Consider the following 562,424-nt stretch of genomic DNA (forward strand, 5'->3'; position numbering starts at 1 on the left):
AAGAGGCAACAGGCAGGACCTGAAATACACAATCTAGACAATCTCCAGAGGTCCCTGCCAGCCTCAGTTGCCCTGTGATTGATTTTTCTCTGTACTTTAAAGACTATGAGACATTGTTCTTATATCTTTTTCACCTCTAAATAAGTTACCATTTCACACGAGAAAATAATAGTGAACCCAGGAACCTGACCCAAACATCTTCTGTCGTGGTCAGCAGCTTTCAGGCCACTTCACTGAGCTCTGTATTGGTTCCGCACATGGTGCACTGAAACACTGACAGGACGTGAAAGGTTTACACCGCTTGTAAAATGTAGCCATGATTAAAGGCTGCCGTTTTCTGTGAACGCAGACCAGTTTTACTACGATACAGTCAATACTGGCTCCATGCTGCCCTTCCATCATTTGGGAGCGTTGTACCATTTCTATGGCAGAAAGGAGCCTAATGTTAGTAAAACAGGACACCCACCGCCTGCATCTTCCTCTTCTATTCCTGTTCAGGGAATCTGCGAAGCACCTGTACTGCAGTCTTTCCAGCTGCACCTTGACATTTTTGAGAAAGATGAAAAGGTGAGGACTTTGGAAAATGGCTGGTCCTGCCAGGGCTATGGTTGGTCGAGGGGAATTTTCTCACCTGAAGATCCCCACGCTTCTGTGCCTGCATTCCTTCTGCATCACCTTCAGAAAAAGAACATCAAAACAAGCATCTAATTATTGCAGACCACCAAAGACAGAGATGCTCCATGAATGGTTCTTACCTTTCAAAGTGACTGTTCTGGGAAATTTCACTCCCCTTTCTTCCTTACAGAAAAGGCAGACAGGCTATGTTTTGAAGTCTCTGCTGGTGTTTCCACCCCAGAAGTGTCCTGTCCTAGGACACTTCAGAGTGAGTCTGCAAGGAGAGATTTGGATCTTTCAAACACGCACTCAGGAGATGGAGGGGATATGATTTTAGAAGCATACAGATCCATATGGACTTCAGAAGCTGTGCTGTCTGCACAGACCTATTTGAGCTCAGAGGTCCTAGAATCCTTTAGCCGATTGCTCATAACGATCTATAAAAACTGTGTGAAAAAAGACTTGTCTTATTCTCAGAGCCAGGTCTCTTAATAAGCACCATCCTTTGAGGTGCTCAGAGCCCAAACCTCTGACAGGCCAGAGATGTTACCAGGGACAAGCCTACAGCCCTTGCAGCTCTTGGTTATACTGACTTTTCCCTTTTGTTTCTTTTCCTTTTGTTTTTCTTTTGGAAGGAAAGGGAGCATTTTGCAGTGCATGCCTAATGTGGATTTCTCTTGGTCAATTGGCTTGGTAGACCATTTTTGAAAACAGTTATTTAGGAGGCTGACTGGAAGAACAGCAGTGTACCTTTCCTTGGTAGCCGTGGCTTTTCAGGGAAAGATGCACTTGGCGCAATGAATTCTGTGGAAGGACCTGGCCTGGGAGGCTCCTCTTGATGTTGCCAGTTTGGGAGGCTCCACTTCCATGCCACTTCATGGAGATCTGGCTCCCTGTACGTGCCAGATTTCAGAATATGTCTCCTCTTTCCTTCACGAGTTACATGGCTTTGGATCTTGAGAGGACTTTTTGCCTGGTGCCTGTGTGAGTTAAAAGCTCTAGAGCAGGGGTCCTCAAACTATGGCCCATGGGCCGGATACGGCCCCCCAGGGTCCTCAATCTGCCCCCCCGTATTTACAGAACCCCCTCGCCCCCCCCTCGCCAGGGGTTGGGGGGGGAAACCAAGCAGCCGCAGATGACTGCCTGCCACTTCATCCGTGCGCCGGCCCCCTGGTTAAAAAGTTTGAGGACCCCTGTTCTAGACAATGGTATCAGTTGAGAAGACTTGCTAAGGAAGAAGTGTGTATTACTTGCAACCTTGCAGTTTTGCTTCCTGACTCACTGCCCCAGCAGTGGACGACAGTTTTGACACGTGGTCATTGACTCAGACCCAAGGAGAACCTTCTTGCCTTCCCACATCTCGGTAGTCCATGTGCCTTGCTAGCTGATACCAAACCCACATGCTTCTGGTCCAAGTCCCTATGGGACAAGGAAGCTGTGACATCATCTAGGCAGCAGAAGGATGGTGGAGAAATCCACAAGGCGAGGGGTGTACCCTGGCCTTGCATTCTTGCTATATGCGTTATGAGGGGAAGGGTCTAGCCACTTCTGCAAGCATTCAGGCCAAACCTCTAGGGACAAGCTCACACCTAGGCTAGCAGGTACAAGTCAAGACAGACAGAAGAAGCAGGAGGGACTACTGACCTAAATATCTGGCCTCAAGACCACACCTCTTCCTTTCCCTATTTGCCTGAAGGCTTTGCTGGATCATGCTGTGGGATAAGGGTAAGGCATTTATACAGGATGCCATGGTGCACGCTCCGTGGTGCACGTACTGCAGGTGAGTTGGGGTTGGGACAGGTATTAAAATGTCTTTTAAACAGCACACAGCCACGGAGTTTGGGAGAGGTCTTCTCCAGTGCTGCCCTGTTTATGTGAAGACTGGGCATGTCTCGGGCACTTTTGTAGAGGACTGTGCTTGAACTGCAGCTGTGTCTGAGCACAAGAGACCTTGACTAGGTTTTATGGTAATGATATAACAGGACTGTTTGCATGGATGTAGGGACATTGTTAGATTGATTTTAACACAAATAAACCCTTAAAGTAAATGAGAGAAAAAAGTTCATCAAGTGAAAGTGATCTTAGGGTAGGGAATTATGGAAATTTCACCTGGAAAGCATTGTGCAGATTTGGGTGGGTATGTTGACTAAGGACCATGTCCTTATTTAGATAAATTGTCCTTCTGGGGCAGGTTCCACAGCCAGATCTGCTCTCTTGTACAGGAGATGCATCATCAGCTTGAACCTCTGCATAGCTCTTTATGCAACTGGTATGTTGTAAATCGGTGTTGACGTGTTCTGGCTAGCCCCAGATCACAGGTGGTTCCTACAGATTAACATGCTATGAATTTGGGAACCCTCCAGATTGTCCTGCAATGTAGGGCCAGAGCGAGGGATTTCAGCAGAACATCAGCATCTCCCCAACAACTGCTGGGCCCTGTTACACTCAGCAGAATCTGAACAAAGCAAAGATTCTGCCCCGTTGGCTCCAGACACAGCTACATGCACGCAGCCTTTAGGTGGAGTGAGCATGAATAATGGCAGACCCTGCAAGAGGAAGAAGAACAGACTGTTACCACCATGGTGGGAGACTTTCGCTAACTTACATGGCCATGCTTTCAACTGCACTCATGGAACCGCTGTCCTCAGCAAACGGGTTCAGTATGAGCAAGGATTACTTATACGATAAAGCATAAAAAATTGCTGTTGCAAAAGTACTTGAATGTGAAAAAAAATGCACTTGGAAATAAATAGGGGGCATTGGGAAATCGCGTTCTGGCAACTGCACAGTATGTGTGCATTTCCCATAGAATTGAATAAAAATAGATTGTGCTGAAAACAACGATAAAAAACCCATGGGAATGCATGTCTGGCACTGTTTATATTCCACTCCTGTGGCTAAAGTTGGAAAATCGAAAGGGTGGTGCAATTATGAATTTTACTTGAAAAATGTAAATAGTTCTGTTTCTTATAAAAGTATGAAAAATAATCACATACTTTCTTTGATGATCCGTAAGTCTACATTAAAAAGCCAGTCTTCACTCACTGCAAGTCAACTAAGTTAAGATATTTATACTGCATTCATAGAGTGATTCATATGATGGGGTCTTAAGGTTCTGCCAAAATAGAAACAGTAATGTCACATACAGACATATATGTATGTGTGTGTGTTTATGTATACATACACACACATATACTTATATGAGAGAGAGAGATAGACAGTCTTTCTGTTCCAGAATCTGTAAAGGTCATCACATTTAGATTACTTTTTAATCAAATGCACATTTAAAAGTTCTTATAAACAAACCATCCTGAGACAAACTGGAGACTTGGCACTCCAGTGCACAGCTCTGAAGCATCCATATTTGTCCTTTAAGGTCTGCTGGTTTGAATTAAGGTTCTTCTCTCAAATGTAGCTCTTTCAACTCCAGGCACACGCCTTCCCTCACAGAACAGGCAATACCTGAATCCCTCTTGTCTGATGCCTTCAACACGAAAAAGTGTCTGTGATACAGCCCAGTGTCTCTACCTACCCAGCCCAAGCTGTGTGTAGGTGTGCAGAAACACCCAATTTGAGAAGAAAACACACCCTTCATTAGAGTCAGAATGGTGTTTTACTTACTAATGCTATTGTCAGTTTTCACCAGGATGAAAGTCTGCAGGAACGTTACCGCTGCATTAAGGTTCAAACCCAGGAAAATATTTCAGCTGGTGCTTATATGTCCACTTTATCCAATACTTATGTAGATGCTTTATTCCTCCTGCCAAGAACAATACTAATTTATTCAAGAAAATAATAACAATTAAATCTATCAGGAAAAAACCAAACCAAAACAAAAAAAAAACAACCCAAAAACCAACCCAACCCAAAACCTCAACAGTTAATATCCACTGAAAAATTTGCCTCTTCTCTGGGAGAAGGCATCACTTAGAACCACAGACTCCACAGCATCAAGACCCTCCGTTTGGAAATTAGCTCCCGAGAAACCTAAGATAATTCTCATAACAGATTTGTTTGGAGGAACATCGGCAGTCAATGAGCAATGCAAGGCACAGAATTGTAGGGCTCTACTCCATCCAACAGCTATTTCTACTCCTTTGCTCCTTGTTTTTGCCACACAGCAGATGATCTGAAGATTTCAGATCTAAGCTCAAGACTACTAAGAGGAGAAGAGGGTTTGCAGGGAGACAGTTAATTTTGCAAAAATCATCAGATTCCCCAGCTCCCTCAAGGAAAATGAAAAGCAAACCTATTCACTCACTATAGCCCTTTTGCATTTAAATAATACCCAAGCATCCACAGTGGTGACTGTAGGTTTTAAAAAGCATATTTGTACTATGATTTCCTCATTGTTACTTCATATTTCATAAGAACTAAGAACTACTTCATTTTTAGAGGTATTTATGTGTTCCTCTAGAGACATGAAAGAGCTTGCCTTCCCAAGAGAGGCTGAGCCGTTTTCAATAAGCAAGACCAGTATTATTCTTTGCCTTAAAGGGGCTAGAAGGAACCACTAGACTATCTAGACTGATATCCTTCATCACTTAGATCACTCAGTATAAGCCTCTTCTGCCGAGCATAACAACAACTGCTTAGATAAAAGCTGTGAATTCTCCCAGTCTTTTCACCTCAAGGCATTTCCTTCAGCTTATGAATAATTCCCGTGTCTTTTTTCTGCACATCTCCTATTTTTCCATATTCTTTTGAACATATGCACATGAAAATTGTAGGCCATACATTTTTACTGGATCTCAAGAGTGCTTTACAAAGGGAAGATCCCCCATTCCTATTTTCAGTCTCCCTCTTGAAACAACCAAAAATCTCGTTAGCCCCTTTCTCTACAGAATTATACTGGGAATTTGAGTCAAGCTGTTTCTTCATTTTGATCCCTAAACTCTTTTAGAAGCACTGCTTTCCAAGATAAAGTCCTCCCATTCTGCAGAAACATCTTGCACTCTTTCTTCTGAAGACTTACTATGTAGCTGTGTAAAGAAAAATTATATTTAAAGGACAGGTTATCCAGATCACTCCATGCTTTCCTGAGCTCACTGGTATTACTATTCTGACTGGGTTTTGTGTCATCTGGAAATTATGCCAGCAACATACACACTTGCTCCCAAATGACTGCAGGAGGTGTTGAACAGAAGCAGCCTACTGTCAATTCCTGGGGAACTTCTCCATCTGATGATAATTTTCTGTTGTCAGCTACTTGGAGACATGTCTCTGTTAGCCATTTAACAGGTTGTGTTGGCAGTGTACAATGCCATTTTTATAAACGGAGTAGGACATTGTATGAAATAAGATCCTCAAAATAGCCAAAGTCTACTACATCTACACTGTCATTTTATGCCATTACTTTTGAAATGGCAAGGTTTACTTTTAATGGCAAATTCAGCACTATATTGACTTTAAAAATTATAGTCAACTTTTTCTGAAATTACAGGTCATTGTGAGTGCCCAGATTGAGGCACATAGAGGACTGATTTTCTAAGAGAGGGTATCCAGTATTTTCTGAATATCAAGACCGACAAAAGATAGATTTCAATGGAAATCCACAGCTGTTCTTTCACTGAATCATAACAGTTGTATGCAGAGTTTGCAGTAGAGTCATGAAGCTCTTACTTTCTGGAAAGTCCAGCTTTGGGTTAAGAAGGACTAGGGCTAGTGGAATAGTAAGGGACTTGAGGTCAAAAGGTGTGATGCTCTGAGATTCTTCGGACCAGATATCTGACATATCTCTACCATTATCTCAGTACATGAGATTGTTTGAAGACTTGGTTTTACGACCAGTGTAAGCCAACCTAAATTTCAGTTGGTGGTGAAACGATAGTCTGATACTACCCCTGAGCCATGGTTTCTGCTCTCTTCTCCTTGTCAGAATGATGATTCTTCTCAGCTCTGTCAGGCCTTTCATTTGACTGATTGCATAGCCCTACAAGTGCTAAAAAGGTGATACAGTGGAGAGGAAAGAAACACTTGTTCAGTGGTTAGCAGGGTGCCATTTTGGTGGGAGGAAACTCCTCAAACCTTACGTCAGGTTAAACTGATTTTGAATTGGTCCTGGAAATGGCAGGGTCTATTTCATTTACAGTACTTCACCGCTATTGTGTCTCCTGCGGTGGGTTCCTTCCACCCCAAGTTTTGAACGTGGCCTTTCTGCTTGCTCAGGGAAAACCCTCATTGGCGTAAATGAAAATTTTACTTGAGTGTGTAAATGGCTACTTGGTTCTTGCTATTCTAGACTTACATTAGGCAGGATAAGAGCTAAGTGTTTTGAATCCACAGAACAATAACTACAGGCAGGGCAAAGAGTATGAGCTGAAGAACAGGAGACTCAAGTAAAAGAAGAGTCATGAGGAATGTGTTCAAATTCAATCCGTGAATTACAGGCACTAGTTTCTTACGTTGTTGATAGAAGCAAACATTTTTTTCTGATAAACAGATTTGGGTTTGGTAATGAATCTGGTAAAATAATAATAGTAACGTATTCTAATGAGAAGAATAGAAAAGCAGGAAATTGTGGATCTGCACAGCTGCAAGTTCTGTTATTGCTGAAAAAATCTATGGTCAAATGATTGCCATTAAAAACTGTTAGTAAGAAAATTATGTGAGCAAGATTTTCCTAGTAAGCCTGCATGAGCTGAGAAGAAAAAAAGAAAGTCAATAGATGTGACATTTTAAAGGTATTTTAAAAGATCAGAAATGGGTACGTGATTATTCCTATGAACCGTGGTTGTTCAGAACTTACAAACCAGCTATTGTTTGATCAAGATCCAGCAAGGAAAAACACTGCCATATAGCTAAAGAGATTTTGAAGTAAATATAAAACATGGAGGGATTTGCAGGTTGCTTGTCAGCAGCAGCTTTTAATCATGCAGTATGCAAAGTGTGTCTGAATTTAAAATTTCAACAGCCAGGACAAAAAGTTTAAGATAACACAAACCAAAAATCTTTAAAACACAGGAAATACAGAGAGTAACATCTCCCACACCCGCATGTCATCTTTTCCTACTACACTGCAGTAGGTATAGAGCCAGGTTTTGTCCTGTGTTTTCGCCAGTACTATACAAACTCTCCATTGAGAGCCACCGCTGGGCCCAGGTTGCCACCTTAGGAAAGAGACTGCTATAGACAAGAGATCAGGGTCTCTTCATTCTGGGCTAGCTGTGCAGCTGGTCCAAGCAGACGATAATAATAGTCCCTCTTGCCTCCAAGGAGGTAACCAAGAGAGGAGTTTAAAAGCCTGTACACCACTAGTGTGCTTGCTGAAGTTACTTCCCACTCAAGAGAAAAGTTTGCTTTACCCAGACTTACACTGACAAGACGAAGTGCACACTTGTGCCCCCTCCGTATGGCACGTATCGCGCTGCAGAGCTTCGCCAGGGTTACTCAGGAGATGGCTGTTTGAGAAAATGTCTTTGGAAGGACTGGAGAAGGATGTTCCCATCAGGCAGAAAGTTGAAAGTTGGCAGAAAAAAGGCTTGTAGTTGGCTGCTGGGTGGACTTTGTTAGTTGAATTTTACAAAACTTACTAAATTTGCATTTACTCTGGTAAAGACAAGGCTTGAAAGCCTGTCGTTCCCTCCTTCCGCACCCTGTTCATTGGCACCTACACGATCAGAAAAGACCTCATTATCTGATCTCCGACAGAGCAGTCCCAACCACTGTCTGAAGTATACTGTCCGGAATTGTCACCTGGGAGACAGAGTGCTTGCTATTTCTCAGCTGCTAGCTGAAGTCTCCTAGTTTTTCACACCTCAGACCAGGTGAAGGGACAGATTGGCATGCAAAGCTGGTAAGCAGCGTGTTATGAAGAGTGCATCTGTTGGCTAGGAGGAGAGGAGACAACACATGCTGTTACGTCATGTTCTTGGTAATTGTGAGGGGAACGTTCTGCCCGATCCCTTTTCAGCACAGAAGAATTTTTGAAGGTTTTTACATTCTCTTTCATTTCGAGATGTTTTTCACAGCTGAACTGGGATGACACAAAAATTAGTAGCAACTAATAAAACTCTTCGGAGAGGTGTGAGCTGATTCTCTCATCACCTAACTGTTCACTGCTAGACAGAACACATTTTGGGACAGCTGTTCTCCTTAAGAGGATTTAAAAACAATTTAAATGTCAATACAAGCTCCTTGGAACAGAAAGTATCTAAGGAAACCAGATGACGCCAACTTGAACTACAAAGTTCACAGCCATCCTTTGAGATTCACCAAAAGTCAATATAAGTCTCACTGCACACAACTGTTTTGAAAGTTTTAACAAAGAATCATTCTTTAGAATACCACCACTTAGGAATCTCTTATTCAAATTATCCCAGTTTTGCATACAAACATCAAAGACTGGTTTTTGAGGATATCCTCAAGAGAAGCAATCTCCTTTCATGTCTGGGAGGATGGGGGCTCTGGCAAGCTAGGGAAGTCCTTAGTTAGATGGCAAAAGACACTGTGCTGCTGGTAACTTCCTAGAATAATAGTGCCTTGTCTGGCTAAGGGAAAACCTCAGGGATGGCAATCCTTTTAGCCCTGGAAGACTCCAGTAAATGGGTTATTGTATGCTCACAGAACACCTAGTGCCTGGAAGGCACCAATTACCAGCACTTCCCTTCCCAGACATTTCCTCAGAGCTTAGGTGTCTCTCAACCTGGTGACAAACAGATCAGCCCTCTCAGTGGTGTGAGAGGGGTTTTAAGCCTCTAAACTTGTAAAGGAGCCAATCTGGCATTTTGAGCTAAACCAGCCTCTAGAATGACTAAGGGCTGTAATGTACAGACATCAGGTCTCCTGCTACACTTGATTCTTGGCCATTGTAATGTATGTGGCTACTTGCTACGCCAGCAGCACTTTGCAAAGGCAGCTGTGGTCAGGGCATGGCGGCGCTGGGGTATGGCATGAAGCATGGGTGTGCTGGGTTAGGCGGTTAGGCCCCCCAGGATGCTGCAGCAACTCTTAGAGCCTGCTGCTGGAGCGAGCTCCTGCAGCCCGGAGAGTGTTCACGTCTGTCCCCAGAGGACTTTGCTTGACCTTGAAGGTGTTCCTCAGGCTGGACAGTGCTAAACAGCAGTGAATTTCACTTCAAATAAGAACTTCATAATGGCTAGTTGTAGGCTTTACCTGTAGAGAGAAAGGAAGCCACAAGATGTTGCTCAGAGGCATTCCACAACTGCATTGGCAGAGGTGTCTCTTGCCAGCTACAGGGCAGCAGTTATCGCCCGTGCATGCATGGGTCACTTGCTTCACTAATTTGCCTGGCCCATAACACTGAAGTTGCCACTTTTGGATGAAAGCTCCATTTGAAAATGCACAAAAGGGGACACTGGGCTCCACTTGGAAACTAATTCGATTAAAAATGGCTTTGAGATCCAGATGTGCGTGAAAAGCACCATAACGATTGCTGTATTTTGCTGTCACATTGCTTTCTTGAAGGCAGGTCTTTCAGCATCTTGTTATTACAAACTCAGATTTTGACCGTTTATCTTACCCTGTGCCCTTATCAAGTATATATTTCAAGGCAGTTTGAGTAGTGCTGAACATTTAGTGAAATCAGTTATCAAACAGCCAAGTAGTCCCACCCTTAGATGTTGTAGCAGTTAATTTGTTTCGTGCATAAAAATGAGATTCTAACAGATATTTCTGGAACCCCTAAACGTTGGTGAGAAGCCCAGAGGTGATTACAAATCAGGGGATGATGCAGTTTTCATACATTCCAAGGATCTCGATTGCAATAAGCATTTATAAAACCTTATGAAAAACACAGCACCCGTAATCACCACTTAAAGACATTTACGCTTCCAGATGATGGCAAGTGGCACTCACTTGCCCCTTGCTGAGTGATCTCTGCAGCATGGCTTGGAGGAGTGCCTATGCCCTGCACAGGCACTCGGCAGCGTTTAAATCGGAGTGGAGGTGGGGTTTTTTTGTTTTGTTTGTTTTATTTAGTTAGTTAGTTATTGTTTGCAGTTTGTTTGTTTCCTTTGTTTAACAAGTGTTTCCTTCTCTGGCTAAATTTTTCACGGACCTTAGACACGCAGCTGACGAACGGGATGGGTTTTTTAGCATCGCATCACCACTCTCATCCTAAATAATACCGCTGACCCTGAACAGACAGCGCATCCCTGTGAGGGGGCAGCGGCCGTGAGGCAGCGCAGCGGCGGCGGGCGGTGACAGGCGGCCCCGCTGCGGCCCCCAGCGAGCGGGGACGCGCCCGCCCGTTGGGAGCCCCCGCTGGGACCCGGCACAGGGGAAAGGCGCCCAGAGCCCGGGGGGCACGGGGAGACGCGGGAGGCCGCGGTGCCCGCCGGCGGCGGGGGGAGCCCCGCGGCAGGCCTCGGGGGGGCTCACCGCAGCGGGGCCCGCCTGCCCGCCCCCGGGAGGCTCTCCGCCCCAGCGGGTCCGCGGCAGGCGGGCCGTGCGGCAGGCCGCTCTCCCTCCCCGCCTGCCCGCCTGCCCGCCCGCCTGGCTGGCTGCCTCCGGCGGCGCGGGCGGGGGGCGCGCTGCGGGCCGCAGTCCCCGGCGGGAGGTTGTCATGGTTTCCCGGGTCACATGTGTGCGAGGTTCCCCCGGCGCGGGGGGAGGAGGCGCCGCCGCCGAGGCTGAGCCGCTGCCCCCCGCGGATCCGCCCCCCGCCCGCTCCCACCTGCGCCGCCGCCGCCCGCCCCTTTCGCCGTTGCCCACGGGCGATCCGCCGGGCGCGACTCGTCCCCGGGCTGCGGACCCCCGGCCCCGGCCTCTTCCCCCCTCCTCCTCCTTTCCCCTTCCCCTCTCCCTCCCCCTTCCCAGCCAGGCTGCGCCCCCCCGGCCGGCCCCGGCATGAGCATCTCCATCCCGGCGGGGCTGACGGAGCTGCTGCAGGGCTTCACGGTGGAGGTGCTGCGGAGCCAGCCCGGGGACCTGCTGGAGTTCGCCCTCCAGTACTTCGGGCGCCTCAAGGAGGAGGCGGCGGCGGCGGCCAAGGCGGAGAAGGAGGCGAGCGGCCGCAAGGCGGGCACCCCCGCGCCCGGCCATGACAGGGGCAGCCAGCCGCCGCGCCGGCCCCCCCCCGACGCCCGCGGGGTCAACTTCGCCGAGGAGCCCATGCAGACCGACTCCGAGAGCGGCGAGGACGAGGAGCAGCAGTTCCCGGGTACGGGCCCCCCCGCCGCGCCCGGCCCGGGGGGGAAGGAGCGAGCCGGCCGGGAAGGGCGGGCAGGGCGGGGGCGGCTCCCTCAGCTTTCCGGGCTCAGGTGGGCAGCTGGGGAGGGGACGGGACCGGGACCGGGACCGGGACCGGGCGGGGCGGGGCGGGAGGGGGCTCCCGCTGCAGCGGCCCCCCCGCGCCGTGAGGGGCGACCCCGGGGCAGCCGGGGGGCCGCGCACAGGCCGCGGTGGTCGCGGGCGGTGCGGGGGTGGCTGCGGGGCCGGTGGGCGGCGGGCAGCGGGGGCCGCGGCGGGGCACGTCGGCCCGGGCGGCTGGTGGGTGGGAAGGGGCGGGCTGCGCCGTTGGCCCGAGGGAGCTGCCCCGCGGCGGAGCCCACGGGAGGTGCCGTCTCCCGCCGCGATCTTGGCCCTCCCGGGCAGCCCCTTTGCGCGGCCGGTACCGGCGGAGCCCGCAGCTGTGCGGCTTAGCGCGTACGGGCCTGTAATACCCCTGACAGAAAACCTACGCGCTTCCTTCTGGTAAGGGCACAAGAGAGCAAATCCACGTTGTGTGATCAGTCCGGTGCTGCGTCTGCTTTAGAAAACACCTGCCGTGGGCATGTTACTGTATTTACGCCCTTGATTAAGCATTTCACGTAGATGTACTAATCCGTGTTTCAAAAAGTAGAGCACAATTGAAAACATAATTTCTTCCTGAAAGCCAGGGTGAGATTTTCTGCGTGCTGGAAGGGCCTGCGGAGCACGCGTGGCGGCGAGGCCGGCAGAGAACGCGTGCGGTACCCGTGTGTTGGAGGGCAGCACCTCTCTGCTGGCAGCTAATGACACCTCACCTTCGTGTGGCTGGTGGGCTTATGTAGGGGCTGTGTCAGCCCCAGAGGGGCTCATTTATGGGGCAAGTCGTAGCTGTCTCTGAAGGGTGTGTAGTGCTTGGTCTTTGTGTGATGAGCAGCCTAGCTGAAGGGTCGGTCAATACGGCTCGATGCTGAGGGGTCAGTCGGTGGGGTTAGATGGAGAACAGAAAGCACCCAAGCATCTTTACCGTTAGTTTATTTTTTTGAGAACAGCTTGAAATCCAAGTCTAGCTCATCAGATCATTGAAGCATTCATCCCTCCAGGTCATGCTGGAGGTAGATTTACTTAGTGGAGTACAGAAGCCAGCTGTTTGCTAGATGAGTAGCAGTGCAGTTTGTAAAATAATGTCTGATGTGCATTTCGTCAGGAAAAGAATACAGATGTTTAAGAGCTGGGTAAGTTTTCTAAAGGCTTTATGTCTAAGACTGTCCTAAGACCCTAAAACTGTTGCCGTTCTCTTCATCTGTTCTTTGCAGCTATACTATGTGTATTTAAATGAGAACTCGAATCTGTCAGTGAGGTTCTGCAGATTTATGTGGTAATTTTGAACTTTAATGCTGATTATGTGAGATTAGTAAAAATCTGGAAATTTGTTGTCTTTGAAAACAGAAGTGGGGATAATGTGGAAGAACAAAATTATTATCTTAATTCACTAACACTAGACATGGTGTTAAAACATGAATTACTATAACACAAAACAGACTCATTGGTGAATGGAGAACTGGAACATTGTGTGGAGGGAAGTGCAGAAATGTAGCTTGATTTATTAGCATGTATGTATTACATACGTAAAACTTTACAGGGTGTTTTATGAAGCTTTCTAAGCTTTTCTAAAGAATACCTGTAGTCAAGGTTCTCTTTGTACTCTCTTTGTCGTGATCATGAAGAAGGGAAGCCATTATTGTCAGTATTCTCATTAAGGGACATGCTAAAATGACTTAGTTTAACTAACAGATGTACCCATTTGACAAAACCCCTTTAAAGTATTGCATTTTTTTATTATTAGTTTAATTGTATTATGGCTTGTAATCTCCGTCAGTTGGAATAATTAATAATTAAAAGTAACAAAAATGGAAATATTTGTGAAACAGTGTGGAAGGTGAATAGCAAGTTTTAGTAAATGATTACTAATGGTGTGCTTGTGTATGCGTGGATTGTGCAGGAGTGTGTATTTTAAATTCAAATTTTATGTCTGCCCTGAATAGGTATTCTTTTAGGTAACGTAACAATGCATCCACTCAGCCTTTTGTTAATAACTGAAAGCATAGACTCGCATTCAAATCGTTAATGGATTTAAATACCAATTTTAAAGCATATTTCTTTTGTGCTTTTGCTTTCTGTTTCTATAAGTAGCAGTTTTTAAGTTTAAATTGGAGGGTTTTTTCTTAGGAACTTAAGTTGGAGGGAAAATTTTTTTCTTTTCTTTGATTATTCATAAAGACAAAAGAAAAAAAGACTACTTCTGAATAGTCAGTTTTTCCTGTTTGTATACTGTTTTCATACAGGAGAGGAAAACAAAGCTTATAAGCAGATGTAAAATAAAAACCTCTGGGAAGGAGCTGAGACCTGGTGGTGGTATCTTTTCTTTGCTAAAACAGTGCACTTGAAATGTCAAGCTGATAGTGTTCCTTAATTATTTTAAACAGAACGTTGTTGAGTGCTCCTTGTAAATGCTATTGTCTCCAACCTTCCACCCCCCAGTACGTGTTTCTAAATACCTACAAGAACTGCAGTTGAACTCTTTGTCAGTATTAGTTTTGTCCTTGAAATGCATTTTGGAAGGTACATCAGCATTATCCTGTTTCAGAAATGACAAGCTGAGGCATAAGCTGTGTTTAAAAGAAGAAAACCTATACTCGGGATTGACTCATATGTGAACCATGAATTAAAATCACTTCAGGCCCTCTCCTGTGTCTGTTGCATCAGTTGCCAAAATTAAAGATAAAAGCAGTTACGTTGTCTGGAAGGAGAACTTTGTCATATTGGTGTTGTAGTTCTGAATCGGCACCTGGAGTTAAGGTGACCTCTGAAATGACATTCTTTTCAGAGAATTTAGATCATCCCCTTCTGAACACACAGCTTAATTTGGGAGTGATTTTTAGGTCTCCTAGTTGTTGTTTCGTTGGTTGTTTTAATATATGTTGTCCTACACGGGTGTATTAGCATTAATCAGTGATGACAACTAATTCCTACTAATACTAACAGCAATTACTAAATTGAATAGGACATATAATAAAAGAGCCCCTTGAGCAAATTCTTCTAACTTTTTGCAGGTTTGAAGTGCATCTTAAAATTTACTGTGTCTGGAAAAATTTGAAAATGCCAAGTTATTTGTTCTTTTACAAATGACTATATTTTACTGCTTACATGTTGATGTGCAACTTATTTAGATGGGTAACAACCCATGTCATTTGTAACAGCTGTTTTTAAATATTTGCCGTAGCTAAAAGTTTATATTTCATCTAGCCTTAATATGTATTAGGAGAGATGTTGTTAGAGGTAACATTGCTGTTCTTTAAACTAAAAAATTGCAGTGCTGCATGTACCGTTTGGCGTCACGTAGCCTTGGTTTACTTTGTTTTTCTTTTGTTTTACTTTGGTTTGTTTTGGTGTTTTTTGTCAGATAGTGATGTATTTTAACAGGAAAATACTACAGCTGTCCCTTTCCTCCCCTGTGTCCTTCTGTTGGTGTGTTGGTTGCTTTGAGTACCTTCCTTAAAAACTTGAGCTACAAAATGCAAGTATGTATCTCAGCTTCACCTACTGATTATGTTCAAATAATACAAGATCACTCCTTAGGTAAAACATACGTATTCTGGCTTACAGTATCAATGTTAAAGGCATGTCTTTATTTTAGTTCCTTTATTGAGTCTGAATCGCTTTATGCATATACACAAATTTTGAAGTAATAGGTAAATTGTAGAAGCCAGAGCATCAGAGAAGACTTAGCATAGAACCACATCCATGCTGGCTTTGTGATAATAAATGATATTTCATCAGTTCTACTAACCTTACTTATGGCTTTCTTCCTGAAATTAAACAAACCCAGAAAGCACTGAACCGTTTGTAACCTTCCTGCAAGTCTGTTGTGCGATGACAACGGGTAGATTAGAGCAGTGGAAGGAGTCAGTAAGAGCAAGGGGGCGATATAAAAATGTGTATAGGCTGTCGTAGGATATCGTTAAATCAGGGACCATACAGCAAAATGTGAATTTCTTAAGAATGTGTATATTCAGATTAAAATCTGGGTTACGATGGGTGGTGGCTGAAAGCATTACTGTCTGATAAGTGTTTAACCAACTTTAGGAATGAAGATTTAATAATTTCTACAGTCACTTACCTGAAATACAAGAAGAAATAAAGCATTGTTTGTATGGTTATAAGGACAAACCCAGTCAGGCGCCCGCTGGAGCAGCCTTACTGCAGATGCAGTTTAGTCAAGTTTCCAGTTACAGGTGAGTCCCTTGAGAGCGTGTGAGCGTGGCATTGTGGTGCACTCCTTCGCAAGGCTTTGGGCTGAGTCTCCTTGCGCTTTTCCAGACTGTCTGTCTGCTGTGGTTCAGAGCACAGTGTGTGTAAGAGACCATTCAAGGTGAATGTTTGGGAAGAAGACAGTTTTCTGGGAGGGAATTAGCTGCGTGGGTGGGTGCCTTTCTGGTTCAGTGGGTCTTGGTAGGCAGGGGATGGCTACTGGCCACTCTTACGTAGTAGTCACAGTCACAAAAACTCAGAGTTTTCAATCCTTGTTATAAATCTTCAGAATAATAGAGCTTTTTGAAGTAATGGTTTCTGGTATTTTTGACAGGAGCAAACTAAAATATTTTCTTTGTGTTAACAGTTATTTTAGGGAGCAAACCTGGGCAAGTTGGCAGGTAGTGTCTTTTTTTTGTAGATCCCTTAGTTTGACCCAGGTGGAGTATTCAGGTTGGGAAAACTGCAGTCCAAAAACTTAGTTTGTGAAAATTGTAAGCAATTAAGCAACTAAAATTGTGAACTTGTAATGGGTAGCATTAATAGTCCTTGTGGTAAGGACTGTGATTCCCTCTCAGACGTGTATATATGTGATTGTAGATGAAAAGCATACTTTTTCTGTAACCACTTTCTTTTTTTTAAAAAAAGTGCGTTTGTGTTAAGAATTTAGTTGAAATGATAGCAGCCTCCACTCAAAAGTATATATGTACCCCTGCTCAAAACAAAAGCGCTCATAAGTGAAGGTGTCTCTGCCTGCTATTATTTTGTTAAAGTTTGTGTGTATTTAAGAGAAGCAGGAGAAAATTTGAAAGAACAGAATGTATCTCCAGCTTCTTTTTCTCTAAAGTAACAACTTGAAACTGATTTTTGCTGGCTGCTCAGCTCAGAAGGAGAGCAGCATTAATTCAGTAAGTATAGGAAGAAATAAAATTTTGTTGGCATGAGTTTGCAATGATTGCATTATGAATGATAAGGTATAAACAGTGTCAGTACTAACATTTGCATACCACTGCTCCGTTTCTTGCACGTATCATGTCTGTTTTAAAGAATTGGCTTCCTCAGCAATGCTCTAGGAGTTTTGTGTTACTTGCTGACTTCAGTTCAGTTTCCCAGAGAAGCTGAATGTGTTTTGTTCCCTTTGTTTACTCCTGTTTATACATCTACATGAATGAAAAAAACAACTGCCTTTTTAAAGTGGAGAGTAAAGATGAATCCATGAATGTCAAGAAGGTGCCTGCTTTTAGAATTTACTCCTACTGAAGTTATATAAAACCCAACATAATGGCCTAGCATTTGTAACCTGCACAGACAGAGGTGCTTCATGCATCTGTCAGCAAGTTAAGCTTGGTTAAATACATCTATATCTCAGAGTTTATCCCCAATCTGTTATGCAGAAGTATTGCGTTCTGTTCTCTAATTCTGTCGAATGAGAAACCTCAGTCTGAGGGAAATCTACCTTAAATAGTCAAATCTCTGCAGACTTACTGGCCTTAGCTGCTCCTATAAATCTGGAACATATGGTTTGGAAATTGCACATTTAGGTCACAAGGTACAGATTAATCAAGGTATGGGCTGCTGCCCCGCTTTTGGTTTTCCAGTATCAAAGATGATCTCTGGATTGGGAAATTTCATTTGTCAGGACAGTGATGAAAGAAGTAAGAAGGCAAGGTGGAAGGCAGGACATAGAGGCAGAAAAGGAGTTTGTGTGTGGTAAAGGAAAATACAAAGGTAAAAAGCAAGAGGAAGGAGGAGGAACAGAACTGAAGGGGAGGAAGAGAAAAGAACAGAGCGCATTAAATTCTCTGCTCTTATTTTCTCTACCCAGATACAGCCCTGGTCTCCTTGGATATACATCCCAAATTTATGTCCTGAAATTTTCTGTTGAAATTGTTTCGCTTACAAATGTGTTTCACAGGAACACAAATGCAAACAAACTAAAATTAGTGGTCAGTGCATTGTATGAAAATGAACTTGGTCATCTGATGCTGAGAGATCTTTCAAGTATTTTTGACGTGGGTCATCTGTCATATTGCTATGTCTGGAGACTCATAACACCTATATTCTGTTGAGTGTGTATTCTAATGAAAGTTTCAACTTAAATTTTAATGTAGAATCCAGATTCTTCGCAACCGTTTTCTGTTTAAAAAAGAAACAGTAGTGATCATCATCAAGAAAGTCAATAGGCATGTGGGTACAACCGCAGGTACAATTGCAGTCTTCGTAGAGAGCTAAGAGGGTCTTGGTGCTGATGGAAAAATGAAATATTGTGTAGTATCTAACAAACACTTCATGAAATGTCCCTTAGTGCTTAATAAAAATCAGAGTGGTTATCTCACCAACTATTATTTTAATGGGAATGCCTGGAAGTCATGCTATAGAAAAACTATTCCCGCTCCACGTTGCAGCTCTTCTTTTGAGCTTCAAGTGAGTGTAATTTTAGAAAAGTTCTGTGCTTTAAAAAGATGAGTGATTTTTTAAAAAGTGAATGATGGGAGGGAGAAGGCTTTGAGAAAGAGAGCCATTTAAAATGGCTCAGTATTCTCTGCTGCTGGAATAGGTTTTGACGTACATGAATTAAAAGGGGTTGATCTTACTGCAGATGATACATTTATCACATGGTCTTTTTTTATATTGTAGGTTGTTACATGGGTGTAGGTGCATAAAAGACAAAGTCCATGCATGCATGAGTTACTACGTGCTAGGTGAATCTATTAAAAGAAATGTGCACCTATACAAGTAGGTATTATTCCATAAACATCTATCAATGATGGTATTGTTTGAAAGCAGCCTTATGAGAATTCTAAAGGAAATAAATACTCTTTTTTTTTCTTGGATGATGACATCAATAATGCTTGATAGCTTTATGTAGAGGTTTTATACTAAAAGCCCTTACCCTTTCAGGCTAACCCTTTCCATTGCTGGGTAGGAGTGATAACCTGTTCACTTTATGGAACTGAACAGGATGTTCTTACTGTGAATTTTGCTCATGACAAGTAATTACAAACTTCATTTATTTATTTATTTATTATTTATAGAATACAGTTTTGTTCTGTAGATCAGCTTTCAGTTATAGTATCTAACAAGATGTTGTTAAGAGGGTGAAGTTTGACTTTGAGTGTCCTTTGTTTTCTTTTCTTGTTTTACTTTTCTAATTGACTGGCTTGATTACTTTTTTCTTTGAAGAAATTCTTCATGTTTGTCAATTCTACTTTTCATTTAAAAATTTGAAGAGCTCTATTTTAAGATTTTGTGCATTTGGTAGCAGAAGTACTCGCACAGAATTTCTGTTTGCAGTCTCTAGGCAGTGCAATACATGAATCAAGATTTAAATCAATATGGCAAGTAACCTAGAAGACGTACGGTTTTGGGGCTACATCAAAAAGATGATGCTAATCAAAAGTCTGGTGCCTCATTCAGCATTTTAAATTATACCATGCCATAGAAAAAAGTGTGAGATCTGAAATGAAGGGGGATGTAGACAGGCAGGGGTGCCTGAAGTGCATGGCAGTAAAATACAGGTTGTAGTCACAGAGTGAAGTTTGCCACACTTTCTATAAAAGGCATCCTTTTAGCATTGCTGCTCAGAAAAGTAATTTATGGACCATAGATAAAATGAGGAAATCGTAAGGAATGAAACAATAAAAAATTTCCAAATTTTAGTTGAGTCAGCCTTGCCTCATTTTTCTGTAACACTCTGGATAATGGAAGGCAGTGTGGTAAAAACCATACTGTAACAACAGAGGGACTTTTTCACTTGTATGTTTGCCTCTTAAATTGCTCTGCTTAATGATATTAAGAAAAAGTCATCAGAGCAAGAATTTGTAGCTCAGAGCTTGAGCAGGTAAAAACTGACAATGAGAATAGCTTTCTTACACATACTGTTCCAGTTATTTGACTAAAGTGGTTTTTGTAAAGCTGGGCTAAAAGGGTCAATTAGAAAATATTATGAAGACTTCCTTAATGGAGGGACTAGAAAATTGCTGTATAAAATATACTTTGAAAGGAGAAGTAACATGATCTTTCCTGCTCGGAGTTGTTCCAGATAACATCCTGCTTGTATAATAGAACTTTATAACAGCCTCAACCTCTTCTGAATCCCTGTGATGCAGATTTAAAATGTGTTTATATAAATAGTGATAGTCTCATCATAGTATAACTTTCTAGCAGATGTATCTATTGTAAAATGTACTTGACAGGAAGAAGAGAAATCCTTGCCCAGCACTGGAAAGAAAACATTCCTTGCAAAGCTTCAGTGTAGACTATAAATAAAAGATGTACAGAATCCTCAGTGTTGGGATGATTACAAGTTGGAACCAAGTGTCAACCTTCAGACTTGCTAGCCTGAGAGCACAGGCTGAAAGGTTAGGTGTGTTTTCTCATTTTGATTTTAATGATAGGCTTGTTATGCTAGTGTAAAAAATAAAATCCCTTGCCATGAATTTTAAGGCATTTGTAACTGTTACAGGGCATGGGTTAACTTGAACTCAGTCTGTCCATGAAAGCATTGTTGTGTCGTTTTGTTGGATGACCCCATGAATGGGTATATATTGGACTTAGCTGGTCCTTTTAATTTGATTCCCATTACTTTCATCACTGAACTTGTTCCCTGTTCGATTCTGTCTCTGCAGCTCTAACACTGCTTTTCATTGGTGCTTAAGGAACTCCATCATTCAGCCAATAATTGCCTTTGGTAAAAAGTGCAGACTAATGTCACAAGTCCTTGAAATAGGTGTTGATCATGGAATTTTAAAGTTTTGCTTTTTAAGGTTTTGTAAATGGATGTGTACAAGGTAGTAAGTATATTTAAACACTCTTTTTGGATTAACAATGGTTAAGAACTTTAATGACAAAAACTTTGTCTAATGGAGAGCTGGGATCTGAAATTTCTTGTTCTTTTCTGAAACTGTGATACTATCGCGCAGTCGGAAACAAGTAAGATGTGTACTATAGATGTATGTTAAAATTTTCTTAAGGCTTTGAACACAATGTTTTACTGCCATTCTAATAAAAAACATTTTTTCATAATGAATGAGTTTTCAAAAATGTAGTTCTTAATAGTAGACACTATTAAACATTAAAGGGCCAAGTTTTTTGGGGTTTTGTTTGTTTTTTTCATTTATGCCTAATTTCTGTTGAAATTGAGGAGTTAGGATTCAGTACTTTCTATAGATCTGCTTCTTCATAAGTCTTTTTAGTACTAGACCCAGTCATCATTTTCTCTTAAGTTCTGTTTTTTCCCCTGTTTTTAATGCACAGTGTTTTCTCTTTCCAGCCATTTCGTTCAATACCTTTGAGTAATGTTCAGGAATCTTGCTCTAAAAGCCATCTTTTAGCTGGTAATTTATCTGTCTCTATTGGTTTTTAATAGGTACTCAAAACATGAGAAACTCTGATCTAGCCTTCACCACTACATTATTTAAGCATTTCTGAGGTAATTTAAATATAAAGTTAACAGCCTGCCTTCCTTCCTGTTGCCTCGGTCTACAGGAAATATTACTTAATAGCTAATGCATGTATAAAAAATTGGTCTGAAAGAAGGTAGATGGTTATTTGGTCTTAGATACTGCTAACTTCAATTCTTGATAAAAATTTATCTGCATATCCTCCTTGCTAATCTGTCAATTTTGTCCTTCTACTGGAATGTAGCTGCTGCTGGCAGTTGAGGTGGGAGTAGATGCAGATTCATTTCCATTATCCACCTTGCAAAAAGAAGTAATTTGTTCTTCTGGTTTTGCTTTCTTAGAAACATTAATAAAATGGAGTCGCTGTTTGAAGTGCACTCTTAATTTGCCGTCTATCTGGAATATATTGTCATACGAACATGGCCTCTCTGTAATTGTTTCAGGTTATGGCCTCAAAAAATTGAAAAAAGAAGAGAAACAATGCCATGCCTTCTTAAAGTCCATCTTTCAAATCACTGCATTCAGCACAGATGCAGGCTGTGGGATGTATAAAGAGATTGGGAAGTCTTGGGATCTTGGGATGTCTCAGTCAAGGAACAGTTTAAGCTTGCGAGAGGAAAGGTATGCTTTCTGTGCAAACATATAAGTGTTTCTCCTTTGACTTTGGGGAGTTTTGGGAGTGTGGCACAGCCTCTAGATTGAAGGTTCTTAACATGAACTTCTCTAAGTACTACTGGAAAGACCCGGTGTTCATGCTGCTGCCAAGATTGGATGTCATTGATCCATTTCCACCAAAGAGAGGGTTTTCTTGGGGAGGTTATATGGAGCACAGAAATAAAGCAATGAGTTGCAACCTACTTCTTCAGTCTCAGCTTTTTTTTTTTCCTTTTTTTTTTTTTTTCTGAAGGATCTTTCTCATGCACTGAATTTAAATAAAAAAAAGTAAGAGACAGTAAAAGACAGTGGCAGCATTTGTTTTTCCACCTTTTGTTGCTGTTAAGAGTATATAGAGTGTTTTGTTTTCCTCCTTTTGCTTTTTGCAATATGTAGAGTTAAGAAGGTTCCTTGACCTGCTATTTAAACAGAAGCTCAATCAGTGGCTAACATCCATTTTCCTTGTTTTGAGATATAGGCGTATTTGCAGTTCTGCTTGGCAGTGATGGAAGATATATCACAGAAACATGTGTGATCACACTTGTCAATCGAAAGGAGGCAGGTTGATATTTACAATTCCAGCATGACACTCGCTGTCTTTATAGCTGTAACACCAGATAATGGAAGGCAATCTGGGAGTGAGTTTAAAGGTGCATGTATAGGCTGTTCAGAAAGAGAGACAAGTTCTCTTGGATCCAGACCATTGTGGTGACCTTGGTATCAGCCTGTACATCATTAGGTGCTTAATGGAACATTTTTTTTTTTGGTAGAAAAATGTTTCCCTGTCTAACTCTGGATGAATTCTGTCACTATAGCATCTGAATCATTGACAGAATCAAAACAAAGCATGCAGATTTGCTTCAGAAAGAAATGGCCGTAAATCCTACAGGTTAAGGAGCCTGTTAGTACTTCTCCCTAATAAAGTATGCCCTTTGTTACTTCTTCTGGCTCGGAGGTGACAGAGCCAGGGTCCTGTTCTGGGGTGGCAGAGCCAGGGTCTTGTTTTGGGGTCCATGGCCCCCCCGGCAGGCTGGGCACAGCAGAGCCTTGTCCCATTGGGACAAGGAAACTCAACCATTGACCAAAATATTATTTGTTCTTCTTACGTGCCTGGAGTTTTCCGTACTTTCTAAGATGTGGTTTACTTCTGAGGAAGGAGTTACCGTTTGTGGCTGTGGTAGAAGTCAGTACATTGCAATCTGATCTCTCACCTTCAATGTTTATTGCAAGTTCCTCTTCAGTGGATTATTTTTTTTTAAGTTTTCATATTTTATTTGCTGAAGTTGTTACACAGTTGCTTGTGAAGAGACACTGAACATACAAACTGGCATATGCCTTTATTGTTTCTTTAAGTCACAGTGTAAAAATCATAGTGTGAAGTTATTCCAGCACTGGGTTGGTATGCATCCGGTTCGGTTGGGGTAAAACCAAATCAAAACATGTTTTATGGCCTGAAAGAGACAGTTGGTGTATGGCATTGTGTGTATTGTACACTTGCAACATCTAGTTTTATTCAGGAAGTACATTACAAAAGGTACGTTACAGTGCTGAGAATAGAGGCAGCACCTTCAGAGCTATCTGGCACTGGTGACATTCAGAGCTGTCTAGCACTGACCAGCTGGCTGGCAGGCCAGGTGAAGCAGGTGAATACTGAATTTATGTGAATTCTTTCAGTTAGGTACTAGTTTGGTATCAGATAAGTTTCTCAAATTAGTAGGAACTTTTTTCTTTGAGGCTTTCTTCATTGTTAAATTTAATTGGAATTGTTCGGCAAGTTCAGAAGCTAGTAAGAGCAAGCAGATGGGTAATGTAGTGGTATAATTTTTTTCTGTGAACCAAGACAAAAGAAATCAAGCAGGAAGCAGTTTTCTTGAAATGAGGTAGTTATTACTGACAGCAAATAATAGCAACAGAGTATGCAATAGTCCTTATTGCTTTTTTGTTGCTTGCAAAATGAAATTACTCTTGCTTGTTTCTGGTGTTTGCATAGTTTGTATTGAAACTAATTAAAAATTGACAGGTTGGGTTCTGTGGAAGCACACCCTTTCTTCCCAAGTGTCAAGAATAGAAACATAACTGCTTTTACACTTAAGGCAGTAACCAACACCTGGAAAGTAATAAGAACCTGATTATTGCCGAGAAGTATTTCTTGGTTGTTTTTGTTTTGTTTTCATTTAGAAAATGGACAAAGTTCAGAACATAAACACATGGGCTGGTTTAAAAATGTAAAGGCAGAGCCAAGAAGATTTACGCATTCATTCCGGAAACTCTACTTTATATTTACTTCTGGCTTGGAACTGACATTGTTTAACTTGCGTTTTCTGCATTCCAGGACAAAACAGTTTATAGAGGCTTTTTTTTTTTTTTTTTTTTTTTTTTTTTTTTTTTTTTTTTTTTTTTTTTAGGTGAAGGGATGAATTTAGCTTCTATCTCGATGCTAGAGTTTTTTTTTTTTTTTATGGAGTACATCTAGGTAGTAAAGTTTTGCTTTATAAAACTAGCCTCATACTTTTTCTTGCACAAATTGTGTAGTAGAGTTTCAGGAGTTGCAATGTTTTCTAAAGATAACTTCTCTTAGTGTAGTTTGTTTGACACTGGGCTCTGTGTTTATAGAGTGAGGAATCAAATGCATATAACCAATTGCACTTTAAGGAGTGGAAAGAAGGTTGAAATTTTGTAACTGGAAAGTCACAGAAATTCCAGTTAGGGTATGAGGTGAAACTCGCTACTCAATATGAAACTTGCTTTTTTTCTGTTTTTCTCATGATTAAACTTCAGTCATAGTTCTCAGTTTTAAAAATTTATTTTTGGTCATGAGTAGTCTTGATTTCTAAGATAGTAAGTATCACTGTTATTTGACTACTGTTTTCTATTGGTCAAATCCTACATATTTTATGTAAGTGGTTTGATTTCTAAGAAACTTCTTGTTTTAATAGCGAAAAGGAGAATTTGTCTGTGGAGCTGTGAAACAAATGAAAGAGGCATGTTAATTAGAATTATTGGAATGCCTGTAAAACTGGATAGCATTCATCTATAATACCTCTAGAAATTTTAACGTCATGATACAGGAACACTTACAGGGCCTATGAACCTATATGCTTTAGAAAATATATACACATCTATTTTTATATGCTGGCCTGATGAAGCTCTCATTGTCTGCCAGATTGATAAACACTTCAAAATGAGTATGTATGGTGCTGTATATATGTATAGTAACTGAGGGCGACTTTTTCCATATCCTACCAGTCATAAGAGATTAAAAATTATGCAAAAAAAATTATTTAAATACTCCATGGGTCTGGGTGGAATCCACAAGACAAAGAAATTTGCACTGAAGTCTAAGGTTTGGTCTTTTCTAATCTCATCCCTTGATAATCATCCTTTATGGAAGAAGAATGATCCAGCAATTAAAAACAGGGTTCTGAGAGTTAAGACAAATTGGGTTGAATCTCCACGTGTGTTACAGGCTTGCTGTGTGCCTTTGAGTTGTTTGCACTTTATGTCTGAGCACATGCTGTAACTTGGTAAAATGGAATATTTGCCATCCCCATCTTTGAGGGACCTTTGTAGCAATATGTGTGTGAAGCATTTTGAGGGGCTCGTGTAGCATTGTTTGCCTGTAATACTTCAAAAAAACCTAGCATCTAGAGTCCAGGGCCTAGCTGATGCTAGAATTTAAGAAATTTTTGTCTGATGCGGGTTTTTTTTCTGACCAAATATAGAGTATAATGAATTTATCTTTCACTGAAATGTGCAGGAATATCTGAATAATCAGCAAAGCTCTTGTAAACAGAGGAAACCTGGGCTACAAAGGTCACTGATAAAAAGGAGTACCAAAACTCAGAAAGCTTCAGTGCATTTTGCCATTGTCCTACATAGATTATATCTGGACCAGCTTGCCGCCTTCCAGATTTTATCGTAGGAGAGTGCTATAAGGTTGTTGATAACTTCAGTACTGTGCTCTAATGAAGAGTATATTCACAAATGAGCATGAACTCATCTAGGGGAGCTTGGGGGCAGAGCCATGGGACTCTGGGGTTGGAAACTCTATAGGAGCCCGAGTGAGGAGAAGGGAGCCGGGAAAGGCAAAGCTGTTTGCCTGGCCAACAGCTGCCCCAAAGGGGGTTGGCTGTTGTGGGGAGTGGAACGTGCTGGAGATGGCCTTGGGTAGCTGCATGCCAAACAGCCAGTCCTTCTCAAGCAGAGCAGACTGTCACAAGCACAACCTCACGTGAAGGGAGTGCAGAACTCCCTTGTCTGCACGCTGAAGAGATTGCATTGCTTAATATTCCTAACTCATACCGTCGTTTACCAAATTGTTTATATAAAAGGCAGTTTGTGGTTATTAATACGGACTCCTGCCGTATAACCATTACAGAATCCTACATTTAGCCATGTGTTCTTCTGGTCATGCTTAACATGAAGGTCACGTACAGACCCAGTGTATGAATTCTTGTCTTGTGTTGGTGTTTTTAAAAACAAAAAGTTATCCTTGTTTGTAATTTTTTTTCAATCTGCTACTAGGTCAAAAAGTAGAATTAAATTATTTTTTTATTGTACAAAATAATTTTTAAAAGAAAAATTATCAGGAATACTCCTCATCTTGACTTCTAGTAACCTAATGTCCGTGCTGGGAATTGAAGTTAAAAGTAGTGTTTGTCCTAAGTTTATGAAGTTGAGTATCCTTTAATTTCAGAAACTTTCTGAAGCAGTCTACATCCTTTTTTAAAAAAAATTTTTGAGAAAGCAAGGAAGAAATGTTAATTTGTTAAGTAATTTACAGAAGTGGATTTTATTTTTTTTCTGCTGAGGGTATAATGTAAAAGCATGCACGTTGGGAAATAAACTCTAGCCTGTCTTTGTGGATACTTGGAGTCAACTTGGAGTCAGGTGCCCTACTTGCTTTTTAGCATGCTTGCTTGCATATTGACTTCAAGAGAAAAGCCTTTAGTGCTTGCCCTTGGAATATGTCATGGCCTGAGGAATAGGGCTTTTTTTTTTTTTTTTTTTTTTTTTTTTTTTTTGAGATGTGGGTTGCTAGTTTGTATGTAACTAGTCAAACAGACTCATCCCTTAGTTTTTGTTTCTCCCTTTTTGATGTAATCTTGCCCTTTCCTGTTTACCTGCTCTAAAAGAAGTAGAATTTGTTGAAAGGCAGTGGTGGCTGGAGTTGGACACTAGACAGGCCAAGTACCACTTCACCAGACACAGAGTTAAGAGTTATTGCCATGTCCCCAATGCAGAGCTTGAGCAAGACTCCAGATCTCCAGCTGCATCTGTTGGTCTGCCTTTTTCGTGTATACTTCCCTGTTCAGTATCCAAATCTCAGGTTATCTGCCCAGGTAGGTAACTGTAAATAGACAACATGCAAAAGTATGTGTCAGGCATCTTGGATGGGCGTGGAGGGAAGGGATCTTTGAGTCATGACCACATACATTTTTTATGATTTGTTTTAGCTCTATTTCAGGTAACGGTGTCATTATCAAATGTAATTTTGTTAGGGAATCCAAATGGGGAGCACAGTGGATTTTGTTTGTGTTCTTTTTTTTAAAGCCCTCTACTGGAAGACCATTATTTTATGCCAAGAGTTATTTCATTGCCTGATGACTAATCAGCCCGTTGGAGAGTTTTGTTATCAAAAGCCGTGGAAAGTTGGCCCCTGGTAGGAATCTCACAGATAGTTATTGAAGGAAGTCAGGACTATGTTCTCAAGCTTTGCTAGCCGGGAGCAGAAAGAAATGGGAGTGAAAGTGACTGTGATACCAAAGTTTACTTAAAACAGATGTGACTTTTTAAGTGCTGGCCAAATTATTGAGCAAAATGGAGTAGCACTGAAAAATCCACTGCTTTCCATTACTAGACATTTCTGAATGTGACCCATAAGTAATGGAGCCATAAGGCATAATGGGATTTAGTTTTACGTCATCTCATAGAATGCTTTTAATGCTACTGCAGTGTAAGAAGAAAACAAATGACAGAAGATAGGTCTTTGTATGTGCTTTGACTACTCCTTTTCTTGGGGGCCATTGTGCTGGTGCTACCAGTAATCTCTGTTTCACGGTAACACTACAGAAGGTACTGAAGTGAACTGGTATCTGCAGCTTTCTTTGCCACTCCTCACCTCTCTTGCACAAGTCCATTGGTTCAGGACAGAAAAGACATATCCTATTAACCTGTCCATAAGGTCTGTTCACACTGAGATCTCTTTGACCTCTCCATTCTCTTGAGAGAGTTATTTGGTTGCAAAGGCTCCATAATTGAAGCACAGGTACTGACTCGGCAAGAAGCAGTTTGAGAGTAAGACTAGATTTATAAAAGGGCTCAAGTGACAGCATTTGGTATCATTATGCCCAAATTTTACCTTTGGGACACAAACTTCTCTACACCAAGTTAGGCAATTGAGCTCTATATTAATTATCTTACGTGTATTCTGCGTAGGCTGGATTATAATCCTGGATTGTTCTGGGGAAGTTCTGAGTTGTTACCACGGAAGAGAAAAACCAGTTTGAGCTGAGTGCGGGCCTGGAAAAAGAACCTAAACAAAAGCATTATAACATATATACGCTATGTTGTTTGCTGTTGTTTGTGTCTTGGCACTGGGACAGTAATGTGAAACAGCATGGTTCTGTGTTTGATCATGGTCATACAAATGCTGGCACAGTTGTATCAAGACTGAGTGCAAGACAGAAACTGTGCCATGCTGCATATTATGCTGGGAGGTGCAACATGTTCTGCATGCCTACATTTGTGAGAAAAGGGGTGGCTGATGGGACTGTCATGTTCCAAAACTGAAAGTTGGCTCTTCAAGGGACAGTTACAGGATCAGGGTGGTGGTGATCATGGAGTTGTGGTCCGTGTTTTGTTTGCTCTTTGTTCAGTAGCTAGCTGTCACGTGGTAATGGGTACAAGGGAGGGTGCTGCCTGATCACTTGGAAAGTGGTCATCCCTAATAGCCACCATTATTTACCTGCTCAATTCAGGGGAGTAGACAGCCAGCTGTGCGATTTGGGAGGTGCTATTTGTAAGACCTTCAGTTGATATCCTTCCAGGTTACAGAAACACATTAGATAATGGACTTTGCTTACATAAGTTTCTGCAGCTTTTTTTGGCACCGTTGACAGGATGATATGTGTATGCGGTGTTCCTTTGTGTGATTCTTTATCAATAGGGAGAACAATGATTTGTCCTATTGCAAGTCATGGTAGTTCATTTTTGATGGATTTTTGCCATTATCCACAGTTCTGCAGTTGGTCTGGCAGATTTCACGATGTCTTCAGTAGCACCCGCATTGCTGGTGCCATGTTGGCAGGCCAGTGTGTGGCTAACTCAGGATTAAGCCTGTGAAGATTAGTGGAGTCACTTAGGTATTGCGGTCACCAGGGATTCTTTGGTGGCCTTCTCTACCCTTTTCCTTGACTCAGAAAGGCATCATGAAGATCAGCCTGAATCACACCTGGGCTCTCTACAAGTTAGTGCATCACCAGTAGTCTTTTGGATGTGGATAGTGGTTTTTACTGTCTGAAAGGGAGGTACAGGCTGGTATTATTAAAGATGGATCTGTATCCTGCCCTCTCCCTGGAGTCACGTTTGCATGCTGTCTGCATGTTTGCAAGAGTAAATGAGAACAGATACTGTAAGGGTACCCAAAGCCTGTGCTGAAGCAAGCGCAGCTACCAGCACTAGCTGTGCTTCGTTCACGTGCCCCTGAGAACTGGAAAGTCTAAACCATGAAGGGTGCTTTGGCTGACAGCTTCAACATAATTCCTGACAGTTTGCGGTAGTTTAGCATTGTACATTATGGGAGGTTTTTCTTTTCCCTTCTCTCTCTCCTCTCTCCTCTTCTAACCTTTGGCTCAACCTCTGAAATCTTAACATTGTAGGGTTTGGTAGCCCAGGCTTTTATGTTGCTAGTGTTCCCGAGCTTGCAGCCTGACTAGTACTGACTGGCTGAGGGTGTATTATCATGAATGCAAGAGAAACTCCCTATAAGTACACAAGGTTCTTAAAATATGCAAACTTTTAAACACACCTCAAGTCCAAAATCTTGAATTTCACCAGGAATTGAAATAAGCAGGCAATGTAGATTGCAGATCATACATATTGATGTACTTTTTCATCAAGGTACTTTGTACCACATGTTTTTGCCAAGGTAGTCCTAGGAAGCAGGCAGAAACTTCGTATAAAATCTTAACTTCAGAAAGTTTGAGTGGTCTTTGCCCATGTAAGATTTGTTGTAATAACCTAATGGCAAACTGTCAAAAACATGAATAATAGTAGGAAAGCCTGAGTCTTAAGAGGTTTGAAGTTTTGGTTTAAACATGGGTAGTGTGAGTGTGTATGGGAGAAAGCAGTTATGTTCACAGTTGTTAAACCATGTAAAATAGAGCAGATAATTATAAACTCTACACAAAGGTGTACTCCCTCAGAGAGGAATACTGACAGCCATGACATGTTCTCCAACCCACTACCATCAGCAGGATTGCAACACTATTCCTTTGTAATAAATGTATCTTGCAGGTACTGTCAAGAGACAAAAGACATAAGCTAAAATTTTGTAAAAAGGGACAGCCTAAAGTGTTGTTGTATAATGAGTAAAGGAAGCTGTTGGCTATCGGGATTTCAGGACAACAGGTCACTCTTGTAAAATCTTGGCTGATCTAGCTTGCAATTTGTCAGAAATACTGATTCAAGGACTGGTGCAGTTTATTCTTCATCTTAGGAGATGGCGATCCTGAAGCCTCATGTCATATCAAATGTCAATGTGATAGTTTTACAGATGAGCAGCACCACTCGACTGACTTGGGCATTGCTGGTAGAGCTTTGGCAGAATCACCAGTTTTTCTCTGGTTCTGATAGGCAACATGCATACTTTAGTAAATATGCTTCAGGCAGCAAAATTAGAAAGCAGAAAAGAACGTGAAATTGGATCTAAACACCTACGCTGCAGTGTTAGAAAGCAAATAACCATAATATTCTTAAAATAGCTTATGAGATTTCAAGTGGAAAGAAGCCATTTACAGGTGGTAAGTAGATAAAAGTATTACTGACATTTTGTATCAGGTGGGGTTTAGTAGCAATTGTAAACTGTGCTATGGGCTATAACAGAATATTCCTTGAAGATGGTAGTAAGTTTCTTAGCAAAGAGGGATGTTACCACAAGTGATGTTGGGGTACAGTGATAATGTTAAAAAAAATAATTAAAAAACCCCAGCCCACTCTTCTAGGCAGAACTAGGCAGTTTGGTAAATTGTACAGAACAGAGGGTGAAAGAAAAATGGGATCTACGGGTGGTGACCAAGCTAAGGCAGTGCAGTGCTTCATGTCTTGGGTTTTGGCTCTATGGGAAGGCTTGGGTCTTCATGGCCCAGGGCATGTCTCAGGAAGGCTGACATTTATTCCATTGGTATTTTTAGGTGCAGTTTCATATTCCCTTTTTGCTTTCAAAGTATATTGTCTTTGGTGGGTAGAAATCCTCTCATATACATGCTGTTAGTTTTCACCATATGTACCAAGTAACCTCGGTTTGAGGGCAGCAAATACTCCAAGCCAGGACTTCCACACATGTATCATCTTCAGCTTGTTCCTAGATAAATTCTAGCACAAATTAATTTGTCACAGCCTGTGGTATAACTGGGGATTAGAAATATTGCTGTGAATGATCCCCCCCCTCCTTATCTAGATGACTGATTACTTTTAATGAGATAAGTGTACTGGTTGCAAGCAGTAACGAGTATGAATTTCTAAGGGGAAAAATGCTGTGTAGCATGCAGCACTGTGTAACAGAATGCACATTTAAGATAGAAAAACTCAGTACAGGAATGTCTTCACTTTTATGTTCTAGCATGAGACATTAAACTGAAAGAAATTATAGATTTTAAAGGGGGGGTGGGGGTGGGGAAAGGCAGCCCAAATCTCAAACAAGCTGCTTGGGTGGAAAAGTACATACGTTCTCCAAGAGCAGCATTTCATTCCCATTAATGGGCTACGACAGCCCATTTCCCTTCATTGGGCCTTTGGTCTAATACATCAGTCAGTCATTTCATCTTTTTATTTTCAGTGTTAATAATTACATACAGCATCAATTATTCATAAGAGCTGAAATCTCTTAACCAATAAAGTGGGAAAGATTTCTTTGCTGCTTTTTTGAGGTTTGGGTTATGATGGGTTAAATAACCAGCCAACTTGTGGCATAATGACTGGCTGTATGTATATGCCAAAACATGACCATGAAAGTGTGCGGCTCCATAGTAGCATTTTAAAAACAAATGTAATTAACATCAACACTAATTATAACCTGGGAATAATGTAAAAATCCTGAAATAATATATTAGGTTCTCTGTTTGTTAAATGGGACTCCATTTATAACACTGCTTTTTTTGTTTTCCTGACGCCAAAGTGATGCATTTAAATGGATGCATGGTATTTTCATCTTCAGCAAAGCAAAACCCAAGGTATCTATCCACATATTTAATTCATGTTCTTGTGTGGTGACATCTTAATAATCAATGAGTTCATTTGCCAAAAAAATCTACGGAGCTTTTTTGATGCAGATTATGGAGTCAAGCTTTTTGGGTTTTGAAAAAATTATTTGTGTCTTGTTACTATGTATGTATGTATGTTACTATGTAGTCATGCAGCCCTTGGAAGTAGAAAGCCCTTGGGTTTGGAAAGGGGCGATCCTAGTATACTAGCACATAATACCAGAAATATGAGCTGTAGGGCTAAATCACAAGGAGTACAAGGCAATTATCCAGTCTAATTTACAGTCGTCACTATAAGGCTTTCCCAGCTTTCTTGAGAAAGTGTTCTTCAGTGAAATAGAACTTGTTTTCCAGACTGAAAAATGAAAAGAAGTTATCTATAGAGCCAATAAATATCTTAGAATTTGGTTTTGACTAACTTCATTTTAGGGCTACAATCTCTTGTATACTTAGTTTATTTTATTGCATATTATAAAAATGGTTATAACAGGATATTGTGGTTTCTTTTACAGATATGTTGACGTCTTCAGAGATAGGAATAATTATGTATATATTTATATGTTGTGGTACAGATAGTTTTAAAATCTATAGATGTAATTTTTAATTAAAAAAGAATCTTAGGGCATCCCATCTGATGTAGCTATTTTCTGTCACCAACATCTGCTTTTCTTGCAACAGCCAAATTACTCTCTCTCACTTACTACTCCAGTAGCATGTATATACTACCACTGTAGCATCGTTTCTTCCTCATCTTGGGTTTCTCAGTCTGTGTCTATGCGGGTCCTTGAAAGCATGCATTTACTTCATGTCTCACTGCCTGTATTCTTCCTGTGTATATGAATGCATGTATATGTATGCATTGTGCCTCCTTGGGTACATAGTAGCCATGGCTCCTTAGGAAGCACTCTTCCTAGGAGCACTTACTTGCAACGCCTTCCAGCAACACACCCGTCTTTGGGAGCCACGTCCCTCTGTGTACAGATCCTACCCTTTGAGGAACCGAGGATTTTCCTCTGGGGTGGACTTCAGATTCTCCTGGAATGTTAAGGCTTTTTTATTGGGAAATTCAGCAGCGGTGTTGCTATCTAACCTTTCAGGTTCTTTGGCCAAGTGTTGCAGCATGCACCTGTGTGGTCCTGATTTACCCTTTCCCCTGTGTAAAGGCCCAGCCTCTGTGCTGTTCCTGGATTTTGTTTTTAATAAAAAGTAGTCTTTTGAGACTGAGTTATTTGGTGATGGATATAATAAAATATATTTTATGTATTTCATCATTAAAATATTACTGTTGCTGTTATATTTCCAGAAATTGAAAGACGCTTATTTAGAAAGCTGTGCTGTCTCGACTGCATTGCAAGGGCTGTTTGTCTTTCGAATAATGGTTGTGTATTCCCTGGGCTTATCCCTTCTCCTCATTCCTCAGTTCTCATGGCCTTTCACAGAGAAACAAGAATAAGTCTCCATAGACCTGACAACTCCCTCCTTTGTCACAGTAATTTCTTCAAACTGTCAGTGAATGTACCAACCAGAGCCTGGTAACTAGAAGGAAGGATAGCTTTTTCAGAGTAAAGCGAACTGTTTCTGAAGTTATTCCAACTGTAACAAATTTCTTAAGGAGTATAGAGGTTTGTATTGTACAGTTCTATTGTGTAATTTAACAGCTTGATTTTATAATCTTCCTAAATCTGTATTCTAGTACTGTTTAATATTTAGAGATCCTGAGAAAGGAAAGACCATGTACCTTGACCTCGGGTATGATACTGACTGTAAATGCAATCTGCCGTTAATTCTTCACTGGTAGATTATCTGTTTTGGACAGTCTGTGCCGTTGCGGTTGTGGATTACCTGTGCCACTGCTACCTGTGCTGGTAGTGCAGCACAAGCGCAGCTGAACTGCTGTTGGAGCCAGCTCCAGTGCAGCCCCATGGCTGCCCCTGGGCCTGGGTGCCCCCATGATGTGCCTGCAGAACTAGGCGTGCAGAGGTGTCTGGCTGGATTTAGTCTGGGGAAGACTGTTTTGTTAGCCTAGGCTCAGCATCGGCCATGCAGAACCTACAGCAGCACTGGGACAGGTAGGCATGCCCCTGCTGAGACTGGCTGTGCGTGACTCCCATGGGTGGGAGCACACAGAGTGGTGGTGCTTGTCCTACCTTCATTGAGATTTTGTGAGATCTTACTAGTGTGAAGGTACATTAACATAATTTTATTATCTTATGTCTGTCTGAGCCTCTGAAATAATTGTTCTACCTGTAATAATCTTGACCTAAATAAAAATTTCCTGTGATGCAGGGAAATTAGAGGGGCTTCGAATTATTGCTGCTATTATTACTGTTATCATCCATGGTATCTCCGTCTGTCATTGTCCTGGGTAATGGGGAGTTAACTGTATTTCATCCATTTGGGACATAAATATGTAAGTCTGACTAAAGCATGTATTTTAGAGAGACATTGATTTAGGTTTGATTTTTCTTTTGTTCTGATTAGTTCATTCTCATTATTTATCTGTTTATAAAAGAAGACAAGTAGATGTTAATTTCCATGATATAGGAATTTGATTACAATAGCCATAATTCAAAGTATTTCTGAAAGGTGCTGGAACTCTGAGACAAACAGCTGAGCTTGGAACTGAAAAGGTGGAGCCTGTAGCGCCCATGATGCTCATCACTTGAAACTTGGCCTGGGATTTTGAGATATGTGATGAAAAAAATCTGCATAAATTTGGAATAACTCTTCTGAAATCACAGCATAAAATCACGAGGTGCGTTGAGAGCAGGTTCTCAGACTCTTGTTGAAATTTGGGCTATGTTTAACCCACTGATCTCAGTGAGGTCCCTGGGAGTTTTAACCCTGCTTTGCCCTCAATAGGATAAAAGAAAAAGGTATGATTTGGCTGTAACACTTGTTTCGTAACCTCACTTGGGGCACTTGTGTCTTTCACGCAAGGATTATGCACCACAGTGCAGATATTTCTGTTTGTGTCTGCCCTTTAAGATATATTAGTGGTATCCCTGCTGTGTGAGTAAAGCTGGCTTTTTATGGGCTGTGGGCTGCAAATCTGAGGGTTTTAAGGCATGTTATGGCTGAATTTAATATTATTTTTTTTAAGGGGTTTAGCCCTTCACTCTATGGAGAAATTTCAGTGGCTAATTGAAAGTGGGCCTTGTGGAAAGTGTTCCCATTTTTAATATGGAAGATTAATTACTAATCTGCCAGCCCTCATCACTCGGAGCAAGTGTTTTGGCTTTGTGTGTGTTGCTCTGAAAGAGCATTGCTTTTCATTGCCATAAATGTGTCCTGAGCAGTCTCCTGATGGCCTCCATCCACTGGAGCAGCTGCAGGGAGCCATGTAGGCTCACTCTGGCTTGGGCACATGTAGGGGTCCCATGCACTCTGCGGCATGGCACAGGGTTGTGTATCTGCCCTGGTTTGCAGACCTGCAGAAGGCACTAGTTTACAGGTCTGGTTGTCAGAGGGTGCTTGAGCATGTCCTTAGCATGCTGCCTCTGATAAGCAGAACCTCTTGTTAAATCCCAGGGTGACAGTCCCAGACTACTTAGGAAGGCTGCATGTCTAGTGATGTCTAATGACTGTGATGTGTTTAGCTTCTTATTCCAGGTGACGTTAATGGCACAAGAACCTCTGACAGTTTCTGAACCAAAGTTGACTTTGAGCGCTTAAACTGGGAGCCTGCAGAAAGGGACAGCTCAAGCTACCAGAAAAAGTTAACCCTGTAGAGGATGCCCAGCTAGGAATCCTTTCTTAGCGTTACCTTATTAGTCTTGGTGCTCTGCAAACAACACCATGGACTCCCATTTCCTCTGCGTCCAAAATTATGCTGCTTTTGTGGTCTGTTTCACTGGGCTATTGTGATGACTGGACTGCTTAATGCTCATGAAGAACGGTGTGAGAGATGAAGTACAGTGGGGAGAGGAGCAATGGTTAGACAGTTGTTGAGTGATGGAAAAATGTTTAGTGTGTGTTTCATGTAGTTCACTGTTTTTACAGCTTGTATTCTTGGTGAATGGATATATTAAAACACTTCAGCCTCTTTTAGTAATTTACCAATAATTTCTGTTTATTTACTTGATCTATATGGCCAAAATATCTCAAACCCTGTACTTTTATACAGTCATCTGAACAGGGATTTGCAAATGTGAACTTCAGTCACCAGCAGGTAATGTCTTAGATGGTGGAATTTTCTTATGTAGCACTAACAACAGAACAATTGTAATATGTCATGTATTGTATCAATAGCTTGCACAGTTTCAAATGATAATTTAATCAAAAATTTGTCAGGATACAGACCCGTCATTCCCCCCCAGCCCCCACTACATTTTCCCCTATGGAAGTTTATAATATAATTTCGTTGAGACAAACTAGAACATGAAGTCATGTTTAATATTGAGTATGACACCATGCACTTAACAAGATCTGTGCACAGCAGTACGTTACTTGGTTGTCGTGCAGTGCTCTTTTTCTCACTGTAAAAAAAGATTAGATGTCACTGGACACGTTCTCAATTTATCTGCATGTCAGTTTACCCTATATTGGGAAAAAAATCCCTGGGTTTTGCAATGGTGAGGTTTTGCAATTTGTTTTTTGTTCCTTTTAAATTTTGCACAAGTCCGTGGTGGGTGGTGGTGTAGTTGTAAGTTCTGTAAGCAGGTTTTTTCTAGCAAGTTATTTTAGTGAGTCATTCTAAGCAACTAACACTCAGCACAATGTCACTATAACCTTTAAAATTAAGTATATTTTTGGTGTAGAGTTAACTTAGTAGCCGTGTAGGTATTGCCCCAAGCCCATTTCCCTCCTGAGTTTACCCTCGCTGGAATATTGCGGAGCTGAGAAGTGGCGTGTGTCAGCAGTGTTGCAAGAGGCTTGTTGCCAGGGATGGGGTGTCCCTCCGATGGGGCTGCCTGGGTTTCTCACAGTATGGAGCAGTCCTCCGGCAGCCTATAGAGCCCAACAGCCAGCTGCTTTGTTCCATGCCTGCGGGAGGCACTGAAAGCCCTGGGAAGCTGTTTGTGGGCATGGCTGGGAGGAGAGTGGTGAGCGGGAGTGTTGGGGAGAGGCTGCAGAAGCTGGGTGCAGCGCCGCTTATCGTGTGTGTGTAGCTTGGGGCTTCAACCCACAGATGTAAGTGCAATATCCCTGTGGCCTGTGAGCGGGATTTCAAAGCTGCTCTCGTAGTTAGACCTGGATGCCAAAACTGTTTCTCGGCGTGGTGCTCTCTGGGTGGCCTTTTCACTTGAGCCTTGTGAATTGTGACAGTCATCCCAGTCCAAAACTAAGTGTCAGCCTAGCCCAGAACTTGGAAGGACAGTGGCTAAAAAAAGATATCCAGGGAAGATGATAAGCACAGGCAGAGCAAGTAGTGCTTCTTCCCTAGAAATATCTCAGCTGCTCCTGGTGCTGTGGCTCCAGGAGGAGTGTTTAGTAGCCCTCATTGAATATTTCTGCCATCGATTTGTCCATTTGTTTCTGAGCCAAGACTTTCACCTCCCAATGTGTATGAAAGATAATATATATATTTTTTTTATGGCTCCAGCAAAATGCTTCTTAGACTTTCTTTTGCTCACCTTACTATGCTTGTATTGCCAGCCATTGTAGCGACCTGGTTGACCATGCATCTACTTTGTAGTGAAAATACCAGCTAAATTTCTGTAGGGGTGATGATTGTCTGAGACCTTCCTGTAAGCTAATGCTTCTACCTTTCTGGGCGAAAAAAGTATATTGTGATTTGCCACAAGAGAAATACGGAGCAAGATGAACTACTGTCTTAACAAAGAACAGCGGGTGCTGCCTCTAAATCTCCCAGCAACACATTTGGATGACCTTCGCCAAATATGGTGTCTATCTAAATTTCTTGTCTTTTTATTAAAAAAAAAATATATTGTTGAGGGGAATTGGAATTCATTTTCAAAAATAACTTTGATGGTTATGTTACACTTTTGTTTATCTATATATGTGTTTGGGGGTTGTGATAGTTTATTTGCTAGGTTTCCTTGCTTCTGACTAGCACTCTGAACCACTGTACTTGGGCTTCCTCATGTATTTCTTGCCACTTGGACCTGTAACTACTGTATGTGCTTACACAAACCATCTGTGACTGTGGTTCAGAAATTGTAGCTTTGGTGTGGGTTTTTTGTACCCAAAGGAACAAAAAGTCAGTTTGTGTCTCGAGCTGTCACTCTCTCTCCTGTTTTCTCAGCAATTTTTTTTCCCTTGGTTTAGGTTCAAAAAATTATGCCTAACTCCTACATAAAATTAAGTGGGATCAAATAAAAAAAGTTTGATACCTTTCATTTCTCAACTCCATGTAAACATTAAGAGCAGTTTTTAAGGTTGAATATTAATAAGCACTGTAAGGGCATACATTTTTAATGTAGCTGCTGCCCATGTTTGAAATTAGGTCATTCAGATTTTCTTCTTACTGTTTATTCCAGCAATGTATCACATGAAAGTAGAGTTGAAGATCAGTGTTTTATACTAATTAGGGGCCGACTGAAGGTTGTATATTGAAAGCAAAATATGAAACTTTTTAAAAAATGTATTTTATCTCTAGTAGCTCTTGAAGAAGCTGGTAAACCTGGAAAGAGAGGCAGAACTGTGTGCTTCAAGATGTATTTTTGCAGTCTCTCCCAGTTGGAAACAAGACAGGAGTCTGACTCCGAATGTTTGCAGCACACAGTTGGAGATGTGCCAAGGTGGCATTATAAAACTATCATTTGCACTGTAAAACTGGGGTTTGGGTGGGGGTTAGCATTGTTTATTGACTTACCCAAGGAGTTTTAAAGGTTAGTCAAAGCAAAAGTTGATCTTTCAGATGGGATTGCAAATTCGTCTTTTTCTCTGTAGGAGTATCTTTGTGCCAGATTTCTAATGGGTATATTTTGTAAAAGTAAAATTAACTTTTTTTACATCTTTTTTAATCTGTGTCTGCATCATTGTTCACAAGATGCCAATTTCTGTGCTCTCAATAAATAATGGACGTACAGGTCTAAATGTTTCACAGCCAGTCAGTCTAAATGTTTCACAGCCAGTCATGAACAGCAATAAGTAACAGTAACTCTTCAGAAGCTGAAAATTGTCTTGAAAACTTACTGGTTACTATCTACCATATCTCTTGCAAAGCTGCTTAAAAGTTTAAGTGTGTATGAAGTTAACATGGGTTTCTATAAAGATACAAACCAATGGTTAACAGATTTTTGCGCTTCTGAATGAAGTACAACATTTTTGTGTTTAAAGTGTGTTGAACTATTACAAAAAGAATCTAATTGAAATATCATGTTTTCTTTCAGCTCCAGCGATAAACCGGTTCACCAGACGGGCTTCAGGTAAGCTGAATAAAGTTGCACATTTCATTGTTCTACATAATAGTTGAAACATAACACTCATGGTGATTGTCCTGTAAAACAATCTGACGTCAGGTTTCTTGAAAGATGACTGACTTCGGTTAACTTCAAATTTGTTACCTGGTTTACTGAAAAATGTAGCCGAGGTTTCAGGTCACAGAACTTGCATGAAGCCTTGTTGTTGCTGTGGAGTTTGTGAAAAAGCTAAGCTTTTCTTATTTCCTTTAAAGAAAGTAATTTTAGTCCTAACAGAACAGAACTTTGAAGGCAAGAATTGAATGTAATCTGATGGAGGGTTGTCTTGTTTACTTCATGAACAGCCTGAAACTACAATTTGGCGGTCATCTATGCATAAGAAAATGTACGACTGTGCTAGAAATCTCCCTGCATTTTTCAGAGCTGAGCTGGTTGGTGTACCTGGTGCGTTGTTCCGCTGTGCAGAGCTGGCAGATCGGGCCCTAGAAGCAGCATTGCTGTGGTGGTGGTGTAATTTGCTGCCGATTTGTGCATTCTTCAAGTTATCTTGGTTTGTGTCGGCTCAGAGAACTATTTTCCTTATTCCATTAGATATGTAACAGATCCCTCCAAGTTACGCATTACTAAAAATTAGTATTCTTGGCCTCTCTTTATTGTTCTGTTGTATCATAGCCTTCAGGCTTAATTTTTGAGGGCTTTTTCTCCTGAAGCATGAGGCCCAAGAACCTAAGCTTATTTGCCTGAAAGTTGGGTGTAAAAGCCACCACTTAATGTAATGACACTCATGACTGACTCATGAGTCAACAGAGCAGGAGATGTGAGCTGTTCTAGTCCTCAGTATGCTAAATTTCAAATCTGAGTATAAAATGTGTTTTGTTTTCAGCTGTAGATCATTTTGAGTAAATGTTACAAAGTTTGTATTCTGTAATGCAGTAAGTCTATCCAGATATCTAATTTTGCTAGTTACAACCTCATTTATATAGTTCCTTGTCAGTATAAAAATATTAGTGGATTACTAAGGAACTGTATAGAAAAATGGAGGTTTGCAATTGCAGGATTGGTGCATAGCATATGTAGCACAAAGTAAGAAAATGTAATGAATTCTAAATATTCTCATGTTTTAAGTAATGTTAATACTTCATGAGGTACTGTAGCATGAAATGAAAGGAATGATTTGTTGCCTAGCACTCGGCAGCAGTGAGCAGGGCTTTATGCAAATTAAGCTGTGTGTTTTAAGGAAAGTTTTGCTGTGACTGATTGATAGCTGACTTTAATGAATGCAGTCCTTATAACAGACATATGATAAGCTTTTGCATTTCTGTAGGAGAGGTTGATTGTTTGAAAAGCTAATACTTGCTCAGGAAAAAAAAATCTGTTCTTTTTAATGTTCCTCTAAAAGGAAACTAAAAACATGTTAGAAGCCTGAAATTTTTGCACAATTATTGCGGAAGTAATGTCTATGGGCAATTAGTATTTCATGTGCTTCAGTTTTGTTGTGGAGAGATAAAAAAGAGTTTTCAGAATAATCAGTCAAGTTGTATGGTATGGTCCAGATGTAAATCATGTGAGTGCACTTCAAGCTGGAACAAGGTAATACTGCAGTCTACTATATTGTACTATTTTATTAAGTTTCTGGCAGCTTTAATAGTCAAAATAATTATTTTTCAAACAAGAAAGCCTGTGAAGGGTGGTAGTTCTTTTTAAATACTAAATGACTGCTGAAGAGATACAATACATCTAAGAAACTTGACTGATAAAATACAAAATTTAAAATATGTAACAGACTATGCTGATAATACAAACATTTTACAGGGATGTTTATAGTCCTAATCATATTCGTAGATACTTTTTTATTTTTTTGATTGAACATTTAAAGTTTGGATACACTAAGGTAGTCAAGATTCCTTGCAGGTGGAAAAGTCAGGTATTTTATGCTCGGTAGCTTACTAGCATTCTGTAGTCAAAGTTGATTTTCACATCTAGGAAATGAGAGGCTGACCAAATGAAACATAAGGGTTTTTTTTCCTTGAATATGGGTTTCTTTTAATTTTAGGCTATTTAGCTAAGAGCTATTTTAAGATTTGAAATGTGCAAGATTGTTGATTCTTGAGTAGTTTTGAAGATTTGCTTCTGAATGAAATTATTCCAAGATAATGATGAGCATTTGGAGAGTTAGTTGTAGCACATTGTTTCATGTTGCATCTGATCTAGTCATACTGCAGACTGATACTGAGAGTGTGATTTTTAGAATCTCTGCTTTTGTCACACCTCTGCCCACAGGTTGTCTCTTCTTCCCTTGCATAGACATAGGAGTTGGGTTGCCTGAGGGTCCGTTGATTTAAAGTAAATAGAAATACAGTAGGTTTCAGTGTGCTGATTTTCATTGGGTCTCCAGCTGACTTCTGCTGTGGCTTCCATATAACTGCGTCTGAAAGAGGGGTAGCTGCTAGGCTGCCTCTAGCCGGTGGTGGGATGGGGAAAGAGCTAAGCTGCTGACATTAGTTGAGGTCAAACATCCAAAGATATCTGCAGCAAGGGCTCCTAGACTATTCTGCTAAAAGTTGCTTTTTCAGCTCTTGCCATCCAGGAGATGACATACATTTCTTCAAAAAAACCCCCCAGTAATTCTCTAAAGTGGATATCTTGATGTTGATGTTTCTGTTATTCTTTGGATAATGCCTGGCATTTTATTTGGTGGCACAAGATAGAGTTGTTTTTCCTAACTGAGCTAGAAATTAAGCAGCTAGAGTATAATTGCTGAAGCACCTGCTGAAAACAATATAATAAGGCATTTATTATTTAACAGCTGTTCCTGTTAACATGCTGTGAATGTATTAATGTACTGTCATTGGTATGTAGAGGATAAAGGCATAAGTAAGCTAGGATCAATTAATTGTTCTTGAATTTCAGTTCTTAAAATTTATTGAGCTACCTAATTTAGTATCTCTTCTGTGTGTTCATGCATATGCGTGTATATATGCAATGTGGACTTTATGCATAAAATATACGTATACCAGTGCTGATGATGTAGCTACTTAAAGGCTAGTTAATAATGCCCTCTGTTGTTCTAGGCTATGCCCAAAGAATAATGGATCTCATAGCCTTAAATAGAGGAGTTTAGCAAGAAGAAGAGATAAAAATACTTTATAGAGCTCAAATGAACAATGAGACTGCTTTAAGTAGTTAATCCTTAATTTGTCTTTTAAAATCTGGTGGGACTGTGATGAAGAGAAAGGAGAAAAACTGTTGAGGCATTCAAGAGACTTGGATGAGAAGAAACGGGGGGTGTGAAGGTAGAAGCAGCATTAAGTGGAAGAGAAAGCTGTATGTTTGAGGTGAAGAATGAATGGAAATTCCTGAACAAGCTGAGACAGCAAAGAGGCGCAGTTTCTGAATATAGACAGATAATTTCTTGCTATGGATGAGATAAGTTTTCATGAGATACTTAGGGGTGGAAAGCTAATATGGTTCCTGCTTTTCAGCATCTTGATAGGTAGATAAGCAAGTAAATTATCTCATTAAATACTGGCAGGATTTTAGAATAATTCAGAAAAACTAGCATGGGTTTGCTACAGAAGGAGCTTAAATGTATACTTTATAAGATACCATTTACAGAGGCTACTTATACCCATTTTACTAGCATTATATACAAATGTATAATTTTATCTTAATTTAGAAATACGTAACTGAAGTAACTTCATAGACTTATCTGTCTGCTTAAGCTTCTGAAAGAGTTAAGAGACCCTAAATGAGGTTGCTGTGAGTTAGCCTTCTTAAACTAAGAAGAGCTGGTAAATAGGCTCAAAGGCATCTCTGGGGTATCTATTATTAACAACAGAGATAACTTCCTCATTTTTTTCCCCCCAAACAATATCTAACTTCAAAATGCCATTTCTGTCCTGTGGAAAAAAAAAATTGATGCTTTAAACATTGTTCTGTCAATCAAATGGGAAAAGAGAAGTAGCTTTATTTATTTGCCAGCTGCTCCACAAAGCTCTAAACAAAAATAATGTAAACATAGTCAACAAGCAGAGTACATCAGCGCTGAACGTCCAGGAAGAAACTGTCTTAGGTATATCTGGAATAAAGTTGCAATCAAGAAGATGCCACTGTTGTGGAAGGAACTGAAGGAAGCAGAGAAGGCAAAAACTTTCAGGCTTCTTCACTGTGGGTGCCAGTAAGAACCTCTCCAAAGAAAAGAGAAACACATTATAGGTAAATTGATGCTCACATGATACACCTACTGCATCAGCCATCAACCTCAGTGAAAAAGAGGTAGAATGTCAGGTGATGCTAGAGGAGATCTCTGTGTGACAAACACTATTTTTCTTAACTTGCAGTTGCTGATATTAGTGCATTTACACACACTGCTAAGTACTGTCACTTTTAGGTATGTAACTGATTAGCTGAAGAGGAGAGGCTGAGAAAGAAGGAAGCCATTTTTTATGCCCTGTGAAAAGGACGTGTTTAATTCGTGTAGTGTTGCAGCGCTCTCCAAACTACCGAGCTGCAACAAGGTCTTTTACCATCTCATACCAGCACACTCTTCATGCCAGTCCCTCTGCTGCCTTCTTATAGTCTCTCCTCACCCAGGGCATGCTCACACTCTCTCTTCTCTTGCTTCTTTCTCGGCTGCTCTCTCTTCACTGACTCTCAACCACTTAACAGAAGCAGCCACAGCTGCACCTTGTCTACATCAGCCAGCCCGCCGCCCCTGAAGCCAGCCCACAGCTGGATATTATCAGTGATAATTAACCCAGCTTCATTCCTCTACAGTGTAGCAGGTATTCAAATTCAGAATATTTTTCTATATACACTTACGTACTGTGGTAATTTCTTATTTAAGATGGACCTGCATTTAGTGGCTTGTCTTCCCCCCACCTCTGCCTTTTTATGGAAGTATGGCAGTTTCTCTAAGAACAACCTCAAGTTACACCAGGGGAGGATTAGATTGGGTAGTAAAAAAATTTCTTCATGGAAAGGGGTGGTCAAGCATTGGAACAGGCTGCCCAGGGGGACGGTGGAATCGCTGTTCCTGTAGGTATTTTAAAAACATGTAGATGCGGTGCTTAGGGACACGGATTAGTGGTGGACTTGGCAGTCCTGAGCTAACAGTTGGACTTGATGATTTTAAAAGTCTTTTCCAACATCAATGATTCTATGATTATGTATAATGATGACATCAGTGGTGGGTTGCCTGTCAGACCTCCAAGCCCTGTGACTACACAGCTGGGAGCAGCATAGTGCCACCACATCAGAGGCTGGACACATGCATGCACACTTTGTCACATACAGGTCATGTTACAGGGCTGTTCCTACAGTACGTCTGGCAGGAAGGGCCTGTCCCCTCATCGCTTGGCTGTGGAGATGGGTGGTCTCAGCTCTCCCTGTCTGACACGACTGGGCTCACACCACTGCATGGTATGTGATAGATGCCTGTGTTTTGGCACACTCTCAGAGAGGAGGAGGGAGGTTCTGTGCATCCCTCATAAAAGGGAAAAATCTGGGAGTGATTTTGCCAGGGCAATTTATTCTTCATCTCATTCGTCACCTTTCTGTAAGGTACCATTAGGAAGAAAGTGGCAAAATAGACGTTTCAGGCTTCATTGTTCTGAACAGATGTGTGGACTGTGGATTAGTCATGCCCACAGTGGCTTTTACATATATCACCGCTAGTTTTCAATTTAATGATTTCTACAAGAAATGTGACAACCTACTTAAGAAACACTGAGGAATTTTACTGAATTTAGACCATGGGAGTCCTGTTAGTGAAGGAATGCCTAATGGCTTTCTTAAATTATAAGTATGGAAGAACATAGGTAATATTAAATTCGATTGTTAAATATAAGCTAGTATTTAGGAAAAGCAAATCAATACTGTTAGCCAAGAATAGAATATGCCACCAGGAACTATATTTCATTTGTAATTTCAATCTGCTGGAACTATATTGAGATTTTTTTAAAAAGATTGGCACTTACTTTCCTATGGCATGTTAAAAATTGTTGGAGAAAGGCAGCTAACTGAAATGAAATGCTGTTCATTTTTATACAGTAAGGCAGAAGCTGGAGCTGTACCAAAAATAGTGGTGAGGAATGAAGTAACTGTAAACTTCCCTTTGGAATGCTCAGGTAGGAGGTAGTGTTCTTGCAGAAGCATACCAAGTCATAGTGACAGAAGGAAGAATAATAATGAACTTTATTGATGAACCAGCAATTCCAGTGTAGTTCTTCAAGCAGAGTCACTGGTGGTGGTTGTTCTAAGTGATGAATAACCCCCAAACTGAATTCAAGTGATGTCGAAATAATCTTTTTTTTCCTCCATTACAAGCATGTAGTCAATCCATAATTTAAAATCTCCAATCTTTCAGGTTTTTTAAATAAGGAACATAGCTGACGTACAGTAGTATCTAATACTAAAATTAAGTTGAGCTCGAAGGCTGCCATTGTAGTGGTGAGGAAAACCAGAAGAAAAAGTGCTGTCAGAACTTCAGGGTGCATCTGCATTGCATGACATATCAGTGTATGACAGTAAAGGCAGCACCTAAGCTTATAGCAGCACATCAGCGTGACAAGCTGTGGCTTCCTGGAGGTCACAGAAGCAGAGCACCTTACTGACGTTCAGCCTGCCGAAGCGACCGTTAGACTGTGCTGACTTCTGCAGGGCTGCAGCTGTACATGGGTGCAGACATGTGCCATGCATCACTGTGTGAGTGGACATGCCCTTCCTTTACTTCCTGCTCCTCTTGCAAGGCAGGCACCACTTCTGTTTCAGGCAGCTTTCCTACGCGGCTGTGCCTCTTCCACCATATTCTGGAATAGCAGCTGTCTCGGTCTCTGAGTACTGAGAACATACTCCCTTCTTTATTCTGTGATTTTGCACAAATGCATTGTATAGTCTGTACTCTTCAGTCCTTACAGAGAATATTGTCTTTCCTTGTCATGGTCTCTCTTACAATTACCATCACTGTCACACTTAAATCCTTTGTGAACCTTGAGGAATTGCCCAGCACCCATTTCCATTAACAAATGAGGAGTATCCCGAGCTTATAGGAACTGGAACATTGATATTCAAGTCAGAATGTGTATCACTAATTTTGTCTACATCAGAAATGGAATGCCCTACATGCAATACCTGTTTGGGTTTTTTTTCTGTGAAACACATAGCATCATATCTGCTGCAGAGTATAGCTGTACTTGTATGCGCACAGCAGTTTAGAGATAAGGTGATTATATCTCTTTGCCCTGTGGTATGTCTACGCTGTATTTTTTTCTGTGTGCTATAGTGAAACTTGCAGCTCATATTCTGTCTGCTCTTGCAAGGTTATCCCATGGCCAGTGTTACAGGTAGAAACGAGCCATGGCGTTTTCCCGAGAGTAACCTCTGATACCAGGTGCCACAAGAGCTGGTGGGACTTGTCTCTGGACTGAGCTTAGGGTGCTGTATAACAATGTGGGCATGGTGCACTGAGCTGTAGACATCTTATAGCCACTGGGTCAGAGGGAGTGCTGTGCTTCAGTCTGGTCCTGCTTCTGCTGAAAGCACGTGTTTAACTCTTGAGAATGAAAAACTGATTTCAGTGGCCTGTCCCACAACATTTTGGGGTCTCTGGAAAGTTAACGATAGATGTTGTTTCCCACCCAATCCATAACCAAGTGACCCAGCTTCCTTGCTTTAGTTTCTCTTGTGTGGCTTATGTGCTGTGCACACAAGTTCTGCTGCAAATGAGACCGTCACAGAAACAATATTTTAATTTGCTCCGTCTAGTGTCCTCTTTATGGGAATTTGAGAGAAGTTACTGTAGAAAAATTATGTAATAACATAGGCTTAGAGAGCATGCACATTTGCTTCCCAATGCTAACTGTTGTTTTTGTTCAGAATGTCTAATAAAATAACATCATGACATTAAACTTGGAGTACTTGTTCCTGACCTGTTGTTACCTTGAGATTTGTTGTTTTTCATGCAGATCTGAAGAGGAGCTTGTGTACTCAGAAGCTTGTCTGCCTCCTTCCTGGTTTAGTTTTAGCTGTTTTGTGAAAGATGCTGCCTGTGAAACTTCTTCTTCTCTAGATTGCATTGCATCGATGCCATTACTATTCCATCCTACGGCATGTAGTTGGACAGTAGTATTCTTATTCAAAAGAAAACAAAATTTAGGGTAGCTGTGCATTACTTCTGGAACTTTTTAAGTGGTTCACTTTCAACATTCATTTATCCCTGTAATAAACCTCCAAAATCTGAAACAGATTCTAGCAGGTTGTATCAAAATGTTTCCTCGTAGAGATCATCAGCAGAGGTTGAATACAAATTTTTCAGAGCCCATTTATGGAGCTGAGTTAAGAGAAATAGGCTAACCGTTGCAAATTAATGTCATGCCAGATTTTAGATATGGCTGTGCTTAAGCTGTTTCGTCATAACACTTTAAGCTTAATAAAGGAAGAAGAAACGTAGTGGATGCATACTAGAAGGCAAAGTTTGAGGTGGTGGAGGAAGGGAGGAAAGGCAGCAAGAGGAGGGAGGGAGAGGTGACAGTGGGAATATATACATGTCTTGTGCTGTGTGATAGGTTGCTACAGAGAGGATTATCGGAATTAGTCCCAAGGAGGTGACAGGGAAAGAAGGAAATAAACAAATAGCAATTGGCCTAATTTCTACACACACTAATATTTAGGCTATACTTTGGGGAGAACTTTATAACTAAACCCTTAGTGAAGCAATAGACTAAACTGCTCAGAAATCCTGTGTTACCTGAGAAGTTTTAAGGGAAGGTTAGATGTTTTTCTGCAGAGACAGAGGTGTAATTTATACTGCAGCAGTACATAGGGATGATTTAGATGATTTCTTGAGGTTTCATCTGTAGTCTTGTGTTTGTTTAGATGTTCTTGCAAGCACATATTTCTAGGCTGCATTTTATACATTGACTAATGTACAGAGTAGTTACTTTTTTAATTTCACAGTTTGGTAAAGCTAGATAGCTGCCTCTTTATAACTGTGTTTTGAGTTCACAAATTACTGCATACATCCCTTTATGGGACATCATAATTTTTTCCTGCTGTTTTAGTATTACCTTTGGAAAGTATTCTGTGTATATTTTTGTATCAGTAAAATCAATCACCGTAGTTTTGTCAGCTATTTGGGCTGATCTTATTTCACATATATGAAGCATAAACTGGAGATTTGTGTTGAAATATGAATCAAAATCATCTTAATGGGCTATTGCCCAGTCAGTTTGATTAAGAGCTCAGATATTCTAGCAAGGTATGGAGCTGTTACACTGACTGAGCAATTCCTTTAAAATCGTTTTATGTACATAACTAGTAAATAGGATGGGTGCAGGAAAGTGCCACAGTAGACCTTGTGTCTATATGCTAATCCCTTCTCACAGCCAGCAGTGTGGCCTCATCCATACTGCCTGTTTGGGACTGTGCCAGGGACCAGGCTGGAGCCTGGGTCCCCCAGCTTTCTTGGGTACTCAGGTCAGTGTAGTCCCCTGTTCTGCTTGAAATTAGATAGGGGTCTGTCTAAGGAGCTAATTTTTTTTCCCTCTTGGTTAAGACAGACCAGTATTTGCACTCTCATACTTGGAATGTTTTAACGTAGTATCTAATATTTCTTTTGTGACCAAACAAATGCATTCTAGGCAAAGAGATCTTCTTGCTGTGTAACTAAGTAGTAGTGAATAAATTCCAGAGAAAGCAGGTTTTTCAGACAAAACATTCAAACTATCAAACAGACTATTTCTATCAAAATAAATACAGAAATGAGGCCAAATGTTCATATTAATAACAGTAAATATGGCTGTTATTTATCTCAAACAGTCATTTGCACATGTCAATGATTATTGAATAAATGTACAATGATTTCTTAATGAATGCTTTCAGAATGCAGTGAGTGCTGTGAACTAATTGATATAAGATACAGGTTAATCTCTGTTGTGTTTTAATTTATCTTCATTTTATGCCCACATTTTTCTAATAATTCCTCTCTTGTCTCTGGTTAACATTTGACACACCGCAAATTCTTTCTCTGCCTGATAACATGTAGATCATACTGTTTTTCCTGTTTTAACCTGCCTTTGAGTGCGTGTTCACCATTGATAATCTCAGCAATCCCAATAACACCCCAGAAACTAAACATGATAAGAGAAGCCAATAATTTTCTAATGCTTTTATCGGGATGCTTGTAGCTCGTGATTTCTAAAGAAATAAAATAATTGCTTTTTTTTGGATGAGTATGCACATTACTGAAAGAAGTAGGAAGGATTTTAAAATTATTTTTGGAGCAGGTGTGTATTGATAGTCATTATTTAATAATTCGGACTTCTCTAAAATATTTCTGTATCTGTGTTTATAATAAGCTCAACTTCAGTTGCTGTGCTATTTTGTTCTTCAACACCTGTATTTAGATCAGGGAGGTATGCTTCTTCCATTGTAGGTGACAGAGCATGAATCTGTAGGCTGTACTATCTGCTTACCAGTTTTCCAAAACAATTCCATTCCAGATGTGATTTCATGTGATTTTATTTTTGTGCTATAGAAAATTTGTTCTAGAGGATAAGAGATGAATAAGACAAGTCATGTTTTACATAGTGAGTTGTTAAAAATGGAATAACTGTGCTTGAGGAACATTTTGCTTAGCAAGTTTTCTTGTAGAACACTATAGTACAGGTGACTTGGCCTTTGACCTCAAGTTTGGTTTAATATTTGGCAAGCACTGCTTCTCTTAAATACTTAGTCAAAGGGGAAAATTACATATTTAAATATCTTTGCTAAATACTGTGGTGCTTAAAACACCAGATGCCATTTATACGTGTTGTATAAAATGAGCAGCAGACTGATGTTTTGCTTCCTAAACATTCAATGTCAGTTCTGTATGTTTTGTAGGAAGCATGATGCCTTGAGCTGCAGTGTACTTCTCGGTTGTTTAAACAAAATGTCCTTTGTCAAAGCACAAGCCAAAGGGTTTCTTGCCATCAAATGCTCCCTATTTCCTGCACCCACCCCCCTGTTGCCACATAATCCTGTTCCACAGTGTCTTTGCTTCGTGTGTCTTTATCATATATCTCTTAGATCAGCCTCTCCAGTGTCTGGTTTGGAGAATATAAACAAGTTTGAAGCATGGGAGGAAATACAGGATAAAGATAGCATCTCTGAAATCAGTATTTGTTTTCTTGTCAGTAGGTCCCACAAGTCCCCCAAAGCCATTCATACGTTTGTGTAGGATGTTCATACAAGTTTATCAGCCAAGCACTGGTACATCCCAGTAATAGTTTGTTGTAACTTGAAACTGTATTTCCTGTCTGTAACACTAGGCAATGCCTATTTTCTCACTTCAGATCTTGCTTTCTTTTCTACATAAAGATGTGAAAAGTCTTCCTAAACTCATTGGAAATCTAATTTTTAAATAGATGTGTATGTATGCTTTCAAATGGTGTTAGAACCATGCTAGGCAAGTCAGTATTGCCATCATATTAGTTTTAACACCTGTGGATCCTAGCTCATTGCTCTTTGTGAGTTAGATGTGTTTTGTTTACTATTGTATACAGAAACTAATGGAAGTGGTTTTGTGACCATTGCATACAAACAGTTGGGGCAGACAAAGCAAGATTAACTAGTTCTTATACAGTGCATAGTTGTGTTTTAGCAGCTTGAAATGACAGTGGAGTATTGGCAAGGCATATTGCAGTAAGAGACTAAAGACATCCTTCTGCATGCACTATTTTTACTCCCACTTGTCCCATTTGATTATTAGCTTACTATAAAGGAATCTCCTTAATAGATTTTGAACCAGGGGTCTCTCCCTGTGTTTCAATCTTACATTGACTGTCTAAGTCAAGAAGAGTCCTGCTCCCTCCCATGGTGTTTGATCACATGGCAAGTGAAGAATCTGGCCATTGTATGGCAGTGGTGTTTCGTGTGTGTGTGTAAAGGAGGGTATACGTAGCTTTTTAGTATAAAATTTGTAAGGATATTGTAGGAAGACTGAACATGAACTTGAAAATCTCTCCTGAGTTGTTGTTGCAGAAATTCCTCTGAATAAATATTATAAATATTTTTCTTTTTTGTATTTCTCTCACTCAGATTAAATCCCTTTTCTTCTTTAAGGGAAAATTAAATTTAAAAATAATAAAATGTTGTTGTATTAATGCAATGCATCTTTAAGGGTTTAGTTTTTAAGCTAGTGGTGTAGACCAGTAACAAGAATGTAAATAATTCCTGTTCTTGTTCTGATCACTATTTAGTGTGAAAGTGAGAAAGACAGTTTTCTGGTTTCTTCACAATTACTGTGAAGAATTATTATGGGTGTGCCAGAATAAAAAATTGCTATGTGCCACAACCCACTCATGAAGAAAATTGCGTGTATGTATAATGGGTACTAGAACTTGAACAGAAAATAAAGAAAACTGAAGTTGTCAGAGGAATACATTTCAAATGGCAGTGTTAAAGACTTGCTTGCTTTTCTTGTTAAATGTCAGTCTGCATAGGAACACTCTTTCCTTTCTCCATACACAAGGAAGTAATGAAAATATCATGCAAGAAAGACCCCCACCAACCTAATGTCAAAGCTTCAGTCACCCTCTGAAACCATCTTTCATGCCGAACATCAGCCACACACAGCGACAAAACTGCGAGTTTATACCTTTACAGTTGCCATGCATGCAGTCTAGTAAGTGATGAGTGCATTTTTAAACCACAAATTCAACACCTACTTGCCAGCCTCGATCTTTCCCGCAATCACAGTCGGTGTTTTGGAAATACAGCTTTAGAGTGGAGCAGTACTGCAGCAGAAGTGTGCTCTGTGAACGGGGGACTTAAAACAGTGAAAGGGGTGAGTCCTAAACAAGAGTTACTTTCTGCTCCCTCATATTCTTGGCAGTGAGCAACAGAGAGAGGCATCTTTCTTCCTTTTTTCTCCTGCTAGCATTGATTTGGGAACACCTGTTCTATGTAGGTCTAGAGCAGAGTGCACCTACTCTTTTATTATTTTTTTTTTCTGTCTCATCATAGTAATATACTTTGGTATTGTGCAAAGAATAGTCATGCAGGACACAAATTTTTCAGGCATTTTCTTTACTGAAGAAAATTACTTAGTTTTTAAAAATTTTTTTTCAAAATATTTAGAAGATAGATATTTAATCTTACTCTTTATTTTAAAGGAACTGCTGCCCAATTTATGCTAGCCATTTGGGAATAAATTCCTGCGGAATGTCAGCCATCACTGGTTTGGGGTTTAGGCTCAAATAGGCTAAGTCAAAGAATCAGCCATCAACAGACAAAAGTGTGTGTATGTATTTATATGAAATGTGGCAAAAATGGCTCCTTATATAAGGCTTACCTGCTGTTCTGTGGGGTTTTTAGGCACATCACAAGGAGTCAATCACATTTTTCTCATGGTTGGTATGAAGGAAGGGTTCAGGTGCAAGACAGCTAAGAAAGGAGAAAATAAGTACTTAACGCCTACTGTGCGGCATAAATTACACTGAAAAAGATGAGCTCTTAATCCAAAAGATCTTCCTAAGGGCGTGCCTCTATGATCAGTTCCTTGGTGTGTAATTACAGAGGAGAATCTGAATTGTCATCATGGTTCAGTAGTGCCCAACGACACTGTTATGTTGTTGCATGTTGGTGAAGACCATCGGTTTTGCTAATTAAATTTCTCGATTATACAAGTCAGACTGTGTAGGAAGGGTGAGTATGGAGTGCCCCATACTGCATCTTAATAAGCTCCATGTTAAACCAACCCAGTGAGTTTCTTTTGTATGCCACCCAAGAAACTTGTCTGCTGCAAGAACGAGGAAGGGGAAGTGGTACAATTTTTGTGGATTGTGTTCTTGAGCTGATCCATGTGTGAAGGGTGGTGTGGAAAAACACGAAAAGGGCTGTTGAAAAACTGATCAGGCAGCTGTAGCAAAGCAGAGACAGAGGGGAGTAACACAGTGTGACAATAGCTGATACATCGAGTTAGTAAAGGCCTGGAAGAGGAGAGTAAGAAGCCTGGGCTCGATACTGTCAAAAAGAAGAAGCTAAGTGGATTTCAAAGACTTTGTGGTACACCTACCACCAAGTGCCCAGCAGTGCTTGTTTGGTGCAAGACATCCTGGTTTCTTGCACTGTGCACATTCCCATCTCTGCAGAGAACCTGGTCTCAAAGGGGAGGAAGATTAAAATGCATGATGATGGAAAAGCTGTGCTGCATAAAGGAGAGAAAGACTGCCTGCTGTTAGAGAGTGCTTTGCTGCAGTCTGACAGAGGTGTTAACCATGTGTATCACCATGCTAATAGACTATACTTCATGATGCAGTCAAACAGCTCGTGGTGTCCTCGCACCTGACTCTGGATGCCAGTTGCTAAAAGCCTCCTGAACACAACTTGACTGTGAAACGGTCAAGAATCTGTGTAGATTTAAAGTTGAAAATAACAGGAATAAATTCATTCTTGTAGATGATCTGGCCCCCACAAAGATGGAATATTACTGTCACCTGACATAGAACAAAAAGCTGTCCTGACAAATTTACCTGAAAAGCAGTTAATTGAATTCACAAGTACATTTAGTTGATCATGACCCAGTGGCGATAATAAACAAGAGTATGTGGGACTGTACCCCAGATCAGTGGGAATTACAGCTCAGGCTCTTGTGATATTACAGAGCAGCAGCAGAAATGGTGTATTGAATAAATAAGAGTTAGAAATGAAATAATCTGTGTCGTTGTTCTCTAAGTGATTGTGAATGGTGTGCCTGGAGTGAGCTACAAGCTCTAAGGAACAAGAAAATAAAATGGGGGGGAGAAAAAGCGTTGGTTGTGGTTTTTATTGTGATTTGCAGAATAGTGGCCTCCTGCCCTTCTAGCGTAAAAGCATACATGGAACAGAGAGGTCTTGGTCTGAGTTGACGGTCAGCCCATGGCAGTCTCAAAACAGAGTGTGCCCGTGGAGTGAGGAGAGTGTGTGAAGCAGCGAAAGGACTAACAGGCGTGGGCACGCTCAGGCGCATGTGCTCATGCACGTGCAGCTTTTGACATATATATGCTTCTCTTCTAACTGTATAATAGTAAATTGTACAGTTTTTGTGGCCATGTGTGCACATGTACAGGCATGGCACATTACCTTATATTTTATGTTTTCTATCTTTTTAAATTTGGTAAATCTAGTGGAATATTTACAGAGTGTGTAATTGTTAGTGTAGAGAGGTGCCTGAAGTGGAACATGGGGTATGTTCATGATTTTGTTAAAGAATAGACTCATTTGGAAAAAATAACGATAGATAGAAAACACTAAGTAATAGTGTTTGCTAAAGTCACCTAAAAGCTGTAATATGTTTTGTCACACACTGTTGTTCATTTATGCATTCTTACTTTCTAAGCAGAATTGCTGACATATTTTCTTTCTCAGTGCTTCTTGTGGAGTCCTAATTTTGTTGTCCTTAAAGTAATACTCCTTCATCTCCTATGGCAGGTAGACATGTACTTACTTTTTTCTTTTATTTTTAATCACTGTCTATTGTTTGTGTTACATTTTAAGTTTCTTTCATTCTGAAAGAGCAGACAAAGTTTCAAGGGTGCTAACTGGATTTTGCTGTCAGTTGCTGTGGCAATGATTTACCAATTATTTTATTTATTTATTTTTATAGTATTTTGGTGATCAGGTTGAGGGGAAAACCACTTGAAATTGTGTAGTGCACTGACATTTATTTGAAATGCTTAGTTTGAATTGCAGTTTTTTCTAGAGTGAGTGTACCAGCCTTAGTCTTCATGAAACATAGAAATTTATTGAGTTTCAGAATGTGTTTATTCTATTAAACAACTCTTTAGGTAACTGGACTTACATAATTTTGGTTACTAAAAAGTAGCAATGACACCCATAATTCTCACATACACATAAATTTCTGGCAGATAATTTTTAGGAAGTAGTATTTTGTGGTTCATCTCTGACCATAATGTAATTCTTGTCTGAACTTTGAGCCAAAGTTCTTTCAATATCTGTGACATTTTCAAGGCTGAAGCAAAACAAGTTTCTGTGCTATGTGATTTTAGTTTAATGACCAGATACGTGACCAAAAAAAAATAGCTTTAAAATTTATGGTTAAAAGCTCTGTGTTAAGGTTGAATTACTAAATAGAAGAAGCTTGTTTACCAAAAGTTAAACTGACTGAGAGTTACGTTTTCTGTCATAAATTTATTAAGCTTATGTATTCAGGACTAGACCTTATTTTTAAAAAGCACTGAGTATCACTCACCTATTTCAATAAGAATGAAGGTGCTCAGTTGGATGGAGATTGAGGTGGCAAGTGGTTGTATTGTGCAAGAGAGGAAGCAAATTTCAGGGGCATTTCTGTTCAGTTCATACTCCTCATGCAGGGCGCCTTAATCACAACACAATGACTGATGGATCATTTTCAGACATTATTTATATGAGCATTTAGAATTGTGTCTATTTATAGGCTGATTGCAATCACATCTGACTACTGGGTTTCTTAGCACATTTATCATATGAGTGGTAGCAACGGGAACTCTGCGTTTACATCCCCATGTTGCAATTTTTAACGAAAAATGTTTTTTTAATGAAATGTTTCCATTTTGCTTCCTTGCATTGGTTTTAGGACTGCAAAGTTAAAACTACCACTGTCCTACCTTCTGAAGATAAAATCAACACACTTGTAACAGCTAGTTCGTGAAATTGCACATTGATTCAAGTGAGTAGAGCATACATAAGTGGCTTAGCAGAATGGAATAATATAACCCTGGGCTGGCTGGATTAATGGAAGGTCATTGTTCCCAGCCATCTGGGATATGTGTGCACACTACTTTCTCTATTAACCAAATGTTTAGTATCAGAACTTTGGGGGGTTTGTAAACTATGGTTTTCTTTTGTTCCACACAAAATGAAGTAGGACCAGCATGACCATTTGCTTCTTCATATTGTCTTCTTATATTTGCAGAGGATCATGTCCAATGAAGACTTACAATTCCATTTTCTAGTTGTCATTGATCCTTTAGTTGATACAGCCACAAACATATTTTGCCATTTCTCTTTACCTCTGATAATGGATGTTGGGGAATATGTTAGAATTTTAATTTCTTTTTGCAGGCAACAAAACTGGTGACTAGGAAACTTTCTTTTTAGGCTTTTGAGGGTTCCTTTTACTTTCAAGGCTTTTGGTCTTTGCTTCCTTGAGAAATCCAATTTTATTCATGCTATCTCTTCTATGCTTATCACGTTATATAATTACAGTGATAAACATTACAAAACAGTTTGGAACAAGAGCCTGTGTTTGTAATCCATTCAGCAGTGCCCCCCTGCCTTCTAAAAACTGTATTAAGCATTTTGCACCATTCCCTTATGGCCATTAAATTTCAGAAGGGTTTTTTTTTCATGATGGAGAACTGAAGGTCCAGAGTTCTTGGGTAGTCCCTGGGTGAGGGAGTGGATACCCTGAACCCTGTGTTCCTGTCCTCTCTCAGGTCTTGAAGCACCCTGTTATGCCTTTTTTGTCTATAATATTCTTGCAGATAAACGGAATGTCTGGGGACTATGGGGGACAGCGGAGGCTCTGTATGTGGTATAGCCACAGTTCTGTGGATCGCAGAGGCTACACATACTGTCTGTACAGTGCTGTTGTGTCGTGTCTCTAATTCTTATATAGTCCTATAGTTATTAGCTAGCCTCATCCTTACAGGTGTATTGTGTTAATAATATTTAACCTCAGGAGGGCCTAAAAGTATTCTGAGGGCTTTCTGCTGGGCCCACTGAAACGAGTGGTAATATTTATATCTTTTTTTTTTTTTTTTTTTTAAACAGAGTGTTTTGCTGATTGACTGGATACCAAGCAAAAATGAACTCCAAATCAAATATAAGAATAAATGCAATTTATTACATTACAATACAACAAAGGAAAACAGTATGCGATATGATAAAAGGAAACAGTACTAGTTATGCCCAATATGACAAAAGAGCAGTAGGAGCAAAGCATCAGATCATTACTGCAAAGTGTTACAGAGACTATGGAAAGGATACACCACCAATTACCACTTTAACGTCATCCAGGCCCACACTTGAGGCAAGGAAGCCTTATTGCAGCCGGCACCAGGAGTTTCTCAGTAACTGCGGAAATTCCTATGTGGTGCGTACACCAGTAGGTGAGGCTTCTGTCCCAGTCCCAGAGCTTGTCCGCCTTTATACTCAATGAAAACCAAATATAGTTTACACACCTAGTGTATGTAAACTTTTAGGTTTAGGCTAAGTGCAGGCGTGCACTGTGTCACGATTTGTAAGGTTCACACATGCGAGGGTTGTTGGCCAGATGCCTGAGCGTGGTGGTGTTACTGTCATGACACAGCTGCACACAGTAGTTATTGTCTGGATGATCTTGCTCATATCTTTCTTGTTCAGGGGGCTCAAGACAAACACCGCCTGCTCATTAAAGTTGTCCTTGAGCTCACTGTCCAAGTTAAAAAAATCCCTAATTAAAGACAAAGACCCTTTCATAAGCAGTAATCAATTTAATAAATTTTCACTACACCAAGTTTTGACTGATTTTTTTTATTTATAATTTTCAAAGGTTAGTGTAGTATGGTAATGAGTTATGAATGGGTTTGTATGATCTGGATGATCTTAGCATCTCCTTTCATTAGCAGCTCACTGAATTTATCTTCCCTCTTGAACTGTGCCTTTTCTGAGTCATTAGATTTTCAGTAGTGACAGCGTAATAGCAAACACTTTATTCTGAACTGTTCTTGAAAAAGAATAAAAGAAAATATGAAAGGCCTTTTTCTACTGGATGTAACAATAGGAATTCATGGCTATTTTAGGTAGTTTTGTTATTATCAATAAATAATTCTGTCTTTCAGCAGATGATGAACATTCACAGAAAGTGAACATTGACGGTGTCAGTATACATACTCCTGACTGCAGATCACATCGTTATTTTCCCTTGGCAGTACCTGTAGGCACTCGATGCCTGACCCTCTCTCATCCTCAGAGGGAGGAATGGGTTACAGCATGAGCTGTAACGTTCTCAGGGACATGTCTGCTCCTCCAGCCACTCTGCAGAGGTGAACCAGTTTCTACTTAGGCAGATTTTTTTCTGCATGGTGGATTATTCTGTGTCCTGTTCTTTTTGTTTAAAGCAGTAATGCCTTTATAATTCATGTCTATTGCTGTGAAACTTGGGAGGTTTGAATGCCATCTTTGATCAATATGTGAAGTATTTTTATTGCTTAGAAAGTGATGAATAAGTGCTCTATTTGATGTTCTTTTAAATTTAAAAAGTGAAGGGATCAGGTGCCTGTGGTGCACAGGAGTGGAGCTGAGAAAGCCACAATGGCCTCATCTGGTTCAGGTGTCTGAGGTTGCAGTGAGCCTCTTGGTCACTGCCAGGGACCAGCACCATGCTGTGCAGCTCTGGGACCAAACCGACTGGGATGCTGTTCCTAAGATTACTCCTCAAGGAGGTGCCCATCTCTTTCTCCAAACTTGTCACGATAAAGATGAGACCAGTGGGGCCTGTGGAGTTACCACGGAGTCTTGTGACATGGATGGAGCTTATGTATTGACACTGACACACACCAAGATGTTCAGCATATGTCAGCTTTTCCTTGTTCAGCAGCTGTGTGATTTACAGCTCTGTTGGATCCCCAGCACCAACTGGGGATACCTTTGCTCTCAGTAGTAATACACAGCACTTTGTTCGACAAAGTTCAAGAAAGCAAATTTAGGTTGTTACAGTACCATGTTATCTCAGCCTCATTATTAATCCCTCAACACCAGAAATAATCAGTAGACCCTCAGTGCTGTGATACAGTCCTTGGGATGTGATGGATATGAAAATTAGTGTTCTCTTGGGCACTTTCTTTGGTGGGTGGTAGTGGTCATTTGGAAATGCATCTTATTCCAGATGGGAGGAAAAGGAGCTGTGGGTATTTTAAGAGCAATTGTCATTCACTGCATCTGATGAGCTACTGGATTCTTGATGTAAATACCAATCTTCTTGATTTGTAATTCAACCAGCACTAGCATTGGATGCCTCAGTTCAGCTGCTTAATTGTGAAGTAGATAGACATATGTATCTCAGTTCAGGTTGTGGGCTCAGCCTTTTTCCCTCCCTGCATTCCCTTGAGACAGTGGCAGTGGCTGGGTGTTCTCCGTCTCATGCTAAGGAGGACAGTGTTGTCAGGTTACATTCAGGTGAGTGGAAGCTTAGCTGAAGATTTCTTGTAATTAAAACATGTGGAGACCCCATGGATATTTTGCATCAGCTCTCTGTGCTTCTGGTATTACTGCCCAGTAAAAAGGTTGACTTTCTTAAGAGAAATGTTCTCTTTCGCCATTTTACTACCTATAGAACTGCTGAGGTAGCATTGTATTTTGATGAATGTGGACTTTCTGTGCACTGATGCAGTTTGTTCATTCCTGGTGATGTTAAATGCCTGGTAGTCTGGAAAAAAAAAGTTTTAAAAAAGTAAAAATAAATAAATAGTGTTTCGTCATTCTGACTTGTGATTTATCGGATCCCATTTGCTCTGAAAGACGGCAGCTTGTGGAGATCTTGCATTGTCTTTATCCAGCTTTCTCTAACAGGACTCCTTGCTGAGGCCCAAATTGCTTCCAGAATCTCTCTTTGAGGTACTCCAGGTGTGTAGGGGTGGCCTCAAAGCTCATGGCAAGAGTCTGTTTTCACCAGGTTGTCGTGGTTGCAGAGTTCTGGCCTGTACAGAAACATGCTGACATCTGTTAAGAATCTGTCATATGATGGCTCCTCTCTCTTTTCAGTCACCAGGGCAAGTCCTGGTTTCTTTCAAAAATTGCCTGACCATTGTTAGATATGGTCAACATTTTCTGTTTTGACTTTTCTGTGCTTTTATCAGGGTCAAAAGCCTCGGGTGAGGCCTCAGATGGTTAAGTGAAAGGCAGTATCTGCAAAAATAATAATTTGAAATGAACTGCACAAAAGCAGAAGTTTCTTTGTAACAAACTTTGGTCCCTCTAATCTGTTAGGGTATTGGGGCATAAACACCAATAATGTACTCAGGGCTACAATTGATAGCATTTTTGTCTTGTATGCATTTGGCTGTCTGCAGTTCCTGCAGTCTTCACCAGCATGCTGAAGGCAGATACTGCTCATGTTGAGCATTTGGAAATATTTTTTCCATATTTTGATAATCATTCTTCTGTATATCCCATTATTAACTAGATTTCTCAGTTTCTCTGTATTATTGATCTCTCTTTATGCATCTGGTTCTCAAAATAAGCATTTAAAAGCCAAATCTTGTATCATCACAGAGTATAAAGTTCATTTGACCAGTTGTTGACTTTGGAACAATAAATTACAGTTTATACTAACTGTGAATCAATGGTTTTCCTTCTGGTCAGCTGCTCAGTGTCAATGTCTCCTGTGACAAGTGATGTGCTGAATTTGTGTGATACTTCACATGAGATTTTACTTCCAGTTCTGGCTTCATTGTATTCTTCTGTGATAAATCTACACAGCAAGCAGGTCACTGTTATGGTTCTGCAACACTTTCTTGCGACAGGACCTGGCCCAGCTCTGCAAGGCAATGTCTCCAGTTTCCCTGTCCTTCAAGAACAGTGACATCAATGTGTGCTTTACTCGGTGATGACAGAAAAGCCTTGAGCTTGCTTGTGGCATTTTATAAAGTGGTTCTGTAATTGCTCTTTTTGATAAGCGTTCAGATACCCTTTGCCAGGTAATTACTTGCATTAGTGGAACAACTTGGAACTGCAGGTAGTATGAATATACTTGTGGACTCAAAGTAAAAAAGATCATTTGTCAGTGACTGAATTCTTCTGGATCTTAGGATAATTCAGGTTGGAAGGAGCCTCAGGAAGTCTGTAGTCCAACCTCCAGGTCAAAGCAGGCCAGCTTAGATCTGACCTGGTTGCTGAAGGTTGGGTTTTGAAAACCTCCAAGGACTGAGAGGGACTGCACAACCTCTCTGGGCAACCAGCTCCACCACTTGACTGGCCTCATGATGAGGAGTTTTCTCTATATCCAGTCTGAGACTCATAGCTGTGTCTTCCCACCATGCACCAGTGTAGAGAGCCTCAGCGACCTCCCCGTAGCTACTGCTAGGCTGCTGTCAGGCCCCCCAAAGCTCTCTTTTCTCCAGGCTGAACAAACCCAGCTGCCTCGGCTTCTGCTTGTTGGGCAAGTGCTTGACCGTGCTGGTTATTCTCTGCTGAGCTCATTCCTGTTTATCAAGATCTTTCCTGTGTTGGAGGCCCCCAGAGTGGACCCAGTTACTCTAGATGTGATCTAATCAGTGTGGCATAGAAGGGGGCAATCACTTCTCCTGTTCATACAGCCCAGGAGGTGGTTGGTCCTACTTGCTGCAGGGGCACTGCTGGCTCGTGGTCAGCAGCTGCCCACCAAGACCCCCGGGGCCACTCTAGGAGTGGCCAGAGCAGCTCCCTAAGCATGGGGTGTCCAGCCTGTGCTTTTGCAGGGCTGGGGGTGAGGACAAGGGATGTTTGGGTGCATGTGCCTCTTCTAAAGGTAGTCTAAGACAAAAAATGTTCACCAGTCTTGAATGATCTATACACTGCTTGTGTGTACTATGCTCCTTTGAGAGCTTCAACTAGTTATAAGAAACTTTACCTTTGCTTTATGTGTTGGTATATTACAAGGCCCGCTGAGAGTGTAAAAAAACCAACCCCATGTTGATTTATAAGTGGTTACACTAAATGCAGTACCTACCAGTCAATTTGTCACAGTATTCCAAGCCTGGCACTGTTTATTTTTAACACTTGTAGCTTTTAATTTTTATTGCTTTTTATTATTTCCTTAAAATTAGAATAGTTTAATATATCAGCAATGGGTACCTCAGTCAACAAATGGTCTGGTTCATTCAACAGGAATATTTTTGTTATCTCCCAGCTCTGCTGCTATCTTGGTAACTTTAACACTGAATAATTATTTAATCATCAAACCTGAAATTTCTAAAAGTGTCCAGGCAACTGTATATGAATTAAATCAAGAAGTTCTTTAGCACTGCTGCTTAAACACAGGATATTTATAAAGGAATACATTCCTTGGGGTTCTTTTAGCTTCTCTGTGGCCTTGGTTATTCCCTCTAAGTTTTATCTCTATAAGAACATTCTGTTACGAATGACTGTTTTGGCTGAAGAAGCTAGATGCTGCTCTGCCTTACCCTAAGGGCTCATTTCTTCTCCTTTTGGTATTTAACAGAGTTGTTGCTGAGGAGCACCTGTAGGTACTTCCTTTCTCAGGAGAAAAAGAGTGAACTGTAACCCTGAATTCTAGCACCCTGCAAAGCGAGATGTTAACTCTTGTTTAACTTGTTCTGTAATTCTAGGAGCTTTTCTGAAAAGTGGTCACCTGGGATACTCAATTTCCTAGGATATTGGTTTCAGTAAATGTAAGGTATCTGGCTCAGGTTAGGATCTCTATTTCCCACTGCCCTCCAAATGTAAAGGAATTGTAGTTTACAGGGTGGGTATATTTATTATCTCTCCTCCCATGAAGTAAAAGTAGAAATAAAAATCTTTCCTCCCTTCCACTCAGTAAGAATAATTTCATGTGTATATTATTTCCCCAGAAGTATGGATCTGTTTTGTGTGTATAGCTGACCAAGAGGAAGCAGAGTTAGAAGCATGAATTTTATGTTTAGTTTTCAAAATGACAGGTCCACTTTTATTCTGAGGTTTTCCGATGTGTATTCAGTTGCTGAGAAAGATGCTGCATTCATACTCATGAGCTTTCTCGTGTTGTCTGACAGTTTTAATTTTCTGCTGAAACAATGTAAGGTCATGGTTGTGCAGGGGGGACGCAGGTTGGGTCCCAGTGGAGATACTGTGTATTAAGACAAGAGACTATGTGTTGAGATTTGTGTCAAACAAGGAACTCTGCAGAAAATGGAGACTACTCGAACAGGGACTGGAATACAGCAGCAAAGTATTTGTGGAGATGTGGTCAGCTTTTTCTGAGATAATGTAATGTAGCTATTAGAGATTCGTTGCAGAAGACTGAAGTCCATTCATGCATGGATCACTTCGGTCCTTTCTTCCTTAAGTGAAAAGAGCACAGTCTTTCTTTGTCAGCTGCAGGTGGACAAGTGTACTTTTGTCATCACAGCCATTTAGGTATGGAGTAGACCGGGAAGTCCAAAACAACTGTTCTGATGGTCTTAGGCTGTTTGAGGTCACATTTCCAGGTGTTCATTAGTGATCTTCTCCTGCATACATTATGTCAGTTTTTCTGGGTTCGTCTTTATCCAGCTTCTCTTTCAAGTGCAATGTGGTTTTAAGTAGGTACTGAGAAAAGAGTTAAGTGATGTTGACCAGCATAAAAGAGTAATACAACTCGGAGTATCCTACACGTGTTGATGACATCTCATCCAGCCTTTATGCATCTTCTTATAACAGTATAAAACAGGAGGGCGCAAAACAGCACTGTGGACGCCTGCAGCATCCCTAGATAGCAGAAGAAATAAATCTGATTTTACAGAATGCAGAAGAAAGCTAGATTCACCTAATTTTGTGTGTTCACCCATTTAGTCTCTTGAATAAAGTAGCATTTAGTTCATAATGGTACCAAATGTGTATGTGTGGGAGAGGTGGAGGGTGTTTAGAAAGCTGGGAATAAGGATGCATTTTTTTTCAGTCATCAGAGTACACTACGTTTACCTTTGGCTAAGGACTTTCTGAGAAATATTAGTTCCAAGTAGTGAAGTAGTGACAGCTTTTTAGCTGAAAGGGTGGAGGTTTGTTTTTGTTTTTTGGTTTTGGTTGGGTTTTTTTTTTTCTTTGAGAAAAAGTTTAGTTCTGTGAGACCTTGGTGCCTTCTTTCTTGTTCTGAGTGCTAAGTAGTCATGCAGTTATGGACAACTTCTACTGTTTGGAAGTGTGTGGTAATCTGTGTTCTTGGGGTGATTACAGTCCCAGTTCTTGAAAGAGAGTATTTATAGTCCATCTTTTAGCTTGTTGTAGTTGTCTGCACCATAAGGGAGGATGTAGGTGAGCGTGTAGCGATTGCTATGTTGCTTTCTTACTTTAGTATGTGGTACCAGTATTTTATATCAACAGTTTATATTTTGACTATGAAAAAGTAAAACAGCATATATTATTTCATAGTTATGATTTGTTTTCTAAACTTCCTGTGGCTATCTAAAGAGAATCCTGTCAGTAAAAGGTCTTAAATGGATTTTCTGGAATTGTTGAGAAACCAGATGTTCAAAATCAAACTTTGCAAAACTTGGCAGAAAAATTTTCCATAATGTTTCTTGTCTACCTGTCTTCCTGTTTCCTCTGGAACCTGTTTAGTAAAACTGGTTTATCGTATTTCTTATATAGAGGATTATGTGAGCATATCCTACCCATTTGACCCAAGCAACATACCTAAAATCAGCATGCTAAAATTCCATTTCGTTTTGCCTGACAGCATGGGCCCAGGAGGAATGAAGAGCATCTCAGTACAGAGAATTTTGTAATGTAGAATGTAAGGCACTTGTGGAAAATGGGGAAAGGTGGGTTCAAGCTTCCTTCTTTTGGTCCCGGAACTGTGAAAAGCAAAGGTAAATTTGCTATAGTAACCATTCTCTTAGAATAATGACTCCACCTCTTTTTTTAGGTGCCTATCTTCAGCTTGCTATTCCGAATCCCACATGGATGCAGAATTTTCTGTGAAGCCTGTTGAGACTGAATTTTGCACTCTTTTAGCTGCCCAGACCAAGTCTACCATGTATGTGGGAACACTGGTTTTGACACATGCCTCTGAGGAACTCTTGTAATTATGTCTCAATTAGACATTCCAAAGGTTCCTAGGAGTATTCTAGATTTAGTATTACCTGTACTTTCCTCGTTTTGCTGGATGATCAATTGTACTGCTGTTGGCAGGTTTTTCACCTTGTCTTGGTGAGATCCATTCAGTCTGCTGTCAGGACACTGAGACAAGCTTGTCAGAGCCTGTAGTTTTGGCTTTGTCCCTAACCTCCCTACTCTTTGCATGAGTCTTTGGCTTGGAGGTCACCTTCTGGCTGCCCTTAATCTACATTTTTTCAGTTTTCTTGAATCCTTTTATATCTTTCCATGTCCTGTCATCGGTGATAGTTTTCTTTGTGTGTTACTCCTAATGATTTTCTTTCCCTTACTACAGCCTTCCTTTAGCTATCAAGATCTTGTGTTAGTCTTCAAAACACCAGCATATAAAATAGCCACAAATACATGCTTCCATAAAATAACCACTTTCTTTTTGTGTCTTCAGCCTTTGTAACTCTGCAGATCTGTAGCACTGGTCCCTCTCTTTGCCCCAGTCCAGTTAAATCAGTGGTGCTTGGCTGTTTTACCGGGTGACCTGCTGGCAGGCCTGAGTTGTGCTGTTCATTTTCCCCTCTTGAACGCTGCATTTGTTATGCTTTTTTCGTTCTACTTTTCCAAGCGCTCCTTTACGCAGCATAGGCACTCTCCCTCCTCCAGTATGTTAGATCACCTTGGAGAAGACTGTCTTTCACCTCTTCCCCTTTTATACGTCCTTATGTGTGTTATTGTGGTGCTCGGCTGGTGTCCCTGCCCCCCAGCCGGGCAGCGGGAGCAAACCACAAGCCAGGCCCGCGGGGGGTCCGAGCACGGAGATCGCTCTGGGGGCCGGGGCCGGGGCTGCGGCCGGTCCGTCCCCCGCCGCCTCTGCCGCCGCGGCCGCCTCCGGGGGCGGCTCCTCACACGCCGCCCGGCTCCAGCCCGGGCCCTCCGGCGGGAGCCGCTCCTGCAGGCCCTTCTCCAGCGGGAGCCCTTCCCGCGGGGGGCTGCGGCTCTGCCCGGGCCGCTCCTGCGCGGGGCCCTCCCGCGGGGCGCAGCCCCTCCGGCACAGGCTGCTCCAGCCCGGGCCCCCCGCCCCCGGGGGCACCGGCCCTGCCCGCGGCCCGGCCCCGGCCGGGGCTCCCCGCTGCCGGGAGCTGCTCCGGCGCGGCGCGGCGCGGGCTGCCCGCCCCCGGGGGCGCGGCCCCCTCCGGGCACCCCCTGCCCCGGCCCGGGGTTCCCCCCCGCCGCCATCTGTCCCCCCGCGGGCGCCGCCGCCGCGGCTGAGGGCTCGGCCTGGCCCAGCGGCGGGGCCGCCTTGGAGCCGGCGGGCACGGGCTGGCGGGCAGGGGGGGGGCTGCGGGCACCTGCGCATAGCGGCCGCCCCGGCCCGCCGCACACGCCTGACGCCCCAACACGGTGCGCTTACTTACTTCTACGATTTTAGCTTCCCCCCCCAGCCCCCCCCCCTCCCCCCAATAATACCCAGTTTTTTCTACACACCCTTTCTTATGTCTGAGTGGTTCTTACCTCTCACCTTCAGTGTCATAACAAAAATCTTTCTGGCATTCTCTCTACTTGTATTTTCCTCCCATTTTCTTGGATTATTTTTTGTTATTGTTCTGTTTTATTAATAGTTTCATGTTTTGCTCTGCTCGGTTTGTAAATTCAGTGGTGTCTTTCTGCACAGATCTTTCGTATTTAACCCATCATTAAAAATATTTATAAAAATTAAGCCCCAAATACACATATTTCATTTAACAACCAAAACTAATGCCTCCTTTTCAGATACTTTCTGAGACTGAGGTCAAAACATGAGTGGACAAACCAAAGGAGAGGTTAAAAGAGATTAATGGGTAATAAATTAATTTGAACGTCTTATTTCTTTTTCTTCTTTAAGGTAGTCAATATATATGGTTTTGCCATCAAGTTTGAAAAACCTGTGAACGGTAGTTTTCCAAGAAGTGACTATGTATGCTATTGACCATTTTAGTGTGTCTCCAAATGTATTAGAACTCATCTAAATAGTTTCTTGTTGAAGTTTACATAGTTCAGTAAAAATGGACAGTGACTGTTTTATCATTTTTGGCTCTATTATATGAAACCTGATGTGGTGTACAGTATAAATTACAAACACTGTCAGACTGGATAGATAATTCATTTTGGGTAAAAACAAGCTCCTGTTGTGGTTTACTGCATTTTACATAGTTTCCTTAAACTGTGCCACTATGTTACTAATTAAAAAATGTAAATACGTGCATCTCAGGATGTAGGCTCTGGAGATGAACAGTTGTAGCTTCAATTTTTAAAACATTTGTTGCAAATTTCGTTTCAGAGCTGTTTGGTATTTGAAATGCATTTAGAATCCTGAAAAATATTTTGATGTAAAATAATAATAAATCTGATTGTATAAACCAGATGCAAAATAGGCAAAAAGGTTAAGCTTGCGTTATTCAGAATATGTTTTCTTAATAGCTGCAATTTATACTTGCTCACTTTCTATGTAAAGGATGAGTTTTCTAGTGTGAAAATAACGTGCACTCTGAGATCTTCCTGATTCTCACTTTTCAATAAGAAAAAAAATATCTGTAGTAGATGCCTATGAAGTACTAAATATGGGAGGAAGTGCTGGGTGCAGTTCTCTCTTTATTCTGTACTATTAGAAAATATAAAGTTGAAATGTATGCAGAGAGCTGTGTGTTTGCTCAGACTTTGTCAGACATTTATGCATATTTCAGATATGTCCCAAATAACACACTGTAGTATGGTGAACTGCTTGGACTTGTATGAGAATGGGAACAGAAGGTTACACAAGTCAACCTCAAAGTACAGTGTGTTGCTATATATTATGCTATTCCATATACCATATTGGGAAAGCTCACAGAGTCAGTAGTATAGCACATCATACATACTGGCAAACTCTTCTAGTGGAAGCGCATCTTACTTTTGTAATAGTTTTATTGTTTAACAACTACCTGTAGCGTTCTGGACACTGTAATGTGTGCTTGTGCTGATTTTCACTAACCAGACAGATGAAGTCAAGCACTTTCTGAGAAACCAAGCAAAACTGTCTCCTACCATCAGCCAGAAGCTGAGTTGGTTTTTTTTTTTATAGCTCCATCTTGACAAATTACAGTTATGGAAAGAACTGAAATAGGACTAGAAAGAGGACTAAGTACTCTGTAAGTCCTTAGGGAAATTCTGTTAAAGCCCCTATCTGAATCCCTATTTAAAAATAGGGAGGTATTTTCAGCTACTTGTGGTGAAGTTTGAATGTACTGTTTCTGTGGAGAAGCTTATTTAGTGATTCACACACTTATTTAGTGTTTTCAGGGAAGAGTACACATCTTTGACCCAGCAATGAGTGTGCTAGCTGTGATGCAGAGTTCCTTGGACTCTGGAGTACAGGAAGGTATTGCGCTCTGACACAGCTCAGTTTTCACTTTTGTTTACAAAATAACATTAAGGAACTTGTGCAAAGGTGCCCACACATAAATAACTCACTTGGAATAAAATTATCCAAAAATGCCTGTGTGGGCCATCGTGTTTCTTCAAATGGGCTTTCATAATGTTCAATACAATCTTGATGAAATCCCTGTTTTGGTGGGAGGATTGGTGGAATATGAATAAACCTCGTGTGGACTTTTGAACGGAGAATCCTTGGGAGGTTCTGTGACTCACTATTGGCATGGGCCTGATTCAAGATGCTACATGTTATATTTGGCAATTCATGTTATTTAGAAATGCTGGAGGAAATGAAGGTTAACTAATTAGAAGTAGCATTGGTAGCCGATGGACAAGAGAATACTGTAGAAAAGTTGGTTGTGCGAGTCTGATTTCTTGCAGTCTTTTAGTGCAGGCTGAGCAAGGTCTTCCAACTGGCAAAAGGTTTTGCCGTTGAGCTGCATATCTGAGCACAAACCTGGTATTTGGTATGTGTTCATGACTATCGGGCAGTCTTTGGAGAATTTCAGTCTGTACGCTCAAAGCAAGAGTAGATAACTGTCCTTCATGAGCAGCTGATCTTGAAACAGTGTGTTTTGGCAGTGCTCCCAAGACTAATTCAGTCAGTCCCCACCTAATGAACTGAAGGCCACTTTCATGATAATTAAGAGAAAAAAACACTTTCTGGATTTTATCCAGTTTTGCAATTTTAGGCTGGTGTCCTGAGCACTTGGTGATTTCTGTTAGATAGTGGACCACTCAAAAGTCATTACTCCATAAATCAGGTAGAATAGAGGGGAATTTCTTCACTTTTTGTTTTGTTGCATGTGAGGAAATCTCAAGCATGTCTCCGTGACTGCCAGACAGAATCACAGAATGGTCAGAGCTGGAAGGGACCTCTGGAGATCATCTGGTCCAACCCCTGCTAAAGCAACTTCACCCAGAGCGGGTTGCACAGAATCGTGTGCAGGTGGGTTTTGAGTATGTCCAGACAAGGAGACTCCACAGCCTCTGGGCAGCCTGTGCCAGTGTTTGGTCACCCTCAGGGTAAAGAAGTTTTTCCTCATACTCAGGTGGAACTCCTTGTGCTGTAGTTTGTGCCCGTTGCCCCTTGTCCTGTCACAGGGCACTGCTGAAAAGAGCCTGGCCCCGTCCTCTTGACGCTCAACCTTGAGATATTTGCACGCATTGGTAAGATCCCCTCTCAGTCTTCTCTTCTCCGGGCTAAACAGTCCCAGCTCTCTCAGCCTTCCCTCAGAAGGGAGATGCACCAGTTCCCTCATCCTCTTTGCAGCCCCGCGCTGACCCTCTCCAGTAGTTCCCTGTCTCTCTGGAACTGGGGAGCCCAGCACTGGACACAGCACTCCAGGTGCAGCCTCACCAGGCAGAGCACAGAGGCAGAGGAACCTCCCTCGACCTGCTGGCCACGCTCCTCCCGATGCCCCCCAGGGTCCCATTGGCCTCCTTGGCCACCAGGGCATGCTGCTGGCCCATGGGCAACTTGCTGCCCACCAGGGCTCCCAGGTCCTTCTCCGCAGAGCTGCCTTCCAGCAGGTCAGCCCCAGCCTGTACCTTTTTTCTGACCATACATACTTTTATTCCAGTTTGAATAGCATTTTTAATATAAGTGCTCTATATCTAAAATAGTAATAACACAGAATTGCAAGGTGTTAGGCATTCTGTGTATTAATCTGCCTAATTATGCCTAGATAAAGTTTCAGTTTAGTGACCCTATCTGTCGTAGGCATTTCACAGATGCCTTTTTTACCACAGTGTCATGGGAAATGATAGACCCAGTGATCATGCTTTGTTCCAAATCTGCTTGTATTCAAAGTAAACTGAAGTCCTTGGAATAGTTTCAGGGTTTTGCACAAATGGTGGATCTCAGCAGCAGAGCCAGTTGATATTGCCTTATATCATGCGTAGGATCAGATAACTTTTATCTCATCTCATTGTGTGTTCAGATAGAGGAGAAAGGTGATTTCCTTTCTCTGGGTTATTCTTTAGTCCGTATTTGTGACTGTTTACTTGCAGCTCTTCAGTCTCATTTTCTATGTGGTCTAGTCAAAAACAGGTCTAGAAATAAGATGGGACTTGATAGTTGCAAGCATCAGAGACCATGAGCAGTTATTTCTCATTGCTACCATTGTACAAGGTACATTGTACAAGGTTGCTTTTGTTTAAATGAAAACTACTTATGAAATTGGGATTTTGGGATGCAGGGTGCTCTTGCTAGTTCCTTCTGCAGTGGTAGAAACTGCTGAGGTGTTAAAAAAGGGGTTCCTGTGTCAGAAGGTTTGAAGGTCCACTAGTATTTGCGGTCTAGTTTGAAACTACTACCTGCCATTCAAGTAGTCTTTGTGTACCATGTTTCTAATCTGTGTTTAGTAGATGAGGAGAAGTGTGTCCCAATAAAATGGAAAAAAAAAAAATATTCTCACTGTCAGTAAGTCACCTTAGCAATTTTTCTACAGCTAAACCAGGGAAGTGACATTCTTGCTGTATGAGGGGATGGGCATACCTGTCATAGTTAGGGATGTTTGTAGGGATTTATGGCATGCTGGCATAGCTATAGTGGCTAGAGATGGTCTATTTTCATGCTCTAGCCTGATAGTCATGCTGGCAAAATTGTAGTCTTGATTTGCCTGGAATCAGATGAAGAAATATTTCCACATCTCTTTTTGTCTTGTAAAATTCTTTGTAATATTCTTTATGACTTGGAGGTTCTGTGCTTTGGAAAGGGTACATACGTACTGATTGTTCTTCATGCCATGTTTTGAGTATAATACATTCTTATATATTAATTTTCATTCATTTCATTATTGATAGCTTGTTTCCCGATACATCAAGGGAATAGATAAAACATGAGTAACATTTTTTGTGATCTTACAATTACTAACTGTATGTTAGTTTTCATTTTAGATTCGTTTGTATCTGAAGTGACTGTATTTTTGGTTTTGGGTATAAACCATATTTACTAACTGAAAACCAGAAAATTGACTTGGCATGTTGAGTTAGAAAATATAAAAGCTTACCTCTTCTTGCTGACCAAGCAATCCATCTAGTCTCGTGTGCAGTTTTCAGTGCATGTGTATTTTAATAATGCAGTGTCTTTTGACAATTCAGATTTTTCCTACAAATACTTTATGTTCATATATTTGGGCTTGTTTGTGCCCATCTTGGGGAATTATATGAGGAACGTGACCCTTAGTTGCAAAACCTGAATAAAAATAGTTTCACTTAGTTGAGCTTAGCAACCAATGGAGAAATATATACAGTGGTTTTGTCACTACTTTTTAATGCCATAATTATACATGGGATGAAATAGATCCCTAAGAATGTTACGAGGACTGCTTTTTGAGCAATGATGTGAGTATTGCATTCAGCAGTGACATGTGGCAAAAAGTGCTAGGGCCTTTGAGCGTGATGAAGTCACCATGTACTGTGTACCATTGGGAGTGTGGAATGGGCTGGAGAGGTAGAAAAAGTGCTGAACACTGTGAGTATTGCAGCCACCAGCAGCAGAATGGTTCAGATCAGTTAATGTCTGTGGTGCTGGTCTAGTGTTAGACAAAGGAGATGAGGACCACAGGCTGTCTCCCTGGCATATATGAAATGAATAAAGAAAGTGTGCTATTGCATATGCTTGTCCTCACCAGATGATTAATTTCTTTGTTTCCCAAGAAATATGGGCGAAATGGAGAAGTGGGGGATCAGCCTTGCAGCTTGTTACAGCACAGTCATCTGAAGAGGGATAGGATTTATCTCAGCCATTTAGTTACATTTTTAATTAATCTCATCTCAATGTGGACATGTAATACAGGTCAAATGAATAATTTCTTAAATGTGCTGGTTTCTCTTCTCTTGACTGTAATTGGAATCTAGATGGCTTTTGCAGATGTGGATGTCTATATAAGAGGCATCTCATTTAGTTTTAGATGGTTTACATCATAGGGATTCTCATGTGCCAAACCCCAATGTACATGTAATGAAATTCAGCGGACCACAGTAGTATCAGAGACCCTATTTCAAGAACAGAAGTAAATGTATCATGTTTTCCCATGCCACACCTGCTGGTGTGCCCTTAGAAAGTAATGTCTTACTAGACAATAAAGTCTGTAAGACAGGCTACTGAAATAAGCAGGGAAGGAAAGGAAATTCCGTGCTTAAAACTGCAGAGCCACAGCATTGGTATAATCACAGAATGGTCAGGGTGGGAAGAGACCTCTGGAGATCATCTAGTCCAACCCCTGCTAAAGCAGCTTCTCCTAGAGCCGGTTGCACAGAATTGTGTGCAGGTGGGTTTTGAGTATGTCCAGGCAAGGAAACTCCACAGCCTCTCTGGGCAGCTTGTTTCAGTGCTCTACCACCCTCCAAGTGGAGACATTTTTCCTCATATTCAGATAGAACTCCCAGTGTTGTGGTCTGTGCCCGTTGCCCCTTGTCCTGTCACAGGGCACTACTGAAAATAGCCTGGCCCTGTCCTTCTGCCACTCACCCATGAGATATTTGTATGCATTGCTAAAAGCCCTTCTCAGACTTCTCTTCTCCAGGCTAAACAGTCACAGCTGTCAGCCTTTTCTCGTGAGGGACATGCTCCAGTCCCCTAATCCTCTTCACTGGCCCCTTTCTAGTAGTTCCCTGTCTCTCTGGAACTGGGGAGCCCAGCACTGGACACAGTACTCCAGGTGCAGCCTCACCAGACCAGAGCAGAGGGGGAGGAGAACCTTCCTCAACCTGCTGGCCACGCTCCTCCCGATGCCCCCCAGGGTCCCATTGGCCTCCTTGGCCACGAGGGCACCTTGCTGTCCACCAGGGCTCCCAGGTTCTTCTCCGCAGAGCCGTCTATAAGTTGCAGCCCAAATGAAAGCTGCATCCTTGATTATGGCTAAAAGATAGGCCCAGGCAAAATATGTATGGAATTTAACCAGAAGAGTAAGTTTCTCATCACAGATGATAAGAATAAATAATTTTAAAATTTGGGCAGATGGGCACTAGCCAGAACAAACTGCACTTCTTAAATATATTGCCCATAGTCAGTGATAAGAAGTATTTGATAAAGGCATCTGCTGACAATAGTTAATAAGACTGACTGAAATTAGCTTCTAGCAGAGAAGAGTGAAATCAGAGCAAAGACACTAGATGACACGGAAGACCTCAAGAATGTTTTTTTCTGGACTGATCCTGCTTCAGGCTAGGTGAAAGGGAATGGTAAGATGATTCAGGATGGGCATGGATGAGGCTAAATTTAGTTTATTTGGTCTGGAAGACTGTTAAATGTCCGGCCGGGCTCTCTGAGAGCTGTCAATTCTGGGATTACAGTATCAAAGCAAATTAAATTCGTGTTTTGTATGATTTTTTTCATGTTTCGGAGGTAAGGACAGGATGTAACTGTGCTTCATGTTGAGACAGACCGTTCACACACCCAGTAGCACACTGTACTGTAATACAGATTTGTTGACTCCATGTGCAGGTAAGTGCACTAGGGCACAGAGGCTGATACCAGTTGAAAAAAAGCAGTGATTTACATTGTGATGGGGTATGGTGCTTACTTGGCTTGTTATTATTGTTGCTATTTAAATAAAATCCCCTGAAGTCTATTTCAGACAAGATTAAAGTAACTGTAGTACCATAAAACAATTGGTAGGAACAGTTTGTTTATGTAGAGGTAGAATATTACAGTTGTTCAATAGATTGCAGACTTCCTTTGGTGGACATCTGTAATTATTTGGGACTAAATCCACTTCCTAGTAAACTTGACAGGAATCTTTCAGTCAATTCCGGAGGGACTTATATCAAATTTCTTTAAATTTTTGAAGATGCCAGGTTTTGTAAAGCTGACATTCCTTTGGGACTCTGCATAATACGTGCAATGATATGCTTTGCTGTGAAATAGTCTTAATTGGATGGGGTGATGAGGAGGTTAATGCGTCTACCTGGTCACTACTTTAGAAGTTGTTTGTATAATAATACAGGAGATATGGGGAACAAACAAGGGGACCAGGAATCTTAACCCGTGAGCAACAGTGTGACTGAACTGGCATTGCAAAGACTCAGTGGGAGGACGGGGAGGAGGAAGAGGCTGTTGCTGTTGTGTATTGGGTTCAGACACTTGTACAGAGTACAGGGGATGGTGATGATGGGAGATTTTAATTAATCAGTCATCTGTTGGAAACCAATAAAGGAGAATACCAGCTGCCCAACATGGTTTGCAGTGCACTTAGGACCAAATTATGAGATGGTGGGAAAAGCAATCAAAGGGGAAACTATTCTATTTGATACCAACCTTAAGGGAGAAACTGTTCAAGAACAGGGAGAGAAAAGGCAGAAGCCGCTTGAGTGAGGATTACCCTGGGGTGACAGAGCTTGCAGATTTCAGGAAGGGAAAGAGATTGAGTAAAAGAATCAGGACAACAGGTTTCAAGGGGATATGGTAGGACTGTGGGCATAATTTCTTTGGAAAGGAGTCTGGAGAAAAGAAGTTAAAGGAACTGGTTGTTCCTTGAAAAAATGTAAAGAGAGAAAAAACGCAAATTGAGACAGCACAGGAGAAGGACAGAAAGCATAGTAAAAAAAAATCTGTCTAAAATACAAGTGTCTTGTATCAAACACAAGAAGGAACCATGTAGAAAACGAAAACTACTTTGGATTATTCAGAACAAGTACAAAGGAATAATAAAAGATGTAGAGGGGAAAAAAAATACTCTAAGAAGCCAAGGCTAAAAAATGAGAACAAGAAAGGACTATGTACAAGAAAGAACATGAGGAGTAACAGAAATTGTTCTGGAAGTATATTTTGGGTAAAAGCATCTTTCAGGAGAGTGTTACTCTACTGTTTAACAGAAGCACATCAGTCTTTACTAGTGGTATTAAGAGCATGTGGACAACTCAGCCTGGAATAGAGAAAGGACAAATCAGAGAGTACTTGATGTGTTAGGTGTTCGCACCTTAGCTGTGTCTGAGGCACACTATACTTGGGAAGTGGAAGAATTGGCTAAATCAGTCTCAGCCCTGTTAGCAATACCATGGAGAATCTGAAGAAGAAAAATGGGAGTGTGAAAAAACAAAAAAAAATAGATAAACTGATCCTTTAAAGGGGGGGAAGCTACAGATGGAAGAGGCCTATCAAATATTTACAGATCACTTTTATTCCTAGAGAAATTGCAGACAAATATTTCAAACATTTTTTAAGTACCCGGAGGAAAGCAACAAACAGCAATCAGTGTGAATTTGTTGGAACTATCTAATACCCTATAACGAGGCATTAAAATTTGTGCATAAAAGAAAAAGAGCAGATGCCCAACGTTTTCACTGTAAGAAACTTCTGAATGCTGTCTCACAAGACTCCCTTATAAACAAGCTAGGGAACATCAGGCAGTGTCTTAATGTAAGTTGCATGGGATATAGCTGTAAAACTGGTTGCATAAGGTAACCCCCAAGCATCTACTGCTGTTTCACTGCCATGTGTTATTTCACAAGTTTATTTTAGACAGTATTCTGTTTTTTCCAGTAATAATATGGATTTGTGTATTAGAGACTATGCTTATTGAATTTGCATTTGTCACAAAGTTGAGAATGGATTGGAAGGATGCCAGAGAACAGGATTAGAATTGAAAGTTATCTTGACACATTGGAGAAATAGCTTGGGGAATAAGGTAATGTTTAATAGGTCTAAGTACATGGTACTACACTTGGGTGGAGTAACTATGTACAGGACACAGGAAGCTGGTTAAGCAGTGGGTTTTGAAAATGATACATAGATCATGAATATTACATTAGCAACGATAATCAAGCTGTTGCAAAAAAGGTATGGATGGACAAAAAAGATATATAGGCCTGCAAAATGTATGGAGTAATTTATCTGTTGTACTCAGTACTCTGCTCAGCTCAAATATGGGATCTGGCTTTGAGCATCACACTTCAATAAAGATAGGGCTAATTGGAGAGAGGTCAGAGAATGGCGTTGAGGATAGTTGGAGAGCTGAAAAACATGACCTGTAAGGAAAAAATCTAACAAGCAGAATTATTTACCCTAAAAAGTAAAAGATAGGTAGCAGAGAAAAGTTTTCCAGAATGCAAAAAACCCACAAACCCAAAACCATCAAACCACCTTGAACTTTCACAAATGAAGGGAATGATGTGATGATCCCTGCATCCTGTATGAACAGCTTAAATTCTAACAAGAAAGAATTAGTTTAGACATCAGAAAAAAAAATTGCTGATAGTAAGGTAAGATCACTTAGAACAGGTTAGGTGAGAAATGTATGTTAGAGGTCCTTTAAAACACAGAAAACTTGTCCAAAAAATGATGCAAGTGTAGCTTTGTTTCACTGGCAGTTTGGACATGACCTGATATAGCCAGCACTATCTTCCGTGGTTCTCTATGCAGTGTTACATTACTGCATATTATTACTGTGCCACACAATGCATTTTTGGTTTTGTAAATCTTGTGAAACAGTATTGTTCTTTGAATTAAGATTATACCTTTTTCTTAATTTCAGTGTGTGCAGAAGCTTACAATCCAGATGAGGAAGAGGACGACGCAGAATCTAGGGTATTTAATGCTTTGAGTCAAATACTTAATACTTTCCACCTGCACCCCCACCCCCCAACCCCAGTTCTCAGACATTAAATTTAGGAAGAAAAATGCAACGAGCATTACCATTCCTTGCCAAAAGAATCCTTATTATCATAAACTTTAATAATCTCTTGGGTTTTCATGTTAAAGGAATATTTAAAAATTCTCTGTAAGAGTCACCCATGTAGGACCTGACCTATTATTCTAAATCACCACACCTTTGGTACATGTTAAGGAAACATTTTTGTGCAATCTGCCCAGAGAGCACCTGCTCCTAAAAGTACTTATCTGATGTCCTCATAATCTTGCAGTGGTTTCCTCAATTATCTAATATTTCTCATAAGGCAGAAAATAGGTAAATTATAAAATCACCAAGATTTTCAGATGTACAATGCAATAACTAGTGAACTTTTACTTACATCACCCTTTTAAAGGCATTTACTTAGCTTTTAATATGAAATAGCATAAAGATGACTTTTAAGACAAGTTGAAATGTTTATATTCAAACTAATTTCTGGCTTGTAAAACTGTTCAAAAAGGTTATCCTACAGTATCACAGCTTTGAAACCTAGCATATCTTTTTAAAGAGATGAATTGAGTGAACAAATTGATTGATACTCACATTAACCAGACATTAGTAATTTAGTAAATCTCTTGCTCACTTGGATAGTGTCAAGTCTGCTGTTTACTCTGTGTAACTTCTGATACAAATTTAACACAGATACTATTTCACAAAATATTATTTGGGAAGCAGTCATGGCAAATTGCTAAATTTAACAGTGGTGGTTTTTATAAAACGTGCATGCTTGAAATATGATTAGAGAATAGTTAGAGTAATGTTTATGCAGCAATAGTTGGGATAAAGGTATCCGAATGGCTTGCGGAAATGAACTGGATTTTACAAATGTAAAGATGTTCTTAGCTGAAATACAGCAGTGCTTTGCTTGCTAATGCTATGGTGATACAATGTTATCATTGAGTGTTATTCAAATCCTAATGGTTTTGAAGTGGAAGTGTTATGAAGCATGGCCAAAATATTGTATAAAACAGCTGAATTAACTCAGTCCTTCAGGTAGTGCTACTATATGATAACCACTTTAAAGGCTTTTCTATTATATCCCTCAGATTATTCATCCTAAAACAGATGATCAAAGAAACAGGCTGCAGGAGGCATGCAAGGACATTCTTCTTTTTAAGAACCTAGATCCGGTAAGAAATTCTTTGTAATGAGCAACGTTTAGCAGTGCTGCTAAGAATTAATGCTCTTGAACATTTGAACATAAGTGTACAGATTTGACATTTGTAAGCTCTTATGTGTGCTTTCTTGACCATTTCATAAACTCCAGAAATGCCATTTTTATAACTGATAAATCATATAGAGAGAGCCTTTTGTCCACCACCATGGATGATAGTCTTGAAGTACATTAATATGAATGTATGCATTAATATGATTGTAAATTATTGTATTTTCTTATTTTAAATAGTCTTGTTGTACGTTGATGTATATAAATTCATCAGTTAACTGGAATGTTGGTTGCTTCTACTAGTTACTTTTTATCATCCAAAAGTGCACTGAGTCCTCCATCAAAACATAACACGACCACCAACAGTTTAGCTACATATGTTATTGAACAAGCAAGTTATTTCAGAGGGAAAGAGAAAGGCAATAGTGAGGTGTGTATATTATTATTTCACTTGATATAGATACCTACACCACAGGTAATTTTCTTCTGCAGAGTTAATTTCCTTTTATTGCCTGTGAGAACACGTATGGGCTTTTAAGAAAGCTTAAATCCAGTGAATGAATGATCTGGATCAGACAAAGGTGATTATGCTGCAAAAAAGCACAAGGCTGTTTAAGGGAAAAGGCGAGTGTATCAATCAAAGCATGCATACTGACATTGGGTCGATTCATGGCAAACCAGGTGCTTTCTCAAGAGAATTGATTCTGTGCTGCCAGGGAAGGGAGCGTGGGGGAAAGAAATAATTCTGTAGAGTTTTAGGCATGAGAGCAAAAAGTTTAAATTTGATTCAAGAGGGAGCTAATGGAAAGACCAGCCTGCAGCTCTGTTTGGAAGTCAGGTGCTGTTACAGAGCATGCATATGAATTTGTGGTGCAGATTTCCAGCTCCTGCTTTTGTCTGCACAAAGACTGAGCCCTGACCCTGGGTACCTGCTCCCAGAGAGGCCCTGGTGAGCCGTAGACACCCAGCTTTGCAGAACCCTGTAGTTGGAGCTATAGGGGAGCATCAAAAGTCTCAGTGTAGACGTGTATATGTGCGTATTCTTGGGACACTTGGGATCCTGATACAGAAGATTTTCTAACTCACTCCTTCATGCTTTGTGTTTAATGGGTAGTTAGTTATACTGTATATAGTTCCACTATACTTGTTCAAGCTAAGTTCACCCAAACATTTGTTCCCCCTGGTCGTGAATTCTTCTTCTGCTTAAATTCAGGGATACAAAGTGGTTTATGGGCATCTGCTCTGGGTGTGGAATTCCTTTATTATATGTTTTCCTTCTTGGTGCTGTGTCTTGGCTTCCACTTGGCTGGACCATCATTACATCAGCCTGCCAATAGCATTTTGTCAGACCCCCCTTGGTTACTGTCTGAGCATTTCTCTCTTATGAGCCCTGTGACCCAATGGATTGTCATGTGCTCCTAGAGTCTGCTGTGATGTTACTTTTGACCTACTGCTTTCCTGATTCTGGCTTTACACAGTTTCTTGGTAGTATCTGCTTATAGCATCAGTCCTCTGGATGAGATCTGCTTTCCCTTCCAGTGAGAACTAGATCTTCTGTCTATTAAATAGTCATCAGCTACTTGGTCTGCAGGACCAGGGATCTGTTGGCTTTCTGTCACCTATATCATCATGCTGTGTAGATATAAAGCATTAAACTGGTCCAGTGTGGGTGCTTGATAAAACTCTTCCAAGGAATACTGAGAGATTGCTTCCCCTGTTTGTGGAGGTCTTCTCAGGACTGTGCTGCTGTCTTGATACCATATCCCCTTGAAGTTTTGAACTCCTTTTTCTTTTTGCTTCTGAATCAGTTACTTGTAATTGCTAATAGTTCCCACAGTTTGTTCCAGGCCTTTAGCAGACTTCTTAGTTGAGCTCTCCCCTCACGGAGCTCTGCAATCCAAAGCCTTGAAAACCACTTCCGGGATCTCTGAGGTCTTGTTTACCCCCCTTTATTCAGGTTGTCCAGTGGATTAAGAACACTTCCTTCTGCTTTAAATCCTTCACAGACAGAGTTCTGGAAAGCTGAATAAGGTAATTTTTGTAAAGGAGTTTTTCATTATAATAAATTTACCCTTAAAAGGCATTGGAAAGCTACTGAGCTCTGAAGATAGTCTGGCTTGCTTCTTCTGTGAAGTCAAAATCTGTAGACCCCAGGGGACTTCTCCCACTCCTCCTTCTTGTTCTGCTGCTAGGCAGTGACTTGAGCTCTGCTGCTGTAGTTGCAGTAATTTAAGTGTTCCTATCCCAGCTCTCTTCCTCACCTCTGCTTCTCCAGCCTGCAGCACAGGTGCACGTGGTGTCAGCTGCTGCAGTTTGCTCTCTGGTGCATTAGCGAGAAAATTCTTTCATTTCATAGAGACATAATATCTTCAGCTGCTAAAGCTAAAGTCTCTGGAACAAAAGTCAAACTGTGTATTGACAGGGTCTCCCACTCCCCCTGTTTTTTTTCTTGCATTGAACTTCAGCCTCTTTCTGCTGTAGTTTTGTGTATGAAAAACTTTGTTTCAGAGGTCAGTGGGTTAGAGGGGAAGAGACAATGTGAAGTACTTAATGGCTTTTCCCTGATGGCCTTTTTAGGCAAGGTGTCAAACACCACTCCTAGATAGGACACCACTCTGAAACACAGTATAACAAAGTGTCTTAGAACATGATCAGAATTGCATTCAGTACATGATGCTAAATGGAGTCACATTTTCTTAAAACCCTGACCCCTGTGTTTTAATTCGAATGGGAGGCTAAGATAAGGGTATCATTATTAAAGCAGAAAGAGATGTTGCAGTAGTTGGAAGGTGACTTACAATACTGCTCAGCATCTTAAAGAGTCCATCTGAACAGACAAGAGTCTTCACATAAAGGTAAAAAACAGCAGAACCATTTGAATGTGAGACTAAATGAGAGAGAGGACGAAAAGATAGACTTTGAGACAGCTTAGGACTTTCTAAACACACGCAATGCTGTCTTGAGTCTGCATTTACCTGATAGCAGTGTTTGAATATCAGGTATGTAAACTTACGGATACGTATTTATAAATATCAGTATTTCACATATTGGCTCTGATTGAAAATGTAGCATAGTATAAAGGAACACAGCTCTGGTACAGTTCCCTGAGCAGTGCACTATGCTTTAAAGGTCAACTCTTATAAATTCACAGAATGACAGAATTGTCACAGTTGGAAGGGACCTCTGGAGATCATCTAGTCCAACTCCTGCTAAAGCAACTTCACCCAGAGCGGGTTGCACAGAATCATGTGCAGGTGGGTTTTGAGTATGTCCAGAGAAAGAGACTCCAAACCTCTCTGGGCAGCCTGTTCCAGTGCTCGGTCACCCTCAAAGTGAAGAGGTTTTTCCTCATATTCAGAAGGAACTCCCAGTGTTGCAGTTTGTGCCCATTGCCCCTTGTCCTGTTGCTGGGTACCACTGAAAAGCACCTAGCCCCATCCTCTTGACACGCACCTGTAAGTTATTTGTATGCACTGCTAAGATCCCTTCTCAGTCTTCTCCAGGCTAAACAGTCACAGCCCTCTCAGCCTTTCCCTTGTGAGGGATATGTTCTCCTTCGTGCTCCAGATGCTGCAGTGTAACCAGAAGCTAGCTGCATGCCCTCTTTCCTTCCTCTTTTACTTTGTATGCCTTAAAGTCTGTGAAGTTACTTGAATTTTCTTGAAACTTCCTTTAACTCTGTGGGTTGATGAGGATGTAATTGGTCAACTAATGTCACTTCAGCAAGGCACTCCTGAGTTAACTCCCTTAAATACAAAGTATTTTTAAAGAATTGGTATGTTACCATTCTTTTCACCTTTCTGGGGTCTTGGTCAGGTCCCATCTGGTTGCTGTCACTCAATATCAGTTTTAGTATGTAACTATTGAAAAAAATTACTTGAAGAGACTATGCATTGAAACATGCACTTTTGCAACAAGATGAGGGAAGGAGGTTTTTGCAGAGCTCTTTGGCTACTTTTTAGAGGAGGAGGTCAGGAAAGAATAATAAAAAAATTCAGAAGCAGAACTACGTGGATGAGTGAATTAGAAAAGAGAACATTTGGACGTTCGTTTTTCTCTCCCCATGCTATTAATCTAATCTATGTTAGAGTAACTCATTCCTCTTCTAAAGCACTGGTTCCTGTTCTTTTTCACAGAAAAACCTCTTCCTATTAGACCACAGTTTTGTTTATCGTTTGTCTCAATTGCCTGCCACACCATTGCCAGAAATCCTAATACTGCTTTTGTTCTCCCAGGATTGCCATGGTGTGCCAGGCTGCATGCACACGCAAAGCATGTTAACACCCCTTCTCCTTCGTGCTCCAGGTGCTGGAGGTTACTGGCAGTGGAATCAGAAGCTGCATGCCCTCTTTCCCCTCCACTTTCACTTTGTATAAGCCAGCAAGGCGAAAACAAGATGATGACCAGATGCCTTGGGCCATAACTGAGGATAAGCCCCAAGTCACTGTTACTGGGTTTTGTGTCTGTTCAGCTTAACTGTTATCACTGGGAGGACTAACAGCAGCTCCTCATCTAGTGGCCAACACAGTCTTCTACACTTCCTTTTTACAGTGCAATTCAGAGAAATTACCATTTTGGTTTTGTCTTTTAAGAGGAAACTTTGCTGGGGCTGATTAACAACAGGCTTTTTGGTTTGGCTGTTATGGCCCATAGGCCAGCAGTTATAAAAACGATGAACCTATTACCAGAGTAGCTGGGTGGCTCAGAGGACTGGCACCATCAAAGCTGTGCCGCACCCTTGCACTTGAAGTTTGAATCCTTTCTCTCACTAAAATTCACAAGCAGTATTAGATCATCTGTCCTCTTTCAGGACAATTTTTTTTTTTGACAGCTTTGCCCTGCTAATGCTTGTAGAGAATATTTCAAATAGGTCTTGACCCTTTTCTCAAAAGTAATTATACATATTCTTCACAAATATGCAAGAGCAATTTCTGGGCATGTTGGCACTCATGCACCTGGGGGACTATTATAAGAGAACACAAATATTGATCAACTAATTATAATTGATTAACTCAAAGGAAGATGAAGGAAAGCATAATGCAACTGTGGTTTATGAATAGTGGACTCTTATACGTAAGGCCAAAGCATTCCTTGCAAAGTGCTACTAACAGAAGATACACATGATACTCTTACATTTTGGTGAAGAATTAGGACTACAGAATGCCTGAATATATTAATACTCTGCCCTCTAAGATGGCAGAAAACTCTTTGCAAACTAATGGGCTACCAATCAAACAGGCTTGCACTTAATCCCCATGTTTTTTCCTAAGGCAAAATTAATACTTACAACAGATCTAGCAAACAGGGATTCTCTCCACCTTGCTATTGTGTTAGAAATAGTGTGGTCAGCAGGACTAGGGAAGCGTACTTCACCCTGTACCGGGCACTGGTGAGGCAGGACCTTGAATTCTGTGTTCAGTTTTGGGCCCCTCACTGCAAGGAAGACATTGAGGTGCTGGAGCGTGTCCAGAAAAGCTCAGCTATGGCACAAATCTTATGAGGTGCGGCTGGGGGAGCTGGAGAAAAAGAGGCTCAGGGGAAACCTTATTGCACTCTACAACTACTTAAAGGGAGGTTGTAGTGAGATGGGAGTCAGTCTCTTCTCCCAAGCAACAAGTGACAGTGTGAGAAGAAACAGCCTCAAGTTGCACCAGGGGACATGTAGGCCGGATACTAGGAAAAATTTCTTCCCTGAAAGGGTGGTCAAGGATTGAAACAGGCTGCCCAGGGAAGTGTTGATTCACAATCCCTGGAGGTATTTAAAAGACATGTAGATGTGGGACACGGTTTAGTGGTGGCCTTGGCAGTGTTAAGTTCATGGTTGGACTCAATGATCTTAAAGGTCATTTCCAACGTAAGTGATTCTATGATTCTGTAATCAGTTACTGAAGATGTTCTGCAAAAGAGCTGCCCAATGTAAGTGCCTTCACTTTTGGCTTAAAAGTTTTGGAAGCTATTTGCAACTCTGAATTATTTCTGCTCTTTTTTAGTAAACTACTAAAAAGAATCAGTGAACTTGCTCACAGGTCTAGTTAAAAAATACGAGAAGTGTTACTGAGCCTAACTGATGGGCATATGCATGATACTTGGGAGGCAGAGTACTAAAATAATTCTGTGGAGGAAGGTTAAGGTATATTCTCAAGAAAAATATTGCTTGAAAATATTGATTATACATCAAAATACAAATTGGATTCTTTGATAGTGAAGTAATGAATGCCTTTTGATTAGTTTACAAGTGGATATCATACAAGGGAGCTAAACATTTTGAATTGGGTCAGTAGTGCTGCTAACATTTATATCAGAGTTCCAGGGGAGTATATGTACACGGTTTTGTTCTGAAAAAACAAACGAGGGGAGCTGTAGACATGAGTTCTGTAATTTACTTTTCCTTGCTGATTACAAATTTCCTTCCCCCCCCCCCCTCTCCCCCCCCCCCCTCTCCCTCCCCCTCTCTCCCTCCCCCTCTCTCCCTCCCCCTCTCTCCCTCCCCCTCTCTCCCTCCCCCCTCTCTCCCTCCCCCTCTCTCCCCTCCCCCTCTCTCCCTCCCCCTCTCTCCCTCCCCCTCTCTCCCTCCCCCTCTCTCCCTCCCCCTCTCTCCCTCCCCCTCTCTCCCTCCCCCCTCTCTCCCTCCCCCTCTCTCCCTCCCCCTCTCTCCCTCCCCCTCCCTCCCCCTCCCTCCCCCTCCCCCTCCCTCCCCCTCCCCCCCCTCTCCCTCCCCCCCTCTCCCTCCCCCTCTCTCCCTCCCCCTCTCTCCCTCCCCCTCTCTCCCTCCCCCCTCTCTCCCTCCCCCTCTCTCCCTCCCCCTCTCTCCCTCCCCCCTCTCTCCCTCCCCCTCTCTCCCTCCCCCTCTCTCCCTCCCCCTCTCTCCCTCCCCCTCTCTCCCTCCCCCTCTCTCCCTCCCCCTCTCTCCCTCCCCCTCTCTCCCTCCCCCTCTCTCCCCCCTCTCTCCCCCCCCTCCCCCCCTCTCTCCCTCCCCCTCCCTCCCTCCCCCTCCCTCCCCCCCTCTCCCTCCCCCCCTCTCCCTCCCCCCCTCTCCCTCCCCCTCTCTCCCCCCCCCTCCCCCCCCTCCCCCCCCTCCCCCCCCTCCCCCCCCCTCCCCCCCTCCTCCCCCTCTCTCCCTCCCCCTCTCTCCCTCCCCCTCTCTCCCTCCCCCTCTCTCCCTCCCCCTCTCTCCCTCCCCCTCTCCCTCCCCCTCCCTCCCTCCCCCTCCCTCCCCCCCCTCTCCCTCCCCCTCTCTCCCTCCCCCTCTCTCCCCTCCCCCTCTCTCCCTCCCCCTCTCTCCCTCCCCCTCTCTCCCTCCCCCTCTCTCCCTCCCCCTCTCTCCCTCCCCCTCTCTCCCTCCCCCCCTCTCCCTCCCCCCCTCTCTCCCCCCCTCTCTCCCCCCCCTCTCTCCCCCCCCTCTCTCCCCCCCTCTCTCCCTCCCCCTCTCTCCCCCCCCTCTCTCTCCCTCCCCCTCTCTCCCTCCCCCTCTCTCCCTCCCCCTCTCTCCCTCCCCCTCTCTCCCTCCCCCTCTCTCCCTCCCCCCTCTCTCCCTCCCCCTCTCTCCCTCCCCCTCTCTCCCTCCCCCTCTCTCCCTCCCCCTCTCTCCCTCCCCCTCTCTCCCCCTCCCCCTCTCTCCCCCTCCCCCTCTCTCCTTTCCTATTCTGGTATTCTGTCCACTTCATTACTTGTTACTTTGTTGATATTTTATATTGCACAAAGTAAGAATAAGGTGCCAACAGGATACCATTTTAATTCTTGTTCATTTTAATGAAATGATTGTAGGAGTAAAGAATAAAGTGGTTTATGAAGTCAGTTGGGGCAATAGAAGAGTTGTGGATTCACTTTGTTTGTATGATTGTTTTATGGTTGTGTCTCAGAGCGCTGTAAGCTTTACAAGTCATACGGGATAGGCAAGCCTTGTTACTGCTATTGTACCGAATTGCAGGGCAGCCTCATGCCTGCTTAGTTTGTGCAGGGTGTCTTGCATCTAAAAGGGAAGTTAACTGAGATTTCCTGTCTACCAGGGAGCACTCCAGCAGCACACTCATCCTTTTGGGGGATTCCCAGGCATATAGAATCCCAAAATATCATGCAATACTTCAGGTACTTACTGCATCCAGACTAATAGGTGGAGTTTACCAGCTCCTCTCAAATGCCAGATTAAGATTGTCTCAGTTTCCTGCCAGAAGCCACATAATTTTAATTGTAGAAGTGCAGCAGTGCCTTCTGTCTCCTGAATACCTTTTCTTCAATGATGGGGAGGGATATTTTTGCGAAGTTATTTTTTTACATTTGTCATTGTCATGAGTTCCAGTGATGATAGTGTCCTACTTTCCATTTTATCTACAGTGCCTTCATTGATTCAGGATGTCACTGCACTTTGTCAAACAACAAAAGTGTGTACGAGCAGTTTGAACACTGATGCTTCTTAGAAGCCCCAGTGTTTTGAGTGGTTGAGTTTAGTATGGAGAACTTTGTTCTTCTTTCTTTACAAAATAGCTCACAACAGCTTTATAAATTGCTATTACAGTTACACATACCTGGCACAGTGGTAGCAAATCACTTGGTAGCCTGGTAGTTAAAAGAGCCATTGACATTTACAAAAGACATCGTCTACCAGCATTCATGAATGAATCAAATGCTGTCTTGCAAGAGCATGCAAGTGAGTGGATTTTTAATCTGTGTGAAATATATACAAAGTAAAATGCAGTTTTAGTTATACTCATTGTCCATTATCTGATTATTTTTTATTTCCCCCAAGGAATTGCCTTGATATGTAATTGCCATGTTTGTTTTGTTGACTTGAAAGAAATAGAGGCTAATTAACTATTTTCAAATGATGCAACATGCATCTGGAGGGCAGTACTTTGTGATACAAAGTATATGTTAGACTATACCATGTCAGTGCTTCAGTACATCCTCTGGTCCTGTTGAATTTGTAATTCATGGATGTAGTCTATGATTCTGACTGGTCTAAATACGCAAAAGACCTTTACTAGCACAGTTCATTTAAGCAGGTATAAAACTAGGGTAGGTACCATCTTAGTCTAAGATCAGAAAGAAAACCATATAATCTGCACTTTAGGTGATATTAGAGGATATATCTTGCTGGCTGATGCTGTTAAGAGAGCTAATGCTCCTTTGCACCACTCCTGCTTCCCAGCAGTTAAATCCACACTTCTTGAAGGCAAGGGTGATTGAGACACTAATGATAGCTGTAATGATGACATGTTTATTCACTTGTCTAGTAAATTATTTTGTGAAATCATGCTGTCATTATAGTAGAATTGTTAGAAAGACTTTTTGAGTAACTACACTTCAAGGGAAGAAAAGTATCTTTGTAAAAGCATGTCTTTGTTGGTGATCTGGACAGTGTGATGGAGTGCACCCTCACTCAGCAGGTTTGCCGACAACACCGAGCTGAGCGGTGTGGTCAGCACGCTGGAGGGAAGGGATGCCATCCAGAGGGACCTTGACAGGCTTGAGAGGTGGGCCCGTGCAAACCTTGGGAAGTTCAACAAGGCCAAGTGCAAGGTCCTGCATGTGGGTCAGGACGATCCCAAGCATAAATACAGGCTGGGCAGGGAACGGATTGACAGCAGCCTTGAGGAGAAAGGCTTGGGGGTGTTGGTTGGCTCACCACGGCCTGGCAATGCACACTTGCAGCCCAGAAAGTCAACTGTATCCTGGGCTGCATTAAAAGAAGCATGGCCAGCAGCTCGAGGGAGGCGATTCCTCCTCTCTACTCTCATGAGACCCCAGCTGGAGTATTGTGTTCAGCTCTGGGGCCCCCAACCTAAGAAGGGCATGGACCTGTTGGAGTGAGTCCAGAGGGAGGAGCATGAGGATGATCAGAGGGCTGGAGCACCTCTCCTATAGAGAAAGACTGAGAGAGTTGGGTGTTCAGCCTGGAGAAGAGAAGGCTCTGGGAAGACGTTATAGCAGCCTTCAGTACCTAAAGGGGCCTACAAGAAAGCTGGAGAGGGGCTTTTTACAAGGGCATGTAGTGATAGGGCAAGGGGGATTAGCTTTAAAATGAAAGAAGATAGATTTAAATTAGATATTAGGAAGAAATTCTTTATTGTGTGGGTGGTGAGACACTAGACCAGGCTGCCCAGAGCAGCTGGGGCTGCCCCATCCCTGGCAGTGTTCCAGGCCAGGCTGGATGGGGCTTGGAGCAACCTGGTCTGGTGGCAGGTGTCCCTGCCCATGGCAGGGGGGTTGGAACTAGATGAGCTTTAAAGTCCCTTCCAACAAACCATTCTAAGAAAAGAAAATCTTGATAATCTAATTTGTATTGTATTGTCTTTCAGAAAATCTGATTTCCCACTCAGCCTCCTCACTTTTAAGGGAGTTAAAGTATTTTCTTTATCACAAAGGATGGTGATCAAAGAGTGCTTTCATGGCAACAACCCAAGATTCCCATAATTTTCTCAAAAATGGTTGTTCTTTGAAGCATTTACACGCTTCACAATTTAGCATGGGGAAAAAAATATCCATTGCATGTATTAATTGGAGTATGTAAATAAACATTATATAAAAAAATCAAATTTCAAATAATTTAAACTTTAGTTTTGGTTCTTTATATTTGTAGAGTGCATTATCCTTAAGAAAAATAGATGCTTTATTATATTTGAAAAAACTGTATTAAGATAGTGAAGTATTAGCAGAAGTCACAAAGACTGCACAACACACATGCTTAATACTTCAAATTATTTATAGATTTTATTTCTGTTAGAAACTTAACAATGCTTTTAAAGCGTCATTCTTTAGAATATTGATTACCAGATTGCCACAGCATTACACGTAGTAGATTTACGAACACATACAAAAAAACCTCCTCCTGTTTTCATTTTCTATGCTTTTTTTTAAAGCTGGAACTGCTTTATGGAAGAAAAGCTTTCAGATGGCACCGTTTTATAAAATACCAGAATTAATTCTGTGTATGATAACATCTACTTTTTAATTCTAAAATTAGCCATCTTTATCCTGTCGAAGTATCTATGGAGAGTGTCAGTAAATTGAGCCTCAGTCTGGCAGAGAATCAAGAGGATTCACATAGAGCAAGCCAGGCAAGCAAGTTTTGTAATTCTCATGGTAAAAGCAAAAAACGTGTGCCTGGTTTGGTTATTTTAGTCTGCTCTATCTTAATTTTACATAGAAAGCTTTGGGAAAGGGACCAGTTGTCTTTAAGTTAGTTGCAATTTAATTTAAAAAGTTAAAATACATGTACAGTACTTCAGCAGATAATAGACAGCTCTCAAATGTTTAAAACATTTTTAAAAATGTATTTTATTAGAATTCACATATATTTGTGAATTTTACTCTGTTGTCTGAAAAAGTCATAATTTACCTACCTGAAAAGTTGTGGTTTGGTGAGCTTCATTCATAATTATGACATTGAAAATGTTTTAAGCTGAAATCTGAGATGAAGCATGCTGAACAAAGAATATAGCTATATGTATTATTGCTTCAGTACAGCAAATAACCATCTTTTAAAGTTTAACGTTTCTTCTCAAGATGTCTTGGGAGTATTTTGATTTCAAAGGATCAGGACCCATGTGATAACGTTTTTCTTGCATTTAGAGGGTAACATGTACCCTCTACCCTCCCATAAAATGCAGAGCGTTCTGCATGTTCTTCCTTGTTTTCCAATGGCAGCCAAGGGCTGTTGGTTTGGGAGCCACTTGCCAATTCAGATGTAAAGCAAGGGGAAGGGAACCTGCTGCTTCAAATGTTTTAGCCAACTAACAGACATCAGGTCAGTTTACCAGATTCTGTAGGGGTTCCTTTTAGTTTACATAGGGAGAACTGAAAAGACTGAAACAATATTACCTATTGATTTAAGCATGAAAGTTTTTAAAAGGCAACTCCTGTACCTAATTTTCAGTCTCTTCCAATGGCATTCCCCGATGCTTTTCTCATTCTCTGAAGTGAACTCTAGCCCATTCACTGGTAGTGACATGATCCTTCCTTTTTGTAAATACATACCTGTCTATACTAAAAAAGGTACTAAACAGAGACATCGTTAAGTGATTCCTTGCTGGCCTAGGTAGGCTGCATGATGTCTTACTGTATTGTACCATGAGCAGCTGTACTGAGGATGGATGCTGCCATTCTGTTGTTCTTTGTGCCTACACGCAGTGAACTCTGTGAAGTAAAATTGTATTTAGCTTCTGTTTTTTAGAAAGGCTTGGATAACAAGGTATTGCTAATATTTTTAAAACCTTTGACTATGTGAAGAAATTCAGCAGAATAAGGATGGAATTCATTTCACCTACTTTTATATGTCTAAAAATTAAGTGTCTAACTGTGAGGTACAGTAGATCTCTCTGTCATCAGAGGAAAAAAAGGGGAACCTCTAGAGAATGATTCTGAGCTAGCAAGTATAGTTATCTCTGTCCGTGGGCTGCAGAAGGACTCTAGAGGACTGACTTAGGCTGGTCCTGTTTGGAAAGACAAATGCCATCCATATGCCATCCATCTTTTCAGTGACTGAACCAGCGTAAAATGCACGGGGATCTAAATCTACAGGCTTCTCCTTACCATGGTTTCCACTAGAACCTGCTTGTTCCAATATAATCCAATATAAGTTTCCAAAAGTGGAGGATCATTTTGTGTTTGTTCTGAGAATTCTAGGCACATTGCTCTATAAACTGAAAATAAAATTCAAATTAAGTTACCTTTTTAGGATTCATATTGTTAATCCACAGTGAGCTGTTTGGTTTTTTAGATGTGAATAGTTTAAGTTTTAGCAGATTTACACCAAACAAGTCAAATTATATAATTAGTGATTTGGTTTTCTTATTAGACAGCCATAATTCAGATGATGACATTTTTTTAGTCTGTTAACATTTCTCTGTAAACATTCCTATTCCATTCAAATTAACAAATTAGTTTTATAGCTGTGTGTAAATTCCTACTTTCCAGCGAGTCCAGGATTTACTTACTCAGCCAAAGCACTGCAGACCTGCGTGGTTACATCTATCCCACCATTGTGCAGACATTGTATAACTTAGATTTTCAAAATACTTTACAATCATTTTGAAACTTTAAATTCTGTATAATAGTTCTAAAGACAAAAACAGGTAAGTGTATTGTTGGCAATAAGGGATACGTTTTTTTTCTTTTAACTGCGTAATTTGCAGTTTTGAAGGGTGACATTCTATCTTTGAATGCTCATGAGCAGTTTGTATTGCTGACAAAATCTATGTTATCACTGACAGGGACAAGAAGGTAAGCTGGGCTCTGAACACTGGAAGAGGAAAAAGCTACCATTGAATACTAAATAAAACTGTCTTTCTGATTGATCCATGCACTTCTGTAGCATGAATATTTTCTGCCCATGAACATTTTTTATCTGCATATTGGGAAGCTGGACAGTTAGTTAATTTGAAGTGTAAAATTTTTAAGCAGATGATAATTTCTTGTCTTTGTGTCCTTTTAAATAGGAACAGATGTCTCAGGTGTTAGATGCGATGTTTGAAAAGCTGGTTGAAGGAGGGGAACATGTCATTGATCAAGGGGATGATGGTGACAACTTCTACGTCATTGATAGGTGAATCGCTGTGTCTTATTATAGCACAAAGTATTATGCAGAAGTCGACTTAAAAAAATCTATTTCTCTACATACTTGTATTTAACTCTTACATATGTTTGCATGGGGGAAAGGAAACAGAATGCATGTGGACCAGTATGGCTCTGCCTGAGCTACAGAGAGCGGTTTTTGAAAGGAGGCAGATTTTTTGTATGGAAATATTTTCCTGTCCTCTTTATGTATTGCTACATCCCAAAAGCTGTTTTTTGTTTTTTGTTTGGTTTGTTGTTTGTTTGTTTTAATGGGAAGACATCTAATACAAAACACAATGGAAAAAGTTTTATAACTCAGTATTTGAAATCTGACTGCATTTCAATACTGTCTGTAGACTTTCATGTTTAGATGAATATTGTTAGACTTTGAGTTGCTGAGTTATTACTCTTCATTTGGTGATCTGTACTGGGGAAAGCAGGTAACTCAGTAAAACCCCAGTTATCGATTAATGTCGAACTGGGGGGGTTAGGAAGAGCATTTACTTTGGCATCCTTCACTAGTCTGTCGGCACCAGGCTTCAGCCAGGCCATCCCAAAACATCTGTTCTTATTTGAACCTTTAGTTATAGGCTAACACGGTGATTTCTGCAAGTGTCTGAAAGAAATATTATGCTAGAACTCTAAAAGAAATGCAGAAGGTTTTGGTCAGTGTAGATCGGTATAACCAGCCAGTCAAAAGAGGTGATTAGCCCACTGTATTTAGCATGGGTGCAGCCTCCCCTTGACTACTGTGTGCGGTTCTGGGCCCCACAATTTCAGAAGGACGTCGAGTTACTGGAATGTGCCCAGAGGAGGGCAACAAAGCTGGTGAAAGGGCTGGAAGGCATGTCCCGTGGGGAGCGGCTAGGGACTTTGGGTTTGTCTAGTTTGGAGAAAAGGAGGCTGCGGGGCGACCTCATGGCTCCCTACAGCTCCCCGGGGACGGGGAGGTGGAGAGGGAGGCGCTGAGCGCTTCTCCCTGGGATCCAGCGAGAGGACACGTGGGAATGGTCCAAAGCCGTGCCAGGGGAGGTTCAGACTTGACATTAGGAAGCTTTTCTTTACTGAGAGGGTGGTCAAACCCTGGGACAGGCTTCCTGGAGAGGTGGTTGATGCCCCAAGCCTGTCAGTGTTGAAGAGGCATTTGGACAGTGTCCGTAATAACATGCTTTAGGTTTTGGACAGCCCTGAACTGGTCAGGCAGCTGGACTAGATGACTGCTGTAGGTCCCCTCCAACTGAAATATTCAATCAGAAGACTGTAGAAGTGTGCCAGGATTCTCTGCTGAAGAGTCAGTTGTTCAGCTTTGTGAGGTTACAGTTTGTCATCTCTTATCCAAAATGCTGCAGGGACTTCACAGTATTCTGTCAGCCTCGCAGTTTTAGGAGCAGTGAATCACCTCTGAAGTCCCTTAGCAATGAAATCATTGTACAGATTTTTGCATTACATTCACATGGTTTATCAGCACATACCATACAAGTATTTAACACTGAACAAAATGATGTCTCAGCATCAATGGCTATGTCATGTTTTACAAGATACCAGATTTTACTGCACTCCCAAATAAAAAAAAAAAAGTTATTAATTTAATGATGGGGAGAATTTCACAATATATGAGATAAATACTTATCTTTATTTCATAATCTTATGTTACTTTTCATATACATACCTTTTGTTTCCTACATCTCCTCTATTATGTTATAAATTACTACTTTAAGATATTTTAAATGTTAAATAACTTGTATTATTATTTCAGTGATCATATCATAGCAATTTTTGCAAAGACTTGTTACATTCATTTTAAGTGTGTTTAAAATGAAGTTGAGAAACAGATACTAAGTTGGATCTTAATTTTTAATAAGTTCTGGTGATCAATAGATCAGTGTACATCCAGTCTATCTTTAAACTGAGTTAATGTAAAAACTAATAATCCTATCCTTCCCTTTAAAAAGGGTCTATTTTTATTATTATGGAAGTGATTAAGATGTCTCTGCAAGGTGTTTAATATCATATAAACAAGAGAATATATTTCAAATGCTTTGTCTTTGGAATTCATGGTATTAAAAAGATAGTGAGAGGCTGCTTAGCAAAGGACTGAATTTTTCTCACTGTATTTGTATATTTTATTAACAGAGGTACATATGATATTTATGTAAAATGTGATGGTGTTGGGAGGTGTGTTGGAACCTATGATAACCGAGGAAGTTTTGGTGAGTTAGCCTTAATGTACAATACACCCAGAGCAGCTACAATTATAGCTACCTCTCCTGGTGCCATCTGGGGTTTGGTAAGTGAAATACTTGTTTTATGAAACTATTTGTTTTAATTATTTTATATAAATCACATTGATATTTTATATTAGAGTAAAAAAATCAATTATAATTTTGGAAAGTTTCATTTTGAAAATTGTGAGAACTCTAAACGCAATACTGTCTTTTTTCCAGAATCTGAGAAGCAAACCCAAGGCTTGAAAAAACACTGATTGTTTTTTGTTTTGTTTTGTTTTATTCTATTTTAATGAGAATTTCCCAAACTGCAAACCCCTTGACAATTACTTAGGCGCATATATAAAATATTTTCCCACATCTTGATAGGAAATGCCTTTGGTTCCAGAGTAGGATTCAAATACAAGGTTATTTATCAGTGTTACACTATCTGGATCTTTGACAACAGTAATAGAATTTACCAGAAGGGTGAAACTGGGATAGCCATCTTCTTCAAGTTGTACATATCAGTCTAATGACTAATCCCAAGAGAACATTTCCCTGTTGAAACGAAAGGTGTATTTTTTCACCAACTTAATCCACATGACTTTAGGGATCATGGCAGGGTTTAGGACACTACCAGAATGGCTTTAAATTGGATTGGGTTGTATCGGCCAGCAAATTCCATCTGTGGCAGGGAAGGCTTGCAAAGCGTTTTACCTCTGTCACCAGGACACAGTCATGTGAAGTTAAGAGAATGAAACAGTATACGTGTAGTTTTTCCATCTGTCTGCTTTACTTGGTTTGCCAAATACTAAAGAACATCCAGCTGGCTGTTTAGGGAACCGATGAGTCTTATTCTGCTAAAACAGCAGAAATTGGACTGTGCCCTAAGACCCAGACCCATGTATTTTGGTTCTGTTTGTATAATATAAAAACCTCTTTGAGTACATAGTGATATGTATGGGACTCAGAATGATGAATAAAATTTGTAAATTAAATATTTAAATATTGAGGATTTCTTAAATATCTTAAGTTACCCTCTCAGCGTTCATCATTTAGCCAACCTGTCTAAGGTAAATTCTATACCCTCTGTAAGTAAACTGTGTATGTATTCTAAGAGCAGAGCTTTTCAACAATGTGAATCAGGTAAGGAGTTTACTTTAGGAGCTTTTGATTGACCTTTAGAGGAGTCTTTCTCAACTGACTGCATGGGGAGACTACCCAGCTAGTTTGGTGGCTACGCTGAGTGACTAAAATTGGGTAATTTGAGCGTATTCAGCCACTTCTGAAGTATTTTCTATGACACATGCATTTTCTGTTAACAAACTCTCATTTTCTCTTTGTGTTTACAGGACAGGGTAACATTCCGAAGAATCATTGTAAAAAATAATGCCAAAAAGAGAAGAATGTATGAAAATTTCATTGAGTCATTGCCGTTCCTGAAATCTTTAGAAGTAAGATTTGTATTGCTTTATTTTAATGGCTGTATCAGAGATACCTACTAAGATTCTGCTTTTGCAAGGTTACATTTGGAATTCAGATTTTCTCCACAATAAAAGTTTGTATACTTTTGTTTTGGAACAAGACCATATTTTTTATATTTCTTAATTTTCAGGATAAAAAAATATTGTTAATATTGTATTTAAAAAACACCTGTGGTTTTTTTTACCTTTACCTTAATTTTCTTAAGCTTGATTTTACTAGTTATTAGCCCATAAAAATAAACAATGACATAGGGAATATAAAAATATTTTCATTTAACAGCTACAATTTTACATGCATGCTTTTCTGAAAATAATTTTTGAAGACTTGGGATATATAGACTTCTTACAAAAATGGAAATTCTATCAAAAGGTCTAGCTGTTAAGACTATAATATACCCTCTGGAACAATGTTCAGTAGTTCTTCCTTTTTTTAATGGTTATCAAAACAGGAGAATAATGATAGACTATTCTGTGCAAAGATTCATGAAAGGAAATATGAAAGGGATTTCTGAATATAAAATATTGTAAGGTAACCAAATATTTCTTACATTTTCTTTTTTTAAATGAAGGTATCTGAACGTTTAAAAGTGGTTGATGTGATTGGCACCAAAGTGTACAAAGATGGAGAACAAATCATTGCTCAGGTATGGTTTATTTCTAGTTTTAGTTTTTCCTTTCCAATAGGTAACAATTACAATGTTGTCTATAGACAATACATACTTTTAAACTATTTTTCTTTCTCAGATGAAACCAAACCAATGAATCTTGCATCTAAGAGGGGTGATCATTTTGTTTCAGAACTAATTTTTCACTTATGGTCCTTTGGAAAACATCTCTCTTTCTTGGTATGAATTAAGGAGTCAATGTTTTTCTTATGCTTAGAAATTCGAAGTATATAAAAGAATGATTGGTTCCAATAAGGAGCACTGAAGACTTACCTTGGTTAAATTGTTAAAATTGTTAAAATATAATCTTTTGAAGAAGAATGCAGAGGTAAACTCTTCAGGGTAGGCAGTGGAGACTGTCTTGCTCCAAAGTAGTTATTGGATATTAGATAGCCCTTGGATGCTTTTTATACTGGAAACTCTGTAAGGGAAATAATTTGAAAGGAATACAAAGGTGGAGAAACAGGAGTAAGGATCCTAAAATCTTCCATATTACTGTTTTTCTCTGCTTTTTGTATAAGGCACAGTCAGCTGTGTCTTTTCATGAAAAGGCCTTGCTGTCAGTTCTGTATAGAAGTTTTGATTATGTGCCTAGAATATGGTTTTCACATTAAAAGTTATTTATTTTGCAACAGGTATCAAAAAGATGAGCTTCAAGGCACTGGCTCAAATATTTTAATTTTACCATGAAACTAAAAAGGAAGTTTCACATTTCCTTTACTTACTTCTTTTTTAATTTTATTTGTCGTCGTCTTCTACAGGGTGACTTGGCTGATTCTTTCTTCATTGTGGAATCAGGAGAAGTAAGGATTATAATGACAAGGAAGGTAAACATCCATAAACCACAGAATGTTTTTTTCTAAAAATCTTGATGCATTCTAAGTGTTACGCAACTATGCTACCATTGGTACTGATTTTGCTTATCCAGTCCTGTGTTCAGCGTCTCTCTCTCTCTTGTTCTCTCTCTTCCTTTCTTTTTTTCACGTGGTATTTCAGGGTAAACAAGATGTAGAAGAGAACGGAGCAGTTGAAATAGCTCGATGCTCGAGAGGACAATATTTTGGAGAACTTGCTCTTGTAACTAACAAACCACGAGCCGCTTCTGCATTTGCTCTTGGCACTGTCAAATGTTTAGGTATTGTTCGATAATATTTTATATCTAATAGAAAAAGATAAATAATCTCTGGTGGTTTTTATTGTGAACTCTGTCTTCCTCCAGAATGTAGGATTTAATTACATTTACCCAGATAAGACTGTTTAAGTACATCATCTGTTACTGTGTATTCCTATTTACATTATTCATCTGCAGAAATTATTTGCAATTGATAACTGGTATTAAACACTAATTCTCCAACATTTCTCTGATCACATGGAAGTAAAAATTGGGTTAGGACAGTACAGAGTATTGCTGCAAACCGTTTATAGCTATCAGATAAATGTCTAATGCTCTGCAGAAAGATGAAGAATTTCTTTTCTCAGTAGGCTGACCCTCATCCAAGAAAAAACTGTGGCAAAAATCCTGACCTATTTATCACCATAACTTAAGCTTTAACAAAGCCTTCGTCTTCACTAGCCATCAATTTAATCATTCTGTCACACTGTAGTCTCAGGCACAGGAAGAGCAAGAACTGTAAGAGCTGGGCTCATGGACAACCCTTTGCATCCATTGCTTTTCATGGTCTGAAGTTTAGCTCCTAAATATTTGTATATAATTATGGGAAAGCTGTAAACTGCAAAGATGGATTTGGCATTCTTGATTGACAGCTTGATTGCCAAGCCAGTAACCAAAAAGTTTCTCACTTACTTAAAAAGGTATTATTTTTAAAATCCTCATCTCCAAACACAGATGATGGGGCAATACAAGATCAAAGATGGTAGGAAAGAGTAAGAGGCCGTGGTGAGTAAGGGTGTCATTACCCAGTATGGGTGAGTCACGAAGATCTCTGGCACTTCCCAAACAGCAGAGATCTTGACCTTTTCTCAGGAGCCCAGGAAACTAGGCCACCAGTTTGGAAGCTGGCTGAAGTATGAAGTTTCCTTCCTGGCCTATAGGCTAGAACTGTAGAGGATAACATTATGTAATAAGGTAAAGAGAATATTCTGGTTGGCTATACATTGACATTGCATGTGAATGACAACCTCCAGCCTTTTGTACATTTGCTGAGAAATAAATATGTATTACAGTTTCCACTGTGGATGTAAGCAAGAAGAAATAGTAAGGAAATACACTAAGTTAGACCCCAAATAGAGCCAACAACATCAGCAAAGGGTGTGGTGTTTTTTTTGGTTTTTTTTGTGAAATCTCAAGGGTACTTTGCGGGAGAATCCAGGCCTCTCCAGACTTCTTCAGCAGGTCTTGGGTGACAGAAATCTTAATATGAATATATTTTCAAAGTAAGAAACACAGGAAATTCTAAGTTTGTTTATGAAGTTTCAAGACAGCAATGTGTTGGTTGATCTTGGTTTTGCTATGATAGGTGGTTCTCTTCTGTGCAAACAAGTACATGCCTCAGTAGTATCTGTCCTGTTATCATTTAAAATTTTACATTGGAATGTCATGAACACCAAGATTAGTGTCTGCAACTGACAAGCACGTTATATTCTTTCTCTTTCTCTCCCCTTTTATCTTAGTTATGGATGTGCAGGCATTTGAAAGGCTTTTGGGACCTTGTATGGAAATTCTGAAAAGAAACATTGCAAACTATGAAGAGCAGCTAGTTGCTCTGTTTGGAACAAACATGGACATTGCCGATCCCAGTGCATGAACTAAACATTGGAGCAACAAGATCTGTTATGAGAATATAGCACAGTAGTGGTTAGTCCACTGAGAAATTGTCTCTCTTCCTATAGATGCCAAGCATTTTCTGTGATTTTAAGGGTGGGTTTGGGGGTATTTTTTTGACTTATTACAGTGGAAATACTAGTAAACAAAATAGGAATTTAATAAATTGTGGGCTTGATTTTTAAAAGTGCTTAGCATTGATGGTTCCATCTGGCATTAAGATGACCTGTATTAGCACAGCACCTTTGAAAATCAAGTCCTTTACCACAGCATTTCCTTAAAGAGTAGATTTCAAAAAAACCCACATGCGATGAACTTGTTAAACCAGCTTCTGTTCTTCAAAAAGGTTACAACTTTTCTGGAAAGACTGTTAGTTTGAATGTGATATGTTGAAAGTATTAGTGCACACAAAGTGTTTATATGTATTAATACAGAAGATATACAGTAGATATTACTTTCTGACTATTACAGTTGTCATGATTTTATGTTGCATTTATCACAGATGTAGTGAATCACAGACTAATCGTAAGATAAAGCATGACAATGCATTTTGTGTAACACTCATGACCCAAATCTGATTTTCAACATATTGTAATTTGTTTTAAAGTCCTCTTTGTTTAATATGTCATGTTTCAGCACGACATTGTAATATCTTATGCAATTCAGAGGACTTGTATATTTTTGCAATAAACTGCATTTTTTATTGGTTACATATATTCTGTACAGTCTAGAGTTAGGACAGCTGACAAATTAACCTGAATGCTTTAAAAGCAAAGGTATAGGTCATTGTCATGTTCTACCTAATCATACATAACCTATATTGTTTTCCTTCTCCCTTGTTTTATATTTATGCATTTTGTCTCTATCTATGCTTGTTCTCTAGTTAATTTTTTTTAGATCTCACCTTTTTTATCTGTTAAATCTTATACCTATTTCAAATGACATGATCTCTGTATATCTCTCTTCTTGCAGTCTAATGTTAGGTGTCAAAGACCAGATTCAGTTACTGAAGTGATTTGATGTTGAAAGCCATGCTAAACTAAGCTTGTCCTTGAAAAATCCTTATCAGGAAGTGCAAAAATACTTTTAATTTGAAAGATCAATACTTCAAAAGCTTTGCACAACTCTGGAAAGTATGTCATTGTTAAAGCTAACATGTCATGCTTTCAAAATCCTGTAGGTCATCATAAATTACTATCATCTTTTTAGCCATAATAGCATGGGATACCTTCTGAGACTGAGGAGAGAGAGTATCATCTTAATTAGGAGCACAGGGCTCATTGCTTACAAGGGTCTGTGGCTGGATTTCAGGCCCAGTCCAATTTTAATACTGCTTACTGACCTACCTGTGGATGTACATGGAAAGCTAGTGCACATAATGACGATCAGCAGTAGTTCTGCCAAAATGATACAAGAATTGTAGGAAGGCTGCTTGTGCCCTGTTCCAAACACCTGAATTGTAACATCTTTCCTTCTTAGATAATGACTTTTCTATTGCCATATATTTGTGTATGTTGATGTAATTATTATCCTATAGTTAGTGAGATGTTCTGACAATTTATATAATCATACCTGTATATGAAATCATGATTATATAATATGATAAAAATATATAATTTATATCATAAAGTATGGTATAAATTATAAGTCAGATTCCTAACAAAATACAATCTGAGCAAAATTTATAAATGTCATTTTTTTTTACCTAGAAACCTGGTACGAATAATTGCACATATGATAACTTGCCTTTGTACTTTTGATTTATGGAAAAAAAAAGAGAAGCCTGTTATACTAGAAGGAAATATCAGGTAACCAAAATCTATACTCTTGTCATTCTGTATGCTTAATCTCTAAAAGCTACCTATATTTTGCACTAGCTTGATGTGATTAAGAAAAATGCTAGAAATTACTTGTATGGCAGTAAACTACAATCAAGGCCATAAATGCCAGTCATGATATTTTCAATATTGTTGGTTATATTTAAAGTTTCCTTACAATAAACAACACTTTTATATATAAAAATGTTTATTGATATTGTTGTGTTTTAATTCCATTATCATAAAGTTACAAGTAACCTAATTATATTCATTTATTAAAACATTCATAATTCTTAGCACTTCCATGTTGATTTCCATAAATGATGTTATGTGGATGCTCCGTCTGCTCAGAATAGATTGGTGTGGTAATTGTTGTAGCTACTTTGGATTTGATGACTTGCTTATAATTTATAGCTGGGGAGAAGCTGCAGGGTGAAAAATTTAAGATAATTAGAGACATTGGATTTTTTGAGTGCCAGGTACAGCTTCATGTTGCAGCAGTTTTAATGTGTTGCTTTTGGGGACTGGATGACTTCTCGAATTTTTTTTGTTGGTGAATTGGGGGGTGGGGGCGGGTGGGGAGTTAAGCAACAGTAATAAATTATCAGTTTGTAAGTTTTGTCCAAATCATTATATCCTTCATCAGTCACACTTGGGATTTCTCCTGGATGTGTTCATATGTGCACTTCAAATGTGCTACTCTCAGTGTCATAAATGTGGCAAGTGCTCATCCTAAGAAGGAAATCATACCAAGTCACTGATTTTTAACCACCTTGCCAAAAGGTAGATAGTTCTAATAATTTTAAACAATACTATGTTGTGTTTATCTTATGAGAGTATCTGCGTCCACACTTACATTACCTGATGCTTCTGTTATTAAAGGTTTTTATTGTCCTTGTTTGTAGACAGGTCACTAAAGAATCAGGACTTTAGCAGTTACTTGGCACATACATGTTAGTTTGTTTCTCTCCTCTCTCCTCAACCTCACCAGCAATTTATAATTCTGCAGATGATTTAAATGAATTTGATGGATGGCTAAGTTCTAAACAGGAAAAAGTAAATAAAAATGCTCCAGTGAGTTTTTGAAAATAATGCCCCACTGGGTGAGAAAAAAGCCTGAGAGAAATCCTGTGCCGGAAAGGCATTCATGGGTTCACATGTTACTAAGTGAAAGAGAATCCGCATGACAGAAAATGTTTACAAATGCCTTAAACATGGGAAAAAAATCCAACCACAGCCCTCAGTTGATCACAAGATGCAAACCCCGGAGGAAAGCAAGCTTCCTTGGTCCTAGTGCTGATGCGGTCACTTTTAAAATGTCATTTGTTTGTCTTCATGAAATTTGATTCAAGTTCACATGGAATAAACACTTCTGAAATCATTCCCTTCTGGATCTCCTGTTTGAGGTCCAGAAGTGACCAGTTGTGGAAGTCTTGGGGCATAGCTATGAAAGAGCATTGTGAAACCATCTACAACCTAAACCACTGTCACTCCATCTTCTTTCCTCGTGTTGTCTTTTGTAGTCAGCAAAGACTATTTTGGTTCTTGCTGGAATGGTGGGTTTGGTTTTGGTTTGATTTTATTTGTTTGAAATGTTTGCTGCTGTAAGTTTTCTGTAAGGTGACTCTGGGATAGTTACATCATGATTTTTATAAATTTGTGGTTTTTTGTAACTTTGCAATTTCCATGGCAAACAGTATTGTTTTTCAATATCAAGAGTTCCCAGATGTGTAAAATCAGTATCTGCTGGTCATCCTTCATAGACCTGGAACATCAGTTTCCTAGGCTGCTTTTTTCAGACGCTTACTACATCTGACACCTTTTGCTGAACAAAGTGATTTGCTGAAAGTCAGTTTGCCACAGCATGGACATTCTTACCATGTTCTTGCTAAACATTTTATGTTAATTCAAAGCTCTTTTTATCCATTCATACATGTGACGGTTATAGATTTGTATCCTTTTGGCATTTCTAAGACACTGTCCTGTGTATAGTTCTCAAACAAGGATTACTGCATTTATCTCTGGGAGGAATTGCCTTGTATGCTGAGTGTGTACAGATCTGTGCTGTTGACTGTCTTACAAAATTTAGCATCATTCTCAAATCACTCTGCGAGTTGTATTTCCTTCAGATATATACCAAGGCTGTTTCCAATTTCTTAATCTACTTGTTGGCTCAGAAGGACGCTTAACAGGCTAGACACTCTCATTTGTTGGACCGAAGGGAAGCTGAATAATCTTGGTAGGATATGAAAATCCCAAACAAAATTACATTTTAATGTTGTCTCTTCCTTCTTCCCATTTCTTTCCCTCTAAATTATCTTTGTTCTGATAGGCGGGTGAAGAGCCAGTGGCAGTAGGGGGATGTAAGGCAAGTGGAATGACTGGCTGGGTCCGTGCTGGGACGCAGTGATTTGGTTGACTGGGCAGTGACACTCTCTTCGTCATCCCCTTTGTCCCACCCCTGTCCCTTCTGTGGCAAATCAAGCTGAGCTGGAGTGCAGTAATGGCATTGCCATGGCTGTGTGAATACTGTGGGTAGGGTTGTGTTTGTTTCTTAGAACTAGCAGAGATATATGTATGTATGGGGGAACAGGGAAGAGGCAAAGGCCAAACTGCTACACGAAAGAAACTGTGCCCAGTCAAAACTGTGTGGAAGAACCCTCACACTAGGTTATACTAGGCCATTATGACAGTATCTGCTGACTCAGCCTTTTCTTATTGAGGTAAATTATATTAGGACCACCTAAAAATTGCACCATGGCATGGTATGAATACTTTGTCCTTTCTTCTTTGAAGGTATTTAATTATTTCAGCTGAGCAGCTATGGAGTTTTGGGAAAGGATAGCGGTCTGTGCAGGTCTCTCTGAGGAGGACTAACTCCCTGGCACCTGAGCAAGCCTCTGGGACCTGCTCCCCCACATCACTGAAGATGCTGGAAACGCAGTTCTGATATATGTCTTATTTGGAAAAAGCCATGCAACTTATCACCAAGCTCTATCTTTTTCTCTTTGTGGCTCTGTCTTTGTGCAGTCAGGTGGTGTGACACTCTTAAACGACCTTAGCTTCGCTGTACCTTTAGTTTTTGGCTGCATCTGTATGGTTGCCTCCATCATAGGAAATTTTATGTGCTTGAGACCGTTTGTTAGCACTGAGGCACTGAATGACCAGCATTCATGCTGTTTTCCAGTATTTGTGTGGGCTCATTTATAAGCTGTCTTAGAAGGTTTTTTTTCCAGCTTTCCGTATGGGGTGGCCATACGCAGATGGCCAGCTGAGAACAGTCCTTGGCCTATGGTAGCTCCCAAACTGTATCCAAAAACTATTTGCTATTGGCCCATGCAAAAGCTATGCCAGGGCTATTGGGGAAAACAAACAAACAAACAAAAAACAACACCAAAAAGCAGTACAGATGGTTGTATTCCAGTGCCCAGGAGCATTCCCCTGCCATTTTAATTTACCAGCAGCATAGTGGGAACCTACAGATTATCTGTAGTCTCTTCTTGACTTGTTTTTTTGCAAGCTTTGAGCTGGGATAGAGTGGTTTGTATGTATTCATTATTCTGGATTGATTCTTGATATGTCAGGTCTGTCTTTTTTCCTGATACTATAGTCATTTTTTGTCTTGCTCTGTCTTTGTAGGTGATAAGTTTAGCTAAAGCTGGAATCTGCCATAATGATATGAAATAAATTTCTCAGTAATTCCTGTCCTGTATTGGAAGACAAAAAAAAAATATATCTCTGGCCTGTTATTTGTTGTTTCTTCCCAACTTCTCCCCACTGCAGGAGTCAAGTGAAGTTTCCCTTCTAGTACTCAAGAAAAAAAAATCTTTCCTGGAAGTAACGAGTCTTCTGTTCCTTGGCTCTGCATTCCCAACAGCATTCTCTGTGAGGAGATTAAAGAGGTGAAATGTAGGGGTGGGCATGCTTAGAGTTGTCATTAGGAAGTGGGGGAAGAGCCAGCTACCATTGCAGCTAGCCACAGAAGGCTGTGAGAGGATGGAATGAGTAAAAATAGCCTTAGGAGATACTGAAGTCATTGTGAAAGGAGAAAACTGATGTGAGAGGGTCTGGCAGAGTGGCTGCAGAACAGAGGCTGCTGCATTGTGTAGAAGTGGAAGCTCTGATGAGTGGGTTGCTCTGATGTCTGGGGAGCATTTAGTTAATTGCTGAGGGTGGATGTGAAAGCTTCTGTAGCAGAATTAAAATAATGATACACTGTCTTTCAGAGAGTGAGCAGTAGCAGCTGTGTCATAAGGGCAAGACAGGACATTGGCTTTGAACAGAAGAGATTAAAAGTAGAGATGGGCACAAACCCAATAGATATATATTTTACTAATATGACTTCGACTGTAATGTGCATTTTTAAAATCTACTTTGAGGTTTCTTAACTTTGTGGCTGCCAATTTTAAGAGGTAAATAGGATGCAGATATATCTGTATCTGTAATTTCTATTTGCGTAGTCTTTCCTGCTTATTTTGTGCTTCTTGGTAGCCATCTGTAATGTGACAAGAACGCACAACTAACGCTTCCCAGTCCCCCACCTTATTTTCTACCTCTCTTATAACAGCAGAAGCAACCGAATCAGCAAAGCTACCAACAACGTCCGTGTTACACAGTATTGATTCATTCTCTGAGCACCCATTCATTTTGGGCACGGAGTAAGGTGAGGCAGGGTGTGTGGGGGTGGAGGTGGGTAATGATTTAATTAGAGAGTAGGCATACAGAGCAAGGTGTATGACATTGGCATAATCTTTATTCTGAAATTTAAAAGCTACATATTTGACTTCAAACAAGAGGTTTAGTAAGTAAGCTTTGATACAGTTTTATGTGTCCTGCTGCCACGCACTGCATGTACCTGGCCTTTTATTAATTTTCTTTTTCATCCTTACTGAGTAAATGTTAATTTACCAAATGCAAAGGAGAAAATGTAGATTTGAAAATAAGAAAGCTGTTACATGTCTGTTTTTTTAGAATCTCAAAACAATTCAGACACTCATCCTTTCAAGCTTTTAATCTCAGTCCTCTGTAGGATTCATATTTTTGTGCTTTCTGCGTATGTCATAGATGGTAACTGTGATATCAAGGCTCTCATTCAGCAGTGGTATTTACTTGTCTGGACCTGTACCTGGAATCTGGACCGCTGGATCTCAGAGGACTGGGTTTCACACCTAACACTCGTGTAAGGTTTTGTAGAGAATTGGGGACCTTCATGGCAAATAGATTTAACATTTAGTTGGGGAAAAATGCTTTTTGTTTTGGGTAAAAAATTACATAGTGGGTGGAAATGTGCTCCATAACAAGGTATGAACCTTCAGGCTAATGGTGGTTTTCTGAAAAATCTAATGGGTCTTGAGACAGGATTTTGTCTTCTGCAGCTGCTTGATCTGGCCTCTGTGCTCTCTGCCTTCCACGCTGCAGCAGATGGAGCTTTCAGAAAACTGAGTTTTACCTTGCAAGTGGCTGTACCACAAGCAGAGTGGCCTATTTGCAGAATAAAGACATCTGCATGCACAGGTCTTCTGCCAAGCCTTGATCTGGAAGTGCAGGGTCTGCAGTAAAATTTACTGAAAACTCAAGAAGCTTGGGTCTCTCTCCAAAGAGCCTAAGGGCTGTTTAGGTGTGTAAGGGAGGAGATCAAGAGAGAGAGGTGAAGGGCAGGAAGGAACACAGCTTTAAAGTTAATTTTATTGTGGAGTGGTGTAAAAAAAGATGATTCCTGGCTTACCAGTTTTCAGTTCATTAGAAAATGTATTTTAGAGAGAGCATGCTATGAAAGCTTTCTTGTACAAAGATGTATCAGTTGTTTAGGAAAAGCCCGAGTTCTAAATATAGGAAAAATCTAAGCTTGTGGGTTGTGGAGTTAGACAGCTGATACTATAATAAGCTTTCTAGTCACTTAATGGCTGAATCTCAACGTTAATTTTCAGCTTTTTCCTGGAGGCATTTGTTCAAATAACTCTTACGTTTTTGATCTGGGAAAATGATCTGTAAAGGATTGGTTTGTTATGTGATTAAGCATAGAAGATTTTTAGTTAAATTCCATGGCATTTTTTCTTTTTCTACTCTTTTTTTTTTTAAGCTAAACTTGCACATATACTTATGAAAAGTAATAATTTCCAATTCACACTGCAGAAATATTGCATGGTTTTGAAACATGCTCAAAAAACAAACATGCTTTTTTGAGACACACTCGTTGAACAGTGCTTACAGAATGGTGATGACTTTACTAACAGGCAAGCTATTACTCCTTGGAAAGGTAAATCTTAAACTGATGTGCCAATGGTGTTTTGATGCTAAGTACAGTTTCTGGGTGTGTGATTTAATATTTTCCCTTTTCAACTGCAATACCCTTGTAGACCTGTGGAAACAATAAAACAAACATTCCCTCTAGTGGCCACTAACAGTGTATTTCATGGGACACAAAGGTTGCTGAGAACGCTAAATATAGACCCATTTCTATTTAAGTTGTAATAGGTAACTTGTTTATTTGTTTATGTTCTCGCACAACTATGATAGTGTGCCCCAAAATCGGAGCTGGTGTAGATACCAAATTACAACAACAGCTCTGATACAGGATTTAGGACACGCTCACGTGATTGGGATGATATTGAAAATAGGGTAAGGAAGAAATGCTTTTCTTGGAAAAATCCCAACAGTTGCAAAATCTTGGAAACTCTTTATCAGTTTCTAAAATCCTATTGGTTATTTCCGAATTGTGCATGTTTTTTCTTTGTATCAGATCACGCGTAATAATGTGTTTGATGAGGAGGATTTGGCATCAGGAGTCCCTACCTCTGCAGCCTCCCGGAGTTACCGTGTGAGCACACCTGGTGCTACCTGCAGCCTCCTTCCTCTGTCAATAAAACAGAACTAACGTGGAACTGAACCAGGCGGTGCTTTTGGCTGTAAATGTACGGGCATGCCTGGGAGACACTAACGGACTGATAAACCTGCATGGATCTAAAAAAATTTCCCCCGCCCCTTTTTATTTCAGCCCTAAGCTGCAACCAGCGTCTTTTTAATGGCCCGGAGCGGCGGGAGCGCGGCTGCTGACTCACCGCCTGACCTTTAGCGACTTCCCCCGCCCTCCGCAGGCCGCAGCCTTTATTTGGCGAGGTGCGAGCGGGCCCGTTTCGTAACAGCCTTTCGGAGCGCTGACTAACGGTGGGAAATCACGGCAGGCACCGCCCCCCCCCCCCCCCCGGTTTTGCTACAGGCAGAGGCACCAGCCCGCGGCCCCGCTCGCCGGTTCCGGGCCGCCGCCATCTCGGGGCCCGCGCCCCGCCCGGCGCGCTGCGGGAGCCTGCGGGGACCTGCCGCCGCCGGGGGGCGCTCCGCCGCCGCAGCGCCTCTCCGCGCCCGGGGTTGCTGCGGGGCGGGGGGCCCTGCCCGGCGGCCGGCCCCGCCGCCCCTGGCTGCCCTGCGCAGAGCCCGGCGGAGGGCTGCAGGCCGCGGCCGCGGTACACGTGTCCCCGTGACTCTTGTTTACTATCGGCCGAGCGCCGCGCGGGGCAGCCTGGGGGCTGTCGTCTTATCGCGCCCGAGTCAGCCCGCGGTGGCGGCGGCGGAGACTACGACTCCCAGAACGCCCCTCCGCGTGCCAGCAGGGGCCTTGGCCAATCGGAGCGCTGTCTGGGGCTGATTGATGCGATGCGCGGTGCAATCAGCTGCTCGGGAGATTCAAAACATGTCCGCCCTCCGCGGAGTTCTGATAGACGGGCCAAGCAGCCAATAGGGAGCGGCTGGGGCCTGCGCAACGTTGTCTTCGGCTACTCGGCGAGCGAGCACCGCCAGAATTGGGAGGGGCTTCGCTGTGGGAAGGTGGCGGGGGGGGGAGCTGAGGGGAATTTGGTAATGGCGACGGGTTTGGTAAGTACTACAAAGTTTGGAGCTGCCGCTTTTGGGGGGCTGCGAGGCCCCGGCGGGGCATGGGCGGGGTCCGCCGGGTCGGAGGGGAGCGGAGGCAGGCGCGGGCCGAGCCGAGAAGGCCGTTGGCTCCTGGCTTGTGGCAGGAGCTCGGACATTGTTTACTGGGCGCCTTTTCTCACCGGCCCTGCGGGGCCGCCAGGCTCCCGCGCTGTTGGGCTGAAGGGCCACGGGGGCGCCGGCCGCCCCAGGGGTCCTTCAGCTGCGGCACCAGGCCGCGGAACCAAGCGAAGTAGAGCGAGCGTCCGTCCCCCCCCCCCCCTTTTTTTTTTTTTTTTTTTTTTTTTTTTTTTCCCCGGGGAGCGCCCGCCTGACTCGGTCTGTCAGAGCGAGGGCGCTCTGCCCCGTCACGGAGAGCAGCGGCTCGTGAGGGGAGGAGGAGCGGGGGGGGGGGACGACTTTGGGCCAGGTGGGTCCCGGCCGGGGGTTAGCGGCAGGGTCTGGGGCGAAGGGGGGGCGCCCCCGCCGCCTCCCCCCGGCCAGGCCGAGCTGTTACGCAGTTGTGAATGAATGGGGCCTTACGCGCATGCGCCATGCCGGCAGCAGTGTATAAACAAGGGCAGCGTCCAGGCGGGGTCACGTGACGGGCCCGGGTGCGGGCGGGGGGAGGCGAGGGCCGGGGCGCGGCCGCGGGCCGGGTCTGTCCCGGAGCGGGGGGGGGGGGGGGGTGGGTAGTGGAGGGGGCTGGGGGGGGTGGGCGGCTGCCCTCCGGCGGGGGGCACGTACTGCTGCGTGCTCACACGCCTTTGGTTCTGCTGTAACTGTTACGTAATCAAAGTCATGTTTGTTCTGCGATGGGCGTTTGAATGGGGGGGTGGGGGTGGAGCGCTCCCTCCGCGGCCCTCGCGGGGCGGGGCGACAGTCCGAAGGAGCTGGGCGGAAGGTAGGGTAGGGTTCGGCCCGTGCCGTGCTGGAAGGCCGCCTTGCCAAAACATCGTGAATCATGTTTCTGTGCTGCTGCTCTGCGGCTGTGCCTCTGCAGCGTTTTGGCACAGCTGTGCGAGGCCGGGATGCGGAGCGAGGATCCCTGATCAAAGCAGCTGTGCCAGTAAAAGTCCCTGGTGTAGATCCAGTCTTGCCAGTGTGTTGTGTTTTGCTTGGAGAAGCTGTTCTCCGTATTAAACACCATCCAGTAAATTGCTACAGGCATAGACTATGCCTAAGACGGCAGCGGTAGGTTGGGGGAAGGAAGGCAAATAGCAGAAGGAAAACCACTTCCACCCAGGCATTCCTGCACGGTGCGGTTTGGGTGGATACTGCTCGGTTCCTGCTGAACCCCTTCTCGGCCACAGTCTTTGTTTACTTCTGTTCTGAATTTATTTTTGTCCTTCAAAAGTAGACGTGGTTTAGTTAATAAGCTCTTTGTTAATATTGACATATTTTAAAGCACAGATTCTTAAATAAATTCATGTAGCTTCTGAGGAAGATGGCAGTAATTATAGTTCTGGGAAGCATACTTCTAGAAGGCATCTGTTGCAACAAGTTTTGAACATGAAGTTAAACAAAAAGAATATAAATCTTTACAAGCTAATTAGTGACCGTTCCCCTTAATGTTCCAAAACACTGAAAGGCTGAGAGAAGCACGTGATGTCCAAAGGAGGCTTTAATCAAGCAGAATAAAAACAATTTGATAATTCAAGTTGGGCACTTACTTTGTTTTTTATTTTAATTCAGTTGTTAAGAGGATATTTTGGCTTTTGTACATGGGTAGCTTTGGTTTAGAGAAATTCTTGTGACTTGGAAGAATAATTTATTTCTCAAACAACTTTCTTGTCAGACTAGTGTGTTGTATCTGTACTTTATCTCAGACTTCCATTGTGTTGGGGTAACCAGAACAGGTACTTCCAAGTCTTGGCAGCAAGGAAGGAGAAGGTAGCAGTCCCAAAATAAGTTAATTTTGGCAGGAAAACGGGAAAGGAAGGAAGAAAAAACAGAAGGAAAAACAAGGCAGAAGGCGTGAATGGAAGGACTTAGACAAGCCAGAAAAACAAGGAGTGGCTTTTCAGAGTTGATTACATGGAGATAATCATCAAGGTCCTGACCTGGACTACTGAGGTCTGGTTTTCTGTTCAGAAATGACTGAACTTTCTGCCCTTGTGGTGTTCTGTAATTTTGCTGTCCCTCATGGGTGATACAGGAATGATTTGCATTAATGATGCTTCTTAGGGGTGAAATACACATGCCATTAATAGTTTATTTTGTATGTTCTCACTTCTCTTACCATCTCTCTCCTTAAAATCAGAATTACACTGTTGTGGCTTTTGCAGTAGTGCCATTTGAGTAGGATCAAACATTTTATGTTTGGAATGAAAGTTTATGTAAGCTTTGCATGTATTTGAAAGATTATGAAGGGAGAAGGTTAGAAATTTTCCAGTAAAAAAAATTCACTGCTCAGGTTAGGCCTTTCTGGTCGGGCCAGTATGTAATTGAAAGGGTTACATCTGAACTATGTTATGTACAGGACAAGCTGTAAAATAAATGAAACAAATTTATGGAATAAGTGGAAACATGGAATTAAAAATGTTGGCTGTATACATAAAGCACCTTTTAACTGTTTATTAAAATAAAGCTGTTGTTTTGTTGTAATTGTTATCAGATGTTTTTTTATGCATGGCACTAAGGGAGCTCTTAGGATGATAGGCTTACTTTTCCATATGAAAAGGTCTGACGAGTTCTAGCTGTCTTTCTCTAACGTGGTGCATGATAGCTTACTTAGTGGACATGCATGTGGGAGATTTTTCAGGTTTCCTTTCTTAATAAGCTTTGTTTTCTGTGCGTTTGTGGTGCACTCTTGTTTACTTTTTCAAGGATAATTCATTAAATACAAGGTACTCATGTTATAGTAGCTTTAATTTATTGTGATCTGAGAAAAACAGTAGATAACCACATTACTAAAGACTGCATAACTTTGTTTTCCAGCTTTTAGAGGCAGTGATTGTGGAGAATAATCACACAGTTCCTTGACTGCTAAAGATGATTTAAAATATTTCTTTTGGTATGAATGTTGCAGTACTGGGATTGAGGGAAATGAAACTGCAGTGAAAACTAGTACAGGCTTCTTTTTCTTTCCATTTACAACGCAGTTAAGGATGTTAGCAGTCAGATGTGTTTGAGACTGTACCTAGAGCTGAGATAGCAAGGGCTGTGAAGGGCAGCGGGAAAGGACAACTAGGAAAGATGTGGGCCCGGTGCTAAATGGCGTAGGAGACCTAATAGCAAGGAGTTGAGGTCGGCATCTTTGCTTTGTCCTTTACTTGCAAGGCCTGTTTCCAGGTTCCTTGAGCCCCTGGGCGTAGCAGCATGCCTGGCCGAGCAAGGAGCAGCAGAGGAGAGGCAGGTTAGGGGCAGCCCAGGTTGGCGAGGCCAGAAGGATGTGTCGGGGGAGCTGGCCAGTGTCGCTGTGAGGATGCTCTCCAAAAGGCAGTGCATTCGGTGGCAGAAGGGCCTCCAGTAACTGGAGAAAAGCAAATGTCTGGCTTCAAGGAGGAGGATTTGGGGAAATGCCAGGCTGGTCAGCCTAACCTTAGCCTTCAAGAAGATTATGCGGCAGATCCTCCTGACAGCCATGTCCTAGCTGTTACAAGGCAAGGAGGTGACTGGGAATAGCCAGGATGGATTAAGCAAAGGCAAATCTTGTCTGACCTGTCAGATTGCCTTCAGTGACGGGAGGTGGTTCGGCGTACCAAGTGAATGTTCTTTACCTTGGCTTGAGTGGTGGTTGAGGAGGTGACCCCAGACTCGTGGAGGCAGCAGACACAGGCTGCGGCAAGGGAAGGTCAAATGTGGGTAAGGAACAAAGTCTTGACAGCAACAGTGGTCACTGGAGCAGGTTCCTGAGAAGTGTCAGAGAATCTCCATCCTTGGAGGTACTAGAAACTCAAGTGGCAAGGGCCCCAGGCAGCCTCATCTGACTTCAGAGTTGACTCTGCTTTCTGCAGGGGTTGTACTTAGAGGTCCCTTTCAAGCTAAACTATGCTGTGATTCTCAACAGATGATGGAGGAGTTAGGGTTCTGGTAATGAAGTAACTTGTCAGGTGCAATTTAAAAAAGTTCATGTGTGTATGAATTTTTAACCTCTGTCTCTTTAAAGTCAGACACTTTGGAGCATCCTAACATGGTGTGGGAAGTGAAGACAAATCAAATGCCTAATGCAGTTCAGAAACTCCTTCTGGTAGTGGACAAGAGAGCTTCAGGGATGAATGAGTCACTGGAGTTGCTGAAGTGTAATGAAAACCTGCCCTCTTCTCCTGGATATGCATCCTGTGATGAACACATGGAACTTGGTAAATAACATGACTTTTTCAGAGGAAGCCAAATTCTGAAATTTGTTATTGTTTTCCTATAGTGAAATTACTGGAAGCAGCTGAATGAAGTTTACTGGTTTTTGACTTAAGTAGGGCAGGGCATATGACAGTGAATTGTGGTATCTGAAGGTCTTATTTTGAAGTCACTTCTCCCTTTAACGCGTTTCCAGTTCTGACACACTAGCCTGTTGACTTAAATGTGTTCTTGAACTGAGAGCTACAAATTTCTGTTACAAATTTCTGCTCCTAATCTCCAGAGAAGCTTTTTTTTTTTTTTGGCACGAGAGAAATAGAAAGCTCAAGAGCTCCTCCTAAAGGGAAATGATGCTGCTTTAGATCCCCTGCAAATAGAGATTCTGAGCTAGAGGAAGATTTAACTTCCATTCTTCTGTATTGGATAAAAATAACATGTACGTTAGAAAGTATTGATAGCATCAGTGAAATATTTACACATTTAATTGAAATCCTGGCTTGATTAAGAACAATACTTGGTTACATGAGAGCATGTAACACAGACTTCAGTTAAATATGGCTCTGCTATTCTATTTAACTTGTGTAACATGTAGATTGTTGATAGGAATTCACTTCTGCAAGACCGTATGCTCAGCTGTCATGACTTTTGACTTACATAATTCTAGTTCCTTGGTGGAAACATGGAAAACTTTTACCTTGTACAGCCCCTGATGTTCATATTTTTTAGTGTTGCACCTGCTAGGACAGATTAATTGTTGATTTAGTATTTTCAGTGAAGCATGTTGCTACTTTTGCATAATTCTTCGGTACAATTCTGTGTAAACTAGTTAGTCTAGTTAAAAACTTTAAAACCAGAACTGCATTTTTATCTAGTTACTTAATGTTTTTCTTTAATTGCTAAATTGCTTGTATGAGTGTATAATAGACCAGAAATGTGATTATTTCTGTGGCTATTTTGTCAAAATTATGAATAGGGTTTGTGAAATGTTGGTCGTTGTGATATGAGAAAATAAAATCAGTTACTTCATTGTAATTCCTTTTTTATTTTCATTTGCAAGATCTAGTGTCAACTAGAATTTGTTGATGGGTACAATTATGGTAATTGGTGCATTTGTTTGTAGATGATCTTCCTGAACTACAGGCTGTGCAGACGGATTCTGCCCCACCTGCACTTTTTCAGGTTGGAGCTGATGTTTCACATCAGGAATGTTCAAGGTCTTCCTGGAACCAACATACCTCAAACAGCAATTCAGAAAGTGGTTATTGTGAGAACGGGGTGAACTGGTTGACAGAATTAGCAAATATAGCCACAAGTCCTCAAAGTCCTTTGATGCAGTGCTCTTTTTATAACAGGTACTGACGTTCATTTCAGTTTTGAACTCTTAAGATTTGTAATATTATGTCTCCAGAAACATTTTCTTCACTTTTTACACCTCCTGCCTTTGAACTGGAGCCCTATTTTTGATCTTTCTGTATAGTAACTATTCTTCTGTGGAAGATTGCACAGGACTCATTTCAGAGCCTGTTGCAAAAATGGCTAATTGCTAGCGGTGAATGAGGTAGGCTGGTATAAGGACATTGCACAGAAGGCTCAGAAATGACAGCCATTTACTTCATGTGAAGCAGCAGATGAAAAATCAAGATGAATTTATTATGTTAAATTCTTAATACTTGCTAGTGCATAATGCAATGTATTTTTTATTGATACTGTTTCAGATTTGCGATCTGTAAATTCCATGAGGCTGTGAGAAGCAGTGTGGGATCTTAGAAATTTCTGGTCTTTACCTTTTATTGCCTGGCTTTGGTCTTACAGGTTTATAGTAAGAAAATTAAATGCAGTACCGTTCACACTCATGCACAGGGGATTTAATTGTTAGGACAGAGCAGATGTCTGTGTACCTCAAGATATTTGTAAAAACTTCAGCACTGTAACAAGGAGATGCTGATGCGAAGGTAGTCATTTGGGTGATACATAGAAGCTATGCAGGAGTTATGCTAAGTACTCCCTTTGCCTGAGCTTGCATCCTTTAATGATGCCATTTGACTGTTGGTGCATATGAAGTTTATTTGGTATTTGGCTCATGCCTACAGAAATATTTGTTAAAATAAAAGCATTTTAGAGTAATGGTAGCTAAGTCTTCTGTTGTCTTAATCTGAGATACTGTAAAATACATTTTTCTGTTGTAGATCATCTCCTGTTCACATAATAGCTACAAGCAAAAGTTTACATTCCTATGCACGTCCTCCACCAGGATCCTCAAAGAATGATCCCAACTTCAAGAATGATTTGGATGAAACACCAGTCAGACATGAAAGGGTGAGTTGTTCTGAAACATTTCTAAAATAAATACAGATGCATGAGTAATGGATTAAGCTTTTTGAAAAGAGAAACTTTTTTTTTTAAAAAATCACCTGTTTAGTTCTAATACCATTTCTGTTTAAGCTAGATACTCTGTTACTTTCTACCCAACACAATAAACTTGTAGTGCTACATCATACACATTTTTATGAAGAGAACACATTCTAAGAAAGCTCTGCTTCTCTTGTAGTTCCTTCTATAGCAAGCTTTAAAAAATTGTAGTAACTTGTTTGCTGTCTTGAAAGGAAATACAAACCCATCTCCTTTTAGATGCACAAAACTTGTCAGTCCTGCTTCTTCCTTTCCTGTCTATTAATTTGTGTCTGAAACTTGTCTGTTAAAGACATGGGGCTTTTCCCCGTGATTTATGTAGAACCACCTTGGCCCTACAGCTTTTCAGTAATTTGACCATACAGTAACGTGCACTCTGGGTGGTTTGTGGATGACCAAGGAATGGTGGCTTGTAAAATGTTTGTACCTAAGCATGAGATAGTCCATAGGTGTGAAATGAATCTCAGAGAATGAAACTTGAAAATTTCAGGATGGCACATTTCAAGGTAGGAGATGAAAACACTCCATTCACATTTACTGCATTCTTTGAATCTTTGTCTTCATGTTACATTTCTGTTAGTATTTAAGGCAAAACGATGACACATGCAAATTAGAGAATGTATCTGAAGACAGGTAAGAGCAGCCCATCATCTTCAGTAAAATATTAACATTGTTTTGCTTTTTTTTAACAGGCAAATAGTGAATCAGAATCTGGCATCTTCTGCATGTCATCACTTTCAGATGATGATGATTTAGGATGGTGCCATTCTTGGCCTTCAACTGTTTGGCATTGTTTTCTAAAAGGTAGAACAACACATGATTATCAAATAAGTAGTTGTTTTGTCTTGTTCTTTTTTGGGGGGGGCAACACAGACTTTTTTACATAACAGTAATTTTTTTCTTTTTTTTCCTTGAAAAAATCTATTAGGCTCTCGTTTGTGCTTTCATAAAGGACGCAATAAAGAGTGGCAGGATGTTGAAGATTTCGCAAGATCTGAAAGTTGTGGAAAAGAGGAAAATCTCCCAGTGAGTCCTTACAAGGTAGCTGTTAGTTTTAATAAATTTATTTTGATACCTGTAGCAAATACTTAGTGTTTTGTTATCCCTGTGCCTTTAATTGCTGTCTCAGGAAGACAGGTTTATACTAAACTTTACTAGAGCTGATGGCTGTGCTATTTGAGTATCTTGCTTTAAAGCGATGGGACTGAATTCATTTAGGTGTATTTTGACTGTTACATCATCTTTATTAATTTCTAGCAAGAGCTTTTAGGATGTTGGTGTTTTTTAATGTAAGGTGATGGTACACCTATGGTATACACAGGTACATGCTCTTCTTGGGGGGAAAAATTTTGAACTGTATGTACGTTTACAGGGCTATGGTTCAGATGGTTTGAAGTTGATTTCTCATGAAGAAAGCATTTCCTTTGGTGAGTCAGTGCTGAAGCTGACTTTTGATCCTGGCACAGTGGAAGATGGCTTGCTTACAGTAGAATGCAGACTTGATCATCCTTTTTATGTTAAAAATAAAGGTATGAAATGCTACAACTACACTTGGTTGTATATTAAAATATTCTTAGAAAGTGTTTGCGGATTTTATGGGCGTCCCATGTTGCTCAAGAAATTGGTAAAAGTGGTGTCGTAGAATCAATTTACTCTCTTAGTAAAGAAATCCAGAATTTGAACAAACAAAACTGTAAAGCTATAAATCTACAGAAATACTGCATTATCTCTTAAGGAAAGGTTTGATGAAATATATAAATGGAGCATAGGAAAGCAGAAAATTTGGGGGGAGAAAGGAAAGCTGCAAATAAGGGAGGCTTTTCTCACTTGCTAAACAGGAAATTTCTGATGATAAAAGTTCCCAGTTTTCAATTACTTTTTTTTGGTAGAATGAGATTTTACTTGAGATAATAAACTATTTGCAGTAAGTATTCCCTGAGTGTTTCTGATTTTTATTTTGGGTGAAAGGAACTACATCAGAACATTTTTGTAAAATGGTATCATTTAGAGGCATGGGATTGCTCCAGTTAAGAACTAGAGAGATTGTCTGGCCATTTGTCTAATTTAACTCTTTACCACTTCAGGTTGGTCATCTTTTTATCCAAGCTTGACTGTGGTACAGCATGGCATTCCATGCTGTGAAATGCATCTTGGAGATCTGTGTCTACCTCCTGGACACCCTGATGCCATTAACTTTGATGATTCAGGTGTTTTTGATACATTTAAAAGGTAATTTTTGGATAAAGTGGCCTCAGTGGCTCTTGTATTTAATGAGAAGGCACCTTAAGTCTACAAGAATTTGAAGCATTCTGTAGAGCAGAGAGGATACTTCTGGTAATACGAGATAAATAAGAGGGAGAAATGTAGACTGAATGCTATGAAATCTGTGTAATAATGTGCTCTGCTAAACTGCAAAGAGTTTGGAGTGAAAGAACTTTTCAGTTCCCTTTTATGATAGTTTAGGCCAGATTAAGTGGTAAAAATACATATATTTTCTGTTATAAATTCTTCAGGTAAAGTGGGTTATGTTTGAAAAACCTAGTAGTTCTCCCAGAATAGTATGTCTGCCAGCTATTAACTTGTGCTTCATATGCAGCTGTGTCTCTGAATTACCTGAGTAGTTTCTTAGTAATAAATGCATGTGCTGTGGCTTTAGAATAGAGTACTTTTGAAATTCTTAATGTTTTTGTATATTCTGCTTTTTGTGATTCTTTTCTAATATATCAAATTTACCTTCATAGTTTGATTAACTTTGAGGTTTGCATTGCTTTGAGCAAGAGGTTCAACCAGATAACCTTCAGGGGTCCTGTCCAGCATAAATTATTCTAAGTTTCTAAGGAAGGAGTATTACTCACAAAGACTTTTCCGTACTATTTTGAGATTTCCAGGTTTAGTAGGATCCATATTCTCCTACAGTGTTAGCTCTTTTTTAGCACGTGTTTTAGTCCAGTTCCTTTTGGGTTGTTTTACAATAGAAAAAATGAATTTAAAATGCTGTTTGCAGTTCAGGCCCTAGGAGCTCTTTTATTATTTCAGTCTGGCATGGAGCGTGAGGTCCAAAATTGCATGTCCTCACTCATCTGTGCCTGGTTTTTTTTCTTACTAACTCGTATTCTGAGCTGCATATGTAGAGAGCTGTTAGAATCACTGTATTTGCATCCCACTGAAGAAACTGGGCTTGTGAATTCAAGTCGTGCAGCCCAGCTGAATACTGCTCGGACACTTCAAATTTCCTGTCTTTCTTGCTGGGCAGAAGGAAGCAAGTCACTGAAAAGGAGTGTGCAGCAGGAGCTGTGATTAGCAGGACAGAAGAATTAAAAATCGAAGTCCTGTTGCTGGGTTATGGGAGGGAGATTAGAAATGTGAAGGGTGCCAGACTGTTCGTAGATCAGAGGTCTTTTCTCACTGTCTTGTGAACTTGCCTGCAAGGTTGTCAGTGTTACCCCTTCTTTGTTGCTTTTTACTTTTCTAAGGCATTTTGGAGGCAGTCCTTAAGGCTCCACCCTTGCATTTAGGTTCCATCCCACAGAAGGATGGGGACTTTGCAGATGGGAGCTAGACTATCACTTGCAGCATTTCCTTTCTAGTAGTTCTACTTCGTGTTTGGAAAAAAAAAAACCCTTCAAAGCCCTTATTTTTGGCATAAATTACGCAACTGTAGCCACATCGAGCAGTGGATGAGTGGAGCCTTAGAGTTACATACATTTTATGTTTATTTTGTGGTGGTAACATAATGGTTTACCTTTATGATCGAGTAGAACCTTTACAGGTGTATTTTCCCCTTATAGCATGCCGAGGACAGTGTAGCCTGTGGTTCCCAAACTGATCTGCACACACTTGGAGAGGATAACAAATAGTCTGTGGAAATAAACTTCTTCTGTAATGGTCAGAGGTTAATTGTAGTTGTTGGTGAACAAAAAAATCACAACAGTTTATAGTATTTGGAGGTCTTAAGTTGTATGAAAACAACTCACCGAAGTGTTAAAAATACCTTGAAATGTAGCGGCACCTCACATTTTTGTCACTAGAGGGCAGCAGTGTCATGGGTTTTCAAACTTGTCACTTGGGTGGAAGGTTTGTCTGTAAAATAGTATTTAACTGCCTAGAGAAGTTATTTGTACAATAGTGTATATAACTTACTTTAATGCAGTGGTTTCATATTTATAATCAATACATATTTGCAAGTGAACTTCATGCTTATTCTTCCCACATCAGTTGTCCCTTTTAGTACCTGTCATTCGCTGACCAGATTTCATTTATGGTAAGGACAGAAGCAGAAAGAAAGACGGTTATTTCAAAAGAGGACGAAATTTGACGACACTGTATAATGAATTGATATACAGCTGGGGAGTTGATAGTACACAGCAGATCTTGCGAAATTGCAGTTACCATTCCATTGAAAAAAGCTATTAATGCATTTGTCAAAGTTCTGGTTTGGGTTTTTTTTCCCCACATTGATATGTGCATCAGGTAGAAATCATTATGTCACACAAAAGAGACTAGAATACTAGAAATGTAGCAGAGATGAAGAGCGAATGGCTATTTAGAGATTTTACATGAAAATTACTTGATCGTTTTATGATATGTCTTTTTCTTGTAGTTATGATTTTACACCAATGGATTCCTCTGCAGTTTATGTGCTAAGCAGCATGGCTCGCCAGCGTCGCGCTTCTCTGTCTTGTGGAGGGTCAAACAATCAAGATGCTGAGAGATCAGAATGCAGTAGTAAAAACTGTGCGCCTACTGCATCATCACACCTTTCTTCCAGTTCTTTGTACAGCAAAGCTGGCAAAAGCCACAGCTCAGGGACTGCAAGTACTGTGAGTGCCACTTCTCCAAACAAGTGCAAAAGACCAATGAATGCCTTCATGCTTTTTGCCAAAAAATACAGAGTGGAATATACTCAGATGTATCCAGGGAAAGACAACAGGTAATGGTATAAAATGTAGTTTTGTATTACTGGGGAGCTAGCAGAAGAGCCGTGTCCCACCTTTACATTTAAGTGGACTAGATTTTGCATTTGAAACAAAATGTATATTGTTTTAAGAACAAGTTTTGAAAGATGCTGAACAAAGCTTAATCTGTGGGCACACCTTTAAGTATTTACAGTACTCAGTAAATCTGACACAAGCCATTTTTGGCAAACTTAACCTTCTGAGAAAGCATTCAGGTAAAACAACTGACATATCTATGTGTGTGCACCAGCAGAGTCACAAATACACAACAATCATTGTTTACACTGATGAGAAATGTTCATGGGGAAAAAAGTACCAGGCTCTCTTGTGTCGTAACAGAAAATTAATTTTAAAAAATAATTTTTAAAAAACATTTATTCTCAGACTCAGACAATATATCATATTGAGTAATGGAGTACTGATTGTTGGGATACCTGAAAGATCTTAGTCCAAAGAGCACATTGCCAAATTTTGCTTGTCCTGAAGGCATTAAGTAATCTGCTGAAAGTTGCAGGAAGAGTCATATGACCGTGTGTTTGAGGGGAGGGTTCTTTGTTGGTTTCTTCTTTTGTTTCTATCTAGATGCACATTCATGTCTAATCATGTTTTTATAAAGGTCTCCTTTAGATGTGTTTTCTTTTTAATACTAAATTGTATTAAACAATTATATATTTATTATATCTTTATTTCTATTCTATATATTTATTATTTATACTTATAGATAATATATTTATATAATATATATCACATATAATATCTGTATGTGTATATGATATAATAATTTATATTATCAAAATATGATTATAAATTATGAAATAAAAATTAATCAGTTTAAAATTAAATAATATTAAATATTTTGTGCTAATTGTGCAAATGTAAATATAAACTAAAACACATGAACATGCACTGATCTTACAATCAGGTTTTTTTATGTTCATAACATTATGAAAATTGTTACTATAAAAATTGCGTTGTCACATAACAATTTGAGTGCTAAATCTCATAAAAACTGAAGGTGACAGGCTTTGAGAGGGTTTTGGCTATTTCCTAATATTCTAGTAAGGAAGCTGTAACTGGTGTTGAGGAATAAAATCCTACCACACAAATAAGCCATCTTTAAATCCCAACCAGTCTTGTGTGTCCTAGCAGTGATGTTCTGCAGTGTTTATAGTAATTTCAGTGAAGCAGATGCGCTGCCTTCAAATTCATTGCAACCATCAGACAGAAATGTTGGCTAGGAAAGTTTACGATGGTTGTATATTTAATTTAAAATGCTGATTTCAAACAGATGAAGTGAACTGGAGCTGCAGCTGGATGGATGTGAACAGAAGTTGAGTATTTCAGTGGGCAGGTTTACCTCGGAGGGGAGTGATGACAAAGCTCCAGGTTCCAGCCTGCCCTGCTCCCCGGGCCGTTTGGAGGGCAGTGCCCGTGGAGGCAGTTTCTTGGCACCCGTAGGATACAGCACAGAAGACTGATCATAAGAGTTAGTGTAGGGTGATTTTATAGGCATTCAGTTATTGTTGCTTAAGCGTTGCTGGGACATTGATTATTTTAGCTATTCAAAGGCAACTGTTGTTACTTAAATGTGTGTGTCATTTTCAGATGAATGAGCAGATCATCTCATTATATGCTTATATAATGAGATGCTTATACGTAGTACTCATTTCTGTTCAGCGGAGTTCTTATGTTTGCTATGGGTTTTGGGTTTTTTTCTTATGCATTTAAGAAAGGACAGAACTTGAGATGTCCTGAGTTAAGCGGTCTGTTTAGAGACAAAGTAGTTCAAGTCACGTCAGCAAGACAGTGAGCTGTAAACACTGAAAGCACAAGTCAGCATTCACGTGATACTTAAAAATACTGTGGACTGCAGGACCGTACTTGAGAAACTGGTGTTAGGGCAGCATTTGTTTCTTTTCTAGATATTCCCACTGTAACCATGGTTGGTCTTGGTTAAGCTTCAGAAATACTTGAATAATTTGAGTAGTGTACAATCTAAGGATGAAGAAAATCACCCAGCTATTAACATTTGTTCATGCTGAACATAATTACTGAGTAAACCAGAGGTAATCTCAGTTCTGTTCAGTAATTTCTTTTGAATTAACTGCATGTGAGGGATTGCATGCTGCACGTAGTTGGTTGCTAAAATGTGGTGGGGTATCTTACCAGCGTTTTAAGACGACAGAGGCAGTGTGCAGAGCACTGCGAAGTTCTGATGAGGTGACGGGTGCCTAAGGCAGTGATGCAGCAGGGTCAGGTTTTTGTACTTGTTTATGGTCATGAGAATTAGGTCTCTGTTACTTCAGGAAATTTTGCTGTATACATCTTTTCAGTCTCAGTGGTTCACTCATAGTACTGTTTCCTTGGAGAAATGGAGCTTTTGTCTCTTGTGTTAGATTTTTCAAGCTTTTTGAAACATACAGATCTCTACTCACTTTCAGTGCCTCATGCAGTTTTTTCTCTGGAGGTATAAAATACATACAAATTTTTAGAATGTTAAAGATTTTATAGTGCATTTTTATGTGGAAATGCAATGGCTTTAGCAGCAAGCCTGCTCTCTCTAGGTCACCGTGTTCTTTCCTGGGGGTATGAGCGACCCAGCACAAACTGGTCACCATACCCAGGTTTCTGGTGCTGTTGATTTGCCTCTGGATACTGCCAAAACATGAAAAAACCAGCTCATTAAACTGGAATGTATTTCCTTCTGATGACAGACCAAAGATAGTGGCTTACAATTTGGCTAGAAGACTAGAAATTCCATTGCCAGACAGACAGCCTGTCCACATAGATTTGATGTTGATGGGATGTGGTTGCAACTTGAGGAGTTTGCTCAAAGGAGTCACCAGAGCATGTGACAGCACAGGCTTACCGGCAGCGCCAGCGGAGCTCTTGCTGTGCTCTCCAAGTGCTCTGCACCTCGCGGGAGCCTGACCAGTACAACATGGTCTTGCAGGATTAGAATCCATTTTCTTAGTATGGTGCAGAAAAGCCTTCAGAATTGCTGTATGTGTAATGCCGTGGAAATGGCTGATGACACTTTGCTCTTCTTGGATGTGTTAGAAAGTCTGTGAATGGCTTTGCCACCAGCAAGGAACTTTTTAATACGATAAAGCAAAGTATGTAGTTGTACACACCTTTTCCTTAAAGCTGGTCATAGAATTTCATCGCTGTAATCTGAAGCCAAAGCGCACCTACTCACTAATTTACTAATTGGCATTGATAAAAGAGCTGTTTAGAGATTTTCATTCAGCTGAAGTATGGAGTTAAAGCTTCAATGGAATCTTGATCCAACATTTGGGAGTGTAGTTAAGCAATATGGCATGATAATACGGGGAAGTATTGCCCAAAAGACGTCAAGTTTATAAGGAGTAGGAAAGCAATCCATTCAGCTTCTGGAAATGATGATAGGTGTGTTAGAACAACTGATTCCTTCTGCTCAGGAATGGGAACTTACCAGTATGTTCCGCCCAGTATGGATTGAAGGTGGAAGAAGCTACATGCGTATGTTAAATAGACATGGGGATCTGCAGTTAATGAAATACTTGTTTGGCTGAGGTCATATTCAGATCATTGCCCTAATTATTAGAGAACGTATTTTCAGCAAATCTGTCATGCGGTCTTCTAGTACGAAAGCAGAGCAAAGCAAATGTGAGTTACCATTTGGTGGTGGTTTGGGGTTTTTTAACATCCCTATTTTTCTGGTTTATGCAAGTTGCTGTGTACATCCTTTGAAATGTTAGACTGTGCGTTGACCCGTTGACTCAGCTCACACAGAAGCCTCAGCTGTTTAACTGTTAAAAGGAGGATTGAGAAGATAATCAGAAACATGATTGTTTTTAAAAAAAATCTTTAAAGATACAGTTGATTTCTTCTGTGGGTATTATTTCCACGTTTAACTTTTGTCTTTAACGTGCTGAGATAAAAAAGAATATTCCTTTATTTCTTAACATGGTGTCCTGACCATACTGTAAACATTTATCTTGCAGAGCCATAAGTGTGATACTTGGTGACAGGTGGAAGAAAATGAAAAATGAAGAAAGACGGATGTACACGCTAGAAGCCAAGGCCTTGGCAGAAGAACAGAAACGTTTAAATCCTGACTGTTGGAAACGAAAACGAACAAATTCTGTATGTTTGGGAAGCGGTCTTTGGTTTTTTTAATGCAGTTAAATGTGTTCATGTGGTACTAGAGTGGGTTTTGTGCAGGATAAAGTCTGCTGTCTGCTTTCTTGGGTAGCCCAAACCTTCATTTTACTCCCCTGTGTTGTGTAACTTGCTTTTGGACAGCTGGCCAGAGACAGGGGAGGGGAGGGTCTGGCTGGCTGTTTCCTGAGAGTTGCATGATTTCTGTTGGACTGCAAGTGAGTGCGCTTATGAAATGCAGAGGGAGGGCACGTGACCTTTTGTATGAAGTAACTGAGTTTATAAGGTTGTACCTAAATTACATCCGTCCATGTCTGTCAAAACCATTTAAAACTCCCACAGAATCCTTCCCTGTTCCGATTCAGTTTCCTTTTTCTTTACCATTTTCTGTCTTGTTTACTCATAATTTGTATCAGCATATACAAAGTTGTTGAGGGAGCAGATTATATTTTTTCCATTAACCCCTTTTATTTATTACTCTATTTTAATTGTAAAATAAATAGAGCAGGTAACGCGTCTTCTGTGGGGAGATAGATTGTTTTCCACTTTGTAGAAGGCCATCAATTTAATGAGTCTGCAGCAAGGCGGGGGATATATTAGGTAAGATAAGGGCTTTCAAGCTAGTATTATCATATAAAGAGAACGTGGAAAAAAGGAGATTCTGCCATCCTTCATGTTCAGCTAGAAAAGCAGGGTGGAAGGAAAGATCCACTGAGGTGCACGGAATGCCGGGTCCTTTCATCAGCTGTTTTATGCCTGGACGGGAGCATCAAGCATGGTGTGGACTTCACAGGTTTAAGATTGCATCCTCAAATCACCCCCTTACTTCTCATGTGTCAGTGAGGCTGCTTTCTAAACAGCATTTGCAAGTGTTGCCTTAAGACTGCGTAAGAAATGCACCAACACTTAAGCTGCGGCTTTGCCGTACATACTTGGTGCTGAGTTCTCAGTCCCTTGTTGCAGGTTTCACCAAATCCTAGCTGCTAGGAACAGGCTGGTTTTCTGTTCGCTGTATTCTATTTTAATCAACAGTGACAACTTCTGTTAGATTTCCTTGTGGGTTTAGTTAAAATACTACTATTTATTTCTTTTCTTCTGCTTTTACGCTGCTGCAGTCTTGGGCACTGGATGGGGAGATCAGTTCCATTTCACACGTGCACCTGCTTCTAGGAACTCACTGGGGCCGTGGTGTGTAACTGGAGAACAGTGGTGGGCTGGCCTTAGTAAGAAGGACGCCTTTCTTACCCTGCCTTGTAGTAGTATTTTCCTTGTCCCTGGGGTCTTCAAGCCAAGATAACAGTATCTGTAGAACTTGTTAATGCAGCGTTGCAGCAGGAAATACCTTGTTTTCTGTCGGTGAACTATGAATTTTGTTAGCAGCTTGGTTACCTTACCAAGCAATAACTGTGGACTCCAGGCTGTGACAAAGAAGCCTTGATGATCTGACGATCAGGGGATAAAATAATTGTTCAGCCTTTTCTTCTCTTCTAACTGATCAATGATCACAAGTACTTGTGGCTTTCAGAACAAATGTTTGCTACAGTTAAGGTAAGGTCTGCCTCCCCTTTGCTTGGTAACCACTAACCTGGTTTTCTCTTCTCTTTTTCTCAGGGCTCACAACAGCATTAAGCCAGAATTTTCCTGTTAACTCTGTATTTACAAAATGGCTGTTGCTTGATGGCAAGAAGATGCAAGATCAAGGTCTTAACTATTTGTTGTGACTTTATATGACCATAAAATACTGGCACCATCAAGTTGGAAATGATCTAATACGAGTGCAGATTTGCTTTTTACAATAGAACATTAAGTAAGCTGAAACTATCAACAATTTAAACCAAATTGCCTTATTTTTCTTCCAAACTTCATATATGCATCAGGTAATATAGGCTTGAAAATGGATATCCTGTGGTGCTAAAGTACTTTAGAAAGAGGCGAAGGAGATGTGTATAAATGTTTATTTTTAAAGAAAATGTACAAAAAGGGGAATTTTAAAATATGTAACAGCTGTTTATATACATTGATTCTTATTGCTGATTAATATGTATTGCACAACCGTATTATTGATTACGATTCTGGGGCCTGGGTTTTTCTGAAATGGCAAACTGTATTACCAGCCTGTAGCTTCCCAGCCTGCCCAGATGCCAGCAAGTTGCCCAGAACACGCGGTAAGTGGAGAGTGTTGTGTGATGTCGCACGGGAGCTGCTGCTTGGGTTGCCACGTATCACATTTGTATCCACAAGGGAGATAGTTTTGCACCAGCTGGCACTAGTGAGAGCTGTTACGGCCCAGGACAGGATGAAATGAATAAATAGCATTATCTCAAGAAAAATGGTGCTGTTGATATCGTCACCATCATAGTTTTAATTCTGTGTTCTGTCTTTGCCACATACTCTACAACATTTTATTTTGCCATAAGACATCTTTATGGTGGGGGCAAACTTTGCACTTAACTATACGTGCAACACTTGCACTTTACTTTTTTTTTTCCTCCAACTGTCTAAAAATTAGAGCAGCTGCATTAGGATTACAATTGCTTCTGCTGTGAACTTTTACAATCATAGCTTTTCATGTACTAAACAGCTGTGTGTTTTTTTGTTGGGTTTTTTTTTTAAGAATCACAACTGTAAATTTCAGTTTATGACACATGTCTATATGATGTTGCCCCTAAGATTTTTGCACACTATATTCTTGTATATCATTTCAAATAAATTCATTAAAACTTGGTGGTGTGTATTTTGTAAAATGAAGGTGACTAATCATTAGGCCAGCCCTGCAGAGAGGAGCACATTCCGCACGGAAGTCTTCGTGTCAACCCATTTGAGGTATGTATTGATGCTTTGCAGTTAGGAAGTTGCTGAAGAATTTCAAATGCTGATAGGATTGGATAGTCAATGTTCTTTATTACAGTTTAAACAAAAGAAGAGCTGAAATCAATGTAAGTTATTCCAAAGCAAACAGAAGCGCAATAGAGAATCATTTACATTACTTATAAATATTTTTCCTTGTGTTAAAATCAGTGATTTTTAGATGGGAACTGATAGTACTTTTGAAAGGCTAGAATAGTCTTCTCAAAAAGCCTAAAATGTATCCAACTGTTTAAAACTATAGGAAAAGAGCTACTTCCTTATTGAGATATTCAGCAATTATACTGTAATATTTGAGTACGTTCTAATTTTATACCTTTCTAAATTCAAAAGGAATGCTGAAGTGATTCAATTTTATTAGATGCAGACTTAGAGCACATAAAAATTATACAATTTCCTTATTTGTGTATAAATAAGTTCCTACAATGCGAACGTAAAGCAAGAAGATGGAGGTTTCGCCAGTGAAGTAAGTAAACACATTAATTGTAAAGCTTATGTACTTGGGAGTAATTTGCATGAACCCTAAGTACTGATGTGGTACCAAAGCCCCGTGACTGTGTTGCTGTCCATTCCCTGTTTGAGAGAGTTGTCCAGGTATGTTCACTGAAGGGTTGACATTGCTTTCTGCAGCAGCTGAACCATTATGGGATAGACTGTTGCAAACTCCTTTCCTTCTCTTGTTCTTACTGACTGAACGTAAGCTTCCAGTGCACCACTAAGGAAAAAAAAATAATAAAGTAGCTAAAGGAATTAAAGAGCATACAAGCACTGCAAGTGCAGGATCTGCACCTGAAATTAACTGACACTGTTCCCCGCTACAGAATTTTCCTCAGATGCTCTTGCGTGTCTTTGTGGAAGGAGGTGGGCAGAAAAGTCTTTACAAAGCTCTACGTAATTGTTTCATGATTTTCATTTCTTGCATGTTTTGAGGAGCGGAAAAGTTAACATTTAAATAAGCAGCGGCAGCATGTTGCAGATGGCTTGAAATGACAGCTCTGACGCACAGACTCGGGCACGTTGCTGCACTGGTAACCTTTAGAAATGGAAAGAATAGACTCCAGCTGCTGCAGACGCTAAGTACAACTTGCGGAATGAAAACTGGGGCACTGGTGAACAACTGAGCTGCCCTGAGGTGATTTCCTGGCTAAGTCTTTTGAACCGCTGTCCTTGGGGAAACGCTGCGCTAACTCACAGTGTACGTGTGTGCTTCGGCGTCTTTGTGGTGTTTTTCTTGTAGCATGTTGCACACAGAAGTAAGTCTTGTGTAAGCTGCACAAATACAGGCATTTCAAAGCTAAAGTGGGAAATGGTGATGGTGTAATTTAACGTAATTTAACTTGCTGTACAACAGAGGGCCACCTTTCATCCAGCGATTGTAGTAAATGGTACTGAGTGCCAGCGTACCTGTAAAGCAAAGACTTTGTAAACACTGATCTGTTCAGATTCTGGCTTAATAGTTCATTAACTAGCCCAGGCTGGTTTTGCCGTAGTTTTAAATACACCTTGTAATCTGATTTTCCTCTCCATTTCCTCTCTCCTGGTTCTTTATTTAATAGATACAATGATCTTGGAGGTTTCCTCCTAAAACTTGTTTATAATTATGTTCCATTAGTGCTATTTGCAGCAGAACTCCGACATTTAAGGAAATGTGCACGCAAACAGCACCCCATTTCAAGTGGGGACCAAGCTCCCTGTACATGGCTGTTCCTCTTCTGGCTGGTGGCTGTTGCAGCACCAGTACAGGCTGTGGCCCCTCCTGCCTGTACCCAGGCACCGTCCCGGAGGACGGGGTCCTGCTGCCGCCACCCGCGCAGCAGAGCTGGAACGGTCCCTGTGTGGGGCAGCGGGCTGGCGCTTGGCTCCCGCCTGCCTTCACGGCAGCACAGGGCACGCCAGCACGGCTGCTCTGCCAGGGAGGGCTCCGGTAGCGTGGCAGGAACGTTCCCGGTTCCACTGGGGGAAGGCCGGCGGTTGTCGTGCACAGCTGGTGCGGGGGGAGCAAGGGCTGAGGGAGATGGTAACAGCAGCTGCAGGGCAGGGCCTGTAACTAACTACCCATGAGCTGCCGTGGCGTGGCGGGGTGGGGGGCTGGGGCTGCGTTTATGTTCACGGCTGGTTCCAACAGACGCGCTCGCGGCGAGATACTGTGGTCCCGCTTCGAGTTCAGGGGCCCGAAGGCAGCACTGCGACCCCCTACGTGCCTGCTGGCAGCCGGAGCTGATGAGCAGTGAGGCAGTTAATTAGGCTTAAGGAAAACACAACAGCGGGGCTCAGCCCGTTTCACACGCGCAGTCTCCTCCTGGAACGGGGGTGATGAGGGAGGAGAGGCCGAGATCCCCGTGTGATGCTGCAACACGGGGAAGCTGCAGCTGAGCCCACCAAACCTGGCAAAGCAGAAGCGAGGGTAGGAAGAAGCGGGGTTGTAATACACTTTGCTGCCTGCAAGTAAACCAGCAAGGGGCTCTGAGCTTCCTAAATGGAAACTAGAACCCCCCCATATTGGAGCGTTGCTGGGAATCTCCATCAAAGTTCGTGTATTAACAAGTGGGAGATGGTCCTGAGGCCAAGAGCCTTCAGTTTGCTGGAGAGAGGAGTCAGCTCTGGGTTCCAAGAAGCCAGTGACAGTGGCTGCAGCCGCTCTGCCAGCGCCCCTCACCCCCCGCGAAGCCACACAGCCGGGGGGCAAGCGGAGGAGCTGGGGGTCCACAAACAGCACGTGCGCACACGCGTCGCTAATGGAGTTTGGCCGTGTGAGAGAAGCGAGCAGCTGGGCAACCAAGGGGCGGACCCAAGGCAGCTCTTCTGAGCACAGGATGAGAACGGCACAGCGCAGGCACAAGGTGCTGCCCCCCCCCCGCCCCCCCCGGCACAGCTCCTGCCACCCCTAGGCAGGGCAGCTGGACTTCGCGTTCCCTCTTTGCTGAAGCCCAGGGCGCGCTGCCTGAGACTGAGGGGATGCAAAAGGAGGATGGGCCGGACGATCGGTGCGTTGAGAGGCTTCAGAAGAACGCAGTGACTGAGCACAAAACAGTCCCAGGTGCCCTTGAGAGCTCTTCAGGTTTTGTACCTGAATAGTGAGTTACTGCCGAGGGACCCACACCAGGTGCCAACACACTCTGAAGAGCCGCTTTGCATTTTTTGCACATCAACAAACACCAAGAGAAAAGCTATCCCCTGTTACAGCCAGAGAGGCAGGGAAAGAAGATTTCTCTCATCTGGCCATAATGAAGCTGACTTTTTGCACCGGGTCAGCTCCCCGAGAACCTTCTGCCTGTTCTTCCCAGGGTCTGCGGAGGGCAGCACGGGGCCTACAGGGAAAGAAGTAACAACTGGAAAATGGCTTGCTGCAGCCACAAAGTGCTTTGGTGCGACTCGGACTGCAGAGAGATCAGGCACATTTGCAGGCGAGTTTTAAATCCCATGGTTTAAAAAGAAGAAGTGAGACTGGGGGAGAGGGGCAGCAGTAACTGCACTTTTTGGATAAACTGACCTCTCATGGCTATGAGGGGCAAACAGGGGAGAAGCAGACCGAGCAGCAGGTGGGAGATGCAGGCAGGGAAGGGTCAAGGATCCCATCATGATGAGGGAAGATGCCTCAGAAGTCCCGTATCTCACATTTCCACTCAGGTCAGCACTCAAGTGCTCTGGTCAGCACTAGCTGCTGAACATGTAAGACGTTCATTACCTTCTACAAAGAATTTTTTCTACAAAGAATCTTCTATTAAAAATAACAGTTGAGAAACTCCTGGGACAGTTTTCTTACTGTAACTGTCATTCATCTTGCTGAATCTCTTCCCTTCCACTCACCAGTGTCCCTGTCTTGTCCTCTATACCCTCCCCAAAGTTTGCTGGGCCCAATTAGTTTTTAGAAGTCATCAAAAACTGAAAATAGAAAAAAGAAACATATTGACCTGCTTAACTTAGAAAGCTCTGACACCTCTTGATGAAGTTGTGGGTTGGCATCATTGTCCGGATGGTAACACTGCCATCCCTTTCTGACTTTTTCAAAGCAAGGAGATAAAGCCCTTGAAAAAGATGACAGAGATAACCAGATCCCTTCAGATGAAAGGGAGAAGCTTTACCTTAAAAGCAGCATCCAAAACCACTCAGTGTCAGCCCTCAATAATCCATAGCCAGACAGTTATTCCCAGCAGATCAGACAAGAGGGAATGAGATTTAGGCCACACTAAGTGCCCCACACAGTATTAAAGAGCCCTGCTGTCACACCTTCCAGCAGCTTTTATCTTTTTTCTTTCTCTCCTGCCTCAAAAGAATCTGATTTAGCTGGCAAAACCAACTCCATCAGTGGCAGCCACTGTCCTCTTACGACTCAAAAAGCAGCTAAAAGGAACTCGGCAAATTGTTTGGCAGCCTTAGAACTGCCCAGACCCTCCTCCTTCCCAGCAGAGACCTACAGCCAACAGAAGCTGATCTTGGTCAGCTCTCTTCACCTGTGCTCGCTCTTTTACCATGGCTTTGCTTGGGTCGTTTCAAAGAGACAGAGTCCAAATTCATCAATATGACCAACCCAGGAGCAATGTAACTCTCTTTTCTGCTCAAAAGACAACCAATAATTACTACTCCATCAATACTGTAAGGTGAATTCTTAGGCATTTTTCTAAAACAGACCTTGTACAGCTTTATATTTCACAATGCAAGTAACATCTTTCTCAATACTCTAAATGCATTCACTATTTTCTCACGTCGCATGCTTCCGTCTCCAAAACAACTGCTTAAATGCTCTAAAGTTGAATGTTAAAATGCAATTAATAATAATTTTACCTGAAATGCTAAACCAAAAGCTTGGTTCTTCTCAGACAGTAAGAGTTTGGCTAATGACAAAGGCAGGGTGAGCACCAGCTTCTCATCAACCTTAACATTTATGTTAGGCTCACTTGACTTGTCAGCCTTTAGCTCGTGAAGGTTGTTTTACAAATGTCACATCTCCCGTTGGTGGGGATTTCACTGTAATCCTGGGGGAAACACCGACAGGAACTGCAGTGCCAAGAGAATGAACAAGTCATAGAGAAACATCTACCATCAAACAGAGGACACGGGCACCTCTGGAGCAGAACCGGCCTGGAGAACCACCCGCTTCACGGAGCCGTCAAGGCGGAGCAGCAGTCTGCTTCCCACCTGGGCGGCTGTAATAAAGCTGCCCCAGGGGCCTCACGCTGACTGACAGGATGAAAAGCTGCTGCAGCTGCTAAAGGCTGGCAGCCAAGAGGCAGCCACAGCCACCAGGAGCTCCATACCCTGCGTGGTGACCATGGAACGGCTCATCATCATGGTCAAGCTCTGATCAGCTCAGGAAACTCTCTTCTGCATTGCTGCCTGTGGTAATGACACGATGGCGACAGGCCAGAAAGCCTGTTTGGGAACAGCATTCCTGGTGATGGAAGGTAACGAAATGGCAGAAATCATGAATCCAGGGAGAAAGGATGGCTGAAGTCCAGAGAATAACGGGGAGGTTGCTTCAGAGAGCAAGGGAGGCACGGGCTGGGAGGGGAACCAAAAGCATCAACAGTCACAAAAATAGATGTGATTGATTTCAGAAGTACATTTTGGACAGGAATTTTGTTTCTTTGAAGACAATTACTAAGTCTTAAGGGTGGGATTTCCTGACTGCGACATCCAGGAACATGGACGGTGCAGGAAGCTGCTTATGGCAGAGCAAGGTGGTTGCTGCTGCGTGAAGCCACTTCCAGCTCAGGCTGCCTGAGCTGGGCAGCTTGTGACAATCTGCTTCACTGAAGCTGCTGAGATGCTACGTGAGTGTACTTTACTTTGGGAGATAAATGAGCTTAGTAGCTTTGTTAACAATTTAAATGCAGATTTTATGATAACATTTTGTGAACTTTACCAGTCCTAGCTCAAACAAGCCTTTGTAAACTATGCTGGCAGTACAGATATTCAGTTCAGATGCACCGGTTCACTATTAAAATCTCGTCTTAAAAAAAAGTAGGCTTGCTCCTGTAGAGGACACTGTAAAAACACTAGTACATAAGTAGTAATGGAAAAATAAATGGCATCATGGGTGAAAGCAGTATCATCAAGTCTCCAGCACAGAAGAGATCACAGCTGTTGTCATATAAAAAGATGTAATTTATAGTTATATTACCGATGTTTAAGAAGATGGAAGAAACCCTGTTTATGTAATATACAAAACATACTCTTGAAGGGATTAGACTAAATAATGCCCCAAATTCAGCATCTTCCAGTCTAATAAAGGACATAAAACCTGTTCAGCAATCTGTTTCTATTTTAAAAGACAAGCTATGTATACATTACAAATATTGTTTGTAAAAGAGAGCTATGGAAAGAGGGTTGGTGGGATGTTCTGCATATATTAATGCTTCATTAAAAATGCCATAAGAAGTAAGGGGAAAAAAATCTAGGTTTAAGATGCCCTCCCACATAAGGAAAAGGATTTTAAAGCACTTATTAAATTACTTCACTTGCTTGAGCAAAAAACATGAGCTTTCTTGGAAATCAGGACAAGCTGATTATATAAGACCCAGATAGTTCTTTTTTAAAATGTTATTTCAACCCATGAAGATTTATATCTACAGTTGAAAGAAAAAAAAAAGAAAAGTCTATGATTTGGGTTGTCGTTCTTAAAGAGATCTTAACACATATCATTTAGAATTACTCTAATTAATTAGTTAATTTTATACAGAATTGTGAAAACTAGCAGCTACCCTCCTGGGCTCTGCCTTGGTCAGACGGAACCAGATTTACAAGAATTTACAAGAATTTACAAGAATTGTAAACTTCAGAAGAGGCAGGGCCTGTCGTTCTGTTCAGTAGCAGGGTAGCACCCTGTGCACCCAGGTCCTGATCCACCAGCAGGGCCGGGCTTTTCTCGAGTACTTTGTTAAAAGTCTGTTTGCCTTGCAAACTTCAGGGCAAAGAGGAAAAGAGACAATTACGCTGTGTAGGAGCAGACCTGTCTGACACCAGACCTATGGAACCGACTGCTAGAAAAGTTAGGGTACCCCCCAACAGTAGAACCTCAACGGCATCATCCACAGGGCAACCCGTCAGCGAGAGACATCTCCAGTTCGTTGCAGGTTGCACGATAAAGACATCACAGGAGCCGTGCATTGTCAGGCAAGCATCACCGACGCCGCGGGCTTTTATGAACGGCCTGGTGCTGGCCTGGGAGTGCTGGGAGGCGCCGGGCCAGCGCAGGGCAGCCCTCCAGCCGCGCCGCCGGGCTGCTGCTTGCCTGGACCGAGCACAGCAATGCTGCTTGCAGCAAAGCTGTCACGCTGCTGCGCCTAGCGAGACTGAACCTAATGCACAGATGGGGCTTTTGTGGTGGTCCCCAAGCTGGCGTTTGTCCCTGCCCCCTGGCAGGTTAGCGGTCGGAGCTGCTCTCTGGCTCAGCACATCAGCTCGTTATGAAAATGAACCCTTCACTGCGCCTGGCTTTCAACCCTGCTCCAGCAAGGGTGAGCTTGAATAAGGAGAGTTTACACCCACTCTAATGGGAAAGGTAAGAATTTGGCCCTTGAGAGGATGAACCGTCCTTCGGGCTGGCTCAGATCCTGCCACGTCTCACAGGGTTTCTTTTACGGAAGAGAGGTTGAGCGTTCAAACTTAATTGAAAAAGACAAAAAGCGCCCTGGCCAGTTAGAGAGGAGCTCCTTTCAACAGCATCCCGCTCGCTCGGCTCAGGGAGGATGCCTGCAGCAGGGTCATCTCACCTAACTTTAAATGCCTGCAGGGCAGCTGTCTGCCTGAGAGAGCTCCTGTGTCCCAGCCCACGCTCCCTTCACTGAGCAGAGAAAATGGAGCTTTCAGGACACAATGCAACTGACCTATTTTAGGCACCTACTTCAGGATGAGACGAATCAGCCCCAGCAGCGCCTGTTTCTCTCTGCTGACTATAAAGGGAGCCCAGCTAATACACCTCCGGCCAGGTAAATCCCACCCCTCACGCTGAATACAAGCTACTAATTCATAACATTAACACCACATTGTACATGAAGCATTTAAGATCTGCAGAGAAGAAGCAGCACTCCAATTAGCTTTAATATGAAGCTGTAAGGATTCTGATAACACAAGTAAATTAGTATCTAAGCAGCAGGTCCCTAGAGTAATGGCACAGTCGTTACACAGCGAAGTTGCAGAAAATTACCATATGCAAGGTTGCAGCAAATGTAAAGATAATTTCTTGATGGAGGCCAATGCAGAGATCTGAAGGCTCAAAATATCCGAGGTTCAATTAGCACAGCTGAACAACTACAGGCGGAAAAAGCTGGAAGAGGGTGACTGACAAAAGACAAATGAGCAAGACGCCTGTAGTTCAACTTGGGTTCATATATGACGCATGAAGAGGATGCTCAGAAATCTTCCAATTGAGTATTAAAGAAAATATGAGTGAAACATGGTCATACTAGTGACTGACAATTGCTTGCCTGCCTTATGTATGGATAACTGGCCTATTTAGGTTATTTATGACTGACAGGCATGAGAGAAGATGATAAAAAGGTGAATGCATACAGCAATGCCTACAGAGGTTACGAGTGTCAGCAAAGGAGCACCATCCCCTTCACTCACTGCGTTCAAGCACTGCTCAGCTAGACCCCACTCTTTGCTCCCAGACATGCGGTGCCACACGAGCTGACAACAAACCACCCCGAGGGAAGAGTCTGCTTGGCAAATCCAGCGTAGTTCATTCATGCCCAGCTGCACGAGTGATGCCTGCAAGCGGCGGGCCCGGGGATGGATGGAGAGGCAGTCAAGCCTCGCTCCGGTACCAAGAGTAGGGAAGATCCACTGGAGCGCCAACTGGAGCGCCAACAGAGGCCTTTGGGGAGGGCAGATCTTCAAAGCCGCCCTCTCCATGTCCTGGGAGCATGCGTGTCTGAGCAAGTCCAAGCACTCCAAAAGCACAAGGACCACAGTCTCACTGTGAAATGCTCAAGTGGTAACCTTGCAGCAGCACATTCTTGAGATTAAAAAGTTAAAATATTTTACTAATGGTATCTTATGCAAAATGAATAAAGGATTCAGTGAAAGGATTGAAATGAAAAGCTTAAAGTATTCCAGCTACACTACCACCACGGTCTAAAGGATGACACTCACTCTGCCTAAAAGCCTTGTCGCAAGGCTTGTCCCTTAATACCTCTGTGGTCAGAGCAATTTATCAGTGTCTGAACATGACCAGCGGCAAGCTCATTAACTGAATCAGTCTGGATGAAATCTAATTGCAAGAAAAAAACCAAAAATGTGCTGTAGTTTAAGGATGGCATTTTCAAATTTGTGAAAAAGGACTGAAGAGAATAAAATCCCATCAGTTCTCAAACAGTTTGCATTCTTGGCTTTCCCTGCATCTCTGAAATTCAACACTGTCAGTTTTGCCAGTACTATCAGGACAGAAATGACAATCAAAATACTCATAACTAAGTTACATATACAGCTGTATTAGCCCTACACCAATTATGCATTCCCCTGTAATTCAAGATGTCATGTCTTGAGAATCAAGAAAACCTAGTTTTGTAGCCAAACTAGACTAACAACATGTATGATTTTCAAAAAATACTCTTTTAATACACATCTGAAGAGACACAGTTTGTGGTTTAGTATTCTGGAAATAAATCCTACTAACATGTACTGGTGATCAACTAGTATTTCCTTAATTGGCCCAAGCACTACACCGGACTGTATGGTGCTATCAGCGTCAAGAACTGTAAATATTTGCTGCAGACACTTCTGGCTGCTTTAAAAGTGTGGACAGATAACGGTGCATTTCTCAAGCACAATCACTGCTGGCTGGAACTTAAAAGTCAGCTTCTATGATTTCACAAAAAGCTGGCAACATTCACGCGCAGAAGTTCAAGGACAGAGTTGGCTCGCAGGCCAGATCAAGCCTCATGCAGCTAAGCGTGACAACCTTTCCCGTGCCAGTGGAGTGGGTGACACTGAGCTCAGGACAGGACACTGAGAAGTCTGGAAAACTAGGGCATTACGAGCCAAACGATCACCTGAGCCTTGAATCCTGAGCGTCCTCAGGCTGGCTCTCTCATGTTCATACAACACATCTGTTGTCTCTAACATACTTCAAATATCTGCTTGTTTTATGAAACAAGTCTCTTCGTAACTTTTCCTAACATTTCAAGATGCAAAATAGCATTTAGCTGTAGTCATCTACCCTAGGAATATGTTAAAGATCTGACATAATTATCACTTCCTAAAGATCTTGGGCTGATTTCCTGAAGAATAACATCACAGGACTGTAACAAGGGTCTTCCATTTTTAAATTCCTACCTACATTTTCATTGCTTAAGCTTCCAAAGCTTCTCTTTCCTGATACAGAAGACAGGCCAGCTACAGCCTTGACTTTCCAACAGTTGAGAGAGGCAGTTTTGCTAAAACACAGTATTAATTTAAGTCATCACTGTGCATCTTTTCTTTCTTTTGCAAGAGGATTATGTGCTCCTTCCAAAGGCATTGGAGGGTTTGGGCACAGAGGGTAAAGGGGAGCGTTCAGTTTACCTATTCTGCCATTCCGCAACTTATCCCATGAGCGGAGAAAGGGTAATGGTATTTATGATACACCTCCTATAGCACATTTTTTTACCTTTCAAGACTTGTCCTGGTGTGCAGGACTAAGTTACTGCTCCATTATCATGAATGTAGAGAAGAAAAAAGCATTTACCGTATGAGAGCAAGCCTGTCTTTTTCAGATGGATGATCATCAAGCCATTGGGAGTAGCGGGCAATGGACCACTCGGCTCTCTGATGCAGAGAAACACAAAACAAGCACCAGTTACACATGAACGTGAAAAAGAAACCACACACACCAATTTCAGAATCAAAGATGACATAAATGAAGGCCACATGAGACTCTCTTAATACTACAGTGATGCAGAATGAGTTAAGGAGGTGGAGTCAATTAACAGAAACAGTCCAATACATGATTTGGAAGCTCCAAGATGATCTCCTGCATCAGCTGTTTGCCCAGTTCTGACGGGGGTTTGAATCTAGATTTCCTGCATCTTACATAAGCAGGATCCAGGCTATTTGCAGTCTGGGATAAGACCTGCAATTTCTTCTATGAGCTGACGGAATGTTAAAGAATTGAGAGTCTATTTTAAATCAGCTTATTCTCTTCCTACTGTTAATTAAGCAAAATATGAATTCAGTGACTGTAACACCTTTACCACAACAAAAACAAAGGCCATCAAATCACATAAAGTATGGGCTTGAATATTTTTAAACTAAAATAACTAGGGCAAACTACAATTTTAATTCCTCCTCCCTTAGGACGTTTCAAAAGGAAAGACAGGTTGATCTTGTTACCTGAAAGGGTGATTTTAACTCTGGTGGTGCTCTTGTAAATAAGAACTGAAGAACAATGCTGAATGGAATAACCTCTCCCAGAGCTGGGCTACTGGCAATATGCTCACTGGTCTGGAACAGCAGTGGTCTGGAAAAAGGTAACAATATACTTGTGAAAGAAAGAAAAATCTTATCTTATGCATTAGAAAAACGGCTATAAGGTGGCAATATTGTGTTAGGATAGAATCAGCTCATTTTCTTCCATTAGTCTGCATCTTATGTTTTCAACACAGGTTCAGTTTGTAAAAAATTATAAAAATTGCCTAAGGTAATTAAACAACACAGGACTCTATATTTCAGTGAAAACACTTAAGGTAACTATAGAACTCACTGTCATACAGAAGTTGCACTGAAAGCAACACAAAAAAGTACAATTTGGCCAACATTTGCATGACAAAGATTTTTTAAAATCATAGTTATTCTCTGCATAAAATTTAAAAGAACTTTAATCTATTTCTAATTTGCAGGTGGGTGTTGCCAAAAAAGCTCTCAGTTCAATCAGAAGTAACACGAGGTAAAAAACAGTTCTGCAGTACAGTTCGGTCAGACTGCCAATTGCAAGTTCCTGTGACTGCAACTCACCTGAACGACCTCAGCTGCCTGTAACATTTTCCTAGGTCAGAGACTCGCCGACACAGCGGTGCTACTGCTAACTCCATCTATAAAACCAAACATTTTAATGTGAAATACATTTTCCAAAAATATAAAACTTGGTATTGAAGTAGCCTGCCTTTAAGCAATAATCCAGACTTGCAGACCAAGTCACCGACTTCTCGCTGGTGGCTGAGTTTGAGACAAGAAGCTATCCTTTCCCGTCATACCGCAGTGCCCGAGCCAAGACTTTTTCCCTGTTCTTGGCAACATCCCATGTCGCATCCCATGGCATCCCAACCACAGTGGCAGTCTCTGGTTAAGAACAGATGGGGTCTTGTGAGCTTTCTGTGACTGAAGCTTTATTTCTCGCAGTAGGTTTATTTTGTTGGTGATGAGTTTTCTGATGAAACACTTATGTCAATACCCCAAAAATCTGACTGCAGCCTGGGAAGAAAGAAAATCTAGGCCAGACTCCATAAGCCACTCCTAAAGCAGTAAAAATACATACACATTTCAGCTGGGCATCCTTTCCTTTAGTGAAGGACAAGGTTAAAGTGATTCCTTCTTGAACACTTGGCCCCAAATTCTGGGGCACAAAACCTACACAGATTGGACAGAAGGCAGCTGGGACCTATTGTCACAGGGTCACATGGAATCACAGGCATCAGTAAGAGCATTATTTTCATACTTATTTTCATGCTGTTTGGTCTCTGACTTAGAGCAGCTGTCTTTTAACAATTGTTTGTTTTTAACACTATCTGTTTTTTAAGCACTGGAGTTCACCTGCCTTTTCGAACAAGAGCCAGCTTCTGCTTGGGTTTTTGCATCATTCATGTGAGACTAAATTTTGTCACCGGCTCTTCATTAACAGTGAGGACACAGAAGTGAGAAAGAGTAATTTTGCCTCCAGATCCCAGACTGAACATGAACCTTACATGGCAAACTTTCAGTTAGTATGCACACTAACACAAATACCACCACTCAAAATACCTCATTGGTAAAGTCATTTTAGCCAGGTTTGGATTAAGTCTTTACTTTTCGCGTTCCTGAGATGTCAGTCAACAGAGACACGCAAGTTTTATTCTCCACATACACTTTTTTGAATCCCCAACTTGAAAGACTGTTCAGACTTTGATTTTCACATAAAGCACAATTAAGCTAAGTTTCAAAGAACTACAGCTAAAATAAGTAACGTGATCAAAAACACCATACAATGCGATTCCCATTTAAGTAACGTTGCTGAATGAGTTCCTAAGTGTTTGTGATAAGACACTATTTACAGTCAAGTCTTTAATACTATTACTCTTTGCAGCTGTAGAATTTTCTCAGACAGAGCTGGCTGCCGGGCCACCAGCTTCACCGAGAGAGAACCTAACTATGCTGGGGTTCCAGCACAACCAAGAAAGATGGTGTGGTGAACTGCGATGCCGTAGCTCATCTAAAACCAGAAGAAATTAAATTAGCAATTAATGCAAATGAAGGCCATATACTTCAGGCACCCATCTTAAAAAGCAGGTGGCAGGATGGGAGTCATCTCAACATTTACAGGTTCTCTTCTTACTCAGTAAACAGCCACTCCTGGGGTGTGATGCATCTTTCCCCACAGGAGCCATCTAAAATAGGTCAGGTGGGTCACACTGTAGGACTATCCTCCTACACGACATGCAGACAAAGCTGGGAAAGCCAGAGGGCCAAACCCAGGCACTCACGCTTCCTCTACAGACCAGGAGAGGAGGGCACCTCTGAAAGGAGATGGGGCAAGCCCCACGGAGCTAGCCTACACAGTGCAAAGCTGCTCCCCGAGCCCACGAACCCTGGAATACATGCCCCACATCCAGCACTTCCAGGCCACTTGAAATCTGCATTTTATATTAAGCAGAAATTCACAGGAGCAAAAAGTGAATAAGAATCCAGGAAGCAGAAATAAGGATCTTTGTCTTCTGCTTTCAGACGAATGCTCCAGCCCTGGGTTGCAGCCTGGCTCCCTCCTGCCTGCCGCCCTTCTGGCCCCCAGATGATCTACTCCAGGCTATGAATTGGCTGCTTCTCTACGGCTGGGTGGGATCCCTGCCCCATCTCTCTGTAACCCTCGCAGCCTGAGGGCTAGGTCACCTCCTCCACACGCAGGCACGAGAGGTACCTGTTTCTCGGGCTGAAGAGCATGTACAAGCCAGCTTTGCCGCTCCTGGGCAAGCAGGCTACCCACCAGACAGCGCACAAGGCACGCAGACGGGAAGCCATCGTCCCCACGCCCGAGGAGGAGCCGTCAGCTGCAGTGCTGTGGGCTGGACCTGCTGGCACCAGGGAGCGAGGCTGAGCGTACGCTCCCAGGACAGGCAGGTTCTCCCTGGGGATTTCTGCAGTGAGGTGCTCCAACTCCAAACCGCCATGAAGCTTACAGCAAGCTCAGCATGCTGTTCCCCCAGATCCCCCAGGGCACGTCTGAGCATGTATGGGAGCCAGGAGGCTGGTCTGTTGCACAGGATCAGGAACAAGTAGCCAAAAAGCTGAGCTAATTAAGCAGGCTTTGCTGCAGCATGATAGCAAGAACCCTACAGACCCTGAAAAACAAATGGGAGAAAGACTGATTTCTCCAGAGCTTCTTTTCAGGCGTCAGTATTGGCTAGGGGCAGCTGGAAGTAAGTGATACCCTGCAGGAGCTGGTGTCCCAGCTCCGGTGGGAGCCGTGGGCTGTGAAGAACCAAGGAGAAGGGAATTCTTTTAGGTGCTTTACAGAATTTGATACAGGCTACAAACTGCCGGTCTGACTCGAGGAAACAGAGATGCATGGATGAAACTGTACTCATGAGGGGAAAGAAACCCCAGCACAGCAAAATATAATTTTGCTTAATAAGTTTCAAATGATTGTTCCACTCCTGAAACATAGTATGATGTAGTAAGACATAAGTGAAACTTTCTACAGCTTAACCAATTCCTTATTAAAACAAATCCAAATGATTTCTCTTGAACATACTTGGCAGTTCCCATAAATCAACATTTTTAGTCTTAAGTACTAAAGAATAAAATTTACTTTGGAAAATTCTATTACTTCATCCTCAACCTTTATTCACTGTAGGAAATTATTAGTATTGCTAGAACTAGATAGATTTAATGGCAGCAGATGGTTGATTCGTGAGGTACTAGTTGCCAAAGAAAAAAATTGTTTTTAAGCTTTGCAGCATACTATACCATCTCAAATTGACTCATGAAGAGTGGGAATGAGTGAAAACTAATGTGGTAAAAATGTACATAAACTACAGAAACTTTTTTTTAAAAATTTACAACACTAGTCTGCTATGTGTTATAACGCAGTCTCTCCAATAAAAACTGTACACTGTACTTTGCATAATAACCAAGATTGTTTTCTTCACTTGAATTTTAGCTATCTGTCCGAGCCCAATGATGCAGTGAGATGCCACAGCATCCTTCTGCTGTTACATTCCTTTCTGCAGGCCCTCTGTGCAGGGTTCTGTGTGTTTCCACTGAGCATCGTGCCAGCAGGAACCGTTGGCCCTGGAGCAAGTGCCGGGGAGGAATCGTTTCGGCTAAAGCAGCTGCTGGAATTGGGCAGAGGATTGGGCATACATCACTTCTTGGTTTTGCTACCTGTCATCACCTGAAGCTGCATCAGCTGTTGATTCATGCAGCATGTTTATACCGTAGCAGCTTTTGCTGTAATATATATCTATAGTTTCCGAAGCGTTTTGGTGAGCTTTTACAGGTCGGGTGAAGTTTTTGGCTGTCTGCAAGCCAGTATTTGCATCATATGCACAAGGCTTTTCAGACAGCCATGTCCTATGGGTGGACTTTACATATGAGAGGGTAAGTAGTATTTTTTTGTTTCTTTTCCAAATTTCTCTCCCAGAACTGCAAATTTGAAAATTCAGACATCCAGGTTAAATTCAGTGACAAATCAAGTGTCTGAGCAGTAATTTGCAACCACAGAGGGCTGGTTGACTAAAGTGAGATAATCCTTAGCACAGGATCCAGGAGAAGCAGTAGTAAGTGCACGTGCCTGCCGAAAAAGAAGGGGCAGCTAGAACACAAGGCCTAATGACTCTGCCTTGTTTCTTCTAACTTTTTTCAAAACCTATTGCTTTTCCATTATTTATTCATGTTATTTTGCTATGCTTTGCAGAACACAGTGGCAGACTCCTTCCCAGCATATGCTTCTCCTCAATAATTCTGGCTCTCTAAGCCCAAGAAGGCTATATAATCTTTTCTTCTCCTATGACCCTGCCATAGCCCATGGCTAGGTGGTCAATTATCTGTTGAACTATTCACTGGCTAGCCATATTGTAAAAAATACATCACATGGCTAGCTTCTCTAATTGGATTATGTTCAGCAACCCAAGGGTGAAGTTAATACATAGTCTAGATAAAGATAATGCATATATATTGAAGAGTGCTTTGAAAAACCCCATGGTGAAGTTATTGTTTAGTGCCTATTGTGGTATTTTCAAGATCTCTCATTACTAAACAGCTGTTTATTCAGCTGGAAAATCTTAACATTAAATTTTTAGCAATTACATTTCCTCCTGGCCAAGATGAATTCCAAGTTTTTAAATGTTAACTCAAAATGCTTTTTTCTAGCCATTCACCAGGAGAGAATGCTTTAACAAGCAAGGGAGCAGAAGAGCTCTGAACTATTATATGCAAGAAGCTGGCTTTGAAGGGATACAGAATTTCATTTCTCCCCCATCCAGCAATTCCAAAATGACTGAAAGGATGTTTTTTAGGAAAAATGATAAAAAGCACTTTCACACTTGTATCATCATGTTTCGTAAAACGAGCAAATCTGTTTACATGTTTAAAAATCCAAACACCTAATATTCTTCCTTTTTTAATGCGACATATTGAATCAGGAAACCAGATTCTGACCATAGACTAACCAGCATAGAAACATTTCTTCTGCACTAGAATTTAGCATTGTCAACTTCCACAGTAAAAACATCTTTCTAGGAAAAATCAATAATAAATTATAAATATAAATAAATGTAAAAATAAATAAATTCTAAAAATAATTTCTTGATAAAAGACTTGAAGAGTTGGTGGTAGTGTTAACAATGCCCCATCAAAAGTGTTTGCACACAAAAAACCCCTGAAGAATGCCAAAAACCCCAAGTACAAATCACACCTTGATAAGAAATACATGAAGGTGTATGTGGAACAATACTAATTCAAACAGCACCAATAAAAATAGTTCATTCAACAAGGCTGAAAATAGTCATGACATAAGATGGGGTCCTTGGCACAGACAGTGGCTCTTGCCTTACACGTCACTCCAAACATACACCTGTACTACGAAAAGATGGGAAATCATGTCATGCCTTCATGCCACAAAGCATAAAGATTACCTAGTCTTTGCAATTTCTAGACTAGTTTATTTGAATGCACTTATGATTTGTATTTGCTGTTAATAAACTGCTGTCTTCCTGTATCAGCTTACAAACTTTATGTAGCAGACTACTAATTTCCATGCCAAATATTACTGTAGATGCCTCATTTCTTCTGAGTAAACTTCTCAATGGATTGTGCTTATATTTTGTGCAGTGTTTGCTGCATTGTCCAGCACTTCCACCGGGTTTTAGGAACGCCTGAACTACAAGTCACTAATCCCAAAATGTGCCTAAGTGTAAGTGCTGTAACAACTCTGAATACCAAGCAACTTAAAATGTCCTTTGGAGAAGAACTGCTCCTCTCCAGAAACATAAATTTTGCAAAAACATCGGGGCTTGTTTGCCTCCAGGATAACATTTTTTTCCGACTGACTAGTACTGAATTAAAAAGTGAAATTTGGTATTACATACATGAATACTGAATTATGTTCACCTTAAAAATACAAAACCAAATGAAAACAATTTGATCCAGGAATTTATAGGAGTGAACTGAAAAGAAATCTTGTGCAATTGCCTGCATAAAAACTGAGAGTGAGAAAAGAGGTGAATCCAGCCTGTAGACTGGAAATATTTCAAACAACAAGAGTCCCAAGGAACAGCACAGTATGGGATAATAACCTTGCAGCACTGCAGGCATTTTCTAGGGCTTAGAGATGCTACTGCATTCCTGTAAGCACTGATCTTCATGAAATCATATTAATGATATTCAGGCATAATGCAAGCCTATCATACCTCTGTTTACAGCTGTCACACTAGCACACACCTAGTCTGACTGCTGAAATACCGGTAATGCACAACAAAAAAAAAATGCAATACTGGCACTGAAGATAAGACAGAATTCAACAGAATCACAGCAGTAATTCCTAACTATATAAGTAGCTGAGCCTTACTCAAGAAAATTGGCTGTTGTGCACCTCACTGAACCTGGTTCTCAATGCAGAGAACTTGAAGCCTCAGTTTTTCCCCTTCTGTGTAGACAGTTGTTGTCTTGAGCACCGCAAAAATTTTCAGATATGACTCTCAGCCAAAGCTGTTCCACTGAGTATGAGGCAGCTGTAACTCTAACTCTGAGTGCCCTGAAAGTAATGTGCACAAACACGTGAGGTACCCAAAATCTGATGCATGGAAGATTATTTGACTTACTGCATGTGTGTTTAGAATAGAACCTCAAATTAACCAAAGCTTCTGGACAGTTTTCTACCCAAATCTTGCTTGCAAATAACACCAAAACACCAAATTAAGCAGGAACATGTAACCCTTTTCGAGCACAGAAAATTCAAAATGACTCTACAAGACAGAGCACAAGTAAAAACAGTTTATAAACAAACGTCCTCCTCCACACACAGTCTTTCCAGGCAGATCCTTTCCTTCGGGTTTGGCTTTAGTCCAACAATGCAGTGCCTTTCTGGGACTGAAAAAACCTCTGCACATAGCATTCATGGCCATTTGGAAAAGTTTATCCTTCCCATCAAGCCAGTGGCCCAACCAAATACCTGCTCCCTGCTCTCCTCAGCCCAAAGCAGCTGCAACCTCCCCTTCTCTTTGGAAGAATCAAGTCTTTTCCTTGACAAAGCTGTGTGCCACAGGAATGGGAGCACAGAAGTGAAATGAGTCCTGTTCAGGATTACAGCTGCATTTCAGTAAATGTGCCCAGGACTCCTGGTCAGGTCGGAGCAACTACAACCTCCCCAGTGGGGCTACCAGGAGCTGGCATCACTGGCATGTGCCCAAAACCCACCAGGTTTTTGGGAGGGGCAGAGACACCCCAGAAAAAATAGATACAAGGCAGCCTCCATGTTCAAAATGCTTCAGTCTGTTTTCTGTCATCACAAGCAAGAAGATACAGTGTCCGGGCCATTCTGGACACTACAGCCCCTGTGCAGCCTGGGAGACCCCAAGGAGCTCTGTGCAAAGATGCTCAAAGGCACAGTGAGCACTGAGGTGGCTGTATGGGGCTGGCTGGACCCAGAAAGTTCCTGTCTTAAGCCCATTTTTAAACAAGCCAAAAAAATATGGTGTAATGTGAAGATGAGAAAAACACAAGGCAGCACCCAGCCACAGCAACAGTTGAAGGCAGGAGACAAGAACAAACTCAAAACCTATCTTTTTTTCTTCCACAGTACAAAAGAAGAGAAATCAGAACATTCATCTTCACACAGTTGTCCATCCAGGAGTTATACTCAGCACAATGTGGAAGAACATGCAAATCCCCCTACATTTAAATGAAAACATACCTTCATTTTTCACTTAAAAGGCAGCCAGTGTCAGAATGAGAAAAATGTTTTAAAAAGATAAATGAGTGATATTTTTAGTATCATTATAATAGGTGCTTAGATCAGATGAGATATTTCCTAAATTTATATGACTTGCTTTAGTACTGCAGCATAAATTACAAAAATTATCTATATTTCTTCCAGAAGAGGAGTCAAGTGTCCTTTTTTCCCCTCCAGTTTCATGCCATTGTCTTCAAAACAGAGAAGGGAATGGAACCTTCTCACTGAAAGCAACTGAAAGCTTCCCCTTAATGTCTGTGGTTAAAGGCTGATTTGATACTTTTGAGCAATGAATAAAAAAATCTTTACTCAGGAGTATGTAACTCACAGGCAAATGATACAAAGCAGCCACAAGCAGGAGCAGAGATGGCAGTGATTCCTCCCTTGCTGCCTTCTTCTCCCACCTCAGTTACCAGCCAAAAGCAGCACTTGGTATGCAGACAGCTAATTCCCATTTCCACCAGGATAACAATAATTGGGACCCTCAGACCGATCTAGTGGATGCCTGTATTCTTTGGCAAGTTAATAATACGGTGTTACTATTGACAAATTAAATTTGAATACAACAGATAATGCAGACTGGTAGTGGGTATTAATCATGCAATTTGTTTTGTGTTTTAGTCCAGTGTAAGAGCTAGGTAAAACTGGGAGGCAAGTTAGTCAATCAGGTCATGAAGAGAATCCCACAAGAAAACCGCTCTTCCGTTACCAAAAGGGCAGTTCTTCCACAAGATATTGGTATTTCTTTAGCTTGTCTCCTACAGTGCAAGGCAGCTGAGTTAGCAATTAACTACTGCGGGCACTGTGATATATAAAGCGATTAAGAAAGCGACACGCCATTTCATTAGAAGAGAGAGAAAGAATGAAGTGAATTAATGGTGGCAAATGATGGATGTTCCAAAGAGGTTAGACAAGTGAGATAAAATGTCAATGAATTTAAATGCAACAGTCACTTGACAGGAAGCTATCAGACCCCCCTGAATGTGCCTTACGGTGGTGACAAAGGATCTTCAACTACTTAGCAGATGCATTTCTCAGGATACAGTATCTCATCAGAGGGGATGTTTAGAACTGGAATGCACCAATCTCTACAACCAACTGCTCATACTTTGATAGGGACAAAAGTTAACAGTAAAAAGCATAAATCAGTATAAAGGGTACCTGTGCAAAATCTGCTGCAAGCCGCATCTTCCCACCTTCACCAAGGGGCCTTATTAGACTGGCATTGCGAATGAAAAGTTCAATTGCTCTTTGAGCCATGGCTTCAGTGTTATCAAAGACAAAGTCAAAACACTCAAAATGTCTGAAGTAGTCGCTCATGACTCTTGCTATAAAACCCTGTAGTTCTTTCATGTACAGAGAACAAGGGACATCTGGTTTTCCTGAGCCGGATAATGATCTGAAAAAAAAGAGAGAAAAGAAAAAAGAAATGGGGACAGCTAAATTCATCTTTAAAACACAACCAAAACCCACTGGATTCTTTTTAATTTCTTTCCCCACCCCACGAAGTCACGGCATGGATTTCCATGCGAAGAGACTCATTTCTACTCAAAATAAAAGAGCATGTAGCACTCTCTGAAACTGTAGTCAGAAAGAATCTCTTATCAGCCATTCCCATCCTAACAAGATAAAGGTAATCACCCCAGTCCTACCCAACTTGCAGAGCCTCCACCAGTTTGGAGCCAAAACCTCAAATCCAGCCCCTAAATTTAAATGTCCCAGTTGTTGATTTGAAACTCTAGTAATGGATCAGAAAGTACATGCACATATCGCAGGGTTAGTAGTTTAGCCTATCTCAAACCTGTTCTATGTATACAATTAGCTTCTTAGATTCCTCCAAAACCAGAATTGTAACGTCAATCTAATTATCACAGAAGCAGAACAGAAGCTACAGGGCATAGAAATCCATCACCTTTCTCTTTCTTTGGATCAGTCAGGCAAAAGAGCTTTTCCAGACTCAGGAAGGCTATCTAACAAAACTTAGCCTTTGGCTGGAATCAGTTTATCCACCCAGAGAAGTATTTTTGCTGGTAGTGGCAGAAGAAAGATGGAGAGCATAAAATATTGTTTAAAAAGAAAAGTAAAAAGGAAAACTTCAAACACCTCTGAAAATAAACTATTTTCAGTGAATTTCCAAGGCAGAAAACAGGACATCTGATGATGATATAAGCAATGTCAGAACAGAGAGAACCAACAAAATAACACTCAGGAAGGAAGTCTCAATTATAGATTGGACTCAAGATCTTTGCAGATAAAGAATACTGGAAATTTTAACTAAAATGCTATGGAAAAATAGCATAATACACTAAATCTGAGCTTTCAATAAAAACAAATTTTTGAACCATTTCATATTCGATAATACTTTAGAAAGATTTCTGGGTAATTTTGAATCACAGGTTACATACTTTGTTTTGAGAAACAAGAATACTGACAGTTCTGAAGACTGTCTCCCCCAGAAAAATAAGTTTTGAAAGGAAAAGGCATTTTTTAAGCACAATAATGGCCTCTGCTTGGCTTTATTTTTCTATTTAAAATGAATTTTATTCAACAGATATGCAAAAAAAAAAAAAAAAACCCACCCAAAAACCAGAAACCCCCCAAAAAAGTGAGGAAGACAGATGCTACCTGATCAATTTGTTTCAATAGATAGGTGTGATCCTGCTTTCTGTGTTCACTGACCATAAAGCATTGCCTTTTCCTCAACCAAATGCTCTTGCTCCAAGGACACTGTGGCAATAATAATCTATTATGCATATGCAGGATGTCTTACTAAAGCAATGTTAAACTTAAAAAATATTTCTAGTTACCCAGAAAAATCTTCCTGGTGCATAGTGATGATAATAGCTTCTACTGAATCTCCTACAGAGTTCAGTAACGGTTGAACAGCACTACCCATCAGATCATGGACTGCCTAAAACAGAATAAGAAAAAAAGACAGAAGTAAGGAAACAAAGAAGCATTTGCATTTTGACACCTCAAAAATACCTTGACAAACAGTTCATTTCAACAGTGCTTTCTGCATTAGGAACTGCTAAATAGAAGGTCAAAAACCTAAGATAACACCTCTCTTTAATTGATTTTACCAGTAAAGTACAGAAATAAGGCTGTTTACTACTTCGGTGTAAAGCCTTCCTTCAAAAAGACGCACAACTATCTGGCACTCCCAGTTTGTACACGTACATGTTGTGTGTACACACTCTGTTCAGCCATTCACTCCCCAGACACACAAGCTGCCCTTTGTTCCTCTGCACACAACCTCCCAGATCTGCACCGCAGGAGGGATGTGGATAGCTGTCACCCACAGAGCGCTGCACGGCCATCCACATCACCCCACAGAAAAGCACCATGTAGCATAGAAATTACAATTTTATGTGTGTGGCTAGGGGGTAAGGGGATGATGAAGGATCCAGTTATTGCTGTGTAAATGCTGCAGAGAAAGAAATTTATTTTCACAGTCATATGACATCTGGGTTCCAACCATTACAAGAGTATTCTTGAATACAAATGCTACTCAAGCAGTGATTTGGCACACACAATATATATATAGCTACAGATACAACAAAATATATCTTTCAGAATATTTGTGTACCTTTGACTAACACATACTGGCACAAAATAATACCTAGGAAAATAAGTGCCCATTTTAAGCATAACAAACAAAGCAAAGCTCAGCCCCACCCCTGCAGTACACGGACATTCAATTACCTTTAAGGCAGTTGTGACTGTTTGCTCAGCAGCTGCTGGAAACGAGCTCTGATTGGTAATGACCTAAAAATGTTAAGGTAATTTTTAATCATCAACATTCAACAAATTATTAGAATCCATAGTATTTAATTTCATTTAGAACTATACTAAGTTATCCTTAGTAATGGGTGGTTTACATAGGTACAGATAACTATCAAATGTGTTTTATACAGAAAGACTTTCCAACGCACCAGTATCAGTCCTTTGCTCTCAAATTCCCTATGGACTCTGCTTCTGTCTTGGCAAAGAAATGATTCAGTTGAGTTCAGCTGAAATTTAGCTCAAGGTTTAACGGAATCAGAATAAAAATAAGTGGTGTACCCCCCAACTGCTAAGTATAGAATTTATGGAGAGCTATATAAGCAGCTCTATGGCATATATTTGAAAGAATTGTTCTTTCTCAGTATTATGACTGCTATAATACTACATGTTAAATAGCTGTTTATATACAGCTACAGTGACATTAGAACTGAAAGTCAAGGAACAATCTGAAGGAATATTCTACTGATTTCCTTACGGTTACGAACATGCTGCACAATAGTATTTTTAAGCCAGATAAGTACTGAACTCAAAGACTGAATCATACCAGATCTCCCTCCAACACTAAGGCACATGAGGTTCATTACTAAATACATCAGAGAAAGCAGACTTAAAAGTTGATCTACCATCTGTTTGCAAATTCCAAACAAATTTTATAGGATTTTTAGTATTTTTTAACATTCTTTAAACATACCCACAGTCAGAATACTCGGGATCTTTTTTCTAATGAGGCTAGGATTTAAACACAATTAACTACAACTTCCAGTATAGCTGTTTGTTTTAATTTACAGAGACTGTGTAACCATTGGCATCACTAAGCCAGTAAACTGGAATTACTCGTAACTGTGCTTAGTCCTGAAAACTCTTCCAGGCCAGACTTTGGTCACAGCCAAAATGTATGGAGGTATCTGTGAGGTGCTGCTTTTCTTGATTTCACCCTTTACCTTCCCCTTTTCAGTCTTCTGAGAAAGGTAAGCTTGGGCTGGGACAGATGCAGACAAGGGCTATCAGGCTGACCAGTACAAAGCCAGAGCTTACTTGGTAAGAAAAAACAGAAAAGAGTTTGTTCAGTTGTTTAGGCTCACAAAACAAGGCTGTGAGATGTGATTATTCTCCATAAACACATCTTTCACTTCTCTTCTAATATTGACAATTTGTCACATAGCAGTGCTTACCAGGGCCAGCCAAGTCCCAGAGTTGTACAAATGCACAGCATGGTGCAGCCCTTAACCCAAAACTGGGCTGTATTTGTCAGAGTTCTCATCAGCTAATGGCAGAATATAGTTACAATACAGCAACAAAGTTGACATTATGGCAAGAAGAGAAATACCAGAGGAAGCCTACCTTCAGAACTGATTGGTGCAGTTTGTACAGCGAGTTAACTACAGCTACATTCCTCCTCTGTCCCTCTGTGAGGGGTCCGATCACCTGGCTGGCATCTCCTTGAGTAGACAGCTGCAGTGATTGCGGAAATGGTTAAAACAGTGGCAACTCTTTAAACGGTGCATCACCACAATTTTCTAGTTAACTTAGACCACAGCAGAAAGCCATAGGTCTTCAGGACCAATGTTCTTCCATTTAACAATTTATCTTGATTCCTATGATTTCCATCTCCAGATAATGCCATGAGAGACTGCTGTCTTGGACAGTGCTCAGACCCAGATCTCTTGGAGATACCTAGTCCCAGCATAACTTCAGCTGTTGTCATCTATGAGTCAGGTGAAGTCACCTACCTGAGGATGCAGTACAAACTAGCACCAGCAGAACTGAAAAAAGTATGTTTTTCTGTATAGCCCCAGTCCTTACTCCTGACAACCATTCAAGCCTCTCCTTAAAGACTCTGTTTCTTCAAATACATGACTTATAGCTTTGGACATATTAGTGGCTTGTAAATAAACAGAAAAACAGAACTGCAAGGACCAAAACTGCTAGTCCTGTCATTAAAAAGAGTTCTATCCATGAATCTTTCAGCAAAAATTAAAAAATCATGTCTTCATATTTAAACTCCACGAAGCATGCATTTTTTATCATCACCACAGAAACCAAAGTTCCAGGGTGATACATAAATAGCAATTAGCTATAGAACAGTCCCATAAGGATACCACAGCATATGTTTATAATTTAAAATAAAATAAATTGTAATTGGGAAACAAACAGAAATATTCTCGTGCACCAAAAGCTGCAGAAATACAAAGAACTGACAAAAGGCTATGTGAATTCTAGAAGTATGTCTAAATATTACAGCAAGAATAGCTATTAATAGAAGGCTATACTGAGATATAATTATCTGACTAGTTATCTATATTTCAGGATACAAAATTATCCTCCAGGAAACTCCAGAAGATGCCTAGCTCCGCAAGTCTCTCAGTAAAAATATATTCAACTCATTGAATAAGTCATCAAGGGACTTTCATGAAGCATGTCTTTAAACACAGTTGTAGGTCCTACAGAAAGCTCCTAAACTAAAACTGAATATACACTAACAATTGTTTAAGAACAGAAGAAACAAATTAACATGTTATGGGAAGCAGTGAATCTTTCCTGGGGAAAGTCTACTCCTGTAGTTCCCATAGCTTCCACTCTGCATAAACACAGACAACATGCAAGCAAAGTCATCTAGTATTTGCCAGCACTACCGATAATGAAGTTTTAGACAAGTTCTTGCAAGCACACAGGAACTCAAACTTATTCACAGCACTATGCTGACAATATCAGTTCATTTCCCTTTCTTCATATCCCAAATAATCCCTTCAAATGTAGGGATTATTTCAGGATAAATAGGCTTCTGAGGCTTTGCGGAGGGAAAAATCTTTTCCAATGTTATCTTCAATTATTTGACATCAGAATGACTAGCTGACAAATATATCATCTCAGCATCTTCCTGCCTTCCTGATGAGAACAGCCACATGGGTTACGTACCTCTGTTTCCTTCCTGATATTTCTATTTGACACACCTGACTCGTATAAAGAATTCTGCTTCTCACACTTACAGCTTTACAAATTAATAACAAAACAGCTGTGCAGAGAAACACCCTGTCCACCCAGCTGACCACCCTCCCAGACCTCAATAACCCTTTTTTCCCCCCACCTTGTTTAAGTACTCTATATTCTGTTGGGAGTTTGGACATTTACAACTATCAAACATAAAAGACCCTAAAGACAACAGTAAAATTTTATATCATAGTCACTTAAATTTCTGTTTCTCAGAGTCTATTGTAAAGGTTTCAAATTTTTTTTTTTCTTAGACATTACGAAATCATTAGATCGTGTCTCTTCTGCTGGTGAAAAAGCTAAACGGGTAAGTACAACCACCAGCAAGTACAAACATAACTCTTCTGCAGCAACAAGCAACTCTCGCCGTCAGCAACAGTGCACCACAGCTTCACAGGCAAAGTCTAAAAATGCCTACAAGCAACCAATCTTCCTAAAAATGTTTACCGTAACAAATTCCCTTAAATTAATCAGTTTGAACGTAGACAGCTAGGTATGTTGATCCCTTGTGTATCTTAAAATAAAATCACTGGTCTAAAACAGAGGCTTGGAAAACTTGACTCTTGTAGCTAGCAGTAGGAACTGGGCAGCCCAGGGCGCCCTGGACTGCTTCTCCTGAAGGAGCGCCATGGGAACACCTGGCACCCACCTGGGTAGGTTTGCCCTACCATCTACAGCTGAAGTCTCAGGCCGTCGTTCCTGTCTCTTGCTGTCACCACAACGACTTCTGTGACCTTGCCTTGAGGCAAGAAGGTTCTGCATGGACTGTCCAACATGGTTCATGTACGTATACTTTGTCACTGGCACGTATCTGGATTTCAGGTAGTTCATCATTATTCTAAAACTCCAATGCCTCAGACTGAATTGTTGACACCTCTAATACCAATGGTAAAATCATGCATCCAGGTAGGAAAATGCCATCACTGTGTCACCAACAAACCATGGACCATTGACTTCAGACACAAACCATCCCGCAATTTATTTTCCATCCTACCAGGTTCTATCAATGATTCACATTCATCACTCTCATTTATACAGCAAGTACTTTTGAAGTTCTGTGCTGGGCACAGTTTATGCATTTAAGCCCAGCAGTAACATAACTCTTCCTCTGTTATCTACCCACCGCGGACTGCACTGTGTAAACAGGTTAAGTCAAATATGTGTGAAGCTAGCCACATCCACTCAGCTGAAAGAAACAGTCCAAGGGCCTTCTTTTTGATGAGGGCACCACAGACAAATCCTGATGTCTTTTTAAGCAGTTAGATTTATCCAGAAATGCAGAAGGTCAGGAGGGTGGATTTCTGCTAAGCAGAAATAGGGAGGACAGAAGGGGTGACTTCATCCCAAATCAGAATCTATTTTGGGAAAGAAACAACTAAAAGACAAAGCATAGCTGAACGACCAAATCCCATGTCCAGGGAACCATCAGTCACCCTGGGAGTTAAGTCGGGCTCCAGTCTTCTAGCTGGTAAGAAGAAAAGAAACCATGCTGAAGTCAGACCTGAATGAGCAGTAACAACAAAGACTGCAACTGTTGCACTTTTCTGTATCTGTTCTTAAGCACAGCAATCGATTTCTTAAGCTCTTCACTTCCGTTGGGTAAACCGTTTCTGCTTTTACCTCAAAGCCTGTCTACTACTTACAGCAATTTCATGGGCACTAGCAAAAGCACAGGCATCCTATTCCCCAGCAAATGGCAGTTCTGCAGTGGGTAACATGTCATGTTGCCCTTTGCCAACATGGGCTACCAGCACATTGGTAACATGAGAAGCTAGTGAGGAAGAGGGGAGCGAGGCAGAGACATCTCCTACCAGCAAATATTAGCCAGGATTTTTGTCTCATGCATCCAGGCACTAGGACAAGGGCTGTGTCTTGCAGTCTCAAGAATGTGAACACGGGCTTCCATCCCACGCAGTATTTCAAGAAAACTCAAAGGGCAGCTGTTAACTAAAATGAGAAAGAAACACTGTAGGTATTCCCTTTCTGATACGTGTGTTAGGACATTCTCTAAGGTAGGAGGCTGAAATTTGCAGGTTCAATCTGCAGCAATAGCTGGAGGAAGCTACCTAGAAGTTTGGTTTTTTTAAATCCCATTGAGAACTAGGTAGTACATTGGGTAGTTTATTTAACCAGAAAGGATACTTGCAGAATCTGATACACAAAAAATGTGTCACGAAGAGGAACAAGCTGACTGAAGGCCACCTGGCTTGCTTCAGCCTGACATAGTGGGGAAACTGTAAGCCATGACTGCCACTGTGCTATCAACAAATTCAGAAGTCCTTCTGGAAAATAATTTATTTTAGTTTATATACCTCAGTACACTACTGTGGTTACACTGCTTCACCTGCAGGGACTGGAGGTGTCTCGTATTGGGTCCATCAATTGCCCAATGCGGAAAGTTTCAGGAATGATTCGCCTGGCGACATGCAGGAAACCACAAAGTAGAGAATGATATGCAGGAGCAACAGGAGTGAATCGAGCTCTCCCGAGGGGCAGGTGGATGCAGAGTGAGCCAAGAGCTTATAGGTAAAGATTAAGGGGCAGGCCAAGATGGGGGCACTGCTGTGGGTGTTCGCTACAGGCCACCTGATCTGGAAGAGGAAGTCAACCAGTCGCAAGGCTCACGGTCACAGGCCCTGGTTCTCACGGGGGACTTCAACCACCCTGACACCTCCTGGGAAGACAACACAGCCAGGCTCATGCAGCCCAGGAGGTTCCTGCACAGCGCTGATGACAACTTTTTGACGCAGGTGATGGAGGAGCCAACGAAGCAAGGTCTGCTGCTGGCCCTTGGACTCACAAACGAAGAAGGACTGGCTGGGGATGTGAAGGCTGGGGGCAGCCTCGGCTGCGTGACCACGAGCTGGTGGAGTTCAGGATCCTGCGTGGAGGAAGCAGGGCAACATGTAGGATTGCAGCCCTGGACTTCAGGAGAGCTAACTTTGGCCTCCTCAAGGACCTATTTGGAGGAATCCCATGGGTTAGGGACTTACGTAGGGGGATCCAAGAGAGAGTGGGCTAATATTCAAGCATCGCCTTCTCCAAGCTCAAGAGGTGCATCCCCATGAGTAAGAAATTGAGGATAGGGGGCGGGAGGCTTGCATGGATGCGCAAGGAGCTTCTAGCAAAACTCAATCAGGAGAAGAAAGTTTACGGGATGTGGAAAAAGGGATGGGCCCCTTGGGAGGAATATAAAAACATTGTCAGAACATGCAGGGAGGCAATGAGGAAGACTAAGGTCCACTTGGAATTGAATCTGGTGAGGTAATTCAAAGACAGCAAGAAGGGATTCTGTAAGTACATCAGCAGGAAAAGGATGATGAGGGAAAACGTGGACCTGCTGCTGAATGAGGTGGGTGCCCTGGTGACAAAGGACACAGAGAAGGCAGAGTTACCAAATGCCTTCTTTGCTTCAGTCTTTACCCCAAGGCTGGCCCTCAGGTTTCCCACACCTGAGCAAGAGACAAAGTTTAGAGAAAGGAAGACTTTCCCCTGGTCGAAGAGGATCACATTAAGAGATCACTTAATCAAACCTGACACCCACAAATCCACGGGCCCCGATGGGATGCACCCCCAAATGCTGAGGGAGCTGGCAGATGTTGTTGCTAAGCCTCTCTCCATCATCTTTGAAAGGCCATGGAGAACAGGAGAGGTGCCTGAGGACTGGAAGAAAGACAGTGTTACTCCAGTCTTCAAAATGGGCAAGAAAGAGGACCCAGGAAACCACTGGCTGGTCAGTCTCACCTCCATCCCTGGAAAGGTGATGGAACAGCTCACCCTGGAGGTCATCTCTATGTGTGTGGATGCCAGAGAGTTGAGCAGAGAGGAACCCATGAAGTTCCACAAAGGCAAGTGCAAGGTCCTGCACCTGGGGAGGAACAACCCCATGCACCAGTACAGGCTGGGGCTGACCTGCTGGAAGGCAGCTCTGCGGAGAAGGACCTGGGAGCCCTGGTGGGCAGCAAGTTGCCCATGGGCCAGCAGCATGCCCTGGTGGCCAAGGAGGCCAATGAGACCCTGGGGGGCATCGGGAGGAGCGTGGCCAGCAGGTCGAGGGAGGTTCCTCTGCCTCTGTGCTCTGCCTGGTGAGGCTGCACCTGGAGTGCTGTGTCCAGTGCTGGGCTCCCCAGTTCCAGAGAGACAGGGAACTACTGGAGAGGGTCAGCGCGGGGCTGCAAAGAGGATGAGGGAACTGGTGCATCTCCCTTCTGAGGGAAGGCTGAGAGAGCTGGGACTGTTTAGCCCGGAGAAGAGAAGACTGAGAGGGGATCTTACCAATGCGTGCAAATATCTCAAGGTTTGAGCGTCAAGAGGACGGGGCCAGGCTCTTTTCAGCAGTGCCCTGTGACAGGACAAGGGGCAACGGGCACAAACTGCAGCACAAGGAGTTCCACCTAAATATGAGGAAAAACTTCTTTACCCTGAGGGTGACCAAACACTGGCACAGGCTGCCCAGAGGCTGTGGAGTCTCCTTGTCTGGACATACTCAAAACCCACCTGCACACGATTCTGTGCAACCCGCTCTGGGTGAAGTTGCTTTAGCAGGGGTTGGACCAGATGATCTCCAGAGGTCCCTTCCAGCTCTGACCATTCTGTGATTATGTGAATAAGCACTTAACTACTGAGTAGTTCATCTAGCCTATTTTAGAGACCCTGCTTTAGGGAGAGAGTAAATGCAGCCTGCACGCACCTATCTCCCCCACTAACTGTGAAGGGAATCTAAAGCAGTACCGCAGATACATACAGATAGCTGCCTAAGTCACGTCAGATGAAATCTTACACTAAAAATGTATTTGCACCCCTTTGCATAGACCTGCTTTGGAAATGTGTCTTGGAAATAACTAGATCAAGTGTTCTGGATTTTACACTTTTCTATGTTTAATACCTAAGAACAGACGTATAATTTGACAGTGTGGATTTGATCTCACATGTTGAGACATGTGCTATGATCAGATTGCTTTGGGTTTAAATCCTTGTTTTCACCATGAGGCAATGAATGTAGAATTTAGATCAGGATGTGGATCAAATCATCCATTCTCCCTTGGGTTACAAAAAAATGCTAATTGAGTTTGTCTTTTTCTTGTAGAAAAGCTCAGACTATCAATGCAATTTTTTCCTATAATTCGTTTAGTGTTTCAAAGTGACTAACTTCCTTTCTTTCAACAGGTGTCAGCTCAGAAGAGACACTTTTGTGAGCCTGTTCGCTACCTTTCGCTTCACAGACTAAACACTATGTGACAAAGCTCAGTTTCACAGTAACTAACTAATATCTTGTGTGCATCCTTATTGACAGTTTTGAAAAGCTCCATTTATTTGATTTCTCTACTCTAAAACTGCCTCAGCAAACCCACTCTCTAAAGAGCAGGAAACAGCATCATAATTTAGAAGGAGTACAGAGAAGATCTTCAATCAAAATAAGACAAAAGTAGTGCCTCTCAACAAAGCTTTTGATCTAAGTCTAGGATCACGAGACTAATGTGTTTTGATAGCACAAGTTGAACTCCAATTGTCAAGCTGACATTTTCAAGAATAAATACATTCCTAATAGAGGCAGCTGATGTGGCCATACCGGTGGCAGAAGGCAATCAATCCATCTGGTACTTGGCCTCCTGCCTGATCATAACAACTTGTTATAAAGCACAGGCTCCATTTACACAGTTTCTGAGTCAATAGGGCTTGACCCTGGGATTTCTCCCATAAGCTACAAATAATCAGGATGATTTACTATTAGGTTTAATGTTTTCCATACAGCAGCAGAAGCCTTTTACAATCTTTTTCCATCTAAAAACCACAAAAGTTCACTAGAAACAGTTTGCTACTTTCTGTAACAATACGACACCGTCTAATAGAAAGACATAACGGTCTGAAGTCCACTAGCTATGCCACCTAATATATTAGCTACTTAGAGAATTTGCAGAACGAAGAGACATAATTTAGAGGTTTGAAGTGTAGCATTTGAATGAATGTGTCGGGGCAAATAAGGTCCTTGACTGATGAGGATAAATTAAAATGAACGTCCTGCTTTGAAAAAAAAATCAACTGAAATTTAAGAATAAATCATAAAATAAGAATTTATCTTCTTGGAATGAGTTCTGATTTTTCAAAGGAGAACTATTTCAAGACATGAAGAAAAGAGTAAGCTGTGAGTTCAGGCAATAACTTAAAATGTACACAAAAGAAATCATATTGCACCCTCAGGACATTCTTTTAGTTTCCAGAATATCTTTTTTTTTTTAACCTTCCTCAGAAAAATGAAAATTTTATATTCTAGGAATACAGAAAAGGAGCTCTATGGTGAATGCATTCAAAATCTTATAGAAAACACAACTGTTATTTTGGAAAGAAAATATTTGAAGACATTAAGTCCTTGACCAAGAAAAGACCACCAAACACCATGCTCAAAGTACTCATGCTAGAACAGCAGCAATCATCAAACCATTCCCTCAGGGCTATTTCTGTTTTGTTTTGTGGGTTTTTTTTACTTCTTGAATATTTTCAAGAGCAGAAGAAATGGAAGAAAACCAGCAAATGGTCTTTCCGTAACAGAAAAGACAGGATTTATCTCTTAAGTCTTTGAATTATCTGAGAAGAAAAGCACTGTACAAATAATCGAAAGTGAGTAGTGGTTCATGGTCCTTAAATAACGAGATGCTTTAAAACAACTCTGCTATCAGACAGGACCCAAAACCTTTAAGGAAGCTCAAGATAATCTTAAACCTGAAGCACTTAGAATAATTTCTCAGCTTCCCAAAATTACGTGCCTTGTACTTGGCATTTTTTTCAGGCTCAGGTTTATCCAACTAGCCCAAGTCTGAGGAGGATTTCAAGGACCCTGTGTGTTGATCCCAGTACCTCTGACTGTAACAGTTTACTGAATTTTTCATGCTTGCCAAATTAATGACTGAATGATTAATCATATTTTTAATGTCAAAAATGTATGTATGAGCTTTGTATTGTCCAAGCCTCGTTAAGAGTAGTTCCAAAACTGCAACATTCCATACCACATCAACATATATTTAACCAAATCTATTTCTGAATCACAGAATTTAATTTTGCATGAAATAACTTAGAGCTTACTATAACAAAATACTGTAAGGATTGTGCAAACTTGCTCTTTTTCTACCTGTTAGCAAAATTACATGCTATATCTACAGAAGCCTTTTAACTACTTTCCCAGAAAGATAAAATGAAGTACAGATTACTCTCAGAACCAGCCATTTATGCTTGGATGATTTCTTCTGGAGTTTAGCCAGTATCTCTTAAAAAAAAAAAAAAAAATCACACATTTGTTACGTGAGTCACGATCTAACCAGCAAAAGGCAACATGAGAATGAAGAAAATGTTTCATGAAGTTATTTTTTAATGCAACTTTCTCCTCTAGATTTTTAATTCAATTTTTACAAGTTTAAATGCTTTAAGTGACTTAGCAGCTAGACATTTCTAAGTATTCTCTGACCAACATAAGTAGCTTCCTAATGACTGTTTTAACAAAACTCTTCTGATATTTCCATAAAAAAAATTACAAAACCTGAGCTGACTTCTGATTATTTTTAAATTAGACCTACTGCCATCTTTAGCTTTTATTACTGTACAGTGAAATAGTAATTATTCTGAAATTATTTTAGTATATAATAGCCTCCCACATATTCTATTTAAATACCTATTAATGAATTCCTTTAATGTGCCAAACATTGAATCCATCTTTTTGGGTTCTCTCATTTAAATAGCATAGATACAAGTTTTTCAATAACAGTAACACCATGTCTTCAAGGTAGCGGTATAATACAATTAATTCACGTATCTCAAAAAGAGCGCGGAAAATAAAATCTTTCACATTACTTACACCATTGTAACTGACCCATTATTTACAGAAAACCTTTCCCGAAGTGTCATTTCACTACTGTTCTTGATGATTTGTGAGCTTATTACATTTCATTCTTCCATCCAAAGTTCACAATATTCGACATTTAGACAGGAGGACTAGATACATTTCCCTGGAACTGTCAGACAAATCTCATTGTTGGAATATGTCCTGAATAGCGATTCACCTGCAAATGAAAGCTCACAATTCAATATAACACCACCTAATATGAGACACTGATTAATTCTTTTAAGATCACATAATAAAAAAGGTGAACAGAAATTCACTTTATGTCATTACAATGAGAATTCATCATGTTTTTCAATTCAAAAGCATCACAGGCCTCATAAATTTGCTGGAGTTTAAATCTGGTGCCAAAACTCCAGTGCACGAACAGTATTTTGCCTTCACTGGAAGAATCTGATTCCAGGAAATCTTTTCTCCCTCCTTCTCCACCTTGTTCTCCCCTACTTTGCTGAATTATTCAGCTAGTTAAATCTAGCTATGTCAGAGAAGATGATGGGTGGACAAAAAGCCAACACAGATAGCCCAAACCACATAGTTATGTCAGTAAACATCTGTTTTCTTGCTAGTATAGCATATTTCATTTGGGGAACTTGCATAAATTAAAGAAGCAAACAAAGGTTTCGGTTGGAGTAACGTTCATTTCTCCTCAGGAATACATATGACTGAAGCCATCACAAGAAATGCTTTCCTCCATAAATGAGGTCTTAATTTTTTTAATCTCCCTAAGAAGAAACCATAATTATAGCCCTCCTAGATCAACATCTTTCATTCTTGCAACATTACAGATACTTTTCCTTGCATTTCTGCTTTTCTTAACAACTTCACTGACCGAGCCAAGAACTTCCAATATAGTCTCTGGATCAGTTAAATACACTTAGCCTTTTAGATTCTGGACAAAAACCATGCCATTCATATTGCTTACCATCTAAATAACCCACTGAAAACAGCTTATTTAGATCTTCATTCCCCTAATCAAGCATGACAGACACTTTCTCTTCTACAAATCACATTACAAAAATTCTTTGTAAAGACGCTGCCTTTCTCAGCTCAGAGTTTAAGCTGAATTAATTGTTGTTTTTCTATTCCACCTGGCATTCCAGCATTTTCCTTCCTCATTCTCTTTATTGCAACAAGGTTTACAAACCAAGAAGAAGCATTCATAAATTAGAGATTTTTTTTAAACAGTAAAAATAAAAACCAAGATCACAGCATGTTTCATTGTAATCTCAGGAAGAGAGATCCTGAAGATTTGTGAAGCCATGGCATCACAGAATTACACTTTCAAAGCTACATCACCAAAACCAAACAGCAGACTATTTTCTACGGACCATCATATACCAGGTGCACCATGAACCCACAAAGAAAGAAATCATGAAAAAAAAAAATATCAACACTCATCTGCCACAATATCACAAATAGTTATGATGACTGAATGGATGTGCAGAAAGTTGAGATCTATTTTAAACCTCAGTAATTACAAACTAGTTTTTAAACATATGCAAAGGAAAGGATCAGCTTTTTTTGCAGGAAATTTGAGAGATAAAAATAAATTTTCTAGCATGGTGTGAGAAGAATATGGTTTGTTTTCTCACAGTCTGACTCCTTAAACTCAAAAAAATCTCCCAAATAATCTATTCCAAGCCATTCTAAATGGCTAGCTAGTGGACCAGACATATTTGATAGGCAGAGATTAATCTGAATATCTAATGAAAGTGGAAAATTGAAAATTATTATGGGTAACTGCAAAAGATGAAGCCACCTGAGCAGCATAAAAGAACACAACAGTAGCCAAGGATGCAAGTAAGCAGAATTTGGAATCTTGCACCTTGAAATCACAAGTTCAAATATAAAGTGGCTTGAAAGATAATGAGAGATAAATGGTTTGTCTCAGTTTCAATCCTAGTGGAAAATGGGCACTTATTAAAATCTTCATCATGTGTATCACTGACTGACAATTTTCTTTGAAGCCTCAGGAAGGAGACCTGTGATTGAAAAGTCTAAGAAGAGAAATTGATCTTCAAAAATGACTCCTATACAGTAGAGAGAGAGCACACTGGCAGGATAATGTACTGAGCCATACAAGTTTTGTGGGCAATACCAAAAATAATTTAAGAACAACTGCAGCAGAGCTGACTTTCCATTGTATATATTTTTAAGCTAATCTTACATAATGCATTTGGTGCTGATGGGCATTACAAAGATGAGTGCTCTAAATATATCTGAACATGACAGACAGATGATGCTCCTCAGCCTCTATCTCCATCCATTACATTCACTAAAAATAGAATATCAAATTACAGACAGGGTTGGTTGCACTGGCATCCAGAAAGGTGTCATCTGAGTTGGCTCAAAGAATTATTTGGCTATCTGAAGAAATTGCTGAACTCTTGAAAAGAGTTAATATCCAAGAGTTTCCTTGCACACATCCAGCAGTATTTGGAGTTGCCAACTGGCCACAACACCACAGATAACTGTGCTCTTTTCAAGTACTAAAACTCTGGTAGAAACACCAAATGTTATTTGAAAATGAGTCAAGTATGGCTGACAAGCATTACAGATAGAAAAACATGTTTAGGAAAACGTATCTTTTGAAGCTCTGGCAATCTAAGAAAATCTTAAAACCAAAAGCAATGTTACTATAGAAGAAATCAGCATCTCCTAACTTTTGCCTTAGAGATTTACTTACATCAGAAGTAAGAAAGTATGAATTCCAGTTGCAAGAAAAAAATTACCCCAATCTGTCAGCATTTTAAGCTTCCTCTTGAACAGATTTTGCATACCACTCTCATTCAGTCTCATTCACATATTGGCTACACCCATAGCAGTAAATTCAACCGTGCCAGGATTAAACAGGTTCCTGGATCTGGCACGTGACCATCTGTACCCCTAAACTGTTAGCACAGTCACCAGCAAGTTTTGGCCAACAACTAGTTTCCCATATAATCTCCAGCCATGGCTCAGGAGAGGCAGTGTTGCAGAGACTACCCTCAGAGGGTGCTGGCAGGCAGCCCCGTGCTTTGGGGAAGGGGAGCCCTTCCCAGCTGTGAGGCAGGCTGTCCCGTGCCCGATGGCCGTAGTGCCCAGGAACGTCACCAGGCACCTTTCACCGGCTAGCATGGATGTTACGGTTACGGCTCATGCTGGAGACTGAGACAGCTAGGATGGTAAATTAAGTCCTGAGTGTCAGTCATAAACATTTATTGACCTTGTACTCTCAGCGGAGCAAGGCAGGCATTAACATTAACATAAACATCAGGGGAGCAGCGTGGAGCAGCTTCACACACAGCCTCTCTGCAGCAAAACCAGACACGTTTTGCTGATCCTTGAAGCGAGGCCAACGCTAATCAGAACGAGCCTCAATGATAAAAATTTGCCTTCAAACTGACGAGACCAAGCTCATTTACATACTTATATTTACTTTTCTGAGGCCAGTTATATGTTTCTCTTTCCACACCCATACTCTGTTTCTAAAGCAAATCCAGACCATTCTGGGGACAAGCAGTAAGTGACTGGGATGTATCAGCATTTGACTCTGACGGAGGGTGGAAACAACAAGTTACTGGTTTTCCACTTCTTATGCTTTTTTGGCATTTACTTTCTTAAACAATAATGCTCTACAAACATCTGTCATCAAGTACATGTTACCGACCATTGTGACAGATAATAATCCTTTACAATAACACAGTAACCCTACTCAGTGCCAGTTAATTGAAAAGCAGACCTCAGTAACCACTCAGAATAAAGTTTAGAAATAACGTATATTAGTTCTAATGACAGAAATTTTCTGTCAGTCACTTCACATTTAAGCATGAATCCAATCAAATACTCAGAGTTGTTTCACAACTGAAATCCCATTTCTCCATTGCATTAAAAAACAGTATCAGGCTAACTCAAAACTTTCCAGTTACTTCTGAAGAATCTTTTTGTACTTGGCTGAGTACCTGCACGTTACTGCTTAATAGTCCTACTCTGGTACTCTGTGACTGCTGCATATTGTAAACCATGTATATAACATTACACAACTCAGACATTTACTTTACTAAATGTAAATAAATCTCAATATACTACTGAGATCCAGAATAGTGAGAAAGAGGCTGCCTACTCTCTATCACAGGTATCAGCTGATGCTGCCTTTTCCCTCAAAACAACCCAAAATGTAAAAACCTCATTCACCAAAGAAAATCCATACAAATTTCTTCATGTCCCAAGTGTACAGCGGTCCATTGCTTTTGGGATCAAACCAGTGAGTTCTCTCTCATTTTGCCTTTTGGTGTGTCCAGTACCAGAGGTCTTTAATTTGTGAATCAATGTCCTGCCGTTTGAGGATATATGACAATTATTTGAACCTTGGTGTGGTGACCCCAGTTTTTGAGGCACTTATGTCTTCTCTTTAATCTTTAACTTCAAAATTCACTTCTATTACTGGGTTCTTAGCATTTTAACTTTGAAATACATAAAATATACCAAGTGTTACCTTATGTTTTCTTAAGAAGGTCGGGGAAGAATTCTTCAAAACACCAGGAAGGACTGTGCTCTCTGTACAGTGCATAAAAATTTCCAAGTGGCTTACACTATACAAACCTGATAATCAGGAAATCCTACAACCATTGCCTAGGGTAAAAGCCAAGCCTCTACCATGAGCTGTGGGCAAAGGACAGAGTAGTAGCTCTCTCAGAGCACTGCCCACAGCCTGTGTTTTGGCCTCCACCTCATTCATCCACTACTATAAGATGCAGATCACAAGTCCAACCACATTTAGTTAAGGGAAAAAGAAAAGATTAAAATTCTGTTTCCTTCCTCCCTCATTACACCCACTTCTGCTTCTCCATCTTCTGAGTGCTTCCTCTTTATGATTGCTCACAAGTCTGACAGTGGGAAAGATCTCCATTATATCATCTCTCTGCAGCCTCTCGTCTGTTGGAAAGATCCCTTTTTTTAGACAAACTTTTCTGAAACATTTTACGCCATAAAATACAATATTCCATATTTAGGAACCTTTCCAGTCACAGGCAGGCACAGCTCCCACTGATTTTAGCCTTATCTATGCTAACCTCAGGATAAAGCTGCCTCAAGTGATATGGCCATGCAGATTCTTGCTTTGTCTGTATTTCAAGAAGACATGAGATTGCTCTGCTTGTGCTCCACCCTGAATGAGAGCCCTGTGCTCAGCAAGGTGCCACGGCTGAGATGGTCACCCTGGCTTGCAGTGGAGCTAAATGTGCTCTGCCATCTGGAAGCAGAGTGAGTTTGTGTTTGCCTAGATCACATAATCATACCGTTATATATCCACATATAAAAATGTTTTTTAAGATAGTTTGATCCACCAGACACTGCCAGCATAATCACCCTGACCTGCTCTGAAAAGCAAGTGGGCAACCTGATTTTTACAATTCTGCCTCTGCAAACTACTCTTTGCTCGTTTATTGGCCAAAAGATACCAGGCCAGTTTGTCTCTGACAGTGATGCCTTATGCTGGGAGGAGGCAGCAACAAACAGCCTCCACAAGACAAGTCAGGAAGGACTGATGTGGGACTCTGACTGCAATTAATAACGACAGTCTGACAGGATGACTGTAACTGTAAGGAGGAAACTAGTAGAGGTCTCCAGGTTCAAAAAGTAGGAGAATCACATCTTTTCTAAACAACTGCATTTTCATGCTCCCAGCACAACACATTTCATCTATGTGCACTTGGTGGGTGTGTTAGTGTATTTCAATCCACCCACATGCCAAGCTGAACAGAAATAGCACGAAAGTAAAAGAACATACAGTACTTACATTCAGGTAACTGAAATCATCACTCTAAAAGTGGAAAGAATGCAACAAAACCCCCAACAATAAATACTGTTCGAAATAGTCCTGTGCTGGGAAGGGAATAGACTTGATGACCAAATGCGGCCCTTCCATCTTCAGTCTCTACAAGGACAAAGGATCTTGCAATTTATTTTTCTGCTTGCTGTCAAAAGTACACATCTTGTAAACTTTCAGAGCTTTTAACCCTGTGTTTCATTACTTGTCTCCACAAGACATCCAGTTCTAAGTATCAGTAAGACAAATAGCTCTATCAACAGGCAAAGCAAAGCACAGTAATACCAAAGTTTCAAGAAAGAGATTTCTAATTATGAGAGAAATCACAACATTTCAAGGGCATTTTAAATTCAGCTCAGTAAATGACAAAATTACAGGTAATCAACTGGGGAAATGCAGTTTAGTCTCACTTCCAATCAACAGGTGACTATCATTTTCATTTTTATATAAATAAATCAGAAATCTGATTTAAAGTAATAAATGAACAGAATCAAACATTAATTTTAAACACCTCTGCAATCAACCAGGCATCTTTTCCAAAACTGGACACCCAAACCTTATTCACTTCTTATTATGGAAGATTACTGCAGAGTATTACCTTAGAGCAGTGGTCTTCAAAGAGGGGTGCATGCACCACGTGGGCTATGCAAGGCAATCCATGGGAGTGCAGGAAGAAAATATCAAAACTTCAATAGTATGTGTATGTAATTTATAAATAAATAAATACACATATAATGGGGGTGCATGCTCAGAAAGTTTATACTGATAGGGATGCATGATCATAAAAATTTAGAGACCACTGCCCTAGTGGTTTCTGCCATGCAATTACTGCTGCCGTGTCAAAGGCATCTAATGAAGATGTTGGTGAGATACAAGCTCTCTTCTACATCTCTTCTCAACTATCAGTTATACAAATGGGAAAAAATTTCTCTAGGAGGCAGATTTGTGAGCACCTATCTTTTGTGTAGTAGCATGGATTCTCAAAAAAAACCCAAGATTACTCAACTTTTTCTTTGTTTTCAGGAAAAGCAACTTTAGTGGTTTCTCATTAATCTCCTCCCTCCACCGCACTTATTGTCAGCATTTGATGAAAGACAATTTTCCTTACGTGGCCAGTTAAACACGAGCACAACATGTTATATTTGTTATATAGACGGGTTATTTAAGGTATTTGGAAATGGGAATGGATGACCCCTCTGGAAAATTCTTAAATCAAGGAGAAAAGTTAGTGCTCTTTTTTTATCTGGGCTACCTCACTTGTATAAAAATGTGGCTAGTGAACAAAATCCTACTCAGTAAGCAGTCATATGTGCAAATGCAGATTAGGGAAATTTTGCTCTTATCCAAAACACAGTGATCAGATTTGTTAATCTCTGTTCTAATCTGGAATGAGAAGAATGGAAAACTTGCCATTTCTGTAATCATTACGAAGATGTTTGGGCTGCCTGATTTAGGGAAAATCTGAATAAGAGTCAAAATAATAACAGCAGAGAGAAAATATGCCAAGCATCCCTCCTCAGCATCACCTAACAGAAGACAGGATGGGTGGTGAGGTTGAAAGGTGATACTCCTAAATTAACAGATTTTTTTTTTTTTTTAATGTAGTGCAATGTATAATTATCCCTTCAAACTCTGTATAGTAAGAACATCTGCAATTACACTGAGTGAAATTAGGACAATAATTCTGAATGCTTCATGGCATACACCAACCACACCAAGCATCAGGCAAGGGGTTAGCTAAAGATTCATCCAACAGCAGAACAGATCTACCTACTGCTCACGGAGGGATATTTATATCTTCTCTGAAATCATCTGAACTGGTTGAAATATGAATAGGTCTCAGGCACAGCAGTGGCTAGTTCTCGGTGTGGGGAAAGCTGAAAACCAAAAGCCAGCAATATGCAAGGTAACAAGAAACACAAACATACATTTTGGGTTCACAGGAAGAGGCTATTTTTTCTTATTTTTTTTGCTTTAGTACTGTATGTACAGACTACTAGATGCTGCTTTAACTTAAAGGTAATATCTTCGAGTCTTGAATAACGTATTTCTTGTTATTTGTCCTATCTAAAGCTAACTGGAGAAACAGCGATGAAATCTTAGTGAATTGCAATTGCTTTTTTTGGTGAAATTGAATAAATAAAAACCCTGACATCAAAACGCCTTAACATTTTTAGGCGTGCCCATTTCAGTTTTTCACCATTCACATCTACCTGCAATATTACAACATTAAAAATAACAATTTCTAACGACCCTTAAAAGCCCCCCTCAACCTTTCTTCACTGACAATTCTGAGATTCTTTTGTTTACTTTTAATTTGGAAGAGAATTGAATTGTGTATTCCTCCAGGAAATTAAATTTCCATCTTTAGCACTGCTCTATATAGCTATCAGAAATGAAACATCTGAGCGGAAATGTTACATGGTCACCCTCCTCAGCTTTAGAAAGCCATCATTGGAGGCCGGATTGCAAGATTGAATTAAGATTGCATTCTTGGCTACACCACTAAAACATAATGAAACAGTGCTGTCTGATATAGCTCTTTGTTCTACACATGGTACACATTTCAGGCTCAATCTGCCTGCCCCAAGATAGGTACAAAAGAACAGTTAAGACGTTCTAGATTATATCCACGGGGCTGGCAAGCATGGCACAGGGCAAGTGGGAGAGCCTTGCCCTTCTGGAGAGGCAGCTGGAGGCTCGGCATGATATTTTAGCACTCTAAAGATGGCGCTACACACCTATGCCACTGGCAACAGTGTTGAGCCCTTCCAGTTTATTGTTTTGTAACATGTCTATCAGTAAGGAAAGGGAAGGGAAAAAAAAGTTAAAAAGTGTACCTGTTTATATTGTTTACAACTTGTGGGTATATTCTTGAAGGACATTCATGTTCATTCTGCCAGTTTGACTAATTCTGTCACTTAGTTTTTCAAAGTTTTAGGTTTTACTTTCAGTTGTCAAATTCGAGAGGTTCAAGGGCTCAGGCTCCCTCTTTACGCCCACATTCTTTTAGTTTCAGGTCAGCTAATACAAACCCACAAATCATATACCTGTCAGCTTATTTCTACATATTCTTTTTTTCAGGGTTTCTTAAGAATTTGCCAGCTGGCTTACCACAACATGATGTATGCTTTAGAAGAAGCTACTGGCCCCATTCAAACCCTAACAGAGATGCTGAGCACAACAGACCCTGGTCCTTTCACAGTTACAGCTAATACGACTTTTTTTTTTCCAGTTGAATGCCACTATTTGACAATGCACTCCATGACAGACAGAGACACAAGTGTAGTATTTTGTACTCATGATGACTCTTGTGACCTACTAAAAATCCTGATTTCACTCATGAGCAAATTTCACTCTGAAATTATGAAGCCATGATTTGGTATCTTTAAAAGGAAGACCCAACTTAAGCACTATGCTCTAAATATATAGCAAAATCATGTAAACATATATTTTTATTTTAAAAATTTAAACAATCTTTATGATCTTATTGAGTGCTTCACAATGCAATTAATCCAACAGACATGGCTAACAAGGTACGTGTTATTGAATTTCAATGTTTTTAAAGCTATGCAGAGATAGCAAGTGTATGAAAGGTAAACAGACTCTATTCTTACTTAACTGCTACAATGTTTTGTAGCCAATTGTTACAAAAAACTGTTAGCAAGTATCTCTTTAAATGAACCATACAGTAAATTAATCTCAATGGAGTCTGAGTTTGCTCTCAGAATTATTGTTCCAAGTGAAAATCTTGTTTACAAATACAAGTAGTTAGCAATTTCTTGTGGGTCTGTATATTGCAAAATTAATTAAAATATCTTCATAAGAAAAGAATCAAAAATTCAGCAGCAGACTTCCTGAGAAAGTTGTTGACCTTAAAAATTATTCATTTTTTTCATATGACTGTACTAACTATTTCCTTTTTTGGGATCCTTACCCAAAGGATAAGGCTTTGGGGTTCCTTCCTCTATTCAGTTTAACACTAGGTAACAGTGCATGGCAAAAGTCTGGAAGCAGTGACAAATGCAAACAAAACTAGGGTCAGTTAAATACACAGCAAATAATAAATACACAGAAAAAATGCACAGAATTTGTTGCAAACAGTGAAAAAATTTGAGTAGACCAGATTTTAATACCATAAAGGTGATGTATCATGTTACCGATGGTATATCAAATTTTGGTAAATATTAAACTGAAACAAATTGTCTTAATTTTACTTAACAACCACCATTTTCATGGTTTTTTTAAAAAAAATTAATATGGCAAATTCAATTTGGAGTTGTACAGACAAATTTTACGGCTATCGATAAACTGTGTTTATGTGAAGGCAGGATTTAACTGAAAACCTTTCCAAACACAAGCCAATTTGAAGTTTTTTGTCTACCTAGCTTGCTTTACTGTTATGTTGTAAAACTACAAAACCCAAAACATTGTACACAGAAACCCATAAATTTTTAGAAATTTAAAATTACTTACAAGCTGCTCAGACTTTACACCATAGAGCTGAACAGTCTTTGCCACATTTTTTGCCACAGCTAAACTCAGGTCTTGATCAACAGCAGCCACATTTAGCTCACTGGAAGCAAAGATTACAAATCTTAATTAATAACTAAACAGTGCTGTATTTAATTGATAAAGAATTAACTACGAATACCTAGTTAGATGGCATGTCTAGAGAGAGTAACACATACAACCAAATTTTTCTAAGCACCGTAATTCAGTTTACAATTTAACAAGTCATTTGGGAATTTTATGTGCAGTGTTCCTATTCTATTAAAAATGAGCAAAGTTTAGGAATGACACTTCAGTATGAAATCACTATTAGTAAGCCATTCAAAAATATTGACTGCAATTAACTACATTCAAGCTTTGGCAGCAGCCTTCAAACATTACAGGTGAACACACAGTCATTCAACTCTGGAATTACATGAGCTGTGCAGAAATACCCAGGGGACGCCTTAGCTTGACACAACTAATAAGCTGTGTTTTAAGCAATCCTTTGTAGTAACAGAGGCCCCAAAGGAATGACGGGGAACAAATGGAAGAAGGAAAAGAATTCCAAATAATTTTCACTATTTCTTGTTTGTGGAACCCCCCAGATCTCCATCAGCTGGGGCTGCATTCATAAATGCTCTTACTGAAAACAGACAAGCACTAGGACCACTGTGTTGCTAGTGATGAGATGAACCCCTCCCAAGAACTGAAGAGCCACCGGGCACCCTGACATAGCAATAAACTGCTCCAAGAACTCTGCAAGGCCCCAGACACCATTGACTAAAGGTCACTCTGGAAAACTCTGCTGAAATTTCTAATTTTCATGCCATTTTCCCTTCTCCTCTGCAAAGAGCAAAATAACATCAACAACCACACCAATAGGCATGTTCTGAGCATCTGCAACTCCCAGTCACAAGCGCAGTGTCGGTATTTAGTATCACACATACACACCCTCACATGCTGTGAATACTGTCCATCATTTTCAGACTATATTAAACAAAGTAGTGCTTACCAAAACTTCATGAGGGAAAACATACCACTGGTAATTTAAGCACCTCATTTTACAAATTCTACCTGGAGCAGTCATCTTTATCTAACGTCCTGCTGTTTCACTCCAACAGAATATTTACATCAGGCATTATCACTTGCAGCCAACTATCATTTTGCCTTTGACACAGTCAGAATAATTAATATATGAGGCCTTTACAATATGTGTGAAGTTTCTCTTCCTGATAGTTTATAAGCCTGGACAGTAAAACTTAAATTAAAATTTCAGTTATTCCAGAAAAACAAAATACAGAGAATAAATAACAAATAGCAAGATTTATAATAAATTATAAATAAAGAGGTGATTAGCCCACTGTATTTAGCATGGGTGCAGCCTCCCCTTGACTACTGTGTGCGGTTCTGGGCCCCACAATTTCAGAAGGACGTCGAGTTACTGGAATGTGCCCAGAGGAGGGCAACAAAGCTGGTGAAAGGGCTGGAAGGCATGTCCCGTGGGGAGCGGCTAGGGACTTTGGGTTTGTCTAGTTTGGAGAAAAGGAGGCTGCGGGGCGACCTCATTGCTCCCTACAGCTCCCCGGGGACGGGGAGGTGGAGAGGGAGGCGCTGAGCGCTTCTCCCTGGGATCCAGCGAGAGGACACGTGGGAATGGTCCAAAGCCGTGCCAGGGGAGGTTCAGACTTGACATTAGGAAGCTTTTCTTTACTGAGAGGGTGGTCAAACCCTGGGACAGGCTTCCTGGAGAGGTGGTTGATGCCCCAAGCCTGTCAGTGTTGAAGAGGCATTTGGACAGTGTCCGTAATAACATGCTTTAGGTTTTGGACAGCCCTGAACTGGTCAGGCAGCTGGACTAGATGACTGCTGTAGGTCCCCTCCAACTGAAATATTCTCTTCTCCTCTCCTCTTAACCCTGACTTAATTTTTACACTAACCAGTTTTATAACTAAAGAGTAATCAAACTTCTACTGATACGGAAGTGTCATTTCTAAAATTTTAACTTATGAGAAAAGACATGCTGAAGATTACATTTTGCAAGGTATTGCATGTGCATACCTGGCTATAGTTTTAATGATGCTGTCAAGCTCGTCAGAAGAGGGTGGATTCCGACCTCCAGGAGGGAAGACAAGATTGATAGGGTCAAAGAGTCGAGATAAGGATTTTGACAAATAAGCAGCTTCATACTGTTGCAGTGAATCTTTCAAGGCTTTTTCTGGACTGTGGACATAAGACAAAATTACTACATTTTAAATTACATGGTAACATTGAATCTTTCCAGACCATACAAACTTTGCAGTATTGAAACTGGTTTTTCTCTCTGCTCTTTAAACATATGCACCTGAATAATTTTAATACCTTGCTTTTCATTTGAACCACGCAACTAGTCAAGGGAGCCATTCTGTATAGTTCAATACAGTACTTAGCACTTTCTGTAAGACCTATGTGGAATCCTTAATTCAAGGCGTTCTTGAGACAAACAGTACTAAAAACATCTGCAAAATATCAGCAAGATATCCAAAATTGCAGTGGAAGACCTTTTCCACATAGTTAATGAGCAGATAGCTTGTACTCGGGGTTATATTTTTCAAAAAATATATTTCCTGGGATACATATGCATACAGGAAGATTCAAATAGAAAGACTTCTAAAATTTACCCTTAACAAGCTTCAGTCTTTAGTGTTTCTATTTGTGAAAATGAGCACTTTCAAACATTTTACCTCATTGTCAGAAGTCTGGTGAACTTTTTACTTTGCTTTCATTGAAGTAAATGATAAGTCTCCCACTGACTGCTCAGGAACATATTTAAGCCAATACAAATCTCACATAAAATACTCACTTTATCTTACAGAAGTCTAGAAGTCCTAATAGACTTGATGACCGTGTTTCCATTTGATCTTTCTGGTATCTACCACTCAGATCATGTTTATTCTATGATGTATAAATATAAAAACTGTGAATCATAACAAACTGTGCATTTGTCACACTCCAATGATTGCTGTATCATTAAGAGAAAGCTACTGCTGTAATTGCAACACACACAAAACTGAATTTTCATCATTCCGCTTTTCTTTTTCTCACCCAAAGAGACAAAAAGATAAAACTAGTTCCAAAGTCAGGGACTTGTGTGAAAGACATGACAATCGAAGACTGTTAATTATATAACCTAATGAAAATCCTACAGCTCAAAAATAGTATTAAAGCAGTAACTGCTGGAGGAAAAAAAAAGCCTTCAAAAATTTTCCACTCGAAGTTCTTAAAAATACTGCTCTCTTGCAGGGTGTAAAGCTTTCCATTTTATTGCCTTAGAGTTCATAATACATACTCATAATCTTGGGTTTTCTGCATGAATATGTCCTGTGTATCTTCTTCCATTTGTTGCAGTTCAGCAAAGAGATCAGCAGTTCCACTTGTGTTAAAATTCCTCTGAATATTTTGACTGTATTGTTGCAGGCGCTTCCACAAGTCATTATAAAGCCTCAGTAATTTAGGGTATTCTCCTTCAAAAGCTTGTTTTAAAAACATAGAGGCTGCAAAATAAAGCAGTAAGCAATATGCTTTATTTTTATGCTAAGTTCAAAACAATTTTTTGATTCATATAAACAATCTGTATTCTTGCATTTATATCAACAACTTGTATACAATGTAACCCTATCTTTAATATTAATAATGTCATATTTATAATTAACTTCAAAGTTGCATGAACTATCACACTAAATACAGTGGACAAAGCACCAACACAAAATCCACAGCTGAAAGACTGGACATGAAAAACTTTGCACAATAAAGATACTACTCATGGTAGTGAAACATCTGGTATCAAACTTAATTATTCCTACTATCATTCATTTAAGGCCAAAGCATGATTAGAACTCCCTAAATCTAGAAATTTTCAAACAATAGCTTGATGGGGTAAAAGTGTGGGGATGTGCAACTTTGAAGATACCCATCTGAAAGACACAAAGATAACTGCTATGAGCCAGACTCTTCAGAAATCTGATGAGGGGAGCATATACTTCTACACATACTTTTTAAAACAACGTACAAAAATTGCAATTTCTAAACTTGTCAAATAAAGAAAAATCAGCTGTATTTTAAGCCTTGAAAGGCTGGCCACGAGTAACAGGAAACGAAACAAAGGTACAACTGTTCTAGCAACTGATGTTAATCTTGATCTAATATCACTCATACTTTATGGATTTCCCATTACATTAGGGGATTAACACTGTTCTTTTCATTCGTAGGTTTTTCAGGTTCCAGACATCTGTCCCATTTCACCCAGCCTATGCTTTCAACTCAAATATCTTCTGATTTTGAATACAGGAGGATTCACATTTATTAACAAATGCAAAGTTATTTCAGGTCACGAAGCTATGTTTATAAAAACTGTCCCAACCTCACAAAAGCAGATCATGATCTATTATCAAACTCTGTAAACTGCCAGGAATTCCTGTTTTTACATTATTTTCTGATATTGTCTGGTCTTCCTCTGATTTATATGATCCAGAGGTCTGTGAGTGGATTCAATCACTTTGAATTTATATGTTAAAAATGAACATTCTCATGTAGATGTGCCACTTAAATGAAAAAGTCTACTCACTGCAAGCACTGTTTCCCCAAAACTCAGCTGTAGCAAAGTAAAAACGTCATTCACAGTTCAAAAATCCAAATGCTCCCTCTAAACATTTATATATAAAAAATGATTAAAAATCGTAAGTAATGAAATATTTTTAATAACTGTCAGACAAAGTACTGCTGACGAAATCTAAGAGTTCCCTTACTTCTGATATGTTGGTTAATCCCATTAACTGATGTCACAGTTTTACAGTCTTAACACTTGAGTGCTGAAAACAGGTAGCACGTGTTCAGCTTGAACATACAGGATTGCGGCTATCTACATACTGCTGCTAAAGTAGCGTGTAAGGCAAACCGCAAAATTAATATGTTTTAACACAAGATGAATACATTTTCTTTTGGGATCATCTAGTTACTTAGCAACCACTGAACATGAACCAACCAGCTAGTTCCTCAAAATTATATTGCTGCTATAAAGCCTGGAAGGGCCAAAATTTGAAGGGCCAATGAGATCACAAAGATAAATGGAAATCTTATGCACTTCATTGGTATGTACTTTATACACTGTATACAAACATGAAAGATACATTTATGAAAGCACCGAACTCACCTACAATCCAATTGCATGCTGCATTAGCATGTACTGGTAATAGTACTGTCTTACGTTTATGCATTATTTATATTTAATATTCCTTGATTGTATCTGTATTTATGTATTACATATATACAGAATATTGTGCATTGTCAGAACCACCCATTTATCTGTATTTAGTCAAGAAACAATTTTGCAGAAACTCAACTTCTATTTAATAAAGGTATCCAAAAATGGCTAAAATCAGGTTTCTATAACTAATCAGTGTTTAACAAGAAAGGATTCTAAGAACTGCTCTTTAAAATCAAAATACTATTTTTGAATTTGGCAAAGCCGTTTCAGTTTGGAAAGTATAATGTATCATTCCAAACATTTTTACCTCTACATTCAATTGCAAAAATACATTGTTGTTATTAGATAATGACTACTTAATTAAGCAGAAAATATTTCTCTCTGAAAATTCAATCATAGTTTAGGAGGATCACCCTGTTTGGTTACAAAACCAAAAAAAGTTCTAAAATCACAGCCTCTTCACTGAGTGAACCACTGCTATAGTTCTAGTAGAGGAGATAATAAGCAAAAGGCTTACTGACATGAGAGATTCAAAATAACTGCAGAATACATCACAAATTGTTTATACTGAATACTTACAGTCTGTTGCTGACTGGAACTGAGAGGAAAGTGTGTGAGTCACTGCAGTCCAAAATTTGTACAAAATGTCAGACTGGCCATCCTGATAGCAAGGGACAAAAGGAAGACAAGTTTCAAAACACGCTCTTTGCAAATAATCTTAACCAATGCAAATGCTTCCAGTCAAAGCTGTTCCACTATCACTGAGAATAAAAACTAAGTAAACAAAGTCCAAGTTTTCCTCAAGTTTAAAGCTAGAAAAAATACTGGAGAAAACGAAACCAAAAGCTTTGGTCTTCTCTCAAATGGAATATTTTCCTTCACGTCTGAGAGAAATGCTCACAGCTCTCTAGGGGCACGAGTGTAGATTGAAGCAGCACACCTCAGGAGATGTGTTAGAAAATCTCTTTGCATTGCAGTGACCTTCACATTCTGTGGGGGTTCTCGTGCTGGCTACATCACAGCAATTATTGTTGCTGCCATTACAACATGCTTGCAAACACCGGCCAGGGACCAAAACCAGCGCATGCTGTGCTGCTTCACACAGAACAGTTGCCTGTTTCTAAAAACATAAAACACATGAAAACGCAGCGAACCTCACAGTTGACTCTTCACCACCTTGTGTCAACAAGGCTTGCTGTCAGAAGAGGAAACAGGCAGCGTATTCTTACAAAGAGGACACACAAGAAACAGCAGGCTGTTCCCTTACTCCCCCCATGATCTCGCACTTACACTCAAGCATTAAAGCATGATTTTGTTTTCTGTCTTTTGCTTTCTTCCTGTCTCTGTGCTCGAGGTATAAAAAATTACCGAAGATGACAATGGGTATCCTGTCATGCCCACTAGTTAGATACTTGGAAGGCTATCCAGTGTTTTCATGGGAAGGGGAAGCTCACTCTGGACAGAACAGTTTTCTTCATTGCATGGTATACAGGTAATGTATTTACCCTACTGTATAAATCAGCCAGTTTGATCAAATCACTATAGTAATGATAATCAGCAGAAAGTGCTCAGAATGAAAAAGTGAAACAGCCAGCAGTGATGACAAATGACAGCAATTCTAAGGATTTTATGCTGGCACTTGGCTGTTTCTATCCTGAATCACTCTGAAACATCCAAGGTTTTATATCAAAGCACAACATTCACAGCAGATAAAGATGGGTTTAAGCAAAGGGCTCAACACTGAAATTGTTGTCAAAGAGGGATGCATTTTCTCAGCTTTCCTTCTGGCACTGCCAGTGACTTCACTATGAGAAAAATGAAAAAAACCCCAACCAAACAACCCTAGTACTTGTTTATAACACAAGTCCTGTTAAAGCGTCAGTTCAACTTTGGCACTCTCCAGCACCACAAAAAGGAGATTAGCTATCAAATATAAAAGTCCAGCTACACCAAATTGAATTATTACTTCAGATGATGAAGGAAGAAAGAATGAACTCTATTCCCTTGCACTGGCAACAACATGCAAAGTCATGAAGGTATTTAGAATGTCATCCATTAATCCATTAACAGGGTACCACTGGATGCCACTTGAAGATCTGGTCACTGGAAGATTGCAAGTTCAAGCTCAAGTTTCAGTTCCAAAACTATCACCTTAAAGGACTGATATAAAACCCGAAGATCAGTCAAAGGTACACTGAGACAATAAATAAATAAATAAGGACTATCAGATAGAATGCTTTCATAAATTCTGAGATTAGATGAGGAATTTATCCAACCCTACTCTTGATCTCTAAAGATATTCAAAGAAAGATAAAAATTATGGGTCATGTTAAGAATCTAGAGAGAATATCTTTTATGCTGTTGGACTAATACTTGTAAAATGTATGAGAATTAACACAGAATACTAAAATAAACTGGGATGACAGAATGTCATTTTTGACTGCTTGAGGATCTGATGGATTTAGAAACTGACATGCCTTATTTTATAGCTATGTTTATATTTTCTGTAAAATTGTACTTTATTTTCATAAATGGGCAAAGAAAAATTACAGTATCAGACAATGATTCAAAAGCTGCACCGCATAAAGTATCTTTGGGGTTTTTTGTAAATTTATTACTATAGCATAAACATGAAATTACTCAGTTCTTCACTTCACAGTTTCACATATAAAACATGAAAATTACCATAAAACAAATGGCCTTTCACATCAACCGTAAATTAATTAGCTTTCATATTCTCTATCCCAACCTGGAACAATGTTTGCCTATTCAGCACGGTAACTCAATTCAATTTCTAAATAATCTAATGGAGGTAGAAAAATACTTACAGAGCACTTTCAAACAACATTTCTTTCGTTACTGTAATCAGCATCTATACCTCTGTCACAGTCTCAGCATAAAAATACGATTAAAGGGTCTTGAAAACAAATTTGCATGTAGTCCCTCCACATTGACATTTCTATCTTAATTGTCTGATTCAACATGGTGACAAATAACAGTACCATCCATGTGACATTTAATTTTTTTGTGAAAATACATAACTTTTAAATGTACCTATATATATACACATATATAATATAAAGTCAGACATTTATACATACATACTCATGAAAATATCTGCATAGTAGCCACAGCTGTACCAATTAAACCTCTGCCCATTAGCTTGTGTCTTCTGACCCAGGAAAACGGTGTTCATTAACTGTATCAGAATTTTGTAGTGAAGGCAGCTCTCATGTTTCAGCTAACCAACTGTATTATGTATGAGCAGAAACAGAGGGGAAAAGCTGTACAGAAAATTCAAATAACATTTCACAGCAATTGACTACTCAGTCAAAAATGTTTAGGTGAAAAAATTATTAATGCCCCAGTTTTGGACCTACTAAAACCGCCATCTACAGAGTCATTACTGGTTGCTTCTATAATGTGAGATACGGTATTTCACTTTGTCCACTGTTGAGATGCAGTCTGCAGTCACTCTGGAGGTGAAATATAGCTGTTGATTAATAGCACACAAAAGACCATGTAAGAGTTTGTGGCAGGAACTAGAGAATATTGTCGCCTACGCATACACCAGGGGGTATTTAAGTGGGTGGGCTGTAGCTACCAGAATGGGAATACAGCATTAGATACTCCTGCTGGAGTAAAAAGTGCCATATGCAACCATGAGTATCCAGAAACTATTTATTTAGTCTAAACCTGTAATTTCTTTTTGCTTACATATTAACTCAAGATATTATTTTTTAAGTCCTTTTAAGTATCTAACCGCTTATTTTTTAAAATATTATATTCTAACAGAGATTACATCTGTGCCTGTAGATCACAATGGAAATTATACTTTCACTGTTCAAAATATAATGTGCAATTCCATTTGACAATAATCAATAGCAGAAAATGACACACAAAAGCGTAGCAAAAGGACTGGTTTTCTCCAGCTCAGCAGGAAATCAAAGGAATGTCCTCTCCATGTACTGGACAACTTCTTCAAGGACTTAAGAAGATAGGCAGGATGAAGGTGGAAGAGGAAAGGGCAGCACTACTTGCCTGAAATGTACACAGCCAATCTACTGGCTCTTCTTATTTTAATGGAAAGTTTATAAGCCTTCCCCTATGCTTCATATAGCACTGTGAGCAACATGCCACAGTATCAGAAAGTAACTAATCTTTTGGGCCTTTTGCTTTCAGAAAATGTCATCTAGCTAAACCTGCATTCTTGTCATCTTCCCATCTGTACAGTGTAAGGAAGGAATTTGGTCCTCCTCTACAGTTATACCAAATATCCTAACTGGCAGACAATGTATGGGAGCATCGGGTATATCCACAGTAGTGATTCAATGTGTAGAAGGGATTCTTCTTGCTGCAAATCTTTCTTGTGTCTGTACTTGTCTTGCAGATCACACTGAAGTGTGCTAGCAAACTTACTCAAGGAATACACTATCTCATCATTAGCTTAAAAAGAACAACTTCTGCAATTAAATAGCTTTTTGCAGCATATCATCATATTTTTGTAACAAACCCCACAAGGATGTACTAATATTTTTATCAATTAATATTCTGAGACTTTAAATTGGGAATTTTCCATTTCTTTTGCTTCTGAAAACGAAATAAAACTGAAAGATGTTAAATTACTTACACCCCCTCCAAAATAAAAATGCTTGCTTTGAAATCTAGTCACAAGCAGATTAACATCTTGTGATACAATCCCTTGTAGCAGGAGCAGCTGACAAGATGAGTAATGAACTGCATCCGATTATCTTTTCAGCTCTGTGGCAATCATTTTCCAACAGCTTCCTATTCCATAACCAACAACACTGGAAAAAGGTCACCATTCTGTCACATCCCCCCCATCAGCGTATGTGTTTAATAATGCAGAGAACACATAAACCTTTGGAAATTAAGAGGTCTGGTACTGTTATCTGGGGCAAAAAACTGTTTCAGGTGTATACTGCATATATAGAAATCCTACATAAAACATCTATATATAATTTAAGGTCTCTCAGAAGGAAATCATTATACTTCAGCATGTAATAGAATGCTGTTTTCTCCTTTCCTGCAATATGTTCTTTCTCCAACAAAAGAACCTTAACTGTAATTGATGGTATCTAAAACTCAGGACAGGCAAGATTCAGTTTGACATATAAATATTTTCTCTGTTACGGAATACAACTGAATTAAATCTATGAACATTAATTGCAAGCAACTGTAGGACTATAATGGGAAAACATGATTTCCCCCCAAAAAGCAGATCCATTTAACTCAGCATTTTTTAATTGACGTTACTATCTGTTCACAGCTTTATTTTGATCTCACAGCTGAGAAAAATCTGCACATAACTCATACTTTGCACCACTACAAAATGTTGGGAGGTTAAGATCAGCCACAGAACTGGCTATTTTTTCATAAAAATCTGCTTTGAACATGCTCTAATACCTAAACTACACTTACATAAACTAATAATCTACCAACCCAAACTGGGAATTAAAAATCCTGGCGCTGCTGTTCCTGTGCCCAGTGACCACTTTATTCCCCAGAACTGATACAGCTCAGCAGGCACTCAAGCGATTTAGCAGCCCCTATGCAACTCCTTAGGCAGTACAAGACAGCTTAGATCTGTCTTCCTCTTGTTAATTCTTTGCTTTCAGAAACGAACTGAACAACTGCCCAGTAACATAACTAGGGCAACCCCCTGGCGTTCCTGACCTGCTGGAGAGCTGGCCAGAACCAGGGGAATAGAACTATGCTTTTGAAAGACATAAGCACTCAGCTACTTTTGAAAACGTTATTCCTATGCAACCCACTTGCATCTGTGTAGAGTAAAATAAAGAAACACAACAATCAGATTCCAGTCTGGACCATCAACTATAATTTTACCCTTTTTCATACTGTTTAAAAGTCCATAACTCAGCCACACATACTATTCACATAGGAATTACTTGCTCATGGAAATTACACACATAAATCAGGCAAAATATGTGCAGCAGGCTAGACCACAAGTGGCAATGAAATTTCTCAACAGGAAGGCTCACCTTATTGTGTACATGAACCAGAAAAAGATCATTAATGTAAGTCATAATTCAACAGAGTTCACCCTTATTAGAATAACAGATGCAGGCAGTCTGTTTGATATCCAAGGTATGCACCTTATTTACGTGAAATTAAGAATGTGCTTAAGTACTTTGCTGAATCAGGGCCGTAATCACAAATCAGCAAAAAATGTGTTCACCTTGTGTAACTATTTAGTTTCAACTATTACTATAAAGTTATTATTGTCAATACTCTGCACAGACAGTAATACTATGCAACCTCCCCACAACAGAGGGGGTTTTAGATAAAACAATTAAGAATGTGTGATAATACTGCATAATGACAGTGCCAGAAGACATGTGGACAGTGCTAATTCATCCTGCTCTCTGTCCCAGCTCAACGAAGCAAAGCTGAACATAGGCTTATGCATTCTAAGTGAACACAGACTAGCAAATTGTATTTTAAGATAAGGTTCTCTTAAAAAAATCTTTCTGTTGTAAACTAATAAAATTGAGTCTTCCCCCAATAATACAACCATAATAAGTGTGGAAATGTAATATTCCAATGGTAAAAGTTTTATACTTTTAACGCTAGTCTAGGACAAGAAAACATTACATTTAGTAGATGCCAAATTCAAAGCACTGGACTAGTCTTTCAGGCAGAGATTTTAAGCTGCGAGTCAACAGAATCACACAACAATTGAGGTTGGAAGGGACCTCTGGAGGTTATGTGGTCCAGCCCCCGGCTCAAGCAGGGTGTGGTGAGTTGACCCTGGCTGGACACCAGGTGCCCACCGAACCACTCCATCACTCACCTCCTCAGCAGAAGAGGAAGAAGGGACAAAATAAGATGGAAAAAACTCCAACCTTGTGGGTCAAGACAAAGGCAGTTTAACAAAAGCAAAAGTCACACACATGGAAGCAAAAGAAAACAAAAGCTGTTATTCTCTACTTCCCACCCGCAGGCGACGTTCGGCCACTTCCCGGGAAGCAGGGCTTCAGTACGCGTACCGGTTGCTCCGGAACACAAACATCATAAATAACAAATGTGCCCCCTTCCTCCTCCTTTCTCTTAGCTTTCATATCTGAGCAGATGTCATACGGTATGGAATATCCCTCTAGTCAGTTTGGGTCAGCTGTCCCAGCTCTGACCCCTCCCGAGTTCTTGCCCACCCCCAGCCTGCTGGTAGGGGTGGGATGTTGGAGAGGCAGCCTTGGTGCTGGGCGAGCCCTGCTCAGCAGCAGCCAAACCCTGGTGTGTTGGCACCGCCTTTCTCGCTACCAACGCAAGCACAGCGCTGCGGGGGCTGCTGCGGGGCTCAGCCAGACCCAATACACAGGACCACCTAGACGAGGTTGCCCAGGACTGTGTGTAGGTGGTGTTTGTATACCTCCAAGGATGGAGACTCCACAACCTCCCTGAGCAACCTGTGCTAATGCTTAGTCACCCTCAGAGTGAAACTGTTTCCTGATGTTCAGAAGGAACCTCCTGTGTTTCAGTTTGGGCCCACTGCCTCTGGTCCTGTCACTGGGAACCACTGAGAAGAGGCTCCATCCTCCTCCCTTCAGGTATTTATACACATTGATGAGATCCCCCTGAGCCTTTTCTTCTGCAGGCTGCACAGTCCCAGCTCTCTCAGTCCTTCCTCATAGGAGAGATGCTCCAGTCCCTTCATCTTTGTGGCCCTTCGTTGGACTCTCGCCAGTGTGTCCACATCCCTCCTGTGCTGGGGAACCCACAACTGGACACAGTTGTGTGGCCTCACTGGTGGTGAATAAAGGAAGGATCACCTCCTCAATCTGCTTGCAATACTTTGCCTGACGCAGCACAGGATACTATTCACCTTCTTCACCTCAAGGGCACATTGCTGGCTTATGTTCAACTTGATGACCCCCAGGTCCGTTCCTACCAAGCTGCTTTCCAGCTGGGCTGCCCCCAGCATGTGCTGGTGCCTGGGGTTGTTCCTCCCCAGCTGCAGAACTTTGCACTTCTTGTTGAACTTCATGAGGTTTCTGCCAGTCCGTTTCTCCAGCCTGTTGAGGTCCCCATGGATGGCAGCACAATCCTCTGGAGCATCAGCCACTCCTCCCAGTTTTGTATCATCAGGAAACTTGCTGAAGGTACACTCCTGCCCCATCATCCAGATCATTAATAAAGGTGTTAAACAAGACTGGAGCCCATACTGTCCCCTGGGGGACACCACTAGTTTCTGGCCCCCAGCTAGACCCTGAGCCACTGATCACCACCCTCTAAGGCCTCACCATTCAGCTGGGCCATTCATGAGCAACCCTATGTTCATCAAAACCAGAGTTTCACCCCTTAAAAAAAGACGGCTGTTACAGCACATGGTGCAACTGAGAGAGACTGCAGACCCAGCCACCTTCTATGCAACGACCGGTGGTAAGGAAAGGATCCAGATCACTATTCTTTTGTCGGTGTGGAACGAAGAGAGGGGGGGAAAAACACTTCCACTTGCATAATAATTTTTTTTCCAGTAGTCTGTATCTCTTTAGTGCATTGTATTATAGCGTCTATGCAGACAACTTAATAGTGTGAAGCGACATTATTACTCAGCTGTATAGATCTGAAATTTAGATTAACATTGCCTGTTTGCAAGATCACAAGACTATCTTTGTTGGAAAAAACTACATGCTGACAGAATCCATGTGCTAAACCCCTTCCCACTTACTCACATGAAAGTGACTTGATTTCACAGTTCAAAAAGTATAACCCATTTTCACTAATAGCTACTAGTAAGTTAATAAACCACTGAATGATAGTGGGCTGAGTACCAAAACTGTAAGAGCAAAGATATTTGAAGATCTGTATTCACTGTTACTCTACAATAACATTAATGCTGCAGCCTGGAAAACTGCTTCAAAGTCTCCTCAAACATAAAACCAGAATAGCTTACCTAATTTTTACAAAACATACCAAACTACTAATTAACTTTGCTATTAGTGAAATGAAACCTCTTGAGCTCTGTTCTTACTATAACTCTTCAGTATTTGACACCAACTTTAAATTCAAGGAATGAGAATGAAAGTACCCCCCTTATTCAATATTAGGCAAGAATGCAAGAAGATGCTGAAAAGATATATATTTATTTTTACAAATGTCTCTATTTCCGCCACACTGTAAATTTAGAACTTAATGAGTATCATTTCCCATCTGTGAATTATCATATTTGTGTGTGTCTAAAATAGCTATTCTAACATTAAATTTGACCCATTGATTCTAAACTGGCTCCCACTTCATGACAATCACTTCCAACTTATTTTTCCCTGCAGAAATTTTGCTACTTTGAGTAGAATGTGAAAAACATCTTTATTGTGAAGCCTCTTTGAAATGTAAAACAATATAGTGAATATTACCATGAAGCTAGTTGCTGCAGGCTCCTGAAATCAGGCTTTGCATACTAATACATACAGTGTTTTCTATCTGTAATCAAAGGCTCCACCATAAAGAAATACAGAGCTTGTGAATGTTGCTCTAAAAACAGAAGACATTTAAAGGACAGCCTAAATATTTTTTCCACCAATAAAGCAACAATGCAAATTATTTAACAATTTTGTACTGCAAGATCTTATGGGACAGAAATAAGGAAATTATTTGCACTATTTCTATAGCAACATAACTGCCAAATGTTAGACTGTGAACAAAAAGCCATCATCCTCAGTAGTACAATTAATCAGTAAGGAAACAGACAATTCCGAGTGTGTCTTCAATAAACCTTTTCTATCCTCTCAAAGTAGTCGAGACTAGATTTCTTAGAATCACAGTGCATTTAAATTTCTAATGCTGACCACATTATACAGTGCAGGTGAACAGATGTCAATAAACGACACCATGATTTTAAAAATCACCTTGATTTTTTTGTTTTACTGTAGGGCACAGAACTTCATTATACCAAGTTGATCAGTTTATATCCAAGGTGTAATAGTTTCTAGACTTCCAGCAATAGCGTAACATTTTTAAAAGGTCTCTTTATGCAGCTGACAAAAGAAACAAAACCTTTTTTTAAAAAAATATTACCTTCTTAACTAACAAATACAGTTAAGACTGTGCATTTGCCCTATTAGAATATTGGAATTCTTCAGTGATTCCTCAGAAAACCTAATTTGTAAGGCACAAAAGTACTTAGGTCTTGAACAGTGTCCTATATCTTCAGAACTATTTAAAACATTAATTAATCCTTCCATATTCCTGCAAGATATGCATCAACTGGAAGTAAATGAACTTAGTGTTTCCAAAAGCCAGTAACTACCCAAGGGACCTGACAGCTTTCTTCTATCCAGAGAACTGATTTAGTATGTACAGCAGCAACTCAGACTATGCTTTCACCTTGACTACTACATACACCATCCAAGGATGGAAGGGTGGTTCGTTACCGCGTCCGCTCAGCCTGTAGTTGTTCAGGTAAGATTGACAAGGAAGATGATAAAAGGTGGCACTTCTGGTAAATGCATTTCTTTTTGAATAGCAAGCTGACTGAACACCAACTGACTTAATTTCAATCACCACAGAACTCCAATTTGCACAAAGTCCACCAAAGAAGAAGTGGAAAAGAACAAAGGTCATTATGACCTACTAACCCACACAGCCTCCACATCACCCCTTTTACTTAGGGCTGAACGTTTCTGTCACAGAAACAGAATTAAAGTTCTAGAGAAAACAGAGTGTCATTAGAAAACCATTGCACATCCTCTTACCATCCCATTTGAATTAGAACCCAATTACTTTCAGCATGGCTGTCTGGGCACACTGATCGATCCAAAGACAGAACCAGGACTTTTAACTGGTAAGACCTTTTTGGGTTTTTTTAAGAGAGGTCTCAAAAATCTTGCAACTGAATTCAGTGGGACAATTTGTAGGTTTGAAATAAAGAGCATCTTTGGTATTCTGGGTATCAAAAACCTGCTCATTCACCTGTGTTTAGATCACCACAGAGTATCTTGTCATTGCTTAAATAATAAACAGAAACCACAGAATGTAAATAAACAGAAAGGATGTGCAAGTAATCAGTTTCTGCTTCTACAAAAAAAAATCTGGAAAGTAAATCACATACTCGTAGTAACAGGTGAAAACCAGATTATTTTCTGAACTCACAAAAGGCAGTAACTGGCTAATTTTTCAACTTTTTCCACTGGGATTATTTTTTAATTGGGTCAGCTGAATGTGAATACGTGATGTTAGATGTGAATAATTTCAAAGCAGCAACATCTTTTAACAAGTTTGGACAGGGACGAGAAACAAGGTGAAATGTAAGTACACTTTAGGCAATAAACATTTATATTTTCCATTTATTTTTTTAATCTTATGTAATGATGAGGACATTTCCTTCTATATCATTAACACCTCATATTGCCAGTGTTGACAACTCGGGAAAACAGCCTGCTTACTCACCAAACATTCATCAGGAGAGGCAATGACAAGAGCCCTCCACAAAGTACATAATAACACTCCCTACAACTCTCAGCTCACTTTTTTACCCAGAGGCTTACATAAATGACAAGGTGTGCAGTGTGCCTTAGCTGCTAACAAGTGGGACATCAGCAGATCAAAGGGTAGATCTGCCCTCTCACAGTGAGTACCCTTCTGCCCAGCAGAGAGACCCCAGCTCACACTTTCAACTGACCATCCCAAAATACCCCTATAAAATTACGTGCTGCTTTTAAGGCTGCTTCTCACTTGGCAGAACTGCTTGTTGATGCCTATGTAGGAGTGAAGGACCCAAAATAGATGAGGATCAGAGATCATTTTCAACTCTTTTACAAGGGGCTTAGAGAGATTCTTATCTCTGATTAGGAAGGTGGCTGTCACAGAAAGATATGTTCTGCTGCGACTGACGCTGAAGTCAATTGCAGTTTAGGTATGACAACAGCTGAGGCAGGATTAGTCACTACACATTGAAAGAAAGGAGCAATAAAGCAGAATAAACCGGAGTAACCTATTAGCTCTCTGAAGGTAAATTAAGCAATTGAAAAGTGATATAAATAACCAGTCATTAGGTGAACAAAAATATCAATTTTACATTATTTAAATCTTACTTGTAATTTTAATTTTTACCCTCAACATTATGAAAACAATAACCCTACCTTTTGAAAAATGTAGAAAATTAAATCTCTATTCACTTTCCCCAAAACTAGAAATCAAAACTTAATGAATTCTGAATTCTTTTAGCCTTGCTCCCCCATTAAAATCTAGTAATTAAAGGCCTTTTTCTTAGATAAAACCACAAAAATGTCCATTCAGTCTTAAAAGAAATTTATTTTTCCTTTAAATATCTCATAGATCTTTTTTGGAAATTAAATCTGTAATTTTAATATTTACAGATTAATAATGAATCTATAGTTCATTACTAGTATGATAACAGTTTTTACAAAGTACTATGAGTGTATGATTTCTTTTCAAAATTGCATTCATTTTATATTGTGCAAAGGAAAAATACCAAAATCTAGATCTGCAAAGGAAAGGAATGGAAAAAAGTGCACAGCAAATTTAATCTCCAGATTCTTCCATGATACTCATGCAAGTCTCATGTAAGGGTATGTCATTTAACTCTTGGCCACATCTACTGGTGGAAAAAATTTGTAAGTTAATTCTGTAAAAGAAACCATGGTGCAGAAAAGATGCGGGTGCTGTCATTGCCCTCCTGTTGAACTCCCGTATTTATAAACTTAGCAAGTTCTGTGCCTCAGTTTCTCCATCTGTCAGATTTTTGTTTTCTTTTTTTTTTTTTTTTTTTAAGGGAGAGTTTTTGTGAATCCTTTAACTAATTAGTGGGTTTGAAACTACATTTTTGGATACAACACTATTAAATATTATTGTGGTAACAGGTCATTAGAAGGCCAGAAAGCACATGTTCGAGATCATAATACAAAATTAGAAAAAATGCAGGCTGTGTGAACTGTGAAGAGGAAGACACAAAAAATGGCCAATGGGAAAAAAGAGAATTATTAAAAAAAAAAAAAAGGCAAGTAGCTTCCTTGCTATTAAAGGACTTATGCTTTAAAAAGGCTGGGTCTCCTCCTCTCTTATGCCCCCTAGGATGATACTTGCACTGCAGTAATCAAAACAAGGAAGCAGATGGACAGGCAAAGTGGTACTACAGCTGCTGCAGAAGATGACTACAATAACAATGTTGACATCAGTAACAGTAATTAGTGCACAGACTGTAGAGTGGATGATTCGTTCCCTTATCTTCTGGCGTGGGCATGCTGCCCTGCCCGAATGGGTGTAATGTCAGTACCTTTAGTTTGTTTTGTTCATTTGCTCAGTTTATTAATGAAACTGAATACAATAAAGAAAATCAAACTTTTCTCCCTCTCCAGAACACTTGCTGAGGAAAGCATGTTGTTTCGGGTTGGATTAATAAGAGATGAAATCTTCATTAGTAAATGGCAAAACACCAACTTCATACTTATATCTATTTTCAATGTACACAAAAATCCATACTCCCATATAGTCATCTGTACATACACTTGAATTTCAGCAGCATGTAGTACTTGTCTCACCCTGTCTAAATAACAGCTCTACCGTTTGGTGTGACTTCACCCATCTGCAGGCTGCTGCCATACATTTTTCAAAGGACATTAGAATAAATTGTTTAATGGTGAGAAGAGCCAAGAAAAACATTGTGCTATACTGAGCCTTCTCAGGTAAGAAGAAAGCAAAGCATCAGTACTGTCAGCAGTAGCGTGTCATGCTGAGAGTGTTCTGGTAGCATCACACGAGGATGCACCACTACTCCTTAGCTGCCTCACTGAGAATGACAACTGTCCAGCTTAGTGTTATACTACACCAAAACACCTGTTGAAGAGCAAACTAACTGGAAGAGAGAGAATTGTGGAGAAACAGATGGATTTTACTTGGGAAATATGATTTGTCACTGAAGATGCAATCCTGCAGTACGAAGTCAAAGGGAAAGAAGGGGAATCAAAGAGATCATGGAACATGCTTAGCACATAACAACACCAAAGCCTTTTATTTCTAATTACTTTTTCCATACCCTGCATCTAGCTCCTATTCAGTTTCATGTTCCCTGTTCATTTATTCTACAGGATGATAAAAGATTTCTTTTTGTTTCCCTCCAGTATCATCCTCAACAACTTGAAAAACTCCTATCCCCTTTTCAAGTGCTGTTCTACAAAAGGGAAGAGTGAAAGTGAGAAGCAGAGGGTCTGGGTGGGGGCTACTCATGAACACCAAAAGCTCATTTATCTACACTCCCCTTCCACCCCAACTCTTCTTGAGCCTTCCAGAGTTCCTCCTTCTGTCTCTAGGTTTCAATGTTTCTCCTTGAACATGCTGATCTACTGAAGGGCTGCACCCAGGCAGCAACTGATATTTTTTGCCAAATTGAACTTTTAAATGAAGAAAATATGCTAAAAGTTAATAAACTTTTTGAGATGTTTTGTGTCGGTTTTGGTTTGTTTTGTGGTGGTTTTTTTTACACAGAAGGAGAAGCTTGAAGTGCCTCATAGAAAACTGATGTTCTGTGCAACATCTTTTGGAGATGGGCTTACCAGACAGGTAAACTTCAGTGCTGTCTGAAACCTTCATTATTTGCTTTCACTGTTGTGACAACCACCTCTGCATAGGAAGAGCTCCCCCAACATATTTCAAAAATTAAGTTCATGTAAATTAAATATACTTGGAAAAGGAGATGGCTGCATAGACACATCTTTTGTCTTTGTTTCTTCTCATCTACTAAGGTAGATGAGACGGCTTCAGTAATTCTGTTTCTAACAGTGAAGGAGACCGTTAATCAAATTATTCCGAATATGAATTAAAAACAATGCAACTGAATGGAAAAGAATAGGTATTCAAAAGAACAGCCATGATTATTTTTCAAAGAAGAAATTGCCAAGAAGCAGAGAAACAGATGGCTGAAAGTGTTAGATGAAGACACACTCTCCTATGCAAACTAACAGACTTAATTAATTACTCAAATCACATGGTATTTTATAGCATGACATTAATGATCAGTAATAAAAACTGACAGTGGTGCCTTATCAGCTGCCTTTAAGGAAAACAAAATAAATTATTATAAAAAGAACATGTTTACACCCTACAGATGTAACTCACAAACCATAAATACAGCTTTCAATGTTAAGTTTGACTTTCAACACTTTCCCATTAATTTAATTACAAATCTTTATGGAACTGTAAAATCGTAAATAAAAGCATTCTCTCATAACGTTTTCCTTAACAGAGCTATTAAAACATATTCAGCTAAATTTAAATTTTACCTTAACTATTTCCTCTATGAAGCAGACGTGTGACACAGGATCTCTTTTCTTCATCAATACTTTCTGCAAATGCTGCACCTGTAAGAAAGAAATTATTGAGAGGAAAAATGACATCTAACATCTTATATGCAAAACTGTATTACTAGACAGACAGGAATTAGCTGCTGAATACCTGTCCGCAAGCAGCACAGATCTGATCCATGAGTTTCTCCATGTTTGTCCAGAGGGCGGCTCGAAAAGCTGCTGTGTTCCCAGGTGTTGGCATAGCAGCTCTACCAGGGCCACCTGAATGGGGCAAAGACAGTGGCTGTGAAAAAATCAGGTATTACCAGCTCAGGACTTAAATTCATAGGCTAACTGCTAAAAAAAAAGTGATATTCCAGCTGAAGTGTGTGCAGCTTCTAAACCATCACACTTTCCTTCAGAGGGGCTCTCTTTCTTTATTATGCTAGCGATTATGGTTTTGGATCCTTAACTTGTTGCAAAACTTTTTAAAAAAATTTTTTAAGTGTTCATCTTGCCAAAGTTCCAATTTGCCTGCGTGCCCAATTCCTCAGTATTCTTTGGTATCTGAGCTAACATGTGGGAACATTCCTACATATCAAATATACTGCTTTGAAATTATTTCCATCTGACAAAAGCATCACCATGTAGTTTCAGACTTCTTCTGTTGCCTGCAAGGAATTTCTACCTGCGATCCTCTCACCACCAGAAAGAAAGCAGAATTTGGATTCATCTTTCCATGACAAACTGCTAAGAAAATGCTCCAAAGTTGTAAACTAATGAGGCCAATTTTCTAGGCAAGTCAGTAAAAGAGGGGGGATGTGGACTAAAGGAAAACCTCTGAGCCCAGTAACAAGAGACAGACCCAATTTTGGCTTTGTATTAGACAATTTCTGAGACATGCCTACTCTCATCCCCTACTGCTTAAAGCAAGCAGGGAAATCTTCCTGTAACATGCTTGGATGTGAAAGTTTCTTCCATTTGACTACATACTGTACACTTCTGTAAAAAAATCAGTTATCATTCTCTCTAAAACAAGTATCATACCTCTTGTAACAGCTTGAGATGGTTGGGTCAGTACTTTGATATCCAAAGCAGTTTTTATGTTCTCCTCCAGGACTATGCAGTATCCATCCACCACATTAGCAATGGTATCCTTCAAAGTCCCAAGGTTATGGAAAACCTGAAGAGCAGTTCCCACCTGAGTAGGATTCTAAAGAAAAGATTTTAAAAAATAACTATTATCTTTAACTGTACTATAGCGTTTTTTTTATCCATGATGAGGCACTGTTTTACTGGGCAAGTTTATCTTTAAGGTCAGTATACTAACTGATTTCATTTAAAATTAAATAAATGGCATCCTTACTGTATAACAGAGAACAGAGGGTAAAGGAGAGGATTGATTTCCTTTGATTGCTTAGCAATGCTTTGCTTAGCTTCCTTTGGTGCTATCCTCTGAATAAGAAAAACAGAAAAAAAGGAACTGGAAACACTGCTGGCAATATCTACCTGGGGTGGGTTACCAGTGACTGATCCAGTAATTCCAAGGTTAGTTACAGTACAGCTATATTCAGCTATGGTGTAGCCAGTAATACTGTTTTAACATGCAGTATCTGTTACAGTACTGTAATTTAAGTGCCAAACAGTTAATTAAATGTGATACAGACTTAAAAAAAACCCTAAACAACCAAAAAACACCAAGGACAAGCACAGGCAAGCAGGTCAAGCCACTACTACCAACTACTGCAGAATTTAAGCCTGTAAGTCTACATTTCTAATGCTGAACAACTACTTCTTCCTCACAGCAGAATTAAGAGTGCAAGACAATACAATACAGTGATAATTTCCCAAGCCTGCACACACACGCACACAAAAAGCTCGTATTGTTTAGAGCTTTTCCAAAATACAGGAGTGTGAAAACTATCCAAAACCTGTTCAGATCCATTGTTTAAGAGACCTTTGATTAAGATTAAATCTGACAATGATTCCACTGAGCAACACTAAACACTGGCACGGGTGCTATTTAACAAGAGAAAAGCCTCAAATTATTGCCTTTGGAAACTAAGCACTGTCATCCATACGCTGAATACTGCTTTTTATTTAGCAATCACGCGCAATTAGTGGAGGGGGTGCTCAGTTGATCATACACACATTAGAGATGCAGTCTTTTGTCATTTTTCTTAGTGACTTCTGCCAGCAGTAAAGAACATGGCCTGGCAAAAAGAAATCCTGGCACCCAGACTGGACAGAAGCATCTGAGACCACAAGCACACCCCACTAGAAACCCCATTCCAACTCTCCTCTGGCAGCAAGACCTTATCCCATTGCACTCTTCCTGCTGGTGGCTGCAGCTGTAGTAGCCGCTAACACTGAAATGGTCTGCTGCAAGACCAATGCCACTCTGCTTCATCTTCCCCAGCTCACAGTTTTTATCAGCCAGACACTCCTGAGCCAAAGAAAGAGGGTAGGATCACCTGCCTTTCCAGTGTGGGGAACTGCACTGACACGGCAGCAGTAAAGCTGTGTGGCTGCTGTGCTGAGGATTCGTTTGCTGGTACCTCCACCTGCTGCCACAGGTTTTCTGACCCACTGATGAACAGTGCATTTTCCTCAAACCTAACGTTGCAGAGGTCACAGCACTGTAACTACACATTCCTGTTACTCTTTCCAGGATTTCTTCAAAGACCAGAACCATAGTTGAAGCAAAAAAGGCATCTCTCATCTCCTTCCCCAACTCGAATGAAGAGTTTCCACATTCAGTGGAAAGCGAAGGAATATTAGGCACGTATTATGGTTTGCAGACCTTGTACTAACTGTACCAGTTTCTTTTTCTAAACAGTGTGGGAGTTAATGAGCATTCCCAGCATAGTATTACGGGTCTGGGACTTGTAGGTTTAGTTTTTTGATAACTGGGTATGCTGTAAAATTTCTAAGCATCCTGTAGGTGTGCTTGTGGAGGTGGGAAAGTAAGCCATAAAGACTGGAAGATTAATGAGATGTCAGAGAATTAAGAGTGGTATAATGCAAGGAGGGAATCTGGGGATAGAATGAACAAGAGAGAGAAAATATAAATGGGGAGAGGATGGGGAATAGAATGAAAAGAAACTGGAAGAAAGAGAATGAAGCTGAAAGGAAGGAAGGCGAAGATAGAGAAGACTGACCTAATTTATCAGTTTTTCTTGTTAAAAGTGTTCTAATTCTTACAGAAAACACACCAGTATAAAACCAGGCAGAGAGTCCAGTAATATAAAATCAATACCTTACTACTATAGTAAGCAGTCAACCTGGTTTCAGTCAGACTTTAATGTGCTTACATCAGCTACAAAAAAACCAGAACAGTATCAAGAGGTAAGCAGGGCACTATCCAGCCTTGAATAACCAATGGTCAGATACTTTCCTGACAAACAGGCTGTATAGGCACAAATAATTTCAGACAAATGAATTTCAGAGTTCCCACATCATAGTTCAGTAAACTTACTCTGCAGCTACTGGTCAAAAAAAAAACCCAAAACCCACAAAAATGTGCTCCAACAAAGCTATGTTTCTGAAGAACTGGTTTTAGCCAAAAGTTGTCAAACAATTCATTCTGAAGTTAGGAATAGTTAGGGAATAACCAAAACACATTTTTTACATTCCATAATTATGGAAACCTGCTATTCACTCAAATCTATCTTTCAAATCTAGTACCAAAGTCAGTATCAGAATAGAACAAAGATTATGCAGGTGGCCTATTTCTTATTTGCTTTAAATTGTGGACGTGGCCACTGACAGAGCTTCTAGCTCATGTATTTATCTTGTATAACATGAATTACAGATATATTTAAACTCTGACAATGTACAATAAAATAACTTTTTTTGTTTCATATACAGTATTTTTCTATCCTCAAAAAACAGTTTGTGTTTTATATGCCTCAGACAAGCTATATTAAGTCCATTGTTGATTTATTACTAATCCTAAGAGAACTGCATTTTTTATGCACAGCTAGTTCCAAGGTTTAGACAATATGTTAAAAAAAAATGGAGCATCTCTTGGGACAAAAATTATTATATGGAAAGAAAATGTTGGAAAGCAGGAAGAAAACAAATGATTGCACTTTCAGGCTTGCATACACATCTCAAAATTAGACTGTTAATCATCAATACACACTGGACAAAAATTTAAGAATCAGTATTACAGAATTTGTCACTACCAAGAGATTTTATTTATAAGAATTTGCCCCTAACATTTTCCTTCTATTTGAGAAAGCTTAGAGCTAAACACATTTCTGAGATTTAAAAGATGGCCTCAAATTTTATTAAATGGAAAGCACGCAAAGTAAAAAAACCACCCGACTACAGAAGTGACTTACAATGGAAAATGGAATCACATCAGAGAATAAGATTCAGAACAGCTATCCAACAAGAACAACTGGGAAAATAATAAAACTTTTCGAGATGGAATTTATGAGTTTATTAGCAGTATTTTATAATCAAGTTGTCTGCCACTGCAGGCACTTACACTTAGCAATTTGTAAGCATTCTCCTTAGAATCTCTGCCCGTTGGATCCTGTTTGTTTTTGTTTTAAGTATCTTATTTTGTAAATGAAGGCTCAGAAGTAGTAGCTTTTACCAAACCAAAACAGGCTGGTTTTACTATGTAAAAACGTATGGGCAGTTAGAACAACAGCAAGACACATTTCTGCTTCTCACAAGGTAGCATCTTAAAAGAAAATATCCTCTTACACAATAAATTAGCATCCTAAAAATATTTATAGATATGCCATAAACTTTAAGTTATGGCAATCAAGAGAGTAGAGGCAAAGAAAAATAGTAGAACATTTAGTAATATGTTGGCAGTACAATATAATTTAATGTGCATGCCATACACAAGTGAAATAAAATCATGACCCCACAAACTGTAGGCCTACAACACTACCTACTCAAAGATAAACTACAGTGATCCTCAGATTGCAAAAATTATAATGAAGCAGGGAGCTAAGAAGAGATGGAGTTAAGTCCACTAATAATACCCTTCTCCATTCAAAGCGCTCCTCCATCTGGCATGTCACAGCATAGTATGTTACAAATATATGGAGACTAAATTCCACAAATTTAAGAGTTTAGGAAGACTCAGTGAATCATCAGTTCAATGTATGAAGACAAAAAAAAAAAATAATCAACTTGCTCAAAAGCAAGTTCTACCATGAAAGAAACTCTCACAAATATTTAAAAGCACAGCATTTTCTCAGCATCCATCAGACAACATATTAAAATAGTTTGGTCAGAAGGGCAGTATTAGCCACCACTTGAAAAAAGGCATGTATGTTTCAATTTATGTTTTAGCAAAACATAAAGATACATTCAGCAGCAATGATGAAGACATGTTTCATACCAAACACATTTGCTCATTTTCTCTATCACTGAGAATTGTTCATTTTACTAACATAATTTTCAATTTATTTTATCCTATCCCATTTGGTTCTGTAGTCCATCACAGACAAGAAGAAAAATAAGTGACATGCAGTCATTAAGCATGAATGTTTTTTTCACAATTATATCATGCGGTTGTTTTCAAGAGTAGGCGACTAGACTCAATAACCCAGAAGATGCTGTCCAGTCCAGCACGACATTTACAGTCACTCTGCAGAGCAGAACCCCGTTTGGTCACTTCCTTTCCCACAAAGATAACTGGGTGAAGACTAGACAGAAATGTCATTAGAGACTTAAATAAGTACATATCACATTTCCAATTTGAAAATATCTCCTAGGATGGAACCAAGTCATTTTTTTTCTGTCAGCTGCCAACACTGCAACTATTTTATCATGTCCAGCATTGTAGGTTTTTATTTTATGATTGGCACTAGCGTTACCAGAACAATTTTCTGACAGCATGTCTAAATAAAGAGCAATATCACTTTTCACCGTTAGAAACACAGCTTGGATGAGAAAGCCTGCTCCTCACAGGTGAGTGTGGTGATGACACGGAGCTAATTTGGGGACAGGAAGATTCCTAGCATAAGGCTGAACCAAAAATAAGAAACCTGGAAGACAGGCAAAACTAATTGGTTCAAGTGCTACAAACACAGCTTCCAAACTCACACTCCACCTTCTTTGGGTATGGGATTCACCATGTGGACCTTTCTTCTTCAACCAGTGCTGTCTTAGGGAACTCAATACCATTATTTCTTTGTCCTGTGCAAATCTGTCCATATGACATGCTGCAGGGTTCTCACCTGTGTGGACTATAAACTTCCTTCTCAAATGAAGGTGTGTTAATGGCCCAAAATATTTATGGTCAATACTACCTGTGACAATTACAACTACCTTCATAAAGAAGTAGTGTTACAAGTCTAATTAATTGCTAACTGTCATGCAGTTAAATTTCACAAGTGCCTGCACCACATAATCAGAAGAGCTCTCTGAGGAAATTTTCTTTCACGTGACAGTTTGGAAGCACCACATATGGAGAAGTCAAACTTGGACTAGTCCGTCCCTTAGAAATGATGTTCCCTAGCTACTAATGTATACAAGAAGATTTATGTTTTGCTTACTAAAATCAGAACAGCAACTCTGACTGAAAATCTTTATTATTCTGCAGAGAACAGATGACCCTGTTCAGGAAAGGCTGTGGCAGGAAGACAACAGAAAGCTTTCACTATATATATATAAGAACATATTCATATTACGCAACAGCTGTGATTTCAGTGTGCTGACATATCCTTACCTGTTACGTGGTAAAACGTTTACCACATCCCATACACAAGCACTAAACACATAACACAGTACAAAAAGAATTAGATATGTTGCTTAGCTGAAGGAAGATCCATAATTACTTCAGGTAATCCAGTCCAGGTATCACTTCAACAGATTGTTCTAACAATGTGGCAAGCAAGAAATGCCATGAACAATATTTTGAACAAAATCACAACTTTCCCTAGCCATCAAGAAATAGCCAGTATTAAAATACAATAACCCTAGAACAGGACACACACTGAAATAACCACATTTGTAAAGTAACACATATTCTCTGACCAGGATTACAAAAGGTTACTGCAGTCCTTCCAGATTAAATGCAAAAACAGTTTCCAGAATGATATTCCTGAGTATCTTTAACGGGCACTTAGTATTAATCAATTTCATTTGATAGCTGATTTACTAGATGGGGAACTGTTTCAGTTACTGTTCCACGTTTACTTCACACAACTCATTTTGATTGTAGAAGATAGCAGTTGCAATTTCTAACACAGTACACCTTTACAAGTTCAGTTAAATAATCCAAAAAAAGACCCCTTTGTGAGGCTGAAAATCCCCAGTCAGATCTTCATTTACTCCTTCTCCCCTCTTGCTACCATTACAATACATGGCCTCCTTCAAATAACTTCCCCACAAATAATGTTACTACCCCTAATGACAAGCACTACTACTTGAAGACCAACTGACCGAGGAAGGGTTTGTAAGCACTTGCAGCTATCAATTACATGCAGTTCTTAGTCATCTCTTACAGACACCGAAAGTGAAAAACAGTGAGAAGTTAACTACAGGAAGAGTTGCAATTCAATTTAAAGAGCTCAAGCAAGTAAGCAGTGCAGGTAACTCAGCCACAGCCAAGGTAAAACGACCTACTAACCAGAATTAATAATTTACTAAGAATTCGGGCTCTTGCTTTGCAGTATCACTTAAGCTATTTTAATTGCAGGAAAAATTAACAAAATCCTAAAACTAGACATTTAATGCCAATGAAATTCGGCTGCAGTCTAAACCCAGTATTTTATTTCATTTCCAAAAGTCCATGCCTTAAAAAAATTAATTGGTATATCACAACTCCTAAAAATGAGCCTACTTAGGGAAACACGTCTCTTATGTTCATTATCACCCCATCTGTCTTTTCCTCGGTTCATCTTTAAAATCTGAGCAATACATGAAAAGGTCAAATTGACAATGTAAAGCCAGAGAATACAGACTTCTTTCTGATGATTTTCCAGTTCTTCCTGTTTTGACCTTTGCAGTGTTGGGAAGAGTGAGAGGTTAAGATGTTATAATTTTCTATAGGAGGTAATACTGACATAACACTTATGCTAGACTTTAGAAAAGCACATTTTAAGCCTTAAGAGGCAAGAATCCCAAAGCTAAATATTTAAATATGGTTAGGCTGTAATACCTACCTTCTGTCAGCCCATGTTTGGAATACACAACTTCTTTTGGTAGAAGGACTTTCACAGGAAAGGAAGACAGCCAGAAAGCACAGCCATAAACCTCATGATGTCCTCAAACTAGGTCAAAATTTTGTTTCTTAGAATAACAAGAAGTAAATAACAAGAAACATTGCACTACAAAGGTTGAGAGAGGAAAAAAAACAAACCAAACCAAACCAAAAAAACAAACCAGCAGCAATAAAATACTAGAAAGCAAAGGAACAAGATTTTTCAACACAGCTGAACTGCTTGCCAAAATACTTATTCTCTATAATAGTGTAATCAAAGCAACAGATGGCTAAGAGCTAATGGAACAGAAAGGCATCAGGAACTGTTGTAAAGAATTATCTCATGAAACATCATGCAATATTCCAAAGTCTACCAAGCCTTAGGCTATCAACGTGACAGCAATTTCAAAGAAAGTATCTGGCACCTCTGAGGACAGATCAGCTAGATCAACTAGACCACAACAATTATAAATTTTATCCTACAATACTGTATTTGAGTGTAGAAAGAGTACAAATTCAGAGTAGAAATCATACACAACAATGATAACTAAAAGGCAACAAGGAAATGGGGGCATCTGAGCCAAATCAAGCTTCTTAAAGTGCTTCTTTCACCTCTTACGCAACTTAACCTCTAAAGATCTCATCAATAATGAACCAGTTTGCCAGTTAATCTGAAGTTGTGGCTTCTCTGCTAAAAGCACAGCTATCACTTTCTGATGCAGGTCAGAGGGCAAGGCTGTAGCACCTCTCTTGTCCACAGGCAACCTAAACTTGTACCTGCTGACTCAAGTCCCGTTACTGAAGTGCAGTAGTAGCAGGACACAAAATCTCATTACTAATTCTGATCTTTGGACAGCAGCTTGCAACCAGATGTTTTCTCCCACCTCACAATATCGTTATGTATGTGCTCACTCTGCTAACTGGTTGAACAAAGCCATTACAAAACAGGAATGTCAGATTCTACTTTTAACTCAGTCTTAACATTAGGAATTAGCTACTGGAGGGTTGCAACATTTTTTCTCTGTTTACAAAAAAAAAATAATCCAATTTTAGACAAAATATCCTTTAAATGGTATGCTCTGAATGATTTAAGTAGCTACAAAAAGCCATCTGGATTTTCTTGTTCTCTCGCTAGTCTTTGCAACAAGATAATAATTACCTCTGCAAGTGACAGTATCTCATTTCTGGAACCTGTGCCCATATTGTCAACAGCCCTGAAGTGCCCTCAAATACTTAAAAGGAACGACATTTAAAAAGTTACTTTAAATACTTTTCTGTTATTATTTTCATATTGAACTACAGTCTTCCATCAATGTCAGATTCACTGCTGGATCACAGTTCAAAACATTTTTTATATTCTTAATACTAAGTTCAAATTCCTTCTATCACACAGCTACAGGAAACCAGGTCTGCAGAAAAATTGATGAAGAATCACAGAATAGCTGAGGTTGGCAGGGACCACTGGAGATCACCTAATCCACCTCCCTGTTAAAAGGAGAGTCTACCAGACCAGGCAGCTCAGGGCCTGGCAGTGCAGAGACTGGCTAGTTCAAATGAGCCACAAGACATCCTTCTCCTGCTCCATCTTCCCTTCCTAGTTCCACTTACTGTTCCAGGAAAATGTACCAATGTGCAGTCATTTTCACGCAGTTTCAACTGAGGCCTGCTAGAAAGACAACAAGCATCTGTACGCACACCTAGTCACACTTCTCCAGTGCTGGCAGTGTTACCTGCCTGCCGACAGTAATATCAGTCTTCCAAGCCCTCTTGTAAATTTGTCCACTGGGAGCAGCATGACAAGACTGACCTATTTCTGTTACAGATGCCACATTTAAAGAAACACATTTTATATTTCTAGTCTTTTTAAAAATACATGGGCAGCCTCTTTAAAAATAAATCAGCAAACCTATATAATAGTAAAACTATGAAAAAAAAATTAAGTCATCTAAAGATAAAGAAATACTATGCCTAGCGTTGCCTGCAGCTAGCACACGCATACGGGATCCAGTTCTGCTACTGAAAAAAGTCAGTCCCAAACCCTCACTTCAGTTACCTCCCAGTAATGCATTTTGAAAGCTTCACACAAATAGGAACTGTTGGGGGTGCTGTCTGCAAAAGGAAAGAAAGGAGATAATAGAAAAGAATCAGCAGTTAAGTGGGTAACTTGTTGCATGCAGAGGAAATTATTCATCACCTAGGAACTGCAGCATTTTGACGCAAGTTTTCTCCTTTCTAATGCAACAGAACGTTCAGTTCTGTACTCCACTTCAAGCAAATCCAAAGCTTTAAATCCTTTGTTAACATAAGAACACCTCCAAATGTACGATAATGCAGAACTTCACATGGCACAGAGTAGCTGATCAAGAACACAATGGAACACCCATTTCTCAAAGAAGATTAAGACGAAGAACAGATTTTTAACCTGAGAAAAAGGCGAAATAAATTATATTATCTTATTTAGATGACTAACATGGCTAGTCAATCATATTTTTCACTCTGCTCTATGCAGATCTGGCTTATTAATGCTTTATATGTTTTTCTTGGATCACCTAATTGCATTATTTCAGAACCTGTTAACAATCAACAGTCAACAGTACAAACCACAAATAGAATTACAGTCTGGGAGAGGCATTTAACAATAACATACTATCTTATCTGGAGAGAAAGAACCTCAGTGTAGCCTTAGTTTTGAAGGGAGACAGATACATGAAAGTACGAATTAAAAAGACTCGGATGGATTATACAGAGACCCAGCCAAAGCCGGGTCAGTCTCTGCTCTGTTGCATCCCTGGAATCCTAGGAGAATTTCATACACACTGTTTACTTTTGACTATTTAAACCAAATCAGAAATAATTTTAATCAATTTGGTATAAAACACGCAAATGCACAAGGACTTTGGAAGAAGACTACCTTATTTCAGTTTTGATTAAGCTCATTCTATAAAGACTAGAGCCATGTAATTAAAGCACTGCAATGCCTGATAAAGAAAAACCTCTATGGTTCTCATTCCAATCTTACCTCAACTATTTTCAAAAAGATCTAATCTTAGCCTGCCTTTCTTGATCTGTAGCAAAGCAAAAATCACTTCTTTATTTAACAGCTCCACCTTATCCATCTTTGGGGAATAAGATAGGCCAACCAGAGCAACAATATATGTTCCTTAGCTGCCCCCCAAGATGAGTACAAGGTCAGCCACCTCAAGGGTGTGCGTGGCTATGGTGGATCCTCTTGCACCCCTCCTGGGAAACCTGCGTGCTCAGGTACCTCTCCAAAATGCCTGTACACGAACGCACACAGCACAGGGAATAAACGGGAAGAATGAGAGATCCTCGTGCGGTCACAGGGCCATGATCTCACTGCAGTTACGGAAACATGATGGGATAGCTCATGTGACTGGAATGCTGTCATGGATGGCTACATACATTTTAGGAAAGACAGGCCATCAATGAGAGGTGGTGGAGGTGCTCTTTATGTGCAGGATTAACAGGAGTGAATCGAGCTCTCCCGAGGGGCAGGTGGATGCAGAGTGAGCCAAGAGCTTATAGGTAAAGATTAAGGGGCAGGCCAAGATGGGGGCACTGCTGTGGGTGTTCGCTACAGGCCACCTGATCTGGAAGAGGAAGTCAACCAGTCGCAAGGCTCACGGTCACAGGCCCTGGTTCTCACGGGGGACTTCAACCACCCTGACACCTCCTGGGAAGACAACACAGCCAGGCTCATGCAGCCCAGGAGGTTCCTGCACAGCGCTGATGACAACTTTTTGACGCAGGTGATGGAGGAGCCAACGAAGCGAGGTCTGCTGCTGGCCCTTGGACTCACAAACGAAGAAGGACTGGCTGGGGATGTGAAGGCTGGGGGCAGCCTCGGCTGCGTGACCACGAGCTGGTGGAGTTCAGGATCCTGCGTGGAGGAAGCAGGGCAACATGTAGGATTGCAGCCCTGGACTTCAGGAGAGCTAACTTTGGCCTCCTCAAGGACCTATTTGGAGGAATCCCATGGGTTAGGGACTTACATAGGGGGATCCAAGAGAGAGTGGGCTAATATTCAAGCATCGCCTTCTCCAAGCTCAAGAGGTGCATCCCCATGAGTAAGAAATTGAGGATAGGGGGCGGGAGGCTTGCATGGATGCGCAAGGAGCTTCTAGCAAAACTCAATCAGGAGAAGAAAGTTTATGGGATGTGATCCTGTGCAACCTGCTCTAGATGAACCTGCTTTAGCAGGGGGTTGGGCTAGATGATGTCCAGAGGTCCCTTCCAACCCTGACCATTCTGGGATTCTCTGATCTCCTATTCCATCCTCCAGCCCTTCTGTAGTCTTGTTCTCATAACAGCTCCTTCCATCCATGTCTTTCTCTTTGCAGCTACCTTGAACTCCTAAACTAGTATACAGTTTCCACATTGACACATAACTGTCCTCAGTCTCCTCCACTGTCTCCTCTACAGCATATTTTATTTACAAAGCCTTTCACAGTTGAGTTGTTGAATAGCGGTGGCCCATAACTCTCTGAATATAAATGGATGAATCAATTCTCTTAGTTGCATTAATTATCTTAAAAGCATTAGAATCAGATACCTTCTAGCCCTTACAGGTATTACCTAGTCTTAGTGTAGTTTCAGTTTTGCAAGGTGGTCAGAGCTGTCCAAGCCATAATGGTTGCCATGTTTTCAGTCCAGAGAAACCACCTAAACAGATGGACAACCAGAACACAGAAGCAGACCACGCAACAGCCTCTAATGTAACATCTTTTCTGTCTGCAAAGAAAGCTGAACTCAATGTTATGAAACATTCCTGTGTTTTCATGACGGATACTCTATGAGGAATATTTTTTTCATGATCACAAATGACATTTACTAATTGGTAAGAAACAAAACTAAATGTTTCGTATTTCAAAATAACTAGTCTCAATTGGAAGATCTAACACACAAGGTGGTTTCTGATAGCTTTCTAAGGTGTTCTGACTTTTTTTTTCCCCCCGTAACACACACAATGCATAGCTGCTAATTCCTTAGAATCTATTTAATTGCTACAATTTTTGGACCAATAAAGCTATCTGTATTCTTTGAAAAGCATTATTGAACTCTAAGTTAATGTGTATTTAAAATATCATGTACAAGGGAAGATTAATTTTTAACATTTTGTTGGCAACTAGCCAAATTAATCAAGATGAATCTTCAAAGAAAAGGACCAGCAATGAATTTAGAAATTATCCAGCTGATTCTCATATAAAATTGTCACTAAACAGAACACAAAGATTTTGGCAAATAGCTAAGTGATGATTCATAGCAGAGTGAAGGGATATAAAACATTAATGACTTCTCAATTTTCACTTATTACTTTACCATAAAAGACAGTTATATAAAAATATTGTTCAGATCAGATGTATTTTCAGGAATATCCATTTATAGAAACTATTTATAAACCACTTTCTTGCACTATCATAAAAACAGGAACAGAAATGATGGGATTAGCAGGGCCACAGAATAATAAATCCTTACAAATAAACACCGGAAAGTGCAGGCTATTTGTTGTGCTGCACTGAAAAGTGCAGTAAAGTACTTGCAAATACTCCATTATCCAGTCACAGATTTTCAGTCTAATTCTGCATTTATGAGTCACAAACACCTACAGGAAAAAAAAATTAAAGAGAAAACCCAGACACATAATCTGTCATTCCACTTTAATTAACCATTTACACAGGCTAGGAGCAGTGAAGAATTTTACTTTTATAAAAATACTGTGTCACAGTTGGACATCAGTTGCATTAAGCTTCCTAAATTACCTCTATATAGGGCAAATGCACAATGGCAAAGTGATACAAAGCTTTCTGTATCACATCGGAAAGCAGACAAAGCCTTCACAATCCCATAATCTGTTTCTAATTCAGCATACATATTTTAATAAATGCACACAGACTCATCGAAATCTGAAAACTCAGGATCTCACAGGACAGAAAAGACTATCACCATGTCTGTTAATTTCAAGGCTTTATAAGTCAGCAGTAAAAAATTTTAAGTCAAAATGTGAAAATAAAACCTCTGTAAATTTTAAAGGAAAGCTTCTAATTTCCTACACTTACACAGCATGAAAGATTAATCTACTAGTTTAGGACTTCTCCACCAACAAGACTTTTTAGTCTTTTTTTCCTAATAATCCTTTAAGAAATGCTGGGGTTTTGTGGTTTGTTTTTTTTAAATATCCTTTACATATTCTGTATTTACTAGATACTGCTTTCCAGTACTTCTAGCGGCAATGAATATGAGCAACAAACATTACAAAATATGCCCAGGAACTTCAGTGACTGCAGTGACATGAAATAGTTTGGTATTTGAATTCACTGCACATTTTTGGAATATCCCCAGGTAGTGCCATTAGACACTGTATTTTAGTGATTAATCACTGGCATTCCAAACGTTTCTTTTAATTCAAAAACATTCACGTTCATATATATAGAGATGTATCTACACTATTACGCATCAGCATAGTGCTGAAACAGCTAGCAAATTTTAAGAGGTACCACGCATGTAACAGGAGACAGAAGCAAATCTATTAATCATAACATTACTAGTAGTACCATATTCACATCATTTTTCATCTTCTGCATGCTTTACTAATAACAACAAAATGCATTGGATGGATGTGCAAGGGCACAGAGAACAAATATCAAGTGACTTGGGATCCAATACATTCACATCATGCTTTGTATTTTATGTCTGGAAAACACGGACAATCATCCATAACTGAAATGTATGCTGAAAGTATACTTATTTAGTTATTTCTGTATGTAACGTTTTTTTTTGTTTTATGAATATTTCCTTTCAAGAAGGGAAGTGTCTGCCCATGTTTTCTTTAAAGGAAAAAAACCAACAGTTGGAAACATAAGCTAGACTTTATAGCAAATGTGCCTAAGCAACCATAAAGGACAATATTGCTAGCAACAACATTATAACATGTTAAATAACGGGGCAATTTTAGGCCCCAGATAGTAAGTCCATTGCAGGATATAAAATTGCAAGGCTGAGCCCAGAAATGCATTTTCCCCCAGTGAAAGGCAAGAATATGTATTTTCTCCTCCACACCTCTCTATACACTTCCTTCCTCTCCAACTCTGCCTCTAGAGGGGACAGTAAAATCTGACAAATACTATGACTTTTTAAACAGCTGAAGATCCGCTTTCATTTGAAACTGTTGTCGTGACAGGTTTCCATAGTACTTCCCTACAGCAATCACTGCTTCTGCCTTCTCTATTTCTATTTTAAAAAATAACTTTGAGTAGCAAAAAAAAGGGGAGAGAAAAGAAAAAGAAAGAGGGGGAAAAAAGCCTAACTAAATTGCCTCAACTTTACAGCCAAAGCAGCAGCAGAAAGCAAGCAACAGTGAAGGATGTTGCTTGCTGCCCCTTCCCCGCTGCAGGTTTAAGACACCAGAGTATGGGCAAGCTTATTTTTAAAATCAGTTTCAACTATGTGAATTCTTGGGTAAAGAAGTAATAGCAGTGCCGTTAATGAACAGTCTGTGAAACAGCAGTTTGTTCAATGGCTTAAGTCTGCTTTGAAGTTATAAGGAGGAAAAAAAAATAATCCATTAATGGACTAGAGTTCAGACTCAGCAGCCTATGACACAATTTTCAGCAAGTCACTGAGGCCTAAATACACAAAATAAGCCAAACTCCAAACCTCCCAAATGACTGCCCACACTGCACTACAGATACTCTTCCCTTTGGCCCATGAATATTGCACCCCTTGGGTCTGTACCATCTTTATTATGCAGATCCAACTTCTAAGCACGAACTAGATGTGCACGAGCAAACTGTAAGCCTGTAAAAGATCATCTAGCGGCATGGCGTCAAGGCCTTTGGCAGCCACAGCAGTGTGCGAGCACCCAGCCCTGCCTGGTGCTCCAGGGCAGGTCACTCCCTCCCAAATGAGACACAGGGCAAAGCCCTTCAGGCTTAGGGTGCCCCGGCCTTGGTTCCAGCTTCCCCAAATGCTTTAACACTTCTTCACCAGAACCTTCAGTTTTTTCATCCCTTGTGTAGTTAAACAAGCAGTCACCCATGCTCAGGAGGAATCCGCAGATACTTGTGCTGGGGAAAGGCAGCTGCTGGTGAATGCCAGCAAAACCACCCCTAGAAGAGCTGCAAACATGCATGCTGAAGTTCAGTTTTTACATACTGACATTCTCTGCTGCAAACCTCATTCTTACGTGCTTCATTCACTGAGTGCAGAACCTAGCTATGTAAAACGGCATCACAAACTCCACTCCTGTAGCCCCACATCACACTCCCCTACCGCCACAACCCTTAATGGTGTGTGGCGAGGGCTAGGGGCATTATAAATCTGGTACCTAACATCTCTCTCTCCGGGGCAATGTTCTTTACTTGCAAACAGATGTTGGTACTTTACCTCTGTCACAAAGGTGCTGTAGGGATGACAGCAAGGAATTCCAGTAATGCAGATTACAGAGGTATCTAATGTAGAGGGAAGAATCAAACTCAGGTAAACTTTTACTGAAAACACCAATCCCTCAGTTCAAAACAGAAAATACAGAATACCACAGAATAGCAACAGCATTATTGCTATGCACACCTGGAAACAAGGTGCAGTAAACGTGAAACTTGGCACAGGGAATTTTTGGGAGATATACAGAATTTTCTCAGTCTTGGTAGTTGCTTTCATTCTGCTTGAGGCTTGGGCAACGTACATGATCAAAAGCGAAGTTAATTGATTTATCATGATTACAAAGAACTAATCTGATTAAATGTTGCAACTTAGTACTATCCCTGAATGAACTGATCATTAAAACACATGCATACATTTGTAACAGCTCTCACAAGAACTAAACAATACATGACAGCTGAGTATGTCACCTAAAAATTGTATTCTTCTAGTTATATACCAGTAAATAAAGCCACATGGACTGACAAAAAGTAAAAATATTAAAAGATAAATACCACTATACACAAGGTCTTTTTTAGACACTGGATGAGTTAATAACACTTCATTTGATGTTAGATAGTCACTTTTTGAGAAAATGAAATTAATACTTTATCTTTTACATGATACATATATAATCCAGTACCTCTAACTACCAAGCTAAATGTAAAAAAGTAGTCAGTTTTCTGATCAGTCAGACATCCTGAATAGAAATCAAAATGTCATTTAAATCATGGACTGTTGCCAAAATGTCTGATGACTGAAATCCACTTTTTTTTTTTTAACAGAAGTCTACAGAAATTCCCAGAAACAGATCTTCAGTATGTAATACTGTCCTTCATCTGTGCTCAAGTGGATCACTAGTATGTCATAGACATTTTTGATTATGCTGTCACATGCTAAACAAATCATGGTCAAAACCATGTAATTCCAGTTTCAACGTAAAGACACTATCACCACTGAAGACAAGGTACAGCAGATAGAAGGGAGAGAGACTCTGGGAAGTGACAGCTGAAGGAAATTGCCTACTGTCCCCTTCAGCTTATTAATACAGTACAATACTGTGTTACTGCAAGTGTTAAGTTCTGCAGCGCACAGGCATTTTTATGTATAATTCACATCATGCCTTACTGCTAAAGTTCTGCAGCTCCACCCAACATACAGAACTACGGCATACATATTCACTGATCCCCAGTATTACTCATATTTTCAAGAAACAATCTCTAATATAGAAATTGAAAGCCTATTAGGTTATGTGTTAACCACCTTACACAAAAATTATCTATCCCTATATTTCAGTTCCTGAGATGTGAGCTATAGTCTACCATTTCTTTACATGACACTGTTATCTCTGTATCTGCATGCAAGCTTTTCAAAAGAATCTTATATTAAGCAAGTGAGTGGGTGTGGTGAGTACAGCACAAATATTTTGAGAGAAATTCCTGACTGGATCCCTTCAAATTATTTCTAGTATCTTAGAAAATCATTACCCCTCAAAAGGCCAACGGAGTTTCTCTTTGATTATTCCTAACAACGTGTGCAGAGCAATCCTTAGACACACACAGTCCCAGCAGACCACAAACATATGCACGGTATTTCAACCTCATGCTCTAATTTAAAAGCTTTAGTAAATACCAACTGCTGGTTTAAACATACAGATTTACATATGTTTCTGAAGGACCAGCATTATCAAAACATATACTTTTACTTGGGAAAATAAATTATTCAAGCTTGGATCATTACAGCACTCATCAATGGAGTGCCCTTTTCTCAAACGCCATTCTCTACTTCCCAGGGCACAAATTCTTCCCTGCTCTACTTAACACACACTCTACATAATAGCCATTAAACCGAAGTGTTTTACAGCCACATATGTTTTCATTAATAAGGGTGGAGACAACCTTAAGCTGAAGGAGCAACGGAAGTCATACGATTACATCTCGAAGTTGGAGCAGGAAGGCACAAACATGCTACATTATTCAACGTTAATTTGGTGTTAAGGCTACAGATCCCTTCACATCAGCAATATGGTGTGCCAAAGTTTATTACTTCCAGATAATTTACTTTAGTAATTCCTCACAATATCCACACCTGGCCCTGGATACAGCATAGGAATCTGAACAGATTTTTACTTTCCACTTGTCTTTGAAAAAAATTTTGCCCAAACATTTTCCAATAAACCTGTACAGGATATAAAAATACAATTAAAACAAAACACCTTGCACAATATAGTATTTAAGTCTTTAAATTCAACAGAATTTGTCCTCCACAGATACAAAATAGGTCCCATCAAACTCAATTACAGCTGATGTCAAGAAACTTCCTCTAGTAAAATGCAGAAAGAAAAACCACACATTTCCCAGAAGTCTGGGGGGGAGGTTGCCCCCTATTCTCTACACAGCAAGCGCCTCAAAACACTCTGTCTTCTGAAGGTGTTTAGAGAAAGGAAACCCAGGGCTTATACGTGACCATTTGTTTCTGTGCCTCTGATAGCTTATCTCCGATTCAGATGAATCAGAAATATGCTAAAAATATTGGTTATCATGCAAAAAAAAAAAACAAACCACCAACATAATACAGTCTTTCATGTTGTAGCATTTCAGAGTAAGAGCCTGAAATAGTATTCCACCCACACTCAAAAAATTGAAGATATGCAAAAATTCCCACGTGCAACTTTATTATCTATTATTGAAGTGGGAAAATGACAACATTTGCAAAATTTTGCCATTTTTGGTAATAAAGTAGGAAAGCAAATGAACTGGCTTCAGTCCTGAATCTTCTAGTGAACAGCTGGGAAGAAGGAGGCAAACAGCAGCATCCCAAAAGCCAAACTGAAAAAGATGAGCCATGGAATGAAACAAGGTAAAAAACACTGTTCAACTCCCTTTGGCTTGATACCAAAAGGGCAAAACAAAGAGAAAATAAATTTAATTTATGTACTAATTCTGATGACATGCTGCTGCTTGTTACGAGGCTGGATTTAGACAAATAATGTAACGCCTTACCACAAAATCAAGTAAAAGCTATGTGCTTTAATCCTTGGAAATCAAAATTGACCTCTTCTTCACCGAAAACCCTACCATAACCATTCATTTAACCAGATTATATTCAACTATACCTTCAGCTGTTTTTGACACCTGCCTTGCCTTTTCTTTCCTCTAGTTTATTTTTACTAATAGTCAACTAACCAGTCAACTAACTAACAGCTTTTAATTATTCCAGAGAAAATTAAAGGTAAGTGAAAATACAAATTACTTTTTAAACTTTCCAGTCTTTCCTTGCTTACCAAGGAACATTTCCTCAAAAGGTAATAGATTCTGAAGAGAGTGCACTATGAAATACTTCTGAAGGTCATGTAAAAAAACACGTTTGCTGAGAAAGTCTACAGCAGTAGTGAGTAACAGGTGGGAAGGACCAAAATGGGAAAAAGAGTGATATGCTTTTAGTGGATCTTTTTAGCCTTCATGTGTGTATATTTGTGAAACTATGTATTCCACAAATCTTCTCTTGCAGCTTTTGAGAAAGTAAGTGGCTCTGCTTTGCTTTCTACATCCTCATACCATGTGTAGGTCTATGGTAGAGCAGTAACTATATCAGGTCTCAAGCTTAGGATCCTCTGCCTATAGCAGATCAGAAACAATATTTCCTCCAGTGCACAGCTGGCTTCACAGATTCTTACCAAACATCAGATAGATGCCAAGGGAAAAGGATCAGGTATCTCTTCAAGACGTAGCAAATGCTGTAATGGGTGGCGGACTATTCCCTTGACAGGAATACTTCTCAAAGATCAATACTGTTAATGTGTAGGACTTCACCCTACTCTTCCTTCAGAATGTTTGCCAGGGCATATTTCACCCTGCCAGTTCCCTGACATACAGATATCTGGATTGTGGTCCTGATGGTAGCATCTCTCTTGAGGATAAAGCACTCTAGCTGAAATAAAGTCCAAGTTGCAGAGGTCAGATAAAGTGATTTAATGGTCTCTCCTGACATGGACCTATTTGACTGTCATATAATAACCTGATCCATTTGAATTGTTCTATTAATACTGATTATTGGAAGTTAAGTGCAAATCAAACAATTTTGGTCAGGAAGAAACAACCTCAAAGATGATCTAAGAGTATTTCTTTAAAATTTGATCTAGCTAAATAACAAGCATATAGCAGTCAGAGTATTTTCAACTTGTCTCACACTATTATTTTTCATCAGAATTCTAGAGGGGAAACTTTACATAAAAGATCATCAGTGGCTGAACCAACTTAAAACAGCCCATTTAACAGCATGGTTAACCACAGCCCATTAAAAGGTTTGCTACCAAACAGTGCTTTCGCACAGTTAGCTCTCAGTGTTTTTGTGGGTGAAAACATGTAGGTTATTCACAAACCTCTAACAATTACAAGAAATAATAAACATTTGCTTAGGCAATGCTCTGACTCCAGCATCAGTTGGTCTAGTATCAGACCAACTGAAACAATTACTGAATACTTATAAAACACAAGAGGTTTACTGAAAAGCAGCTATCAACAAGTATTTAAGACCAAAATGCAGTCTAAAGCATGGAGTACAGTCAACAGGCTGTGAGAGGGTCAAGACAGGAAGCACTGCTCTACAAGCCACACAAAACACCAAAAATAAATGAACCATAGAAACACGTCAGCTTTATGCCACCCCATAGCAAGCTGTCTTGTAACATCTTTCTACGCAGAAATACATAGGTAACTTTAAGCCAAAGAAACAACTATAGACAGTTGAACTTTTCAAATTGTAAGTAGATTAACAAGCAGATAAAACCTTAGTTACACGAACACTACACCCCTCTAAACTCTAGCTTACAGAAGTCAGTAACACAATGTAATCATGCTATCATCTGTAATCAGCCACAGCTTCCTAGCTGTACCAGGTACGCTGCTGACCCTCTTGGTATATTCTAGATCCGGATTTTGATTTACAAATGGGTATCTCTCCTACAGGCCTCCTATCTATTGACTAAGCCTGGAGAAAAAAAAAAGTATGATACGCTTCACATACTCAGGACAGCCACAGAAGTGGTGATTCTGTTGCTTGCAATAAAATGGTTGGTTTGTTCCTAATGGACACTTGTCACTTCAGAAGGCTTTAGATATTTTGCTCATTTTCAATCCATCTGATCCTTGGTATCCTTCCAGACATTGACACTAAAATAAAGTTCTAGAGTATCTGCTCGCTTATCATTGATCTGAACAAAAATTCACTGATTATATTAATTCAGGCTTATTTTCTTCAATGAATTAAATCCTCGTTCATGAGCCTCTTCCCCGGAGAGGAATCTGTTAGCAAAATATCCTAAGTAGTTGGCCTTTGTGTTCACCCCTGTGATTTAAAAAGGAGTATCACACAAAAGGGGGGGGGGGGGGGGGGGAAGGTTTTAAATGAAGACATGAAGTGCACAATCTGCACTGTATTCCAAAACTGTACCATTCTAAAATAACAGACAACAATTTCTTACTTTTTAGCAAACTTAAGACAAACTATGGCAAGAACTCCTATGATCTGATGTCAGCCAAAAATAAATTCTCCACTTGCCTTACTGACTTGTCCCCTTTCTCTAGGGAGGTGATGAATCTTTGTTCACTCTCTTTGTTTGCTGCCAGAGCACATAAGGCAGCATTGCAAAAGTTATGGTTTCTTACTGATCCTTTGAACTTTGCTTGTTGAATCACTGCATCAAGGAAAATGCTTGTGCATGTCTACATACAAAAATCTCACGGACAATAGTCTTTAACCTTCTGAAGGATGAAAGGATGATTTGATACTGCAAGAATAAATCCTAAAACACATCAACTTCTTCAGGCCTAAGTGTCACACAGTCCTATGCACCCATTCCGAATCAGCAATGAGAATTGAAAGAGTAACTCTAAGCCTGATCTACTATGGTGAACTATACAAAATATACAAGCCCTCATCCTTCATCCTGCAGTGATGATAATGATTGAACAATTCTTGTACTGAAGGATCTTGTTTTGGCTCAAGCATCAGTTAAATGCTGAATTTCATCAGTAGACTTTAAGATGACTCTTCAAGGAGATATAACTTAAACATGGATTTATGGTCTACAACTTAGTATGTATTTCATTAAGGAAAATGGAAAACAGCATTTTCAATGCTCAGCATTATTTCTACTACACATTTTAAGTCTTAACACTGCATTCCAAAGAGCTCAAGAGGGTACAAAATCAGCTGGACCTCAAGCAAAAAAAACCCTATAATTTGCATTTGTTCATTCAGATCCATTCTCTTTTATGACTACAGACAAAAGAAATACTTATTTTCCTACACTTCATTCAATGTCTGGTACATAACAAAATCAATCATCAAACTGTATGTTTAGCATACAGATTCTTAACTCTTGCAGAAATTTCTGACTTTACAGCTCCAAACAGTTGTGTCCAAGCTAATTGAACTGTAGGTTGTCCCTACACAAATTTGCTCATAATTCCTCACAACACCTCTGAACTTCGTGGAATTGTTCTGACACCTAACATTATATCCTTTTACAAAAACTCTAAATCAGGAACTTTATATAACTTTCTTAGGGGATAAATATTTGTTTGGGTCATCTGCAAGACAGAAGGCATAATTATGTTCAGGTGTTGTTCACTTGCATTTTCAAGCAAAAAAAGAGAGGAAAAAGGTTTTGTAATAGGAGATGACCTTTTCAGGGACTTGTATCAATATAAACTCAAATAGGCAGGATCAGGTTCCAACAGATTCCTAAAAGGGAAACATCTGGGCTAGTAATAGCTATTTCCTGTGACAATGTCATCTGGATGAACACTGTGACATGACTTATGTCATATACGAGCACACAGCTGAGGTTAATTTGCAGCAGTCAGCAAATGAGGATGAATTTTATATATGTATATATATGCATAAGCTGAAGTGCCTTTTAATGCATATTTTTCATGAGAACAGATTTGCTCAGAAGACATCTGTTTGAGAACCCAAGATTTCTCTGTTTATCTGGGCCCATTATGACAATTATTTATGAAAGGGAACCTACTGCACTAAGTACTGGGCAACTGCTATTAAATTCCTGAAAACCTTGAAAAATGTAAAAAAATCACTGCATTACTCAAGCTAATCTCTGTGCACTTAAGCTACAACCAAAAGTCATCTTTCATTGACCACTTGATACCACATATGCCAGCCAAGTCCTGGCGTTATGGGCATATCAAAGCATGACAAAGAGTTTTATTTTAAAATAATGCCATTGTTAAAATATTGTTATCTAACTTAATAAATTGTATAAGTAGTAAAGCAAAAGCAATTCACCTCCTGATAAAAATCCATTAACTTCCTCCAACCTAGCAAGTTGTCATATATAAGCATGCCTTCTTTTAAAGGTCATTAATGCCTGTGAAACAGGTAGTAAGCACTGAAATGCTGTTGAAGATCTGGAAAAAAAGTAAACTGCAGAGCATACAATACTCCCATGTCAACACCTTACCACAATAACACCATTTGGGTTTTTCAGTACTTTGCTATACCCAAGAGACAAAATACATATTGGCATGTCCTTGTTCCTAAATGCAGGCATATGTTGTCTAATATTCTAAGGAGCAAAGAAGTTACCAGTGGTTAACAATTTTTCTTTTAAAGTTTATTACAAAAAGGAGAGTAATGCAATTTTTACTACTCTCTTTTTGCATTTTTTGAGTTCTCTAGCATTACTGAGAAAGCAGAGCAATAGTAAATTAGTATTATGACCAAACATACTTTCTTTTTAAAGCTACCTGTACAAATAATTAACTGAAGCTCTTCATGACACAAAAGTATTGTCAAGCTTCTACAACTCACCAGTGATTTCACATTAATGTGAATGCGAATTAATGATGAAAATTAAAAGAAGCAAAGTTCGGTAGAATTTTCTTGAGACAGATTCCTGTACCTTTTCTGAGAAATAGTGACCTCTTCAGAGATTTTTCATATTTTAAAAGGAATTAGTGTCCATAAATGTCACACATTAAATTCCTGGAATTTACTTTTAAAATGTCACTATTTCAGAGACGTTCATTATTAGCATCTTCATTGCTGCTAGTGTTAATATTTAACAAATAATTTTCTTACTGTTGTGACTTTTGTAAGAAACAAGTCATAGAAGTTGCTTACTGAAACCTTCTGTTGGAAAACTATTCTATGACCTGGCTAGAAAACCGGAAAATCTAAAGGACTCCACTTTCTTTTCCCTGTATCAGTTACTGTCTTACATGCTTACATATGTTTTACTATCCTAACTTATTTGCCTTATAAACTACATAACCTTAATATTTTCAAGCTTTATTCTTGTGACAGTTTTTTTTAATATTCCTAAACTTTCTTGTGCTCTTTTCTGAAATTCTTCTAAACCCTATTACTGAGACAGATGAGTAGTTTTGAGTATTCTGAATTTGGCCATATTCCCAATTTATATAATTACATTTATATCTTCTACATGCCTTTATTTTGATTTTTTTTGAAAACTAGATGTATTTTCCCCAACATCATCTTCAGTAAGTTGAGAAGAGAAGAGAGGAGAGAGAAGAGAGAAAAGAGCAGCTTCTCAGCAACATCTTTATTTTTTTAAAATTGTTCCCTCAACTAGTAGAACCAGTATTTTTTGGTTTTGTGTTAGCTTTGTGCTTATTACAACCTTCAGAATGTGTTGCTGCTTATCGTACCTTTAGATAATCACTGGTAGAAAACTTTAACCTTCATTACTTATAGCACATTTCTCCCTGTAAAATGCACAAATTATGTAGGGATAGATACTCTCTAAAAATACAAAGTCTCAATTAGCAGGAAATCAGTTTTCTAAAATAGTTTAGAAGAGTCACAGCTATAAGTAGAGAGAAATTTTGCTGTCATGAGCTCAAGAAATGGACTATTTTGGTGCAAAGATTTCAAAGTCAAAGATTCAAACTCCTCTGAAAAAAAAGAAACAAACCCCAAGGAAAACTCTACCAGCTGCCCACGTCCCTTTTTGTAGGGACTATAGACAAGGCTCCATTCACAAATTTTGACCTGTGTGATTAGACAGAAAAAGCAGAAAAACAAGTAAATGTGACTTCAAGAATTCAGGGTGCAAATCACCCAGTAAGATGATGAGAATCACATAGCAACTGCCCACCCAATCCATTACCCAGCCTTCAAAGTGGTGACTTCCAGAAAACCAAAACAGAAAAGCTATAATGAGTCATGGCTACATCCCACAAGGTAACGTGAAACTCTTTTAGAAAGCACACACTTCCACATCCAATTTAAGAGCTGGTCAGAAACCGCTTTCAATTACGTGGATTTTTAAACAGTTCCAAAGTAGATGATGTTCCATCTTACTATTCCATCTGGCTATCAAAGAACCAGCTATAGTAGCCTACAAAAATGTCTGTTCCCACTTCTTAACTGGATGTGCCCAGCTACATACAGAAGTAAAACAGAACAAGAAGAATAATATGTTTACTAGCTAGCAAGGGGATCCATGCTTTTCATAAACACCTTATTACAGAAGTCTACTATACATTTACAGCTGATGTGTAACCCACCTTAGAAAATTTACCTCAGCTTCAGAATTGCCAAAAACTTATTTCCTTTAATCCATCTGATTTACAGGAGCTGTAATACATAAGCATTAATTCTGATCTTAGAATAACTGTCAGCAGCGGGGGCTGAAGAAGAAGAGAGCTCACTGAATCATAGCAAAATATATTAAGGAGTACTATTATTCTCCATGAATGATACAGGTTGTAAATGTTTTCATTATCCAAGTTGTAGTCCTTCAAGAACATATTTTACATTTAATGATTGCAAGTTTATTAATTATAGCATGCTCCACTAATTATGTCCAGAAAGTACCTACTTGAGCAAATTCCCAGAAACTCCAGTTGAAATCCAAACAAGACATTAAGGATTTAAAGTTTTCATATAACAAAGTCATTAACATTGGCAGTATTCTGAAATTAGCACCTCGTACACTACATTTCTGTTCTTCAAAACTGGACCATCATACAGGATTGTAGCATTATATAGTCTTATTGCTACAAAGTAGTAACTTATTTACATTTGACTGCACAGTTAAATTACCTTTTGATACGCACAAGGAAATTTTAATATGGTGCTAAATAATAGCCAAGATGGCTTTGTCAGAAACAACTCAGGCCAAACCACAGTAATTTATTTCTGTGACAGAAGAACATACCTTTGAATGGGAGATGTAATACGTTTTTGATTTGAAGCAAGGCTGACACTATTTTAAGTGACTTTCTCTTAGGTAAGTCAAGAAAACATGGTCTAGATTGAACTGCCATAAGATGGACATAAAGAATAAGGTGGGATAACCCCAGTTTTTTTACATGATTCGTTTCAAAACTGAAAGCGTATGACACTCAAACACCTGTGTCTCCCATTGTCTGTTCTAACTCTGCTACTATTCAACATTCTGACTTACAGACCTGAAAATGGCAGAAGAGATGACAGGATCAATAAAATTTGCAGATGACAATAAACCATCATGGCACACAACATCTACATGTGGAGAGGCTTAGAATTCACAAAGCAAAGACACTGTAGTCTGTACAAACGGAAATGTCGTATTAAGGTATATGGAATTCCACTCACAATCAACATAAGGCCTCCCTGGTTTAGAGGCATGTATTTAAAAAAAAAAGAAGGTATCTATGTCTTTCGTTAAAATATTAATACAGTGCCTGTATCACTAGTCTGTAATTTTATCTCAACTCACAGGGCCAAAAAAGGAGTATCTCTCAACATTACTGGCTGCTACAATATGCTTAGTGCCCCAGTCTAAGTTTCACATGTGATGCTGCTGCGTAACTGGATGCTATGCAAAATTGTAAACATGCTTACACTACAGTTTGTGCGAAAACTGCCTGTGACTTCAAAACAAGAACAATAATGATCCTCGGTGACAAAACTCAATAAATTCTCAGTTAAAGTAACATTCTTAACATGTACATACAATCACATACTGTGCCAGGTTTTCATGAATTCTGTGTCAAAGTCTCCACTTCTATGAACCTGCACAGCAGTTTTTGGCTACAAAAGAGAGTGCTAGTTGACGCCAGTGAACAGCTTGGTGTAATGCATGATACGAGGAAAATAACTAGAACTTTAACTTTCATTTAGTGCCCCTCACCCCCAAAAAAATCCCCACAAACCTACAATAGAAATGAACACTAAAAAATTATGACATATAATATTAGTTGTTTCATCTTGCTCAGAATCTGCACAGCAGTCGAATGAATGGCTACTACTTAGTGGTCAAGTTCTTCACTGACTCATGCTCTGGGCAAAATTACACCATCTTTAAGACAGAGGCCTACAAGATGGAAGGAAAATGGATTCTGAACTCTGAACCAAAACAGAAGTTAGCTTTGTCAGACCTCCTCTGAATACTCAGAGCCAAGGTAAAAAATTTCTGTATGTATGAAAGATTCAAAGGGATTGTTGACAGAGAACCTTATCTAAAATGGCTTTAGGAAAACTACTGCAATTACAATTCAATTCCTCATCCATTATTAAAATTCAACTGTTATCCCCCTAGTATCTTCCCTTGTTTGAATTACACTAACTGTGAACTTAACTACCATGAAATATAAATAAGGCCACATTGTGTTATGCAAAACAAAGATGCAAACATTCCTTATAGAAATTGGAATGCATAATAGTATTATGTGTGAAAAACATGACAGTGTTTTAGAATGTTTAGTACTTTTACCTTGGGCACGTTGTATTTGCTAGTACAATCTTCAAGGAAACAAACAACCAAAAAGAATTAATCACTTGTTCATAAAAAGTGTATACAGACACAGTGGAAAGTCTTTACAGGAGGAGTTTAGTGTCCAAGAAAAATTTTATGTAGGTACATTTTTTTATCAAAATGTACGATTAAGTTCTCTCCTCCATATAGAACAATCAAGGCACAATGTATAAGGTACTTCGAGTGCAGGGAAAAAGACTTCAGCTATAGACTAAAGAACTAATCTAAGATCTGATTTTTAGTTGAAGTTAACAACCTAATATTTTTTAAAAGTTCTTATCGCTTTCTAGAAATAGGGAAAAAAGCTATGCTAAAACTTACCTTCTCTGACAAGAAAATCCCAAAGTTGTCCTATAAAATTGTAAGATTTCTGAATAGAGAACATAAAATGTAAATATAGATCTGTTTATAAACAAATTTTCATTTTAAAATATGCATGAGATCAATTTTCAGATGTTCACAGGCCAGAGTATTATTTCAATGATCCCCTTTATTTTTGCAGCTTTGCTGTGTCAACTACCTCAAAAGAAAGACTACTTTATTTACATGGCTATACAATTTCTTTCGAAACCCAAGACTGGTCAGTCCAATAAAAGTTACCAAGTTATCAAATCCCTTGCTTTAGAATTTAATTTGCAGCTGGTAACAGTTATTCTTCTTCACACCTTACAGTTCACCATCTAATGAATTTAAGTCTGTGTCCAGCACTACACAGGTCAGACTACATGAGCACAAGTGGAAGCCTGTGAATACATTAATTTTATGATTTCTTCATAACCTGCACTGAAGCAACATAAACTTGACATGGTGATGCTTTCCCACTGTGCCATATATGAGAGCACCGTCAAGAGGTCTCCATGAAGAATGCTACTTGCTACTAAGAAGAAAGATATCCTTGGTCATGAGGTAGGTTAAATGTAATTCTAAGGTGTGATAGAAGTGCTGATGCTAAATGAAGGGGAGTGAATTTTCTAAATGTATGAAATAATGGCCTGTAGCAACACAGCAAGTGAAAAAGTCTTCAGTATGTAGAAAGGCTGTATTTATTTGCAGAGGACTTTGAAACTCAGATTCCTAGTTAGCATTTTAAAAGGGGATAAAACAAGAGTCAAGTAAAAAGAAAGACAGAATGAAAAGGACCTCCCACATTAACATCTCCTTAGGCAGAAAAAAAAATCCGCAGCAAAAAGCAACTGAATAACATTAATGTCATACCCAAAGTTTCTATTAAGTGATACATATGTGCTTCAGGAACGTGGTTTTCAATATGCGGTACCCAAAAAACCAAGAGTAATAATAAATAAGGACTGATCTAGATCTGAATTTAGGAAAATTCTTCATCTAACATTAATAACAAAGAACAAGGTGATTTAGGCTTTCCTCAAGTAAGTTGGTGCTGACATCCCATTAACTGCAAGGATAGTAACACTAAGCATTAACAGCCAAATCTTCTACAATACTGACCAAGTACTGCAAGACAACCACATTTTTTTGGACAAGAAATCAATAGGATTTCACAACAAGTCTCCAGGGAAAGAGTAAAACCTGTGGTGCAGGAGAACATATGGCACCCTCCCATCCTCCTTGCTGGTAACGCCTACTTTGGCACACATTCCTCCCTGAATACATATACATTTTAGCTTTGCTCATATACAGTGCTGGAGGAGGGAGGGGGAAAGACTGAGCGCAGTTCATCTTCCAGCTTCCCTTCTTCCACCCCAGGAAGGAAGGAGTTGCACACAAAAAAGCACCATCTGAGCTTTGGAGAGCAAATACATATCAGCACCCAATAACCATTGTTACATGTATGCTTCATGATCAAAGGGAGCTGAATGAAAATAGCAACATGCTGCGCATCTAGGTTGCGGCACGGGCACATGTTTCCGTGCTTACTCAAGACCAACAGGCAGCAGAAGCAGTACACACTTCAGCAATCAGAGTACAAGGCACACACTTTGGCATGAACTAATTCTGGCTAGATTAAACAAAACACTATCATAGCCATCTTTGCTACTACATTATCTCTATTATGCTGTGAAGATGCTACCTAAAACACGGGCTTCTAGAACATATGCTCAGGTACTTCCTGAGTAGGCCTTTTTTCCCAGCAGTATTCACCAAGGAATTAATTCACTGCAACTTGCTGAGTTATAAAGCCTTTCACTCTGGAAAACACACCACATATGGGGCAAAACCGTATCTCTGAAAATGAATTGGGCAGACCTGCAAAAATCTGCAGATTTGGATCTCTGGCATGAGATGTCTTCAAAAATTACTATGACCTCCTTTCTTCTGCAGTTCCAACATGTTTGTCCAACAGAAATGATGGACCTGCCTCAGAATTTAGATTACCAACTGTTCAAGTCATTGCTCAATCGTCACCTTATTGTACATAAAGAAATACCACACTTTGTTGAAGAGCTTGTAGAGTTGCTACCAAAATTCTTGGAAGTTCATTTAATGAAAACTTGAGGAATTTTATCATATCTAACTGGGTCAAGTTAGAAACATAAGATACAAATTTAACTGTAGCAGCGTAACAAAGTATTTATTAATATCACCGTGAGATAGATATAGATATATTAAAAACCCTGCATGGCAGCAAAACCAAAATCTCGCTTTTTTTGTTGTTTTTATAACATAAAGCTGCATTTTATGCTATTCGTCGCAGTTGTCTGGTGGTGGGGTTTTTTTTAATGCAGATGAGCAAACATAAGGCAGCGTCTTGTCAGTAGAAAAACAGTAAAGGAAAAAATGACAGTTAGTGATGGATTCTCTGGGAAGGGTACTGAAAGAGGTCATGGCACAAAAACAGTTGTGGAAAATCAGACAGTTTTCAGTTAATAAAGTTAAGGAACTTTAAGGACTAAACTATTTTCAGTTACATATGAATAGCAGGCACAGTTGCAGTAATATGATTGTTTACTTAAGTTAATTCTACCTCTTCCCAAATAATTTTAAGATCTAAAAAAAAAAGACAACAGTTCCCAATTATGTATTAGAATTTCAGCCAAAACCATTACTAAACACTTATATTACCGTACGCATCCCATTAATTTTACATGAATTATTGAAGACTGATTAAATATGCATGTGTCTACCCAAGCAGGTATTTCACCACAATGCAGTCTCCTGCATTCTGCTATTTTCAATATTTGCTTAAAGTCAGTGCTTTTTAGCCAATGTCTCATATCAACTAATTATGAATTCCTTACACCACGGCATACTACCTGCCACTGAGGGAAAGGAAAAGAGAAGACTGTTTCATGCTTCGCTTCATTTGCTACTGACAACATCTCGCTGGGACTGCCTGCTTTGCAGTTTGATGACAACTACTCTGCGGAACATGTGTCCAGCAGACATGCAATTAATAATCAAGAGCACTAACAGATGATCAACAAGAAACATCACTCTCTCGGCCAAGCCACACAAACCCCCAAACCAACACCTCCTCCAGCAGGGTGTGAGGGACGCCAACAGCAAAGGAGGCAGCAGTTCCCCGCTTAGCTGTGCTCCCCTGAGCCACGGGGTGATCTGCAGGAGCATTCCAGACACAAATACAGGTGTCTGAGGTGGCAGGTTCAGCTGGGGTAATAGTTTGAAAATCAGTATAGCTATGACAGCAAGATGGCTGAGGTGGTGAGGGGACTTCTTAATCTGGATGCTTTTGAAGGCATTGAGGCCTAGGGAAATGGAAGTATAATGGTATCCAGCTGAAAGATAAGAGGAAGATAGGACAGTGGTATGCCCTAATCCTGAACACATACTTGCCTAGGTACTGTGACAGAAGCTGCTGTCATTGCCATCACCTCAGTGGAGGCAGTCAGGCAATCCAAATCTGGGAAACAACGATGGCTTCATTTCTCAGTTCTCTGCCTTAATATGATTTGAAGCAAAAAAATAATCCAAAGGACAAGGGGAAAAAAATGTTCTTTAACCTGGACCTAGTTAAATTTGAAGGTTTTGTTGAAACCATAACCTGAACCTATAGTCCCTAATACACTGTGACAAAATGTCTCCCGATACTGCCACCCCACGGAATGAAAAACCTGTGCATTTTGTTTGTTTTACAAAAAGACACCTTGTAACTTCGATATCTGGTGCATAATAATCTTTCAACTTTATAAGCACCAAACCCGACCCTGAATACTACAGAAGTTTATCAGAAGGAAGAGAGTCAAATGCAGGTGAGGGCTCTGCCTGGCTACATGGCCACCTACCTGTCCCAGAGCTGGGAAGGTAAACTCCTCGCAAGAGCTGCTGATCAGGAAAGGCAGCTGACAGAAGGTGAGGGTCCCTTAGATGCCTGGTTAGCTAGTCCTCTGCCCTCACTCCCACACCCAGAAACTTTCTGCTGGACATAATTTAAAGAACTAAAAGTTGCATTCATTTTACAATGCTTATTCTACTTTAACTGCAATATATTTCAAAAGGTAAGATATTACTGGGTGAGAAAATAGAAGCTTCATGATCTATTTAAGAAAAAAATGTTATTTTCACAGGGGAATAAAAAAGCATTTTCATGAAACACCACCTGTTTAAAAGGGGTGAGTTTTGCCTAATCGTTAAAGCACAGAAACTTGCAAAATCAAACACTTTTTTAAGAACCTTCCTGCTTACTCCTTGTCATTTACAACTTCTCTATACTTACCCACCTGTGGAAAGAGATTTGCTAATAGCTGCCTAAACCATCTACTATCAGTTTGAGAGGAATTTTCTAAAAGAAGCTGCAAAAGTAGAAACCAGAACATTAATAAAAGAGGATCCATATTCAGAAAGTAACATGTGACATGGGGTTCTCTGCACATTTACAACAGTAAATTATACTCTAACACTGAGCAGGAAAGCCCTAGACATCACTTTTATTTGAAAACCCTTCTATTTTCAAAATGTTGCTATTAAACTTGCCCACACGTGGCAATAACTACAGCTCTCATTAGTCTTCTAATGGTAGCTGAAAATAATCTCGGAATAGAGATATTCGAAAAAGTTACTATTTCAACTACATTAGCACAGTGTAACTCCATTCACAGACCAAAAACCTGTTGCACTGAAAAGAGAAACTATCACAAGATGATTGCTACTTCTTCCTCATTTTGCTTCTTTTCACTTTTTTTCTTTTTTGCTTTCAGTACCATCCTGATTTCCACATACGAAATGTTTTAAAGAGCAAGTATCTTAAATACCGGCGTTACAACATATGGAAAGAGCCTAAGTACTGAGCAGTCAATCACATGCTATCATTTTGACGTGCATTCACGATGCCTCAGGTTACAGGCACTTAGATTCCTAATGGTTTGTTACCAAGGCCTCCATATTTTCCCGTTGCATCAGTACTGGAGTTACATACCCATTAATCTCAAAGAGATACTCTTTAAACCTTGTTGATGTTTTTACACTCAAAGCTTATCTTCTCTGATTTAGCAACATGACCTGTTAAGAAAGAGCCATCAAACATCTAATAAAACAAGTACTACTACAGCTAGCATGTTTCCTTCCCTGTTCTTGGATTATCACCTGTTGTCGTAGTCACCTATATAACACACTATATATTCCACCAAAGTTTTGCTGATATTTTCTTTCTGGCTACATGAAGTTTTCTTGTGCTGTACAAATGCTTCCAATGAGAAAATATACCTATATGGTGTAACACAGTGAGATGAAACAATGGCTGGAGATTAAATTTAGAGATGACCAACATGACCGATTTTTTTTCTGTTGTTGCAAAACTTTTAAAGAGGCATTAACATACTGGAATAATTAATGGTTTGCCTTTTCCTAAGGATTTGAAAATATTTTTTTGCACCTGAATAATAAAACACAGAGCTAACACCTAAAAAATTATGCACAGAAACACCTTAAAGCATTTTTATTTTTATTATTGTTGTTGTTACTACTGCTACTAAACACATTTTAGTGTGTTATGCCAATATTCCACCTTCCTTTTTTTATGCACATTTTTAGCCCTTACATGCAGAGGTTGCAAGCTGCAAAATAAAAGTGAACTATATTGAAGCCAGACATTCATTTTAGCTATTCCAAGATTCAAAACATTCTATCATCTGTTCCTATGGAAACTGAAAGGATATTCTAGGTTATATCAGTATCAGCCGATTATGTTGCAGAGAAATCTGTGGTTTATTTTAATCCATGGTTCAGAGGTATAAATTCATGCTTAGTGTTTAGCTTGGTGATTCTGAATTACTGAAGCACAGTTAACACTTCAGTTCCATTAGAGTATACTTAAAAATAAAATGAACTCTTTTCAGACCAGAATAGTAAAAGGAAAATTGCATAAGGTTTTGTTAATCCCCATGAAGTTCACCATTTAGATGCAAGATATAACTAACACATACTTGGAGGGTATTTTTTGGTTGTTAGATGAGCCGTACATTGCTATATCAAATCTTAACAGAATAATTAAAGGAAGAAATAATTTAGATTTATCAAGAACTCCTTCAGTAGTGCCATGCAGCAGATGGCCAGATGAAGGAATATGATTTAGCAAGTTAACAAGATCACAAAAACCATAACCATAATATCGAAGATTAAAAATAAAATCGAATAATGCAATGTATGTTTCTGAGACAAAGAAACTTAAAAATTAGGATAGAGTAAAACTTATAAAGATTATATAAACACAAAGTGAAAATTCTCTATATGCATACAGAACTACTGTAAAAGAAAAAACAGAAACAGTATAAGCTAATAGGAATTTAATTAAACAGACTCAAATGCCATTGTGATCTTTTACAACAAAAGCCAATATGACAGCTATAACATGTTGAAATAAGTCTCTGTCTACATTAGAATTACAAAAACCAGTAAAATGGGTGGCTAATGTGAATTTAAATAAAAAGCTTTGGATCTCATCCCGTGTCTTCACGAAGCAAAACTTGATGATTTGAAGTTAACTATAGCTAACACCCTCACCATATGCCAAAAGTAGCAAACAGGTTCGAATTTTCCTTTTTACAGATAATTCTTCAGTCTTGTTACTCTAGATTCAAGTAATTGACTTCAAACTGAATAATCAAAAATGCCTTCCATTTCTATAGCATATCGTAGTCAATCACTTTATTATGAAATAGCTGTCTCAGTCTAGTTTCCATCAGGATGTCCTCCAGGGAATCAAGACTGTGAAATAATAAGGAAACACAGCTTCTACTGCCTGAAATGTACTGTATTGGTTACATTTTTGACAGTGATGAGGTTAACTTCCAAACTCTAGCTTTCAAAGTAGAAATAAAACGTTGAGGGCAGGGGGGAACACGACACCCAAACCCAAACTAAATAAATAAATTCAGGGGCAAGGGGGGAAGCTATGAAGCAATGACTACTCTTTGACTTAAAAAAAAAAAAAGTGTACTCTGGATAGCATTTCAACTCTTGTTTTTTCCAGACTTTTTATGAGGGTAACCAACAGTAGTATATGGATAATGGGCTGTGTGCCAAATTGGAGGGGTTCTTTTCTCATATTTTTCTACTTTACTTGCGATTATAATGATCATTCTGCAATTATGCATACCAACACAGTTACGCACATGTACAAAATGAGAATCCATTTCATTAACATTCTGAAGTACATAAAGGCTTATATTTAAAAGGCATGACAACACATCATAGCTAATACTGAAAAGCAGCAAACAGCAGGCAAAATCATCTGGAAGATAAAATTTTTCTTTTGACTAGCGCAGTACATCAGTGTGAACAACATGGCCCAAACTAAACGAACTCAAGATAAACACTCAGAGGCCCACTACAAAGCTGTGGGGCACACAAAGTGACCTTCTCCTTCGACATTAGACTTGTTCTACAGTCAAGCATCTCTCCACAGAGCCAAGAACTTCAGACAGTATATTCCTACAGTTTCACAGCACATTTTACTATCAAGCATTCAAATCTGAAGATGACACTAAACTAGCAAAAACTAGCCAGCATACTGTGATTTACAATGAAGTGTTAAAATACCATAAACTAGTGTAGAAAAAAGGATGTTTCAGTGAAACATATACTCTTGCTGAAGTACACAAGATTGCAAATGAGAAACTCAAGATCAAGTAGTGCTGCAAAAGCCATCCATGCATTTGGCAGTAGTAAGTACAAGTAACTCAAGAAAGCAACGTTATCATATTTTTGCAAGTTTCACCAAAAAAACGTGAAAAATGGAGCTCAGTGCCAGTCACTCTTAGTATCTGAATATCTCAAACACCACCAAGTGCATTTGCACAACTGGAAAACGCTGTTACAGGATAATAAAGAACATGTATTGTTTATGATCCCTGACATCAGATTAAACACTGCCCTACGAAGGATTTCAAATTAATTTCACTGATTTTGCCATAACATTGCAAGATGTACTACGTAAGCATCTATCTTAGGGAACCCTGAACTGAGATAAATCGAGAAACTTCTGGATAATGACCTCCAGATAACTGGTTAATTATGCAGATATTTCATCCTCCCATCACTTTAATCAGGCACTAAATAGCATTAGTCAAGAACAATTATGCATAAACAGCTAGTTAAGAATTTTTTTGATGTAAAAAATGTACTTGTTCCAGAGACGACAGCTTAGGGGAAAGTTCAGTATGAAAAGAATGCAAAACAGAACAATTCACCAAAAAAAATCAAGTGAGTTACAATATGAAAATTCAAAATGCCCCCAAATATGCTCAAAGTGACACCAGTATAAAGATGTTACACTGAAATTAATTCTGACATTTTTGTTCAGATTGTACTTTTTACACAGTTAACCTACATATACAAATCCAGCATTTGAACATCTTGCAGAAGCAGAGTTTAGGACTTACTTCTGTTGGGGGTTTTTCCCCCCTCTTCTTTATTCTATGAGGTTATAATTGGTAAAGCTCTTCATTTGGAAAAAATAACAAACTATGTATTAAAAAAACCTGCAGACAATTTAACATTCATTTGGACAAAGGGTAGTTATTAAGCTCACACTTATGTTTTGCTTTCTCTGACATGACCAGGAAACTTCACAACATGATCACCAGAACAATTTCAGTGAATTATCAGTGAATTTAATTCTCTCCGGATTCATGCTAGGCAGGAAAATAAATTTGCCCACCCCTTAAACAAAGGAAACTGGGTGACAAACATCACATAATTTATCCAAAACCTTTCTTTAAAAAAGTAGTCAGACACCTATAGATCACTCCAGGAGACAAAGGAGAAAAATTTTCACTGTCTGTGGTCAAAGATACAGAATGTTTCTGTAACACACAGAAGGAAAAACTGCGTTTAAGGCGCAAACCCAAGGAAATCTGAGATCTACTCTCACCTCCACACCACGTCTTGTTTGACCTAAATGGATATTTTAATCAATCTTTAATAACACCATAGTCCTCACCACTTACATCCTAACTAATTACTGAAGTTTATATCAATAAAGTCAAAAGCAAGAGCATTTCACACATATATGAGAACATACAAGCAAAAATCCATCCTTCATATGCAGAGGAGACCCAGAACAGTTGTTAAAGCAGTGAACCTGGCTCAGAAACAGGGGTACCCTCTTCAGAGCAGTGAAGATGGAGGAGATGGAAACGTACCTCTTTTCTGCACACACATGACCTGGCTCCTAATGCTACCAACACTATCATTACCAGATGGAACTAAGTTTGGGCATCCCTGGCTGTAAGGGAAAGTCCTGCACTAAACATGACAATACATAGCAGAAAGGGTTTGAAGCATGAACTAAGTTGCAGAGGAAGTTTATTCTTTGTAAGTATAGCAGACAACACTGTCTGGCAAAACGGCCCTACCTGGAATCAAGCTGTGGCGATCTTAACAAATTTCTCCTGTTGTGAGTAATTTCTTATTACTCACGATCTGCTTTACACAATATACTGCTGTTGAATAAAGGGGTGAAGTGGTGTCAAGAGCAAATTAGATTCTTCTGCCTAGGGTTCATCCTGTGAGCAAAAGAAATACCGGGGATGCTTCAGGCAAGTTGCAAGACAGATATATACCTCTATTTTTCTTTTTAAAACAGAAAAGGTTGCTGTCTCTTCTCTTTGAATGGTGACTTTAATAGAGTTCTTGATGTATCTCTGTTAAAGCAGCCTCTCCTGCTTTCTATACTATCTGCCACTAACCTGCTTACAGCTTGAAGGAAAGCCAGCAAGGAGTTTAGGAATAAACGGTAAGGTCAGGGTTTCAATCCATTTTCTTGATACTGTTCTGTGGGCCATGAAAGAGCATCAGTCTGTGCTATGTACACTAGGAGTGCATAACAAAGCATACACAACAATAAAAAACCTGCCCGTAGCCACTGGTACCCCTGCTTGATTGGGTTTGCTATTACTGGTATTACATTTCAACAATATTTGTATTACTTGTCAACAAGAGCAAAGCTGGCTTGCTCTTTCTAAAAGGATTAGGAAGACAAGCATGGTTAACAGCTTTATGAAAGCCTGTTATGTCTAGACACATTGACCTACACTTCTAGTTTATACCCAGATGGCAGCATTAAAGATACTGCCATGAATATGACGGAGGAAGCCTTCACGTCTGAAATGGTCAGTGGCTAATGCCACACTTCCAAAGGAAGAGGGAAAGAGAGATTTCATTTCTTCTGAGAAATGTACAAATGCTACACTGATGAACATACAATAAGAATGGGAATTACAATGCAGAGAAAAAGACAATGTATCACTTACAGGTTAAGTATCTGCTTTCACGTGCTACTGCTGACAGTTACTTGGGAGAATCTGGGCACACCTCATTTTTTATTTAATGGCGTGTAAGTCACATGCTAATCAAAGTTAGAAAACAGTTTCTTACCTAAACAAAGGAGATAGATCAAAATGTTGCAAGGGGCAATTTAAACTTTTTACCTCTATTCTTGTTAAGTTCTAGCAGCATCTCTGAAAAAAAAGCTGAATTCTACAGAAGACATTCACCAAATTCTAATGACTTCTGCTTAAAAGTTTTAAACTTAATAGTTTTACTTTTTTATGTTTCCACTTCCTGCTTCTCTTACAGGTAGACACTGAAATACTCTAAAATGGAGATGTAAGACTGACTTTCTTCTTAAGGTACTGTTGAGAAACACTAGATGAAATACAGAAAGAGAGCTTGCTGTTGTGTAGGCAGTTGATCTTGTATATTATTTACACAGCAGATCAAAACAAAGGTGAAAACTAAAACTGCAATTGCAAATATGAATATCAAATAACTGAAGAACCACCTGCACAAATAAAGATGCAGTGCTATTCTCAAAGGTACAGACTGGCTACCAGAATAGAAACTAGCAGGAAGACAGCCCACCTGAGGAATTCTGTAGTACAAAACACAGAGGAAGAGATTAAGATCCCATGTCCTCTTATGGGAAATCTCAGGGCTTGGAAGGTATAAACATCAATCAGTTTGTCAATAAAACACACAGCTACAATAATAAGAATCAGACATACCATCCTGCTAGACATATTCAAAATTCTAGTTTTCTTAGGCAATGCCTGCATGCATATTTTCTAAAGCACACACTATTTTTCCAACATCAAATCCACGAATCATATCCAAAAACAAAACTGTGAAGCATAATCCAACACCTCTTCATGAAAACATCCCCACTTCTGATATGACTAAGCACTAATAATGTTCTTCCAAACAATCTTCCATTGGCTGGAAACAGGCCTCTGGCTAAAGCACAACAGGCATATACTTTAATAATCTCTTGATTACCTGGATACAGCCTGGAACACCTAATAAATCTATCTATTTTTCAAGTGGAGTGGGATTGATTTCCCCTGGGTTTCTTTGTCAGTTCCGTTTTAGTACTTAATATGAAGAGAAAATTATCAGAGAAGGTCAAATCCGACATGAAAAACTAGGAGGACTACACACTGATGAAGACTTTTGCTACATTTACAATAAATGTCCACCTGCTTTTTCTTAGGCCCTATCATCGTTCAGTCTTTATTTAATATTGCATATGCTTCATAGCTTGTAACAAGCTTAATCATAGCTTGGCAACATGCTCAAATTGCCAGAAGTTTCAACATTTGAATAGTAATCAAGTAAAAAATGGGGTGGTTTTTTTATACCATTTTGCTATCAATAAATAGTCAAAGGTATTCACCACAATCATGACTTCTTACTGCAGGAAATAACTTGAAATGAGAGGTCTAAATAAAACTTTGAGACACAGATAATTTTAATCCTCAATTATCTAACCAAGCCAATTTAATGAAGAGATTTTCCATTCTGTATATGTCCTATTTTCATGTCAACTTTCAATAGTATAAACAAATGCCATATTGACTTACAGGTAAATTTAACCATTGGTAACAAACAGCATAAAAATCTTGTTCTAATCCTCTTTGTTCTCTAATTTAAAACCCAAATTTGATAGGAATTTGTACTTTGTCCTCTTACCGTTGTAAAGGGGATTTAATATATTTTTTAAAAAAGAACAATAAAAAATATACACAAAAGAACATGATTTTTTTAAAAAGGCCAGAAGACAGCACTAATGATATTACAAGTAGTTAAATAATAGATGTAGCCAGGTTAAAAATGTAGATAATTGTATTTAGTATGGATGAATGTAATTATACATGTTCATTTTGATATTCCCTACGGGGATTATTTACCTCAAAGTTCAAAATGCCCTTTAAAGTTTTAATGTCAAATCTTTTAAATCATTTCAATATATTACTGTATAGCTAAAATGTAGAAATCTTACAGTTTTAAGAAACAGAATTTTTGAGATTTACCTATAAAGCTTGGCAATATTGGCAATGTAGTATACTGTGCTTAATGCAAAGTCCTATCAAACATCAAGCTTTTATCACTTTAACACTTTTAATATGTGTTTAGAGTTAAACTACTCATATCAGTATCAGATCCTGCAAAATTTTATTCTTGCAAATATTTTACAAGGCCAGTTTTGTCAATTTCTTTGGATATTCTCAAGCGTGAAAATTTCTCATGTTAAGACTTTATTCATGTTTAAACTCTATTACACAGAGCTACGCAAAATGAAGGAAATCAAGCTCCGAGCACTTTTACACTTCACTTTTGAAAGGAAATAAAGAAGAAAGTGTATTTTACCTGAGTCTCCACGCCTTGCTCAAGCAACCTTTTAGCCTGATTTTCCACCTCAAGGCGAGCTCTTGCAATAAAAAGCAGATCATTTTCAATTACTTCTATTCCAGAGAGATCTATCCCTTGAGAAAGGTAATCTATAAAAGCAACAAAACATTGATAACCATGACATAGGATAATGGAACATTTTAAACATCCTGAAACATTTAAAAGTTAGTTCCAAGGGACATTTTTGCATGTAACATCTGACAACAGAGTATGTCAGAGTAATGTATTATACCAGAAAAACTGAAAATCAGAAGATTATTACTCAAGAAAACCTGGATATTTAATACACTGAATTTAGTTCACCACACTTCTCCAGACCCAGACACTGCTGAAGAGGTGCACAGCATGAGTTCCAAGAACTCCAGAATCTCAGTCACAGGGCAGGAAGTCATCTCCTTGTCCCAAAGGATTAACAAGATAATTAAACTTCTCTAACCAGATGTCTGAATATTGAATAACCATGATTTGCTCTAAGATCTGAAAATCCAGATGTATTACTGGTTTACAGATTCAGATTATACTTCATATATTTAAATCACACTTCTAAACATTTGGAATCAAACACAGAAGAACGGCAACAAAAGAAAACAATCTCCCCCCCATTTTTAATCACAGAAACATCACAAAACTTATCATCAAGGAAACCACCATCAGCAGAGCCTCTATAGATTACTGGGCTGGACTGGCATCTGTAGCAAGAAAATCTATTCAAACTCAACTTTTGTCACTGGCTATGCAGATTTGGCCAATTCACCTTTCACTAACAGCCACTTAGTAATGAGAGCACTCCAGCAAGTAAAAAACCCAACATTTGATCTCCCTCTATCAAAGGAGGTTTGAATCTGTGATATTTCTCCCAGACACATTAACTTTCTTTTTTTTAATTCCTGTGCTTTGGACTATTTAGGCTTTTCACATTGGACAATTTCAAATATAAAAGACAACCCAGGGCATAAACCCAAGGCTTTCACACTCCCTGAGGTCCCCGAGTTCTGTGTTCCCTCCAGTTGGCTCTTTGCCTGATCTTGCATGCCTGACCTAACTATTGACCTGTCTTTGAAAGAAGGGCTGGAGGATGCCTCTTCCCAAATGTCTTTGATTTCTTAGTCACACTCACTTGGGACTCAGAACTGCATGTTCAATTTCCTTCAGGCTAATGAAAACCTATAGTTTAGATTGGGCTAGAACTCAAATCATTCAAATGCTATGCAATTACACCCACAGTTATCGTATATTTTTGCAAATCAAACTGACTATGGCCACTGCTCTGAAATCCACATTCCCAGAATATGAAAAGCATGATCTGAGAACACCTACTGCTTTAGGCTCTTCCAAGAACAGACACACCTCTCCACTTAAAACTCTGAATTACAACATAAATTAGGTGGGAACTGGATGATTAAATTTATAAAATGAACACTTCTGAACATGTCTGGGTGCATTAGATTAGACCTGCAGAGAAATGTAAAAGCAGCCTGGGAAGGTACCCAGTGAACCTGAAGAACCTTCAAAGTTAACAAAGCCTCTCTTTTTTTTGCCTTGCCCCCCCCCCTCCTTTTTTGTCTTTCTAGATTTAAATCATCCCAATTCCTGATGTCAAGGTAGCCTAGACCTTGACACTACTGCCTATCTCCAAGATAATGCAGAACTAAGAACTAGTCTCATTTACACATTTTTCAGCATTTTGCTCAATCAAATCAGGTCATCCACCGCTTCTTTTGAAAGAACCAATAAAACTAACAAAATTATGGCCAAGGCATTTCAGCCAGTGTCAGATACTTCCTTCATAAGACAATGTTCCACTATTTCCATTTATAGCCAGCCCACTACGACTTCCTAATAAAGTTATCTTCTTCTTATGCCCCCCAGTAAGTTTCTTAAAGCACAGACTTGAATTCCAACTAAGCAAACAGAACTTTTAAATCTTTACCAAATAACCTTTCACTTTCATAGTCAATTATTTTTGTTTATTCACAATAAACTAATTTAAGCCTCAAATCAATTTTAGCAACCACATGGTCACAACTGAATGCAACATTTCAAGTGAATTACTTCACAGCTATGCAGAGAATATCCTCGTACCTGCATATGAAAAACACTGCATAAGAAACTAAAGCAGAAAGTTTAGAGAAATACTGCATTAAAGCTTAGTAAGGCACAAAGGAAATCAGTTCTCTTAACAGTACAGTATGGCAAATAGGTTTTAATCTAACTAAGAAAAGACCTGCAAATGCTTTGTCTGTATGCATTTGTTTAAAAATGGATCAGAGAATTCAAAGGACAGCCAAGCAGCAGGACAGCACACCTCATGCTGCACAGGCTATTAATGAAGCCCTATAGGCAGGCATGCTTGCAAAGCTGCTTTTGCCAGGGGCTACAACAGCCACGCTTACCCAGTTACTTCTCTGCAACTTTTTGCTGTGACTAAGCTGCATACCTACAGGTGGCTTTCCACATAAACCTATTAAAACTAGTATTAAACTCCCACTAACTTCAATTACTGACTTCAATGAGTAATTGTCTTGAACGTGAAGACTAGTCCTCTGACCCCTTCCTCTCAGCTGTACAAAAAAAAAAAAAAAAAAAAGTGCAAGGAACTACCCACAGATTATGTCTACTGCCACAGTAAATTCTGAAGTAGTTTCTTGGCAACATGAGATTTAAAAAGGTGCAGATATCACCAAGGACTTACATAGCCCATAAATATAAGATCTGTTGTGAAGTTCACTTATGTCACAAAACCATATTCTGCAACCCCACGTTACTTAAATAAAATAAAAATATGGTTCTGATCTCCTAAATCCGCAGAAAACGCTGTGGAAGAGAACTAAAAAAGAGACTGTTTCTCCCTGCTGTATTTTAAAATCTCAAAATCTATATTAAGCCATTTCAAGTGCTAAAAATCTAATCCTTCTGATGGTTTTAAGAAAGGAACAGAAAGACCATGCTGCTTTGGCTTCTGCAAATACTTCCATCTGTGTCTAAGACTGGCAGCCACCTCCTGCTCAACTGCCAAAATCTGCAGCTTTGTTCCAGGTTTCCTGCAATCCTAACAAAATGCTTTGGGACAGTGCATTTCATTTAGCAGGACTTCAAAACAGAGGGCCTTTCTGGGGGTTCAGTGGCTAGACATCCTGCTACAGATGCTCTTAGTTGCTATTCTAACCAGTAGGGAAGCCATAGCAATCATATTATCATATTTTCAAAAGGAAAGCAGTTTCCATAAGGACAGCAGGTCCATGGCAGAAACACCTCCAAGTGATCTCCTGCCATTCCCATGTGAGAGCAGAAGCTGCAACACAGGCAGAATATGCACCTTTTGATAGCTTTTATCATCTAAGCAGACAACGTCATGTTAGAAATCTCTACACTCGCCAAGAGTGATGCTGCCACTGCAGACAGCACGATGAAACTGAGTAGAAGGGTGGTTGGCCAGATCATAGCCAGAGCCACAGTGCATGCGGGATCCAGTTTGTTTAAACCACTGCAGAGGAAATTGCACATTCCAACCAGTCAATTTTAGTTAGCGAAGAAACCATGTCACATGAAGTACAACAAAGACACTACCAGTGATTAACCCAGGGACCTGCCAAATCCAGGATTTTGCTTCAGGCATTTGTGCAATCATTATTTTGTTTCTTGCCGCGCACAGTCAGTCGATAACACTATGGTCACGATCAGAGGTGAGGCTGACATGGGCTCTGAGATACTTGTGTCTTCTCAGGAATTAAGCAGACACAATGGCTCATTCTCCCAGTTAGCACAGACTCTGGGGGACTGGGGCCAGGTTTAAAACTCGTCATCTTTCCTTCTGCTTTAAACTTAAAGCACTAGAAAAAACTAATACTATATTAGAGAGTATAGTATTTATAACTGCCACTTCTACCCTAACAGATTTTAAAAGCAGATGTATAACATTTTGTTAACTTTGAGAAGACTTGTGCTTTAAATGAATTAGGACCTAAAAGTCTTATAAGATGCCATGCCAGGGCTGGATGCAGTTAGGATTGGATGCGCAGCCACAACAGGCATTGCCCTCACGCTAGCATGACATGCAGCCTGCTGCTTCAGACACTTCTGCTCAGTGGAGCCAGAGGGGAAATCAGAGGAGGGAGCTACAGTGCTACAGCCATTCCTCTACCTCTCATCCCTCTGATAATTCTACCTTTTTATATGGGTTCGTAAAAATAAAGGCAAATCCTTAACTCTCCCATAGGGTGTTGGTATTGCTTCCCTTCTAACTATCACACCTTATTAAGCTTGGAAAGCACAGCTGGAAATGACTTTTTAAGGACTTAAAATACAGACTGCCTGCTGAATCCTCTTCTTGAAGGAAAGTATTCTATGTCAAGGCAGAATACACTGAGCCCTAGGAATCAGTGACATTTATAACCTACCTCAGCCTAACAAAGGGTTAGAACTTTGTATTTCTTGAAGAAAAAATATTTTTGTCATTACAGCTCCAAATTTTCTTGGTTTACTAAATCTGAACAGCTTTTCTAATCTACTGGCTGAGATGCTGCTTACAAATGCATTTTTTAAACCACCATTTCCCAGATAGTTATGTAAGAGGAGTTTAATAGACAGAAACAAATCCGATATGCACATAGTACATTAGGTAGAAAAACAATACTTTGAGCAACACAGTTAGCTTTTCTTAATCTAAGTGACTGAACAACACAGAATCTTTCTTTTAAGTGTTCTCATCTTTTGACCTCAAATATTGCTCTGTGACAACATATAATGAAGAAAGGAAAAAATCTGAATTAAAACTTTCTGTAAGTATTAAAATATGTTTTGGGAAAAAGCTAATTATGAAGCTAGCATCAATACGACGTCCACAAAAAAACGTATTATCCTCTTTTCTTAAACTGAGTTGATTTTGAGCTTTTGCTGGAACTAGAGAATCAACAGAAGTCTACCGAGGACAATCAGGTGCGCTAACAAAGAGGAAACCAGGACAGCCAGTAATAAACCAATGTCATTACACTGAGTCACTCAAGAGGCTACCTGAGCCAAAAGAGAAATCCTTCTGTGCTCTGAGAAATAACCTCAGTGATACTAACAAAGAGGGGAAAAGAATGAAATTAGAAGAGCTAAAGTGGATTTCCCTAGGAGCAAACACCGAAGATCAGCACTGCCCCACCAATGCATATGCAGCAAGAATAAGAGATGTTTTATAAGAGATTGGGGGGCGGGGGGTGTGTGTGAAAGGAAATTAAGCCATTCCTGAAATTCTAAATAAAATCACAGATTTGTAAAACCATAAACTTTTGTTTGCCTGTTTGAGGAAGGCTTATTTGTTTTGTATAGGTCATTTGTTTTATTTTGCTTCTGCAGTCTCAGTCACAGAAAATGTCGATGATATCTGTATCCTAAGGCTGTTCTTTTTCAATAATGAAGAAAATTTACAATTTTGTAATTTTTACAAACACTACTATTTTTTTTTCAACAGGTCCAAATGATACCCAAGAGTTCTGTTAGGATTTAAGTGCAGAAGATGAGAGGCTACCAAAACATGATTTGTTGAGAAATACTGTAGAAGACTGCTACTGCACAAACATTACAGTGCATGCAGCACAGCATTCATACTGAAAATTACTCCAGAGGTAACTTAAGCATCAGAACAAATTGGTTGAAACTGTCCACTAGAAATAGCATATTAAAAATAAAGAATGGCAAGATGGCATAAAACTGCAATGCCGTTATTACTTTCAGCTGACCTGAGTGCAGGCTGCTCTGAACAGAACACGCGCTCATTTCTACCTCCATGTCCTGAACCTGCTTCTCTGTTCTTTCACTCCAGCCCTGCCTCCAGGTCTTGGCACTCATGAGAGTTGCTTCTGTTGAGTTAGCTTCCATCTAAAGGCATTCTCTCATCTGGCTCATGATACAGACACAGAAGAGCATAGGGAGAGGGTAGGAACCCACAGGTAGGATACAGCTTCCCCTCTTGGTGGAAGCTCACATGTGCATTGGTAGATGACGTTCATGACACTGAATCTAAACTGCTATTTGCAGTATTTATTTCTGTTACACAAAATTAGAAGGGAGTGGACAGATACTGCAAAAGCACATCAAATCTTTCCTACGAGGGAGGAGTATTCAGTAATGACAATCAATTTCAGTTTTGAAAGGGGTTATTAGACTTTCACAGTCTTTGGTCTTAAAGCAGTGCCTAGATACAAGCACAAAACAAACAAAATGAGTGGACTCATTTGTTCGAACTGCTAAGGACCCATTTGAATTTTTTTCCATCTGCTTCTAAAGTACCTCAAAGTAATTTGCTAATTCAAATGGGCCACAAATCTAATCCAGCACGGAAACTTCCATGGTCCTAACGGAAATGTTAGCTACTGAAAAGGAAGGACAATATCCTGTTTGCCTCACTTACATCTGAACCAACAACCCAGGACACCGCTGGGCCTGAATAAGCCGATTTGTTTGTTTTTATCAGTGCAGATAATATAAAACTAAAACCAGTCTTAGACCAGGGCCTGAGATCCCAATACCTCAGCAGAAACCCAATGCTTACCCTTTTGTGAAAGCAACGTAGTATTTTATATTACATCTTTATTCTCTAAGTTGAATAAGTGAACACCCTAACTTAAAGAACTTCTTGTGGTGCCTGCTTCTTGGAGGCACTTAAATTTTTCATTCAATTGATCCACAGAGCAGATGGGAATGGCAAGAGGAGGCATATTTGTAGGTCTTCAAACTGGAAGGTGACACCTCCAAAAAGAACCTTTCTCCATGTTCTGTTTTAATCAAACTAATTCTCCACATAGGCCGAAATGACTGCCCTACACTGCATCAGGCACTGAAGTAGTTGCTGAAGCAAGGCTTATATTAAGCCTTTAAATCAAATGAAAGGGATTTCACTAGTTACTATGAAACAATACCTTATAGCCATCTTAATACAATGTGAACTCTTCAAAAGAAGATGTTTATTCCTATAAAAACTGCATAGATTATGGTGCCTTGTGAAGTGTTCAGAAGAATGTAATTGTTCTATACTATGTGCCATATACAATATGCCATATATTTTAGATATACTTTACAAAATTATCAATTTTGAATCTCAAATTATTTATCTTTCAATTTTTCTGTAGGTATCATGAATAGAGATTGAATAGATACCGGCCAAGTATCTCTGCGTCCTCTTGATAGTTGCAGGCGTGGCCCTGTTTATGTACATTATTAAAGAGGAAGAAGATTTTATTTTACTAAAATGCCAGTTACTTACAAAACCCCTGCTATCTTTCCTTCCTTTTCCTACTGGACAAGATTCCTGCAAACATTTCCTTTTCTCAGTGAAACAATCAAGAATAAAATCTCTCTCTGCCCCTAAAATGCCATTAAGTTCCTATGAAAACTGATCTGTGTTTAATCAATTCCTACCATCTTAAAAATTAACTACTTGTATCCATAATACATAAGGTTTCAGTTTTTAGCTGTTTGAGCAACATTAAGTGAGGCAAAATTGTCCTGCTGGAGACAGAAACTGAGTGAGGCCCATGGTGCTGTATTTCTGTTTACTTTCTCAGACAGCACATTAACACACTCTTGCTGCTTAAGTCCAGAAAAGGAAACAGAATGTATTAAGACTACCAGGTACAGTTTCTGATAGATGCCCCCAGTGAAGGGGAACATTAAAAATAAAAACAGAGGAAACTTACTGTTTCTCTCCAGACTGCATGCACTAAATTAAAAAAATACACCCGAAGTTGATAACAATACTGGAAGAATAGTGGGGAAAACCAGCTAGCTATTTTTAACATATTAAAGCTGCATTTAAATTGCCTTGATGGAAGAGTTAATTCCTACTGCTCTCTGGGCTGGAAATCAGATGCCAGGCGGGATCTAGAATTGATGGAAATGAGTTTGATATCTATTTTTATCATCACCACTGACTTAACAATGAGCACCATATTTTGGAGACATTCCTGTGAAAATGCCATGATTCAGAAAATAGCTTAACACACCAAGACAAACATTACTTAGGTCTAATCACAAGTTATACCACACTACTCCCACATTCACTTAGGTCTAAAGCAAGAGCTGTTGAACTCCTTTAAGGTTCCCCCACCCACGCACCATTACATCTCCCCCAGCCCTCCCCCTCGCCCTTGAATACAGACTCACAACCTTACTTAACCACGACCTACTAAACCTGCTACTTGCTATTTTGCCCACTGTCTCCTCCATCACCTGGACCACCAGGCTCAAAGGGGACTGGGCAGCAACTCCACATCCTGGAGGCTGATACTGTTTAATATCACTGTTAATAACCTGAATGATGGGACAAGATTAATCCTCTGTGAGTTTATGGTGACAGCAATTTGGGGGAAGTGCTCAGCACCCTGGAGGGCAGGGCTGCCATTCTGAAGAACCTCAACAACCTTGAGAAATGGCCGGACAGAAACATCACAAAGTTCAGCAAAAGCACATTAAGCCCTGTTCATCTAGGATGGCATGACCTGTGCGCCTCGCCTGAACAGGCCAGATGCTCACTGGCTGGAAAGAAGCTTTGCAGAGTGGACAGTAAGTTGAACATAAGCCAGCAGTATGTCCTTGTGGCAGAGGCAGCCTACTGTGTACCAGACTGGGTGCAGCAAAGGTGTAGCCAGTAGGCTGAGGGAAGTGATTATTCATATTATTTGGCATTTGTAAGGCCACTGTACTCCATACCTCCCAGTACAAGAAAGAGATTGACAAACTGGAGTGAGTCCGACAGGGAACCACCAAGACAGGGGACTGAAGCGTATGAGCATGACAGGCTGAGAGAACTGAGTTTGTTAACCTAGAAAAGAGACGATCAAGAAGAGATCTAGCTGCTGTCTTCTGCTACCTAACAGGTGGTCAGGAGAAGACAGAGCCAGACCTTTCTCAGAGGTGCACACAGGTAGAACAAGAGGCAAAAGACACAAGCTACAGCACAAAAAAGACATCTGGGGAGAATACCACATTTGTGGTGCTGCCCACCTTACCCATGAAGGATATTAACCTGCAGGAATGCACACGTTCGATTTTAATATAATTAAAATTGGTAAAGTCTGAAACATTAAGATCTAGAATGCTAAGAATCACCCTAAGCTTCTTATGCCTTCCCTCAAAACAAGCTGATTTGAGAAACTTCCTCAGGAGCTCCAAAACATTATTAGTAACTAAACCTGCTTTTTTTCTAAATTCTCTGTGATAAGATACTGCCAAAGAACTGTAACATTCATGCCATTCAGCAGCAGCATTTGGACAGAGCAAAAATCAACTCCACCCTAAATATTCTATCTGAGATATGGCCTGGAAATCGGAAATCATTCAAAAGAAAATTTCTTACACCAATACCTATAAATTACAAGTACACCAGGTCCATAACATGATCCAAGATGTATAATCATGAAAACAAAGCCAGTATCTATGTCATTTTAAAAGGCCACATTTTATTCTTGCAATTAAGATTGCTCTTCATTAAAAATACACTTCTTCATAATAAATTCACTTAAGTTTAATTTCGACACTGCAGAGATAAGGAACTGCTCTTCAAATTTATGTGGCCTTTCAAAACCAAATTTACTGTGGAAACAAAGCAGTGAAACCTCTACAAGTCAATACTCCTCTTGGGCTTTTTTTGGAGCTAAGTAAAAATAAAAGAATGTTGCCAGTAAAATTCTAGTTGTCCTATTTCTATTTTGAACAGACTTCATAGCATCACAGACGCAAAGCAATGTGTATAGCATATGTGAAAAAGATGGAAACAGAAAGGGGGCAGAAAGGTGTAACACAGAACGGGAGAGAGATAAAACCCAAATGGGGGATTACCAAAGAAATGAACTTACTGGTTGAAAAAGGTGAATATGACAGTATGCTCAAAAACAAGGTACAAAAAAATATGAAGGAATGTAACTTGTGAAAGAATACAAGTACAGATCAGTTTATCCAGTTTGGTCTTATTAATCTGTAAGAGTAATTTAGTGCCATCATCTGCTTTCCTCCTTGACAGTTTCATCCCCACCTCTACCTGAGCCCATTGCTTTGCACTGCTTGCTCATTACCAATGCAACGGCATTTCTGCTCAAATTTCAGGAGAGCATCCAAAACTGGAAAACAAAGAGGTAAATAAAGCTTGTTTTTAATAAATTTCAAGCAGATGCTATTTAGGATTTTTACTGTCAGGAAAATATTTCTTAAAATCCCAACAGGTGAACAACAAGCAGTGCTCGAAATGGAGTATCACATCAATATATAAAATGAAGCAGGATTAAAAGAAATGTGCTCATATCAGCAAGAGATAATTGCATTGAAAATATATTGCAACTGCATCATAAAACCACGTAAAGGAATTATGCACTTTCAACTGTATTACTGGAGCGGCTGAAGAAAACCATCTCTTTCCCATACAAAGACAAGGACTCATCTAAACGGAGGTATATGACTTCATCTCTTATTTACAAAGTAAGCATCACAGTCATGAAAGCAGGCAAAACAGTTATGATTAAAGGGATGTAAAAGATAACCTAAATTTACATGTTAGTCTGAAAATACCAGGGGTTTTGGCAGCTTTTAAATATCATTAATATGTTATAATTCAATAGCTAAGTAGTATTTCTTAATATAGAGCATTATGTAAAGGTACAGCGATGCAGTTTAAATCAGTACCGTGCCCTGCTGCAATAGACACATCAATGATAAAAGAAAATGAGGGATAATGGATGATGTGTTCCAAAAATCCTAGTCAAAAATAGCTTCTTTCAAACATCCCATCAGTTGCTGAGATGGCAAAGATGGCTGACTTCGCTGAATCAATGCCCTCAAAGGAGGGCAGAAGAGATGTTGGTTCATTGGTGTGTTTTAATTCATGTTAATGGTTAATGACCTAATTCTTGAATACTTTTACATCTCAGTAAAGGTATACATGGACAGTGACAGACTTAAGGTGTACAAGTCTACAGCTACCTTACTGAGTTAGTAATTTCTAGCTGCACTTCATTTTTTCATTTCAGTGAGATATATCCTACATTTTTTTTAAGTTTTTATCATTATTTTTGCACTAAAACATGCATCCAAAAGTGTCAGTTTGTACAAGAGATAACATGGATCACTTCTAATACATACTTGTAAATGCCAGGAGATACTTTAAGATCAGTAGTGCTACTGTGCTGTAAAATCAATTAAAAAAAAAAAATCATGGTATTTTCTTGTCCCCTGGATAAGGGGGAATACTACTTTTTTCTTTACTATATATATAAGCTGCAAATATTTCTTCCACGTTCCTTTCTCCTTACGGGTGTCTCCTGTTTCTTTTCAACACTCACCATTCACTCCTTCCTTTCTTACACCTTCAGGAAAACATTTCTGCAAAAGCAGAACTGCATTTTCTTTAGTATCAGCTATGTTAACTCCCTTGGTAGTTTAGAATATATTTAATTTTTCCCTTTAATAAATACATATTTATTTCCTCTCACCTCTTCCTTGGCATACCATCAATAACTTCCTGCAATTAGCTGCAGATTTACTTGATGTTATCATCTTTAGAGTCAACAGATGTTGCACAGGCTATAAATCACACTGGGTTTATGTACCTCATACTTTGTGGAAGAACACAGAGAACCCTGTGTTATCCAGAGTGCTTCCATAGACAATGAACATAATTGCAAAATTTTATAACATCATGCAACACATCTTATCTCCTACGGTAAAGCCTTTTTAAAGTTTAGAAATCAGCCTATGGCACAGATCTGCCCAGTCTGCCAGAATTCTCACCAGTTCTTCTTAGCAGTAATAAAAATTAGCAATAGTACTAAAAAGATGGGCAAGAAAAGAATGTTGTTTGAAAGCCAAACTGAACATAACAGTGTTTAGATTCCAAATACCTGCATTGGAAGTTAGCCTCCACAGGTGCCATCCTGTGTTAGCATCCACATTCAACCATCTAATAAAAATCTATAGTATTTAACCATGACAGAAAGACTGACAGCAGTTACCTCTGATGATGCTTTAATACATCCTATCTTGTACGATTTGGATAGTGAAACTGAAAAAAAGAAAACTGCTTTAAATCTTTCCTCTCCCTGACCCCTGGCCTCCATTTGTTGCAATTTGCTAAAAGTTACACAAGTTATATAGACAGAAATTGGTAGAATACAACTCTCACCCCTAGCACTTATGATAATGTTTAGCTGTACCTGCAGTAACAGGAATGCAAGGAAGCCGAAGGAAATGTCCCATCCCTCCAAACCTACCCCGTATGAGTTGATCTTTAGCGTTCACCATAGCCACCAAACTTGCTAGATCACAAACCTGAATCATTGCTCGCCTATGAACAGCAGTGAAAGGGTATTTGAACAGCATACGTGCACAGTTGTTCCTCAAAGACTGAACAAAACAAAGCCCCCTAATAACATGCTCTAGGTCTGCCTGCCTTTAGATAACTGTGGCACCATACCTCTTCTGCTACCTGTAAAAGTTCTTCAGCAACCTAAAGGAATAGAATGATTTATCAGTATTTGTCTGGGATCTTTCCTGCATACTGACCCTGAGGTTTTCCAAGGAAGACATACTTACATTGTTAAAATTTGGAAACACATACATGCATGAAGATTGGTAATTACTATGGATTAAGATTTCATAAAAATGTATTTGTCATCTTAATATCATTAAATATCAGTGAAAACAGAAACAGAAGCCACAGTTTTTCTTCTACTAATTTGAAACAAGCAAAAATGAAAAGCTAAGTCTTCTCAAATATGGTACTGACGACATGTTTGATACTATTGTTAATGTCACACAGACACAAAATTTAAAATTAATGTCTTTGGTAGCAGAGTTCAAAATAATGAGCTAAATGCTAAAAATATAAATTTATTTTTGTTTTTAAAGATTGTATATCCAAGGAAGCAAACAGTAAGTTCAGGCAAGTCTTTCAGTTGTTAAAGGCACAAATTGTTAACAGATGGGTGATAACATTTAATTTAGAAAATAATTGTTATTAAATAAATAACACTGATATTTTCTTCGTAGACTTATATAATTAGCTATGAGGCAATTATTACCTACATCTGCCAGACAATTAGATATAATAGTAACACAAAAAAGTTGAACGGGTGAAAAAAACCCTCGTGTTGCTTGAAGGATAAAAGATGCTTAGGAATTTAATACTTAAAAATAAAATTGAGAAAACGTACAGACTCATTGTGATTTTATCATAATTTTTATCACAGTTCCTCTAATGCTAAGTAATATTTAGTCTGACAATAGATTTTTCTCAAGCATCACAAAGCATAATTTTTGGAATTCACTGCTGATAGTTATGAATCATTTTAAAATCAGGAAAGAAACAGATTCTTCTCTAAAACTAGCATTACCATTGTTATTGCCATTGTTTAAACACCTTTCCTTCGGGGGGGGGGGCACAGGTGCGGGGGGAAGAAAAATTTCAAGGGAAAACCAGTTTCTCAATAGCATATACTGAACTTTCTTACAGGAACCCAATCATGAAGTTAAGAAATTATTACACTGCACCACAATTAAGATGTACATTTTTCCAACATCCAGAAACTGTATTTTGCCAAGTAAAAGCAAAATAATCAGAAAGTGAAATATCTTTAGCAGAAAATTAAGTAAAGGCTATCAGCGATCTTAAAAATTAACAGTATTGATACATGCCTGACCATTTGTCACTAAGTCACCGGAAATCAAGAAGCAGCGGCATCAGAGTGTCTTGACTGGAAACATGACATCTGCAATTCTATTATGTAAAACTTGTTATTGTCAAATACATCTCGCTGGGAGATCTCTGCTCAGAAAGGAGCATATAATTTCTAGAACCGAGTAAAATGATTGCCCACAGATCCTAAGAGACAAGCTGCTGGACCAGCTGTGGTCTTGGTTATTAGCTTCACCCTCAGGTTAGCCAGGCTCCTCTTCCAACATGGGATGCTGAGCCCAAAGCATGAACAACTCAGAAAGCAGAAGCACCATGGAGCAACAATTTATGGTTTAGCAATATTATGAGCAATGGTCACTGTTACATTCATAATCCTCAATTCCTGTTTCTTTTCTGTGAACCAAAAAAACACTCCTTGAACCACGGAAACATTTAGCAATCAGCGTTTTCCATGACAACTGAAACTTACGTTGCCTGGAGCAGCAACTTTATGTTGTGACCTTGCCACCCAACAGTTTCAATGCCTTTTAGTGCTTGTAATGGAAGACACTGACTGTTCATTACATCTCTTTGCTTTTACCACAGCATTCATGATTTTATATACCTCCACCATAATCCTCGGGCACAAGAATCTTGACAGAGAGTTACTAACAGTTGGCAGGCACACTCACTAACCATGCCAGTGCCAAGCCTGACCCTGACCCCTCTAGGTTTCTAGTTACTATGCCATGCAAGGGAAGTAGTAATTTCTACCAACTGAAAAGAGCAACAGAAGGTCATTAATATTCTTTCAAATAAAACTCTCAATTCACTTAATTGATTTTATGACTTTCTTTGCCATTTTAGTTGCAAACTAAGTATGTGAAAAGGGACTTTTTTTTTTTTTTTTTTTTTTTTTTTAGAAAAAAACGTTGAAAGCATTTCAACAAGACCATTTGAAGAAATATATGAACACATGGATACTTTGGATACAGTCTAAAATTGCTTTCTGTGTGGTAGAACTTCTAAGAAAAAAAAATGGGAAGTTCAAAAAAGAAAAATCCAAAAGAGCTGGTCGGGGAAATGTTAAAAGTCCTAAATTCGGAAGTACGTAACACTGAGGCATCTGCGAGGTCTTGCAGTTGTATGGCTGGAGATGGCCACAACGTAAAAAGCAGTAATAGTTGCTCTAGGGTATTGGCTCCCCTGAACCAACTTTCAATAAAGCAGCCAGAACCACCAGTAACTGGCCAGTCTCAATATGAGGGTCTGCTTGACTTCTCAAGAGAAGCAGCTATAATGAGTAACTACTCAACCTATACAATGCCCTTTAGAAAAGGAAGAAAAATTTTGTTTTTGAAGACAGTGATGTACTTACTGGATTGCTGAAATGGTGAGAAAGTGGCAAACAAAGCATCAGAAGGGCCTTAAGGTCTAAGTACTCCAGAAGCACCAGCAAGACACAATGGCACACTGGGGGTCAATACTGATCAATCAATTTCAGTACAAAAAATTTTTTCCAAGGCTTGAGAGCCTAAAATGCTGACAAATTCCAGCTACTGAACATCTTAAATGAATGTGGCTGTCTCGGTACTTGGATCACAGCAGACTCCTACACCACGCAGTTCGGCCACAGCAGCAGAGCCAGGAGGCAGGTGACAGCCACTGCAGATGGAGACAGTCTAGGAAGGCAGCACTCCGGCTGCAGCTTACAGCAGGAGTCTTCCCACTGTGCAAACTCTATTACATTACTACTCTATATTTCTTGCTGTTTTCTGATCCAATTAAAGTCACTGTAAGTAATTAAAAAGGCAGGATTAGCTGACTGCATTTCAGGAGACATTACACAGATAATACTTGTAAATAAAATGGCTTATTAAGCCTGACTGAAGTAGAGGAACATGGCAGAGGCTCGTGTTAGCAGTGCCCTCAGAGGGCAGATGGCAGTCAGCCATCAGATCAGCAGCCCTTGGTCCTGCCTGTGACAGCCAGCACAGGGATGCTGGGACGGCTCTGATGGACCTCAGTTCTTTTCCTCTCCAAAAGCAAGCACTAAAGAAGGAATAAAGCTCTAGGACATAGAATTACAAGAGCAGAAGTATAAAAATTCCAGATTTAACAGAGGTTCCATTTGTTTTACACAAAGGAACTAAGAATAGAAACTGTAGCCTCTGCAAGGCACTGGCTTTTTAATAAAAAAAACAAAAACCCACTATATTTGCATGCTGTTATAAATGAGAATTCAAAATTAAATGCATTGTTTGATAAGATATTTCAGTAACTGGAAGCAGCTATTGCTTCCTAGTTAAAGAAAAATTATGTTGTATTATGCTATAAAATAATTTAGAGGGGAAAAACAAGTAAGGCCTATCCAATTCCAAAGTACAGATCTCTTCTGATTTCTGTTTTGCTACGGTTTTAGGTTTGTCATGAATTGGATGAAAATCAGACTTCAAAATGCCAAACCTCCCCAGAAAGCAACACTTCCAACTTTCATCCAACTCTTCCAAAGACTCATTTTCATCCACAAAGTTAATTATGCTTGGTCTGACTTTGGCAAGCAGCATTGGGGATCAAGGCAAATTGCTGGAGTAAGGGAAAGCAGACAGGTCTTCAAAGGCATTCTAGGTAAGACAGAGCACTCCTTAGGAGCATCATGCTTCAATAATAAAATTTTGTATTTGATAGCAGGAAATAGGAAAATAATTTCATTGGCTTGTTTAGAGAATGCCAGTTTTCCATCGTCTCATATACAACCACAAGTAGTGACTTGTAAAAAGGAGGGAAAAAAAAAGAAAAAAAAAGAGTGGATGGGTATGTATTTACAATTAATCACTCAGAGTTCATACGCCACAACAAATGACATAAAAGTTTTGTATGAAGTCCATTGCAGGGGTAAAATAAGCTAAACACAATTCCAATTTTAGAAATAAGAAGAAAAAAGTGAAATTGAGTATCAAAGAGCAACTAAGAAGAGGGACATCTGTCTGGGCTCACTGAGGGAATCATGTTAAGTTAATAAAATGTACAAACCACCAGAAGCACATTTCTGAGAGGAGAAAAAACACAAAAAGAAACAAACATCCCTTGGCCTGACAAAACAGAACATTTCAGAATACTTCTACCCATGCTTCCTGTCTTTGAGGACTCGTATTTTGGGAGTCTAAGGACTGTTTGCATATATGTTCTCCATCCTACCTGTACCCTCCAAGTAGCCACTCATGCTGCTGTGAGTCTCAGCCTTCCATACCTTCTGCCCCAAGTAAAGCTGGAAAATCTGATGTACAGTCAAGAAAGAGGAAGCAGAAGATGGGGAGGATGGAGAGAGGGACCTAAGCACTGTTTCTTTCCCTGGAAAATGACAGAGAAGGCAAACAGCAAGAGCATCAAGAGTTCAAAAAATGAGTCAGTCCTACATTGTCACAAACTAGCAATGCAGACGTGGAGGCATAGTACTGCCTTTCCCTTTCCCAGAGAACATGCATCAGCTGGGCCAGATCTTCAAAGGAATTTTTTGAAAAAAAGGGGTACAGCGTGAAAAGTCTGGGCCTGATAACAAAGGAAGCTATAGTATCCCCTCCTGCAAGTTATATACTTTATGTAGAAAGGTTAAGAAGCTATTTTTCAGCTACACTTCTCTCACTGCCTCCTCCTGAAAGTGATCGCTTTGCTGGCTCCCCCCCAGCAAGGGCTTACGAGGAATCGGACAATTCACCAGTGAGAACTGCATGGAGAGCCTGTAGGCAGAGGTAAGAGTGAAAGCACCTTAATAGGGAAAGATCTACAAACCAGAGACTTATGTAAGGGAAAACATACTGGTGACACTGCAAGGGCTTGAGAATTACTGGACACCAGAGGAACAATAAATAACAGGATTCTTCCACCCCTTTTCACACAGTGTGGACAGGAGAAAAAGATCCCAAAATTTACCTACACATTTCAGCAGGAGTCCAACAAATCACAAATCTAAAAAACTTCCAAACCTCCCTTGTTAGATGGATTTTGCTTTGCAAATGTGTTTAGAAATTGATAACTACCTGACTCATCTCTACCACAGAAGAGTTATTTCATGGTGTATTATTAGTCACCTGTTATCATCAGTGTCCTTTGAACCCATTTTGAGACTATGGAGCACAACATAAATCTGCCACAGCTTTTTGGCACCTCCTGCCAAGTACTTGCTCATACTCTGCAAAATTATGCAGACTATTAACCTTACATAAATTTTAAGAGGTTGGGTCTTCCCAAAGAACATTCAGAGGGCAGACATTCGCAGTTCATAACAGCAGCGACCAGGATCAAAACACATAAGGAAGAACCATCAAAACCTCTGCCTGAATTCAGGCACAGCACTGCTGTGCAATTGCTGTACAAGGAAATGAACTGAAACAAAGTCCATGAAAAACAAAGGCTGCTGCAACACCTTAATAACTCTACAAAATGTCTCTTGGAAGGACAGCCATAAACCTTATGTCTCTCCATCTCATCATATCTGAACACTCACAAAAAAGTGAAAGCACAGCTCATTTTGCATTCAGAAATATATTTATCAGACATTTCTAAATATTTTCAGTATGAAACAGCATACCAACCCTGGCAAACATTTTATTTATCTTCAGCACAAAGTTCCCAGAAGATTCCCAAGTAGTTATCATAAGATTTCTACTAAGTCAAATATTAATGTAAATATTTCTAAGAACTCTTAGCTTCCAGTTTCAATTTAATTATTTTATAGGCTTGCTTAATATGTTATTGCTTAATATGCTTAAAATGTTTTGACTATCTCAGTCAATGTTGAACAAAGAAAAAAAAGAGTGCAAATGACTTACGAAAACTGTTCTTCATCTGGAAACAGTTTTCCAACACACACTGATAGGTTTTCTGCCCATCTGTTAGACCAGCCCCATCAAATTGTTTTGAGGACAAAAAAGGGGGATAGAAAAAAAGACTCACAATATTCATTATGACTCATCTAGTATTTTTCACTAGCTTTGCTTACTAAGTGTAACAGTTGATTCTATGTTCTGTTCTTTACTAAAAGAGTTAGACTAAATGCAGCTCTCTGTTACCAACTCTTCCTAGTACAGCATCATGGCAATGAAGGGAAAGCTCCACAGTATTGTTATATCAGCAAAAAGCCTAAGTGTACAAAAGGGCTTTTGCCAGCGTAATTTATCCCATTTCATTCAGGAGGTAACATAGGCCGCATTGGCAAAAATACATTTGCACCACTACACGTGTGCTGAAAGAATTGTCTGGAAGAGCCATATCAGCAAAACTTTTCTAGTGTAGATCAGACCCAAGCTACCCGGGCACCTCAGCACTGAAAGAACAAAACGTCCGAGTTCGCACCGATGGGGCTCTGTAAAAGGCATCTATTTTGAGTTCCAGCTAGCCCCTCAAGCATGCACTGCCTTGCAGACAGCAAGCTGAGAATTAAGAATGATGCTGTCACACAGCAGTGCATGGGCAACTGTTCAGCAAAAGTCTATTCTAAGCAAACTGATCTTCAGCACTGTTCACACTGCGATCAAATTGTCCTGCTGTATTTCCATGGTTTTCAGATTAAAAATTAAAAAAAAAAAAGAAAAGTAATAAAAACAAACTACTGGACAATACCTGACATTCTGAAATAGAGATACTGAATCTCTGCAACTTTCTCAAGTAGGTCAGATCATTTAACATGAGACAGTTGGCTACAGAGTTTTGTAGATGAGCTATTTATACCTTAATGGCAGCCAACAGTACAGATATCCAGTAAATGAGCCCAGTATGTTAAAAACAATGTTGCAGCAAGTGAAAATAATTCAAACCCAATTCAAACAACTCCATTTAATGATTGTATAGGTCTCATAAAATGGAAGTACATTAAATAAGCAGAAAAGATCGATATGACCAAGGGGCACCTGCATATTGATCAAGGAACGAAACCAAAGAGAATTATGTCTGATGCCTCACCCTAATTCACTGCTGCTCCTCACACAGCAGGGCTCATCTCCATGATTCCCTTACACCCCAGCCCAGTGACTATACAAACTGCCACTCTTTCATTCTTCTCCCATCCCATAAATAGCATTAATACTTATATTAGATGTACTATGCTTCTACTGTTTTATGAAATTAAGGCATAATTATAAATTCAAAAAGTAACAATAAATGCTTGGTGGATAGATGAAGAATGGATTTGTAAGTCAGCTTCTGACAGACAGGATATTTTGTGCTGAAAAAAGCTAATGAAGAATTATGTAAGCGTTTCAAAAATTCACGACAATGAAAATTACAATAAAAACTAGAGGTGTTCAGAAAAAAAATTATACCAAAATTTCTTCAACATACTATGTACACAAAAGACTTCTAGCTCAAAGATTAGAATTATTAGAAGACTTAAGAGTCTGCAGATCCTGAGATGGAACAAACTCTACAAAAGAATACAATGAAGATGAAGCCATTCTTTTTCAAGGAAAAGCTGCTCTGCCATTGATTCTGTCATTCCAGTTGCTCAGGGTTTGAGTTTTTTTCTTTTTATCTTTTACTAGATTTTTTTTCTTAAAACATATTTAAAAGCCTACAAAATTCAATAGCATTAATACATTTAAACTTTATCAGACCTGTAATCTTATTTTAAAAAAATCAGATTGGTTTATTACCTTGTATTAAACTCTTTCCACTTGTAGTGGCAGAAATTAAGTGACAAAGGGTAACAAAAGGATCCTGAGAGCTTTGTTAGCAGAACAGCTGTGTTCAATGCTTGTCTCAGTCTACACAAAATTCATGACTTAATTTTCTCATCCACATTTAGAAAAAAGTATTTAAAACCATAACATACACCATAGCAATCTCAATACACAGCATGCAGATTGTCCCATACCATATGCAATGTTAAAAGAATGCTATCACAATAAAGTGAAACTTAATTGGCAAATAAAATTTCCAGGAGTACTGATTAGAATTATGATTGTCTCTTTTACTTATTATGTCCCATCAAAAATCATTCTGTCAAAGGCTAATGTTAAACTGACCCAGGTTATGAGTCATTCTGTTTACTCTGAGTTGTGCCGTTAAGGTCAGCTTTCTCCCACTCCTCTGCAATTTACCAAGTGTTCAGAGACCTCCAGGGGATAAGGGAAACAGTAACAATTAACATGCTTACTCGCACGTAATCTGACCATACTACAGATTTCAAGAAAGGGAAGATACTGAGATGGGGTACCAGACCCAAGTCCCTTGTGATTCAGTTCCACATCAGTTTATACTACCAATCTAAATTTGAGCCACCGTGGCTCACTCCCTTCCACATCTTCCAGCCATGTTGTCTCCTCCTTTCCTCTGCACCCACACAAGTATTCTGCTGAACATGACCCCGTTAGCTTTCAGCCAGCTCAGCGCCTCACTCCTCCAGACACACATGCATCAGCACCTATGCAAGGAACAAGTACCTGTGTCTGGTGGAGACACAAGGAGAAAAGAATCTCAGGAGAACAATCTGTATCAATTAAACAGACATGGAAGCCAATCTTTAACCTACTCTGTGTACAAAGCTCCACATTAAAACAATAAAATACAGAACTCTATAAAGTTTTGGTTCATACCAAAAATTAAGATAGGTTTCCACCATCTTACTCAGCAATTACTGTATCTATTCAGATTTCCATGTACTCAATTACTAATTAGCACATGCATACAACATACAAGTATATATATTAGTTGCATATATTAGTTATGTATGTTATATTGCATATAACATACAACACATATACTAGTTGTGGCAAAACCACTCAAAAATTTCAAAGCTGAAGTGCAAATTCTTTAGGGAACAGAGCTGAGCAAAGTACCAAACTTAGGAATACAAAGTGGAAGACTACCTGGCATTGAAACAAATACCTTCAGTAAGGGTAAACTCTGTGTGGAAACAGTAAAGGAGCTTTTAAATGGCAATTAGACGAATCAGATTATTCAGATAACACTTCTTATCAGCCTTTTTCAAGCGTTCAATCACTGTCCTTCACAAAAATGGCTTAGGTGGATCCTATGTATATTCATAGTAATTTATGTATCTAATTAAGCTACTTGCTGGTGATTGAGAGGAAGAGGGATTTATTCTTTGGAAAAGCAGAGGGATAACACTATACTGTCTTACAAGCCAGTGAAGAGCAGAAGTCACTGACCCTTGGAGTGCTCCTGGTCTGCAAAGCAACAATGCGGTGCTCACCCTGCAGCAGGCAAGCAAAGCTCTCGCCAGACTGTGCCCAGCCCTTCATTTGGCGCTGCAGCTTCCCTTGCCCCTGTAGGTATATCGGTTATTAAACAATCCACGTGTGCAGATCTCATCAGGATTAGGCCTCCTACGCAGGTCTAACTGCTCCTAGGAAACTACTGAATACATGTATATTGATTCAAAGTATTGATTCAGTACGTTTTAGCATGCTGCTTGAAGAATAAAACTAAAACCCAGTACCACCCCCTGCCCCAGAGAGCTTTTTTTTTTTTTTGAAACATATAGAGCTTTTTATCAAATCCAGATTTCTCCAAGCAGATAAAAGTCTTTACTAATTAGTAAGGGCTACATTTGGTAAATGTGGATATTACAGATAAGTATTCTGGTGTAATAATCTCCTTACATGCTATAAAATTATAGTATTCAGCCAAAGAGGATTCCCTCCCCCACTCCAACGGCATGTAACTAACACAGGTAATTATTTTTTTTTAATCCAGTATTTTATTATAGGGGTAGGAGTGGGGAGAGAGAAAGACTTCTATGATAGGAGAACAGATCAGGAGTAACACTTCTGGCCATGATGGTGAGTGGAAAGGCAAGAGAGCATAACAAACATCAGGACATAGCAGAAAGGATGACGAGAACACCAGGTAAACAGCACCTGGTGGTGGCAAAACCACCACCACCAAGAAACTGAACACAAAACTTCAAAAACTACAGTACACGCCCATTGTAGCATAATTTTAATGAACTTGCAAAGACACTATTTCAGACTAATTTAACCAAGGAAAACTAAATGAAACCTCTCTGAAATAAAATAGGCTATACAGATGGAAGTCTAGTACTGTGGGTTTTACCTCTGGGAGTTGCAGCCTGCACAAGATTCTATTCTTTCATTACAAATCTGTTGTGTAGGGGGCGGAGGAGGAGTAACTGTGTTAACAGGGATAAAAAAGAATAGCACAATTGTTGTAAGAACATCTAGTTTTCTCTGTGTATTTCTACCTATCACAATCCATCTTCAACTTCACCTCTATTTCTCCTTATCACCTTACTCTATACTGTCAGTAAAGAATGTTTTAATGCTGGTGGGAAGCACTCCATAAAGAAAAGCCCCCAAAACAGGGCATCACTAATTCATTAACAATGATCATTAAACAGTCTTCATTTCAAGAGAACACAGAAAAACAAAGCGAGCTGATCAAGCTCCATCAGGAGAGAGAGGAGGACTGGCAGGAATAGCAGCTGTGATCTAGCTCAGATTGGATTCGTGTTGGCAGAACTGTGAAATAAAACCTGCAACATATTGTGCCTTTATGAATCCTGCTTCCCCAATAAAAGACATCCAAGGAATTTAATGCTTATGTTTTGCCTTTCATAGGCTATTTTACTCTAGGAGAGTTTGTATACAACCAAATTTATAGAAGTCCAAGATGCATTTATTTAGACATGCTGCTCCTTCAAACAGTGCCATCTAAAACATACACCGATATAGCCTCATTCATCTGAGTAACTCAAAGTGCTTCATAAATACCAACTGAACAGATGCCATGAATCTGAAAAACATTACTGCCTGAAAATTTTCTGCTATCTGAGTTTGTTACAATAATATGTTTTATTATAAAGTAGAAAAGGTCAATGTAAGGAGAAAAGCCTAATTTAAACTATACAGTTAACAGCATTTTGTATCTATCAATTTTAATAATACATTTTTTGCAGTTAGTTATGCAGGAGTCAAGTTCCTCCCTTGCCAAGAAAAAAAAAACCCTAAATTAAAAAAAACAACAGTTTCTTAAAAGGGAATTTACAAAGAAATTATTTGAGACATATACCAAAACCTAAAATTCAGTCAAATATAGAGTTATATGTAAGGCACAGATGTAAAAAAATCCTTTTTCTTTTCAAAGAAATGTGAAAATGAATGATTATGATTATGGTATATATAAATTTCTGCACGTTTTGTACAGTGGTCAAATTTAAAAAAATTAAGTTGTTTTATTCCATTAAGCCTCATTTCTGGGCACAGAACTCAAAAAAGGGAAGAAAAAATGGACGAAAGAAAAAAACGGATGAAAGAAAGAAAAAAACGTGTGAAAAAAACAAATGAGAGAACAAAAGAAAAACTAAAGACAAAGAAAGGACACAGAAATGTGTAGGAAGATCTCAAAGTATATAAATACAATGTTGTTCTTTGTGTTCCCATGTAGAAAGTACAAAAGTAGGTCACCTGTTATGTATCAGAACACAGCAATATAAAACAACTTCTTCTCCTTCGACTACCTGAGGGGTGATCTTTCCGAGCGCAAGGTTACATAATACTCACGGTGCAACTACCTCAACCTGCTTTAAACAAGTAACACTTGGCAATTTGTGAATCTGATGAGCCAAAATTTTCACAGCTCAGACTTTCAAACCTGACACTGGGGCTAGAAACAGAAGCTCAAGCCCAGAAACTTGAGGAGTTCAATGACTTGTTATTTTCTGTGCAAGAATTCAGAGAATTTCCCTAGGAATGGGATCACTGCACTCATGTCTTCTCAAGTGGGATCATTTATCCAGGGAATTCAAGCAGAGTGACTCTTTTCCTTCTACAGGTACGTATACCAATCCATCTTTCCATCTGCCGTCTTTCTGCATCAGTCCCATAACCCTGATTTCTGTACTGCTATAGTACAGTAAACTATTATTTTATAAATAAAGCTTCAGATCAAAAAGAAAGTGTCATTTGCTGTGATTCACAGGTGAGTGAAAGGGCTGCAGTGTAACGTTCCAAGGCAGAACTGCCTTTTCTTTGTGTTCTGCCTGTATCTACACATGCTGCCAATTTATTTAATCTGTCCACGAATGAAGGAGAAAAGGATTTGTCCAAGTAGAAATGTAGTTAAAATAAACACGAAGTAGAAACTGTAAGACACCTTTGCCTATTGAACTCCCTTCAAGACTAAAAATAAACCTCTCCAGGCTTAAAAATGCTCTAATTGGTTCAAAATCCAGCCTGAGAACCACATCACTCTACGCATAACTCAATGCATAACTATTGCAACTGGAAGTGTGGCATAACAGTATGATAGAAACTTTAAATGTATGTAAAGAAAACCCTATCATTCATAGATGTGATTTATTCACAGGTTTTACACTCACCAGTAAGAGAACTATTTGTAATACTTGGTATTTACTAGAGAGCCAAAGTAGTGCTTTACATTTCACCAGAGGCAGAAGTGTTTGCTTGGGTAATTCACATAGGAGCAATGTTTATTATATCCACAATGGCAGAATTATAATTTCATCTCTTATATTACCATGCTCAACTACAAAAGCAATTTTTTTATAATAAGCATCAGCTTAAGGCAGACAGCAGTGAATTCATTCTAATAATTATGGCTACTAGTGCAGCAATTCAAATTTTTTGATTTATCAAAGATCTTATCTAGATTACAAACAGAAAGGAGAGCATGACTTCAACACCATTTCTTCACTCATACTTATTTTAACATGAGTTCAAGTAATGAAACCCTAAAAAGTAGAGAAAATCCAAATTTTTCAGTCAATTTTAAAGGAAAGCACAACAAAATGGTTTAAATGCAGAGGTTTCCTTCTTCAAGTATGAATAAAGTAGGCAATGTTGAAGGACAGTCTACAATTCAAACAAGTTAATATTTAATAAATAAAGAAAAATTTTATGTGAGTTTCAAGCAATGTTAATTTTTTCAAACCACTGTAATTGTAAAACATCCTTTGGAGTAGTGGAATTTCCTGGGTGCCATTTTCTCCGCAGAGGTGATGGGTTATTAGGGGAAAATTACTTAACACTACTTAAAGGACATTCCATTAAAAATCTTCTCTTGAAATTGCAGTATTTGAATCTACATAAATTCTGGGTTTCACCGTAATTTTTCCTCAGGTCTTTAAAGCTATCGATATTTACACAGTCAATCACAGTAATCTTTCAAGCAGTTAAGGAAAGGCAAGCACCACATTCATACACAAGTGCTACAGCACTTTCTCATGATATTTGAAAAAACATATTGATGCATAAAGCTTGAAAGTTAAATCATTTTCCCTACCGCTTTTCATTCATCATGAAAGGTTGCAGTTTGTAAAACTGCTCACAAACGGTAAAAGACTGTATTATTTTAATACCTTTCAGTAAATAGCACTTACCTACAGTTCCCATCTTTAGATCTCACAGCATTTTTAGCTACTGCTTTAAGCATTTTTATAAAATGAAGAAGTTGAACAGCGAGCAATTTGTCCAAGTATGAAGTTCACATTTAAACCAAAGTTAAAAACCAAGTCCTGTGAACAGTGTTATAACAGAAGCATCATTCTTTGTCTCTTAACTAACACTGCCCTGGGATCTTGTTCTAATGCTTCATCCATTCCCAACTCATAAGTTAATTTTTCCAGGTTTTATTCTTTTGACTTATTTTCACCCATGAATATAACCAAATTAACTGGAGAGCTACAAAATCTTCCAGAATGGGAGAGGTGAAGAACTTTCTTACACTTTCAACTATACATCTATGATTTTTTTAAACTTTAAGAGCCAGTTTGGTTACACAAAGGAAAATCCCAAACCATGATAGCCCCCCTTTATTTTAAATTAAAGTTTCAATTGAAATAAAAATATAAGAGAAGACAGTAATACTATTCCTTCATTTGTACAAAAATCCGTATTTCAGCAGAGATTCATTCTAGTACTGTAAATAGATTTGTGTCTTTCCTCCTTTCCAACACCCACATACATAATGATCCTTCTTCTGACACATTTAAGCAGAAGAAATGCCCAAAAAATCCCAACTTTGCTAATCAGAAGGGGCAGAGTAAGGGAAAAAATTTACTCTACTGTGAAAATAAATAAAATCAAGGTCAAAATGTCCATTCAAACCATGGCTTGAACTGATTTTTCCATTGTCACTGCAGCAGGCCCATTCTTGTTGAAAAGCTCGTTTTGGAAAGCCTCTGGGCTTTCAAATTATCTCAAATTCAGCATTCTTTCTTGGTACCATTTTGGAAGCAGGATTCCACTTTACAGAATGCATCACTGGGTATTTTAACAAACTATATAGCAGGGAATTGGGTTTTGGTTCTCTTCTCTGCTTCATTACATTAAGGTGAGTAATGGTACAAACTCATTAAACAGCGAGAACTGAGAAAACAAAAATTAATAGAGCACTGACACAGCTGCCGTGCTGTCCATCTCGTGCACACTAGCCAGCAGGATTAAGGGCTTCAGCTTTCCACCTTCCTCTATCACCAGCTAGTGCAGCCCTATCTTCCCACGTCTTCTGATGCACTGATGGGTGCCCAGCCCTTCCTTCCAGTTCAGACAGGGGCTCTGTTCACCTCAAAACTGCTCTACTATCTTCCTTCTCTATGCCACACCTCTGCAGAGACTGCATTTGGTTCTAAGGTCCTTAAACATTTTACATTAGGGTTCACCAATTTAAAAGTGCTCAGCAACATAAGCACTAGAATTCCGAAAACCTGCTGAAGAATCCAAAATTATCAGAACCTATTCTGAAATACTGCAAGCAGAATTACTTGCAGACTTTTTTAATTCCTTGAATGGAAAGTCTTTTCTTTGTTACTATTTGTTTGACAGTAGGATACCTACCTTCTTTTTTGAACTTGCTTTTTCTTTCCCTAAATTTATCATGGGATTTCTCTTAATGAAATTATACTGGAGCGTTAAATGTACATATGTCACCAGAAATAGACTTTCATGAGCACAAAGATTTATTCATTCATTCTTGGGTGCTGGCAGACTAGGATCAAGATTTCGGTTAATTAAGAGCATGAAACAAACAATTTACTGTTTGTAATTACTTGTAATGTCACCTCTGCCAGAAAAATCTGAAGTACATACGCTAATTTCTATGAAGTAGATACTTAAGACTTGTAACAAAGCAACTGAAGCAAGACAACTCACACAGAAAAACTTTGTAACTGCATTTCCATTCCAGTCTGCAAAAACATTAGAAAGTTTCAGTCACAATGAACGACTGGAAGGGGAAAAAAAAGTGTTATATATCAATTTCTCAGTGTGTGGTTGCTAGAAAGACCACAGCCTAAGAAACCGATTATACGGTTTCTGCTGAGAAAGTGTAATTCACACTACTTCTAGAGAATTAAAGTCAGGTTTATAACCATTATATACTTTTTTATATACACATGTGTATATTACACATTCATACAAAATATAACTATGGTATATGTATCATAGTTACAGCAGTTGTAGAATAAATACTTCATACACACTGTTCAGCTGAACAAGGCAAGACTCACAGCCAGCACTGCTTGTCAGTGGCAGTGAAGACAGCAGAGTTTTAAGTAAGTCGAGCAACCCCAGATTTCTTTTAGGAGCAACGCAGCATGCCTTGGTTCCAGCTGACTCAGCACCCCAAATCCCCAGGTTTGGCAGAGGAACTGGGTACAGTGCTGAGAAGGACTTGGGAGGTGGACACAGCAGGCATTTTGAGCAGCCTTGTACTTACCAGCAAAATTGGACAGCAAAGAGTTGGGTACTGCAATTGAAACTATTTGGATATTATTTTGTCCTCCCAGAAGAAGTGTAACAGGACTTCCTCACCAAAAGTGCAAATATCATTCAAATACCAAAACAAATAAATAAATTACTAACTCAGTTGGAAGTCAAAAGCCAAAAAGCAGATGAAGAAAAAAAAAAAAATTTTTCTGTCCAGAGGGTAAAACAGTAGCTGCCTGGCTGCTCTCTTGAGCCTCAGTCAAAGAACAGGTTGGTCCAATCTGTGACCTGTTCAGTGTCAAACTGCTTTGATCTCTAGCAAGCACTTGCTAGATAATAGTAATCAATGGAGATTAGAAGCTATACATCAAGCTGTGAATGTGTAATATTTACCAAAAGAGAAACCAGCATCTTGCATTATCTTGCAGGTGCTTGAATTACGTAAAAATAATAAATAAAAGCCCAAGCTATAAAATTCTGCTAAATTCAAATTTATCTCTAACTGCTACTATTATTCCACTGTGTCACTAACCAATAATGCTGTCCCAGAGTAGAATATTGCTGCCAATTTTACAAGCAAGCAATAAAAATAGTTTTTGCCAGAATTAAAACTGCATTTCTTTCTATTTATTTATTCATTCAACAGATGCATTAGCCAAGACTCTGCACAAGAACAGAATATTAAATTATATCAGCTGGATGTCTTTCTAAAAAGAATCTAAAAAATTAAAAAGATTAGTGATTTGGTGAATTCATTTCTTCTGCATCTACAACCAGCAGCTCTCAGTAGTCTTAGAAATATACTTTGAAAATACAGACGCTTTCAGGCAAGCACAGAAAGAGCAAATAAACTTTGCATCGTAATCACAGATTTAAACAAAGATTTCAAATTACGGATTAGCAATTTTGTGTGGACTCTCTACAGTCCACAGTTCTCTCTGCAGCTGCTGGTCTATGGAATTTTTGGGATCAATCCCATTTCCATCCTCATTTCTTTGTGCTGTTGATGTGCACATCTACTCGAAGTAATTTTGTACCCAGCTGATCATAGAAGGCTATCCAGCAAATTGTCATACATGGCAGTTGTACCCAAAGGAATTATAACGTGGTACCAAAGTGAAGAAATATTGATATTGCTGAAGATTTTTTTTAAACCCCAAAACTTAAAGCAAGGTTTACAAGTTAACCTTTTAGCAGTTTCCTACAAAAGCAACCATGAAACTCAACATTCAACATTCTCTGTCCACTTACAGCAAAAGTTCATTAAGAAAAGAAGGAAAGCTTATATAAATAATTCTGAAGAGCAGCTCAGTCACCCTTGGAGCAATTCTCAAAACTTCCCTGTCTTTGCATCTGACTCCTTTAGTTCTCATCAAAAATTCATCCTACCAAATCCATGCCTGGCTCATCCTAAATCAAACTATATTTTCTTCTTCCTTCTACCATAACTCAAGCACATGTAAGATACAGTTTATATTGGGAAGGATAAGAGAAGGAGAAATGCACCAAAATACAAGGCATCTAATAGATAAATGAAAAGTTTTTCCAGTATGGCACAAGCCAATGTACCATACGTAAAAGCCATAAAAGCACCATATCAGTTTGTTCTATTTGTAATATTGATTTGTTAACTGTTAGGTCCTATACGATTATAGGTTTTGTTTAGCAAATATCTTCACACTTAATTTAACTTCCTAGCTGATGTTAGGAGCTACAGCTCCTAGATGTCAAAATACAGGTGAAATATTCTCCAAATGCAGTTCTATATTTTTGTCTTATGTTTAATAATCTCCTATGTATGCTGCAAGGCCTGATCCTTAGAGATGGGGGGGGGGGGGCTGTTTAATTTTGAAAAGCTGGATGATGAAGTAGAGAGTTCTATAGTGTTTCATCAATTTATTTTTTTTTTACATTCATTAATTATTTGCATGTTCTGGGGGTTTGTTTTGCTCCCCCCCCCTTTCAATGCAGTTGAAGGCTTACAGCAATTTAGACAGAAGTAAGGTTAGTGCAAGAAATAATTTATATTCTGACTTCGCCAATACATTACATTAGGAAAAAAAAAATTAATGTCCTGAGAGAAAGATTGAAATGCATGAACTATTTTTCCATTCAAACCTCAATTTGCTCATTATTACTCCAAAGCACTGCCTTGGCTTAACTTTCTTTGTCAAGCCTAGTTAGACATAGAAAAATCTGTGCTGAAAGACCTGCAAAGAGAATGTGGAAAATTTATATAGTCCCTGCATTTTTCAAAAATAAATTAGTCCTGTATTATAGAGACTGGACAGATTCATGAAGTAGACAGACTTTCCAGATCTGCCCTAGGCATCTACCATGTTGCCAGACCACTTTTTCTACAGAACAGAATGATGTGAAGAGAAACTATGAAGCGGATACAGAATGCCCAGGTACTGTGGTCAGGGACATTGCTCAAGCAGCTAAAATCCTTAGTTACAGTGTTAATCCACACTCTCTCTAACTGCCCATATAAATTTGCTCTAGATTCAGATTACTGAATGCAAACCAAAATTTCTGTGACTAATATCAACCTTTATTGCCCCAAAGTACACTGTAATTGCTGCTTTGCCTCCAAGCTTCAATATTATTGAGAGCTGCTTTTATACCCTCTCAAACTGTATTAAGTACTTGCTACCATCACAGCCTGTAATATTCATCAAGGTATGCATTTAACTGACAGTCCTTACACACAGATGTACTCAAACACCACTGGAAAATTCTTGTTGAAGTATTCTACCCTGGACCAAAGTATGTATTGATTACTGTGATAATGCTGGCTTAAAGATTTTAGAGTGGGAGGGTTAAACAGGGTATTATCAAGAGCCCAGTAAAGAGGTAGACACCTAGAATTTTTTGATGGTGGTGAGCAAAATAAGTTTCTGAAGCATACATGAAAAAATTGCAGGGGGAAAAAAGTTACCCTACCTAACAGGAAGGGCTGGCTGAGTTTTTCTTTCTCCTTCGAAAGCAAGACAGCAGAAAAGGTATTACAACATAAAACAACTTTAAAGAAAAACACTTCCAACCTAACAACCAGCAGGCTTAAAATAGTAATCACTTTCAAAGGGCAGGCTCTCCTTTCCCTCCATTCTTTCCTCACATTAAAACTAATCTGAGTGATTAATAAGAGAAATAAAGTTCTCCTCCATATCCAGCTCTCAGGGGGAGTAATTTCTGACTGGGCACCATATCTACTGTGGAAAGAATGAGGACTGGAAAGGACCTCTACTGGTACCAGAACTGCAATTTCTCTTTAAGAAAGACAGCATGGTAACAGGCAGAGTCAGTACGTAATAACTCACATGGTTTGCCTCTTGATAGGTCGTAGCAGTTGCTATATTCTATCTTCCACAGTTCCTCCAGGAGCTTCTAACCATAGGTATCAATTTGCAGAATTGCTAGCCCTCCTAGTGATACTGAAGCTTCTCGCTTTGAAAGGTACTGGAAATAATGCAAATAACATTGTCCCCCTTTCCCACTCCAACTACATGTTATAGCTCCTATCACTGCAATTCATTCTACCTATATGTTTTCATTTATTAAGTAGATCATCAGTGAAGGCTGCTGAAGAATTTGGCAAGTTTTTTCTCCATAAACGTGTATTTTCTCATCATGCATCAGCATAGTAAAAATGTCTCCACCAACCACTTTCAATTTCTCAAGATTTTATTAGTAAAATAAAACCTAGGCTTCAAGCCTAATGACTGCAAAGCCACTTCCAGGCATTAACCATATATGAAACAAAACAGTATTCCCTCCCTCAGACATACCACTGACACTACTGCTCTCAGCCTTCCTCCAATATACAGCAAATGAAAGCATTTTTCATACAAGCTCTGGTTTGCTTCAGTACTACAATAAGTGATTTCAAATGCAACAATTATGCAGGGAGGTTAAAAATACTTTAGGAGATGGAAAAAAACCCTGGAACTATGGTTTAAGCACAAAAACTCTTGATATTTGAAAGCTCGATAGATAAAATTAGTTCTTCATATGCATGCATATGCATGCATTTTAATGCCAGTTTAGGTGTTTATTTTAGATTCTAGAGCTACAACATGTATGTTTAAAAAAACCCAGAAAATATCAAGGGTATCATATTTCTATTTCATTTATCCTCTTGAGAAAGTTAAAGATATTCCTTAACAATCAATTAAAAAAAATTAAACTATATTATAAACACAAATATGGAAACTACTGCACCCAAACAACAGAGGAAGAAAGAAAATAAACCAAAGATGATACCAACAGAAATCTAAATTTAAATCAAGAAGCACATCAATCAAATGAATATTCTTTTTAGCAGAGTAAATGGTGAAGCCAACACACTACACTAGCTTAGTTCAATTTCCCTACATTTATCATTATAGCTTATTACTTTTAAACTCCTCTCACACATCTTTCTATGGCACTACATAAACAGATTTTCTATCAGTTTCCCTGAACAACCTTGTAAAAATAATAAATCAAGAACTAGGGTGGCAAAGAGGGGAAGACAGAGTACTTTATCTTAAAAAAAAAAAACCAAACCAGATAAGAAAACACATAGTAGTGCATGTTATGTTTCAGATTCTGAGAATATCATGTGAGGAATATCGCTGCTATCAGACAGATGTAAATGAATTCCTATATTTGAACCGAACACATGGGCCTGACAGATGCTATAACCACTGTTATAGCAGTCATCCACAGCTGGGGGTGGGGAAACTAACTACTGTCCATAGGTTTTATTTTGTTGTCGGAAGAAGGCGAAGTATGGTCCTGTCACTGCAGTTATACGGAAACATGCAGTTAGCATGTGTGGTCACTAACTTTTATTTTTAAAGGTAGTAAGCCTACTGGATCCTTTTCACTTGCTTCTTGTATCACTTCCAAACCAAATTAGCCAAGGGGCTAACTGTGCAAGACTGCAGTGTATAAACTCATCCTGGTGGTAACCCTTACGCTGTGGGTGATCTTAACAAAATTAAAGGGACACAGTTCATGTTGTGATAGCTATTCATGTTGTGTTCACTCTTTACTCACAGGGTAATTAAGATCATAAGACTTCTGTCTCAATTTCAGCCAGAAGAATGCTTGCTACTAGGCACGCCATGTGAACACTTTGTCTTAATTAAGAGAAAATCGTATTGCCTTCCTATTTGTAAAAATTACTGGAAACAAAGCCTACCCAAGATCTCTGTCAAATAAACAACTCTAGAGAAAATCTTGCTGTTTTCCTGTTTTGTTTTAAATTAGCAATTGCACTTAAAGGATATTGCAGCAGTAAAGAGTGTAACAGAACTCCTGCACCGGGATTGTAACAAGGCAACTAGTGATGCTCCTGCTGCTGCCCATCCCAGATACTTTGCCAGGCACAGCTTCCATAGCATCAGGGATAGCTGATGGAGAATCCTGACACCCCGCATGTGAAGTTCAGCTACCTCTGAATCCAATTCACTATATTGTATATATTCACACAATACGCGAGGCAGAAAGCTTCCTGAAACATGTATATTGATGCCGTTCTGCCATGCACCCAGCACAGCGCTGCCATGAGCTTGATGTGTCTAGAAGACAGTCTAGGCTCTAGACTAGCTACAGATGCTAGGCAACACAGCAACCCAGGGAGCAGGGAGTAACACTGAAAACTTCTTCCAACACACAAATTATTTTGATGAAAGCAAGGCAAGCAACCGCCTGGGGCTTTAGACCACAAGGCAATTATTTCCTCATTCTACAGCCACAAAGTCAGCACTCCAGCTTCAGCAATGTTTAGCTGTGGTGCTAAACTGCTTTTCAACTTAGGGAAGCAACATTCTTTCAGACACACTTTCTCAAGCTTAAACAATATGAGCAGGTGGCTTTTTTCTTTTTATGTCTTAACACAATACAAAAGATATGATGTCAGGGCTCCAAAAGCCTTTCCATAATAATAAAAACCCTTGCTAAAATTCAGTAGCAATTGTCAATTTGGAACTAAGAGTATTTCATAAAAGCAAAAAACTCTCAAATTCTCAGAGTACCCAAAGTACAGTTTTAATGAAGGAAAAACTAAATTCACAGAAATATTGCAATTTTTAAAGAAAACCAAAAAAATTATCTTGGAATTTACAGTGACTTTAAATTTTTGCCAATAACAACTACAAGGCACAGCACCATTTATTGTGAATGTTTATACAAGAGGTCAAACCACCTTCATGGAGAAAAGCAGGAGCCAGACTGATGTTATTCAAATTACTGCTATATTTACCAGCCATACTTCCCTCTTGAAGATAACTGATAGTCCGTTTTTTGTTTGTATTTTTTTTAACTAAGATGCTTAAATAATTGTGCAGTAATGACAAGGACCATGATTTAGCTACAACACTAAACCAAATTCACTGTTACAATATGTAAAGAATGCCTACCCTATATATATGAGTGATAACTAGCACCGGTTCTGTAATTCTTCTTTGGTGTCACCTCATTGTGCAAAACCAAAATGAGATGCAGTTTCAGTATTAATTGCTAAAGGGCATTCTGGAACTTACACATATCCTCATGAGTACAGGAACTTCCAGTGCTGAAAAGGTCAATAGTTGAACTAACATGAAATACTACTGAACAAATAACCTATGCCTGTCAATTACACAAAACCAAATGAATCTTCTAAGACATTCCTAAATCGTAGCATAAGTAGGTAATTTTTTTCTACTCGAGCTGCTATGCAAACGCTAACTCCACATCTTGAAAATTCACATATATTCATTATACACACAAAGCTATAAACAATATAAAATATTATTACACATAATATATGGTTTATATATATATAAAATATGTATTTAAAAATACTTGTCATTGTGTTGCTTCCAAAGGTGTACAACTTTGCAAGTACAAGAGGCAGCACAAGGAAATGTTATATAATTAAGCTGGAAAACCCAAGTTTTTTTAAATCTATGGAGGTAATTCTAAAATGGCGAAACTGAGATCAACAACGTCCCACGTGTAGGAATGTTTTCTGGCAAGGGAAAAATGGAAGTTAGAAATGCAAAAAAACCAAAACCCAACCTAAAATAAGTCATTATACAAATAACAAAACAAAGCAAGTTGTATGGCAATCAACAACCAGGGGGAAAAGAAAATAAACATTAATGATAGAACACTGAATGGAAAATTAATTTTGTGGATGTCAGTCTTTACTACAGAAAAGGAATAATAGCCTTAAATAGATTAGAGAAATGAGAATAAAGTAGTTGTGTCAAAAGAAAGAAAAGACTGCATTACCGTCAGTCAGAATGGTACTTATGTACAAATTCTAGCAGAGAATTTGTCATCTATTCAGCACAGCACCCTTAAACAATAATAAAAGCCTTTACAACCAGAAACTTGTGTACTGAACCGGAGTCAGATTTACACGTTTTTAACATAAAAGCATGCTGCAGCATGATCCAGGCCAGCAAGCCATCGTTTCAGTATCAGGTAAAACAGAACACCTTGACAAATGCAGCATAACACAGGCACATCAGTACAACTCCTGAACCACTCTCATCCACTGTTTATTTTTCCTTGATATTATAAAAATTACTGGGTTTTCAACAACATTTTAACAAAGTTTTTTGCAACAGACTATTCAGGAAACTGAGATGCAGTGAGGTCAGAAACACATTTTAGATACGGATCACAAGCTGCTCGAACAGACACAAACAATAAACTATCCAGAAGAGCTATGCTATAATTGGGCATCATCCTGCCCAGTGTATGTAAGTGCAAGGTACAGGAGGATCCATCCAGCTGGCACTGTGCAGACACACCATGTAAATAATGCTGAAGAACAATCCCAGGGCAAGATGTCCAAAATCATCCAGTATTCATTTTCGAAAGTGCCTTAAGCTCTAAAGAGATTTTGTGTCACTGAAAAATTTGTACGAGTTAGGAGCCCATGTCTCTTGCAAATATGACAACAGATGACATTTTTAGACCCAGAAGCAGTAGAATTCTAAATAGCCACTACATGAGCAGCAAGCTTCAAACTAGGTAACAAGATGTGCAGCACAAAGAAAGAAACAGAAAGCAATGCGGAAGCTATCGGGGAGATAACACGGAGAACAAGGTAAGTAAGCAGACACAGTTTCCCAACTGTGCCAAAAAAGATCTTCATGAATGTGTCTGTTCCGTGACACCTGGATGTTAAGACAGTCTGCGATAGGTTTATGTGAAGTTAAACCCTAAAGCACATTAAAAGAATATTAAAGCTCTGAAATCAAGGACTCCTGATAGAAAACATCAGAATTGAGTACTTAATTTGGGCCTATCAGACCTTGTGAGCCTAAAAGAGTCTTTTTAAGAAAGTAAGCTTATTTAAAAAACTGCAGGGCAAGAAGCTGCATTTGGGGCAACCTTATCAACCCACCAGCAGCAAGCAGCGTTCAGACCTCTGGATCTACAAATGACCCACCACCATTTCGGAATGCAGTTAATTGTCAATGCTAGGATACTACCTCCTGTGTGTAGAAAGCAAGACAGTAGATAAAAGACGGAAGACCACCAAGAAATACACTACAACTTCCAAATTTTTGGATTTTCAACTCTCAGCAAAACAGAAGAACATACTCTAACAGACAGTAATGACTCCTGAATTCAATTTTAAAGTACTACAGGGTGTACGCTATGGCAATTGCAATTATCTCTATCTCTGTGCACCCAAAGTCTCTTTACATGCTCCTGCCTCTGCTTCCTTCTGCTCCACACTCCTGCCTCTGCATTTATTTTCTCCTCACATCAGACCCAGCAGGCTTAACCTTTCACAACTCTATTCTCTGTCACATTCTGGGTCTCCCTCTCCCCTTCGTTGCCATTCTCAATCCTAAGACCCTTCATCACTAGCCCCCTGGTTTAAGACTCCTGCTGTTTCCCAATACTGCTACAATTTCATTACCCTTCCATCCCACTTTTCACTCCCCTAAAACCCAAAATAACCAGTCAAATTCTTTCTCTCCCATTCTGTACTGATATAGAAACAGGTATAAGAGGAGCACATTTCTCTGCCTATGCTGGGTGTCTGCACATGGCTCTTTTTGCCCACTCTTCCCTATCTACCCTTTGAGGATGATGTCATCTGTTCACACCATCTTAACTAGCATCTGCACAGCAATGGCTTGCAAGCATGTCTATCCATCCACCTACTCCTGATTGCCTCCATATGGTACTGCTGCTTCTCCTGATTTTCTCTCCAGAAAACTTAAGCTTGATATGTTCACAACTCAGCTACTTATCATTCCTCTCAAACACTTTTTGCAGATAAAACCTTTGTCATTATCACATTCTGTAACACAGGAAGTCTCTTGACCCTTCTACCTGCATTTGAACCACATATCCACGCTATATCTACCTTCACCCATGTATACCTCTAACAGCACAGCTCATCCAGTATCCCCATCTTTGCTCAGGCACAGACTGAAGAATTAGACAGGGAGCTGGAGATTCATCTCTTTAAATTTAGACAGGCTTCCCTACTTATCCTAAGTCACACTGAAAGTGAAGCAAGTAAATCTCTTTAATATATTAGTATTTATGCTTTCATTTCAGGAATCCTCTTTATCACGTCACCCGTAAGAGCAATGCTGGTATCACTGGTTTCAAGCTCATGGGAGGCAGACGACACAGAGACAGCTCAAAGACTCCATCAGTTGCTACTCAGCATAGCCAGCTGGTACCTAATGATCTTTGTTCAAAGTTTCTGCAATCTTTATTTAGCTATTTTCTGAACGTAAAAGAGTATGGAACAGGAAGCACGCTAGACAGATATGTCATCATTTTAAAAAATAAATACAGTATGCTTTTACCTAAAGATAAATATAATGGATGGATGCTGAGAGAAAAAGTAAAGAGAAGAAATGCAGACATCTGAGTTACACAATTGCATTAACAACTTAAAAACAGAGGAACCCATCAAAATTTGACCAAAACTGCCATCTTAATACAGCCGCTTATGTAAGAATGATGTTTTAACATTTAGTACTTCATCAAACTTAAAAAAAAAATTAAAACCTTTAAAATCAAGAAGGAAAACAAAACCAAAAACAACCAGAAAAAGCCCCACGCCCCACAATTATCTGAAATTGAAAACTACTGAATATATACTCATATATTCTTAAATTACCTGCTTAGGCAAACCTATTTTAAAAAAATACTATTTTGGGTTGCATACTGAATTTATTTCCAAGGTTTATTTCAGGTTTATTTACTAATCAAAACAGATATTGGGCTACCCTTCTCTTACTCCTCATTACATGTTTATGAGCATCGTTTATACTGACAGAACAGATTCATAAATAAGTTACAAAACAAAAAAGTTAAAATAAAGACAGGCCCTGCCCCCTGATAAATAAGGTCAAGCACATCATGCATGACATCCTTACAAAAACCTGTGAAGTCTCTAGCAAAATTCACGTGGAACATACCAGGTTTTTTTAGAAGTTAACATTTCAACAAAATTAACAACCTATACTATACTACTGCACTACTATACATACATTATACATGGTGATGGATCAGAAAAATAATTCATTTCTGATTCATGAATAAACTAAATTATCAACCCATTTTAAGGGTTTGAATAATCTCTGTGAATCCTAAAAAAAATTTTCCTAATATACATGCGGGTACTAACTTGTCCTGAATGTAATTAATTCAAAACAAGACCTAAATGTTCACTTGCATACAAACATATCAGGTGAAATTCAGCATGGCTCAAAGAGGTAGCTTCATTTCAGAGATGTTCTTAGGACCAAAAAAACCAATATCACAAATGGAAAGTAGGCAAATTCAAATATAGATTCTTGGGAGCTTTTTAAGTAATAAACGTTTAATCCCATATTTTTTTTTCAGTGTCATGTGGTTTCCAGTGTACACACAGTAAAGAGTGAAAAGGTAAAAATAAAACTGCCATACCCTTAATATATTCCAGAATTCATAAATCATTTGTAAATTTAGTCCTTTTATAAAAGAATCCTTATATAAATCGGGGGGAGGGAGGGCATCAATCCCATATATGAAGCACAATTTAAGCCCAACATCACTGACCAATCAAAATTAGTGAATGCACTGCATCTCTCTGCAGTGAGGAGAAGCGACAAGGTAGGCTGTCATTCTGCAAAAGCTGCCCATCGCAAGCTTTCCTCTCAGAAGCATTGCTTTTCTTTTTTAGAAAGCTTGAATCTCAGTGGTGTCTCTGGAGACAAGAAGCCTTCAGTATGTTAAATTACTTTCATTATGTATTTTCAGATGCTTATTGATTCTACCGTAGGAAGAGTGGGAGACTGCAGCAGCCTGTAAACCAGAACTAAAGCAGTTGTATACATTAGCAGTATGCTGAAACAATGGCACAGTACAGGCACAAATTTTCATTAAGGTCATTTTTTGAAGATATGCTTATTACCCTCTTTCCCTTCTACTCTGCTAACAAGTGAACAAAATGAATCCCTCCAACCTGGAACTGCTTCACCTGCATCAAGAATTTATCAAATCTTTAGTGGAGGTAAGATCTGTTCCTTATTATGGTATGCAGAATAAGCAACATTTAACAAAAAAGAACTGGAGGAAAAAAGGGAAGAGATCAGATTCAACTTACATTAAGCGCTAGTATCTTGTTATATATGAGACCAGGAAATATTCAAATGCTATTTCCCCCTCCCCATTAAAAACACAATGGTAGAAAAATGTTATTTTGTATGAAAGTCTTGTAGAATATTGAGAACCTGTTTTGCTCATGCAACATAAAGACAGTACAGTTTAAGCTAATACAGTATTGGGGGAAAAAAAACATGTAATGCAACTGGGAATATTTTTTTCCTACCTCAGCAATATTTCCAAATATTGGCAGTTAAACATGTTACAGATTTATTCAGTTACTCTTTGAAGAATCAGATAGTCTGTAATTAGTGTATACTTACTGCTTTATGAAGGTTGGCTAACATAACTAATCTCCGATTGCTCAAAAAATCCCCCCTTTTGTTGTTTGGGTTTTTTTTAACTTATTTCTTTTATTACCCTGTACATTCAAGTTGTTTATTAAAAACATGGATTTGCTGAACATTTTTTATTTCAAGAAAGGAAATTATAATGGTGTGCAAATTAAACAAAAAACATATTTCCTATAAAGCTCATTGGTTCTGCTCGATTTCTCACTATAAGACAAGAAAGCTCTATGTACACAAACTACCTGCTCACAAGAGCTATAAAACTACATTTTCTAGCTCTAGTCACAGACACTCTACATCCAACAGTTATTGCTTCTAGTCAGGGTTTTTTTGTAACCTGCACTAGTTGGAGAACAGGAAACTTATCCAAAAAACTAAATTCATGTAAGTTGACAGAAGAATGACAGGATTTTACTAGCAAATAGTGAACACAATAACTGATTTCTAACGTAATCTATAAAATCCAATTTTAGAGATCTTTTATTCATTAAATAAGTGATATTAGAAACTATATTCTTGCATTACTTTAGTGTGAAATTGTAAGCCCTACTTTTAACCTTTTTTTTCCTCCCCTTCACAAGGGCATGCAGCAACTAATTCAGTTTTACAACTGACAATATGAAGAATGCAGTTGACCGGGTATCTTTCTAGCTGTATGACCTACAAGCAGCAGGATGCATCACTAAAATGTATTCTTAAGACATAAAGGAATTAGAAACAAAACATGGAACACACTTGTATTACCATTTACGTGCATGACACTTCAACAATATACATGGAAGACTAACACATCTGCTCAGATTTTCATTAAAAGAAGAGTGCAATGATTGATTCTTAAAATGGTGAGCATTTCTTAAAGAGGGATTTATAATTTAAAACCAGAATTGTGGAAACTACTGATGCATGAAGAAACAATGAAACATGAATTCCCAAAAGGAGAATATGCATACTTCACCAGCAAGCTGAAAAAGGTTTTAACCAAGCTTTTTCTATACTACTTATTTAATAACTTGTTTGTCATAATGACTAATGGATATTTTCCTCTCAATTTTATGGTCTGTTATGTATTCTCCTTAAATGAAAATAAATCAAATTAGGTAATTCATGCTTACTCTCAAAGCACATGAACTGGATTTTATGATGTATAGCAACTTCTTTGACTAAGCCGTCACTCAAAAGTAATGAGCAGGAATATTACAGAAAGAAATACGCAACCATTAACTAAAGGATGTCTACATATACTCTGAACACAGAGATCAGAAATACCATTTTTTTTTAATCTGGAAAATAAAACCAGGCTGCTACAAAATGCAACAGGGGAAAGAAATTAACATCACTTAAAAGAAGGTTTATTTGTTATTGCTGGCTTGAAACTCAGAACAGACACACAGAATGTGCACTGGTCTGTAGAAGTATCTCAGGCAATTAAGAAGTCCCCATGTTTAATCAAAATTTTTTGCTGCTGAATTGCTGGAACAAAAAAAAAAAAAGAAAAACAAAAGCCTGCAAGGAATGAAATAAGAGCCCAGCTACCACTTGGTTTCCAGGTTACAGTGCATGTCAAATATCTGTCAATGACACCATGTATCAGTTTATGACAAGCTGCTGCAATGATCTGAAAGGCCCTTGAGGCACAGAGAACAGGTAGGTCAGTGGTTGCATGCACCCCACCTCTGCTCAGCATTTGCAAGGGAACAGGCACTGTCCAGAAAGGTGATGCATTTTGTAAATTAGCTCCCTGCCTTGACATTTCTGCTTTTCTTTAACTGAAATCTCATCAATGCAACAAGAAGGTGATGTTTAATATATTCGTAAGACTTAGCACATCTGAAGTTTTCAGTTTTCGCAAAATTTCAGTTGGCATAATGTTAGAGTTAAGACTGTCATTTATGTTAGCAGATCTGCTATTTATTTCCTCCCAGCTTTTGCTAATACAAAAAACTCCATTTATCGAGTAATGCATTTGGAATGGTTTCCTGAAATCCATTCACAGCCAGGACAGCGTACACAGAGGAAATTGTATTCCTGAGGGTTAATATAAACCTAATAGAGATTGCCTAAATTAGAAATTAAACAAAGCTTTTGAAATATTTCTTGTTTCATTTCACACCTGAGACTAATACGTTCTAATTTACGTCTTTTATATTTAAGAGGCACATGTGAAATAACTGTTGAAGCATACCAAGAATTTTCATCATACAATTTGCAATTAATAGTATTGTGCAATTGAGGCTTTTCAGAACAGCAGATGAAATCCATTTGCATATTGTATCCCAAGTGTGCTTAATTCATACTTTCATTAAAAAAAAGAGTTCATTTTTGTTCACCTTAGTGCTACCTATTTTAATTGTATTCAGAATGGAACAAAGGTCTGCATATAAATTTATTTCATGCCAAATATATCCCCTCTTAAATTTAAAGCTTTTTCAAAAAAAAAAAAAAAAAAAAAAAGCCCTCAAGTATCATAACAAGAAATTGAGTAACCTCTCTTTTATTTATTCATTTCATTACAAACTCAAGAAGTGGCTGACAATACAAGTAACACAAAAATCAGGTATTACATGCAGATACTACATTTACAACCTGCTGGCATGTATAAAACAAAGCAGATGAACCACAAAAAAAAACCAACCTCCTAGATGTAATTAATGCTACTTTTTTTGAACCTCATTTGTTCCCAAGACAAACATGCTACTTACAGAAATCTGTTGAATTTAAGTGCAGTTTGTATATATATAAATATGTATACATTAAAAAAAAAGATAGATACCGTTTTCTTTTTAAGTATTATTTTCTAAAATTATTCCCTTAAATCTATTCTAGAATAAAACTAAATACTCTTACATTCCATGTAGGCACTGATTTCCTGAAGAAACTAAATACTCAAATCAGAAAAAGAAAATGTAGTATTTCCATAACAAACTCTACTCCCTCAAACCCATACAAGTTTTGCATTTGAAATTATATACCACAAAATTGTTGCAGTGGTTTCATACATGTAGATGCACACAAGACAAAAGTGAACAGTAGTCTTGAAGCTCTGTAAAAATTTGCTCAATTACAGAACTTTGTTTCAGCCCACAAGACTATTGCATACTCTCCATAAGAGGCTGCTAAATTGCCATAAATAATTTAAATGTTATTTGTATGATACATAAGCAACAGTGCTCCATGTTCCTATCACTTTTTCCACAAGAGCCTTTTTAAAATGATCTTGAGTAGGAATTTGTTTAATACTTAACAACATTCTTCTAAAAAGACCCTCAACACAATACAAAGGCAATGCACAAGCACAGTTTATTCAACAAATGGGCCCTTTGTAAAAACCACATCACTATAAAGCCCTGTATCCCTAAGTGGAAGCTTTTCACTTTGTTTTCTTTTGGGGTTTTTGGGGGTTTGTTTTGTTTAACCAAATCCTGCTTTCCTTTAAAACAGAAAGACCTTATTCTAGATCCTCAGGCTTTTGAGTCCATGCCAACTAAAGCTCTAAACATACAGTAAATGAAGAGTTTGATAAGAATAGATGCTTTTCCTCCCTCCTCCTTCCCCAACAGTTATCTACAATAAGTGTTAAAAAAAAAAGAAATCAAGTAGTTCCGTATTTTATTTCACCTTTCAGGAGAAAAAACAACTGCAACAAAAGAATGTGTTTCTCCCCCATTCTGGAAGTCAACATGCAGTCTGAATCTAACATTACAGTTCGAGATGCCATTGATGACATCGACACCAACATGTACCGACCACTGTCATATCCATTAAGCTTTCAAGTTTCTCTCACTGGATTTTTGATGTTAGAAATTGTTTTGGGACTTGGCAGCAACCTCACCGTGCTGGTACTTTACTGTATGAAATCCAACTTAATCAATTCTGTCAGTAACATAATTACAATGAACCTTCATGTACTTGATGTAATAATTTGTGTGGGATGTATTCCTCTAACTATAGTTATCCTTCTGCTTTCACTGGAGAGTAACACTGCTCTCATCTGCTGCTTCCACGAGGCTTGTGTCTCTTTTGCAAGCGTTTCAACTGCAATCAACGTCTTTGCTATCACTTTGGACCGATACGACATCTCCGTAAAACCTGCCAATCGAATTCTGACCATGGGAAGGGCTGTGATATTAATGACATCAATATGGATCATCTCACTTTTTTCCTTCCTGATTCCTTTCATTGAAGTCAACTTTTTCAGTCTTCAAAGCGCAAGTACTTGGGAAAATAAGACACTTTTGTGCGTGAGTACAAATGAATACCACACTGAGCTAGGAATGTACTACCACCTTCTTGTTCAGATTCCTATCTTTTTCTTCACTGTTATAGTAATGCTAATTACATACACCAAAATACTCCAGGCTCTAAATATTCGGATTGGTACAAGATTTACAACGGGACAAAAGAAGAAAGCTAGAAAGAAAAAAACCATTTCTTTGACCACTCAGCATGAGACTACAGACGTGTCCCACAGCAGTGGAGGAAGAAACGTCGTCTTTGGTGTAAGGACTTCTGTGTCTGTCATAATTGCTCTACGCAGAGCTGTAAAACGGCACCGGGAGCGACGAGAACGGCAAAAGAGAGTCTTCAGAATGTCCCTCTTGATTATCTCAACATTCCTTCTCTGCTGGACACCCATCTCTGTTTTAAACACCACCATCTTATGTTTAGGCCCAAGTGACCTTTTGGTAAAGTTGCGATTATGTTTTCTAGTAATGGCATACGGAACAACTATATTTCACCCTCTACTTTATGCATTCACAAGGCAAAAGTTTCAGAAAGTTCTGAAAAGTAAGATGAAAAAGCGAGTTGTTTCAATAGTGGAAGCAGACCCCATGCCAAATAATGCTGTAATACACAACTCATGGATAGAGCCTAAAAGGAACAAAAAGATTACCTTTGAAGACAACGAAGTAAGGCAGAAATGTTTAGTACCTCAGGTTGTCACTGACTAGATTTCAGTATTCACCAAAACACATCAAGCGGAATATTTGAACAAATTGTAGAAAAATACTGCCAAATCAGAAAAACTTTTTTTTACTATTGGCGAGACTGTACATTTTCAATATATATGTTATATAGGGTAGGTCTTGTATATTCAAGTTCTTCATTATGTAAGATATATGTTGCATGGCCGTTTGTTAGAGTAACACCATGTGTATATTTGTCAAAAATATTCAAGTCCTCTTTTTTAGAAAATAAATAGCCTTAAAGAAGTGCAACCTTTTAAAAATATTTGTATGGCTCAGTTTCTCTGTAAATATAAAAGAATTTTTTTAAAAAAATTCCACTCGGGAATACTTTTCTAAACAAAAATTCAACATTTTGCATGATATGGTATTTTGAAATTTAGTTCATAAACAGTACTGTTCAGAGATATATTCTGAATGCTATACAGCTACAACTTGGACTCATTTTGATCTCATATTTAGATAGCTATTTATTTCAAATTGCTCCGGCATGCAATTATCATGCACACACAGACGAAGCCATTTACGTGACGTCCTTCAACTAATGGTCAAAATTAACTGATTCTGAACGAGGGGAAAAAAGAAAAATTCACGCTGGTCCAAAAATTGACAGTACTTCTAAGAAAGGTAAAAAGTCTTGCATATATAATCTCAGATCCACAGTTTCTACATAGAAAATACATAATTTTGAACAATTACACAGTAGTAGTGAAGGGGCTAAGAGGGAAAGACAGGTTTTTGCCTAAGAAGGCAAAAACCACAGACAAGAAAGTTATTGGGCTTGATGCTAAACGACAACCAACCAACGAAGCAATTCCTGTGCCAAGGCTTAGATTTTCACACTGCAGGAGTTCAGCTATACCTCGAGTGTGACATGGAAACCTTTTATACAGAGATCTTTTATTCATACCATCTATACCGCTGTAGAAAGACATGGCTGCCAAGTGCCACAACTACAGCAGAAGGTAATTTTCTTGCCCTCAATAGCTTCTGTATTATTTTGACTTCTGCTTCACTGATGTCCAGTTTTAGCCATGCAACTACTTTGTCATAATCCAATCACCAATACTGCTAGCTGTTATTTCACTATTTCCTGGATGGCCATGGTATACCATCATTCCACAACCTCTTTTCCTATTTCATCTTATACCTGCAATGAAGAATCAATAAGCCCTAAGAAGTCATCATCATCCATAGCATTGTAAGCACAAATTAAGATTTTCATGCAAACAAATGTTTGTTGAGTGGTTTGCACTATCCCATGCTTAAAAAAATTCCTAATTTCAATGAACAATGGCTACAGTCATTGACTTAGTTACCAGTGATGGGGGGAGGGGGAAACAAAAACCACCAACCCTGCAAAATCAATTGGCATGACTTCAATTGTTTTGTTATATAAACTGCTCAGTGTGCCACCAGCTATCAGTGTAATTAAAAGGCTAGTTTTCAATAATTGGCTTCTATTAAAAAAAAAAAAAAGCAGAGCGATCCTTCCTTGACTATGAGAGCTTAGTTTGACTAAAATATTACGTAAAAAAATGAGGATTTCTGAAGCACTTTTCTGAAGTTGCATATATTACAAAGAAAGTGGTTTTAAGGGAGTAAAAAGCTATTTTCCATTACATCATTAAATTATTAATCATGTGTGTATTGACAAAACTGTGTGGTTAAAAAAAGAAAGCAGTACTTGTAATGTACCTTTACTTATGCTCGTGTCTTGGCTTACCAGAACAGAAGGCTCAAAAAAATAAGACTACAGCTCCATAGGCCACAAAGATCAGCCGCTAACAATCATCCAAATTCTACCTAAAAGTGTCACTGTCTGAGTGATAATGATTTGTTATCTAAAATTACTGTGTAACATACATTCAAACATAATTTCACCAGCTTTTTTCTAAAAGCTAGCCCAACAACACCTGCATTCAACTGTACCCACTTACAGTATTGATTTCACCTGAGCTACCCCTTGGTTCCGACAATAGAAATCCATCTTATTTGAGAGGTTGCAGGGAGGAAGTAAACTTAATGGGTTTATGCAAGAAACTTTAACAAAAAAAAAATCCTGTATCACCAAATTTATCACTTCAAAAACATTATTTCAGGAATAAGGTACTCTGAAAAGAAATGTGCCCCAAAAAACTAAGAAGGAACTATTATTTTCTCTTTTTTTGTAACACTTCTTCCTTTCCCTGCCTATCTGTCCTCCGTATTCTGAACACTAGAAGGAGAAGTAGGATTTCTAGGGTTAATGGCATAATATGATTTTACTGATTACTTATCTTCCAATAAAACATTCATAAATCTATTTAAAATAGTACTCATTTATTGTAAAAGACCAAAAAAATTGGAAATCATAATGACCACAATGCATCAATAAGCTTACATCAGGTCCTTATCTGAAATAAGCATTTAAGAAAAGCTTTCAGACTTGAAAGGTTTCCTGACAACATGACTTTCCTTTATAAAGTTAAATAAATCCTCAAGAACTACACATTAAGTGTTAAAAGCTCATTCATTAGAAAGTGAGATTCAATGAAGCAGTACTTCAGAACAAAGAGAAAATGTAGCCTAGGAATTAGTCAAAGAGATTAAGTCAGGTTTTAAAGGCTATGTCGATCACAGTCGTTGACTGCCTTTAAGAATATAAGCAAGTTCCTTTTTACATTTACTGTTCTTCAACTGTCATTAAATAAATAAATAGAAATATTTATATTATGTTGGACTATGCTATGAGGGCCACAGAAGAAAATTCTGAGTAATACAAGTAAGAATGTGTGTATGTAGGATTGCACATAGGAGTCATTATAATAACAGAATCATACGTGATCTGCACCACAAAGACAAATTTAACACAAACAAGACAAAATTAAGGGTAACTAGTAAATGAAAACTGTGTATCTTACAGATATAGAAGAGGATTTTAGGAGGGATATGAAGGTGTGCCATGGGTGCTTGACAGACAAGACTAAAACAGAACACAAAAATAGGCAGCATCACTGCAGAAAAAAGGGCAAATACATGCCATAGTATTGTACAATAAGAAGCCCACTACATTGTTAAAAATGATCTCACCACAGCGAGTCATTAGTTCAATTACATTTCACACCACTCAGCCTAAGGCAAGCAGAATTGTACAGGACTCTAAAAATATTAATTCCAGCAAACACATCTCTGAAACAGAAGCAACCACCACCAGTTCCCACACGTTCTCTGCCCCTAAAGTGTGAGCTGGTATCTGACTATGCTGTCTTTTAACTTCAAATGCATTTCCATTCAATTTTAAATTATAAAATGAGGTTTTCCCACAAAAAAAATACAAAGAAGCTGAGTACAGTGCCAGTAGCTATTAGAATATTCAAGAAGCACACCTCAATACACCAGTACCTCACAAACCAGTGAAATGGAAACATAAATACATCACAAATATCTAGTTTCAAGTTGGCAAAAATTTGTACAGATTACAAGGCACTGCTACATGGTCAGAAGTTCTGTTTACTGCATTAGTGCCAGGGGAATAGGAATCACTTCGGTGATTTCTAAATATATTAGATTAAAAATGTATGCATCCGGATACATATTAGATCAATACACCTCTCTTCCTTCACTGTTAGATAAACACATGCACATAATACAGAATTATTATACACCCATACGCTCCAAAAGTGGAGATCAACATTGGCATCTACCTTATGTTTATATGGAAGGTTTTTTAGTAAGAGTATCTCTGAACTGGACAGACAGGCACTATGCTCCACCATGCATAAACTTAAAACGCCTTCTCCTCACCACCACCTTTTTTTTTTTTATTTTATTTTTAAATGAAGTAATACATTCAACAAGCTATATAATTTACCTGGGCACAAGGAAGAATTTTTCTGCCGTTAACTGTTAGGTGTATCATACTGCAACGCACATAATAGTTATTTTTCAACATCAATGTACATGCTAGTCATCAGAATTCTTTGATAGCTCAGTATTTTAGACATGTGTTTGTTTCCTCTGAAGAAAGTGTTTTAGCTACCAATTGTGATTAAACCTTCAAAAGGAGAGAATACAGCATTCTTCACCGAAGTTTCAATGTAGTATTAAAAAAAATACAGAACACACTAACTTACCCTTCCCTCCTCCATTGCTCAAACATAATACCTCCAACATATAGCTAAGGACAATCAGCTTCTGTCTTAAACTTTTCCAGCTTTATATCAGCCAAATTCCACTCCCACTTCACACATTCTGCTGTAATATCACTGAATTTATCTGTTTTACACCAACAGGAGAGAAGAATCTGACTCTGCAATTACCTTCTTTTTCACAGAACACTTATGCAATTCAAGAAGGAAAATTAAACACAGGCTTTGGGGTTTGTTTTGCTGGGTGTGGGGTCTGAAAAAACGTAAGAAGAAAAAAAAAAAAAAGAAAAAAGAAAAGGACCCAGACTTAATAACTGACGAAGAGGAAAATTAAAATGGACTTATACCCAATGAGTGTTAAAGAAGAAGGATGTCAAGCAGGTGGAGAGTATAGGTCAAGAGGAAAAGGGCAGAAGGTGGAAGGAACCACTGCAAGGCAGCTGTGGCCATCAGGACCAGAGAAAGGTGGAGGGCAACATCCACCTGCCATGGAAAATTACTAACCTTATTTTTTAGATTATAATAAGCAAAAATACAAGAACTTATCTTTGAATCATTGAGCGTGATATGTGGTTTTGCTAAAATTGCTGGGAGGAGAGGGGAGAACAACATGAACAGCAGCTCCAGAGAAGGCTTTTGATTTAACAAATTACATACAGAATAGACAGACAAACCTAGAACACGCGCTATGTTACTATCTCTTTTTTCTAGAGGTAAACTATATCTTTTACCAAGTACAAAGTACACACAGACTACATGCATTCCAAGAACAGACCCGAGAAGAAAATGTTATTAGATGTCTGTTCCCAGTTATAAATTTTAATAAACGCTATTGGATTTTCCCCAAAATCAGTACTGGTCAAGTAATCAATTGGCTGGATGCTTCGAGTGTGTTTCACTACAACAGTATGTGTTCAATTACTGTTTTTTTATTGCAATTTAATAGCAATAAATTGAAGGAGAAATATCATTAGACATCTTTATGTTCTTTGCTACAATTATACTTCAATGATTATCATAAATTGAGCCAGAATGGAAGAAATATCTTCCTGTGTATTTACTTTATAGATTTCTGTATCGGCTGTTTCCCGAAATTTTCACATAATGAAAAGAAATTCCATCAAAATGAAAAAAAAAAAAACCAAAAAACACAAAACCCAAACAGATTTACAATGAAAGCTCTGTGGTAGGTAAAGAACCCGAAAATATTAAAACATTATTTACTTTTTATAGTTTGAATGAAATATATCCTTTGAATATAAGCATTTTTATATCCTCATTCTGATTCCTGACACTGCACAGCCAGCCGAGCAGGCTGATAGCACAAAGCTGTTGGCAAACCGCATGCCCTTATTTTCCTTCCAGGCTGGGTTTTTGGAAATACACTTTCGGTTTCTGTTACCCTGCTATGATCTCTAACTTCCTATCCTATCTTGGAACTGTTTGACTTGATACCATATCTCATAAACAAATCAATGTCACTGCTGAAACAACATTGCTATAAAATCTGTCATTCTGGCTATGTCAGACTGTTATTAACAAAGCAATATTAGTACAGCTTTACTTTCAACTGTACTAGGATCTCTCACAATCTGTTGTGAGATTTTACTTCAAATTAAACTCAATTTCAACTCCATTAGTAAGGGGAAAAAAAGCACAATAACTGATGACAACCTACTGATACTTTGTACCATGGTTTTCTTCCATATTCTTATTTCAAGATATTTTTTTATAAACCCCTGTGACAAATAAATAAAGATGAAGGAAGAAGTAGTACCAAAAAAAAACCCAGATTCCCATGTTAGTAAATGATTACAAATATTTTTACGAATAATTGGTGATAACTTTGTTTTGCATTTACCAGTGTACTCAAAACATAAAGAAAATAGGAAAGGAACACTATTTGCAGTACGTATCATCACAAAACAAGGGGTGAATGTGAGCACTGCTGTTGTAAAACACCTTGACAACAATGAGGAAGATCTATCATTCCTGCTAACAGCTAGTAAGTGAGATTATCAATGAACTAGAACAAACAAACAAAAAAGATGTGAAAAGAATCTATGGGCAAAGGAAAGGTTGTGGTTCAGTAACAACAGCTGCTTCCACAGACTAAATACCTAACCCAAAAAGAACTCTTATGGAAAACTGATTTTTTGTGTTTTGCCAAAATAACCCACACCTGCACATATATGGAGTATAATATAGCTAAAATAAGAAGATTTAGCATACATATTTGTTGCTACTGCAATCAGTAAGGTATTTCATGAGAGATTTTGTTTCAGATACAACAGACTTTCCATGAGTACATCTGCATGTAGTAAAACAAAGAGTGTTAGTTGAGTTACAAATTTATCTTCTGAACAGTCACCAACACCAAATCATAAGAGATTTTCAAATTGAGTAAATGACTTCATTTTCCATGTTTAAATGCTTAAGTTTAATAATTTTGACCATATGAGGTTATATGCCCCTAAATATAAAATGGAGCTATACAGTTCATCTGCAGTTGCATCAAACATGGACAAAACACAAAAAAGTGCACACGAAGGCAAGCTAGACACCTTAAAAAAGATTAATGCATTCAGAAGCTCCAGACAAATCTTGCCTCGGTTGTACAGCATACAGAGAAGATTCCAGAAGCAGTTTAAATAAAAAGTTTCCAGCTTTTATTCCCCTTTATTAGGTCAGTGAGACTTTGTTATGCCGCAATTTTGTTTCAGTCAACAATCTCAAGTTTCTGCTACATCTTTAGTTTGCAAGCAAGGTCAGTTAAAACCCGGGGGGGGGGGGGGGGCGGGGAGAGGCACGCATGACAAGCGACACAACTCTTTGGAATTGTAGCCAATCTGCCAATAGACACAGTATATTCTCAAAACCATAGGATGTTCCCCCTTTTAATGAGGTTAGATCTTCACATCTTTCATTGAAGTGGCATGAAAAGAGATATGGGACCACACTCTCCTTCAGCTGAAGAGAGTCTAGTCTGCCTTTAAGATAACAAAGTCAGTAATCTGGTCTAGTGCCTGCGAGCAATGGAAGGCTGGACCTGAATGGTAAACAAATAAAAACACCGGACTACTTCACCTTCCAAACCGTAACTGAGAAGACTTCATAAAATTCTTGATTAAACTAAGACTTGAAAACTACGTGCATGAGTCAGGAGACAAGGAGGAAAACCTGCTCCTGTGAAAACAGCCTATTTTTAAAGCTGTTTCCTATGTGCAAGAATTAAATCTTACTCTACACTACTCATTGCTTTGTATTACGTACAGCAACACCTTCACTGATGTTTAAGGCAAGGCAGAAATGACAGCTACAGCAATACTGGCTCCCATCCAGGACCTGAACAAAGATTATCTTCAGTCTTCTTTTCGTAGCTGTTTGGTTAGATTTTTTTAACCTGAACCAACTCATGCTTTCATTAGAAATGAACAGGATAAAAGTGGTTATTAATAAGATTTGAATAACCAGTATTTACTTGAGGAATTACAACAAAATTATGTATACAATCTCATTTTTCAATTATTTTATACTTCTGAATTTGCCAGGCCTCATTTTCCAGCCCTTCGCTCTTGTCATTTTATTCTCTGCTAATCAAAGAGCCCTTCTGCGACCCTTTATTTTCTCCCCATGAACGCACCTCTACAGCCTTAATCTTCAAGAAAAAGCATCCATTTAATATCCTACTATGACATGTATAATTACATTTATTCCCAGGTAACCACAAAACTATTTTTTTATCTGTACAGCACAATTCCTTATACCAACTGCAGAAGTACATATTTGCATGACATAGCGACATGAATGCTAGAACCGAAACAACATTGGTAAAACAATCCCAGCATGGATGCAGTCCAATTCCAATGCTTTACAGAGGTTTAGTTACAGTATTTTCACCTCTGTAAAAACTGATATCATATTTTTATTTTTTTTTTTATGTTTTATTTAAAAAGCATTTTATGTGTGTATGTTGAGCATTCAAGGTGCTCTGCCCATTCACAATTGCTCCTCCTCCAGCGGTCTGCCTTAACCTGAGGTGCACACCCATAGAAAACTACCACTACTTTACGTACCTCTGCTCCTCTCCTCCAGCTCCCCTAGTAACAAAATTACCTACCAAGAATGTAGAGCAACTGTGAGGTGAAAAGAAGATGGCATAATTAATTACTTACTTACATAGGGGAACAATACCTTAAGGGAGATTTAATTCATCTAAACTGTAGATTATGCACATAAAACAAATCTATAATACATCTACACGATTTCTTTAATCGACTAATAATCAAAACATACAAATCTGTTTGACAACACATATCTTCCATAAAAAGGTGAATGACTACCATTGATTTAGCTTTACAGCCTGGAATTCTTCTTTCAAATGAATTCAACTTCTCTACTATTGTTCTATAGCACCTTTGTGTCTAACTGACTTTGATTTCAACAGAAATACCCTGTTTCTCCTTCTCAGTGTTGGAACAACACGAGTTGGACCTTCCCCATTCAGTAAGGAGTTACAAGTGAATGACTCTGGGAATCTAGTACATTTGTGTAACATCCTCCTTAGTTATTGTTGGATTACAAGTAATCCTTACTTTGTGGAAGAACAAATTACCCTGCCTCCAAAAATAAAGCAAGAGCATTTACTTGAAAATTCTCCTATTCTAAATCTTTATGAATCATCTGGAAACCTGTATATTAATTAGATTATTCCATGATAGGTGTCTTTCTGGTTCCTGCCAGCCATGGACTTTTCTGCAATATTTTAAATTTATCATAACTATACTTTACACTTGTAATGTATTCAGCTGTGTTTATATATTGTTTTCCAATTACAGTTGTTGTCTTTTCGCTTTGTCACTACATTAGAACACGCCTTTTAATAAGACTACCCTTTCTTGATTGCCAAAAAGCAAGTATTTCACAATATAATATAGTCTTCTCATTAAGCTTTCAATTTTCAGGTTTGTCAAAATACATTTGTCCAAACTACTGAAGATCCTCTGCATCGGAAAATTAACTCTTTCAAAAATGAAACATTAAACACTGGCTCTGTTCTGTTTCCCCTTATGCACCATGACTTGCCACTCTCACAAGTGGCTTCCAAATGCAGTAAGATAGTTTATTATAAAGGAATCCAGAAAAATGTTTTCCATGTTGATAATTTCTATATTAGAAATTGGTGATCTTTTACCACTGGTTACAAAGAACAAATAGTCTAGGTTCCCAACAACATGCTTGGACAGCAATGCTTTCATTTTTCTGGTTTACTTCAGTGGGTTGTGAAAGTAACATCTTTTGGTTTTTGTTAGCTGGCGCTCTGATCCATGTGCATTCACAGGTACTTCTACTGTAACTTCTCATTCCATTACCCCCTATGAAATTTTCCAAACATGATTTGCCACCACCATTGTTTGATCTTCTAGAGAGTATTCTAATCAAATGCTCACTTCTTTCCCTTGGAGATCACAAATTACCTGTCCATTTCATCCATTTCTATTCTCTCTTACTCTGGCCATTTCTGAATCTGATTGTTCAAAAAGAAAAAAAAAATGCATCTGTTTTCTCAGACACAAAACACTGAAGTGTTATTTCTGAATAACCAACTAACAGTGTTCTTCAGTACAACCACCAGGTTATGCGATAATAGATGCTTCAGTCCCAGCAGAAAGAAAAAGGTATTATGAACCACTTCTCAGTGCTACTTCTTTGACCACTAAACTAATGATTTCACCACCGGCCACAGAAAAACAAAAGGAAGAACACATCCTCCCCGCTACCTTCAGATGACTTCCCTAGAAAAAATACATGTGACATTTCTTCACATCTCCATCATGGGGAAGTGATTATCTACTAAACTCAAACCACTGAGTCTGATCACCGTAGACATCATTACTCTGGGTCTGGGAGAACTAGCCTGCAGCTTGCTATTGAATTTCCAAGTACATCAACGCTCTGGAAAGGAAGAGAACAGAGAAAGTTATAAATGCCAATTCCTACCAGAGCTTCAGACAGTGCATACGCAGACCTGCCTGAAATATAAAATTGCCATTTCCTTGTAGAACCTCCACACTGAGTGGAACAGACAACAGGATCTGCACTCTTTCAGACAAAGCATTCTAGCTGTAAACGGTGTCAAACTCTACAGAACTAAATGTTTCCATACTACTTGTCAGTGTCACTGACTTGTTTGTTTACATAAGGTACTGAGTCTTAGCTCTTAACTGTTTACTTCAACCTTTATACCTATTGAAATGCAGTGGGAATACACCACCACCCAATTTAGAGATGACATCTCTCTGCTTTGCCGATACACCTGAGTTAACTTATTTTAAATTACGTAATCCAACTTGCCTTCCTTTTTCTTTGTTTATTACAGTATGTAAAAGAAACTACAAATTATTTTCAAACTCTTGCCAGCTATTCTTACTCTTTACAATGCATGATAATTTACAAGATACAAAAAGATAATCTTTCAGACATTCACAGCTAACTTCTGTCTCTCTTCCCTTCTCTCTCAGCCAAAAGGAATTCTTTAAAACTTCTCATCTCTGATGTGCCCATATTATTTTAATTATTTTTTTTTTTTTACTAACACAGACTTCTAAAGTCAGTGCACAAAAAAATACTAGACTCAAAGGCACACTGAGCTTGCAGGTATCTTTGGGTCTTGATAATTTTTGTACGTCACTTGGAAACAGAAACCCATAGCTTTCATTTCTACTTTTAATTATGTACTTTTTTAAGAGTATGACTACGCAGTAACAGAATACTGTTTCAAAGTAATTAAAAAAAAAAAAGGAAACAACCCTCACCCCCCCACCTCTGAAGTTACATTTATCCTGTATTTGACTAAACACAAACATGCACAACTACAAGATTATCCATGTTACCGGTTCTTCCAAATCCTTTCCCATCTCCATTCTCACGAGACACCTAGCTAACAAACACAAAAATACTTCCTGTTCAAACACTTACAATGATCAAGGGATAAAGCAGAAACGAGGTCCAAACACCCCTACCAGCTGCAATACCATCCTTCTGGTGGGGAACAAGTATTCCCTAACAGCAAAACAGAAACAGGTTTGGTATAATTCCTCTCCACTCTATAGGGATACTTTGAGAAGACAGCAGAAGGGGAATTTTGTAATTAGAGAAACAGAATGTAAGTACAGTTTTCAGATTTGAGAGTCACACACTTGAATTCACTGACTGCAAAAGAAATCAGCAAAAACTGGAAAAAATCCACCTTATAAGACCTGGCCTTTCTATTTAAGCTCCTAAATTAGCAAGTGTAGGATTTTGTAATCACCAGTAACTTCTTCCACATCTTCGTTCTTCCACTGCTCCCTTCTGTTCCTCATTTCCAAACAGTTCCTCTTTCAAAATTCCCAAGCCCCCTCTGTTTCAGCCTTACCCAGGTGAGACTGCAAACTACAGATATATTCTCTGGCTCTCAAACCCTAGATCATCTGATACATTACCAAAGCAGATGGAAAATACTGTAGTTTCCATGTTTTTAAGAAATAAGCAGTTCTGGCTTAATCTCAAACACAGAACTGAACGTGCTACCAGGCAAACACTATTTGTGCCTCACAACAGTACACAAGGAAGTTTAAATGCATATTAACTGAGCAGCTGCATGACCACTGCTGCTACTCTGCTGTCCTGACAATAACTCCTCTCCTAGCAGAAAACACTTTTTGGTTGTCCACCACATACCCCCTTTCTTCATTCTTGTCCACTATCATTTCTTTCCCACCGGAGTCCTCCGAACTGTTAGAAGCAAATAAATCAAGAGCTGTCACTCTTTGTCTGTCTCCAGATTTTACTCTACCTGCTGAAGCCCAGCTCAGTGTAATACTGGCCTACAACCAAAACTTCTGTATGTTAAAACATGACAATAGTAATCATAATTTATATTAATAATTAAATAGTAGCAATCCGATTCAGAGCAACAGATAATAAGGATGCTGAAAGAGCAAAGGCTTCCAGAAATGTAAGGAACAAAAGGTGTGGACATCTGTAACTGGGAGCAAGAAAGAGCAAAACACAGAGAATAGTCTTTAATGAGCCTTAGTTTTTCAACTAAAAACTGTCAGAAGTATTCCACATGCTACAGCAAAGGTAACTTGAACACACTGTAATTAACTTCTGACATAGCCTTGCTAAGGGGACATCAATAACATACATCTCAGGAACAGGTTAACAACCTGACATAGAAAGCAGAGTACTAAAACCATTTTAAACTGATACACAGCCCTCTGACAAAGTCTATATACTTGAGAGTAAAATTATAAAATGCTTAATAATACAGCAAAATCAAATTCTTCTAGTAGTTATAGCTAAAATACTAATCTCATCAAAAACAGAAATCAGCCTAATGCTAACATGAAAAAATAGTTTCATAATTCACTCAATACCGCAAATGTGAAACATGTTTATGGTTCTTTAAAAGGAAACTAGACATCAAGAAAACCCACCATTACAATTATACCTGGATTAATTTTCTAGAACTGTATGCATAAAGACAATTAAATTTCAAGAGATCTGAATAGTTATGACTTTGGAAAACAGTGACACAGCAATGAAACTACAATGAAGCTACAGTAACAGAAAATAATTTTTTAAAAACCTGAGGAAATGTAAATTCAAGCCCTACTAACTTAAATATTATGTTGAAAATCAAAATTCCAACAGGATTTTTTTTTCTTCTATCAATTCAGACTTGTCTTTTCTCTCATGTGCCTGTAATTATTTTGTGCCTTCTATTGAAAATGGTTAGAAAAAGAATGTATGCCAGAGATTAAGTAAAACATACCTACTATTTATATACAACCCTTTGTCTAAGATAAGGTTTCCAAGCTAGGAATCCTAATCACAGCAAAATACAATCTGATGGTAAAACCTGTATGTTCTGTCTCCCTGGCTCAAAGAGAACAAAGATGTCATACACTATTAGCTTCTTATGAAAAATTGTATTAAGTTTTTCAAGTTGTTTTGGTACATGCACATTAATCCAGTATCTTATAGTGAATAGTTCTCATTAATGAACTTGTTACATACTATCAAGATATTTCTTTCTTTATTTCAAAAGCCAGCAAGAAATAAACTAATATCCACAGAAGCTCCTTAATTCTGCATAAAAGGTAAAGATGGCATGAAATAAAATTAGATGGCCTAGAACAAGATTTTTCTGTGCATAATTGAAACAGAGAAAGTAGTAAGTGTGTGGTATAGCAACTACAGAAGAGCACAACTAGCTTCTACATTCATTACACAAAATAATTTGGTTGTACAGCATAACTCATTAAATAACTAAGCAGAAGCTTGAATAGCTCTTCCTTTTATGTGATTTTACAATAAATCACGTAATGACTTTGGCAAACATGAAACCAGGAACAATACTAAGAAAATAACAAGATCTTAGTTACCAAGAGGATTTTTTGTTAGCACTATCCATAGCTTTCATGGCACTCCTTTCCTTGAAAAGACAGATAATTACAAACGTTTTTTTCTGTTTTTAATCAATGTATAAAATAACAACTTCAATTGCCTCTGTTGTATGAATGTAAGCTGAATGGTTCTATCAACACTATCACATTAAAAATAAAGAATAATTATTTTGCAATATATATGACTGTCAAAGAATGACCAGTGTTGTCCATGAGAAACATAGTAACTAGTACATACATATTTATTACACAATTATTTTGTGATTAAATGTACTATTAACCATACACAGTTAATCACAATGTAACTTGAGCAAAAGTCTGTCATTTTCCATTTTTACCAGTGATACTGAAGAAAAGCAGTTCAGACAGTGCATTCTACATGTATTTCACATGTGACACTGGCTCCATGTTTGTGAAGTACTTCTCATTATTTTTACATTTTTTTGTATGCCTGATTTCAGAAAAAATAAGCTTTTATATAAAAATGAGTTCTCAAGTTTCCCAACAGTTCAAGACTCTGTTTTAAAGCTACAAATATTAAGGCTCTTTGAGTATTTAATTATTTTTTACATCTGCTTGACCTTCCCATCAGAGGGGGGGGGGGGTTGGCTCGGAAAACTACAAATAAAAACTTTGCACAACAACTTTTTGCAAAATGTTCCATCTTATGGTAACACAGCCTCAGGAAAAACAAACAAAAAAAAAAAAACCAAAAAAAACCCCCTCAACTGAAAGGAACATGACATTGAAGGACATGAAGGACACTCAACTACAGAAAGGCATAATATATTTTAGCCCAAACCATTTCAGTGAAAGTCTGACAGTGTTACTGCTAACACCACCAGGGACAGAAGAAAAATGTTTTAGCAAGATATCTACACTTACTATGGATGCAGATGTACCAAGTGAAGCAGTGGCATTCAAAAATAATGCAGATGGCTCTGAGCCAGTAATACAATTCAGTCCTTCTCAGCAGTACTAATTACCTCAGGCAAAGCGTCATGCCAGCATGTCCATGTAATTTCTATTAATCAAATCAGTTCACTTACCCCTACAGAACAGTGCATTGTGCTATACAGACATATGCTATATTATTTTGGAGGACACTAAGTCTACTACAAGGCAATAAATTGCAATGCATCTAAATCCCTAAACAAAAGCACCATGAAAAGCAACTTTTCCCTCCAGACTTATGTGTGTTGTTTCTTATGAGAAACTGCGCACAGCAATATTAATATCAACAAATCTGTCTGCTCTGTGTACTAGCCGTGAAGGACCTCACTGACATGACGGTAACCAAGTCTTTCCTCACTTTAATTGCAGGCAACAAAAGACCTGCCTTGGCAATCATACACTCTATACATTTTTGCTTGGAATAAAAAAAAAAAAAATTAAGTTCATTGTCGCATATGGTATGTGAAGAAGGCAGCGGTAAAACATGGCTACCATAGTATCTACGGCAGATGTTCAGACAGCTTACCATTGCAAGTTTAGTAATACATGTGTACAGGTACACAACACACATTTAATTGTTACTCCAAAAAACACAGCAGTTAAAATTAAACCATTTTTATACAACAATATTCAACCTGAATGACAAACATTAGTCAGCCAATCTGCAATCACTTCAGAATAAGTCTCTGTGGTTTAGCCAGATTAATTACGCTGTTTTAATACTCAATTAATAAGGCACACTGTGGAAACAACAGGTACAGATAATTCCAACTTGCAATAGATATGGATAACTGGTATAACACAAACAAGTATGAACACTTACTATTAAAATCATTTATTTAGGTTTTCAATAAATTAGAACTGTTGTTTCCCGAATACTGACTAGCAGCACTTAGTATTTTAATAAACACAAAACAATACTCAGCACCGTTCCCAAATACTAAAAACTTACAAGAGTAAATTAGTATCTTCCTTAAAAACAGCTGGGTCACTGAGAAGTGGATAGTTTGCCTTCTTTCCTGGCAAAGGAAGAAGATCAAAATACACAATGCTTACATTCACATAGTCACTACCACCTTCCTTTTCCTGCTTAGTACATTCTCCTACAGAATATTGACATAATAGTTTTTGAGGGTCAATTTTTGCAGCACTCCAGTAACACAATGAACTGTGTGAAGTTAACTTGAATGTCAGTCACAACCAGAAGAGAAGTAATTGTGTCAGAGGGGTGAGCTGAAGGTCTTTGAGGAGATTTATCTACTATTTCATCTGAAGCAGTGATAAGAAGAGGCTGAACTAAAGTGACGGCATGAATTTTCCAGTCACAGTCCTAATATTCCAGGAGGTATGCGGGCACAGAGCCCAACAAAACAACTTGTGGGAAGCAAATTTTACATTAAGCAGTCCAATTAAAAAAAAAAAAAACACACCACTAAATAAACACACACACACTCACAACCAAAAAAAACAAAACAAAACCTTCCCTATAATACATTTTCTATTAACAGAGTTGGGGGAAGCACCTCTGAAAGAAACAAAGGACTTGTAGCAGGTCAGCTTACTCAGTCCTCCTGCTTCAAGGCAAAACCTCTGTATCTAAAGTATTCCTGGTATATGCTTTATCTAAACTGCTTTTTAAAAAAGCTTCAACTACTGACATCACAGCTCCTCTGCAACTACCATTACCATCAGAAACACTTCCTAACATTTTTGATAAAAATTTTCTTTGCTTCATTTCAGGCCCATTACTTACTGTTTCAATCACAGTGGATATGGAGAGGCCCTTTACTCCCTTCTCATCTGAAAAACTTTCATTTATCTGAAGAACGTTACTCTGCCTCTTAGACCCCTCTTCTCCAAACCCACTGCCCATCCACAAGACCTTCAGCCATCATTACTGCTGTATTTAGGACTTTCTTCAATTAACCTACATCTTCCTTGAATGAGGTGCCTCAAAAGGGATTTGATTCTGCAGCTGAAGCATGAACAGAAGATTTGTTTCAAGTGCACTGCACACAACACCCTGCCTTATAAAGATCAGTACAAACTCCATCGCCAACATCATGCTCATACAAAACAACAAGTGGCATGCACTCCATTTGTGAGGAACTACAAAGACTCTCTGCAGAATGCTATGCTATCCACCCAGTCATTTCTCCTATTCCTGCTGTTAACAATAACTATTTATTGCTAGGACTTTGCACTTGCCAGGAAGAGAAATTAAATCAGTTCACCTAAGATGTGTCTCCAATTCACTAAGAATATTATTCATTTTAATCCTGTTTCCCAATGTTCTTTCCATTCCTCTCTGCTTGATTATTACTTGTAATTTAATAAGGATATACCGCATAACATCACTCAAATCATTAATGAAAACACTAGCCAGCTGCAGAACACATTTCAACAAAACCCCACTTGATATATTGTTGGGAATAGTGAACAACTGATGATAACTCTTGGGGCACAGCTTTCTCAAAAATTCTGCATTCACTGTACAACGTTTTCAACTGGATTATATTGCTGACCCCGCTAATGTGACATAGTGTCAAGTGACCTATCTAAATGAAACTACAAGACAGTCAATGATCTCTCTAGTCCTAAGACCTGTTATGCTGCCAACAAAGAAAATATGGTTGGTTAAACAGGATTCATTCTTGATAAATCTATGTTGCCTACTACTTAATCGCACCTTTATATTCTAGGCTCCTAAAATACATTATTTGTTTTAGAGTAGTCAGCATTGTCCTGGAACAACTTCTATATTGAAGACACCCAAAACTGTATTTCAGTAGACCCCTTCCCCTTCATTTTATGGCTGCACATCTTAGTCACAGACTAACTCTGAGTTAACAAAAGAGCAAAATCACGGCTGCTGTGAGGGCCTGCCTACAAGTATTACATACTTACAAGGTCATTCAAGCAAATAAATTTACTTGCTGTGAAATAAACTCTAGTACAACCATATATAGAGACTAGAAGTTCATTATAATCATAAGACATCTAGGCATTTATATGAATAATGACAACATCAGTTATAGGTATTTAACAAGCAAAAGCTATAAATCCTTTGCTGTCCAAAGCTAGTGCTGTAACTGCTAGATGGAATCAACAACCTGTCCACAGTCAAGCTAGATACTCCCTGCACAACTAAGAATTTCTTCATCTTCATCTGATCAGTTACTGGCCACTTACAGACAGTGATTTCTGCATATCCACATACAAGAGAGCAGATTGTTTAATCCCTGCATAATTTCTTCTGTGTATAGTGTATACACTTTCTTGTAACATTCTGTGGTTTAAACTTGCTTAGGGATGTTTCTTTTTCACTTGTATTAAATCGTATTAAAATACCACCAAGAAGCATAGTCAGGGCATGTAATTCACTGCATTAGGCCCTGTGTGACATCTGAATATGTCATTTGCTTTACCTATCAATATACTGAATTTGATTGTAAAATATGAAGAATCATCACTAGAGAAGCAGCTAATAGCTTATTCAATGGACTATCAGAGCTCTGTTTCTACTTTGCTAGAGAACCCCAAAAAGTGTGTTAGGAGGTAGAAGAGTTGCAGAAGGAAGTGTGAGGTTATATATACACACACATATATATTAATCACATTTAATCTCTAAAAATTGCATAGGGAATTAATTTCTTTTCTTACTGTGCCAAAGTGGAAAGTTAATTTCAAAGAATGAGAAAGTCCAACACAAGAGGAATTTTAGATCTACTTTAGCTTTAAGTAGAGATCTCAGTGAAAATATTACCAAATGCTTTCAAAGTAAAGTTCTTAACATCTTCTACTGGAGCTAGAGATGTGCAGAATAGCAGTAACTTAAGAAAGTATGTAATTAAAAAAACCCTTCCCAGTAAAAGCTACTATTTCTTGTAGTTCCTCTGACTGACCCCTACTTCTAATTTCACAATTTTATATTTTTGTATCTTTTCCCATCACTGCAAAATAAACTTCAAGACACAACTAAGTAAAAGCTGTAAGTGAACTAACATAGATTTGCTGAAGAAATAGATGTTGAATACATACACCTTAAACAGGCACACACGTTTGTGTCCCCCAAACTTATACACAGACTACAACAGTATGTAAAAACTAAATGGCCAGTTAATACCCAGAATAACCCCTGTAAGTAATAAAAGATATATTATACTATAGAAAGTGCAGAGCTTTCAAAGTAGTATCACAGTACTGCTGCTTTCAACAAAGCAGAAATTATATTGCACCACACAAAATAGGAAAGTAACAAACACTGGGAAGAACTCTTCCCTGACAGAGCACCAAAAGGGATATTCAGAAATATCTGGCTAAAACTACAAATTAATATTAATCTTGGCCATGACCTCCAATTCAAAAGCAAGTCTCCATGACACAGAGCTCCATATCCAGTACCAGGCTTTCACACCACTCATGTCTACCACCTATTTGCTACCATCAGATGTTGCAGTACTTCCCAAGCCCTCCCAATGCTTGTGTAATCTCACCACCAAATAACCAGTGCCGGTTCCCCATGATTCCCACCCTCCAGATGACACAGACCACTACATCACATCTCCCACCTTTCTGAAGCACAGCATTTCTACAGCTTCACCCCATGTCGCCACAGCCTTACCGCTCTCCTGCCCCACACCATCACCACCCTACAGATCTCACACACCCCAATGCTTTCTAAAGCCAGACGCACAGGACAGTGCTTCCCCAACCATACCCCAAAATCCAGCCTTCCAGCAACACACCACCTTCCCACTGACTCCTACTCCAGTACCCTGAGCCATGCTGACTCCAGCCACTGCACATTTTCCTCCCCTCCAAACAGCGCTACCCCATATCCAGTAAGGCACCACCTCACCACACAGGACAGACACCTCCAATCCACCAACCAGCCACTCCTCAGCAGGGTGTTTTGATCCACTCACATGCTGGGCATCACGGCCAGCTGGGAGGCAGTAAGAATCAGACCAGCCAAGGTGGCCAGCAGAAGATAACGAAGAGCAGAGCACCAGAAGATGAGGGAGAGATGCAGATGGAGAGGTAAAAGAGAAGAAAGAGAGACCAGGAAAAGAGAGGGAGAGAGAAATGACAGTAGACAAGTGATTTTACCTGGCCATAAACCATCCAGAATTAACCATTAATTGATGGTTAAATTAGGGACCACAAGCCTTGGCTCCTCCCCTACGGACTGTAGGATGAAAGTCAAAAGGGCTTCCTAAGGGCTTCCATCTCCCTACATCTTTAACAATAATAATTCCTCATACTTTTCTAAGCTTCAGGAAAAGATCAAGTATTTGAAAAAAAAGAAACTCAAAAGACTGTGACACCTCAACAGAAGGAAGTGCAAGCTCTTTTTTTAAGTGGCAAAAGAAAAAAGAAGAGAGGAAGGAGAGTGATAAAAGGCATTTTCTTTCAAAGAAAGAAATTCTAAAAACTACAAGAGAAACATCTCAGATTTTACCATTAAATTGTGCTAATTATTTGAACAGGATCTAGCATCTCGTTAATCCCACAAGACCTGTAATTCAGGTAGTTAAAAGACAGTACTGTTTTATATATCCTGAAGATGTGAAGGGAGACCAAAATGGAAAGAAAATTAAAAAATCAGAAAAAATATAAAATCAGAAAAAATACTCTAGCTTAGAATGCTACAGTTGATGCTTAAGTGCTTCAAACTGATACACTAAACAAATATATAAATTTTCCATTTACAACACAGCATCTGCTAATTATAAGACTAAGTCATTGTCTAATAATTTTTTGATTACACTGTACAAAAAGAGCAGTAGTGACAAATATGCACAATAAACCTCAGGATGATTCTGAATGTTTGATAGTTCATCCCTCCCACAACCTAATTTTGGAAGCTGAAATTTGAATACCATTAAATCAAAGGAGAAACCGCTGGCAAGATACCATATGGAACACCGGCTACTAGCTCAAAGACTGATGGGATGCTCCTCACTGCATCCTGCAGCACAGTGTGGAAATACCGAAGCTAGCTCAAGTACAGAAAATAATCTAGCAATGTTACATGAGCTTCATGAGAACTATTTCATCATTCCTCCTAAAAACCAATAAAATACAGAGTAAGTTGCTACGGCAGCAAAATGCTTCTAGTATCTGAATTACGTTAGGTTTCTGCATATCGCACCATGTATGGCTTTCAGAAAGTTCACAGGGCCAATAATATTCTTTTAGGACGTGAACTGTAATTCAAACTATGCTTTATTGTAGTTGCAACATCTTCCAAATGCTAAATACGTATCTGCTACCTGTGAAGGCATTTTACATAAAGAAAAACCAGTAAGAAATTAATTGCTTCATAAAAAAATTGTTGCCCAAAAGAACACGTTATAACCATAGAATTTTCATGTTATTAAATACTTTTACCTGGAGAAGTCATATGAAAAAAATTAAAGTACAAATGAGTTCTGTCCACACCATTTCTCAATTCAAATCAGGAAGTAGACAGCAAGAACCACAGTAAAAAGTTTTGGGGATTTATTTGTTTTTTAAGTCACACACTAGTGTGAGTCACAAGTACAAGCTAAAAATTCCTCTAAAAGTAACTACAAAGGACTCACCAAGTTCATTGAGACTCTGGGCAGCTTTTGTTATCTCTCTGCTTCCTCCTTGCAGTTGTCCTTGAAGTCTCTTACTGAGATACAAGATGCGTATTATCCTCCGCAGCAAGTCACAGGCAGCCTGCAGAGAAATCATAGCATTAGGGGATATTATCAGTACATTATGATCACATTATTAAGCCTAAAATACAGAAATATTTTAACCAAAAAAATGAAGTTTAGAACACTTAAATCCTCTTGTTCAGGATTTTTTAACATGACTTTAGGCAATATAAATCAATACTTCCTAAAGCTGGTAATTATGTTCACAGGGCTACTGAGACTATATCATCATTACTAGTAAAAAACAAACAAAAAACTCAGAACCCTACGGCAGAGACACGGTCTACTTCTATCTAGAAGCAAGCTTTATTTTACATTGCACATCTCTCCTCAATATTCTCCCGCTCTGTAAGCTTTAGTAAAATTAAGAAGTTGGCCTTGTCAATTAAGCCTTGCTTACTGATCCAAAATAAGCAAAATGACAGCACTTACTTCAGAGGACAATAAAAATTAAAGGTTAAATCGTTATTACAAACATTGACTTTTATGATAGGAATATATTTTAAAACTCATTTTCAGCAAAACTTTCATAAGGCCCATCACCTTCATTCAGTCAACTGTTCCCATTCTTTCATAGTTTATTAAAATACACAGCATTCTTGGCTAAAAATTAAGATGATTGCGTATGTAAATTTTAAGTAAACATATTTGTGCATATTTTCATTAGCACCGATTTAGAAAAAAAGGGCACTGCTGATATATGAATCAAACATAGTAGTTTCATAATTTTTCACTCAACTAAGATCTTCAAACACGTCTTCTCCTTCTACACAGTAAATAACAGACACAGAGAAACAGCAAGAGATACATCAAGTGCAGAGTTCCTCTAGGTTGGACAGGGTCAGTGAGGCTAGGAGATAACACGCTACAGGAGCAGCAACATTCTGGAGTGGGTAACATCTAAACCAGAGTTCAGAAACCTGATTCAAGAGAAGGTAAAAAAGTATGTGGATTTCAGCATAGTCATAGGTACAGTCCAATCATCTGCAATCAAATTAACAAGAGGTAAATGAGAAATTTGGAACAGGTAAAACGTAGTTGTTCTGAGGTATTTTTCCTGGTACTGAAGGCAAAGCTGCCTGAAGTATTTACCTTATGGATATCAAAATTAAAGTTACTTTAAAAAATTATTTAGTATCTGACAGTCTTTGAACCCCTTTTTTAGGCTCAAGTTAATGTCTTGAAAACAAATGTCATAGTGCACATGAAAATATGTACAAGTGAGTAATTTCAACCAATATTCAGTGGACTGCACAACTTGTCAGTCTCTTCCCTATACCAGCACAAACCAGCATCAACACAAATATTTACAGCTTAATTTTGTTAAACACCTAGGCATACAGTAAGGAAAAATTAGAGAAAGCCCCACTGAGGCAAATCAAAAGCACAATTACTCTTACTGCTTTTGGCTCTGTATCACATAGTCTGAAGTGCAAGTTTCCTAAGTATTCTATGACAACTTAACCACGTGATTTCTGTTACCATTAGTGAGAACCAAGTGAGGCTTATCCTACTTTGAGAGATTAACGCATTAGCTTTTATTAATTCATTTCTTTAATTGGAAAATTCTTGATCCACAGATCACTTTCATATCTGTAAACTGATTTTCTGCAAGATGAATCAAAAATAGCTTTTTATATAGTGCACTGTGCTTCACCAAGTAAGAGGGCACAGTATTACTACTTTGCTTTCAAATTTAATTACTCTCTAATCCAATTGTGTACTCCTGGCTAATGTTTTTCCCTAGGAATTCAACTTCGGTTATCTTCTGGCTATCTTTTTCTTTACATGCCAAAAGATTCTTTTTCATTGAATTGTTGCTCATTATCTCCTGTTCCAAGAAACAATCTTTTAAAAGGACTATCAAACTGAGTAAGAGCTGGGAAAAGTTACATTTAGATACAAGAGCAAAAAAAGTTTTAACTTCTGGCCCTATGAATTAGAAGGAGAAGAAAAATCCAAAGACATGAAGATACAGTCTTAACTTCACAGTGATTGTTACTGCATTGTGCCCTTGACAAAGATTGTGTTTCACCCAAGTATTTCCATTTATGTGAGTTGTTCAACTTACTAAAACTCGCAGTCACTGTAAAAGAATGCAATATGAGGACCATAGATAAAATTTTTTATTTCCATTATAATAGTGGAATTGTTCACAGATGCTAGATCCGCTAACCTGCCCACCTGCATAACAAAGTTTGAACTAATTCAGTACACATTCCCTTTGTGAGTGGATAGAGTATGCTTTTCTAAAGAAGATGCTTTCATCCAAGAAGGAATTAATTCCACTGTTCAAGCAGGAATTAATTTGGAAAAGGCCAGTGGCCTCAGTTAGTCCTGGTGATTTTAGTAAAGATAAAAATAAAACCCCATTTTTCTCAAGATTACATGTTAGTTACCTTCTGAAATTTAAAGCAACATATCAACACGAACAGACATTATTGCTACAATTCGAGCAATCAAAAAGCCTCTTACTTTTAATCTCAAGTTAATTTTTAGAAATTACTGAAAGAAGACATAATTAGAAAGAGAGGACTACTTGAAAATGTGCCAGTGCATAGCTCATATATGCAATTGCATCTAACTGTCAGATCACAATGTAATTGAAGGTATATATAACAGAAGCCTGAAGAAAGATGAGAGTCCTCTATGTTCAAATTACATTAGTTAGTTAGTAGGGCCAGGATGAAATCTGCTACTACTAGCACCAGGATGAAATCTGCTACTGGTGAATATTTTAAAGAGAGAACAACTTTAAAATACAGAATTACTACTTTTCAAAAAGGTTTTAAAAATTTGGCTATTATAAAGACTATAAGGATTTTTAAACACCGATATACCTAAAATTAAGAAAACATGTGGAATCACAGAGCTGCACAGAAAGTAAAGAGAACATGTAGAAACACAGAGCTGTACAGAAAATACTCCTCTGAAGGACAAACACTCTGTCTACATATTTCCTCTGTTAACTATTCCCATTTAGCTTGTGATCTACCATGGAAAGACTCAGAAGAGGACAGTATGATTTAAAGTAAGAAGTAAGCTTTGTGAGTCTGCTGCTCCCTTGGGATACCATGAAGCTCTAAGAGCAGAGCAAGACATAATATACACAAGCACACGGCAGAGATTTAGAATTCACGACTAGATTTGGAGTTTGACAATGAATCTGCAGCGAGAATGTTTATGAAAAAGCCAGACTATATTAAAAACAACTAATGATGGCAAAATCCAGCTTTATGCAAGCCAAATATTCCTTCAGTTTGTGAGCAGTCCCACAGCAGTCAATGGAGAAGCATTAAAATAATACCATCATGAATACAAGGGGCCCTTAAACACCACATGTTCAGCAAAACATACCTGCCAACCCTACAGATTTTGACAGAAGGCAACCTCTTTTATCATCTACCTTTTTCTATTATTCTACCAACTGTACATCACCTGATAAAATGAGCAAGTCTGTAAGTGTGCCATGCCACAAGTCCTGCATTTGGGACCAATATCACACACAAAGCCCTGTCACCGCCAGGAAGTGAACTATTTGCTGTGCTGTTGTTGCTCTTCTTCCCCGAACAAACAAGTCAGCCAGCTAAAGAGACACCACAGCAGTGCCCCTTGGGGAAGCAGATCTCAAAGGCCTATGGACTCAACTTGCCTTAAGTCCAGCTGCATTTCATAATTATGGTGTCCTGACCCTCGACTCCTCCCAGCAGCATAGTGCAACGTAAAGCACTCACTACGTATCTGCAACACCAGACAGCAGCTCTCGTGCCAAGGATAGACTCTCACTAGCAGAGCTGGAATCACTGTACCTCTCTACACTGAGATAAGTAAGTGGATTTGGATGCTAGGAAGTGCACCTCTTTCTTCTGACTTAGAGCAAGAAAAGCCAGATATTACAAACTCGCTGGCAGAGGCTGAGTAACGCTGACCCTAGATGGATGCTGCTTTCTCACCTCAGGAAAATACATGTAACCCTGCTACAGCAAAGAGTAAGCAAGAGCACCCAAGAAACATTTCCTAAGTTCAGGGACTCATTCCTCTCTGAAGTCCTCTTGCAGTTTGACTTTGTGTAAGATCAGGGCAGAAATTATATTAATCTTTAGCCCCAAATTCCCACAACCCTTTCCACAGCTGCAACATACGTAAGAGAACAAAAAAAAATCTGCACATGACCTGCCAACAGGGAAGTCAGAGAAGTTTTGCCCAGTGGCAAAAGCAGTAACAGCTGGAGTTGAAAAGAACAAGAGAAGCAGCTGGACAAACTGGCTGAACTTCACTGCTACTGGAAGTAATGCAGAAAATAGTAAGTTCAGCTGAGAGACTAGTGCAGCTGCTCCACCAGCCCCCAGACTAGAAACTGCATGACCATTTGCAGCTTCATCTACTCTACTGTACAACAGCAGTCACCCACAGATGGCAATCTACTTGAGTGCATATCCACAGCTCAAATTTCAGCTACTAAAAGGTAAGTTCCTAGTTCTGCGAAGCTAAGGTAAAGTTGTGAAGACAAAGAGTTCAAACAACAACTGATTAAACATTTGTGGATTTGGAGTTGTGCTGCTTTTCAAACCATAAACTTAATAGAATGCAGCTACATGACTCCTGAAGATCTGTGGAGTAGTTTTCAACCATTATAAAATCAACAATGGAAGTGTTGCCATCGTTGTGATAAGCTCTCTCCCATTGCTATCCTCCAACAGAGATCTACATTCTCCTGTAGGCTTCGCTTATATTTAAAAGACAGGAAGAACTATGTACCTGAGCTTATAAAACTCCAGAACCACAATTGGTTCCATAAGTTGCATCTTTACTATTTTGAAAGAATTCCCAAACTCTTTACTAAACTGCAGCCAAGCACACGTTAACTTACATCTTCGATATAATGGCACCATAACATCAAATACCAAAATTACACAAACAGTAATGAGAATTTAATTAATCTGTACTCAAGATAACCCTTCAGTCTTCCCTCCACCTCTTCAAAAACTCACTTAGCTAGCGCAAAGGTCAGTTTCCATATTACTTAGCAATATGAAGCACTTCTCAGTAGCTCATGAAGACACACACAAATACTGATTTTCCTTGAGAAATACTGACAACAAACTACAGGCTACTGGACTATGAAAATTCCACCCATGCCTGACAACTGGGAAATAATACACATTCAGAAAGGGTTTTTTAAAGTCCATTTTGCATACAACTTACTTGAAGTTTTGCTAGCTGAGCTGTGCGAGACACTATTTTGTTGTAGGGGTCAACGATTTTAACTCTAATTCTGAAAATAAGAAGAGAATTTATTTATAGCAGTATTAATAAGTAACATGACAGAACAACTAAGAATTTCTACTTTCTAACCACATAATGAATGGCATACCTATCAACAGTACTCTGTAAAGCACCAATTCTCGTCTGCATCATTTGGAGGACACCTGCAAAATAAAGCAGATTTTTTACATGGAACAGTTATCAATTACAGAAAAAATTATTCTTCAAATCATAGTAACTACTTCTGACTAGCATAAAAAAAAAAATCCCCCTTTACAACAAAGCATTCAAACAGACTGAAATTAATAAAACACAGCATATTTGGAAATAAACTGAGCAGGTAGTAGATCACTTACTGAATGTTACGGAAAATTTATTGGTAGAGAACGCAAACCTACAGAAGAAATATCATTCAAATTCATCATACGTTAAGTTTCAAGTAATATTTAGAGTATGCTGCTTTCTAAAAGAATGATGATCAGGACTGCTGTTCAAAGGCATATAACCTGCTACAAACACCTGAACATGACATACAAAAAAGCACAACCTATTTAACACTATTTATTTAACGTAGTGACTAGACAGTTCAGAGAAATCAACAGACAAAGAGAACTGAGAAGATAACCAACTCCATTTCAAGGTTTTCTTCCTGTGCATAAGCATCTCTGGCAAAAAGTAAGGTATCAGTGTCATTGTGAGGTCATCTAATTTAGACTACAGAGCAAACTACATTAATCATGTTTGTTCCAGATTAGTTTGGCAAAACAGCACAAAGAAAGCCCACAAGCACGCTTGTTCTTAAATTGCAAAGTAGGCAAGGGTAGCAGTCATTTGTGCAAATACGGAATCAGCCTGATGAGAATTTAATAAAGTTATAAAAATCCAGGCCTATGGAATTATTTTTGTTCCAGTTATTGTTAGCATTCTCGAACATACTACATTTTTGTAAAGCCCTGTTTACAAGCATGTCATCATCAAATTGGATAAAACTGAAATATGATAAGAGTAAGATAGAAGACCAACAAAACTACTGCTAATGGTTTTATTCAGCTTGTCCAGTAGTGGGACTGTATCTCATATATTTTATATAAATATGCAAACTCCCATCTTCCCTATATTTCAGAACTATTAACCTAGTTAGTAACAGACTCAGGAGTTCTCAGACCTTTATACATGGAATGGTAGGCATGCAATTCTCACGCATCAGAGGACGAAGATATCGGATATGGTGGAAAGCTGGCAAAATAGGCTGAACTTTCTACTCCACATTGCAATAATGTGGGAGGGCCAGTAGCATGACATTGCTGCATCCATGACTGTGACATTGCTATAAAGCATACAGCAGTCCTTTTGCCAGAAGGTAGAATTAGGATGAGTGAGAAAGCAATCTACCCTCTCCCATCTTCTGTGTAAGATATGGGATGGCTACTATTTAGCCTACCTTGAACTAACAGGTAGCTCAAGGTATCTACTGAGCTACCTATAGACAGAAAAGAGCATGTATAACAGATCAGTGTACCATTAAAAAAAGTTCACAGACCTAAAAAAAAAAAAAAAAGCACTCTACAAGCTGGGTATATAGATTTGAAACGTTTAATGAGATTCACTTTCACACATCCAAATCATTGTATATGCTGTGAATTAACTCCATAATCTTCACTGGCTAACTTTCTTGATAAAAATACCAAGAGCTACGCGATTCTGACTTCATAATGAAAATTTCTGTTGACATCCATCTTTTCTTTTTCTTATGAATCTTCATTCAGTGTTTCTTCTACAGTGACCATGTATCACGTGTAGCAGAAGCAGGGCAGACAGAAGAAAGTTTTACAAAACTTAAAACATCCTATTTGTGTGCACAGACTTTTGATTTTTCTGGCAGCTGCAGACTGAAGTTTCTACTGATGTCTCCAGTACCAAACACTTTTCAGGATTAGAATCTCTGCATGCCCTTCTTCCCTCACACACAGAAAAGGTCTCTTAAAGAGCATCACCCTAAGTAAATAGAGAAATTTGAACAAATTTGAGGTGAAATAGATTTTATCTTTACTTTGGGTTAGTAGCTGTAAAACACACCCTATTTGCCACATCTGCCTTACAGAAATGTTTTATAACTGAATAGTTGTCTTGAAGTACTTCATTCTTTCCTCAGAGCAATTTTAGGAAGGAAGGCCTTCAGAAACAACCATGATTTCAGAAAACACAATTCCCCTGAACACAAATTTCTGAAAATTGACTGGGAGCTATTTATCAGTCACAAGATTGACTTACTAGGAAAAAAATACCTCAGTGCAGTTAAGATTTTTTGCTAAAGCCTCTTTGGTTAAGATTTGCAAACTATGCAACAAATGCATACGCAACATGCACAAATTTGGTATTAATGGCAACAATTATCAGCTAATGTTGCAACAAAAATCAGGTTTATTTAGAAATATATATTAAAAGGTCAAAAAGACTCGGTTGCTAAGAACTGATTATTGAAACGCGTTTTCCTATGAAGTAGTTACTGCAGAGAAGTATCAGCCAAATCTTCTCCCTGGAGCTCCATCTACTGACATCAAAAAAAAGCAGCCACAAGTTACTTACTCCTCAGAAGACAGATTTGTAGGCTGAACATTAGGGGCCAAAGTTGGCAATAACTGACATTCTCTGCAGATGTTAGAAGTGCTCCCTCCATTGTAAGAAGGAACAAGCATAATATAACAGCATTTACCTTCCAGGGATTCAATTCCAGTTGCTTGGGCCAACAGGTCTTCATGCCTTGCAACAACCTTAACGAAAAACAGAGTAGAGAAATCAGCACAGAAGAATGGGGATGTGTGCCTGAAAGGATGATTATTAATACATCATCATCATCCCTACGTTAGCCAGACACAGGAAAAAGCAGACACACCTTAAAAATGAAAGGGCTTTCAGAGGACATTTTAATTCACAAAAGCAGCAAGGTCAGAATAAGAGGGTCTGTAACTGCAGCACAGCTAACATTAATTAAAGCCAGGACAGCAATCACATTTCAACACACCTTCACATATAACCATAATTGTAAATGCAAGCTTATTAATCACACAGTAATAATGTATATGTATATTCACATTTTTAATATTTTCTTTTCTATTTTTGACATTCAGAAACTAGTTCCCAAAGAATATCAAAACTGGGGCAAAGGAAAGAAGGAAGCAGGTTTTGAAACTCCACATAAACTTTGTTCTCACTGCAAAGTCCGCTGTGGATTTATGGTGTCTGCATAGATTTTACCAAAAAGCCTTCTACCATCCAACCTCAGAAATCTTTCTGAAGGTGTGTTAACATAGATTATATTATATCTGCCCAGGTAAGCCTTGGAGCCTAGGCTACTACTCTCCAGCCCAGGCTGAAAGGATGCAAGTTAAATCACTCGCTATCTTCTCACAGTTGTCATCCTAAAACACAGGCATTTCTGATAGCTGGAGATGCTCATTTGGAAAGAGCCAGGGATCTTCCTTACAAAGAACAGCGGAACCTCCATCTATACAGAGACTGGCTGCAGAAACTGAAAATGAAGTGAGTGTATGGCTTTTTGGTGGGAGTATTAAGAATGGGCTTGACTAAGTATCAGATTCACTACTAGTTTTGCTGTAAGTTGTACCTTTAGTTAACTGCTTGCAAAATACACTGGGAAATTTCAGAAGCAACAAGATCCTAAGATTACTAAGCTTTTCACTAGTTGGTATCAACCATCCCTGAATAACAGGTATGCTTTAAACTTACTTGTAAATGAAGCTCTTTATCCAACTGACTAATACCTTGGGCAAGTTTTGCCAGTTGCTCAGCTATCACAGCCTGATGGATAGACTGGGAAGTGTAGGCTTTCACATCAAAGTCTTCTCTGAAGAAGTCAGCGTAACATTCTGAAAAAAATTTAGATTTTATCTTCATACTTCAGAGCAGTTAAAAAATATTTATGAACCTAAAGCATACAGTTCTCTCTCTGACCTTCAATTTCTCCAAACGTAACAGTGTGTGTTCTCTGTATCATGTAATACAAATGTGACACCAACGTGGGAAGAGACCACAATCAAGAGAAACAAGTTTCGAGGTGATGCCTGTGTTTGGGTTGAGTTTTTTTGTACGTGGTCATAAAGACTCGTGTTCCTTTATTGCCCACAGCCTTTTCTTGCGCAGAATACACTAAAGAGTGTAAAAAACCTTTCTTCTCCAAACTTCACAACGTAACTGGGGTGAGGCTACAGAGGTCGTGCCCATAACCAAACACACACCAGCCACCTGGTCAACACAACACAACAACCACGGAGGGTCGAGCTGGCAGGAGACGCACCTCCACGAGACCGAACCGGACTCTTACAACAGTATCGGTTTATAAAATTAACTAAATTAAGAAACGACACTGCAACGACGGTCTCGGACGAAGCCAGACCCGAGTTTCCAGGCAGCTCCTACCGGTATTACCAAGCCCCTCCGCCTCTCAGTGCATCCGCTTTCCCTCAGGAGCAGGCGGGCCACAGCCGCCCGCGCCACCCCGCCGGCCCCGGCCGTTCGGGCCCCCGCCAGCAGCCGCGGGTCCCGCTGTCCCCCCCGGCGCCGCCGCCCCAACTTTCCGCGACTTGACACCACGGGAATTCATGGCCCCCCTCGCCCCGTCCCCAGCGCCGGCGCCTCACCCCGGCTCCGACCGCCCTGCCCGACGCCGCCCTCCCGGAGCACCCTCCGTCCCGCCCGCGGACGAGACCCCCCGACATGGCCCCGCCGCCCGGGGCTGCCCCCCGCCGCCCGCGCCGAGCCGAGCCAGCGGCGCGCACCCCCAGGCCGCCGCCGCCGCCGCCCGCGCCTCACCGTCCGCCAGCAGCTCGGCGAGCGCCGGGGCCGGGGCCGCGCCGCCGCCCGCCCCCGCCTCCTCCATGCTGGCAGGTGCCGGGAGCCCGCGCGTCACTCCCGGGCGGCGGCGCGCGGCGATGATGGCGAAGGCGCGCGACGGAGGGGGTGGGCCGCCCCGCGAGCGGGCGGCGGGGCTGTGGCGCACGCGGTGAGCGGGGGGCCGGGCGGGGCGCGCGGGGACCCGGCGGGGGTGGCAGCGGCCCGGCCCTCTTCGGGCCCGCGCCTCCGGCACCCGGCAGGCACCGACCGACCCGCGGCAGCCAGCGCAGGCCGGGCCGGGCGGGCCGCAGCCCCCGCCGGGCGGGGAGAGGCGGAGGGAGCTGGGCCTGCAGCGGGAGGCCGGGAGGCGGCGGGCCCGGGCTGCTTCTCGCCCGACTTGAGGAAAAACTTTCTCCCTGAGCCCTGGGGTAGCCCTGGGGCCCCTGGGCCGGGCTCGGGGCCGGCCCTGCGCTGAGGGGCTGGGCGGGAAACCTCCGTGCCGTGAGGAGCGCGGGCGGTGCGGCCGCGGCGGTGCTGCAGACTGCGAGGCGCCCGGCCGGCGCTCGGTACCTGGTGGTGGCAGAAGGCTTGTTCCTGGCAGCGTGCGAGTGAGGGACTTCTTTCGGGATACTTTACCAAAAAGCAAGTCCTGTTAAACTATAATGCTTTGCTGCACGGCCCGTGAGAGGTAGCAGAATGACTTGCGTTTCAACGCTGTTTGTTTTTCCAGATGCTAAGAGGATTCCTAATTGTACATGATTGGTGATGCAGAAACTAAAGAATGCCAACTAAAAGATCCCATGGATTTATTTCATTCTGGGCAAGTTGTAAAAATATGTGCCCCTATGGTCCGCTATTCCAAGTGAGTAATTATCACATCAGCTATGTTTTCAGTGTATTCTCTCTGAGGAAGTTATCTTGACTGTAAAACCAGGGATGATTACCTTTTTCTCCTTTAATTATTTAAGATGGAGATAGACATGGGACATGTTTTATCTTATGATTGTACTTGGACATCCCCACGGTACCACATATCAGAACAGCATTTTACAATAGCCAGTAAAAAAAAAGTCTTTACTATTTATCTCTTAATTTTCATGTATCTGCAGGTTGGCTTTCAGAACCTTGGTCAGGAAATACGGTTGCGATTTGTGTTACACACCAATGATAGTGGCAGCTGATTTTGTGAGATCTGCAAAAGCTAGAGACAGCGAATTCACAACAAACAAAGGTATTTTTTTTAGATTAACCATTGCCTTGTCAGTATGTTTTATGTGGTGATAAACCAAACTGGCCAAATGAATGAAGTCTGTCACACAACTTGACATCTGTTAGCAGTTTTGGTATACTGTATCTGATTGACTGTAAAACCATAGAAACTCTCTCTAGGTAAGAGAAACACATTCTGGTGATAGTGTGTCAAATGAAATAGTGGAAAACCTTGTCTCCACTTGAAATGAGGGCGTCCAAACTCATTTAGATGTGCGGTGGGTTGACCACGCATAGCTGGCCGGTGGCTATGCACCCACACAGCTGCTCACTCGTTTCTCCTCCACCCTCCCCCAGCAGCACAGGGGGAGAACAGGAAGAGCAAGAGCAAGAAAAATTCACAGGTCAAGATAAAAACAGATTAATAACTGAAGGAAACAAGGAGGAAAAAACCCAAGTGATGCAAAGGCAATCACTTCCCACCTCACACTATCAGACCAATACCCAGCCAGTCTCCAAGCAGTGGCCATCCAGGAACATAATTTACATGTCCCAACACACTTTCACCTTCCCCTGTCACTCCAGTTTTATTGCTGAGCTTGATGGTATATGGTATGGAATATACTCTGGATCAGTTTGGGTCAGCCATCCCAGCTGTGTTCACTCCCAATTTTTTACCCACCCCAATCTATTTGCTGAGGGCAGGGGGAGGCAGAGTGAGAAAAACGTTTTGACGCTGTGCAAGTACTGTGGCAATAGCCAAAACATTGGTGCGTTATCAACACAGGTTTTGTTACAAAATCCAAAAGACGGCACCATACGGCCTCCTACAAATAAACTTTAAACAAATTTGAACTTAACTCCATCCCATCTAGACACAGTATGAGATGGTAGTAAGATTCTTTTCCCAGCAGTTGCTGTTTCTTGTGTGTTTCAGAGATGACCAATTATTGCCAGGAAAGGTTTTCTGGTCTCTAATAAAAATAAGAGTGTTGCTAAAGGTGAAAAAATTAACAGATCAGACATTGATACAGTGGAATCAAGGACTGCTAAAAGAAGCAGGGGTTCACATTAGCTGGAGTGGAAGGTGGAAGGGGCTGTTGGGGGACTCCTTGCGATATTGAGGGGTTGATAAAAAGGAGCAAGAAGAGACCAGGAAGTTCAAGCATTGATGGGGAGAAGCAAGGTTTCAGGCATGCTACAGAAACATAACCAGAACACGAAAAGAAGGAGTGTAAGGAGTTGTACAGTGTCCTGGGTGTAAAGCAAAAGAGAAAGTGGTATGAAATATGTGGGAAGAGGTGACAATAACAATACAGATCTTTTGGCATGAAGTGGCTGCAGTGGAAGGGTGTAACAAGGAACATATAAGCATAGGCTGTAACTGGAGGAATGAAAAGAGCACTGCTAGTAAGACTGGTGTGTAGGATCTATGAAGTGTGATGATTTCATCTATTCAGACCACTGAATTAGTGGTTTCATAAGTGTATATATAATAGCAGGGGAAGTATATTTCATTATTTTAGCACTGGCTGTTTACTATGATGAATTATTCAAATAGAGCAGTTACAGAGAAAAATCACATTGGAAAGCATAGACTCTCTTATTAGTAGAATTCAACCTTAAAAAAGCATGAATAATTCTTTGTATGTAAAAATAAATGAGTAAGAACATAGCTGACAATATATATCGTTCAAAGCTCCACAAAGCCACTAGTTTGCCCCCTTTTAATTTACTTACATTTCTGATCTAAACATCATCCTGTGGCATTGAAGTTCCATGGGTCAGATAGTATCTGTAGCGTATTCTAGCGGGTGCAGGGATGGGGAAAGAGATTCTCTGTTACGCTGCAACTTTGCTGCCTGATAATAAGGGGAACAAAATGAAATGTTGTAGTGTTGTAAACAACATATTTTCCCTATTCACCTCTTTCACGCTGGTCTTAATTTTACAGGCCTCTAAAACATTCTGCCTCAAACAGCTTTGCCCAAATTACAGTGTTTACATTATTAGCATTTATGCTTTTAACAAGTAACTCCACAACAGGTTGTGAAATTTTACTGTGGTTTTATGTTTAACTTCCTGGCTGTTTGGGGATTTTGTGTTGTAATTAGTGGAGTAGGTTTGGAGTCTACAATTGCAATTTCTGTTTTCCATTTTCTTCAGCATTAATGTTTCTTTGTTGCATATTTCTCAAATAGAGGTAATGTTCTTTGTGGCTGCTGCTAGAAAATTTAATATGGCTAGACTCAGTATTTTTATTACTTAACGCTCAACCACAAACCTAAGAGTGTGGGATTATTCCAAAATACTAGCTGTAACAAGGTAAATCTTTTCAGCTAAAGCACTGTGTTAAATGGACACTGTTTTGAAAATATGCAAGGGATTGTTTTTTGCTTGCCATATGTTTAGGTAACTTCTGGAAGTGTCTTAGCTTGACTGAGAGGGTACTACTGCTCTTTCTGGCAAGCTCCACTGCTTTAAGAACTAATTTTCCACTAAAACAGAATAATCTTCAGAAGCACTTGTGGTCTTTTCAGTACCAGAAGTGCACCTACTTTGTGCATTTTTTGGATCATCAAGTCAGTGCTCAGTTACCACCCTTTCTCTTAACTGCAGCAATTGTTTATAAGGAAAGTGAGTGCTAAGACTGTTTCGGATATTTTTAGATGCCTTTGATGTAATGCAATAGCTGTAAAAGAGGAGAGCATGTTCCATATGACCATCTGGCTCTCTGCAGGGGCTTAGTAAATCACAAGTAGTTCAGCAGACCCATGTCGAGGAGCACTGACACTTTGGTTTCCCACTTGAGACAAAGCTGCCTCTGCCCATGTGTTCGCATGCCAACTCAGCATATCACATTGTAGATAAAAACCAGCCATGGTGGCACAGAAGAGGAAAAAGAAGGGCTGTGATAAGGAAGGGCAAACGTGGGTTGTTTAGCTCATTTCTGAACGGTTGGTTCTGTAAGCAGATTTCCCACCAGGCAAGACAGACAGCCATGTCAGCACAGCAAAGGGGCAGCATGCAGGTAAGAGCAGGCAGGCTAGGAGGGGAAGCATGAAGGCTGTACAAAAATAGAGAATACATAGTTTCATATATCATCTTTGTGAAAGATAAGCACCTGACCAATTTCAGTCAGAAAAAGTATATGTTGACCCAGCAACCATCTAGGACACGTATGTTTGTCTGAATTCCACCTCTGAATTCTCACCTCTCTTGATAGACATACTCATTTAGTAAACACTGGTCAGCTACCTTTATTTGTGATTTAGGGCTTGCAATCACAAAATAGTCAAGTTTGGAAGAAACTCTGTAGATCACGTTATCCAGCTCGCCTGCTCGAGCAGGGTCGCCTAGAGCTGGTTGCCCAGGGCCATGGGCAGACAGCCTTTCAATATATGAAAAACATTCAAAATTTAGAATTTCTTCTTTTTATTTTCTAGGGGGTTTAAAATCTCTAAATGTCTTTTCATTGGCTAGGTGATCATCCATTGATTGTTCAGTTTGCTGCTAAAGAAGCACAGGTTTTGTGTGATGCTGCCCGTATCGTATGTCCTTTTGCAGATGGAATAGACCTAAACTGTGGCTGTCCTCAGAGGTAAAGTTTTGAAAAAGCTGGGTAAATATGATGAAGTAATTTGAGATTAAACAATATTGGTCTTCATTTTCATAGTAATTGCTGTCTTAATTTAAAAATAGACATCAAGAGAGAAATAGCTTTTTAACCTGTCAGAAACGTCTGTGTGGCAAGACACTGTTCTGAATGTTCTGAGATGCCTGTCACCATGGTGAGACTGGGAAAACCAGGTGTATTTGCCAACTTGGCTTTAATTTCTGTGATACTGCATGTTGGCTCAGAAGTGAAGTGGCCATCCCTTCTCAACAGCTGTTAAATATGCATTACCCAGAAGAGCTTGTTGAAAATAATTTGGAGAGGGTTTTGAGAAATGATGTGGCAATTCCCAAAATAATGAGGCAAGCCACTGATGTCTCAGATTTCTGCAAGAGAAGGATAGTGTCTAAAATGTAATTATACATATTATATTATTCAGGAAGTGTTGAAAAGAATTTCTTCCATCTTTTATTAGGTTTATAAGTACAGTGAATTAGTGATCTACTTCTCACTTAAATTGATAAAGATTTTGTCTTGACAGTGAAACAGTAATGCACAAATGAAGATTCCTGCTAACTGGTTCAATTGAGAACCATTTATTACAGGCTTGTCAGGCAGTCTTTTTCTAAGTGAAGACCTCAAAAATAAATGTAGGAAAGCAAAAGATAATATTACAGTGCAAATACTTCATTTGTCTATCCTAATTAGGTTGTCTTGACTTAAAGTTACAGTATTTGAGAAAACTCTTTTCTGGAGAGATCTGAGATTTCAGAATGGAAGTGTAGGTTTTTTCTATGCTAACTACAGTTAAATACACCAACTTCTACATTCCTTTTAGGCCAAAAAGATACTCTTGCATTTGAATCCTTTGTTTCTTGTGCATGCTAGTTTCAGATAACAAAACTTTATATACTTAATCTGCATTTATAAGAAAAATTGTTTAAGAAAAAAACTGCTGCTAAATGGAAGCAAAGGTTATTTCCTGCCAATCAAAATAAAGTGTTTTGCAGTTGAGAGAAAACAGAGTATTACTGAAATCATATCCTTACTTGCACTTCAAAAATCTTCCTTTCCAATCCAAACTCATTTTCTCTTCAGAAGAAATCTATGACCCAATGGAAGCAGAAACATCAAAATATTTTATGTATAATTGATTAAATGTTAATTTATCTTCCTTGCCAGTCCATTTTGTGGACAGAAAATTGAACTGGAAGAGATTAGAAACTTGTCCAGAGTTCTAACAGCACAATGGAGACTGAATCAGGATCTAAGAGCTGGTGTCAAACTGCAAACAATCATTGATCTACAGCCAGTACTATCTCTTGTTTACTCAGCCACACATTTTGAAGGTCCTAAGGAAGTAAACTGATGTATTTAACTGAAATTGGTCTGCATTGTTTCAAATATAGAATAAAAATGTTCTTCTTTTAAAGGTGGGCGATGGCAGAAGGTTATGGTGCTTGCTTAATAAATAAACCAGAGCTTGTTCGAGATATGGTGAGACACGTACGGAATCAGATCGACAACCCTAGATTTTCAGTATCTATTAAAATAAGGTAGGTCTAACTTAAGTGCTGTTTGTGGTACATGGAAGAATTCTTTTGATTTTTTTTAAAGAAACATGTTAGTATGATAGTTACACCATACTTTAGTATATGTAATTCTGATGGTGTAATATTAGACATTATAATAATTTCCTTACATGTGAAGAATGCTGAGATTTTTTGACCTCAGATGGTGAAAGAGTATCTGGGGAAAGTAGTCCCAACCTTAGATAGTAGAACCAGCACAGCCTTTGACTACTTACCCACATAACTTAATGGATGCTAGAAATTTTTGCAATCCAAATGACATGAAAGTACAAGTTAAAAGGTTTAGGGTTGCATAAAAGGAAATCAATGCATAGTCTGTATCATCACAAGGGTTTACTTTATGAGCTGTTTTGAGGCCAGAGCCACAGTTGCTGTTGACTATAAAGGGTAGGGTAACAGAACTGAAAACTAGTCCCCACAGCTGCTGTAAGGAGCACATCCTGCTTCCCTTCATCACTTTCTAAACTTCTGTAAACCATCGCTTTGCATTGCTTTGTACCTTTTCATCCACTATTTATCCACATATCCCGTGTGGCTTTTGCGTATTTGTCAGTTAAGTTTCAACTCAGTTTGCAATCCTTCATAAAAGGGGAACTGCTACAAATCAGGGTTTTTTTCACAAAACATGCAAAATAATGATGTTTATTTTAGAATCCTTAGGGCACTCTTGCTCAAATTTTATAGCATCTTGCTATAAAATTTACCATGTATATTTCAGAGATGTGACATAATTGGGAAGTGCTAAATTAAATATTGGTTTCTATACATTAAATCCATGTCTTTATTTTAAAAAAAAATCTTTTATCTTCCAACAGTAATATTTTCTTTATTTCTACTGTTCCTTATACAAATCTGTGGTAACTCCTCCTTATGGAGGAGGGCTTCTTATACAGTTCAGGTAACTTATTATCTAATGTTTTCATTCCTTGGAATTTCAGGATCCATGAGGACTTAAAAAGAACAGTTGACCTGTGTCAGAAAGCTGAAGCAACTGGAGTTTCATGGATTACAGTACATGGAAGAAGTGTAGAAGAAAGACATCAGCCTGTACATTACGAAGCAATTAAAATAATTAAACAAAGCATGTCTATACCTATTGTGGCTAACGGAGACATTAAAACTTTAAAGGATGCTGAAAATGTTCATCACTTGACAGGAGCAGATGGTAAGATTAAACGTACTCTATTTTCTAAGTAAACTTACAAATCGGTTTTCAAAGTACTTTGGCTGTGAGTAGGACATGATTTGAGTGCTTTTTACTCTTTGAGGAGACAAATGAAAGAGCATATTTTAGATGCCTTATAAACTCATAAATGGAATCACTTGTAATCATCAGAGGACAAGAGCAGTGTTATTCAAAGCCACAATTAACAATTTCCGAGGCAAATTACAAAAGCTCTTTGCTTAATTATGCTATCTCAGTAGCAGAGTACAGGGGGACCTTCAGACATTTATTCCATCTCTTTATGGAGCTGATCATCTTTTAAAGAACCATAAACTTCCACTTGGAAATCTCTACTTCCTGCACATGGGACCAGATTTTCTTATAGTAAGAATATGGCAGAAAAAAGGAATATTATTAAGCCAGATACTTAATAGTTAAGATGGTTGACTTCAAGGACGCAGTGAGGCCTTGCACTGTCATGTCTGTATGGATTCACCTTGTCTTACACTTCAGTGGTAAAATTTGGGGATTTTTTGCAGGATTTCCCTGCAGTTATTTAGTCACAATGGATTCCTGCAACTCTCTATGGTTTCCAGACAATATGGAAGTTCAGTGTATGTTTTGAAGACGTGATCTGTATCTACACATTTTGGATCTTACAGCTAGAGAACAACAGGACAGAGAACAATAGCTAGTATCATAAGGAAAAGTTTGTGTGCTAGGTTTCTTTTGACATACTATTGGTGCTTAATAGCAACAACAAAAATCAGTTGAACTGAACTGCCATGCTGCTGCAGTGACTTTCCCCCCAAATACAAAGCAGGAAGGAAATACATAACAGAAAAGAACGTCCTCATAGCCCAGCTGACCATCTTCAATAGCAAAAATATGATGTGTTAGGTTTTTTCTGCCATCTACAATAGTAAAAGAAATTTTTCCTTTTTGATCATCCTATTTTTTAAGAAAAGACTAAGCGTGATAGATTATATGTTGGCAGTGCAGGAAAACAGAATCCCTTAATCACAGCAAAATTGCAATAGAACTTGTATGGGTTTATCTGACAGTTTGAGATTACAGTTACAAATACACTGGCTTGTTCAGAAAGATTTACTGCAGATCAAGAGCCCTGAAATGTATATAATTGAGACATTGAGCTCTTTATTGGAAGGATTCTAGGTCAGTGAATCAGCTGAGTTGCACTAAAAATAAATAAATATAGTGTATTGCTACTCTTGTGTTTTTCCATTGTAATTTTATGTTAAAAAGGCAGGCTTGTATGTATGTAGCAAATGAAAACAATACTACTGAATTACAGTTTCAAAAGTAGGGAAGAAAGACTTCTGTGTACTGTGTTTTGTTTCAAAATTTCTAGAAGAATATGTCATCAAGTGGAATGTGTTGACAGGTGTTGTAGGTACTCTGAGGTCTGGATTGTTAAATGGATTTCTCTGATACAGCTGTAATACCCATGTTCTCCCATTACTTGTCTGTAAGCTTTGGGTGTTTGTACTAAGGGGTGCTGTACAAAATCTACATGAGGATTTAATGTAAAATTTAAACTATAATGTAACTTACTGCTTTAATTTCCCATTTGAAGGTATAATGGTGGCTAGAGGACTCTTAGCAAATCCAGCTATGTTTGCAGGCTATGAAGAGACACCTTTGAAGTGCATTCAGGACTGGGTTGACATTGCTCTTGAGCATGGAACTCCTTTTACATGTTTTCACCACCACTTAATGTACATGATGGAACGGATAACTTCAAAACAAGAAAAAAAAGTTTTTAATGTTTTATCAAGTACCTCAGCCGTACTAGATTATCTGAATGACCATTACGGTGTGTGATAACTGAAAGTATTTTAGTTCTGTGTAAACTATTATTTTGCAATTGTCAGTACACTGTTAAATTTTTAATTGGGTTCCTTCCTACTTTTTAGTCACGTTAATATATTGCATAAGTATTTTCAACACAGCATAACATTATGATCAGGGTGATACTGCAGTTGTTTAGTATTTTTATGTCAGCATTTTTCATTCCAGAAAATACTCAATTCTACAAATGTGGAATTCTATTTACGATGCACGAGTACACAGAGAATTGGTCATTGTAAGACTCTGGTAATTTAATTTATTCTTTCACCAGGCAATTGCTTAGAGCAATATGTTTGCAAAACTGGGGCCTTTCTTAAGTGAAACGTCCTAAAGTCAGAAGAACTACTCATAAATAATACCAAGAATTTCAGACCAAAAGAATACAAAGGGAGCAATTATAGGAGTATTTGCTTTAACTGACGTAAGCTGTACTTTTAAATTTGTGTAGGTTTTTCAGGTTTAAAGACTGTGAGGCCTTGAAGCCCAGTATAGTATGGTCTTTTAAATTAGATGTTCCTTTTGCAGACTAAAACTTTCTAGACTTACTTAAAACTCACAAAAATTCCACACCTCTTATAGTGAAAGAAACCTAGAATAGATAAAGGATGATGGAAAGAAGGAAAGAGTAAAATGAAGAGATACTTTTAAGTTCAAACTTAGCTGAATCTAAAGTACAAGCCTTGAAAATTCAATTTAACTAAATTCAGTTTTGTTTATCTACTGTATAATAATTCTATAAAAGATTAAAGCCCCATCATCTACCAAAACAGAACTTTATAGGTCAAAGAAAAGCTGACAGATTCTCTCGGTGAGGCTTTTGCAGTCCTTTCTGCCTGCTGGCATGTTGCTTATCAAAGCATGACAGCCACATGGCTTTGAATCTTTGTATAGGAGGGAAATAGTGAAAATTAGAACAAGATAATAATATTACACACCAGCTGCATTTGTTCTGCAAGGGAAATTTCACAAATCGTGCAGTACAATTATTTGTAATAAAATAATTTGTTTTCTTTATGTGTTTACACAGAAATTCATACCAGAAATTGCTTAGTTTTCTGACTCTGATACATCTATGAATATACAAGTGAATAGTTCTAAATTTTGTAAATAAATTACTTGGTTTTGTATACAGTTGTAATTTTTTTTTTATTACACTATAAAGTTTGACACCCTGGAGGAGGCGAGGTTGCTTTTGATGCTGGTCCCCAAATCTTAGAATAGTTTAGGTATCTAAATTCTCCCTATATATTTTTTCAATGCAAAGGCATAAAAGACTAGATTAATTTTCGTAGTGAATATGTCTGATTTAGGCATATGGACAACAGTTTGAAAGGCATGACCTAAGTCATCAAGTCTAGTTCACTACTTAAGACAGCAGTTATGTAACTTCTGATTTTGGTCACCTTCCTCATGTATTAACAAATGGAAGACTGCAGACGTGCTTTACTATCCAAGGCTCATTGAGACAATCTCTACAACCTTTTCTGCTGCATTAGGTTCTCCATTCCTTCAGACAACTATTTTTTCACTCTTCTGTATCGTTATGTTTTCTTTACATTGGATGAGCAGAATCATGTATAGCATTCCAGGTAAAAGCCCAGCAATGTCTTCTGCAGTTCATACTTCTCTTTCTGACGCCTAACTTTTCCTCAGCTAATATTCATCATGTATTTTATGAGCTTCACATTCTACAGCAAAAGTTCTTATTTCCCAACTGCATGACATTGTATATCGTACTACTGAATTTTCAGTCTCAAGTTATCCAACTATAGCACAATACTCAATTCTCCTCAGTTCTGAAAATGCCTCCAGCTTCCTGCATCAAAATTAAAACTAAAACTACAACTGAGTTGTAGAAGAAAGGGATTCTTCAAAGTATTAACTAAGCCCTGTGTTAACATTTTCTTAAGATTTTTATGACTTGCCAAGCAACTATTATTTGCTGTGAACTGTCCCATTAGCCACAAAGAGCAGAGAAGAAAAAGTTATTATAATCGAGTAACACAAACACAAGGCACTTTTTTTTTTGTGTGTGTGTGTAATAGTGTGGAAATTGAATTTTAGAGGACTTGAAATACCTTGACCTATTTAGGAACTGAATACTTGATGATTTTGAAGGCAGCAGTTGGTTATGCCTGTGTGAGATCAATCAGAGATTTCTGCCTGAAGTACAAGGCCTAGGTTGCTGTTAGTATCACTAGTAATTAAAGAGCACTTGATCTGGCCAATTATGCATCATAAAAGTCAATGGAAGCTTATCATCCCTTTTTGAGGGTGAAATTAATTGTGTGCCTTCTTCCCTTGTGAATTTTGCATGCATCTGAACACACTTCACTGTGTTGACATAGAATAAACTGCAAAATTGGAGTCTTAGAGCCATACTCTGAACAACCATACTTTTCAAATACACATAAATTACCAAAGATAGGAGTTAGTTAACTCCCAGTGTTGTTTTAGAATATGGTCATATTTCTCATTATAAACCATTTGAATATGGGAAAATTCTCATCTCCTGCTTAAAGCAGCTAGATAAAGTCCTTCCCTGTGTATGTTACTTGTAACATCACCAGGTACTCTTTCTATTTTCTAATTTTCAACTTTTTAAATAGTGATTCTGCAAGTATCATAAGATACAAAGCTTTGTTTCCTATTTTAGGTCCTTTGCCTCCTGTAATTGATCCAGCTCCCTATGTTAAGCCACCCTGCGCAGCAATGCCGTGTTCTCATAATCCCTGTGTTTCCTTGCAATTTTTACCCTGCTGCAGTAACTCCAACTCCCTCATGCAGCCTGAACAATCTCATTTTCTCTGTTCCCTACTGTTGTTTCTTAGGTCTCTGCTCTGTCTTGGGTTGATGGTTGGGCAAATGCAGTGTGTGATGATGAGACAGCTGTCATATAAGCCAAACTAGAATGTAACAAGTTTGAACTTTCTCTTTGCCTTTGTTTCAGCAGAGAATTCATTGGATTTCTGTCCTCTAACCAGCTGCTAATACACAGGCATTTCATATTTCTATTTCTGAATACTTTGTCACCTTAGTGGTGGGAAAGGAAGGTATTTTTTTTTATGTAATATTTTAAGGTTCATAAGGTTATTTCCTCAAGCCATTATATATATCATATGGTGTCGTATTTATCACGCGGTAAGATAGGCAGTCTTAGATCAACAACCCAGACTTCTACAACTTCAGTTAGAATACCTGGACTGGCAGAGTACACTCAACAGGAGAAGGCAGGTCTCAGGTATTTGCAGGCTTCTCTCTGTTCCTTGGATCTCATTCCAGCTCGGGGGGGGGGGGGGGGGGGGGGGGGCATACACATCAGCTGCAGTGAAAGCACACAGCAGTCACCGAGAGTGAGCCTGAGATCTTATGAAGCCATTGAAGTGAAAAAGCAGACTGAGACTCTGGCAACAGGGATGTACAAATATAGTCCTGTCGGTATGAAGTTAGGCTACTGGGAGAGCAACTTACAGTGCTAGTGAGAGGTGAGTAAGCAGCTCAGAAATGGAAACTGCTCTGGAATTAAAGGAGAGAAAGTGCTTAACATTTTAACAGCTTCAGTAAAGTAGTATGGCTCTAGGCCAACAGCTAAAATGTAATAAACAGGACATACTAAAAAGTTATGTTTTGTCTATGCTTCTGATTAAATATGTTTATGAAAATATGTTAGAAATACTTCTTTATACCCAGGCTGTTTCCACTGTGTAATTGGATTGAAATGGCTGGTTGCATCACTCGCCAATATTTGGTATGCATAAACAATTATCTGGGATGTAACCTTTCATCCAGAGATTGCTTGGCAGCAGCTAGAAAAAGGTTAACATGATGGCTCCATCCCCAGGCCACAGACCTGGGAAATCTTAAGTGTAAACAATTTCAGATTGTAAGCAGCTGCAAACTCTGCTCAAAACTGCTTATGCAAGGACTTCCTACCCCACTCATTTCCAAAGGATTAGAGTAACAAAGTACAACTAACTATTCACAGCATTTAATCTGTCTCATTTTGATGCCAGCTAATTGGGGCAGAATTCCCAAAAGCAAGTAGTTGTGTCAGGAGGGCTGGTGATGCCCAGTTAGGACAAGGTAACCTCTTCCACCAGCAGCACCTCAGGATTTGTTAGGACTGCAGGCACGTCAGCAAGCTGCTGAGTGGGCCCTGGCATGGGCTAACTGAACAGGGTTGGAAGACTCCTGGATATGACACGTGAGATCGCTGAACATGACATGTAACAAACAGCATGAGAAGCTGGTAAAAGCTGCAGATAGCGCTGGGAGGGGTGGCTGGATTTCACTAGTGGTTAAAGGGGGAGTTAGGTGAAAAACAACTGAACTACACTGATAACTGGAGAGTAATTTTGAAGGTCCTTTTGGAACTAGACACTTGCAAGGCCAAGCGTGCCCAGGAATGTTATCACTACCTCAGTGACACCATGTGAGGCCAAGACTGCCCAAGTGATGGTATCGGAAATACTGGATGTGGGTGCTGATAGAGCAAAGCTAGGAACAACAGGGAGAAGCTGTTAGGGGAGGGTTATGCAGGGGCAAAGAAGGGGAGTTACAAAGCTGGCAAAAGAGATGGGCAACAGGGAAATGGGTACCAAGGACTTGCTCGGGGCCTCACTAGGCTGATAAGCATCAAAGAGAACAGTAGAATAGAACAGGATTTTCTGAGGGAATATTGTTTTATTCATGAGGTCCAAACAGGCTTGTTTGACAGCCTTTGAGGCTGTTGTTTGGTTGTTATTTGTGCTGTCTTTATGAATATTAGGCCTATTTTCTTTGAGCGATGTGCAGGGTCTTAATATTGTTAAGGTAATATAATGCATGTGGGGGATGGACGGACAAGGCACAGTATTTTTTAACTGAACTTCAGAAACTAATGAGTGCACTAGAGAGCAGAGCTGAGGTCCCGACTGAGTAAGCTTGACTTGCAGGGTGGTGGGACGATCACAGTGAGATCCCGCAGCAAAACGCTTACAACCGTTCCCCCTAAATGTGAAAAAGATACTAATTTTAACCTTCCTCAGCGTGTAGATCCCTGCGTTTTCCAACAGCCGTGTGGTCCCCTAGCAAATTCACGCCCATCGTCAGGCTCGGCTTTCCAGCTGCCCCACACCGGCCCCCTCCGCAGCCGCTGCTGCGTGTCTCCCCCCGGGCACCCCGCCAGGGCCCGGGAAGCCGGGGCGGTAGCCGGGCAGAGCCTCTGGAGCTAGGGGAGGCCGGCGGGGAGCCCCCAGCTCCACCGGGGTGGGCCCAGAGGACCCGACCCTCCCCCGGGGCCTAATCGCACCGTGCCCCGCCGGCACAGCGACCGCCCCCGCCCCCGGCCCGCCCCCGCCGTGTGACTCAGTCCCGGGCCGGCGCACATCGCCCGAGCTGCCGCGCCGGCGGGAAGGAGCAGCTCGCTTCCTCCCAGCTGTCGGGCCGCTCTGCCGGGCGAGGCCCCGCTCCCCGCCCCTCCGAGAGCGGCTCGCCGCCATCAGGCTCACCAGGGCGCCAGCGCCGAGGAGGTTGCGAAGGCCGGGCGGCCGTGAGGGGGAACGGGACGGGCCCGGGGCGGCCCAGGCCTCTCCGGCTGCGCCGAGGGGAGCGGGGGCGGCGGGAAGCGCGTAGGGGCGGGAGCCGTGGTGGCGGGAGGGCGTCGGGCTCGGGCTGCGGCACAGGCGGGGCTGCGGTCTCCTCACGGGGGCTGCCGCCGGCGGGCCCGGCCCTGCCCGCCGAGCCTGGCGCGGCGGTGAGGGTCCCGGTCCACCCCCTCCCTTCCCCGGCAGACGGGATGGTTCGGGAGGGGAAGCCGGTGCGGTGGGACGCCCCCCGCCCCGCGGTTAAGTTACTGGGAACTGCTTTCCTTGGGACCCCGCGGCCCGGTGGGAGGTAGCCCGGGCGCGGTGCGGCGGGCCCGCTGAGCCGCTCCCCCCCGCAGGCCTGCCGAGGCGATGACTTTCCAGTGGACGGCGGTTGCTGTCTTCCTGTACGGTGAAATAGGAATGCTTCTCGTGCTCTGCCTGCCGTTCATTTCTCCGCTGAGGTAGGACTTCAGCGTGCTGGACACCCCCAGCTCGGTCTGACAGCCGGTTTGGGTTTATTTTACGCTTTTGTTTTTATAAACACGGAGCTTTGCTGCATCTTCAGGTAGCTGTGAACTAATGGAGGAATGCTGTTGGGGGCTTGAGCATCAGCAGTGTCAAGACTCGTAAGGCTGTTTGGAGTAGCTTTATGTTTGTTTTCTGCATGCTGCTGATTCATCCGAGCAGCAGTCGGGCTCCCAGGGCGAGCCCCGTTGCTTCCTTCCAGCCAGGGCGGCGTCTCCGCTCGGGGGCTTTGGCGTAGCTGCCGTACGGGAGGGCACCTGGCATCGCGGCCTCAAGCTCGGTAAGAAACGAGAGGACGGTGCGGCTTTTCCAGGAGCTGTTCGACGAGTTTGTGAGGAGTTTTGGTGTACGCCGGGCACTGTGGGTGCTGAGCTGACAGGGGCTCCCGGAGCGGGAAGCTGGCCGCACGCAGCCCCCGTAAGGGCTGTAGGAAATCTGCCGTCGTTTGTTTAAAAAGCGTGCTTCAGCATGGTGCAAGAGGTTCAGGACTCTGAAGGCCTGTACGAACATACATAGGCTTACAAAATAATAATACTTACGGGACACAGCAGGAACATGAAGAAAAATAAGTCATTCCTGTAAAATAAAGACCCTTAGTAAGGGAAAGAAACAAAATGTTAGTTAACTCTTCTTGTGTGCAAAGGCCTGACTTACAGCGTTATCTTAAGATTGTTTCCTGTGAGTAGCTCTTCAAATATGGTAATGTTATTTAAAGAAAGCTAGCTTCTCTACAAGAAGCAAGAGAAACAGTTACAATTTCTTTCCAGAATATCACTAACTTAAATAAAATAAATTTTAAAACCCCGCACCCAGAAAACCCCAAGTAGGATTAAACCTTAAAGGTTTAAAAAAAAAATAAATTTCCACTGTCTCAGTGTTGTGTAAAAATTGTTACGTTTGCTTTCTGCATCTTCATATATGTTTAGAATGAAGAATGCAGCTTTTACTCTAGTATCTTAAGGTACAAGAACTTGCTTTGTGTAGAGTCTGAATTTCACTAATGAAACCTGTGGGAGAGTCTTTAAAGTGGCTGGATCCTCCAGAGCTGATATCCATGATTAGCTAAGTTTCCTCAACCTCAGAAATTGAAACTGTTCTAAAAGTCTAATTTAGCCTCTGATTTTTACAAGCTGGCTTGATTTCAGCATTTCAACATAGATTATGGAGTTCTCATATTTTCTTTTGCTTTGTAATCAAAAATGCAACTGTATGTAACAAGGGAGAGGTATTATGGGAGTTGTAATCATGAGGTTATTAATGGCTTATGTGAGGAAACTAGCTGCAAGAATTTCCGCAGGCTGATGACACATGCAGAAAGACATTGGGAGTATTGAAATGGGTTTCACCTATGATGTAAACAGGGCTTGAATCCAGTTGTGGCTGAAAAGAAAATTCATAACCTGCAGTGTCACCAAAATTTATTCAAACATTACAAACAGTGCTTTTCATTATATACAAAGGATAGATTTTTGTGCTTGGCTTGTAGCATTCAGCTATTCCTTTGAAGAGTGGTTTCTGAAAGAGCAAAATAGCTTTATCCTTTACGTGATGTGCAATTATCTTCTTAACGAAACTGTTGCAGGAAACGTGGGGTTAAACATTAGATTTAGCTGCTGTGACAGTACCAGAGGGCAGCAGTTCTGCCTTGTGCATCTTGGTGGCCTGGGAGCTGGTTCTGTCAGAACGGTAAAGCATGTGATTAAAAACACATGTGAAACTGCTGTTCTTTAAAGTTTTGATTTACTTGCTTGTCAGTCTTCAAACGGATTGTTTGCCTCTTGTGTGTGTGTACATTATTTGGATAATGCACTCCTTTTTGAATTTGCTAACAAGCTTTTTAAGTTCCTGGGGAATAAGTAAACTGACAATATGAAAATGCAAGTATGCAAAAAGACAGAACTGTACTACCAAGTGTGCTACATCTGTAGTGGTGGCTAGTATTTGTAACTGGGAAGGATTATATTTATGTGACTTCTGTCACCAAAAGGAAATAGAGCATTAATAAATGTGAATGTCAGTACTTGCTGAGGAAAAATAAATGTAGAGAGAGCTTATTTTTAGCCTGAAAATAACTTTGCAGTATAGCAGAGTATCACTTCTTAAGTGGAGATCAGTATGAAACATGGAGAATTGCATGTTTAAAAGAGTTAGCAAGTTGGCATTGTTTGTAGCTTAGAGTTGTAGCTTGGTTTAACTAAAGTAAGCTTTTTGGTTGATACAGACTATAACTCTCTGCTATAAAGAATTCATATTATACTGAAGGACTTAAATGAGAGTTTTGCACATACAGTGCTAAAACTTTTTAATTATTTCTGATGCAGAACCAGAAGGGGCTATTGGAGATAATGCTACAGTATAATTAAGTTCATAGAGGGTTGGAAACTGCTTTGTTAAAGGACAAATTTTAACAGCCTCTGGAAAATGTAAATACTTCTAACAAAAGCTGGAAATGTTACCTAATATAATCAGATGGTGACTAGCATGCCTGTGTTACATCCATAATGGCATAACTAGGTATTACTTCATTTGTGCAGTAGTACTGATTCCAACCTGCAACAGAGGACAAGTAGGTGCTCTGATTTATCTTGTGGGTTTCAGTTCATTTGAGCACATTAGATGTTCTTCATTTGTGCTGCAAATGTGGGTTCTTGCAGAACCCTCCTGCAGTAATATCGAATAGGCAACAACAAAAGTCTTCACCACCAATCGGCCTCTTAAGTTTCTTCTCTAACCAATAAATTTATGCTCTTGAAAGAGCTTGTAACCCTGAACAAAATAACGAACACAAGACTTGATATTTTGTTGTCATTTGCAAGTTGGAATATAGTAACAATCCTTGTACTTTATAATTATGCAGACTCGTCAGTGTGAAAGGTAAGCCTTCTGAAGAAGGATGGTAGAGATAATCTTAATTTGTGGAGGGTTTTCATTTTATTTGGCACCAAGGGGTATAAGTGGATAGAAATAAAAATGGTGGAATGCGCTTTGCAGTTTGTACTCTATCCCTAAATTTATTGTAGTCAGGACCAAACACAAAGTAATGCTAGCCAAAGTAAAAGCTAAAATAAAACACATCTGGAAAGTACCTGCTGTCATGCAAGAAGTTTTCAAGTTGAACCAGCTGTCTATGCCTGTATTGACAACAAACAAACAAAGAGACAAGCAAGTTGGATTGTTGGAAAAGTTATGTGTACCTAAGTTATATTACAATTAAAGCAGCTATTTAGAGACCTTATGTAAGTCTCGTATCAAGAACAAGGCTCTCTTCTGTGAGGTTGTTATGCTCTTCTTTTAGTGTTTAATTATTTTTGAATAACACAATGCTGTTTTACAGATGGCAGAAGATTTTTATGATTCCTCTGTGGAGCAAAATGGCAGTTTTTTGGAACAAGATGTTCCTTACAATAATAGTTTTACTGATCATCTTGTTTCTTGGTAAGTGTTAAATAATTGCTTAACAAATGGGGGGAAAAAAAAACCCTCGTGTGTGGAGTTCATGGTAGCAGATTACTTGAAAGGATTTGAGCCTAATTTAAGTCAGCTAATTTGTTTAAAAGTTCTACGATAGAATGGAAGAGCAGAGGGCTTATACTGCATCCGTGTTGGGAACCCAAATGCAAGAGTAATATGGTAGTGAATAAGGAGGAAAATTGGAGCTTGGTCTAGGCTGCTGCTTTGTTTCACTTCCTCATGCAAATAAATGAACTGCAAATGTTTGATGCCAGAATTTGGCTGAGCTGTGCAATATGCAGTAGATGGCACTCTTTCTCTTGGTTGTTGTTGAAATAGAAGACCAGAAGAATGTATCAAAGCACTGCGCTATTTGACCACTTGTGCTCAGCACAGATAAAAAACAGCTGTTGGCTGCATTTGTTATGAGTAGATGCTAAGGTCTGTCACACAGGAGTAAAGCTTTAGTGAAACTGGAGCTTGAGCGATGACCATATGGCTGACTGATTTCATTTAAGGTCTGACCTGACTGCTTTGTGTGGTAAGCATCTTCCATGTTTTGGTGATGAAAACAGTTCTACGTTTCACTGACATAGTTCTCCTCCATGGATACGAGACAAGTGTTTCCAGCGTTTTACAATGAAAATGTTAGGTAAATCCAAGCTACTTTAAATATAAAGAATAAATGTGTGGTTTTATTGTCTGTTGAGAGAAACATAGAGATGCGTTGCATACATAGCAAAGTCAGACTAGACTGCAGTACTGTATTCTTAATATTCAAAAAGTACTGGAAATGCAAATAAAGGGGGGGTTGTAGATTATCTTTAGTATTCTCCATAGAAGTAGATCCTTCAGTAAATGGCTTAAGATTAAGAAATTATGGATTTCATTTACTCTCTTGAACTTCTATTGAAAACTTTGACCGGAGTTTGCTTTTGAGTTGGTGATAGTCATTGATTTTGCAGAAAGATGGATTTGGGCTAAAGCAAAGCAGTGGTGAGATGCTTGCCCCGTAGCATAAGATGATAGGTTACTGCAGGCCTAGAATCTTCCAATAGCAAAGGGGTGTGGACTCTCGTTTGGTCTTGGTCTCCATTGCACTGTTTAAAGTTTCACTTCAGATCTGTTTAGTGGGTTTTTTCTCTTCTAAATAACTTATGAATCTAAAAGAGACAGTCATAAGTGATGTTATTCACATGTGCTTTTCTTTGGAGTTGATTTTGTGTGCTTACATAAATGCAGCATCAATTTAATATTACTTGGCCAAAATAGTCTGCAAGAACTGATGTGTCATGAAATGTGTATTTTTGTTGATGTACTGTAAGATACTTCAGGTGCTCTATTGGCCTTAAGTATGTATGATGACCTTAAGTGTACAGACTGTAATATGGGTGGCTTAGGTTTTGTTCTTATGTGGATGTAAGTCGTAATTAATTATTTTGGCCTTTGAAAAGTGTCGGCAGTGTATTGACCCTTCTGCAGAATTATCAGGAGTATATGATGGATGAAAGGAAACTGAAAGGCAGATGAAAGCGGAGGTGTAGCTTACTCCCTCTGTTCTGTTCCTGTTCAACACAGTGTTACTACTGTGATGGATGTTACAAAAATATTTTTTCCCTCTCATTCAAACATAAAAACACATGCTTATTTAATATTACATATGAGACATACTTCAGAAGGCTTCTCTTCTTTTTCCCCTTCTCTTTCTGTTTTCTCACTGTTTGTCCACTGGATTTTAATTAAGTTGTCAGCAGTGACATTTTGACACTGTCTGTAGGGTCTCAAATAACATTTTTAGAGTGTGTTGCTTTTGCCTGATCCCTGGTGGCTGGGTGCAAGTTTTGCAAGTGACTGTTAAAACATGTTTTGGGCAGTGGTTTGGTGTATCTCTGGAAATGTGTTATCACTTCAGTGATTTACCAGCACCTATCTTTAAAATGCTTGGGTAACATAAGCGATGTCAGAATTTGTCCTATGCCTGTTTGCTGAGCAGAAAGTCCAAATACATATTTTTAGTACTGTGTCTCATTTGTCAGACATGCATATCAACAGATGTGAATAAGAACAAACTGTTTTTGTTTGCAGATGCTGTTAGAGAAGTGAAGAAGTACTCTGTCACGCATATGATTGAAAAGGCTGTAAATGTCAATAGCAACGCCTTTGATCATATTCAGATGAAACTCTTCCGATCGCAAAGAAACCTCTATCTCTCAGGTTTTAGTTTATTTCTTTGGCTGTAAGTATAACACTTTTCCAATTTCCGCATAGCACGTTTCTTATAGGAACTATCTCACAAGTAATGCAACTATAAAAAAATGGAAGGCCAGTTTAAAGAGATGAAAGAATTAGGAGTGAGCAGGTTGGCTATGAGGCAAGTAGGATCAAGGAAAATAATATCTTACAAATGTTTGGAGAATAGAAGGATATGTGAGCAACACATGGAAATAAACATTTTGAATGCTTGAGAAAACAAGCATTTTGCAGAAGTTTCTTCAGGGAATACTCATTTCCTTCCTGAAACTTATGCCCTATGTTTTATTTGTTTTGAACATTGAAGACTGGAATAAAAAACCCTCAAAAACTGAAGTACTGTTAAAATAATCTTAATATGTTGCAAGCTGGCATTATTGCATCCTGCTGTGTTAAGAAGAAAAGCTGGAGTCTGATTTGAATCACTTTGTCTAAAGCTTCGAGTTCAGAACTGTAAGATAATTTTCTGGCTTCTGAGGAAAGTTTCAGATGTTACTTAAGATCAAGCACTTTGTGGCAACTGGCCTACTATGATACAATCTTAAGTGCAGTATCCCTTTCAGGATGTTTAAATGCAGCTAATAAAACAGGGTAACAGAAAGGATGGTTCTGTGCTGCACATCAGTAGAAGCCAAGACTACCTGTGAATCTTCACGGTAGCAACAAAAAGCTGCAGAACTTCTCAGCTGGGCAAGGAGAACATGAACTAATTGGACACCCCTTGCAGTGATGTATGGCTGTTTTAGCTGATTATTGAGAAGCATTGTATATAAAGAAGAGTCAAGGAAAAATTCATGTAAAACTTGAGCAGGAAAAATCAAAGGTGGCTGTAGTCTTGCACAATAGTGATAGGAATGTATCATGTTCTTTGTCTTCCTTCAGAAAGGCTAAGTAAATATGTACACATATGTTTGTGATTGCTGCTCCAACAGTTGGAAGCTGGTCCCCCAGGATCCTACTCCCCCTTGGCTTTCAAGGAAGAAAACTTGTCAGGTGGCCCTAATGGATTTTACTGTGGATAAAAGTTCTGCTCTTGAAGAGGTTTGCTTAAGGCCTTTTTTGGGCTACTGGCCTTTCACCAAAATTTAGAAGAAATAAATACTCCTACGGTAGTGGCTAGATCAAAGGACTTTTCTCAGTAGTGCTATTTTGTTTGTCCATTAAATAGACTGTCTGGCAGAGAAGGGGGGAAAAGTGTTTCTTGGTGTGCATTATCCTACACTGCTACTACCCTCACCCAACCAAGTTAAGACCACATGTAGGTATGAATGGGTACTTGGCTGCCCCTAGTTCATTCTTTGGGTCAGTTTTGGTTCATTTTACCACGCCAGCCAATAGGAGAATTCCAGAAGAGTGGTAGAGGGAGATTCCCAAAATGGAGGAGGCTGGAAGCTTGTCACTTCTGGCAATGCAACAAAAGTTATTTGGTACAGGTGAGGAAAATGACCTCCTGTCAGTGGAGGTATTGGGTCCAGCTAAGCCTTCACCCACCACCTGTGTGCACAGAAAGGAGGAGGGTCACAGTCACCAGAGACTGTCCCTGGGGTAGGAGAGAGGCACCCATCTGCTAATCTGACTTGCTGTCTTGGCAGATGTGGAGAGCCTGCGAGGGCTTGTCTGTCTGTCCCTCTTACCCTGTGCTGAACCAGAGAAGGATGAGAAGGGCTGAAAATGAAAGGAAAGCTAAAGAAATCATGTGCCCACTGCTTAGGGGCAGGGAGCCAAGTGACAAAGGATCTGGAAAAGTGAGATGTGGTGTGTCTCATTATCAACGTTACATTACGTTGTTTCTTACTGGTAAGGTCTGCTGTTTGGCCTCCCAGTTCTTGGAGCCTTCTGGGAGAGTTGGTGGGGAATGTAACGTGATCCACAGGTGCAGCTAGCGAGTGCTTAAACAGATTAGTCATATATAAGTCTGTGGCATCCTAGGATGGGATGTGTCCTTGCATGTAGAGGGAGTTGGCCAATGTCATTGCAAGGCTCTACTATGTCATCTTTGACAGATCGTGGAAATCGGGGGAGGATCCTGGTGGCTGTAAAAAGGTGAATGTTGCACTTGTGTTCAAGAAGGAGAAAAAGCGGGATGTAAGGAACTGAAGACTAACCAGCCTTACCTCTCTGGAAAGGTTATGGAGCAAATCTTACTCAAAGCCATTTCTAGGGGCACAAAGGATACAATAACTTGGAACAGCCAGCATGGATTTACAGAGGGGAGATCATACCTGATCAACTCTTTTGCCTTCTGCAGTGCGGTGACTGGCTGTGTGGATAAAAGGCAGAGCAGTGGGTGTTGTGTGCCCTTAGTAAGGCCTTTGACACAGTCTGTTGTGGTGTCCTGATAGCCAAACTGTGGAGGGATGTGGGCCAGAGAAGTGGAGAAGGAAATGGGTGGAAAATTCCCTGGGTCTTTGGACTCAAAGGATGATAGTAATGCAAATTCAGCTGATGCCCCTCAGGGATTGGTACTGGGCTCAGCAGTGTTTAATGTCCTTGTTAACAACATGGATGATGGGATTAAATGTGCTCTCGGCCAGTTGCAGCCAGTACTAATCAGAGCGGTTGATACCTTGGAGGGCAGGGCTGCTATTCAGAGGGAGCTAGACAGGTTGGAGAAATGTGCTGCCAGAAATATCCTGAAGTTAAACAAAGGCAGATGCAAAACCTTACGTCTTGTAGGTTAACCATGTACCAAATCCAGGCTGGGGACTGACCGGCTGGCTGGGTAGAAAGCAGTTTTACAGAAGAGGACCTGGGGATCCTAGTAGACAGCCAATCATGTATCGAGCTGTAATAACAACAGTGTATTCATTGGGTCAGGAGAAGCGGTTATTCCCCTCGGTCTGGCACATGTGGTGCTGCAGCTCCAGGACCGTGTCCAGTTCTGACTCCTCAAAATACTGGAGTACTGCAGCGGGATACTGAGAAGGTTGGGTGCTGAAACACTAAGACCTGTGAGGCAAGCATGAGAGAGCTTGCCTTCAGCCAGAAGGGATACTGAAGGGGAGATCCTGTTGCTTTTTATAGCTATCTAGTGGTAGGATGTAGAGCAGATAGAGTTGGCTCTTCTCAGGGGATCCACACTGGAATGACAAGAGACAACTGGCCAGGAACCTGGGAAATTCTGACTTGTAGTAAAAAAGTACTTTTTCTACTACCAAGTGTGTTCAAAAACTGGAACAAGGACCCTGAAAGATGGTGGACTCTCTCCCATCATTGGAAATGGTGGGAGCTCAACTGGACAAGCCTCTGAGCAATCTGCTCAGCCTGTCCCAGTTTTGGGCAGGAGCTTGGACAGGATTACCTCTGGAAGCCCCTTTCAACCTACATGAATCTGTGATTCTGTTTCAGTAATCATGTTTTACTGACTCTTGACTGCTGTATCTATAAATTAATAAGCAATAGTAAAACCTGCTAACACTTGAAAAGTAGCAACATGGGGACCTTAACTTTTCTATTAAAACAAAAAGTAAGAAAATGAGCCTTTAATGAAAAGCAGGGGGGAGGGCTTACTTTGGAAGTCAAAAGGTCTATTAATATGCTTTCAGTTACGAAAAAGCCAATTACTTGGATTTTCAAGTTTCTTTTGAAGAGCAGCTATATAGTTATATTACAGGAATTAATTTAGTGTTGCTTTGGGCTTTCCTTGATTCAGCAACGTACTGCTTTGCAAGACTCCAAGATGAATAACGAAAGTAGTGATGCAAAGAGGCAATCACTAGATCAGATCAAGGAAGGTATTTACAAAGCTTAAATTTGAGGTGCCATGTGAGTCCTGACATTCATGTATGTTCTGATTTATACAGTATTGACAGAGTACTTTGTAGATTAATATGCTTATGTTGCTAATTTTACTCTTGTAAGGCCTTTTATAAAGTTACAGGGTTTTGTGTTGTATTCATTACCATGATGTGTTGCTTGGGTCTTGTATTCAGAGATGCATCCTATTTAAAACACTAGATCATGTAAAAAGTATTTCAGCCCGTAAGCAAGCAGGTCTCTGATCCCTTGATGGCTGTGGGTTTGGGGGAGGAGGGAGGTTCTACGACAGGTAAAAATCAGATTTTTGATGGATAAAAATCTTTGTAGTCTCTTATCTTACTGTTAGTTGTAATCGATGAGCCTGGATATTTCCCATCAGATGCTCAAACAGTCCTCTTGTGGTTTTGTTTTCACAACTGATGCAAAGAGAGAGAGAAAAGGGGTTGGTTTAGTTTTGGTTTTGGTTTTCTTCTAATTTTGCTGTGAATTACTGTGCTGTTCACTGTGTTTCTTCACCAGCGTATTGAGACGTACTGTTACCCTTCTTACTCAGTTGGCAAAAGAGATGGCCTCTCATGCGGCTCTGGAAGCACAAGTAAATGATGCTACTGAAGCAGCCAAAAAATACATGGCTGAGAAGGAAAGACTGCAGGAGGTATCTGTGAGCTTTTTTAGTTATTTTCTTATACAGCAAGTAATTAGTATAAAATACTCTGGGGATGGTTTGCTACTGAATAACGTTTGTTCATTTTTTCCTTCTGGTGGAAAAAAGAATACAATGTTCTTATAATACAGAATTCAGAATACTGAATACAAATATCAGTAGCGTTTTACTAACAAAGAAAACTAAAGTAATCCAAATTGATGAAATTCATACTGGAAAGACAGAATTTAATTTAAGTAGTAACGTATTCTTTAAATAAGTCTCTGAATTTAATCATAGCATAGTAAAGGGAGATACTGGTTTTATTCAGTTTATCCTAAACATTTGGCTGTTTAGGTTAGGTCAGGGTTTAGCAGTCCGGTATGGAAAAGTCTACAGTATTGCTGTTCTCGTGCTGGCTCTTTCTCCTAAATAGGATTTGCTCCAGTCCTGAAACGTCTAACTTGTGAAATTGGTCTCTAGTATTTACTGTAGTTTGTATGCTTGGATCTATTCTTATGGTGAGTCAGCCAATTTCCTAATACCTCCCTCTCCCAGTAAGACATTGCCATAGTATTAATGAGGGTATTACCAAAAATCTTTCACTTACAAGAAGCACCAATGGACCAAAGGTTTGTTGTTTTTATGAAATGAAAACATTCATATGGGTTTTTTTAATGAAAAAATGTAAGAATGGAGAAAATTATGCTATCACTTGTCTGTTGTGGTTCAATATACAGTTGTATGCAGGAAGGGAAATCAGCAAGGATAATAAAGATAAATGCATGAAATCTTTTTGCATAATTGGTTAGTCTGACTTCTGTTGGAAGACATTGAACCATAAGCTAGAGTGCAGGTATCCAGGGTATGAAGACTTCTACAGCATTCTTCAGTCTGGCACATTGTCAAAACAAAATTCACTGCAGGTGTGTACAGGTTTCCTTCCAGTTTGTCTGGAGCAGTGCCTATGGTTACCAGCACTGTATATTTTTTTTTGGGTAATAAATCATCAGACAAAGAGAACAGATTCTGGACAAAAAGTACTAGATGGGATGCAAAAAAAATCCAGCTGGTTGAGAGGTGCTGTAAAACAAGGATCACTAGAGTGTGCATTAGGTATTTGCCAAGTATGACATGATTCCAAAATCTTGGGATTTGGTATTTTGTCAAACTGATCCAGACTCCCTCCCTCAGCCATGGAATTTCTCTCTTTACTGGTACTTTGTTTGTTTCTTCTCTGGCCTGTTGGGATTTGGCCAAAAGTCCTCTTTTTGTTCTGCTTTCACATTCTCTTAGCAACACATTCTCCTAGCCACTTGTAAGCGATAGCCAGGGACTGGAAACTGTATTCCTGTCTGTTTCTATTTGTGTGTTTGATTGCATGGTTTGTCAAAGCAGTCGTAGCCACAGGTACAGCCATCATGCTGTCGCTGAACCTCTGTTGTGCTGGAGTTGCAAAGTGTTCAGAATTGGTCTATTTTAACTTTATAGGGATAGTGTGACTTAGGTTCCTCTGTGGCTTGGCCCCTGCATTTGTGTTCATTTACAAGAGAGCTTCATTCCACTATCAGAGAGGGGCAAGAGCAACTGCATATAGGGTGCCGGCTGCAAGTATAAATACTCTGAGTTTACTCTAGTGTGCTAGGTCTGCGCTATCTCCTGTTCAGAGATTCCATGGAGCACAGGACTTAAAGACAGAAGTTTACAGAAAAAAATGTGTATTAATAGAAAGAAGCGAGGAAAAAGTAAAGGAGGCAGTCTGTGGCCAATTTCATGACAAAATGGCTATAGTTTTGTTACCAACAGTCAAGTGCAGTCTCTGCTCTTTGGTTAAATAGTTTCTGGAAGGTTTTCTTCAGCTCTTTTCTTAGGATTGTTTACCAGTCTTTATAAACAGTTCTTTTCATTCTTCCTAAAGTAATCTTTCCCCTCTGCTTCCACTCGTGCCCAGTAGGCTCTGATATCACCAGTTCACCTAACAGTTGTTCATCTCAGTTGTTCAGCTTTTCTTTTTTGCCATTAAGCATTTACCACTTCTTCTGCCATTTTTGTAACAGAGGTGGTGTTTGGTTGGGTGATAGAGGCTGTATGAGCCAAGGGTCTAATTATGGAGTCTAATCCTTAACGTATGATACTTTCAAGTCATCAGTAGCAATTCCCTTAATGAGAAGATTCTGCATAAGTATAGTAGTGCCAACACTTTCAGAGTACAAAGAGTGTACTGCTCATGTCTGCTACTTACATGGCTTTTCCTGAATCCTTTCCTAGTTTTTTCTTGATTTCCGTGGAAATCTAATCTGGTATTGAGGTATTCTGAAGATTGAAGAAGTAGCTACAAACCTACAAGAAGAGATTTGTGATATATTACATTATTTAGATCAGAATAAATTATTAGAACAAGTTGTACACAAACATGGCAATGTTCTGTCACTTGCAGTCCTGGTGTATATTTTCTGGAAAAGCCATGTATAACCTGAAGAGAATGTATGGGCTTGGTGCAGAGATACAAAGTACTCTAACACAGGCGATATTGCTATACTATTACATATATGCCATTACTATCAATGTAAAACATAGAGCATTTTTTTTCCTTTTTTTATTTTGCTGTTTTGGAGGGGGTTTTGTCTAGAATGACTGAGTATCTGCCTGTGTCATGTTGGCATTTGATAAAACCTGTCACTTTGCAAGATCAAGGCTGACATTCTCTGGTTGTTTGTCTTTAGTGTCAGGCTAAGGAAAACAAAATTAATTGTAGTTACTGTGTGTTTTAATAGGCCTTGAGTGAAAAAGACATCAGTAAAAAGAAAGTGTCAGCAGAAACAACTGATGAAAAGTTGAAGGAAATTGAACATTTGAAAGGAGAGCTACAGAAGACATCAAATGGTAAGTACTGGTTAAGACTTGTTTGCAATTAAGGAAAAGATTATTTCAACACACTGGATGTCAACAATTTATTCTAGATGTAGCATTAACTTCATCAGTTTACAGAATGCTTGGCTTGGGGTTTCTTCACATTCGACTAGGAACTGGAAAAACATGCTATTGCCATATGGGTATTTTAGTAAATGTTTTCATTATGAAAATGCACTGTGCGCGGTGTAATGTGAACACCTTTGTTAAATTGTAATTGGTAGCAAATTGAATTGATATATTTAAGTGGTGTTGACCTGTCTTCATCAGTGACATGACCACGATATGGAATCAATTGCAGGTTGCTTATAGGCATCTGGTTGATCTTGTCATAGTATCAGCCACGCTCCCTGTGTAAAATGCAGAAGTATGTGGTAGTTTTTCCTTTAAATAGGATTTTGGTCAGATAGCAGAAAAGTCCTTGACTAGTATTCTAAATTTATATATCTCCTGCAGCAGAGGTGTGAGATGTTTTGGGTTTTTTTTCTCTACAAGGAAACATGCATTGCAATTTGTAATGTAATACTTTTGTTAGCAGTTTCCGTGTTTAAGGTTTAGGTTGTCAAAACTGCTTTCTAGACAACCCAAATTGAGATAGAAGCAGATTTTACCTGTTTGGTTCTGTCTTACTGGGATCTGTCAAGGTGTGTGATGCTTATGAACACCTGCTCATCTGAAATTAGTGTTTTTAAGATAACACTGCCTGTGACCTTGTAAGCATTAATCAGATGTTCAGACTCCAGCAAAATACAGATTTTCATGGTACCAAATAGCATGTTGTCATCAAAACATAGCCCTGCTTTCATATTGCATGGCACTGCTACAAAGCTGTAATAAAAACAAATATTTAATTAATCATTTTTCATTGTCTACTGGGAAGATGAACAAGAACTGTAGAACAGCTGTTTTCAGCTGGGCTTGAAGCAACAAGAATCTTCAAATAGTCTCATTCGTTCATATTCTCAGGCAGGTTTGATTGTGGGCTTTCCCTCTCCTGCTGTTTTCTTAAAGAAAGGGGGGGAAACTGCCTTTGAAGTGGCAGGATCAATGAAAAACTTAAATGCATATGTTTTATTTAAACTAACTGGTGGTATGTAACACTAATATAGTATAAGCTTTTCAGTCAGAAATGCTAGAGAAAGCTAAGGAACAAATAGATTTACCACATGCTGCTTCAGCTGCATTTTCCCCGTGGGCTGTTGTGCATCCAAAAGATGTATAAATTAAGGCATGCTTGAGTCTTTTGTTAGGGGGAAAGTGGGGGAGAGGGTCTTTTTAAGGAATGAATAGGAAAGTATTTACAGCCTTTCCTTGATGCCATCCCCCTCATTGCCAAGACAGACATGGTTATGTTAATTATCATCATCTAGATGGTGTTAAAGTACATCTAACTTACTTTTGTTTAAGTTTTCTTATACGTTATTTTGAGCAAACTGATAGCCAGAAAGTTTAAAATACTTGGTAATAACCACATCTGTAGACACTGCTTTCTGTGGAGTGTTAAGAGATTTAATGTGAATCAAATTTACTGCTTTCTTTTGAAACTTTTGCAGCTGTGCAGGTGGATGTTGTTTCATGCTCGCTGAGTGTGAGCAATGCATTACACAAAATCAAAGTTAAGACTGAAAAGCTTGTTTTGCCTCTCTTTAACAATTTGTTTCATGCCGCTGAGCTCACATGACTTAAGTAACCTTTCCTTTGTGTCCACAAAGCCTAATCCATGAAAATGGGGGAGCAAGGGGTGTAGTTGTCACTCTGTAATGAAACAAGGCAAAAAATAGTATAAAAAGGAAAAACTTTACTGGTTTGGGGGTTTTTCTTTTTGTTTGTTTTTCAGCTCTAGTATCAACTGAGTCATAAGTTTGGGTTTTGTTCTTGTTTGATTGGGGTTTTGGGTTTTTTGTTCTGCTTGGATGAAAGAACAGGTATAATGTTTTTTCACAAAGCAGTTTCAAATATGCATTGCTCTAGTCTGGTACATTTGCAACATGTAACTACGTGCTACTTACACATGGTGATAGGGTGATCCATTACTTCATAGTAGGCCCTGTGCTGGAAGGTGGGTTAACTCAGTAGTGGCACCCAGGAGGAGTCCTAAGTAAGTCTGCTTCACGTTTAAGTAATGCAGTTTAGTATCAGATTAGTGCTGTGACTTCAGGGGGAAATCCAAATTTTCTGTAAGGTTTTGATCCAGTATTTACAACTTCTGACAGAAAATATGGTATGTCTCCTCTTTCTGAAATTCTGACTGAAATTATAGTGTAAAAAATAGTGATTATTGCAGACTTTCAGGAGACTTAGCTCTAGTTCTTCAACTTTATGCCTTTTACAGGAATCACAGTCCTTATGCTTTTTTGTCCACCTAAGTGTAAGTGGAACCCTAAGTTAAGGTGACGTTTTGCCACCTACTGTGCTGTGGGCAGGTGGGAAGGGAAAGTAAAAATACAAGACCGAGAGACTAATAGTGAAATTACTAAAATCTGAGGAAAAGTTGGAAACGAGCGATAAAGATTTCAGCCAAGTTTGTTTTGTTTTCAGACTTGACTTTCCTATCCCCCTTGATGACCTTTTTTGCTTTATGGTGGAAATGAAGGAAGGGGGCCTAGTTCTTCACTACTTTATTGCAGACCCACATACTTGGGGTTTTATAGGCACCCAGCAGTGGGGCTAGCACTTTCAGAGCCTAAATCCATTTTTAGCATACCTGGACATGTAATAACATGACTGTTTAGAAACCTTCCAAGATGGTATTTTATTGATCCACTTGTCTACTATGAAAAATGTCTCACTTATACCTAGAAATAAATAAATATGCTTACTCCTAGGAGCACCCAGTGCAGATATGAGAATGTTTCTGCTGTTACACATTAGACATATTTCTAACAAAATGTTGATTCACACAATAAAAGGCTCTCAGTGTGGCAGCTGGTCTCAGACCTATAGGAACTTCCTGTGGAAAGAAGAGATACTATGATATTGTTTCATTTTGGTAGTTCTGAAAAAGATCCAAAAGCTAAAACAAAACAAACTATCTCCAACTGGACGTGAGATCAGAGTCTGAGAGAAGTTTCATGAAGCAGCTGTCCTTAAGTGTCCTTGGACTGGGGGCAGGAATGGGACTTTTGGGGCATTAACTTTCTTTTCTCGCTCACAGATCCCACACTGTGGAAATGCTGATGTGGAAATGTCCATTTATTATTAAGGGACTCTGGGCAGGAGGGAGATTTCTGTGGTGCTGTACTATTTTACCTTCTATCGGATCTTTTTTCGGTGACACTGTCCTAGTGTAACGTTACAGCTTCATTTGCACAACAAAGTTACACAGAATAACTAGTATGGAGCAAGTCTTGCAGCAGAACACACTGGTGCCAAGTATGAAACTCCAGCTCATTGACCGCTCGCTCTTGTAACAATGTTTTGTGGCAAACGACATGCACTAAAGCTTCTATCTGCATCTGATGTAGCATAACAAGCATTGCAGTCCCCAGTACCTATGAGCAGTTGTTGAGCTGTGACCTTACTGCATCTTTGAGCTGAGCCTGTAATGCCACATTGAGACAAAATCCAAAGACTGTTTGTCTTTGCCATTAGGATTTCACTTCATGAAGTGTGAACTGACTCAAAGTCATTTAGGTGCTTCTGAACTTTAGTTCAACTTTTTCTGAAAATGCTCTATTTGTATATTGTCATAGGCATACAGTGGGGCAGAAGGAAATTCTGGTGAAACTTCCATGAAGTTTGTTTTGTGTACAGAATGTGTCATGAGTTTTTGTGTCATGGTTGCATAGTGTTGTAGGGGGACAGTAAGAGAGCAACAATTCCTATGGAGGGCTGTTTTTGAAGCTGTTTTTAATCATAGAATCATTTAGGTTGGAAAAGACCTTTAAGATCATCAAGTCCAACTGTTAACCCAGGACTGCCAAGTCCACTACTAAACCATGTCCCTAAACAATGCATCTAGCTGTGTTTTAAACACCTTCAAGGATGGAGATTCCCCCACCTCTCTGAACAGCCTGTTCCAATGTGTGACCATCGCTTTGGTGAAGAAATTTTTCCTAATACCCAATCTAAATCTCCTCTGGCACAACTTGGGACTGTTTCTCTTATCCTAGTTATGTGGGAGAAATGACTGACCCTCACCTGCCCAAAACCTCCATTTAGGTGGCTGTAGAGAGCAGTGAGGTCCCCCCTGAGCTGCCTCCTCTCCAGGCTGAACCACCCCAGCTCCCTCAGCTGCTCCTCACAGGGCTTGTGCTCCAGACCCTTCACCAGCTCCGTTGCCCTTCTCTGGACACGCTCCAGCGCCTCAGTGTCCCTCCTGAAGTGAGGGGCCCGAAGCTGAATACAGTATTTGAGGTGCAGCCTCACCAGTGCCGAATTGTTGACTGTTCTAGAAGGTATGCATGTACAACTCTCACTTAAATGCGAACATTACTAGGTGTTAGAAAGATACTAAACAATGCAGACGTTGGGAATACATTTCATAGAACTGTTGCTGTCAGGGAGGATTCAGCTCAGCCTTTGTGTTGCCAGGCAGGCTCGTGTCATGTATGAAAACTGTATTTATGTTGTGCCCTGCTGAAGTACTCCAATTCTTTAAAACAAACAAATAAACAAAACGGAACAAAAAAAAAACCCACAAAAAAACCCTCCAAACAAACAAAAAACCAAACCCCCAAACTATCAAACTTTCTTTTGTAAGCTGGGAATAGGAGATACAAGTTAAATGAATTGGCCATGGACTCATGTTACTTAGCCAATGACAGAGGGAGGTTTAGGAACAGAATCCATATTACTTAACCTTACCTTTAAACTGTAACAGTGTGACCTTGGTGGGAGCCATTGCACAATGTCACATGCGATGAGTTGATACTTGTATTTGTTGATTTGAAGGGACGTCGCTGCATACAGCAAGCATGGTTTTGTTATACAAGGCCATTTATGCCATTTGAAGATGCTGTAACATCCCTTTTGTCATTTGAGGTTGTGAAAGGTACTTGGAGTAAAATTGTGTATAATTTTTTGGCCCTTCCTTCTCTTTTCTTGTCTGACCATTATATGTTAAGAAGAGAATTTAGAATTAGTATGGAATTATTTGACTGGAGTTGTGTTCCCAGCTTTGCAGTGTATTTGTTGGCAAATCGCTTGTCCCGTCAGTGCCTAAATTCTTAACTTTGAATAGCTCTTTCTCAACTTCGAGACTTAAAAGAGAGGGATCTTTCTTAGTCTTAAACTAGCCCAAATCATTTGGGGTTTAGACTTGTATTGTAAGCAATGCTAATTTAAGTTCCAGATTGTTTCCTTAGTAGCAAGCACTGTAAGTCAAGTGATTTAGTCAGACCAGGACTAGTAGCTGTGCATGGAATGCCCAAAGAATCTTTGGTTGCTTTTGTTTCTGTTTGGTTTTGTTTTACTGTTTGGTTCTTCGTTCTTGTTGAAATGAGAAGATGAAGTGCTACAGCTGATGGGCTGTGGTAACCTCTTCAGAGCAATTTTTTTCCTCATCTTTCAACTTTAGAGGAATCTGAAGCAAACTGTCTATCCTGGAACAGGATACAGGGAATGTGGTAAGGGAAGGACAAGTTCTCTACTTCTCTCAGGCTGTACATGTTACATTAGTTTATGGACCTCCAGTCATACATTAGGTGTAACGGGATGAAATTTTCCATAAATATCTTCCATTGATACACAGCCCTAAGAATATTTTGTTGATTTTTCTTTGAAGGGAAGGGGGAGGAATGAAAAAGGGTAGCCCACCTCTCACAGTAATGAGGCTGGATTCCAGTTTGGGGACTTAATGATTATTCCTCTCATAAGTTGCATTAATGTAGAAGCAGCATTCTCACCTCCTACCTGCTCATGCATTTACTCGGTAGGAGCAGTCAGTTGTTGGGGTTTGCTTGCTGCCAGTCCAGCTGTTCTGTCTCCTGTGAGGCAGTGTTACAGGCCAGATGGAAGCCAGAAATAATAACTGACTGTATTGTGCACACAAAGGATCTTCTGTTTTCTGCTGGATCAGTGTGCATATGATATGATCCATATGACAAATATACCGGTACGATCGACTTGGCTGCACTGCAGTGTTCCTGCAATGGCAAAATAGTTGAGTAGTGGTCTGTGGACAGTCTCCATTCCTTGACAAGAAGACGTCCAGAGAAGCTCGTGCACTGGGGAATTCACATGCTCAAAGATGTGATGCTCCTTTTTTATTGTGCGGCCCCAACAGAAATGAGTCTGAGTTTGGTGAGGGTGTTTTGTCCATAGCCAACACAGGTGGAAAGGACAAGCTGTTCTTTCATTTTTCTTCTTCTAGGGTTAGGTGAGGTAGTCCTGTCCTACATCTGTTTTGGTCAAAACATTGAAACAATGCAGCAGCTTGTTTGCTTTCTTGGTTTGCAGACACTTTTAGATATTTTGTTCATGTTTTAAAGATACAGTAGTTTTTACTTGAAACTAAAGTACTGTGCTGCTGCTTGTAAACAACTAAATACTATTATATCAATACCATCCAGTTAAGACTTCTTTAGAAGTGAGATACTGTTAATTTTTACTATCACAAACTATGTTCAAGAATGTTTAAAACAAAGGCAAAATTTAGCTTTCTAGTTAGCAGATTCTTAAAGAAGCAAAATGGCATACGCAGATATATTTTTGTCTACAACTTAAAATTCAGAAGCTTATCAAATTGTCACAGGTTTATTTTAGACTGATTTCCAAATTTTACTGTTGAATATTTTAAATGGTAGCAAGAACAGATTGAGAGTAAATGCAGTGGGGTTTGACATGTCAGATGTGTGGAAGTTGTGGTTATTCCAAAACCTTTCGAAAATGTTTTTTGTATTGATGCTGTCAAGAATGTATTAAAGGATGAAGGATATCTATGTAAGAGTATGGAAATGAAAAAATGGATGTAAAGAGATGGGATGAATTTTTGACCATGTTGGAATCAAGAGACATAAGTGTAATTAACTTCAGTAGACCAGAATTTCAGGCTAGGTAAAAGTCCTGTTACTGGAAAAACACTTTCAAACTTTTAAAATGAGAATGATTTTGAATCTATACATTCAAATCAATTAATTAAAAATCACAGAAATGCTGGGGGAGGAATCTTCCTTTTCTATGTAGGAGAACAGTCAAATCTCTTGTGTCATGGTGTTTTGGGAACTAGCTCTCAAAAAGAAACAGGGTTCAAACCAGAGTGCCTGTAGCTAGATGCTTAACAAAAAAACACATCTAGCTCCTCATCTTTTGAGAACAGGCTCTTACAGAGGTGCTGTAATTCTTGAGTGTCTTGGAGGTCCTTGGGAAAGAGCAGTCTGTCTCGTGGAGCTCACAGTCAAGGGATGGATCCACATTTTTGGAAGAGGGAAAATTACAAATGTTTCTGTTTCCATTTGTACCATCAAGATAATTTTTTAAAAAATTTGGCTATGTGAGGCAGGCTATAGGTCATTAACAGCATTTCTCTGTTTTTAGCATGAATAAATCAAGTTTTAGGGTATGCCTGTGCTGCTGCAGCAGAGAGATATAAAGATACCTGAGATGCTTAGAGGAATATAAAAATGTCTAAAATGACCTTACTTGAATGCTTGCATAACAGCTTAGGAGTAATGGCTCTATGAAACTTTATGCTGATCTACCCTGCATTGTAAATTAGCCCCTACAGAGTCTTAAGCTGTTTTGTACTGCAGCATAAACATGTTCTCAGTGTATTGCTGTTGAGATTGTGAGTAGAGTAATAATTACATGTTAAAAACCTGTTCACAGTTGCCTGTCCTACCACAACCATTTCTGCCTTCTCATCCATAAAGTAATGCTTATAATGAATTAACTCATGCATGGTAAAACATATAACAGGGTGAAAAGGAGGGCTCTGTGCTCCTCTAGTAGGGTATTCTCTCTTTTTTTGGGCACACACCACCACCCATTTTGTAGATGACATCAGTTGCTTTGCTAAAATCTTGCCCAGTATTTAGGTTCCCTCTTTAAAGAGGGCTGACAGTTTTGGTTTCAGGGTTGTAGAGTTTTGTTTTTCTAGAACTGTCTTCTGCAATGTGACAGAACACTCTAGTCATCACTGATTTGTCACTTCTGTCAACAGTTTATTGGTCTTGCCCCCCCCTTAGGTTTCTTAGAGCCTCTTCCTGTTCCTTGTGATGCTCTTCCTGAACACAGGTTATTCTTTCCCTTCCTTGTGCTGCACATTGCTTCCTGTGTCCATCTGTGATGCTCTGTTTTAAATTTAAGGTTTTTAGAGGAAGGACTGTCAAGTGCAATGGGTGGAGCTAGGGCTCTGAGGAACTGCAGGAATACAAGTAATAAAACACCAATTCTGGTATTTTACAGCTCTCCACAAGGCGAATAATGATGTGATTGCAGTTAAAAAGCAATCTGAAGGCCTTAAAAGAGAGTATGATCGTCTGTTGAAAGAATATGAACGGCTTCAGGTAAGTGGTTCTGGGTCGCTATATGAACATGATGTTCTGAAATTGTACCAGCGAAATTCTGCTTGTTGGGCATTTGTTATGCAGGAGAACTTACCAAAATCTTTAGTATAGCATAAAGTTAAAATGGGCAGCACTCCTTTAACTTCGTCAGCATAGCAGAATTTTGTTTTTCATGGACTGGATGGCAAAGCTACTAGCATTTTCCTTTTTGCATTTCAGGTGACAAAGCTCAGGACTTTTCTAAGTCTAGACTAGATTTTGCTGTCACTTGGGAAATAAGATTCAGATAGTTTTGTATGCGATGATCAAACTGCAATATCTTGTAAGAAAATTATAGTAGCGAGTGGTATATACATTTATAAAAGTTATTTGCTCTTTAAACATGCTTTTGCAATGCATGATTATAAATGTCGCAATACTGTTGATATGCAAGAACAACAACAAAACAAACCAACCAACAAACAGCCTAGGCTAAAAACTGGCTACTATAAAAATCAAACTGAAGTACAAAATAAAAAAAAAAAAACAGTGCAGCATAGCAAGCAAAAACTGAATTAGCAGTTTGATTGGGTTTGCATATGCGTATGGCTGTAATACGCATAATAAACAGTACTTATTTTTAGTAGTACTGGGATCCCTACCCATTCTTTAAGTTGTCTGACAGGTGTTTATATGTTCCATGCCTACTGTCCCAGAATTCAACCAAAATTCAATAAAAATCAGAGTTAGCCTGTTTACAAATAGTGGTCATAGGAGAACATTATGCTAAAATTATAATGACCTGCTTTTCAAGAAGAGCTGTTTCTTGGTCCTGTATTAATAAAATTTTAAAAAGGCAAATTTGAGCTGATTATAATTTCTCCTGTACTCTGTGAAGCTTCTTGCTGATCCCAGCCTCACCCTATACTCTTACAGATATTGCTCAACTGATCTCTGTGTTCAAATTAAGACCACCATGCATGTCCTATCTTTGTTGTGCTTCCATGTGCAATGAACCAAAGTAGTCCTGCTGCATTTCTAACAGTCTTGTGGTCTAGATCACACATCCTTACAGTTTTCTGTTTACCTCTGAATGGAAGGAACAGAAGGTACTGAGCACACAGTAGATGCAGCTCCTAAGGATAAATCAGTTGATAGCAGAAAATGTTTTCTGCTGGGTTTGCTGCACAGTTCAGCTGTGATGTGAACAGGGAGCAGACGGGGGCTGCGTGGCTGTCACTCTACTGGGATCAGAAGCGCACGTGTGATGTGGGGTAATATTGATGGGACTACAACTTTGAAGGGTGTATAGTGAACTAATCGGGTATGATTGCAAGGGGGAAAAATGTGGCATTTGGAATCAACTGTTTCTGATCTTGCCAAACATTTATTTATTTTTTTAATTTGTCTCCTTTCAGGGGAGTTTAAATGCAGCAGAAGACAAGAAAGACCTGTAGGTGCATCTAAGACAGATGGCATCGGTACAGTTACTTCAATGAGTAAAGCCTTATGCTGTTTAGGCTCCTGATGCATATCTAAAACAAAACTTCATTTTTCTGAAAAGCACATGCATTGCAGGTCACTGTTCAGATTTCTTCAATATATCTTGGTTGCCAAAATACTCTGTGTGGTAAATAAAATGTTAAGTGGCTTACCTGATTTACTATGGTGTTTGTCGCTGCTCTTATGAGGAGAAACTCGAAAATCTTTCAGTTCCATCTGGAGCAACTTGACTGTCCTCCAAGCTTTTGCCCTGCAGAATGGTAACAGATCATGCACCATTTGCTTGTAGCTCTTAAGCAAGGTTGTATGTCACGCTATATCACAAAAACACAATTACCTAAGCCTCCTTTGCAACAGCTGTTTGAAGACTTAAAAAATTCAGTTACCAGTAGGTTGAAGAAGGCTGAAAGCTTTTTATCAGCCATTTCACTTCAGTGGAAAACTGAATAACAGTCAATCTAAGGAAAATAAAGAAAGAGGGGAAAATGCACTTCTAAATCCATCTCACTAGCTTGTTACTTTCACTTGGCCACGTGGATGAGTTTATTTTAACAAAATGGTATTTTGCATGCCTCAGGTTTATTTTTCTTTAATATATTGGACTATTTCAGTTTTCATAACCAAAGTTTGGGGTTGGTTGGTATTAACATGCTGTATTTTTACACTGTTTAAATCTGTTTACTCTGTATGTTCCACCTAACTTCTTTTGCCTTGCTAAGTAAAAATTCTTTTTAAATGTAGTTAGTTGGGTTTGTTTTGTTTTGTTTTCATGGATACGATACCTCAAATGTGCACTGTTTTGCATAAGCCCTTTTTTGCATTCAGAAAGTTGGTTTGAGTTTTTTTGTTAGTTGGTTCCAGTTTATATTTGAAAGTTGGATATGTTTGTTATATTAAAGGGGTTGTTGAAGTTCATGAGTTTCTGGGTTTATTTGTGTAAATCTTTCCCAGTATATTATTTCATCAGAGTTAATAGGTATATACGCAAAGAACAAAATATAATTCTAACTTGGTGATATTTAACTTTCTGTGGAAATACAGCCTTCTTCATAGGGTAGTTTTGATTGCTCTGGAAATAGGATTTGTTTAGCTTACAATTTAAACAGTGTGTTAAGTACTATAAAGCATATTAACATATATTAAACAAGAATGCATATGTTTTTAAGAAATATTTTATCCTTGCTGGAGTAGTACAGAATGTGTTCTCAGAGGTTCTATGACACTGGAGACTTGTTTATTCATATCAAAACTTTCAGGAAAAGCTACAGATTTTCCCTTAATACACACAGGTATAATTATGGTAGAAAGTTATTTCCAGTCTGATCTAAAGACTGCGGTTGGAAGCCTTAGAGGTATAACAGCAAGTGCTGTTTTTAATAACAGAACTAAAAACTCACTGGCTTTTCTGACTTTAAGACCCAGAACAAAAGCAAATACTACATACTATTTACTGTTACCTACTTATTAAATTTCAAGCATTTCTTTCTATATTACAAGTAAATAATTAGGTAGATAATTAGAAACTTACAATGAAAGGTATAATGCACCAGACTCTTCGTTCCCAAACAGTTATCTTAGAAAACAATAGCACGGAACAAAAAATGGGTAGTTGTGAACGCACCGATATTATCAATACTTCCTCTTGAGAAGGAAGTCTGAATGCTTTACAGTAATTTTTGCTGTGGAGCATGACTGAAGTTTGAAGGAGTGCATAGTGGTATGAACTGCTCCCTCAGAAGCTGAAAGGATGCCTGGTATTTTTAAACATGCCCCATGCATGCAACATATGGTACTTGTGCACTGCTCTCTAATTTACATATGTAATAGCCTAGCAGTTTCCTGCTGGCTGCTTGGAAGATGGGGACCCACTTGTTGAGAGATCAAGGAGACAAAAAACCCCGTGTGTATTAGGCCACAGAGAATGTTTCCTCAATTAAAAGTTAAGAGATTGCTTGAAACCCACAAACCTTCTACTTTGCCTCCAGTCATTTCTTCTGTCTTGTTCATTATTTGTATCACTTACCAGATTCCCTGTTGCAGAGTAGAATATTACCATTACTGTTTTTCTGCTTGTCTGTTGTGGATGGCCACACACATTTGACAGAGTTGCATCATCACACGCTTAGCTCTTTGGAGTCCCAGATTTGTTCACATAAAAACAAACTTTTGTTACTCAGATTGAAAATATTTTGTGATGCCTGCTTTGTAGAACTATCCTTGGAAAGAGCATGTTTCTTTTGTAAAATTAGAAGTTTAAATAATAGATCCGGAAATTCCTGTAGATGGCAAATCTTCCAGAATATTTTGTATTTGCATTGTTTCACAATACTTCATACATGATCAACCCAAACTCCTGCAGGCTCTCAACTACTTTAAGTGCAGTTTTCTTGTTGGTAATTTTTTAAGTTATGGTTGATACACAAGGAAAAAGCAAATCAAAATTTCATGGGTTTAACTCTTGATCTTTCAGGCTGTTTGGTCAGGTTTTGGTCACATTTGCCTGTTTTGTAGGAAAGAACTGCAAAAAATGCTACATCTCCACTAATACTGGTGGAATCAAAATTAATTTTTTTTACTGTTTTTTGCCAGTTGATTTAATTTTGGATATGTCTCCAGAAGTAAGAATTCAGAGCTCTTTATATTCTAAATAATGTCAAAGTTAATTGTTTGGTTGTTTTGGAGCTTTTTTCCCCTCTTTACGAAAGTAGGATCGTGCATTTTCAGAACTTTGGTGGGGAAGCACAGGCAAGAGTATTAATTCTAAAAACATTTTAACAGATTTAACTGATAGTAGCTTTCAAAAATACTGAGATGTGTTTTCATGTCTTTTTCATAAACCCTCTGCTGAGTCAAGAAAGCAGTGAGGTCATGGTGGGTGCGAGAGAACTGACCTGAATATTAATAAACCTAACTACATGCTTTGATGTTTCCTTAAATGAAAGCACCCTTAGCTAGGCAAGATGTTTTCCCCTTTTTCTCTTTTTGCAGCAACGATCTGATAATAATCTTTTTTAATAACATAAACTGTGTGCAGTCTTTTCTGAAAATGTACTCTTGCATTAGTGCTACCTGTATTTGCTGCCACAGCAGTGCCTAACTACATAGCCTCATTGAAAAGACACTGTGCTTTCCAGGCTTGTTTTAAAGTGTGAAAGGACTGTTTTTTACTCAGCATTGAAATAACATTTGGTTTTCCAAATGTGAAGTTATTTGAGAAGTGTTATATGACTGCCTCGCTTCTCAAGTGTTTCTTGAAATACTGAATTTACTTCGTAAGCTCTTGGGAACAAATACCCCCATTTTGCCTTGCCTTTTGGACAGTGCTTATTCCAGTGGCAACTGTAGTCTGGGTCCTGATGCAACCTGATACAAATCATTTTACAGATAAAGTCAAGCTGGGAAATCGGCTCTCAGTCTTTCCAGTCCTCCAGTACTCTCTGCTGAATACTGCTGTGTACGTTAATTGTGTAGCATCTAAAAACACAGTTCTGGGACTGAGCATCCCCAGTTCAAGAATAAGGTGGAATATTTTATTTTCTGTATAAGATGTAGTACTTGTGTTTTGCTCTTGAGGCAATATGCAAATAGGGATGGGCACTGCGGGGTGTGTTTGTGAGGAAAACAAGACAGTCCCCCTAGTTTTGTGTCCATCACTCTGAAATGCAATTGTGGTGTGTAGGAAATTCCTATTATCCCCTGCGAGTGCAAGTCTGTCCTAAAAGACATTGTTCCATCTCCAGCTTTGGGACAGCTGCAGGGAGCAGGCTACAGTCCTACCGACCAGGGCTGTATATGCTAGAGAATTCCCTTCTGACCTCTGCCAAGGTGGTCTTAAGTCTTCATCAACACAACCAAGTCTGGGATGTTCAGATTCCCAATCACACTTGGGTGCACCCAGGTTTAGTGAATGGAAGTCAGATACTAGCACTATCATGTCTACTGGAAGTGAGGAGATACCAAAGCCAGCTACTAGGGAAAATGGAAGTGGGAAGCATCTTTCAAAACTTACTTGTCTGAAAACTGGACACCAGTTGCCATTGTGATTGTGCCCACAAGACTTCCTGCTTAAGCTATGACTACTTAAGTCACAGTTTACATCCTTTTCTTTGTTCTGCTGCCTAAGACCAGACTGACTGTAGTCTGGTTGGACTTACTCTTCTCTTTGAAGCCACAGCCAAAAGAGGCAGTAGTTTTGGTGATAATCGTGTTTTGTGAGATAGCTTAATAGCTGTGCACCTAGAAGGTGAGACCCTGTTCTACATCTTAGCCTGAGTTTTAAATCCATATTCCTGGAAGAAGATACTGGGTTGGCTGGGAAGGTGCTAATGTACTGCTTTCCTTTTAAGACACGGTACAGAAAAGAGGCAATGTAAGAGGAAGGGAGGGACTGTTATTCCTGGCCAGTAAGGACAAAATCTCAGGCTTTGGTTCTTCTCCAGATAGGACTTAGGCATTTTAGAGTTATGGACTTGGGAATAGAGCATACAGTGATACTGTAAGCAGGGACTTGGAAATGGGCTGTATATCCCTCCTCGGTGGTTTATCTCATACCAAGTACAAAATGGAGATGGAATTGATTAGGAAATAGTAGCAAATAATAAGGTGAACAAAAGGATTCAGAAGACTGATGTAGATTTCAAGCTAACAAAAAAAAGAAAGAAAGGGGGGGGGGGAAAAAGAGAGAGAAAAAAAAAAAAAGCTAAAGTTGTAAAAGGAAGGGAAGAGCCTGCCTTCTAGCTTGAAGGGTTAGTGTTCAGGAGAAGGGGATGCTACACAGGGCAACATCCCAAGTGGGGTCAGCAACATCACGGTTTAGACACTCACTGTTTCTGAATTCACACAGAGCTAGGTTTTGCATCCTTTATCCTCTTCCTCAAATCATTTTCTTTTCAAATTCTGGTGAGTGTGTTGTGTTACACCGATGCTTGAAACCTCTTGTCCTCAAACACACAAACTTCTGTCCTGCCAATATGCATGGTCCTACAGGGTTATTATCTATACAACATCTGCTGATGATCTTACAGCACCTGAGATGCTGAACCTTGGAGTTCCATTCAGGCAGATGCATCCTGCAGGAAACAAATTTCCAAGGAGCACAAGTTAGTCATTTCAGATTCTTCTGACTGTAGTCTTCCTGTATGAATTGCCTTGTTCGGTATTATCTTTTCCTTCTTTAGAAGATAACCAGTTCTCTTCTGAAATCCTATTTTAGATTGAATATTGAATAAGATGATCATAGTTTTGTAGATATTCTAGGAGAAAATAATATCTAATACGCATCCAGTCCTGAAAATTGACTTTATATTGTGTGTGGCATCTCTATTGGGTTCTTGCAAATGTCTTTTCTACTATTCTATGCTTTAATGATTGACCTAGAAGCCATTATACCTTCTGAAGTCACTTCATTGTCTTTGCATTACTTTTAGAACCTAAGAAGACATTACCACAACAGCTTTTCAAAACCACTTTTCATGCTACCTGTTTTTATCAGGAGTGGATTCTAACTCAATAGATTACTCAGTTTTGATGTCAGCTCAGTTTTTCTGTATGTGCTTTAGTATATGCCTAACTGAATCAAGCTGCTCTTCTGTTTTCCAGCATTAATTCTCCGTAGTCTTATCCGCTAGCAAAAAAAAATCTGAAAGCTTTCCCACGCTGGAGCGAGTAATGTTTATATAAGACCACTTTCCTTAAAACAAAAAAGTCCTACCGTTAGGCATTAACTCTCAGCTTTTACACACCCCAGTGCCATGCTTACGAGCTTCTACAAAACGCTGGGACTCGGTCTAGGAAGCTGGTTGTTCCACTGCCTGATGCAGCATTGCTCAGATCAAAGCAATTCAGCAGTTTACCTAGGCTTTTGTTAACAGTACAGCAGCAGGGGAAGCCTGTTGCAGAATTAGAAAACCTGAACAGTGTTACGCTACAAAGCATACTTTCAGCAAGCAGCTTCTTTCCAGTTCAGCAACGTTGGCTTCAACACACCTGAAGTGAGGACTGTGCTGAAACACTTTGAAACCAAGGCTGTCGGGAATATCCGTACCCGAGTAGTTTGTGCAAGGATTTCGCTTGATGCAGTGCCTTCAGGGTGTGCCCTCAGCACCTCTGTGGCACTGGCTGGAACAAGACTCCTGTCCTGATTTTGGAAAGCCTCTCTGTGTGAGGAGGGCACATGTTTGCTTCACTCCTGCCGGGTCTTTTCTAGGTTGTCCTCCGCACCTCACCTCACGTGGAAGAGCGGCAACATAGCTAGCAGCACTCAGCGTGCGGGGTTGACTTTTTCGGCCCCAGTCCTATCTCTGATCCTAAGTTACAGCCGAGCTGCCAGGGAGTTCGTTCCCTCCGACCCGCCTCAGGCGAGCTAGAAGCCGCAGCCCGGTGTGGCGCAGAGGGCCGGCCTGTGGGCCCGAGCCCCTTCTCCCTCCCGCGGGGGTGGCTCGGGGAGCAGCGCAGCTCTGAGGCGTTTCTATCTCTGCCCGGAGCCGATTCCCAGCGCTTGGATCACGGGGTGAAGCCAGGCGTTGGAAACTGAGGAAATGTCCCTGTGGGCCAGGCAGCGCACGGAGCGGCTAGTCCCACTCGTCCCCTGTCGCAGGCCGCCGCGGGGCCGACGGTGCCTCAGGGCGGCTGGCGGAGGGGGGCGAGGCCGCGCACCGGCCGGTGGGTTCGTGTGCGGCCGGCCGGCCCCGCTCCGCACCCGGGAGCAGCTCCCCCCGCGGCGGCCTGCCACGGGCGGTCGGCTTTGAAATGCAGCCCCTCGCCCCGAGGGGACGGGAGGTGCCGGGGCACGGGTGTGCAGCGGCCGCCGCGGGGCTGGGAGGGTCGCGCCGGGGAGCGCCAGCCCGGGGCAGGGCTTGCGAGGGGGCCACTGGGGACGGAGGGGGAGGGCGGACGGAGGCGTCGCCCGGGCCATCCCGGAGCCGGGTCTCTGTTTCCCCGTAAATAAGGCTCCCGTCCGCGGCCGGCCGTATAAATAAATGCCGCTGCGTCGGGGCCGGCTCGCCCTGCCGCACGCCGGAGAGCGGGCGCGGGCGCAGGTAGAGCCGTGGGCGGCCGGGGCCGGGGCCGGGGCCGCGCCTGAGCCGCCGCTTCAGGACGCGGACAGCTCTGCGCCGCGGGGCCGCGCCACGCCCGGGCTGCCGAGCGGCGGGCGGCCGGGGGAGCGGGCGGCGCGGGCGGCGGGCCGCCAGGGGGTGCCGGCGCGGGCGCTGCTCCCTGCCCGCCGCCTCAGGCGGGGCCATGGCAGCGGGCGAGCGGGCGGAGGAGCCGCTGGCGGAGCTCAGCCACTATGTGGTGGCGCGGCCCATCTACAGCGAGGCGGGCTTCCAGGAGGAGAACGAGCGGCGGCTGCCGCTGCCGCCCACACTCCGCGAGCGGGCGCAGGCGGCCTGCAGGTGGGTGGCAGCGCCCGGGGGCCCGTCAGGCGCCGGCAGCGGGGCGCGCCGGGCGCGGGGGGCCGTGAGGGAGCGGGCGGGGGCGGGGGGACGCGCGGTGCCGGCGCCGGGGAGCGGCCGCCCGCTGAGGGATGAAGTGGCCCCAGAAACGCCCGTCGGTCGATAGGCTGCCCTTCCCTTCCCTTCGCGTGGGAGCGGTGGTGGCGGCTGGCCCCAGGGTGCTTCCTTCAGGGGACAGCACTTTTGGCACCAGCCCGCTCCCCGTCACTGCCTGGCAGAGGACAGTGTCCCACCTCTGCCTCTCCAAACGCCCGTCACCCCAGCCCCAATGCCCGTCACCCCAGCCCCCTGCCCGCCTCCGGCCGTCAGGGCCTTCCCAGCCGCCTTCCCGTGGGGTACGTGCATCACTTGCTTTCTTGCAGGTGTTCGAGAAGAAGAGCCTTTCAGATCACCAGGTCCTTTCTGCCTGTCCTGGAGTGGCTGCCCAACTACCGGGTGAAGGAGTGGCTGGTCAGCGATGTCATCTCGGGGGTCAGCACCGGCCTGGTGGCCACCCTGCAAGGTAAAGCCGGGCGCTTAGGGGCCCTCGTTCCCCTAAGGGAGCTGGCTGAGCACAGCCGTGTTATGCAGATGGAATTACAAATCTGAGACTTGTTATTTAATACTAGATATTAGGTATTATTTTGCAATAAATAATTGATGGTTTTAATTTATTCCTTCTTTCTCTGCGTGGCAAGAAGATTTAAATTTCCTTCCACGTGCTGTCAAGATGTGTGTTTTAACTTTTCTTCCAAGCCTTTTACTCCAAGAGCATTCATTTTGATATTTGAATTTTTTTATTACATTGTGATAAATGGATAGGTCATGTGGTCTTATTTCTCTTGGTTATCTGAGCCTACAGCTCTACTGCAGCCGCCCATAAAAACGTCGCTATTGCCCCAAACTAATGCAACCTTGATATCTACTGTCCTTTAAAATTTGGCCCATAACGTTGTTCAGGTATCCACAGACAACAGCCTTCAAGGAGGCAGCGGTGTATTTACATTAAAAAAAAAATTTAAACTTGATGGATATTGACAGTACATGGCTTGCAATATTAAGTTTTCCGTATTTCCTTATTCCATTTATTAGGAAAGCATTCTGTAAATTAACAAATAGAAAAGTGGCAGAAATAATCAGAAATTAATTAAAATAAGCTGGTTAAGGAAGACTTAAAGGGCAGAACCATTCTGCCTGAGGCAGCTGATGAGGTCCACTGTCAAAGACAACACTAGCTGTAACCCTAATATGATCCAGCACATTCATTTCTTTCATCTCAGTAGTGTTCTTACGCTATTTTCACAGTTTTTCAGAACTAGGGGAGGTTAAGCTAGCTGTGTCAACCCCACGTTTTCCCTCAATGGGAATTATTTGCACAAGGGGGCAAAAACTCACACTGGGAACAAAGAAAGAAGTTTACGCATTCCCAATTAGTCACAAGTATTCCCTACTGTCTGTTCCCTTGGAGCATGCTAGGAAGGCACAGACTGGCAAAAAAAAAGGTATTACAAACTTCTACAAGTTTGTACACAACAAAAGGCAGAGGGTGACTTGAGGATTAAGGATTTGTTCACAGTGCTGAAGAGTCTGTGTCAGAGCTGGAAGATCTCTGCCTGAAGGTAGTGCCACAGTTACAGGACACCCCCTGCCTTTTTAAGATGAGCTGGGCTAGATGGGCTTTTCATATGTCTTACAACAGCTATAACTGTTACAAGTTATATATATAAATATATATATAATATAAAATGTTATAAACCTTACTGTAACCCCCTTTTTTGTTTTTTTTTACAGTGGGGCCTAATTTTCTCACAATTAGATTCTACTTCTAAATCTGATTTCTGAAATACACTGTTTGGTCTCCCACCCATGTATTAAAAAAAAAACCCAAAATATAACCCCCCCAAGTTAGTGCAAATCTAAATCTAGCTGTAATTTTTTTAAAAAATATAATAATTCTGAAATGCTAAATCATGAGATACAGGGAAAATTGGCCAAAATGTTTGCCAATAAAGAGGCTTCTGGGATCCTGAGGTCCCTAAAGTCCCCAATTCCCAGCATCTGTGTGTGCTGCTTGCAGTCCTCAGTAACAATAGTGAGCTCAGAACTTCAGTTGTTTTGAACTTTGACAGGTTTTTGCGGTACCTTTGAAGGATAGTATTGCACCTTGCAGTGGGAGCTAAATGGGATATGATACTGAAGGCAGCTTTTTTTTTCCCCATTGTTTGTTGGATTTGACAGCTCGCACAGGTATACAAAAGAAGGTGATGATAGGGATCAAAACTCTCAAATTTGTGTGATTTACTTTTGTTATTTTAAGTTTATAAGCTTTGTTATAATTTTATGTTTATACTGAAAAAAAGGTGGCCTGATTTTTGGAAGGGCTGAACATACTGAAGCATATTTATAGTTTAATAATTCAGAGTCTGTGCTTGAAATTTGTCTGTAACTAGAACATTTGACCTATCCCTCTTATCTCTCAATGGGCAGACGATTCACTCTTGCAACTTGCACTTAAACTTCACATTTGAACCTATGTTTTGTGCTACCTATACAAATACAGGAACATCTTGTAGTACTTACTCATCCAACTAACACTGTGGCACATATATACGATCATTTACAGTCAATGATACTCACATATGTGCCTGCCACTGATTTACAAACAAAATGCATTCTAAATTGTATCTAGAGAAAAGCAGTAAATCTTTCTGAAAGTCTACTTTAGACGAGACAGTAGTTTGTTGAGAGATTTTGAATCTAACATTTTGATGATCTATCATTTCAGGTTTGGCATATGCTTTGCTGGTTGCAGTTCCTGTTGGATATGGTCTCTATTCTGCCTTTTTTCCCATCCTGACATACTTTTTCCTGGGAACATCAAGGCACATCTCAGTTGGTAACTGCATGTGTTCAAGCTACAGTGAATTATCTATTACAAAATGTTAATCTTTGCTGTGAACATTGATATCTTTCATACCAGACAGCTACTTTCTGAATCAAATTGGCTTTACTGAATATTAGTATTGGTGGGTTTGGGGGACTTAAGGCTTATTTCTTCCCTGTACAGGCAACTGTGCATACTAGCTACCTTCAGTTGTGTCCCTGCATGCTTTTTGCTTGCATTTGTGCTGAAGTTTAAATCTTGTCTTTGGCTACACTCTGTGCAAGAAATTACAAGATCAAGGCCTCAGTAGGCAGTATGGACAGACATTTTGTCTATCAGCTAAAGCTCAAGATGGCTAAAACAGCTCTCTTAGTCTTCTCTACAAGCCTTCCTTGCTGCACCCTTTTTTGATCACTGTGGACAATATCATCTTCTTGCCTGTCGCGGAGACCCAGAACCTGTGTGTCTACTCCAGCCTCGCTCTAGGTCCTCACATCAAGGCTATGGGTAAACCTTGTTGATTCTTTCTGAATACTTCCTTCAAAATATGGGATATATTTCCTGTTAGTTCTCACATTTGGAATTAGTATTACAGCTTGATCACTGAAGTTTCTTTTTCTTCATTCTAACAAAACGCAGTCTTTCCTTGTTCATATCTACTAAGAATAGATTGTTTTCCCCTCCCAAAGCTTTGGCGTGATATAGGCTCCTTCATCAACTTTCTTCTCTGCTGCATCAAATACTTCCGTGTGTTTTCTCCACTTTTTTAGCCTCTTCCTGCCCTACCTATCGGCTCACATTTGCTATCCAGGTCTGAGTTGTCACCTGTACTTATGTTGACATTCCTACTTTCTAGGTTATCAAATGCTCCTTTTTATGCTTTTTCCAATACTCTTAATCATGAAGCGTCCTCTAAGGTATCTGTAAAATTAGCTTATCCTTCTTTAAGATGTTTTGTGACATTCTCCTTTTCTGCATAATTTTAGTAAATAACTGCAACAAATATGATTACTTTTAGATTGTGTGTTGCTGACACAATCATTGCTTTCTCTCTGTATCTTGCCCAAAGTATAGTTTCAGTCATCTTTAGCCAATGTAATACTACATTACTGCCAAAAGATGTGGTCCTACACTTTGGTGCATGTTTCTGCCACCACCGTGGCGGTGAGACTCCTGACCATGTAGCTATGTGGCAATCTGGATCAGCTGAAAACTAACCATGACCAAAAAAAAAAAAAAATTTAAATAGCTGTTGTTTCAGCTGGATCAGTGATCTGTTTTGTCTGGTTGTGGTGCTGATATAAGGGCGATGATTGGAACATGTTGCCCCTTTTGGCCATGGTACAGCCCTAAATTGGATTAAGCAAAGCATGAAACTGCACCTGTATCTACAATGTAAGTTATTTAAGGAAGAAATTGTATCTTTGTGTCATATTTGCAGTGCCTGTGGCTCCTGGCCACCTAATACTACTAATGTACCCCAGTTAAAATATTATATGGACTTTCTGACTTAAAGTTTGCTTGTCTAGTCTGATAAATGCTTCTTTTCAATGTATATTAAACTTTAGTGTGTTCTGTTTGTCATTACAGGTCCGTTCCCTGTAGTCAGTTTGATGGTGGGATCTGTTGTATTGAGCATGGCCCCTGATGATAATTTTCTCATAGATGGCAGTAATGCTACAGGGACTAATGGTACTGGGACACTGATAGACACTGAATCCAGAGATGCACAGAGAGTGCTGATTGCTAGTACACTCACATTTCTGGTTGGAATTTTACAGGTAAAACAGTTGGCTTGAAGACACAAGGTTGATACTGCTTGAATTTTAATGGAAAAACCATTTAATGGAAATACCTACTAGGGCAGTAAGACATTTTCCTGTAGCAAAACACAAAAATTAATCATAGAATCATTTAGGTTGGAAAAGACCTTTAAGATCATCAAGTCCAACCCCTAACTTAACACTGCCAAGTCATGACACATTAAACATCTCAAACTCTGAAGAGCTTTTGGGGGATTATTCTTCTTCTCCTGGGCAGAGTCTGTGGCTGCATGACTGGGAGCACAGACAACAGAAGAACAGCCCTGTGATTGCAGACCAAGAGACATGCATGAAACTAAGTGCTAATGGTGCATATCCTGGAGCATCCTTCCACACATTTTTTCAGGTCTCCTTTATTTCCTTGGATGGCATGCTATTAAGCTACACTAGGCTGCAATAGGGGAATATGGTCCTAAGACTCTGTATCAAAGAGAAAAGAACAAAGCATGAGAAATCAAGAAATAAAAATGTACCTTGTTGTTGTTTAGCAAGCTGTTATTCTTCGTGATTTTTCCAGGTAATATTTGGAGTCCTTCAGATTGGTTTCATTGTGCGGTACCTTGCAGATCCATTAGTTGGGGGATTTACAACTGCAGCTGCTTTTCAAGTGCTTGTGTCACAATTGAAAATAGTCCTCAATGTTTCAACTAAAAACTATAATGGTGTCCTTTCCATAATATATGTAAGTATGCTCTTCTAATACATTTTGGGCTTATGCCAAAGTTTTTATATAATTGTTTATCTTCTGCTTCCATGCCATACAGGAAGGGCTCATATATATGGTGGTAAGTATAGGGCATTCTCACTCTCACAAAGATCTTCAGCTGTTCATTTGTATCTGTGGGGCTCTAAATAGCTGCTTTCAGGGTTCCCCAGACAGAAAATCTAATTGCCATCTTGAAGTCTTTTCCACATAAAGTTTAAATGTAATTATCCAGCAAAAGAGTTCTTCTTTACGTTGTCACTTCTGGAGACTATTTTTCTGTCCCACGCCTTGCTTTCTGGCTTATTGTGAAGGTTGTTTCATTAATTCTTTAACACTGTCAAGTCATCTGCCAGAGCTGACTGGTCCCAAGCCTCTTCACTCTTAAACCAGCAGGTCATTCTGGTAAAGGGCATTGTTCTGCATTCCACGCTGTAGCCATATTTGTGAGTATCTAAAGAAGGATGTGGATTCCCACCCTTGGCCAGGTACCTGCTGGTTAGCTAAGGTAAGGCTAAACGTTGCTGTCACAACTCCATTTGCTGATCTTAGAGAAAATGATCTTATTCAAACCTCTCCCAAAGAGAAATTTAACTAAGCACACCAGGCAAGATTTTTTCCTTCCCAACTATCAATAAGCTTCAGGAAGAATATTTCTCAGATCATACACTGCAACTTTTTAGAAAGCTGAATGCTAGGGTTTGGGTTTCTTTTTTAGGTAACAAAACTTAAGATAGATACAAATGCAAAGCTTGTAATGAAATAACTGGGGAAGAGACCATAAAAAGTTAGTCAGTTTGACTAAAATCAAAAGTTTTCATATCATCGTTTGAATGATGAACTACAGCAGGTACCTCACCTGCTGGTTAGGTAAGGTGAGGCTAAACGTTGCTGTCACAACTCCATTTGTTGATCTTAGAGAAAATGATCACATGGAGAAATGTCTTGGCTCGATTACAGATACATTGAGTTCCTAGAGGTCTCATATTATGGAATAGTTGACATCCCCAAGAAAATTATTCAGAGTTTTGTCACTGACTTAGTTCAAAACTATTCAGGTTTGTAGTATTTTAGATCTTCCGTAACACTTCACATTAGAATAACAGATTTCTAAAAAAAGAGGCTGTTCTAGACAGAGAAGTGTATTTAAAGATTTTACATGTGAGTTCAGGAGACCAGACTAGCAAAAACATCTAGATCTAGATTAGCAATAATAGGATGAACATAACTACGAACAGCAAGGCAAAATTTAGAAAAAAAATATTTGGTGGACTATTGGGGGAAAAAAAAAGTTATGGGCCTTTTCAGAGTTAAACTATTTCCCTCAGAACATGGAAAATTAGATGAGACAAAGTAATGTCTAATAGGCTTCAGAGCAGACCTGGCAGGGTGATGGACTCATTAATCGAACAGGTTTTTCTGTCTCTATTTTTTATGATTACTGAAGGGTGGTACATTTAGTAGAAAGTATTCTTGAAAAGGAATTACATAGTTCTTCCCACTCCTGCGAGCCTGAATGGAATGCTGACTTTTTAGGTTAAAGCTCAAAGGTTCTGTGTTCTTACAGGCGAGCCAAGTCAATGTGCTTGCAGATGTGCGTAGAGCAAAGAAATTGTGATTTCTGGTCTGCTCAACCTGTGACTTGCTGTGTCAGCTTCAACAAGTTTTGGACTTGCTTCAGAAGTGGTGTTTGACAAACTACAACACTAAGCATCCAACATTAGAAGAATCCACAACCCAAAGTTAGGAAATTACTGTTCCCCTGTGAAGTAGGGCAGTGCCAGAGATGGTCAGTAAGAATGGCATCCAAGGTAAGCAGTACCACAGGCAAGGAAAGGGTTCTGTCACCTGAAGAAAGGCATCTGATTCAGTGTTTCAGGAAGGCTTCTTGTTTAGCTTAGAAAACATAGCTGATTAAGCACTTTCAGATGTTTTATTTCAAAACCAGGGTCTTTTCGGTATGGTAGTAAGTGGTACTGCTGCTGCAACCCTCCCCTTACCTTTAAACTGATAGCTCAGTATTCGGGGAGTTAACCAGGATGCAAAAAGTCTGTTTCTAAGCCCTTTTCTACCAGGTCGTTCTGTTAAAGCTGCTTCACTGTGCAGGGAATAATTAAATTTTCTTGGAGACCAGGGGCAAGTGAGAATTACCCTGGTCCTTAGGAGGAGGGCAGAGGAGTATTTGTAGCTTTTCTATAATCAGCTCTTCATGTTTCCTCTCTACACTTGTTTGCAATAAACAGTAGGACCAAGCAAGGGCATAGCAAGGGTAGAGAAGGGAGCTGCCTATTGCAGCCCAGTTGTAAGAGTCCTCCAGCCTGGGACTGAACTCTGCTGGGAGGGTTAATGTACTGTAAGGTGAGGTTTAGTGACTGCTTTTCTCAAGTGTAGGATTCTCCACAGCCTGGCAGGACCCATGTGTTCGTACTTGTTCTCTGTATGTCTCTGTATGTCAACAGTAGAAATCCACAGACCATATACACTGGGCATGCAGTGTGTATGTCAGAACCAAAGTTTTGCCCATGAATCTGCTATAGCTGTCTTTTATATAGAAAAATGGGGGTCTCCCTTGCTATTCAGACAAGGTGGAAGAAGCTATAGATCTTCTCTTCCTTGCTCAAAGAACAGGTAGAGGTAAAACACAGGCAGGGGTTTAGCTCTTCTTACTTAGTATTAATTTCCTAAAAGCTGGGAAGCAGGAGCCCCCTGTGTGGACAGCTCTCGCAGTTAGGCTTTTTCAGTTAAATTCACCATTAAATCCATTCACTGATTCTGTAGCACCTGGACAGTATGTTATCCTCTGACTCCTTCGGGCCTGAACAAAGCAGTAAGTTGGCCTCCTCCACAACCCCATGCATCTGGATCTTCTCATGAGTATTTTTACATCCTTCAGGTGGTCATGGATGTGCTTTATGTTGTCATTTTTATTTTTCAGACTCTTATTGAAACATTTGAAAAAATCAGTACCACCAACATTGCAGATCTTACTGCTGGACTCCTCACCATTTTTGTCTGCATGGTAGTTAAAGAAATAAACGATCGGTTCAAACACAAGATACCTATACCTATACCAATAGAAGTTATTGTGGTAAGCAAAGGAGCATAACAAACACTGATAACAGATAAAATAAATGTGGCTAGCTACAGGAAGACAAGAACCCTTTTTAAGTATTAAAGCTGTTGTTTTATTTTATTACAGACAATAGTAGCCACTGGCATTTCATATGCTGCTGACTTGGAAAAAAAATACAATGCAGGCATTGTTAAGAGCATTCCAAGAGGGTGAGTGCCTTTGTTTTCTGGGAAATAGGTATTATTTTAATGGGCTAAAAATGACTGTGGTAAGAGAAAAAGACATAAAAGAGATATCAAGAGCTGTAACCTGAGTTTAGAAATGAGAGCTGGAGATTTCCTGAGTTTTACTTCTGGCTCTGTCAATTATGCCACTTAAATACGTTGCCCAGTTTTCCTTCATCTGTAAAATTGGATTAGAAACATCTACCTGATTCATGAAGTTCACCTGAGAATTAATTGCTTCATGCTCATGAAGTGAATATATGTCTAAGGAAAATGTACAAAAAAAAGTATTTTTAATAATGAAATTCTGCATAGATTTAATTTCTGTGTATCTGAGTTATCCCACTATGGTTCATATTCATGCCACTACTGTTATCCCAATCAATCTCATCACTTCCATACTCAGAGGAGCAAGGATGTTGAGGACTACACTGGCAGAGACTTTCACTTAAAGATTCAGAGCACTTCACAGTAGTAACCTTCACATTCCATTTGGTATTCAGGGCTTATTAATTAAAATTTGTGGAAACACAGTAGGGGATAAAATGTTTTTGAGATCTTCTGAAAAGTATGTTAACAGTAGTATGAAGTGTCATTAACATATTTATGTAATTCATCATACTATTCAATACAACCTTTATTCAATGCTTCAAAAAATGTACTTTTTCACTTTGCTATCATAAGGCCAAATCTCAGTCATGCTGAGAACAATGGGAGCTTTGTTGCTGACTAATAGCATCAGGATTTGGGCTATGGTGAGCTAGATAAGCGTGTTCTGTATGTCAATGGGCTGTTTCCACCTTTTTATTAACTTGAAACATTACACTTCATATTATAAGCAACCTCCTCAAACTCCTTGACAATTCTAGTAAGAACAGAGTTTGACCAAAGTTGATAACACTATCTATTTTCTAAATGCTAGATTTTTGCCTCCCGAACCTCCAGATGTCAGCCTCTTTTCCCAGATGATGGCAGCCTCCTTTTCCATTGCTATTGTTGCTTATGCTATTGCTGTATCTGTGGGGAAAGTATATGCAACCAAGTATGGCTATGCTATTGATGGAAACCAGGTATGTGTAACCAAAATAGTTCATAAACGTGGTGAATGTTAAGTTCTGTTTCCTGCTGACTTATGTAGCCAAATAAAAGAAAGCTCATTCACACACATTTTTCAGAATAAGGCTGAAGATAACAGGATTAATTCTTTCAACTATTGAAAAAAAATTAGCTGAAATGGCCATATATTACCTGACAAATTTACCACATAGAGATAAGCTAAATGTGCTCTGTCTTCAGTATGGGCTTTTTATACAAATTAATTCTTGTGTGTGGCTTTAGTGCCTGCAGTAGTTCTGAAGAAGTAATTAAAGCTAAGCACTCTATAGGGGAATTTTCTGGTGATGTCAAGTTGACATGGCCAGCTTTAGCAACCTGCTTTCCATTTCCACTTGTAAGGCATGTTTTGAGGTGTGTTGCCAGGGTGGGGGAAGGCAATGTCAAGTTAAGAAGTTGCTCTGGACAGCTTTATTTCGGCTTAGTCTACATGCAGGATTTTAACAATTGAACTTTTCAGTTAAGGCATGATTTTTTTCCTACAGAATAAATTATTGTAATTCTCAGCATGACACCAGTTACACTAATATAAATATACCTGTAACTATATAGCTAAGTTCTGCAGTTTCACAAAAGTAAATGCCTACCAGTATATGAACATACTTGAATAACTGTCTGCACCAAATGGCTGCATTGTTTGAAGCATTGGTTTCTAAAGGCACGTAGCTGGAATGCTGCATTCACAAGCTCTTAGAGGATTCCTGCAGTTGTTCAGTGTCTTACCAGGGGTTATATAGCTGTGGAAGAAAAATGTCAGAAAGTTTCCTTGTCCTGCATCTATGCTAATTTTTAATTTTATCCTTTGAACATACAAGAAAATGCACTCACTACAATAAATAGATAAGCTGAGTACTTTGTTTAATGAGTCCTTTAGTACTAATGGATTACATAAAGTTTGATTTTGGAAACAGTTTTGCAGTATGTAACAAAATTATACTTCTGAACATGCTGGTCACTTCACAATACATAAAGTTCATATCTGGTAACACTTTAAAAGTTGCCTAAAGTGCATTGGCTTTCAGGTTGATAAATCTGAATCAAGAATACATATTCCTGGAAGTGCTGTTTATGCTGTTCTTTTGTTGAATATGCTGTTCTGCCAGCACTGATGTGCTTCAGAGATACTAATTAAATATTGTAGTAGTAGAAATACTGTCTATAAAAGCCAAGTGCCTTCCTTTCAATAATATGCTATGAATTTTACACACAGCAAAGGTTAAATGTAGCCTTGAATGATGGGCAAATAGTTTACTTGAACCGGAGAAGTTAAAATAACATCGTAAAAGCAGGTAGTAAAATAATTTTGAAGGATAGGTCAGTGCTGTTATTTGCAAGTGTTTATTTTGTCTTCATAGATTCATAGATTATTAGGACCTAAGAACACTAGGAACTATACTTCCACCATTTTCTTGCAAAGCACAGCTATTATACAGGAATAGGCATGAATCATCTAGGCTGTTCTGTTAAAGAACACGGCTTCAAAACCCTGCTTTTGTAGTTGGAGCTTAACGAAAAGCTTACAGGAAATTTCATTTTGGAGAAAAGAAGAGAGACAGTCAAAATCAAATCTTAAATTATATTTTTTAAAATTTGCAGCGAGTGAAAATCTCTTGTGCCTGTGTCGGCTTGGTGAAAACAATGTTTCTGTCAATTATATGGGGTTGCAGGCAGCTCCAAAATGCCTCATTTCTCAGCAGAGGAATGGCCCAAATCCCAGGACATAAAGCTCCCAGGGTCCTTGTCACTTGAGCAGAACAACCAGCATCAGTAGGTGCCAGCATCTGTGACCCTGGGGCAAATCTATGAGAACGCTGCCTGGGACTCAGCATGAGTTCATTGGGATGTTTAGAGTGAAAAACTTCTGGCTCAACAAACTAAAAGTTTTCAGTGCAACTGTGTTTTATTGCAAAGTTCCTGATTAGTTCTACTAATACAATGCTTTGCATTAATTAAAGGCTTGTCTAAACTCATACTGTTGCACTGATTAAAATTGTTTAGCTGATGATACTTGGGAGTTAAATTTATACTAGTCCCATTTCTCGATGCAATTATACCAGTGTAATTGTTAGAAATGTTAGGTTTGATAACATTGATGGAAATAAGCTTTAAATGTCTTTATACTAAGATGAGTGTGTCCATGTCAGGGAGAGTATATCGACTTCATTGTATTGGTTTCCAAACACAGCTAGTTACACTGACACAAGAGGAATTTTTGTAAACCTTTAACAGCCCTTACTAATCCACACTCTTCTCAACTTTATTGTGCTACCTACTTTACAAACTACTGTAGAAGCTATTGTTATTATCCATTGCAAATCATCTTCAGGCATCTGTATTTACAGCATCATCCAATTATCTTTCAGGAATTTATTGCCTTTGGGTTCAGCAACATTTTTTCAGGTGCCTTTTCTTGTTTTGTTGCAACTACTGCTCTTTCACGGACCGCAGTCCAAGAAAGTACTGGTGGAAAGACTCAGGTAACGACCTCTTACTAGTACTATGCATGGGTAAGTTTAATCTTGTATAAGGCACAGCTTTCACAAGGGATGAAAACAGTCCTAAAATGATTGTGTTGCTGGCATGTGGAAAGCCACAAGTATCTTTGTTAGCAGTTTTTGCTGCGGTAGTGAATCATTTTTACGGCTCTGCCAGGAGAGGGCAATCAAGTTTTACATAGCGTGAGCTTCATTAGAGGGTCAGAAATCCCTCAAGCATAATAATTTCCCAGAATTTTATTCCCAATGAAGGGACCGAGTTTGTCACAGTAGGAATTCAGGATGAGGGAGGAAATCCTCTTGCAGCTGCCTATGAGATATTTAAGCTCCCACGTGCTGGCCTGGGCAGCCCTGCCATTTGCCATTCATCATCTGCCCGTGTGCCATCTTTCTTATGTTGAGTAAACTATTCTATTTTACAGTACTACAGCTTTGCATTTTTTAACAGTGGAGAACTATGGGTAATCCAGCAGCCCCTTTTCTGGCTGGCACCCAGACTGCTCCTTTCATCTGTCTATGCAATGTAACCCCTCCAAGAGCTACTACCTTGAGTGCGGTTGTTTACACTACCTGCTTAATTGAATTCCCTCTGTGTTAGCTGAAGTGTATAATGATTGCCTAGGTACACCTAAACACAATGGCATTTTGGCAGGTCTTCTTGTTCCTAAAGAAACGTAATGTGCAACTACTTGTACATTTTTCTCTGTAATGCTAGAAACGTAAGATAGAGTCTTAGTAAGTTCATTTCCTATAAACACTCTATGTCCTTCGCAGGTTGCTGGTATAATCTCAGCTGGGATTGTTTTGATTTCCATTGTTGCCCTGGGGAAATTGCTAGAGCCCTTACAAAAGGTACGGTACTTGTCCTCTGCAGCATAGCCACCAGCACTGATCAGATTCAAAGGCTCAAGTTTGATGAGCAGGATTAATAGCCCTGTTTAAACATGGTGACCGCTACCAGAAGAGGCTCTGGTTTATTGTCTATAATGTTGAGCACTGTCTTAGTATGTATCTTTGCTTCTAAATAACATTTTTTCATCATTTTTCTTCACAGTCTGTGTTGGCAGCTGTAGTCATAGCTAACTTGAAAGGGATGTTCATGCAAGTGTTTGATGTTCCCCGTCTGTGGAGACAGAATAGAGTGGATGCTGTAAGTAACCTAATTTTTTCTTTTCTCCTGAATGTTTTTGTCTGGTTTCTTTTTGCCTTTTAATGCCATCCAAGTTTCTCTTCAGTACCAGATAAATAGAATTTTGTAGAGTTAACATCAGAAAACTTTCATGTGCATCCTCAAAATGCAAGTGCCTTGAGGTCAGTTAAAAATTCCCCATTTTAGAGTTTTACATAGTTTTCTACTTATCTGCATTATTTCCTATACCCTACAGTAAGAGCGCCAGTTGGGGTATTCCTGTGCAGCGATGACTCCTCCATAGCAGTTAGCATAGCTTACAGCAATCTTGTTTTGAGATGGCTTGACAATCAGAATAAAGATGGCCTGTTGTCACCTTTACCATTCAGTTTTTGTCTTTCGTACGATTTAAATGGGTCAGAAAAAACTGACCTTTTCTTAATTCATGCACATATATTTCTGTTGTGACCAAATTAGCATCCCATTTGCCTGAATAATCTCAGGTAGTCCTCAGAAAATATTTTTTCTTGTTGTAGCAAGACTAATCCAAGCTAGAATGTGGATCAATTCGGCATGCAAGGGGATATATGAACAGGCTTTTCTTATGAACCACTATAGCCATATCTCAGGGTACTTGCTCACATCTCCCACTGTATTGTCTGTGGAGCAGACCTTCAATGTGGCTGTTAGGGCAGGAAAAGATTGCATAGAAAGTATTTTCTCCATGCAATCCTTACTATGCTTAGATTTTACAGTCTGTGTCATTGGGCAGTACCCGCCTTAGGTAGATCTGAAATTTTTTAGTCAACCATTTACTAGTTTTCTTTATAAAAGATCCCACTGCCTTCAGTGAGAAGTGCAGGTACTCAGCTCCTTGAAAGAGTGGGTCTGCTGGGTGTTCTGCCTGGGCAGTGACGTAAGCAGGAACTGAGGAGCCCACTTCAACTGTTCTGCCTGAGTATTCAGTGGAGATTTTAGAGAATGCCATCAACCTGCTAATATGAAATACTTCCCTTTGCAACAGTTCTGATTCTTAGATATCACTGAGGACCCCCTTCCCTCTCTATATGTCTGCAGGTGGGGGACCATACAGTATTTTACATCTTGGGAAAAGAAACACTTTTCAATTTCTAAAGAAAGATTAACAAAGACTGCCACCATCAGAAAGAAGAAAATGCAATGGTTAACTGCATCTCCTTTAATTTCACCAAAGGAACTAGATCCCTGAAAAATGTTATGTTAAAAAAATAAAAAGCTTATTTCCTAAAAAACTAACTATGCCTAATAAGATAGTGATGGATAGGAGCATCTTGGAGGAAGAGGAAGACTTTTGTATGGGGTCAGCTAATTGCCAGTGTGCTGTGATCGTCTCCAAAGTTAAATCCATCTGCTGCTCCTATTGCCTGGTCTAGTGATTCTTTAGAATGGCCAGGAGTTATATATTTTGATTATGAGACTTTACATTTGTTATTTCCTCTCCAGATGATCTGGGTTTTTACATGTGTGGCATCCATCATTCTGGGACTTGATTTGGGATTACTTGCTGGCCTTTTGTTTGGATTGCTGACAGTTGTGCTGAGAGTTCAATTGTAAGTAACACAGAATAAGAAATAATTGTTAGTGTTATACCATGAAAAATATATATCCTGAATATATACCAATATATACCATGAAAAATAATATCCTGAAAAGCAACATGATTTGTGGCAGAAAATCTGCTTGGGTTTACAAAAATTTTTACATGGAAAAAATCTATTCTTTAGAACAGAACACTGTGTGCAATCATTAAAAAAAAAAAAGAAGATGCATATTTATTCTATTTCATGTTGGGTACTCTGGTGTTACTTAGCCAAATGTTATTATTATACACATAGCTGAGTTCTGGAATTTGTGTACACACATAGCTGAGTTCTGGAAAGGGATTCAGATCAAATATAAAAAGATGTATGAAAGGCTTCTGTAATTAATTGATCATTACAGTAACTCTTAACATGTAATACTACTACAGGATGTTGCACATGCCAATAACCTTTTTACTTATTGCTTATACAAGAGTGATTATATGCCTGTGAAAGAAGAGGAAGAGAAAACATAAGAATAAGACAAAATTTTGTACTTGTGGCTCATTTTTTGCTGCTCAAAGAATATATGGTAGTGGAATGGTAAGAAAAGGTGGCTTTGCAGAATCTCATTTGGCCATCTTGCTACCTTTCATTGATCTTTTCTCTGAAAATACAACGTAACTCCTTTCCTTCAGCCTGGAGTCCAGAGAGTATGGTTACTAGCAATACCAAAGGATAGTTGCGCTCTCAGCAAATGCATAAAAGTAAAGCCATGCAAAAGTTGTTACAGAATAGTAGATTATAAAAAATAGAATTTGAAGAGCCTCAAAAAACATTCCCAAATTCAACTTAAGATACGTGAAATCAAAATATAAAAGGGAGGTGAGGCTTTATAAACTTCAAAACAATCTGCTTCAACTGTTAAAAATATATCTGGAGACTGCAAAATATTTTGGTATTTTTATTGACTGAAATAAAAATTAATAGGGTTAGACAAAAAGTTTTAAGTAATCTGAAAAGAATATAAATGTATTGTTTCAGTTGATTTGAAATGGAAGTAGTGATCAGGGTTTTTTCAGTCAAAAAAATGTTTTTTCATTTAAACCAAACTAATCTGCTTTTAAAACTTTTCTCTGGTTTGGGAAACAAACAGAACAAGTTATTCATTCAGCTCTACTTAAAAACGGTGCAGCAAGTAGGCTGAGACCAAAGTACCTTGTCTTTAAAAAGGACAATTCACTACAAATCAGAAAAAGACCCTTGCACAGTGACACAAAACAGGTACAACACTTTTACAATGAGGCTATTTAGTTTGGCAGAAGAGAGGAGACTACGAGAGTCTATGACAGTTTGCATGCAGTAATCCCTTCAATTCTGTGAATGCCTCAGTATGATGTTTACCTTCACTGTCTTCTCTTTTTGTTTCCGTTAGTCCTTCATGGGGTGGCTTTGGAAACATTCCTGGCACAGACATCTACAAGAAGGTCAAGGACTACAAAAATGTAAGTCATAGCCTCTTCAGTCTACAAGCCAGTATAAGACGAAGTTGTGCCTCACATACTGTGGACAACTTGAATTTGGAAGTGGAGTGCTTGGAGATAACAAGTTTCAGCATTAAATTCTTCATCTTGATCCAGATGGCTGGTCCATATTGCATGCTGGGGCTGTAAGCTTCTAAAAACTGAATCGCCTCAATTATCAGCAAAGATACACCATTTTGTGTGAATTAGATACATAGCTGAACTGTTGAAGCAATTAAACCGCTTCTTATTAGCCCAAATATGGTTGTTGCTGCTTAAACTTATATTCTTATTAAACTTATGTTCTTTGGCAACAGGTTATAGAACCAGAAGGTGTGAAGATACTGAAGTTTTCAAGTCCAATATTTTATGCTAATATCGATGGACTGAAAAGCAGCCTCAAATCCACAGTAAGTGATTTATGATGGTTTTGGATGCTTCTTAACTGTCTCTGAGATTTCAGAATTATATCTAGGCAAAGTTAAATAATTTGGATCCTTTTCCTATAGGTAGGATTTGATGCAGTCAAGGTATATAATAAAAGACTCAAAGCACTGAGGAAGATACAAAAGCTAATCAAGAAGGGGAAATTAAAAGCTACTAAGGTAAACCATTTTTTTCCTTTCTATTCTTTCTCAAAGGATTAGTTAGAGTGTATTACTTTAGCCTTAATTATGAGTTCCTTTGTACTTACCTTTAAAATAAAGATGGAAAATTGTTACTGCTATGGTAGGAAGTCTGGGACCTGCAGGAGACTTAGCAGAGCAGTACACCTATTGCCAAAGACCCCACAGATCCAGGATGCTGTGACAGCCTAGGGCTAACAAGAGTGGAAGCAAGAGATTCCCTGATCTTAGCTCTGCCCCTCACCACCTCACATTGTCTCTGTGCAGCAGAAGTGCTGGCTCTTTCATGTGTACATGCTCCTATCATCCAGCTTCCTATGCACAGGTGAGATATATCAGTTGGCTGGTAGATACAGCCTTCCACATGCTCTTTAAAGAAAGCAGCATGTTCCTCTAAGTATGGAATATACATTTCAATAATTAAATGCTTACAGGAGTGGACAGGCAACACATCAAATCTCCAGAGTTGGAAGATAGACAACGGTTTTTCTGTTGTCATCGCCCTCAATGCAGGATGCAGTATTTCCTGTATATATTACAATTTATGATGCAGTTAAATGCTCAGTTATGTGACATTTCAGCTTTTGACCTAGTCATTTTACCATGTTATTATATATAGTAAATCTGAATCAAAGCTGAAAATACTGGTCTTAAATATCTCCTAGAATTAAAGCTATTGAGGGAGGGAGTAGCTCCAAGGTATTTATTTTCCTGGATAATGGCCTTTTTGCAGGAAGAAGCTCTTTTAACAAATAAAAAAAAGGAAAAGAAATACACTGTACAGAGGAGGAAATTATGTGCTCTGTCTTGTTTTTGTTTAAATTCTTGCATGCAGTATTGTCACCTGATACTAAAGGGACAGACATGTTCTTTTAGGGATCCTTACAGAATGATGATGGCACTAAATTGTAGTTACAGTTAAAGCTTTATTTTTCTTAATATGATTTTATGAGTAGTATAGGATAGAACTTATGATTGGAATGGCACAGGATTTCTACAAACAGAATTAATGCAGTACAATTTATAAGCAGCATAATACAGAATTTATAATACAACTTAACTTACAGTTTCTAATCACCTAGACCCTAATTTAGGGTTTCAAATCACTTAGACCCTCTGCAATTCAGGTGAGAACTTAATACATCATTTGATGCATCAATGTAATGAGCATAATGTAGACTCAAAAATTTTATAAAAGAAGATGAGTCCCTCACCCAGTCCTCATATGAAACAGACACCAGTGGAGGTGCCACAGTCTCACTCTCCAGCAATAGTTCCAGTCCAATTTCCCCACTTAGGACTTGTAACTGCTTGATTTTGTGGACAGTGCTCTGTGCACTGGTACACTTCCCTGTTCTGTGATCGGGTCATCAACAACACCTGGTTGGCTAGGTGCCTGGGATCTTCAAGGCCAGCAGGGGAGTGAGTAATCAGCCTGATGCCCAGGAATCTTGAGGCTGGTAGGGAAGGGAAGAAGAAATCTGTTTGGTTTGTGTACTTGGTTCACAGGAACTTCAAGACCTAATAATGAGGGGAAAGGAAATGAATACGTGACCTGCTTGGTCAGAGAGAATGGCTGCTTGCCTTAAAATGGCATTAATTATGCCAACTACATTACCAGGGGGTGGGAGCAGAGGGTACTGGTCACAAGTTTCCATCTTGTTCATTCCTGAAACAGACGGTATCACAGGGAAGTATTTTTTGTAACTCGAGAACTTTCTCCATGATTATTTAATTTATTCCATATATTATTTGCACATTAGAATGGCATCATCAGTGAGCCTGGTATTAGTAATGAAGCTTTTGAGACTGATGAGGAACCTGAAGACAACCAAGATCTTCAAGTTCCCACCAAAGAAGTAGAGATCCAGGTGGACTGGAATTCAGAACTCCCAGTCAAAGTAAACATCCCCAAGGTGCCCATCCACAGTCTCATTCTTGATTTTGGAGCAGTAACCTTCTTGGATATTGTAGCTGTGAGATCAATAAAAACGGTAAGGGCATTTTTTTCTGGTGTTCCGTGAAAATGAAACTAGTCAGTAGTATGTAAATCAAGAGATATTAACTGAAGTTAATTTCTGAGTTTTTAAAAGTCTGGTGTTGAAAAATACCTTCAAAACTTCTACAGCAAGAGGTAGAATATTGGTGTTTGTGTATTTTAGGTGTGGGAAAATGCATTAAAAGAACAATATGAAGGATGCATAGTCAAGTACTCTAAAATTAGAACTGCAAAATGTGGTCCCCTTGTATGCATATGTTCTGAAATATTTTAGTTATGTATTTTCTTTCCACATGCCTCCTGCTTTAATCTGGGTACAGGATGATGCTCACTCAACACAGAGGTAGTAAAAATTTCATCTTACCATCACTTTTCAGTCTTTAGCCACAATGTTTATTTATTCATTCCATATTATTTAAATTGTGAAGGAAGGAAGAATGATTAATTTCTTTTATAGGGTTTCCCGTGGCTAAAGTCAGAGCACTTTGTCAACATTCATTCATCTTCAAACATCACACTATGTAATAAGGAGATAATATTCCTAGTTTAGGGAGAGGGAAATGAGGTAAAGAGATTAAGCCCAGTATTTCCATTGCTTTTTGGTGCCCAGTCACAGGTGTGCAGGACCAGATTCTTCAGTCCTTTTTGATACTTCATATGTTTGCTACTTTCACTAACTTCATTTTGCAGCTGGGACTGCTTAGCCTATCTATAAACCAGATCTTAGATTACCAAGACTCTAGTTTATCAATGAGCAGAAGGGGATGGAATTAGCAATCACCTCTGAAAATACTATTCTAAGAGACTTGCCTGCCACCAGGAAGTCGGGTAGACTCCAGTCTCCCACCTTTTAACTAACTGAAATAAAGAATGCTGTGTGCCTTGCTTCAGCCTCCTGACTAGTTTTGATTCAGGTCCAGCTTCTGAGACAAGAGATACGGGGTCCACAGACATAACTTTTTCCATATGTAGCTTTTTCCATCCAAGAACAGGTCCATCTGGTGCACTGCATGAAGCAAAAACCTGTAAAAAATTTGCATGTGCCAATGAAAGATTGTATCATATCACACATTCATGGAGGGAAATAAAGCTTGCTCAGGCCCATGTGGTTCTCAGGTTGTTTGTGTTATGAGAACGGAATGAGAACCTTAATAGGCAGCAATGTATGTACGTGTAAAATTGAGAGTTCTACATACACAGTCAAAGATAGGCCGCTTCAGCAACAACTGGATCTTTAAGAACAGCCAAGTATAGGAGTTCCTTTTTTATGATGAATAAACAAAACATAAGAGTTTGGAATGAAGATAATCAGAAACAAATGAAGCATGTGTGTGTGCGCCTATACATTACATACATAGACTTATGTACATATATGTATTTTCTCCTTACAGACTTTATTTATTTATGTCCTTGTTGCAAACTTTTATTTTTTTAGATAATTAGAGAGTTTGAAAGAATTGATGTGAGAGTATACTTTGCTTCATATCAAGGTAAACATTTGAATATTTCTACTATCACTCATGTAAAGAATACAACAAAGACAAGCAGGGATGAGAAAGGATATCTAGATGTGTCTGTGGGAGCATTTGCTCTAATAAAAATGTGAATTAGCATACTGATAAACACGGTGGGCTGCGGTGGGACACAAGAAATGGTGGGGTTTAAAGGAAATACGGCAAGTAAAAGTCAAGCAAATGTATGACTGATTGATCTGGCTGTACATTTGACTTCTGATAGTTACAACCATGTATTTTGACATTTATTTCTTAAATTCAAATTGCATTAACCTGTTATGACTTTCTTTTATTCAGACAGCCTTATATCTCAACTGGAACGGAGTGCCTTCTTTGATGATACTGTCAGAAAAGACATATTCTTCTTGACTGTCCATGATGCTGTGCTCTACATAAGGAATCAAATGACCTACAGTGACAACCAGGATCCCATATTTGAGAAGGTAAGAATATCCAGTAGTACATTTCCCTCCCTTCTATCATCTAGCATACGTTCTTGGAATTTCCATTACAGCATAGCATGTTCGAAAAGTAGACATAGATCTGTAGTACAAAAAAGTGCAGTCTAGTAAACTGGACAATTTCTGTGGTACGAGTATTTTGCTAGATCAAAGGAAGGGTCTGTTGACCCCAGGGTCTTGTTAGTGAAAAGAACTCAAGAAACAGGACATATGGAGAACGCTTTATCCTAAGACACATTTTCTAGTTTCTAACAACTGGCAGTTTAAAAATTTCTTCAGCTGGATGTTGCATTTGGACCATTATGTTTAATTATTACAGGAGGTTTTTTTGATGTCTGCCATACTCCTTTTGGAAACCCTTTACATGTTCTAGCTTGACATTATCCTGTGGAGATGGGTTCTGTAATTTGAAACGTGTTATATGACAGATATTTCGTGTTTGTTTTAAGCCTGTTCAATTTCTGGATTGTTAGCTGCAACAAATAATCATTCCCTGCTCCCTTTCCCAACACCATTAATAATTTCATATACTTCTGATCAAAGCTGAAGAGTCCCATTCTACTTGGTGTGTGTATGGAAGCTGTTCCATGCCAGTGTTCATTCCTGCTGCCCTTTTCTGTGCATTTCCTAATTATATTCTGTGTTTCTGTGGGCCTCCATTAGGAAAATGGCCTTATAATGTTCTCCTGTCTTTTCATAACAATTCCTTCCCTAGCAATCACTATTACAGTATTACAAATAAATAGTAATTAAAATTAATATTACTAATAAATAAGACAGGACCCTTATTTTTTGGTAATTTTTGCATACTACTGTCTTATAGTAGAGATTAACATTTTGCCAAAGCTATACAGCAGTTCAGAGATAGATTCTGCTTTTATTATTTTTACAAAGCTGTAACTAGTCATATGAGGAGAGGCAGGACCAAAAGCTTTTCAACATTTAAGTACCTCTCAGTTGAACTAAATCAACAGCTTTGTCACGGAATGGTAAACAACAGACTCTTGTAAGTTGTGGAAGTTATCTTAAGGTGCTTCAGAGTAATAAATCAAGTTCAGTGATATGGACAATGCATACATAACTCATGATGTTTCTTAATTTCTTTCTGTCAAGATTTCCCTCATGCAGGAGTCTAAAGAACCCATAGAATTCACAGAAACAAGCCGGCCTGATGATGAACTCGATGTTCAGGAAGAGGTATGCACTTTAGAACCGAATGTGTCTGTTACTTACAGAATACTGCTGGCTTTACTCCTTTGCCTGTAGCACTGAGCCATGCTGTGAGAGTATGGGGGATGAACTGAGCCCTCAACAGTTTCCTTCTCCATAAATAAATTCCATCCTGGGTACCTGAATGTCAGTGCTTAATGGAGGAGGTCAAATTTTTCTTGAGAGGTAGCAGATTGTATGTGCAGAAGCATCTCCTCTGTTGCTTTAGGACTACTTTTGCCTTACACAGGCTTATAAATGGATCTAAACATGAGCTAGGTGCCTAAAAGATGACTTTGTAAGGCTTGAGGCACCCAAGCCCAAAATTATGGTCAACCTTCCCCCTTCGTTCCTCATTGTAACACAGCAGACACCTTCTTGCACAATGTGAACATTTTACAGGAAGCTGCAGCAAAGCTGTGTACTGGACATAACTAAATGCAACAACACAAGTCCATTAAAGCAATACCATGGTATTTTGTAGTTACAGAACACTGCCAGAAAACAAAGTAGCATTTGCCGCTAAAATAACCGTGCAGCACACAAGCCACTTACTCAGAAAACAAAAGATTGGGCTAAATACCCTTTTATAATCTGAGACAGATTAAACTAGTGATGCATCAATGCCTTGGAAGCATTACAACATTCCATGTAGGTAAAGGCATGATTACTATCTATCCCTCCTATCATGCTGCTGTGGTACTAGTCAGAACTCCATTCCTAATTCCCGGAAAATGCGGTAGCACCCTGTGCTTGGCCTCTCTGCTCCAGCAGCAGGAATGCTGTGATCCTTCTCTGTGTCATGCTCTAGCTAAATGCCGCAGCAAGGTTGCTGTGCCTCTGGGATGTAGAGGTTCCTGAAGGGAAGTTGGTAAGAGGAGGCTGTGGCTGCGTAGAGGTTCTCATCATCACCCTGCATTGTAGTATCTACCATAGCACGAAGTCCTGTAGGAAAAGGTAAGGTCAGCTCGGAAGGCAGATTGGTGAGAGGAGAAAGCGAGACTGTAAGCAAAAGCCTCTCAAACTTCATCAGGGCTTGGTCAGTAGATTGTGATACTTGGTACTCCTGATTCACCTATCCATTTTGGATTGGTATGAAAACTGCAAGAGGCCCAAATATTATTCTTTATCGCTAATAAGGGGAGAAGCACTTTTGACTCCCCTGAAAGTCATAGTGCAGAAAGGCACGATTAAAAAAGCTAGAGACACTATGATTCTGTAACAGAAGCATTTGGGAAAGGCAGGCCAAAAAGACTTGAATTCTGATTTCTATTCACAGGATTGCTTAGATATTTATATTGGTCATTAAATAAGAAAAGAAGCCAAAACTACCAATCCAAGGTCAAAGAGTGTTCTGGGAGGTTTCTGTCCCCCACCTTTATAGCCTCATTTTGAAGGTGAGAGCTAGAAACCTTCCAACCTGCAGCTTCCCGACTGAATTGTCCGATGCAGACACACATCAGAGGGCAGCTGCCTCAGAACACTTACTTTCTCTGTACTTTCACTGAGGCCGTGTTGAACTTGGCAGGTTTTAGTTAACACATACACAAACATTTTGTTTTGCCAAGCAATGTGTACTCAAAATTAACCATGGCATGTTTCTCTCCACCGTCTGAAAACCATTCCATTAGGCTATGCGCAGACTTGCTTCATGAAGACGAACTGCTGGTACTGTCCTGCCTGTGAACTCACAGCAACATTTACGCACCAGTACTATATAAGCATTTTCTGCAATGAAGCCAATCTTTGCACTTGAAGAAAACCCTGATTGTTTGTCTGAATGATACAGATCTCTAGAAATTTCCAAATTTTAGCTAACGTTATCCCAGAAATACTCTGCACCTTGATTCAGCAAGCATTTTCCAATATGACATATTGATTAAAAAATTCAGAAGACTCCTACTGAAGATGTACTCAGTTTTGGGACTAGTCAGGCAGAAGGTGCGTTACACTTTTATCAGCATGTACAGGATGAAAAGCTGCTTTGTGGTCTGTCCAGGAGAGTCAAAGGGATCAAAATCTTTGGATGGCAAGCCTTTTATCCTGTATTTGTACAATGCCTAGCAAGAGGGCTGGAGTTCTAGCTGGCCAAGGCTTTGCAATTCTAGAACATTAGTGTGAGCAAACGTGCTGAGAAGTCTTGAAAAATGTATCATGATCACTTTTTCCAAGCAATTCCTTAAACTGCTGCAGGTTGTTAGGTAACTGAAACAGGTGATGGGTGAAAGTCACATGAACAGAAAATGGCACCGAACTACTGTAAAACTTTTAATAGGGCAAGTTTCAGTAGAAAAGACCCTTGGATAGGGGTTCATTAGTTCTGCATTAATCTCATTGTAGCAAATCATGCACTACTATCAATGATCGTCCCTGAAAGGAAGTATACACAGAAGATTATGTTGGCTAGGTTATGTATCTTTCATCAAGAGGCAGACCATGACATAAATTACATTAAGGAAAACTTTAGTCCCCAAGTACTCAGTGGAATTTGTAGAACTGGCTGCTACTGAGTGCAAGTAAAGTCGTCGGAATGTGACCTAATATAGACGTTTGTGGGTTTTTTTTTTTTAAATGGAATATAGAATTTTATTTAGTTTAATGAATGGTTATATTTTTATATAGCATATTTTTCCTTTTAATATTCTACATCAGACTGCTGCTGTTCTTTTACATTTGAAAGTCCATAATGCACAAGTGCAATAATTTACAGAAGATAAACGATTTGACCTGCAAAACTTTAATCCTTACTTTAGGACTATATAAAATAGATATGCAGGAAATCAATGTTCTTTCTTTTCACAAAGAAATATGTTTTGATGGAAAAAAGACTGCTATCTTAAATTTTTTAGCACTATATTATTTTTTTTAAGGGAAAAAGCCTTGCATGGTGAGGGAACAGATAATAATGAGTGTTAAGAAATGTCCAGGTATAAAAACCCTTTAAATTTCACAATGTGGGCTAATTAGCTTCAGTATGTTCACATATTTAAGTATCCTTATTTGATTACATCAGATAAATTTTCCTGTGTCACACTACACAGAGATTTTTGCTGCAAGTAGTGTTAGCAGAAAATCTCAGGTGAAAAGCTCAGCACTAAGTAATTTTTTCTGTCTTAAGGACCTGAGTGAACTCCATCAAAATCAGTGAAAAAAATCCTATAAACTTTACTCAGTTGGACAGTATCTTACACAGTAGGTAACAGCACCGGACTGGCATCTTTATTCTCTAATTAAGACAAAAACTTCAGTCAGTGAAGTTTCTTATTTCAAATGCAATACAGGCTTGAACCTAGATGATACCGATGTTCCAGTCCAAGCCAGCAAAAATTCAGGCTTGTATTTAGAAGCAGACATATGTCATTTGTATGTCAGATTGGCATCTCCAGAAGCTGAGGTGTGTGTTTAAGAGGCAAATCGGACTGATCTGCACCTCCTCAGATGCAAGTATTAATTTCTATTTACACTAATGCTTAGGCTCAGGCTGTGATTTGACAATTCACGTTTTTAGCGCTACCTGTCCTCATTCACCTGTTCGCCAGCCTAATGCAGGAGGGTGGCACTTCTGTCCACAGTACTGAACACAACCTTCCCCTCCGGCCATGGCCCCCACCTACATTAACCTTTCATTAACGTGGCCAGTGCACAAGGCTGGTGACAGAAGGACAAGGCCAGTAAGTGTTTCTCAGAAGGTGTATTCCTTTTCTAAAGTGGATGTATATTTTATGTAAAAAGTAAATGTAAAATATTATACCTGGGACTGGCAAGTGAGCTTTCAGTTAATTTTTGCATAGAACACATACTATGGAAAAGACGGTATAAAATATAGCAGTGGATTTATTTTTTTCCTCAAGGGAACATCTGCACTGTGAAGTTTGAGTATAGACTCTTGCTTGCCCAAGATGTGGGCTTACATTATTTTTTGAATCTTCTCCAGTTCTTGTCCATACCGGTATTTAGAAAAAGCAATTGAATATTCAACAGTCTTCCACTTTCCTTTCCAAATATGACATTTCAGCTGGAATTCATTGTGATAAAATAGGATGCGATGGACTTATTCTTTATTTGTAGCCTGCATAATTCTTCTAGGCATGGCTGTATTTGTTCTTAATTTAACTGGCACAAAATAGCCAGCCTTTTCTGAAACACAGCTTTTCACACAAAGCCTACAGTTAGACAGAACGGTAAGCAGTAACATGCAGAAGGCATTCAAATACCTTTCTCAGTGGGTCAGGGAGTATATGCTTCTTCACTTTCTATCTGTGTATCCATCAAAATGAAGGATACCAAAATAATTGATTTTGCAATTAAGCTAAAATTCTCTAGTTTTGTACTAATTCAAACATCCATAAGTAATGCAACTAGATGTGCTTATCTTTTTCCAGTAGAATGAAGAAGTGGTATTTTTGTATGCATTTTGAGTATTACTATTCTGTCTTTGCATGTCAGGTATTAAATTTGGAGATGTATTTTAAGTTTTTTTACCCTTTTAAAAAGCTGTATTTTAAAAGTAATTGTATCCATTAACTAGAAAATAAAGTTGTGCACACTGAAAACATGCTCCATGCATCTGCACGTTTGGGTTTTTTTTAAACTCTCCTCTTTGTGAATTACTATTGGGAAAATAAAGCATATTATGGAGGGATCAGCATCACGCTTTCCTTGGGTCTGCCTTTTGAGGAACAAGACTTTAGTAGGGCTTGTGTGACAGGACAAGGGGCAACAGGTTTAAACTAAGAGAGGGTAGATTTGGTTTAGATATTAGGAATGAATTCTTTCCTGTGAGGGAGGTGAGCCCCTGGCCCAGGCTGCCCAGAGCAGCTGGGGCTGCCCCATCCCTGGCAGTGTTCCAGGCCAGGCTGGATGGGGCTTGGAGCAACCTGGTCTGGTGGCAGGTGTCCCTGCCCATGGCAGGGGGGGTGGACTAAGATAAGCTTTAACATCCCTTCCAACCCGAACCATGCTATGAAAAGGGAAAACCTGTTCTCTCTGCATTGTGGAGATAAGACAAGAAACATTAGGCTTAAAAGGTAGCTTTTAAATATTAAGGCTATAAAGATACTGAGAAGCATTGCCTGTAGGGACACAAGATCCCAACCCTGGAGACTTTCAGTGAGACGTCACCAACCTGAAGTGTATGGAGCAGATACCCTACCTTAGGGGTGTGGAAGGACGGCTCGAGGCTACTGTCTTCTCCCCTATAACCTACGATTTAATTGTATTTACGTTGTTTAGTGCTACAGAAGCACTCTATACAGACAGTATCCCACCTAATTAGATAGGATTTACAGAACGCAAAGTTGATGCGAACTACACTAAGCGGTCTCGCGAGGCAAAGCGCTGCTGCTGCGAGGCTTTCGGGCCCGCCGGCGGCTCACGGCTCCAAGTCACCGGCGTTTCTCACGCCCGAACTGCCGGGAACCGGCCGTTCCCATGGCACATCCCCGGGCTGCCCGGCGCGGGTTCCGGCCGTCCCGCTCCCACGGAGGCCCGCCGGCAGGGCGGCACGGCTCCGGAACAAAGACACCCCACCCCCCATTTTTAACTGTACCCTTCCCAGGAAGCCATGGGGTTGCGCCCCCGGTTCCAGCTCCCTCTCCCCGCGGCGGCTCCCAGGCGTTCCCACGGGCGACACCGCCCGGGCCACAGCGCGCCCCAACTCCGCCCCGGCGGCTGCCAGCGCTTCCCGGCCTGCAAGCCTGACCAGCGCGCACACATCTACGCGCCGCCGGGCGCCCCCGCTGCTCCCGCCTAGCCCCGCCGCCACGTCCGGCGCGCCCCGGCTCCCGCCGCTGGCCGCAGCGCGCAGGCGCGGCGCTACACCCGCAGGGGGCGGCGGTCCCCCAGCCCCATCCCGGCAGGCACTGCGGCCTCGCCGCGCCTTCCACTCCGGCCTCGCCGCAGAGCCGGGCGGACTGGGGTCCCGCTGCGGCGCGGCGCTATTCGGCCCAGCGCCCCCGGGCCCCACCATGCCCTCCCCGTCCTGCGGCCACGCGGGGCCAGCAAGCGCTGCACCACAACGGCTTCTCCCCTGCGGACTTTTTCACGCCCCTCCCGCCCGTCTCCCGGTCGCTTCCGCTTCCGGCCGCGCCCTTCCGCTCCCACAGTGCCCCGCGCCGAATCATGGACCACAATGGTGAGGAGGGGAGAGGCCGGGAGACGCGTTTATACCCGTCCCCGCCTGGGCCCGCTCCGCGCTGCCGGGCGGGGGAAAGCCGCACGCGAGGCCGCCGGGTGCGGGGCGGCGCCAGGGTAGCGGTAGGATGCGGCCCGGCGCCCGGTAACGCCGGCGGGGCCCGGGTTCGCCGCGGTTCCCCGCGGCCCGCGCGGCGGGGCCTGGTCCCTTCCCCTCATCGCCGGGCTCGCCGTCCCCCGCCCCCACCCCCGGCACGGCCGCGCCCGGCCCGAGGGGCCGCTCTGCGGTGGCGCCCCCGTTGCCGTCCCGGGGCGGCTGGCGGGGCGCGGGGAGCTGACGCAGCGTCAGGCGCGGCCGCTGCCGGTGGCGGCTGCGCGCTGCCGGGCGGGCCGGCGTGCGGGGGCCCGCGGGCCCGCGGCAGGTGGATGCGGCCTGCGGCGCTTCGGAGGCGGCGACGAGGCGCTGCTCGCCCGCCGCGTTTCCTGACATGGGCGCTGAAGATGGGTTTTCTGGTTCCGTGGTTGTGTTTCGGAGAGGAAACTTTCTCATGTGCTTAAATCTGGTTTTGCAGCGGCGAGAGCTTCGCTGGCTAGCGTGCTAGCGTGGCCTCGTGAATAGATGCGTGAGCGTGGGGGTTTTGCTAGGTTTTTTGTTTGGTTGATTGGTTTTCTTCCTTTTAGCAAGGACCGCATGATAAATTTGTATGTATAAGTATATATTTGTATGCATTTGTGTAAGTACCTGAACTGTATGAATCTAAAAAACCCTGAAATGCAAAAATAAAAATTAAGAAATGTTGATGAAGGTGACAGTTCAGGAGGATGCATCACCTCTAATCGAAACTTCCTGAAGTAGTCTTAACAATTTTGGTATGTTTTTCAAATTTTTTCTGGACTTAATCCTGCTAGGTATGCTTGCACAGGCTAGAATCAATTATCGTTCCACAACATGTGAATTATTAATAAGCTTGCTAGTTTGGATTAGATGTGCAGCTAACTCACATAAATATTCCTGGCTTGCAAAGGTACATGGAAGAAAAGCGTCAGAATGTAATTGTTTCCTGTTGGCAGTTCAATGGGTTAAATAATACACAGGGTTGGGGTTTTTTAAATTTGTTTTCATTATCCCTATTTGCAAATAGATTGAGATCCTGCAGGATTTTTTCTGGTCTATAATGTTGCATTTTTGTGTGTTCTGGTAGAAAACAGAATTTCCCAACAGGAAGAAAATTAGCGTTGGCTCTGATGTAGTCCAGCAGTTTCTGGGGAAGCCTGGTGTCATAGCTGTATGCTTGCTGGGTCACCTGTTTAGCCATCAGGACAGCTTAAAAGCAACAAATGAACAAAATTAAAGCAAGCTTTATTGGGTTTTGCCTTTTTCCACGTTGTCTTTTTGAGTGAAATATTTCAACGACAGTGCTAAGAGAAATAAATAAATTTGATCTGTCAGAGGAAATTGAAAGCCTTTGATTTTGAGGTAAAGTGGCTGTTGGGACACAGTCCTGTTTTGAAACTGTTCCTGGCTTTGGTGGTAGCTGCCGAATAACTTAGAGCAGTGCTGTTTTGTTTTTTTTTTTTCCCCCTCCTCCTACTTGTTGTGTTGCCTTGGGTGGTTATAGGGTCTGAAGGACAGTAGTTTGTGAACCATTGTGTGGTTACACTAATAGGGCCCTAACTTCAGTGTCCACATGCTGCCGTGCTGTAATCCTTCAGGGCCTCAGCAGTCATTCCAGGGCTGCAGTACCGTACTGAGTGGAATGGCAGGGCTCACACTGTTAACAGCTTGTGGTGTGCCCATTCGAGGCTGAGCATGTCTTGCTTTGAAACACCTGTCAGAATGGAATTTTCCATTATGATGAAAGCAAGCTAAGTAAATTCATGAAGGACATAACTTCATTTATGCATGAATGAGATGCTACGCAACAACTTAAGGTAGACTCATTAGAAGTTGAGGGAGTTGTGCCCACTTCATTGGTGTTGCTTGTTGCAATATTCCCTCTAGATTATCTCTTGGAGCCTGTGTCTAACACATGTGTCAGGCTATTTCTTGCTTCCTTTGTCCTGGTGCTTGGATTTAAATCTGGTTAAAGAGAATTCTGTACATAGTGAGGAACAATAATTTTCAATTTAGAGAGGATACTACTACATAATCTTAAGTACTGATGTCTTTGTGATATGTTATGCTAAACTTCTAAGTGATATGCCAAGATGCTGAGTTAATAGTTATATATAAAGTATACTTATATATAGTTTCCTTCCAACTTTAATGAACAATTTACATAAATTGTAGAAATTGCCTTTTCTCATAAGAAATTGTATGTTGTCAAGGTTGTACAAAGAATTGACTCTTCATTACTATTCACACTATGAGAGGAGCTGTAAAATTCATGTTTTTTTCTGTTGTGCAGAAATGACAGACTAGCTTTTAAAAACAGCTTTATTTTTAGTACTAGATTTCCTAAAATCACAGTTGTTCCCAATACAGTATTGTGACTTGACCTTTACAAGAAATTGTGTGGGAAGATACTTATTTCCTAGTGATTAAACTTTGATATGTTGTATGAAGCTTTAAAAATTACTTTTCTTAAAACTTCTGTTAATATTTAGCCTCTTTAGAAACTATTAGATAACTGAAAAATTACATACACTTTTTGTTTTCTTTCATAGACAATGATTTGCAAGGAACAAATAGTTCAGGATCATTGGGTGGTCTTGATGTTCGTAGAAGAATCCCTATAAAGCTGATCTCAAAACAGGCCAATAAAACCAAACCTGCACCTCGAACTGCAAGAACTATGAACAGAATGCCTTCAAAGACACAAGTTGGTGATGAAGGTAAATTAATAAAAATACTAGCCCTGTAGTGGGGAAGTATATTATTCTGCAGCATTGTTCAAGACTTTATTCAGTCTTGGAGACTTAGAGTCCAAGGTTCTGTCTTAAGTGCAAAACAAGTTTCAAATTTCAGGGTACTGCTACACTATGAGCATTAAATGATGCATGTTCCCGAAACAGACTGTTTACTGTTTTGACTGTACCTTTCTGTAGACTGAGCCAAGCAGATTGGAAGCACTGTGGCATTTCTTGATGACTTCAGTACAGAGTGACACATGCTCTTAATAGCAGCCGGTGTCAATTAGGAAAGCGTTGTGGTTGGCTTGTGTCTTTCTTCTCATTCTGCTTTCCACAGAAGAATTTGAATATAACAAAGAGGAGCGATACGAGTGCAAAGGAGGTGAAATGTTTGGCAATCAAAGGAGGTTCCCTGGACCCATCTTTTGGGACTATAAGGTAAAGTCATGGGTGGGAAGTTGTGAATCATACCAAGCTGTAGGTAGTCCTGGTAGATACCTGCTTAAATAAAAGTGCTTCTGTTGTTTTTGACTGACTGAAAATACATCTGCTTTTTCACGTTTGTGGTGTTCTTGCTTCCTGCTCAGCTAAATCAGAAATAATGGCTGTGTTGGTGATAATCAAAATAAGAAGCTTTAGTAATGTGTGGTTTTGTTCTCCCACCCCTTTCTCTATCCTATCAGATAAACTTGCTGGGGGAAAAGGACGATACACCGGTCCATTTCTGTGATAAGTGTGGATTGCCCATCAAAATGTATGGACGTATGGTGAGTGAAATTACCAGTGGAAGATGCGGCCATGGTTCATCCCCATTAGGTAAAACTAGGTTTTACGATGTGTCTGAGGCCTCTAGAGGTTACTGATTTCAGCAGGCCTCTGAATATACAGTAGAAGAATACCAGGATGGAACCAGGGGCCTTCATTGTTGAAGTGTTTTTGTTCTGTCTGTCTGATCTCACTTTACTCCCCAATTTAATAAAGTAAGATTGAAAACTTTAAACAAAAAAGCAAACACTGTCACCAATGAAAAACCTGCAAGTTCAGTGGGTTTTGACCTTATACCACTTAGCTTTAAAAATAAGCTCTTTATATCAATTGAAGACTTGCAGCGAAGTTTGAAAACATTGTTCACTTGTATGTCCCTTTAAAATTAGTGTAACAAAATCCCTGAGATTAATCTATACTTTCAAGTGTGATGTAACAGACTTCAGGATCTGACTTAATGACAGTTAATGCTTTTAAAACTTTCATTCCTTGCCAGCAAGACAAGTGTAGTAAGATTGCGTATGCAGCTTCTGTGAATATTCAGTGTTTGTATTATTGCAAGACTTAAACTTTTGCCAACACTTTAAAAACCCTAACAAACCTACCCCAGAAAACCCCAAACTCAACGCAGACTGTTTTAGAAAGCATCTATGTAAAGACGCTAAGTACTGCTATGCCTGTTTACCTCATAGGTAACTTAGTTTTATTACGTGCTGGAGGGAAGAACTGTGTTTTGCAAAGTTCCATAGATATTTATATACAGTGTCTTAAGAGAGCCATTTTTTGTCTCTAGATACCTTGCAAGCATGTTTTCTGCTATGACTGTGCTATACTACATGAGAAGAAGGGAGACAAGATGTGTCCGGGGTAAGTTATCTCAAGATTTGTTGTTAAAGGAAATGTAGGAAAATAACTTAAATATCTTATTTCAGATACTCTGTTAACATGGTTCTTTCTTGTGCACATTTAGCAGAGGCAGTAGAGTACTCTTTACTACACAACTTGATTATAGTTTTGTATCCCATATTTTGGGATTGTGAGAGATCAGTGTTTGCTGTTTTAAGTATTTGAGTAGATAACGTGTAACTACTCTCATTTTGAAAAGGAATGAACGGCAGTTTAATTTACTTAGAGTGACTCTTGGTAAGTCTTAATGCACAGAAGGAATTTGAGAGTGATGCTATTTATGAATTTCAACCTCATGAAATTTTTATGTTCTTTCATAGTTGTGTTTGGAGACTTAAAAACTAGATAAACTTCAGAATTAATGAATTGTTTCTTTCATTGCTACAGCAGGGGAAAATGCATCAGTTCTAATTTGGGTAACTATGGTAAACTGGTTGGCTTTTAAAATAAAAAAGCATTGCAGATAGAGTTCTCTGTGATGACAATAAACAAATATTTTCTTCTGATTTAGCTGTAACGAACCCGTGCAGCGAATTGAGCAGTGTGTACGAGGGTCTCTCTTCATGTGTAGCATTGTTCAAGGCTGCAAGAGAACTTACCTGTCACAGAGGGACTTACAAGCTCACATCAACCACCGTCATATGAGAGCTGGAAAGCCTGTTACTCGTCCTCCAATCGAACCTGTACATCCTCCTATTGCCCCACCGCCTGCAGAAATTCCTGAGCGTTTCATAATGCCACCTGAGAAACATCATATGAGCCACATTCCGCCAAAGCAGCACATCATGATGCCACCACCTCCTTTACAGCACGTGCCACATGAGCATTATAACCAGCCACATGAAGACATTCGTGCGCCTCCTGCTGAGATGTCAATGGCTCCACCACCACCTCGCCCGGTCAGTCAGGACACCTTCCGCATCTCAACAAGAAAACACAGCAACTTAATAACCGTCCCTATTCAGGATGATTCGAATTCAGGTGCTCGAGAACCACCTCCACCAGCCCCTGCACCTGCTCATCATCATCCTGAATATCAGGGTCAACCAGTGGTATCGCACCCTCATCATATTATGCCTCCACAGCAACACTATGCACCCCCACCCCCACCACCTCCACCAATAAGCCATCCGCTGCAGCATCCTCCCCAGGCAGCAGGTACTCCTCACATGGTATATAGCCAAGCGCCTCCACCACCAATGACCTCTGCTCCTCCTCCAATAACCCCACCACCTGGACATATAATTGCCCAGATGCCACCATATATGAATCATCCTCCTCCAGGACCTCCCCCTCCGCAGCACGGAGGCCCACCCGTAAATGTAAATGCACCCCCTCCCCATCACTATAATCCTAACTCTTTGCCACAGTTCAGTGAAGATCAAGGAACTCTTAGTCCCCCTTTCACACAGCCTGGGGGAATGAGTCCAGGGATATGGCCAGCTCCAAGGGGGCCACCGCCACCTCCAAGGATGCAAGGGCCTCCTGCTCAGGCCCCACTTCCTGGACCACACCACCCTGATCAAGCCAGATACAGACCCTATTACCAATGATACAAGCAATTATATGAATAGAGAGTGCTATGAAGAGGATAAAACTATATACAGCAGCCTTCTGATTAATTGTTTGGGGGTTATTTTGTGGTGTTTTTTTTTTAAATACTGTCATTTTGACTGTAAGACATTTGGGGGTTTGACTCTTAAATGATTTTTAAGCCTTGGCTGTAGGGCTCTGACTTCAAATACTCTGTAGTGCTAAAGTAAGTGGCTTAGTAGACCACAGTTGCATTTTAACAGAACTTCTGTCTCTAGTGTGGCTAAATTGTCCTGAGATGAACAGTTGTAATGTTATTTCCTGGAGAAAATGAACATGTGTTGTACCATTCTTGTTAAATCCGGTGTTTAGTTTCACTTGTGATACATTTTTGTTAACCTGTGTACAATAATTAAATTGAAATATGGTTGTAAAAGTGGTGGGGCTCTATGTGAAGTTAACACAGACGTAGTTCCGGGACACTTACTTCGGCACTAATACTTTCCAAATGGGCAGCGTTGTGAAATCTTAAGGGAGCTTTAATCTACTAACAGTTACCATAAGAAATTCAGGCTATGGTGAATTCATGGCACTAGAAATCAGAAATGCAGAATACTGCTTTTCAGCTTTTTCTTTTCTTTTTTTTCTTTATGTGGCAAGATAAATTTATCAGAAGTAGAGCTTTGGGCCTGACATGAAACCTTGTAATGTATTGTGGAGTTTGGGGGGGGGGGTTTTGGTTCATTTTTGCAGTTGGGTTTTGGGGTTTTCCTGGTTTGTTCTAAAGCTAGTTTTGATTGGGAAGATCCTGTTTACATGTATACTACTCACTGGAGTTGAATTCAAACTATTGTGTTTTCCTATGGCTGTGTTTGCTTGGAAGTGGCTGTGAATTGGCTTGCCATGTCTGTGAGGAGCAGATTATTTTAGGTAGGGAATCGGTGTTTGCCTCTTGTCACTTTTTTATAATATGTACAGTAGGAAAACTTCCCATTTGAATAACCTGAAAGAAGTGGTCTGAAATCTCGTGTGTAGATACAAAGAAATAAAAAGCTACGCATCCTTCATCTGTTTGGATTTTGTGATACAGATTTAATTGAATAGACAATAGTTAGGTGTTTTGTTTTGCTTTTTTCAAAAAATAGCAATATAAACAGACCCTCAGGTCTGTTTTGGCCTCAAGTTTATGCTTTACATACTTAAAGAGAGAAATACAAATACAAAATGAGAATGTTTTTAGTGCAGCTGTTAGCAGAACAGGACAACAAGAAGACTACTGTCTGCTGTTTGGAGTGTTTATCTCTGCATTTCTAACTGTTGTTGGTGCTGATCCTTTGTTTTTTTCAGAATGCCACGTTTCTAGCAGTGGCACTTTTAGATGAAGAAATCCTTTGGCTTTTTTCTAAGGTTTGTAATTTCTTACTTTTCTTGAATATTCTGAACCATCTTAAAACCTCAGTATTACTATTTATTTTGTAAACTTCTTTCCTGCTTATAAGTGTTGAATATATGAAAGAGCTTTTGCCGTGGAACGTTAGAATTTTTGTAATTTTATGTATAAACTGCATATTTTTAATTACCAGAGCAAGGGCTTTTTGGATTTACTCTCTGTCCTTGACTGCCATTGATTTCCTTGTGACCATGGGCAAATCTTCTAGACTACCTTTACTTCTTTAGAGATGTGCAAATAAATTCTGAGAGATACAAATAAATTCTGGGATCTACAGATGGCCAGTGTCAACTGATTAAGAGTCTGCTCAGCTGTAATATGCTTCTCTCTAAGACGGAGTTTTTTGTTTTGGTTTTTCTGAAAACTGAAGTCATTTTAAATAAAACACACTGGCGAAGGAAAAGAGGCTGATTGTAATAGTGTATTGTGGTATGAAGTTGGTCGAAAATGTACTGTTTCAGTGTGGATGAAGGTGAAGAGGACTGCCATCATTATTTTGTTTCAGTAGCTTAAACACTTGAGGAACTTTAAGGACACCCTTTTGTCACTGTTAAATTGTTTGGGAAGCGGTAGGCTTGGGCACATTTATATTGCAGCATGTATCTTCGTCTGGGAGGACATCTGTATGTCTGATTAATTCTTTTGACAGCAAAGCCAAACTTGGGTCTGATACGCCTGCTTTAAACGGATTTAGTGATGGGTCTGGGTACCAGCTGCATTTGGTTTAGGCTGGGAAGGCAGGACAGGTTTACAAGGACAGCGTGTGGCAGGCTGCTGTGCAGGGAGATCCATCAACCTTGCCACTGTTCTCTGCTTTGGAAATAAGACATTCTGAGATCAGCCGTTACCTGTCAGTCACAGGCGATGAGGAAATTAGGCAACTCTTTCCATCACGCTAGTTTCTATAAGTCAGGTTGCATACTTATGTGTTACTCAGTCTGTTGCAAAGCAGATGAAAGGTTCAAGCTTTAATAATTCTGGGTCCCAAGGTAGCTGAAGTTGTCAAGAAGGTGCTTTTTGGAAAGTGCTGAGGCAGTTGAATTGATTAAGGGAAAATGGCAGCTTTTGCTCTATCAAAAAGCACAAAACATAATGTATGTCATTGTAGAAAATGTGAGATTTTTTTTCTCTTTGTATTTGAGGCAAAGGTGACTTACGTCATACAAAGTGACAAATTGCCCAAAAGACCAGTAGGGTCCCTTGAATTGTTTAGTGACCATGGATCAAAAGTCTGTGACAGCGGACGTGCTGAAAAGTCATCTTACGTAGGCAGGACTTGGGCTTGGGTCAAATTTCTGTGTCCAGCTTGTATAGGAAGACCTAAATCCATTTTTTATTTATTAAGTCTTAAGCATACCTATGTAACTAAGGGTATTGTCAATGCTTTCATATTTACAAAGTTAAAAAATGTTTGTATTGGTCAAAATCTTATGTTCACAGTCTTTTTGATTTGTTTATGGGGGATTTGGAGTGTTTGGGGGTTTGGTTTTTTTGCTCAGTTGGTTGATTGGGCTTTTTTATGCAAAATACCTGATCATTTCGGCATGAAGTTCAGAAATTCATATATTGTATTTAATTGTGTAATTTGCAGTCTTTAGAAATGGTGAGATGTACTTGTGAATTCTTTGGATTCCTACTTATGCCTTCCTGTAAAGACAAACGTTTAAATTTAATTAATTATGTTTATTTTGAATAAGTATCCTTGTCTGTGGCAGTGGTCTCCCTCCCAAAGCATTGCCAAGCAGATCTCAAGTTTTGAAGATAATTCTGATGACATTCAGATTTGTCAGCTTCTGTAGGTTCCTCTAATAATGCCACATAAGGGAACAAAAAGGATTTTGGTGAAGGTTTGTGTTCAGTGTGGAAGGAATGAAAGCACATCAGCAGATGGCCTGAAAACATCCATGGTTTAGATGCTTGTCTCCTTACACTTGATCTTCAATTCCATCTATAATGTTGCTTGAAGGATTGCCTGCGACCATGCATCATACTTCACAACAAGGAGGCTAGTTGTGTGAACGTGTACTTTATGTTTGGTGGGGTTTTTATAAGCGCTATTAACATAAAGATTGGTTACGTATATGTCTTAAGTTTTTCATGCCTTTTAAAAAAGAAAAATGAAAAATTTGAATTACTTTTAAGAAGTCTGATCCAAGAGAATTAGAAAACCTTACTGGATGGAGTTTGCACTTCTTTTCACTTACTGCTCTCAAAGGAGTGTCCAGTTCCATTTGTTAAAAACCAAAGTGGGAGTAACCCGTTATTCATTCCATGTTAGATTTTGCACACATAGCAAGGGAGAAAAAAAACCTGTCTCTGGCATTCCATGAAGTCAAGTGTTCTTAAAAGCACATTTGCAGATATGCCTTCTCTGCGGACCGAGCCTGAACACACCCCTCTGTTCTTAAAATGTTTCCTGCTCTGTAACACCCGTGCTGATGATGTGTTGTTTCCCTCTGCCTGCATTGCTGTGTTGCTGACAAAAGCACGCACAGGGCTGTGTCAGGGGGTACTGTCAAGCCTGGGAAACCAGAGGAGCACAGCGGGTTGCGGTTGCAACATAGTGTTGAATGTATGGGATAAGAGTTTGAACTTCTCTTCATCTATATGACGCTACAGGGCCCAATGCAGCAGAGAAATTTGCAAGGTTTATATTCGTTTTCATCCTGTCTACATTTCTAAAGGAAACATCAGGATTTTACTAGTTGTACTTCCCCTGGTTTTTAATTCATGGTGTTAAAAGCAATTCTTAGCAATTGTTGTCATCCTTTCATAGTAATGGTGCCTTCACAATGATGAGGTTCGTTGCTGTGTTCAGGTATGTTATGCTCACGCTGACGATTTATTCTGACCAGTTTGTGGAGTGTAGTTAGCTGCATTTGTTTGGGCAATGTGAGAATAATGAAGTTTCAAGCTCCTTTCAGTCTTGGCTGAGCCATAGGACAGAGTGACTTTAGAAACTTTTCTTACTCTGAATTGTATCTCCTTGTTCTCTGAATATGGGGCATTAACTTTTTGGTTGTTTGGTTGGGTTTTTTTTTTAATTGTTGTCAGTTTTGACTCAGTTCATGAGTACAAGAGATCAAAAGATTAAAAAAATCCAGCATGCATCCAGAAAGGTGTGGGTGGAATAGCAGCAGGAAGCTGGTAAATTAGCTCAGTCATCTTGAAACTTTAATCATTCATTTTGACAATAGAACACAAGTGATTCTCAAGTGCTAGATTGTAACAAACATCTTCTGGTAATGGAAAGAGTGACAATGTGTGCAAGTGGGCAGGAATGTTTCACAAACAAACTTCGTCTTAACTGCCTAAAAAATCCAAAATGAGTGATTTTAAATAGATGTGATTATGTCAGTCGACAACGAGTTTTCTTCAGTTTTATTTATGAAGACCAATGCTTGAACACTGCTCCAAGATAGTTTATGGTGCATTATTTCCTATAAAATCACGTAAGTGCTAATGAGAGTTGTACATTTCTGGATCAGAACTTTCAGGCATTTTCTCAGGAAGCAGAAGGGAGCAGATGCTTAAAGAAGAGTGAGAAAAGCAAGCTGTGTGCATTCCGCACAGGGATGAGGAACAGAGAACCGAGTGATGTTTCTTTTCAGTGAAGGTGTACTTAAATGTACTTTTTCCTTAACAGAAACTTAGGTTGAAATTGAAAAAAATACGGGTTTGCATATTATAATGCTTTCTCCATTGGGCTCAAGACCTTGAGTAACTGAATAAATTTGAATTTTTTGTCTTATTTCACACAGGCAACCTCTTCTGCACTGCAAAGTGAAAACCAGGCTTGAGACTAAGCCTGAACATCACAGGCTCCATGGCTTCTGTATTTTCCATTCCTCTTGCTGCCGGTAAAATCCCTGTTACTTAGTTACCAAGCACCTGCACTGTGCCAAGGAGAGACAGGCTTAGGACATACGATGAAGAATTAACACGACACCTGTCAGCTCTCCAAAAAGAAAGCAGGTATGAAATTTGCCTTTTAGCTTATTCTTGAGTAAAATACTAAAAAGTGGTGCATGGTATTGCTCGTAACTGAGCAGCGACAGTGCCCAGTGGAAGACCAATAAATATCTAGGTTTCCAAAAGTCCCTGGCTCAAGAATAAACCAGTAAATCTGCATCACCAATATCCCACAACAAAGCAAGGTGACAGTGCTACAATCTACACAAGGGTCAACTGCCCAGGGAAGCATCAATATTAGAGTAAGAGAGAGCTGAATGCAGGAATAACCAGTACCTGGAGGGGGAAATCACATAAAGCATCAGAAATACAATGCTGCTGTTGGCGACATTAAAAAATGGGTAGGGTGATTTAGGAGGATGGCGAATAGCTGGTAGGTTTGTGTGGCATGGAAGCGCAAGGCTCTCTGGTTAAGGCTGTCTAGGCATCATGTCCATTTAAGAAATGGTGAGTGGTTTTAGAAGGGGGATTTGTGCTCTGGGGCACTGTGCTGTGTCAGGAGGCTCATTAGCATTGGAGTGAATCGTTCTGAGGAGGGCCATTTAGAAAAGAATATTTTTTTCTTAACCTGTCAGCAAATCCAGTATGGTTTTGAAGTGCGATATGTGGTATTCCACCAGCCTGACTTGCTTTTGCTGGGGATGTTGCCTGAGTCTGTATAGGTGCATGTGAGCACGGGACTGCAAAGAACAGACTGACTCAGAAAGTCTGGATTCCACTGGAATGATGTGGCATCGTGATTTGCATAAATATGTTAAGCCCTATCTTAAAAGTAGTTTAGGGCTTTTGCTCCTATTATTCTAATATTTTATCTATTTCACCACTGTGGAAATTAGGAACCATCTTCTATATCTAGCTTATGTTTATGTTTGGCCAGTTTATACATTATTATTTTTTTCCTTATAGGAAAATAGCCTTTCCTCTCTTAAGTTAAATCCTGATGTATCTGCATCTCTTTTTGCCAGTCCTTAGGTACAGACTCTCCATTCCGCAAAGATTCTCATGGCCATTTTCCTCATTAATCACCGTTTGACTTCATCTTTCTTGAACTGGAGGGCTCAGTACTGAAGTTCAGAGTCTTTAGTGACATCTCCCCTGTGCATCACACAGCAGCACTAGTATCTTCCTCATTCTGCTGGAGAAATCTGTTCCGATATAATCAGAATATTGGGGTTTTTGCAAGGCTGCATTAGAAAGGCGATTCTGTGACACCCTGGCTTTGGGCGCTGTTGTGCTGGCTGGCAGCTGACAGGTACTTACGCCTGCTGCGGCGTGCTCAGGAGGGCAGAGGGCTAGCACAGCTGCCCACCCTCCGCCTGGTGCCTGCGGAAAGCAGCCTGGAACATCTTGCTGTGATGGCCACCGAAGGCCATGTCTCCCTTGTCTCCCGCACCGTTTTGAGTCTGTGATCACCCACCGCAGAACCACAGCTTGTCATTCGTCTGCAAATACACGCCTGTGTTTTCTGAATGCCAAACTTCTCTTACCTCAGTCTTCAAGCTTACCTCGTTCTTTCTGTGTTCAAAGCCTTCTCGCTTTAACGCCATCTTCCAAGCTGGTGTTAAATCATTAAATTTAAATTGTAATTTAATTAAAAAAATTAAATCAAAAAAATAAATCATTAGCAGATTTAATCAAGTAACTCCAGATTTTTGGTGGGTTTTTGTTGTTTTTTTTAAAAGAAAATATTTAACAGAGTAGTTCTTCCTCCATTCTGGTGTTTACCTTTCGGAGCTCCTAGTTGTCACCTCCTCTTTCACACGATCCTTCTATGCCTTTCAGTGCCTTTAGTCATCTCATCTTCTCCAGCGGCATTAAAAATTGCCCACATGGCATGGCAGGCTTTGCTCAGGTCCAGAGATGCGACATCTATGGCATTTCCCTTTGGGAGCTCAGTTTTCTAGATGTTACATGTGTATATGTACCTTTTATAAAAGCAAGTGGAATTTCTCCCCACTAATTTTTGTCTGGTTTTCCTTCAAATTTTGTTTTCAAGTCCTGCATACTACGGAGATAAAACTCATACTATGATTATACATATTTTCTGTTACAATATATAATAAATAATGTATTATTTCTATTGTTTTTTCTTCAAATTTTGTTTTCAAGCCCTGCCTACTATGGAGATAAAAATTTGCCCAGAAGACTTTCTCCTTCCCTTTGGCCCTTCTTTGCTACAAGTCCAAATGCATGGTTCTGGTCACCCCAGCTTGGTTGAAAGTCAAAACTAGACTTGAAAACAAAAAACTCTTGTGATTTCAGACTGCTATTTCTTTTAGACTCCAAAGATGGCTCCATTTTCCTCTAGGCTGAAGATTTTCATACCTTCAGCAGTTGCTATGCTAAATTAAGAGCTCTGCCACTTTGGGCTGTGGCGTATGATAGCAAGGACTTTGCAAGGACGGTGAAGCAAAGACGTTTACTATTAGCTAGCCACAGCTTCCATAAGCTTACGCACTGTACACACGCTGCCAAAAGCTTTACCATTGGTCAAACTCCACTGTCCACGCAACCAGCTGCTGCCCACCACAGGCTACTCTCTGCTGTCCATGCTGTTTCATCATCCTCCAGAGGCCAGACCACACTCCTCCTTGTCTCTGCTTCACCCTCCCACACTTCCTCAGAGTTATTTACCTCTTTGCTGCAGGATCACAGCTGCACGTTGTCAAAGCAAGGCCACAGCTGCACGTTATCAGTGTCAAACAACCCACTGTCTTGGCTCCCCTACATTGAGCATGGGTTGTTTTTTTTTCTCTGAAAGGCGTGTGCAGTTTATCTTCAAGCTGTAGACTTCCAGCAGGAGTTAATTGATGGCGGTTGTGCAGGCTCGGTTGTGCAGGCTGGAGTATCGGAGTGGACCCTTTAAAGTCCTCTGTGCACCCATCTAAGAGACCTGGGCAATCCAGCATGCCCGCCTGGCAGCTCCGCACCCACCGCTCCCCCCAGCCGAGCTCAGGGGCCAGCACATCTGTCCACTCGCTGCAGGACACAGGCTGGGTCTCACTGGTCACGAGCTACCTCGATGGTGTATTGACAAATGCAGCGAGCAATGCAGAGTTAGTTACCAAAATCATTATTTAATAGTTCGCTATAAATGTATCTTCTCTTGTGCACTTTGTATCAGCCCAAACCAAATCAATGAGTCATGTCTGGATCTGAAAATGCTGCATCTTGCCGTAACAACGTTCATGTTTTACAGTAGATACGTTAGTCACTATGTATGCTATGCTCATGGCAGGGACCTGCAACAACTTCAGTAACTCGGTCTACTAGGTATCTTACAAACCATCAGGAAAACTTTATACAAGTTATATACAAGCTGAAGATAAAATATCACTCCCAACTATTATTTCTGTCTTATAAATTACAAGATTTCAAATATTTATATATTCTCTAGTAACTGTACAGGTTGTCTACAAACTCTCAGGATAATATAGATATATGTACAAGTATATGCAAATAGGGTTAACATTACCTGCTTCTTCAGCTCTGTGGGTAGGGTGTCAGCAAGGTATGAAATAAGAAAATCTCTGTGATTTTAGCCTCCATATATGTACATAAATACATTCCTGTATTTACAGAGACGCATAAAGCCTAACAAGGCCATTCCAAAACTTGAAACATAACTACATGTAGTAAATGCTTCTTAAGGTGTTTAAAACTATCCTTCTGTCTTCATGCTCACCACTGTATCTGCGTTCATCTTCTGTAAGTGACGTGGTGTTGCTGGAGGATATTATCTTTAGAAAATTAAATCTAAAATTTTGTTTCTGCTGGAATCTGCATGAAATAAAAGGAAATAAATGTCACCCTCTGTAAGGAGCCCTCTGGTGAGTGATATGTAAGAATTTGCTCCTTTGAAGTGTTTGTGTGGGAAGGCTGTGGTCTGACATTTTCTCCTGATGGGATAGCTGTGTGCTGGATACTGCCCGTCTCATTAAGTCCGTGACAAAAGCTGTGTGTCCCTGTCTTATCCCTGACTCCAGACTCTTCTTCTCCCGAGACATTTAGATAAATGGGACTAATGCTGATGTCTCTGCCACACGGACACTCTAGCAGTGAGCTCATCATGGGGGGACTGTGGCCAGGTGAGGAGGCCAGGTGAGAGCCTGGTGAGGTGGCCTTTGCCCACCTTCCCTCTGCAGACCCTCGGTGCACAGGACAAGGCTTGTGAGCCGAGCCCCAAGCCTCTTACTCTTCCTGTAAGGTTTGCCTGAGGTCAGATCCTATCAATAAGCTGGCTGGATGCTTTGTGCCCTGGGCTGACACAAGAGCTCAGGGATGAAGATGCTTTTCTTATCTGACCCAGTAGCTCCCCTGAGCAGCCTCTGGGGCTGCACTGCTTGTGGTTGGAGTGCCGCTACCGCTACCGGAGATGGGAATCTTACCGCGCACTCCCGGCTGCGCAGTCCATTGCTGGGGATGGTGATGTAGTTGTTGCCACTACCCTTCTCCTGCAACGAACGCAAGAATTTGTGGGTTAGCAAATGGATTGCTTCTTTTTTTTCTTTTCTCCTTTTTTTTTTTTACATTGACGAAGGTCTTGCTTTTTAAATCTCTGGAACACACCTGGGAATTTGACTGGGAAGGAGGGAAGCTTTCACTTGTCAGCCCTTTATGCCCCCTGCCAGGTCTCTGGGTCAGTGCAGAGGAGCTGGACCACTCCAGCTAAGTGGGACTAGACAGTTTCCAGGTGAGTAGCATTCTAGGTTTGGTACTTTTAAACAGATTTAACATACACAGGATCCTTTCTTGCTCTTGATTTAAGAACAATCCCAGAAAGGCCATCGCCAAATGTGGCTGTACTAATTTATCTGCACTACCTTAGCATTCCTTTTGAAGGCAGACAGTCCTGGGAAGCCTACATGCAAGCACATCAAGTCTGCCTTGCAAGAGCCGCTGCAGCGTATGCAGCAGTCCCTGCCAGACGGGTGACGACAGAGGACTGCTGACGGATGAGCTGGGATTGTGCCCCACGCTGTGCTCTTCCCAGGGAGGTGGCTTCAAGCAATGTCCACAGCCAGGCCAGTCTCCAGTGGGAATTATTCACTGCTTTCACTAGTGGCTGGCTGGGCACCTGGACCAGGGGCCAGTCTTGCTCTCCAGATATATTGGAGACCAGCTGAGTTTTAGTCATTAACTTTTTGAATATAGAGATGGTGTAGGGCACATGGCTAGCTATGCAGGGCACTGCTGCATGCCTGCGAATAGTGTAAAGGCACTAAAGTAGCAAAGGATGAAAACTGTATGTAGTCTTACCTCCGTGAGCTTTAATTTGGGGGAGCTGGCTATGTCCTTCTTCAGCAAAATGTGTAAAACTGCATCATGAATGGTGAGGAAAAATACGGATGGCTTAATCTCCTCATCAAAAAATGCACATCTCTCCAGTTTTTCCAGGAATCCCTCTGTGGGGGAACAAAATGAAAGCACAGACTGACCTGCAGGCCTTGAGAAGGGAATTGTATATCCTGAGCATGTCCACTGAGTAAACACAGGATTTGCTGGTATCCTGCACTGTTCTATTTATTAGAGCAGATGGGTTCCTCTTTACTGATGTGGAGAGGGTGCGACATCGTCGGTACTGCCTTGCTCGATGCCAGGCAGAAGGGAATCTGAGCCCCATTTCTTACTTAATGCCTAACCCAGGCTGCCCGATACCCCAGAGCTGTACAGCACAGTGGTGGCCATAGGTAAAACGAGCCGTCACACGTGGTCCCAGCCTGCTGGGACAGCGTGGGAGGGGTGACACCTCTGCTCAGCTGGGTCTGCTCGCTGTACAGCACTGGAAGGTGTAACTGGGGTGATCCTCTGCAGCTGTGCTCAGTGGCAGACAGGGAAGGGCGGTGGGATGAGGCATCCATGGCGATGCCGGTGGAAAGGCAAGTACTTACTCACCATGTGCCCCTGCAATGTAAATGTCAATGTCGATCCGGACAAATTCTTTCAAAGTCTGTTAAACCAGAAGGAGGCACCATTTAGATACTGCTCTTTTTACTGATATCAGCCATTATGGTGATCAGCCATAGCAAATATACAAACCACTTTCAGATATTTGAGATGTACGATGGTAAGCAGCTCTAAACTGCTGCACCAAGAGGTAGGATAGTCTCTTCACAGGGCTGCTGACAGGGATGGCCAGTCCTTTTGAAAAGGGGCCATAGTCCATACTGATAAAGGTGATCTTTCATAAATTGTATGGCTTTATTGTACCTACTCGACACATGATGAAACTAGGACTCCAAAATTTTCTGGAGAGATTTTTATAACTGGGAATTTGAGCAGAACTACAGTTCCCACTGATGTGGCAGGTGCTTAGTTCCAGTGGAAATAAATTTACACACCCTATGTGGTTATAGATAGTTAACTTTAGCTACTGCTGTTTGAAAATATTGTTCTTATTGCTTTGTTCAAGGTCGTCCAGGGAAGTGAGAGCAGGAGCAGAAATGAAACTCCAGTGCTCCAACTCCCAGCCAAGTGTTTAAAGCTGTATTTTATAGGTACATTTCTGTAAAGCTTTCCAAAATCTTAGCAGGTGCAGGAAGGGTGCCACAGCCAACACTCTAATTCCAAGAAAATTCAGATTTATTATTTAATCCATTTCCTAAACATTTTCTATGGAAAATGTACATTAAATATTCACATAAACTCAAAGGTTGCCACTGACTTTCCAATCCATAGAGGGATGTCTTCCTTTAAAAACGGGCTAGAAACACAGAATAGACTCAGGACGGTTTGGGTTGAAAGCAGCCTTAAATATCATCTTAGTCCACCCCCCCTGCCATGGGCAGGGACACCTGCCACCGGACCAGGTTGCTCCAAGCCCCATCCAGCCTGGCCTGGAACACTGCCAGGGATGGGGCAGCCCCAGCTGCTCTGGGCAGCCTGGGCCAGGGGCTCACCTCCCTCATAATAAAGAATGCTTCCTTCTATGCAATCTAAATCTACCCTCATTCCGTTTAAACCCATTGCCCCTTGTCCTGTCACTACAGGCCTTGTCTCTCTCCATCTTTCTTATAAAACCCCTTTAAGTGTGGAAAGGCCACAAACAAGGTCTCCCCGGAGCCTTCTCTTCTCCAGGCTGAACAACCCCAACTCTCTCAGTCTTTCCTCGTAGGAGAGCTGTTCCATCCCTCTGATCATTTTTGTGCCCTTCCTCTGGACCCTCTCCAACAGGTCCATGTTGCTCCTGTGCTGGGGCCCTAGAGCTGGACACAGCACTGCAGGTGGGGTCTCATTAGAGCTGAGTAGAGGGAGACAACCATCTCCCACAACCCGCTGGCCACGCTTCTTTTGAGTAGCCCAGGGTACAACTGGCTTTCTGGGCTGTGAGCACACATTGCTAGCTCATGTCCAATTTTTCATCCACCAGTACCCCCAAGTCTTTCTCTTCAGGGCTGCTTTCAATTCCTTCATGCCCCAACCATGGGGGTTGCCCCAACTCGGGTGCAGGACTTTGCATATGACCTTGTTGAACTTCATGAAGTTCACATTGTCCCACTCCTCAAGCCTGTCAAAGGTCTCACTGGGTGCCATCCCTTCCCTCAAGCATATCTCAAGTATAATTGCAGTCACATGTTTTTCTTTCATATAATCAACTTGTCTTGTGAATTACAATTACCTTTTGGAGGACTCTCATGGCAGAAAAATCAAGGAAGGACACGGATGAGAAATCCAGAATGATGCTGTGGATGTCGACACGGGGCACAGTGATGCCAGGGGGGAGGTCACCACCCCAGTTGATCTGAACGGGCAAATCTGTCATGTTGGTGGGCTGGTCCAGCTCCTCTATCCTGTTGTTGTCTAATTCTTCATCTGACTCATGTGCATGGTTAGCCGTGCAAATCAAGCCTTTCTGTGTTGACAGAGAAAAGTGTCGTAGTTAATACTTCCTTTTAAGACCCAGCCAGGGTAGTAGTGCATCTTACACAAGGGCAAGAGCGGTAGCAATGCAAAGCTGATCCTCCTATGAGATGGAGCAGGACCCATGTGCACTTTACGCTAGAAAAAGTTCTGTCCTTTGTCTGGAGGAGTCTGGAAATGTTGGCTTTCCTCTCATCAGTCATTTAATCATTATCATAATCAGTTAATGATGGCTTTCTATTATTCCCTGAAGTCAATTGTCTGATATGCTTTAATTCAGTAATTTTGGAACAAGTTGACAAAAAGCATGCAGGATTTGTGCTGGGAGAAACCCAGCTTTATCCTACCATTAATGTAGCACGAACATCACCTCTGTGGGATCTGATTCTGCCATTTGATGCCAAATGAAACTCCAGTGGACACATACAAGCTCTGCTCATGGTAAAGCTGTAAGTCTCTAACTGTGAGAGCCATTTAAAATCTTATTTTTGAAATGCGTTTATGTCATGCAGTGGCAACTTGGAGAACAGCATATCTAATTAGGAGCGGAGGCACTTCTCTGCCATGTCAAGCCAGGGAGCTGGTTGCTTAACTGCCCCCCAGATGGAGTTGCCTTACATACGGGTGTCACTTGCAGCTCTCCTTTCTTCAGCATCTTTCTGATCTTCCTCAGAGCTTTATTGCGTTTCCTCAGGACTCTCAGTGGGTTGAAGCCAACCTGCAGAAACGGCACTTTGAATAATTAAAAGAACCCAAACAATGGCACCAGGAGAAGGACACAACATCGTACGTGGCTTTTCTTTACAATCAGGACGAGCATAGTTTGGACCTAATGTTGCCTACTACTTTTCATCAGTTCAAACAAGGCTCTTTGTCTTGGTTGGAAAGATGTCTACAGGTATGACTACGAGCCAGGCAGGCCCATCTGTACTAGCTTTACAACACCAGCATGGACAGCATTACAGCAGTGACAATGCTGTGGCACAGGCCAGTAACTCCAGCAGGCTGGTACAGTGCTGGCTAGCCCAGAGTGTGTCCTACTCGACTTTGTAATGGAGACGGCCACCCAGATGGCCGAGATCAGAGAGCTTACAGGTCGTATCTGCTCCGTGGCACCTGACTGCAGCACGGGTTGTGTACCCATCCTTTTTATTTTCTGGAAGAAGAAAAAAAGTTGATCATGCTGGCTGCATATGTCTCCTGAACTTCCTAGCTGGTTTTAACAAAATTAGACATCAGATCAGGTGAATTAGGCTAATAAGGGTTATGAAAACACTAAATTCCTGCAAGTCTCCTGCCTCATCAATCTAGTGGGTGGAGGCAGGAGGTGTTAGAAGTACTCATATTTGTAAAGAAAGAGAGTGGTGTGAGCATCTGCACTCACAGGGAAAACCCTTCAGGCTCTTCCGAGGTGAAAGCCAAGCACACGGAGACCCGACTGTCTCGGATTCCCTAGTTCCTCTGCCAGTTTCAGTCCCTCCTGTGAAGAATGAACTACTCGTTACCCAAGCTCATGGTAGCCACTGCTTATCGACTCCCTGCTAAGAGCAGCAGGAAGGGGAGGTTATGAGGGCACCTTTGGTTCAGCCTAGGGATGGCGGGGCCCTCTGGCATGGTGAGGGCTCAAGGGTCCCGGCTGGCTGTGCTGCTTACAGAAAGATTGGCTGCCTTCACCCTGTTTGTCATGGAGGACATGAAGACATCTTTGATAGCGTGATTTCATTCAACTTTTCTTCTGACTGTTGTGGTTACGTTCTTTGCAGCGAGATGAGTAAACTAGCATTTATTTGGTATAAATAATAGAAATGCTAATAAAATAATGCCCCTTTATAGTCTCTATGTTTGTACTACTTCCTTCTAAAGGACTTAAAATGTGTATATAAGTTGTTATGATATAAGTTCAGCATGAATCAGGCTGTTCTCTTGCTTAAGTACACATGGGATTACAGGAGTGGCAACAATATTTGAATAATTCATGAAAATTTCATCTTTGAACTGTGGACTGACTGTGGGAAATTGTATTCACCTTAATGTGTTGTGCAATTTATATTTTCAGAACGACAGCCCCAGACACTTACAGCGGTGATGAGTTTCTCTCTGAAGAATTCAATATTAGCGAAGAAGATAGGAGACGAGCACCTGAAAATCTTCACTCCCTCTGGCTCATAGATCTGTACAATGAAGCAAAAGCATCAGTAACAACATCTGCTGTAGAAACACAAACGCAACAGATAATAGAAGAAACTCGACATTTCTTACATCGGTGTAATCCTTCCTGTTTCTGTAGATGTTACTTCTCCCAACATTGGCCAAAAGGGTGCAGCTTGGACTGTGAACAAACACACACACACACACACACACTTATTTGTACTCTATACTGAAGCCTGGTGGAAGGGAAGGATCAGAGAAAGCAACTTCAGCTGCAGTGTGAGGCTGAAGTGGGACCCCACATCCAAGGGTTTATGCCTGGAAACTGATTTTCCATGCACAGTTGTTGGACATTCAGAGGCACGTGACTGTAGGCCTTCTCTGTACAGGGGGAGTTAGTTTATAACAGGAGGAAAAAAGATATTTTTAACCACATCCAACAGGTACTCACAGCTGGGAGCGGATCACCACGGTCAGCAGCTGGAATGCCACGGCGGTTGCAAGCCCGATATCCAGGCCAAGAAAAACGGCAGCTAAGAAAGTCACCACCCATATAACCTGTAACGAGCAGGTGGGTGGCAGCAGTTATGAGCATGTCGAGGACCTGGGTCAGGAGCACAGTGTGGGAGCAGCAACAGATCTCAGATCTGGTCCGGGCTGTCCACCTGCCTTTGGTGAGGGGCTTCGTGTTTCCTAAAGTATTTTCTTGTAACACGGGGTCAGACTCAATGACTGGCACCAGGGGGTGTTTCTAGGGGTGACAATTCCTATACAATCAAGGCTTAGAACAACAGAGGTGTGGATCTTCTATAGGTGGTTCACTAAATACTCAAGAATCCAGCAGAAAGGCAAGGTTACAAGTAAATCAGGATCCTGGTAAAGCTGAGAGAAGTAAATGTGCAAATGTAGGTGCTGTGAATGTACATGACTGATAAGCACAAATGACTAGATAATACTGAACATTTTTTAACCACAGATCTCAAAGCATTTTTGTGTGGTAAATAACGGCTAGCTGGGAAAACTGAGGCCTGGAACCATTTAGGAACACAACAAACTGGCTGGTGAGAAGGGCAGGAGCCTAAACTTTCTGAGTATTAGAAGTACGCGGTCCTGCCCTCCAGCCACAAGCTTTACCATTTGGAGTAAACCCTTCAAGCCATGGTCGTCACTTGTTTTTTGCTGTGTAACTTCCATCTAACAGGCTGCATGAGAATGTGAACGCATGGCCAACACTGTGAGTATTTAGACATTTTCTGTAACTGCCTTCTATATTTGATTTTATGTAATGAAATATATTTTAATATATTCTGATGAAATGGATGAACATGAAGTTAGGTGAGAGAATCAACTCAAAATAGGTGGGACAAAAGGTAAAACACAAGCAAGGGCTATACAAGCAAAAAAAGGCACTCCACTATTGTACTTTCTGTTCAGTGAAGGCAGGTATAACAAAGGAACAACCTGTAAGAAATTTGCATAATAGATGACTTTTTCCAGTGTGCTTCATTCCTGAATGCTTGTGGGACTCAACTTACACAGTCATACTTGTCCTTCTTCCACAGGATGCCTACTTCCTTGAACTGCATGAGCATGCCTTTCAAGTTACCAAGAGCCAGAGATGCAAGGACTGACTGTTAAAAAGACAAAAATACATGTTGGATTTTAAAGCAAAGAAAGAAAATGTTGAACATTGAGGCTTAAGTAAAAAAAAGGTCATACAAATAGGGCCAAAGTGCAGCTGAAAGGCCAGGGAACTCCTCCTGGTGTATTGCTGCCCTGGAACCCCCCTAGCTGTGGTGCAGTGCAGGTATCTGACTTGAGGTTGCAAATCCCACTTATTTTGGGCACCTAAAAGCTGGTGCTGTAATGTTTGGTGTTTGGGCACTTGCATTCCCTTTGAGGGACCAGGTGTAGTGGTCCTCTCTGTCATGATCTGAGAAGAAGAACCAAGCTATGCAAAACCCTGTTTGGCTCCCACTGAAGCCTATGAACACTCCCAGTGACTCCTAGAACAGTCCTGTCTCCAGCAAGCAGGAGGAAGCACTGGGTGAAACTGGTGAATACCTTCTGTAATGGTGCCAGGAGAAATCCAATGGCCAAGATCACAATCAAGACGATGACAGCTGAGATAATACCAGCAATCTGCATGAGAGAACAATTCCACCGTAAGTAATTATCTGCAGGTATTATGGGAAATAGGGGGAGCTTTCCTGCATTAAATGCCATCATAATCTGTTGTCTTCTATACCTGTGTTTTGCCTCCTGTGCTCTCCTGCACCCCTGATCTCGACAGAGCAGTGCTGGAGGCAAATCCTTTGAATGAACCACCAACTATATTACCCAGCCCAAAGGCAATCAGTTCCTGAAATAAAAACAAAAGAGATTGTTCTTAAAAGCTGTTTCATGACTGTTATTCACAAGGCAAAGCATTCCAGAAATTACTTATTTCCCATTGACAAACACATGGTATTGATTTATGTGTGATTTGCCTACCTGGTTGCCATCTACTGGGTAGTCATGCTTGATGGAATACACTTTAGCCACGGAGAAGGCTACTGCAAACCCAACAATTGCGATGGAAATGCTGTCGCCGATACATTTTTGGAGGACACCTACATCGGGTGCAACAGGCTCTTGAAATCTGAAAAACAAAAAGCTCGGCTCGTAAAGGATATGCCTAAGCAGACCAGCTGTCAAGCAAGGGAGCAAGGCAGTGGTCCACCTCAGACGGAGCACTTTGGAGACATGCGACACAGAATTGCAGGTCTGAATTCTATAAAACTTTGGGGGATCCTTACTCAGGACAGGGACTCTGGCCACATTTGGCTCAGCTTGTGTCTCGTTTACTGGGCCAGGGCCAGCGACAGCTTATTTTGTCTGAGGTGCATGCACAGTTCTGCATTCTAGCTGGACATGTCAGATCTCACACAGCGCTGAGGCCCTTGCACAGGCAATGCACACACAGAAGGATTTCACTTAATTACGACCAAAAAAAATAATCCCCGTGTGACTCATTGAAGCACTTTAGACACCTAAGCAAATATTTAATAAGTCTGGTAATATGGCATAGCTGGATGTACTTTCTATATGGATATATACTCTATATGTGGATGTAGTCTCTATATGGATGTGCTTCTGGAGGAGCAGACGCTGAGGCCTCTGGGGGTTGATGGTGCCTGGGGAGATGCTGGTGGCCAGTCATGGGACCAGGCAGGAGTACTGTGCAGTGTCCTGGTGGCCTCCCAGAGCTGGTGGTGGCTGCTGAACTGTGCATGTACTTCAGGGGAAACTGAGGGGTTCAGGACTGAGTAGCTCACTAAAAGGGACAAACATCAACCTCCTGCTCCACAGCTGTCTTAGAAAATGAAGCATGCAATTATTTCATGTCGCAGTGTATTCTTTGTTGAGTAGGTGTGCTCTAGTGAGTAATTTTATCTGTTGAAAGTGTTTCCTTATATTGTTGAGAGCAAAATGTTTATTTACCTACTGAAAGAAAATGAAGCCAGTTATTTTAATCAGAATCATAGCTGAACTGATTTAACGCTGACAAACTAGAGACAACATTTTGCTCCACTGGTGAATTTTGAGTAAATCACTTACCCGTCTTCAAGTTTTCCGACGACAGCTACGTTAAATTTTTCTTCAAAATTAACAAAATAGGAAATCAGTGCTGCTAAGACTGTCTGAAAGGTAAAAATCCCCATCTCCATTAGGTACATTCCAGCCAGAGTGTGAAGAAACTATTAAACCCCATTACCTTCCCTCTCCCAGGCACCCTCCAGTCTCATCACTAGCGACAGAATTATGCCCAGAGTCTGCACAACTCTTTGCTGTCCAGATGTCATTCCTGAACCACCTTACAGGCGCGGGTTTAATTCATAAATCACACAGAGCATATATCAGAATATCTCACTAACAACAGAGAACATCCCACCCAACAAACCAGGTGTTTTCTAACAAGGTGCCGTAATAACTCCGGGGGAAAACAAGGGCTACTTGCATCTACAGCAACATCCTCCAGGGCTTTAGGAGCTTGCTGCCCCTGTGAGAGGCTGCCCCCACCCCACGGCTGGTCAGGGCAGGCAAAACTCTCTGCTGCTGGAGGGCAAATCTGTTTTGTGCTTGGCCATGGATGGCCAGGACTTCAGTGGCTGGTGTGGTTCAGAGAGAGGCCAGCTGTGGGACTGCAGCTGGCTGGTGTCACAGACAGTTTCATCCAAGGGAAAAACTCATATAACATCTTACTCGCTACAGATGTATTCAGCCGAGAACAGCTAAGCAGGGTAAAACTTTTTAGTAGAGGTAAAACATCTCGCAATAGCCTGTGAGTGTTGCCAATTCTTCCTTATAGGTAAAATGATAACCCAACTTTTAATGCAGAACAGGAGAAGAAATAGTTAAAACTCTGCTTCCCATATCACTATAGTGGTGGAGCCATTGCGAAATCAAAGGCAAGTGACCATTACCACAAGGAGTTCGATCGGGATGGGAGTTGGTAACTTTGCTTTGTATCGATCATTCATTTCCTTCACCACAAACACGATAAGTAAGACAACAAGGGATGTGACTAGGTCAGCGACGTTTGTTTTTGTGATCTGGCTGAAAACGCTCTCCAGAGTCTGCAAAATCAGGAAGAAACGTGGGGTGTTTTAGAAATAGTGTCCTGGCACAGTACCGTTATCCCTTCCAGAAGAGCCTGTATCGCTCTGAGGATGGATTGCAACAGTTGGGATTTATTCCCTGTGGCACAGTGTGGACTGCAAGCCCCAGAAAATGTGCGTGTGCACTGTCCAAATGACAAAAGCCTCTGTGAAAGACCCTTTCCACTGCCTCTTGACCTTCTCCTCCTGGCACCCCCTGAGGGAGGATCGGAGCAACACACACGTGCACGATAGGAAACGTGAGCAATGGAATTACTGAGCAGGTGCCTCTCTCCGCTCCCCCTTCCCTGTCTTTCTTCCTTTGTCATCCAACAGCCCTCACAGAGTCATATCCAAGTTTAATATCTATAATACCAGCCTGGTAAAAGTGAATAATTAAATGCTTGAGGCAAAGCTGAACACAATTAAAATACACCAACACACAGTAGAAAATATTATCTAAGTAGCCCAAGGGGTGTAACTTGGTGTTTGGCAATAAATTTAAAGATTGGTCATATGCTAATAACACATCCTCTGTATTTTTCTCTTGTGTTTCCTCCTGCTTGGCTGTTTTTATGCTGAGTTCTCTTATTACTGCCTTGCAGTCAGATATACATCCCAGGTTTCAACAGCATTAGCAAATAATGAACACTTTCACTCACATAGATGATGCCAAATGGTACATTAAATCCAGGGACAGGTAGCTGAAGCATGAATTTCAGCTGAGACACCACCACATGGATAGCTGCAGCAGTTGTGAAACCACTGATTAACGATTGTGATAGATAAATAACGATGAATCCAAACTGGAGGATTCCCAGGAGCAACTGAAATGCAAAATGACCATACATCAGTGGGATTTCCTTGTGCTTTTAAGCAATCTCTGTGACAAAGAGAACCGTGTTTAATGGAAACAAAGATTTTCACCTAATCCCATATGTCCAGGGGTTAAGGATGATCCAGATGATAGTGTCATCAGATTTGCAATCAAAGTTGAAATTTAGCAACAGGGAGCATAACACTAGTAAGAGTAATCACTAAAGCAGTTAAAACCTATTATTTGTATTTTATAGCTAAAATAAACCTCCTTAGTGTAGAGGACTGAAGGCGGTGGGCTGATTAGCGTTGATAATGTGCAGCTGTGGGCTCGCCTCAGAGGCAGTGGGTTGATTGACATGGACGATGTGCAGCTGTAGCTGGTTCCCGCTAAGTGGTTAAACAGCCCTGAGGAGTGTGGGAGAGGGGGTTGGATGGGGGAGGAGTAGTCTGGTCTGGTCTGGTCTGGTCTGGTCTGGTCTGGTCTGGTCTGGTCTGGTCTGGTCTGGTCTGGTCTGGTCTGGTCTGGTCTGGTCTGGTCTGGTCTGGTCTGGTCTGGTCTGGTCTGACCTGACCTGACCTGACCTGACCTGACCTCTGGAGGAAGGAGAAATGGTGTGGGCAGTAGAATCTTACAGACGGTAAAAGCCTTGTTGCAGCCTGCTAGTTTGTTTGTGCTGCAATGCCTTAGTGTCAGGGTTTTCGGTACCGATATTTTCACATGGTACCAGTGTTTCATGAAGCACAAACGTTACACGTTAGGAAGGAAGGAACTGTAGGAAGTAAGGATAATTTTTTTTGTTGTTGTTGAAAGGACAAATCCAAATTCTTTGGCATTTATGAGACAGAGCTTTTATTCCTTTTGGTGTGTCTGCATCACTTGCATTACTCTCACAAATATTTTTTTTTCCTATGCAGCAGCTTTGGGTTTGCTGGTGGGGGGGCAGCTGTGTGGGCTGTAGATGCAGGTCTGGTCAAACCCAGGATTTTGCAGCATGGGTCAGTGCCTGGTCACTGCAGGGGGGCAGATGCCTCCTAATCAGTGGGCCAAGGTCAGTTACGTGGGAAGGGGCAGAGAATCACTTTGGTGACCATGCCAAGCAGAAACCGAAGAGGAAGGTCAGTCTGCCCTCCACCTGTTCATATATGTGTATACAGACGTGTGTAGGCACACACACCTCTGTTTACCAACCTGAAAAACCCCAGAAAGGACGGTTACAGATGCAGCCACCATCACCCTCTCTTCATTTATTGCTGAGAGATTCGTGGAAGTGCCATTTGCAGCGCTGTCGTCGGGGACCAGCCTGGTGACAGCTCCCCCCACCATCAGGCTTAGGACGGGGAAGGGACCTGAGCAGCACAAGGCGTTCGTTAGAGACCCGAAGGGGCAGCGCGTACTTCAGCCGTGAGGAGGGTGGGCGGCGTGCCTGAACTCACCCACTGATATATGTCTGGATGTGCCAAAGATAAAATAGACCAGGACAGGGAAAAACGCCGCGTAGAGTCCGTAACCAGGGGGGACATTGACCAGCAAAGCAAAGGCGAGACCTGTGGGGACAGGGGGCCGGGGAAGGTGACGTGTACTGCAGGCGGGAGCAGCAGTCCCTTCGCCCCTAGCCCGGCAGGGCACGTTTCCTGCAGGTACCTTGCAGGACAGCCACGAGGCCCGTGTTGATGCCGGAGACTATGTCACTCAGGATCCACTCCCTGAAGCGGTATGCTGGCAGCCATGAGGTGATGGGAAAAAAACCCAAGGCAATTTTTTTGACCCTTTGTGGGGAGCAGCTGTAAAGACACAAAGAGGACAGAGCTCTGTCGGTAAACGGGTCGGCTGAGTCACAGCCTGTTTACAGAGGGGAAATGAAGGGGGGGAGGATTCAGGTACAGGCTGCCAGAGGTCAAAATCTCACCCAAACGCAGCCCTGATCAACTTCCTCTGCTAGCTGTGCTTCAAGGAGGACCTGATGGCCTCCAGAGGTCCCTTCCAACCAAAATTTTCATAGAATAGTTTGGTTTGGAAGGGAACTTTAAACATCATTTAGTCCAACCCCCCTACAATGAGCAGGGCCATCTTCAACTAGGTCAGGTTGCTCAGAGCCCCATCCAACCTGACCTTGAATGTTTCCAGGGATGGGGCATCTACCATCCCTCTGGGCAACCTGTTCCAGTGTTTCACCACCCTCAGCGTAAAAAAATTTCTTCCCAATATCTAGCTGAATGCAGGCTCTTCTAGTTTAGAACCATTACCCTTTGTCCTATCGCAACATGCCCTACTAGAAAGACTCTTTCCATCTTTCTTATAAGCCTCCTTTAAGTATTGAAAGGCTGCAATAAGGTCTCCCCAGAGTCTGTGCTGCCAAGCGCCCAGGAAAAGAGAAGCTGCCTGGGATACAACTGCAGGAAGACTTTTAAGGGTAATAGCAGCTAAAATTCTTCAAAAAAATCTGATGCTGCATTTGGTTAATGAGCTTTAATTTGCTTTGTTGGAATCTGAGGTGGAAGTTGTCAGGATGGAGTTCATGCTGTCCAAGAACAGCAGCTCAAGATCTGTTTCTTAGATCTATATTTTAAAAATAATAAAAAAAACCCTTACCGAAAACAGAGTTTCAGGTGATCCCAAAGGGTTTTATGGTATCTGTGCAGTTTCTCATGCTCTTCATTGAACAAATTCTCTGAGTACACAGGTCTGGCTACAACATAGTGGTTGCCCACAGGTTCAACCATTTCTACTGAAGTATCAGGTGAAGATGGTGACTCGTGTGTGCTTCTTTCTGGCCTTAGTCACTTAAAAACCTGAAATGAAGAACAGGGTTAGCTCCTTATGTACTGCGGGGCAGGTGGCCGTGGCATAGAAGAGTGAACTCCAAGCTGAGCATTACCACCTTTGAAGATCAAAAGAGAGATGGTTGAGACACCCGCCTCACTTTGCCAAGATGTTGTCCTGCCCTCCTCCTCCTCCCACTGCAGGGCAGTGTTTTCTATTTCTTTCTAAAGATGCAGCCAAAAAGTGGAGAAGATGGATTACGAGTTAATTTATCTCAAAGCCAGCCATCTACAACCAAAACCCACCTCCTTCGAGAGAGACTAAATTCTTAAAGAACAAACAAGCAGATCCCTAGAGGTTTCTCCCTGTGGCACTGCTGGGAGGGCTGGGATCTCGCTGAAACCCGCCGACTTGTGAGGGGAAAGGCAGAGCCAAGGCAGGGCTCAGCCATCCTCTCTCATACTCGGAGACCGGGCTGAATCTTTCAGCTCAGGTCTGTGTGATGAGGAGGTTAGGCTCAGTAGTAAAAAAGCACGGTATTGCTGCTTGTTATTTGTAAGATTTATTTCCACAGGTTGTCTGGGCTTCTTCTCCTATGTTTCATGCTCACCAACAATTTTTGCAATGTCTGACCTAAATACTGTTTTCTGCTTTCTCCCAACCCGTGTCTGCATGTCTGTGCTGAATAGAAACTCTCCTCAGTCACTCCAGAAATGACCCCTGAAGTCCACGTTACACATCAGAAGATTCAAGATTCGTTGCAGTCGGTACCACTGGGTATTTTTCAGCAATTAATTAATGGCATCACTGTGCTGCCTACTGTGTTCTCTCTATCCCCACATTCTTTCCATGTTAAATTAACTTAAATAGATGTACTATCTTAAAACATTTCTCTCTGCTGCAGCCACCACTGCATGTTTAAAACAGTACTAGTCCTAGACAGGAGCCGTGGAACTTGCTCTTGGTAGCCATGGTTGGACCAGATGATCACTGTAGGACCCTTCCAACCGGAACTAATCTGTTCTATCCTATTCTATTTTCTTTCGACTCAGAGACAAAGATGTACTGTGGGAAGTAAAAAGTCTTTTGTGACACTGATAATAGAGCATTTTTCTGCATTTTCTCTCCGCTAGCACAAATGCGGCTCGGCGCCTTGGTGCTTGCTGGTGGGCTTGCAAGAGATGCCCAACCGACATTAGCTCCTCACCCAGGTCTATCACCTGACTCGCACTGAAATAGCCTATGTGCATTTCTGATTCAGGTTCTTGTGTACTCAATATTTGGAGAGATCACAGGACAGATTTTAAAGTGGCACAAGGCATTTTGCATAATTATGAACAGATGGAAGGCTTTTAATCTATGGCAATTTTGGCATTAAAATGTGAATCCCATCCTGAAACTTTGCTACAGCTCAGGGCCCTTTATTGACCTATTTCAAGTGATTTCATTTTAGTTTCCTCCTAGTTTGTTCTGGGGAAATTAATGGATGAGTAGAAGTTCAAATAATGACAGATGAACCTCTTAGATATGCTGGTTTTGTTGATACGCTGTTTTTCCACAAAAAAAATCACTATTTTGGCAATGGATTAAACATTTTTATTATCTGTTTTAACATTAAAAAAATTAGACCTGTAACATTTTCCAAAAACTGGCAGGTAATTATTCTAACATATTAAAACTCAAAATCTAAGCTCATTCAAGACGCTGATCCAAGGTCAGTTAACATCAAACCCTGATCCTGAAATTGTACACTACCGTCACCCTCTCTGTTGTCGTCAGAGCTCCAAACCTGAGGGTGATGAAATTTCAGTGAAAAAATTGGTTTATTTAGTTTATCAGAGTGTGCTTAGATTTGCAGGAACAAGTTTCATCTATTAAAGATTTTAGAATTGCTCTGTTTCCTGGTCTGTGTATCAGTCTTATAGACTTCCCGTTGCAGAAAGGAATATTGCTGAAAGTCCTGTTGAATAGGTTTGTTCACTACGTTGTAGGGCACACGAGGCACTATTTGTTCCCTATGAAATGTTCATAAGCCATAAAAGCAAAAAGTGCGTGGGTTACTCTTTCGTTTCAGATTATCCCCAGTGCTGCAGCTGCTGTAGCTTTTGTGAATACTTCAGTTGTCACTCCTGCCCCTTGCCCAGCCTTTGTTCTTTCCTCAGGACAAATCTGATACCCCAGTCTCAGACAATGTACAACATGCCTCTTTACAACTCTCCGAATGTCCTTTGGTTTATTAGTGCTGGTCTTGTGGAAGGTGTAAGTATTTTGCATGTATTTTTTCCCTCCTGCTAGGAACCCCAGTTTACTGGCTGTCCTCCAGGTTATCTTCGGGTTGATGGCTTAAAGCTGCAGAAGGAGACCTGGAGCATCGCCCTGAGAATCTCATCAAGCTGAACCATGAGTCTGCTCTAGAGACTGTGGTGTCATGAGGCATCACTCAAGTTAAGTTTAACCAAACCAGCCTGGGCGCCTGAAGCACAGTGGAAGGTGCCTTCAACTTGCCTCCTGGCAGGTAAATGAGACCATATGGTGTGGTACCTTGCTGCAGCTAGGTGACCACTGCTGTTAGTCACCTGCCCCACTAGCTGAGCTTTTCTAGTCTCATTCCCTCTCCCACGGGCTCTGTTGGCAGCTGTGACTTCAGCCAGGTATTGCCTTCCTCTTGCTCACTCTCATTTTTTTCCCCTGTATGTTAAGAAAGATAGGGTGCCCTCTGCATGGGGAGGTTTTATTTGGCTGTTGGCACCATTGCTTCCTTAAGATGCTTTAAAGAAAGTGGGGATATTGTAATGAGTAGCAGTGTAGTGGAGGCCAACGTCCTCCGCAAACCCCCTAAAAGAGAGGTCCGTACTCCAGCAACGCACACTGCCTTTCCAGAGTGCTCCCATCGTGAAGTTCTTGGACTCCTTGTGGGACACCACTAATTAGCACAGTTCCTCTGATTACTTCTTTAATGTGTCCACTCACACATGGGGAACAGGAGCACAGACCAAGCTTGTACTGCACAGCTGTTGAGTGGTAGGTAACAACTTTCACTCACTGTTGACCAAGACCAGGTCTGAACTGAAACCCCAGAGATAACATCCTGGTTCGGTTTTATTCCGTATAGCCTCTGATCCTGTTCTGGGCCAGCAATTAACAGCATTACCATCTCTCACACATAAAAAAAATGTAACTCCACTACTAATCCCCCGCATCCGTGAACCTTCGGCAATGCATATTTTTGACATGTGTCGTTTTGTTGAGGGGATTAACAAAGGGATACTTTTTTCTCTTTATTAATTTATCCTAAATATTGACTAAGAAGTACACAAAAATCTGGTAAATTTAACTGAATAATTAAATATTAACATGCTTTGTCCTACTTTTCAATCTGTGTATACGCACTCACAAACTCAGCTCTGCAATACAAACATTTGAAAAATACAGACAAATTCCACAAGGAAAACTTCTACATTTTACAAGAAAAACAACATATGACTAGACACTTTTCATTTATAAGCATTACTTCACATATCCCATATCCTGACCGGCAAGTCAAAATTGTACCTGATACAGGAAGCTCTTCAGAAGAAGCCACACCAAGATTTTATGGAAAAAGATATCCTTGAAATTTTCAGAGGCAGTGCAGGTATCTTGTGCTGTTCTTCATTTCAGAACCTCCCTAAATACTGGCAACACTTTAATAACTAACTTTAGTTAACTTTTACAAGAAAAGGAAGATTTCACTGTGGCCTTGACCATTGAGCCTATCCTCAGGAGGGATGATAAGAGTCATTTCTTAAAGTTCTCTGTGATATTGCTTAACTTTGGCGAACTGTTTGTGATTGGTCTGCAGAGACTAATATGGGAAAATAGAGGTGAATAAGAAGGACTGTCTGTTGCAATCCTGCGCTGTGCATCTGCCAGGTTTCTGTTGAGCATGGTGGGAAGCGGTGACCAGAGCTCAGCTATGGTACCCTTCATTTCTGAAGGAGTGTGAGCCAGTGGTGAGGGAGATGGGGCCGCAGGGCATGCCAGATCTGGGCAAAGCGTGCCTCTCTCAACCTTCCCCTGACGCACCTTTAAGGGACCCTCAGTTGTCTTTCCAGAAGGGATTCCTGCGTGCTCAGATCATTGCCCAAAACAGCCTTTGCAGGGATTTCCAAAGGGCAGCTGTGACTTGGTGGAGCTGACAGCTGTGGCATCCCATGACAGACAGTGGAAAGGTGCAGACCACGTGTGCGGCCAAGTGTTGGGCACGAATGTGGCGTAGGTGGGTTAGACTCTCCTGTGGGATCCTGCTCCCCTCTGCTGCCCGTGGAGGAACGGAGGGAAATCATTCTCCCTAGGCCGAAGTGAGCCTTTGTAAACATTTCACTGAGACACTAAAACCACCAAAGGAGATAGCTGAAACAGTATTTCGATGCCTCAGGCCACAACTTCAGTTGCAGGTCCCTGTGTTCAGGTGTTCTGTTTTCAGGAGAGCAGTAAACCTTCAGTGCTGAGGTGCTGAGGACACCATAGCATCAAAGGTCCCTGAAGAAAACCATCCTTATCACCCTTTTCATATGTCACACTGCCATGAACACCTAGAAATGCTTCAGCTGTTGATAGCCACGGTATCAGGAAGGCTGTGGGGTGCCAGGTGCCCTAGGGCATTCCTCTGGGCTGGAAACCTTAGCCTTTGGGGGTTTGAAATCACAGACCCTGCCCCTGAAGAAAGAGTTTTCTTCATCTGGTGGAAGGGGACAGCGTGAGAGAGGGCACCTTGTTTACTCAGGAGAGCTGTCACCTGCATGGGTCTAGGAGGAGGAGAGGCAGGAGGAGCCTGAGGTTCTGCTGTCGGGTGGTTTGCCCGTATTTCAGTCAATTATTAGACCAAGAAATAATGAAGCAAGCAGGACCCCAATATCCAGCCCCACAAGGTGAGAGCTCTGTTAGACCATTCAGTCAGGATTTCTGTCTTGTGCTTTAGCCCGTGCCTCTGAGTTCCCGGAGAGTCTTTATGGACCTCAGGTGCTTTTGGAAGTTGGAGCTACACTTCTAACCAAGAACATAAGCTCCCCTAGTCAGTAAAGATCCCAGGTCACCTCCTAAACTCTCGAGAACACCTTCTCTGTGACAACAAACCCCTGGGTTTGGTAACTGCTCTTAGGTTTAAGGGATTTGCTGCCCTTTGTAAAACTGACACATTACTTGAATTTACTGAAATTACTTTTGCCATTAAAATAACAAACATTTGAAAAGATGTGGAACAGCTCGCACCATAAAACAATTAAAGAGCTTTTGGCCTCCCTCCTCAAAGTGAAGGCATGGTCTGGTCATAGAAGTGCTTTAAAACCCCTTTGAAGTGTTGAATGTGTTCTTAACTCTTTGTATTCAGGATATGTCATGAGAAGTTGCAACACAAAACAGTCAGACAGGTTTTTTAGGACTAGGTTTAAATGCAGGAGGGACCCTTAGCTCTAATGAAATCATTAAAGCCTTGTCTTTGGTTTCATCATGTCCACCTGTAAGTGCTTTACTCTTGGATTATTTCCACTAATTCACTGAAGTAATAAGGTGCTATATGGAGCGATGAAGGGAATAAGCACTTTGGTCTTTCTGTTTGCAGCAGTAACGTTAAGAACACGATTTTCTCCTGATGGCTCAGAAGAGGTGTTGTGCACAAGAGTCATACAGCCGGCGGGTTGCCTCTGTCCCACACTGTAGAAGTCCACCTGTGAAACCCTCTGATGTCTTTACACCGAGTGCTTAAACACCAGCTAAGCTCTGGGAAAATGTGTCCTTTTCTGCCAAGGCAGAGAAGAGGAGGAGGAAATTAAAAATCTGTCTTTGCTTTGGCTCTCAGGCAGCCCCAGAGATGCAGAGTTCAGTGTCATAAATCAGTCACAGCCTGATCCTTTTCCAAGTCTCAAGTACCCTCAGCTTCCTCTTGTTTTCATGGCAGCTGAAAAGCACACATGGCTCTTGAAAGCCATTTGGTGAGCTGAGCTCTGAAGGGCTTCACGTGTGCTGCCTCCTGCCCCAGCCAGGATGGGAAGGGAAGAACGAGTGACTGGAGGTGATAAAGCAGTAACACATTGTCTAAGCAGCTTACAACTGCAGAAAGAAGCTTTTTTTTACAGAGAAAAAAGGGAACAGTTCTGCCAGAGATGCATTTTACTTGTCTTGAGAAGAGCTCCATGTCTTCTTCAGTGTTAAATAAACACCAGTATCGATACTGGGAGATTAGCTAGCTGAGAATGTGGATAACAGCATCAGCCCGTGTGGATTTGTAGTGTTTCCCAATGTTTTCCTTCACCATGTGCTGTATAAAGCTTCTGTCCTCACGTGTAGCTTTCTCACCACATTCTGTCTTCTGCTGCCCAGCTCGTCACCCTGCTGCCAGGTTCTGGCCAAAACCTTCAAGCAAAATATTGCTCACAATACCATCTGCTCTGATGCTTCTAGTGCAACACACCCCAAACTCAGGTTCTTCCAACCCTTTCAAATATGGCACTCTGCTCTACTTAGGCAGCTCTGTGGGTAAAAGAAATGTATTTTGCTCGGCACTAAGTGTGTAGTCACTTCGGGCACGCACCGCTGGTGGGTGCCAGTTCCCCACCCCACTGGGGACCTCCAAGAAAGAAAAGGAAAACTGGATGGCCCTGAGAGGTCTTCATGGAAAGCAGAGGCATCACTTACACTCACAGAGTCAGGACACTGATGCCAGAAGGAGGCATAATGTCGTTTCTCTTCCAGCTTCTTGTACACTCTAGTACCCTGGTTTTTTCACAGCAAGTTTCTCTTTCTCATACCTTGAGGTACAGATCAAATCAGCTGTGCTACTGGGTCAAATTCTGTAGCGATTCATAAAATAGGGGTGAGTATGAGTAAGTTTAGTTAAGCAAGTGTCAAGCAGTCAGTGTAAGACTGGAAAGGGCGGTGAGGTTGGACAGGAACACAAGGTCAGTTCCATTAACAACAATATTTCTGGATCTCTCAGATTTATCAAGATTTGCAGAGAAAGGGCCTGAATTTTGCTTAGTGACTCAGGAAGGGATAACACCCTGCTAGGATATGTGTCATTGAACGTTATCACTCCTTTGCACAGAGCACACAACAAGGAGGAGCACCCAGTGCTGTTCAAGCAGTGCATTGTGCAGAGGAGCTGGAAATTCCTAATAAAAGGGTTGATGCAATATTCACATCCTTCTCATTTTTTATTCACACTTCTCTTATTACACTTATGTATTTTAATTCCCTTTAATCATGGACTTAAGAGTTATTGTGCCCTGATAAGCCAGCAGTCTTGGTCTGATGATGCTGTTTATGTGATGGCATTACACCACACACAGCACAAACACAAAATCCTGCAACTTTGCCCGTCAGAGCAGGGAGAGTTTTGTCATCGTCTGCCAACATAAAAAATTTGGCTTCAATCTTCAAAACAAATGTATCATATTTTAATCCAATGTTAATATTATTTTCTCTGTTACGAACTTTCTATATTTTGCTTAAGGCATAAGTAGTTCCCTTGTTTTTAATTAAAGCTATATGCCTCTCTGGATTTCAGGAAGCAAATTAATTTCTTAAGAGATCTCTCACATCAGAGGCAACAAACTAGATTAAACTTGATTCAGCATTTGACTGTATTTTTACGCTGTGGCTGAATATAGCAACACATTATTTGAGACTCGGCCAGGCTGGGAATCACAGCGATGGGAGGATGCACAACCACGGAGTCCTGCAGAGCTTCTCCTGGGTGAGTCTGGGAGTCTGCAGTATCACAGTTTGATGTGCTCTGTCCTTTGGTACAGGTACTGCTACATGTGCATGGAGTTAGGTTTGACACAGAGAGTAATGAGTGTTCAGATACCTGAAAATACAACAGAGGCATAGATAGCCGTGCCTGTGCTGTGCTGCAGCGAGAGGCTCAGCCTGGCCTCTTCACCGTGAGCTCCTTTCTGCTGGCTCCAAGGACACCTGCCCCAGGAGATACTTACAGCACACCCACCTGCAAAGGGTTTTCGGCCATGTGAGAGTGCGAAAATGTCCTACGTTTCCCCAGCCTAAAGGAGAGGTATCACAGGGCATCCTGCTCACCTCAGAGTTGCGCACAGCAGCTATGTATGTGCCTCCTCTAGGAATATCCCATCTCTAGGAAGCCACGGTGCCAGCCGCCTGGGGCTTTGTGCTGCAGCCCTTGTAGGACTGTGCAGGTCTGCTCCGCAAATACCATGGTAATGTGGTGCTGGCCTTAGGGAAATCTGTGATGTCCTCACCAGGTTTCTTTAGAGGTCTTTCCCTCCTGGCGAGCGAGGGCAGGTGGCAGAGGGAGGAATAGGTTATTCCTCTCTTGGCAGGAGCTGGCCAGCTGAAGCCTGGGGGCTGTCGCGTGTTGGATGGGGCCTGGAACCAGTGCGGTGTCCAGCACTGCTGAGCCAGAAGAGCCCATTTTCCAGCCCTCAGCACTACTGAACCATTTGCCTGTGAGTCCCTCCCCAGGCCGTGACTTGCTCCAGTGTGTGCCTCCCCAGAGGTCAGTCAAGATCATGATCCTTGAAGACCACAACAGCAGTCACCTGAATTTCAATTACTAAACCCAAAATATTTCTGTTAAATAGGGGCAAAGACAAAGTGGCATGAAAGTAAAACCAAAACAGAACAGTAATTATAAATGGCCAAAACACTGCCTGGCAGAATAGCAAGCAGCTTCTCCGAAGGGATGCTGGCACTATATTTCCCAGGCAAGCCCTGGCCACTGTTCCCCATTACCTCTTTACAGTCCAGCTGAGCACACTTTCAGTTGCTTATCCATTTTGAAACACCCTTAAAGGTACTGTTAAAAATAAATTAAATAAGTATGCAGCCGATATTTCTATTTAGCTGGTAAAACATTTGAATATATCTGAACACCAAGTCAGAGCCAGCTCCTTGTAAACATTTATGCTTGTGCTCTAGGTCTCTCGGTGTGGTGTACCTTTGCAGATAGCAGTGCAATAAAATGCTCCACTATCTCCAGATACTTTAGACTGTGCCATTCCTTAAACTGTGTGAATTATGCCTGAGGTTTCCCTCAGGTAACGGTTAAATGGAAAAATGTATTTCCCAATATTTCACCTGGTCTCTTATCAGTTCTTGCGTTCCTATCAGCTTCAGCTTGTTTTGCAAGAATGTGCAAAATGAAACGATCTGGGGCTTTGCTCATGGAGCAACATCCCTGTGTCCATCTAGCAGAGGGGCTCACCTAGCTGCAGACTCGGCGGCCCGACAGGTCTGGGGTCTGCGAACTCCCACATCATTGCTAAGTGTTTGTTTCAGAGCTGTTTGAGTGCGTACAGCCCTGCTCTTTATAGCCCTTTGAAATCACATCTGGATTTGGAAATTTTAACCTGAACTCACCTTTATTACCAGCCTGCTCGTCCCATGGAATTGCCCAAACCGGGTAGTCATGGGATATGGAGTATTTTGTCTTTTGATCTTATGTCAGGATAGTTTCAGATTACTTAAGGAGCCTCACTTTCCTGAATATTTTGGTAATTGTTAAGAGAGGGACTTCCAGTTCCTGTGTGGCAATGAATTGGAACTGAAATTCTTTGATTTTTTTAAATTATTTTTCAATTTACTGTTAACGTACCTACCTTATTCCATTTGTGGGCTCATAAACATTTCTATGCAAGCCTCCCAAGTATGCATTGCAATCTATCACAGAAAAGCCTGCTTTTCTTACTTGTGTTACAAAGATCCTTAGATGTAAAGCAGTAGGTTCAAAGACCACATGCTGAAAATCAGTCGTTTAGATTAATTTTTTAGATTAGTGCTAGCAAGCTTTCACTTCTTTAAAGTTTTCTTCTCTACATCATACAGAGACACATACTTTAAAAAACATTCAAATCCATTACACGGTAAATAAAATATTAAATCTATTTTAAATTTACTATTATCATAAGTACTAGTAGGGTAAATTAAAGGTAAAATTCAAGAGCCGGGTTCTGTTGTAAGCAGAAATTAAACATAATTTTGTTCATCCTTCTCATTCTCATACTACCTGTTGAAAAGCCCCACGGTACCCTCTGTTGCACCCACACCTATCTGCTTGTTCGCAAACCAACACAGGGAAACAACTACATGTCCTCATGCAGATCGGCAGGTGGCCTGACCTGGCATGCTGTCTGCGCAGGGGAAGGCAGGAGGAGGAAAGTGGTACCTGAGGACTTGGAGATAATTCCACCCGTAGCACTCCTTATTAGCGCTGCTTGTTTGAGGAGGTTTACAAGAATGGCAGCTGAGAGATCCAGTGAAAACCCCCACCACCCTGCCCCAAATGGAGCATTTGAATGAATTTTCATGTATCACTCGGTGAAAAAAAGAGCAGGTAGCAGTGTCTGTGTTTCTGTGCTCACAGTCCCAAACCGGCCAGCTCTGGGACTCCTGGGCTCATCCACAGAGCCTCGCGGTCGGTTGAGTCCTGAGACCTTGGTTTTTTCTTCCTCCACACAATACTTGTAGCTGCTACTTTGGCCTCCGCTTGTACAATGGGAAGCCTTTAGTTCACGTGGCTTAGCTGTGCCTTGCACACAGCCTATGGTTTCAGACTTTTTCTGTTGCATTAACTGTTTCTTTCAGTAAAAAAAGAGGGTTATTTACTCCCTGTGCCAATCCTGAAGGAACGCTCGGCCACCCAGAGCTGTAATCAGGCTCATCGTTGTCTTTGGATCCCAAAGTGGCCACTATTGCAGTTCCTATCTGCAACATTATTGATAAAAAGCTGTACTTCCTCCAGCTGGGATAAAAATATACAAAATCACAAATCCCAAGCCATTCTGCAATTAGCCAGCACTACCAGCCATGGGAAAACCCTCCAGCCCAGGGGTGGTGCAACCTTCTTTTGCAGCAACTTCTGGGGAACAGACCCTGGCTGCAGCACCTGCTGCCAGCGCTGGTGCTCCCCGTCGCTCCTTGACAGACTGCTTCAGGTTGTAATCGTGCCAGAGCAAACAAGCTAAAAATATTGTGCCTAATCAGTTTAGGATAAAGGCCATCTTGGAAAACATAGTCACTCCAGGAAATGAGCTTCTTTCTCAATAGCTGGCATCATTCCCACTGAGTCACCGATGGGGCTCGGAGCGCTGGGCTGCAGGAGTGAAATGGAGAAGTCCTTTGGGTGAAACTAAAAAGGGGACCTCCCCGATGCTGGGCTTCATGCAAAACCACCTGAAAATAAAGTGATAAGAAGCTGATTGGCCTAAAGGGCAACGTTGCAACTGGGAAAAACGACCTGGGAAAAAACCTGGGAGCTGCATATTTTTACCAGCCTTTTATCAAAACCTATGAAGGTAATGCAGAGCAAGCAGGAGGAGGATAAAACAAGGGCAGGACTCCCAGCAGGGCTCTCCCCTGGAGGGGGACGATGTGGCAAACACACCTCGGGATGGGGACAACAGCACCTGGGGAACCTCCACAAGCACAACTGGGTGGCTGCCCAGGCTGGGCAGAACAGAGTCCCCTGGGTAGAAACAAGCAGCTGGAGGTCTGAGGAGGTCAGAAAAGTAATCAGCCCTTACCAGACTCTTCTTCGTATCTCAAAATGCCTTCCCTATCTCATTTCCCAGGAAGTTTGCGTGAAAAAAATGGTCACACAGACGATGAGCTTGGAATAAGTACGTTTGGGTGATCCAGTCTGGTGTTGACTGAAATTAAATGCTTGCTCTAACACCACAAATCCTCAATCCTGAAAACAATCCTGAAACAGCAGTACAAAGTGCCACAGTCTGAAAATCCCTCACTTATGTCATATCCCTTAAAAAGGCATTAATAACAACTAACTCTTTAAGATTCATCATATAGTAGTACCTTTTCATATGATAGTGGCTTTCATGAAAAATGCATTCAAATATTTGTATTCTTTTTATTAGCTGCCTTTATGATCAGAAGTTAATTGCCTTTTACCTACCGGCTGCACTTGCTTGATGTAATATTTTCCAAGGTTCACTGGAAAGACTTCTTTATTTATGACTCATGATGGGCCTAAAATAAAAACCATGTAGCTAAGTACATGTGATAAATGTGAGTTGGTTGCAATCTCATGTCACTATCAGTACAAGCCCCGATTAAATATCCTCTGTCCCGTGATGTGTCCGTGGAAAAACCACCATACAAACATGTGTGCGTGCCTTCATTTTGTTAAATCGTTCTGTTTTTCTAGCCAATCCAGCTTTTATTTGCTGAACTATGTACTCAGAGCCTGGTTTAAACAGCACTGAGGAGTCAGCTTGCAGCTTGTTTTGGATCGGCAGGATTCACCGTCAGGACAAGGTGAGCAGGGACCTCCTGAGCTATGGGGTGCGAGGTACGGTGCAGCACTGTTCTTCGCAGTGGTGCCAGCTCCTAAATAGCGATCACAATAAATAAATGATAGACGCAAAGTTTTGCTGAGACTCATGAAATCCTAAAGAGTGTTGAGGTGCTGCAGTTCGGGTTGGAAAGGCTGCATCACCTAGATGAGCGGTGGCAAGTCTCAAAAGCTTTCTGCCTCATCTCCTGGGTGTAAAGTGAGGCTTTGCCAAAAGCATACCCACCTCCACAAGAACCCTTCTGCCTTTCTTGTGCACGTTAAGATGTTCCTGAAGTTTCTAGGACAAATTTCTTCCACCTCAAGCTAAGTCTTCATTACTTTTAAGCAACTGGGGTTTGTTCCAATGACTGACTAAACCACAACTCTCTGTAGTGAGACGTACCAAAAACTGGTGAAATTATCAGGGTGAAGCAAAGGAGAAAGTGGGGGCACTTTCAGGAGAACGCAGGTGGAAATGCTGACCTGCAGATGGCTGCGACAGCAGAAGTAACTGGGAAATCCAGCTCGCTGGGGAGCTGGTGGGAGGCAAGGAAATACAGATTAAGCTACGAAGGGGTTTGGGCCGTGCGCTCCTGTGAGGTGTTCTGTGCCTGCAGCCTGGCACGTGTGCGGAAGGTGGGTACAGATCCTCAGAGTGGCATCAGCCCCTGTGGGGTCCTGTGACTCCTTCGTGTGCAAGAAGGGCACAAGGGGACAGGGAGAGGGGGGTGGTCTGGCCGCTTTCCTCGCACCCCCAGCTGGAATCTTACCCTTGCACAGAGGGCTGCTGGCATGCTGTTTTGAAAGGGTGACCCTCCTGTGAGGCTTCTTTGGAGGGCTCAGAAACTGGCCCCACCAAGGAGGAGGAGCAGAGAGATGTCCCCACGGCCCTGCTCCCAGCCCTTCCCCTCCGCCTGTCAACCCACAGGGGAGTAGAAACAACTGAGCACTCATTCTGGGCTGTAAAGGGGCAATTCTGGTCTTGGTTTAGCCACATGAGGTAAGAAAAAAATTTCTTAAGGACAACAGGTCATGTCTTCTCTTGGCAGCTGCCCACATGTTGGAAAATGAAACTTTGTTGCTTATACACGAAGCAATTGAAATCTAAGATTTTTCCAAACTGGTGCAAATAATTGCAGACCACAGTGCTCAGCCTTGACTGCCTTGTGCACTGCAGAGGACTCCATTAATATTTAAACTCCATCTTTTGACTCTTACCCCAGAAGCTGTGGCAGGGGTTTGTGATGTAAGCGGCGCTGTGTAAGCAAGACAGCCCTGGTGGGCCGGGGTGCTGAAGGCAGAGCTCACACGCACGCTGCAGACCTGGAGCTTGCAAGGTGCGCGGGCTGGGAGTCACAGTGGATGAACCAGGCTTGCCCAGCGAGCTGCAGCCAGTACTTCTGGCAAAGCTATCACACCCGAGAGCTGACCTGCACAGTGTCCCGGGATAGTGAAGAGAGTCATGCCGGGAAGGAGTCCTGGCGTGCAGGCCCTCAGCACGTGCCATGCCATGGCTGTAACCTGTTTGCCATTGTCCCCGTGATTAGGGAGCAGTGACAAGTAGCACAGGGGGCCAGAGGCTCAGCTGGGGGTGCAGAGGAGAGCAACTTTGATGGAGAGCTAAGATTATAAATGGTTGAGGAAGACCATCTCTGCCATCCTATGACCACACATGCCTTGTACCCACAGGAGGCAAAAAAAACTTGGGTAGTTTTAGTATTCTGAAGGCAGGATGGAGAGGATGAAATAGTATCATGTCTGTGGCAGAGGAACAAGGTGCCAGCAAAATGCATAGAAAGAATAAATGACGTGTTGCGGAGTAGTAGGTGTCTCTTTAAGGTAACAGCAATTGAGCATCTAAATCTTCAGGAGAAAAGACTGAGGGTGAATATCCCAGGCACCCTGCTCCTGGTTGATGCAGTTGTGAAAACCTGTTTTTCTTAAGGATCAAGGTGTAAAGCTCCTCACTTCCTAGACATCTACCTATCTATGTCTGCCCATGCCAGATTCCTTACATGCATTTATGAAGCCACAAATGAATACTGATTACAGTTCCGACACAACCATTAATCAATATTAATGACTATGCAAACACAACCATTAGACTGGCCTGATCATACACAAAAATGAGTTGGGGGTCTTGCGACCACTGTCAACCACTCTTTTTATATATATTGATATTTTATGATACTGATATTCATGTATGTGTGTGTATATATATATATATATAAAAATTGCTTTGACAGTCTAAAAATGCATCATATGAAATGTTATTGAACTCTTGTATTCCCCAGCTAGCATTTGAAAACTGATCCAAAATATAATTCTTACTCAAGCATAATTTATTAAGATAAACCTATACTGATAACCTTTACACTCTGTCTGAAGATCAAGTGTTTGTAAATATGCCTTTTATTTAATCACTCCAATTTTTTGGAAGATAATAGTTCAATTAGAGGAACAGTACTTTGATTAGAAGAACAATTAATGCTTGTTTTAGTATCATTTTTATTACTACTGTCTCATTATACAGTTAAACATTACCCAATCACTATTAATGTATTAATGATATAGTAGCACTTGTCACTTTTTAGGACCTTCCACTCCAGATTCTTGAATTGCTTTATGACTGTTGGTGTGACTTTATAACAGTGTTCCATAGTAGATAAACAGTAAAGTATTTGCTTTACTTAAAAGAAACTGAGCCATGTAAAAATTACTCAGTGCCATACCAAAGGAAGTTTTATTGATAGATATTTTGGAAACTACCTTTGCAAGGACATCTTCCCCTGTGACAGTGCAGACAGCCCAGTGCAGCTCTTGTTAGAGGCAGATATTAGCTCATAACAATCCATATTCTTCATTCTGGAATCAAAATAACCTTGACTGGGAGAAGCCGCCTGAGAACCTGACCAAGTTTTGAATTATTTCAAGGGGAGGCAAAACTCTACCCTTATGTAATCTCTTACTCGTGCTTCAAATCAGTGGCAGGCCCTTGAGACCATTCTAGGTCTTAAGACCCCTCGATTGAAAAACCCTGCCCTAGAAATCTGCTCTCTCCTCCAGGCAGGGAAGCAGGCTCTGGAAAGCAGAATGGGAATTTTGCTAGCAAAGCTGTTTCTCTTGTGTCGTGATCAGAGTGGGGCTGGATAACTGACATGGTTTCCCATCTCTCTCGCTACCAACCAACTCCAAATGACCACCGTGTTCCTCAGGAATTTGCACTGATTTGCTCCATGACCAACTAGCTCGTACAGGGCAGGCAGCCATGTCCTTGCATGGGTTGTTGTGCCTCAGCTATGCGACCTGGGTGTTCAGGTCTTATTGTTCATGTGCTGCCATCCACGAGGATGTCTCATCAGATGTTTTCCATAATTGTTTCCTAATAATGTCTCTTTGTAATGCATTTTAGCTATCGATTAGGCCACCAGAAAGAATTCCAGAACTGCAGTAACTGTGGCTGAGATTGTTTCGGAGGTCTGTGAGGGGCACTGCAGGTGTTTGTTATTAGTCTGTTAGGCATTAATATGACCATACTCTGCAAATATCTTAAGAATGTGGCTACACAAAAGGCACATGTACCTCTGTGCAAAGGACACTGAGTGGGAGTTCCTGATCTTCCTAGCTCTCACCATTAGAAACAAAGAAGTGTAAGTGCAACTAGAGAGAACCAAATTCAAACTGCATAAAGGAAAACCTTCTTTTCTAAGTTTCAAACTCAACGTGAAATTCCTGCCAGATAGTGTCATTGAGGCCAGTAGTCCAACAGGAATTTAGCAAGTGAATATTGACTGCCCCACTTTGCAGCTGCAGTGCTCCATGCTGAGCTGCGCACCAGTGCAATAAGCTCCTGTGTACAGAATCTGCTTCAGGAATGAATTCCGGGGTGGTTTCAGTCCAAACAGTTCAGATACTTCTAAGAATATGTCTTAGGAAGAGTGCATTCCTTTTCTGTCAGCTTTTATCTGTGAAACGTCCACCGCCACTCACTGACACGCCGCCTTACCCACTTGCTCCACACAGTGGGCCTCAAGGCTGCAGGCTGGCTGAGAGAGGACCAAACCAAAACCAAGTGTTGGGTCTCCTGATTTCTTGTTATCACTTTTTAAAAGACCCCAGAAACAAATACTAGTTGAAGAAAACTACTGATACTGCAAAGTAAAGCATCCCAAATTAGGACACGACAGAATTCAGGTTGCTTATGTGCATATGTGTTGGGTATAGACATTAACTGCAGGATCTCATGGCTGTGTCCCACAGGACCCGTGCCTCTCTCAGATCAAAAGAACTCTCCGCTAGAAATGGATTGGGCGATTTATGGATGGAGGCTGATGTGGATGCCCACAGCTGAGCTTGTCACAGTTGTCTTTATGAAAAGACGGGCACTCCCAGGGTGTGATTAGCCCATCTTTCCATGGTGACTCTCTACAAGGGGTCATCTCAATTGTGCCTTGTGAGTATCTGTCACTCCCATGGACTGCAGAGGGACTCCACAGGAGCCTCTCAGATGCAGGTGTCGACTTTGCAGATGTTTAAAGTCCCTTGATTTGACTCCTATCCTTGGTGTGTAATGGCAAGTGCTATTTCCATTACATACAGGGAGGTCTGAAAAAGTTAGAGGGCTTCAGGAACGGAAGATGAATTTCCAGCACCTGTCTCCTTTGGGCCATGACAGAGTAGTGTAGATTCTGACCTGGTATGACAAGGCGACTCCTGTGTTTGCTGAGCTGGCAGTCAGCTGAGCTCCATCAGGTGAGCTGGGCTGATCTAGGGGGCCGTGGATGCCTACAGGGAGGCCTTGCTCCCCTCTCCAGCACCCTGACACCTCTGCTGTGCATTACTTTGTGTCCTTTGCCCTGCGGCAAAGGTGTTAATGTGTAGAGTGACTGAGGAACATGTAGAAAAGGAACAGTAAGGCAAAGAGGGGGAAGATGAGTGGGAACTTAGTGACTGCCATTGAAGGTAGATGTTGTGAGTCTGTTCTGCATTTTTCCAAGTAGACCTACTCGATATCCCCTTGGTATAGTCAGATCACAGTTTTACAGCATGAGGCAGGTTGTAGGAGCAACAGCAAAGCAAAAGCTTTGAAATGAATCTCTACTACTAAACTTCCCCAGCAACCCTGTAAGTGAGCTTTGTGGTGGCAGCACAACACACAGTCCATAGTCCCAATCCTTCCCCAGCCCAGGTGTCTTTTGGACTTTTCAGATTCCCTCAGCTTCCTCTGGAGGGAGAGAAGTTATTTTACAGTGAAGCAGAATAAATATGCTTGAACCATGGGCATGGGGAATCTGGAGCTGAGCTACAGCATAGCCACTCTAAATTTAGTTCTAAATGCACAAAGGGCTAAGTCATCTCAGATGTCTGTTGCTGCAACAGAAGTGGATGTAGTAGTATCTCTGGTGAGCCATGGAAATATCTCTCTAGAACAAACTGACAGAGAAAATAAATCAATTTTAACCCATGTTTTAAAGTGTTGCTGTATGAATGTCTCAATATGCCCAAGTTAATAAGGGCATTAGAGGGAGTAAAAAGCTCTGAAATAAAGATTCCTTAATCCTGTAGAAGGAGCAGATCTGGAGTCCTCACGGGTGCTGACAATGGGCTTTAGGCTACTGCTTGGTGGCTTTGGGATATTGGAGCATCTGATGACCCAGGGCAGTGGGCACACATCTGCCTAGCAGTTGGCACAGGAGCATTACCTTTCTGGGTGCTTCTTTTTTTATTCTACTTGAACCAACCTTGAAGGTCCATGAACATGCTCTTCCCAAAGAAGCTGAGGCCTTGCTGAGCTTGTCCAGGCACTCCTATCACCCTGAAGCTATGCTTAGGAGTATGGTCGCACTTACTCCCTTTCACGTAGACATACCTGAACTGGTTAAAACTGGTTAATTCAGATGCTGATAACAGGAAACACTCCAGTCTGATTTGTACCTTGTTGCATATAAACTGCTCCACACCTTTTTTTTTTCTGCTCTGCAGCTGCTGCGTTCTTGTATCCAACATTTTTTGTATTTTTTTCATCTTACTGTCTCCCTGGCTTACTTCTGACTATGCTTTAGCCTTCCTCCAGTGCTGAAAAGTTGCCTGCAAGTCCATGAATCTATGTGCAAGGAGACTTCCCTACTGAAGAAGTCACGGGGTTGTCTGTCCAGGCTTCCTGTGCATCTGGGTCTAAGAGTGTTGGCACTAGAAGCACATTTGTGCTGGTCTCCGGTTCAATTTTGGGAACTCAAGCACATGAAGTGTTTTCTAGGACAAAATTTAGAGTGAAAGACACAATGCACAACATGTTGGGCTGCAGTAGAGCAAACCAAGCTGCCAGAAGGGAGCGCAGCCCTGCTGCGGGCAGATGTGTGCGGTACCCCAAACTGCTGCAGGGCTGGGACCTGCCTCCTCCTCGCTCCTGCCATCCCAGCACCAGCTGCTTTCATGCAGTGAGAGCTGGAGACCCTAAACAGAAGGAAAAAAACCCTTTCCAGACAGCTCCTAGTCCATCTCCGTGTTAATGACAATGAGACCTTGTGTTAAGATGTAGAACAGAAGAGAAGGTGAAGTTCACATTTTTGGGTTCAATGTTTATTAAGGCTGGCTGGAGAGGAACAGTAATTAATATTAGTTACCTAGTAAACCTCTAAAGATACCCCTGTGGCCAGTTTAGAATAATTATATGATTATTGTTGTTCCTTCCATTTGTGGCATCAGTATGAGTAATTCCAGGAGGATCACCCTCCCTGACATGTGTGCACTTTTAAAAAGTGGAGGTTGTAAGCTAGTACATGATTTTGAAACTCTCTCTAAATTACCTCTTCTCTTTCAGTGCTATTTCCAAACTTTCTGCCATATAATTATTTTGAGCACCTGAAGCTTCCTTCTGCAGTCTCATTGGGAGCATCTAAATCAGTGTGTTGATTCAGAAGACAAGTCCACTTTTGTAGCAAATCTCTTGATTATCTCTTATTCCTCTGCTTTGGTGGAGCAGCTTCGGACTGCCTGAACCAGATTCCTGGGGGTGGGAATGAATAGCAATATGTGCTGCAAGGGTGCCTCCAGGGACATATCCAGGAGCAGCTGCAAAGGGGAGTTCAACAGAGCCAGGCTGCAGCTCATCCAAAGTAAAGAAAAACACTGAAATGTGGATTTCAGGTCCTCAGCACTAACTGCTTTGCTGCACAAATCCACTCCTGGTTTGTAGATACGTTTTGGATTAAACCCCACTCAGCTGCTTGCTCACTCCTCCATCCAGTGGAATGGGGGAGAGAATTGGAAGGTAAAAGTGTGAAAACTTCTGGTTCGAGATAGACAGTTTAATAGGTGAAGCAAAAGCAAAGCAAAACAAGGAATTCATTCACCACTTCCCATCGGCAGGCAGACGTTCAGCCGTCTCCAGGAAAAGAGGGCTTCATCACATGACACAGTTACTTGGGAAGGCAAATGCCATCACTTCAAATGTTCCCCTTTTCTCCTTCCTTACCCAGCTTTTATTGCTGAGCACAACATCATATGGTATGGGGTATCCCTTTGGTCAGTTGGGGTCAGCTCTCCCAGCTGCGTCACCCTTCCAACTCCTTATACACCCCCAGCCCACTCGCTAGCAAGGCAATGTGAGGAGCAAGCAAAAGCCTCGATGCTATGCAAGCGCTGCTCAGCGGTAACTAAAACATCCCTGTGCTATCAGCACTGTTCTCAGCACAAATTCAAAACATAGCACCATATCAGCTACTACGAAGAAACGTAACTCTATTCCAGCCAAAACCGGTACAACATACTACACATGAAAGTAGAGGTAGATCTTGCCTCTGTGCTTGTTCACTCCAGTGCAAGTCATGCTGGTTTTATTCGGTTTAACCTTCATTTTTTCTGTATGTTTCTTTTTTTCTCCTTCCTTTTCTCATATTTCTGTGGAAGTAGTTTCAGGCAACATTTGGCTTGCAAAATTACATTTCTTCATGGTTGTAACACCAACCCTTAGTGTAAAGACTAGTCGTGTACCATTCTGGATTGTTTGAATGTTATTTAACCTTTTCTTTCTCTATCCTATGTATCCTAACAATAAGCACAAAACCGATGTGTAACATTTTGGCTTATAAACCTTTGCTTATAGACTGCAGATAAAGGCCCCCAGGTCGGCAGGACTCAATGAAATTAATCTGGACCACCTAAGGAGTCAGAGGAGCAATGTCTGACTGTTGTCAGAGACCTGGAGAAGGACAGGATGTTGGAGTCTTGCTGAGTGCAAAAGGATTTACTTTATTTTTAACTGAAGGAGAACCAAGGGAATCCCAGTCTACTTCACACTTCTATATACATTTTAGCACCTTGAAGATTATAAAGAGATAAGCAATGATGAACAGACTTTTTTCCAGAACTAATTGTATCAGACTGATAAAGTGTTCTCTTTGATAGACCAACCAGCCCAGGGTAGATCTAAAGTAGATATGAAACTTTCTAACGATAACAGTACTCAAGTTGAGGATCAGGTAGCCAACAGCACTGTAAAATCTCCTTGGGGCTCCTAAAGGTTAGATAGCCCTGGGGATGGCTGGGCAGCTGCCCAGAGCAAGGGCACAGCACCTGTGCCCCACCTTGTGCCCATCACCACCATCACCATGGTTTTGCACTGGGGAGTCAAAATTGGATGCAGAAACTTAGACGTAGTCCCACAGGCACTGAATAAAGGGGAACAATCCTGTCTCTCGACCTGCTGGCTGCCCCTTTGCTGAGGCAGCCCAGGAGGCTGCTGGCTGCCGGTGCTGCCAGGTTACGCTGCTGGCTCACAGTCGGCTTGCCATCTGCCAGGACCGCCAGGACCTCTTCTCCAGAGCTGCTTTCTCGCCAGCTGGAACTCAGCCGACACTGTAGCACGGGGTAAGTGCCTCCCAGGTACGTGACTTTGTTATAATGTACTATATTAACAGACTAGCACACAATATCACGAGCAAACAGTAATGTTAATATAACTGATCTATATCAATTATAGTTCTTAAAGGGCAAACTGCAGATTAGCACGGTGTGCGCACCTGGATTTTCACGGTGTCAGTTGATTTACTGTGCTAGATCAGGACATTCTTCCGCCGAGGTACCATACAGTGCTTATACAACATTAACACCGCAGCGATCCTAGATGCAGGAAATGCGCCCTGCTTATCACCCTCTTATCACCCGGGGAGCTCCAAGCTGCACAATAACATTGTGCCTGGAGGAGAACTTTGACTTTCATAAAGCCAAGATGATCTAACAATGGGAATTTATTACTTCCAAGATTTTCTGCCTGAACACAGAAAATGTCCCTGACTCCTGGTGCAAAATTTTCAGTCGGTCACGAAACTGCCTTGCTCGGGGGGATTTAAAGGCCAAATCCCAGACAAAGAGAGCAGAGCATGAGAAAACCCATCCCCTGAGTAGCAATGTGCCATTTCCCTGATGTAATACATATCTCTTGAAGGGCACCTGCAAGCTAATTGCCTTGTTATTTAGCTTTTATTTTTATTTTAATTACCTTGTTTGCCAGAGCTTTTGGAATCGAAGAAAGAGGAATACTGCATAGTCACTGCACTGCTAATGACCTTGTTTGAGGACAAAAGTGAGATTTTAGTTAACATAAACACTTGCGTGGAAACTTTCCACCTCAGTTTATATTTATGAGTTTTCCAACAAGAATAGAACCGATGAATTTTACAGAAATTAAAAAATGTTTAAGAAATACAAAACACTTGTAATTTTGGTTTTGATTTTTATTTTAAACTGGAAAATTTGACTGGAAGCTTGAAACAAATGAAAGTACTGTTTGGTTTTTTTTACATGTGAAAATTAACTTTATGATCAGCTCTGGCATAAATGTTTATTAAAAAGTTTAAATGGGCAATGACAAATTGAACACAGGAGAAAGAAAACATCAGTAATACATAAGCCGATCCTGTCTCCTTGCAAAGATTTTGAATTATGAGCACTGCACAATTTTATCCTGCAATGAATAATTTTTTTTGTTTTGTGTAACCTACTAGAAATAATGCAGACTTCCCCGTGCTCAGAGTAGGCTTTCCTATCCTGCATCGGCCTCATCGGTAATCTCCTCTGTAGCTAGAAGGTCGCAAATTTTCAGGACTGAGTAATGTGCAGGGAACAGAATTTTACAAGGTACACTGTGTAACTGATATGCAAAGCCACTCACTGCTATTGCAAGATAATTAATACCCAGGAGGAAGTCAGATGAAAGGAAACTGGAGGGAAGGACATCAAGCATAGAGCTCCCACTGCCTTAGCGCAGCACAACGATGAAGTTAAGCAAAGTGATGACTAAAGGGAGATTCATCTCTGCCTCCCTCGAGGGGCTGCAGTGCAACTGTGTCCCTGGGAGGCTCAGGGCAGGACCCAGTTGAACTGCTCGAGATGCCCAACTAGCACCCAATTTTTCCATGACTACGGAGGCACTCGTTCGGAAATGGGGTGAGCTTTTTTCCCCACCAGCTTTGACTGTTTCAGAGGCTGATGTTTAACACAGGTCACCTGGGTCCCCTCTCTGCTCAGCGGATGGCAGCACTACAGTCGGCCATTGGAGGGCAATCCTTGACGCCCACCTTGGGACAGGATGAATGACCCTCTCGATTTGGCAGCCTTTCTGCATCTCCCATAGGAGCCCAGAAGCCTAGCTCTCTATTAGACCTGCTAAACCAGATGTCTGATCTTGACGGCTGCACTGATGTGAGACAAACCTGCCTTGATTGCTCGCTCTCCCTGTATAATAAAAGCAGAGGCAGGAATCCTTGAAGGCCCCAAGCAAGGTCATGCTGGTCTTGGTGCATGCATAGAAGGTAGGCAGACAGGATCTCCTGGGTGCTTCTTTTCAAAGGCACCTGCACAGGGAATTTAGGTACTTGCTTTAAGAGGATGGCTTTACTACGTGCCTAATATTTAAATGCAAAGAACAGTCAGTCCCCCAGGTGAGGCAACTGGATTGCACCTCACTCACAAGCTACTGCCAGGGGCAGGATGCTGGGTGTTTAACCAAGGTATGTGACAAGGTTTTAGATATGCCATGGTTCATTTGGACCAATACGCTTTTCTGTGGTCACCATGTGGTGTGAGAGAACCCAAATGGGTCCTGCCATCAGACTCAGCTCTGGTGGCCTTTGTAGTGTCTGGGACTCCTTTCTAACTTCCCTTTGGCTCAGAAATGCAGGGCTTCATCCTCCCCAACCCCCTGCTTGCCTACGTGTGCGCCTTCAGAGCTCCAACTAGCAGAGGAATGTCCCAACCGCTTAACTCTCCTGCAAACATTTGGGAGCCATAGATCTTGGCAAAATACCTGCAGAACAGAGCACATACCAGAACTCCTGATATGCATTTGAGACGCTTGTTCTGCCTCCCCAGTGAATCTGAGGTATGCTGCTATTTTGCATCTGGCCCAGTCCCACTTGCCTTCCTCCTTCCTATTTATCCCATATTGCCCATGTACTGGTGCAGAACCTCAAACAGAGGTCAAGGACTTGCTGAACTTTCTCCCCACTTCTTTACTCATCTTGCTTCACAGCTTGAGTGATAGGAAGCTTTTCTAAGCAGAGCAGTAAGCTGAGCAGTCTGGAAAGCACTACAGTGCCCTGCCTTGGACAAGGATGCAAAACCAAATGCCACCCCTCTGCCTGGATATACCATACCCTGCCACGGTGCTCCCTCTCACCAAAGACAGTTTACCAAAATGATTTACGAAAGATAGGAGGAATAATCTGAAAATGTGTTTTGTTAAATATGGCTTTGCAAGGTATTAAACACTGATGGCCACCATCCAGTCCTGGGATGGGGTATGGTAGATGTTTTCTGTTCTGTTTTCCCAAGTCAGAGCCAGTGTCATAGTCTGTCTAGACTGGTAATCCTGATGTGTGCAAATAAAAATGTGTGCATATTCATATATGTAAAAATGCAATTTTTAATGCAAGAAAATACTAAATATTCAAAGAAATATGATGTTACGCTTCTTGCTAAAACATGATTGCAGATGTCTGTTAGTCTATGCAGTCATGTTGCCCTCTGTTGACTTCAGTATGTGCCTGCAGCTTTCCTTTAGCTCCCAGTCAGAGTTCTCAGGGCAGCTCACCAGAAGGCTCCATGATGCAGTTTATCTTCCTGACACAGAATCACAGAAGGGTTGAGGTTGGAAGGGGCCTCTAGGGGTTGCCCGGTCCAACCCCCTACTCAAGCAGGGCCAGCTAAAGCCAGTTGCCCAGGACTGTGTCTGGATGTTTTTTGAGTCTCTCCAAGGATGGAGAGTGCTCGGTCATCCTCACAGTGAAAAAATGTTTCCTCAAAGGGAACCTCCTGTATTTCAGCTTGTGCCTGTTGCCTCTGGTCCTGTTACTGGGCACCACTGAGAAGAGCCTGGCTCCATCCTCCCTGCACCATCCCTTTGGGTGTTTATGTACATTGACAAGATCCCCCTTGAACCTTCTCTTCTCCCAGCTCTCTCAGCCTTTCTTCACAGGAGAGACACTCCAGCCCCTTCACCATCTTTGTGGCCATTCGTTGGACTCTCTCCAGTGTGTCCATGTCTCTGAACTGAACACAGCACTCCAGCTGTTTCTCACCAGTGCCTCCTCGACCTGCTGGCAGCACTCCTTCCTCTGCACACAGCCCAGGATCCTGAGAGCCTGCTTTGCTGCAAAGGGACATTTCATGTGTACTAATGAATCCAATAAAAAGCAGGAGTGTACCCAGGTACCGTAACCTCATTGTTCACAAAAGGAGTGCCACAAGCAAAGAAAGGTGAAGAAGTCATGCCAGGAGCAAAAGAACAAGAAGCACTCGGGTGATCATGGTTTACAACTACCATAGTGCTAAAGGCAATCCACTGAGGATCTGATCTTTTATGGTCTGTATTACTCAGAGATGTAAAACCTCAAGAAAGTATTTTAACTAGCTCCAAATTCCAGCAAAGTCCCCAAGAAGGTTCAGAAATGCAGATCCAGCCACCATGACACTGTAATGTGTCAAGTAACACACTGTTAATGGGCAAGCCTGTTTGGAGGTGACTGCCAGGCCCCCAGAAAATGGGATGGAGAGGTCCAGCCCTGCATTCCCCCTGTGCCCCTTTGCTTTCCCACAGTCCCCATCCACCAAGACACACCTTGATGCTTTCTGCATTCCCCAGGTCCCCTACACCCTCTCACTACTCCTGGATCCTGAAGCAATCACCACACAAGCCGCCTTCCCTTCCATGGCCACAGTAATCATCAGGATCTTTAATTTGCAAAAACCTCACGGTGCAGCACGAACCCATGGCTGAGCCGCTGGGCTGGGACAGAGGAAGTGCACAGAGGTGTTGCATCTCTGCAGAGACTTCTCCCTCGGGCTTTCCAGCAGCTCTGCTGGGGCCTCAGCTTCCCTCTTGGAGGGGCACAGGGAGGAGCAGGCATTTTCTCTGCCCTGTCCTGTTCTTGCACTTGCTACCCAGACATTGCTCTCTTAGCCAGACATGACATGCCCAAAGCACATCTTTCAGACCCTCAAGTAATTTCTTCTTGCAGAAGATGGTCTTGTTCACTGATAGCCGTAGCAATGTGCTCATGGCATTCAGATCTATGTCTGACAAAAATTTGATTTCCCTACAAATACTCATACAGTGCCTGTAGAGAAGGGAGGGCTCCGATACCCTGCTGTGCACCAGGGCTGGGAGGCCAGGGGACAGGCCGTGGAGAACTGAAAACATGTTGGCTGAGTATTTTCAGTTAGCTGCAGATGCAGGATGTTTGCCTTTTATTCTCTTTGGTCCGCTCATTAGTGAGGATGGGAGGAAACAGTGGGGCCTTGGTATTTTCTCTGCAAGTACTGGGGACTCTGGGATGCTTTCTCATAAGCCAGCCTAAGTTAGAGATTTAAGTGTAAAAATATCAGGCACATCCAGTCTCCAGTGTTGTTGGAGTGCAATCAGAGAAACCCTTACGTGGAAAAGCAGAAGAGGATTTCTGCCCACTGAGTACAGCCTTTCATTTTGAACCCAGGTGCTGGCACCTTCATTAACTAACACACTTTCAACAGATCTGACTGTAGTTTATTAATGGGTGAATTGCTCTTCTTCCAGGTGGTTCTTCTAGATCATTATGTCTGCTCTAATCAGAAAGACTGTCATTTATGAGCATTATGCCTCCCTTCTAGGGGATTTCCAAAATTTGGGCTCAGTGAGGTGCCTCCCTGTATGAAAAATAACCGAACACTGCCACCCGATGGAGATCTTGGTTTCAAGCAAGAAATTATTAAGTCTAGAAAACTCGAGAAACCTTTTTCACAGCAAATACTTTCACTTTCAGGCAAGACGGGTGATCAATATTGTGAACTACATCGCACATTACTTACCTAAAGCTACACTGAGATATTTATAGCATCAATTGAACAGAACATTGCACATGTTCTAACCCAGTATAGAAGAAACGCGGCCTCGGCCACTGCTGTTCCCCCCCCCCCAGGCAACGAAGGATTTAGGTTTTCAAATATCTGATGGGCTGAAGTGCAAACAACAGCAGGCCAGGAGGCGTGCACCCCTTTTTTTCCTAGATAACAAATAATCTGGAAGAATATAAATAGCATTAAACTAAACAGCGTCAATTATAAATATGTCTCAAAATTCTGGTGCTGTTTTTCCCCCTCATTAAATAAGTTGAAAGCAATTATACCGAGACACCTGACATCCTTTCCAAACTGAAATATTTTATATTTTCGGATATTTAAAATTTGAATTTATGTGCGTTCCACTGCCATTTAGACGAACGGGGCTTCTTTGTGTAATACGAAATGCTTGTACTTCCTCCGTTTGTTCCCAAATTTTATTTTGATTCCTCAGGCGCGAGTCCGCGAGCCGCCCCGCTTGACCTGGCTGCCCGCCGCAGCGCCCTGCCGCATTAAGAGGCTCATCTGCATAGCCCCGCCCCCTGCCCGCCCCCGCCGCTCCCCCCGCCGCTCCCCCGCCCACCGCGCCTGCGCCAGTCCGCGGAGTCCTTGGAGCGGCGGCTGAGGGGCGCGGGCCGGCGGTGGCGGACATGCAGCGCTGGGGGCGCGTTTCCTGCGCGCTCGCTCGGGTACGGCGCCGGCGGGGCACGGCGCTGCCGCGGGGCCGGCCGGCGGGCGGGGGGAGCCGCGCCGTGCTCGGGAGCCGGGGCCTGGGGCCTGGGCTCTCTTCGCGCCCCCCGCCCCTCGCCGGAGCGGCGTGAGGGCGGGCGGGGCCGGAGCCGGAGCCGGAGCAGGCGCCCTGGGGCGGGCGCGGCGGCTGGGCCGCGCTTGGCCGCTTCTCCGCTTTCCCTCCTGCGGCGGGACGGGGCGTCGCTCCTCGCATGGCGCGGCCTCTGCTCGGCTGAGGGGGCGAGGTGCCCGCCGTGTCGCCTGGCCCCGGGAGGGGCGGGCGCGGGGTCTCGTCCCCGGGCGCTGGCCTTCCCGAGAGCGGGGCTGCGGGGCCGGGCCCGCGGGAGGCTGCGGCCGGCGGGGGCGGGAGCCTTCGGCCGGGAGCCTTCGTGGCGGTGGCAGCCGCCGGCTGCGGGCGCTCCCCGCCTGGTGCGCGGCGCTGCGGCCTCGGAAGTACGTTCGGGAGCGTCCTCTGCTCCGGGTACGGGGTGAGCGGCCCCCGAGACCCTGGTAGCAGCCGTGCTGTGCTCTCCCGTCACAGTTACAACATCGCAGCCTCCAGAAACAGCTCACAGGAGGTGCCTGGAGGGGTGGTTGTGGAACAACAGGACTTCACAGGCTCCTGTAGGTGTTGATTTATGTCATTAAGTAGTTTGAGAGCCCCGTATGAAGGGCTGGAAGTTTTCGTAGTGAGGCGCAGCCTTAGGCGAGGCTGATCTGAGAACTGTCGTGATCCTTGGAGACGGCAGAGCCACTTCCACCTCCTGCTCCAGGCCCTCTGTGCCTGCTCGTCATGTTGTTCCTGCTGTGGTTAGCTGGTGACTGCAGCTGTGTCCGTCTGTGTGTGTTGCCGAATGCTTATTTTTCTTCAAGGGTAGATTTTGACTTTTAAAACCAAGTGTTTTTTCCCCACTCTCTTTAGAGAAGCTGTTTTGATAGAATTCATCATGGCCTTCAGGGAGTTTGTGCGGTGTCACAAAGGTCGTATGCTGATCAAGGTAATTAATTGTGAAGAGTTTCTTTGGACAAAAAAAACCCAACATGTGCACACACCCACACACGCCTAAAACCCACAAGAACCAAAGCAGTGCTTCAAACTTAGAAATCGGTCTTCCTGGTGACAGTGGAATCCATGTCAGCATGGAGATTTAAATGAAAAATAGTGTCTTACTTGCCTTAATTGACAGCAAACTAAAGCTATAAATAGAAGTTGAACTTTATATAACATAAGAACAGTGATGGTAATTAATATTCCAAAGGAGGCTGTGGTTATGAGATATGAATTGGGTACAAAGTTCATAGGTTCCTGCTGCATTCATAATCAATAGAGGTTGCATAGATATCTATTTCAGCCATATTTTCTCCTTTGTAAACTGTAAGCATTTCTCTTCTGCACTGGACATCAATAGAAACTGTATCGGAAAAATGTTATAATAAACTATCCAAACATGTTGGGTTAAGTTCTTAAAGGATTTATAGTAAGAGGGATGGGACAGACAGAATTCAGTTTCTTCATTTCATTTTGCATTATTTTCCCTGTAAAATTTAAGACTGGCTGTTTTTGTTGCAGAGTGAATACCTCTGTACAACCTTTCCCTTTGTCCAGAAAGTTACTTTTAGATGTAAAGTGTAATTTACTTATCTAAACTTATATTAAGTTGCATCATTTTTATTAGCTATTCTGCTTTTCTTTAAAAAAAAAAAATCAAACCTGAATTATTTCAGAAATCATAAACTGGTATTCCTGCACAAAAATTTTAATTGCTGAAACAATAACTCAAATGTTCTCTGTTTCAGTTGATGCCGATGTCACAGTTATTGGCTCTGGTCCTGGAGGGTATGTTGCTGCTATCAAAGCAGCTCAGCTTGGATTTAAGGTAAAATGAGATCTCATTCAGCAGAATATTCATCCAGATGAACTTGAAGGGTGTTAGTGTGATACTGAAAAACTGAAATTCTGTCACATCTTGGGCCACCAGATGCTGTTGACACGTTGGTAATCTTTCTTTACCTTGCTTACCCAGATTATACAGAAGTTGGAATGGATATGTGAAGGCCTTACTGTCTATAGCTGTACTACTGGCAAAGCTGCTCAGGACAGCTTGCTTTAGATTGGAAGTAATGATTGAGGTGGGCTTACACTCTTGTGGAAGCGAAGGTAGGAAAAGAATGCTAGGAAGGACTTTTTCTCCCAGCAAAGGGAAGCAGGGGGGAGGGCAGGGAAAGTTACAGTGACAAAAAGGCCACTGAAAAATTGTCCTGAAGAACAGACTGAGGGAACTTAAAAAGAGGAAAAACCCAATGTTCAACTGATGTGCTTTTTGAATGTGGGTAGAGGAATTCCATTGTTATGTGAGAATTATAGAGGTGAAAATATGTCTGTAGAAATACTATAGTATCTAATTTACATTTGTTTATGTTGTTCTGTCCATTGGTCCATTGTCTTTGAATGCTGCTTGAAAGACATTACTTTTATTTGGTGTGTACTAATGATGTGTTGCTTAACAGTATTGGGAGAGTTATAGGTGCATAATGCATTTCAGATTTTCTCTGAACTTACGAAAATATGGATTGTGACTTCAGGATATTTTTTTACCTTCACTTCTTAATATGAGACCAACTTACTTTATTGGTACTGCATTATTCATTTGTTAATTTTTTCAAAATCTGAGAAGGAGGTGCTAGCAGTCTTGAGCATGGTCCTGCTGGCTGGTATGTTCCAATGCTTCTGAATTACGACAGCTGGACTTCATGGCAAAAGTGAGTCGATTTAGACCACCTGGTTAAGGACAGGAGCTCCTGTTGATGAATGGAGTTCCAATGAAGTGCTGAAATGGGTGCTCAGATAGTGTGTAATCTTCACCCTTGGGTATTTCCAGAACTTGACTGTACAAAGCCCTGAGCCACCTGATACATCTTTGATGTTGACAGTGTTTGGAGCGGGAGGTTGACGAGATGGCCTCCAGAGGAGGTCCTTTCAGCCTAAACTTTTCTGTAGTTCTGAGTGTTGTCCATCATTAGTCATTACTCCCCCAACTGGGGATGTCTCTTTGGGTATCTTTCAGCCTTCTAATGTGTAACTGTACCAAAACACAAATCCTTGAGATCAGATTAAGAAGTTTTAAGTCTACTTGTGGCCTAGTACAGATAATTTGAGTTGTCTTTATCCATGCTTGTGAATTATTTTTTTGTCTTAATAAATACTCTTGCTTTTAGATGTACGTTGTTACTGAGCTTTATACCTGAGAGAAAATGTGCTCAGTGCTACAGGTTTTATTTGAGACTGAGGCCTTCTGCCTCATACGTTCATGTTTGTTTATTCTAAAGCTATTTTTTGTGGCTGTATCCCTGCTTTTCTTGAAACAATGTTTTCCCCAGGTCCTTCCTACCTGTGGTTGACAATAGGATACCATATACAAGGAGGTTAAAAAGTGCTCTGGGCCTGGGAATTTCTGTTTTAAATCATAGTAAGAAACAATTTTGTTATACTGCTTCACAGCTAATCAGGAGTGGGCAAAATACATGGACGTGCTTGCATCTGTCACCTGTAGCACTGGATAAACATGAAGCACGTTTATTCTGCCCTTAAGGAATGTAAGGAGATGTTTTTGTAAGACTGGCAAAAAGTTGGATTCTATAGTTATACCATCGATGGAAGAACCCGAGTGGGCTCTGCTGGATTACTGAACATTAACCTTCAATTTTAGTGCTACATCTGCTAGCACAAGTGTTAAGTCCTTGTATCACCATCACAGCATCCCATGTTATTGCCAACAATGTTCTCTGGGCATTGGCTTTTCAAAAGCTTTGCTTGGCCTTGTTGGTGAAGTTGATGTAAAGTGGACGAGGCAGAACCTCCTTATCAGGTAAAGGTAGGAGCAGTCTGGTGCTGATTGATCCATAGCGCAGCTTTTAAAGCCCTTGGATCATTTTTCATGCATTCATGTGCTTAAAACAGGGGAAAGGATAGATAGGGGATCAGCGTGTCTCAGTGTGTTTCTGTCATTTGATATGGTGAGTTCTGCTCTTCATGTTACCAGCACCTCTACTTTAGCATAAAAGCAACAATTTAAAGAAACGATGAGAGGTTTTCACCTGGGTAGTCACTTGTCAGCAGATTGGAGCTCTTGGAGTATAAACCAAGGAACTATTATTTTGAACATGTGTGTACCTTGCAAAGAAGGAAATACCAATTATTTTGCTTCTATTAAAAAAAGTTTACGATACTTTCTTCCTCCTAAAGTGATCTAATTTTACTTGAAGTTTTGTCCGTTGCTTTTTTCCTTTGCACACTTTGTTGGCAACTTAATGAGATGAAATATTTTCAATCTGTGTTGGTATTGACCTTATCTTTGCTTGAGTTTGCTTTACTTGATTTTTATTTTTTCTTTCTTTATAGGTATTGGCACAACTTTATAGCCATGTGTCTCACAGGATAACCTGTTTAGAGAGGGAATGTTTGTGGTTTGGGTGTTCTGTTTGATTTTATTTAAAGAAAAAAGTACTTTGTACAGTTGTAACCTGTGGTGGTTCATTTATCTGTTGTTCACTTGTGATTACTTGGTTTTAGCAATCTTGCATGATTTACATTTTTTGCTTTTTGCAGGGGGTTGTTTTTTTAATTGTAAGGGAAACATCTTTCACAGAACTGAGTGTTGTATTTAATTGAGGCAGCTTGGTGGATTTTTGAAGTAGAACAACAGGACTTAAACTTTTATGAAAGTATAAACGGTGCAGTGGGGAACGTGGTGCTCTTCTGGTAGAGGATTTTGTGGCAGAGGGCCATTTTGTGTTTGAGGGCAAATGTGAGCCACAGAATAAATGTAGGAATGAAATGGAGACACATTAATGCATAGTATTGCTAAAAAATTCTCCACACCCCCCCCCCCCCCCTTCTTTTTCCTCAGACTGTCTGTGTAGAAAAAAATGAAACATTAGGTGGAACCTGTTTGAATGTTGGATGTATTCCATCCAAGGTAAGTGTATACAGTTTGTCATAACTCCATTAAAAACAGCAGATGTTATATGCCTCACTTGGAAGAACATTAAGAAGGAGTTTCTCAAGATTGACATACTTCAAAAATTGAAATTGTAATCCAAATGAGCTGAAGATACAAATAGATACAAGTAACACAGAGTTAGAATTTTATTTGCACAGTAGAAAGGTTTCATTTGCAAACTGTTTTGTGGGCTTTCCTAGATGAGAGGCAGAGGATGAAAACCAGAGGAACATACAGATGTATCTTACCACTTTGAGTTGTTGAATTTGTGTTGTAACCAGTAATGACTACTGTTTCAGGTGGCCGTATCTCTTACAGTCTACCTTGACTATTTTAGGTGGCTGTACCTCTTGTGCTGTTGATCGCCTCATATACGTTTGTTCAAAATAAGCATGGAGTTTTGGACAGGATGATGTCCTTACGTCAAAGGAATGCTGAACTGTGTCACTAGCGGTAGGGAAAGTAAATCTAAATTAGAGGGAGAAAGGCACCCCTGAAAAATCACAAACTCTGGTTTTGGTTGGATGCAGCATGCTCTAAAGAGAGCTGTGTGTCTCCATTGACTGTAGAAAGAGCCTAGCTGAGTAGCTCTTTAAATATTTGTCTAAGCTAAATTAGTATTCTCACCAGCTGCATAGGATGACTTGGAGGTGCTTGTGTGGAGTAGTGCAGGTGGGGAGAGTACAAGGCATGTACTCTGAAAGAAGGGAGAACTAAGAAGAAATTCAGAACCTAGTATTTGATGTTGTCGATCCAGTTTTAAGTCATTTCAGAACGAGGACCTTGTAAGAACAGTGCTATTGCTAGATGAGAGAGATCTGCCTCGTGTAGCACCCAGCAGGTGAAGGAAGACACTGGTAGTGCCAGGTTTGTAATGGCTATAGTAACAGACAGAAGATTCTTACCAAGATCCCTCTTAACTGTATTGCTGTTTCTAATCTGTTTGCTGAGAGAGGTTCCTGTAGCATGGTACGAAAAAATACAGTCTAAATACAAAGGTTTTCAAATGATATATTAATTTTCCTAAACATTTTAGTAATAGTTCTAATGAAGTTCAGAATATCTTAATATATAGAGAGGCAAGACTCAAAAATGAGGTGTCAGCCAACACGGTGTTTCTGTGAAAGTTGGGAACTCTGCTGGCATCTATTTACTATCTTTAGTCTTTTTTTTTTTTTTTTTTTTTATCCTGTGAAGTTCTTATGAAAATGCTTCTGAACCCATGGCTAAACTTGGACGCTATCTATAATCTTCTGAATGGCAATAAACTTCTGAAGAAGCGGATACGTAGGCTGCATACACTGAAGAATAACAAATTATTCAAATATTCCTTTCCAAAAAGCCACTCAAAATAATACATTGGGCATGGAATTTTTTTCCTTTTAATTGCTGAAGTCTGAAGTGGTGGCTGTGTAATTAATGTTGGTTGTTACAGATTTGGGATTGTGACAGTTATGTGAAATGAGCAAATGAATTTTAAAGAGAGTGAGTTGATAAGACTTATAAAAATGGAATTATCTTATTCTGATAGTATTAGTTTTACTCAAATGTGTATATAAGGCAAGTATTTCAAAATGTACTTTGAATCATTTATTATGGCTGCTTTAGGCTTCAGTCTGCACAGACCTCCACTGTTGTCTTTCTTGTAAAGATACTGATAATTTCATGTCTGGGATAGCTATAGTAAAAGACATAATTTTTCTTACTAAGGTCCCTCCCTAATTATATTGCTATTTCTAATCAAAATACAGGTTTAGAGGTTTTGCATTTCAAGCTGCTGATTCATAGACATCCTTATGAAAACTACTGTAATTTTATCTTTGAATTCTGAATGTCAGTGACCTGAGGTAGCTCTAAGCCATCTAGTTTCAATTCAACTAGCTATGCAGCCGCACAACAACTCAACTACAAAATTTTAACTCACATTATGTCTACACAGGCTAAAATCTTAACAGGGATTTCAGTATAGATTTTCCTCATCCAGTTTTTCTGTTAACAAGTAATCTCTTGTCTGAGGTAACAAGGAAATTCTCCTGTGAGTCAGTCAGAATCTATGTAGTAAGATGTACTAGTCTTTATCTGCAAGGTAAAATTTAGTCTTGCAGAGATGCAGAGAGCTGGGCTTGATGATCCTTACAGGTTCCTTCCAGCTTGAGATACTCTGTGATTCTGTCTTTATTTCTCTACTTAAAGTCTGTTCCTATTCTTTTTTAAAATCCCCATGGAGTCATTTCCAATTTCTGTGGTGACATGAGCAAAAAGGATAGGTGTGGATTTAATGTTTTCTATTTTTCTGTTAAATATTTAACTTTATAAAACACTTCAGTAAGAGCTACTGTGTAAAAATTCTGTGTTTGAAATATACCTTTTAAAATATGTAGATGTTAGACTTTTTTGATATTGAGAATGTTTTGCAAATAACATCAGGTGGGTTTTTTTCCCTCAGAATAATCATGAACGTATGTCACAAGTCACTTTTCTGTGTGTATTTTAGGCTTTGCTGAACAACTCGCATCTATATCACTTGGCCCACGGGAAAGATTTTGCTAACAGAGGAATCGAAAGTGAGTGTGAAGAGCAGCTGGTCAGTGCCTGTTAACATAAATGGTTCCCACCAACAAGTAAACTTAGTAATTCAAATCTTAATTAATATTCTTTATCTGTCAGTTGGAGTGTTAGGGCCGTGTGTCTGCTCCTTAAATCCTGAATTAGGGATAGACAAGTTATATCTGAAAAGTGTAATGCTGCTCTTTAATATAGCAGTTGTTGAATGTAACCTTTAGTATTTAGTAGGGCCATTCAACACATCTTACTGTGTCAGAGCTGTTAGTTGTGTTTAGGTTTTAAATAAAAGCACTGCAGTGCTTGACAGAATTTCTTTTTTAACCTTAGTTACAGGAATCCGTTTGAATCTAGAGAAGATGATGGAACAGAAGAGTGGTGCAGTGAAGGCCTTAACAGGTGGAATTGCTCATTTATTTAAACAAAACAAGGTTAGTTTGGATTGTATACTGAGGTATATCCATGATTCTTTCTGAATTGAATTTCTTGCTTTTTCCCTGTTTGTGTTCTTGCCACATAAATTAATTCAAGTGACTGACTCAGCAAGGGCAGAATTTGAATGTGTCTCTTCTAGGCGATTTTTAAATGAACAGTTCCTTCATTCTTAATCTACTTAAAAGAATGGTATACAATTATTCTGTGATTTGTACCAGATGGTGATGAAAATATACATGTTAGCAGCTTCTGTAAAGCTTAGTGAGATTAAATGCAGCATAATTTATATAAAGTAATTTTAATCTGAATTCATTGTGTTCTGATTACTAAAGGTTGTACATGTATCTGGGTTTGGAAAAATAACAGGGAAAAACCAAGTCACTGCAACCAAAGAAGATGGCAGCACGCAAGTTATCAATACAAAGAACATACTCATAGCCACAGGCTCAGAAGTTGCTCCCTTCCCAGGAATTACTGTACGTATTTGAAGTCTTAATGGTACTTTTTCTCAATGTGTTATTAAGACGTTAAAACATGTGGATATAATATTGCATTTCACCTTCTGTGTGTTTATATATAGTGTATAAAAGAGATTGTAAGTCTCCCTTTGTGGATTTCTTTGTCATTAGATTGATGAAGATAATATTGTGTCATCCACTGGTGCGCTGTCGCTGAAAAAAGTTCCTGAAAAGATGGTTGTCATTGGTGCAGGAGTCATTGGTGTAGAGCTGGTGAGAGGATATTTAAGCCACTTGGTCTTCCATTTGTAGAGGAAATGAGTGTTACATTTGACGATGTTGCTGTGATTTAACAGATGTTTTGAGCAAGTTGTAATATAACTATGCAGACAGCCTGGTAGCTCCCTTCCCTACCCAAAAAGCTGAGGTAAGCGTTTGTAGGATCAATACTCCTGCAGCTGGTTACCTAAGCAGAGAAATGAGAGGGAAACATACAGGGTCTCACATACAGTATGTTTTTGGTTTGGTTTGGTTTGGGGTGGGTTTTTTTGGGGGGGCGGCGTGTGGGGATTAACTTTCTCTGAGGTTTGTACCTGCTCTATGTGTAGGTGAGAGAACTTTTGTTAAGGGAAGTTGATTTTAAACCAGGACACAATCTTGTATGTAGCAGTTAATCCCAAGAAATTTTTGTGGTATGATTGTACACATTCTGTCTAACAACCAAAGGAGTGGAGACTTTGTAGTTCATCTGAGTCTGAGTCCTTTTGCCTCATACCTACGTGGTTAAAAAAATGTGTATTTGCTGGTTTTGCAACTGTGTGAAAATTTGCACATCTGCATAGCAGTTGCTTAGCCTGCTCACCATTAAGCAGGGAAAGAGTATGTAAAGTCAAATACTGTGATAGTATTATGAGAGATTAGATAATGTGGGTAACTGCAAGTAAATAGGATCTGTATGGGTTTTGTTGGTGAAACTGATGATAGTGGTTGTGGTTACAAATACATACAGAGGCAGCAGTGGTTCCATTTTATTGCATAAGGTTTCCTTACTGTAGTTTTGTTTTGATTTAACTTGTAGTGGTATTAGAACACCACAAGCAATTTACTTTGGGTTTTCTGTGCTACATTTGGGTTCTTTGATTTTGAACTTTTCTATACTTACAAAACAAAATAATTGAGTATAAATTAGGTATGTATTTAAAAGCTTAATTCCATGAATTCAATCATTGAAGTTTTGGGTATGTAAGCAAGCAGTGATCAATCTATTTTTGGGCAAAGGCTAGGGAAAGTTGGACTTGTCATGTTCTGCACTGTAGCATTTGTAAAAACTGACCAGTTCGCTGTTGTGTTGTCCTGCTTTTGCAAAGTTTACAGTCTCTGGTAAATACTAAAGAAATCTGAAGTTTGCTTTTCAAAAACTATATTTACGTATTTTGTTGTGACTGCAGGGTTCGGTTTGGCAGCGCCTTGGTGCAGATGTGACAGCTGTTGAGTTCATGGGGCATGTTGGTGGAATGGGAATTGACATGGAGATCTCTAAAAACTTCCAGCGTATTCTTCAGAAACAGGGACTTAAGTTTAAACTGAACACCAAAGTTACTGGTGCTACCAAGAAACCAGATGGAACAATTGATGTAGCGTAAGTGTTCAACATAAAGCTAAAGGAATATACATTCTTCCTCCTAATCCCATCAAACCTATTAAAAAATACAATCTGTTACTATGTTTTAAACAGGAGAAGATGGATTTAGGATGAAACTTAATTCTTTAGTGAAATGTAATGTTAGTAACTTACAGAGCTCATAAATTTGGCTTTGCTTATACAGGAGGGTTCCATTGACTTGAGTTGAAAGCATGCTAGTATAAAACTGGTGTTACAGTGAGATCAGTAATAAAACCAGAACTCTTAATTCTTTTCATGGAAAATCTTTGCTTCTGGTATAATTAACACAAATATCATGATTGTTCATACAGTCATTTTTAAGCCATTAATTCTTGGCTGCTTCCTGGGGGTCATTTTGTCCATACCTCCTCTTGTCTCAAAATAAGCATGGCAGAGATTTTACTGCTTTTGCGTAGAGGTAAATGAAGCTACCCCAGAGTGTCTTTTAATGGCCGTGCTCAAGGCCTTTGAAGACTTCCAGATGAACAGCTAATGTGGAAACATATAAAACAAGTTTGCTTTGTGAAAACCCATACATATACACTACTTCTGTTCTTTTTCTTGTTAACGTATTCTCTGTGCAGAAACTGTAGTTTGAGTTTTAAGAAAATGCTTAATGTTACTTAACAAAAGTAAGTTTAAATGTGTTTTCACTGAAATCTTAATATGGTGATTTGTATTTGGTCTGTTTCTACATTTAGAGTTTTATTTTTGTTGAAACACACTTCCTACTTACCCTTGCTTACCATGCTTTGGTCCTCGTGCTCTCAGAGCACATGAACTTGTTCTGGGTGTGCAATTAAACACAGACACAGTTGAGGGATGCACCTGATGCAGGGCAGCTCCTAACAGGTGTTTGGCCAGAAGAAAGCTTGCTCAGAATGCATGGCCCTGCCCCACTCCAGAATATATATAGTTTGGATGTTGAGTACTCAGCATCAATTAGTTTGCTGTACAGATTTTATCCTATCAGGTCATGCTACTTGCTAGTGGGTATATACCCTGAGTTTCTCCATCTAGTAGTAAAAAGTTACCGTCCTTTCCTCCCTTCTCCACTCCTCAACTCTTGCAAGGAAGAAGTGTGGGGCAGGCTGAATGCAAGTGTTTTGGATGACAGATCCAGCCAGTAGGTCACCGTCTGGATCATACCAGTTACTAATCAGAGAAATACAATGCGGAAAGTTTACAGCTGAGCATTTTTGCTACTCATTTTTTTGTAGTGTTGAAGCTGCAGCTGGTGGCAAGGCAGAAGTAATAACTTGTGATGTGCTCCTGGTTTGCATCGGTAGACGTCCTTTTACAAAAAATCTAGGTCTTGAGGACATTGGAATTGAACTTGATAAGAGGGGGAGAATTCCAGTCAATAACAGATTCCAAACCAAAATTCCAAAGTAAGTAAGACTAAATATTTTTTACCTTTTTTTAAAGTGAAGTCTTATTTTTAAGAGTTTAGCCAACTAAAGCACTTTTTCTGCTTTTAATTGCAGAATATAACTTTCTTTTCTGAAAGGAAAACTCGAGATTTCTGTTTATTTCGGGAACTAAAGATTTTTAGTCAACCTTTTAAGTGTTGTAATTTAAAAGTCACTAGTACTTCTTGAAGTGTGGTCATTCTGTGGAAACTGCTCTTTTAGACTTCATATTTCTTTTGAAATTTGGTATTTTGATCTGTTTTGATTAGTTTTCAGTAATATGTTTCAAACTGACTATTATATAAGGTAGCCTAGGTGTGCTAGGATGTTTTTAAACAGTGTCTCATTCTGTTTCATTGGTCTGATAGCATCTATGCTATTGGTGATGTAGTTGCTGGACCTATGCTGGCCCACAAAGCCGAGGATGAAGGCATTCTTTGCGTAGAAGGGATGGCTGGGGGAGCAGTTCACATTGACTATAACTGCGTACCCTCTGTGATATACACTCACCCTGAAGTGGCCTGGGTTGGCAAATCAGAAGAACAGCTGAAAGAAGAGGTACTGTTTGTTTTCTTCTTGGACAAAACTGCCTTGTTTTCCCACCCTGGGTGTGGTTTCATTGTCTAGTAGTTTATCTAGCTACTTTTTCCAGGAGAATTTCTGCATCTGAATTTATTGCTTAGGGTGTATGATTGAATGATTTCTCCTGCACTTCACTCTCCCAAGGATCACAGTTCTCTTTAATGACTTCTATTCTGTGAAGTTAATACTGTTCATTTACTAGTTAATCTTTTTAATAACCCCTTATAGCTCTTTTGGTGGTTGATACATGCATTGCTTTGTGTGTCTTATGTGCCTCTTATTTTCGTATTGCTTCTGTTCTCGTACTTGTCTGTATGGTTGCATTGTTCTTGTTGGTCATTAACTCAACAACCTGTATCGGTTTTGTAGGGTGTAGAATACAAAGTTGGGAAATTTCCATTTGCTGCGAACAGCAGAGCGAAGACAAATGCTGACACAGATGGTATGGTGAAGATACTTAGTCAAAAATCGACAGACAGGATGTTGGGTGCTCACATTTTAGGCGCAGTAAGTATTGTAAATTGTGCTGCTGTCTTGGTCTTTTTTATTGCGTGTTGCACAGTTGCAAAGTAGTTGTCAAGTTAAAACTGGTGCTTGTAAAAAGAAGGAATATTTGAGTCTACCATAGTTATTTTTATTTACTGTTCTTTTCTGCAGCCCTGTAGTCCTCCCCACTTCTCTGTTACTTCAGTGTTGACCCAGCATTATTTTTTTTCCCCTAGAATTGCTATGGTTAATTGGTTTCTCTGACCAGTAGTGTTTTGGTTGGATAATTTTATTTATTTTTTTTTTTACTACTGTGGAATACTCAAGAGAACAGCAGAAACTGTTGACTCAAGTTCTGGAAGTTGAGGGAGCTGAACAGACTGTTGCTTTTTCATTGGTGGTTCCCCCCTCCCCCTGAACTTCAGACTTCAGCAAAGCTGGTAACCTTATGCTGCAGTCACCAAATCTGGGGTCAGTAATTTAGATTAAAAATCCTTTTTAAAAATGAGAAATCAGAAAATTCTATTTGGGAAAGTATAACTTTTTGTTGTCCCACACATTCCAAAGTTAGACCCTAATCTCTTTTTCTTAGCTTTAAATATTTTTTTTTTCCCCCTAAAGATGCATGCAGAAACATTTCCATACGTCTTTGTGCATAGCTTTCTTTAACAGAAACACTAGAACTGCTCTGTTTTCCTGGAAAGGAAATTGTATTCCTATGGATGGATATACTGTTTCTGAATCCAATTATCGTAATTGCCGATAAGAGTACATAAGACACTGTGCTAGTTATTTTCTTTTACAACGCAAGTCATTTAAAAATCAGCGTGCCTTAAAGGAAGCACAACTTAGGTTTATCAGTGTGAGGCAGACTAATTTTCTTCATTGGGAAAAAGGGGGGAAATCTTATGTGATTGTGGATCTGTATGCTAAAAATGTTAACGGGAGATTTCACTAGTTTTAACTCCTCAGAGAAGTGTTCCCTGAGTAAATACACAAAAATACAACAAACAAAAATGAGGGTGCAGATGTAGTAACATGCTTTTGTTCATCTAGTTAACTATTTAAGTTCCCAGGAGGAAAGTTTTGGGGAGGTCTCAGCAGTGATAATAGACGCTGTACCTTTGAGAATGTATTATCTGACCACTATCTTGTAGTGGAAAAATTTTGCACAATTCTCATTACTGAGAGAACAGACACTCTCATTAAGAATTATGTTTAGATTTGTGCTAGGCTTGAGCACGGTCACAGAACAGATGGAGTATTTATGACTTATATTAGAACACAGCTGAAGTGCTAGTTACAATACAACTTTTCTTTTTTAGCAGAAGAACAACTGCATAAAGATTTGTGCCAATTAAAAATACCATTAAAATTACAGGGTGCTGGTGAAATGGTTAATGAAGCTGCCCTTGCTATGGAATATGGAGCATCATGTGAAGATGTAGCCAGGGTTTGCCATGCCCATCCAGTAAGTTTGTTTTTTGAAATGGACTGTTGAACACCAGGGTTACACAGACATGCTGTCATTACATGGAACTATTAATAACCTGTACCTTTTTGTGTTTACTCTCTACAGACAGTGTCAGAAGCCTTCAGGGAAGCAAACCTAGCAGCATCTTTTGGCAAAGCTATCAACTTCTAAAATGAAGGAGCAGGTCTTTCTACATGTATAGTACATCTCTGAAAATGGACTGTGGGCCCTTATGGAAGGCTGAGTTTGAGGATTTTAGGGTGGAATTAAGTGAATCTCTTCATTTTAAACATCAGATATTTTAGGAAGTAGAGTCTGGAACAAGTGGAATTATCCAGTTTCTCTAAACCAAATACTTAAAATTACATGTTTATTTACATGATGAATATTGCAGAAAAACAGCCTGACAGAACTCTTCTCTCTTTCAAAACCAAACATTTTGCTGCTGCATGGTGTGCTGGTCAAAATGCTGAATGAGTGTCCAGCATACCTGGTGTTTTCGTATTTGAAGTAGTGATAGACTGCACCAGTCGAATGCTGACACTTCTGATGCCACTGTCACTTCCGCACAAAAACGTTTCCTTCTGGAAGAATTAACTTCAGTATTTAAATATTTCTTACATTCAAGTCCCATAACCGTTTTGACCTAGTAGTGTTAGGATGTTGGGAGAAGAGGGGCTCGTGTAGATTGATTAAAACTATATTGACTTTTTAAAGAGAAAACTACTCTGTGTGTGTGATTCTCCACATGTCATGTTTTCATATTGAAAACTCATCAAGGGAAAAATCGAGTGCTGATGGAGAAATGAAAGACTGAAGAGAAATTAGTCTTACTGCTACTTAATCTTTTTTTGGTTTTGAAGCTTCCATGTCCAACTCTCTTAAACTTGAAATGCTAAAACTGGGTAAGTGAAGCAGCATTTGCTGTTAAGTAAGTGCTGATATGAGGGTTATTCTGCACCTTCCACACATAAGGGCTGCAGTGTCAGCTCTCCACACTTTCTTCTTGTTTCCTATTTTGTGCTCTCTTTCTGTCTCTTCTGTAGCAAGAGAGCTTAATAAATATTTAACATGCTGGAGGGTCTTCTTGGTTGGTTTTTTGCTGATCGGCCGTTCCTCTACTCCTTTTACTGTCTAGGTTGTTGAATACATGAAGAAACTCACATACAAATGGCATCTCTTTGGAAGATCCCTAACATGTATATGGAATGTGCCCAACTCCAGTAGCTCATTTTAAATTTTGTTTTGCAGAGTACTTTTTTTTTTTGTTAGACTCTTCTGCCTTGAAAACTTTAATATCTGCTGGTATTGTGCGTGCCCTTTTTCATTATGCCAGTGGAATGACAAATGTGCATTCAGAAAGTGACGCAAAAGCTAAAAAGCTACTTGGGTATATCCTTGTACTTCTCTTTAGAGCTTGTTATTCAAGTATTGATCCATTATCCATACTGAGCGATGGAAATACATATGTAAACATTACCATTTTGTTGATACCAGTTAATCGACAAATGTCAGTGATACTGTTCTTCATTTTGGTTTGTTTTTTTTTAACTCCTGTTGTAAATGTAGATGGGGTTAAACGATGACAACTCATTAAGCTTACCACCAGGATATGAGATAATCTGATTCATGGATACGCCAGGTTAAATGAATTAATGCGAATCTGCTTTCAGGTGTTTAGCAGGAAGTTGCCGAGGGGAAAGCAAAGGTAAGACAATAGTGAGGGAAGAAAAACTTTTCCAATAGATGTCAACATTTCAGAATCACTTCTACCCACTGCAGGTAAATGCTATTAAGTGTCTATCTTGCACTTTGCAAGTTCTTCCTAGAAGGTCTGCTCTTTGTATCCACACTGTCCACCTCCCTCAGTACTTATGGCAGGCTTAATGCAGTTCAGCCTTGAAGTTCACCGGTTACAAAGTTGCTAAATAAAGTTCGGAAAGTCATGCAAACTTTAATCAAGAATACCACTAAAATTATACTGGAGATTATAGTTTCCCTGACACTTGAAAATAAAATCCCAAGGCCTCAAAATTATTACTGTATTGTTGCTTCTCTCACTGTCATTCTTGTTCTAGTTAGAAGTAGGATGAGCTACTGAGCCCCTGTCCATGAGCTGATGGCAGTTAAGTCTGAATGTTCTGAAGTTTGCAAACTGTTTTTAACAGCTGCTATCCTGGCAGTGAAACACTGTATGATGGTGGTATGGTAATGGTTCCTGTGATGGATTTTTTTCCTGTAGCATTTCTAACCTATGGAGCTTAGTTAATTATTTAAACAGGGTGCTTGTCAGTTTGCTTAGGTGGTGATGTATTCTGCCATAGTTGTCCTGACTGACTTTCAATCACGTTAGTGAAAGTTAGGTTAAGTGCTGATCGAAGTATATATGCAGATACATTCCTTGGGTCAGGGTTAGCAGTGCATGTTGCAGTTTTGGATGCTAATTTGTGTCACTTAGCTGATGAATGTTGTAAATCGATTTGTGTAGTACTGTACAATTGTCTGAAGGTGCACTGTTCTGCCAGTAACATTGAGCTTTAGTATGGTGAACTGGATGCTACTCTTGCACTTTGAAAAGAATCTTATTTGTGTTTTGTGAAGTCCAAGCTGTTCTTAGAAAGCTGCCTGTGTATGGCTCCTTAACTGATTCACATCAGATGCCCTGTCAATTTTTACAGTTCCTTTTCCAGAAAGCCTTGATCCTCCAAGCTTGGTTTATCACATAAATTTAGTGCTTGAAATGTAAACCACATCTGCTCCTTCAGTGCTGACCTCTGTTTCCACTTCACATATCAAGTGTTTCATAATCGGTGACATGAAACTAGTGTCAAGCCTAAATGGCCATCATGCAGAGGGTAAATAATCCTTTTTTTTGAGTACTGTGGTGTGAATGCTAGCTAACCACACAAGGATGTTACTTCATTCACTTGTAATTTTGTTTGGAGTGACAACGCTTTAGTTCACAGTAATGGGAGCCCTTATTTAGAGGTAATGTACTTGGAGCCAAGACTTTATTAGATCTCTAACCAGTTTAAAAACAAGACTTGCTAAAGGATTAATTGATGTGCTATTTCAGCTGCTGAAAATAGGAAGGAACTTCATGAGTCATACTAGGTACATACAGTGATACAAAAGTACTGTTTATTTCCAACATCAAAAAGTTACTTGTCTTTGGTTCTGTGACTTTAAAGTCAATATAAAACCTGTTCATTTTATCAGGTCTTAGCGTAATGCAAAAAAGAACTAGTATAATACTTGTAAAATCCATCCTGAACACAGGCATTTCCTGCTCCCATTTATAAGCAAGTGCTATAAACAGCAACCTTCTGGCTGATTGTCTGCAGGAGGGAGCGAACTGTCTCTTCCAGCTCTACCAACTGCTTAGCTTTGTCTTCCAGAACTTTTTGATTGTTTTCATATGTATTTTCCAAGTCTGTTGGCAAAGGAAGGGGAAAATCAATTTATTAGGGGTGTTTTAATGCAGTTAAATGTAAATAATCCATTATAATAATCATGGATAAACTACTATTAAAATTTATTTAGCAGAAGACAATCTGATTAGGAAAAAAAAAAGCAAAGGCTGGAATGGCACCTTTTTGATTCCTTAACACTGGGACGTAAAGCAACAAGGAAGTAATTTTCCATGAATGCAAATCCAGAAGTATACTTTGATTCACGTTGAAAGTAACTGTCATTCTCTGCTTTATGGTGGCTTTTACAGAACAGTGAAATGTTTTGGCTTGTTACGGTTAAGACTATTCAGTGAGTCACTGTAACTGTGCGGGAGCAGCTAAGGGGAAGAATGAGTTCCTGGCCTGGCAAAACCAGAAGGAAAACCTAGCTCCCTTCCTGGTAGCTGTGGGCAGATTGCCCCCTCCTGTTTCAATCAACTTTGTCAATAGTGAAGGTTAAATTACTGTAAACTGGAACTGACATATCCTAATTACCTTTTGTTTTAATAGCTTTCCGGGGGGTGGGGGGGTGGAGTATTGTTTGAAGATGGTGGTCTTGCTTGAAAGAGTGAGTCCTCCTCCTCAGCATAATAGTTATGTTCTTTCCCTGTTCCTAAGCCTAATAGTTATGTTCTTTCCCTGGAGCGGTGATAGGTGCCATACCAGAAGTCTGCATCTCACTTGTAAGTTTCAGGCTTTTTTATAGAAATCTTTGATTGGAAAGACCAGTAAGAATAAGGAAAGCCCATCAGACCTCAGTAACGAAGAATTACCTTTGAGTAGCTGGAGTTTGTTGTTTGCTTGAGTCAACAGGGCTTTAGCTTCATCCTGCAACGTGCCAGCTCTCCTCCTAGCATCAGCCGACTCTTCTGTCTTCTTTGCAATGAGGTCTTCCACGGTTTTGTACTTGTCACTCAGCTCGGTATTGAGGACCTGTTTTTCCAGACCCAAGCACAAGATGGAGCTCACTCAAAAGACAATACCGGGGTTTGCATTTCCTCCCTCTGCCCTTAGTAATCCGGGTGTAAAGAGAGTCTACCTTAGCTCAGTTAACAAAAAGCAGAAACAGTGTTAGGGTATTTCCTACTTTTAATATTAAAGACTTTAAGAGTTAGGGTGAAGACACATCAGTTCCCCTTTGTCAGATCTGTGGCTGTTTCATGGCTTTAATGCTGACACTTGGCAAGGATTTATGGGATTCAGTCACCCAATTCTGTAACTACCATGCCATAGCTCCTAGTACAGCTGGAAAGCTGCACGTGGTAAGGAACTGGCAGTGCTTCTGGCTGAGTGCTTGCAGCTGGGGAGGAATACCCTCGTTACCCTTTCAGTAATGAGAACAGCTGCCTAGTCTGTGTAGGTGAAGGTGCTGGAGAAGTCACGAGGGGTGGTTTCTCAGCTGTGCTTTTCCCTGTGAGGTTATGATGAAGTCATATGACCCAAATGAATTCAACCAATAAGTAAGTTAACAAGCTGCGGCAGTCCTGCAAGTCTCTTGTGTTTACTTGACAGCCACCTGCAATACTACTTAAGTGTTCAGAACTAATTGATTTGATGGTTAATACATCTCTCCCGGCAGAGGATGCCTCTCTGGAGACTGGTGGGTTAACTATAGACAAGAGACAGGAGCAATGAAACTTCCTTTGGTAGATCTGTCAATTGTTTAGTTAATGAGCATTCTTTTGCTATTACGAAGGTGTGTGGCAGACAGTGGGAGCAACAACATATGGTCACAGAGCAAGTTTGGGGTCTCTGATATTTAGAAATTACTTTGGTTTTATGTTGAGCTAAGAGTTTTTGTCACTTGATTCTATATATGCCAAATTCCAGGTTGTTTGTCTTGAACCTGTCATTGTCATGGAACCGTAAATGACAATGGGGAAAAACAATTACCAGTACTCCTGTGACAGACAGATTCATTTCTGTCCCTTAGCTTTACTATGAAAGGCTGACAGTGTGACAGCATGACTGGTTTCCTGCAGCTTATTTTAGAACCTGAAAACTTGCCAATACTTCTTCCTCTCTGTACCTGGTAGCAAAGTAAGTGAAAAGCAGCTGTCTTTGGTAAATGCATTAAATGCTTTTTTTGTTATTGTTCTCAGTACTTGACCAATAAATTAAATGGATGACAAATATCACCAATGTTCCTTTAGGCAAACCCAGGGTGAGAGTTTTGTTGGCTTTCTCTTAACCATTTTCCTGAGCTTCTCACCTTTTTAACTTCTTCAGCATTTTGTTTTGCAGTAATAATTTTTTCTTCTATATTGTCCACATTCTTTGAATTTGTAGCAGCCTTTTTCGTAAGGTCTTCAACACTCATCCCTAACTCAACCAAACGTGAGCTAGCATTCTTCAGTGTTTCTTCAGATGCTGCATTTTCAGATTCAATCTAACAGAAAGAAGTAGGAGAATTACACTTTCAAAAGACACAGAATGTAATAATACTAAACTTTCAGAATAAGCCCTGATCAACTAATTACAGCAGCAGGTCTCATGTAAAAAACAGTGATTTAGTTTTACTACAACTGGCCAGTTGCTGTCAGGGTCCATATAGAGCTGCAAAAGCATTAAGGAACACTGTTAAAAAGTACTTGACTGTATTACACATGCAAGAGTTGCCTAATCCACAGGCAAAACTTCAGGCACGTGACTCCATCGTGTAATAATGGACTTGCGAAGCTGCTTATCTCTAAGCTGCCCAAGCCTCATGGGTATAGACAGCACTATGGTCCCACAAGGGCTTTGAGATAGAGTCTGAAAATAGATTATCTGACAAGACTACAGCAATTAGCACTTTCATTCAGCATTTCCTTGTTTTAGTCTCACGCTGCAGCGGTAGAGGACACTGATAGCATGGCTACACTAATGTGCTACCACTGTGGTTGACATGTATGACTTTCCAGGGATCCTGGCACACCTACTGTACTAGAGAGCCACAGCCCTGCTCATTTAACTTCAGTGGTACAGGATATGGGGTGAGAAAAGCTTGGGTTTTTTTAAGAGCAAATGGTCCCCCAGCATCTGTCACATTAACTCAAAAGTTGATGTGAAGGCAGGAATGGTTTAGATTCATATTAAGTGCAGTCTTTGATTTGCAGTACCCAAGAGCCTTCCCTAGACAGGCTTACGTCAGTACCTAAGTTATCAGACTGGTGCTGTTGCTGTATCTTAAGAAAGAGTTAGGAAGAACTCACTGAGGTCAGCAGGTCTTGAGTTCCTTTAATATCTTCATCAGCTTGTTTGATGGCTTTTTCAGCTGCATTTTGAGCTTTTTCAGCTTCTTCCAGTGCTGCTTTCACCATGTCTGCAGTGACTTTAATATCTGCTGCACCTTTGCTGTGGACCAAAACTATGTTAATGCTATTTAAAACGTTTTTACTTTGGAATTGGAAAAAGAACTAGTCATACACTGCAAAGGGCCATTTTTGCCCCCGAGTGAAGGAATGAGAATCTACATCAGGGAAAGTAAAACTCTGCATGTTCTGATACAACGAAATGAAAGTGTTGTTCAGGCTCTTGGTGAGTAGGGTTGCATACCTTGCTTTTTTAGCTTCCTCCAGCAGCATTTCTGCTCTGGCAATATCTCCAGCGCTCTGCTGCAGAATGACCTCAACATCAGAAAGGCTTTCTACACGTGCACGAATATCTTCTGTCAGGGCTTGCAGCTGCTGGGGAGTGCTTGGCATCTCCATGTTCAGCACTTCATTAGCCACTGCCTCGATGCTGTCCAGGTCAGCACTGTCTTCTAGTAGATGGACACAAATGACAAAGATGTGAGTAAGAGCCTCCCTCTGTCAAGTCTCAGTACTCAAATTCTTGTCCAGCTTCTCCTTTAAGAAAGAAAATAATGGGAAAACTCCCTCCCCCAGACTTACAGAAAATCTAAGTGTTAAAACTGCATCCTTAGGGTGAAACTCGCCTGTCAAGAGAGGCCCAGCAGGCACGTAGGCCCTGCTGGCACAGCTCTCTTGGAAGCCATATGAAGATCTTGGTGATTAGCTACACCATGCTGGGGAGGGGGGGTGGGGGGTGGGGATGCGAGCCTGCAGGAAACTAAGCCAACAGCTGCACATAAATGTGTTTGTGCTAACAGTATACTCAGTCTTGTGCAAACAGGGAAGGAATGGGTTTGCCGTGCTGCCGCTTGCTAGTGAACTAGGCCCTCGTTTAACCTGTGCCTGCTTTCTTACTAAGAGATAAACCCACTTTCTGACTTTCCTCCACTTTCACAGTACTTTGTCTTTCCAGCCAGAATTTACGAACATGCTTGGCAACTACAGCAGTACAACAGCCTCAGCCGAAATGAACACAAGAACATGGCACAGTTTGCTCTCACTTTCCTATTGTCTTCATTTTCTCTTGTTTCCAGATTTCATCATACGCACCAAGTCTGGCTGAAAAGGGCAGGGGGGATGGACAACACAGCTATTGCATTTACCCTTTAGACGATGATTCAGAGATACAGATAGTTTTTCACAAACCCAGAGTTAAAATATTTAAATATAAGGTTTTTACGCATTAGGAAGTCTCTAATCTGTTTAATAAGATTTCTCAGATCTTCGTTGCTTCTGTCCACTTGTTCTTTTGTAGCATTGGTTTTGAGCAAAACTGCTTGTGCATTGTGTTTTGCTTCATCAGCTCTCTGTTTCGCCTCAGAAACCTAAAGAGAGGAAAATGGAGGGCTTGACTGCATATTCGCCTATGCTTCAAGGCCTGTTTTAAAAAAAAAAAAATCGGTGGGAGTCAGAATGGTAATGAGAAATGCTTTTCCTCGTAAAACTCACAGAACACTTCTAAAAGCTGGCTGTGATCCACACCACCAATGCTAGTTCAAACAATTCGGGTTAATGTTTAGTTATCCATGAAGGTTCACTTTATCAAGCTCCCTTTCTGAGGATCTTTACGAGCATGATGAAGTTACGCAATTGAAAAGAAGTATTTTGAAGTAAGCCAGGCACATACTTTGTCAATTAGCGTCTAAACTTGTGTTACAACTCAAAGATTTTTTCAGTATCTAGCAATTGATTTGGCATATTACCATTCTGGAGAGCTGCTCAACTTCTGCTAAGGCGCTGAGGATCTCTCTGTCAAAATCCATGGCTTTCTGCCAGGCATTGTGAGCTACGGTCACCAGCCCATCGCAGCCAGGTCCTCCACACTTCTTCTTCCCTTCGTCTGTTCGACAGTTCAAACCACCACACTCTGACTCGGCACAAGAGGCTCCCGTGGGAGTGCCACATGTCTGCAGAGACATCAGACAAAGGAAACGGTCACAGCTTTATTTCCATTGCTGAGCTGCGAGGGGGGGGGAGTAGGACGCTGCTCGACCACAACAGAAACGCGATGTTTCTGCCCCTCGCAGTAGCATCCCAAGTACCCCAAGGGAAGGAAGCTGAAGTAGAGCTGCAAGCCGGAGGTGGGTTCTGCAGCAGGTCTGTACCAGCATGACTTCAGTCTTTCTTCTCTGTCCCCTGCACCTTCCTGTGTTTAACTTGGTTACAAATAGGCAGCTCCCTGCTGCTGAAGGAGCTAGAAGTCGAGGGAAGCCTTGCTGTGCCTTCATCGACTTTCTTCTTTCACTGGGAACTGCCTTTAAGCTTTAGTTTCAAGCTGGAAGCTGCTACCGTCTGTATGCCTTTTGTTTGCAGTCAGTCTTCTCTACTGTTGGAGACAAAACTGGCCATCCCTAGAAGCTATTTTATAAAGAAGAAAGTGTTTGGTGCAGAGTAGTGTCTTTTCCTTTACTCTAATGCCCTGGAAATGAAATAGAAGCTGAAATGCTCCAAGTTGAACAGGAAATTTTTTTTTATCTCCTTTAAAAAGCTGTCCCGTTCCCTTCCACCAAATGTTTGCTCTGATTCCATCTTTTCAGAACACTTTCCAGTTTTTGAATTGTTATCAAGGATGTGTTCCATAGAAAACACATGTGGGAACACATATGTGTTTCCACAGAAACAACCCTGAACTTGTTTCAAGGTTGACATTTTTGGAAGAAAAAAAAAAAAAGCAAAACTATTGCAATCAGCAACATTGTGTTGAGAATTGTCCACTACTTGGGCAACTGTTTGGCAATGAAACCACACAGTTGTTTTAGCCAGAAGGAAAACTGGGAAATTCCCCATTCTTGTGAGATTCTTTTCCCTTCCTCCCCCTACCCTTTTGCCAAATGATAGTCACTCACTGACATACTTTGCAGCCGGGAAAACCTAGGGGCTGTGCCAAGTTAGCTGCAGCTGCCTCCTGTGAAGTGTAAATGAGTCCCTCTTACCTGTTTGGCATGCAACCCAGCAGCAGCTGGAAAGCAGAAACATTGGGTTGGTGGTTGTTTTTTTTTTGGTGTCCCATGATTCCACCTCCAAGCAACTGGGTGTTTATGGCCTTGATAAACATCTAGCCAAGATTTTCAGTCCTCAAGAACAGTTAGGCAGGAATGTTGGGGAAGGGAAGCTAAACAAAAAGATGTCTCTCTCTTCCCTCCAGAGAAAAAAGGAGGGCTGGGGGAGTAGGGAGGGATGACAGTCAGTTGTAAAGGACAGGGGACAATCCTCTGACACAGGCCTGGCCTGCCCAGGAGAGTTAATGAGCAGTCCCCTGCAGCAGCCTTCATGCTGCCTTCATGTGGCCTTGTTCTGAATGCAGCTGGCCGACTTCAAAGTGAAACTAAGGGAACACCCAGCCTCTCCCAAGAAAAAGCCACCCTTGATCATATTTACAGATGAACAGGCAGCTTCAACAGAGAAAATGCCCTTTTGACTCCAGCTCCATGTAAGTTCGGCTTTGTCTCAAGCACGAGGACAGCAGCGTGATGCCAAGGAGGGCGGCCCGCTGGTGCGGGCAGAAGCGCTGCCTGGCTGGGCGCTGCCCAGGCGTAGCGTGTGCCCTACAGAGCTGCAAAAAGGAAGAGAGGCACCTGGACAGAGCAAGCACGTGAACTGAGGACAGCCTTAACAGGATGGCGCTCCGTCCAGCAGACTCGCTACACTTCCCTGCATGTGGGAGCTCTGCCCACAGCAAAGGGTGTTGTGTTAGAGCAGGGGCCGTTTAAAAATGAGTGCTCTGTTGGGGCTGGGAGGGGTAGGAGGGAGACCAACATGCAGGGCTGGTGCTTGAAAGCCAACAGGTCTCGGAGCTCACTGATGAATACCCCCTGTCATCCAAGAAACATGGATTTTTCACGAACAAACTGCATATCTCCTCACACTGTTGAGCCCTCAACAGTTCCTCCCCACCCAGTGCTTTGTCACAAACCCAACTTCATTTTTGCTACAGGTTTTATACCACCAGCGATTCTCAGCCGCGTACCTTCTCAGCTGCTTCGGAGAGATCCAGGCTCTGCAGCTTGCCTGCAAGTTCATCCAGGAGGCGTGACTGCTCCTCCTGCTTAGCCTTGAACTGGGCCTCCTTCTCATTGATTAAGTCTTCCACTTCCCGCCGGGTCCGTGCCGACAGCTCCACGGCGCTATCAGGGTGAACAGTGGAGGCATTGACCCTCTCCTCTGCCTCCAAGGACATCTGGAAATACTTAGTGATACTGTCCAAGGCTCCTGCAGAAATCAGATGGAGCTGCTCAAAAATCTATTGAGTAACCCAAAGTTATTTATGTTACGGAGGTTGGCAGATGACACATCGAGGTTAGTGATACGAGTATCAAGTTAAATGAAACGCTAGCCTTTGCAGCTGTATTCAGCACCATTGCAAGGATGACAGAATTTGCCCTGTTGGGGGGGGGGGGGGGGTTGGGGAAGTTGGGTTGGTGGTTTTTTTTTTTGCATGGTTGACAGTGGGTCAAGTTTGCTGAATTTTGAATTTAAGCCTTTCTCTGACCCTAACGACTGAATTCCGCTTGCCCCGAGGACAAAAGGAGATCTGGCCTTTTAGGTTTACAGGGCAACAGTCCATTATCTAAGGATTCACTTATCCCATTAGTTCTTAGGGTTTGCCCTGGGATGTCTGGCTTATGGAGTCACTGCTTGGAAACTGGTCAGAGCTTTCCCAAGAAACAACTGCTTGATGAGAAATGCTGATTTACGGAACTGTTAGTTTGGGACATCTCCTGGAGAGGCCTTGAGTGGGTGTGAGGGACCCCACGGGGGTGGCCACACTCCACCTCAGGGCAGATCTCTGCAGAATGCCACCAGTTGGGGACTCCTCTGTTCTACATCCTACGTGCCTTGCTCTGTGAAATCACACTTTTACTGGAAACTCAGGCTTTAAACTTCTCAGGAAATGTAAAATAAAATAAAATCTTTTGTCTCAAGCTGGAATGAAGTCAGTTGTCAAAATTTCTCAAGAATTCTGTGACATTCCTGTTTCTCCAGAAAATTTTGTTTCTTGGCACATTTCAGTGTGCCAAGGGGCATGCAAAGCTTGGGTAGCTCAGAAGAACTGGGCCCTTATGGTGTCCTCTTAGTCACAAAGACCCAGGTAGTTTTTTCAACCAGAAACAACAGTTTAACAGACTGGGGAGAGCAAAGGAGATCTCCAGGTGTATCTTGGAATCTGCTGCACTTTCTGCTGTTGTGTCTCATCTAAACAAGAGACTTTAAGACAACTCTGTGCCCCAAGAACTTGACCTGGCTTTGCAATGCGCAGAGGGAGGGAAAGTGAGGGGGCAAAGCAACATTCCTGCTGCCTCAGCAGTTCTGTTAATGCACAGAAAGAAGGCGCCCTCCTAGGAACTGTGTTTTATTACAAGTTAGAAGAGTAATCTGCCATTTAAAACCATGCACTAATTAAATCTTTGGCCACCCCACTGCTTTCTCCCCCTCCCTGTGACACTTACCCCGAACATCGGAGATCTTGATGAACTCTAGCTGTTCTGCAAGTTCTTTCACGACATGGTCTAGGCTTTTGGCATCCGTCTCCAGTGCGTTCAGGTCAGTGTCTGTGCTATTGCTCTTCACTGCTAAGGCTGACAGGTTTTCTTCTATGTCAGCTATCTTAACTGTAACGTCTGCTGTCAGCTTTCTGTAAAACAGAGGCATGGGACTCAACAGCGGGAGGAGGAAGGGTTGTAAGCCTCGGTGCTTCACTTCACTGAAGAGTGGTGGTTAGAGCCATGCCGAGCTTCTCCCACGGCACGACCTGTCCTCCCTCTGTGGAGCTGCGAGTGATTTGTAACAACATGCCTACCTAGAATACTGTTTTGTTTCCTTTATCACACAAAACTACTTTTTAATCTACAGCACGTTTATAAACTCAAAGCACCAAATTGCTCAGAAAACAGCTGCTTTGTGTAAGATTAACTGGAGGCAGATTCCAGAGGACTGGTGTAATGCTTTTGTATCACGGCAACTGCATAGGTCAGAGTTGACTACTATGATCCATACATAATTTGCTTCCCATCCCACACAGTTACAAATGCAGTTTTGATTACTACGAGCTCATGGGACAGATCTGAACTTCAGGAAGCAGGGCGGGGGGGAGCCTTAGTTTTAACACAATGGATTCTTTTAACTTGTCTGTAAAGATCCCTCCTCACCAGCCGTTTCTCTAGGGCTATGATGGAAAACCTCCTGCCCTCAGCATGCAGCATAGCCTCAGCGAGCCACAGAGCAGGCTTTAGCTAATGGGATAACCCTAAAAGGAAAAGCAAGCGTATGATGTTACACGTCAATGCTGATGTGGAACTAGGCATAGGAAGCTATTCCCATCCATGGCGATTCCACCAAACCCAGTGTTTCCTCATTCTGAAAGAATCAGGCAGTATTTAAACTCCATGATCAATTTACAGCGCTCTCAATAGCCCAGCAGCCTGCTGTTTTCCAGGAGTCCTCCAAAGCCCATTACTTCTATGCAGCCAGAGTAAAGCAAGAACAGATACGTATATACACATACCTTAGAGCAGCTGAGGAGCTGCTTTTTCCCTGTCTGACACGCTCAGTACACACAGAGCTCAAATGCAGCAGCAGCCCCCAGCTCTCCAGCTGGAGGGAGGGAGCTGCAGGGCACAAGCACATCCCTAATTGGGACATTTGTGCTTTAATCCTCGCCCCTCTGCTTTGTGCAGTCTCCTTTACAATGCACAAGCAAGTGCGAGCAGTTGCACACAGGGCTAGAAAGCATCTGTAATCCTACTTGATGTTAAACTGCCCCATCTCCAAAAGCACAAACTACTACCTTTTGTATGCTTAGCCCTAAAAGAAAATACAAGGCTCACACCCTGAGAAAAATGGAAGCAATCCTTGTTATAAAGCTGACGCTTCCCCCCACACGTTCGGAGTGCAGAAAGGAGCCCAAGTTTCCAACTCATCAGCTACACAGGGAAATCCAGGAATTTAATCTCTCCCCTCTTCATTCTCTCACATAATAGCAGTGTTTGTCCTTTGCCCCAGGGGAGCGCAAGGCAAGCATGAGTGGCTCTGCGGTAATTAGCTGCCTGGTGCCAGTGGGAGCGGGACAACCCCTGCCCAGAGCGTGGCAGCTGCACTGCTCCCACCTTCCCCAGCCTGGTTTCTGCTCACAGGATGGATGCCCACTGCTGGTGCTGAGCATGGCAAGGTGCTCCGCCAGCCCCAGGAGCTGCAGCATACCTTGCCCAGCTGGACGAATGGAGCTGGGGTGTCAGCCCAGCGTGGGGACAGCAGTCACTCAAGTAAATCCCAGCTCACTGGCACTCCCACTCCCTCCCACACTAGACTTACCCACATAACTGCGACTGTACTCACTCTGCTTCCTCGAAGAGATTCCCAATGTTGTTCAGGGGCTCAGCAGCTGGATTTTGAGTGATGATGGTTTTAATTTCACTGAGCTTCTCCTCCAGGGTGTTGAGTGTCTGCTGGTATGGGCCAGTGACTCCTGTGATTTTGAGGGCGTTAGCCCTATCCAGGAACTGCTGGGTTCTATTAGACAGCTCGCTGATGATCACATCCCAGAGGGCGAAGCACTGGTGGCATGGCAGGCAGCTGGGGAAGAAGCCCGAGTAGCCCCGGGAGCACTTGTCGCAGCGTGGCCCTTCCACCCCTTCGTTGCAGATGCACTGCCCGGTGGCACGGTCACACTGCGGGGTCTGGATGCCATGAGGGTTGCAGTCACACGCTGGAAGGAGAAAAAGACACGAGTGAAGGCTATGGGGAGGGAAATTACAGTGATTGGCAGGGAGAAAAAGAATCGGTTACAATGAAGTGGTGAAATGAGTATAGCCGCGGTCTGTGTCTGCATTATAAAAAGCTAATTATGGGTAAGTCTGCTTGGGTACAGGGGAAGCGGGGCTGAGTATGGAAGGGGAGTAAGAGGCAGGGAAATAACTCTAGGGGAGACCAGGATTTGCTTATCTCAGAAACAGGCACAATAACAGAGTAAGGACGGATGCTTCTTGCGGTGTTTGGATGTCAGTTGGATACCAGCTGAAGACAAAGATCCCAGTTTCACTCCTACAATGAAAAGTAAGTAGAGCAAGGCTTTCCAGACAGGAAAAGAAACAACAGGCAGGCACATAACAGAGAGTTTAAGAGCAAAACATGACTGAAATGGGAAAAGCAAACAGGAACAACCATTTGCTGTCTCCTCCCGCACAGCAGTAGAGGTCAACCGAGGAATCCAGCAGATCAAAACCCAACGACCTTCCCCTGCACCTCCCACAGCCAGCCAGCACAATAAAAGGAGATAGCTGATTACACAGCATTAAGTGGTGGAGCTCCCTACCACAAGACACTGTGGGGACTAAAAGTTCAGGTGGCTTCAAAGAAGAACATGACAAATTTATGGAGGAACAGCCCTCGAGCTTTTCTGTGCAGAGGTACAGGACCTGGCTCAGGACATGCTCCAGCCACAGATGGTGGGAAAACATTCACAACGTGCATCAAGGAGCCTGGCACTGAGCTGCCATTCTGGGTATACAGAAAATGGGACAAAAAAATCAGGCAGTGAAAAGTGGAACAGAACAAAGAATGTGGTCATGGGCAGCCCTGTCTAAGAGACAAAAGAGAAATCTCTGACACGGGTGCTATTGACCAAGAGCCTAACCACTGTCACTATCAAGTGGGAATAAGGACGAATAATAAACATATATTTTGTTTTAATTAATTCACGCTTTGAGCACCAAATCAGGAGTTAGTATTCACACCTTCCTCGAACTGAATTTCATTCTTATTTTATTTCTGTAACCATGATCACCTACCTACCTTTATATGCCAGTCAGGTAAGACCCAGGAGCTCCAGGTGGCTGCCAAATTGGAGCGATAAGGTTTGGGCAACACCCCTTTTTAACAAGCTTTTAGAATAAAGCTGCTCTTCTTTGGTACTAACCCACCATGAAGAGAAGTTACTCAATTAACTTACTGATGCACGGTCATTTCTAAAAGCAGACACACTTTGTACACAGTAACGCTAGCTAGAGAAGCATTTCCATGCAGTGGGGCTGCCACTGGACCTCCTCTCCTCCTCAATCATGCAGGCAACAGCAGCAAAGGAAATTACCAACCTGCAAAGCTTTTCATAAAGGGATGGCATCAAAGAAAAAAAGAGAGGGCTTGAGAGTATGCAGGTCATCTACCTATCGTAGTGGCAGAGTACACCTGAAGCAGGACAAGCACATGTTCCTTGAACAGGAAAAGGACTGCAATACCTGATAAAAGCCTTTGCTCACACATCCATTTACCAGGCATCCTTGAAGGAAGTTAATGGCTCAAAAAGGTCCATAAATCAATTCACAAACCCCAAGCACATGCCCCCTTGAAAAAAAAAAAGGGCAAAACACAAAGCCGTTTCAAGAGCGTACATTGTTTGCTTCAATGCCAAAACACAGTGGTGGTCTTGGGTTCAAAAATTACACAAAGAGCCTCGGCAGAACAAATCGCTCCTCAACAAAACGACTTTCTTGTACAATGTGAATATGATAGGCAAGAGACAAAAATAACTTCTGCTGCCTGCACAATTGAGCAAAATGGTCCTTTGTTCTTGGAATCATACCCTGACACAAGAGATTGTTTTTACTTTACATCGCAAGTGCTTAAGTAGTCGACTAGCCATGGAATATGTTCCCTGCAGGCAAACTGTTGAGTTCCTGTTTGAAGGTCAGTTAACCCTTCTGTCAGCTAATAAGGCCCTCAGTATAATGATGAATTGTCCAAATTCCTCTGCATAGAAAGAGGCTAAATGGCCTGTGGTTTTTCTCAAAGATCCTGAGATCTGATCAAGTTACATGAATACTTGCTGCTGGCAAATCAGATCACTATATTTACTTGCGGATTTAAAAAGCTTAAAGTGAAAAAAAAAAAACCCATGTTGGTAATTCTACTCCTGAATACCTGCATGTTCAGGAAAGGCAGATGACATGACTTTAGTAGCATTTACATGGTAATGTGGATTCCAAAATCTCTGGAGGCAGAAAACGCTGGGAAAGGGAAGAGGACAATTTAAGTACTAACTCATTTGCAAAGTGAAAACCCAAACTCCACAGCTGCCTTTGGGAGATGACAAAGAACAAAGTAGTAATTTATTCTAAATGCAGCACAACATTTGGAAGAATCATCACATTTCTAGAATTCTACAAAACTTCCAAGCTGAGCTTTGTGGGACTCATGAGAAAATCGTCCAAGGCAGCTAGAAACATTACTGTGGGTTATTTCTCCATTTTAGAGTTCTCTACCAAGACCAGAAGCAGGCGACACTGGCTCTGCATTACCTCAGTAGTGAGAATCCAACGCATATAAACTGGCTTGCAAAAGTGCTGGTTTCACACTTGCTTTTTCTTTTCTTCATTATCTTCCCAAGTCATTAGCTGTGTGCAGGACCACACCAGCTTTCAAGCCAAAAGGTAAAACAGAAGATAACTTTATCTCTACTTTTAAGTAAACCCACATAGTTTAAAGGAAAAAAAGAAAAAGCCTCCCTCAGTACTGGAATAAGACTCTAGTCAATTTTAGTTTCTTTCCAGTTTGAAAATTTCAGAGGCACTTCTACATGTTGGTGGTATGGTCTCTCTAGCTACAGCCCTTGGACAATTCCTGGCTATGGCACTAACTGAACCATTTGTTAAATTCTCACAAAAGCATCGCTGCTCCTCTTACAGCTCACACCCTGCAAGCAAACCTTTCATCTCACAAATGACACACGCATGTCAGTGATCTTCTTTTTTAAAGTCCAGATGACCTCAGCCAAGCACTTTGACGACATGATTGAAACCACCTCTGTTCCTCGCTACAGTCAGTCTCTGAGTACTTTTATCAGAAGCTGGGGCCCAATTTCTGAACACCGCGTTAATAATTACATTAAGCTAGCCAAAACCCCACAGACACTGCCTTCCAAAGTCATGTGGAACAGGACCTCCACCATCTCCAACACCTCTAGCGGATGAGTCCTGCACCCTGTTTTACACCCCAGCTATTTTACACCCCAGCATGGAGCACATCCAAGGCCATTGCAGAGAACATCTTCCCTTTACAGCACGGTGGGGATCAAACCCTCCACTGACTTCAGCTGTGGCCAGTCCTCGGGAGGAGAAAAGCAAGCCCGGGCCAAGACCACACAAAGCCTTCTAGGTAGCAGGGAATGGCTGGAACACCGTGGGCCACCAGCCAAATAGCTCAGTGCACAGGTTTCAGCTCTTTGCCTCATGCGACGCCTGCCTATCAAGCACCCACTGGCTTCAGTCTCCGTGAGATTTCAGGGCACGACTTCATCCTAAAAGCGGCAAACAAGCAACTTTATTCTAAAGGGACAAAAGCACAGTGGCAATGGCAGGATCCACGTGAAAGGAAAGGAGGACCTCCTAGCTGGCACAAACCGGAAAAGTCTAGCACAGGATTGGCAAATAGCTCATGGAAGAATAACCGAGTTACACATCCATCATTCATGATGGTGGGCGCACACCCAACAAAAGGATTTACACGATGTTTGATTATCACCGCCAACAAATTGGGATGTGAAAACAGGAGACGCCTCGATTCCTATCACTCGCTAGAAACAGAGTGAACACCGTGCTCTGCGGAATGTTCCAGCACATCATACCCAACATCATCTTTGTGAAGACTATGCCAGCATCACTTCTAGCCACAGTAACACTTCCTTCATTAACGTCCAACTCTTCCACGGCCACCACGAGTCAACTCCCATGCAGTCCAGTGCTAATGATGCTCTCTGTTATGGCAGTTTTGCTTCTGATATACTCAAACAACCTAACTGAAACACAGTCTATAAAGTATTGCTCAGCTCTGGAGGTTTCGGCTCTAACCAGCACACTCACAAGTCTGATATAACACCCAAGTAGCTATACCACATCTGATTTTAGCATGTCTGGTTAATCCAACTCTGTTTTTCCAAGAAGAACAAGAAACACACAGGCACATCTAGAGATGCAGACATGTTTCAGATATTACGCAGAGGCTAGCGATGGCTTTATACTCCACTTAAAGTGTACGTGGAACTGGGAAAGACGCAATGTCCTGTAAGCTCCTTTTAAATGCTTTGCCTATGCTTACATGACTAGGAATTGGGAATACACAGATGTTGAGTTTACCGTGAGATATTTAGATGCCTTAACAGGTTTGAGTTGGAAATGGCCTTCAGGACCAATGGTTGGTAACTCTCCCTTCATGCAGAGGGGGGATGGACCAAGGCTGAGGTAAAGGGTTGCAAGTTAATATAGACAAGGCTGCTTGCTGTGAAGATCAGTGTTGGACAGGGCTCAAATCTGTCCCCAGGTAAGAAGAGCAGGACATTGCAGTACCTCTCATAGAAAATATAGCAGAGGAAAAGTCTTTTGTAATGAATGGCCAAAGATCTGAGGGTTTTCAAAGGAGCATTTACCAAATTAAACAATAGGGTTCTGTTTTGAAATGTCATTTTGGAACTGGGTATATTGTTTTCTTTAATTGTTTAACTCAATCAGACGTTCTTCTGTGGCATACTCCGACTGAAATGAAATCACATTTTTGACAGGAACATTTTCTAGCCAAATTCTTCAGTCAGGATCTGCTAATTATCAGCTTACGAGTATAAAAGATTGTAGCCACATCTGTTCACAAATGCCCATGCACATATGTACATGCACACACAGACTACCCATGGGTAATTTTATGCCACCTTGATCAATGCATTTCTCTTTCTGTATTTTTTTCCTGATCTTAAAGATAAAAGTAACACTCGTAAATATTTATTGAATGTAATCTTGTGGAAACCTAAGGGGAGAAATCCCATAGAAGTAAATGACTAGCTCGAGTCGTTTGCTTTATGCTTACAAGGATCTATGAACCGCTTCATCTTTCACTTACTCTGACAGCTCTGCTACCTTTCCCTCTGGTTCTGAATATTTAGAACTCACTTCCATTTAAACGACTGTAAATTTAGTATGTGGCATATTTGCATATCACTTAATTTTAGCTAAGGCGTGTCACAGCAGTTGATAGTACAGCCGAGATGATATAATGGGTACTAAAAGGGCTGTATGAAGATCGGCCTCAGTGTTTAATGCCTTATTGCAGGATGCTAGGAACGAGCAAGTGCCATACATCATCCTACACAGAACACAGATCATTTTTGCAGAAATACTTTCTTTCCTGCTTGAGATCAGGGATGGAGAGCATCAAATGTTTAACTCCTCCGCAGCAAAAAAACAAAGGGTTTGTTCAAACATGATTTCCTGGCATCATTTCCCAGTGGTAGTGAGGCACTATGATGAGGAAACCATTCACAAGGTTGAAAGTTTTGCAGAGCTAGCAAATTTCTTCTGAATAATCAGCTATTGATTCAAATTACCCTGTAAGCATGTTGCTAACTCCTCAGTGTTACAACTGTCAGTACACCAGGTAAGGTAAGATCCCAGCCTAGAATTACTAGAGCTGTGCTGCATTTTAACATGCTAGCAGACCTTGCCAAAAGGGCAATTTTCTGGAAACAATCAATGTACGTTACAATATTTTAAAACCACAGGTCAACTGAAATTATGAAATTCATGGCGAAAATTCTGTTTTCTTTAGTGTAGAATTAGTCTGGCTTCCTTTAGACACTTGGCAGAGAAGGAAAAGAAGTATCTGCTAATCTTACCCTCTGCAACATAAATACCTCCTACAAAATCAGCCTACGTGACAGACCCAGGTGTTACATTAAGACCATGAAGCCTATTCTTAAATGGCAATGGGGTAATTTTCAGTGAACAGATGTTTTGGCATCAGGTACAAAACAAAGTCTAAAAACTGAAAAAAACAACTTCCTGCCAATGTCTGAAATGAGTATTTGATAAAAACCATCATTTCACCCCCACCCCCGTTTCATTTCAATTAAATTCTGATTTTTACAATAGGGCTTGATACTCAAGTCAGACACAAAAATATTGACACAGGTATGCTTCTTGTAAAGGGGATATAGCAATACAACTTAACCTTCAATCTCATACAGTACCTTTTACTAACTTGCACTCTGTTTGTTCAATTAACTAAAAACTGTATTAAAAATGGTGATTACTAATGATAGTAAAATTGTTGTCTCCTTTATATTACATGAAACACAAACTTCAAGTATCTGCTGTGCAAGGGCATTGTTGGAGCTGCCATCTGCAGCCACACGGTACCTCAGCCTTCCCTGGAGCCTCCTGCCAGCAATGTGCTTTGCAGGCTGAAGCCAGCACAGAGCTCAGCATGCCGAGTCCTGCACTTTGGTTGCCAGGCTTTGGAAAAGGTCCAGCAGACGCCTGGGAGACTCAAGTTTGATGAAATTTGTAATCCTATTATTTACTACCCTAGCAAGGATTTTTATGCACACGCACATGTTCACGTGCAGGCTCGCGCAGAGCTGCATAGCTCTGAAGCAATGCCCGGAGAAGACCTGCAAAGGGGCTGCCACTGTCCCCCCGTCCCCCCGCCCAGGCAGATGACACTCACAGCACAGCTCCTGCTCACTAATTCTCGTAGGAACCTGCACGAGTCTGAGACTGTGTCCCTGTCCTCTACACCCGTCCTGTGCTTGTTTCATGCATTATGTTAAATTAAATGAGTAACTGCTGTGCTTTCGCAAAGCATGGGGGAAGCAGTCTCCAAAGTCCCAGTCCTATAGTCTCTGCAGTGTGTAATCCCCAATGGACATCTGTGGGTGGCAGGAGGTACCGAGGGGTCAAGACGCTGCCCAAACGTAGGCACCCACCTTAGCTTGTCCCAGCGGTTTGGTCCACGTGTGATCTTCTTCATGCATGCAGAGAGGACGCGCAGAGAGGAAACATCAGGTGATGCTTTCTCTCCCCTCCAGGGAGCACAGACTGCAAATCAAAGCACCCAAACCAGGTGCAAAACCTGCCTCCCCCAGCTTTTGCTTCACCATCTCTGATCTTACGAAGATCACAGAAACAAGTCACAGGCAGCAGCCAGCAATGGTCACTACCATTGATGGGGAAGGCAGCAGCGTTCCCTGGATTCTGGTTTGCAGCAGAGTGTGCTGGGACCCCGGGGCCACATCCACAGCTTGGTGCTGCTGTGAGTGCCTGGGAACATGCTGGGGGCTGCAGCCCCCAGCCTGTCCTAGATGGGCTATTTTGTACATCTCCACACAGCTGTGTCTACAGGTTATTTGCAGGCACTTGTGTTCACATGACCTCACTTCTTTTTTTTTAGTAATTAAAAAATTTGTAAAGCGTGTGAAATCAATTCAGGCAGCACAGCCCCCATTTCTCAGCAGGAACTCATGTCTTTTGGTGCCAGCAGCCTGAAGACCTCTTGTAAAGAGATCACATATCACTGTCACTTGAGCGATTCACCCTGTGATTACCAACCCTGAGCAGAAGACACTTGCCCCAGCCAGTGAAGGATCCCACCCTGGAGTGGTCAGGATTGACATCCACACCTCCACATCAGCTCGGCGCCCACAGCAAAAACACCGTCCATACTCACGCGGTTCAGAGCTCTTGCCATTCCCCATCCAGACTGGTTCGTAGTTCCTTCCCCAACGCAACACAAATGTGGCCATATTGGCTGCCTGGGCCAGCACGAGCACGCCGCCAAGGGCAGGTGGCAACCACCATGGCCAGGAGCCCAGGTGTCCCCCTACAGCTGGAGCAGACATATTTGTGATGAATCCCCATCTCAGTTCCAGCTTCACCTTGGCTGCAGGCCACAGTTCAGCGATTTTCCAGGGGCACTGCTCTGCAACTCCTTAAACGGCACAGCTTTCCAGTGTGCCTGCAAACTGCCCACCACTAAGAGCTGTCACCTGCCCACACGGCGGCTGCACATCTGCCAGCCTTAGCATCACCCCTCTGCTCGCCAGGACTAAATGTGGGCTGAGAAATCGCTTTTCTCCCTGAGAGGAAGGATGGGAGACGGGGCAGGAGACACTGACCCCACCATGCCAAGGAGACTCGGCAGTGCTGTGGGGCTGGATGTGCTCCATGAGCGAGTGCATGCCTGAAGCCCGTCTGGAGCATCACACCACAGGCTGCCATAGCTCAGCTCTGGGCACCAGCTCTCCCCACCTGCCACAGAGACTTCATGTTGGATGCAATCCTGAAGAAAAATCTGCATTTCTACTCCTGTGAGTCTCCAGTGTCACTTGGGGGCAGTAAGTGCAACGAGCTAGAAGGAGAGCATAGAGCTTACATGGTAAAACCAGGCCCTGAATAATATCCTCTCCTTACTTCAGAAAGATTAAAGAGCAGGTTTTCACATGCTCAAAAGGCAGCAGAAACTCCATGACACAAGAAGTGCTGGTACGCTGCAAAATCCTGCTGATAAGGTATGCAGATGGACTCCATCAATAAACCCTGATGGCGACAGCTGATACCAAGACACAATCCTTGCCCTGGAGCCAGCAGGGTCAGTGCCCTCCACCACACCAGAATACACACAGCCTCCTCAAAAGGCTGCCTCTCCCCCGAGAAACCCAGTATGTACTCAGGAGCTGGGACAATCCCCCAGTCCTTTCATCTGCTGCATTAACCAAGTAGCTGTGACCTGCCTATCTCGTTAGATAATGGGCTTTAAGGTATCTCTATTGTAAGGGATTTATTAAAGACCACAGCAAGCACATTCCTCCCCGCAGGAAAAAAATACCTTAATCTACTGCAAACCCTCCTGGCAAAGGCTCCTATTTGAACAGATCAGAGATACAAGTTTGTTCTGGTCTGGACAGTGTTTGAAGTTTCTTTTCCAGCTAACGAACAGACTTGTTTATAACAAAAGGACAGAGAGCATCCAGTTTTCTAAACAAGCGACTTCATGGTGCTCAGTTTTGTGGCATGTAGCTATGGCTAACGCACTGCATGGTCTCTGCTTGCTCCTTTATTTTAGTCTGAGATATAAGGACAGTCTCCCTACTAAATCAAAAACCTTATTTCTTCAGGCTCAGTCTCCCTATCAAGAGGCAAAAGAGCAGTCACCTTCCACTACGTACAATCCAAAGGCAAAGGAAACTGGTTTCCAGACCAATTCTCGAACCCAAACACTTTCAGCATGTTTTCTTACCACACCAGCTTACCTTACGGCACTGCAACCTCATGGTTAAAGAAGAGCTATTTTCTAAACAGAGAAGTTTTGTTTCTAAATAAGGGTCCTACAAGAAATAAACCACAAGCGCCAGGCCAGGCTCCTGACGTGACTCCCGTCCCCGGAGGCAGCACAACCCCGGGGACAGGGCCCCCCCCCACCTTCCTCCCTCATTTCCAAGGCTCGTACGGGCATGGGCAGGGGTCACCGGGGGGGCTGCTCCTGGCACCGGGGTGTCCCGGCGCACCAGGGGGTGATGGCACACCCAACCACCCGGTCCTTTCAGAAGGAGCAGGAGAAGCAGGCACTGGGGACTCACCTCGGCACTCCACACCTGGGTCACCCCAGAAGAGCTCCTGGCACTCCCGGCAGGTCCGGCCTCCAAAGCCCGGCATACACTGGCACTGCCCCGTGAACTGCCAAAAGGAACCCCAACAGGAGACGTGAGCAGCCCGGCCGCCCGGAGCACGGGCCAAGCTGGCGGAGCGTGCCCCCCGCTCCCCTCACCTCGTTGCAGGCGGGTCCGAGGGAGCGCGCGGGGTCGCAGCCGCAGGGCTCGCAGCCGGCGCCGCTGGCCAGCCTCCACGTGTGCGGGGCACAGCGGTCGCAGGTCTGCCCCACCACGTTGGGGAGGCACCGGCACTGCCCCGTGGCCGCCTCGCACCGGCAGCTCTCCGAGCCCTCGCAGTCCTCCCGGATGGTGCCCAGGTAGTTGCAGACGCACTCTGTGAGGGAAAGAGCACGGCGCCTCGCTGTCAGCCTGCCCCCCGTCACCAGGCTGCCCGGAGCCCACATTCAGTTCATTCTCCCGAGTCCCCAGAGGTGTGGGCAGATGCTGGCACATCCCAATGCCTGTGGCCAGGCCGGGCCAGCCCGTGGCTGACCCAACTCCCAGGACCATACAAGAGCTCTTCTCCCATCCCAGGCTGGCCACCCCTGCAGCTTCTGCCCCAGCACACAGCAGGTGCCAGGAGCCCCTCGTCCAAGCAGCCCAGCCTTCCCTCTGCTCTCCTCTCCCCGCTCTGTATGCGACAAAGTCCACGCCTGCCAGCTCCGGTCGGCTGGCTACAGCAGCAGACCTGCGCGGGGTGGCCGATGGCGTGCCAAGCAGAGCCGGGCTCCGCTCTCCCCCCAGCAGCCCGTCTCCCTGCCGGGCTGTGCCTGGTGCCACAGGAGGTGGCTCTGCCTCCCCACCGCCTGGCTCGGCTCCTCACCTCGGCCCTTGCTCCCCCTGCCCAGCCACATCTGCAGGGACGCGGGTGCATGCAAAAGCCAAACCCTCACCCCGCCACCCTCACCTCTGGGGAAAGGGATACACAAAGACTGCTAACAAGAGGGCAAGAAACCCCCCTCCCACATAAGCCTCATCCTTTCAGCACATGTAAATGTTGTCCCTGCTCTCCCTGTCAAATGTAAAGGACTCCCCGCCTGGCCAGGCACCAGCTCCAGCTGCAGGTAATGAGGTTTCCCCTCCGCCCCAAACACTCCCAGGTGAGACAACGCAGGCAGCTGCTGCCCCACCACACAGCTGGCGGGGGCTGCGGCCGCGCCTCCCCACTCACTTCTGCAGTCCTGCTGCAGGGCGCTCCCGTAATAGCCCTGTTTGCAGAGGTGGCAGTTTTCACCCTCCGTGTGATACAGGCACTTCACGCACGTTCCCGTCCTCTTGTCGCAAGACTCCGGGTCTGTGGCGTCGATGTTGTTGTTGCACTGGCATGGCTGGCAGGAGCCGCCAACCTCGTCGGGACTCCCAAAGAAGCCAGACGCACATTCATCACATCGACTGCCTGTTTGAACAAACAGGCACGGTGGGAATTGCCATCATGGCTCGCTAGTGCGCGGCCCCACAGACGGCAAGACTGAGGCAAGACAAAAAAGGCCGTTAAGGGGTGGGGAGTGTTAATCAGATCATGCTCGAAGCAACAGAGGCAGCGCTCCGTGAGACTGCGGTAGCTTGGCGCAGCATGGATGGTACCGCCTAGGGCACCGAGGTACAGTGCTGCAGCCCAGCTGCCAGCACACTTGTCCCCTCAGTTCCATTGCTGTCCTTCCCATCCATCTCTGCTGACCACCGGTCACCCCTTGCCACGCTGGCGGAGATGAGGTTCACGGCCGGCATCACCTGCACAAGCTGCCCAGCCCTGGTACCTTCCAACTGCTGCCAACCTCCAGCAGCAACACACCGACACTGGCACTGTGGTCGCAACCAACAATCCATACGAACACAGCCCTTCTCACCAGGAGGTTCAACCCACCCAGCCCCCCTCCACACACCCACCAAGTACCTATGTATCCCACACTGCAGACGCACACGACTTGCAGCGTGACTGGATCCTGGTAGCAGCCGCTGGCAAACTGGCGTCCGCTCTCGGGGCCGTCAGGGCACGGGCAGGGGCGGCAGTGGTCACCTGAGCCCAGGATGGGGTCTCCATAGTAGCCAGCCTGGCACCTATGCGGTGGGGTACATGGCATGCAGGGGACCACAGGCAAACAGACCGCAGCCTTGACGTAGCTATACTCTGGGTTTCAACCATTGTGAAGAACCAAAGGGTGAAAAAATATCCTTATGGCTCTCTCACGCCGCTCACACTCCAAGCAGCTGTGCCCATAGAAGCAAATTTGTCTGGTTTATGCCAGTGTAAGAGCAGGAGACCCAAGGCAGATGCCTCTCAGGAGGCTGCAATGGAGAAAGCCTTTCTGAAGCCCTGGGATCCTGCAACGTGCTCCCGGCCGCCTGGGCAGGCGCTGCTGGGAAGTGCAAGCTGGTGGGCAGGGAAGAGGGGGTTCCCCGCTTGCATCCTCCTTTAGGACCACCAGCACTGCTCTGGCTCCAGGGGTCCAGGGACTTTCCATGGCTTCACACCCGCCTGAGCACCAGTACCAGAGGGAAGCAGCTGCTGTGCCCATCCTCTGCAGGGAAGGAGAGGGGCCAGGGAGGGGGCATGCACGCCGTACCTCTCGCAGTTGTGCCCTGCCGTGTGGTCCCGGCAGCTCAGGCACTCTCCGGTGTAGGGGCTGCAGTCGTCAGCGTGACCATTGCAGTTGCAGGGCTGGCAGTTGGGGAAGCCCCAGAAGCCAGGCAGGCAGCGGTCACACTGCCGCCCGTACACCCCGGGGAAGCAGTGGCACTGGCCCGTCTCTGCATCACAGAAGGCGTTGTAAGAACCTCGGACCTGGCACTCACACGCTGCAAGGAGAGGGGGAGAGGGGTTGCGTTTCCACAGCAAGTCCTAAACACGGGGCCGCGGCCGCAGCACAGCCCGGAGCCAAGGGTTTAACGTACATCGGCATCCACTTGGCCCGAACCCAAAGGTGCCAGGGGCGCATCTGTTGCACTGTCTTCCAACAACATTGGGACGACACTGGCACTGTCCTCCGCTGGGATCGCACACCGAACTCAGGGAGCCCTGGGGGTCACACTGGCATGCTGAGCAGAGAAAAGCATCGGGAGGAGTGAGTACCGTGGCGCAGGACACGAACCAACTGCCCCATCTCACGCAAACCACTCTGCCTGCACGCGCTGCCCAGCTTCCAGGTGCAGGGTGCCCTACAAGTAGACAGTTACATACATAATGCGGTCTCGTGTAATAGCGCAGAAATGCTGAATATGATGTTCTTGCAGACATCAGTCATGGGAGTTTTCACAACACTCCTGCTGTTTTCCAGACACCGGTATCTTTGGAAAGTTTCCCAAGCGCTGTTCGTGACCACATCTTCACCTGAGCCTCCCACTGTGAATATGTCCAGTGATTTGCAGTATGGCATGAGAACAAGCTACAAAACAATTTTACAGTGACAGTGTCACTATTTATAAATAGTCTCTGCCAAAATTATGAAAATTCAGTATTATCCCATTTCCTATCATCCTTCATTGGCCAAAAAGCAAACAGCCAGACAGAATGTGGAAGGTAAATGACGGTATTTCTCTAGTTTTTTGTGGAATAGTTCTGGTATCTACCAAATTCTTACCAAATCTACCAAATTCTATCCATTCAAAAGAAAAAGGTTGATGCTGACATTCATGACATACATGGCACACATTATCCTCCCCGAAGAAACTACAGGCCATTGGAACTAGCTGCAGTTCTGTAAAATACAGCAAAAGCCTCTTAGCAAAAAAAAAACCCACATACTTTGAGACTGAAGAAACCTAAACTGTTTTATCTTGCTCAGTTAAAACCTGGCTTCAGCCATAAGCAACAACGTTGTAAAACATTACTTTAGATTTACACAGACTCATGCCAGAAGAGATGCAAACTTTCAGGCTTCTAAATACACTTGTACCCCAGAGCATCCCCAAAATAGTTTTTACTCACAGAGTCAATAAGCGTGTATGGGCTCTCCGTCTCTGTATCCACTGAGGAGTACTGGGGCAGCTCCAGGCGGATGGTGTAATTCAGCCCCTTCTCAAAGCAGACAGGCCGCGGGAAAATGACGTATCTAGATGAGGAACAGGAAACAATTCTTACTTCAAACATCCAGTGCCATAAAGCATTTCAGGTAGCCCTACAAAGCAACCAAGATAATGGAAAAGAGGCCAAGACTGGGCAGAACAAAAGTTTGATGTGAAAGAAACAGTTTGGAGGCTTGTGCAAGTCATAACTGGAAAAGTTAATCCACTAGATAAAGAGCCATACCGATGTTCACTCACAGGCTGTGCAAACATTTCCCTCCCCTCTTTACTCGGCGAACAAAACAAATCAGAAAACAAGAATAAACTTAGAAGCTTTGAGTCTACAGATACCATGCTAAATATGTTTTTGTAATTCACTGGAAACGAAATTTCATCCCTTTTCATAAAGGCCACGGCAAACTGGAAGCGTGATGTTACTCTGTCCTGATTGTTTTGTAGATGTTTTTTCTCCTTTTGTCCCATCCAGTTATACTGACCTGGAGCCAGGTGACAGCGAGACGACCTGATTATCATCATCAGGAACTGTATTGCCACACCGGCTACCCGTAGGAATCTTCCCTGGGCGTGAGACGCTGATCACAGCTTTTTCCCACTGATCTGGCAACTGGGGGGGAAAAAAGGCCGATCAGCATCAAGGAACGGCCATAAGCTCCCAGGAGCATCCAGAGCTCAGGCCAGCAGGAAATGCATGAGCACAGACAGGGTGGTCTCTGCGCTTCAGAGAGGAGGGGCTGCGGCCCCAGCATCAATGGGGCATCGACTGGCTGAAGGTTCGGGCTGAGACAAGACAAGGCAAGTGCCCCTGGGCATCCTCCAGCACAACAGCCTCCCTCCCTCCCAAAAAAACATGACTAGGTGTAGGTGGTCAGCAGCCCCATCTGTAGCACGGCATCAGCAGGGGGTTTGGCAGCCTCCTCTCCCCCCACCTCTTGGTACTGTACCCGAGTATTTCACTGCAGTCAACTGCTGCCAAGCTCTAGGTGAGGAGCTGTGGGGATTTTTTGCCTTTCCCTTCACCCTGCGAATTACCCACTGTCAAAACCAACTGCTTGCAAACTCTTGGCTGCTGGCATTCAACATCCAGGATGGGTGAGCTGTCTTCTAAGACCCGTAACAGCATTTCCACCCATGAGAAAGCCATCTGGTTGATACCAAATTTATATTCTAATCTGTCCTGACAGGACTTGTCACTTTTTAATTTGCTCATTAAACAAGTGCTGAAACAATGCAATAATGAAAGAAACTGTAAAGCAAATAATACTTGTAACAGTCAACATCTTTGTGATTTTGACACATCTCAAACATTCAGCTGAGTGTCCACTCTTGTCTTCCGAGTCCTGAAGATGCCTGGAAGCGCCGGGCTCCTGTCAGTCATGCGCCAGGACAGCCAGCGCCTGCCAGGAGGCAGCAATGCCCATAATCACAGACCTACCTGTGGCTCGTAGCGGACCACAATATCGTACTCCATGGAGTAGGGGATGTTGTCGATGTAAAATTCCAGGTATGCCCCTTCGGGGACCCTTACAAATCCTATGCCTGTCCACGATGGTGTGCGGTCTGGCGTGTACTGGCGCTCTATTACATTTACTCCCTACAAAAACAAGGAACGGAATTTTGAATACCAATACATTAAATTTGCGAGCCCCATGGGAGTGCATGAAGTGATGAGTTCTACTGATGGATCACTTCTGGATCGCAGCATCCATTGTTTGCATCCCAGACAACACAAACTCTCTTTTAAACCCATATGTGTGCACACTGTTACCCTTCCGCTTCACCATACAGAAAAAGCAAGGAAGATAAAATAAAACAACACTGCACAACTCTTCATCCATTACACTGTTATGGTGGAGAGTTAAATTAAAAAACTTGCTGTGAGTAACTAATCCACCATCTACAACATCTCGTCCACTGTAAAGACTTTCACATCACACTTGTAGTGGTAGGATTTACTGCAGTGGCACATAACTGCACTCAAGCTGAGTGCTAATTACTACCTGACTACACCGGGCGTCTCCAAACCAAAGCACAGCTCAGCATAACATTTGAAAAGTAGATCACTAAGTAACAGAGATCCTAACCATTGATAGATGTTTAATAGCCAGATCAATATATGGTCACTCCTTTCGGTCTGAGGTGCCAGATTTTTATCTGTTGCTCTTTGTATAAAGCAAAGAAGAGGAAAAAGGCAACAGAAAATGGAAACGTGTGGTGCTCGAACCTCCCATTTCAAATATATCTGCATCCACAAATAGTTCTCCATAGAACAACATCCTGAGCATTCCTAACGAAGCTGCTTCATTAGAAAGCGATAAAATGAAAGGAAACATCTATATATATGCGTATCAGTTCAGGATGTCCCCTCATGTATTCTCACACTCTGAAAAGAGCCTGGCTGTAAGTTATTACCCTTTGGCTTTGCACAAAGGGTCAGAGCTCCCCAGAGAGGATGCCAGGCAGGATGGAAGTGAGGGCACGCAGCTGTTGGGAGCACAGGGGCTTGGCACTGCCTGAAAGCCCCTGCGACTCGGTGTCACTTCATTTTGTCTTGTGCTGGTCCCCTGCCTGGGAATTCAGAGTTTTATTCCGCCACCAGATTTGTGAGAAAGGCTTTCGATGCTGGAGTTTTTTTAAATGGTTTGTTCTGAAGGTTTCAAAAGGCAAACCAGCAGCACATCCCCTCAATCTGCTTGGCAAGGTAGGTGGGTTTCCATGCCAGGCTCCTCCACCCTCGAGCCTTGGCGAGGCCTGGGGTACCCCCTCTCCAGCTGCGCAGACACAAGTGCACCAAAACCCCTGTGCGAGCTCACATGCCCTCTGCTGTGGTCCAGCTTCTGCTCTGCACTGTCTTCCCTCTCTGCGGTTATCTGAGAACAAAAACCCTCTGCCTTGGTTGAAACTGCCAAGTGCTGCATTTTGCCTGAAATAAAGAAATTAGGACCAAGTGCCCTAATTGCAGGCAGAAAAGGATCTGCTGCTTTAGAGAAACCATTATCTCCTCTCCCTGACTCCTTGCAGGAGGCAAAAAAATTAATGTAATCACCTAGCTGCTGTTAATGAATTAAAAGCCAGGCTATTTGTTCGATGGCAAACAGAAAGAGCCAGACGCTGATGTACCATGCCCAGCGGGCAAAACAAGTTACGAGGCTACCTCACTTACAAAAACAGGGGTTTTTGCACAATCATCTGTGGTTTTAGTCATTAATAAAAGAAGTATTACCGGCGTACAAAAACTCTAAAAGCCGTGGCAATGTGCTTAAATGCATACTTTGTTCCCTCCTGGTCTCAGCCGCACCAAAAAGAAGGCCAGTGTCATTGTCCCACTGCTCTTGAGATAAGAGGGGAAGGAGAAGCAGGTACGGTGGGTGCGAACACAGTGAAGTACAGAGAGGGATGCTGACAGGAAACTTGCTGTACATTCATGATCAAAGAAACAGATTTAAAAAGGAAAATGGCAGTTTCCCCCCCTAAACTGCTTCATTATTTATCGATACAAAGATTGAAGAACTACAGGTTGACAGTTTTCAGACTTAATTCAGTTTTGTGTTTTCCACATTTTAACTGCAAAACACTCAGGGTATAAAACAGATGCTTCCAACGCCCAAATGGTGAAACAACTTTCCCACACCTGACCAGACACACCAGCCCACTAAAACTGCTACTCACGGGACCCAAGCTGGCTTCCTCCGCCTCATAGATGTAATGATCGAGTGAAATGAAGTAATAGCCAGGCTCCACCTGGTTGCACTGACGTCCAAACATGTGGGGCCGGCATTCGCATTGGCCGGATTGACTCGAGCAGCTAAAACAGAAGAGCAATGAATTTACAGCTCATCTTGGCTATGCCGAGACAGTGCTGGAGCAATCTTCCACTCTGGTGTGACACAGGAGAAGGACTTCTGGACACAGCTGCATCTAAACATGAGATATTCTCGGGCTCTGCACAGCTGGACCATCTGTACTGCTAAAATGGCAGTCTTGGCTCAAGCCAACTATCACTCTCCCAAACAAATCCTAGGGAGCAAGCACGGGCCAGGGACCGTTTCCAGCAGGCAGTTTGCGTGTGGTTTCCTCTGTTTGGATGGCGAGAGGATTTCTGCTATGGATGCAGGCAGCTCCCCGGGGCCAGACAGCAGTCCTGGGAGAGCTTCACTTGCTACCACAGACATAGCCAAGGGGCATGTCTGTCCTGCAAGCCTTCGGCTGCAGGCTTGCAGGCCATGCAAGCAGCGTATCTGTTTGTATTGGCTTAGGCAAAGCAAGAACATGCATGACCCTGCATGCCCCCCCCCCCGACGTCAGGCTGCCTTCCTGTGCTGCAAAGCACATCCTGAGACATTGCCCACCAGCAGCTACGCACGGGGGCGGGGGGGGGGGGGGGAACCACACCTGGCTGCTTTAAAGCAGGACAGACACAGCCAAAGAAGTGGGGCAGACAAAGCCATCACTGGGGAATGCAGGAGGCCTGTCCAGGGTGGCACACAGCAGCTCCACTTCCTGCATAGAGAGCCATTTTATTTGCTCAAGACATCTCTAACCCCAAACTGCCTTTTGGCGGGTTTATTGTTCCCCCAGTCCACCCCGCATTATGAAGAACCCTTGGCCACGTTCTATTTTTGCATACACCTGGTCACACTTTTTCATAGCAGGGTTTTTTCAGTTCACCAAAACACACCCCTTTCTTGAAATCTGAGTGGAATTTAGAAACATTTCCAGAAGTCAAACCCCTCTGGTTTCCATGGAAGACCTCCAGGCTTCTCAGGCCCCCATTCTAAGAGTAATTTCTAATCGAAATCATGTTTTAAATTGCAGAGATTGACTTAATCATTCACTTTGAGATGCCAGAAGTCCCCTAGCTGCCCCAGAAGGGGAGCTGGGCAGTTTCCCCTCTGGGGATGGCGATGACTCCACCACCTGGGTTACAGCGGGGCAGGGGGGTGGGGGGGATAATGTCAGGCAAGGTGTGGCTGCCCCAGGTGCTGCATCCCACATCTTGAACAGGAGCCAGGAGGCAGCAATTCAGCAGCCGAGAAGAGCCCTGGGGAGGGGGAAGTTCCCCCTTCCCACTGAGGTTCGAGAGCAAAGCCAGGAGCCAGCACCAGGCTTCACAGCTCTCCTGTGGCTGTGGGGAAGCACGGCTGCTCTGCGCCCACACCAGGACACTGCATGTCCCCTCCCCACATGGTTTTGCAATCGCTGGACTCAATGCATGGGAAACAGGCTGCAAAGCCTTGCTGGGCCGTGGCTGAGCCTGTACCCCAAACCCCTGGAACCGCGGCTGCACTGCGGGAGCTGTTAGGAACTATGCGGTGTAACCGACCTGTGTGCAGGGAGCAAGCACGGGGGAGTAAATAATCACTAACAGCTACACCGCTGTCTGCCAAGGAGTAGTAATTCACTCAGGACTGGAGGGGAGTGACGGCCCACGGGGCATTCCCACGGCAATCCCTGCCACAGATGGGGTGTCTGCAGGCTGTGATGTCCCACAGGAGGCACACTGGGACCAGTCCCATACTCCCCTGGTGCAGTCCAGTGGGCTCCAGTGGGAAACAGTTTGTCCACTCCCTTGGGAAACTTCTGCGGCTTTGGACAAAAGTAGAATATTTCAAAGGGTTTGTGGAGGGAAGTGGGGGGGCGGGAAGCAAAGCAACATGCTGCTGTTGAAAAGCCTGGGGTCGGACATGCACCTAATGCACAGGAAACTGCTCCGGTCAGAGGAGCAGTTTGGCTATCCAGGACCCCTCTGACCAGGCATTTAAGCCAGGACTTTCCCTGCTCTTACTGATGGATGCATCTTCAAAAACTACGCTTTTCTCTGAAAAACCTCCACCTCCCCCGTGGGCGTTTCCTGGTCCGCATCCCACCCCACGCAGCACCAGTGGGGCAGCGCAGCAGTACTGTGCAGCTAGCGTGCTTCCCCCCATGCTGGTGGCCAGGCAAATGCACTGGGGCAGAAAGACGGTCCCAAACATCCTCCTCCACAGCACACTGAGCCCTGGATGTTGTGGTTGCAAATGAAGGGAAACTCACTGGGGTGAATGATTACAGGAGAGTAAATGGGCTGAGACTCACTTGTTGTTCAGCGCTCCTCCCTGGTCGCAGTCGCATGGCCGACATCCATCCATGTCATTGCTCAGGCCCCAGTGCTCAGGCTGTAGGAGGAAACATCACCAGCACTGTAACCCAGTGCTGATTTAACCCCATCTACCCCAAAGGCACATTTTGAAATACTCAGCGTAAGCCACCCCAGACTGCCCCCCAACCTATAAATCTTGCTCCCCTGGTTGGGGGCCTACCCCTACAACCACCAGCACAACCTCCCCACCTGCTCGCCTCCTCCTCACTGACCATCTCAAGGGCTTGAAAAAAACAACCCACCTCTTTCTATCTAGCTTTTAAAAAAAGATTCAGGAGGACCCAAGCTCAGAGACCTTACTCCTACTGCACCATTTACACCAGTTTGGGCTCCTGACCCATGAAAAGCTTGAAAAATCACAGCCCGGTACGTCACCCTGCAGCAGAGTGCTACACATGGGGCTTTGTGCGGGGCACTGCCCTTGCAGAGATGCTGCTCTGCCTGCCGGACAGACAGCCTTGTTTAGCTTTTCCATATAGTTCACTGTTAGATAAGACAGCCCGTCAGTGTTTATACAAACACATCCCGTTATCTGACAGTGTGTTTCTATAACACTCCAGCACATATAAACACTACATGGAAATGTATGCGTATGAGATAATCCCTGCCTAAAATAATAGCCTGTATAGAAAGCCATTTTTTTGGTAACACTGCCTCTCTGACCATTTTGTCCTTCACCCCAGCAGGAACTGCCCCAGATCCCTCATTTTCACTGCGCAACCACTCCAGATATACTAATGTCTCGGTCCTTACAGTCCTGAGAATTAATCTGGATGCTCTTGTCCGCCTTAACGTGCCTCCCCGGTCCCTGTAACACAGCGTGCTTCACTCCTCCTGGCTTCCCCGAGGTGCCCGCTCCAGCCTGAACGCCAGGGCGGGCAGAGAGCGGCCAGCACCTTGCTCCCAGCTTTCCGCAAGCCACCCTCCCTCACACTAGCATCTCCTAACGTATTTTCTGGCAGGCTGCTTACCAGGCAGTGATTGCACTGCTTTCCTGTCACCAGGCGCTTACAATAGCAGTTTCCTGTCTCTGAATCACAAGGATTCCCCCCGGGGTGGGTACCCAGAGGATTACATGCACAAGCTAGATTGGGAAATACAAACAGGCAGGTCAAAACGCAGGATTGGAGTTACGTTTTAGACAGCATCCAACCTAAATATTTACATTAAAGCTTCGCCTCCCAGGACAGAGATTAATTGCATGCTTTGCCCACCACCCACCCCCGTAAAACTGGAAATAACAGAACAAATAAGGAGGATTCTGCTGTTTCCACTGAATACACTAGAAGGATCAGCTGTGGAACTGAATTTTAAGGGCGGGTGGACTCCAAGTTACAGCAAATCTGTAAGAATGTTTTTCCTTTAGCAAAACCATGAAACAAAGGCAAAAAACCCACCCCACAAACCAACTTCTCCTGGTTCTCACAGCTCCTCAAACAGCTTTTGATCACACATAAAGGAACATATGTTTTTACTCACACTGACAGCCCGCTGGGTCATCAGCACTCAGGCCATAGAATCCTTCTTTGCAGAGGTCACAACGCTCCCCTTCAACAAATAATTTACAACGGCATTGTCCGGCAATGAGGCCAGTAGAGAAATCAGTGTGGCGATCGCAGATGCCACCATTTTGGGAGCCAGCTGGGTCACAGTTGCAAGCTAAGAAGGAAGCACTGCGTGTGATTAACTGCTACAAAAGAAAAGGCAAAGGCTCACACCGAATTATTTAAATTCGGCTGCTGTGTAGAGAGAGGTATTAGACATGACATGGGTTGAACACGTAATGACCAGATACACTTCCAGATTCTCAAAGAGAAAACAAAACCCAGCCAGGCTCACTCAAGACCACCAAGACAACCACCTTCCCTCAAGGATCTTTGTTTGGGAGCACGGCACTGGCCAAAAGAAGGCCAGTAATTCCTAAACTCTCCAGGGAAAGCTGGAGGGGGGGCCATGGCCGGGATGCAATGGCTATTCCCACCCCAAGGAGCGGGGCTGCACTTACGCTCACAGATGTCGGGGTCCCGCATATCCCTCTCTGGGTGCTGGAAGTAGAAGGGCTTGCACTGCTCGCAGTTGCGTCCTACAGTGTTGTGCTGGCAGTCGTCACACACTCCCCCGCTGGTATTCCCCGTCGTCATGTACACTGCCATGTCAAAGTGGCACTGGCTGGAGTGGCCATTGCAGTTACACTCTGTGACAAAGACAGAAAGCAAAGTAAGAGTCTGGTCCCAGGGGAGGAACAAGCCTGCAGAAAAGACGCACCAAGTCAACCAAAGAACATGCAGGGCTTTACGTATTGTCAGAAGTTCCCAAGTAACGGGTACGTAATTCTCACTCCAGAACTCAGCTCTGCGTTTTTCACAAACTCACTTTTGCATGCATTACTGTTACGGCCTTCAGCAGGTCGCCAGGGTAAGTCATGGTAGAAATCCAAACACTGTTCACAGTTTAACCCCTTCGTATTATGCCTGCACATGCAGTGTCCGTGGACCTGTCATTTAAAAAAAAAAAAAAAAAAAAAAAAAAAAAAGAAAGAATTAAAAAAGAGGAATACAGCTGGTTATAAAAGAGGAAAGGAAAAAACCCCATGCAAAACATAAATGCAAAATGTAGCCAGTACATAAAGAATATACTTCTGGAGACATTACTGCATGTAACTGCATGTAGGAAGACATAAAGGGCCATAGAAGCATCCTTTACCTGCCAAGGTAAGAACGTCCTCACACAAATTTGTCCTTCTTTCCTTACCGAACTACTGCCTGAATAAACACTCTCAGGCATGAACAAGGAGAGCACAGTTCCACCTCAATAATCACAAAAGCCTCTTGGACTTCAAAGTTAGCTGTTTATTAGCTGTTAATTAGCTATTAACATGCATCTAGTTATACCAGCACAGTCGCTAGCTCAGCACCTTGTTTCCAGTCCTGCCTGGGTTCTCAAAGCAAAGACAACAGCCAGTTTGGATGGCTTTTAACCATCAACCCCAGACTTTGCCTTCAACGTGTACAGTACAGAAAAAGTACTAAGTAGACCAGCAGTGACCGTGTGACAGCTGCTGCTGTAGACGATGAGGACAACCGGCACGGGAGCTATGATTTTAAAAGCAAAGCCAGTCCTGCTGCTGCCCAGGTGGAGACACTCACTAAAAGCACAGGGCAAGGGAGCATACCCGCTCGCCAGCACCCCGCTGCCCCTGGGGCAACCACACAACCTCCCCGTGTGCCTCCACGTTTTCGTCCCGTTAATAACTCACTCATTAACAAGGGTGCTATTACTGCTTGTCAGGCAAAAATTTGGGGGAAAACCAGAACCCAGAAGGGATGCAGCACCTGCACAGCAGCGTACAACGCAGGCAGCAGGGTTTTCCTTCAGAGCCTGCTGTTGATTACGGCTACAGCCTCCATTTCTCAGTTGATAACGACTGATACAAACACACGTCATGTTTGATTCGCAAAGGTGTTTCATTCTTTGATGTCTCTATTCACTTCAATTTTAGAGTAACCAAGTTGATTCCCATGCCCATCTCTGGCCCCATACTGTTACACTCCCTTTCTGCATTCCTGCCTTTTAATTTCATCAGCTCTTTAACCTAATTAGAGAAGGAAAGCTAAAACAATTTTCACCTTCTCTCCGCTTGATTAACACCAATAATAAAATATACATTTGCTGAGGAGGAACAGTTTTAAGTTTTCTTGTTTGATAATTGAAGGTGGGGAGCGTGGGGGGGCAGACTATCATCTTTCAATTTGTTTTAAGCCACTTAGAGGCACAAACAGGAACAGCTTTATGCAGAAAAGCGAGTATTTACCATTCCTTCCACTTCTTCCTCAAAGCCATCCACTGGTGCACACTCACTGGCGTGCCCGTAGCAGAAACAGTTCCCACGAACCACCATGTCGTAGATGGCATAGTAGTACTTCTCTCTGATCTCCATCCTCGAGTCCAAGAGATTATCTCCCAGAGTGTGCAGCTTGATGAATTTGACTCTCAGATTTGTAATCTTTAATAGGTCTGCAGGGGACACACAAAAAAACCCACCAAAAACAAAGGCCGTTTTGGGATTATTTACCAGATATTGTATTGAATGGGAGGAAGCCAGAGTGACTTCCCAAGCACACTTCCTATGGGCAGCTCAGATCAGATGTAATTTCAGCAGTTACATACTACACACGTCACTTCATACTCTCAAATTTTAAAAAAATTACATTATCTTACCACAAGTTGATCACTGTATAAGTAAGTGTAAGCCTAATTAAAAATACTAGTCTCTTTTATTTATAATAAAAGACATATGCAGGCACAAACACAAATATTATTAAAGGTGCACAAACCAGTAGCACCAAAAAGCCACTGGTTCTTTGGGCCTTTAAAGTGTAAGATGGGCAAGGAACCGATATTAAGGAACTGCTGACAAGCGGACGAAGAGCTTGAAGAGTTACAAGCCTTTTAGAAAAAAATCTTAGTTGACAACAAGACACAAATGTTTTTTCTCACACGGCCAAATTTCCTAGCAAATATAACATTACATTTTGCTGAAAGAAGCAAGACCCCATCACTGACCAAATACAAAGGAGAAGTTCTCGAGGGACAATCCATGGCAAGACAATATTGCAGTAATTAATTCAGTCTGCATGTTTGCTTTGATGTTATGAATCCTGTGTCATTTCTTAGAGCCTTGAAACTAGGCTTGAAAAACCACTTCAAGCCCACGAAAGCAGAGTTTCTCCTTTAAAATGCTGGTTAAAGAAACACTCAATTTATTTAGCAACTAGCAACACTCTTCTACCTCAGATCTTTTCTTCTGCTCAGTTAGCTTTACAGTGAAGGACACAAACCGAAACTGAGAACGCACATTAAATTGGCAGTCAAGTTTAAGGCCAGGCGCTGCAGTCCCCTGTTCAGGCCAAATGCCCCAGGAGGTTTCTCTCTGAGCCATGCTCAGCAACAGATCTGCCTTGGCATGCCCAGATTGTCACGACCACATATGAACACTACAGTAATTTGTGTTTTATGACTGTATGTGTGTTGGCCAGCCACACAGTGCTACCAAGGCCAACCAACCCAAAGCCATGACTCAGATGTTCTGAAAAATAAAACACGACCCCCTTGATTTTAGCTGGAAATGCAGAATGATGTAAGTACCTCTGCAGTTGTTTCTTTTGCTTTCTGAATACTGTACAACTACAGGATCACGTTCTAAGGTTTCTATCAGCAATTGCATGTGCCTTGGGGAGACGGGGTGTTTAATGATACCAAATCCCTCATCAATTAAGAAAAGGACCAATTTCAATGATGCGCATAAGAGAAATCACTTGAGTTGACAACACTGATTGTTATTTCCCAGCATGTCATCATCCCAGTCAGCGAAAGAAGCCAAGCCATACCACAAACATATGACTTCAAAACTGTTATTGGTTTTATTTGTGGCTGACTGGTTTTTTTGCAAGCAAGTAAATACAGAAATGCTTTCAAAGGAGCTTGGAGGTAACTGTATACATACTTTGAATCCTTGGACTGTATGGATCTTCAATTCGAAAAGCAGGATCTAAAACACGGTATATTACCTGGAGGAAAAATGGTACAACGGAAGATTCAGCTTTAAAAATAAGACAATCTGAATTTGTATGGAAAAAAGCTATACAATAAACATAGTGAGGAAAAAAAAACCCTCTGACCTCTCCCTCCGTTGAAGGTTCAATGTCAGAGTATCGGGAATCACAGATTATATCATCCACTTTCTTCATGGGTCCAGTTGAAATCCCAGGAAACGAGCTCTCACAGTCATATGCAAAATACCTATATACTTGCCACGTTTTTCCAAAATCAGAGGATCTTTCTATCAACATTGCAGCAGGACGGAACGTCTAATAGTAAGAAAACCAAAAGAGATTTTATTAGGTTCATTATTACTTGCATTTACATCAGGTGCTTTTAAGTGCGAGCAATCCACACGTCTGGATTTTAATCTCTGTCCCTGCACTGACTACTTCCAATATCTGGAAATATTTTTCTGCTGATATCCCACTTTCTGTTCACCCATCCTTAAAATGACAGCATTCAGTGGCCAAGCACTTAAATACGTTCACAATAAATGAGCAAACTCAAGTAAGATTTTTTTTTATTCCAAATCCTTTCTCAAAACTTGGGGCTAAAGCAGGCCTTTAGGGAGACAAAAAGATTTTTTTCCTCTGCTTGTGGAAAGCAGCACAGCCTTATTCCACGCTGTACCTCCTTGCCTAATCTTCTGCAAAGGACCTAATGGGCCTCCTCTCCTGCCTTGGGAACCAGGAGGCCACTTTCAGTGCTTCCCCTCCAGCTCCAGTGGCCAAGAAACTCCTGCCGAGCAGTTATCTCTGATGCTCAGAAAAGCCCTGGGATCGCCCACCTCTCTTTGTTGGACCACACTCCCTTCTGCAGCGTCTCTGCCACCCAGTACCAGCTGCCCTCTGCGCTGCATTAAGAAAACCTTCTTCTTTAAGGAGAATGACAGGCTCAGCTTCAGCCATTCACGCTGCATTCGACTCCCCCAGTCCCCAGTGACTCCTCCAGCTGGCTGTGCCCAGACTCCAGCAGGCTGCACGTACTTCACACAAACCACCGTCCTCCTTACCCACATGTATTCAACTCTAGAACAACTAACTAATGAGACTTCTACAAGATTTTTAAACCCTCTGACCTAAAAAATCTCATGTTCCAGTTTATGCGCTGCCCCTCAAAAAGTGGGCATTAGTTTCACACCTGGCTTGCACCTACCAAGAAATACCAACAGTCTCTTCATTACTTTTATGTGCTCAGAGAAGACCCCCCCAGAGCCAAGCACAAAAGCATTTCAGTCACACGTGGAAAGAAATGTTCTTTCTGCTTCCTGGCTGAAAGTATCACCCAACTTACAAACTGGTATCTCACCCAACAACAAACGTAGCAACCCAGAGGAAAGGTAAAGCAGCTCGAGTGTCTACCACACAAATAAAGTCAGCAAATCATGACTTAAACTGTCTTTCCCCTGCATCCTTCCTCCTGATGGCAGACCAAGCCGGCCACAGCACCTGCATCGGGTCAGGGATCTCTCGGCGGTCCAGCAGAAAGGACCACCTTCCACCTCAGCCACCACCCCGAGGCAGCGGGAGAAACCCAAGTCAATGCCACAGGGAAGAGGAAGCAGCTCTCCTAGAAATGTGACGGGTAAAAACAAAGAGGTGAATTTGTTTACATGCAAAGAGCAGTTCCTGAAGGGCTAAATCGCTGCAGCCCCCGAAACCTCAGCTGAAGTTTGGTACTACTGCTTGCTTGGGATTTAGGATGTACAGGACATAATCTGCCATTCCAAGACATCTGTTTACAATGAAACAAAGACACTTTGTGTACAGATGTTCCTTCTTCCTGAAGACTTTTCCATTTGCCAAATGAAAACCGACATCAGGGCCAAATTGTTTTTGTTTTTTTTTAAGAAGAAAAATCCTTGCTACTATACGATTTATTCTAGAACGCAACTACCAGAGATGGACACCACACAACCCCCAGCTTCAGGGTGCAGCTTCCTCCTGCAGCCTCACCAGAGACCAAATGCAGCTGAAGCCACAAGGCACAACTCAGCCTTCCTGCACAACTTCAGCAGGAGCTCATGGTTGGCACCTCTAAAAAATCAGGAGAACAGCTCAGACAAAGCCCAAATCCCTGTGAAGAACTACGAGACCTCTCGTTTCCTTGTGTTGTAGGGTTCGGGGTAAGGCTGTGGCTTCCTTACCTTGAAGGTCATAATGAGATGAGTGAAATGAAACTCAGCCTCCAGGTTCAGCTGGATAGTCACATTCTCCAGACCTGCAGGGGCAGAGAAAAGAAGCCATGCAGCAGGCAAGGACACGCACCAGCCCCTACATCTAAATTCTGCCAAAGCTCTTTGCTCCAGTGGCATGGAGACTCTTTTCTTTGCCACTTAGCTCTGTTGTCGTAAAGGGACACGAGTGTCAGCGCTTTACTGAGGTACAGGGAAGACACCACGGACCTGTTGAAGAGTGCATGCCACACAGGACTCCTGTGCATCACCTGCGTCACGTGCGCTACACTCAAAGTGTGAGCCTGCGTTGCCGTTATTTCAGACCACGTAACACGATTAACATCACTAGATGTAGGGTACGGATGGGGACTGCTGTGGGCTGGGTCCTGGCTCCAAAGCACCCCCAGAGGCTGGTACAGCTGGGGATGCTGAGCCCAGACCCGCACGGTGACTCCAGGCTGTCCTCACACGCTGCAGCCCATCCAGCAGCAACAGAGGGGTGAGATTCTGCAGTCCCATCACCCCAAGTCTCACCAGCAGCTGATGGGGGCTGTTTCCCACCTTCCTTCACCCTCTCTGGACTCTCCTGTCCGTTCAGATGCAGAAACAGTTCCTTTACAACCTGCTTTTCAAATACCCCTAAAGGAAGCACCACAGCCCTGCTTTGCAATCATGCTGGCTAGGAAACTGGTGAGAGGCAAAAGGTTTCCCAGACTCTGCTGCAGGACTACCCAAGGTCAAGGACTCCACACAGAAAAGAAGAAAAACAGTAACAAATACTATTTTGTCATGCGAAGAGACCTCTCAAAACAGCTGGATGTTAATTATACTGTGGTTAGAAATTTTTCAAAAAAATCAAGATTTACAGAGGAAAAAGGGTGAGAAATGAAAACAATAAACCAATAAAGCGCTTAGACTTTTGACCAGCTGTAACATTATGTGGAGTATGCAGCAACGGTCCCTTCTGCTGTATGCCTGAATAGAAGAAAGCATGAGTTGGACAGAAAGAATCATTTGTTATTTATTGTTGAAGGACATTTTCATGACCTTATGAGCTAAGGCCTTTTCTGTGTGAATGCTGCCAAGCCTGCTGCAAAAAACATGAATTATTTGGAATGCCAGAAGAGACCCACTGGAGACAACTGGATTGCTAGGCTGATCTAAATGGTTAAAATAGATTGAGTGAAAATTTTTTTTACCGGGCAGCAGAAATGTTACAAATATTACCTTTTTTTTTTTTTTTTTTTTTCCTTCACAAACAGTAAGACAGCTACTGCCAATGTATTTGCAGAAATCCCATCCTGTCCTGCTGGCTTTAAGGCTTCAGGGTAAAACTGCTGTTTGAAAAACCTCAATGCCTTGTTTTCTGTATGAAGGCATGCCAAAAACATAACCATAAAAGTAAAAAGGACAGAGGAAGGATTTAAAAAAAAAAAAAAAAAAGCCACCAAACTAACATGCAATCATTATTTTTTTTTTTTAACTAGCTGGCTTGTTTCTGGTGTTCATTTTACTGCTTGCCATATGGATACAGGAATTCAGGGAGCCCAGGAGGGAGGAGGTAGATTGCAGGGTACAAGATGCCCCGGCCTTGCTCTGCCGGCGTAGGACAGGGAAATGGGAAGTCTGCAGGCAGGACAGCAGTCCCGGCCCCGCGCCCAAACCTCCTTCCACACCCTCCCTGCAGCCCAGCGCTCCGGGGAAGCCCTGGGTCGGTCCGGGGAAGCCCTGCGGCGCTTCCTTGGCAGTGCTGCCCCGGGATATTTCCTCCTGGAAGGCTGCTCTGCTCCTGCTGCCCAAACACGAGGGAGATTCGGAGCCAGCACAAGGAACTTCTCTTTAGGAAAGGATTCTTGCAAAGCAGTGGGACAGCTCGTCCTAACACTCCCACAAAGGACTAAGGAAACTCCTTCGTTATGGATAAAGGACTGCTCCAGGGCACACAAAAGGAGCCAGTTTTACTCAGCCCTCCTCGCACAACATGGTCCTTCACACCACAATAACCACCAGGCCAGAGATAGCAGCGACCCCGCAGGTACCCTTGAACAAAAGGAGGGAAAGCAGCTCCCAGTCCTGGAAATGGCTCCCGGACAAACCCCCGTACCATTTTCCGACTGCCACCACAGCTTCAGGCGATTTGGAGCAAACGTGGTGACGACATTCTCAATGCGATGACTGTCAGGATTGAGAGTATCGTGGAAGGGATTCTCAGAGTCACATATGAAACATTTTTTGTCCTCCTGAAACAACAAAACAATCAGCATTACTGATTTTATCCACAGGGCAATAGTTGCTTCCTGCAGATAAGAGCATTTTCTATCCATATCACATTCCACTCATTTTGCCTGCAGGAGTCATCAAAGGTATTTTTTTTGTTGAAACGATAAGTGTATTTACCTTTATGAATTAATGCAAATTGCCAAATGGAAAATATGCCAGGAATTCCATAAACTTTATTTTTAGGAGAAGTATGCTTTCTATTGAAATTGCAGTCTCAGGAAATCTCTTCCAGCACACATATTCTCCAGTAGAAGTCAGAATCAAAGGCAGCATCTACAGAAAATCGCCGAACTGCTTCTATACAAACATACACATGCAAAACTACATCTTCCATGACTTGTGTGAAATAATGTTGGCTTTTGGGAGCTAGCTAGGAGTTGCAAGTTCTCTGCATTAGGGATACCTCCAGCGAAGCTCTGTGCATGTCAGTGGGCCACCAGTGATTTGGTAACCAAGCCCTTTCAGCACGGGGTTAACTTTACTCCGAATCCAGCTTGTCAAGGCCACTGCAACCCCAAGCTATGCACATAAACTCTGTTAGCACACACTACAAGGTGTGCCCAAAAAAACCCGGTTGGGTACAAGTCCGGCACATGCTGCCTGGGAAAGCTGGAAGCTTCTGCACCAGGACAAAACCCCATCGTGACTATTACTACGAACAATGCCATTTTTGCACCGTCCAGGTGACTAAACCCACCATTTTCCAATTTTGCAAGGTAGGATGCAAACCAAACCCAGAGGAGGCCTCCTGCCCAAGCCAGCTTGCAGCTGGGCAGACCAGAGGGGCAGGGGAGGGAGCGGAGCTCCTCACAGTGCCTGGCTCCCTCCCTGCAGCAACCCATCACTGTCAGAAGCTACACAGGCATCATTCCTCCAGCGGGTTTATGGAGACAAATGCAGTACTTCATCCATTAAGGACATGAGAGCTAGCAGCTCCGTGCCACGCAGGCTTTCCATTTCACCGGTTCTGGCTTCAGCGGCTCCTCAAGCCCGGCGCTCCCCCCCCCCCCCCCCCCAGCCCCCCGGAGACCCCTCCAGCAGAGAGCACGGCCCGAGCAGGGGTCCCGGGGAAGATGTCCCCTCCTGCCTGCTCCAGGCTCCCCTCCCCCACCACCACAGCCCCCACCTCATGCCATGGCTTGCTCCTGTCTCCCACTGAAACCGAATCCTAGAGAGCCCAATCCTGCGAAGCCCTCAGCACAGCACAGCCCCCTGTTACCAGAGGATACTTGGCACCTTCCTGCAAGTGCTTCAATACCACTTAGAGTTCGGAAGTAACCAGGGCCATCCCCAGCGCTGAACTGGGGCTGTGAGCTCAGGAGTAGGGGCACGTGAGCTTCTGAAGTGATGCTTTTTACCACAGCACTTCAGCATTTTTTGAGGCAAGAGAACATCACAAAGTGCCTTTGCTGTTTTGTTCTCCCAGAGATGCTAACGCCGTTTAAGTCAACCCCAATATACTCTGAAAACGTACCAGCAGAGCTAAACTCCACGTTAAATCCAGTATTAACTCCAGCAGATGGAGGGCTACAGCGAAGCTAAAGGCGGGGGAGGTTTGGGAACTGGAGGGCACAAGCGGGCCAAGCGCTACAGCCCCTCGGGCAGGGCTGCTGCTGCTTCCCGCCGCTCTCCTTCCCAGCGCCAGGATCCGGCCCTATTGTCTCCGCAGTAAATTCGGCTCCAGATTATCCCCTTACTTTCAGTTCAACGGAGTTGCACTTATAGCTGATGTTTTACTCTTCCCCACCATCCCTCCCGTCTCTGAGATTTCCAGCCTGGTGGCGTAATTAGGAACCAGCTTTGTGCTTTCCACCAGATGTGCGAGCCAGCCTTGTTTGCATCCTTCACTCGGAGACCATACAAACGCAATTACATTGCGGGAACAGCGGCCAAAGCGCTACCCGGGTCCTACAGCCCACTCTCCGTCAGGAAGCCGTCTAGACGGCTCCGGGAAAGTCGGAAAATAAAGTCTGAATTGAAGCGACTGCGGCACATTCCTCCTCATTAACCTCCACCGGGGAAGGGGGGCCGGGGGCCGCCGGGGTGCCCCGGGCGGCACCGCCGGGGCGTGGGGTCCCGCGCAGGGCCACGGCGCGGCCCCACGGGAGCCCCCCGCCCGTGGGCAGAGGCTAACCCCGCCGGGGCTCCCGCGGGCGTGCGCCCCCCGCCGCCCCCCCTGAGGCCGGGGGTGCCCCGGGGGCGCTGCCCCCCGTGTCGAGGCGCTCACCTGGAGGTGGCTGACGATGCAGTAGGGCTCGGGCTGGCCGAGGCCGCAGGTGGAGGAGGCAGAGAGGCGGGCGGCGCGGCCGATGAGCAGGTCGCCGGTGGCGGGGTAGCAGCTCCCCTCGGCGCAGCCGTAGCTGTACTCGGGCTCCTGCGCCGCGGCGGCTGCCAGCGCTGCGCGGCCGCGGAGGGAGAGAGGGGGGAGAGAGGGGTGAGAGGGGTGCGGGAGCGGGCGGGCTGGGCGCCCCGAGCCGCGCGTTGCAGGGGCTCGCCCAGCCCGCCGTGCCCCGACGGCGGCCGGAGCGGGGCGGCAGTTACCGAGGCAGCAGCAGAGGTACAGCGGGAGGCGGCCCATGGCGGGCGGCGGACACCGGCGGGACGGGACGCGACGCGACGGGGCTCCGTCTCCGCGCCGCCACCGCACGCTGCTGCTCTGGCTGCTCCACGCAAGCGCCGCAGCTCCCCGCGGCTCCCGGGGAGCGGCTCCGCGCCGCCGGGCGCCCCCCGGCCCTCCTCCTCCGGGGCCGGCCCGGGCCGCCCCCCGCGGCCCCGCCCGCCCCGGCCCCCCGCCCCGGGGCTGCCCAGCCCCGCCGCGGCGCCAGGGCCCGGGGCAGCGGCAGCCGTCGGGGCAGGGCAACCCAGCCGCGGTGGGAGTCCGGGGGAGAGCGGCCCGGCGCGGGCCGGGGAGGGGGCCGCCCGCCCCGCTGCAACCGGGGAGCCCCGAGGGCGGAGCGGGGGGACCGCAAACCCCGGCACCGCAGCTAGTGCCCTCCCCGCTGCTCCCCAGTTGTGGGAGCGGGCTCGGGGCGGGGGGCAGCAACCGGGGGGGGCAGCGGGGAGGGTGGAATCGGCGGTGGGACGACCCGTCTTCCTGCCCGTGTGGGGAAACGTGCAAGACGGGGGGGTTGACCCAATCCAGCTCTCTGCCGGGGGCGCTGCTGGGGCTGGGCGCTTGGGAGGGAGGGAGGGACGGGGGCGGGATGGAGCGTGCCCACGCGGCAAGGCCCGAACCCCCGCAAAGGGCCGGGGGCCGCAGCCGAGCCGCGAGGTGCCCAGCGGCCCCGGGTCGGCCGGGTGGCCCACCAGTGCCGTGCCGGGGGGCGGTGGCAGCGGTGCCCGTCGGGCCGGGGCCGCCTGCGCCCAGGCTCACGAGCGGGGCTCCTCGTGTGCCTCATGAGCCGGGCGCGTGCGGCGTGCCCGCCCACCCAGGGCAGTACGGGGGGGGGTGGCTGAGCTGGAGCTGCCCCCACGCTGCCGGCCTCTGATTCGGTTCTGTGGGCTCTGCTGGGGGACACGGGGGCTTTGCCGGCTGCCGGCTTGGCGCGCGAGGGAGAGGGTCACTGGTCAATAAACACCGAGGAGCGGGCACAAGGGACGGACGGGTTTGAAGAGCGCAGCCCCAGCTGGGCTCAGGCTGGGGCAGGTGCCTGGCTTTATGTACTTGAGTTATGCTGGCGCACACGCAGCACGTAAACTTGTATAAACCTTCACCAGGCGCTGGTGTCCCTCAGGTACGCTTTGCCCTCACCGTGGTGCCCGAGTGGAAAGGCGCTGCGGTCTGTCTGTCCCAGCAAGCCCTGCCGGGGTAGGTAAATATGTTCGTTCTCATTTTACAGATGGATAAGCAGAAACAGAGAGATACCAAGTGACTTGCCCTAGAGGTTAAACACCAGGTCTGAAACACAACCCCGGGATCCCGACTGAAGAACTCTTGGGGCCGTTTCATTAAAGATACCCAGAAAATCAAACCCTTTTAAGCTGGCAGGGCAGGTATTGTAATTCTAAACTACTTCTGCAACATGGTCTTCTAAATTGACAACATTAATTGTTTCACAATCCTGTCATGTAAATCACGGCATGGCTTTGTTTTTAAGCTTCGGTATGACAAACATTTTTATCCCACTAACTGAAAATGTTTTACTCTGCTGTGGTTAGAAACCTCTGTGCTCTGTGGCAGATGGGCAGCGGTGTTGCTCCGTGTGTGACTGCAAGGGCAGAGTCTTTTATTGCCACTGGACATTTTTCTATCCCATGTTTTCTCAGTTTTTATTGAAGTTTTCTCCTTTTTTTTTTTTTTCTTTTTTCTGTTTTGTAGCCTTGTAGAAGTCCTATCCTTCCCTAAACCTAAAGTGGGCTAAAGTTGCCCTCTGGAGTTCCTTGCCGCTGTGGTTAGGCTCCTTTGTACCTTGCCAGCCTGGGGGTGACCCTGCTGTGGAGCATCAGTGATCAAGTTGGAGTTGAGCCACAGAGCAGGGTGGCCGTGGCCACCATCACCCATAACCATGATCACCTTTCAGAGGTAGCCGAAATCACCAGCTTTCACTGTGTGAGTAATTAGGTGCAGCAAATTTGTTCATGTCTCTCTCTGCAGTGCTTGTGAGCAATAGTGAGTGAGAGTAATTTAATTTGATTGTTCAAATGGTAAAAATCCGGTTTTGTGTCATGGCCTGTCCTTGTGGCTGGTGAAGCAGCTTTACAGTCCTGTTTGTGCTGGCTTGAAAGTTTTCTCAAAGAACCAGATCTCAGAATTTGACATCAGTGATACCCACTTGATCACCCATTTTCTTACAACACTGCAGGGGGTCAGTGCCTAGCAAGTGGAGCTGGTGAGATCATTTTTATGTGGCTTTGGTTAAGTGTTGTTTGTATTTTGATTAATGTCACTGAAGTCAAAATGCTCCACGGCAAGATACTGATTCAAATTTTTCAAGAAACGGTTTTCTGAAGCCACTTCTAACCGCAAGAAAGAGGGCCAGGGGAACTAAAAATAGGTACTTTTTATCCAAGTTACAGCATTTTCCCACAAATTAACTTTGCAAAAGCACTTTAAAAATTTTTGTGGCACTTCCAGTGAGGAATATTGCACAGCTGTAAACCTAAGAAGCTGTCCTAGGACAGATTTGCTGTTCTGTAGCCACTGGTCCCATCAGGTCTGCTTGCTTTGTGTGTCTGAGCATGCTTGGAGGAAGGCAGGGGAGGTTAGACTCCACGCTGACTTTCTTCTTCCTGGGGTTTTTTTTTTTTTTCCCAGCGATTTCTGTTCCCCCACCCCACCCCACCCCCAAGAATACAACTCCCCTCCAGGCCTGTTTAACTGCCTTGCCTTTACAGACTTCTCATCCATGCGGCTTGTCAAAAGCCATATGGCAACACTCACAGCCAAGAGTGGATTCTAAAAGGAAGTTCTCTTTCAACTTTCTGCTTCTGAATTCAGATTTTTAAAGCCATGAATGAAATAATTCTGGTTTATATGCAATTGGGAATTTCTGTCTCGGTGATTCAGTGTGCTTGTTTCAGGTACAGAGCAGCAGGGGCCGTACTGAAACCTGCAGGAAATCCTTTGTTACCTGGAGACACCCATGTGAGCAGCTTGTTGAGTTGTGTGCTCCAAGTAAAATGGAGATGCTCAATTTCATTATGGCAAAGTCAGTCTAAATACGCTCCTCTGATTACAGGCTAGTAACTTCTAATGAAGCCTCACACCTCACTGATGACTTTTGAAAGTGCTAAAATTCAGAAAAAGCTAAACTGCAAATTACGGGCATGCCTGCTTTTAGGTGTCTTTTGTTAGATTATGTCGAAGTTGTGATTTGATAACATCATCTTCACCATAGAAGCTATTATATGGGTAATGCATGTTGCACATTGCCCTGGAGCACAGCTGGTTTGAGTTAAGAAGAATATCTTTGAAATCTCCTCTGTGCCAGCAATTCCCACCCAAGCCTCCCACTGCAAACAAATGCTACTTTAGCTCTGCTAAACACAGAGTGATAGCTACGGAGGGTTTATCTCCATTAAATCGATAAGGATTGTTTTATGGGTGCTGATGACATGAGGACGGGTAAATGCTAAGAGCCCTGTATTCCGGCAGAGCATTCCTTGTTCTACAGATGTGGGCTGGGCTGCATCCTAGCTCTGAAGCAGTGCTGGGCTCCTCACCCCAGCTGACTGAAGCCTATAATGGATGCTTCCTGTGGGACAGTCCATCCGGGAGTGACATGACTGGTTTTAACTGATGAAAAGCCATCGTTAGTCTGTTCAGCATCCTGCAGGAGTATGTATACTGAGGGTGGGATTTTGAAACTGAGGTGTAGCTCCTTTCGGTCTTTCAAAACCCTAGTCCTTCTGTAGCATTTGGTTAGCCCCAGTCTCCTTCTTTACATGTTAAAAAAAAAAATAAAATTATAAGCTAAAATTTAAGGACAATTCCTGTGTTCTTTATGGCTACAAGAAACTGCTGAGTGAACCCTGACTTCTGTGAAGTGCTGCATGTAGGAGAAGGGCTGGACAGACTTTTTTAACACTTGTGGCCCTTTAGATTCACTGCTTAATCCTAAGAGCTGGAGTTATTCTCCAGTTGTTGATTGCATTAACAAAAAATGTGGGAATTTTATAAGCATAAGAAAAACAGGCATTGCAGGAGGGGCATTGACAAAGAAATGATTTTGAAGTTTTTTCCGCATTAAGCATCTGTGCACTGCCATCCAGTGGGCACTGGGGAGTTGGCTCCCCATCACCCACCGCTAATGGGCCGCTGCTCCACGGAGGTAATGCCAGTTGCAGTGGATTTTCAGTGAACGTAGGGGAACCCCCACATGGTCAGGGGTTCCTAGTGCCCCCTCTGCTCTGTCTCAGTGAAGAGATGGGGATGGAGGAGTGACGGTACCCTGGGGATGCTGCCGGTTGTCAGCAGGGATGGCTACAGAAGCCCACAGCCCTTCATCTGCGTCACCCCATCCCAGTCTGTGCAGCCCTGTGCAGTGTTGTGGCACAGCCACAGGTTATAGGGTTCAGCAGAAGACACAGGGTGTTGGGAGTCTGTCTTTGAGGCAGTGACCTGCAGCTCTCGGAGCAATCCTGCTTTTGCATTTCCAACCCTCTACAGTGAGAAGCCCTAGGCTGTGCACAGGCATTTATTACAGAGCTCCCTCAAAGACTACGCCTGATTACTTAATGAGCTGATTTATTCAAAGGTATTTCCATATAAACTCCACTGGACAAAAAACCAACAGAAAATTACATTATTCAACTGTGCCAAAATACAATAGGCACCTTCAGATGTGTTTACAGGGGACAGCCCTCCATGCTGGGAAGCTCAGGAGGTGGTAAGCACAGAGACTTCTGTTGCCTTTTACCTGATGGTCTGTTCAGATCCTAACTTTTGCATGTTGCATACTTGCTTTCCTGCTCCATGATTTCGTTTTTAATGGCTATCACTTGTTCCTCTAGTTGTCTCAGTTGCTCTGCCTTGTCTTGTTTGGTTTGATTCAGGTCCTGAAGCTTCTTCTCCAAATCTGGAAGAGTAGAGAGATGCAATGATACTCCTATTTATTGTGTAACTAAAATCCAGGGTTTAACAGTGTTTCTTTTTCCAGCAGTTTTAGAGGCAATAAGCCCATTTCAAATGGGGAATGTTATATATGCAACTGGAGGGAAAAGTCTGGCTTCTGGATAGCAAGACAAATGTGACAGCCTTAAAGATATTAATTTCTTAGCATCTGCTTTTGTCCATCAGCTAGGATGGAGCCCGACACAGAACTCTTAAAGGAGTTGGTTTAAATGGAAATGCTCAGAGGAACACTGTGTCCACTGATGTGTGTAAAGCCTAGAAAACGGAGGGTGTAATGAGCTTAGGTCTGCCTCATTTACCCACATGTTTGCTGCTGGTCCCTGTGAAGCTACACCAATGTAAACATATTGGTAATGAGTCAAACCCACATTATTCACTGCCTGTTTCCAACACACATCATCTGGGCATTTGGAGTGACTGGGATGCTCTTAATGCTTCTCTTCAAGCTGTATGATTAGAAAAGTTATTCAGATCCTGTCCTGAAGAATTTGCTCCTGGGATGGAGTTTCTGCTTCAGTTCCACTGACGTTACACAGTATTTTTGGATGTTGAGCCTGGCAGGATCCTAGGCCCAAGGATTCCCAGTGGGAATGCCCAGACCTTCACTACGTGTAGAATTAGGTTCCCTGCATGTGATTGCATGAGATGTGCTCTTCCTTTTTGGTGACCGTCTAGACCCACCCAAGCAGCTGCATGAGGACTGGTGCTGGTATAGCCACAGCAGCTGCCATCTCCGTTGCCCATGACCCCTTGGCCTCCTGGCCACAGCCCCGCAGGTCCAGGGCATGTTGGCTTCAGTCTCCACAAGCCAACTTTTGTACCTGGTTTGTTCTGCCATTGCTCAGAGGTGATGTCTGAAGGGGAGTAAGTATGGGCTGGTGGAAAACAGCTACCCTGCAGCTCTGTATAAAGCAAGCCATCACTTGGGTAATGTAAGAAAAGACAGAGCGCAGAGGAAAGATTAAGGTCCAAATGGCCAAAGCAAGCGCATAAATCAAGGCTTCCAGCTAAATCTGCAGCCAAGTTTTGTGCAGATTTTGCACTTGTCCTGTTTTTAAGCTGAATCAAATGACTGCAAGTCCCTATGTGGACACCTCTGAAACTCTGCTTATAGCAACCAGTTTATGCCAGAAAAAGTACATAAGCCAAATCATTTCAACTACTTTTAAACTGTTTGAGTAGCTTCAAGCAGGCATTTTCACCAGTTAAATTGTTTTAAACCCGATTTCAGGTGAACCTAGTCAGTTAGTGTCTGTGGGCAAGGCCTTCAGTTTAATTCATAACGGTCACAATTTTTGCTGCTTGCTATAGAAAGAAGTGAGAACACCACCTGTTATTTTTTTGATTTTTTTTTCAGTCTCTTCAGCCAGTTTTTCTGCTTCTTCTTTCAGCTGCTTCACTTTTTCTAGTGTTGCTTTGGGAGGTCCTTGGGTTTTTAGCTTTTCTTGAAGAATGGTGTACTTTCTTTTAATGTCAGCAAATTCCTGTAACAAAATGCTGTTACTTAGTTGAAGAGCATCTCATAATTTATCTGGTATGCCGAAGGAGATTTTTATATTTTTTTCAATATCCTCTTTGAACCAAACTTTGAATCTCTCATTATCTTAAAAAAAATAATATCCATAATGTGTGCATCGAGCAATGCTTTGCAAAACCTGATAGAAATAAATTAAAGCAAATGGCCAGTAGAGCAATCTAAAGGAAGGTGAGAATATAAAGAAAATATGACTTCAGATTTTTGAAGCTTATGCTGTTTTTACTTATTTTGATAGGGCTTTTTGGTAAATTTCTTTTTGCCATGAGGCTTAATTCAAATTTAATGAATTATGTGTAGCAACATTGAGGTTTTTTTACTTTTTTGGCTGTAGTAATATTTACTGGCTAATCTATTCCCTGCTGATTTAGGTTGCCACTGTTGAGGCTGCAGATTAGATTTCACCTAGATTTCTTATAATCTGGAAGCTTGATCATGCTCCAAGCTTGCACTGTGGGTGCCTGGTTCTCGCTATTTTAGCAAATTTCTAGATGCAGTCTCAAAAATTTGAGCTACTGAAAAGCACCCAGCCAACTAAAAACTCCAAGTTACTCCCACAGCAATTTTCTGTGAAGGAAAGTGTCATGGGATGAATGGCCAGGCTGCTTCCATCACTCACTTATTTTAATACCTGGTTTTATGATTTTTTCTGTTGTGTGTACTGGTGCCCATGGTGACTACAAGTCTTATACACAGTGCAAGGAAAAATGTCGTAGAGCAGCCAGAGAAATGTATACATTTTCTTTCATTCAAGCAAACAGAAGTGTTACATGCCAGAAGCCTTGAAATAAAAAGTAAATTATTCTTAACCTGTGACATTCTATGCTGCATGGCATAAGGAAAATGTTAACAGTTTTGAGGAGAGCAGGGTAACACAATTACACTTCTGAATCAAAATTACTATTAAACACGGAGATAATCTTTTTTCCCTTAACACATGACAGAAATACTTACTTTATCAATATTCTGGGCTCGCTTGTGTGCTGCTTCTGCCCCTGCTCTTGCCTTTGTGGCTTGATTCTTGTTCATCAGCATTTTTGCCTGCAGTGAGGCAATTCCATCTTCCATCTCAGACTGTTTTGCTGACAAGTCATTTAGTTCATCATTTGTCTTGTTCACTTGGTTCTCAGCCTAAAACAGAGCAATTGGAGGCTGTGGTTTCTTATGCAATGTCCATCCAGCCTGCAGAGTGTGGCAATGAGGGAGATTAATATCAACTGACTAAGAAGAGGAGGGAGACTCCTGAGCGGAGTAAGCGATTAAGAAGAGGAGATTCCTGATTATGGAATCCGTGTCATATCTGTGCCACATTCTGCTTTTATTTATTTAAGCTTACATTAAGGAAACTTTGAGATTAAGTATCTTTTTCTAAAATGTATCTAGTAAATAAATCAAAATATTTACAGCAAGATACCTGTGAGATTTGTGTTCTGATGTCTTGTATCTCTTCATTTAGCTTTATGAAGGTGGTTTTGGAGTGTCCTTGGGACTTCGCAACATTTTTTAGTTCATTATTAATTTTATCCACAGGTGGAAGAGCTTTAGCTGCTTTGCTAAAACAGAAAAATAGAAGTGTGTGTAGTGATGTGGAGAGCAAAGGAAGAACACATTTCAAATGCAGCCATGCTGCCATGCAGAAATGTTCCCTCAAGTCCAGCAACAACCATTAAAATTGTGGCTCATAAATTGGCAAAGAAAAACCTCAGTAAGGGACTTTGTGTGGGAGCAGATGTGCTGCTGTATTACAGGCCGGGCTGGATGCCGCGGGCTGCCTGGTGGTGCCCTGCTCGTAAGGAAGACTCGTGGGTGAATGTTTTCTCCCTCCCTAGTTCTTGTTGGCTCTTTCTCAGCCATATTTAAACTTCCCAGGTGTAATACTCCACTAGGTCCAATGTGAAAGTAAGTAGCTGCTTTGGCCTCTTTTTGACTCTGCAGGCTGAGGAGCCAGGAGCTGGCGGGAGCTGCCTCCTTGCAGCACTGTCGGCTCCTGCATGGTCATGGCTTGTGGCTCGTTCCTGCTGGCAAGCTGCTGTCACCTGAACTTTCCCTCCAGCGTTACTAGGATACTGCCTGGGGCATGGAGCAGTCCTACCATGCACAGTGCCACCCCAGCTGGAGCCTGCACATCATACGAGAATACCCTACTCACTCAGCTTCTTGTGCCTCCACCAGCAGCGTCCGAGCTTCCTCCCTCTTTCTGTTTCTCTTATTTGCATTCAGTTTGTACTTCTCACAGTGGTTCGTAATGCTCCTGATTTTGCCAAGCATGCCTGTGAGCTCTCGTGGAGTCAGGGGAAGGTTTATTTGCAAAACGTAGTTTGCCACCTTCTCAATGTCTTCTGGAGGCGCGCTCTCATCTGCAACAGAAATGGAGGTGAGGATATCCTGAAGCAGCTCTTTCCTCCTAGGGGAATGTAAGTGGTCGTTGTGGCTGCCTACCCTTTGAATTATGTGGGAGAATAAAGCTGACAGACACAGCAAGGGGGTAAGAGAATTTTGTAATTTAATATTATGCTTCCCGGTACTGCTGTTGGCGTTGTCAGAACTGGCTAAAATGAGGATTTGAGCCCACTTTGAACTGGGTTATTAAAATTCTGATGTAGAACTGAGCCCACAGAAGGTTTTAAATCAGTGCACAGCACAGCTAGATGTGTCAGAGCCCGTTTCTCCCTTGGCCCCCAGATCAAAGAGGTGCTGGAGAGACCGGGGTGTGAATGGAGCTTTCCAAGCCGGCTGGTGGGTGTAATCCCTTCCCTGGAGTCGCCACAACATTGAGGAAGTGGTTCCTTTGCTGGTTAATGAGAAAGGCTAAGCTACAGAGGGAACTTGGGTCAGACTCAGATAGGATGGGAATTTACAGTAGAAAAAACTTATTTTGACAACTCCCCTTACAAATGAGCTTGTCCTAGCTCTTCGCTAAGAGGCACAGACACACAGTTAGAGCAGTCCATGCCTTGTGAAGTCTCACCATCACTTCTGTTTTCTGCTCACTCCCCTTTATAGACAAGACCTTGGGTGGTAAAACATTTGAAACATATTAAATGTTTTTGCTAACGCTCCAAAGCAACTCACCAAGAAGTCAATAGAAGACATTTACTGTGCAAACAGTAGTGCGTTCCTGAGAGCTATTTTCTGTAGGAATATATTAATCTAAAATTACCATTCTCATCGATGTGGAATACAGCAGATTTAATGTAACTGTATGCATCTCAGCTGTTACTGTTCTCAAACTTCAATTTACAAAACAAAAATCCATTCAAAAATGATTTTATAATTGTTAGTAAATGCTGTATGTCTGCTAAGAAACATAAAAGAGCCAAAGGAATTTTCAATTGCTATCAAATAAAGATCTGAGAATCTTAAGGAGTTTTTCTTCCACTTCAGTAAAATAATTTCAATGTTCCTGAACAAAGGAAGTCCTCTGCTCTCACTCACATTTGGTTGTAGAGTTACGAATGCCAAAGGACTGCCAACATGCAATCCTTAGAAACTTATGAGACCAGCTCCATCCAAAAGGTTGAAAAAATGTTACCACATTTGAACTCCTTTGATGTACATCTGGTGAACAACCTTAGGGTCCCTTTCTTACAGCATTTTTCTGCATTTGTGAGGGTGGATAAAGTTTTAGGGTATATATAGTTGGTTTTTTATTTTTTTTGTGAGAGCTGTGAAGTTCTACCAGAATCCTTTGATTCCTCGAGTTACAGCTTTACGGAGACGACGGAGTGGTATGTGTCCTAATTCCCACGCTCCCTACGGAGAGCCTCTATTTATGGGCCTGGAAGAATGGGGTGGAATAACAATTTGAGGATGCATTGGACATGGCTGGTCATTATACATTGTATGAAATTATCTACATTGTATGAAATTATCTTAGTAACCCTTTACTCAGATAAATCAGGAACTGAGGGAACTGCATGCTTCAAATTAAGCACTTTAATAAAAAATGACAATCAGAATGTAACAGATCTATTGGAAAATTAATACAAAGTACTGTCACTTGGGAGAAAGAAGCATTAGAAAAAAAGGGATTGAAAAAGATTGCACAGATCAGGAGGAAGATGAGAAATTATGTGTGAATACAGCTAGATCATTTTCTGGTCACCTATTATGCTATATTATATCGGAATATATATAAAATTAAAATTAATATATATTAAAAATTAGTCCAAAGGAACTTTGCACATTTACCTAGTAAGAAGTTTCTCACTTTTCGGATGAACTCCTTAGTGATCTCTCCATCAACTTCAATTTGATTCTTAGCCCTCTCCAGTTGTGCATTGAATTGTGAACCTTTCAACTTGCTGTCTTCTGCCACTTTTGTAATGCTTTCAACCTGGAAATATTATTAGAAATCGTAGTGCGATTTTCTGGAGGTTAGCTATCATTGCTTGACAAGATGAGCTCTTGACACAAAAGTGATTTTTATCTAAGCCTCAGGTGGAATCATTTGATGTGGCTTTGAAAAGTAGTAGGAGACCCCTTTGGGGAACTCCCCAAGTTGCTATGTCATGGCCTTCATCTGGCCTCAGAAAAAGCCTAAATCAAGCATTTTTTTCTCTCTGCAACCATGCTAAACCACAGCCCCTTCTGTTTCTAAAAGAAGGTGCTAACTTATTTTCTATTGCAGTACTGCAGTATGTCAGTGATCAGATTCAGTACAGAAAAGGCATGTAATTTCATTTGCCCTTCCACATTTGCTGTTAAAAATACGCTCAAGAGGACACAAATAAGGAAGATAGAGTTTAAGGCTTGTCTTTAAAAATTAAATTAGTATTCTTGATAATTTAAATGAGAGCTTTTAATCAATCATCGAATTTCAATGGCATTTTGCTTTGTTGGGGGCTATGCTTTGCCTTAAGGCAATGCACAGGTACCACCTCTCTGCGATCTGTGGAGGGAAAAGGTTTGCCATTTCCCCATGTAACAAGAAAAACGGTGATGTTTTTACTTCTGAAACGTCTTGAGGTACTTCACTCATTTTATCACAGAGCTGCCTGGGCTTGCAAGCACCAAAGGCAATGTCCCTGCCACCCGGCACTCACCACTTCAGCAAATGCCTTTTGCTGCTGCCTCTCTGTGTGCTGGGGCCCCAGGCATGTGCCCCGATTGCTCATTTCTAAACCCGTTAGCTATGGTGCAGTGTCGCGTGCATTTTAAAAAGAGGAAATGGATGCCCAGGCACCCTGCAGGGACAGGACAAAGCCACAGCAGAATGGCACTTCTGTTGGAAAACGTGTTTGCCTATAACTCAAACAGGCATCGTCTCTGACTGTTATTAAGATCAAACTGTCTTTACCGGTGTTCTGGGATTTGTCAGTTTTGTTTCCTTGGCACATGTTGCATTGGCCACACTTTGCTTTGAGTTACTTTTCACTGCTGCTGTGCAGTACAGCTGACTACTTGATGCCCTTCTAAACATCACCAGGGGCAAAAAAGCTTCGTCTTGAAATTATTTGCAAAAATTATTTAATGGCAAACATAAGAGTAATACAAAGTTGTATAAATAGAGCTTAACGGTGTGCACAGCTGTAATCCCACTGCAATACGCATGGGCCATACTCAGGCTTCTGACAAATGGTGCCATCTGAATCTTTCCCAATAAAAACAGACAATATTAGCCTGATGCCACCAAGTTCCATAGTTGCCACAGGGCACCATGACCTGCGAGATCTTGGCAGCTGTGAGGAAGAGGAAAGCATAGCTAGAGCCATAGTCTCTTGGTGGGACTGGCACCTAATACTTCCAGTACTGAGCTGTGATAGGTCTATGACGTCAGGACAAGGTCCATCACTATGTCACTGCTCTTTATTATCCAAGGAGCAGGTGAGGTTTTGTAGATTTGTCACCTCCCAAATCTCACCCACCATCCATTGTACTGAACAAATATAGGTTTGATATACAGCACCTGATTCTCAGGTTCCTGTAGCTGAGTAGTCAAGTTGTTTAGCAACACAGCAGTCGCCTCAGCTTTCCGGAGGGTTTCAGTGGAGAGAGGAAGAGCTCCACTGCAGTTTGGGCCACCGCACTGCCTGAGTCCGTGACTGTCCTGGCACAAAGCTCCCCCGCAGGCTGCGGTGGCACAGGGCTGGTCTCCCGGCACGCCACAGATCTGCAATAAGGAAAATGCTTATGTCAGGACTCCTCTGGGGCATGAGATACACTCCTGGGGGAAGGAAGATGTTTGACGACACATAAATATTGAACATATGATGGGATTTTCCTGAGGAGATGCTGGTTTAGTCTCTCCAAAGGTGAGTATTGATGCCAGGTGCAGGTCCCCTTCCCATTCCCTGAAGGATGCAACGGTAGCCCATGGCTCCAAGCATCCTTGCAGGAGCCATCTGTTGGGCTTCATGTGTTGCACTAAGACCCTTGCTTCACCCCTCTGTGCCAAAAGTGCTGGAACTGTCCCCTGGCCACATCCAGCCCACGGGTCAATGGCTTATCCTAAAGGGTCCAGATCACCTCTCACATAACATGGTACCATGTCTAGCCCTCCATATAGTTTGACACAGATGTTGAGACTAAAGGTCTAGATGGATGATCTCTCCCAGATTTGGCAGGGCTGGTTGAAGGTGCTCTCAGGTATTCATTGCTGTCCCACAGAAGGACAGAATTCCCTTCCTCTCCCATGGGTGATGCAAAGGATAAGGTGAGCGCTCCCCATCCACTCCAGGGCAAAGTTGCTCTGCTTAGTTTAAGTTACTGATGGAGGAGGTTGGGGTTAATTTTTCTGGGTTTACACTGACATCCTCTTGAGGCTAGAGAGTGCTTAAACCGTTCTGTGTGCTAGGTCTGCCCTGGGAGCAATGGCTTCCAGAATGGTGGTAGTAACCACAACTGAGAAGTGCAGCTGTTTCTGACGTGACTGCATGTCTGTGCCAGAAGAGTGTTGTTTTTTAGATTTAGAAATGCATGTAAAGCACCCTTTTAAAATAAAACTTCCTAACAGCATAAAAAAAAAAAAAAAAAGATTTTTGTTTAGCTCCCATTCAAAATTCACAGTGCCTACCTTTTCAGTCAAGTTTTGGATGTTGGGGCTCTTGATCATCTTGAGCTGTTCCAGAACATTGCTTGCTTTCAAGGCCTGATGGCCCAACATAGCCAGTGAATGGTTCCTGGTGTACTCTGAGTCCCTTACAACAGGGGTTGTCCCACTGGTCTCCTGTTCTGCCAGCAATGATACTTCAAAGTCTTTCCTAATGTTGCTGACAGCCTCTGTAGCAACAGAAGTAGGGTTTAGTACCAACTGTGTTTTGGTTGCATTTAATTCACGTATCTACCTGAATTTGGACAAACGGTGAGTGACAGGCGATTCAGTTTGTTGTCACTGGTGTTTGATTTGGGACAGCAGGGAGGGACAGGAGCTGTCATTTCCTCAGTCAAGCTTTTTAATCCTTTACTCAGCCAGCTGCCAAACAGGACTCTTAACAGGAATCATGTTTGATATTCATAAAACCTCCTAAACTAGATGCAAATACAGTGGATCCCATGTCATTCTTCAGAGTCCAAGTTGTATGAGAAGCCAATGGAAGACACAAAAGTAGGAAGGGGATCCCATTAATAACACAAACTGCTACTGATCTGCATTTGTCAGTAGCTCATGCATTGCTGCCATTGTCAATCTGATAAAGTTCCTATCATTTATGCTGTTTTGAAGTTTAGGCAGGAGAACTGTTTCTGCCAGTTGCAAAACCTATGAAATTATCAGCTCTCTGATTGTGAGTCAGGAAAGCATTTGTCCTGTCTGTTCAGCATACCATGCAAAAGTTAAATGGTCTGCTAAACTGAGCCCAAAATTTAGATTACAAATGGGAATTTATGAGTTTTCTTTGGATCTGGAAAATCCAATTTCAGGGTTGACGTATTTAAAAAAAACCCAAAATTTCCTTGATAAGCTTGTAGACCAGGCAAAAAATACTTTCCAGCAAGAGTCTTTCTTGTTTGCTTAGTGTAAGCTTTCCCTTCAGCATACTCAAAAGGGTTGGAGAATAGTACATATTAATAGCCTAAGGAAAAGGCTCAGGCATTTTGCAAAACACATAATTTAAAGCTGCTGCTGTTGGGGCTTCCCAGATCTCCAGAGAACCCAAGTTGTCCCCAAATCTCCAGTATGGGCAATGAGCCAGAACTGATGTGTTGGCAGTGAAAAAGCATTAGAGGTCATTTATTAACATCCCTCTTTGTGCTGGTAACTGACTCAGTTACTAGTTGAAGTCAATGACAAGGCACTCATCAAGTCCTGCATGCTTTGAATCAGGTTCTAAAGCCCTTGGGGCCTTGCTTTGACTGAAGCTGAACAATGTTTAGCTATTGTGTGGAACCAAGGCTATTTATTTTATCTTGTAACTCTTGGAAAAAATGTACAGTTTAAAGTTAGTTCCGAATACAAAATACCTGGCAAGAGGCTGCTGTAACTCCATATCTAAGCCAGAGACTGTTTTCAGTGCAACAGTTCCATTGCAGGAATATTTTACAGTGGTTCAGCTCTCCCTTAAGTGGCCCAAATGCATTTTTCACACTTGGTTTGTGACAGAGCTGTAGAGCTTCCAGGTTCCTTTACATTAAATATAGCATCTTAGCACAGGCTTGATTTACAGCCTAGGAAGCTGTACTCACAGCATTACCATACCACAGTGGCTGCAAAGGCTGGAAAGCCGTAATTTAATGAGATCTCATAAAGGCGTTCTTTCAAGGACACTTGTGTCCTGTTTTTTCCAGTGATTTTAATACATCATTAGATATTGATGTTTCCAGGTCAGCCGGCTGAATGCACACCTGTGAGGAGTCTGAGTCCTGATCCTTTGCAAAGGGAGGGAGGGAGGAGCCCATTTCCCAAGTGTGTCTAGGGCACAAGTGTCAAATGTGCCACAGATGGTGAACATGGCCACATCTTGCTCTACCCGAGGACAAAAAAAAAACCAACCCAAAAAACAACCCACCCACCCCCCAAAAAAGAGAGAGATGAAAAAGCAGACAGAGCCAGACCCAGGATGTGCTGCTGGTCCCAAAATGAAGATGAGGTAAGGGAGAAAGGCTTCTTCCCGGATATCAGAGAAGTTAGTAATCTTGAGGGAAATGTTATTTCTGTGCTGTTAGATGCCTGGTAGCAGGACCAATGAATATTTGTGGCCCCAACCAGAAATTCAGCTTAAACTCAAGGTCTTCCCCTCCCCACACCCCCGTGTGCTTTTTATAGGGCTGTTTATCCATCTCTGGAGGCTGAAAGATGAAGTGGGTTTGGAACGTGACCAGACAGCACCATGGATGCTTCAGCTGTGCATCCACTGACCTCCCTGGGGTCTGTTGTTTCTTTGCCTTGCTGCCTTTCTCAGAGTGCACGACTCAGTTCGATTGGGAAGTGGAGCCTGGGAGAGCTGCACTGACCGCTCTCGCAGGGACCTGAGTGGAAGAGCTGGCCCCAGGGGCGCTTCCAAGTACAACAGGGCAGGGAAGCCCTAAATCTTAATTAATCCCTCTGTATCCCTTCTTCCTTTCCCTCAGCTTTGTATCCTTTAGACTTTTCCTCCCTTTATTTTTTTTTTTTTGATCTTGCCTAGGCCAATCTTTTTCTTGCCCAAACGAAACACAGGAACTGTAAATGGGAATGCCTGTAGCTTGTGTCTTCTGTGGTGCATATCTTGTTTTATGGGGGTTCGTATCTTGGCAGCTGTCTCTTTGGAGAGTATACTGCTGACAGTCTCCTGCCATATATTCCCGTCCTTCTCCAGAAGCCAGTCTGTGACATTGTCATTACTGCTATTAGCAGCTGATGGAGACTATACTTAGCTCAAGCACAGACAGTGTAATTCTTTCAAAAATGCCAAGGAACACAGTTCTGATGTCATATATTTTGATGATGGAGAGCTAGTTCCTTACTACATAAAGTCAAGTATATTCCCATGGGAACACTAAGAAGTTGCACTATGACTCTCTGCTTTAATTAAACAAACCCCATTGCTGTACAACATTCTTTAAAGTATTGCTAAGAGCAAGAGAAGTCATAAGTGGGGAAAAAATCCTTTGCTGTTCTACCGTATGATCCGTGTCAAACTGGGTGGCTTTTAAATCTCCATCTAAACATTGGGATTCATAAGACTTCTGATTGACGTGACCCCAGCACATGCATCTGAAATTTAGGATGGTAGAAATCATGGCATTTTAACATAAATGCAAGTTTGGAAAATCAGTATAAAGTGTTGTTAGTATTTGTATTTTTGTGCTGCCATACAACATTTCAAAGATCCCTAGATTCTAGTTTTCTAAGGTTCAATGGTGAGAAAAACATTCTGAATTTTCACAGAAATTGTTCACCTATTTCAATTAATTGCTGGCTGCCTTACCTTTGAGGTTCAAGTAATTAAAACTTTGATGCAGATGTATTTTCTGCTGTAGAAGTTCATACACTAGGTCAGCTTCTTCTCCAATGTCTTCTATGTTCTTGTTAAGGTCAGGAAACTCATACGGTGTACTGTGAAGGGGATCCATTTGTGCAACTTTTTGTCTGAGAGGGAAATGGCAGTTAAGCAGAAGTCAGACCAGATTGGTTTTAAACTAGAACTGATATACACAATATTTTAGAGGACAAGAGAGAAATTTCTAAATGAACAGAAACATTTACTTGTAATGGCTTATTTAGAAAACCCTTAGGATGAACTGGAAAATTCCAGCATTTAATTATACGGCTGTGAGGGACAAATAATATATATAAGGATTATTTTGTTCACAGATTTATTGAAAACAGCGACTTAGGAGTCCAGCATCTGTGTGCTCTCAGAAGCAGGACTTTATGTCTAAGGATGGCTGGTGGAGCCCGGGGGAAGACTGCTTTCTCAGCCAAGGATTTTTTCAGGAGCAGCTGAGCCCTTACTGAATATAGCCCTGAAAATTCTTGATGCCTGAGAGGGCCTCCAGTGAAAGAACAGGATGTCTCAAAATTCTTTCAATTTCAGAAATGGCATCTTCAAAGGCTTTGAAGCGCATGTCACAGATGGCCATTCGTCCTCCTTTATCGTCGAGATTTGCAGCAAACCTCATTAACCCCTGAACAGTCTGACCAAGGGTAGTAATTTCAGTGTCCCACTGATGAAAACAAAGATGACACTGACGGCAAGAGGGAAAGTTTTTCTCAAAGCCGCGGCCACACCGGTCGCAAAACTGGCCAGTGACACCAGCACGGCAGTTACACGTGCCAGTGGCTTTGTCACACTTGGGCTGGCTGGTTCCCTCCAGGTTACATTCACACGCTGCAAGAAAGGGACAGCAAGTTAAATCCAGTTGTTCCTTTTCCATGGGACATGCAAAAGGTACAATCATGCACTTCAAGACAATAAATGCAAGCCAGCGTTTGAAATGGTAGAGCAAAGTGGATTGCCTGGCTAACGCCTCTGCTTCATCTCTAACTTCCACCGTCCCATCATAACCATAGAAGGAACAATACAAATAAATAATATGAACACTTTTAACCATTTCATGCACACAAATGTATGAAAGCCTGCTTCTTTAGATGCATGTCCCACCTCCCCTATGAATATAAAAAGTAAATGCTTCTTTTGAAGCAGTTTCTAATCCAGTTGTCCCCACTTCGTAATACTTACAAATGCAATGCGTCTGGGGATTGCCAAAGTAATTATCCTCACATTCATTGCAACGTCTTCCGCCGTAACCTAGCTTACACGGGCACTGGCCTGTAAGCTGTAAAGACAGTTAGGATTAAATAGCTTCCTGCAGAGCCATATGGCTGGATATACATTATTTACTGTGTTTCTTTTTCTCCCTGTGACTTATATAGCTGTGTGGGGACTGCACTGATCCTGCTCGCACATGGTATTTGAACACCATGGTTTACACAGTATTGGCCCATGCTTCCTGTCTTCTTCCTGAAGGCTGTGAAAACAAAGTGGACTTTGAGAGGTGGCTCTGCTTTACTAATATGAAAGACTTTGTATGTTCCAGTCTAGAGATGTTCTTCAAGAACTCATCCTCTGACTATGATTGAAAAGAGGATGCTTTTCCTTTGCAAAACAGATGAATGAGCAAAGTACTCACCTTCGCATTTCAACTTTTAACGACATGATATAACTGTAACTGAAAACTCTGAGGGTACATTATGCACATTGTCCTAGAAAATTTATTTTGGAATTCAGCTGCTAAATTACACTGCAGGGAATTATAGCTCTGATAACTGGTACAGCTCAGAACAGCAGTAGTAGTTCTTTGAAGTTAAAAGCTACGTTTGCTAGGAAAAATAATAAGTCTGCTAAATAAACTTGAACAAACAGAAAGCACATTGAAAGGAAAATGTGAAAGCACATCAGCAAGAACTTGGGATAAGCTCCTGGTGCTCTAAAGTCAATAGCAAAATTGCTGTTGACTCCATGGGACCACAACTCCACCTCTCTGTTCTGAAATGCTGTATTATTTTTTCTACATTCTAGCCCTAAAACATGCACAGGAAACGAAGATGTGAAAAGCTACTCTAGCAGTCTGATAGATGAGGCATGATTCCTGTAATGGCCACAGCTGCTACTTTTATAAAAATAAACACTTTAAAAAGTACTCATGAGACCCTCAGGTCCAAGCCTGGACTTCCTTCTTCCCTATACATATACTTACAAGGCCATTTTTTCCTGTGTGACGTTTTCTTAGATCCACATGACAAAGAAACACATAGACAAAGAGAAATTGTTTACAAGCAGAGCCACATTACCAGAACAGCACGTTTGATACAATGACTCCAAGTGTGATGGCACCAACTGCAAACTTCCAAAGACTTTTTGTTTTCAGAGAGCCTGACAGACAACTATCCTCATTTATAAGAGGGTCCCCGCTGTGCCATGCCAGAACACCACCACCCCAGTTCCTGGAAAGCAGAGTAATTTTCTTGCCTGGTTGCACTGGTTGCTTTGGGAGTTTTTTGGATCACAGTCACAGATCTGACATCCTTTTCCACTAGCCAGGTCCCAGTAGCCAGAGGCACACTGGTCACATGTCGCGCCTACCACGTTGGGCAGGCAAGGGCAAGCTCCAGTGGCTGGGTCACACAGACAGGCTGCATCTCCCCCGGGGCACATGGCAGGGTGAACACCCGCTGGATTGCACATGCACCCTGGAAAAAGAAGGACAACTGCTACAGCAGATGAGCATATAGACAGCGGATGGACAATCAGAGCTGCATATAAAGCCCATGCTGTTGGTTTACTCCTAGTAACCTTGAACGCATTTTTGATCTCATATAGTTTACTTATGTTTCCATAATAGCTTATATGTTGCTTTGAGCAAACTTACTGGGAACATTCAGCACTTAACACAGGCAAGAAAAATTAAGGCGTAGTGAATTTTGGATCTTATTAAAATGAAATGTTAAATATGCTAGGTAAGGAGAAGCTGTTTTACAGTAGGCACTATGCAGTGTGGGAAACTCCAGTAAGCCAAATAAGATAAGAAGCCTTCCTTGTGAGGAGCCAAAAGTCCTTGCTTAACCATTTCTAGCGGACATCTTCCAAGAATGCACAAGACATGGGTTTGAACTGTATTTTAGAGATTCCCAGGAAGAGTTTCTTGAAAATACTTATAACTGTCTGGCCTGTAGAAATTAGACCCTCAGTCAGGCACATTTGTGAAAATTTGTGTCTTTGAGAAGTGTTGGGAAAAAACTCATGCCTTGCTGTTTTGTTTTGTTTTTTTTTTTTTTTTTAAACACTCCTGGCTTTCTGTTAAAGTGCTGAATTACTGACTGTCCTCATGGAGTCTATTAAATTGCCTGAACAGACTCATTCTAGCCACTTAATGAAAACAACTGGTAAGGCAGGGAGCTCAGCAAGGGATCATCTGGTTAACTGAGCATTGCTTAGTTGGCATCAGCCAGCAACATGGATAAACAGTTATCTTTGAGTCCTTTACTTTTGATCCCTTCCTGAATGGGCTGAACACACATTTATTTTTCTAACAGAGTACTGATTACATTTCACAAATTAGTATTTCCTAGAAGTGATATGCAGTATGAGATTTAGCAAGACTTGGGCGACAAAGAATTTAATAGATGCCACATTAACAGTTATTTGTGTCACTGATAGATATCTATTTGGTACACATAGAAATGTATTTGATATTCTCATCATGTTTTGCTCCATTGATCTGCTTTAGTTTTACTGTCCCTCCAAGGGCTAACCTCTCCCTGTAGCCTAATTACTTGAGAACTTTTCTGGGTAGTAATACACGGTTGCAATGCTGTTGCTTACTTACTTTGACAATTTTGATCGAGGGCTGAGCCAAAATACCCTGGTTTGCAGAACTGGCAGTTTGCTCCATGGGTGTTGTGTAAACACTTGGTGCATTCCCCGGTGACCCTGTTACAGGACTCTGGGTCTGTCAGATCGATGTTGTTATTGCAGGGACATGGTGCACAGTCAAGCCTGGGGCTGCCTGGGTTTTTGTAGAACCCACTAGGACACTCATCACACTGACTGCCTGTTGGAGGAAGGTAAAAATATTTGCTGGCTGATGGGAATTCAAGTGAAACATGTAATTTCCATGTAATACTGTTAAAGGATTCAGATTGTCTGTTCAAACGCACGTTTCCAATGGAAAAGATCCACCAGTCTGAGACTGTTGCCCTTCAATCCTACGGTCAGTTTAAATTACACGTCCCACACTGAAATCTGATGGAAATGCACTTTCATCATCCCATGCCGTTTTTATCGAGGAAATAGGAGTAAACAGGTACCCCCTCACACAATACCTCCAAATATCTTTTTCCAGTGAAGTCCTTTCAATGGCAGTGGTGAGGACTGGCCATATTTGCAGGATTTTCCCTGGGCCCTTCACCCCAACACCAGCATGGGAAGGTGTGGGCTGCCCTTTCCTGGAGGAACACAGAGTCCAGCAGACCTTCCCTCCTTTCCATAACCCAGTGGAGGACCCTCAGGAGGATATACCAGCTCTGGGACACTGTCCTCGCTTGCTGGCATTGCAATTACTTCTGCATGCCATCCCAATGCCTGCCATGACTGGAGTGCTATCCTCTCTGCATCTCAGAAACCCTTCTGAGTTGGTGTTGCTGCGACCTCATTCACTGGCTCATCCTCAACCAAGGACACTACTCCTTCACCATGGTCTTCAGGACCACAGCCTTTAACAGCCTCTGAAGAAGTGAGCCCAGTGCCACGGAGGTGACCAAGAGCCTTGTCAGGAGGGAGCAGGAGGAGGATAGTCCAGAACTAAGAACTGCAGTGGTTTGTGAGGAGAGAAGTTCCCTGGGTGAGTACCAACAAGGATCATTTTGGTCCTACAGCAATTACTCAAGCAAAACTGCTCTTGACTTATAAAGGAACCTGGCCTAAGTAAAGATGACACCATTGGTTTAGGTTTTGGCAGCGTTTCCCATTAGGGATTGCTTCCATCAATGGAGACCTTTCTAATGCCCCGGGGGAGGGAAATACCTTCAGGTTTCCCTGCAGAAATTCAAGCTACGACAACGGGATCTTAGGAAGCGAGGCATCAGTTTGCTGCAAAAACATCTGTATACGAGACAACTGAGGATGGGAACTTCATTTCTAAAGTGACCATCTGAATGGTGAAACAGTCACTTTTGGGCATAACATCAAAGCTAGATTCCTCTATATGAAGAAAGATTTTTTTTCTGATTAGGAAATTTTATTGGGTCTTTTTGATGTCCTGTTCTTTCTGATTTGAATTTCCAATGCTTGTTTTTCAGAGGTAAGGAGCAACTACAGTTTTCCCCCCTCTCCCCATCAGGTTAATGTACTGCCCCTGGAAAGGAGGAGGTTTTCAGAGAATTTCAACAGACTAATGGCTTCACTGTATCCATACAGATGATTCCCTTCTTCAAACACTAATTGCATAATCCCTACTCTTCTCAGTCAGGACTTCCTCACATAATTTCAGTAAATTTGAGTGTTAACTTTCCTTACCTATGCCATTACCATTACCTCACTTGTCATTTCTGAACAGAGGATAAGCTGAGGATGGTCATTTTTCTCTCTTATGTTAATTTTAAAAGAATCAAAACAAGTCCTTATTTTGCTTTGTACCTGAATATCCCTCGAGACAATTGCAGACCAGTTGTGCAGACTGGGAGTCCTGGTAACAGGAATGTGCGAAATACCTGTTGCTTGTAGGTGCCCCTGGGCACATGCATGGGCGGCAGGGTTCTCCGTTCAGAGGGTTTCCATAATAGCCATCCACACACCTGTCAAAGCAGTCAACACAAAGCAGAAGAAATTGTCAAGTACTCTTTTCAGTCCCCTCAGCTGAACCAATGTAATGTATGTATAATTAATTTAACACTCCAGGTCATTGTAATACTATCCCCATTAACTGGTTACAGATATACTGAGCTTCAAAGATGTTCTAAAGTGGAAAATCAGAGCTGTATTCCCAAAATTTGGAGCAAAAAGAAAAAGCATATCCTTTCTTTTCAAAGAATATTTCTGAAGACTTTCACCTACTCTGGAACAATTTTATTCTAAATTATAATATATGCATATGACATACCACACATGCTCTGCATAGACAGCTTAAAGCTGCCATGTAAAAATTCTGCATATTCACCTATAACCACACACATTCATCTATTTCCATACACACACACAAAGTGTTTCGGACGACATTGGAAAGTCCTGGCATGGGCAAAAAAGCAACGATTCATTCAGAGCACTCGGAGAATATTGCATGTTTTAGATGCAGCATATATTTTGAAGTCAGCCATGCTCTGTCTGACATGTTCTGCAAGCGTGGGGTGACGGCTGTTTCAAGGCAGTGGTGGCTGTCCTGTTACCCATACAGGCAGGGAGCTCTGGGGGCTCAGCTACCCCTGCCATCCCATCTGTCACCACCACCTCTGCATCCCAGCACCCTGTAGCCCTGCAGCTGTAGCAACACAGCACCTTCTGAAGCATCCTCTGTCTTTGATCTGCTTTACTATGACAAATGGGAGCACAGTTCTCTCTATGTACACAAGCCAGGCTAAAAGTCTTGGCTATTCAATTATCCTTGCCCTGGGGTGTGGAGCTCCTGTAGAGGCACAGGGCAACAAGTAGTTCAGTCTCCCAATTTTAATATATTTGCCGCCTACAAGCACAATAGCCGAAGGCTGTATCGTCCAAAAGCACTGCAAGAAAACCTCAGTAGGTTTCATGGGGAAATACTAAAAGTGAATTACAAGGTACAGTCTAGCCAAACTAAACAGCTAAAGAATTTAACTCTGACATCCATGTTGAGCTCTGATGCTGTCGCCACTGTATAAAATAAAAAAGAGCAGCACTGTTTTGAACAGAGCTGGAACACATGGGAAAAGTGATTTGCTGGTTGTATGGAACTAATATGACCAGAAAACAGTACGTGTTTATTTAAGCTCCTCAGAGATAACTGCAGGTATTAAAATGAGTATTCAGCACGAGGTTAGTCTCTTGGCAATGTAAAAGCTAGCAGGAGTCAGCGGATCTCATACACAGTGCTTTGCACATGTCTCCAACCCCATGGTGCCATGGCACCCATGTCTCAAATGCATTCTTTCAGAGAGCCCACTGCAATGCTGTCTGCGTGCCATGCCCGCAGTCCCCCCACAGGCATTTGTCAAACCTGACATAGGTACCTGCCATTCAGCAGCTACACCCAGTTTAATATTGAGCTTAGGTACGTGTTTCTGGTTAAGGTCAGCAATGCATTCACGGCATTGTAGGTGGGCCTCCAGCAACACAGGCATTTCAAAGAGCACCAGTGTTTGGGTGAGCTTTGCAGCACTGTCCATCAACTTACCTTTCACAGTGGCTTCCAGCCGTAAACCCACGGCAGTTCAGGCACTCTCCAGTCAACGGGTCGCAAAACTCTGCATAGCCGTTACACAGGCAAGGACGGCAGTGGGGAAATCCAAAATACCCAGCCAGACATCGGCTGCAGCGCTGACCATCCACCTCCCGGCGGCAGGAGCACTGCCCTGTCACCTGGTCACACAGCGAGCTCAGTGAGCCTTGCGGGTGGCACTCACATTCTGGAAAACACCAAAAGCAGAGATGTGTCCTGAAGTTATTCCCACAACCCTACTCATCGCTGAGACTGCTCAAAGGCAGCGCGAACAGCAGGCATGGAAAATCCATTATTTGTGGAAACATTTTTCATATTGCTTCACACATAATCATGGATCCAAAGCCCTAAAAAAATCGGGGTATGCATGAAGAGCCAGATACTGGCACTGGTGCTAGCTGCCAAGTACTCACCGTAGCAGCCGTGGAAGCCGAAGCCATAGCTGCCCGCAGAGCAGGTGTCACAGCAGCGTCCCACAACGTTGGCTTTGCACTGACATTGTCCTCCCAGTTTACTGCAGCTGGCGTTGAGTGACCCTTGGGGATTGCACTTACATGCTGCCAAGGGGAAAGAAAATGAAAACAGGTTTGGTTATAAGGGAGTGTGACTGCCTTCGTAAGCTTGCACTTAAACATGGGAAAGAAAGAGCTTGATTACTCTTATCGGGGTTCCCTAACCACTGATGGCCATAGCTTGGATTATTTGATGCTGTAGCATCACCGGTGATGGTGTATCAGGCACTAGCACAAGTCTCGGTGTTGGAGCTGCCACTTTCAGGGCATCACCTTCAGTGCATATTTGGGATAGGGCAGAAGAGGGCATAGCAAAACGTAGATCCAAAATGGAGATATCCTGAAGTTTAGAAAGGTTTGCTATAAATCTATGTCTAGCTGCAGCACTGGACATAACCTGCAAGTAGTACTTAGACAGCCTGCACCTGTGTATTGTTTGCTGCTTTCTGGACACCTTGGACTAATTCGTTGAATGAACCTGGTCTGCTAACCCACAGAGGGTGTTTGTCTAGGATGCTCAGATGTCAACGCTAGAAAGCCAAGCGCCATGTTTCATTGGGAGAGTCCCATCACTATGGGAATCGAACTAGTGGGGAGTTCAGCACAGCCCAAACTTAAATGAGCAGGGTCTGTGCCTATAGAGCCATGAGCACATCACGTGCTGTGTGAGCAAGGCATTGGTCCTTCTAAAAATAGCCCAAACCAAGCAAATACTATCAGGCCCATTGGAGTCAAGTCTCCCTGGAAGGAGCTGGCCACCAAAGTTGTCCAGGAAGGCCCCTCCTGTTACTGGAAGTGCAGAGAAGTTCCATTTCTCTGGCCCCAACACCAGGTAAGTCTCCTAAGCCACCGAGCCCAGCTGCCCTTTCCACAGTGGGTCCACAAGACTGCCTGAGGCTTCAAACCCCATCTCCCACCACCCTCTTGCCAGGACACCTCCAAGGTTTTCTTGGTGAATCTTTTCCAGCCCATCAGCTTGTGTGCCAGCATGCCTGGATTCCTATCAGGGCATTTAGCTGGCCTGCAGCATCCAGGGAGGGGGCTTGAAAACTCCTCTGTCATTTTACAGCAGCAAGAAAAGTAGGAAAGTTACTGCTTTGGCTATCTGGTGAAGCCGCATCTGACTGAAATGCTGTTCAGAAAACACATGAGCACTGCCGTGGTCCCCATCTTGCTGCTCCATGAAGCTCATCAGGTGTGATGGAGCCCAAGAGCCATGCCACCAAAAGGTGTTTGCAGAGCACTCAGGGTTCAGGGGACGTATCCTGCATGTCCATACATACCACATGCTGATTGGCCTCACTTACCTACACCACCATGGGCTGGGAGCTCTCCAGTCAACATATTCTATAAACTCAAGGGAAAACCAGTAACTGTCCAAAAGAGCTGCCTGTGCAGGCTGCTCCTTACCAACGGCGCCGTTGTGAATACGAGCTGACATGCTCACTATGAGCCGTGTGCATGCTTCAGGCAGGACATGAGGTCCAACTTCTGATGCAATTTCAATACAGTGATACTTCTGGTACTCATCTAAATCCTTTTCACTGCATAAGTTCTCCACGGAGCCAATTCTGGGAATAAGTCCAAGCTTTGGCATTAAAAGGGAAAAGAAAATACTTTTGCTTAGATATACTGAAAACCAGAATTTCCCACATTCTCTTACTGTGCTCTGCATTGCAAGGACAGAGGCCCAGAGCACTACGTTTCCAAATCTGCTGTTGTGCTGCTTGGTCATCTAAATTCACATTTATTCTGAAGGTCTAGACATTCCCTGAGTTCTTCAAATAAAAGAGACTCTGTATATAAAAGAATAAGATTATAATAAGACAGATATATGCTCAGAACTGGTTTTGCTTCTAAGAGGTGACATCTTGATGATTCCAAAACCAGTATCTGGCTTTTTTTTTTTACTTATATTACCAAGACAGAGAAAAATCATCTGAAGGGTCTATGTCCAAGTATGGCCAGCCCTTGTCAGGTCCAGTTCTACAGAAGAAATTAGAGTAATGGACTTAAAAATATTTTTCTCAAGAGAAGGACCCAAAACTAACACCCAGCTCCTGACTTGGTGGAAACTTGGGAGATGTCTGCACCCAATTTCTGGGAAAGTACAGAAGTAATTTTACTTTTCCAATGTAATCTTTAAATATATCCATGATTTTAAAATTAGATTTAGACAAATTACAGAGATTTTTAAAAAAACTAAGTGATGAAGGACTGCATAAATTTATTATACCCCTGACCACAGCATGTTGTCAGCATATGTGGAGTGTGCTCATAATAAATGAGCAACAGATAGGGATAAATACTCTGATTATTAACATATGCAACAAATATAACTTGATGAGCTGTTTTGGTATTTCTCCATGAAAATTAAAACAGTAACAATCCTGTCTTTCCATACAAAAATATGCAAACACAGTGCCAACAGAGGTAAGCAGAAGCACACTTCCCTGAATTTCTGTTAAAAGACATTATAAATTATTTTGAAGTATCTGGAGTAAAAATAAATAAATAAATAAATCACACTGGTATAGGCACAGCCTCAAGGGAATTGTGACAGAACTACTCACCGAGTCAATCAAGATGAAAGATTTCACTTTTGGGTCAGAGGCAGAGGGCTGAGAAAAATACACATCCACAGAATATTCTGTTCCTGGCTCCAGGCAGACTGTAGTTTGCAAAAGTGCAATCCTGTTCAGCAGAAATAAAGCACAGTTATAGGCAGGAGTCAGGACAAGGCAAGTTTACAGGATGCTGGGAGCTCTCGCTTCCCTCTGTGCCTGCATCCTAACACCTACAGCCCAGAGCAAGCCCTGCTGCTGCCGGGAGCCCACCCAGCCCCGCTGCTTGCAGGCTTTGGGAAAGCTGCACGACTCATGCCTGGATGATTCACCAGGCACGATTTAAACTTGGTGAGATTAAACTGAAAATGGCAGGTTTTACTACTTCAAGCAGAGGAGTTTGCAACTCATGGTTCATATTTGTCCTTTCCTGCCCTGTTTGACCGAAACTGGTCACATCCTCTTGGTCCCTCTCTACTCTTTCCATAGGTTCAAGCTGAAAAGCTAGTTTTGAAAATAGGCTAGGACAGTGACTCTAAGTCAGTATTTCCTTTCTTATATTGAAACACCTGCAGCTGGATCTTTACCAAAGCAATGACTAGCCCCAGCAGGATCTCAGGCTGCTCTTCTGGCTTGGGCAAGCCTTTGCCGGGCTGAGGACTGGAGCATCAGACTCTTCCTTAGAGCCTACATAGTATTGTGGTGTGACAGCAACATGAAAGGCCACAATGTGTTCCTAACGTTCCCACTTTCTCATACATTTATCACTCTGCAGCACTCCAGTAAAGGATCTGAACACAGAAAATCTACAGGCAAAAAGACAGGAATAGTCAGACCTCTTCGTAGCTGGGAGAGGCAACACATGTGGCTCCTGTGAAAGGCCCTTGGTTTTGCAGTGTTGACTTGACAAAATACCAACAGGCTGAACAGCAACACTTGCTAGCCAGTCTTCCAAGGACTATAAACAAAGGACACAAAATTCTGATCATTTTTCATATCTGGAAAACCCACTTTCTCCTTGCCAGGGCTAATGAAAGCCATCTGAATGATTCCACACTGCAATACACAAAACAGATTTTCTCTTTGTTCTTTACAGGACTGAAAAAAAAAAAAAAAGTTATTTGTGAAAAATGTGTTGTATTTGCAATGGCTAATTGAAGAACAGAGACAGAAATGGGACCTCAGCTGGTGCAAATGGAAACAGCTCTGTTAAGTCATTGGAGTTGTTTCCTTTCTCAGCACAGTGTTGTTCCGGAGATACCCTTTATTATCTGCCTCTTGTATCTAATAAGGAATAACAAACATAAAAGACTTTTACTACAAAGTCTTTAAAATTCAGCTGTTTAAGCTAACCCTTAGAAGAAAAAAGCTACATCAAACCAGCCTACTGCAAAATTGTTCTCACAGGGGGTTTTGTTTGCCTCAGAATGACAGTAAGAGAATAGAGCACAACAGACAGAAAGAGGACCTCAAGCGGTGGGATTGTCCCAGGTAGCTGCAAAGCAAAAAGAGCAAGGCATGTACAAACACTGGTACCGAGAAAACACTTGCCTGGATTTTTGAAGACAGGGGTGCAGACATGGGTTTAACCAAATTTAGGCTAACAGATTTCCCCAGACATGTCTTCATCATTGAGACATTTTGCTCAAGCAACAAATACGACTTTGGCTATTTTCCTACAATTTTCACGCACCTCAGCACAGCCTGAGCAACTGAGAAGCTGAATGTCGCAAATATCTAATAAATGCAAAACCTGGATAAGTATCTATCAGATTGCTCCTGCCTGTGCACATTTTCCTGCCCAGAAAATCCCAGCTAGAAATACAGGATGTCTATCTAAAAGGAGCTGCATTTTGCATGTGTCTGATTTGTGCACAAAAGTCCAGTCCAAGCAAAGGTACCAAAAGAGGAACTCCAGAAGATGAAATCTTGGCTGATGCTTAGAAAACACTTATAGTGCTGATTTTTCAGATTTGTGTGGAAAGGGTTAAGGGGATCAGTGGAGGGCATGTTGCTTGGCTGATAAGGATGAAAAGGTGACCTATTTTAATTTTAAATCTAAGGAGCGGGACAAGTTGCTGTGTTCCTATTATTGACCAAATAGACCCTGCATTTATCACAACAGCACAAGACACACAAGACATCACAAATACCTCAGGCTCATAACGAATCGTGATATCAAAATCCATAGCAAAGGGAATGTTGTTGATGGCAAATCTCAGCCCAGCTCCGCTAGGAATGCGGGCAAAGCCAGGTCCTGTCCATGTGACAGACCGGCCGGCGCTGGGCTGTCTGAAAACCACCGTCACAGCCGCGTCCTGTCCAAATTGCATCACACCCTGCAAAGTCATAGTGACATTTTCAACAACGCACAGAGCCAAATTACAAAAAAACAAACTCAGAAAAGAGAAAGGAAATATTTTTGCCTTGTTGTTTACTTATTTTGGCCATCAGTCAACCCCATTTTCAGAACAAGCTCGAGTTCAACAATCTAAGAACTCTCCCAAATGTATGATGTTTAGGGTCGCATATAATAAAAGCTTCCTGTAGCTTTGCAAGAACAGCAGCAGGAGCGACTGGAATAACCCATTCATCTCTGCATATTTGGCATCTCCAAGCATTTACATTGCAAACTTTAAACAAATTAAGCTTTATTTCATATGTGGCTGGACTTTTCATTATAAGATGAATAAATAAGTATCAATACTTAAAACTACAAAGCTGACAGCATTTAAATGCAGTAGGTTCTAAGTTAATGTCTTGGTAAACTTGTTGGAAAGCAGAAAATATTGGAGGCATCTTGCAAGCAAAACAAACATAGAACAGATTTTACCTTTCATGGGGGCTCTTCTCTTCTAAACATTTAATTGAACCCGAGACTACAATGGCACTGGACATAGCATACCAAATCTGTCTGTGTGAATTATGGAGTGCCTGGCCCAACTGTGTACCAAAAAAATTGATTTAATTTGTGTCAGGATTGTAATGTCTGGAACTGCAAATTCCACGTGCTCAGACATTTCATTGACCTCTGTTGCAAAATAAAATTTTACTATTTGGTGTAATCTTCAGTAACTATTCAAGTACCAATTTACCTGTTCCAGTCCAGATTTTCTTATGCTACGTTTCTTGCTCCTGTTTAACACAATCTTTCCATTTTCAATCATGAACTCATAGCCTTGTTTCTGGAAGTAGATGTCACACCGTGGAAGAGTGCTTGGTTTAACCTATGAAGTAACGAGAGCGGGGCAGCACGGTCTGAGCAATTTTGATGGGTAGGTAAGCAGCTAAATGAAAATCCACATTCTTAAAACAAGCTCTGTTCTCTGCTGGGCAAAACTCTAAGCTATGGCCCAGCAGCTGCTAGAAATCCTTTTCCTCAATCCCTTAAAATTAACTTGTACTTCCTCATAAGCTATGTCCCAGACATCTGTTTTCCATTTAATTATTGGACTGTAGAATGATTACTGGTTGTGTTTATAGCTAAATATTTGCGGATATGACCTGCAAATAAACATTTTTTCTTACTTCTTCTCTACAGCTCCTGAACAACACATCAGAGAAGAAATGTTAGTGAAAACATAGACAGCAGAAAAGATGCATTCCAGACTTGTACTCTGCATGGGGAGCAACTACCTCCATGTCAAGGAGAAAAAAAAAAGAAATTAATTTTTTTTAAAAACACTATAAATGGATGCCAAATTCTTGAGGAAATTGGGCTGCAGTCAGTGCCATTATATAAGGCAGCAGGAGTGAGTCCAATGGAGCAGAGAGGAATTTTATTCTTCCCCTGTTGGAGATCCCCAGAAATATCACAGTTCATGATAGCTGTTGGCAACTCAAACATTTTCCTCTAATTTAAATAATTAAATTAATTTCTCCAATTCATGCTAGACCAGCCTGTTCGTGAGGAGCAGCTAGGACAGCTTTGCAGGTCACAGAATACTGTAGCAACTGACCCTTGGGAACAGCCACAGTTATGGGACAGTCACGTCTGTGAGGAACAAGAATGAACTGGGGACAGTCAAGGGACTAGCTTTGCATCTTCCTGCTAAAGAGCCACTCCGGCTGCTCCCCAGGCAAGGGCTCCTCACCTCAGCCTCAGCTCTTGTGCCACCACTGTATGTATTCCCTCTCAGTACAACACCTAAAAAGCCAACTACGTACCAAGGGTGCAGAGCCAGAAAGGGGCTTTGCAAGCTCAGCTTCATAAATATAGTAATCCAGGGGTAAAAAGAAGTAGCCTGGGGCTGGCTCATTACACTGGCGGCTAACGATGTTGGGAAGACACTTGCACTGCCCGTCCTTTGGTGAGCACCTAGGATGAGAGTTGGTAAAGGGAGGAGGTCAGAGTGTGGCATGGCTGGGTCCTCACAGCACAAGAGCAGCTCAGCTCCACCCTTGATTCAGATTCCCTTCGTTTCTTCCATTATTGGATTGCCTCCCGTACCAAACTTCTTCCTACCACCCACCCGCTCCATTTGTGATGCTGGGTTTATTCAGTGCTATTTTTTCATCGCTTAGGAGATATGACATGTTTTGTTTTTCTCTGTCCATTCCATACCTGAAGCACAGATCCTTTTGTTTACTGAGCATCCATTACTATCTGTTCCTGTATCCATTTCTTGTATCTGTTTCTATATCTATTACTGTATCTATCACTGCTGTTAAGCACCTGTAATTTCGGAGGCAGGACATGAGATCAGAATGACCTTTAATTTGATGCAACATGATAGTTTTCATATACTTACACTCTTATTTAACACATCATATGATTACTAGCTTTGATTTACCTGCTCACAAGGAGCTGCTCTACAGCATTGGACTATGTGCTCCTGTGTCTGAAGTAGCGAAGACCCCTGCCCACTAGACTTTTGGGGGAGCCCAACTGAAATCAAGCTTGCTTCTAAAATGATATATTTTGAATAGGAAACAGTATGTCAGAAAAAATTAAGATATTTTTAGCTTTTAAAGTAGATGTAGGAAGCAAAGTTGAAAACGTTACCTCTAATTTACTTCTAATTTCTATTAATATTAGGGCCTTTGGTTCTCTCAAACCATGCAGTTTATATTTTATATTAACCAAAACTTGGCTCAAAGTGATTCAAAGTTGGCTTCAAAGGAAAAAGGTAAATCCTCTTATCGCAAATAAATTTCCAAGATCTCAACCCAACTTTACACTGCTTGTATGCGATGAAATTACATCTACAGTCTATTTTCCCATTTGTACTGAGACTCTATTAACCTAATCAGAAAATCTAGCCTAAGAGTTTATAAAAATTAAAACCAAGAAAGAACTTGAAGAACATTAACTTACAAGTTATTCTGGGATCCACCAATATCACAGTCACATGGAGAACAGCCATACAAGCTGTTGCCAAGACCCCAGTAACCTACCTGGGATAAAAAGAAATTATTTTTTTTTTTTTCCCAATATTTAGGTATCTAAAGCACAACAGAACTTATTCCTCTGGATGAACAATGCTCTGGAGCACTGCTGTGCTGCTGCTTGTGCTTGGCTGTGGGAGATTCTTTTACCAGATTGCAGGGGTGCCCAGCTGTCACAGCGCTCTCCAAACTCTCACGCTGCAACAAGGTCTTTTACCATCTCATACCAACATACTCTTCACACCAGTCCCTCTGCTGCCTTCTCCTCGTCTCTCCTCACCCAGGGCACGCTCATGTTCTCTCTTCTCTCTACTTATTCCTCCTCTCTCTTCCTCGGCAGCCCTCTCTTCCTTGGCTGCCCAACCTCTCAACAGAACCAGCCACAGCTGCACCTTGTCTACATCAGCCAGCCCACCGCCCCTGAAGCCAGCCCACAGCTGGATATTATCAATGATAATTAACCCAGCTTCATTCCTCTGCACTCAGCCACTGCAAGAAGAGCCAGATATGTACCCATTTGTGCAAGCAAGTTGCTCTGTAAAAGTAAAGACGGCCTGAAGACATGATTTTGCATTTCCTTTCCTTCCTGGGAGTGTTCCTCTTATTGCAATTTTATTGCACAAGTGTTTGCAAGCAGTAAAAACCAAACCAGATGTATCAATGCAAAATGGGAGCACACAGCTGTAAAATTATTTCGCATTTTGACTAATTGTTTACTTTTCTGGCAGGGAAAAGGTGGGAGACAGGAGAGGAAATTCTAAAACCACATGCAGGAGTAATAAGAAAAGCTGAGTACTTACAACACATTTTTCACAGCGTTGCCCCGTGGCAAACTGCTGGCAGACGCACTCTCCAGTGCCAGGATCACAGACAGAGAAAGGCAGACTGCCGGAAGAATCACAGTTGCAGGCTGCAGGGAGAGAAATGAGCGGTTACCCCTGCAGGCCCCAGTGACGGCAGCAGGACTGGCATTTGCTTTAGATGTGGCATCAGTGTGACAGGCAGTCTCGGTTCTCCGGACAGATGCTCTGCGGATGGACATGCCCTGGTACCCTGCAGCCCTCAGACTGCCCTTGGGGAACGGACCACTTCCTCAGTGGCTACCCTCACTGGGGGGAGCAGGGCCACTGGCAGAAGTTCAGTGTGCTGGTTTACCCTGCGCTGTGTGCTGATCCATACCACACAGCCCTTGCACGTTGCTGAGTACCATGCTGTGGGCATAACATGCTCGCAAACCCACAGTGCACTTGGGTAGGGGTGGGATGTGTTTTTCAACAAGCTTCTCTCAGGGGAACGGCTGGCTGGAAACTCTCATGGCAAGGCAGCAGCTCCTGTCATCTCAACACTGTGCTGCAGTGCAGAGTCCAGCTATCTTAATAGCTCATCTGTAGCTTTCCATTCACTGTTATGCCGAGTTTGGTGTTAAAATAATCTTCATGTGTTTTAACCTCCTCTTTTCAATTAAATTGTGTATTTAACAATCCTTCTATTAACAACAGCCTGATCTATTATAGTATATTATGTATTCTGCAAGTGATTTTGCATCTTTTCAGTCTCAGATGCTGCACCAGGAACATTAAATTACATTGACATTAAATTATAGTAGCAACAGGGTATTTTGTGAAGCAGGTAGTGCATTAGCGTGTGCATCTGTGCACTCAACTACCTCTTAAAAATGCTTTGAAAAGAAGAATAAAAGAGGTGGTTTACATACGTTGGCAGCCCAGAGGGTCACTGCCACTCAGTCCATAGTAGTTCGCCCTGCACTTGTCACAGCGGATACCCTCCACGTTCTCCTTGCAAGGGCACCGTCCCGCGACTGTTCCCAGAGCAGGATCTGTGTGGCGCTCGCACATGCCATTGTGCAACGTACCTTCTTGGTCACAGTTGCAGGCTATAGGCACGGTCAAGGAGAGACATAAAAAAGCACATTTAGATATAAGCATGAAAATGCAATTATGGAGCTGTGGGTAGGCACAGATTCAGGATCCTTGTAAAGATTTGAGACGTTCATCTGTGCTCGTTGTGTTGGATGCTTTACAATTAATGCACAGCTGCTGTTAAGAAATATTACGAGCATGTTTCCAAGATCTGCTTTCTCTCTGAAGGACAGTTACAATCTTCACTTTGGTAGAAATATACCCTTTGCTTTGGGTAGAAATAGGCATCACTCATCCACTCCCTACCCTCTCCAGAGTACCTGGGAGGGAGTGGGGCCCATAGTTTTGTGGATGCTCTCATGAAAGCTGTAGGGTCGCAGAAGTACCCCACATGAGCCATCACTCCAGAGCTGGTCTGGGCTGGCCATGGCTGAATAATTTACTGGAAGCAATGGATTCAGCATGAGATGCTGCCTTCATGATGCATCTCAGTTTTTCCTAAGGCGCTACCCGTTTCACACAGCAGAGCTGACATCTTTGCACAGCACTCCCCTGGGTAATCACCCCTTGGCTCCTTAAGGACTTTCCACACCAATCAATTACTACAATTAAATTATACTCAGAGCATTTTTCCCATCCTACATTAACACTGAATTCAGCTCATCTTTCAGAAGAAGGGCTTTTATACCTGAAAGACTATTTTTCTTGCATATGGCAGGTATATAGCAAAAGTTATTACTCCTCCCATCGTTTCACACCTCTTTTGTAATCCCTGACTATCACAGAAGCAACAGCACTACTGCTATTTATATTCATATTGATGTTGTTCAAGAAAGACGATAGCTCTGCTGGATTTCTAAGCTCAGTTTAGCAATGAGTTGGAATATACAGCTCTTTTTGCAATGCTGGTTTAAAAATGCTGATGTGCAGCTACTTTATAAGGCAGTTTGGATATTATAGGTTTGGTAACATTTTTATAACCATACGAACATTTAAGCACGAGGATACCATAGGGTTCAGAGCAAAGAGAATCAGAACCACCCTGTCTTGAGTCATTCTTATAAAAGCTAAAAAAAGGAAGCTTACGGAGGCACGCCTGAGGGTCTGAGATGACTTTGAGTGGATCCTGGTAAAAGAAGTGTTTGCACTGGTCACAGTGTTGCCCCATGGTGTTGTCCTGACAGTCCTCACAAACACCACCACTGACCCCGCCACTGGCCTGGTACACTGCCATGTCAAAGTGGCATCTACCAGTGTGGCCATTGCAGTTACACCCTGAAACCAAAACCAACAGTGGGGTATTACTCACCATGACCCCTATTATTGTGGTCCTGCCACCACTACTGTCTACCATTACACAGGGTTACTTGTTACCTGCAGGATTTCAGCACCCCAACAAGATGATAGCTTTCCAGGCCTTGTGCTTTACAGCTAGGGGGAAACACTGGAGACTTATGACAGACCCAGGCCCTACACTTGCAGACGTACCTGTTGTGGTTTAACCCCAGCTGGCAACTAAACACCACACAGCCACTTGCTCACAACCACACTGCCCCCAGTGGGATAGGGGTCAGAATCGGAATAAGGTAAAATCCGTGGGTTGAGATAAGAGCAGTTTAATAATTGAAATAAAGTGTGATAATCATTATAATCATAATTGTAATGAAAAGGGAGATTACAGAAAGAAAGGGAGGAATAAACCCTGAAAAAAAAGCAAGTGATGCACAGTAGAATTGCTCACCACCCGCTGACCGATGCCCAGTCAGTCCTCGAGCAATGACTGTCCCCCCGCAGCCAGCTCTCCCCAGTTTATATACTGGGCATGACGTTCTATGGTATGGAATATCCCTTTAGCTAGTTCGGGCCAGCCGTCCTGGCTGTGCTCCCTCCTGGCTTCTTGCGCACCTCCTCACCAGCAGAGCACGGGAAACTGCAAAGTCCTTGACGCAGGGTAAGCACTACTTAGCAACAACTAAAACATCAGCGTGTTATCAACATTATTCTCATGCTAAACCCAAAGCACAGCACTGTACCAGCTGCTAAGGAGAAAACTAACTCTATCCCAGCCAAAACCAGTACAGTACCCATGCAGGTCAGTGTGCCTGATATGCAGTGGGGAACACTGCTTAATTGAAGAAAGATCCAGTTGAATATTTGTTACAGATCCTAATATACTATTCTTTTATATCTTATATTACTCATTGTTGTGGAAATAAATAATTTAGCTTTGTCTAAATTGTTCTTTCATTTGCAAGAAAGACCCTGTGCAAGCCAATGAATGATTTTTTTTGCATTAGTTGCTTTTTCCTCTTTACATTTTTTTTTTCTCTTTATGAAAAATAAGAGCATGAACCTCCTTCTTGTAGGGTAACACAGTACCAATGGATACAGGAATCCCATCTGTTTTTCTAGAAGAGGCATGGAAAAGGCTCCTTCCCAGAAACCTGGACATCCCATTATGGATTGGGCTGGGATTGTGCTACACCCACCCCCCACCTATCAAAAAGGAAAATAATATGTTTGAGTTACGTTTGCAAGCATTATCCTGTGTCCCTTCAGCTGGCCTCCAGGGAGCATCATTGTAGAAATCTTTACATCTTTCACATGACAAACCTTCAGTGTTATGGTGGCAGACACATCTCCCATGGACCTGCAATGTGGTGAGAACAGAAAGGAGGTAAGGTGGGAGGAGAGAAGCTGAATGGAGGGAGACATCTGCTTGAAGTATGCCAGCAAGATCAGGAAAATTCAAAGCTCTTTGGCTCCCTCAGCTGACATATAATTATCATTTATTTGAGTAAAAGGTCTGGAGAATACTTGCAAATTTTAACCAAATAGTTTTAAAGCCACTGAGCAGCATTTAGAAAAAAATACTTTGAGAGATATCAAAGGAGACTTCAAACTTTTAAATTCTCTCTCTCCCTACATGTCTCTATGTTGAGATACATACTTTCCAGGAGAAACAAAACCCCTTTTGTTCCCAGAGGGAAAGAATTCACAATCATGTTCTTGAATTTTTTAATAATCCATTTTTCATGGGTTAGCTTTGCATTATCAGCTATTCTTTGTGCCAATGCCTCTTCTCGTCCTGCAGAGGCCTCAAGCCCAGCTGGATTGTGGAATGCACCCAACAAGTGGCCATTCAAGTCTGCACACAGCACAGGCCACTTACTGCATTACATTTGCACCATTACAGCTCTGGTATTTGCTGTTATTATCAACATGTCTCGTCCCAGTTGCTTTTGAAACACTATGGTAGTGCCAACAAAGAGACAGCTTCTGAGAAATCCATCCCAGGGTTTTAAAGAAGCTGTATTGAAACATTTTACAGCTTGGAGTTGCAAATGGTCAATCCAAAGATCGTCAGAGATCTTCCTTTCCTTCCCTCCCTCCACCTCTTCCCACAAAACACCAGGTAGAGACTGCCCTTGACGGAGACAGCGTTAATGACGCACCATTCCAGACTGATGGAAAACATCTCCCCGCAGATTCTGCACAGGACGACACTGGCTGGCATGGCCATTGCAAAAGCAGCTGCCCCGCACAACCATCTCATAGACAGCATAGTAGTACTTCTCGAGGGGATCACTGTGCCTTCTTCCAAGCAGAGCATCCCCAAGGGTGTGGAGTTTAGTAAAATTGATCCTTAGGTTTGTCACTGTAATGAGCTCTGGAAGAAAAGAAGAGAAATCAAGAGCCTAAATTCACTCAAAATTAACAGTATGACATCTTCAGCTTGGATTAATCATTGAAGAATTCCTCCATACTGAAGAAATGGTGAAAATGATCTGATATTGGCTGAGACCAGTTACCTGTCCAGTGCCAGGGCATGGACCCACTGCTGGCACACAGCCGTGTAAACGTTAGCACCCTCCTTGGTATGGCTCTGGCCAGGGCCAACCTGTATTTTCCCAGCCACTGTCTTCATAGGTTCACGTACACCTCTGGGACTGCTCCTTTTGGAGCAGTGTGGATTGAGCCACCTGTTCCCAGAAGGAAAGACAGCCTAGCTGCATGGATGAGCTCTGCAGAGCCATGCTGTTTGCCCTCAGGGCTAGAGAATAAGACTGGCCCATTTTATTTATTAATATAGATGTCTCCCTAAGACCTTTAGGTACCTAATTTTCAACATCATTGTCTTACACAAGCTGAGCTATTGACTCTTTCAGTGTACAAAACAAGCAACACCATCAAAGTATCCCTGGAGAAAACTTGTACTGCCCATACCTTGGATATACGGCACATATGGATTTTCTATTTCAAAGCTGGGATCCAAAGCTTTTAAAACAACCTGCAAAATAAATTAATACAGCTCTATAGATCACTGAAGCTATTATTTTGGGGTATAAAGACTGTCACCTGAGACCTCATTCTTACTAATGCCATTTTACTGATCCCATAAAATAAAAGAACAAGGCTGTGGGCTGATTAAGGAAGTGCTCTCACCCCTCCAACCTGGCCTTGGCTGAGCAAGGCAAAAAGGCCTTTTGGTGGTTTGAGGTGTCAGGAGGAAGGAAAAGCAATGCCCTAGAGTGATGTAGAGACAGGATGAGCACCCAAAGGACAGGCCCCAGTCTTCAGCGGTAGAGGTTGGTGGGGAGTCAAGATCTCTTAGGAGGTGGACTTCCATGTGAGTTTGGAAACCAGGAAAGAGCACTTAAAAGGTTTTGTACAAGTTGTCTTATGAATTCATTTGGGTGTGAAACTAAGGGTATATAAATATATATATATATATATATATATGTCTTTCCAACTTACTTCTGTAAAGTCAATAGCAATTCATGTCTCGGAACCTGTGGAAGTGGATCTGATGGATATAGATGAAAGACCTTCAGCTCCAGAAAAATAGCCACATATGACCTGAACTCATACAAACACAGACACATGGCAATACCTCGCCTTCAGTGGAGGGCTCTATGTCCGAATATCTTGAATCACAAATGACATCTTCCACACTTTTTGCTGGACCAGAAGAGATGTTGGGAAAAGAAGCTGCACAGTCCTGTGCGAAATATCTAAATGCTTTCCAGGTCTGACCAAAGTCCGTGGAGCGCTCAACCAGCATTGCTGCAGGCCGAAATGTCTGCAAGAAGCATTATTTCAAGAATTTCTTAACCAGGTGTTAAGACGACATCTCAGGGGTTGTTGATTGACATTCCTGTTTGTTTGTGGGATGCCAACAGCTGCCAATTAAAATTCTGTGTTTCAGAGTTTGTAGGTTCACTACAGGGCTACTGTGCCGGTTATGTGATTCTCTGAAAAAGTTGGATACTTCATTAGAACCACTGTCTAGCACAAGGGAAGGGTAACCTTCCATATAGACACAAGATTACTTTCTAAGTAAGAAATTTACTACATTGGTGTGGTAAACTTCATGTAATGTAATTTTTTTCTACAAAAATGTAGAAAAAAATTTGTAACTGTCCGGATCATAATGGATATGCATCAGAAGGTTGAACTAAATTTGAAGGAGCACCTGCATTTCAGAGATGTTCTAATTTTTAGGGCTTAATTTTGCAATTTAAATTTTTTTCAGCTTTAATTTTCAGATTTATAGAAAATAGGACCAGAAGGCACATGAACAGAAAGCTATTCAGTCTATCCTCCTCCCCTAAGGCAGGATCAACTACAATTTAACCATACTTGACAGGTGTTTATCTAACCTGTTCTTACAAACCTCTAAAGATGGAGCTTTCACTGCCTCTCTAAGCAATTTATTCCTGTGGTTAAGTAATTAGTGTATAACATTACATAAAAGCTCTGGTAAAAGATGTACCTTAAAAGTCAGGATAAGATGGCTGAACTGGAATAAAGTTTCTAGGTCCAATCTAATGCTGACATGGTCAATGCCTGAAAGGAGAATGAAAATGAAGTTAAGAGCACAACGCACCCATTAGAGGGGTTGCTGAGACAGCTTTCTCATGGGGAATTTAAAGATGACTTTTCCAGCACAGCAGCTATAGTCTGTTTGGGGCATCCCCTGTGCACAAACCCAGCATGTGGCTGGATCATTCTCAGGGACAGTGTGATGTGCTGCCTTTCCAGCACCCGTACTGTCAGTGCTGCATGTCACTGAGACTGCACAAGGTAGTTAAAAATCCTACTCAGATCATTCAGATTCTAAATTATGGTAATGGTAAGGTTCTGGGCTTTTGTCTTTCTGTATCCAGTTAGATTATGTAAAAATTTTTAAATTATTTTTAAAATTATTTGCTTATTTCTAAGAAAAAAATGAAACTCAATAAAACCACGGGGCTTTCTTCATGCTAAGCAGATCTGTTGAACCCTTCTATACTTCCGGACCTGCAATTCACCATGAGCAGTGCTACTGCACCTGGGATCTTCCAAACTTGCAACAAATACAGAACCCCACACACACAATTCACACATCTCTGTAAAGAGTTGCAGGAACCCAGCAGATATCTCTATTGTTCACATCTGCATGCAGCATCTCAGGGCTCCTGCTGACCAGGCTGTGCATGAGACCTCATCCCAGAAGAAAAATGAGGAAAGCAAAAAAAGATTCTCTCACAGCTGACCCACAGCTTTATTGGCAGCGGTGTCCAAATCTGGTGACAGTTCCTTGTTAAACTCACTGAATAAACAAGGCTTAGGAATTTTTTAGTTGGATACACAAACTAGAGGTAACATATTATCTTAATTTTTCTGTGCTTTAATTTCCAAACAGTCATATTCACTGTATGACAAATGAGATTGCGTAAATGCTATTCTTCCTAGCATGCCTTCACTGAGAAGCTGTAAGGATAATAACTTCATCAATAACATAGTGGGATCGAGTGCACCGTCAGCAAGTTTGCAGACAACACCAAGCTGAGAGGTGTGGTTGACATGCCTGAGGGACAGGACACCATCCAGAGGGATCTGGACAAGGCCATGAAGTGGGCCCATCATGAGGTTCCACAACGCCACATGCAAAGTCCTGCACCTGGGTCAGCGCAATCCCTGGTATCAATACAGGCTGGAGGATGAAGGGATTGAGAGCAGCCCTGCAGAGAAGGACTTGGGGGTACTGGCAGATGAAAAGCTGGACATGAGCCGACAACGCGTGCTAACAGCCCAGAAAGCCAACCAAATCCTGGGCTACATCAAAAGAAGTGTGGCCAGCAGGTCAAAGGAGATGATTCTTGTTACAGTTGAAATTGAAATAGCTAAAGTCCAAAATAAATTCACTAAGTATTTATTAAGGCAGGAAAGCAAAAACAGCGCTGGGCAGCCAGGGAGTCACAGCTCCATCCAGGCTCACAAATTCCAACAAGTAACACAGCGCTTTTATTCTCAGCTTCAAGGCCGGTTTAAGCAAACAGTTATGCTCTCAGTCCCGTAGCAAGAAGCTGTACATTACAAACTAAACTATTTTTACACTGAAGTCTAGACGAAGACAAAGTTGTCATAGTAACATGAGATTATGGTTTCACATTGGCCTTGAAGAGGTACATCTTCAACCTCATGGTTAACAGTTAACTCTTTTCTCTCCAGACAAAACATTCTCAAATCTGTTACAGCAAGATCATTCCTTTTGTTAAAAACCCCTTTGATCAGCAAATTACCCTTAGTTACTTATTACAGTTCTGTCCCTCTACTCCACTCTGGTGAGACCTGCATCCAGTTCTGGAGTCTGGGCACAGGAAAGACATGGATGGGTTAGAGCAGGTCCAGAGGAGGCCACAAAAATGATCAGAGAGACAGAACACCTCTCCTATGAGGAAAGATTGAGAGAGTTGGGGTTGTTCAGCCTGGAGAAGAGAAGGCTCCAGGGAGACCTTATAGAAGCCTTTCAGTATTTAAAAGGAGGCTTCTAAAAAAGATGGGGACAGGCTTTTTAAAAGGGGCTGTTGCAACAGGACAAAGGGTAATGGTTTTAAACTAAAAGAGAGTAGATTTTTTATGATGAGGGTGGTGAAACACTGGAACAGGTTGCCCAGAGGGATGGTAGATACCCCATCCCTGGAAACATTCAAGGTCAGGTTGGACGGGGCTCTTGAGCAACCTGACCTAGTTGAAGATGCCCCTGCTTATTGCAGGGGGGGTTGGGCTCGATGACTTTAAAGTTCCTTTCCAACCCAAACTCTTCCATGATTCCATATCAGTGAAGAACTACAATAGAGAAGCTTCTAACAAAATTAACATGTGGCAATTAGGGTGCTGACAGCCAGGATTTATTTAATTATTTCCTAAATTATTAGTGCTTTATACTGCAAGCACTATTTTTTTAAAAAGGATATTTGTTTCACACACTCTGTCATTACACATCTGTAGGCAAATGTACCTTTTACCACAAATGACATTTCCCTGAAAGACAGGCACCCTGTGAAAGACACATGGCCACTGTGTATAACACAGCACTGCCACAGGTCCTCTGGCCAGCTCTTGGAGATACTGTGCTTAAAATTTGTCTTTAGAAAAATATAGTTTCTGAAATCCTATATTGCTACATACAAATATGTTTAAATCATTCAGTATTACTGAAGCAAAGAATAGATGCAGTTTTGTTTCATCTTTTCATGAAGGCAACGTGGTGAATGCCAAATACATAAATAAATGTCACAGTTACATTTTGCATTTCTTAAAGAAACTTACCATTTTCTGACTGCCACCACTTCTTTTTCCTATCAGGCTCAAAAGTTGTGATAATATTTTCAACCATGTGACTGTTGTGCTGTGTATAGGGATTATATGGGTATCTGGAATCACAGAGAAAGCACTTCTGTTCAGCCTAGAAAACAAAACATGCAGAATAAAAGATGAATTTGGTCTCTTTTCTAAAGATACAGCGGATGTACACATCTACGTCATTGCAAGACTGCAACCTGTTGTGTTGCTTTGGATGCCTGTGCTTTTAATCACTCAGGCTTTCATATATAAGAGACAAGCCCAAGAAAAATCACCATATGCACAAAAGCATGCACATAGTAAATGTTGGTCTCAGTTTGCCTCAGGTAATGTATAAAAAAATACACTTTTTCAGTACTGGAAAAGGATCTCAGTAAGAGCAAAGAAGTTTATCAAGGTGTTGTTTCTGGGTTAGCTGCAAGAGGGCTTGTTTTGCAAGAGTTTCTTGGAGAAATATATTTTTTAAAAGTTGAGCTTTTATTCATGTCTCATAAAGGTTGTAGAAATTTTTGCCCAGAGATGGCAATGAGGAGGCTGAGGGAATACATGGATCATTCAAGATCTGAAGAAGCTTCAAAGAGGAATACTCACTAAATCATTTGCACCTTTTTTTCCTCTCTCTTTTGCACATTTTCTAGCAGCTCAGAAACCCAGCCAGGAGCAGCAGACAGATGCTGTTGTACAAATGGAAGGCACAGCTGGATCCAGGTAAAACGTAAGAGGTGGTCTGGGCTGACGCCACCACCCCAACCACTGTCAGCACCCTTTGTAGGCATAGGGAAGCTGGAAAAGTTTAAAAAGAAATGCAAAGGAAGAAAATCAGAATGTCAGTAGGATGAAAGGGTCTTGTTTGAAAATGAGACAAGCAGAAGATGAAGGTGGCAATGATTAGCCAATATCTCAGTGCTGAATGAGAGACTTTTGTTTGCAAAAAGGTTTTGGAAGTGAGGACAAGGAGCTCATTTAGAGGTGATAAGAGGGGAGTTGACTGGGAGACTTAAGGAGAGGTGATGAGGTTAACATGCTGTGCTGGGAGATGACCTGTGCTGAGCTTGCAGACAAGCCCAGGCAGCATGTGAACGCAGATGACAGGGCCGCAGGTTAGTGTACGGCAGGGTGGGCATGGGTGGCTGTGCTACACCGCCGGACTCTACGGGATTTGGGCAGAGTCCGAGTGTGAGGACTCAGGGATATGTGGATAACTGGCTAGCTGAAAAAGGTCTCATAGTCCAGCTGGCTGGACAAAAATGCACATCCCTCTCAGCTTATCTGAAGTAAAGCAAAATACACTGTCTTTGGCTGTCCTTGTTACACAGTAACAGGAAGATTTTGGTGGGAAAAGAATGTTGCAGGTGGGAACAGAAAACTACAGAAGAGAAACTAGGGGCGGGCTTGGTATTTAGGCAACTAACCAATAATGAGCTTAACTTTTGTAATATGTATGAGCTAATTATAACAAGGCATAAAAGGTGACTGTAAGGCACAATAAACGAAGTCTGCTGATCACTCATATTGAGTGACTGTGTCTTCCCTCCGTCGCGACAGGGATAAGCTAAAGAGGAGGGTGATGCCCAAGCTTTGTGCCTGGCTGGCAGGGACAGTGGCAGGGAGAGGAGAGGACAACACAGCATCCCAGAAGGAGCTGAAGGAGGAGGCAAAGATTCAGTGCCAGTGGCTGGGAGGCTGGCAGGGATGCTGCTGAAAATAGAAAGTGGAAGTCAGCGGCAGCAGCTGGGCTGGAAACAATCCAGAAGAGAGAGGATTGGTGGAGAGGCAACATGCCCAGCACACTCAGGATGTACAGAGAAGTATTACGAATGATTTGCACATCTTTGTATTATGAAATCACCTGGGAATTATTGACATATAAATAAAAGAAGAGATATAGAATTACAGGCATGGTATAATTCATGTGTTTAAAACATTATGATAAATATATATTATATTCAGTCATTCTATACCACATTTGACAAATGTATGAATGTAAGACAAGACAGAAATACAAAAAGTACTCCATCTCATTTCACAAAGTCCTGGTAGAGAGAGCTCAGCTTATCAAAGCATTTGGCAGGACTATACACACCCACTCTCTGGTTTATATAGACACATACAATACGATACTCAGTTAAATGATGTTTAAAGTTGCTCCATAAAAGTCTTTTTGTACCCCAAAGGACAAGCATGTGCATGTCCACATAAGGCAAGTGTGGCAGATGCCTGCCTCTGAAGTGAGTAGCTTTATAGTCTCCTCAGTACTGAGCCCTCTTTCTTTACCTTTCAAAACATGTGTAAGTAGTAAATCCAATCACAGGGCTAAAAACCACTTAACCTACATTTAGAAACAATAAGACACATTCAAGACTGAAAATGATTTGTAGTGCTTCTTTTCAAACACAAAGCAACCGAAGTCTAATTTTTTTTTCAATCTCAATTTTCAATAAGACATCCCATCCAAGTCCCTCTTGGCAGCTTGCCTTGTTGACTAACACACATTTTCACACAAAGTTTGCTCTCGTCCTGATGCCTGACACAGGTCATCAGGAGGGGAAGTTGGGGAGGAAGAACTCTGAAAGATGCAAGATGCAAAGCTGCCTGGCCTGCCTCCAGCAAAGCATTCAAAATGTGCTGGTGAGAAAGAGAATTGACTGGAACTCATATATAGGTGACACACATTTAAGGTGAGCTGATAGAGCAGAACACATTGCAAGAGCATAAGCCTCTCTCAAACTCTGCAAAGCAGCAGAATTAGTAGTTCTCACCCTCTTCAGGGAACGGTCACCAGGGGTCAAGATACATTGAAGCAGCATTAAATCACAGGGATTATGAAAAAGAACATCTGTTCCACAATGAGTCTGTATTTACATAATTCAACGGATAAGTTCAGGCAAGTGAAAACATTAATTCTTTATTGCTTTTTCGATCTCCTCGTAAAAAGCAAAAACAAAAGGCAATCATCCAGCTAAGGGCAAGAAAAACAATGTCTCTGTGATGGCTCTTTCTGCCCATCTATGAAGCAGTGCCAAAACTCAGGGTATTTCAGAAGAGGAAAGAGGTATTTACATTTTGCAGAAAGCCATGGTTGCACTATCTAACTCAGAACAGCGCTTGGTGCCATCTGAGTATGGCAGAGCTTTACTCTGCAAATGTGTCCAACCATTTCTCCAGAAGGTCGTAAACTGTAATTATTTTCAATTGCTTATAAATTAAGCTGTATTTTATTACATTCCTCTTCAGCCTAAGCTGGTATTTAGTGAAAATATTTCCATTTGCAACAATTTATTAGCTCAGCAGGGCCCAGTCCTCTAGGACATGCAACAGGGGAATTACCATTTCTGCCTGGTGCAGCTCCCACACACCTGCTTGTCCCCCACAGCACCCATCACTGTGACCATGGAGCAAAAGGGATCCTTCTGATCCCCTGTGTTTTGGATCTGCCTACCCACCCAGCCAGTCAGTCAAAGTCTGGACTACACCATTAGGTTTTCCCTCTGCCAGAGGTGGCTTTTATCTGCTTTTATCGACATTGGCCTTATTTCAGATATAAAGACATGAGAGGACATGGTGCAAGTCTCTTAACAGGCTGCCTCAGGTCTCAACACTGTATGGGACATGTCCTCCAGTGAAGGTTATCAAGGCAGTGCCTACACCCTGCAGGACTGCACTCCTGCACTTGCACAATGCAAACCGTGGTCTCCACCTCTGAGGCACGAGTGGGAAAAGGACTCGCAGACCAAAGCTCCTTCAGAAATCCCTGTGTTCATTTGCATCTCATGGACGATTCTGCCTCTTGAGAAGCTATACATCACTGTGGAGGCTGTTTGCTGCCAAACCCTCCGTATGTGCCTCAGTAAGGGAGAGCCTTCTACCAGGCTTATGTCACACTGTCTGATGATTATTCAGACAACTCCAACAGAAACATCCGAACTGGGCAAATTCCTTTTACAGATGAGAATATTGTTAGTAAGCAGAGTTCAGTTCCCTAAAAAAGAAAGAGCAAACCAACCTCTAGGTAGCCTATAATGCAGTACTTCTGAGGGCTGTTCATTCCACAGGTTGATGAGGCTGTTAATTGCTTGCTGCGGCCGAGGAGGAGGTCCCCAATGGCCGGGTGGCAGGACCCAGCATCACAGTCATCCTGTGCATGCTGGAGTCTTATCAGCACTGAGCACAAAAGAAGATAAAGGAGAGGCGAAATTGTTTTGTATACCCAGCAGTGTTCTCCAGACAAAATCAGTTAAATCCCAACATCAGCAGAAAACTAAATCAACCTTTGTCTGTACTCCTTTAATAATATCACTTGGTGGAATCCTGCAGAGCTTTGGTAATGAACACACCTGCTGCAAAATAATTATAAAAAACAGCTACAATATTGCAAATCTATGCTAAAATTTAAATTCTTAGCACATTATTGCACAGCAAACATGCCAGTCTGCTATCAGCAATAATTAATTATGATTCCTATCCTAGAATAATGGGATTATATATATATAAATAACCTATACCCATAGCCAGCATTACTGCAGCAGAGCCACAGACATTTCAATTGACTCTGTGAGCACAGCCAGATTTGGATTAATTCTACTGATTTCTGTTGATTTCCAAGTAATAATGGTGGAACTGAGACCAGAATTGACGTCAGGCGTCCCTCAGATTGTCTGATGATTTGCAATTAAACCCTTGGTCTGGACCCAGAACCCTCCACTCAGACCCCATGGAACAGTCGTTAATAATTAAAAAGAGAATAATTCTGAATTCTCTAAATAATTGCAGGTTCTTTTGTTTATTTTGCCTGAAACAACTTTACATTTTTTCTCCATTATGTTAAGACTTCCCTTACAGGGCTTGTCCTTTTAAACAAGTTCTGTCCTGAAACCCTGAAAAGGAATGGCTACCTTGGAGGCTTTATCCGTTCAGCTTTACTTGGCTCAACTTGCTACAGAAAATGCAGTTAAGAAACCAAACAATCGATACATGAATATCCTACAGAACACTAGAAACATTAATGCAATTACAACAGTAAAAATACAGTATTTCACAGCCAGATTTCAGTCTATGGCTCAGGCTATACTTCAGATTATGAGTGACGCTTGACTCTTTAGGTTTAAAGCAGTACATAAGTTTGGTTAGCCTGCTCTTCTTTATTTATGCAGAACCACACTCATTATTCATTAGAAAATATTGATTTGCCTCTTTCAGGACCTGATTCAGACTCAATTACAACACGTATCATATCTTTATACTTAAAGGTTTCATATCATTCATAGCTCCTAGGCAGGAGAGTGGGGAATAAGGACTCACTGTCACATGGGTCTTACTAGAGTACTTAAAAGCAGCACTCTAACAAAATTTTGGAGATATGTAAATCACATGGTAATATTTCAAAATTAGTCTGAGTAACTGTAACATCTGTACTTACTGAGCTGTAGCAGGATGGCCAGCCCCAGCCTCATGCCTCCCCAGGAAACTCAAACTGGTACCACTGCAGAAGATGAATTGGTGGGTTATTCGGTGCTCTGCTTCGCCAAGGCACCCCTTGCACATAGGCTTAACCTGGGCTAGCCTTTAATAAAGTGGCAGAGCCATAATAAAAATATAAAGGTTAAAAGGAAACCCTGGCTTTGATTTTGTTCTTGCAAAAACTTCTCATGACTGAAATTTCGGCACTGAAAACAGGATGAAAACAGAGGGACACCTCACAAGGGCTTTCAGAGAAGACTGTGAAAACATATTCGTACTTAGTGTAAAATAAAACCAGAATGTTATTAGCAAAAATATTGTAGCATTCAAATACAAGCTATTTAATCCTAACTAGATTCAGCAGGGCTGTTTGCACAGACCTAACCCCTTCCCTGGAGGTTCTTTTTTCTTTTAATTAAATTAAAACAAAGACCGAGGTCCTAATGAAGATGCCACTAAGAAATGCCTGATGTCAGGTGCTATGAATTTTGGCAGAGACAAGATTACAACCGCATCTCAAAGTATGGCGAAGAAAAACAGGTAACATCAGAATCAATGCAAAAGACTCGTACGGGGGAACCTCAGCGTAAATCCAAGGGCGGTTCATTGTGGCATTTACTTCACATCCTTCCTCTTCCTGCTCACCTGGAGGAAAGTAAGACTTGCCAACACAACACCTCTGTTGGAAAAACAGAAGGCAGCCATGGGTATAAAAACCAACCCAGCATTCTGCCACCAGAGCTCTCAAACCACAGCCTGCTCCCATCTTTGTGCCTTCCACCTCCTTCTCCATCCAGCAAGGCCAGCATACCCTGATGCAGCTCCAGCTGCTGCTGCATCCCTGCATAAACATGCACAAAGTGCTGCTCCCTGGCTCTGTTCTTTTCCTCATCTTCACACAGCTGTCACTGTGCCGAATGAGCTAGAATAAAATATCCCTCCAAGAGTAGGTGGAACATAAGCAAAGTCATTCAAAGTATTTCAGATGTTATAGGCTCCAGGTAGGCTTGGTTCATGCAGCTCTACACAGCACATGACGCAACAGCCATACCTAGATGGCTATTTCAGCATCCACGGGTAGGGAAAGCTATCCAGGGTCACCAGCCTCTCATGCCACGTCAGCTGCCTTCACTGCCATGACTGTAGGGAGCCTGGCGTGTGACGGGGAGATGATGCTGGTGAGCATCTGCACAGCTGCGCCTGCCTCCTCAGCTGCAGAGACAGCTGGCAGTGGAGCTGGTGTCTGAGGCAAACCCGAGCATTTTCCTGCTATATTGGACTTTAAATTTTATACTGTCAGAATAATGGACAGACTCAGAGATGACTTAGGCTGCAACTACTGCAACAGCACTGTAGCGAAACATAGGTATCCACAACTAGAGTAATCTTGATAAGTACACGTCCTAGTCCCTATCCTCTCCAACATCAATACCAACAATACTCTTTAAACATGACTCCCTTTAACAGAGAAACAGCCCAGCAAAACCCCAACATACTTTAGTTCCATGCTTAGCAGGCAATTAAATACTGAAGAGGTCTTACCTGGGTTTCAGACAGTGAAATGTTTCATCTGGAAATGAGCACAACTGACTGAGGGAAGCAAGCAAAGGCATACCTGTGTGCTTCAGCTGGAGAAGACAGGTGTCCCCCGAGGCACCAAGGTGTAGGTGAGAATGAGACCCAGCCTGCAACCTGCCAAAGGCTTGATTTGTGAACTTTCTCTGCCGGAGCTTCTGGCATCAGCAAATATGTGCAGTGAAAGAAAATTGTGACAGGTTAAGTTCATGGCAGAAAAAGTCCATGCAACTGAAAAGAGGAGGCTGGGCTTCTTAAAGTGCTGGCAAACAACTCTTTAATTGCTTAATTAATCAACTGTTCAGTTGGTCTGGTTTGCAATCAAATGTCAAAGTCTTTACAGCTACTTAACTTCAGAAGTCTAGTAGCACTGGTTTATCTGAACGTGGGCTAGAAAGGATGACTCCTCACAGTAGGTGCAAATGATCTGGAAGGGATGACTGTGGGTTTGAAGTGACTGTAAACATGCCCACCTGAAAGCTGTGATTGCACCCATATGGACCTGTGGAGCTAGATTCAGACTAGCTCAAGCTCTGGATCACTGCTGTGAGCAGTGTTTTTTTTCAATTTAAAGCTGAAGACAACATAGCAACTTGAGTCACAGCTTTGCATTTCAGCACAAGCTTTGTCTGTAACCATCCACAGCAGCGAGAGCAGAGCAGGGTGGTGTGTGGGGTACACTGCAGTCATGGGAAACATGGTGATGGAGAAGATCTGAAATGGCATTCACCAGCTCATGCACAGAACTGGTCGCTGCTTTTTTGGTGTCTTTGCTGAAACCTGTGGCACTGCTTCCAGTTTTCAGAATGGCAGATTGTCTTGGGTATACATATTTAGTTGTGATATATTTGTTATCAATTCTCCTCTGACTGCTTGTAAGTCTTAATTCATGATTGCCTGTAAAAAAGAAGGTTTTCTTTATGTGCAAAATATGTTTTATAAACTAATCAGCATTTTTTCTTTTGGTAGTTCCTATCTTTTCAGGGAAAAAAAAAAAGAGAGGTGTTCTTTAATCCTATTGCAAAGCTCAGTACTAAGTGTCCTCTACAATTACTATGACTGTTCATTCTAGCAGAAATAATTCATATACTTACATTTTTTTAAATTATTTTCCTCAAGTGCATGTGGAAATTGCTTGTGGGAGACTTTTTTTTTAGGTTAATTTAATCTCCATTCAGTTTGTATTCATGCATGATTAATTGTTGGACAGATAGTTTATATTTAGTGAGTTTCAATATTAAGAAATAAAAGACTAAATGATATATTAAGATATTAATTTTACTTTTTATGTGTAAGCAGTATGTCAACTGCTTTCTGAAAGAGTGACATAACTGAAGAAAGTATTATTATTATTATGCTACTAAAATTATAGAATGGTTGACGTTTTATTGGCATATTTGGTAGGGAATTCAGAATTTGTTACAGAGAAGTTATGTGAGAAGTAAGTATCAAGGAAGATTTACTTGCAGAATATAGTCAGTCCTGTGTTTTGATTTATGTAAGATCCCAAGCAAGAAGGAGGTTTTAAACTGCTTGAGGCAAGGATTAAGAAACTTTTTTCTTGCTTGTTTAATGCCTCTACTGGTAAAGGATCTGGATTTATCACTCATCCCGTGCTGGCTGGAGGGTAGATAGCATTGCTGCGTGATTTTTCAAGTCATCACAGGTCCTACAGTTGTCATTTCTTAGGCCCAAGGCATATCCCTAATAGGCACAAAGGACGGGAATTGCTGGTACTTTGGCATGTATTCCCTTCACAGACACCAGCCAGCAGTGAGGGAGGAGGGCAGGAGCAGAGGCACCCGCCACACTTCGGAGCCTGGCCCCAGGATGACGGCTGATGGGCAGTTGGCACCAGCCCCTTCAGGTACATATTTTCCTCCAACAGATTTCCTGAATAAAAATGGCTGTTTGGGTATATGGTTATTTTCTCCTGTATTGAAAATGTGAAAAACATCAGAAAAAAAAAATATTTCTAGATTTCTTTAAAGATTAAATAAGAAGTAAACTTACTTGAGCCTGAGATTATTCTTGCCATGTGAAAAATAAGTATTTAATCTAAAGAAATCATCTGGGTTTCCTTTATAGTCAATGGAGAAAGACAGGGATCCCCACAGGGTCCATCCTACCACCTTTAGATACCTACCCTAAAGGGATAAATCCCCCTTTGGTGGTATCCACTGCTTTCCTTTGGTTATGGGCAGCCCAGTTCCCTAGCTTAGGATAGATGCCTGTATTTTAAGCAATTAAAGTGTACTGAAATGAATCCCATCCCATAAAGAACTGCCCAAAATCATAAATGAAAGCTAATGGTCCAAAAAGCAAAACCATCTTACTACATTTCTCCCTCTCCCTCTGTTGTTTCTGCTCTCATTTCTTCAGGCATATCTTACGCTTAAAGTCTCATTTCTCAAAGGCAAAGCCTGTACATATTTTTTTGGTTTTCAGAACATTGGGAGAATGTAGCATTGAATAATAAAACCAGAATGAAATAAAAGCTTACAATAAAATAAGTATTTAATTTGATAGATCTGATCAGGAAAGAGCTAAGGACAGCAGAAGAATACACTGCAGAGCTCAGGGGCAGGGGGAGAGAGAGGCTACCTTGGCCCCCAGCCTCCTTGCTTCTGCATCCCACCGGCTGTCTGCTCCTCCATATCTTGCATGCTAGAGCAAACAGCTACTTTTAAAATTCTATTTAATAATTGTTTGGAAGAACTTTTCCACATTTCAAAAGGATGTAAAATCTATATTTTAGTAGAAGTTTCCTTTTCTAACAGGTCACAGCACCTCATGGTGCCCTCCACCTTTTGAGTGCAAGTCAGGTGTTCGAAGTCTTTGGGTTTTCCACCACAAACAAGAAATGCAGTTTCAGCTTGAACATTATCTCCCTGGCAAGCACAGCGTTGCTGATAGTAGTAATCAGCACTAAAGACAAAGAAGAGAGTGGATTTGTTTTAAAGTATCAGTGTGATTTTCAAAGTGCTATTCAAGGTATATATATTAAAGATACGTTTCATGTTATTTCCTAAGGTCCTGACATTTCCAAGCAGGCAACAGGACAGGCAGGATGAGAAATCAGTCACATACCTTGTTGTGATCTCATGTTAGTTTACTCAGAATTGGTGAGTTCATGTAGTACAACTGGACAAAGCTGTTTCTATGATCCTTCTCACATCAGTAAACAAAAGTGCTTGAAATTTTTCACTTTTCATTGCTTTACTGGCCTATTAACCCGAGAGAGAGAAAGAAAAATTATTGAATTGAAACTAGAAAGAAAAACAGAAAATAAATACGCTCAGGAAGAAACAACCAAAGACGCATATGAGGAAAGAAAGCAAAAGAGCTTTTCCAGCCTCCACAAGGTGTAACAGCCTGGTCCCCAGAGCTGCCTCTGGCCCCTTTCCCTCTTCTTCCCTCCCAACTAGACCTCCTGGATTAACCCCAAGCGTGCTTCACCCTTGATCAGGCTTGGGGGTGTGGACAAACCCCATTACCAGTACCCAGGTCTGGCTGCTGTGTCCAGATGTCATGGGACCGCACCCATGGTACCATCCTGCGTGGGATCAGAGACACAGAGGTATTGATGCCAGGTATGTGGACAAAGACTGAAGCTAGAGCACCAGCAGTGGTGAAATGTTAGATCAGCACAGCCCTATGAAGACATATGAACTCGCAGGTGCTCTGCATGCCCTCCCAAAGGGGCCTGTTCCCTTACCACAGTCCTCGCGAGTAGTCTTACCCTCCTTGTGTCAGTAACCATGGGTCCTCAGGGCTTGAGGTACAGCCCTGCTTTTTGTTTCATACATTGTCAGGATAGCTATGGTGAGCTTTTAGATATATTTTTCTAGTGATAATTTATTATACCTGAATAATAAACTGCAAAACCCCATGGAACTGGCATCCCCCTGATGAAGGCTGCCCTCCAGGTGGGAACACAAAGCGATGCCCAGCCTGGGGAGCCACAAACAACTCTTCCCCCTTGGCATGCCCTGCTCTTTGCTTGCACATAGCAAAATTTCCACAGCTGTTTGGAGAACCTCAGATTTTCAGACACCAACAAAGACCCAGACTGAAGAAGTGCTTCACCCGTGAGTATTTGCTCCTACGGGTTGTCGTCACCCACAGCTGCCCAAGGAAGTTCTCCTGTGTCCCTGCCAAACTTCCACAGGGGAATAAAGGGAAAGTACACCAAGGAAAGCATATTTACCCCGCAAAGCACATTCTCTGGGTTCCTGGCTTTATTTGGCCCCGTTAAGCCCACATGCAAGTTACCTCCATGATTATGAGGAGAAAACTGCATTCTGAGGCTTTAACGGAAGTGCTGTAGGCTGTTCATGAATTAACCATGCAGTTTTTCTCTTCTAAAACACACTCTCCACTAAAAAGGGAGAGTTGTATCAGACTTGCAGCAGTTAAGCTATATTTATATTGATTACTTTATCAGGAATAATCTAGAGTCTGCAAATAAGACAACTGGAAAAGATTTTTAAAACCTAGTATTTGCTTACACATCTACTATTTTAACCACATGGAAAGGTTTGCTTCTGAGAGAACTGATGCTTGTTTTAGCTGTTCAAGCCAAGGTGCTTCACATTAGTCACAAAAAAAATAATCTAAAGATAATTTGACCAAAGATTATTTTTTAAAGACATTTGCTCAATTACTTTCTTCAAGAAAACAAATAAAGTACATACAACACAGGTCAGGGGGTATGGTCCTTCCAACTCCGCCAAAAAATTGACTCGAGCAGCATGAAGAGCAGTGATTGAATTAGCTTTACTTACACACTTTTAAAAAGTCATTCATTCTTTTGTTTTAAAATATCAAGCTATATTTTGACAAAAAAAAAAAAGGGCAACTCTCCTCCCCTCCCCTTAGTAAACCAGGGATTAAAATTCTATTATAACTTTAAAGTGCAGTTTGTACATACGAGGACAATATACACAGAGCTAGGATGATGGCAACAGTTTTTCACACGACAGCCACTACCCTGCAACATAAAATAATGAAGCTGCTCAGCGGAAAGCTTTTTCCACCACAGTACCTGTTAATAAGGCATAACAGTGCCCTTACTGTGCTAATGGTCCCTGTACTGTTGAAAGTTCTAAGAAAAGATTTTCCTATTTTTATTCACTCAAATTTATGGCAATGTTCTGTTTTAAATCTCTATTATTAGATTTTCCATACATGTCAGCCTAAACTGTACAAAGCATTTTTCTCTAGGTTAAAGTAAATTCTTCTGCAAAGGTTAAATTGATGTTGTTTAGAAATTATGCTGCACTCAGAAAACCTCTCTGCCCCCTGAGGAACCTTTCTTTGTTGCCTACTGGCTTAGAAACATTTTGTTACCAATGCAGAACCACAGTCTGTTTGGAAACAAAGATGTATGTTTGGGGTTTTTGGGGGGGGGCAGGTGGAATAAACAAAAATCAGAATCCAGGAGACCGCAATTTAAAGAATAAATAAAAGGAAAACAGGCAATTCCACAGGGTTAAAAAAAAAAACTAGAAAACTGAGACCATTGGGAGGAGAACCTGACCAGTTTCAGGAGAGAAAAGAGTGGAGAGAAAAATGTGTCCACTGGAGGAAAACGGTGGTGGCAGCAGGAGCAAGAGTACCCACTGCTGAGCTACCAAAGCCCGATGGTCAGAGAGCTCCCGTGGGAGCCACTGGCTCTGGTCTTCCAGTTGGAAGCACAAAGTGAAACCAGCTCTTCCACCATCCTGGGGAGCATCCAAACTACAGTTCTCTGGAGTGAAAGAAGTCTGCCCTCATAGCTTCTCCTTATTTTTTACAAGAACTGCAAATTTAAATATTAAGTTTTAGATTGACTTGGAATAAAATCATTTTGGATCAATTATTTCACTTTGGTTAGTAGTAAGATGGACTGAAAATCACTTTTCTTTCTCCTTACTTCATTGGCTGGAAGTAATGGTTTCTTTCTCATGTAATTGGAAAACAAAAGTAGCACAAAACCACTAGCAATGTGAAAATGTACATTTCGACAGAATGAATATAGCTTCAAGCTGCAGAAATAGAAAGGCCTGCATGGTAAAATAACTGGTAAATCTGACATTTTCCATCCGTAGTTGCCAATACCTGTGATATGCGTGGTGTCCGGCTGTGCACCACAACAGCACTCTCACACAGCCCCTCTCCTGTGGTCACCCACAAGGTCCCTGGTTGCAAAAGACAGCGAGTGCAGAGCGTACAGGTGTTGGATGAACGATCTCGGTCAAAAGCCTCAACAGTTACACATACCTTCTTTTGCCTCACTTGGCAATATAAACAGCTAAACTGAAATTTTGGAGATTCTCCATTTTCAGCCCCGAATGAAATTTAATACAAAGGTTTCTGGAGAGGAGTTAAATCTATCAACATACACATGTTAATTACCTAAAAGTATGACAGAATGATGTTTGGCTGATTATCAGCTGTTTAATTTTATGTGTCTATCCTGGAATCTGTACCAACACATGAAGCATCAAACACAAGTCATGCATAAAATAAGTGAGGGGAATTATTAGATTTTGTCATGGACCCTAACGATATAACCAATGTAACAGTAGCACAGCAATAACAATGCATGCTGGCAAGTTGGGAACTGGTGCATAGACTTATACTATTTGCCCAGGATCAAGAATATATAACCACTGCTTTATTTTTCTCTCAAGTACTTAATACCAGATGGGAGAAAGCAGAAAAATTAATATCTCCCTTCACTTTCCTGATCTCCCCCTGTCATATGGAAGGGAAGTGTTGTCACCACCAGGCAGGAGCAGCTGGGTACGATGGAAACCCAGCCAAGCACAGAAGATGCCAGCAGCAAATGCGGAGAAGGAAACACCTCTTGCTTTCAAACTATTATTGAGACAGTTCCCTTTCAGCAGAAGAAGGCAGGAAGCAATCTTTCCCTTGCTGACCATCTGTGTGGAGTGTATTTCAACAGTAATTGGTTTGCCTAGACGTTGCCTGTCCTTTCTCACCATTACACACAGCTCCTAGGAGTGAAGTGAGTAGGTGTCTATGAAAACTGAGCCAGATGGCACTTCAGAGTCTCTGCTACATCTTGAAGGATAAGCAGCCTGCAACAGGGTAGGAAAGGGCCAGAGCTCATGGGAAACCAGGTTAATTTGAAGTTGGGGACTGAGAGGGTGGGAGAGGGAAGACAAGTAGCTGATTAAGGTACCCTAGCTGGGAAAAGATTTAGTGTTTTGAGAAGGTCCACAGGTAATCATAGGGACATAGACTGGGCAAGGAAGATGTGGAGAGAGCTGGGCAGGGGATAACAGAGAAGATGTTGGAAGTTGTGGCTTAGTCAGGTGGACATGAAAGAAGTGTCTGTGTTCAGTACACAGGAACAGAGGCTGAAAAAACCCAGGGCTATCCACAGGTGTGGCTACAGGGTCTCCACTCACTGCGTGGGCAGATCTTGCACAAATATAATGTCTGTTTAAAGAGTTGGGGTGCATTGGACCTACTAGGCATGCTGAGGTGCTCACATAAGAGATCCTGACCCCTTCAGCTTGCCTTGCAGAAGTGTCCTGCAAATGAATTGAGTGAGATCCTGGTGATTGCCAGATCACACTTAGACTAGGTAAAGCTTAATTAACAGTTGTTATTTTTGCTAGGTTCAGCTCTCACCAACCATATTAAAATTTTTACAGAAAGCAACAGGCACGGTAAAAGAAAAAAAGTCAACACCAGAACATGAAGTTAACGTTCATTATTATTAAAATCAAACCAATATTCTTATAAAGAAAACCTTTCTAGCAATTTGCCAAGATTTTCTAACAACCTGTTTGGCCTGGCAGAACATCAAGGGAATAATTTTCAAGAAAACTCTAAGGATTTATTTCTTATAGAGCCCAAACAATCAAGTGTGCATACTTACCTACATGGATTTCATGGTAAGTTTGGGGAACCTTATTCTGCTGATTGAGCATCAACTTACATGCATCTACTAGTATATTTGTAACACCACAAGGGTCACAACAATGTGAAAAATGTTGATAAAATATTAGCAAGACTATGTCAATCTTGTTACTATCTATGAATAACCTAGTATCAACATCAGCTCACATACGGCTTATCCAAACCTCTCCCAAACCCTGAAAAAGACTTTAGTGTCTTTTATGCAATTAAAAAAGAGCA

The 562,424-nt window shown here is 41.2% G+C and overlaps 12 protein-coding genes across 25 annotated transcripts; 7 read left to right on the top strand and 5 right to left on the bottom strand.

Moving 5' to 3' along the window:
• Nucleotides 1–11,175: 11,175 nt before the first annotated feature.
• On the top strand, nt 11,176–101,684 carry PRKAR2B (protein kinase cAMP-dependent type II regulatory subunit beta). Of its 3 annotated transcripts, none has more exons than XM_055808879.1 (11): nt 11,178–11,737; nt 39,910–39,945; nt 77,649–77,701; nt 78,851–78,934; nt 92,403–92,509; nt 94,654–94,807; nt 96,080–96,181; nt 96,781–96,855; nt 97,638–97,703; nt 97,873–98,011; nt 99,508–101,684. In XM_055808879.1, exons 1-11 carry the CDS (start codon nt 11,425–11,427, stop codon nt 99,639–99,641), a joined length of 1,263 nt encoding a protein of 420 aa, XP_055664854.1. In that variant the 5' UTR covers nt 11,178–11,424; the 3' UTR covers nt 99,642–101,684. The 3 variants fall into 3 exon arrangements, with proteins under 3 accessions (XP_055664856.1, XP_055664854.1, XP_055664855.1); XM_055808880.1 differs by having other exon boundaries at nt 11,480–11,837; XM_055808881.1 differs by lacking the exon at nt 97,873–98,011 and having other exon boundaries at nt 11,176–11,737.
• A 7,560-nt stretch (nt 101,685–109,244) lies between these two features.
• On the top strand, nt 109,245–127,910 carry HBP1 (HMG-box transcription factor 1). Its single transcript, XM_055808014.1, has 11 exons — nt 109,245–109,344; nt 113,492–113,684; nt 114,800–115,031; nt 115,866–115,995; nt 116,781–116,892; nt 117,017–117,129; nt 117,461–117,617; nt 118,173–118,317; nt 120,689–121,018; nt 125,030–125,171; nt 126,798–127,910. Exons 1-11 carry the CDS (start codon nt 109,330–109,332, stop codon nt 126,813–126,815), a joined length of 1,587 nt encoding a protein of 528 aa, XP_055663989.1. The 5' UTR covers nt 109,245–109,329; the 3' UTR covers nt 126,816–127,910.
• A 157-nt stretch (nt 127,911–128,067) lies between these two features.
• On the bottom strand, nt 128,068–311,403 carry COG5 (component of oligomeric golgi complex 5). The gene is made up of 22 exons (XM_055808013.1): nt 311,271–311,403; nt 310,188–310,327; nt 309,154–309,211; nt 306,550–306,604; nt 306,381–306,450; nt 301,074–301,194; nt 234,632–234,762; nt 194,196–194,361; nt 193,318–193,430; nt 193,146–193,223; nt 178,450–178,531; nt 175,957–176,161; nt 174,690–174,851; nt 172,614–172,713; nt 152,797–152,907; nt 151,375–151,437; nt 150,477–150,580; nt 148,831–149,068; nt 139,986–140,062; nt 139,365–139,491; nt 138,721–138,800; nt 128,068–128,766 (listed from the first exon to the last, which is right to left on the bottom strand). Exons 1-22 carry the CDS (start codon nt 311,335–311,337, stop codon nt 128,652–128,654), a joined length of 2,463 nt encoding a protein of 820 aa, XP_055663988.1. The 5' UTR covers nt 311,338–311,403; the 3' UTR covers nt 128,068–128,651.
• On the top strand, nt 273,993–280,196 carry GPR22 (G protein-coupled receptor 22). 2 transcript variants are annotated; one of them, XM_013303181.3, is made up of 3 exons: nt 273,993–274,538; nt 275,562–276,624; nt 278,603–280,196. In XM_013303181.3, exon 3 carries the CDS (start codon nt 278,628–278,630, stop codon nt 279,927–279,929), a length of 1,302 nt encoding a protein of 433 aa, XP_013158635.1. In that variant the 5' UTR covers nt 273,993–274,538; nt 275,562–276,624; nt 278,603–278,627; the 3' UTR covers nt 279,930–280,196. The 2 variants fall into 2 exon arrangements, with proteins under 2 accessions (XP_013158635.1, XP_027649585.1); XM_027793784.2 differs by having other exon boundaries at nt 275,562–280,196.
• DUS4L (dihydrouridine synthase 4 like) lies at nt 311,358–350,693 on the top strand. 3 transcript variants are annotated; one of them, XM_055808018.1, is made up of 14 exons: nt 311,358–311,460; nt 312,022–312,153; nt 312,401–312,522; nt 315,984–316,101; nt 317,550–317,672; nt 318,647–318,873; nt 321,203–321,213; nt 326,679–326,773; nt 330,172–330,272; nt 332,373–332,523; nt 336,816–336,951; nt 339,714–339,822; nt 348,196–348,296; nt 349,694–350,693. In XM_055808018.1, the coding sequence occupies exons 2-14, from the start codon at nt 312,047–312,049 to the stop codon at nt 349,730–349,732; spliced, it is 1,440 nt and encodes a 479-aa protein (XP_055663993.1). In that variant the 5' UTR covers nt 311,358–311,460; nt 312,022–312,046; the 3' UTR covers nt 349,733–350,693. The 3 variants fall into 3 exon arrangements, with proteins under 3 accessions (XP_055663993.1, XP_055663991.1, XP_055663992.1); XM_055808017.1 differs by lacking the exons at nt 311,358–311,460; nt 312,022–312,153; nt 312,401–312,522; ... (2 more) ...; nt 318,647–318,873; nt 321,203–321,213 and adding an exon at nt 326,094–326,255 and having other exon boundaries at nt 326,669–326,773; XM_055808016.1 differs by lacking the exons at nt 326,679–326,773; nt 330,172–330,272; nt 332,373–332,523; ... (2 more) ...; nt 348,196–348,296; nt 349,694–350,693 and having other exon boundaries at nt 320,471–321,872.
• A 5,987-nt stretch (nt 350,694–356,680) lies between these two features.
• On the top strand, nt 356,681–384,188 carry SLC26A4 (solute carrier family 26 member 4). Of its 3 annotated transcripts, XM_055807709.1 has the most exons (20): nt 356,681–357,172; nt 357,595–357,734; nt 359,997–360,107; nt 361,686–361,876; nt 362,436–362,600; nt 365,557–365,709; nt 365,821–365,903; nt 366,841–366,988; nt 369,395–369,508; nt 370,301–370,378; nt 370,581–370,676; nt 372,138–372,244; nt 373,650–373,719; nt 374,055–374,147; nt 374,247–374,342; nt 376,127–376,357; nt 377,798–377,852; nt 378,174–378,319; nt 379,451–379,534; nt 381,178–384,188. In XM_055807709.1, exons 1-20 carry the CDS (start codon nt 357,018–357,020, stop codon nt 381,199–381,201), a joined length of 2,340 nt encoding a protein of 779 aa, XP_055663684.1. In that variant the 5' UTR covers nt 356,681–357,017; the 3' UTR covers nt 381,202–384,188. The 3 variants fall into 3 exon arrangements, with proteins under 3 accessions (XP_055663684.1, XP_055663683.1, XP_055663685.1); XM_055807708.1 differs by having other exon boundaries at nt 379,451–384,188; XM_055807710.1 differs by lacking the exons at nt 356,681–357,172; nt 357,595–357,734; nt 359,997–360,107 and adding an exon at nt 360,126–360,602 and having other exon boundaries at nt 379,451–384,188.
• On the bottom strand, nt 375,276–385,514 carry LOC129784718 (collagen alpha-1(I) chain-like). 2 transcript variants are annotated; one of them, XM_055807711.1, is made up of 3 exons: nt 385,095–385,514; nt 384,699–384,748; nt 378,186–378,264 (listed from the first exon to the last, which is right to left on the bottom strand). In XM_055807711.1, the coding sequence occupies exons 1-3, from the start codon at nt 385,512–385,514 to the stop codon at nt 378,222–378,224; spliced, it is 513 nt and encodes a 170-aa protein (XP_055663686.1). In that variant the 3' UTR covers nt 378,186–378,221. The 2 variants fall into 2 exon arrangements, with proteins under 2 accessions (XP_055663687.1, XP_055663686.1); XM_055807712.1 differs by lacking the exons at nt 378,186–378,264; nt 384,699–384,748 and adding an exon at nt 375,276–375,820.
• Nucleotides 385,515–385,556: 42 nt separating this feature from the next.
• On the top strand, nt 385,557–392,802 carry CBLL1 (Cbl proto-oncogene like 1). 5 transcript variants are annotated; one of them, XM_005242320.3, is made up of 6 exons: nt 385,557–385,679; nt 388,346–388,513; nt 388,869–388,969; nt 389,215–389,298; nt 390,090–390,163; nt 390,714–392,802. In XM_005242320.3, exons 1-6 carry the CDS (start codon nt 385,667–385,669, stop codon nt 391,753–391,755), a joined length of 1,482 nt encoding a protein of 493 aa, XP_005242377.1. In that variant the 5' UTR covers nt 385,557–385,666; the 3' UTR covers nt 391,756–392,802. The 5 variants fall into 5 exon arrangements, with proteins under 5 accessions (XP_005242377.1, XP_005242378.2, XP_027649584.1 ...); XM_005242321.4 differs by having other exon boundaries at nt 388,872–388,969; XM_027793783.2 differs by lacking the exon at nt 385,557–385,679 and adding an exon at nt 385,686–387,155 and having other exon boundaries at nt 388,727–388,969.
• Nucleotides 392,803–393,450: 648 nt separating this feature from the next.
• On the bottom strand, nt 393,451–419,688 carry SLC26A3 (solute carrier family 26 member 3). 2 transcript variants are annotated; one of them, XM_027793800.2, is made up of 21 exons: nt 418,938–419,688; nt 415,215–415,414; nt 414,267–414,406; nt 414,059–414,169; nt 413,814–413,971; nt 412,468–412,632; nt 411,632–411,784; nt 410,766–410,848; nt 409,659–409,806; nt 409,414–409,527; nt 409,230–409,307; nt 408,701–408,796; nt 407,617–407,723; nt 407,277–407,346; nt 407,096–407,188; nt 405,640–405,735; nt 404,776–405,009; nt 403,053–403,107; nt 402,417–402,562; nt 401,546–401,611; nt 393,451–400,937 (listed from the first exon to the last, which is right to left on the bottom strand). In XM_027793800.2, the coding sequence occupies exons 2-21, from the start codon at nt 415,343–415,345 to the stop codon at nt 400,914–400,916; spliced, it is 2,268 nt and encodes a 755-aa protein (XP_027649601.1). In that variant the 5' UTR covers nt 415,346–415,414; nt 418,938–419,688; the 3' UTR covers nt 393,451–400,913. The 2 variants fall into 2 exon arrangements, with proteins under 2 accessions (XP_027649601.1, XP_055663681.1); XM_055807706.1 differs by lacking the exon at nt 393,451–400,937 and having other exon boundaries at nt 401,057–401,611.
• A 22,941-nt stretch (nt 419,689–442,629) lies between these two features.
• On the top strand, nt 442,630–457,940 carry DLD (dihydrolipoamide dehydrogenase). Its single transcript, XM_055807201.1, has 14 exons — nt 442,630–442,751; nt 443,714–443,789; nt 444,589–444,668; nt 447,699–447,767; nt 450,286–450,355; nt 450,684–450,784; nt 451,121–451,264; nt 451,418–451,519; nt 452,695–452,885; nt 454,130–454,300; nt 454,690–454,879; nt 455,273–455,410; nt 456,771–456,860; nt 456,969–457,940. Exons 1-14 carry the CDS (start codon nt 442,713–442,715, stop codon nt 457,032–457,034), a joined length of 1,527 nt encoding a protein of 508 aa, XP_055663176.1. The 5' UTR covers nt 442,630–442,712; the 3' UTR covers nt 457,035–457,940.
• A 1,912-nt stretch (nt 457,941–459,852) lies between these two features.
• Nucleotides 459,853–504,086, bottom strand: LAMB1 (laminin subunit beta 1). The gene is made up of 33 exons (XM_055807199.1): nt 503,869–504,086; nt 503,555–503,724; nt 501,152–501,287; nt 499,018–499,091; nt 496,949–497,137; nt 496,774–496,837; nt 495,082–495,284; nt 493,644–493,764; nt 493,276–493,464; nt 492,750–492,929; nt 492,242–492,354; nt 491,207–491,286; nt 488,801–488,936; nt 486,567–486,725; nt 485,611–485,738; nt 485,037–485,160; nt 484,290–484,494; nt 484,004–484,147; nt 483,676–483,907; nt 483,006–483,169; nt 482,283–482,507; nt 481,228–481,445; nt 481,040–481,136; nt 470,983–471,352; nt 469,098–469,282; nt 467,618–467,859; nt 465,354–465,557; nt 464,831–464,975; nt 463,853–464,060; nt 463,510–463,651; nt 462,528–462,704; nt 461,089–461,248; nt 459,853–460,296 (listed from the first exon to the last, which is right to left on the bottom strand). The coding sequence occupies exons 1-33, from the start codon at nt 503,903–503,905 to the stop codon at nt 460,160–460,162; spliced, it is 5,358 nt and encodes a 1,785-aa protein (XP_055663174.1). The 5' UTR covers nt 503,906–504,086; the 3' UTR covers nt 459,853–460,159.
• A 3,635-nt stretch (nt 504,087–507,721) lies between these two features.
• LAMB4 (laminin subunit beta 4) lies at nt 507,722–552,685 on the bottom strand. Its single transcript, XM_055807578.1, has 34 exons — nt 552,652–552,685; nt 551,239–551,453; nt 547,203–547,338; nt 544,381–544,454; nt 543,499–543,687; nt 542,832–542,895; nt 542,060–542,274; nt 541,134–541,254; nt 539,691–539,879; nt 538,439–538,618; nt 537,525–537,634; nt 536,654–536,733; nt 535,504–535,654; nt 534,432–534,563; nt 533,490–533,675; nt 532,173–532,294; nt 531,346–531,466; nt 530,183–530,360; nt 528,674–528,817; nt 528,216–528,447; nt 526,490–526,647; nt 524,682–524,906; nt 523,325–523,545; nt 522,035–522,131; nt 521,308–521,683; nt 520,781–520,941; nt 517,450–517,655; nt 516,343–516,546; nt 514,626–514,770; nt 512,584–512,791; nt 511,849–511,987; nt 511,389–511,565; nt 510,231–510,384; nt 507,722–508,844 (listed from the first exon to the last, which is right to left on the bottom strand). Exons 1-34 carry the CDS (start codon nt 552,683–552,685, stop codon nt 508,705–508,707), a joined length of 5,484 nt encoding a protein of 1,827 aa, XP_055663553.1. The 3' UTR covers nt 507,722–508,704.
• Nucleotides 552,686–562,424: the final 9,739 nt, after the last annotated feature.

This window comes from Falco peregrinus, chromosome 6 (genome assembly GCF_023634155.1).
Source record: "Falco peregrinus isolate bFalPer1 chromosome 6, bFalPer1.pri, whole genome shotgun sequence".
Taxonomy (NCBI): domain Eukaryota; kingdom Metazoa; phylum Chordata; class Aves; order Falconiformes; family Falconidae; genus Falco; species Falco peregrinus.

Excerpts from the sequence above, each read along its gene's own strand:
- LAMB1 (XM_055807199.1), bottom strand. The coding sequence starts at position 503,905 with ATGGGCCGCCTCCCGCTGTACCTCTGCTGCTGCCTCG. Across the intron at positions 493,465-493,643 it reads TAACAGTAATGCATGCAAAA|AGTGTAACTGCAATGGCCAC; the intron begins GTGAGTTTGTGA and ends TCTTTGTCACAG. Across the intron at positions 484,495-485,036 it reads CATACACGCTTATTGACTCT|CTTGTTCTCATGCCATACTG; the intron begins GTGAGTAAAAAC and ends ATTGTTTTGTAG.
- DUS4L (XM_055808018.1), top strand. The coding sequence starts at position 312,047 with ATGATTGGTGATGCAGAAACTAAAGAATGCCAACTAAAAGATCCCATG. Across the intron at positions 326,774-330,171 it reads CCGTTCATTTCTCCGCTGAG|ATGGCAGAAGATTTTTATGA; the intron begins GTAGGACTTCAG and ends GCTGTTTTACAG. Across the intron at positions 348,297-349,693 it reads AAGAATATGAACGGCTTCAG|GGGAGTTTAAATGCAGCAGA; the intron begins GTAAGTGGTTCT and ends GTCTCCTTTCAG.
- SLC26A4 (XM_055807708.1), top strand. The coding sequence starts at position 357,018 with ATGGCAGCGGGCGAGCGGGCGGAGGAGCCGCTGGCGGAGCTCAGCCAC. Across the intron at positions 357,735-359,996 it reads CCTGGTGGCCACCCTGCAAG|GTTTGGCATATGCTTTGCTG; the intron begins GTAAAGCCGGGC and ends CTATCATTTCAG. Across the intron at positions 373,720-374,054 it reads AGGTCAAGGACTACAAAAAT|GTTATAGAACCAGAAGGTGT; the intron begins GTAAGTCATAGC and ends CTTTGGCAACAG.
- LAMB4 (XM_055807578.1), bottom strand. The coding sequence starts at position 552,685 with ATGAGGCTGGGGCTGGCCATCCTGCTACAGCTCA. Across the intron at positions 535,655-536,653 it reads GGTGGATCCCAGAATAACTT|GTGCTCACCAAAGGACGGGC; the intron begins GTAAGTTAATGT and ends CTCTCATCCTAG. Across the intron at positions 512,792-514,625 it reads AGTGAGAAACTTCTTACTAG|ATGAGAGCGCGCCTCCAGAA; the intron begins GTAAATGTGCAA and ends TTTCTGTTGCAG.
- LOC129784718 (XM_055807711.1), bottom strand. The coding sequence starts at position 385,514 with ATGGTGGGGCCCGGGGGCGCTGGGCCGAATAGCGCCGCGCCGCAGCGG. Across the intron at positions 384,749-385,094 it reads CCCATGGCTTCCTGGGAAGG|GTTATAGGGGAGAAGACAGT; the intron begins GTACAGTTAAAA and ends ATTAAATCGTAG. Across the intron at positions 378,265-384,698 it reads CGTCCTTCCACACCCCTAAG|AGCACAGCATCATGGACAGT; the intron begins GTAGGGTATCTG and ends TTCCTTATGTAG.
- GPR22 (XM_027793784.2), top strand. The coding sequence starts at position 278,628 with ATGTGTTTCTCCCCCATTCTGGAAGTCAACATGCAGTCTGAATCTAAC.
- CBLL1 (XM_005242320.3), top strand. Across the intron at positions 389,299-390,089 it reads TCAAAATGTATGGACGTATG|ATACCTTGCAAGCATGTTTT; the intron begins GTGAGTGAAATT and ends TTTTGTCTCTAG. Across the intron at positions 390,164-390,713 it reads GGAGACAAGATGTGTCCGGG|CTGTAACGAACCCGTGCAGC; the intron begins GTAAGTTATCTC and ends CTTCTGATTTAG.
- HBP1 (XM_055808014.1), top strand. Across the intron at positions 115,996-116,780 it reads CACCAGTCAGACATGAAAGG|GCAAATAGTGAATCAGAATC; the intron begins GTGAGTTGTTCT and ends TTTTTTTAACAG. Across the intron at positions 118,318-120,688 it reads GTTTTTGATACATTTAAAAG|TTATGATTTTACACCAATGG; the intron begins GTAATTTTTGGA and ends TTTTTCTTGTAG.
- PRKAR2B (XM_055808879.1), top strand. The coding sequence starts at position 11,425 with ATGAGCATCTCCATCCCGGCGGGGCTGACGGAGCTGCTGCAGGGCTTC. Across the intron at positions 11,738-39,909 it reads CGAGGAGCAGCAGTTCCCGG|CTCCAGCGATAAACCGGTTC; the intron begins GTACGGGCCCCC and ends GTTTTCTTTCAG. Across the intron at positions 96,856-97,637 it reads GAGAACAAATCATTGCTCAG|GGTGACTTGGCTGATTCTTT; the intron begins GTATGGTTTATT and ends CGTCTTCTACAG.
- COG5 (XM_055808013.1), bottom strand. The coding sequence starts at position 311,337 with ATGGAGGAGGCGGGGGCGGGCGGCGGCGCGGCCCCGGCCCCGGCGCTC. Across the intron at positions 150,581-151,374 it reads CAGTCACAACTGCCTTAAAG|GCAGTCCATGATCTGATGGG; the intron begins GTAATTGAATGT and ends ATTCTGTTTTAG. Across the intron at positions 149,069-150,476 it reads CACCAGGAAGATTTTTCTGG|ATCATTATCCGGCTCAGGAA; the intron begins GTAACTAGAAAT and ends CTTTTTTTTCAG.
- SLC26A3 (XM_055807706.1), bottom strand. The coding sequence starts at position 415,345 with ATGGTTGAACCTGTGGGCAACCACTATGTTGTAGCCAGACCTGTGTAC. Across the intron at positions 410,849-411,631 it reads TCCCGATCGAACTCCTTGTG|ACAGTCTTAGCAGCACTGAT; the intron begins GTAATGGTCACT and ends TTTACCTTTCAG. Across the intron at positions 401,612-402,416 it reads CCAAATTAAAGCTCACGGAG|GAGAAGGGTAGTGGCAACAA; the intron begins GTAAGACTACAT and ends CGTTCGTTGCAG.
- DLD (XM_055807201.1), top strand. The coding sequence starts at position 442,713 with ATGCAGCGCTGGGGGCGCGTTTCCTGCGCGCTCGCTCGG. Across the intron at positions 444,669-447,698 it reads CAGCTCAGCTTGGATTTAAG|ACTGTCTGTGTAGAAAAAAA; the intron begins GTAAAATGAGAT and ends CTTTTTCCTCAG. Across the intron at positions 456,861-456,968 it reads GGGTTTGCCATGCCCATCCA|ACAGTGTCAGAAGCCTTCAG; the intron begins GTAAGTTTGTTT and ends TACTCTCTACAG.